The 449,245-nt window shown below is 44.8% G+C and overlaps 3 protein-coding genes across 11 annotated transcripts; 2 read left to right on the plus strand and 1 right to left on the minus strand.

Annotated features, from left to right (window-relative positions):
• Positions 1-1,759: 1,759 nt before the first annotated feature.
• On the plus strand, positions 1,760-32,235 carry SLC45A2 (solute carrier family 45 member 2). Of its 3 annotated transcripts, XM_059725235.1 has the most exons (8): positions 1,762-2,309; positions 3,167-3,346; positions 9,302-9,624; positions 18,843-18,986; positions 20,930-21,053; positions 22,919-23,124; positions 23,739-23,816; positions 29,037-32,235. In XM_059725235.1, exons 1-8 carry the CDS (start codon positions 1,871-1,873, stop codon positions 29,262-29,264), a joined length of 1,722 nt encoding a protein of 573 aa, XP_059581218.1. In that variant the 5' UTR covers positions 1,762-1,870; the 3' UTR covers positions 29,265-32,235. The 3 variants fall into 3 exon arrangements, with proteins under 3 accessions (XP_059581219.1, XP_059581218.1, XP_006267826.2); XM_059725236.1 differs by lacking the exon at positions 18,843-18,986 and having other exon boundaries at positions 1,760-2,309; XM_006267764.4 differs by lacking the exon at positions 23,739-23,816 and having other exon boundaries at positions 1,765-2,309.
• A 7,875-nt stretch (positions 32,236-40,110) lies between these two features.
• Positions 40,111-43,716, minus strand: RXFP3 (relaxin family peptide receptor 3). Its single transcript, XM_019495864.2, has one exon. It carries the CDS (start codon positions 43,066-43,068, stop codon positions 41,815-41,817), a length of 1,254 nt encoding a protein of 417 aa, XP_019351409.2. The 5' UTR covers positions 43,069-43,716; the 3' UTR covers positions 40,111-41,814.
• A 14,557-nt stretch (positions 43,717-58,273) lies between these two features.
• Positions 58,274-411,842, plus strand: ADAMTS12 (ADAM metallopeptidase with thrombospondin type 1 motif 12). Of its 7 annotated transcripts, XM_059725237.1 has the most exons (26): positions 58,464-58,545; positions 59,978-64,856; positions 65,375-65,482; positions 68,686-69,047; positions 197,554-197,728; positions 250,331-250,527; positions 260,849-260,932; positions 262,625-262,749; positions 273,531-273,680; positions 278,151-278,294; positions 279,154-279,298; positions 290,628-290,720; positions 304,881-305,026; positions 307,034-307,203; positions 318,217-318,350; positions 337,103-337,223; positions 353,268-353,512; positions 354,416-354,557; positions 369,374-369,500; positions 387,133-387,343; positions 392,309-393,475; positions 398,363-398,515; positions 402,329-402,502; positions 404,350-404,496; positions 407,256-407,409; positions 408,966-411,842. In XM_059725237.1, the coding sequence occupies exons 3-26, from the start codon at positions 65,389-65,391 to the stop codon at positions 409,202-409,204; spliced, it is 4,899 nt and encodes a 1,632-aa protein (XP_059581220.1). In that variant the 5' UTR covers positions 58,464-58,545; positions 59,978-64,856; positions 65,375-65,388; the 3' UTR covers positions 409,205-411,842. The 7 variants fall into 7 exon arrangements, 6 of the variants coding, with proteins under 6 accessions (XP_059581223.1, XP_019351519.1, XP_059581222.1 ...); XR_002092999.2 differs by lacking the exons at positions 59,978-64,856; positions 65,375-65,482; positions 408,966-411,842 and adding an exon at positions 406,453-406,600 and having other exon boundaries at positions 58,274-58,545; positions 407,256-407,340; XM_019495974.2 differs by lacking the exons at positions 59,978-64,856; positions 65,375-65,482 and having other exon boundaries at positions 58,275-58,545.
• The last annotated feature ends 37,403 nt before the right edge of the window (positions 411,843-449,245 follow it).

Raw genomic sequence — 449,245 nt, forward strand, 5'->3', positions numbered from 1 at the left:
GAAGGGGTACAGTTGTTAAAAAAGTTTGAAAACCCCTGTGGTAGGGGGTGTTTTGAGGCCCTGGAGGGTGACAACCCTATGGCACTCCTATCTCTTGTGCATGTGCACATCTGGGGAAAAGGGGTTTCACATCATCCTAATCCATATCCATTATCAAATAACAATACATTGGTTCCTTTTGCTCAGCTCCGAGAATTGTTCCCTGACTTGATTTTAGAGGTTGGTAAAACAGGTAGCTAACTTGAGGGCATGATATATCAAGCAGAGCTTTCCACTGAAAAAAAATGATATTCATGTTAGATGTGTTACCTTTTCCTGTATAATGTTCTACTTTAGATTGTGTTTGAAAAGATGAAGAGCTTCTGAAGGTGTTTCATTTTGATTTTTCAGAAACAACAGCATATTTGCCTATATCAGGTACTGCACCAAACATGCAAAAGTAACCCTCAGTCATACTATAGCAGAAGTTTGCCAGGCTCTTTTGCACTGGTTATACTTTTCAAGCATCTTATCAAATCTTCAGACACCAGGTAGAAACAATGTTTTGGGACCTCAATTTTCTCTACAGAGCTGTACTGAGGAGCCATTCCCATTTTCTTCTGACACACAGGATATAATTTGTTTGTTTGTTATCTGTACTGACCTAATTTATAGTTAGTGACATTTTTTTCTGAAACAGGTGAGTTTAATCTAGTCTTTAGATAGCTCTTTCAGTTCTAGTTATCTTTCTTGCAACAGTAGTATGTGCAAAGTATTCAGACGGAAGTGTGATTTGGCACTGTTCCTTTAAATTATCTGCATGCCCTTTACTGTACTGGGCACAGGAAGTGTGGTCCTTATCCCCAGGACCTTAGCTTGATCACATGCAGGATGGACACAAATATCACAAATGACATCTCCTTTCAATTTACTGAGCTCTGCTCAATAACAGGGAAGGAAACTTTTAAAATAGGATCTTTTTTCTCTTTAGGTAATATGACTTCATGCATGACTTAAGAGTCTACAGGGCTGGGCTCTGTTTCTTAGCTTTGCCATTTGGGGCAAGTCCCACAACTTTCTGAGCCTCCCCTTATGAGGTAACAATTCATTTTCTGTGGGCTCAACAGGAGGGTTAATTTGTTTACCCTTGTAAAGTACTTTGCAATATTTTGTCAACATGTGATTTCTGCTTCCTCTTCTATGGGTGTGAAGTTCCTCAAGCCACAGAGTCCATGCACATCATTTATAGCTGCTGGAGCATGGGATTTGGGGAGGACTGTGTAGGATATTGTGGAGCTCTGTTCTGCAGCAGCTGCTTGTCTTACAGTACTTGTAGGGATGACTGAAATGCACTGGGGAGTCTTCCCTTCATGGGCCTCTGTAGGGCTCAGTGTAGGGCTGTATGAGCTTAAGTAGTAGTGAGAGGGACTCTAAAGCCTTTTAGCGACTGAGCAGGAAGGATTTTTTCTTTCCCACATCTTAGGGAGTCCCAACCGAGTACACAGGCTTTATGCTGAATGGAAAGATGAGGGTCCAAGTGTTTAGTATCATCAATGTCTTGTCACAACAGTAATGGCTTTATTTCGTGCTAACCCTTTGCCCGGCCCCTGAGATATGTGTGCCCATTATATGCGTTTTCCCTCTAAAACACAATCCTCTAGTCATGGATAGCTGGGAGCTCTCCAGACAGCCAGGAGTTGCTAATCTTAACATGCACTTCCCCACCCCCTCCCTTCATAACTTGTGATCAGAGAGCCATGAAAGTATGCGAGCCCCTCCTCCAGCCCAGACCTACCCCTCTCTGCATAGGAGCTGGAATCCATGTCAACCAGAGGAGAGAAAGCAAACTTTTTCACTGCCCTTTATAGGAACTGTAGGCTTAGCCTACCAAATGCCTTTAACCAAGCAGAATTTCAGTGAGGTGCTTCTACTACCACCCGAGGTGGACAATGCCATGCAAGACAGCATCAGAGAGAAGGACAACTCTTTCTTAGCTGGGGAAGATGCCTTTGGATCAGCGGAGCCTGTCAAGAAGCCGACGGGCAGGCTGGTTATGCACAGCATGGCCATGTTTGGCCGGGAGTTCTGCTATGCGGTGGAGGCTGCCTTCGTTACTCCGGTGTTGCTCAGTGTGGGGCTCCCCAAGCACCTCTACAGCCTGGTGTGGCTCATCAGTCCCATCCTGGGCTTTGTGCTGCAGCCTGTGGTGGGATCAGCCAGTGACCACTGCACTTCGGGCTGGGGAAAGCGGCGACCTTACATTCTGGCTCTGGGAGTCATGATGCTCCTGGGCATGGCTCTGTACCTTAATGGGGATATGGTGATCTCAGGTGAGTGACCTGAGCGAGCTGGCAAAGCTCATCTTGCTTTTTGCACTGGGAAGAAAAGAGGATTTTCTGTCCTTAATTGAAGGTTAGGAATGGAGACAGCACATTACATATCTTGATTGCACTGAACGAATGGAGGAACGATCTGTTCTTTGTGCAGGTTCAATGGTAACCCTGCCTGTTGCCAGCTTGTTCTGTACACTCTGTGCATGTGAATACAATGTATTGTGTGTCTGTGTGCTTGCCTGCTACATTCATAAAAGTTGTAATAGCCAGACCCAGAGAGGTTTTAATTAGCTAAAACATGACTTGTGAAGATTGATGATAGGTCTTATGTGCATGATTCACTTCAGATCTGACCATCTGCAAAATGAATGTGTTGGTTTCACCCCTCAACAAACATCTCAAACAGGGCTTGGCATTCAAGGGAAATACTTCAATTATTCACGTGTTTAATTCATCACTCTTTTATGATGCAGGATAATAAATAGTAAGTAACTCCTGGTGACTCTTTTGCATTGTGAATGTTGTGCAAAGCTGAATAGGGATACATTTGTAAAGGCTGTGAATATTACAGCTGAAGTTGTAATACTGAAGTTCAGCTGTCTCAATGTAATGCTATTTTTCTATTACAATGAGTGATTCTGGAGAAAAATACATGCCTCCATACCAATGTTTTCTGTGCTTTTAACATTTCTTGGTGCCAGCGTATGCTGAACCCGGTGTGCCCATGTAAGGATGCTATGTGGAGGCACTTGGGGAGTAGTAAAATGTCATGTTCCAGATAATTACCCTGTTGCATTTAGTCTCCTGCAAAACAGGAGCCGGTTGTAATAAGAAGTTTGTTCTTCCTCTTGCAGCTGTGACCACCAAGAGAGGCCAGCAACAACAGACCTGGGCCATAGTCATTACCATGTTGGGTGTGGTACTCTTCGATTTTGCAGCTGACTTTATTGATGGCCCCATCAAAGCTTATTTATTTGATGTTTGCTCTCATCAGGATAAAGAGAAGGGTCTTCATTACCATGCCCTCCTCACAGGTATGCAAACCCTTCCTCTTTCACTGTCTCTGGGTATGATGGAGGGAATTGCCTGAATTTTTCTCTTTCACTGCACTTTTGATCTTCTTCAGTGAACTGATCATCTGATCTTGTGCCCCAGTCACGAGTGTCTTATTGCTGGGTTTCCTTACAGAGAGGCATTACTTTTGTGACTGCAACTGCAGGGACTCTGCTGCAGAAAGCTTCTGTCAAATTTATAATAAAAAAAAATAAAGGTTGGATTACATGAAGGGAAAGTAGAGAAAACTTGCCCACCCCCCTCTCTAAAAAAATAGAAGAAAGTGATTTTCCCAGCCTTGTGTTAACTTTTGCTTTGAGGAAAAAAATCATAAGGCATGTAAATGGGTCCTGCTTTTCTGTAACAGGGAAGGTTACAGAAAAGCAGGACTTTTTAAAGTTTGACCCCAGACTTCAAAGGTGTTCCAATATAGGTTTGGGATTGGCTTCTCATCTGTAAAGCCCAAGATAAAGTTCATAGCCTTGTTGATTTTTAAGGTCAGATCCAAAGTGCCATGAAATTTGGGTGTGTTTGAGTCCAGCATTTTGGTTCATTTTATTGTATACAGGGTGTTTCTAAAGTCCTTGTGCAACTTCAATAACTTTGGATGTATACATGATAGAAGCAAACTGCAAATGGCAATTAAAAGCAGAATTCATTAAGTTTTAACACAATACAGCTCAAATTTCTAGACTTCAACATAATCATCTTTCATGATACATCATTCAATCCGATTTTCCAACAACATTTTGGAAGTTATTTTTATTTTCAGTTATGGGGTCTGAAATAAAATGAAAAAACATGCTTACACCATGCTAAAAAACTTAATGAATTATACTTTCAATCCCCATTTACAGTTTGCTTCCATGACGTGTATATCCAAAGTTATTAAAGTTTAATGTTACACAAGGACTTTATAAACACCCTGTATATTGTGAAAGGCCCTAAACCATTAATCTTCACATTGACAAGGGTAGGCAAGAGTCACGTAAGTTTGCCTGTACCCCTGAGACTATGAAAGGGTTGTCCACGCAGCCCTTGATAGGCCAAGGTATGAAGCCAATAATGGGAACAGACAAGGTGAGAGGTCATGTGACTCCATGTATACTGATGTCATGGCCCACTAGCCATAGGCAAATAGAATGTAAGTTCTGGGCCTGTTCTGGCCAGGAGGATGAAGCTGTACCGAATCTGTTGGTGCCTGCCACTTTAAGGGCTGGGTCAAGCATCCAGCAGGTGCCATTTAAGAACCTATTGTATAAGGGCTGCAGTCTGCTGCTGCAAGCCTAGGCAGAAACATCGCCTAGCTGAGCTGCAGCAGGAACAACCCCAGAGGTAAGGGCAAGAGCTTATGGGGATGGCGAGGAGGCTCTTGGTCCTGGGCATGACCTAGAATTGCACCCTGCCGTGGATGGGTGGCCTGGTGGGGCTTCTGGTGGTGCAGGAGTCCCCAGGAAATGCCAGGCCAGTTACCACCTGGTGAAAGGCAGGTAGGGGCACCTTAATTACCACAGCTCCCACAACTGGGTGGGTAACCCCATAGTCGGGCTAAGAAGGTGGGCCTATAAGAGAGAGTGGGCTAGATGCTCGAGAAGCCTGACTTGAGGCACCCTCAACTGGTCAATGCTGGGGCCAGGACCAGAAGGATCAAAAGGGCCAGGGGCCCACCGCGAGGGATGCCCTCAGCTGAGGGCCAGGGGCTCTGACTGGCCTTGAAGGTGAGGTCAGGACCTGTGTGGCCAAAGGTCCTAGAGGGCCACGCCCGAGAGGGGGAAGAGTACAGCGAGCTTGGCAGCCCCGAATGAGGGTGGAATAGGCTGCCTGATAGGAGGGTTTTGGTTGGGGTCCAGACTGGAGGGTTATGGGGCCCAGTGTGGGGCTGGAGATGTTAAGAACTGAGATGCCATCTGCAAGGCATGGGCTGCAGTGTAGAAGAGGTTGGAGCCGCAGATAGTGCTCCCTGGCATCAGGGCTGTAATAGGCAGTCTCCCACATTGTTGTTTCTGTAAACGGTTGGTATAAAGTTGTGGCAGGTGAGACTGGGCTGATTGCCCATAGAGACAGGTGGGCGGGCTGGCAAAAGATCTGGCCCTAGGCTTGCCCCCTGTTACAGTGGTGCATTGGCCGGGAACATCAGCCCGATGGCCGAGCACAGTAGTACCTTCCCCCCTTGTAGGGGTAGTGTTGGAGACCCCCGATGGAGAAAAGGGCATGGAGCCGACAGTTATGAAGTTTAGCAGAGACAGTAGAAGGGCCCCGCACATAGTAGGGTTGAAATAGGAATAGGCCTGAAGGGCTGTGCATGAGAGGGGACTGAGTAGGGCTGAACCAGGAGTAGGCCTGAAGGACAGTCCCAGCATGCGCTGAGTAGGGCCAAACTGAGTAAGCCTGAAGGCAAGCACAAGGGCCAGCCCCTGTTGTGTAAACAGAAGAACCAATTGCCCAGAGAGGGGCCAGTGGCTGGTGTATTAATAGAGGGTTGGAGCCCAGGTTAGTGAGGGGCGATGTGAGTTGCATATGGCGGGAAGTGTTCTAAGCACTTCTCAGAATTAGCAAAAGATCACTCCCTTTGGCAAAATGTCGAAGGCATGCAACTTAAACGCAACATCTATGGAGGAGGGTCACGATCAGACAAAGGAGTGAATGAAGGAAGGCAAGACAAAGACGAAAATAAGGTCATATGGCTCCTAGGCAAACCATATGCTTATCACATCAACCCAGATACTTCCTGTTTTCAGCAATGATGGCAGAGGCAACTGGGCAGAAATTGTTCTCAGTCCTGAGGCCTCCACATGTAGTTGTAACTCTTTTCATGTAGTTGTAACTGTAGAGCCACAATGGAGTTAACGGGGCTCCAGGTATGTGCGTATCAGCTGGCAGGGCTGGGGCTATGTGCAGACGCACTTTCCTGTGCTGGTGGTAACACTACATTGCTTACAAAAGAGAGAGAGAGATTTTAAAAATGAGGGCAAGTCCAGACTCTCCTGAAGTCAGCAGCATTACCCTTGATTTTTCCAGGGACAGATACCATTCTCAATACACTTGCCACTGCTTGTGGAAGAAACTTTGCCTATCTGCTGTCTGAAAATAAGTGCTGGACATTTCAGTTTGGTTTATCTTCCCCTTTCCTTTCTATTCAAGTTTTTGGGTTGTGAGGCTAGAAAGGAATTTTTGGTTTTACTTGTTCTGGGCACTTAAAGTGCCAATCTGTGATGCCTTTTGTTAGAAGTGTATGACTAATATGAACTATAAATGGTGACTCGCTCACTAGGCTGTCTCAAAAATGGTCTTTGGGTTACAATCTTGCACACAAAAAAAGCAAGGGGAAAAAACGACAATATTTGGGATTTGTTCAGCCACAAAAGGAAATGCAAACCTATTCCCCCCACACTACTCCAGAATGGATTACCGTAATATGAAAGTACAGGAATTTAAATGCTTCCTTATAATTTTATAGAGGTGGTCTCTAAACATCCTGGCTTTTTAACTTTTAAGTGAAGTCACTTTTTTTTTCTTTCTTCAGTTTAGATTAGTTAAAAGACAGTAGAACTGAATCTGTCCAGTCTTGTTCATAAACAGGATTTTTCAAGATTGGTTTTTGCAGAAGTAATTTTTGCTAGTGGGGCCAGATACAATATAAAATGTAATACCTTGTCAAACCAATCACCCATGAGGAATTAAAAATCTATCACGCATATGAATATAACTGTGCTAGTCTCATCTAGGACTTGGATTGGGAGGAGCAAGACAGACATTTGTTATTGTAAAGGAAATAAAGGAGCTAGTTTTAATCGCACTTTGAGCTGCAGACAAAGTTGTTAATTAAAACACAACGAAGGATTAGATAATGAATGAAAAAGTAGAATGGGCATTAAACAGCATCAAATTCACATGCTGGAAGAACAGCTCAGTACCTCTAGGTAAATTTGGGGTTTAACTTTTTTGTTTCATACTTTTTTAGGGGGTGGAGGGGAGAGCTGGTGGAAACATCTTTTTCTATCCCAGTACACAAGGCAAAGATTAGAGTGAATAGTCTATGAACTAGCATGTCCCCCCTTGTGTTACTATATCCCTAGAAATGCAGCAGACCTGAGTCCATCCAGCAAAGAGTAGAGGTACAAATACACAGAAAGGCCCTAGTGTGCCCCCCTATCCTGTTGGTGGCTAGATTCCAGTGCAAGAGCAGAGCTAAATGTTTTAGAAGAGAATAGTTTTCCTCTCTTTAAAATAATTAAACAAGTGTAGGGCCCTTAGCAACCAGCTGAGTTCATGTTTGTGAACAGAGAAGAGCAGAGTCTCAAGTCCCCATCCCAACAATAATGTGGGAAAAATAATACATGAGCTGATGAATTCATCAGCCATGGTAAGGGTGCTTATTTAGCAGCCATGCCTGAAGGATGAGTATGGGATGAAGGCACAAACCTGGGTGTAAGGAGACATAAGCTCTATTCCTGGGTCACTTCTTTGCCCCTTGTTTTTTTCCACCCTTATTATGGTGTTGAGGCTAAATCCATTAATGTTTACATGGAGGTGTAACTGTTCAAGACTGTGCCCTGGGCATGCTTCCCTCCTCCTGCACCTTCTTTCCTGAGCTGCGGCTCTGGAGGTCCAGCAGTAGACAGCATACAGGGGCAGCAGGTGGAGTTGGCCACAAACCTGCATGTCAAGTGGGCAAAAAACCCTCCTTTCTTTGACATCTCCCTCAAGTAGCAGTGAACTCCAGCTGCTGCTGCTTGACAGAATTAATTTTCCCAGAATGCCATTCACTCATTAAAAAAACCACTTCTGCACTGGGGCTGGAACTGGGAATGAAAGATGCAAGGCAAAAGTGGAACGGGGGTTTGGGAGGATGAGACACCCTCACTTTGAGATGCAGAAAATTTTTATCTCCCGTTCAATGCAATGAAACTTGCAGGTGGAGGCCTCTTAGAGAAGGATGAATAACACCACCAACCATTTTTGTTGGGTTTAAACCGAAGGTCTTACTGCTGAAAATCTAGCGACTTGTTGCTTGGAGTTAGTTTAGTTTCTAGTTCTTTCTCCACAGCTGGTGAATGCCTGGTCCTGTGGAGGTCCTTGGCAAAACTCCAGTTGGGTTCAGTAGGGCTGGATGCATCTACCTTAGCCTCAGGAGAAAAGTTCAGGCTTTTTAAGCCCTGTCCTTGGCCAGTGGAGGTCATTTACATACAGTGTTGGCATCTATTGAAAGAAAAAAGAAAACAACAAAACAAAAAAAACCCAACCCAAACTCAGTGCCTGCATCCCATGGCACATTTAGAAGCAAATACCAGTGATGTTCTTTATTTTAACTGGTGCTGGTGGGTATGACTAGCTGAGTGGCAGTAAACTCCAGGTCTCGTAGTGCTAGGGAGCAATCTGCTTTTTAGCAACTCACTCGTTGGAAATGTCATAGGTGCAATGCTTTTTACAGTCAACGCAGATTACATTCAGACCCCGTTTTCTGAATGCTGGTTGACGTGTAGCCAAATGGTCTTACTTTAGCCCTTCATTAACAAGTGTCCACATCACAGAGACCACACTCGGAGTCGGTACCTCAATCTGGTATTATTTCTCTATGGCTCATTTAATCCTTGTACTCCAATCTCAACCCACCAGAATGATCCGTCCAAACCAGGGAGCAGCCAGGATGCTTACATTGCTGTATTGTTTCTGGGAGGATTTTGTCAGTCCGACATTTTTTATGAACATTAAATCCATTCATTTTTAACTGCACTATTTTAGAAACTCTCATTCATTTGAGAGATATTAACAATAGCATTTGAAGAGATTCTTTTAATGATACGATTTGGTCAGTATCAATATCCATGGTTAGGCAAACTTAAATTTTATGTGATGCTGTGACAACATCTCAATAAAAATAATTGAATAATCATTGTTTTATACATCTATAAACAGATTTCTCTCTCTTCTTCTAGGTCTTGGAGGAGCCCTGGGTTACCTTACAGGTGCTATAGACTGGGCACATACTATACTAGGAAGATTTTTGGGATCAGAATTCCAAGTGATATTCTTCATTGCTGCTTTAGTTTTCCTCATCTGTCTTACTGTACATTTGTGTAGTATCCCTGAAGCCCCTCTCAGAGATGCCAATGCAGAAACCAAGTTATTGCTGAAGCTGGATGAGCCCTATGAATATGGTTCCATTGTGAAAGTCAAGAATAGTTACTTAGAATCAGGATATGCTGAAATAAGGACCTTGCCTGATTTGGGAAAATCCACTGAAATGCCACATACTGAGGTAAATACAGTAATCATTTTATAGCCGTTAATGTTCTGTGTCATGAGGCTTTTATGGGGCTGGGATTTTTAAACAAGACGTCTGATGTACAAGGTGATCAATATTTAGTGTATTTGGTATATTAAAGTGGTTAACAGTTGGGGCAATTGATATTTGTGGCATTTTGTATTGTAAATATTTAATACAGGGAAAAAATGTTTAGGGTATTTAACAGCTGGGATGTTTTATAGCTGTGGGGTATGATATGGTTCTATGATAAGGTTTAGTTATTTTCATTTCCATTTAATAAACACTTACATCTTGCTTGTTACGAAATTCCTTGCAAATGGGGATGTTGTTCTTTCAGGACCCCCAGTAAAGGTTGATGTTCCCAGGCTTCTGGATGGGGGCTCAAGCCAGCCTTCCTCCTGAATTTGAACCTGGCCATTGTACTGCCGTCAGGGTGGGTTGTACAAAAATAATGAAACATTAAGAAGGAGGGGGGGAGAGAGAGAGATACTGATTCTGTTGTCTGGAGGTTGATATGGTTGCACAGAAAATTCCAGTTTCAGTGAATTGGCATTCTCCAACATCTCAGGGTTTTCTGGGTGCAGTCTTTATCTGAATCCCTCCACCACTGGGGAGTTGCTAGAAGGACTGTTGGGTCCTTCCAGAGCAGCAGCAACTCCCAATGCTGATCCCAAGAGGCAGTGGAGACCCTAGTGGCACTTCTGGAGCTGCAGCAGGTGGTGCATTTCAGTGCCACCCTGAAGCAATGGAGCGGCAGGAACCCCAAGCAGCACTTCCAGGGCAATGGCAGGTGCACAACCTCCGTGCACCAACCCCTGCAGCAGCCACCCTGAGAAGTGGAAGACAGCACACCCCAGCCAGACTCTTGTCTCCCCTCTCCTTAGGCTGTAGGCCATCCATTGCTGGCTTCTGTCCAGGTCAGCGAGTGCCACCCTCCTGGTGACCACCACACAACTTTCTCCTACAGCCTGCATGTGCCTTTCAAATGAAAAAACTAGGGGAGGGAGGACTAGTGACACATGCAGATCTCACCAGTGACAAAGATCTATGACCCTTCTGGTCCCTTGCATTTAATCTTTTAGGGCACAAATCAGGGAGTAGCACAAACAGGTATGCAGGTGCAAAAGGTTAAGTACCAAGTGAGGGTATGCAAGTTTTGAAGCACATACAGCAGATCACAAGATATATAGAGATATTGATATCGGTATCTAGATCTATCTATCTAACCAAGATTATGCAAGTGAACGCATGAGTGAGACTAACTCTAGAGTAGGGGGAGGCAATTATTTGGGCTGGAGGGCCACTTATGGAGTTTTGGTGAGCTGTTGCAGGCTGGGTCAGTACCCCATCCCCCCACCCACCGCTGGCTCAGTACACCACCCTCACACCCACAACATCTTGCCAACTACACACAGCACAGCCCAGGCTGCCCTCTGTGCCTGAGGTGGGTGGGGCCAAGGGACCTGCCGCAGGCTGGATAAAAATCCTTTGGTGGGCCTGATGTGGCCCATGGGCCATAATTTTGCCCACCCCTGCTCTAGAGCCTGCTGTGTCCATAATCCAGGGCTTGAAGGAGACTCAGATTCAAGTCTCCACTATGAATCAAGTAGAGCAAAGTTATGTACGAGGGTCCCTCACATTCCAGGGGAGAGCTGCAACGGACTGATGGCTGGCTATTTTGCAGGATTAGGGGGTGGCTCTCTCCCTCCTTTACCCCCCCCAAAATGTTCTGTGTTTAGTTTTTATCCCAGACGGACACAAATTCTGACCCTAATGTCTAATCCAGGTGCTCCAGAATAGTCCCATGGAAGATAACTATTTCAGTTTATAAGCAGCAGAATTTGTAAAAGCTAAAGCTCCAAGTTACTTGGAGACAGTAATCTGGGATCAACAGAACTTGGTTTTCATCCTAAACTCCTCTTCTGACTTGTTATATAATGATCTTGGGCAGGTTTGTTAGCTACTCTCTCTGAGTTTTTTTGCATGGGGTTATAACAGTTTACCACTTTTAGATGAGATCTGTAGACAAAAATACACAAAGCATATTCCAAGAGCAACCACTTTGGTTAAATCTGCCTGAGTGTTTCCAGTTTTAGCCGCTATTTTCAGGCACTCAGCTTTCTGGATTAAAATTGTTAATTTGACAGCAGATGTAAATAATTATGAAACAGGATTTCAACAGCCAAATGGGAAAAGATTCGACAGTGAATGATTTCTAAATGCAGAGGAGACCAGCTCTGCATAAAGAAATATTACCAGCTGTTTTAGAAATGACTTTCATTGTCTCTATTGATGGTGTAAATAGCTTGCCTGGATTTTAATACTGGACAGCTTTTGTGGGCCACTCAACAAGAATCAAAGACCACATCTTGCTACCTTCCATAGTACAATAGTGCATTATAGTATCCGGAGCTCCTGCTGCAGCTCCTATGGAAATTTCCACTGGAAGGTACAGTTTCAACTGAAGTCTTTCAAGGTGTAACATCACATTGGGTAGGAAGTGCTAGACCCTGAACTGCCTTCTGGTATGTCTGCACAGCTGCCATTCAAGTCAATGGCCCTTATATATTCAGATACTTAAGGAAAACTCTCTTGCATTCACTGCTGTAGTGAACATAACTGCAGTACTCAGAGTAAGGCCAAATAAGTCTTGACATTACTAATTTTGTTCTAAATGCTGCTCACTTATATACCAGAGGCAAGTGCTTTGGAACCGTTGCTTGCAGTATGGCTCTGGCAAGGTTCTTGTATAGTAGTGAGTGCTAAAGGATTGGAAATGGGTGCATATACTTTGTGCTGTTGACAGCTTTTTAGATTCATGGTAAGTTGGAAAATGACTTGAGCTGATTCTATCTGAAAAATATTTGGATTTCATCCTAAACAGAGTCTTTTATATTTGCTGTTTGGTTCAACTTGAATTGTGTAGAGTTCTGACTGCATGTTTGCTAGGGCTGTGTGAAACGGCACTGTTCTGTTCAGACTTCAGTTCTGAAGTCTGGATGGAACAGTATTTTGTATTGAATATAACTTCAAGTTGAAACAGCCTCGCTGTTTTGCTTCGTCGAAACAACACTGAGGCTGTTTCGACTGTTTCGCCAGACCATGGGGCTGGGGAAGGGAACTCAGCCCAGCTGTGCTGAGTTCCCAACCCCAGCTGGGAGCAGGAAGGCAGCCCAGCAGGGCTGACTTCCCAGACTGCGCCAGGGTGGGGAGGCAGCTATCTAGTGCAGGGGATGGCGAGGCAGCTCATGTGTACTGATGCTATGGTTGAAACCTTGTTTTGTTTCGAGGATATTTCAACGGCCTTACTCTCATTTTGATTTTGCTGTTTAGACCTCAAAATGAGTTGAAACAGTGTTGAAATGAAATGGCCACTGAAATTTTGCACAGCCCTAATGTTTGCCTGTGAAATCAAATACTAAATGTACATGTGTAGCAGGACTGTGCCCCAGGGGCAACAGTGATGCTCCCTGTTAGCTACATGACTCCTGCTCCCACTCTGGCTCCTTAGGTTACCCTCCCTTTTTTCTGTACCCATCATGCCTTGCCCGAATTATTATGGTGTTAAGAAAGGCTGTCCCACGGTCCCAGAATGAGCCTTAGTTCAATTTAGCCAGTTTCATAGATTTCATAGACATTAGGGCTGGAAGGGACCTCAGAAGATCATCGAGTCCAGCCCCCTGCCCAAAGGGCAGGAAGTCAGCTGGGGTCATAGGATCCCAGCAAGATAAGCATCCAGTTTCGTCTTGAAGGTGTTCAATGAAGGCGCTTGAACAACCTCCGGTGGCAGGCTGTTCCAGACCTTGGGGGCTCGGACAGTAAAGAAATTCTTCCTTATGTCCAACCTGAAACAATCTTGTAGTAGTTTGTGACCATTCGACCTCGTCATCCCTTGGGGTGCTCTGGTGAACAAACGTTCCCCCAGATACTGGTGGTCACCCCTGATAAACTTGTAGGTGGCCATCAGATCACCCCTGAGCCTGCGCTTTTCCAGGCTAAAGAGCCCCAGGACTCTCAGCCTGTCATCGTAGGGTCTGCTTCCCTGACCTCTGATCATGCGCGTGGCTCTTCTCTGGACTCTCTCAAGCAGAGTTGGTACCTCTCATACTTAGCTGATCCCAGTCTTGCCCCTTGAGCACTAAGTTCATACAATCATAGAAAGTTAGGGTTGGAAGGGAACTCAGGAGGTCATCTGGTCCAATTCCCTGCTCAAAGCAGGACCATCCTCAACTAGATCATCCCAACCAAAGCTTTGTATAGCCAGGTCTTAAAAACTTCCAATGACGGAGACTCCACATCCTCTCTGGGTAACCTGTTCCAGTGTTTTACTGTCCTCCTAGTGAGAAAATTCTTCTTAATATCTATCCTAAGCTTCCCTTACTGCAACTTGAGACTGTTGCTCCTTGTTCTGTCATCACTGAGAACAGTCCAGCTCCATCCTCTTTCAAATCCCCCTTCAGGTAGTTGAAGGCTGCTATTAAATCCCAACCGTTTCCTCTTCTCAGGACTAAATAAGCCTAGTTCCTTCAGTCTTTTCTCATAAGTTATGTCCCCCAGCCTCCTCACCATTTCTGTCGTCCTCTGCTTTGACCCTTTCCAGTTTGTCCACATCCTTTCTGTAGTGGGGGGCCCAAAACTGAACACCGTGCTCTAGATGTGGCCTCACCAGTGCTGAATAGAGGGGAATAATCACTTCTCGTGACTTGCTGGTGACACTCCTACCAATGCAGCCCAGGATGCCATTAGCCTTCTTGGCAACAAGGGCACTGTTGGCTCATATTCTGCTTATTGTCCACTGTAACCCCCAAGTCCTTTTCTACAGAGTTGCTGCCCAGCCAGTTGGTCCCAAGCCTGTATTGGTGCATGGGATTGTTCTGTCCTAAGTGCAGGACTTTGCACTTGTCCTTTTTGAACCTCATGCAATTTCTTTTGGCCCAATCCTCCAATTCATCTAGGTCACTCTGAATCCTAGCCCTACTGTCAAGCATATCTACTATTCCCTCTAGCTTGGTATCTTCTGCAGACTTGCTGAGGGTGCACTCTATGCCATCTTCCAGGTCATTGATGAAGTTATTGAACAAAACCAACCCCTTGATTGATCCCTGGGGCAGTACACTTGATACCAGCTGCCACCTAGACATCAAGCCATTGATTACTACCCTCTGACCTCAATGCTTTAGCCAGTTTTCTATCCACCTTAAAGTCCATTCATCCATTCTGTACTTTCTTAGCTTGCTTGCAAAGCTATGGCCCTCTTGGTGCCTCAGGGCACCTGTTACCTTAGGGGTGGGCAATTATTTTGGGTGGAGGGCCGCTTACTGAGTTTGGCAAACCATTGAGAGCCACATGACAGGCAGCCAGGGGCAGATACACTAATTTTCTAAGTTTTTTTTCGGGGCCTGCAGGCCAGATAGTATGGCCTGGTGGGCCACAGCCAGCCTGTGGGCCACATTTTGCCCACCCCTGCATTACCTTATAGGCTATACTTGTGGCCTCTGGCCTCCCCTGTAGCTGTGCCTATGCCTTGCAGATATTACTTTATGTTCATTTAGAGCCCCCCGCCCCAAACCTGAATGCAGCTGCTGGCTCTCAGGCCCAGAAACTTTGTCCAGGCCTCAGCCTTCCTGGAGTCGACCCTTTATTCTGGCTGTGCCCCTCAACCCAGGGCCACTGCCCTGGACTTTAGCTCCTGTGTCTCAGCCCTGTCTCACACTCGTACTCTGGGTGGCCAGACTGGACCCCTGGCCCTACTTGCATTCTTGCTTTAGACCAGTTTTCAGCCCTCTGGGTCCTTGATGCCAGTGTGGGTTGCTCTCATTGTATCAATCTTCAGCCCTCTGGGTTTCTGACCCTGGCTAAGCTGTCTGTTGCAGAGTGCCCCATCAGGCACCCCTCCATACCTCCTCCCCATAGTGACAACTCAGTCCTCTAGCCTCCAGCTTAAATGCAACATAAACACAAGCAAGCCATTTTACAGTTTAGAAGTCTCTCTACTCTGGGTTAATGTCCCCACAAGCCATACCTCCATTGCAGCCCTTTCATTCTGGCTCACTTAGTTGTCTGGCGAGCTGCTTCCTACAGCCCTTCTCTCTCAGGAACTCCTCTCTGTGTAGCATACAGGACCAGACTGCTTGCTTGAGCCTAGGCACTGAGTTTATGTCCCCCAGAGCCCCATCCCTTCCTATCACATGGCTCCCTAGCCACACACAGGGGTTTCCACTTGGGCTTGATGACCAGCCTGCCGTCCTCTACTGTAGCAGTAAGCTGCTCTCCTCTCTTAAAAGTGACAAGGGCCTGGGTCTCCTGTTACATGTTTGTTTTCCACAGTCAGCAAGGAACTGATGAGCCGTTTGCTTTGTTTCTGCTTCTGCTCTGTTGCAATCATGTACAAGTATCTCTGGTTGAACTCTTTAGAAAGGAACTGAACCCTACAGCCCGAATGTTCAGATCTGGGTGCTTAAAACAAGGCTCCAACATAAAAGGGAATCTGGTATGCCTTGCTCTATATTTTAGTAGCATCCACAACTGCTACTTGGATTTCATTGTGCTAGATACAGAACAAGGCTGGAATTGAAGATGAACCGAGAAAGAAGAGAAGACCAGATGAGCGAAGGAAAATATGTAACCCACAATCAGGTGGTCAGAAGTGTGGAACATAGCACATTACAGCATTGCCTGAGGCCAGTCCTCACATAACGAGCCCCCATCATCTCCTCAGCCCAAGTGCAGCAGCTATCATTTTTGATCACCATTGCTCATCCTGAGCATCTTCTTCACAATGATTGTAAATCTGAATACCCACTGCTTCCTTTTGTCACTGCTATTCAAAAAGCCACACACATGTCTTAGGAATAGGGAGCAGGTCAGCCAAAAGCAAGATAAGAAGGCTGCATAACAGAACTGGACTGCCAATCTTCAAGAGCTAGTTTCAGGGGATCAATAGCACCCAATACGTTAGAGAATTCCAGATTGTCCCATTCTTCTCTCCTACCCTTTCCCTGAGGCTCACAGCCTGCTTATGCATCTCCTGTTTCTCCGATATGCTTGGCTAAGTATGAAAACCTGTCACAAAGGCATGCATTCATCCAGTACTTCCAAGGATCTTCTGGCTGTCCCTTGTGCAGTACTCATTCTATGCTTCCCAAGTACTTTGTTGTAATCACAACCTTGGATAAATGGTTTTGAGAAAAGCATCTCCAGCTGAGGGTCATACTTGTCCTAGCTGGACAACTATGCTCTTGCATGTTAATTGCCCTCACCATTTGCACTGACTGGGACCCAGATTGGTTTTGGTCTCCATTAAAAATGATAGACTTGGACCACAACTGCAGTTCTTTCAGCTTAAATTGGTTTATTCGGTGTATCAAATATTGACTTATTGAAATATTAAAGGTAGTGAAAACTGGAAGAATGGGTGAAAATGTATGAGAGTTCAATATTGTTGTTTGACCAATGCTAAAATATCTAAACCCACAAAATCAGAATAAATATGAATTAATTAAACACTTGTACATTACTTTAAAAATAAATTTTTTCCTGAATGAGAACAGGTTGTATTGCTATACCTTTTGCAAATAGGAACAAAGAGATGACACAGAATTAGCCAATCTTGTTAGGAAGGTGTGTTTTTCTAAGATGAAATATTCTAAAAGTGAAGGTTAGGAATCTTCTGAATAAATCCTAGGTTATTAGTGGTGTATAATTTAGCTTAATGTAAATAGACATCTGTACTGAATGTACAGTTGTTCTTTCATTTGTTGCCAGATTATTCTGTGCCTCATTCTATAACCTTTAGTCATGTTCTGTAGCACTTATCCCCACAAATAATCCCTTTGCTTCAAATTAAATGTCAAATTAGTTTTCCTGAGAGCTGCTGGTTGCTCAGCACTTTTAGAAATCAAGCCATAGTTTAACTTTAGAGCAGTAGTTTCTAACGTTTTTTAGACTCAAGGCACCTATGGATAAATTCCAGGTATAATCTCTTAGTTTTCACTTGGTTTTTTTTACTACAGAAAAATATCAGAGATATTATTCTGTTATGTAGAATTCAGAAAATCACAACAGGTTAGAATGTTTTTAACAGTATGAATTCCTATTTGAACTCTCTGGATTTATCTTATGAATTGTGTTTGCACACCTAACAGTGTTAGAATTGCCTGACACCCCTCCATACCCCTAAAAGGATCTCAAGGCACCCCAAGGTGCTGTGGCACCTTGGTTGATAATCATTAATTTTAAAAGATTTAGGATCACAACTGTAGATCTCCATCTTTAAAATATGACTGTCTCTGTGTCATATGTATAAGTGTATATGATATGTGTTGTCTATGCTATATTATATATACATATTTTCATTTCCACTTTTAAAAGTCAACATCAACTATTTTTGACTCCTCAACCTCATATTCAAATAGATACAATAGTGTGCTGTATACTTTAGTTAGCTGATGTTTATGCTTTGATTACGAAGAGTACAAGCAACAATCATTTTACTTGCATTAATAATGCAGCATCTAATTCTTTCTATGACTTTAATGTAACAAAAGCCTTATCTCATTTAAATCAGCATTTATACTAAAAGAAATGGCACTAGCAAAGCAAATTCCAAGGTAAAAGTCAGCAACTTGAATTTTGAAATTCCTTTAAGGATTTAAAACTTCACTAGAGAAAAGTCTTGCTGCTGTTCAAAGCTCAACACACAGTGATTATCCCCAGACTGGCTAACAGCATAATCAAGTTCAGAGAAAAGTGAGTTATTAAAAATATTTAGAGAATGGCGACCAGGATGGGGTATTATCAGCATATAGCAACTTGAGGTCAAAATTCTGAACCAAATGGGAGTTGTGTACTCATGAGACCCAGGCCAATGCTTTTAGTGGTTTACTAAATTTCTTCCAAAATAGGTTTTGGATCGTTCCCAAATCATTTGCAAATGTCCGTTGAACTTGCCAAATTGTTTCAGCGGGGGAAAAAAATGGAGGCTTGTTCACAGAACTGGTGGAGAATAAAGTGGTGTCCCTCTCCTATCCAACCACTCAACTTGCTTGTCTGAGATGTAGGAGCCCCAGGTTCAAGAAGGCCTCTTCCTTCTTTGGCGAGTTGAATCCTCATCTTAAACCTTATGAGACAATTACCTAATCTACCAGCTGTCAGATCACTTGTTAACCTTCAAGGCAGCAACACATTTTTTGCTAAATGCTTTCTTTCAGGTTCAGAGACGGATGACCATTAAGTCTCTCCTGAAGGCACTTTTAAGCATGCCGTCCCACTATCGCTGCCTGTGTGTGAGCCACCTCATCGGTTGGACAGCCTTCCTGTCCAACATGCTTTTCTTCACTGATTTCATGGGGCAGGTAAAATGTATAACATTCCCCTTCCAGCACCAGCCCCCAGGAAGCAGTCCTTTGAGACGATTGGTTTATATATTTGCTTAAGGAGTGACAATGCCAGAGTGAATAACACCTAGACTGGCTGAATGAATTTTGTCTAGAAAAGAGATGAATGCCCTCAGGGCCTCATTATAGAACTGAGTTGGTGACTAGTAGGGGAAAAAAATACCTTCCTGCCTTTGAACACTAAGCTCTGCTGAAAAAGTGTAATGCTGATTTTTAAATGTCACCTGGAAGGACATCCATTTCCATGTAAGTGTTTAGAACAAAGCTCAGAGATCTCTTGCAAATCCCTCAGATCTAAGCTTTGGCCTTGGAGCTATTCAGTGAAGAGCAGGTGTCCTAATTAAAGTCTTAGTGAGGCGGTTTTAGTTCCTCTTGCTGAAAGAGGCTTCATCGTGGGGCACTGGACCAGTTGTCCACACACTTTTCATTTAGAACAGTGCTGTCCAACTTCATGCAGCTGGAGAGGACTTAATTTGTGCCCCCTGGGTTTCTACACATTGATTCGGCAGCAGCACCTGGGGTCTTTGGAGTGTCCCACCCTCCTATATCTTCCTTTTTCTGGCCCTGTCCCCTTGACAAATTCAGGGCATCTGTGTGGTGTGGTGCAGTGGGAGAACCCATGGCTAAGGACCTGAGGGTGGGATCCAGGGCTCCTGTGCATGGGGTGCAGTGTGCAGCTTTATGGGTGGGGAGGTCATGGCTTTGCTGCCTGGATCACACCAGCATTATGGCCCCACTGGTGTAGCCTTCCCACTGTGCTGACCCCAGTGGTGCAGCCTGCATGATATGTGGCCCCCACTGATGCAGCAGGTGGCTCCCAGTGGTGTGGCCCATGTGGCATGCAGCCTCTAGCCACTTAGCAGTTGAACAGCCCTGATTTAGGAGATGGAAACTCAGCAACATAACTTCCCTAGGGTAGTGTAACACTGCTCTCACCATTCAGCTCAACTCCTGTCTTTAATTATCAGGTTTTCCCTGCCCTGTAGTCTAGTCTGTGCTGCAGTGTCTCCTCTGGAGAAATGACCTCAGCTCTCTGCCACCCATGAGTCCTTTCCTTCAGGATACCCAGTGATCAGAGCCATGGCTCCCCATGCCCTACCCAAGTGGCTTTCTTTGCTTCTTGCCTCCCTGGCCCTGGGTACTTCTCATTCTTCAGGTTCCTACTTGCCTCCAGCCGAATCCCCTTCTCTCAGTTATCCCAGCACTTTGTGCTTAGCAGCCCGTTTTTTTCTGGCCCTCAGCCCTTTTATAGGACTCCTAGGTGAGAGGGAGATGGTGTTTCTGACCATGTGTAATGTGAATGAATGGGAGAGTGGGAGAATAAATCAGAGAAGGAGTCTTAGAAAAAGTGGATGGAAGGGTGATGGTGGAGGTGAGCGCAAGAAGAGTCTGAAAGAGGATGAATAACTGTAGGCCAGGGGATGGGTGGAGCAGGGCAAAGGGGAAGGAGCAGGTGGGGCAAGAGAAGAAGAATAAGCATAAGAACCAAGGCACCCAGGCAGCAGAATGAGGGAAAGGAAAATAAAACAAAGGTAGAGAGATGAAACAGTCTAGAGGAAGGGGATGGGGAGAAAGTAAGGTGGGATTTGGAGACCCAGAGGAGTGAGGAAAACAGGGGAAGAGGAGAAACGGGAGAGAGACTTAGTGAGACATGAGATGGACAGACAGAACCAGGAGAGGACACAGTAGGACACTGCAAGGGGAGATGAGATGAAGGGAGAAAGAAGAAAAGGAAAATAAATAGAAAGTGGAAGTGGGAAGGAAGAGAAGGAAAGAAAGGAAGTGTATGCTAATGCACAGCCAAAAGGGATCTCAGCCTTGTGTAGGGACTCCTTTGGGTGGCCAGTGCAATATAAACACAGAGCTTTGTTATCTTCCATGTCCCTTGTGGTGTATTTCAGATTGTATACCACGGTGATCCTTATGCACCTCACAACTCCACAGCTTACCTGACCTATGAAAGAGGAGTAGAGATTGGATGCTGGGGCATGTGCATCAATGCAGTTTCATCATCACTCTATTCCTGTAAGTACCTGGGCACTGCACTTTTTAGAATCAGCTCCTTCCTTCCTGTGGTTTTGGAAAAAACAAAGCCATCCATGAGCCTTTCTGGTTAAAAATTTCCAGGAATGTTATGTGCTTATTATTGATAGAAAGTTATAAAGGGCACCAGTATTTGTGCTGATTACCACACATTGAAGTGGGATTCTTCTGGAAGCAAGGTTCAATTCTACATGCAATATAGCCTCCAAATTTGAGAATTATCCTGATGGTGAATGTTGGGTTAAAGCACTGCAGGAAATTCCAAAGTATTATTTCCCTTGCCAGTTCTGTCACTGTAGTCCTTCTAATAGCCTCTCCCCACTTGATGTCTTCACAAAACCACTTTATCGCAGTACCCTGTAAAATCCTGCAGATGAGCTAATCCAGGTCCCCAAACTGCTTGCTAGCCCCTCGCCTGGTGATGATAAGGAAAAAAATTGTTTACACCACTCAAGAATGCATTTATTCTCCAGGCAAACAAGTAAATAGGACTTGGGGGGAGGGGAGGGGTGGGGATCAAAGTTAGGCATCTAATAGGATGGCCTTTGTGGATCTTTTCCCATTGGCTAATAGTTATAGCTATATGGGTGCATCTACACATGCATTTAATGTGATACTGGCTGACTGCACAGTCAAATACTGTGAAGTCAGCCTGTATCACATTACATTTGCTTCCAACAGGGTGCACATGTAGTATTTTACTGTGCAGTAAGCATTCCCTGGGAACATGTCTACATGTGCATCCTGTTGGAAGCAAATTTAATGTGATGCTCTAATTAATGTGATGTAAATGCTTTAGTGTGATGTAAAATACTGTGCGGTAAGCCTTCCCTGGGAGCTTGTCTACATGTGCACCCTGTTGGAAGCAAATCTGCTCTCAACAGGAACAGCCAGGACAGGGCTGCACCTGCTCTGCTCAACCCCACTGCAGCAGCCAAGGGGAGCTCCAGGTTCCCCTGGGATTCTAGCTTGGGGGATGGCAGGAGGCATAGTAGCTGGTCCTGATGCGCGTGGGGTGAGGAGAGCTTTGCCGGCTGCAGCAGCACATGTCACCTGGCCCTGTGCACATCCGGAGGGGTCCTGAAGTGCACAGGCCAGGCGACAGCTGCACCTGGCACAGCTCTCCCAGCCCTATGCACATTGGACACAGCTGCCAGGGAGCCCTGTACCCATCAGGGCTTCCCTGCCCAGCCTGGGGCTTGCACACAGCTGCCTCACAAGCGGGACAGCTACTGGTGAGTCCCCTGCTGAGCCAGGAAGCAGAGAGCTCCCCAGTCCCGGTGCTGCTCAGCTCCAGGTTCCCTCCAGGAACCTGGAGCTGAGCAGCACCAGGACTGGGGAACGAGAACTCCCTCATGCCCTGTGGCCCCTGCTGGTGTGGCTGACTGGGAGCAAATTTGCTCTTGATCAGCATCTACACAAGTGGTACTGTGCAGTAACTAATGTGCAGTTAATCTACTACCTCTGTCCACTACTTGTAATCTACTACCTGCAGTAAAGCTTCTCATGTAGACATGCCCGATGTGAAGTACTCACTTCAATTCAACAGGAGCATACAGAAGTGGTGTCAAATACCCCTACTAAATCTGGCCATTCTACATGGGGAGTTCTTCCTGAATACCTATTTCAGAATAGGAGCATGCACTTCAGAAGGCAATTACAAATGGCTAGGCTGCTGGAAACACTTGCCTTACCTTCATTTGAATTAAGTACCCAGATTATACAAGATCTTTGTATTTAGAGATGAAACTTTCATCTCATCAAAGAGAATCTCTTATAAATGAATTTTCAAAAGAAGTATATTGGGATTTTAAGTCTCAGAAGCCTTTTTTCCTTTCTTTTCATAGATCTACAGAAAGCCCTGCTGCCTTACATCAGATTAAAAGGACTTTATTTCATTGGATACCTGCTTTTTGGACTAGGCACTGGGTTCATTGGACTGTTTCCCAGAGTACATTCTACTCTGGCTCTGTGCTCCCTCTTTGGTGTCATGTCCAGCACACTGTACACTGTGCCGTTCAATCTCATTGCAGAATATCACAGGGAGGAAGAGGTATGTCTCATATCAAAGAACAGAAGGAATCAGTATTTGTTTTGTTCTATTCACTTTAGAAAAAAATGATCTAAGTGGGGAAAGGGATTTAATTGTAAGTTCAAATTATTTATGGTAACACAGGTATTAGGAAGTGAAATTTCTCCAGGGAGACCTTTAAGAGTTGAATAAATAATACTAATAATACAAATTAATTGCAGTTATATGGCACATTTTCATTTAAGCATCTTAAAACCCTTTAGAAATATAAATTACATTTCTTGCCCACTTGCAAGTCAGGAAAGAACTGGATCCATTTACCTCTCGGGAAACTGGCAAAAAGACTAAAGGCCTGTTCTGCAGTGATCCTAGCAAGCCTCACTGTTAGCACAGGGAAGACATCATAGAAAATGAGGGTTGGAAGGGATGTCAGGAGGTTACCTAGTCCAACTCCCTGCTCAAAACAGGACCATCCCCAACTAGATCATCCGAGGCAAGGCTTTGTCTAGCCGGGTCTTAAAAACCTCCAATGATGGAGACTCCACAGCTTCTGTGGGTAACCTGTTCCAGTCCTTTACTGCCCTCCTTGTGATTAAGGTTTTCCTAATATCTAAACAAAACTTCTCTTGCTGCAGCTTGAGACCATTGCTGCTTCTGTCATCTGCCACCCCTGGGACCAATTTAGCTCCATCCTTTTTGGAACCACCCTTCAGGTAATTGAAGGCTGCTATTAAATCTCCTCTCAGTCTCCTCCAAACTAAATATGCCCAGTTCTCTCAGCCTCTCCTTGCTGAGGGTGCAATCCTTGGAAGTCATGTGCCCTAGCCCCCTAACCATTTTTGTGGACCTCCACTGGACTCTCTCCAATTTGTCCACATCCTTTCTGTAGTGGGGGCCCCAAACTGAACACAGATGTGGCCTCATCATCACCGAATAGAGAGGAATAATCACTTCCCTCAGTCTGCTCGCAACACTCATACTAATGCAGCCCAGTATGCTATTAGCTTTATTTGCAACAAGGGCACACTGTTTGCTCATATTCAGCTTATTGGCCATTGTAACGCCCAGGTCCTTTTCTGCAATGCTGCTGCTTCACCAGTTGGTCCCCAGCCTGTACCAGTGCATGGGATTGTTCATCCTAAGTGCTGGACTTTGCACTTCTCCTTGAACCTCATAATATTGAACCTCATAATATTTCTTCTGATCCAGTCCTCCAATTTGTTGAGGTCTCTCTGAATCCTAGCCCTACCCTTCAGTGTATCTACTACTATCTGCAGCTTGGTGTCATCTGTAGCCTTGCTGAAGGTGCAGTCCATCCTATCTTCCAGGTCAACGATGAAGATTTTGAACAAAACCAGCCCCAGGACTGATCCCTGGGGTACTCCACTTGATACCAGCTGCCAACTAGACATTGAGCTATTGATTACTACTCTCTGAGCCCGATGATCCAGCCAGTTTTCTGACCACCTTACAGTCCATTCATCCAACCCATACTTCGTTAACTTGCTTGCAAGAATGTTGTGGGAGACCGTATCAAAAGCCTTGCTAAAGTCAAGGTATATCATGTCCACTGCTTTCCCTGCATCCACAGAGCCAGTCATCTCATCACAGAAGTCAGTCAGGTTGGTCAGGCATGCCTTGCTCTGGGTGAATCCATGCTGACTGTTCCTAATCACCTTCTTCCCCTCCAAGTGCTTAGAAATGAATTCCTTGAGGACCTGCTCCACATCCTTCAACAAAGATCTTCTTGGAGGAGTGGAGCCACATAAGGCATGTGTACACAAGCAATACATTCCAGCCAGTCCAGGGTTGGGATATCCCAAACCTGGAAACACGTTAGCGATGATGCTCTAGGAAATACCTTTGTGGCTGCACTTGAGATCTGGAGTACTTGATCAGGAGGTGGGGATGACCCTAGAGCATCTTTGGGTTTGGAATGTTCCTTTGAGAGCAGATGGGTATTTGAGAGCATCCCAAGAGCATCCTAGCCTCCACAGGATATGCCTATAGTCAAGGCATATAGTCAGTTGGAGATACAACCTAGGTGCTATGGTACTATCCTGGGCTTTAACCACTAGACTAAATTGGTATGAGACCACTGGACTAGACTGAAAGCATTCATAATTTAGTCCTGCTCTGAGCAAGACAGTTGTTTATCCTCATGTGTCTTTTGGAACAAGCTGTGATACGTGTTTGGACTGCACCTAAAGCACTAGCACTCTGATTGCTGATTTGTGCTGTAGGCACCGTTACCATATGAAACATAATAATATATATATAGTATATATGTTATATACAGTATATAGTGTGTATATATAGTGTCAATAATATATGTGCACTATAATGCTAACTCTGTATTTGCATTATATAATATATAGTATGAATCTTATGGATTCATATGGTAGCAGTGCTTAAAGCTCCACTCAGCAATCAGTTCTTTTTTGTAATCTATCTCAGTGCACACCCCTAGCTTACCAAGAGCAAGTTTGATGATTAAACCCCATCTTGTGTAAATCTGTGACGTTCTATTAGCTTCAGTGGTGCTGGACCAGTTTATACAAGCAGATCTGCCCCAAGTGCCTAAAATATGATAAGCAAATTTTGGTAGTTGATGGAATAATGTTGTAGCTGTGGTGGTTCAGGAAATATGTGAGAAGCAAGGATTTGTGTGGGTGATACTGGACGAAGAGCATGGCTGGGATAGGCTTAGACAAGCTTTTTAGTGCACTGTAATAACCTGAAGAACAATGAGTTGCATTCAAAAGCCTAAGTCTGTGAGCAGATGGTGACATGCTTTACAGAAAGGTGCAAGACAGCAGGGTACAACATTCTCACAAGCAAGCTAAGAAAGTCTGGGTTGGATAAATGCCCTGTAAGGTGGATAGAAAACTGGCCAGATAGGAGAAAGTCCAGTGATGGTCAACAAAATGGTGAGGAGGCTGGGACACACGACTTATGAGGAGAGGCTGAGGGAACTGGTCTTTTTTAATCTGGAGAAGAGAAGACTGTGGGGAGATGTAATAGCTGAAGGGTGGTTACAAAGAGAGTAGAGCTGGACTGTTCTCAGTGGTGGTAGATGACAGAACAAGGAGCACTGGTCTCAAGTTGCAGCAAGGGAAGTTTAGGTTGGATATTAGGAAAAATGTTCTCACTAGATGGATAGGAAAACACTGGAACAAGTTACCCAGAGAGGTTGTGGAGCCTCCATCTGTGGAAGGTTTTAAGCCCTGGGTAGACAAAGCTTGTGCTGGGATGAACTAGTTGGGGATGGTCCTGCTTTGAGCAGGGGGTTCAACTACATGATCTCCTGAGGTCTCTTCCAACCCTCATTTTTTATGATGCCTGACATGCATTTACATCTCTTCTGACAATGTGCCTTTTCCCTACAATGTAGCAGTGGACATTACATTATAAAAATGTCTGGAGTCTGTGTTTAGTCCCCTACAGCATCTAATATTGCTCCTAAAGTAACCCTTTTAAGGGCTGCATACCTTCCACTCAATTCAATTGTTTTCCTGGCTAGAGTAGGGTTTTCATGTTGTGTTGAATAAGGTGTTAATGCCTTTCGTGGAAACTTTTTCGAAGTTTCCTACATCTGTGAGAGTCTGAAAGGAGGAGGATGAACATGAAGTTTGATGACCTTATCTTTACAAAATGATTCATGATATACTGGGACTGGAACATTTGAGGAGATGAATACATGAAATGCAAATGTAAGCAATGAAACCATAATATAAATTTAAAATTACAAGCAAGGCAAAGCTAGATTGAGGCCATGTAGAAATGCCCTGCTGTTTTGTACGACTGAGAGCAAGTGAAATTGTAAACAGTGGTGCCTTTTAAGCACTGAGATCTGAAAGACAACTACAGGAAACTGTATGCTCCATTGAATCCTGAGGGTGTTCTCTGTAGGATGAAATATTTTACTGAATTAATTTTTAATTTTGCCTATTAATTTCTCTGTTCCTGGCAACTGAGGTGACCTGCCATTAAGAATTTCAGGAAGATTTAACAAGTGATGGACTGAACTTCAAAACTCATGGGAATCATATCCCAAGCTTTGAATCAAACCATTGTGGTGATTAGGAAGCAGATGCAAGAATCCAAATCTAGCTCTGAATAAGTTCAAGCATGTTTAGCTTAGATCAGGGGTGCTCAGCCTCTTGCCCTTTGGCCAGATCCGGCCCACGGCATAGTCTCATCTGGCTCTCAGGGCTCCCCATGGGTCTGGAAATTTGGTGGTAGGGGAGTAATGCCACCAATTCCCTGCTGCCAAATCTCCAGAACCAATGCAGGCGGGAACAAGTACCAAGTCCCCGAGACCCAATCCTAATACATGGGGCAGGGAGGAGGCAGTACTTATCCCAGGGCCTGATCTGGCCTGCAGACCAGCCCTGCGCCACTCATCTGGCCTTTAGGAGCAAAAGGTTGAGCACCACTGGTCTAGATCACTAGATGCAAGTGAGTTAAAAGATGCCATGAAGTTCATATTTAATAAGCTAATATCATCAAAGATATAATCAGAAGAAAAGTGGTTTTCCTTTGATATCTGCTATTTCATTTGCTCTTTTAGGAGATTTGATGGGACATTAGCTTATTTTGTCTTAATTGTATTAGTTTATCTTAACTTCTACTATACATGATGGAATGACTAAGAAGAGTCAAGTCACAGACTGCATTTGTTAAAACACTGATACACTTGTCCTTATTACTACAGGTACATTTCGAGAGTAGGCACAGCTGGCAAACATTTGCCATTTCAATAAAACTTATGATCTAAGGGTTTGAAATACTTCAGATGAAAAGCTTTTGCATAATGGAGTCGAAAACAATTGCAGTTAGATTGCACTGTTCAAGAAAATCCTAGAACAGAGAGCAGATTTTTCCCATTCATATGTATTCTATGAAATGTAAACTGCATCTGGGGTTAGAATATTGGCCCTCAGTTTTGTCTACTGCACTAGATACAAGTTACTCCCAAATAGTCAAGTCCAGCTGAATGTACTGGATTTGGAAGATTCTAATATTTGAATTTCCCATACTCCTTTTAAAATGGAATACATTTTTCCAATCCAATATGAAAAGCATTTACAGAAAGGAACGAGCTTCCTTTGTGGTAAGGAGTATGAGGGGGCATGGCTGCTTACCTACCACAATGCCTTGACAATGTGACTTTGAAATGAATTGCCTTCTGTATTTTTGAGTCTAACAGCAGAAATATGGATGTGCAGATTCTCACTTCAGGATTAATTTCACAAAAGAAATCAGAGTGTTGGAGAAGTGTAGCCACAAGACTCAAGATAAAACTTAAATCAATTGTATTTTTTGCCTCCAGTGGTTAATAGACTATTAGCTATGCATTGCTTAGATGTGGAGTGCTAAATTCAGCTTTGCGCTATGCTTTTGCATAGCAGGGGAAGAGAAAATGGCTGCTGTTCAGCAGTACACACTAGTCATATGTTTACTGTGGTAGTTCAGATCGTAACACTAACATCCTTAATTTACCCTGAGGAAGCTTAAGACAGGGCAGACTTGATGAGGGGTCCTACACTCTGAAATGATCCTGCTGCCTTAAATCTGCTCATCTTCAAGTCATGCTACGAGACTAAATATCCCCAAGCTCATCCTGCAATAGGGTATAGAGAAAGAGGTGATTGGCAAGAGAAATGGGACAATTTACAGTTTTAAACTCTCCCAAAAACAACCTATTGTTGCTTGTAATGACTTGTAATGGTCATTTTTATGTTGTAACACTGACTCTTGTACTTGGAATCTGGCACTGGCAGACAAAAAAGAGAGCACGAGGAGCCTGCTAAGATGCTTCATGCACCATCTGCCTCCGCTAGGAGAAGCATTTATAAATGGGCTGCCAAGAGCTGTATGCAATCAGTTTCGTCTCATTTGACCAGGGTTTGTTTTATGCTTTCTTGCAGAGTCAGAAGCAGCAGCATAAAGGAAAAGCAGAAGACCCTGGGCGAGGGAAAGGAATTGACTGTGCTGCACTTACCTGCATGGTGCAGCTGGCACAGATCATTGTTGGAGTGGGCCTAGGATTCTTGGTCAGTGCTGCTGGCAGTGTTGTAGTGGTCGTGATTTCCGCATCGGCTGTGTCATTGATAGGCTGTTGCTTTGTTGCTTTGTTTGTACGATACGTGGAATAGAACAACACATGGATGATGAAATAAATCACTACAGGGGCAAATTTCCTCTCCTGATCTGTATATTATGTGGTGCTGTTTTCATACTGGTCTTTCCTGAGTGTTCCCTCCCTTTTTTATTCATGTGATGTAATTACAATCCCAGGGAGTTATTTATTCACTAAGTAGAGATTCTTGATACAACTAATTGCCTAACTTTTCAAGTTGAAGGCTTGTCTGTTCTAACTGCTTTGTTGCTTCCCTTCCTTTGGTCAAAATGTGTTAGTATGCTAAGCCACTTTTGTACACAGCAGTAGGGCTGAATGAAGCTTTGGTCCCTGATTCAACTTGGCAGAGATTCAGCCTGATTCGGTGGCTGAATCTCCGAATCTGGATTGAATCAGAGGACCCTTTAATCTCTCTGAAGCAAATTGGAACCCTCTGAATTGATTCAGACATAGACGCAGCTTTAAATGGTTTTTTTTCTACTTACCTCTAGGTAGCAGGCAGCTCATGAGTGCTGCAATGCTGGGGCAGATAAAGGGTCTCACAGGAGCAGGGTGGGGGGGTCCTCCAGTATCAGTAAATGGGAAAATGGGATGAATAAAACATGGTAACTAACTACTAGGGCTGTGCAATATTTCAACCGGTGTTTTGTTTTGAAGTTGTTTCAATGCGTTTTGAGCTTGAAACAGTAAAATCGAAATGAAACAAAAGGCTTTGAAACAGCTTTGAAATGAAATGAGGGCACTCGAAATGTTTTGAAACTTTCAAAATGTTTTGCGTTTCAAAGCAGCCCGGTGGCGGGAATCAGGGGAGAGCCAGGGCTGCGCTCTGAGTGGCTCTGCCAGTCCCACAGAGCTCCTGGCAGCGGGAAAGCCAGTGGTGGAGCCACTTGGAGCGCAGCCCGGGCTCCAGGTGCAGCCCTGGCAAGCACAGCCTGGCGGCAGGAAGCTCTGCAGCCCCATGGAGCTGAGCCTGGCAGTGGAGAGCCAGTGGCGGAGCTGCTCGGAGCCCTGGCCAGTGGGTCTCCCCTGCCTCCTGCTGCCAGGCTCAGCTCCGTGGGCCTGTGGAGCCTCACCCCGCCGGGCTGCACTCACCAGGGCTGTGCTTCGAGCTGCTCCAGCACTGGCTCTCCTGCTACCTCACGCCACCAGGCTAAGCTCCATGGGGCTAGTGGAGCCGCTCGGAGTGCAGCCTGGCGGCGGGAGGTGAGGAGAGCCAGGGTTGCACTTTGAGCAGCTCTGCCAGCCCCATGGAGCTCAACCTGGCCTCCCAGTGCTGCCGGACTCCTCCCAGGGGTGCGGCCCCCAGACCTGCACATGGGCTAACGAGAGTGCCACTGCTGCCTGGGGCCAGTGGCAGCAGCAGTCTTCCTGGTGCTGGGCGTGGGCTATGCTCAGCGCCAATCCCAGGCGGTAGCTACAGCCTCCTGTCGTCCTGCATGAAGATCCGGGGGCCTGCACCCTGGGAGGAGTCCGGCACAGCTCTCCCAGGGGCACAGGCCCCCAGATCTGCACGCGGGATGACAGGAAGCTGCTGCTGCCGGCAAGTGACATGAGTTTTGCTTTTAGCAGTTTGAGGTGCAGTTTCCTAGAAACTCCTGCACCTGTCTCCTTGAAACTTGGCAGGCTTCATGCCCTCAGAAGGAGCTACCATCCTCACAATTTTTGTGTGAATCAAGCAAGAAGTGACAAAGTTATAGCATGTTCATGATTCCCCATTATAGCCAATGGGCAAAACATTGAAACACATTGAAACAGTTTTGATGAAATGAAATGGAGCAGTGCTTCGAAATGAAATGAAATGATGACAACAAAACACTGTCCGTTCGAAACGGCAAAATGCAAGTTGAAACAAAATGGTGCTGTTTCACACAACCCTACTAACTACTCCTCTGCCTGCCCTTACACTGCAGCAAGTGAAAAGTAAACCAGGGCAACTTATCCTTGACTCATTCAGGGATAACCTGCCCCAGTTTAGCTCTCACATGGAGTAAGAGCAGGCAGACAGACAGTAACTGCATGTCAGTCTCTCTATGGTAAGTTGCTGCTCCCTGTTAACTCAATGCAATTGTATTGTTTGTGCATACCCTAAAGTTTTCAAGAATGTTTAGCCAGACATAGTTTAGCATCTATATAGAGAGCTTATGAGAAGCTTCTTGCAATTCCCATTTTGAAAGTATGGGCTCTTGTTTAATTTCCTAAATAAACTCAAACTTTAGGCACTTTTTAAAAAAAAATCTTGACCAAAAATTCTAAAATTTGTGAGCAACTTAAAACACTCAAGCTGAGTGCTACAGCATTTACCATAATTGAATAATTTAATCTCTGTTTTCTCTCCCCTTCTGCCCTTCATAAAGGATCAAACTTTGATTGAATTATTCTTGCTCCTTTCACAGCCTGTTACAGAATATTTTGGTGAACTAATTCCATTCAGCAAAACATTATCATAAATTGTACTGGCTGCACACATTAAACCAATCTACTAAATTCTGAAGGCAAACCAGTACATATGTAACTACAGAGTTTGTATTCTTACTTTTATTATGATGCTAGAGTTCTTTACATGGAGTGGATCCTGAGTCATTCCATCCAGAGTCTAGTAAGCTCTACTGAAATTTCAAAAGGGACCTTATGGATTAAGAGTAAAGAGTGGGGGAGACAGATTCTGCATTTCTTCCTAACTGGAGTCACTTGAAGAGCCATGGCTCATAAGAAGCACAAAACCAGCCCTGTTAATCATGGTTAAAGCATATTAAAATAGTTCATTTTACTACTTGTTTCCAAAATACTCTATTTGTTTTTGGAAGAGAAGTATTATTTGTATTATGCCTTTCATATCCAATTGCTTTGTTAACTGTTAAGCCATGGCTGCTCCTGAGGTACTATTATGTAATGAGTGGTGACAGAAATGTGTGTATGTTTTTAATCAGCACTGTTCAATCAAACATGGCGTCTAATGTATCAGATAATGAAGTACCTGCCTGCCCTAATAGCTCAGTCTGTGTTTCTTCATTGGTACTGAGTGTTTGGATATCTCTGTACTGACCTGCCACCTTGAGATACATTTTACACTTTCATGACTGCCAGGATATTTCTAGCAGGGCTGGAGTTTTGCTGGAGTTGGGATGGTCCAGGAAACATGCAAAAAGCAAGTGTTTTATTGTGCTGTCTTTTATTAGACCAACCATATAGTTAGGAAAGATGTTAGACAAACTTTCAGGCATGCTGGGCACTGACAGACATGTTAAAAAACAACATGTGCTTTTACTGGAAGAAGCAGTGCGTTAGTTCAACCCAGCTCTGCGGTGTCTGTATAGACTGGGAACTTCATCAGGGCTTTTTGGTGCTTCCGTCTAACAGCTGATTCAATCAGCTATTGCATAAAAGTTCCATAAAAGCTCCGCTGAAGCACCTGATCTATACAGATGTTGGGTGAGCCGGGTCCAACTTAGGTGATGCCTCTTCCAAACATGCTCTGGGCTCAGCACAGGGACACAGAGTTTAAAGTAAAGCGCTATAATTTGTGGGGGTTTTATGTTTGTAAGCAGCAACAGTGCCCTTCTTCAGGTCACTCTGTGCCTGAAAGCTTATCTAACATCTCTCACTACTCTGCAGTTGGTCCCACTGGGACATTAGTTGGTCCAGTGGCTAGGGGGGCACGGCTTGGCGGCAGCCGGCAATGGTGAGTGGGGAGCTCCTGCACATGCCACTGGCACTGTTTGTTGGCTGCGGGGAGGGGGTGGCGAGCACTGACCATAGGTCAGCGACTCCCGGCAGGCGCTGCCAGCAGTGTCGGCAGCGGCCAGGGGCGATCATGGACCACTCGTAGATGGCAGCACCTTTTTGCAGGGAGTGCACCGCCACACGTAACGGGTGCATGTGCACCCTCTATGCATTGCCCCTGCCCCACACTGTAGCACCAGTCAGCCCCGGTCACTGTCTACATATGTTTCAGCACACTGAAGAACTCTGCAATAGGATAGAACTTGTCCTGGAAAGTACTATAATTAATTTACTGCACCTAATAGTGGCACAAGTGTAGACGGTGACACTTTACTGTGGAGCTAATTAGTCAATTCCACAGAAAAGTGCATGTGTAGATGCACCTAGTGTCACTTATAACAGGTCCCTGGAGAAATGTCAGCTGTCTTTCCTTACCTACAGCTCTGTCTTCACTGCAGGACCGTACTGAGGCTTCCAGTCTCAATCCTTCAGTGTTTGTATACACTGCCTTCTTCTCAATGTTGCTCTTACCCCTCCCGGCAGTATGGCTCCTGATAAAACTAGGTGCTGTTGACTTCTTCATTACACAGCTGTATTTAAACTTCTCTTGCCTTTTCTCCTCCTGTTTTCCTCTGCAGTTTGGTTATGAAGAGAAAGTGGGCATGGAAGTGGAAAGGGATCTTGGAGTCCTAGTGGATTCCAAGATGAACATGAGTCGGCAGTGTGACGAAGTCATCAGAAAAGCTAATGGCACTTTATCGTGCATCAGCAGATGCATGACGAACAGAACCAAGGAGGTGATAATTCCCCTCTATCGGGCGCTGGTCAGACCGCAGTGGGAGTACTGGGTGCAATTTTGGGCGCCGCACTTCAAGAGGGATGTGGATAACCTGGAGAGGGTCCAGAGAAGGGCCACTCGTATGGTTAAGGGCTTGCAGGCCAAGCCCTATGAGGAGAGACTAGGGCACCTGGACCTCTTCAGCCTCTACAAGAGAAGGTTGAGAGGCGACCTTGTGGCTGCCTATAAGTTCATCATGGGGGCACAAAAGGGAATTGGTGAGAATTTACTCACCAAGGCGCCCCTGGGGGTTACAAGAAATAATGGCCACAAGCTAGCAGAGAGCAGATTTAGACTAAACATTAGGAAAAACTTCTTCACAGTTAGAGTGGCCAAAGTCTGGAATGGGCTCCCAAGGGAGGTGGTGCTCTCCCCTACCCTGGGGGTCTTCAAGAGGAGGTTAGATAGGCATCTAGCTGGGGTCATCTAAACCCAGCACTCTTTCCTGCCTATGCAGGGGGTCGGACTCGATGATCTATTGAGGTCCCTTCCGACCCTAACGTCTATGAATCTATGGGGAGTTCAGCACAAACAGGGACAGCTCTTCAGTGTGTTCTCCCCTTCATTTTGACATTGGTGAAAACTCCTTATGGACTGTGTGTCACATTTGAGCTCCTTGAGCTGATATGGGAAGACAGGAAGAGGTGAGAGCCATGGCCTCTCTACGACGCATTGTCCCCACCTCAACACAATTTTTCTGAGATTCTGTTTTGGGGATTGTTATCATAGGCTAATGCTGACCCTCTGCCTTTAACTTATAAAGCCCCTCCCCACCGTGAAATCTTCCAGGAGGAAGGCTTTTAGAAGAGTAAGAGAGCCTGGTCTCTGCAGAAGTCACAGAAATGGGGGCGTGGGTAACAGGCTTTCTAAGAAATATAGCAACCCTTGTCCTTTAGCATTCCCCTAGAGCAGTGTGCCTTGTAGATGAGTGATCCAGAGGTTCATGGGGTCATAGTTTGACTCTAAATGTATTATGAGGCAGAAAACAAATGCAAAGTTGTGATTTAAGTTTAGACAAATATTTGTCTGGAGTGGTTCAGAAAAGGATCATCCTGCCTGGACTATGAGTTTGGATTGCACAGCCTTCTGAGGTCCCTTCCAGTCCTGTTTTTAGGTGATTCTATGTCATGGTTCTGGTGTGAGGAACCTTTGGGAAGTTTACCTTTCCCTTTGTCAATATTTTTCTCTCGGGATTTAGCAAATGCTGGTCTTTAAAATGCTTGAATAGTGAAGGTCAACTGTGTTCTATTATACAAACAAAGACAAATAAGCAAAACATTCATACCTGGCAAGTTGCTATGAGTCTAAAATGTTATAGCAAGGTAAGAAGCATAATGTTATGAGAAGGGAGAAGCATGATATTAAGGAAGAAACTTGGAGAAGGCTGTTTCAGGGGTTGAGTTCACGACATTTTTTATTACTTTTCTTTGTAAAGTTCATTTGATCATGTTGTACAATACACATAACAGCTCTCATTCTCTTGTAGGAATCTTAATATAAAAAAACACTATACAAGATTCTGGAATAATAATGAGACTTAACCTCCCTACACAAAAAGGACACACAACCAAAACTATAAGTATCCTAATTTGAAAAATAATTCTTAAAATTAAAAAAAGCCCTAGGAATGCCAGCAGTGTTCTCTTAAAGGAAAAATCCTTTAGAATGTCACGAAAACCCATTCCTAAACAGGAAGCAAATCAAGGCAAAAGTACTTGAAAAGTGTTAGTCATAAAAAAATGCACAAGTAGCAGTCTCAATTTAATGAAACATCCAATTTATGCCTTTTAAATTTAATTTGGTACATGGACTAAATTATTATCAGTCATTGCATTTAATAACAGACCAGTGAGTGTCTTTGATGGAATAACCTATTATGAAGTCAAGAGGACACTGGGGCATATCTTGTTCAGTCAGGTTTGTACTGGTATAAATAAAATCTAATATATAAAGATGTAATGTGGACTTTAATAAAATAGGAAGTGTATAAGAGCAAGCACTGTGATAATTCAGAACGGTAGCCTTCATATAAATAGTCCTAGGTCAAATGAATCGGTGCAGAAGACAAGGCTTAGCCTTGTTACTTTTCTACCTTGACACATTGTTTTGTTTCTCTTTCCCTCAGGAAACCTATCTTTGTTCCAATTTAATAAACAATCAAGTCAATTATGAAAAAAAAAATGTTTTTTTTTTTTATTCTCTTGCTTAGAAGTCATTGGAAGATAAGTCATGTTACTACCATCAGTCCAATTTACTTCCTTATATTTCATAATAATCCTATTAGGTCTTCTTGATTCCTTTGAAAAGCAGCAATTTGAACTATTCTTATGAAAAGTTCTCCTACTAATAAATTATATAAGTAAGGAGTCAAATAAAAAATCTCAGCTTTGGCAGTACTCTCAGTAACAGTGCAGCATTTTCCTTTCATTGATATCCGCACATCATTACCAGCCCCTGCAGGTTGGGCAAGCGCTGTCAGGCAGATATTCTCAAAGATTTATAGAGATGTGCTTTATGTTGCTAAACAGTGTTATATGGATAGATAGCAAGGATGGTATTATCTGCTCTAAAACGTCTTGAAATAGCTTTTCTCACTTTAGAGCTTTAAAATATCAAATACTTCTTATCTAATTTTGTGGAGATGCGAATTTGTCAGTACCCAACTGCTGCCTACCTGCATAACAATGCAGCAATCAGTTTTGATCATTCTTCCAAGACTAAATTATTAAATTGTTTTTAACTCTGGAACTTACTAAAATCTAACAAATAATGCATCACTTGTTTTACTTTTATATTGATCCCCTATATTTTCTGCATAAGTATTAAATCTCCCTCATTTTTGTATTAAATCTCTTTCTTGTGTGTCACCTGTGCGATTCTGCTCCTCTGTAGATGCATCAGATGAAGACACCATTCTATATGGTAGTAGTCTGTTCTTTTGCATGTATTCAGAGTAATATACACTAAGTGTAACTGAGAAAATGTTTAGTGCTCTCCACTCCTGTTAACTTTTCCATATTAGTGAGGCGGAGGCATAACTAGGAATTTTGGTGCCCTGGACAGAAATGCTGCTTGGGAGAAGGGGTTGCAGTTACTGCTGCCGTGGTGCTATCTCCCTAGGGACCAGTATTCTGGTGCCCCCTCTAAACTGGCACCCCATGTGCCCACACCTACTTATGCAACTGTAGGTAGGTTAAAGCTAGCATGGATAGGCATATCTGTACTGCAGTCAGACCTTCACCTGCTGTATAGACATGGCTTTAGAGTTCTCTGGCTACTACATCAAGGTTTGAGCTGCAAATATTCTCAAAACAACTTGTTTTCCATTAGCAACTTGTTGGTTTGAAACCTTTTCTTTGTCTGAGAAGTACAGTCTCATGTGAGTCTTTTCAAGTGATCAGACTCGGGGTCATTTTAAAGTAGCACCTTTCCAAAGAAAAAAATAAACCAACCTTCTTGGATGGCATGCTTTCCCTCTCAATTCAGCAGCTGGCATCTCCATCCTGTTTCTCACCTTCAATTCTATAACTAGACCAAGCTTCTGTTTTCCTTCCTGACATTTCTAAGTAGCAGCTGCCTATCATACTGGGTCCAATCATTCAGTCAATTACTCTGGCAAAATGCCCATCATGGACTGCAGGATTGGTTCTCTTTTCCATTGTACGCTGCTGTGTGAGTACTCGGGCTATAAACAGATGTTGCCAAATTAAGTGGATCAGCTAACCCGGGATGTGCCACCCATTGTCTCACAGGGTCAGGCCTCTGCTGTTCCCAGGAGTGGCAGGGGACCAATCCTGCAGGACAACACTTGGGGCACGCTTCTGAAAACAGGAGAACCCTGGGTTTTCCTACCTGCAGAGGCATGTCCTGAGTGAGAAACCCTGGTCACATCCCTGCAAATGGGGAAACCTAGGCAGGCACTCCCAGGGCTTTGGAGGTCCAATCCTGCATGTCCTGGGAATTCCTGAGAGGAATTCCTGGAGGGCACACAGGATTTGGCCCCTGACGCCCCAAGAGCGCCTGGCTGGGGCAACTAGGGAGTGCAGGCAGCCCTGGGCTGCCCACTCTCCTGGCTTAAAACAAATAGATGCCAGCTGCAAAATAGCAGCACAAATTAATACCACCCGTTTATGGCTACAAATGTGGACATTTGTAGTCCGACAAAGGGTATGGATGTCCATTTGCCTTTGCTTTGTGCCACCATACAAATGCTTATAGTAGCCCAAAGGTGATGACTGTTTGCAGCCTCAGAAGAAATAGCAGGCTCAAGAAAGCATCACATACACAACAGGATAAAGTATCGCCACCAACAAAAGGCAATCTTGTACTATGGGCAGGCTGCTGATTCTCCAGCCAACGGTGTTCCATGGGAAGGTCTCTCTCTCTCACATCCTCCATCGCAGCCTCTGCTCACCATCGCTGCTGACAAGTGCGGTGAGCAAGGGTTAGGAGTGGCTAATTCAGTGGTGCCAGTGAGTCCAAGCAGAAGGGGGAAGAGGGAGTAGGAGGTGAGAAAGCAGTCTTCCCCAGGGAGCACAGAGGCTGGAACTAGAGCAGCAGCAGATTAGCTGGCTGTTAGTAAAATGCAGGTTAAATCAGCGGAAGCAGGGAATAACCTATCCATAACAGCCTTTTCTAAAATACAGACTGGATCAGACTTTCACAGGCTGAATCCAGTCTCTTGGTGGGCAGCATCCAGCCCATGGGACATAAGTTGCTGATCTCTGATTAAGGTATGTTTATAGTCCATGTATAGCTTGGGGAGATGTTTGCAGACACATTTGCCAAAGCCACCTGCAGGGCCACACACAGCCCAGACCTATGTATCAGCCCAGTAGCACATTTACAGCTACCAGCTCTCAGACTCCTTCTTCCTATCCATTCCAGCCAGTGTCAAGCTATGGATCTAGTGTTAATAGATGAATATTACAAGTATAGAAGTAAGGCAACACTCTTGCAAACAGCCCCATATGGCTGAACCAAGAACCCTGAACCCTACATGACATAGAAGCAATAGTGGCTTAGGAATCGTGATTTACCTCCGTGTGTGCGTGGCCACAAGGAACTTGCTGCAGGATTAGGTCTCTGTGGAATTTAAGCAAAATATTCACAACAGTGCTAGCCCCTAGCCTTCAGAAATCATGATTCAAGCCTAATTGGTTTAGTTTTAAATGCAAGCTGATTCTCTCCGAATCACTTGACTCTAGGAGCTGAAACTTTAAGAAAAGCACCATATATTGTGAGACTTGTCATAAAATCATAAGAGTTAGCAAGGATGTGTTGTTTAGTTGTCCACAGGCAATACCTTACTACACTGCTTCTCCTTTGAGAGGGGTGTCTGTAAAAAAAAAAAAAGCATAGTAATTACATGTTTGTGTTTCAATAATTTCATAGCAACGTTAGTCAGATTCCTAGAAGTGTTTTGGATACATCAATTCATACATTTGTGTCCCTTAAAGCTCGGGGTACAAACTCCGTTCTTTTTTTTTCATACTTCATCATCAACTAGGCAAGCTCAGCAGGTGAAATTAGTCTGTTAGTGCTATGGAATCATGATTGTCTTCAGATCAGGAGCGTGCTGACAACTGCGCAGCCTAATTGCTATCACTGGGTTTGCACAGGCATGTCTGATTGGAGCGTAGTAAATAATTCTCTTTATGATACAGCAGGAGGAATAAAATTCCTTTGAGTCTCTCTGAGCTTCATCTTTAGTTTGAGGAGAAAAGGAAAGGGGCAAAAATATAGTTGCACCATTAATCTAAGTGTTTATGATTCTCTCTCTATATGACCATATACGAGAAAGCTGAGCTGAGAAGATAAACATACCATTTTTACAGACTTTTCAAAGTAAATTTCAAAATCTACACAAGTACACAAAGTCTACTGTTTTTGACTAACAAAGGATTGTTAACATTTTTATCTGTATATCTTTCCCATGTCTGTAATGCTGAGCTAATTGTTGCTAAATGTAAATTGTTACCAATTTACTTATCTCCAATCTATGATACAGCTTCAAATGAAAGTATAATTTTTCTCAATTCTCATATATACTATCTGAGCAGCCTTGTGCCATGAATATAAAGAAGAGCTGTTTTCTCCAGGTCCCAGGTTTGTTCGATATGGAGTTAGATGGTATGTGGTGAAAAATGCAATAGAGCCAGCCATTGAGCAGTGAAGATAAAGATAAATACTAAACAATCAATCCATTTGTTTTGCATCATCCATCTTAAGCACTAAATGAAGCGGGGGTCCCTTTGAAAAACAGCGGGCAGTCATAATTGAAAACTGCGTATACAAAAGCGAGGAGCGCTCAGCGGTCCTGTTTATTTATTTGGTCTATTTTTTTTACTCTGAAGAGCTATTGCCACTTGTCACATTATCTCTTAATTTTTCTCGCACAGAAAAAAACAAGTTTCATCAACTGTCTTCGGTCATAAAGAAATGAATTTCATATCTGATTTAGTTTTCAGTTTGTGATTTGTCATCTATTATGGGTCAATATTCCATGTTTGCTCTGTATGTATAATTTGATACATATCCCTACTCAGAGACCTTCAGAGTCTTTAGGAAGCTCTAAGTCCTTCTAGTAAGGCAGTGACAAGGACTGTAAGGATCCCTCATCTCCACTGTTTTATTTATTTATTCAAGTTTGTAGCTCCTGGGCAGAGGAGCAAGTCTTAATTCCACCTCCTTGGATTTTACTCTCTTTTTGTCCAGCCCCCTGGAAACCACAACTCCCACTGAAGTCAGTACAAGGTTGGCCGAGGCAAAAACAGAAAGTCTCAGGCTCTACTCTATCGCTGTGCATGGAAGTGGAAATCACTCCGCTGCAGAAAGCCAGCTCTCAGCCTATAGTCACACAAACCCTTTTCAGCATAACTGAGAAAAACTCATAATACTGTTAACTACCTCTCTCTCTCTCTCTCTGCCAAATGTTAAACAAAAACTGCAGTTTGGAGGTGACCAAAACTATTCATAAACTTGTTTTGAATTCAAGTAATGGTTTTGGCTGAGAAAAGGGAAGAAATTCACTAAAAAATGTCAAAATGAGACATGTAAAGAGCTATTGTGGTATTTCATTGCAAACTTACATTTTTCTTTCCATATCAACCTAAACAAAGTTTAAAAAAAGAAAAAAAAAAAGCATGAAATAATGGCTAAATGACAGTTTTTATTTCAAATCTGTGAAACGGTCAGTCTGAAATAAATTTTCCCCAGTGTTTTGCTCTGGCAACTGAAGCGAGAAAATCTATTGTTCTTGTATCTGACAGGAATAAATGTCACATGCAGGATCTACCCTGAGTTTCCTGCTTCTCTTTTAGCTTAGCTGGCTGGCACAATACTGACATGGCAGTAAAGGGCAGGGTAGACACCTGGCAAACATGTTTTTGGAGAATGCAGACTGTGCAGCCTGTTCTTGGCTGAACTCAAATGTTCGTGGCAGACATTTGCCCTGGAACAAACCTCTGCAGAGCGTCCAGATCATTGTTTCCAACTCTGGGAATCACTGGCCAGCATGAACCACAGCGAGGATGAAGCCTCTAGCCCAGACACAAGTGTGTAAAGACAAAACCTGGCTGCAGCAGGAGGTTCTGCACCCCCAGCCTGCGGGCTTGAGCCAGTGCCTCAGCTTCCTCCTGCCCTGCAGCAGCTATGGGTGGGGGATCAGGATCAGACACAAGCGATGCAGTATGGTCTCAGGCTTTGCTTTTTCCCCTCAGGTGCCCAACTTCCCTCTCCAAGCCCCCTGGGCATGTAGGGCCCACCACAGCTGTGCAAAGTGGCTCCTCAGGGAAGCCTGGCACTGAAGCTGATGCTGTGGGAGCTCCCTGCCACCTTATCCTGGCCCCTCAGCACTGTCCAGCCAGGGGCAACACCCCTGTACCTCAAAGGGCCTCAGCCCAGTCCCTGAGGCCTGTGGGGTGGAGGCCAGGTCCAAGGAACGCTGCAGGGCTTGCCTTTGTGCCCAGACATCCCACCCCACAGTCACAGCCATCGGGGTGGGCGCTCAGCAGCGCTGCTCACTGGGGCCAGCAGGCAGCAGGTCGCAACGGCCGCTGTAGACCACCACGCCAGGCGGGTAGTAGAGCAGCTCAGATGGGGTGGTGGCAGGCAGTGGAGCAGCAGCAGGCAGGGGCACCAGGGCAGGCAGGGCCTGCTCGTCAGGCTCGGGCTTGGTGCTGAGGGTGAAGGGGCGCATGGAGGTGAGCGAGGGTGAGGCGAGGCGCCACAGCAGGCTCTTGAGGGCCTGGCGAAACTCGCGCCGCATGAGGCAGTAGAGCACGGGGTTGAGGCAGCTGTTGCAGTGCGCCAGGCACACGCTGACGGGGAAGAGGTAGGCCTGCGACAGGAAGTAGGCAGGCCCAAAGGGCACGGCGTTCAGCTTGACCAGGACACCCCAGGCCGTGAGCGCCTGGTTGGGCAGCCAGCACACGAAGAAGCTGAGCACCACCACGCTCACCGAGCGCGTCACCTTGGCTGAGCGGCGCTGGCTTGCGTGGCGGCCACGGAGGAAGCGCACCAGGCGCGCGTAGCACAGGCTGATCACGCCCAGAGGCACCACGAAGCCCAGCAGCACCTTCTGCACCTGGTAGAGCCCCAGCCAGAGCTGCACGCGCGCGCTGGGGCTGTCGGGGAAGCGCAGCAGGCAGAGCTCCTCGCCGAAGACGTTGGCAGTGGTGGAGAAAATGGCGTGAGGCAGCGCGGCCACCACGGCCAGAGCCCAGATGAGGGCACAGAGCCCGCGGGCGCCGCAGCCGCAGCCACAGCCGCCCCTGGGCTGGCTCTTGAGCACCGATGCCACGGTGCGGTAGCGGGCCACGCTCATGGCGGTGAGGAAGAAGACGCTGGCGTACATGTTCATGGCCGTCACATATGACACCACCTTGCACATGACGCGCCCGAAGAGCCAGGTGAAGTCCAGCGCGTTCTCCACGGCCCAGAAGGGCAGCGTCAGCACGAACTGCAGGTCGGTGGCGGCCAGGCTGGTGACGAAGAGGTTCATGGAGGACTTGCGCCAGCCCCGCTTGCCGCGCATCAGGTGCAGCACCAGCGCGTTGCCCACCAGCCCCAGCGCGCACACCACGGAGTACACGGCCGACACGGCCAGGCGCACGGCGGCCGAGCCGCCCCCCTGCAGCCCCGCGCCCGCCTCCGCCTCCAGCGACTCGTTGCTCCGGTTGCCGCCGGCCCAGCCGCCCTCCGCCGCGCCCGTCACGCCGCCCGCCAGCGAGCACAAGCCGAGCTCGCAGCCGGCCGCCATCCCATGGTCGGGGGGCCGCGCCCGCTGCAGCCGCCCCTGCCCCCGGGCCGCGCCCAGTCCCGGCGGCGGAGGCGCGCTGCGGAGCCGGGCCGGTGCAGCCGCGTCCCTCGCTCCGCGGGGCTCCGGCGCTGGCTGCGGCTGGCCCGGGTCGTCCGCCGATGCAGCCCCCGGTGTCCCAGTGCCCGTCGATGCCGACACCGGTGCCTGGGGAGGCAGCTCTCGATGTGCCGGTGCCCGGCGATGTAGCCCCGATGTACCGGTGCCCGGCGATGCAGCCCCAGGGGCCCGGCGGTGCCGCCGCGGTGTGCCGGTGCCCGTCGATGCAGCCCCAGGGCCCGGCGGTGCCGCCGCGGTGTGCCGGTGCGCGGCGGTGCAGCCCCAGGGGCCCGGCGGTGCCGCCGCGGTGTGCCGGTGCGCGGCGGTGCAGCCCCAGGGCCCGGCGGTGCCGCCGCGGTGTGCCGGTGCGCGGCGGTGCAGCCCCAGGGGCCCGGCGGTGCCGCCGCGGTGTGCCGGTGCCCGTCGATGCAGCCCCAGGGCCCGGCGGTGCCGCCGCGGTGTGCCGGTGCGCGGCGGTGCAGCCCCAGGGCCCGGCGGTGCCGCGGGAGCTCTCCGCGGTGCTGAGCGCGGCGCTGCGGCCCGGCTGTGGCTCCGCGCGCCCGCCCCGTCTGAGGCGCTGCCTGCGAGGCTCAGCCCAGGCGCGGCGCGGCGCAGCGCAGCCCCCGGCAGCTCCCGCGCCTCTCTCCGCCCCGCGCTTTTAAAGCGCCTGGAAGCTGCGGGGGGCAGCGGGCACCGGCTCGCCCTGCCCGTCCTGGCTGCCGCTCCCCCGCGCTGCTGCGCTGGAAAGCCCGGAGGAGGAGGAGGAGGAGGGGGAGGAGGAGGCGCGTTGGCAGCGCTGCCTCACCATCCCGTGGGCTGCCAGCCCGCGTCTCTGCCCGCCCCGCCGCCCGGCTGCCCTCGGCCCCGTCTGCTGTCAGCGCCCGAGTGCTTCGTGGCTCGCCCGCTGGTCTAGCCGACTCGGTCCCCAGTGGGGTGCGAGGGAGCTCCCCGAGCTGTGCTGTGTCTCAGGCTGTTGCCCACCAGCCCCTCACGGTTCCGGAGGTGTTTTGGGGTCGGGCTGCGTGGCAAAGAGTCTTGCTCGGATTTTGGACTCTCGTCCGGGTCCCAGCACGCGGAGCCCTGCTCCCTGCTGCAGGACGGCCCCGCGTCCTCCGCCCTGTCTTTCCCACTCCCTTTCTTTGTGAACACTTTTCTCCAGTGAAAGATAACCAGCCTCAGACCAGAGGCTGACATCAAGTAGCTATAAAGCTTAACTCCAGTACCTCTGATTTTAGAATGAATCATGTGGAAGCAAAACAGTAAAAAAGGCACTTGAGACACTCGCTGCTTGTAAGGTAGAAAAAATGAAATAGAGGATTATAGCAGGGAACCAGCAGGGGTTTGGGGGCCCGGTTCGGGTCACCACCTGCCTCCCAGCCATTAACCTCTATGTGCCATTAACTTCCAGCATCCTTCACTGGATAAGATCTCCTATGAGTACTCTGATGTCCTCCGCCAGAGGGCTCTGGTGTTTCAGGAGAAAATAGGAGGTAAAACATATCTAAAAAGAAGCCAGCACCTACAGGCAACTCATCTTACAGGCACTAAGAGTTGCTAAGATAAGAAGTGTGCATGTGATGGAGACCCCTTGAACTCAGACCCTTCTCCTTGTTTGCAGTCTCTGGGAAGAGCAGAGGAAAGTGGGGAGAGCTTAAGCGAAGGCAGGACCCGGTATAGCAATCTTCCTTTTCATTTCAATTTTTCAGTTTTTCTGTTTCCTTCCCTGCCTGCTAGCACTGCAGTCTTCACCTGGAACACCCAGCTCTGGTCTTTCCATTTCTTAAATCATCAAGAATAATATTGATCCTGGAAGATAACAACATTGGCAGCTTAGTTTGTGATGCTGGAAAACTCAAACACAGCTCACCCTCTTCCAGGCTATGTTGCGCTTTGCTCCTTGCTCCTGGCGCGCTCTTTCCTACCTTATTACGGCTTTCATCTCTGGGGCTATTTGTAAGATATCAGCTGCTTAATCAATGTCCAAGAGGAGGTCAGGGGACCTGGTACTAACTGTTTTTGAAGAGTTTGCAGGTGCACACATGTATACAACAGGGCACGTGCTCTCATCCCTTGCCTTTTTAGGACTAGTACACAGGCACTTATGAGAAGCCCAGAGATTACACTTGGCCCTGCACAAGAGCCATCTGCTTATGTGCTTTTATGTGCAGAACAGCGGCCTCTGTGCAATCAGGATCCATCTGTTAGGCCCATGCTCTGGACACCTATGAAAGGGTTGTTTGAAAGAACTGACCCGAGTTTGTTCTAAAACATGGCCACTGGTGCCTCCTCCCCATTGTATGTATAAGAGGGCAGCAATTTAAACATTTGCCCATGAATTGAGTGAGCTGGATCCAGTTCCTTCATTAGCCGGAGGGAATTCAAACCTTCATCTCCCATGAGAGCCCCGCAAGCCTCAAGCTGTAAGTGAGGCTGGGGAGGAAGAGGAAGCTTCTTCTCCTTTTAAAGAATACAGAATTCATGAAGCTGGAAGGAGGGGAAACAGAAGGGCCCATGACTCTGTGGCACCATGGTTGGGGCACTCAGGGAGGTGATGGGAATTCTGGGTTCTGGTGTCCGCTTTCAGAATTGCTTGTTTTTATCAAATAACAGTGTAATGTAAAATGTATAAATAGTTCTGTGAACAGGGACTGGACCCCAACGTCAAGGTAACAAGACTTTTCCAACTTTTCTCTGAGCCTGATCCATACAAAATGCACTGTTCCAAACAGGAGACGTTACCACACCCTCAGCTCTCCTGTGAAATATGAATTTACATTTCTACCTAGGAGAACTTTTACGATCTTTGCAGTCTCCTAGGGCTGATGAAGGGTACCTGTGCCTGAAAGCTTGCAAATAAAGACTTTTTTTTTTTATAATATCTAGTTGGTCTAATAAAAGATATCGCCTCTGCCACGAGTCTTGGTTCCTTTTGCCTCTAGACCAATAGAGCTACAACCTGGGACCGCCCCTCCCCGCCCCCACCACGTCGTGTTCTAACCAAGTGTTGTCTTCCAGCTTCATAATTCTCACATTTTCTGCTCCACAGTGGCACACAGCAAAGCCCTAAAAACATTCAGCAATTTTGAGATTAAGAAGTACTTAGTAAATTCAATGCCTCTCTAGTGTTATGTAGCTACTGAGTGACTGTGAGGAGGATGGAGGGACAGTTTGGGATTTATGTGCTTGCAGTCTGTCTAGATCCTCATTCAGGCATTTCAGCTGTTTTTTTAGGATCTGGCCCTTGGTCTATCTTGCACTTTTATATAGTGGGGAAAATTACTTCCTGACATCTGTGGAACTATTCTGATATTGTCAGACATGATCATTTGGCTTCATTACTCAGACTTCACATTGGAAAGATATCAGTGATCACAGAATTGTCCTATGGCTTTTTAAATCCACCCACGGTGCTGGAGTTTATGACCTCTTGGAATAGAGAATTTCACCAGCTAAAGACACGACAGGTGAAGAAATACTTTTTTTTACTTCTTCCTTTCCATGATCAAGAGTGCTGAATTGGACAGATACAGGTAATACCTGTCATTTTTAAAAATGTAATTTTCCTCTTTTATTCAGAAGAGTTCAAAATGCTTCTTAGATCATCTTTACCACAGTTAGTTCTAGGGTGAAATCTAGTAGACATGTTAACAGTGCTGCAAAACAAAATTGTATAGCAGTTGAGGTCAGGAAGTGAAGGATACTTTTGCTTCTCTAGTATAAGAAATAGTGGCATATCTTTTGTGTTCCTTCAGGGTGGTTGAATTTTCTTTCTAGTTAATCTTCCCACTATTACCCTAGAAGTAGCACTCAAGGGGTGGTGTATATTTTGTCAATCAGCTTCCTTTCAAACGCAGTGAAAATGCAACCTTGTGCAGCAGCTAGCCGGACGTGATATGCAAAAGAGAATGTTTCACCATGTCCCCTGCTGATTCCTTTCTTTCCTATTCTGAGTGCACAGGCTTTCTAAAAACCTTATTTTTATATAATTTAAATGGAAAGATGGCCTTGTAGGAAATTAGTTTTTGGCCACTCCAGTATCTTCCTGGCCAGGACATTTGGTTGGTACTTTGCACAGACGAAATAGTAATGAAGCTTTAGTACAAAGAGGAGAGGAGACATGGAACAGCGGGGCAGGAAAGTCACTAATGAGAAAGATATACCTCTTCATCATGCTAACCAGTCAAACAAGATTCAGCTGATTATGAGCTGAAACATTCCTTGGCAGCTTTGCTGGGAAATCTGCATGAAAGGATAGAAGCAGTTGCACAGGATTTGTATAGCTCTTTTCACCCAAACAGACTTCCTTTTAGTTTTGGATGCTTCTGCCTTCTAGTTTTGTATCTTTTTACCTCAAAGAATCATTTTAGAGATAGCTGAAGGAACTCACTATCCTTGGTTGAATTATAAAAGACATATATTTGTTCCATCCATGGCATTCCATCCAGGAAGAGCACACACAAACTGCTGCAGCTTCCTTAGCCTGACGAAGGGTTTTTGAACCCGAAAGCTTGCTTAATAACTATTCTCCAACCATTTAGGTTGGTCTAATAAAAGATATCAAATTCACCCAAGGAACCTTGTCTGCCTATATCCTTAGACCAACACGGCTACAACCTAAACCCCTGCATATATTTGTTCTATAATTTATTCAGCGCATAATCAGCCCATCTCTTTAGTTGGGGGAAAAAATTAAAAGTCATCAAACTTAGTTGAAAATCTCTAGCAAAATTAATCTAATATTTATTATTTATACTTTTGTGTTAAAAATGGTAGCCTTTGTTACTCTCCACGTGTAGTAATGCAATACAGGACTGTAGTAGGGCAATCTGGCCCTTTAAGTGGGGCAGCAAGTGCTGGGGTAGGAGCCCAAGTGTGAGTGCTTAGCTGGCAGCTCAAGAGGAGTGAGAAGAGCCAAGGAAAGAGCAGTCTGTGGTTGGGAGGTAGACTGAAACCTAGAGAAGCTTTTAGGAAGGGCCAGAGCCAAAAGAGCCCTCTCCTGCTGCCCGGAGAAAAGATAAATATTTTGCTTTGCTTGTTTGTTTTTTTGGATCAAGGGTATTCTTTGGACTGATGGAGGGGTTGCTAAGGGGACAATGCCTGCTGGCACAGGAGCAGGCACACCAACCTGCATAAACAGGGGGTGGAAAGTGGGCAGCCCTTAGCTCTGAGCCTGCAGAATGGACCCCAAGGCTGGGCTGACACTGATGGAGGGGTTGCATCAGCAGCAGTGATCAGCATTTCAGCAACAACAGCAGCTGTTGCAGCATCTCCAGATTCAGCAGCAGTTTTGTCAAAAGTGGCAAAAGGAGCAGCAACACTTCATGCTGAAATTGCTGAAACAAGGAAAGCCCCACGCTCAGGTGTGTGTAGCTTCTGTAACCCAGATGGGAGGGGTGGAACATTTACCAAAATGAGACCTGATGATGAGCCCAAAGCATTTTTGGAGATTTTTGAGTGGGTGGCTAGGACATATCAGTGGTTCTGGGAGCAGTGATCTGCATGCTGGTGCCTTACCTGACTGGGGAAAGTCATGCAGCCTACTGGGCTTGCGTGTACCTATGACACCCTCAAATCTGTAGCTTTAGATCAAGTGGGGCTCACAGAGGAAGCATACAGATGCTACTTTGGGGTGGAGCCCTTTCTCCTGGACTCTCAGCCCTGAGCAGTGATGCAGTGCTTTAGAGACCTATGCACCTGGTAGCTGAAATGGGAATCCAACTTGCCCAAGAAAACTATGGAATTGGTGACAGTTAAGACAGATGTTGCCTGTGGAGGCCTGGGAATGGGTCTGTAGACACTGAGTTATGGATCTTAAGCAGGCAGCCTGCCTCACTGGGGATATTTTAGAGTTAGTGTTAGTGTGGGGAGTCTCTGACTGGGTCAAAGGGACAAAAGGGGATTGTTTAGACTGGCTGAGGGGTGCATATCAACCTTCTTGCAAGGATTTTTCAGGGTATTGGATCTGGGATGATTTTTGCCTGACAGTGTTTAAAAATACCCTTTCAAATATGCTTCAAATAATGATCATTATACAGAAATGTTTTTTCATGCTATTTGCTCTGAAGAATTACTACCATTTTCCTCATCCTTTTAAGACCTCCTCCAAAGATGAGGCATTAATTACAGTTACAATAGTGACCGAAACAGATGTTAGCAATTTTGAATTTCTTTGGCAAGGGAAATGATTCTATTTTCTATACAACTGACATTTTGTAGCATAAAATATGTTTTAAAGTAAAAAGTCTTGAACAGATTTTGTTAACAAAGAATGATATCTGTCTACCAATCTGTATCCATATGTGTATATGGAGTTCTGCCCATTTGACTAAAGTTTTATTTTATCCACAGAATTTTGCTTTATAAATAATACTTGCATTTGAGATTTCTTTACCATTTATTTATGCCAGATTGTATTCTACCTGTCATATGTCTAAATGGACATAGGCATCTAAGTGCAATTCTATTCCATATGTTCAAATTCCTGAAAATCCATAAGTGTATCTACTTTGTTACAGGGGTTTAGGTTGTAGCCGTGTTGGGTCTAAGGACATAGGCAGACAAGGTTCCTTGGGTGAATCTGATATCTTTTATTAGACCAACCCAAATAGTTGGAGAATAGTTACATGCTTCCATCTTACTCATAAGATTGAGTCACAAAGCAGTGAGGAGGAGGAAGAAGAGGACCTATACACCTTTTGTGTTAATAGTTTTTTCAGGTGCTAAAGCAGGGTAAAATAAAATTGCACTTAGACATTTAAGTCCACTTACATGCCTAATAGAAATAGAGTCTGGCCTCTCATGTCTATTTGGTTCTTTACTTTCCCATTTCTAAGCTCTTGATCCCTGTGGTCTCTGGCTTTTTGAGAGGCTTTGATCTTCCCTTGATTATACTGAGCAATAATTGTTGGCAGATGAGTGTTACAATTCACTGGAATGTTAGAACTCTATCCCCTTCCCCCTGCATGCCCCGTCTTTGTGGAAGCATAGGCATATGAGCTTTCTGTTCAAAATCTCTCTTCATCTCTTCAAAATGAAAACCTGCATGCCGCAGGATATCAGGGTGTTTACAGATGTGCTTGGGAAGGCGGGGGAGGAAAAAGGGTCGTGGAGGGGCGGGGGGTTCATGCCTCTCTCTCTAAGAATATTCCTGAAAACACATTTCAAACGGCATACAAATCTCATGGCAAGATAAAATGTCAAAGTTACTTGTGGTAATTGTACTTGAAAACATATTTGAAAATTGTTAATATGAATGTTAGTGTCAAATAGACTTTTATCTTCATATAACAGAACAAAAATATTATGCAACCTAACTGACAACTGCTTATGAGTAGTCAACTAGCAGTCAACTAGAAGATACCTTTGTGAGCCCTGATTTTACAAAAGTCTCCTATCAAAGTTCACTGTACACTTTGCCATTTCCTCCACTTAGTTGTCATTTGAATCTGCTTGCAGATACTCAGGAGCAGAATACAATGCTAAATTTTGCACATAAATTATACTGTCCTAATTGGACATATTTAAAATTACTACAGGTGAGTAATCAGTGTCATTTCAGATGTTCATCTTGAGCAGCACCAAGACAGGAAATGAAAGGAGAGAGAGCAACCTGCATCCATCTCTGCAGGTACCAGAAGCTGAACTTGATAGGTGGTTGGGCACCAAACTAAGAATGAGGAAACCTGATTAAAAAACGAATGTACTCATGTTTTTGTTTTTTGTCTAAATGGATCTCAAAATAGAATAACAAGATTAATTTAATTTTCAAGAATGTTAAATGGTCCTTGGGTAGAAAGGTGCTGTTCAATCCTTTTAGGCCCACCCATCTACTTCATACAACTAGGTCCAGAACTGATTAAATGAATAACAATCTTTTCACTGACTTAAATAGACACTGATTCTGGCCCTTAGTATGAGTAACTCTTCCATATTGATTAATATAATTTACAGATCCTTTGTCCAATCATTTTCCAGGTCTACAGGAAAGAAGCTTCTAGCACTTCCCTTGAAAGACAATCCCAACCAAGAGATTTTATGATTAGAATTTTGGAGTAGACAGTCCATTTATATTTCCTTTATCACTTGCAGTCTCGTACTTCTGGCTATATCTCATGGCACCATGATCAGTAATTCTCCCCCTTTTCAGTATTCAGACCATCCAAATATCTGTAGAAGGGTCCCCATCCATGCTACCTTTGATTATCAAATAGCATAAGCACCAGCTGCCAATTTCAGATATATAGTTTTAGCACCTGGGATCTTTCTTGATTCTTGACTGATCTTTCTTCTCCCTAAAAGTTCTCATTCTTGAATCTTTCAGCCCACTGACCCTTCCTTGTCCTCCAGAATGTCTAGTAACATGAATAACTTTTTCCTGTTTTACAACTTTATATTCAAAATCCTTATTCATTGTTTAGTTCGAGTCACTGACTTGTACTTATGGTATAACCTCAACAATTAATAATTCCTTTAACGCCAACACCTATATTAGGTTTACCAGTCATCATATATTTTCCATTATTTGTATATAGTTCAAATATATACAATCCATCCCTGTGACTGTAGTTTGGAGTCCACAACTTGGCTCATTCCATCTGAGCCTTTTTTGATTGAAAACAGAAAAGCAAAACTTTTAAAACTTATGTGGAGCTATACATATACAATGTTTTAATCGTTATGCCATTATGGAATCATTAAGTTAAACCAAAAGAAGCCATATCTACCGAGAGCTACAATGATATACCAAGGTAAAGAGTAATCAAAAAGAAATGCAAATGAAACAAAAATCCACAGAATAATAATAATAATAATAATAATAATAATAATAATAATAATAATAATAATATACAGAGGGCACGTATACACGTTCATTAATGCTCCATAGTTACTGCTCATTAAGTTCAATACTTGATTAATGAAGTACTAAAGTAATGTGCAGTAATTTGTGCTACTGTGCAGTAGCAGTGGCGCATGGGTTTTTAGTGATGCTTACTGCGCAGTAGTTTAATACTACTGCACAGAATGCATATTAGCATGGTTTTTGCTGGGCACGCTACTGTGCAGTGTTATTAGGCTACTGCACAGTTAGTGTCTCATTTAGATGCACTCAGTGTATAGTAAAGTTGCACTACTTAAGATAAGGCAAAGGATACATTCAACTTCACACCAAGAAAGGGCCTAGAATAGTAGAAATGTTCACAATGGGTATGGAGATACAAATCCTGGTTTTTAGGGATACTAAGCATCAGACTTCTTGCAGGCCATCATCATCTGCTCCTAATGTCATATCTTCTTTTTGATGGGTCCTGCTTGGTGTCAAGGCTTGAACTCAGGGGTGTAACATTTTTGAATGTTTGAGCTGTATCCTGTCTTGTTTCCTTTCTATTGCTAAATGACTCTTGCCACAGGACTCTCTTAGGAATTAAGCTATGCTTTCCCTTTTGTAATTTTCTCATAGCTAAATCGTTTTTCCTTCTCAGTGCACTCTCTCAGGCAAGTTCCTATTGCTTTATACTCAATCCTGTTCATAAGTTAATGCCTCTTTACTTTCTCATTGATGGCTGATTCTGAAACAAAATGCTCTATCTACTCTTCCCTCATTTCTCTCTTCAAAACTCCCATACCTTTCCTACTGCTTCTTTCAGAGATTCAGGATTTCGTCTCCTCTCTTCTCCTGTTCAGGGAGTTTTTAATTAAAATTAGAAAGCACTAAAAATACAGGTTTGCAGTCCCAGTGCTCAAATGGGAGGATTTGAATGTTTTAATGATATTCAAAGGTTCTAAATTATAAGTAAGGACCTACTTCATAGTTTTGCAGATTTTGCAGAAACTGCAAAATCTGGGACTGTCTATGAAATCCACAAAATCAACAACAACAGCAAGACTTAATAAAAATAAAATGCTGGTTCCCCAGTGGGAGCCACTGGTCCTTGTTGCTGGGAAGGGAAGGTGCCAGCTGGTGAGGTGGCATGAAGGTGTAACAGGGGGTCCTCTGGGGCTGACTTCCCAGTGGTCTGCCCACCTGTTTCTGTGCTAACCACCCACCTTCTCACCCACCACGCCTCATTGCTAATTAGTTCATTGATGTAATTAAGCGGGAGGCTGCCCATTTCCTGCCCCAATGCCAAGGGGCGCTATGTGCAGCTCCATTCCTCCCCTACCCTGCAGCCCAAGCCTGGCAGATGGCATCTAGATGTTCTCATCGTCACCGGCCCCCGCACTGGGCCCCAGAATCCTCATAATTCAACCCTGCCTGGATTCCTCCCCTCAGGCGGTCTCACCCACCTTCATTCTCGGCAGCACAGCTCCCTGAACCACTTCCCCTTCTGGGTGTGGTCCCCTAGGACCTTTGGCTCTCTAGCCCTGGCCCACCTCCAGGCCAGTCAGAACCCCAGGCCCTCAGCTCTTGGGCGTTCCTTGTGGTGGGCCCCAGATCCTTCCGGTCCTGGCCCCAGCATGGACCAGTCAGGAGAAGTCCAGACAGGCGTGAGTCTATGGCCTTACTCTCTTTCTCTGGGGGTCCACCCTCCAGACCCTACAAAAAGGGGTAACCCACCCAGTTGTAGGGGCTAGCGGTTAAGGCACCCCAACCCACCTTTCACCGGGGTGGTAACTGGCTTGGCATTTCCTGGGGGCTCCCGCACCACCAGGAACCCTACCAGGCCACCCACTCTCAGCAGGGTGCAGTTTTAGGTCATACCCAGGACCAGGAGCCTCCTGACCATCCCCTACAGTTCCTCCCTTCCCTCCAGATGACACCAGCAGCCCTCCGGCCAGGCGATGTTGTTGCCTCACCTCTCAGCAGCAAAATGCCCTGTTTATATGGGCAGCCCTGAATCTAAAATGGCTGCCCTCACCAGGCACCTGCCGGCTGCTGTCTCAGGCCCTTAAAGTGCCCTGCTACAGAAGGGCAGCAGACAAGATGGTGGCTACCTCCCTGTCCCCCCACCACTGGGGCCTCTCCGCCAATCAGCACCAAGGGGTGGGGCTTCAGGAAGGGCAGCCAGCAATCACAGTGATGGCTGCTCTCTCATCTCTTCTTCCCTCTGGAGCTGCTCAGCACTGAGGGGCAGGGCCTCTCTACCAATCAGCACTGAGGGGCAGGGCATCTCCACCAATCAGCACTGAGGGGCAGGGCTGCCACAAAATCGGCTCTGTTTGTTGGGTTCTGGCCACAAAAAACCCTTTGTTTTGCCACAATTTAATGAGGTTTCTAATTATAAGGTAAGAAGCGCATAAATTAGATTACATGAACTACCTAATTCACAGCATCAGCAAAATGTTCCTTTCCTATATCTTGCTAAGTAACTAGTTTACCTGCAGTACTTACTATTAATGTTGCATCAGGTTGACTGTTAATGATTATTTTATATAGCCTCAGAACACTACTCTCAGGTAGAAAGTGCTATTTCCTTCCTTTTAGTAAGAAATTGAAAGACTTTTCCAAGGTACATGAGAAATCTGCAATTGAGGCCAGAATTAAACCTGTATTTTTCAGGTCTCAACTAAGTCTCCTAACAATAAGACTATCCTTCTCCTCCTAGCCTCTTCTGTCTTTGTCTCTGTCTCATGATTTTACAGTCATAATGGCTCTGTGAACAGTAATCAAAATCAGGGAGGGGAATGGTGGCAACGGTTTCCAAGTGCGTTTAGAACATTAAGCACTGCAAGTATCACAACATGCCTGTGAAGCAGGCTAGCATTATGACAGGGGTATCAAAGGTTCAACCTGTGGGCTGAATCTGTTCCTCAGAGTCCCATCCTCTGGCCCCTGGTGTTATGTTTGAGTCTAGAGTTGGCCCGTATATGACATGTATCGGGCCTGGGATGCACGCTGCACACACTGCCTGCTCCAACCAGCTCAGGACCTGTGCTGCACATAGCTATTCCTTCGCATGACCTGGGACACACCTCACGTGGTGTCTGCTCTGGTCAGTCCAGGGCCCAGCCTAACTGGGATGTTCCCTCTCCCCACCAACAGCCAGAGTAGGTGCCACATGTGCTGCATCTGGCATGGGGGAGAAGGATGAGGAGGGCACAGGTCCATAGGGCTGGTCACAGGCCATTCTTTTTGCTTGTGATTGGCCCTTTCCCAGTCATCTGACTCCAAGGAGCCAGATGAGTTTGACACCCCCGCATTATGACATTCATTCTGGAGATGAGTAAGTGATGTGCTAGAAAGGTTATACAAGTTATTCAATGTCACAAAGCAGATTAGTGGCAGAGATGGGAGTAGAGTCTCCAGAGACTCCTGATAGCTAGTTCCTGGTACGGTCCCTGGGGACATCTTCTCTCTAATATAGTAGCTATACCATACACAGTCATCTACTCAAAAAAAGCACAGGAGATGCATATTAAAGAAATCGCATTGCAGCAAACAAATCATCTTACAGTGAGCATAGCTCATTATCATACACTTCATAAGACACAGGTTTCTTTTGTAGCCTTGCAGCATTGTTCCAGTAACTAGCAAAGCACACACTGACTCATGAATCAAATATCCGTTTTCTTCTGTAAGCATGTTTTTGTTTCCACAGCTCCATCATGTCTCATGATGAGAAGAAGTTGCATTTCCAACTGACTTTAAATTTGATTTTTTTTTGCTCATTCTTAAGACCTGATTCTCTGTAGTTTAAATATTCTCATTCTTTAAAGTTAGAGAGATAAACTAAGAGTGCTTTTGAAAGGGCTCAGTAAGAAAGGTACTAAATATGCCCTCTAAATTAATATTGCTCCACCAGCTGTAAGCAGAAGTTTCCATTGATTTCAGTGAGACTGTGTGTCTAGATCTTGATGGTAGAGATGCGCTGGGAGAGGCAGGGAGCTGAGTGCCTAAAACATAACCACCCCCTCCCCAAAAAGCTAAATTAGAGTTAAGTGTGAGAGTAGATAGCAGTGATTTTTTTAAAGGTAAAAACAAGAATGTTATCATTGTCCCTGAAACAAGAAATTCAAAGTTAAAGGTAAACTTAAAAGAAATTAAACCTGTTTAAGAATGCTTAGCTGAGATATCCAGACAACCTTAACTCTGCCCTTCAGTTTTCCTATGAAGAAAAAAAATTGAAAGAAGCCCTGTAAATCTCAAAATTTATTTATTCTGGGTCTATGAAGCACTCTGCTGGTAGACAAAAGGCCTGGATTCACTTTCTGGCCCTGCTACTAGCCTGCTGGGTGACTATGGCACTCGGTCTGTTTCTCCATCTGTAAAATCTGGTTAAAGCTTCTGATTTCCTTTGTAAAATATTTTGAGATGTGCCATGGTGTACCAGTATCAGGTATGAATTACTGGTAAAAAATGTTAATAATAATTATATGATCACCAGATGGAAGATCTCATGACAGTGAAGGAAACCCTGCAAGGCTTGCTAAGGCTATTGTTCTTGGGAGCGGCAGAGAATTCAGCAAGGCATGCTGTGAGAAGAGCAGCCTGTATAAGCAGATCCCTCCACCTCAGTAATGGAGGGACGTACATTTTGAGTCTTGCGGTTTTGTTGGGAAGAAAAACTTTTAGGGGAAAAAAATCCTCTATGACGAATTGGGTTTCAGAACCATGTAAGAAAGGAAACATGAGAGAGGAGATTCCTTTACTAAAAGCAACCGGAGAGAGAACATTTTACGGTTGGCCTGTAATACTTCCTAAGGACTAGGAAAAGCAAACCCGGCTGGGAATCATAGAATATTCCTAGTTTTACTGACTGCCCAAGGGCTGTGGCCTATTTTTGTCTTGGAGTTTGCTGCAACTGCAGGACAAACTCTGCTGTGGTCTCTTCTGCCGGCATTGACAGCTGCTGCTGCCCGCAGAGGTGAAATGAAACAGCTGTTTAGCAGTTCCTGCCCTCACTGCCTCTGAGGCTTGGGAGGTGGAGGGAAGAGCTCCCTCTTTGGATGGTTAACTGCACAGATGGCCTGAAAGGCATGCCTGAAGACAGCTAGCAATTAAAGAAATTATTTTGCAAAAATCTAGTTGATCTAATAAAAAATATCATCTCTGTCCACGAGCCCTGATTGCTTTTTCCTCTAGACCAATACGGCTACAACCTGGATACCTGCCTGAAGACAGGGCATTCCCCAACAAGCTCAAAGGCACGGTTCCTGCTTTGTGGTGTTTACAGTCTAATACAACATAGCAGTGTGAGGAAAAACAGAGTAGAGAGAGGCAATCAAGAGAAAGGGACACTGTGGGCTAAAAGAAAATGTAATTGCTTCAGGTTCTGTAAACAATATCTTTTATTTGACGAATTTCTCATGATGCCGTATTAGTACATCCAGGAAAGATCGCTGTGTTCTTAGCATTCAAGGAGGCTGGATGCAATGACCTGAGCTGAATTTTACCTGGCACGCCACTTGGAACAGCTCTAGCCTGGCACAATATAGCTTGGACCTGGGTGCTCACTGGGCAGCAGTCTACATAAGGCACAGGAAAGGAGGAGGGGAGGGGGGAACAGAAAGAGGGCAGACCTGCTGTGGCCTGAGGAGCTCCAGTAAGGCATCACCATGCACAAATGGTAGTCTGGGAAGCTTGTACCAGTGCTTTTGTTGTTTTTTAGGGGGGAGAGGTTGAGATTTCATGTCTCAGGCCAAATAAGTTCTGAATTCTATTGACTGAGCAAAGCTCAATTGTTCAAGCCTGTGCGGTGCTAGGATTGAGCTGGTACCAGGTATATCAGGAGACAGCACATTGTACCAGGGGCTGCAGGCTGGTGCAGATTCAGGCTAGGGCCCTGGAACTTGAGTTACTCACAGGACATCATGAGCAAAAGAGAAGTGAATGCATGTGTATGACACATGCTTGTGGGGCTAGGATCACTACTCCCAGGACAGAGCCTATGGGGGCTGCTCCTCGCTTCGTCCAGGACACTCGATTTTGTTATCTTGGTTCCAGAAATGGAGCCAGGCAGCTTTTCTTCCAGATCCATCTTCCAGCCTCTCCCAAGCAGGATCAGCCACTGGAGGACTGGAGAGTAAGGTTCATGAGAACTGACATTAATGTATTAGCATAACGCTCTCAGTGAATGAGGGATTCCCTGGAAATGACTTCCTTACTGAGCCCTCCTTCCTCCCCCTGCAGAAATCAGACACCGGATTTCTAATCACTCCCCTTTTCAGGAAAAGCTGCTCTGCCCTTTCTGTACGAAGAAGCTTTCTCTCTGCATTAATTTCCCTCTACCGCCTGCCATGCAACTTTACACTTTCCTCTCCAGCTAGGAGTTTGCTAAATACGCCGAGTCCACTGTATTGTTTCCCCCAACTAAAACATGCCATGTGTCCAGAGAAGCTGGATTGCAAACTTTTCCTTTTGGGTTCAGTTCCTTCACATTCCAGTGCTCTGCTATGGTAGAAATCCTCCACCGGGCAGATTTTTCTATCCAGACAAGAAGCAAGGTCAGTGGCTGCTCTCATTTTAATTAAACAGTTGTGTTTAACTCTAAACTTGGCATCCTTTCTCCCCATGCTCCTGATGGAAACAACCCGGGGTCACAAAGCTCTAAGTAAAGAGGTTCAGTTTATTCCTTTGTATGCAGTGTCTGCTGAAACCTCTGCTTCTGTATTTGCACAGTGTTTCATTACTTTTAGAGTATCTAACTTCCAAGTAGCTCTGTGATTGATTTATTTTCACCAAGTCAGACTTGCCGCTTTCCAACTTTATGCACACACTGAAGACTAAACCTTGCAAGGGGCTGTGTGAGTTGCATTTTTTCTTTGATCCTGCAATGTACCATTGACTAAAGTAGCTCACAGCATTTTGGAATATAAACTTGTGGCACTCTCCTTGTCACACTTTTGAGACAAAGAGCTTGCAACTTTTGATTTTAAACTTGATACCAATAATGCATAATGCTGACAGCTCAGACTGGGTAGTTCTGTTATTTTCTGGAAGCAATGAGGTTAGATTGCAGTTGAAAAGTCTATTGCTGAAACATATTTGCATTATACATTTAATCTTAAGAGTCACTTATCTAAAAGCCTATATCATCATAAAATTTAGGAAGTTCAGTGTCCTGTAAATGTACCTTCTCTTCTACATAGAAACCTCTGCAATGCTATGCTGCACTACCCCGTATTAGAGAAGAAATATGGCCATTTGGAACCCAGATTGCCTCCCTCTGAATGCTAAATCAATTGTGGTTATTTCTTTCCAGTGAGGAGGGGAAATTAAGCCCCTGAACTGTATCTGAGTGAAAAGTTTCAGTTGTGGTGTGGTGTGGTGTGGGGTAGGAAGGAGACATCTCAGCTGTATAGATTGACATAACTCTTAGAAAATGGGGTAATGGTGTTACCTGGCCTTCGTTGTGTAACTGATTAATACTTCTGCAAGGTTTTGGACAATCTGAAAAACCAACCTCTAAGTGAAAAGACCACAGGTTTGGGAACACTGATGCTGGGGAAAGCCTCAGCACAGCAGGAGAGTGGGAGATGAGGAAAATTTCACATTCTGAAAATGGTTTTCTAGTCGTGTCTCCAGGCTTCATCCTGACAATTAAGAGATTGGGCACTGGGGAGAAAAATCACCTAAATGTCTCAGGCCTTATGAAAAAAACAACTGGATAAATAAATTGGCCAAGGACTAAGCAACACATTACCTTGGAGTTTATCATTGGCTGCAGGAAAAACCAGTAGAAATGATCATTTGTCTTGGTGACAATAAGAGGAAGAGGGGTAGGTTAGGAAGATCAGGAAGAGGTGATTGTTGCTTTCCCAGGCTCTGGGGAATGGATGTAGAATATAAATGCATATTTTATATCAAAAGCTCTCTATTTTTTCTAAGAGTCTAAAAATGGTTTTGAATAAACAAAAATCTCAAACTGACTTACAGTTGTTTGCTGCTGGGAAAGAGAAGAGGATTCAGTTTAGTGGACTGATGCAGTGATAAGTCTGAAGTGTTATCACAATCAAAAAGGAGATTCAAGAAATAAGCTAAACCAAGCCTCTCATCTCGCCAAAGTGACTACAGATGTTCTATTCAGTAAGTGCCCAGAGCAAATGTGGCTTACTGGGCGTGTGAAACCGACATTTAAGAAGAGCTATTGTTAAATGCTGAAAGTGTATTTGAATTCATATTCCCTCTGGGTGGATCTTCTGTTTCTCTGGATTCTCCAAGTACACTTAGAGCTAAGTACACTTAGGCTTTCTCTAGCCCTGAGGGGCTCCCTCCAGAAACGGACGATGACAATGGACAATGATCTGTCTGCTATCCACATGGGTCAAAGGAAGTCAGGGGTGAAGCAGTGCCCAGGACATGTTGGAAACTTGAAGCCAGGGTGCAACAATGGCAAGTGATAAAGTATCTCTTCTTGTAAAGGGACTTTATCAACTTAAAACATATCTTTCTGCGTGAAAGTCTCTGATTCTCTCATGTTACATGAGTCACCACTCAGAGTCCAGACCATTTAAGAAAGCAAATATTTGTCTCTGTTTCCATTTGCTTACTGTGTGCATTTGTCAGCATTTTGTGCACCATAATTTTCAATACAAGTATGCAGTCATTGAGATTTGACTGCATACTGCAAAAGAAGAGACAAAAAAACCCCAACAGTTTAAAAGACAAGCAAACATGTCTGCAACCTACCAAACTAGCACCTAAACTCATTGGAAATCTCTCACAGTCAAGGATGATTGTTTTATCTGTGGGTCAAAAGATGGTTAATGAGGCCTACCTGGGATCAACAGACTGTTGCAGCTTGGGCACAAGTTTCTGTGTGGGGTGGGTGACTCTGGGTTCTTGGTTTGGTTCACGACATGCTGTTTCTACTGCTCCTGTTTTTCCATCTCCTGTTGTTGTCATTAAGTTTCAAAGTATTGAGACCTTTGCAGCAGACTCTCCCTCCATTTGGGGCAGTCCTGAATGATAGTCTCCCACAAATGGATATTGATGCAACATTTTTTCAAGCTGGCTTTGAGGATATCCTTGAAGCACTTTCTCTGCTATCCACTTGAGCATATGCCTTGACTGAGCTGGGAGAATAAAACTTGCTTTGGGAGTCAGGAGTTGGGTATCTGGAAGATATGGCTGGCCTGGCAAAATGGATGTCGGATGAGCAGTGCCTCACTGATTATGGTGTTTGGTTGCAAGAGGACACTAACATTGGTGTGTCTGTCTCCCCACTGGATTCAAAGGAGCTTCTGCAGGCAGTGTTGATGGTACTTCTCCAGCAACTTGAAGTGTCTCCTGTACATTGTCTGCATCTCAGCTCTGTACAGGAAGGTGGGGACAACAACTGCTTGATAACAATGATAACCCATGAGCTTAGTTTTGGATCTGATGTCGCAATCTTAAACCACCTGTTTCCTCAGGCATTCAAAGGGTGCACTTGCATATGTGAGGTGATGTTGGATTTCTTTATCAGTGTCAGCCTTCTGTAACAGAGATGGATTCCAAGGTATAGGAAATACTGTGTCCTCCAGAGTTTACTGTGAATCTGAATTACTGGAGCTGGAGACTGCTCATTAAGAGCTTGTTGATGGAGGATCTTAGTCTTCTGAATGTTAAGCATCAGTCCCATTTTCTTGAGTGCCTCAGTAAAGACGTTGATGATTGCCTGAAGGTCTGCTTTCAAGTGAGCACAGACAAACCATCATCAATATACTGTAGCTCGATGATTCAGGTCAAGGTGGTTTTGGTTTGGAGTTGGCTGAGATTACACAGTTTACTGTTCATTCAGTAGTTTAGCTCCACTTTGACTGGAAGCTTGTTGGTGTTCAGATGTAGCATCATGGTAAGAAATATCGAGAAGAGCATTGGAGTGATGATGTAGCGGTGACATATTTTGATGGGCATCCATACTTCAGAAGGATCCTCCACAGTGGATCTTGCATGAGAGTCGAAGCCTTTTGTGAGATCAAAGAAGACCATGTAGAGAGGTTTATGTTTATCCCAGCATTTTTCCTCCAGCTGGTGAGCTGTGAAGATCATGTCAGTTGTGTCTCTTGATGCCCTAAACCCACACTGGGATTCCAGGAGGAGCTTTTCAGCAAATAGAAGTAGATGGCTTAGGAGGGTTCTCACAACGATCTTTCCTGTGGTGGACAGCAAGGTGATCCTTCTGTAATTTCTTGAAGATTGTCACAATCATGGTGTCCTAAACTAATCTGCAGGTGAGGGACTTTTCAAGAATTGCTTGTGTAAACACCAGTGTGTCTACCATTTGCTAGTGAGTCATGCCAACCTTGCACAGAAAGGCGCTCATGATAAATGCAATAACTCCAGGACAAAAACTGACCACAGTGGCACACTGATTTTGGCTCTAGTTATAGCAGTGCAAGCCCTCCTGTTGGCATTTCCTGTCGCCAAGATGATTGTAAGGCCACAATCATCTTCAGAATTTCAGTTGAAAAATACTGTCCTGGCTTGCAAATCCTGAAGATGCCTTCTGATTAGATCAACTTAGAACTGGAGCAAGGATCTTTCTGCCAGGGGAAGGATGGAGAGGAGGCTGAAGAGGAACAAAATTGCAGCTTTGAGGAGCTCCAGCAGAATGGAGAAGATGCAGTAACTTTCCAAGTCCACTCTCTACTGTTGCTGATGCAGTGGATTTAATATCTTGAACGCTTTCTGTGAGGATTTTACAAGGAAAATGCCAAGCTAGAGATCAAAAGAGAAAGCCCGCTCATTAGAGAAGAATGACTGGCTTGTCCTGCCTTCCTCAGAAATACTTAGGTTGCTATCCCTGTTCAGGAGGACAGAAAGTGTCAGGGGAACTGGGAAAAATCCTGCTATGGCTTAGTATAGGTGTCACAATCTCAGCCTGCCACAGGGACTTGGGGGCTTCACTTTCTCCTGCCTCAGAACTGAAAATCTGTAGCCAGAGTACTGGGCATCACAGTCAGCAGTCTGTCCAGTGCAATTAAAGCTGAGCATTATGCAAGGGTCCAGTAATCCTTATTAGTGCAAAATATGTGTGTTGAGGGGGAATTTATAGAGAAATTCCCTGGGGGAATTTACAGAGAAAGTTAAATGGCGAGGTTTTAGTATTCGTCTATTTGCAGTTTTCTATCTTTAAATAATTATTTATCTTCAATTTACTGTTGTGTTAAAAGTAATTCAGAAGAGAACCACCCTACTTGTCTGTTTTCCAGCCCCTTCCCTGTATCGGACTGATACCTTATAGGTGATGTAAACCCTCTGAACACACACCATGGGAATATGTTACACATTGTGTTAGGGTATATCATGCCACTGTGAACAGCAGGTCCCCTAACTCACACAGAGTGATGGCGTGGTAAGGATTAACTGGGGAGGTAGAAACAGTAATTTGTATGCAACCCCTTAGTATTTGTTTCATGGTCAAGGGGACACCTGAGCCTCTCAGCTTGTTGGGCTTAAGTAGGTAAGGCACACCAGTTTTTGAAGCTTACAGCGCTCATGGGAGTAACATGGTAAGCTTTAGGCTTGTCTTCCTCTGAGTCCTCAAATGACCTGGTATCCAGTTACCGTTGGATCATCTGTGGGTCAGCTGACTCCAAAGGAGGGTTTGAACCCACAGCAAAATGTTATAACCAAATGTTATACCAGCTCCTTCACATATATAGTGATAACCGTCATTGTCAACCATGCATGCTTTTGGAAGTGACATTTTTCAAAATTGGTTGCCCAGCTTGACCTTTAAACAATTGAATACTGTTCTTCAAACCAACCACTGGACACTAAGAAGTTACATCTCTTGTCTTTGATTTCAGATCAGATAAGACAGGAGTCTTACCACAGAGCTGACAGAAGTGGTCTAATATCTATGCTAACCTCTCAGTTAAGCTGATTACCGACAAGGAGTATCTTTCACCCTTTCTATTTGCACTTTATTGTAGTGTAATTTCATTCCCTTTGCTCCTATACATATTTTGTTTCATAATTAATTTATGCAGGTGTACTACAGCATGTTCTGTTCATGCCTAATTACCCTGTAACGTGACCGGTACTCAGTAATATGTCTCCAAACAGCACTCAGGAGAGGTTGAAGCTAAAGGTCTCTTATTACATTGTTGTCAGCTAAGATTGAGGAAATGTTTTCCTTCCTCCCTGAAGAAAATAGGCAAGAGAGTCATGATGACTTCACCCATCTCACAGTAAGGCAAGAGACATATATCATCATTTGTATAATCTTGATGTGAAAACTTCCTTGAATGGTTTCAAATGCACAAATACAAGCTTGTATTCGTATATTCTAGGCACAGAGCTTGAGGAGAAAAGATGGCACCCCTGATCCCTGCCAGAATTAGTAGGAGCTGAGGGGAGACTGTACTTTATAGGAGGGACTGAGAGCACTAGCCACAGGATCCCTTACACAATGCAGCTGGGATCACATTCTCTCTTGCCTCATGCTCTCCTTTCTGTCTGTCTGCATCCATCTGTTGCGCATTGTGTCTGGGGCTTACAGGAACTATCATTATCCTGTCTGTTCAGCACACATCTGATGCAAAACACTAAGGTGTCCCTGCTCCTTTATGAGCAGAAGCAGCTAAGCTAGAGGGCCCTGGGAGCTAGGCAGGGCTCCACAGCTGCAGGTAGCCTTGGCAGCAGTCTAATGAGGGAATTAGCTAGCACCTGCACCCAGTCAGCTGACCAGAAGGTGTCAGGACCCTGGGCACATATAAGCTGCAAGGGTGGGGCTGGTGGCAGTTAGTTCTCTGGCAGCAGCCAGGGGGAAGGAGCTCTTGCAGAAAAGCTACTTGGAGATGCTTGTTTGCCTGTTCTGCTGTTGGTAAGATTGATGGGCTCTAGGAACTCCTAAAGTACCTGGGGCTACGAGGCACACATTGCTGAGGAAGAAGCTTGCCTTCTTAAAGGGGCAGAGTGTGGCCTTCAGTGTCATTGTTATGTTGTAGTCCAGGGGCTCGTATTTATGTTATTATCTGTACCAGTGGACTGGGATGAGGCTTATTGGGGAGGAGGAGGCCTCATTGGGGCTAACTGTTGCCTTGTGGGGTCAAGCCAACTCTCAGGATCTCAATATTGAGCTGTTAGACAGGAGGGTGTGACACAATTGCTCACACCCTCACACACTTCAGGTAGGGAAGAGAAATGGAATCCAAGTCCTTGGTTGAAGAGGGGGTGGGGGTGTTGGCTATCTATCCAGGCTGGAAAGGGGTCTTTGTCCAGCAGGTGTTGTTCAGAGGCAGGTTGCTGGCAGGGCCTCTGGGGGAATAGGTGGTGTGGCATGATGCTGGTCCAGATGGAGGGTGTCCTAAGGAGTCAGTCTTCACTACCCCTTTTTTTTAGGGGGCAGGCTACCTATGATCTCCTATGGGGAGACTGTCCAGGCAATGTCAGTCCTGTTCCGGAGGGCTCCAGGTGTTCTTACTGAGCATGTGCAGCCTTGGCACAATGGTAGGTTGCCTCATCTTTTGTTTCTTGAATGCTCAGGTTGGTTCCAAGGGCTGGGTTGTTATTCCAGGTATTGGTTTTGATGGTTTGGTCATTCGGAGGGAGCTATTTTTAGACCTACTGCCATTGTCTCTCAAGCACCCTCATTCATTCAGAAACCAAGTTACATAGGAGGGGTATGTGAGTCATACACACAACCAGGCCTGGGGACAGGATAAAGACTTGACAAACAAAATGGAAACTTGACATGACTTATGCTAACTTACATATGTAGGCGTAAATCCTATAGTATCAGTAAAATGGGAATATAGAACAGTAAAAATCAATATAAACATAATTATACAATATAAAGAAGGAGAAAAAACAAAACAAATACAACTTGCTACCAAAATAAAATGCTGAAGCTTATCCTATGTCTTAGCTCACTTATACTTATCTATAGGGAATAGAGAGGGAGAAAAAGTCAGAAATGCTTGGGGAAGCAGAGGGAATCTATTTTAAAAAGAAAAAAACAAGAAAAACTGGGGGTTTTGCTACAACACTACCATGTGGTTCACCAGAGACAGGGTGTAGAGAGGCCAGTGAGGGTGCACCAGAGAGCCCAGTGCCAGGGGGTGTGGAGATGGGGCATAGAAAGCCCAGCGTCAGAAGGCATGGAGACAGGGGTCAGGGACCTAGTGATAACAGAAGGCCGAGTTAGGCCAAATCATCCCTTTTTGGTGAGGTTGTTTAAATATCACCTGTGAGGCATAGTGTGGTAAATGAGTGATGATTTTTTTTTTATTTGTTTTGGAGCCATGCATCTAGCCCATAAGCCTTGGGGTATCTAGCAAGGCACCTACTTAGAACAGGGCCTAGCAAGGGGTCTAAGAATCCACAGGGTTTAGTGGGGTCCATCAGGACTATGACTGCCTAGCAACTTGAGGGCAGCCTCCCTATCTATTATCTTAATCAACAAGACATGGCAGGAAAGAGTAGAAGGTGCCCACAGGGTGAAGCTGGCATGGTCACAGAGCCCTAGGGGCATCACTGCCATCCTTGGGGACCCTGAGCCATGACACCATCACAGTGGGGTTCTTGTCTATGATTAAGGAGCCTAGGCACTAAGGTAATACAGATATAGAATAATAAGCATTGCTGCTGGCATGAGAGAGTAAAACTGAGCTCATGGTGAAGTAATTTAGGCCATATTTTAACTTTGTTATGATGCTATAATCTAGTGCTTGGTGTCTTCTGAATTCTAAAATTCTGCTTTATGTATGTTTGTATTTATTTATTAGAGATATATGCTAAAGACAAAATGGCTTATAAAACCAGAATAAAATATTATAGTATAAGAAAACAAACTCCTACCATGATACCCCCACAATTCAAAACATCCCACTCCAGCTCCTCGGCTTCTCACCTAGGAGAGTGCTACCCCACTACAATCACACAGCCATGCTTCCCAACCCCAATGCATTTCCTCCATCAAAAATATTTTCTTCCCAGTCTCCTTTCTGACTCCTCCCACCTCCCCTCTCCTCTGCCCCTTACCCAGGGGAGTCCCCTCCTCCACCTCTCCTAAGCCCATACATTTTTTTTTTTCTCTCAGGGGGTGGTGGCTATCCCCCAAACCGATTCAACCTCCCCTTCTGTCCAAAGGGCATGTTTCTGAATTTAAAGCAGTTATAATAAGGAATATAATAATTCCCTCTTGTCTACACCAAAGGATGAGGCTCACCTCTTAGCAGTGGCCATCCCAGGGTGGCCTGCAGCTTTAATAAAGCCTGCAGGCTGGCCGGCTCCTTCCCTTCTCCAGCTCAGTACACATGCAGTGCTCCCTTAAGTTAAAGCCACAATGTTATGAATGAAAGCATACAAACCTGAGAGAGATTGACTCACTGTTCTTACTGAAATATGAAAGGACTGCTTAAAGATCTTTTAAACTTTCAGGCTAGGGACAGACATTAAAAATGCCTGAGCCTGAATTAATGCAATCTTTGCAGGTTAGTCTAACCTGGCTAGGCTGAACCAGTTTATAACTGAACAGATATATTCTCTGGACTGAGGAAATAAAGGCACATGCCTGCAGTGGCTCAGGCTAGAAGCTAGGGGGTGCTAGAGCAGCCCTCCCTTCCCTTACACAGTACTGAGCTGAGGCAGGGCATGGCCAGGGAGGCCTGCCTGGACCATCCCAGGCTTTTCCCCACTGGCTGTTCAAGGAGTGGGAGTGTTGCCAGCCCCCTGCTAGCACTCTGAGGCAAGGAGGTGTGTGCGGTGCATGCACTGGTTGATGATACAGAGCTTTTCAATCTCCCTACCTGCTTCTTTATACTGTCTACAGCAAACTGACAGGCGAGCAAGCCAGCAGGGAGCTGATAACTGTTCATCACCTCATCAGCAAAACAATAGCCTCTCTATTAATTCAGCTCTTCTTAAACAATTTACTAGGTGACCTGGTGATTAGCTCCAAAAAAGCTCTAAGTGGTCACTGTTCTGTCTGCCTGTCCCAGTGAAATTGGAAATACTCACACACGGACACCTCTCAGTATTACCTAGCATACCACATGCCTAGGGTCTGTGGGGCTAGGGTCCATGCTGTGGGAGGGAGGGGGAGATTCCTGCTTATCCAGCAAGCAGAGTGGGGGGAGGGGGGTGGGAGGGCAGGGGGAAGCCAGGCAGACCCTGCTGTGTCAGCAGTCAGAGTCTAGCTCTGCTAGAGCTCTGGCTAGGGAGCAGAGAGGAGGAGTCAGCCTTGCTGTGGAGCAGAGAGCATGCCAGGATGCTGGGGGAGTCTGGTTTATTTTAAACCAGCAAGGGGCCTGGGACAGACCTTGCATAAACTGGGTTGATCCAAATCAGTTAAGTGTGATACTACATTCAACCAGGTTTTAGCTCAAACTGGTTTCAGCCATTTTCAAACTGGCTTATGTGCACTGAACATCTATTCTGTTACAGGTTTAAACCAGTTTCTGATCACTTAAACTGACTTACATGTAATGTCTGTCCCTAGCCTCAGAGTAAGCATTAAAATGGGAGACTAAAAATGCCTAAATAAGAAGCTGTTAAAGTGCTTGGGCTGGTAATCCGTAGTGGTGCATAGCACCACTCTATGCCAGTGAAATGGGGTGATGAATCGCACTCCTCCCCCAAGGAGTTCCCTATTTAAAAAACGTGAGCCCTGTAGTGACACAAACTAAAATGTCCCTTCTGCATTTTTCTAGAGCACTTTATCAAGGCGCTGCAAGACTACCATGTGGTTGGACCTACAAAAGTAGATGCAAATGGGTGTTTTCTCTCCTACAATTTGCAGCATCATACTTCAAGTGCCAGGAGAAAAAGAGACCTCAGTCAAAAGGAAAATTTTGTATATTATAAAATTAGCCACAAGGAGAAGAACCTGTTTTTTAACTTGACTGTTAATGAAGAATTTCTTTCCAATAACTATGTACTGGAAAGGAGATATGGGAACTACACTGGTGCAAAAGTTGTGCCTCGCTCAGGAACTTCATGTCACTTCATTGGCGTGGTACTGCATCCAGACGATGGACATGGGACTGCAGTGATCAGCACTTGTAATGGCCTGGTGAGTGATGTGACTTTGCTTCATGGTGCTGTGATAATTTTTATTTTATTTTTTTTTCAGAGCTAAAAAGAATCATGTATGCAACTAAAAAGTAGATGGATTCGTTGGACTGTACCAAAATAGCACTTCATATCATGTGAATAAGAATTAGCTTGAAGTTTTATCCAGTCTTGAACCTAATCTACACTTCTTTGCTGGCTCAGCGAGGGGAGTTCTAAACTTTGAAGCTCTTTAAAATCTTGCATTTCCCCATGTGCTCAGGTTTAGTTTGGGGTTGGGAGACTAAATACTTTTTCTTGCTAAAGCTCAGATGTGCTGGAAACTTCATAAAATCTTATAGAGGTTTTCATTTCATTTTTCATACTGCAGGCCTTCAGATGAATTTGAGGCAAACAAAAAAGGATTTTGGTTGCTAATTGGCCTAGCAAAGCAAGGTCAGATGACATTTCTCTGACTGCCTGGAATGTGCTAGCTTTTTGAATGCCACATTTGATTCATTCTACAATTTCAGGAAATGTTCTTGGCATCAATTGACAGCATCCTATTAATTGCAGGGAGGGGGTGGGATTTGGAAGATGGTATGAAAGAGGGGAAACATTTGAAGTCCTTAACATCTGGTCAGCAGAATTTCAATTTCAACAATCTCTATAACTCTTTCTTGATCACATAACAGCTTAATGGTGGAAACTAATTCCCACCACTCCTCCAAAAAGAGCCTTTCCTTTTAGTTCTATTCATCTTTCTGATATAGTTTAAAATTGACACCCTGAGAGACCTTTGTCCCAGAAGCAGAGGAAGGGAATAAGAATAGGGATGGAGGTTAAAGGAAGGAAGGGAGGGAATGACGAAGGCTTGGAAAGTCCCTAAGGCCCACCTGGCTTAGCGCACAGGGACTGGTGGGCCTTACTAAGGGGGAGAGGAAAGCAGGTTTGAAGGGGCATGCAGAACCACAGGTATATTGGAGAGAAGGCTTGCAGGGAGTCCTTGAAATAATGATGAGTGGAGGGTGGCACACAGGGTTTATTAGGAGCAGGAATGGAAGGAAGCAAGAAGCCTCTGGTGTATACAATGCCCTTGGCCTACAGAATCTGTGGAGCATGCAACCCTCTAACTCCTATGAGCAAAATGATCTTCCTAAGTGAAAAATGATAGCTCTTGAAAAGGAACCAATCCAGCACCAAGCCATTCCTGTTGTCTTTATGCATGGGAAGAATTTAATTGGCAAGAGTCCAAGTTATTCACCTCTGGAAAATCAAACAGGCAGAGTAAAGCTATGTATATAACCAGCTCTGTAACCCCAATAGGAGTGACTTTTCTCAGACACTTCTCATCAGCTGCACCAAATCCACAAGTACAGCAGGAAAGTCACTGAGTGCCCCTGCCCCTGCTTCCCTCCCCCTCCCCATTGCACGAGGGTTCAAATGAAGATGCTCCAAAATGGAGCCGCTTCAGTAACTTGTGTCTATACTGCCACTCAGCCCCTGCAAAGTTTTCAAAATGGGAGGGGAAAAAAGGAGCAGGGGGAGTTCAGTCTGCAGTTTTTTTTTCAGCTGGCGCTGGAGGATGGGGCGGGTGCACTGGAGTCTGCCCAAGATGGGGTGGGGAGGGAAGGGGGGAGGAGTCCTCCAACCCCCTCCACCCTCCTGCGCTGGCTGTGGCCCCCCCCCCCAGAACAAGCTCTCTGCTCCCTTTTCCCCCCTCCCATTCTGAAAACATCTGGGGCTGGGAGGAGGAAGGGGTGTTGCTAGGGGAAAGTGGCTGCAGGCTCCCAGCCACTCTAAACAGCAGCTGGATTTCCCAAACCCCAGGACCCAACAGAGAATTTCTGTTGAGTCCAGGGGATCCCAATGTAACCCACAGCACTTTGCATGAGTTGCAATGGAGCGGCAGTTCTGTTTGTGCCTTATGAGCCCCTTTGTAGTTTGTCACCAAAAAGAAACAATGCCAGTGAGGACTGTGTGCATGTGTCTTGAGTTTACAAGGGCCTGGTAAATGAAGCTTTCAAGCCTGAATTGCCTCTTGTGTTTGAACACATTGGGCTGAGATGAACATCTGTGAAGAATTTCCTTTTCCAGCCAATCAATTGATATGTTAAGAAATTCCTTCCTGTTCAAATACTGTAGAAACCTTGAACTTCTAAAATGTCCTGAACATATGTGAAAAGTAACACAAACAAGGTCTGGTGTAAAGGAAATTGGGGCTCTTGGAATAGCACGAAAGTGTAGACAAATATTTGCACATTTCTTAAAGAAGTTTTTCTAAATGCATTATGTTTAAAGATGCAGAATATTGCTCATAATCATTGTCTGTGGGACTGAAGTTTTTGATTGTTCATGTTTTCTGACTAATTTTAACACTGGGGACCAATTTGTTGAAGCTTTTTTACAGCTGTAAAGAGGCAGTTGGGCTATACCTGGCAATAAATAAATAACTTATGGTCAAGCGGGCTGCTATTCTCTCTCTCTCTCTCTCTCTCTCTCTCTCTCTCTCTCTGAACCTCATTTACTCTTCCTTCCCCTTGACCTCCCCATTTGCTCTGCAGCAACACTTTGTTTTACCTAAGGCGAAGATCCCTGTACTGCCCAATACTGCAGTGGGGTCTGCTCATCAAGGGAGTTACTACTAGGACCATTGTGACAAGAGATTGGGATGTGCTGAGTTTTTTGCAGCACATGAGGGCATCAGCTGAAAGTGGTGATCAGACGCCACGTGCTCAGTCATACCCCGTTAGTGTGTGTGTATGGGTGTCTAACTGCATTTTATTATTGCCCTGCTGAAATGAGGGATGAACTGAGTTCAAGGCACACGAGTGTGTCCGCACTGACAGGCTGACTAATTCGGCCTGACTCGGGCATGCCCTATTAATCTGTGTGTGTGTGTGTGTGTGTGTGTGTGCGCGCGTGTGTGTGTTTGACCAATTCAGCAGTTGGAGGAACCCAGCCTCAATGAACCTGAGTCCTGTAAGATAGCTCCAGTGGGTGTGAGGATTTGCAGAAGGGAGAAATACAGCTCCATATAGAAACACAAGTAACACAAGCAGTACATTGATAGAATTATAGAGGCCCCAGAAATGTACCCCTAATAAATGAGCACACCCCAAAGTGACAGGCAAATCTGGTAACACTGGTCTAGTGCCATCATGGCTTCCATGTCAGGACGAACATCTTTAATGTTGGTCCTGGCAAGTTCTATCCAAAGCAGACGGAACCTTGACCTGTAGGTCTCTGTAAAGTTTTCATAAGGGCTTCAGTGAAAGACTTTGGGAGTTTGGCTCTTAAGTCACTTGGGCACTTCAGAAAATGTTACTTTTCACTTGGAAGGGCCCTACAGAGCAAAGCACATACAACTCCATGGATCCATTTTCAAAGGCATGAGGTAGTCCTGAGATGACTTGAAGCTGTGGGAGGACAGAGTCTAGTGTTCCAAAAAACTGTGGTAGGGTGACTAAGTCCACCATCTGGCTGAAATAACACTGCAGCTTTCAAACACAGCGGACAGCAATGTCAGTGGCATTCCTTTTCTGCCAGCATGTTGGGCGGCCTGGCAAGATAAAGGAAAACGCAGAAGTGTAACTAAACAACGAGCACCACTAGTTCTGTTGGTAAGATGCTGTTCTTCAATAAGCTGTGAGCAAGCTCCTTATCTCTGACCAGCTGGCACTTGACGGGGCTGCACCGTATAGACTAACTCAGATGCATAAGCTTTCATAAGCAATAGCATCTGACAAGGCAAGCTGTGAATAGACTTGCAGGGAGCAATCATTCAAGTAGAAAGTGATGCAAATACAAAGGCTAAGGATGTCTATAAGGTTCAACTCTGCCTTGCCTTCTACTTGACTTCAGACTAACAAGGATACCTAGCTCTCTGCAACTGGCACGTGTATATCTTGCTTATGAATGAAGGTGGTCAAAAAACTTTCCATTAGAATGTTTTTTCCTATTGGAAAATGCTGACTTGATTACATTCAAATGTTTCATGGGTGCATATCCATTTTCTAGGAACGATCAAAATGTTTTGTTTTGAAAAGGTAAAAAAAATTAGAAAGTTTCACCTTGCCAAAAACTTTCAAGATTCCTACTTTCATCCTGACTCAGGACAAAACAAAATCTTACAATCTTGGAATCTCTTGCAGGATGACAATTCTAGTTTTGCTCAAACTTTTTTCCAGGAGTAATTGCTTTTAATCTTAAGCCTGTTTGTTGCATGTTACCATTTTTCCTGATTGCAGATACAAATTCAAACTCCGGGGACAAATCCGGGACCAGTGCCCAGTGTGTGAGAATTTGTCTTGTCATGAACATCACACAGACACAACATAGATAGAAATATAGAAATCATAAAGAACACATGTCACAGGCCAGCTGGGCACTGTGAGTGTATCAATTTTATCACAGGCCAACTGGGCTGTTTGGTTCAGTTTTGGATCAAGGAGGCAAAGTTGGGAGTGAAATAAAGGCAAATTTATTATAGCTTACACACACACAATAGTTAACAAAGATAAATGCGATAAGCAGATAATGCAGTATTAAAGAGCTAATAGTAAATAACAATAACAGATAAATCAATTCTGTCACAGGCCAACTGGGCACTGCGAGGGTATTAGCCACTGGGCTGTTCAAAACAACAGATAGACAGACATGGGTTGGCAACTTACCGATAGTCCCTCAGTACCAGGTACGTGTCAAGTGATTCCAGCGAAGTCAGGCGTCCCCGATCGACACTGTCAGAGGGTTACTGGGGAAGATCCCTTGATCAGGATCCGATCCTCACTCACACCAGGAGTCCAGGGTCCAGGCACGGAACAGAAATGACCATTCTATTCCCTCCTTCCTGCTGGTTACCTGACGCACGTGCTTTTTATACCTAGTCTTATGCTAATGTGTTGGCCTCAGAGCCACTCACAATGTTGCCCTACAGCTGTTACCCTATGGGATTGAAAGGTGTTAAAAATTATCATAAAAGGTTACTACCCAGACTCGGGTTTATCCAATAAGCAAATTACAATGCAGCAACTTTAGGTTTGAAATTGACATTGCCCCGCCTATGCCCCAACCCCTTTTCGGTTTCATTTGAATATGCTTTCTTGGGATGTGCTTTCCTGGAATGTGTTGGGTATGTCAGGCAGTTAGATCCAGTTTTATCATCAAGGCTGAACCCTGAGTAAAAAACCGTTGGGTCTCCTAATCTTACTGCTACAGCTTTGCCTATGGGGCCCAGTCAGTTCCACGAACGGTTAATTTATCATTTTGGTTAAACTTATGACAGACTAGTTACATTTGCGGTTTACAAACTTACAAGCTTTATATTAACTAATATTACCTGTTTAGGCAAAATACCAAATGCCTCCAAGAAGCACACATTTATTGCTTATTAATCCCTCTGGTTCTGGCTGTCACAAACACATTTTCAAATCCCTGGAGTTTTTACTTTGTTAATAAAAAAAAAAAAAATTGAAAAGGGTTTCAATGCTGTACCCTGGGCATCACTCTGTAACAATGGTGTTATTACCATTCATTCTTATTCATTACATTTTGAAAGTCTTTTTGCTGCTGAATAAATCAAGTGGACATAGATACAAAACACCTGCTCTTGGGAAGATCAATTTTCTAGTCACTTTCAGAGGGCACAGGAGCTTGAAAAAGGTAGTACAGTTTTCTAAGTATAGATGAAAAAAATTGTCCCTAATTGCTAGCAGTGTTCCCCCTTGACAATATATAGCTTCATTTTGTATTTTTACTAGCAAAGTATAACACTTTACTTTTTTTACAATACCTAAGGAAATGTAGCAAGTCTCAAAAGCTTTGTTCTCCTTGAAATATTAAACTGTTTTTATCTAGCATCTTCTATAACTCCCTAAATTCATTGCAGGGTAGAATAACTCAATCATCCACTTGAGTCTTCTTTTATATTTTAAGAAGTATAGGTAGGGAAGAGATCTGAAGATTCAATTCTTTACATGAAAACGAAAATTGACAAGTCTAATATGCTTCTTTGGAAGACATAATTGGCAGGAGTTGCTGAGGAGAGAGAATTTTCTACCAGTTGTGAGATGAGACAGCAGAGAGAAATTCAGTTGTGTGGTCTAGAACAAGAAGGTCTTAACATTGGGGTGGAAATTTTAAATTGAATGCCCTGGAGTGCCCCAGGACAGGTGTGGGTGATATAGTCTTGTTTACATGCTCTGAGTATTTACTGTATAAATTTGACTTTTTTTTCCCCTCGTTTGATGGCTACAGGTGCTCAAGAAATCATGTCTCTCAACTGGTATGCATATGCATTGGCCAAATAACACTCCTACATGTGCAAGTTGCCAAGTGGAAAAGTTTGTACAAAGGGTGGGAAAAATATCGGAGTGTACTCTCAGTGGTTAATCATTCCAGAGTTCTTTTTATACTTATTTGAAACCAATTCTTTTATAGCTTTTTATCCCTGGATTTTTACCTGCCTAGCACTCATGGCCCAATGGCTGACACTTCAGGGATTTTAGAGCTCTGTAAATATATTCCCTAGTGCACGAGGTAGGCATGTTAGGTAATGTGTTATATATGAGCTGGATGATAAAACCATGTAGAGCATCACATGCATAATCTGACATTCAGAATGCACTTCCCCACTGAAGTAAAGTAACATGCTGACTTGTTGGAAAACTCTTTAAACCAGCAGAGAACAACCTTTGTGGCAGCTATGCCACATTAAGCTTTCTCTCCCCACCTCCACCCTGCACTTCCACCCTGCACTTCCACCAAGTACCAATTCAAACCCCTTCCTCTCTCTAATCCTTCACTCTGCTCTCTGCTTCTTGCCCCATTTGCCTTCCTCAGGGGCATTGGCTACTGGCTGCAGCAAAGGCTGGGGATTGTGACTGTGTGTGCCAATGCTCCTGCTGGAATTTAAACCCAGAGGTTCCTGGCTAGAAGGACTTGCCCCTCTGCTCTGAGTCAGAGCAATGGCCATATTTGGGGGCAGGAAGGAATTACACTCCATGATCAGTCTGGCACAAACTGTGGGGGAGAGGAAGGCAACCCCTCTGTAGCAGGGGTGTAGAAAGCATGGCTCTCTACCTGGGATCTCTTGAGTATACATTAATAATCTTTACAGCAGCCGGACATTAGCTCTTGTGGTCTCCCTGCTTTACCTGTGGCAAGATAGAGCCAGGGCTGTGTAATTTTTTGTGGTTGTGCCAGGGCTGTGTAATTTTGCTAAGAGGTTACACATTGGATTTGTATAAGATGGTTTGGATAGGCATGATGCTACCTGAGACAGGGTGTTGGACTAGATGACCTCTGGAGGTCCCTTCCAGCCCTACTTCTCTAGGATTCTGTGTTTCTGCTGCCTGCCCCCTCCCTGATTTGTCATGTGCCACACACAGAACCTGCCCATGCTGTTGTGGCATGCATGCCACAGGTGAGCCACCCTGATTTTTACCCTTGCCTTTTCATATAAAAAAACCACTCAGTTCTGCACTGTTTTCCCCCCACCCCCGCTTGCTCTGTAGTTGAAATAGCTACCATAATCACTGTTTAACTAGGTGCAAACAGATGATTGATTAAGCTTGTCTGGGCTTCAGCAGGTTCAAAAACATGTCTTGGTAAGGTAATTGTTCTATAATAGTGATGCCCAACTTCTTGTTGATGTCTGTTGGGCCTGATTGGCATTGCCTGATCTTTCTGAAGGCTGGATTCAGCTGGTGGACCCAATCAGATGCCTGGGACGGGCACATTAGGGCCTCATCTAACTGCACAGAGGGGGCAGCCTGGCCCTAATCAAGCTGCATGGAGGATGGAGGCTTGGCCTTGCCCCAACCTGGCCCAATGGGAGTGGGGAGGGAGCATGCCTTGTTATCAACCTGGCTGGGCAGAGAGAAGGGGGCATAGCGTGGCCCTGATCCAGCCCTGTAGGGGGAGGGCTGTGGTCTGGCTCCAACCCAGCCCACAGGGCTTGGGATTTTGGCAACAGGAGAGTAGTGGCAGTACAACCACTGCTCTCCTGCCGCCAAATTTTGCAACTTGTGGGGAGCCCCACTGGCTAGATACCAAGGCTCCATGGGCAAACCTCATGGGCCAGAGGTTGAGCACCTCTGCTCTATAACAATGTGCAAACAGCTGAGTCTGTTTTGTTCTTAGTGTGATATAATATTATAATAGTAATGTTAAAAGGAGAAAAAATGTTGTTTACTATGCAAAAAGAAATGCAGTCCGTAGGCAAAGAAGCTGTAATTTCATATTTTTTGAGAGAGGCTTACTAAAATAGGAAGTAACAAAATAAAATGTTTAATTGTGTCCATTTAATGGGAAAAATACAAGGCTTTGTCATCACAGTTTATTTAGTACACATTTTATTTATGTACAACAATACTTTACATTTCTATTTTGTCTTTCAGTAGAGGATTATACTTATCTTCATAAACACACTAATGAATTAATCCTCAATTATGTATTAATCCTGATTTTCCCTTATGAGGTAGGGAAGTATTTATATGCTTTGGGAGAAAACAGAGCCACAGAAAAATTAAATGCTTTTCCTAAACTCATATAAGAAATCTAATAGGCTTGGGAAATCACTTCTGTTTTCTGCACCTCCATCTTTTGCCTTAAGAACAAAACAGTCCTTTCTTTAGGCAATCATGTTGAAACTGTGTATCAAGTTTTCAGATAAGAGCAAAGATTTCTTAGGTCATAGTAATACATGAACTAATCTGTTAACATTTTATCATCAGTTATTGTTGTTGGAGTTTTTTTTCCCCAAAGAGTTTCTAAACCTCGGTTTGGGAACAGTGGACTGGAGAGAGAGGTGCTATCCAGCGGTATTGTTGTACAGTGTTATTCAATAGTGCTTCTCAACTTCTCACTTACAACTCCTGTGTAGAGGTGTCAGTGAGTAATACTTTTTCAACTGTCTCAAATAGGCTAAAGGATGCTGTGTTTCCTGATAGGCCATCTACCATCTGGTCTACAGAAATGCTGTCTACCTAGTCACGATGAGCCATCAGCTTTTGCTAAACTCTAACTAGCAGAGAATGCAGTAGTACGTCTCCTCAGCCAGAAGAGCTACCACAAACGCGTAAGACCTATTTCCTCTTTACACGGGCTTCCCATGAAAAATTTAATTAAGTTCATGGTCTGGCCCTCGGGTTTCTAAAAGATTTGCCTAAAGAACCAGAAGGAGATAAATATAATTGAAAGTTCCCTTCATAAAGGTAAAGATCATTTTAGGAAATGGTTTGAGCCTGTGGAACAAGCTGCCACAGGAACTAAGCACAGCTGTCATCTTTGTCACTTTCCAGTCCAGGTGTGAAGCACACTGCTCTGACTTTTCCTTGTCCACTCAGAATACATATAGGATGCATCTACATGTTCAATTAATGCACAGAAAGCTTATTGTGCAGTAAGATGCTGTATAGTAAGCTTTCTCAGAGAGCACATCTAGTTGTGTGCCCATTGGGAGCAAATTTGCTTCTGGCAGGAGCAGTTCAAGGAAAGGATACTGCTGCCTTGTTCTCCTACCATATGGCAGCCAGGGGGAACTCTTAGGCTTTCCCAGGTGCCAGCCCTGGGCTGGCAGAGGGCACTGGGGTCAGGCCTGGAGCAATTTACCCCCAGGCAGCTATGTAACTGTACTACTGCAGAGTAGCTACTGCATGGTAAATCTGTTACCTGTATTTACAGGTAGTAGAAAACCATGCAGTAGACTAATCTACTGTGCAGTAGTTCCTGCACATGGTTACATAGTGATATTTTACTGCACAGTAGATTAGTCTACCATGAAGTAAACTGTCTTGTGTAGACACACACAGAATAGCCAGAATAATATACCCGCTGAAACAGAATACTGTCCTATGTGCACAATTTTTCCCCTGGAAAAAGGATGAGAAAATAAGCCACGCATGAGAAAACTTAGTCTCATCACCTACCGCACTATTAAAAGGAGTTAAAATACCATGGTGAAGAGGGTGATATAATAACCTGGATAGATTATATGGACTTTGCAAGCAGATTCATAGATGGCAATGCTCTCTTTAAATGCTTTCTCAGCCTTGCTTTAGGAATAGAGCTGTTGAAGGAATAAACTTGTGTAACTGGAAAGCTGATAAAGTGTATTTTATGCCTGGCCATGCAGTCCTTTGGATGAGCAAAAATACCCCATTAAATCATGATAACGTGAGCTTCTGAAATACTGCAGGATCAGTAATGGCCCAGGATTCTTAATGGCCCATCTCACAGGGAAAATCGATTAAGCTGTCTGGGCTCAGGTCAATGTGTTATTCAGCTGCCCATACATGTTTTAAATGGTCAAAAGAGGCCTGAAGAAACATACTTGGGGAGAAAGAGTCAGCCAAAACTAAACAGTTTGGATTGGTACCACTGACTGACAGAGCAAATGATCCTTTAATTGAATAAAAATGGAATTTACAGGCAGATTTGTATTAATTTATTTAATCCATTTATAGGGTGCCTACTGTCAGACATCTAAGCACCAGTCATTGTAAGCCAAGCCCAAGGCATCTGAATAACAGGACAAAAACATGCAACCATATACTATTAAACAAACACAGTACCCTTCCCCAAATCCTGAAAAAAGATTCTCAGATAGATGTAGGAAAATAAGTGTGGATGTAGATGGAAAACCAAGAAACTCGGGGGGGGGGGGGGGGGGTTGCCTTCCCCAGTCACTCACACTACATAAGGTGTTTAGATAGTGGGGATGAATGGAGAATATGGATTTGCTGGTACGCTTTGAGACCCATATGACATATGTATTTTAGTCTAGATTTTAAACTGAATCTTTCCTGTGATTTGGCAGCTAATGTGCATCATGGAGAACAGATGTAACCAGTTCTTATCACTGTATGCTTCTGTATGATTTTCTTCGTGACTTTAATTATCAAATGGATTGGGCTCGGGTTGCAGTGAAATAAGAGAACAGTGTTTTCATTGCCACATTTGCCAAATATTTATGGGCTAATAAAATCAGCCTGAGTGCTTTCCTTCAAGAACAGACATGACATCTCAAGAACTACCCTCATTCCCACTAAGGCTCTGACCCTCATCTCCAAGACTTTTGTCAGCCTTTGAACCATTGTCTGACAACAGCAGTGCTTTATTGGAACTAACTGTGATTAGGGGCTTAATACCTACTTACAATGGGTTTCTGAATAATAATAATATGAAACTTTTCATCCAGAGATCTCTAAGTGTTTGTAAAATGTAAATACCAAAGTGGTAGTGGCTGTGGGTGGAAACTGAGGCATGGAATTTTTTGTCCAAGGTCACATAGTAATTCAGGGACAGAATTGGAAACAGAAGCTATCTCTCTTGGCTGTTATTCTCATGTCCTAATCTCTGACCCTATGCTACGTCTATAATACTTTACCTTCATTGTAACAGAGGTGTCTTACTTAGTTGTAGGTATATGAAGGATTAAGGTAAATGAAGAAAAAACAACTTTCTGTTCTTAGAAATAATTAATGCTATGATCAATTAACACATCAACTATGTTCATAATGAAGGCATTGCTTTGACAGGAATTTTTACCCCTAGTGTGCCTGAACTCCACACTCATACTGCTCATAAGCTGCTTCACATTGTTTCTAGAGATCAAAAAGTGCTTTACAGTCAGCTGTGAATCTTGAAGACCCTGTAAAGCACTGAAGTATTCTTATATTATGGAGATGAGAAGCTAATGCACAGAAAAGGTAACAGTGTCATCAAAGACACAACAGGAGACGTTGCAGAGATGGAAATAGAAAGTAAGCCGTAACGCATTCCAGTGCCATCACCACAAAACCAGCCTTCCTCCACCAATAAATATTTACCACTTCTAAAGCACTATCTGATAGGGCTGTGTGAAGCTTCACCGGCTGTTTCATTTTGATGCTGTTTTGACTCATTTTGAGCTCAAAACAGTGAAACCAAAGCGAAACACAAAGGGCTTCAAAACAGCCTTGAAACAAAATGGGGTCAGTCAAAACATTTCAAATTTCAAAGCAGCCAGGGGAGAGCCAGGGCTGCACTCTGAGCGACTCCGCAGCTCCATGTGGCTTAACCCCACGGGGAGCGCAGCCCTGGCTTTCCCTGCCTCTTTGGATCGGCTCTGGTGTGGGGTCTGGGGCAAATCAGCTTGTGCATGGACCCGCCACTGCCCCGATCCCAAGGAGGGCTGCGGGGGCTGTGCTGGACTGCTTCCAGAGGTGCGGGTCCCCTGATCTGCCTCCCCCGATCACAGGAGGCTGGTGCTGCTGGCTATGGGCAAAACATCAAACAGCATCGAAACGGCCAAAGAGTTTCAATGAAATTAAACTCAAAACGAAATAGTGTTCTGTCTAAACATCGAAACAGACATCGAAGTGGAATGATGCTGTTTCACACAGCCCTACTCTCTGACATAGCCATTCATTTTTATGAGTGATCATTAGTATATGCAAAAGAAGAACAGGCTGATCTCCTTAGTAACTTACCAGGGACAGCTGTGCTCCAAACATTTATTGTTAAAGAGAATTTTCTCCACTTCGCAAGATATTATAAAATATGGAATGGTTATTGCATATCCCAGGAGCAAATTAACTTCAGTGCTGCTGTCTTGGTAATAATATATTTGATATCCAAGCAAAAAATCTGTTCTCTCTCTCTCTCTCTCATCTACGCACACACACTTTAGCACTGTCACTGCTGCTCAGGCTGGTGATGCATAAGGGCTGGATTAGATATTTTTTTGCTTGTAAAGAAGCAGTTTCCTGTGAGATTTATACTGGTGGTAAGTCTTTTCTTTTAAATGATGATAATTTCCCATTTTCACAAACAGGTAAACGTTTGACAGCAATCGCATAATGGGGTAGAGGTTGCTGCATTCTCTTCATCATAATCCATTGCCCTTGTGACCACCTGAGACTGACTTCAGCCTTGCTCACTGGCAAGGAACTTTGGAGCTACAGAGTACTTTGCGGGGGGGAATGATCAGACAAACTTTTAACAAATATTATTTATTTGGCAATATTTGACTTGTCAACAAGTCAAAGACTCTTTCCAGGACAGGGCCTGAGTAAATGGATTTTTCTCTAAGATCAAACAAATGCTCCCTTCCCTAGAGTTCTCTCCTCTCCTCTCTTTAATTTAGCTTTGCCTGAAGTAATATCAATACATTTAGGGCTAGAATGTGCTCTGCTCTCAGGAGTGTCCTGATTGTAGGTGTTGAGTACTTTTGAAAAATCTGCCGCCCCCAAGTTTTATCATTGCTTTCAAACATATTCTAATGTTAAATAACAAGCTATGCCATTTCACAGTCTGCCCTCCCCTGGCTGTAATTAAGTGGGGAGACCATTTTCTCATTCAGAGAACCAGGTTTCTTGTGACTGCTTTCTGCCGGTCTATAAATATGCTCTCTTTCTCTTGATGTTTGTTTCCAGCCACATTACAACAAAACAAATAAATTTATGGGGATCTCTCTCCTTCTCACATGATTTTCCCCTAATTTTATATTAACTGGGAGATCCTAGTTATCCTCATGGAACTTCCTGCATCTGCCTGCAGGTCTGCTTGTGCACCTTGCTTAGATTTTAGTAGGACCTGGTGGATCAAAATAGCCTTGGTTTGCCCGCTGGAGGACAGACATGCATAAGCTATAACTTACTAGTTGGGAGCTTGAAAAATGACATCTAACTCCCTTCTTTTGGGCTTAGATATTTTTTTTTCCATGCCTGTATGTAATAAGGCTTCAAATGTCAGAATCTCTCATGATTTTTATTTATTTATTTATTCTTTATGGAAAGGAGCAGAAAAACATTAAGTGATCCCACTATATATCTGCCATGAATTTCCTGATTTGTAGTTTAGATCCAGTCTTTAGAAAAAAATGTACTGTACTTCAGATAAATCCTATACAATGCTTCCTGTGAATCTTTTTTTGCCTACTTATTAATTTTAGCTGTATTTTATTACATTTTGATGTTATACTTTTCCTGTATGGTAGTGGTAAGTGTTGATTTTAGTGGTTTTTTTCTTTTACTGTGATAATATGATACACTTTAAAGAAGTTAGACTTCACAAGTCTTTGTAACAGAGCACAAGTTGTGCTCTGTTACTCAAAGGGGCATGGGCAAGCAGCAGAGCAGCCTACAGGTGGCTGCGCTCCCAATCAGGCACAACTGCCTGATTGGGAACAGGGCTCAGCTGTTTGTTTTAAGAACAGGCTCTGAGCAGTGGAGCCAGTAGTTTGCTGCAAGCAGCTGGAGAGAGAACATCACCTGGCTGGAGCTGCTGTTTATGTAACATCTTGGAGGTACAAGGCAGGAGGTACGGGGATGGTGGAGGTGCATGATCCTGAGGCATGACTTAAAACTTCTGGGGCTGAATGGTGTGGAGCTGCTTCTGGCAGGGCATCTTCCAGGATATTCCATACCTGTGCCTCCCAAGTGAAGGGTGAGTGTGGGGTGCCAGAAAGCCTCAGTCCCCACTCCCTTATGGGTTACCCTGTGGAGGGGAAAGGCTAGAGGAGCATACCTTGAAGACAAAGCAATGGCCCAGGTTTGCTGTGTGCAGCATGAGGTGGGGTCCAGGTCATGTGAAGTGACCTGAGAAGGAGCCCAGGTCCACTGTGAGACCTGAGGTTCATAGAGAGAGCTGAGTGTGAGGCTCCAGGGGGGTGGGATTCTGAGCCTGAAGGAGGAGCTGAGTGTGAGGCTCCAGGGCCAAGGGGATTGAGGTCCAGTTTCAGGCAAGTAGTTTGAGGCCCAGTGTGGGGTGTGAGGGGAAGGTATAAGAGTGCAGGTCCCAGTGTGGGGACACCTGGAGGGAGACCCCAGTGTGGGGTATGCTATAGGCTAGGTGTTAGGCCAAACAAGCTATAGGCTGGGTATTAGGCCATGGATGCCAGCTGTAAAGCAAGGGGAGGCTCAGAGCTGTGTATAAGCCCTTGGCATCAGGGCTAGTAGTAGGCAGCCTCCTGCTTTGTTAACAACTTTACATTGGTTTCATCAAAGGTGTGGCAGGAGAGGTAGGTGGACGATCAGTCCTGAGAAGTGGGTGGGCCAATGACTCGACCAGCCCCAGGACAACCCCTTGTTACAATTTTGTTCGGGACTGTCTGACCAGTCTTCACTGAAAGGCTCATAGATTTAGTTATTACCAGGGATACGGGTATTCTGTTTCCTACAGAAAAATGGAGGAAAAACCACAGATTTTTCCCTCTTACTGGAGGAAAACGCAGATTTTTTTATTTTAATGTAGAAACCATAGATTTTGCAGTTTTGTGATGAGCTCCTTGCAGGCTGGCAGAGTTCTAGCCTGCAGGGGGCTGGGAGGGAGCAGAAAGAGGGCAGTCAGGCAGGGGTGCCATGTGCATGTATATACACATGGCCCAGGCAGCCTGGAGGGCAGCTCCCACAAGTAAGTGGGGGAGGGTAAGGGATTGAGGCCCCCATAGGGAGTGAGGGAGTTGGGCAGGGCTGGGGCTGTTGTCCAGCTGAGCAGTACTTGGGGAGTGAGAAGGGGCCATGGGTGGCTCCCCCATGGGAGGCTCCCCCATGGGACAGGGGGGTGCAGCCAGCTCCTTACTGCTGCATGCAGTCCCAGGGAGCAGGAGGGACCTGCGCCCCCCCAGATCTATGCATGGGGTATCTGTGGGCATGGGTGCAGGTTGCCTGCTGTAGGCTTGGGATCCTGCCCTTCTGCCCTCCCTCGGGGCCTCTGCAGCTCAGTGGGTATGACCTGGTGCTGCAGGCAACAGCAGGACCACGCAGGAATCTCCTTGCTACTGCGAGCCCTGATGAGGCATCCCCTGTGTGTGACAGCAGTGAGGGGCACAACCTCACGCCACCAGCTCTGCTGCTGCTACAGACAGGAGACACTTTGCCAGGGCAGTGCAGAACTCGCAGCCACAAGCAGCTTCCCTGTGCAGCCCCGCTGTTTCCTGCAGTGCTGCGTTGCACCCACTGGGCTGCAGAGGCCCCAGGGGAGGGCAACAGGACAGGATCCTGAGCTGGTAGTCTGTGCCTGCACCTGCCCTGTGCACAGATCTGGGGTGTGTGGGGAGGGGTTGGAAACTTTATTTTCCTATTTTTTGAAGAAATTATCTCATCTCACTCTGAGTCTTGCCCTCCTAATTGCTCTTTTACCTGCTGTTATAGTCGCATCCCAAATTAGATCAACCTATGGCTTTTGCCAGCTCTCAGGTTTATAATAAGTTTTGAGGGTTGTGTGTTGTTGTTGTTTTTTTTTGTTTGTTTGTTTTGTTTTTTTAAGGTTGCTTTCTAACCCTCACAGCTTCAAGAAAAATCTTGAAAATATTATCTTCTAAAGTGAGAAGGATAATATACTTTTTTCTTCCAAATTTATGGTTTTGGAAGGAGGGATGAGATTTCGGACTTTTGAATGCTGGGGTGGCAACATGGCATCAGGCAAAGGAAGGTAGAGATCCCTACTGTAGAGACAGTACCTTCTTTAGATCCTTATCAGTGGAGAGAATGGAACTATTCAAGTTTTCCCAGGTATTCTCTCATTGCCCCCTGCCACTGTCAAACTTGTGGACCTGTGTCCCACCAGATTAAGTCCTTCTCCTTTTCTTAAAAAAAAAAAAAATCCTGCCCTCTTTTTCCTAAAGGACAATAAAGAGAACAGGAAGGGAAGGGAGGAGGGAGGGAGGAAAGAGTGGGAAAGGGAAGAGAGACCATTAAATTCTGCCTTCTTAGTGATACTAGGGGGATATTTTCATGAAGGTACTTCATGAAAAGCTCCTGCCCCTACCTCGGGAGCAGCACCTTAAGATCCTTGGGGTAGAGGGAGTATGGAGATGGCCAGCATGTAGTCATAAAGGCAGCAGGTAGTGGCCTGTGTCTTAATTGCTAGAGGTTGTCAAGGGGCAGAAAGGCCTATGACTTGGGCAGTGATGTGGTGCAGGGAGGTAGGAACCAGAGCATAGAGAGGAAGCATTGTTAGAACAGAATAGCTATCCAAGGAGAAAGAGCCTGAGGCTCATCTCGTGCTGTAAAACAAAGCACTTGGTTGGGAGGCTGGTTTGTACTTGAGAGAGCAGGTACCAGAGTGATGGATCCTATGGTTGAAGTTCTCTGTAGAACCAGTTCAGCACTAGTAGGTCTGAACCTTGTGCTCTCACTACTAGGCCAATGTTCCTTAGTCCTGCTCAGGAGTGGCCAGGGCTATTAGGACAATTACATCTTGGTGCCCCTTCAGCCTTTGTCCTCCCTGCTGCAAGTGCCTACAAGGTGTCGGGACCAAGGGGCGGTCTAAGGCTATGGCCAGTAGCCCAGACCGTCAGGTGGGGTTTCTCCACGATGGAATAGAGTTAGGCACGGAAGTGTATTGGTTGTATAAAGAAAGCTTTACTTACACTGCCGATGGTCGCAGTGCAGGAAGAAAACTTGCTTGAATTGCAGTTGCGCACAAACACGCAGGGGTGAGATCTCTCTTCGAACCGAACCGAGATGAGTCGTCGATGTACGACTCCACAAGCGCTTCACGCGGGGGTACGTCAATATTTCCACGATGACGGGGAGTGGTTAGAGTCTGATCAGGTCCCTAAGTCCTCCTCCAAGACGCACGCGGAGTTTGCTAGGCTCCACAGCGCACTTAGAGTTCCCCATGAGATGGTTGAGGGGCCCTCCTCCAACTTGGGTGGAAACTGCTCTAACCTTTTATACAGCTAGCAAACCAATCACTAGCCGCCAGGTAGGAATAATTTAGAATTGACCAATAGTGGGACATAAATTTGCATACATGTGGCGGGAACTCTTTTGCACCGGGATTTCTCAGCTGCAGAGAGAGAACCCACCGTGCAAAGAAAGCTCCATGTGGCAGGAAAATTCCAACGTGCCGAGGCACTAAAAATCATTGGGTTATGACACAAGGCTGGTAACTAATGCTGATTGTTGTGAACTTAGGTAAGTGAATGGCTCAGCTAACTACAGTGTCTGAGTACCTCACAGTCTTTAATGTATTTTTCTTTTGTAACATTTCTGTGAGGTAAAGAAATACTATTATCTCTGTTTGAAGAGAGGGAGAGCTGAGGTGTAGGTCCTCAAAAGATGCAGAGGTACCTAATTCCTGTTGTATTCACTGGGAATTAGGCACCAAAGTACCTTAAGGATCTGAGCCAAATGACTTATCCAAGGTCACACAAAGTCTGTAGTAGGGCAAAGACTTGGTCCTGGGTTTCTCAAATCCAGGATGGTGCCCAACCCAGACTCTTCCAGTGCAAATAAAACCAGGATCATGGTGATTCAAAGAAGCAGACCGGTTTTGTTTAGTGGCACTCTGAGTTGGATTCAGAGTAGGAATGACCTATATCTAATGCCCCTGATAAATGACAATCTTATATTTAGGTGTCCAAATCTAGGTAGGGTTTCCAACTCTGACTAAAGCTATTCTGGGAGATTTTTTTTTTTTTTTAGCCCAACATGACATAATATTATATCCTATTAAAATCTCTTGGATTGCTTTCCCAGGTATTTTAATATATAACCTCAGATTAAGAGGTTACATTCCGAGTTTACAAACTTGAGTTTACCTTAAGAAATGATGGCCTCTTTCTGATAGCTTAGTTTTTTGTTCCCTGTATGTTGCATAAAGCCAAGAATCCAAGCTTTGCAAGGTATTTGGAAACTAGTTCTTGTCCGACTTGCTTTATGGCCTCATTCCCCCCTACCATGTTACTGGAGTTCAAGATTGAAAGAGAATGTTTTGTAACCGGCACTAAGAGAGCATGATCCCTTTTGTGGCTGGTATCCATAAGAAGATACAAGTCCAAAACAGATATTAGTAAAGGAACTTACTCTTTTTTTTTATTTCAAGTAGTAAAAGATTTTAGGTGGAAGGGTCTTGGATTCAAACTCTACTAATGTCCCAGGTGGAGTCGATTCCAGTTATATCCAAGCACTGTTTTATATTGATTTGCTTTTCCTTAAAACATGGCTTATTAATCCAATCTAGTCCAATACAATTTTAGGCCAATGTTTTTAAGAGTGTCCACTTAATTGGGGAAGATGAGAATGTGGGTCCCCCTAATGCCTTCTAGAACAGTTGCTAAAGAAACCTGCTTCAGTAAACTAACACAAAACCACACTTCTCCTGCATAGGCATATCTGGGCGTAACAACCTGGAATCCTGCGAGTATCTAGAGCAGTGGTTCTCAGCCTTTTGAGACTCGAGGCATCCTCCAAAACTCTTGTGGATTAAGTGGAATGGATTATTTATTATAGCACTTACCTGCTTGAAGAGGGGTCAGAAACAAGGATTAGCAGCCAGCAGGGAAGAGCCTCTGCTGCAGTGAGTGGGGGGACAAGTCACTGCTGAAAGGGAAGAGTCTATGCTTATCTCCTCATTGGAAACTGCCTTTGTCTCCTCTCCTGTAGCACCCTTCAAAGGCCATGGCACCCTGGCTAAGGATCACTGATCTAGAAACTTGCATCAGGGTTTTTGGGGTTTTTTTGTTAGTGTGTGCAGGAATAAAAACAAACAATCTGGCTATGTGGCAGCCTGAGGCATGCAGCTGGTCAAGGTGGTAATGCAGGATGTTTCTGTCATCAGACCAGCACAAGACCCAATTGGGGAGGCAGCCATGCAAAAGGAGTAATCAGACAGTTTATGCAAAACCCCCCAGAACAGCATCATGCTAAACAGAGCATCTGATTGATAGATGTTTCTCTATGCAACACAATTGTCATGTTCTCAGAGCTAAATTAAACCTAGTAGTTCTGGAGATGCTCTCTTCATTTTTATGGAACACTTTAACCACTTCCCAGTTTCATATGGCTTAAATGGAGCTACTCCAGATTAATCCTAAAAAGATCAGGCTCATTGCCTCTGTGGGATTAGAATGGTATGATTCAGATCACACCAGGAAAACAGGCTCACTCTATAGGAACAACAGCTGCTAGCTTTGAGTCCAGCTGGCCAATACTTCAGTATTTGGTAACGGCTTAAGTGTATTAGCTGTGTGCATGCTTCTGCAATGATAACAGAAATATGACTGCTTGGCAGTACCACGTGGTGCTACATTTGATCTGTCAGGGCTGAAACTGAACCCACTGATTTATATTTCACTTTTTGTTGAACTCGGCTGCTGCACTGCTTCTCCCTGCTGCCACTAGAAATTCCTTCGGAGAAAGTATTTCCTGAGTAGAACTGTGTAAATAATTGGGGTGTTTTGTTTTGTTTTTTAATTCAATTTGGATTGACCCAAAATGAAGCATTTCTTTTTCTCACTGAAATGAAACTCCTCTCAAATTTTGCATCCTGTTAAATAATGTTTTCTTGCTTGACCTAAAACATAATGTTTAAGTTTCAGAAGTCTTTAACCTTCTACAGTGTTGCTTTCTTAAATGTAGGTACATTTCTAAGTGAAAGTGTTGAAAAATCAAAACACTTTTATTTTGAAAAACTGAAAGTCAGAACATTTGGTGAATAGTTTCACTTGATTCCAATCTGCATTTTTCAGAAAATAAAGTACTGGGCTGAAGAATTTTACCCAGGTCTATTCCTGAATACCAGGAACTTTTAGATAAAGATGACCCCAATAAGAGAACTATTTTTAAAGATGGGGAAACACTGTTTATTAACTCTGTTAGGAGTTAGCACCATCAAAGGCTGTATGTGGCTTTTCAGGAGGAAAAGCATTGCCATCTGCCGTCCCCACTGCATCCTGGTGGTGGTGGTGGTGCTGCTGCTTGGTCTGCAACTGCTTATTTGCCAGAGTTACCCCTGCTTATTTTGCAGCCAACCTTCCCTGAAGGTCATTCCTCTGTCTGCCACTGGACATGCTGTGTAGCAGCACAGCTCTGCTGCCAGAATACAGCTCTGCAGACAGTACTCTGACATGGCAAGTACAGGTTGCCACTATAATAAGCTTGCCTACCCCCCAGCCATGGGTCTACAAGTCCCCAATGGCAGAGCAGGCGGAACAAGATGTTAGAGTCCCAGTGGCTGCAAAGGTGGACAAAGGCCGCAGCAGAATGAGATCCTCAGTTGTCCTGGTATCCTTGCTATTGGATCAAGGTCCCATTTTGTCAAGAACCATGTGAAAGCGGATATGCAGCAGCTTCTCCTTGATGAAAGAAATCATGCACAGGCATCTTCCATGAAAGCCGGTTTTCCAGCATGGTTTTCAAGCCCGTTTTGGCAACCAGCTAGTGATGACAGGAGCAGGATTGTGAGGTCAGGAAAGTCCTAGCATGTTTTTACACATGCTCCAGGGGTGGGGAGGGTGCTTTTAATTAGAATGGCTCTTGGAGCTGCTCTAATTACAATGTTTGCAGTGTCTTGCATATCAGCATCCCTGTGCTTCAAGATGGTGGCAGGGATGCTTTAACTAAAGCTCATTGAATGAGCTTTAATTAAAGCACCCCTGGCATTTTGAAGCACGGAGATACTGATCCACGATATGTGGAGACTGCTGGAGCATGCTAATTAGCAGTCTGCAGAAGAATTGAGTCTGCCTGATTAATTGAGTCTGCTCTGATGCTCTGTAATTACAGTGTGTCAGCACAGCTTCACCGTATGTCTACAGGCACCCTTAGTCATGAATGGGCATGATGGCGGCAGTTACAAGAAGGTCATTTAGTTAGGCATCTATTTAAACTGTGCTAGCTGCCAATTATTTTCCGGCAGCCATCATGCTGGTGACCGCTGATTTCAGGCACTTTTCACACCAGTGGCTGCCATTATTTTTCACCTCCCCTCATGCTGTTTGTTGGCTGAGAGCCCAGTGGCATCCCCACCCCTCACCGCTCCCCCCAGCAGCCTTGGGTACGTTCCATACCCAAAAACAGCCACTGAAAAAGAAATCCTTCTAGGTGCAGGGGACTAATCTGGAGTGGTGAGAGCCAGTGGGGGCAGGGAGAGGCTTGAGAGTGGAAGGGTTAGGGAATGATTGTGGGATAGGCAACTGGTTTAAAATGAGCACCGGGCTTCTGATTCCCATCTGGTGCCCCACTGGCTTTCACTTCAGTTTGACCATCCTCAATCTGCATAGCCTGCTCCCATCTTCTGTCTCCCACCGAGCATAGCCAGGGTCCCCCGGGGTCCTGTGATCACTTGGCACTACAGCACTTCCTGACCTTGTGCTGCAGAGGAAGGTTTCCTGCACTTTCCTTCGCTCCCTGCTTGCTGCTGCTTGTCTCCAGTTTGGTTGTGGGTTTTGTGTTTGTTTCCCCCCCCCCCCCCCTCAGGTGATGTCACACCAGTTGCAAGTGGGAAGGGTGTATTTCTCCTCTTCAGGCAAAGCAGAGGATTTCCTGCTTTCCCTGAAAAATGCAAAAACACGATTTAAGTAGATCCCTACATTTAGCACTTGGACGCAGCAGGAGTGCGATTTGGCATCTGTAGTTACCACTGAGCAGCCCTCTTCAGAATCTACTCAGCTCACCCCACATAGGGAGAGGCCTAGAAAAGGTGCCCTAAACATAGTCTATCTACCTTTTTCCTGACTGGATAGCTGTATCCAGTGGGATCACCTTTACGGTGATTGAAATCAGTGAGGACACGCAATCAATTTTAGGACCTGGAACATCAGGTCCCTCATGGACAGTCCTAATAGTGAACATCCAAAGCGCCATACCATAGTCATGGCTCAAGAACTCGGGTGATGCAACATTGATGTCACTTCACTGAGAGAGACCTGACAAATGAAAGATGGACAGCTCAAAGAACATGGATGTGGCTATACCTTCCTCTGAAAGGGTAACCAGGAAGGAGAATGCTGGCTTTATGATGTTGGGTTTGCCATCAAGAATGAACTCAAACCAACTCAATGAGTTCCCTGTTGGAATTAATGTGCACCTCACAACTCTGCATCTTAAACTGGTGGGGGACCAGTACAGCACTGTCATCAGTGCGTATGCCCTGACTCTTGACACCTCCAATGAAACCAAGGAAGAATTCTACACCAACCTTGACCACCAAGCCCCTTTTTGATGTTCTGGAGGGAGACAAACGCATTCTTCTTGGTGATTTCAGTGCCAAAATCGGAAGGGATTTGAACCTCTGAAACAGAACTATTGGCAAGGGAAGAGTAGGAAAGGTCAACTCCAACAGCATTCTCCTCTTAACCAAATGCATGGAACATAGACTCACCGTTACCAATACCCTGTTTCACCAGAAAAACGGGCACAAGACATCATGACAACACCCATGACCTAAGCATTGGTACCTGATTGACTACATTTGTTGTTTATGCCCAGGATTGCAAAGATGTCCACCTCATCCGAGCTATGCTATGAGCTGACCATTTCTAGACCAATCACCAACTCATCCACTTGGTTGTGCCACTCAAACTGGCTCCCAAAATGATGGCTGCAGCAGAAGCAATGCAGGTGGAAGATCAGTGTAGAAGGACACACAGACCCAATCAAGCTAGACCTCTTCTACCAATGCCTCAGTGAAAAACTGGGTCACTGGAGAAGTACCCTCAGTGCTGCCTGTGGAAGACCCTTTGAATCCAGTGGGAAGACAGACACACCAACATTATTAGCATCCTCTCACAAGCAAATATCACAAGCATTGAGGCACTGATCATCTGATATCAACTTCGGTGGGTCAGCCACGTCATCCATGTGTCTGAGTTGCAGCAAAGTCTGTCAATCCTGGTTAGGCCTCGGCCATCTTTGGACCCACAAATAAGACGATCACAAGCAACAGTCATCCTCAACTATGAGGGGCTGCCGAAGAATAAGAGATATTAGTATTGTCATATACTGCTCTGTGAAGTGCTAATCCTGAAAGCCTGAAAAACAATAGGATTTAGGGAATATGGAGACTTTACATTTATTAAAATTAGAATTCACTTTGATGCCTTTGTCTGCTCTGAAACCTAACCAAATCTTGTCTGTACAGAGGCTAACTTCCTTAGCAAAGTTCTTGAATAAAAATGTTAATTGAACAGGAATTGGAGAACGAGGGCTGTCCCTTGCTATGCGTTTGTGCAGTATTTCATGAAATGGAGCCCTGCTCCTTTTTAGGTTCTGAATATGCTACTGGAATACAAGTTAGTAATAATAATGATTTGAATAATTAAATTAAATTTAGCACCAGTTCTTAAGATTAAGGGCCATGCCCAAGATGAATGAAAAAGTTATTCCCCTTCCTATGCATTCAGTACAGATTCTGATTTGACCTGATGACACAATTTGGCCAGTAACCATTCTTCGAACAATTAATTTCAGAAAGGGAAAAGAAAATCCCCTATATGGCTGCAGCTGTAGCACTGTCAAACATGCACTCGCACTGTTTGTGTCAAGTCACTGAATAAGGCATGTCATATTTCTTACCCTCCATCTGAAAAGTTGTGGGGGGTTTTTTTGTGTTGTTTTTCTTTAAAGCAGTGGCTGCTTTTGCCTCTGCTCCTTCTGTTGGAAAGTTGCAATTTTTAGGAAGTCTCAGAGCATCGTTGGGATTGGGGAAGTGAACTTTTACCACTGAGGAATGGCAGTGGCTGTTCAGAGGCCTGAGAAGAGTTACTGACCTGTGCTAGATATTGCAATTCATTGTTGTTTTAGAGCACATCATAAGGGTGAGGGAGTGACCTCTCCTGTGTGCCAGTGCAAAAGAATCGAAAGGCTCTCTTATTCCATCTTGGAGGTTCATTATATTATTCTCCTGCTTCCTGCCTTCATAGATTCATAGATATAGGCTCGGAAGGGACCCTGCAGATCTTCTAGTCTGACTCCCTGCCCTGGGCAGGAGAGAACTGGGCTCAAATGAACCCAGCTATGTAATCATCAAGCCTCCTCTTAAAGACCCCCCAAGGTAGGAGCCAGCACTACTTCCCTTGGAAGTTGGTTCCAGATCCTAGCCTCCCTGACTGTGAAGTAGTGCCTTCTAATGTCTAGTCCAAACCTACCCTCTAACAACTTATGGCTGTTATTCCTTGTTACTCTAGGAGGCACTCAGGGGAACAAGGTCTCTCCCATTCCCCGCTGGTTCCCCCTAGTAAGTTTATAGATGGCCACCGGGTCCCCTCTCAGCCTTCTCTTGTCAAGGCTGAACAGGTTAAGGTCCTGTAGCCTCTCCTCATAGGGTCTGCCCTGCTGTCCCCAGATTTAGCATGTAGGCAATGGGCAGGGAAGGCATAAGCTATGACTCTAGTCCTAGGAAACTTAGTGGTATAGCTGGACCTGGATCTGGGAACATGTGCAATGTATATTGACCTATCAGAATTTTTTTCCCAGTGAGAACAATGGAAGGGAGAACGTGTCTTTGTGTGGCTATCTGCATCTGGAGGTAACAACTTGCTGTCCCTTGCTCTGGGCTAGATTGCAGTCCGACAATGTGTGGATACAATATAAAGGAACATCACCCAAGTGCTACTCGGATATCTCAATGTTTTCCAGGCTTTGATAAAAGACTTTCTGTTATTCCACCCCTTTCCTCTCCCCTGCAGCAGGGCCATAAGTCCTGTAATTGTAAGTGGCAAAAATGTTGATAATGAACAGAACTACATAGCATTTGAGTGCAAACCCCATTTGCAGTGTGGACAGATCAGTGTCCACACAACTACTGAGCATGTGGCCAGAGAGGTACATGGCTATATACATGACCTAAAGTCCCAAAATTGTAGCCAGGTAAGACTGATGAGAAGATTTGCCCATGCTTTAGCCCTAGTAGCTGAGACCCAGGTTCTATGCCTCCCCTCATGCAGCAGAGGGGCTTGAGCCTGCATCTGTCAACCTACACAGTGCTGTAACTACCAGGCCACAGGTGAGCATTATCCAATCCCTTCTCAAGGCCTCCTCATGAAGCTGGGCCTCTTCATTGGTTAAAATGGATGGAGAGCAGTGGGGAAGACCCCTCACTGAGCCACATACCCTCAAAGTTGTTTGCTTCTTCCTGGTCCCATATGGCCTCCTTTCTTGGCTGACTCAGGGTCTAGTTTAAGAGAGGTTGGAGAAAGCACTGGATGGTGTCCCTCCTTTGGCATTGCACCTGCTGACTGGGATGGGGGGGTTGTTTGGTTATGTTTTTCTGACTTATACTTACCTGGGGCAGGTGCAAGAAGTCACATACCTGCCCAGCCAAAGTACAGCCTACTGCGTGAACTAATCTACACTGTTCATGAAGTGGGATCCCAAACTGCAGATGTGCCAAAAATGGTAACTAAAGGGCTGGATAACAGCCACCTGGACAGTGTAAGATGGTCCAGCATTCAATGGGTTGAAAACCCAGCTGCAGGTATGCAGAAGTTCATAGGGCCAGGAGCAAGCTGCGATTGATGATTAGTAAATGAAGGGGGAGCCACAAAGAGGTTTAAAAGCTCCAGGAGTAGTGTGCAAGGAAAGAGAGAGAGAGAGAGAGAGAGAGCAAGAGCATGAGCAAGCAACAGAGGTTGTTGTGCTGAGGACCATGTACCGAGTCTAGGCTAGTAGTCTGTAGGAAAATGGCTGGTTTTCGTTTTGTTGTTTGCACCCTTGCTTATTTTGGTATTTGTTGTCTTTACTGTGGGGAGAAGACTGGCCTGTGTAAAATAAACTGCCTGGAAACCCTAAATCTAGGGCCTTGGTAAAGAGGCTGGTTGAGTGGCCTTCTTATTAACATGTAAAAGTCACATACCTGCCCAGCCAAAGTACAGCCTACTGTGAAATAGTATTCTGCCCTACATAACTATTGCATAAAGTGGTGCATAGTTCCTCCTTAGCTGCCTTTTAACTAGAAAACCCACAATTCTGATCACTGCTTTCTTGTCATCATTTATCTTGCTTGTATTTTGGGTCCTGGGGTAGAAAGTGATTCACTCCCCACTTCCACTTCTCATCTGGCAAAGCATTTGCACAGTTGTTACCCTCTGAGTTTGTATTGTGCTTGTGTTCCAGTGTCATGCTTACTAATTCATATCTGTCCAGCATCATCTCAGATCAGCAGACTCTTTTATTCTTCCTAATTGGATGGAGCATGGAAGTGGATCAGAAATTCCACTTATTCTGTGTTTTACCAATAAAATAAAAATGCAACAAGGAGAATGAGAACCAATTGTGTCCTTTTAGTCCCATGTTTTTAAGAAATGCATGACTCTGAACCTTGTGTTCTTTACGTGGTTTACTAAAAGCATTGCCATACGCTTCTGACAAACTAGCATGTCCATGGGATGCAGATAAATATAACTGGAATGTGGTGATGTGATACGCAGGACAGATAGCACAGCTGCGTTACTTTAAATTTCAATTGCCAAATTTAAGAGCAAGAACTTGTAAAGGGAGATGAGGCAAAATACCGTGTTTATTGATTACATCAATTAGACAGGAGTTTGGACACACCGCTTATATAGACATGCACAGATTATCACGCACATCAGTACACATGGGCACACAAACACAAAACAACAATTTCACTCAGACATTATAGTTACCAGCAGCAGTTGTTTAATAATAGCACTGGGTGGCTGATCCAGGCCTTATAGAGAGACGGAAAGATCCAGAGATAGCAGCTTTGGAGCGGTATGAACAGATGCATCTGCTCCGAAGAAACAGCAGTTGAGAGAGAGACTTGCCTAATTTGGCATTTTGAAAGTCCTCTTTTATAGGGATTGGCATCCTTTGTTTCAGTGCTCTGGGGTTTTTCAACACCCAGCTTCTGTTTTTTGCAGTTGTTTTTCATCCATCTTCTGCTTATCTCAGCCCAAGGTCAGTTTGGTCATAAGTTGGTATCTTAGCCTTGGAGTGTTCTTCCTGCCCATGTGGCAGGATGTGTGCCTCTCTCCTCCTTGTTATCTCTTTTTGTGCCCTAGGCCTCAAAGGATTTCTTCAGCCATCTATTAATTCATTTACTGACTGGTAATTTACATTTGGTGCCTTGTTGCTTACATAAACACTTACACTTTCTTTTTTGGTTTTTATGCCATTCTCTCGCCATTCACCCTTTCACATACACTCATTTAAAAAAGGGCATACAGAGTTCACTTACCTATGTTAAGCAAAAGAATACAAAATTTAGTTTTTAAATTACTTGCAGGACAAAACTAACATGGTTACTTTTCACTACTATTACACTTTGTTAACATGAGCTACATAGGGTCATTTGTAGCTGGAACTGAACTAATCAGCCTGTCCCTCAAACTTTAACCTCTCTCACAAGGTTAAAGATACTGAAAAATCTCTGTGGTAAATTGTACAAGCTCCCAAGCTTTTTTTTCCTTCAGGGAAGGGAAGGTTCAGTAGCCTGGGAGAATGGACTGAACTTTGTGGGTCAACAGGGACTCTTGGCTACAACTTTCCAGAATGTCTACCTCATGTGTAGCCTGAGTGGGCAGCTTGGCCAGTATGGTTTTGCTGCCATTACCTCTTGGGCTATGTACAGACAGTTGCAGAGGTTAGATCAAGTTAAAAATGGCCACCCAATTTAAGTTTACATGGGAGGGGATTGGCAGGGGGCATATGGGCTCTGAGGAGGGATTGGGGGCAGGCAGGGTCTGCAGGGGGGGTTGGAGAGGGCAGGCAGGGTCCACAAGAGGGATTGAGGGGGTAAGTGGGGTTTGCACAATGTTGGTGGGGTCCAGGAGGGTTTGGAGGGATCATGGGGTTTGTGGGGTGGCTTTGGAGGAAGGAGAGACTCTTTTTCCCCTCCCCCCCCCCCCCCGGCAACAGGGGCTATTTTTAGACCCAGACAAACAACGCCCCCTTCAGTGAACCAACATCCCTATCCCTCCCTGCAACCCAACTTACTTCCTTGATTCCTAGCATCAGCAAACACCTGTAAAACCAGCCCTGGGAGTGGCTTGTGAGTGTTTGGTAGGGTTGGGGCGGGATGTTGCACTGACTGGTCTATTTTGGGGGCAAGGAGGGTGTCCATTTAAGGGAGGAGGAAGGGCCTAGGAGGTTAAAAATAGCCCAGTACCATGGGGGCAGGTAGAAAAAGTGTAGTCCAGGGATTGGAGCCAGTGGCTGGGCTTTCCCAGCTCTGGGGCTGTGCTGGGAACGGTACAAAAGTTTAATTAGATCAGTCTTGTTGGACCTGATCTAAGCTGACTACCTTGGAAGTGCACTTAACTTAGATTGGGTTGGCAATTTGTAACTGATCTAGCTGTCCTGAACTTCTGTACAATTTGCATTTAGATGGACCTAACAAGGGATCTAAGCTTAAGGTCTGTCCACATCTCGGCAAATGAAGTTAGATCGGGTGGCCATTTTTAACATGATCTAACCTCCCCAAACACTGTATGTACCTTTGGTTTCTTGCTGTGCACTCCTGCACTTAGTAGAGAGGGGAGAATCATGAAGGCAGCACTAATGCCTGCAAGGAGTGGTTTTAACTCCTAGGTTTTTCTCAACCACAACTACTGAGCACAACATTATAAAACAAGAAGGCTTTGGCAGTTGTTCAAGTTAATTCAAACATCTTGTTCATAGGGTAGTGGAAAGTGATTCTGTTTTTCCTGGTTCATGTAACTAACCCCAGGCATTATTATTTAAGTAGCAGTAATACCCAGGGTTTTCCCTAAGCTTCGGGGCATACTTGTGCTAGACACTGCATAAGCACATGCAAAGAAATGGCACCTGCCTGCAGGAGTTTGCAATCTGATGCTGCAAAAACTCATGAGGAGTAACTTTGAAATCATTGAGACTGCTCAGGTAAGCAGAGTTACTTGTGTGCAAGAGCATGCTCTAGAACAGGCCTGTCCAGCTTCAAAGCAGCTGAGGGACTCATGCCATGTAGGTAAGATGTGGGCCCCCAGGTTGCACCCCCCCACACTGCATTATGCGTACATGGACAGCACCCACACCTCAGTTCCCTTGCTGATGCCTCTCGCAGTGCCTTGGGATGCACCTCTCCATCCCATGGAATAGTAGCAGGGAGCGAAGGGGAGCTTAGAGAGCACAGCCGCAGCTGGAGCAAAAGGGAAGTGGTGGCTCAGTGGCAGCCGAGGGGGTCACACATTAATGCCCACAGCATGTCAATTGGACAGCCCTCCTCTAGAAATACAGTATACAGCTACTCCTTGCTTAATGTCATAGTTATGTTCTTGAAAAATGTGACTTTAAGCAAAATGATGTTAAGTGAATCCAGTTATCTCACAGTAGTTAACTACTAGCAGGCAGTGGCCAAACAATGTTATAACCGAACATTGTGCAACAGGGGCTCACTCCCCTTTTCAGGGGAGTCCTACAGGGTTCAATTCTCTGTGTATTGTTTGTTGTGTAAGAGAGGGGACTCCTGCTATTACAGCAAAATTTATTCTTGTTTCCTTTGGCTTTGTGGTTCCAGACTAATTCAGCACATGCTATGCTATCCATGCCCTCACCCAGGGTCTTCTGACTTCAACAATTTCCTCCTTAGAATCCTTCATGGAAGGGAGAAACCACCTTTCTCCCCTCAACCCTGCAAAATAACTACTTGAACAAGTCAGCGTTTATAGCCTGGTTGTTGCTGTATCAATGGGTAATTTAGCTAAATTGGGCACAAATAGTCCAGTTAGGGCCTAATTGCAGGCAGTTATAAGGAAGTAATAGATAGAATGATTACCTTTGAAACAAGCCAGAGAGAAAAAAACTATTATTTCCTGTTAGTCATAAGCCTCAGCCTTTATAGGTGGAAAGAGATTATTAAAATAAGGCTCTCTCTTTGGGCAACACTATTTTCTCTTCTTTGCAGCAGCCACATGACAGCACTAGCATGCTACTAGCTTACTCGGTTAATCCCATTAAATAAGGATTTACCTTTTTTAAATGAGAAGAAATCGATTTTTATTTTGCTGTGGAGAAGAGTTGAGAAGTTTCAGGGCAGATTTCTGTTTTACCTAGTAGGTGACCAAAATGCAAATTGCAAATAGCACTGAGCTACACAACTAAAGTGTTGGAGAGATTGTTACACTTTCTGTATGTGTAAGTGCCCTATTACAGGAGTAAGGAGATGTCCGTGCATCTCTGAGGGTGATGCTATATACACAAGCATTGGCAAGAAACCTTGTTCCCTGTTGTGCAGTTTCCCTAGAGTCCTTTCTACTTAGCCTGCCAGCTGACAAAGTAAATCGTGTTTTAACAGACCAGGTGCTGATGCCTACATAAAGAGTTGTTGTTGTTATTATTAAAAGAAGTTACATATAGTCCTCAGGGTGGAGTACAAATCTAAAAAAGGGAATTAAACCGAGAAGTATAAATTAAACGAAAAGCACTGAGTGGTGATGGTCCCATCACATGGTAGAATTATTATTGAGTGATGCACCAGATTTTAGGATGTGGATGAGACAAAGAGCAGGATCCCTTTCCAATATGCATGGGGCCAGCTTCTAAACAACTCTGATTAACATCAGCAGTAGACCTGGCCTACCAGACCCAACTGTATGATGATGCATTGATGTTTACATAGCCTCAAATGGACAGCATGGGGTAGGGAGTATATTGTGTTAGGTTTGTTAGGCATATTTATGGCCATTTTCATGCCATCAGGATGCATTTGCTTCCACCAAGGAGGAGGCAGGGTAGGCTGTAAACAAACATTAGTGTATTTTGCCTGTGAACATTGTTTTCTGTTGAACTTGTTGTTCCACTTGGGGATTATTGTAGTGACACTTCTTAAGATAGCAAGACATTTATTCTAGATAGAGCAGAAAGACAGGTATGTATTTTGAGATGTAAATCAGCCAAGTGTATCTATGCCCAAATGTCCATTGGAAACGGAAGCCAGCCAAATGTTAGTGCATTATTCATTTTTGGACATGCACTTACCATTCCCCATTGCTGAGAGTCCCTCTTATCTAAGCCATGGAGTCAGATCAGGTATAGTCAGGTTTGGTTTTGTTTGGTTTTGTTTTGTTTTGTTTTGGGGGGGGGGGGGAATGGGGAGGGGTGGGGGGAAAAATGCACATCAGCTGATATACCACAGCACAAAGTCTCGAGAGAATTAACAAGCACCACAGATGTGCACGCTGCACAATGCTTTACAAAGCATGTAAATAGATGAGATCCTGGAGGAGTATACAATCCAAATCAGAAAAAGATGTGGCATAATAGTCTAAGAAGAAAAGGAGTATGGGTTTCTCTGGAAATGCAGGAGTGGCAGACCTTGCCTTATATTCCTCACACCTGCTATCTTTGTCAGTTTGGGCCCTGGGGTCCTATGAACTATAATTACAGTATAAGGGAGTAAGAAGACCTGGTTATAGCACAACTGTTTCCTAATCCGATTACATTGTATAAAAAACTGTAGTGTGCTTAGGACTTATCAGTGTTGCATGAACATTGTTACACGCTGAAGTCCAAGATTGCTCAAGGCTTTAGCTTGGCTCTGGGGATAATCTGTGGTGAGAACAATGCTGTGCCTGAAGACGTGCCACAAAGGACTCAGAACAGCATTCAATCCTTCCCTAACATATGGTGCCATATCCTCTGCTGATCACAGTGCCAAATCATGTTTTTATACATTTCAATAAGACCCTCACCATGCTCCGTGTAGCACCCTTAAATAATTGCTGCTGGTTGATAGGGATTGTGCTAGAACAGTCAGAGCTGCCTTTCTGCATTTCCAACTATGTAATCAGAATTAAACAAGCTCTCCAATATGAGAGAGATTGTGCAAGGAAAACAGTCCCTGAATCTCAAAGAAAGAGACCACAAGGCATCTGAAAGAAGCAGAATAGGAATGTGTGGGTGTCATATTTGAGAAGTGTAACCAGTTGGCAGGAGCAGAGATGGAAGCATATCTTTACCTTGTATTCTGATGTTTCAGAGGCTCTAAAATCTAAACAAGTTCAGCAGGGCCAGAGTAACTCTATGGCACAGTTGTGCCTCTGTAACCTTAATCTCACAATAGCAAAAATTCTGTGTGTTTGATGGGATACATATAGTACTGCTAATCTGTTATACCTCTGCTCTGGGCCTAGAACTGTGAAGTTGTTGCCTGGTGGGGTCAGGCCAACTCTCAGGATCTCAATATTGTGCTGTTAGGCAGGAGGGTGAGACACAATTGCACATATACAAACACACAAATCAATTAGGTGCATACACATGCACACTACCAGCCCAGGCACATACATATTCAAACCAGCCTAGGTACATGCATACCTATCGCCAGTTCAAGCACACACACTATATACCCCAAAAGTTAGATGCAGATCACTAATTTGTCTATCATGCGCACAATGTCATGCACGCACGCATGCACACACGCGCGCACACACACACAACCCACCTACACATATACACAGGTAAGTTCCTAACTTGGATGGTACAGTGTGTATGTGTGCGCTTGGGGTACCTGGGGTAAGGTTAAGGTAAGAAAGTAGGAGTGTAGGGAGTGAAAGTTGCCGGGATTAGAACTGGTAGACTAGGCTGAAGAACTGAGACTCGGGCGTAACTTTAGGTTAATTGATCTTAATTGATTAAAAGACAATGCCCAAAGCCTATAGAACAGGGGAGGGATGCTGGCACAGAGGCTGGGACTGGAGCCAGAGCTACAGGGGAGCTGAACATGTAGGTTGGGAGAGGGAAAATGGGACTAAGGGAAAGCGTGGGTGTTAAAGACGGGCTCCGGGTATGGGGAGCCAAAGGATGGCTCCGGGGCAGCTAGAGAAGTTGCAGAGAGTGGAAGTAGGTGTTGGGAGCTAGAGAAAACTGCAGGACAGCCACAAGGAGCTGGGAAGCTGCAGGTGGGGGTGGGGATAACTATAGAAGGCGCGGGGGAAGCCTGAAAACAGAGAGAGAGACAGCAGAAAATCACAGGAAAAGCAGCAGGAGAGACTGAAAGGTGGCAGTGATCCAGAAGCAGGAGAGGGAGAAATGAGACAGAAGTTAGAGGGGTGAGGAGCAGAGATTGAAGCAGGGCCAAACCATAGTAAAGCAAAACCCAACTTAGGGGTCCAAATAACAGTTTTATCACACAGACAACACACTACACAGCCCCATGAAGTTATTGGTGTACACACACACACACACACACACACACACACACACACACACACACACACACACACACTGGCAGCAGAAGAAAGAGACTTGATGGAAGGGCTGGAGTCCAAGTCCTTGGTTGAAGAGGGGGTGGTAGGTAATACCTACCTATCCAGGCTGGAAAGGGGTCCCTGTCCAGTAGGTGTTTTCCAGAGGGGGTCGCTGGCAGGGCTTCTGGGTAGATAGGTGGTGTGGCACGGTGCTGGTCCAGATGGAGAGGGCATCCCACTGGGTCTGTCTTCACTGCCCTTTCTTATAGGGGCAGACCATGTGTGACCTTAGTGACAGGAGGCATGCCCAGGCAAGGGTCAGCCCCTGGCGTACTGAGCATGTGTGCTCCATGCAGGGATGTGCAGTTTCAGGTGTCTGTAATGGTGGGGTACAATGGTAGAGTTGCTGGTTCTGCAGGATCTTTTGTCTTTCAAATGCTGGGTTCTTGCCTCTGTTCCTGGGTGAGGTCTGTGGTTCCTGGATGAATCGATGCGAGGTGAGGGCCCAGTCATTACAGGCCATTCAGTAGAGGCCTGCTACCATTGTATTTCAATCATTCTCAATCACTCTTATTCATCCAGGAACCAATTTATGTGGGAGGGGTACATGACTCATACAGGGGATGCCCAGGCAGAGGACACAAGATGGAGACTTGACGTACAAAATGGAAACTTGACATTACTTTGGTTCACTTACAAACACAGGCCTAAACCATACAATATCCATATGAAACAATAAAAATCAATACGAAAATGATAATAATACAATATACAGCAGTAAGAATTAATACAAACCTGATAATAATACAATATAAACCAGTGGATATCCAAAACCCAAAACTTGCTACCAAAATAAAAATGTTAATGCTTATCCTAAGTCTGAGCTCGCTTATGCTTGTCTATAGGGAATAGAGAGGGAGAGAAAGAAAAGCCAGAAATAATTGGGGAAGGGAATGCATATCTATCGTAGGGGTATGTGTGTGTGTATTAAAAATTAAAAAAAAAAAAAAAAAGAAACTCTGGGTTTTGCTACAAAGTGAGTACCACAATACATGGAGATAGAAATAGGACTATTAATTTCTGAATACTGGAAAAATAGTACATGAACTTGCAAGTCCAAAAGCAAGAACTATAAATAAATCTATCAAAACAGATGTGTTGCATATCTGGAGAGTATCAAAGGCACATGTAACTCTGCTCATGTTATAGATGTTCTGTTGTGAAACCCAGTGTGTGTTCCCTATTTGTGCATCCTCATTTGTATGTTTGTCTGGAGCAGGGGTGGGTAATTATTTGGACTGGAGGGCCACTTAACAAGTTTTGGAGAGCTGTTGAGGGCCAATGGGAGGGGGTCAGAGACTGGGGAGGTGGCAATTGATCCTATCCAGCCTACCAGCTGCCGTCGGGAGCGCGAGGAGGGACAGCTGTGCCCTGCACTGTGCTGCTCTACTCTGCTGCAGCCAGGGTTGGGTTGGGCCATGCAGTGTGCAGAGTCCTCCACCCCACTGCATCCATCTCTGCCCAGCTTCCTGTTGGTACTGTGCAGTCCTGACACCATGGCCACAGCCACCAGCAGCTGAGCCTGCATGAGACAGCTGGGCCTGCAGCACAAGTAGCTGCCCTGTCCACCCACCTTCCCACTGTGATGAGCTGCTGTCTCTGTGCCACACCGGGAAGTCAGGGGTGGCTTTCCCAGACCAAGCACCATCTGTGGCTGGTACAGATTCGCCTCCTAGTGGTGCTGTGGAGGCAGCAGCTCATTGGAGTGGAATGGCTACTTGAAATGATGCATCATGCCCTGTCCCATGTGGGCCCGGCTGCTGGTGGCTACAGTGCCAGACTGCACAGCTGCAGTGCCAACAGGAAGCTGGATGGAGAGGCAGGGAGGGTGGAGGAGTCTGTGCGCTTCATGATTTCACTGGGCCCAGCTATGACAGCAGAGCAGCATGGGGTGCAGCCCTCCCTCCTTAGGCTCCCAGAGGTGGTTGGCAGGCTGGATAGGATCATTTGGTGGGATGGATATGGCCTGCAGGCCATAGTTTGCCCACCCCTGGTCTGGAGGATTGGGGCTGCTTGTACCTGTTTTAACTCTTTGTGGATAAAAGAGTTTCAACGTAAAGGGCAGGGAGAGCCAAATCTTTGTGTCCATAGGCACTCACTTTAAAATGTAAGGAGGCACAAATGCTACAGGAGCAAGATAAGCAAAGTTTGCTGGAAGGACAGTACTCACTGAGACCTGTTCAAGTGTCTGCAGAGGAATGGCCCTTAGGTCTATGGTGGAAAGTGGAGAACTAGAGTCATGTTTTAGTTGGCATTAAATCTGGTGGCCTGATGTGTTTGGCTTCCATCTACTATTCACTGCTAATAGGAAAAGTATCTGGTGGTACAAGTCCCTATAATGGGTTCAGGTTGCTATCTGTTACCTGCTAGCATTTGCCAAAGAGCTGAAATCTGAAATCCATGATCCTGCTCTTGGGCAGTTCAGGGGCAAAAAGAGCTGTGGTTATCCTAAGCAACTTGAAAAAGAGTGGCAAGTCCAGGTAGTTAGGAGCAGCAGTAGCAGCCCATTGCGGTGAGAGGTTAGGTGTCCCCCGGTGTGGGCCTATCTACAGAGCACCTGCCACTTTGGCTGGAGTAGTTCATCAAGCTCATGGGAAGATCCCTGGGTGAGTCTCCCTTCCTAGCATTGGTTGGGCAGCTAGATTAGGCAAAGGAGCTCCTCAGTGATTTGCTTTGGGATCAAGCGGAGAGTCCTCCTCCTTCCCTAAGGGGGTTAACTGTGATATTCCAAGATGATAGAGGGGAGGCAGGGGCTGGCAGCTATAGAAGCCTCCCTGCATGAAACTGGAAAAAAGCCTCATAATTCTGTAGTCAACTCTTAATAGTTGTTTGGTTTGAGCTATTATTAACTGTTAAGGTTCCCCTTTAATAAATCCTGTTGTAGTTAATTATTGCTTGAGAGTGGGTAAATTTGGTCACTCTGAATCTCCCAGGGAAAATGTATTGGTGGGAGCTCTAGCCAATATGTTGTAGTAGGAATATATTGTAATGAAACCCCTAAATTTGAACACTGCCCTTCTTGCTTCATTACACAAGGAAAACTTACAGGTTGAAGAGCAATTATTAAGATTGTGGCACATGGTGGTTACACATAAACTGGTTTAAGTGTTCAGAAACTGTTTTAAACCTGTAACAGAGCAGAAGCTCAGTGCACATAAACCAGATTCAAAATGGTGGAAACTGGCTTAGGATAAACCTGGTTGAATGTAGTATTTAACTTAACTGATTTGGGTTAAACCAGTTTATGAAACTTCTGTCTCAGACCCCTTCCTGGTTCAAGTTAAATCACAGTACTCAGCATCCCATCATGCTTTTCAGCCCTGGCCTGGGCTGTGCTGTCTGCTCCAGAGAGCACTTCTTTGCTCCCTGTGGCACAAGAAGTGGGAGTACGCTAAAGTTGGGAGCATCACCAGTATGGAAGAGGATTAGAATATCAGGCAGGAAAAAAATGATGACCTCAAGACTGGAGTAATATAAGTTGGAGGAATTTTATTGGCATAAAGTGCAAGGTCATGCACTCAGGAACTAATAAATAGACATTATCCCCTGGAACGGAGAGAGGAGGGAAACCTGAGTGTCCTGTCACCATCATTAGTTGAACATATATGACTGAGTCACTGATATGCAACTGAGAAAAAGGTTCTTTAACTGCACTTGCCTATCATGATATGTATTTTCAGTAGAGATAGGGATGTATAAATGTCATTGTGCAAGCTGCTAGTAAGACCTTACCTGGAACAGTGGGGATGCTTTCAGATACCCAAGTTCAAGAAAGATTAAATGAAACTGGAACAGCTGAAGAGAAGGGTTACTGGGATGATGAGGGGAACAGAGAACTCATTTCACGAGAGATTAAAAGAGCTTGGCTTTTTTAGCTTGGTAAAACAAAACAAAGGCCAAGAAGGAACATGGTTAATGTCTAGAAATATGGGATTCTCACTAAATTGTTGTGCTGTAGTGTCACTAATTTGGCATGATTCTAAGTCCTGGAAGTTACCCTTCTGGCCCAAAGGTGAGACCCTTACTTGAGCTACCAACTGAGCTCAAGTAACATGCTGAAGGATAACAAAGGGGGGCGGGGGAGAGAAATCAAGAAGTTGATAAGATGCGCAACTTAGATCTGCAGTTTGAAAGCCTTCTCGGCAGCCACATCATTCAGCAATCTGAACTGTATCATACCCAGGACTTATACTCTGTGATGTGTGAGTGAAAGGCAGTAAGCACAGAGTGCTTACGGCAGGACAAGCAGGATCCATTGTCATTTTGCTTTATGACGGGCACAGAGATTGTAGCGTGAAAGAAGCCCTACAAGGGCTTGGCTGTCCAGGGATGTTATAGTGTCGTTCTTGGCCTTCCCGGGCGCTGGCTGGGGAGTAGATTCCACAGTTCTGAGCGCATGGAAGCTGCCTTAAAATTAACAGTTTCCCTCCTGGCTATTAACAAATAGGTTGTTCTGGACAGAAAATGTGTGATTTTTATGATCGTTTTGTCCAAGCCAGTCCCTCCTGCCAGTAGCATAGTAGGGGGACAAGTGGATGCCAGCCCTGGGTGCCATCTTAGAGCAGGGGGGCCAGCATGACCCTCTCCCCCAGGAGTCTGCCATAGAAGGGACAGCCCTGTGTAACCTGACCATAGGGGCAGGGGAGGCACAGCCTCATGTCCAATAATGTATCTGAGAGGGATGGGGTAGGATGATGCCCCCTCCCTGGGAGGCATTGCCATAGGAGATATAGCCCCACACTTCAGGGGGTTCAAATGAGGGAGCAAAAGCCCCCACAGAGCCCAAGCCTCTGCTTTTCCCTCAGCAGGAGCCTGAGCCCACACTGCTACAGCCCAGGTGAGGAGAGCCAGGAGTAGGAGTCTTCTCCTCTGCCATGCTTCTAGTAGTCAGCATAGACCACTTCACATCCCTTCTTCACCTCCACTCCTTCTTCCCCCCCCAAGTCTGCCCTGGGTGCTGAAAGAAGTGGGCCTCTGTTTCCTTTGCAAGCAGCATGATACCTTTGTGGTGAGCACTAGGGTTTAGCACAGGGGTGGGCAAAATATGACCTGTGGGATGGATCTGGCCTGCTAACTGACAGGATCTGGCCTTGTGCAGCTTCCAATGGGGCTGTTCCCAGTGAGGCTGCAGCTGACCACGTGCTGCTCTGGTCCCCTCGCCTCCAGCTGCGGCTTCTCCTCCTGCCATGCCACTACAGGTGGGGTGGGGGGAAGCTTCAGCTGGGCAGCTCTTGCCCCAGCATACAGAGCTCTGGTGGCTGCTCATCATGCCGGGTGGGTGGAGCAGGTAGAAAGCACCTGTAAGCTGGAGCTGGAGCCCCGTGTGCTGGGACAGGAGCCACCTGGCTGAAGCTTCCCCCCACCCACCAGAGCAGTGCAGCAGGAGCAGGAGGAGCTGCTGATGGAGGCAAGGGGAGCAGAGCAGCACCCAACCAGCTTCAGCTGAACTGGAAACAGTCCCCCTGCCTCATGAGTACCCCAGGGGCAGGTGAAGGAGGTCATGGGGGCAAGGCAGGCCTGGAGGGAAGGGGAAAGATGAGAGGGGGTGTGGGATAGGGGCAGTGGGACAAGACATAGCATCAGGGGCAATGGGGTCCCACTGGGGCAGCTCCTGGCAGCAGAAAGGTCGCAGCTGCCTGGCACCAGGGTCTGTGTCTGTCCGTCCATCCGTCTGTCCCACAGCAAGGGCTCCAGTGGAGCTCAGGCAGAGAGGGCTGCTCCCTACATGCTGCATAAGCAGCTGCCGGCTGAGCCCAGTGCTAAGTCCAGTTCTGGAAGCCCCCATGGGCTGGGGCTGTGGAGTAGGCTGCAGAGGCATTGGAACCACACTACACAGCCCCAAAATCCAGGCAGGGTGGCTCTGGCTCTGGCTTCAGCCCAGTCTGAGCCCACTTGGGAGCTGCCAGCCTGTTCCTGCTGGAGGCAAGGGAAGCAGAGCAGTACAGAGCAGAGCAAGAGGAGGAGCCCTGGGAACAGCCTCTCTGGAAGTTGCGCATGTTGGCTGGGGCCAGGCCGGCCTTGGTGGGAGCAGCACTCAGCCCCATTCAAAGCACCACAGGGACAGCTGTGGACTGCACCATTAGGGTAAGCTCTGCTGCATGCACCCCCCACCTCCTAGGACCTTCTTTCAGCCCCAGCTGGCTCCCAGGACCTAGTACCCAGGTAGCACCCCCCACACACATGCATGCATGCCCCCACGCAGCCCTTCACCACACCCCCTCCATAGCTCCTGCCACAGGGCAGGGGCATGCAGAGAGCAGACTGAGCTGTGACCCAGCCCCATGATCTTGGCCTTGCCTGCCCATCCCACTCCTGAACACTGCCCCCTGCCCACCGCCCACCACGCCATAGGGAGTTTTAGTGAGTTGTGGGGGGAGGAGGGGTGCTGACTCAGCCCACAACAGTTCATCAGAACTCCCTATATGGCTAGAGTGGCCATCATAGAGGACAGTCCGGTTGTCCTCTATTGATATGAAACTGGATGTCTTTATGTCCTCGATTTTTTTCCCTTGAAGAGAAAAATAGAGTATATAAAGGCATTAGGTTTCATATCAGTAGAGGACAGAGTAGCAGAAAACCGCAATGTCCTCTATGATGGCCATCCTATATATAGCCCTTGGGCCTAAATAATTGCCCACCCCTTATTTAGCATGAGGTAAGGGAATACCTCTTGGTAAGGAGTGAGGCAACTCTCGTTCAGACCTGCATGCCAAAGTTTTACATCAGCTCCCTGAAACTGAATCACCGGCCTCTCTCTCCCCAGACTGGATCCTTACCAGACTTCTATCCTTTGTAGAGCCCAACAAGGGACAGAATAGCAAAGAAGTCAAAGATTAGAGCATGGAAGGTAAAAGGTCAGTTGTCTACAACGTGGATGGAGCAAAGGGAGAATTGGAGCAGAGAAAATAACAAAGGGTAGTTAGTGAGCAAAGCAGTTTATCTGTAGAACCAAAGTAGTCAATGCAAAAGCCAGTGTGGAATGGTGACTGTACTGGATGATTTCTTGGAAGCCTTCAAGAAGTTTGTTTTTAGTTTTTAAAGTCTGTCTGTTTCTGAAATGAGATTTTTATATAGGCAAGTATTACAAGTGCATCCTTTTCTAGTGAGAAACTGAGAGCAGTAACTCTCAGTTTCTCACTAGACTGAACCGGGGGAGAACATGTCACAGTAGACAGCATGGAGAAAGCTGACAACACTTAATGCTTGAAAGTATTAACATTGCAGGGTTCTTGCTTGGTGCACACTTTGACCTACAATATTTACATTTGAATTATTTTTCAATTTGCAGTCTAACCAATACTGCTGCAGAAACCAGGGCTTTATTGAAGAATTAAAGTGAAGTGTGCTACAAATTAAGCAGTAGCCATTTGGCATGCCTTTAAACAGAAAATAAACTTTTTTCCCACTTGGTGGATTTCCTTTCACTTCTGAGGTTGTTCTACTTATAGGGGTGCATTTTAGCTGTCAGCCATACCCCACTGACAGCCATGTTCCTGTTGTCTAATGCTGATAAATGACTCAGTTTCCCTGAATTGTATGTAACTGACTGCCATAAAACTCTTTTTCCCTTGTGCTGAAGTGGGACTGTCTTTCCTCCATTGTTCTTAGTACTCTTATTGTGGAGTAGAGCAAGAACACAGAGTCTGGCACAAGCAATGTACTCACAAAATTCTGCAGAGCTTGTAATTTACTACTGACTATATTTAGATTAGGCTCTGTCAGGCCTGGAAGGGGCTCTCTCAGTTTATCTTTCTTCCTGAGAAGTTTCTGGGAAGGTGTCTAACAACAAGCAAATTACTTTATGGCTCAACTTCTAATCTGTAGATTTGCATTTCTTTTAGTCATGTAGCATGTGAAAAATGGGTTAGGTGCTTTCTCTTCTTCCTTCTAAACCAATTCCTGCTCCAAAGGCCATGGGAGAAGAGAGGGAGAGGCAACTCAATTCCATTAGCAAGATCTTTGATATTTTTTTTTTTCCTTTTTGTGCATAAATGCCTGACAAAATAACAGAGAATTTTCTTGAAGCACTTCCAAATCTCTTGCAAGGAAACCTGTGTGAGACAACATTGTTATCTTTCTGGACTGCTGTAACTTCAAAGAATGAGAACATACCAGTTTTCTTTAGCAGCAAAAATCAAATTAATGGATGGCTTGTTACACAGTGCTTTAATGCACTTATCAATTTTTCTTTTGTGTGTGTTATTTGAAAAAAGACTTGATCAGAGAGGCAGGGTCACCAAGGGCTAAAGTAGAAAACCAGGAATCAGTTTTCTTGCAGTGTTGGTTCTAGCTGTTACTGACTCCGGTTAACTGAACAAATCAGTTAATCTGGGCAGTTTCTCTATGTGTACAATGAGTAGAATAGCACCTAGATGATAAAGATTACGGGTGTGTGAAGCAGGCCCTATTTGATTAAGAATCGGCCTGAATCGGGGACAGTGATTCAATTAATTGATTCAGATCCCTGTCCCTGATTTGATTTGGCTGAATTTGAATCTGAATATACAATGCTGATTTTGAAGAATCAGTGATTCAGACATAGGCACAGCTTTAAAAGTTTTTTCTACATACCTTGAGGTAGCAGGTGTGGCTCGTGAACGCTGGGTGCATGGAGTGTCCCACAGGAGTGCAGGGGGGCCCTCCACATGCTTGGCGACGAACCCGGAAGTGGACCAAAAGGACTTTCAGTCCACTTCCAGGTCTGCCAGGGAGTGTGCTGGCTCCCTCGCACCTCCCTGCTCAGCAATCAGCCGCAGGGGGACCCTGGGTGCCCCCCTCCAGACCCAGGAGGCACCAGTCACTGAGCCGGGGGAGAGCGGGGGGGCCCTCCTGCACGCTCCCTGGCGGACCCAGAAGCGGACCGGAAGTGCTTCTGGTTCTCTTCTGGGTCTGTTGCTGAGCACGCTGGGGAGCCCTCTGTGTTTTTGTGGGACACTCCATGCACCCCAGCATCGCAGCATGCATGAGCCCCTGTTGCCTAGAGGTATGTAGAAAAAAATTTAAAGCGGTCTCTATGTCTGAATCTCCAAATCTTTCCAAATCTATCTGAATTGATTTGGAGGGTTCCAATTCGATTTGGAGAGATTAAAGGGTCCTCCGATTCAATTCTGATTCGGAGATTCGGCCACCAAATTGGGACAAATCTCCACTGAATGGATTCAGGGACTGAAGCTTCACACAGCCCTAATAGAGATGTAAAGTCTGTTAGTTTGATAAATAATTTGAGAAGCATAGTTTGAAGGTTCTGTTTACACGCAAACTGTGTTGATTTAACTTCTCTTTCTCAAGCTAACAATACTTTGAACAAACAGTGATTCATAGTAGCACATTAGGAGTTCTGCACCCTAGGGAGACATGACGAGCATAGAGATATTGTTAAACATGGAAAAAAATAAGTATTTTTGAGCAATGAGGCTGATAACAAATGTCTACAGAAAATAGTAGAACTTTTGCTGCCAAGGGCAAGTTTCTGCCCCCACCCTCACAATAAGTAGGGTGCAAAATTTCATCAGCTGTTTCATTTTGACGCTGTTTCAACTCATTTCAAGCTTGAAACAGTGAAATCAAAATGAAACAAAGGGCTTCAAAACAGCCTTGAAACAAAACAAGGGCAGTCAAAATGTTTCAAAATGTTTTGAGTTTCGAAGCTGAAACTGGGCTTGCCTGCAGGAAAACAAAGTAAGGAGAGTGAGAGGAAAGAGGAGGGATGAGGGAGGAAGGAGTACTCTCATATTGATTGTGTAGCTGGCCAGTGACTGTGATCCTTCCCTGAGGTCCCTTCCAATCCCAGTGCTCTAGGGGAGGGATGGAAAAACAGCATAAAAGGCAGCATTGTTTGAACTGGCCTGCTTTCACCCTTGGGGTCTGACAGTTACTGAGCTATCTTCCAGCAGCTCAAGAGTGTTCGACAATGAAGGCTACTACTAGCATTGATTTGAATGATTTCCTACTTGCTAGCCTAGCCTACCAAGAGGGATTCCAGAATACCCTTTTCTTTCTTCTAGATGCTTTTATTTTATTACTATATTCAATGATTTATTGTTTTCAATTTTATAATTATATTGGATATTATACTATAGAATTTATTTATATAGGAAGGGAAATTACATTTATTTCTATACATTTATACCTTGCAGCATAGACTACATACCTTAGGGAATTTATATAGGAAGGGAAATGCATTTATACCCTGCAGCATACACTATACACCTTACATAATTTATATAGGAATGCGGATACATGTATACCTTGTGGCATTGAAGACTACACACCTTAGAGAATTTATATAGGAACACAGATACATTTATACCCTGCAACATACACTATACACCTTACAGTTTTTATATAGGAATGCAGATACATTTATATATTTGTATAAAAGCAAGACACTATGAAACAGACCATGAAGCATGGTGGAAAGGCAGCTGGCAAGCCTTCAGGGAGGGGCAGAAGAGGGGGTAGAGGGATAGGTGTAAGTCCCTCCCCCCCCCCCCCCCCAACTGAGATGCAGCCTCTTTCTTACAACTAGCAGGGATGAGGCTTTCAAAAGCAGCAAGGAGAGGGGAGTAGTGCCACTGCCTGTGCCTGAGTCTGCGTCCCCCTCCAAGAGCACCAGCCATAACCCCCACCCACCGTGACAACAAGCAACAGCACCAGTACCAACATGACAGTCTCCTCCACCCCCATTTCACTTCCCATGCTGAGCCTTCCAGTGTCAGAGGAAGAGCTGGATTTGAATCTGGATCTCAGTGCCCTAGTAAAGGGAAATTCTGGGGAAGGAGAGGGAATTAGCTGAGTTTGTGCTCCACATGGCTCAAGTTTCCCCTAGAGCCAGGTCTCCTTCTCCAGAAGGCACTTCAGAGGAGGCTAAGGTAAAGGTTGTGGAGGCAAGAAGCTTGGCTTAGTCCGCTCTTCCTGTTGCTGTGCCTCTGCCTGCTGAGGAGGGGGAAAGTGCAGCACCCACACATACACCACACCCATGCCTCAGAAGTGAGTGGGTAGTGTGGTCTGGGCTCATTTTGAGCTGGTAAATGATCCCACAAACACAATCTGCCTGCACTGCCAAGCCAAAAACAGCCAGGGCAGGGGAACAAAACATATGAGCACCACGGGGATGCTGATACATCTCCACAGGCACCACCCCCTTTCCCTTGCGGATACATCTCCCTGGCACCAGTGGGAGCATACCCAAAGGGAAGTCCCTCTCTTGCTTCAAAGTCCGTGTCTCCTCAAAACAGAGGCAGGCCGCACTGGAACAATGGGGGAAAGGTGGACAGAAAGGGGGGCACGCTGCAAGGGGGAGCAAGATCATCCAGAGCACTGGGGAGATGCTTGCTGTTGATGGCCAGCCCTTGAGTGGCCAGGGTTCAGGTGGCTCATGGTGCTTGTGGCCCCATCCTACCAAGTGCCCGCACACACCACCTTCAGCAGGATGGTGGTACCCTCCCTGTATGAGGCATACAGAGAGTACTTGATGGAGAAGCTGTAAAAGGCAGGTCCACAGGTGGCCTTACACTTCACCTTGAACATCTGGAGCAACCGGGGTGGAGGTCACGCCTACCTCTCCCTCGCAGGGCACTGGTGCAACCAGCCAGGTCTTCGGTGGCCTCTCCTTCAAGCCAAGGTGATGGATGAGTCCTACACGGCAACCGAGATCATGGGGGCCATGAACCACTTGGTACAGGGGTGGCTCATTGGGTAGGGCAAGCTCACCTGCGGGTTCATGGTTGCTGACAATGGGGCCAATATGGTCAAGGCGGTCCATGATGCCAACTTTATTGGCATCCTCTGTGTGGCACACAAGTTCCACCTCATTGTCAGGGATGTCACGGAGGGGGACAGGGCTGCCAGCACCACCAATAAGCTCATTTCCAAATGCAGGAAGGTGGCAGGTTACTTCCACTGCAGCATCAAGGGGGGAAGATGCTGCAGGAGAAACAGGCAGAGCTGAGCATCCCACAGCACAAAATCATGCAGGATGTGGAGACTCGGTGGAACTCCACATACCTGATGCTTGAGAGGCTGGTGGAGCAACAGAAAGCCATCCATGAGATGGCCTTGCTCAGTGAGATTGGGATCAGTGGCCCCCTTAACACAGCTGAGTGGGATACCATCTCCCAGACCTTGGTGGTCCTCAAGCCCTTCCTCAAGGCAACTGAGACCCTCAGCACACAATGCCCTCCTTAGCCAGGTGATCCCCATAGGGAGGGAACTTCAGAGCCAAATGGAGAGCTTCCAGGGGATTAATGTTCCTGGCTGGGGCAAGCCATTGTCACCAGATGTGCAGGCACTGGTGAGGCAGCTGAAGGAGGGCATCAGGAAATGGCTTGATCCCTTGCGGTCTAGTACGGCCCACGTGCTGGCTGCCATGTATGACCTGAGGGTGAAGAGCAGTATATGCAGCAGCCAAACCCTGAATCAGGGGACAGAGGTGCTGGTAAGAGAGTCGGGGAGGAAGAATGGCAGAGCTGGGGGGACATGGAAGAGGGGGATCCACTGTCCCATGCTAGCACGCCATCCGCCAACCAGTCTTCTTCTCCACCAAAGGTGATGCCAATGTGGGCCAAGGGCACCATGGTGGGGTCCAGAGGCACCAGACCCCACCATCAGGCTGGTAGCACTCAGGCTCTGGTGGCTGCCTATCTTGCCAAGGATGTGGAGCCGCTGCTGTGCAACCCCTTGGTCTACTGGGCAAGCCACAGCCAGATGTAGCCACAGTTGCCCACAAACACCTGTCTCATCCACCTACCACTATAACTGCACTCTGCCATGGTTGGGGAGCCCTGGTAGGACTGCTGGCAGCGTGGCAGCCTCAGGAAATGCCAGGACCAAAGATCCCCTGGTGAAAGGTGGGTAGGAGGTACCATAACCTCCAGCTACCATATGCATGCACACAGTCCTGGCTGGGGAAGCCCAGACCCATCACATCTTTGGCAGGGCTGAGGCTTGCTGATTGCAGTGGAGTTGTGAGGCTCCACATGAGCTCAGCTGCCAGCTTTCAGGTTGAAAAACCTTTTGTCCGGCTGAGGGAGCACCTGTAGTTGGTGTGTCTGCTGGTCCTGTATGGAAGGAATAGTAAAGAAGCCAGAGGCTGGCATGCAATGCAGGCAAGAAAGCCGATCAGTGAACATGGCAGTGTCCTGCAGCTATGGATGTGCCCTGCCGCTCCTGGGACCCAGCGTCCACAGACGTGGGACACTGGGTCCTGGAAACTGTGGGGCATGTCTGTGGTCTTCATTCCTGGGGGTGCATGGAGCATTCCTGTGGCTGGAAGATTGCAGCTTCTGTGATCTCCCAGTTGCGGGAGCAGTCAAGAGCTGGGAAATTGCAGCAGGTGCATCTTCGAGCATCAGAGGTGTGTGGGGCACCTCCATGTCTGGGAGCCCCTCAGCTGAGGGGGCTCCCAGATATGGGAGCTTGCTTCTTGCTGCTTCAGGGCGAGCCCAGGATCAGTCTCCCCTTGCACTGGCAATAAGGTGTGATGGCATCTAATGCACAATCTCACAATTATGCCTCCTGCCATGCACATGTGACATGGCAGGAGGTGCAATTGTCTGGATCATGCATTAGATCCCCACACCTTTACCTGCATGAGTAGAGGGGCCCTTAGAAAAGCATTCAGTCTTGATCTAGAGGTGAATAGCGTGTTAGTTTGAAGTCAGGCAGACATCAGGGCAGGGTGGCACATTGGTGCAGTGATTCTCTACCAGGGTGCCAGGACACCTTGGGTTTCTGTAAAATCTTTTGAAAGGTGCCCCAAGGAGTGTGAGATAAGTGAGGTGTGAGGAGATCAGCAGAAAAGGGCAGGCTCAAACTCTCCCTGCCTGGCCCCTTCTCCCCCCCCCCCCCAACTGCCCAGCCCCTCTGCAAGGAGGTAAGTACTGTAATAAATAAATTAGCCTTTGAAAGGTTTTGTCAGAAGTTACACACAGAAGTTGTGGAGGGGTGTCCCAAATCTACTGGGGGGGTGCTTTGAGTCTTAAAATGTTAAGGACTACTGCCTTGGTGAGGTTGTTGCTTATGAAAGCTCATGCCTTTCTGAGCCAGCTGGTTTCTAAAGTGCCACCTTGCCCTGCCTTCTTGATTTAAATATACAATTTTTATACCCAACTACACCCAGGTAAGTTGTTCCAATAGTTGCCCTCACTGTTAAAAACACACGCATATTTCCAGCATCTGCTCACAGCTTTTGACTCCTTGAATTTATCACTATAAGTTCTGTTTTTAAATCTTGACTCATTCTTGTGGCTTATGTTTGAACTGACACAAGAGCTGCCATATTCAATCAGACCTAGAGTCATCTAGCCTAGTATCCTGTCTCTTACTGTGCCAAGTAGCAGATGCTTTAGAGGAAGAGTATTAGACACAGGGCATGTGTAGAGTGATCCATCCTGTCATACGTTTCTGGTTATAAGCAGTCGGCCATTTCCTTAACTGCTGTGTTTAATAGCCTCTGATGGATGTGTCCTCCATACGTTTGTCTAATCCCTTTTTTGAACCCAGTTATACTATTAGCTTCCACAGTGCTCTGGGGCAGCAAGTTCCACAAAATAATAACTTCCTGGTTTTTTGGGTTTTTTTAAGGCTACTTTGTTTCCACTGTATCAACATTATTCTTGAATTGTGGGCATCAGAACCGGACAGAATATTTCAGAAACAGTTGCACCAGTACCAAGTACAGGGATAGTATAATCACCCTGCTTCTCCTTGATTTTTATCTCTCCCCGCCTTTCCTCATGTTCACACACATGTTACGCAAAGATCATATTAGCCCTTTTTGTCCCCTGTGTCACACTAGGGCTAGGTGCAGACATTCAAAAAGCCCAAGATGGAATCAATCTAAGTTACAAGGTTTTCTGTAAGTGGCATAGTTCACATCGGTAGTGAACAGAACACACATCCACCCTTTGGTGGGGGGAGCAAATCTTAGACCCAGTTCTACCATTTTTAAACCAGACTATGTGTGCTGTTCTGTTAAGCATATAGACTGGTTTCTGATCACTTATACTGGTAAAAGTGTAACATCTATACATGGCCTAGGAGCTCATGTTCAGATCATTATCTCCCATGATTCTTAAGTTCTTCCCCAGGTCACTTCCCATGTGTACGACTTAAACACTTTGTGCCTCGATGTATGGCTTTTTCTTTGGGTGTGAAAAATGCGTATTATTTGCTTGTATTCAACTTTCAAATGTTTCAGATAACTTTGCATCAGTGGCCTGTCCTCTTAGTCAGTCACCATTCTCCTAAACTTTGTCATCTGAAAACTTTGTTAGTTGCAATTTTATGATTTTTAAGATAATAGGTCTTTAAGCACCTAGAGTTTAGGGAACCTCTGTGGTGTTGCTAAATTAACTGGCTCTTTTCCATTAATAAGAATGCAAAGACTGCTCTGTAAGGGACTTGTGGACAACTGCATGCTGTTTTGGAGCCAAGAAACAAGACTGTACATTCAGACCCTAGTGTTTCTGGCTAGGGACAGACATTACACACAAACTGGTTTAAGTGATCAGAAACTGGTTTAAACCTGCACCAGAATAGACGGTCACTGCATGTAAACCAGTTTGAAAATGCCTGAAACTGGTTTTGAGATGAATCTGGTTGAATGTAGTATCAGACTTAACTCATTTGGGTCAAACAGGCCTATGCAATATCTGTTCCAGACACCTTCATGGTTTAAGTTAAGTCAGAGTCCTGCAATGTCCCAGCATGCTCTCTGGGCTGGGCTCTCTGCTCCAGAGAGCTGGGCAGGCCCCTCCCCTCTGCTTCCTCATTGGAGCTCCGGCAGAGACTTGCAGGCACAGCAACATCTACCTAGCTTCCCCTGGCTCTCACTGCTCAAGCAGGGATCCCCCCCTCCCTCCTATAGCACGGACCATAGCCACCATGTGGTATGCTAGCTAATGCCGAGAGGTGCCTGTGTAAGGCAGACAGGACAAAGGCAGACAGGACAGTGTCTGCTTAGGGCTTTTCGGAGCTAATCAACAGGTAGCTCCTTCCTCCTTGGAATGTTTCCTTCCTTGGAAAAAAATGTTTAAGAAAAGCTTAAACTAATGAGAGAGGCTTTGTTTTCTGATTGGGTGCTAAATGCCAATAACAGAGCAGATAAATGCTCTGTTATCAAGAAGGGGAAGGAAATCCCTCCCTAATCAGAGCATCCTGTTGGGGCCTGGTCACATTACTGCCCCCCCCCCCCCCAGCTCAACATTGTAGAAGGGAAGGGAGGGCTGCTGTAGCATCCCCCAGCTTCTAGCCTGAGCCACTGCAGGCATGTGGAATTTCCTCAGTCCAGAGGGGATGTCTGTGGGATTACAAACCAGTTCAGCTCTAACATGTAGAGACTGAATCAATTCAGGCTCAAGCTTTTTGAATGTCTGTCTGTCCCTAGCCTTTGAGACTGCAGACAGAGCATCTTGTTAATACAGGTGGATGCATTATTGATGCCTCTGTGTTCAGGAACTGAACAAAAGCCTCCAAATTGCTTTAATTCATCTTGGTCCTGCAATTACCCATGCACATACTAAAATGTGCACATAAGTAATTAATCCTTTCTAAGCTTCTGACTGCATGTAACAGTTTTTGATTGACATCAACCCAGGCTGGATTTAAACCAGGAAAAAGCTCCAAATCTTATTAGGAGTTCCTAAGCCATTTTACTTCTTTACTACAGCAAGCCAGAGAATCTTGGGGACTCGTTTATCCATTCACTTCTTTATCATTCACAAAAAGGAAAAGTCTTTGGTTTGCATTAGCAAAGCAATATTTTTTTTTAAATACAGTATTCCTTTTCTGTTAATGCTCTTCTGGAATAATCAATTATTCAAATGAAAAGGTTCCCTGGGAGAGGTCTTTTTTAAAATAGCTGATTCCAATTAAATGGTAATTGATGTCTGTATATTTAATATACATTTACATAGAAAAGGACCGTATTTCATTCATGACTGAAGCTTAGTTACAGCTTGCAGAGTTGTTCCAAAAGTGAAAAGCAACCCCTGCACATCAAAGTAAATACATTCAACTCTTAATGGCCAGAGAACACAGATAGACAGAATATATCATTACTTTATTAGTAAAAATTCTGAGCACCCAGAAAACTTCTTGCCAAAGTCAGGGAAAATGTTGCCATTCTGAATCCGTGTGCACTGTGGTTTTTGCGTCTTTTTGGGAGAGTGATTTGTTCTGATAATTTCTCAAGTACTTCAGAACAGCATAGGAAGCCTGGAAAACATTTCCTTAATGTTGCTGTTGGTTTTTGTTTTTCTCCCATGTACTAATGTTTTAGGCATCATTAAGTTTATCTTCATTTTTATAGTATACTTGAAAAGTGGTGTGAAACTATAAAAGCACAGAATGCAGGACATGCATACATGCCAAACAATGATATAATAGTTATTTTTAACAGAACCCAAGGATTGCCTGGAAGCAGCACTATAGTATACACACAAAATTTAAACGTTTTTTGATAACAGCTTATATTCTATGACTCAATGCCTGTGCTATTCCCACCTCATAGCACAGATTTAGAAAACTCACTTATTAATGGGAGTTTCACATTAAAGGGAGGAAGAGCTGAATACAGTCCACAGTGAGATGCTCTGATGCAATTTTCCAAGAGCTAGCTCTTACAGACTAGATCCGTTATTGTCTCAGCCATCAAAAGTGTTAATACAGACACTTGGAGGGATCAGAACATTAATATAACTTGTATTCTTTTCCAGGGGTAATGATTTGAAAAGCTCATTGCTACAGTTCTGCTAGGCTGTTGCATATTGGAGCTACAGATAAAACAATTTTCAGTATACATGGAGCATGTTCTTGTTGAAAGAGAAACTGGTGTTTTCTAAATTAATGGTCAGTTAACTATTGCCTCAAACTATACAGCAGCTTACTATATGCTCTTTGGAATAGTGAGCAATATGCTATTCAACTTAGAAACCAGTTTTTTTTAAACAAACACAGGTTGGCTGCATGATGTAGTTTGATGTGGTTGAAACCATAGGGTCCTAGGAAAATAGGACTGGAAAGGATCTCATAAGGTCATTTAGGCTGGCCCCTTGCTCAATATAGGATCATCTCTGATTAAGCCATCCCAGCCAAGTGTCATCTTGAGAGGCTCAAGGAGGAGGGGCATTTGCAGAACTGTATAGAAGAGCAACCGCAGTGTTCATCTGCTCTGCTCTAATCCTTTTGATACCTGATTTACCTGAACCTCAAATCTTAAGATCCAAAATGGGGTAGAGCTGCTACCACTGACTCTGTCTACATTTTGTGTTTCATTGTTTTGCTTTTTAGACTGATCTAGAATTCTTTTTCTTTTAGGGTCAAATCCTGAGATCAACCCCTACACCAGTCAAGATTTCAGAATTTAACCCCTTATCTGGAAGGTTTGTGGCCCTTCAGCATATGACACAATACTTGAAATTCCCCAACTGAAATAAAAAAAAATATCCCCAAATCTCCAGAATGTTTGTAAGGGCCATGTGTTAATCAGTAATACAGTTAATTTAATTTTTCCATCTCTTTAGTACAAAAAATCAAGCAGATTCTAAAATGATCAGGGCTGTAGACTAATTTCTGGTATTTCCTGAAAGTATTCAGTGCATATAATACATCAATGTAAAATGTATATCATCTAAAGTCAGAACTTGCATGTGTATTTATAGGATATGGATGATATTTCTGGTTGGTATAAATTATTTAATATTGCAAGAGCTATAGCATATTCCAAAAACTGCCATGTGCTAAAACATGAGAACTTGGCATTAGTCTCTTTGCAAATATAACCCCTGGATTGTTTTTCTTGTTTTGTTTCTGGCTGTTCTCCTTTTCATCTAAGAATTTTCTAATGATCTGTAACAATCAAATTCTGAAGTAGCTAACAGCTAAAATAATAGCTTATTTGCTGTGTTGTTGCCCATCCTTTTCCATTGCTTTCTTACTATTTGTTACGTGAACTTGTTGTACCTTGTCTTGAATTAAATTAGCTAGCTGGGAGCAGATACTGTATTTTCTTTTGTTTCAAGATCTGCCTTCTGTCTCCTGAACATTATTTTGACACTTCTGAGTTCTAAGGAGGAATGCAAACATAAAACAGTAGCATGTTAAAATGAAATGTATATGATATTTTTATCTGTAGATGTCTAAGGATAGACATAAGTTGAAGATAAGTAGTACAAGTATTAGATGAAAAGTAGTGTATTATTCCCCCCATTTATTCTATGGTTTTGCTACCTAAAAATCATTATAGCCCTTTTTACTTTATAAAGCATGTAGCTTTTTTATGAAAAGTGAATCTGCATGAAAATGTGTGTGAGAGGCTATCATTAGCTTATTGATATAGGACCAACTTATTCTTTTTGTTGAGAAAGTAAAAAAACAGGTCTTCAGCTAGTATAAACAGCATAGCTCTACTGCAGGCATAAATGGCATAACTCTACTAAGGGAGTCTGAATTGTTAGAACAATATGCCAGGAGGCAGGCACTGAAGTTCAGCAGAAAGTACACCCATCAGACTGTTTAATTAGAAGTTTAAACAAAGGGAGAGACAATTGAGCAGGGCCTGTATGTTGCAGTTGAAGTGTTTGTGTGTCCAAGAGAGTTTATCAAACATTCAGAGATCAGGAAATTTAATGGCTTAATCTGCCTGAGATTCACCTCTCTGTTTAGCCTTTTTACATTTTGCTATGTCCACACAATGTAGTGAAGTGCACAGGTACCAGGGGAATTCTAAACAAGTTGGCTCAGGTGCTAGGAGCAGTCCAGCTGCAGCAGCACAGAGTTCCTCAGTGGGGCAAAATAGCCTACTAAAAGGACATGGTGCCATCTTGCTTAAAGCTTGCCTGGGCAGAGACATAACTGCCCAGTACTGTACCCTGGGGCTAGGGCAGACATTCAAAAAGCATGAGACTGAATTAATTCAATCATTGCAGGTTAGTTTAACCTGGCTAGGCTGAATCAGTTTGTAATGGTAAAGACATCCCCTCTTGATGGAAAAAATGCAGGCACATGCCTGCAGTGGCTCAGGCTAGAAGCCAGGGGGCACTAGAGCAGCCCTCCCTTCCTTTCCCTAGTGCTGAGCTGAAGGGGGCGTGGCCAGGCCCTGGCAGGATGCTCTGATTAGGGAGGGGTTTTAACTCCCACCATGCCTGCAAAGTCCCAGGCTTTTCCCTGATCACTGCTTAAGGGACAGGAGTGTTGTTAGACCCTGCATCTATTGATACTGAGCTTTTCAATCTCCATCTCCCTGCTTCTTCAGACTGTCTGCAAACCAGGTCATGTCTAACACCTTTCTCTGTCCCCTCTTGAAGACTGACAGATTGCAACCAGCAGGTTGTTTGTCAGAACAAAGTTTCAGCCCATTAAGCCCTACAAAAGAAAACATCTGTCTCATTAGTTTCAAGCTTTTCTTATCTGCAGGGTGCATTTGCATTAGCAAGCCACTAGCTGTCTGCCTTTATCCCAGTGAAATTGGAGACCCATACAGATACCTCTCAACATTAGCTAGCATGGGGGGGCATGGCCAGAAGCTGGGTCCCTGCCATATGGGGGGAGAAAGGGGGGGTCCCTGCTTGAGCAGCCAGTGGGGGAGAGGGTTGGGGGAGGGGGAAACCTGGCAGTCGCTGCAGTTCTCCAGACAGCTGGAGCAGCAATAGTGCTCTGGCTAGGAAGGAGAAGGGTGGGGCCAACCCTGGTCTGCTCCAACAGACAGCCCTGCCCAGACCAAAGAGCATGCCAGGATGCTGGGGGAGTCTGGTTTAACTTAAACCAGGAAGGTGTCTGGCACAGACATTGCATAAACTGGTTTGAGCCAAATCAGTTAAGTCTGATACTACATTCAACCAGGTTTATCTCAAACCAGTTTCAGCTATTTTCAAACTGGTTTATGCACTGAATGTCTGTCCCTAGACTGGGTAGTACTGCACCAGCCTGCATCTTCTTCCCTGCTACAGCTCCAGCAGTGAGGAGGACAGAGCAGTGGCATGTGATGCCAGAGGTTTGCTGCTTCTAGGTAAAGGTGGCGGAACTGGAAGGGTGTCACCTCTCTTTGTTTTTGCCACCAACATGAGAATTGTGGCCAATAACACCAGTTTTCTGTGGCAAAAAAGGAGATGATGTGTCCCACAGCAACTAATCTCCACTGTTCCTCCTGCACTGTGTCCTGCTGCTGCTTCTCTTCCTTCCCCACTGCTAGAGCTGGAGCTGCTGCAAGGAAGGTGCAGAGTATGGGGGCAGTGGGGATTGTGAGATCAAGGCATCCCCTTCAGTCCATTCCTGAAGGTTCCCTCTTAGGTAGCAGCCATGGATTGTGGCCTGCTCACCCACCCATCATTATGTTAGTTGGTATCTCTACACCACATTGCATTGTGCAGGGTAGATGAATCCTTTCCAACAATAAATATGCACCCCATTAATGGATTTAAGCTTTCTGAGCCCTCAGCCTGTGCATAGTGTCAGATGGCAAGGTGAAGTCATGTGATACCATTCCTGTTACACCATCTGATAACTCCCAGGTTGCTAGTAGATTAATGATTAGGGGTGTTATGCCTTCAGGGGCATGGGGAGAAATGTGTACTCAGTCACCCAGAAAAGCAGACCACAAAATGCTAATTAAAACTCAATTTCTCTAAATGTAAAGAACAAAATCCTTCATCCTTCTCATTCACTGTAAACTGCAGGACATTGTATAACAGAGGTGACGCACTCTAAACAACCATAACCTGGGTTTGTCAGCATTGTTTCCTGGAATTGATTAATGGAAAATTAATGAATGGCTTTAAATGCATTTCTAGGAAACAGGATTTGTCATGACAAGGGTACAGTTTGAAATGCTGGAAGAAAAAACAGTTTGAATGCACAACTAGAGTTCTTGGATGAGGCCAGGCACAAAGATGAGAGATGCACACCACTGACACGATTAATCTTCATGCATATGCTGCTGAGGTGAGGGAACTTTTGCTGTTGTTGTCACAGTTGCCAGGGGAACATAAAAAAATCAGGTAAAAAAGGAAGCTAGAAAAATACTAATTTCTTAAATGCCATCACAAATGACACTGTGAGGAGCAGTTTTTTAATGTCACAGTCCCATTTATTAGAATGCTGTGTACCATGCTAGTCTTGGGTTGGCTCCTTTGATAGATGCTCTTTGACTTGAATAGATTGTTGTGGAACCTGTATGAAAGGGTAGACTTTCCAACCAAATGGAGTTTATTTAATTTCACTTTCTTTCTTTCTCTAAGTCACTATTACCTGTCAAGTATCAGTTTTCAAATTTCTCCCCCATGCAAAATTTGTCTACCTATAGTTACCCTGTCCATCTGGGCCAGGAGATACCTCACAAACCAGTCTATACTCAGACCTTTCTTTTTCCCCTCCAAAAGGAAATAGCTGCAAGATAGCAACTATTAGATGGTGCACAATCACCCTGTCCTTGTTCTGTTTGGCTCCCCATCCAGTATTCATTCTCATGACCTTGTTACATGTTGCACTTTGAGCTGCACAAATATTGAATCAGCACTAGTGCTAACTTGAGTTTGGAGCAGTCATACCTTAAGGCTCAAAACTTTCTCTGACTGTCCCTCACCTGTACAGCTGTTACTTGCCACTGGAGCAGGAGTGGGAAAAATACAATTCATGAGCCAGATCTGGATTCTATCTGACCCTTAGTGGGGGGCAGCTGAGATTGTGGCATGTGTGGCTGATCCCACTGCCCCAGGAGTGCCATGAACACTAAAATTATTTGTGGCCCAGAGATGGGGGCCTTGCATCTGTTTTACACTGGTTTAAGTTACACATGGCCCTACATGGTTATAATGCATCCCAGTGGGAAAGCAGGGTGAATTTTTCTAGTAAAAAGTGAAAGTCTTGGTTACTTATAATACCCTTAGGGCCAGATTGTGCTTGAACCTTATGTAGGTATTGCAAGGGTTGGGAATCATCCCATGGGGACAGAACAAAGTGTGCCCCTTCCTTCCTTTCCATTGAATGGACATGACAGAGTGCAATCCTTGCAGTCAAAGGTATTGTATGTCTACTCTTCTGGGAATGCAGAGCACTACTACTGGTGTAAAGAGGAGAAATAACTATGGTTCCCTTAATGGACATGGTTAAACAGACTCAGCTTGCTTAGCCTGAGGAAAGGCCTTGTATTACAGCATATATTCACTTAACCCAAGGTTAAATACAACTCAGTCTGGTGACATGTACATCCTTATATTTCAAAGCATGTCAGTGTGTTCACCACAACTGATTGGTGATGTTTTAAAACTAAAAATGTTAAGGAAGTTTTTTCAAAGTCAAATTTCGACCAAATCATAGAATCATAGAAACATAGGCCTGGAAGGGACCTGTAAGATCATCAAGTCCACTCCCCTTCCATGGGCAGGAAGTTATTGGGCTCAGATGAGCTCAACAAGGTGACTATCCAGTCTCATCTTAAACACCTCCAAGGAGGGTGATTGCACCACTTCTGCTGGGAGTGTGTTCCAGATTCTGGTGACCCTTACAGAGAAGAAATTATTTCTTATATTTAGCCTGAATTTACCCTCTGTTAACTTATGCCCATTGGTCCTTGTCCTCCCTTGGGGTGCCTTCCTGAAGAGTTGCTCCCCTAGATCCTGGTGCTCACCTCTGACATACTTGTAGGCAGCTATCAAGTCACCTCTTAGCCTTCTCTTACTCAGGCTGAATAGGCCCAGTTCTCAGAGGCTGTCCTCCATAGGGACTATCCTCCATGCCCTTGACCAGACAGGTGGCCCTTCCTTGTACCCTCTCAAGCTTATCCATGTCCTTCTTGAAGTGCGATGCCCAGAACTGGACACAGTACTCCAGCTGTGATCTTACCAATGCCAAATAGAGGGGAAGGAGCACCTCCCTGGATCTGCTGGCTCCATATCAGCTGATGAACACCAGAGTTCTATTTGCCCTTCTGGCAACCTCATCGCACTGCTGGCTCATATTCATCTTTCAGTCGATCATGACCCCCAGGTCTCATTCAGAAGCTGTGCCAGCCAGTGGACCACCACCCATTGTGTAGTTGTGGTGAGGGTTCTTCCTACCTAGGTGAAAGACTTTGCATTTATCCCTGTTAAACTTCATCTGATTTCGTTCCACCCAAGATTCCAGTCTGTCAAAGTCATCCTGGATCCTGGCCCTATCCTCCAATGTGACTGCATTTCCCCACAGCTTGGTATCATCCATGAACTTAATCATTGAGCTCTCCACCCCATCAGCCAAGTCATTAATGGATATATTGAAGAGCAATGGTCCAAGCACCAGTCCCTGGGGAACACCACTGGAGGGGTGTTGGCCCTCCAAGATGAGGCCATACCATCAATTACCACCCTTTGGGAGTGGCCTCTCTGAACCAATTATCCACCCAATGCATGACTCCCATTAAAAGCAAAAAGCCCCCAAGTCAGAGAGAATTGGGTGCCTGTGCTTTTGGAAATGTACCACAGTATATATTGAAAATTAAGTTAGCATGTTGTAAAATACACCTGTGTGTTTTCTTGCCTTTCCCAGAATAGACAGGCTGTATGTGCAAAATTCTCTGCTTATGGGTCAGATTAGGTTTTTGTTTACTTTTTTTTTTTTTTTAAATCAATGCTAGTAATTCCTGAGTACAATCAAAGTGACTCATTAGGGCTAACGACTTAGCTATGACTTAGTAGGGCTAACGGAAACCTGGTGGGACTTGTCCCATGACTGGGCGGTACATATTGAGGGTTACAGATTGTACAGAAAAGACAGGGTGGGGAAAAAGGGGGGAGGGGTTGCGCTCTATGTCAATGAGCAATATACATCAACCCTCATCAAGAAGGAATCAAAGGACAAGGAAGTAGAAGGATTGTGGGTTAGGCTACATGGGGGGCAAGGAGAAAGGGATTTGGTGGTAGGGGTCTGCTACAGACCCCCACACCAAGGGGAAGAAATAGATTCGGGGCTCCTGAGGCAGCTCGCAGAGACCATAAAAGCTAAAGAGGCAGTAGTCATGGGGGACCTAAACTACCCAGACATCTGCTGGGAGACACAGATGGCAAAGTCCCACCGCTCACGCAGGTTTCTAACCTGTGTACAGGACCTCCACCTGACACAGGAGGTACATGGTCCCACTAGGGGGAATGCCATACTGGATCTGGTATTGGCAATGGGGGATGACATGGTAGGGGACCTACAGATCGGTGGCCATCTGGGGGACAGTGATCACCTAATAATAGAATTCTTTATAAAACGTCGAGTGAGTAAGGTAACTAGTAGGGTGAAAGTGCTAGACTTTAGGAAAGCTGATTTCAATGAACTCAGACGATTAGTCAAGGACGCACTGCAGAGTAGGAGTTTTGAAGTGATGGGAGCCCAAGAAGGGTGGCTGTGCCTAAAGGAAACGATCCTTCAGGCACAAAGCAAGACGATCCCGATGCGAGGGAAAAGAGGGAAAGTGGCCAGGAGGCTTCCTGACCAGAGAAATCCAGGGCAGCCTAAGGGCCCAAAGGGGAGCACATAAAAAGTGGAAACAGGGAGAAATCACCAAAGATGAATATACCTCCTCTGCTCGCGCTTGTAGGGAGGCAGTTAGACAGGCCAAAGCTACCATGGAGCTGAGGATGGCATCCCAAGTAAAGGACAACAAGAAATTGTTTTTTAGATATATAGGGAGTAAAAGGAAGGCCCAGGGAGGAATTGGACCCCTGCTAAATGGGCAGAAACAATTGGTGATGGACAGGGGGGACAAGGCTGAACTCTTCAACGAGTTCTTTGCCTCAGTGTTCCTAAGCGAGGGGCAAGACAAGTCTCTCACTGGGGTTGTAGAGAGGTAGCAGCAAAGCGCCAGACTACCATGCGTAGACCCTGAGATGGTGCAGAGTCACTTGGAAGAACTGGATGCCTTTAAGTCGGCAGGCCCGGATGGGCTCCATCCGAGGGTGCTGAAGGCACTGGCCAACATCATAGCAGAGCCACTGGCGGGAATATTTGAACGCTCGTGGCGCATGGGCCAAGTCCCGAAGGACTGGAAAAGGGCCAATGTGGTCCCCATTTTCAAGAAGGGGAGGAAGGAGGACCCAGGCAACTATAGGCCAGTCAGTCTCACCTCCATCCTTTGCAAAGTCTTTGAAAAAATTATCAAGGCTCACATTTGCGAGAGCCCGGCAGGACAAATTATGCTGAGGGGAAACAAGCACGGGTTTGTGGCAGGCAGATCATGCCTGACTAATCTGGTCTTTTTTTATGACCAGGTTATGAAACACCTGGACACAGGAGGAGGGGTGGATGTCGTGTACTTAGACTTCAGGAAGGCCTTCGATACGGTATCCCACCCCATACTGGTGAACAAATTAAGAGGCTGTGACTTGGATGACTACACAGTCCAGTGGGTGGCGAATTGGCTGGAGGGTTGCACCCAGAGAGTCGTGGTGGATGGGTCGGTTTCGACCTGGAAGGGTGTGGGCAGTGGGGTCCTGCAGGGCTCGGTCCTGGGACCGATACTCTTTAATGTCTTCATCAGCGACTTGGACGAGGGAGTGAAATGTACTCTGTCCAAGTTTGCAGATGACACAAAATGATGGGGAGAAGTGGACACGCCGGAGGGCAGGGAACAGCTGCAAGCAGATCTGGACAGGTTGGACAAGTGGGCAGAAAACAACAGAATGCAGTTCAACAAGGAGAAATGCAAAGTGCTGCACCTAGGGAGGAAAAATGTCCAGCATACCTACAGCCTAGGGAATGACCTACTGGGTGGCACGGAAGTGGAAAGGCATCTTGGAGTCCTAGTGGACTCTAAGATGAACATGAGCCGGCAGTGTGATGAAGCCTTCAGAAAAGCTAATGGCACTTTATCGTGCATCAGCAGATGCATGACGAATAGATCCAAGGAGGTGATACTTCCCCTCTATCGGGCGCTGGTCAGACTGCAGTTGGAGTACTGCGTGCAATTCTGGGCACCGCACTTCAAGAGGGATGCGGATAACCTGGAGAGGGTCCAGAGAAGGGCCACTCGTATGGTTAAGGGCTTGCAGACCAAGCCCTACGAGGAGAGACTAGAGAACCTGGACCTTTTCAGCCTCCGCAAGAGAAGGTTGAGAGGCGACCTTGTGGCTGCCTATAAGTTCATCACAGGGGCACAGAAGGGAATTGGTGAGTATTTATTCACCAAGGCGCCCCCGGGGGTTACAAGAAACAACGGCCACAAGCTAGCAGAGAGCAGATTTAGATTGGACATTAGGAAGAACTTCTTCACAGTTCGAGTGGCCAAGGTCTGGAACGGGCTCCCAAGGGAGGTGGTGCTCTCCCCTACCCTGGGGGTCTTCAAGAGGAGGTTAGTTAGGCATCTAGCTGGGGTCATCTAGACCCAGCACTCTTTCCTGCTTATGCAGGGAGTTGGACTCGATGATCTATTGAGGTCCCTTCCGACCCTAACATATATGAATCTATGAAAGTGAAACAGGTATTATATATCTATGGGGGCCTTTTGGCATCTAAAATGTATTATAGGATCTAGATTTGATATTATCATACTGCTTCATACAATTTCTGTGCGAGTTATGGATTGTTTCCCCTCTGCTTAAACAAGTCTAATCTCGGCCATCTTCAAATAAGTATTAAAGAATTTCTCAAGAGCACATTAGTTAAGTTGCATAATTATTTTTCTGGGTTTGTTATTGATGAGAATGTGTATTTACAAAAGCACTTTATTGTTAGAGGCTTCTCTATATTCTTTATTGGATTTGCCAGCAGGCATGTTCTATGGTTTCTATAACTGTGAAAGAGAACAATCCCTAGTGGGTCTTGTCCAAGATGCAGTCAGCCTGCACTAACTCAGCAAATGAAGTTTAAAAGTCCAAAATTGAGCTGCAGGCTTAGATGGATGAATTCAATACGCCACAACTGGTTTAGCAATTTTAGCACATTACTTTTAAGTCTTGCATTAAAGATGTCATAAACTGATTTATGAAACCAATTTGTGAAGCTGTAATAATTTGAAGAAAGGATTTCTATCACAGAATATTAGCAGTTAACCAGTAAAACCTAAAAAAAAAAACAAAAAAACCCCATGTAAAACATAACCGAATCAAGAACTGAAACCTGTGCACTGGTTGATTTGCTGGTTGTGTGACTATAGGTTGTTTTACTCTCTCCTGCCCTTTTGCTTCCTGTTTGTGCAAACATGCTTGTATCTGACCTCAGGTCTGGATTGTAAGCAATTAGGGACTGCCTTTTTCTTTTCTGTTTGTACAAGACCTAAAAATATGGTGTGCTGACTTGACTGGGGCTCTTAGCTGCTGTCAATAGTCCAATGCCATAAAAGGTTGAGAATTCCTGTAACGCATGAGCTTCCAACACTGTATGTGGAGTCCAATATACTTCACTGACAAAGGAATGTAAAACCAGGAGAGACCATCAAATTGTCTGGCCTAATCCAGTATATTATAGGGCAGTGGTGGCCAATCTCAGGACAAGCAGCCAGTGGGTTTTGCACGTGACCTGTGGGCACCAAGTTATAGGGGGAACCAGTGATGGGAGCTGGGGCAGCACCTGGGGAGAGGGGCAAGGATCAGAGCAGCAGTCGAGGAGCTGCAGGGGTAAGAGCTGCCAAATTCAGTGTTGCCATGTCCCAGTGGTGACAGGATTGAGCAGCACTGGGCGATGGCAGTTGCTGATTGCTCTTATCCTTCAGACTTAACTTGTGGCAAACTTGCCAAAAAGATTGCCCACCACTTTATAGAACATTACAGTCCACTGATTCATGCATGTATTCAGCCAAATAATTTGTATCTGGGAAAGTGCATCTTTCAGAAAAACATCTAGCCTTGGGCTGAATACATCAAGAGATAGAGAACTTGCCAATCGCCTGAGTAGGTTGGTCTGGTGGTTGCTCACCCTTATTGTTAAAATAAATTGTTCCCAGTTTCTGGTTTGAGTTTGTCTGGCTTCAGGTTCCAGCAAACAATTTTTCTTACATCTTTTCCTAATAGATTGAAAAGCTCTTAGTGCCTGGTGGTTTCTATCTATATATGAAGCTACCTATAAATATAATTGAAGATGTCCATCTTTTGGTAAGATAAACAGATTAAGTTCTCTAAGGGCTTTTCTCTAGCTCATGGACCATTTTTTATTTTGCTGTTACTGTTGTTGTTTTCTTCCCCTTCAATTTTATCATATGTGGGCACCAGGACTGCAGTCTTCTAGTATTGATCTTACCCAGACCATATACAAGGTAAAATTGCATACCTACCTGTTGCCTGTCCATCTCCACTGCTCTCCTATTTAGACATCCAAATATGACAATGGTTTTCTGGTCACAGCTTTAGATTGGGAGCTCATCTTGAGTCACTTGCCCATTATGACTCCCAAATTGCTGCTTTCTGAAATACATTTCCTATGTTTTAAGTGTAGCCTTTGTTTTGCAGCTCTCCCCTGCTTTTTTTTCCTTTTTCCCCTCACTCACTCACTGATTTTTGTGCTTTTTTGCGGGGACTGGGCTTTTTTGTGGAGACCAACCAAATTCAGTTTCCCTGAAAATTGTGAAATGGAGAATTCAGTAGGTCCCCATCGACAAGCATTCTGACCTGTTGAGACTTTCCCAAGTTATTCGCAACAAAATTGCTCTATCCTTTTTTTAAGAAAGCAGGTGAAAGCTAACAGCTGCATTTTCCAATGAATGTGTCAAGCTGTAGTCTGAAACCTGGGCCATAGCCTGCTTGGCATAGCTGCTCATCCTGGTCTGCCACTTCCTCAGCAAAGTTTTGGGTGGACATAGGTAGCCAGAACCCTCCAGCTGGGCTTAGGCACATGCCTGGTACCTGCCCAGGGTAGAAAGCAGTTCCCTGCTCCCCATGGCCCCTTAGCGGGTGAGCCATGCCTGATGGGTACCCTACCAGCGGAGAAGTGAGCCACCCTGGGCTCACAAGGAGTTTTGCGCCTGATCCCTGGCTGGGACCTGGCCAGAGCCAGCAGCCAACAGCACCAGGCTCCCAGCTGTCAACAACCCTGCCCCTCCATCCCCACCTCCCAGCACAGCCCTACCAGCACAGCTCTCAGGTCCTGCAGTGGCTGCCAAAGCTGCTGCCAGAGGAGAAGTGTGTGGGCAGTGCAACCCAGGACTCTCCCCACACTGCCTGTAGTGGCCATTGTGTGTGTGTGGGTGTGTCAGCATCCCCTGCCCCTGATTTCCTTTCCCCCATCCCAGATTTGTTTTTATGTCTCCTTTCTATTAGCTTCTATGATTACTGACAGCAATATTTTTCTGTTGGTCTGCGAGTGACAGGTGAAATCAATGTTTATCAATTCTTATTGATAAAAATCGCATCCTGCTGAGCCTACTGATAAGCCAGAGAGGGTAAGAACTGAACCTGAGGATGGGTGGTAGAGGGAGTAGAAGGAAACCGAGTTCACATACAATTGAAAAACCAACTTATGTTTTGGCATTGGTTATGATTTCCAGTGCTTGATTTTACAAATCTTTCATGTTGTCTTAGTAGATTTGTGTGCAATATAGAATAAACAGCATTAAATACACCAAACGTCACCAGAGGTCTTTCCATATTTGTTCACTTCTTGTGGGAGTGATCTTTTATAATGGTTACATTATAAAAGATTGTACAGATATTATCTTCCAAGTACCACACATGGGAATGGCTGTTAACAGTAGTCAGCATACAGCTGGCCAACTTATCATATTTTTCCAAAACAAGCCAGGCTGTGATATAGCTCAGGTTCCACAGTCTGGTGACTAGCGATAAATACTGACTCTACTGGAGAACATTGCCAGTGCTTAGTATTAGCAGATGACTGAATCAGAATGCAGAAAGAATATACATATACAAGACTGCAAATGTCTTTTTCTTTTTTTTTTACCACAAGATGCCTATGTTGTGCCCTAAGGCTTGTCTAATGTCACTCCCAACTATAAGGGTGGTACATTACCTTAGGTCACAATTTTTGCCATTCCCAAATTTCTTTGACATTCTGCAGTACATGCAACAGTTTAGCTTTTAAAAATAAGAGTAATTTTAAAGTGGATGAAAGAAACAAAGGCCTATACTTTGAGTAGACATGCCCTAATTTTAAACGTGAATAGCTGCCTAGAAGAGCTGTTCAGCCAATATCTATGTTTGCTCTCCTGTATCTTTTACAACTATGTCCTTGGAGAGGCTTCTGACATTCCAGTAACCTTCTGATAGGAACCCCCCTTATGCACTTTTGTTTCAGTCTAGCCCATGTGTCCTTTTAAATCTTTTTTAAAATTTCACTACAATGACTCTCTTCCTGAAGTCAGAGGAGATTCTTTTTCTCCCAAGATGCCACAAAATACTTAAAGGCTGAGATAAGATCTCTCCTGGGGACAAATAAAAGGAACTGTTCTTTTGTGTTTATCATGCTTCCTTTTCTTTCTTCTACCAACTCTGCTTTCAAATATTCCATGCTGAAAAAGTACGAAATATGAGTTTTGAAAGGAAAGTAAAAGTGATCTGAAAGAAGTATGTTCAGACCAGAGGTTTAACATCTTTTGATGATTGTTAAATGCTCCTAGGCCATGTCCTTCTTACTGAGCACATATAGGAATGATCAAACAGCAGGCCTTGCCTTGTGTGTTTCATGTTGTGTATAATGCCATGTCAACATCAACACTGCACAGGGCTTACTTGGGGGTAGCTCAGTACCATACAGTGGGCACATCTGCACATGTGCCCCACTGTGCAGTTGTTATTGCAGAATCATTTAGTAGTTGCTAGAACAGTCCTGGCAGCGCACATGTTTTTTCGGACCCTGCTGCACAGTAGCTCTTGATACAAGAACACCTTCTTTTTGTCTCAGCCTTGCCAAAGACTTGCCATGGGGCCTGGTCACACCATTGCAGTATGAGTATTCCTATAAGCAAAATAGGAATCGAGCTTTCCTACTGCCCTTCCATTCCCACCCCCAAGTGATGTTTGAGGGAGTCAGTATGAGAGCTATGCTAAAATGGAAGTCATAACCTCTGTTAGCTTCCAACAGCTTTAACTTGCACTACACACTCTGAACTGAAACCAGATTCATTTGGTGACAGTTCATGGATCAAAATACAAGTGAAACAAGGCCCAGGTTTGATTGGGCAGGAGTCTGGTTTGTCGCTTTCAGCAACAACCTAATGAATTCCTTAGTTTCAAATAGATAATTTTGAAGCAAGACAAGGAAGAGGGTGTCCAGCTGAGATTCGCCACCAGAACTGATTGACTAAGGAAACTAAATCAAAACTCAGAGGGTGTGTTATCCTGCATCGGTCATTTACAATATGTATTTCCCAACACCTAATGCATAACACACATAACTTTTATGCAAACTGCCATGTTGCATCTAGGTCAATAAAAGTATGAACTTGTGTTACTCAAAGGCTTCATTTGGAAAGGTTTAGGTGTTTTTTCAGACATATCTTTGATATTTCCCTTCCTCCCCACCTTCCATATTTTTAAGCCTCTGCTTCAAATCTTGGAATCGTTAATGCTTCACCATGGAATATCTTTAGAATAGTGTCTTCTACAGGAACATACTGGGCAAAACAAACTCTATAGGTGTTTCTGCCAGCTCTGACTGTCACAAAATAAAAGTAGGAGCTGTACATTAGGGGTGTGTGAAGTGGGCCCTATTCGATTTGGATTTAGATTCACCCTGAATCAGGGACAGTGATTCGATTAATTGATTTGGATCACTGTTCCTTATTTGATTCGGCCAAATCTGAAGATTCGATGCTGATTCAGAGAATCAGCAATTCAATCATAGACACAGCTTTAAAAGTTTTTTCTATGTACCTTGAGGTAGCAGGCGTGGCTCATGATCACTGTGATGCTGGGGCACATGGAGCATCTCACAGAGGTGCGGGGCACCCTCCACATGCTTGGCAGAAAACCCAGAAGTGGACTGGAAGTAATTCCCGTCCACTTCTGGGTCTGTCAGGGAGCATGCTGGCCACCGCCCTGCCCCTCCCTGGCTTGGCGATTGGCCACAGGGGTCCCCAGGTGCCCCCCCCCCCCCCAAGACTCAGGAGGCACCAGTCACCGAGCTGGCGGGGCATGGGAGGGGGCCTGCGCGCTCCCCAGCAAACCTGGAAGTGGACCAGAAGTGCTTCTGGTTCACTTCTGGATCTGCTGCCAAGCATGATGGGGAGCCACTCGTGCTTTTGTAGGACGCTTCATCCGCCCCAGCACCACAGCATTCATGAGTCCCTGCTACCTAGAGGTATGCAGAAAAAACATTTAACTCTGTGTCTATGTCCGAATCTCCATATCTTTCCGAAATGATTTGGAGGGTTCCAATTCAATTCAGAGAGATTAAAGGGTTGTCTGATTCAATTTGAATTCGTAGATTTGGCCACGGAATTGGGCTGAATCTCCTCTGAATTGAAGCTTCGCACAGGCCTACTGTACATCCCTTTTATTCTCTGTGTCCAAGCTCCGATCATTCAGTGATGGTAGGAGGAGAGGGGGAGTCAGTTATAGATCAGCCTGTGGGTCTCTGCTCCTTTGTGCAGCTTTCATAGTAGTTAGAACAATTAGTAGGCTAATTACGCTTTTTACATCATCCTATGATTAGGACTACAAACATGAAAGGGAAGGTCAGTTAACAGTTGCCAAGCATTATTTATAGCATAGGAACCTTAGCCATGGACCAGGGTTTCTGAACAAAAAGATGAGCCTTCCTCCAGAAAGCTTGACAGCTAGTTGCTTTTTCTTGTTTTATCAGTAATCTTATAAATGGTGCTTAAAATTATAGCCTTCTTAAGATACATTATGGTACTGATAAAAAAAAATATTGATTTATAAATTATTTCATATCATTATTCTGTTCCAGGAAAAACAAGTTCTTGCACAACTCTAAATGGAACAAACAAACATTCGTTTTATTAGTTTTCAAACTTGGCTGAAAAAAACAGATTTTATTCAAAAATAGCCTGCAGCAAAGTGCCATGAAGCAAAACCTCAAACTCAATCCCATATTAGGTATAGCTGCAATCACTTGAAATGCTGCTGGTATGATTCCAGGCAGGAACAGGAATCTGTAGTATGAGTTGGTTATACATGTGCAACTGTAAGGCATAGAGTCAGCATGTAACTCTTTGCTTAGAGCAGCATTACATTTTAAATCCAGATTCTAATATTTTTGTTAAAAAAACAAAAACTATTGTACCGAGAATCAGTAGTCTGAATGACAGGTTAAAGTATTACTCTGGAGCAAAGCTATCAGAATCTGGATTTAAAATAATGCTACTGTGACCAAAGAGTTAAAAGCTGATGAATTATTTGCATTAAATGTATTTGAATTAAGAGGAAGAATTTTAGTGGCATCATAATAAACCCTGTTGCATATAAATAGCAGCAAACCCATCTTAAACTATAGTCATATAGGTTTGCATTTGATCTTGCCTAAGTCAGCCTGATGGAGGCAATGCTAGAAGCAGTGAGTTCTCTTGGGGTATAAAGTTCTGGAAAGAGCCAGAAATCCAAGGCAAATCTCCAGCAGCATGTCAGTAGGAGGAGTAATGTGAATAGTGACACTGATGATCTTGAATAATCAGTATGATGTACGTGAACAAAGTTCAGTTGGCAGCTAATGGATCCAAGGTGACACCAAAAATGGTATCTGTCCCATACTATATGGTATCATTTTGCAAACTTCTCAGGAGAATAAAATTAATCCTACTGTCCTTGCAACTGTCCTATGTGTCTTAAAACCCATCCTTTTAAATAGAAGTACCTTAGGCCCTTTCTTTTTGGTGAGGTGTTAAACCATCCCCCCACAAGAGGCACACTTACTCTTTGGAAAACTGGTGCCACTCTCCAAAACATGTAACCCGTGCTGTCATGCTAGGCTGGGCAATGTGCTGGATTCTGAGTCCTCAAGGTGCCAGTGGCCTTGGGAAACCCCCTCAGGCAGGTCTGCTGACTGAGATGTCCTGTGGAGAGGTGTGTCCCTCACCACCCAAGAATTTGGTTCATGCCCAATAAACACATTGGGTTCTTTATTATATACAACTATATACAGAAAAGAAATGATTAATCAAAATAATAAATAAATAATATTATTATAAAAATAAAATATCAATCGTTAATAATAAAACCAACAATATAAATAAAATTTACAACTGCAACATTAGGTGAATAATTTCAACACAGTGGGTGGTCCAACTTGCATCAAACAACCTGAATAATTACATTCACCTGGTGATAACCCTTTAAAAAAGTTCCCCCCCCAAAAAAACAAAAAACAAAACAAAACACAACACCAACCAGGTTGATTTCTCTCTGGTCACAATCCCTTTCCCATAACAATAAATGGTAACACACCTCTAACTGCAGTCCACCACTAGATGGTGGAGGCAGGCTTTTGCTGCTCCATGGAAAGTGGACTCTTTGGTCTTCCTTGGTAATTCAGCAAAGAACAAGTCTCCAATCATCCACTGTAGGTAATAGGCTCCTTTTCTTTAGTTTCCTTCTAAAAAATACACCTCCTGAAAACACTAGGGGTTAAGTGTCCCCTCACACACCCATGCAAGGTTTGGGATTCTCACAGACTGCTCCCTCTCTTGGCTGTCTCTCTCCCCCAGCACCTCCACATGCAGACAGCAGATTCCCTCTGCAGGTCTCTGTTCCTGCAGTGCAAGGTTTTCCAGCTCAAACAGAGGACTTTCTTCCACAGGTCTCTGACCAGGCAGCTTCTTCCAGCTCCCAGTCAGCTTACCAACCCCTCCCCACTCTTTCCTTGGATGCCTGTATCCCTGATTGCACAGCCCCAACCTGGGTGGGGAATCAGCTTCTCCTGGGATGACTCAAGCTCTCCTCCATTCTGATGTCTGCTCCCCAGCAAGCCTCAGCTCCATTCTCTACTGCCTGAGTGGGGAAAGAGGGGGCTGAGTGCCTTCCCCCCTCTCCAGGCTGGTGTTGCTCTCCTCCGGCTTCTCTGTTCCTCTTTTCACTACCTCAATTTTTTTATGGCTCAATAGCAGCCAATCAGAGCCCTCAGTTTGCAATGGGGGCTTTGGCCACAGTTCAAATGTTCCAATAAAAAGCATGCACTGTGCACAACATAGCCTCCTGCCTGGAAAAGCTATTGCACCCTCTACAAACTTTTGCTGCTTTTCTTGCAAAGTTCTTAGGCACAGTTCACCCACTCAACTTGCAGCCAAATGAGCCTTTGCAGCTGTTACAAACATAATTCCATTCTGGTCTTACATGAATAGTGGTGTAAGTAACAAGTCTGGTATTTACTGTACCCTCCCAGGCATATGATTTAGCACCCATTGAAATGAATGGGATAATTTACACTTCGGAGCTAATGTTTCAGGCTCTCTGAAAACTTAGTCCCGTGTTGCCTCATTGATTAGGTGGTGGTCACCTTTTGAGGGTTTCTTTCACCACCATTACAGCCACATCAGGTACAGACATTATACTTTTACCTGTATAAGTGATTGGAAATTGGTGTGTACCCGTGACCGAACAGAAGTTTGGCACACACAGCCTGATCTAAAATAGTGGAATCTCATCAGATTTGCCTCCCTTCCCATCCTCAGTAAAGAGCAAACATATGTTCTGTTTGCTACCAATTTAAACTATGTTGCTCACAGGAAACTGCATAACTTAGATCATTCTGCCACAGGCTTTTTTGAATGTCTGTACCTAGTCCTAGAGAGTAGTTTTAAAGCCAGTAAAAACATCTGGAGAATAGGTGAATGATATATATCACTCTTGCCACTTTATATACTGTTCTATGTTGTTCTTTTGCAGCATCTGATCAAGTAAACTTGAGTTCACAAAAGCTTGGGCTCCATATATACCTTATTTTGTCTATAAGGTGTATCCCGGCTTTCTACCTGACTTCAAACTAAAACCACTATCTACCGCTCTCACCAGATTTCGTAGTACTGTATAATGCAGAAGGCTGTGGGGGGAGGGTTGAGGGGGTTTGTAATAAGCATGTTTTATTCCAGCTAATTAAGTTAACTAATTCACTGAGATATTTTTCATTGTTAATTTTATTTAATGTTTAATAATTTATCCTGAAATCAATTTTTTACTAATTGCTTCACGATTTTTTATTTTATTACATTTCTATTGTGTTGCCTCCTGTTGCATTTTGCTAATGAGAATCACCAGAGCAGTTCAGTGTGGCTATGCTTTGTGTGCAGCTGAGCTGAAGGGATATAGAAATGTGGAGGAGGCAGCATTTCCTGGATAAATAATGTTTTCAATAGCAAACCTTTACTTATGAATATAACTGAACCAGTTAGTCTCCTAGTTGCCACTCTTCCTTGACTTCCATCTGACTTCAGGCAAAGACATCTAACTACCTCTCTCTACAGGAATATATGAATCTCAGTAATGTGTCAGACCCCTAGTCCTTCTAATTCAGCATCCTGTCTCCCAGAACTGCTAGCATACCGTGGCGGAGCACCTTTAGGGGTGCTCACCACTTGAGGGCTCTCACAGGCTCCAAGGGGAGCCTTCTTTGGAGAAGCAGCAGGGGAAACCTCCCCCAGGTACCATATTAAGAGGGGAGATGTGTGGCAGGGTACCGTTGGTGCCTTCCACTTTAAGATCTGCGCCAAGCAGCCAGCAGGTGCTTGATTGTGGCAGCCATTTTAGATCCCTGGCTGCCTACATAAACAGATCAGTTCCCTGCTAGGTGGGCTAGGTAGCAATATTGTCTGGTTGCAAGGCTTCATGGAACAACCTGGAGGTAAGGGAGTAGCTGTAGGGGATGACTAGGAAGCTCCTGGTCCTGGGTCTGACCTAAAACTGCACCCTGCCAGGAGTGGGTGTCCTGGTGGGGCTCTCAGTGGTGCGGGAGCCCCCAGGAAATGCCAGGCCAGTGATCACCCCAGTGAAAGGTGAAAAGGGGTGCCTTAACCCTAGCCCTCACCTTCCGGTGGGTCATGTAACATCGAGGAGAGAGAGTTGGGGCCAGGCACAGCTATGGCCACCTGAGCCCTCTGGGGTGCAAGACCCCGAGGGAGAGTGGAGGCCAGGCATGGCTGTGGCCACTGGAGCCCACCAGGGAGGGAAGCCCCATGGCCCCCAGTGAGGGGGCTGTGTGGAGCCCCAAGTGAGGGGGCAGAGATGAGGAACCCTAGTGAAGGGGAAGGAAAACCAGAGGGCTGAGAGCCCAGTATGTTTATGTAGAGAGAGCACAATGACATGCTGCTCTGGGGGGGAGTGAGAGTCCCTGTGAGACCCTGGAACACCAGTCATGGTGTAAGTTACCCCAGCTCCCACAACCAGGTGGGTCACCCATAGTAGGGGCCAGAAGGCAGACCCAAAAGAGTGAAGGAGATAGTGGCAGAGGCCTGATGTAAAATACCCTCAGATGGTCACTGCTGGGGCCAGGACCAGAATGGTCAAAAGGGCCAGGGGCTCACTGCAAGAGACACCCAGAGCTGGAGGCCTGGGGTTCCAACTGGCTTGGGAGGCGAGGCCAGGGCCTGTGTGGCCAAAGGTCCTGGGGGGACCACGCCTGAGAGTGGAAATAGTTTCAGGAAGCCAGGCAGCCCGAATGAAGGTGAGGTACACTGCCAGAATGGAGGGATCTAAGAGGGGTCCTGATTGGAGGATACTGGGGCCCAGTGTGGGGCTGGTAAAATTAACATCAGTGGATGCCATCTGCAAGGCATGGGCTGTGGTGTAGGGGGGGTACAGAGCTGCAGATAGCGCCCCCTGGTATTGTGGCAAGAATGGGCAGCCTCCCGCCTTAATTAACATCATAATTAATTAAGAATAAGGCATGGCAGGTGAGTCAGGTGAGTGCCGTGCCCAAAGGCAAGTGGGGAACCTAGCACTGTGGCTAGATGGGGAGCCCCACTTTGCCACACATACCTTTACTGCTATGAAATCACAATCGTAACTTTAATAGCACGTAGAAGGAGAGATCCATAAATATTTAAATATCCTGAAGCCAATTCCTCAGACCTAGAGGTTTAATAATAATTGTTTATTACTTTTTCAGGTATTAGGATTTTATTGCATGTGTTGTGTGGCCAAGGGGTCTAAATTCATGACTGGTAGAGCAGATAAGGAGACATTGCAACTGAAAATAATCCACAGATTAACAAGGAGGAAGGGAGTAAAGAATTTTCAGACATGTCTGCATCCAGCTGGGACGATCCTCAACAACATTTTCTTTTTCCCTGGGCAGTAATATCTGGTGTTACATGCTCTGAGTTCTACATGCTCTATAAATGGAAAGTCTGTTACTGGTTTCATAACTTCAGTCAAACAGAAAAAGTCATTTAAAAGTATCCTGGGACTCTCCAAGTTTTGTAACTGACATAGTTACAAGAGGGTAATTGGAATCTGGGGGAAAAGACATAATTTAAGTGGAACACCAATGAATCTGTGATTATGCCTGATCTGACTTGAAATTCACTGGAGCAAAAATTGTTGTGCCTTGGGAAGAAGATGGGCCAGATAATCTGATGAGGTTTTTTCCATCTCTCATTCTATGACAAGGGGGGGGGAGGGTTGGCCCAAAACTAGGAAAACAGTAAGATGCAACATTGGTCAATTTTTTGAGCCAAAATAATAAGCTTCAGAAAATTATAGAAAAATAAAAATTAAAAGAAAAGGGAAGAAAACACAGTTTCCCCAAGAACAGGCCAAAAATAGGATTCTTCCCTATGTCTCTCTGAAGCAAGCATGAGTAAGAAATGACTGAAAAATATAGTAGTAGTTCAGTTCACTTTGTGCCCCATTACTGAAGATGTGGTGGGAGGGTGGGGAGAAGCGATGCCTTTAAGGACAACCCTGTTTTGTCTGATAACTGAGAGGGGTGGAGCTTAGCCACGATATAAGCCAGAGTCTTGGGATTGAGGGCAGTCTGGAGCTGGCTGTGAAGTGGGAAGGAGGTAGTGGGAGAACTGTGGTGAAATATAGCTGCTTTGAGTTTGTGGGCAGGAGGAAGACACACTGGAAGGATGGTGATGTTTTGTGAAACTGGGTTTTTGCTATGGGAAGTGGCTTTTTGGCTTATTTGTAAAATGATAAAGGGGGCAGCTGTAGGGATATTGAGGAGGCTGCTGGGAATCCTCTGAAAGTGGCAGGGGTTGCTGTGGGGGCTGCTAAAGGACCCTGGGACTCTGTGGGAGCCCAGCAAGGCCCAAGAGCCCTGCAAGGCCTTCAGAAGGCGCCAAAGTGTTTTCAGTGTTCCCTAGGGCCATCTAAGGATCACCTCCAAGTTCATTGCTTATAACAGCATGGTGTGGCAGGTGAGATGTCGGAGGTCTTTAGGGTGCCAGAGAGATAAGTGGGCCAGGGAAGGCTCTCAGAGGGCCCTGCCTGTGGGACCTTAGTCCTGCTACAGTAACAATTAATATGTAGTCATTGTTTACAGGGTCCACTGACCAGTGCAGAGGCACTTTTGTAGCAGCATGTTTTCTCTTGCTTTGCTCTCAGCAATTGGATGGCATTTTTGTTCTCTGTTGGTTTACTTCATGTGGTGTTTTGGTAAATGGGCAGTGCCCTTAAGGTCACGGGTGGCTTGGGTAACATCATCATTTTGTCATGTAGCATTTCAATTCAGGGGCACTGACCACCCTGCATCAATCTTATTACTACATAAGTCACAGTTAAAGTTCCAGTAATATCACTTTTGTTTTGGACTAGATTTATATTAAGCTTTTCAGGAAACATCTCACAGAACAGTTTATAAAGGAGTATGAATCAGAGCGTAAACGAGATCATTATGGTGCAATAAAACACATCTCAAGGGTTATCAGTCAAGAGCTTAAACTGATGGCCAGCTGGGCCTTGGAAGTATAGTTTCCATTCATGATTGGGCATATTTTGCTCATTGCACAGTAGTTTTTCACCTCCCAGTTCTTATGGGCTATTGCCTGAAGCAGGGTCTGGGTAGCATGTGGATCACTGATCTCTTCTATTTGTGACATGGTTATTCCTTAGTGCACACATTTACATGCACCTAGACATGGACTAAGCATATTTTATAAATTAGGATAAAGAAAGTAATCACTCATTGCTGTCCTGTTTGGATGCTTTTTGAATGACTTTGACTAAAAGCAAGTATCATTTTCCTCAGAAGAGTTTAGGTGCTCCTGAGCCACATAGTAAAAACTAGCTAAGGAGGGCAAAGCTGGAGAAGCCTAGCCAGCAGGCTAAATGCCAGGAGATTCCAGACCTCAGCCAGAGGCAAACTGGTCATACCTTGGCCCTGTATAAACAAAAATGCTTCCTTCCTGGCTCAAGCAGAAGCCTATTGCAACTCCACTGTTAGCAGGTCTGGACCATGCTCCTGATTTTGCCACTCCTGGGGCAGAATCTACCTACTGCTGCCTATCTGTTTTACCGAATGACTATTACATGTGAAATACAAAAATACCCCTGGGAGTGGGGTTAGAATTCGGGGACCCGACCCTTTCAGAGCAGTGCCCATCTCACTGGGCCATGGCCCCTCTCTGGGCCCCACACATCTTGCCTCTTGGGAGCCTAGTATGCTAGCATCTGCAGGAGGAGTGGATAGCAGTCCTTTAACAATGCCCATCCATGGTTTGGTAGTTACAGCACTTTGCATGGAAGTAGGAGATGTAGGCTCAAAAGCCTGTCCAAGCAAGAGGAAACCTAGATCCTGAGTCTTCTGCTCCCTAGTGCCTCGTCCACTAGGTTATTGATCCAAAAGGTGGGAAGGGTTCCTTCACCACCCTTTTCAGACTTACATGGAGTTATACACCTTTCCAAGACTGTACAACTGTCTAAAGGTAGAGACAGATTTGAGCCACTCTTCTTTCCTCTTTCCCCCAGTGCATCCTTAGTTCAGTGTCAATGCCTTTCTTGAGGACAAATGAGTGGATGCAGACATGTGGTGAAAGGGGACGTAGGTCTGAAGACATTCTTTTCAAGTCTTGGTCAGTGACTGGTCATTACAAGAACATATTAGGCTGAAAGCATTTAGATTAGGCCAGTACATTGTTTTGTCTCTTAGCAAGTCACAAAATATTGCACCTTAAAGTGTGAATATCTCATCTTTTCTCATGTGATCAGTGTTTGAATATTACATTTGTAAAGCTTCAGTAGTTTTGCAACTTTAAAAACATATTTGATCCTTTCTTTGTCAAGCAAACTCAGATCTGTCAGAGGCCTCTGCTGCTATCCCCAGCAGTGCCTATGTCCATGCTCAAGAGGAGCTGCAAGAACTATTTTTGAATGTGGTAACTGAAAATGTGTGCAATAACAGCGGAAGCGTGGAGCTTAATTGGCCTCTCAGACTTTACTGGGAGAAGTTGGCACTATCCAAGTTGTAAACACAGAATTAATTAGGTGATACTAAGGCTTTAATATCAGGCTACTGATTCCTGCTGCTCGCCACCTTTAATACCTACATATTTACTGCCAATATATATTCTCATGAACTCCTACAGGGATGAATCATTATGTGATTTGACAGCTCAGAATAGAAGGTTTTGGGTAAGAAAGGGGTATTAAACTCAAAATCAGGCTGGAATTGATGGATTTGGGAGTGAAGGGAGGCAGGATGGCAATCTGAATGTTGTGTTTTCAAGGGGCACATCTTAAGAATACCTAAGGACTACTTGTACGAATGTCTGTGACGGTGAAAGGATGGAATTCTTGGATGAAATTCCAGCCTCACTGAAGTTGGTAGTGAAACCTGCAGTGATTTCAATTGTATCAGTATTTCATCTCTTGGGTTTATGATGGTGTACATTTGTTGCTTCTGTCCCTGTGGGCTCCTAAGATTTTATCTTGGTAAAAATGCAGCTCCAACACTGGTCAGGCCAGGATCCTTTCAACATCTAAAGCTTTCAGGAAAGTATGCCTTGGGACCTAAAAGATGCATGTATACTGTGGTCTAAGGGTGCTTATACACAAGCAGTGAGGCTTCTCTGACATGCTGTAATTACAGTGCATTGGTGCAGGCTTAATTAAGTCTGCTAGAGTATGGTAATTACCATGCTCCAGCATCCTCCAGTGTCTCGTGTATCACTGTCCCCGCACTTAAAGCGCCCCCACCACCATTTTTAACTAAAGCTCATTGCAAGGATGCTGATACATGACATGCTCTGTACACTCTCGGAGCTGCTGTAATTAAAAAGACCCCTCGGCGCGCGCGCGCGAACACACACACACACACACACACACACACACACTCCTGGAGCATGTGTATAAATGTCCTTAGAGGCCAGACTTAAATGAGAACAAATATTCTACAGGAGCCATTCCCAGCATTTCCCACACATGCTTACAGATCTGCCCTGTCCGTTTCTACTGTACAGAATTCTATTGTCATCTGTGCTTTCCTGTCAGAGACCATTCCATAGCATTGTGGGCCTCCTATGAAATGCTTTTCCTTGTTTCTCTTCATGGAGAACTCTTCATTCATTAGGCTGGAAAATGTAGCAGTCAACGGACAGCTTGAGGGTAATCGCACATCTTGGAGCATGTAAAAATACTGATTTTTGACAAGGTACAAACATGGCAAAAAAGGTAGTGAAAATGATTAATGTTGGCTTAAGAGGCTATAGCAGGACCTGGGCCAACAAGCTCTGCCTGGGTGCAGCCCAGGTGCTGCTTAATCTGTGAGTGCTCACTTTCCTCTGTTTCTAAAACTCGTCTGCCACAACTTGATGTTGCTGAAGGAAATTAACAGAAGCTGGTACCTGCTGCCCTTGGGGTTTGCGGAGATGGTGTACATCTTCTGTGGGGCTCTGCCTCCCCCACACCCCACCCCTTTCTTTTCAGATGTTGTCAGTGATTGGGCCAGGCACCTGGTCCTGTCACGCATCCAGCATTGCTTATGCAGTACCTGTGGTCACAACAGAGAAAATAACTATACAACTATAGCTTCAGCAATGTCAGCTCACCAGTGCATTCCAGTTTCTGTTCCTAGAGTAAGGGAGCTCATTGGGGCTTACCTTTTCCCTTAGGAAGAACTAATGAGCCCACTGCTTGGAAAGTACATGGAACCAGCAGGCAGGCTCAGTCCATATCCTGGCAGACAAAGTGCCTATGCCAGCACAGACTGCTTTCTGAGTTGCCTCATTATCTCCCATATCCAGCATGCGATTTGATGCAGCCAAAAGTTCTGCCAGATGCAAAATTTCAATGGTTTTGGGAATGTGCAAGCAGCATGGATGTTTGGCAACTGCCATCTTGGTTGCAGTACTGTAATACATTCCCATCCTGTATGGCTAGATAGAGGGAGACTTCGAGCATTGCCTGCCTGTGGTCTCTCTCGGATGGCCAGAGTGCTTGAGTTGAGAGCACAAGGCATAATGCAAGTTTTCCTCCTGTTAAATGTTACTAAGTATTTTTGGGAAGATTAATATTATTTATTTCCATTAACATTATTAAGAATAGCTTGTAGCATCTAGCAGCCCAAAGTGTACTCTGCTTAGGGACTGTACAAACACAGAACAAAGAGTCTCCTGAAGGGCTGACAGTTTAACAATAAAATGAAACAACAAACAGAAACAGACTTGCAGAGTGGTTTTCCTTTTATTTTATTTTATTTTTGTTGAATAGTTAATTCTAAGACATTTTTCCTCCAATTTTTTTTCATTTTGAAAAGAAAAGCTAAACAATCTTATATTTGATTCTGATTTTTTTTCAATATTTTTGTTTTGGCAACCAGAATGGGAAAAAAAAATCAGTTATTTGCATGGCCTTAAATGCAGAATGACAGACAGAGTAATACATGGAAACAAGTCAGCATTTGTGATATGATGGGCAGTAGGGCTGTGCAAAATTTCACCAGCTGTTTCATTTCAATACTGTTTCAACTCATTTTGAGCTCAAAACAGTGAAATTGAAATGAAATGAAGGGCTTCAAAACAGCCTCGAAACAAAACAAGGGCAGTCGAAATGTTTCAAAAGTTTCTAAACATTTTGAGTTTTGAAGCAGCCCGTCTGAGTTCCTTTCCCCAGTGCTAGGATTGGGCTGGGGAAGAGAACTCAGCCTAGTTGAGCTGAGTTCCTCTCCCCAGTACTAGGATCAGGCTGGGGAAGGGAAGTTCCCTTCCCCAGCCTGATCCTAGCTCTGGGGAGGGGAACTCGGTTTAGCTGGGCTAAGTTCCCATTCCCAGCCGCATTGATCGCAGCGCTGGGGAGGGGAACTGAGCTATGAGGCTCAGTTCCCTTCCACAGCCTGATTGATTGCAGTGCTGGGGTGAGGAACTAAGTGACCTGGTTCAGTTCCCTTCCCCAGCCCAATCAGTCACAGCGCTGGGGAGGGGAACTGAGCACCAGGCTCAGTTCCCTTCTCCAGCTTGATCAGGCTGGAGAAGGGAACTGAGCCCAGTGGTACAGCCCCTGCAGCCCTCCTGGGTTTGGGGGGCCCCCCCATCTGCATGCCAAATGAGATGAGAGAGGCTGTTTCGAGCTTCCCCATTATATCTTATGGGTAAAATGTTGAAACAGCCACTGTTTCAAATCGGAATGAAATTCGAAATGAAATGCTGTTCTGTTGACTTGCGTTTCGACGTTTCAAAACGGAATGGTGCCATTTTGCACAGCCCTAATGGGCAGCACTGTAAGCACATCTGCAACCTGACTGATGCCAACATTTTTGTTGGTATCATACAGGAGAATACTAAGGAGGAATCTGAAATAGGATAATGAATTTGTTTTGTGGAATTTATGGGTGAAAGCACAAAAGTGCTTATTTCAAAGAAGAGGTTTTGGAGTCACCATCCTGGGTTGTTTTTAAGAGCAGGTTAGACATGCACGTGACTGGGAAGGTTTGGATATGAATGATCCTGCCCTGTGCAGGGATTGGATTAGATGACTTCCTGATGTTCTTTTCAGCTCTCTTTCTGATTCTGAGTGAATGATGGAGGCTGATTTTACCAGCCAGTTGGTGACAGCAGACAGGAGTCGACATATTGATAGTAAATGAGAAAGGGCTCCCACTTCTCTCATTCATTTCATTTTCTTGCCCAGTTCACTCAGCCTATTTGGAAGGCTATCAGGGGGAAGAATTAAACCATACCATATCATACCATGTGGGAATGGTTAATGGAGAAGGAATGTCTTCAAAACTGGAGCATCCAGGTAGCTGTCATGCTTCTAAAAGCAGGTACGTCACCTTTGCTGAATGCTATCATCTCCTTTACTGACAATGATTTCACTATGTCCTCGGGGCTTGTTATTTCTAGACCTTCTTAGTTCATATGCTCAGCTAGTGAAGCAGAACAGCTCCCTCCAGAGGGCATTGTCTGTCTTGCCCCAGACAGATGCTCTAAGGGGCTCCATCAGAACAGCAGCATGTGCTCAGAGAAAACTGTATTTATAGCATTAATGAACAATGAAGGCCAAATTCATACGACACATGTAGACATCATATAAAAATGGAATAGACAGAAAAAAACACCTCCCTACAGGCAACCTCATAGATCTGTTCACATGATTTGTAAAATGGAGAGTGAACCCTAAGAAAGATTTCAAGCAGTCATACTTAGAAATTCTTGCCATGACCTAGATTTCAGATGTTGGGGACATCATTGATAAGAAGAACCAGTTCCATAAAAAAGCATAGCCTGGTACTTTTCCAGTAGTCAGTAGAGGGGACGAGCATTAAAAATGGCTTGAGGGGTGAAAAATCTTCTGCCCTTTAGAGGTGATTCTTCTTCTGGGATGAGACTAAGATGCAGTCTACATACTACTTCACCCATCACTATCCATGTTGTACCTAGTCTGTAACCAAAATGGAAACCCATACCTTCTCCTTCATTTCTGGTCTCATACCTTTCACTAAATCTTGATTTACTAAGCAATAGCAAGGAGGTGTGACTGCCAGGTTATTCTTCTCTTAAAAATATGACTAATATGAAAGGTGCTGTGACACTCATGGATCCCAAGTGCACAGTATGGGCTAGTTTCACTCCTTGTGTTTAGGTCAATGATATTAAACCAGGTTTATGTGTAGTCCCACTCCCTCACTGGGTTTATTCCTTTTCAGGTTCTATGCTGTGGAGAAAAGTCAATGCAGGTCAATTCCATCTGTTTTGAGGGGGTTTTTTTACAGTGTTTTAATATGACCTATGTGACAGATTTATTAGCTGCATGAGGCTGAGCCTTGGCCATTTGGAATTTGCAACCCATTCCTATTACATTGGAAAAGGAAGAATAATTAAGTAGCGTCAGACTTTTGACTAAAAATGTTAAGATGATTATTTTGTCCTCCTGGTCAACTCATGGCCAGGCTTTTCTTGAAAATGATTTTTCTGCAATGTAGTGATGGCAGTTTAGAAATATAGTTTAGGACACAGAACTTTTCTTGGCTGGAAGGTAGCCCTCCATCAGGGTGTTTTATTTACCATAGGATCTAAATGTTGGGAAAGAAAAGTGTAAAAGAACAACCAAAATGCAAATTCATAGCAAACTGATTGCAACTAATGCTCTATCATTTAAGAACCCATTTTCTTTCATTCAGTGTGCAGTTAATAAGTTCTAAGCACTGAGGGAGCTTTGGAAGGAGATTTCAAAAGTACACAGGGGACTTAGGCAGGAACCCAACTCTCATTGATTTTTCATTCCCTCTTGTCTTCCTCTGATGCACATCTGCGTAATTTCTACTCATTTTAGTTGCACTAGGAGAAGAGACCCTGCACAAATACATTATTCAGAATCTGTTCCAAAATACTGAGTAATAACTCAAAGGAAAGAGCCAAATTCTGCACAGCTACAGCTGTGCAAATCCATTTACTTCAGCAGGGTTTTTGAAACAAAGGTAGAATTTGGCCTGTTATCTCCTTTGGAGTATAAACATTCTTTACTAATGTTGTTACTTAGCATCGTATCAAAGAGAATTTGAGAAAAAGTCTTCTGTTCCTCAGTATTGTATTGATATAAACAGAATAAGAGGAAAAAAGAGATCAAAGAGATTAATCAGAGCTATTGGAAAACAAAATTCAGTATTTCCATTTTTAGGAATTGAAGGGAAGACAAAATGTATTGGTAAGACACCATTTTTGAGCACAAATAAAAATGACCTAATTTCGTTGAGGGTCAGACCACCAACAGTTCTGTTTGACTTCATGGAGCTGTGGGTGTTTAGCACATTTGAACAACCAGTTCACTTCTAATTAGGTAAGTTTTTTCCAGTGATAGATCAGCTAATGATTAGGTTCTGTCCTGATAAAATATGCATATATTGCATTTTCTTTGTTATCTTTGTCCTTTAGAAATTTTTAAAGGCAACAGAAGGATGACAACTGTGAAGATATGTCATCTTAATAAAATGGTGTTGGCCTAGTGAGGTTTTTTAATTTAATACTGCTTTAGATAACTTGAGATTTTTGCTTTCTTTCCTAAAAGTAATAGAAGTCATTATGTTAAATATGCAATGATTGTCATAGCAAGTGTAATATTCTTCTGACTAGAACATAGTTTCTGTTCCTAATTTCAGTGTATTTTATTGTGTTGATTGAACCAGATCAGGGTTGTCCATCTTGTAGACTGTGGGCCCACAGGCTCTTGCCCTGCTGCCATTCCCACAACCACATCTGCTTCTCCCAGTCTCCAGGCTCCCCTTCCCTTGTCTGACTTCCACTTCTTGATCACACCCCTGGGGACCCTGGGGCACCATGTAGCCTATGTGGTGGTGGGAGGGGGGATCATGGTGGGAGTCTGTGTGGTGGTTGTGGGTTGGGGGCTTGTAGTGTGCAGCCTGGGGGACCCACAGTTTGTATAGCATGTGGCCTACATAGCTCAGGCCCCCAGCTACTCAAAACCTGGACAGTGGACAGCTCTGGCCCCAGGTATAAGCCGTGCTCTTCTTTCCCTTTCATTTTATGTCTGTGCACTCCAGGAGTGCACTGCTTATCAGATTAATTTTTGTTTTCTTCATAGCCTGTATTGGTATCCTATAGTTCAGTGGTGCTCAACCTTTTAGCCCCATGGGCCAAATGAATGGTGTAGGGGTAGATTGCAAACTGGATCAGGCTGCACACTGCCTCTGCTTGGGACTGAATGCCTGGATTGGGACCTGTATGGCTTGCTTGGCCCCAATATACCAGGATTGGAGCTCAGACTTCCCTTGTGTATTAAGGCACTGGGTTTGGGCTCTGGCACCCTGCACCACTCTGCGTAGCCCAATGGGTCTGCGTCTGGAAATCTGGCAGCAGGGAAGTGGTGCCCCTGTTCCCCTGGCACCACATTTTTGGACCTGTGGGGAGCCCCATGGGCTGGATGACACTATGCCAGAAATTGGGTCTGGCCTTTGGGCCAGAGTTTGAGCACCCTGATACAACTCACTGAAAATGTTTTGACATTTTTCACTGGAAAATAAAATTCACTTTATAAGAATGAATGTTTTTGCTGGGAGTGTTTTTAAGTCTTTTCCCATAATTTGTCCTGCCCACTTTTTTTGTTTCACAGCTGTCTTGCATCCATGTTCCAGCCCTTTGTTTTCTAAACTAGTAAAAAAGAGTGAGTAGGAGAGCCAAGCTAAATTTTCAAAGAGAAATGTTGTTTATGAAAAGACTAACAAATGAAAAGGGAAGAAAAAAGTTCATTTCAAAACACATTCATAAAAATGAAATGACTGATTTTGTGAGCTCACTTAGATATTCTTCACAGGAATAGAAAGTTTTTACTCTCAAACTTTGATAGTGATATTTTTCAATGGAAAATTTTGGGGAAGAATCCCACTTTGGAAACACCTCTGCTTGTGGTATTATGTAGTCGGCTGAAACCCACTGCAGAACTCAGTGCGATTCTGTCCTCTTCTAGAAATGCATTTCTGCCTCTGTTTCTACCTCAGTAAACCTGGTGTTGTGCTTCTCAGGGTCTCAGCTCACTTAAAGGCAAATCACGCTTTGCAGAGGCTGGCCTGAACAAACAGGATTCATAAATGTGCAAGTATTGGTGGATATTTGCTTCTGCTTTCACTGAGCTGGCCCAGAATTATTCTTATGGTATTCAGCATGCTGTTAAGATCTCTTCTCAGTCCTGATGCTATTCTACCACTTCAAAAGATATTTACAAAGAAAATCAAAATAGAAACATCCTAATAGACTGCACACTGAACAAGAAATCACAGCTGTGGCGTTTTCTTATCTTAATGTTCATTCTTGCTTCTGTAGACAGGAAAATGAATGCAATCTTGTTCTGGGGTCATTAATACATTTTAGCCCTGAGCCTGTAAGTTGCTTTGCTCTATTATATCCCACTTCAGGGACAGAACTTCACTGATTTCAAAGCTCAGAAAAAGGGATCCACACACACTGATGGCTTATGTCTTCAAAGCAGGCAAAAAACTCTGGACAAAGGAAATGACTTGTATAATTACCAAAAGAAAAGCCTAAGGTCCTTTTGATAATGGATGTGCCAATAAAATTGTGTACCAACAGCTTAGTCCTCTTTGCTCGCAGACTTTTGTATTAGATGTTGGAAAAAAAATAGTTTGCTATTTTATGAGCAGCAATTCTTTCAACTCCTGTGATAGCTTTTGCAATAAAAATTCAAGTATGGTAGTTTTGTGTTTCTAATTCTAAATCCTATCCCAGCTTAGTGTACTTTAGCAAAACAATTCATACTAACCATGCATTTCTTGTCTGCAGCGAGCCAGCAAAAGTTCATCCAGCTTGTTCTTGGACTAGAAGGTAAATATTTACTTGTAGGAACTGGCAGATCCCAGAATTCATGGAATCTCCCTGTGCATATAGAAGTATGGAAACAAGGTCCCTAATGGCATTCTTTGTTACTGAGAACAAAATATATCAGAACTGGCTTGCTTTCTCTTTTTTAAACCATCTGCCAAAGTATCCCTGCTGCAAAAACCAATACACCATAGCATTGTAGCAAATATTCACATATCAGCATGCTGACATTCGTTTTAAAATTCCCAGAATTTTAAAGAATTTACAGCACAGATGCTAAAAAACTTCATATTCTTTATGAATACTATCTTTATTCATATAAAGAATTAAAATTACATCAAATATGTGTTCTGTTTAATACAGCCAGTCAAACTGCATATTTCTTGACAAGAAGTAAAAAACAAAAACAAAAAACCTATACAGAATTTAACGTTTTAAAAATCAGCTTTCCTACATTTCTTGTTTTCTTCTAGACCATACGGGATTTCTTTCTGCATCCTGTTTCCTTTCCTAAATTGTTGTGTCATCTTTTCCACTTCTTAAAAAAATAAAATAAAAAAAAAAAAAAATATATATATATATATATATATATTTATTTATATATTTTTTTTTTTAACAGTCTCATTTTTTTCTTTGACATGCTAGTTCTCTCCTGAGTACCTACTGCCCTATGGATCCTACCACAATATGAATAATGATACATGGACTGCCAGTTTGATGTGAAGAGTGGAAGAAAACCTAAGCTCAACTGATATTCCTGTTAGGGCAGTGAGGTCCAACCTTTTTTGGCAGGCATCTCACAGATTACGGTATCCCACCCCATACTGGTGAACAAGTTAAGAGGCTGTGACTTGGATGACTACACAGTCCGGTGGGTGGTGAATTGGCTAGAGGGTCGTACCCAGAGAATTGTAGTGGATGGGTCGGTATTGACCTGGAAGGGTGTGGGCAGTGGGGTCCCGCAGGGCTCGGTCCTTGGACTGATACTCTTCAATGTCTTCATCAGTTACTTGGACGAGGGAGTGAAGTGTACTCTGTCCAAGTTTGTGGATGATACAAAACTGTGGGAGAAGTGGACACACCGGAGGGCAGGGAACAACTACAGGCAGACCTGGACAGGTTGGACATATGGGCAGAAAACAACAGAATGCAGTTCAACAAGGAGAAATGCGAAGTGCTGCACCTAGGGAGGAAAAATGTCCAGCACACCTACTGCCTAGGAAATTACCTGCTCGGTAGCACAGAAGTGGAAAGGGGTCTCAGAGTCCTAGTGGACTCCAAGATGAACATGAGTCATCAGTGTGACGAAGTCATCAGGAAAGTTAACTGTAGTTTATCATGCATCAGCAGATGCATGACAAACAGAACCAAGGAGGTGATACTTCTCCTCTATCGGGCGCTGGTCAGACTGCAGTTGGAATACTGTGTCCAGTTTTGGATGCCACACTTTAACAGGGATGTGGATAACCTGGAGAGGGTCCAGAGAAGGGCCACTTGTATGGTTAAGGGCTTGCAGGCCAAGCCCTACGAGGAGAGACTAGGGCATTTGGACCTCTTCAGCCTCCACAGGAGAAGGTTGAGAGGCGACCTTGTGGCTGCCTGTAAATTCATCAGGGGGGTGCAGAAGGGAATTGGTAAAGCTTTACTCACCAAGGTGCCCCTGGGGATCACAAGAAATGATGGCCATAAGCTAGCAGAGAGCAGATTTAGACTGGACATTAGGAGGAACTTCTTCACAGTTCGAGTGGCCAAAATCTGAAATGGGCTCCCAAGGGAGGTGGTGCTCTCCCCTACCCTGGGGGTCTTCAAGAGGAGGTTAGATGGGCATCTGGCTGGGGTCATCTGAACCCAGCACTCTTTCCTGCCTATGCAGGGGGTCGGACTTGATGATCTGTTGAGGTCCCTTCCGACCCTAACATCTATGAATCTATTAAATTAGCTTTGCACCTTCTCGAGTGCCATTCTGATCCCTTTCCCTTAACTGATCTGCGGCTAGTCTTTTTCTGCCCTGTGCCTGATATGATGATCCGCCTTGTGCTCCAACCCTATCTGCCACTGTGCTGCTTGTTTCCCTCCTCAGGCTGCCATGTGCCATGACAGGGGTCAGACCTGATGATCTGTTTAGGTCCCTTCTGATCCTAAGCACTATGATACAAATGCTGCCATGCCACTTGTAGCACCCATGCTGCAAGTTGGCCAGCCCTGTTTTAAGGCACGTTAACAGAAAATGGAAGTTTTCCCCACTTGTTAACAAAATCACATGCATATGGCAGCCAGGCGGTGTGAAGAGCAGCTCCCGCAACTCCCTGTAGGTAAGTTGCGGGGGGGGAGTTGAGTCCCCCACAGGGAGGGAGGGAGTTGGGCAGGGTTGGGGCTGAGGGTGCTGGGGGCAGTGCATAGGGCCTGGGGCCCAGGGCCAGGGAAGAAATGTATGGCCATAGGGCCTGGGTGGGGAGTGTGACAGAGTCATAGGTAGCTTGTCTGGGGGGTGACAGGGGAGGCTGGTTTCCCATTGCTGTGTGCACTCCCAATGGGGCACAGCACATGCTCCCTAGGTTTGTGCATGGGGTGGGTGCAGGCTGCCTACTGTGAGCTGGGCTGCCCACCCTGCTGCCCTCCCCTGGGGGCCTCCCGCTGTTGCTGATTGGCTAGGGGGTGCCTCGCCATGGTGGCATGGGGCTTCCAGTGGCAGCACCAACCCTCCTTGCCCTGCTCTGCCCTGCTGCACTGGGTTCTGCCTGCTGAAAGGGCAGCAGGGCAGGGAGCCCTGAACCTGCAGGTGCCAGGCCTCATACACCCTCCCCCCCATGGGCTCCACTCATGGGGAAGGTGGGGCCTGGCAGTTGGGGTCCCCTCCAGCAGGGTGGGGTGGGGTGGGGGGCTGCAGATAGTGAGTGAGGGGCACCAGTAGGGGTGGGGGGGATGTGGGGAGGGAGTGAGGGGCACTGGCAGAGCCAGGGGGCTGTGGGTCCAGGAGGGAGAGGCCCTGGCAGGGCTGTGGGAGGCTGTGGGTTGGGAGTGAGGGGCACAAGTAGGGCCAGGGGGCTGTAGGTCAGGAGTAAGGGGCACCAGCAGGGCTGGGGGCATAGGCAACTGGTAGGGGGTGCATGAGGGTGCATGTGCCCCCCCCCCAATGGGGCTGGTGTCCCCCCTGACAGCCAACTGATATTGTCGGTAGGGCTGGTGCCCCTCCTGACAGGGGGCAACTACTGCGGGTGCCCCCAGATTCAGGAGGCACCAGTCACTCATGGCTGGGGGGCTGGGGGTCAGGACTGAGGGACACCAGCAGGGCTGGGGCTGTTGTGGCTTGGGTGTGAGGGGCAATGGCATGGTGCCCTGCCCGTGACCATCATATCAGGGCTGCTCAGTGCCACAAAGCATGGGGGCAGGGAGGGCAGCTTCAGCTTGACCTGCATCCTGGTAAGCAAAGGTGGCAAGGGGAGCTCTGATTTTCTATGATAAATCGAAATCAAATGCCAAAATATATAGGTATTTAGAATTTATTTTATTGTAATGATTGAGGCAGTGGTAGGCTTGCAAACTGCTTTAAAATTGTACATATATCAATAAAACATTGTGTTCAACTGATACATAGTCTCTCTCTCTCTCTCTCTCTCTCTCTCTCTCTATATATATATATAGTGGCATTTAATTTCAGTTGCAGAAAAATGCAGATTTGGGTTTTTTAAATCAGAGACTTTTAGGTTTTTAATCAGAGAATTTACTGTTTTTAAACGGAGAAAACCAGGATCCCTGCATTATCATATCCCTGATTCTTGCTAATCTCTCTCTACTCCACAGGTGTTAATGATCCTGTATCCTTTTCAATGCCTATTAGTCATTCCTAGTAACACCTTACTCCTATTTCACATTTCAGCAGACTGCCTTAACTGAAGTGTGATCATATTAACTCAGGTGAAAAAATGGCTGACAGTGAAATATTAGAGGCACTGTTAAAATGCTCAAGAAGGCTAAGTTTTGTTTTATGAATCTGAGTAAGACACACATTTAACTATAATGACTACAGGACTAATGGCACAAAATATTTTTACTTTTTGTTTGTTGTTTTTAATCTTTTATATATAAATCTAGCAAATTAGTGCACATTCCAATAGTGTTATTTGTTTTTGCTTTGATCTTAAACTGAATAATATAGTGCTAGCCCCCTAGCATATTAGTAAGTCTTCTAGTTTCTCCATAACTGGAGAAAAAAACATGTTGTGTTATATTTGATGATCTACCATGCCATTGGCATTCCCCTTTTCAAACTCCACCCGTGGGCAACAGTGCCACAAACACTTAAGCATATGTATGTTTTATCATGCAAACAGTCCCACTGAAATGATGGTATGCATGGGCTTAAGTATCTCTAGAATCAGAGATTTTGAAAAGAAATCTCCTTTTTAAAAATCTCAAATATACTTTTTCAACAACAACATCACCAACACATTTGTGCAAATCTGTAATCAGATTGTGTTTTATAAAGGGCAATGGGATTATGAAATGTTATCAATCAAATGAGGTGGGTTGCAGATAGGGGGCATTCTGCACATCTTAAGAGCAACACCCTTTTGAGTCATGCTAATTTGAGCTAAATGATGCATATCTGACTGCTAATTCTTATTAAATTATTTTTTGCTAGGAAGAGGCAAACAAAGCTCACACCTGTTGGTCTAAAACTGGGTTTATCGACCATCAGCAGTGAATTCAGAGTACACTGCATTTGAGATCTGTTCCTAATTGAGGCCTCTCTATCTGTAGTAGTTCAGTCCTTTTATCCCTGATTTTAGGGGTCTAACTCTGCTGTTTTATTTCACCAGATACTGGTGGTCACCCCTGATAAACTTGTAGGTGGCCATCAGATCACCCCTGAGCCTGCGCTTTTCCAGGCTAAAGAGCCCCAGGGCTCTCAGCCTGTCATCATAGGGTCTGCTTCCCTGACCTCTGATCATGCGCATGGCTCTTCTCTGGACTCTCTCAAGCTTCTCCACATCCTTTTTGAATTGTGGAGCCCAAAACTGGACGCAGTACTCCAGCTGCGGCCTCACTAAGGCCGAGTACAAGGGGAGAATGACGTCCCAGGATTTACTCGAGAAGCATCTGTGGATGCAAGCCAGCGTTTTGGTCGCTTTACTAGCCACAGCATCGCGCTGCAGGCTCATGTTCATCTTGTGGTCAATGATGACCCCCAAGTCTCTTTCTTGCATAGTGCTAGCCAACATAGCAGTGCCAAGCCTATAAGGATGCTGCAGGTTTTTCTTCCCAAGGTGGAGAACCTTGCATTTATCGGCGTTGAACACCATCAGATTCTCGTCCGCCCACTTGCTGAGCCTGTCCAGGTCAGCCTGGATCACCCGCCTGTCTTCTGGCATGGATGCTTTTCCCCAAAGTTTGGTGTCATCAGCGAACTTGGCCAGTCTGCTTCTGACTCCAGTGTCCACATCATTAATGAAGATGTTGGACAGTATGGGTCCAAGGACAGAGCCCTGGGGGACCCCACTAATATTGAAGCAAAACCAAATATAACTTAATTGGAATGAATTAAAAACAACCTGCAGGGCTGTAAAATAGGAGCTTCATTACCAAGAGCAGATAACAGACAGCAGAGTTACGAAACAAAGGACAGCTTGAATGGTGGAGAGGGTCATTCATACCTGTGCAATGAAAAGTGTAGAAGGGATCAGCTGAAGCATAACGAGTCATAAAGTCAAGTGACCCCCCTCTGCGCTGCCTGACTAGAAATACTGCTGCCACTTCCAGGCAGTTGGTTTTAAATTTTGAGTGGACCAGGAATCAAGGTGGGGTGCATGTTCATCAGTATACCAACCCTGGATCCACCATGGTTAGCCATGTTAGTCTGAAGTCAGTCAGGAGGCAGAGCAGACCTGCACCTTTATAGACTAACTCAGGTGTGGGCAAAATACAGCCCGTGGGCTGTATCCAGCCTGCCAAGTGATCCTACTTAGCCCACTAGCCGCAGCTGGAAGCCTGAGGGAAGGCTGCACCCCACACTGCTCTACTCTGCTGCAGTGTAGGCTGGGCCAGGCTATGCAGCGTGCAGACTCAGGATGGGTCCCAGTCTGTGCAGGGCTGGGAGGCAGCTGCCTGTCAGCTGGGACAGCTCTCCCTGCCCCATGGAGATCAGGATGGGTCCCAATCTGTGTGGGCCTGGCAGGAAGCTGCCTGCTAAGCCGAGACAGCTCCCCCTGCTCCCTGGGGCCTGGGGCCATCCCGTCTCCCCACAGCTGGCAGGGAGCTACCCACTAAACCGGGACAGCTCCTTTCCCCAACCATTCCTCCACCCCACGCAAATCAGAGCTGCCCCCAGAGCTAGAACAGCTAGGGCCTGGCACCCTGGCTGCTGTAGAGGGACAGAGCAGAGCAGGGGCAATTTACTCCTGAGGCAGGCACACATGTAGACATGCAACTGGGAGCGCTTTAATGAGCCTGAATTTTCTGTGGAGAAAATTCAGGCACGTTCATTGCACATGTAGACATGCCTAAGGAAAATAAGCATGAAAGAATTTTTCACCCCCTCATCCATGCATACCAGTAGGAGATAGGCAGATAAGAGACAGCCCCTGTAACCTGATCTTGCATACCAATGGCAGTATGCAAATAAGCCCTCTAGAGAGGTTGTCACACTGATACAGTAGTAACAGGGTTATACTTCTATTAGTTTCTTCCTGATTTTTTGGACAGAGGGGTGCAGTATGCCCATCTAAACTATAACGTCCTTCTTTTTAAAATGCCTCTTGTTAAGGGGTGGACAGTTATGTATGAATGAGTCAGAGATACCCAGGTGCTATAAGATGTAATGTCATTTTAGATTTCTGGACTGCTTTTCACATACTAACTAGATTTAAGGCAATCAAAGTTTGGATACAATTCAATAACTCAATAAAAAGTTTAAGTATTTGAAGGGTACAATTTGGATTTGCCCTGGGACTATGAAATCCTGGTGATCTACCCTGCTCTAAAAAACCCCAAACTGTTAAGAAATCAGATCTTTACATCCTAGATTCAAAGATTTGTGCAGTTTCCAAACTTTTAATTTTTCAGATTAGCAGATTGACTTTTAATAGTAGCCAGAGCTGGATGAATCATTTCTTGCTAATAATATTTGCTGTGAATATATCCATTTTTAAGAGAAGAGATGTAAATTATTAGCAAGCGAACTCTGATTTCCACTCATGCTTTCATAAATACTCAGCAATGGTTCCATTTGTGAACTGTCAAGGCTCATGAATTGTTAGGACAAAAAATGGTCTAATTGATCCGCACGTTAAATAACTCCATTGAAGCCCAATTAAGTTACCCTGTGAATGAGCTGCATTAGTATGAGCTTTGGGCTCCTAGGATGCCCCTCTCCTTTTGACCCCCTCAACTCCTCACTGTAGCACATGGGCAGGCAACTCCCATCTCAGCTCTCTCAATGCACCCCACAATGAGATATTCTGGTGCCATGGGCTGTGCCACCCACACCTATGCAGTGGAAGCAGGAAGTGAAAGTTGAGGGATGCAGGAGGAGTCTAGAGAACCTGGCTGCAGCAACGGCCGGAATGATAAAGGGAGCAGCGATCAAATAGGAGGCTAGGGACTGCACAGTAACTAGGGCTGTGCAAAACTTCGGTCCCTGATTTGATTCGGTGAAGATTTGGCCTGATTCAGTGGCTAAATCTCTGAATCTGAATTGAATCAGAGGACCCTTTAATCTCTCCAAATTGAATTGGAACCTCCTACAGAAGCACGGGGGGCTCCCCTAACAGTAACCCTTCACAGGCTGACTGTGACCTGCAAGCTGTGAGTTAGACAGCCCTGGGATAAATTATTCTGCAAATAATAATGCCTTTTTTTTGCCTAGCTTATTTTTCACTTGTGAATTTAGAGGCTGTACACTGGGGTATTGCTTGTTTGTTTTTTTTCTTTAAAAAAAAAAAAAAAGTCATCTTCCCAAAGTGGCTAAGCATGTCCTGTCTCAAAAGATGGAATGAGACCCATTTCTCTGAAAAATCTAACTCATCCATCCATGAAAGTCAGACAATTTCCTCCTAAAAATGGAAGCTTTTTGAAGAAAGAAAATAATTTTTCAGAGAAAAGCCAGATTTTAAAGAAAAGCAAATGTAACACCATCACCACTTAACAAAATTATGGGATATTTTTACTCCAGATTCACCTCTTTAATTTTTCCATTGGCAAGCTGCAAAGTTCATCCTCTTACATAGCATGCTATCTTGCAAGAAGTGACTCATAGAAAACTTGTTATAAACATGCTGCCTCTTTAACAGAACAGCAGCAGCTGTTTGCATACAGGCATATCGTTCAAAGACACAGCACTGCTTTTTTATTCACTTTTAAATTTCAGAGACATTTTTCAAATGGTTACTAAGTAATTAAAAAACATGAAGCCGTGATCTAGCAAGGCACTTAATTAGGTGTTTATCATTGTGCTACTACTTGGATAGAATTAAACATGTGCTAAAGTGCTTTGTAGGTTACAGCCTGGAGTAATGGTTTTATACTTATTTACATTAATAGGAAGTCTCTCAACTGATTCCAATGAACAATGGATCAGTCTGAAATGGAAAACTTATTGCTGCAAGTGCAGATAGGGGGCTATTGATAGTAGAGAGTTTTTTTCATTTAAGATGCTCAAAATGGAGTATTGTTTGGGAATCCTGCAAAGCAAACTTGGAGGCTCTGATTAAGATACAGGGGGAAGTGTCTCCCTCAAACTTTCCAATCTCTGCAGTGCCCTGTTTTATTGGCTTCTTGCTCTCAAGTCCCAACTCCTTCCCCTTCTATTTCATTAGTTGCCTTTACTGCCTTCTGTCACTTCCAGAGCCCAGATGAGTCAAGAGAAAGTTCATACAACGGAGGATGTGGGAGGAGTGGAAGGAAACCCATCTACTCTCAGTATCATAGTTGATATTTTTTGGTGTGATTATCACTTTTGGTGGGTGAGTCTGATAGACTCTATAGTCTCTATATTGAGACTTAAGTTCAGTGAGACCTGTTTCATAAGGCTTCACCACCCCTACATCCTGTGCTTACCACACCTGGCCAGGTTGGTATCTGTTCTTTTCATATGAACGTGTCCTGATTCTCTGCTCCTTGAGCGCATTGAATCCAACTTGTCCAGACTTGTGCCCAGTATGGACAATGCAACCTCACATGTATATTTGTCACTTAAGGGGATTATCAGTCATCAATTAGTCCATGTCAATCACTCCTTCTTTAGGAGGAATTCTCAATCACCCCTCAGTCCTTATATAAATTGCTCCACCCTTGGAGAAGCCCTCAGTCCCTCATCATTCCTTATATAAATCACTCCATTGTTGGCAGAATTGTCCATCATCAAACAGCACTCACCCAAATCTCTCCAGGAAGCAAGTCCACTCTCAATTAATTGACCCGCTTCTCGAAGGACTGTGAAGACCAGACTTTTCCTTCAATCAGTCAGCCTGGATTACAATCAGTCTGACATGCAGGTGTCTCTTTAGCAGGTAGTTGAATCCTCACTTTGGGCAATCTTCCCCTCCAGCAGGGTTCAAGATTGGACCCCTGCCTTCTCAAGCCTAGCCACAGCTCCTATTCCAGGCACTCTTAGCTTGCCTGCCACCGGCACTTACCATGCTGATTCACCTCTCAGCTTCTCTGGCGCTCAGTCCCATTCAGGGCTCCTGATGCTTCCGACTCTGCTCCATGCCTCCACACAGACTGTGCTGCAGCCTGTGACTGCCTGCCTGACTCCCCTCCTAGGGAGAGTGAACTGGCAGGTTCTTCTGCCTGCCTCCTGGTTTCTTGGACCAATAAGTGTTTGCTCCTGGAGCATGTCTCAACATGTGCCAGGGAATCACCTTTCCCTGGCAGAGTCCCTGCCGCCATACTTGGTGGGGATGGTTGGTCAGCTTTGCATCCAGGTAAGTTGATTCCTTCAATGCCAGTATCTTCCCCTTGGAACAGGGGCTGCAGACAGTCCCCTGTTACACCCCCCCCCCACCTTCAGATACCTTGGTGTGGTCCTGTTATCACCATACCCCTTCACCCTATGTGAAATTACCATCTCCTCTGAAGGAGTAATCTCCTGTGATTAGATCTCGGTTTCTTCAAAGTGTGGGGACAGGAAGTCTACTGAGGGCCCACCGCATTATTCTCAAGTTACCCATTATTCTCAAGTTATCTACTGCAGCCATTTCAAAGAGGAGCGATCCATGATCAAAATAAATTTTCTTCCTAGCAAATAATAACAAAAGAATTCAACATTCCATTTAATAGCTAAATATTCCCTCTCGGTAGTGGAATAACTGGTCTCAGGACTCAACAAGTTCCAGCTTGCGTATGCAATTGGCTGTTCTTCTCCCTCTACCCACTGGGAAAGCACTGTGCCCAAGTCTATCCTGTTGCATCGCTTCTGAAGAAAAAGAAATCTTTCAAAATCTCCGGTATGAAGCACTGGGCTCGGGCATAGTGCTTCCTTAACTTGCTCAAAAGCTGTGAGGGCTGCCTGCAATCACTGTAGGTTGCTCCCCTTCCCACCCTTAATCATTTTTACTAGGGGTGCAGTTAACTCTGAGAACCATGAAATGAATTTCCTGTAATAGTTGGTGAGGCCTAAGAAGGTTCCCAACTGTTTTCAATTTGTAGGGGGTGTATATGCTTTAATGGCTTCCCCTTGTCTGCCAAGTGTTTAATTGAACCTTGCCGCACCTGAAATCCCAGGTACCAGGTTTATTTCTGTCCTATGGAACACTTCTTAGGGTTGGCTGTTAGACCAGCCTTCCTAAGTTCGACTAGGACCGCTTAGAGGTGTCTCAGATGTTGCTCCCACCACCCGGAGGATACAATAATGTTGAAAGCACAGGCGTCTGCATAGGCCTGGTGAGGTGCTAAAATTCTATTCATCAACCTCTGTAAGGATGCAGCTGCCCCATGCAGCCTAAAAGGCATCCATACAAACTGAAACCGACTCCAAGGGGTCCTAAAAGTGGTCTTTTCCTTAGCTTAGCTAGCCATAGGAATTTGCCAGTAGCCCTTGGTTAGATCTAGCATGGATATAAATAAAGTAAGTCTAGCCTATCTTCTCAAGCATTTCCTCCATATGTGGCATAGGGAAGGCGTCAAAGGTTGACACAGCAGTGACTTTCCTAAAGCCAATGCACAGTCAAATAGTCCTGTCCATTTTTGGTACTAACACCATGGGGCTTCTCCATGGGCTACATGTTTCTCACTAATACCATGGTTTTTCATCTGCTCTAGCTCTACCTGCACAAATCCAAACAAATGTCTTAGGACCTTTCTCCAGTGTTTGCATACTACACATCCCCCTTTCCACCAGTTTGGGCTCTCTCCATCTCCATAAACCATGTCCTAGAGCTCCCTGGGTCAATGCCCATAAACTAGCTTAAATGGGGTACAGCCAGTTGAGGCTTGGGGAACTTCCTGGATGGCAAATAATAGGGGAGGGAGCAACAGGTCCTACTTCTGGGGATCCCCTTGGATGCAGGCCCTAATCATTCCTTCCAATTTATGGTTAAAGCATTCAACTAGACCATCTATCTTAGGGTGGTATACCACCATCCTCAGTTGCCGTATTTTGAGGGTGGCACATACTCCTTTCAACACTCCAGACATGAAATTAGTCCCCTGGTCCATCAGGATCTCCTGAGGTATTCCCACCTACAAGATCCACTTGATTAATTCTTCTGCCACCTTAGTGGCCATTATCAATCTCATTGGGATAGCCTCTGGGAACCTCATCGCATAATCCAGAATGACCAAAACAAATTGGTGGCCTGTACTACTCTTTGGGAATGGACGTGGCTATGTCCATGGCTATCCTATCAAAGGGTCTCTTGACCATCAACATGGGGACTAGTGCAACTCTTGGGGGCTGAACATTGGAGGCTCTCTGACACTTAGGACAGCTCTGGCAGTAATTCTCCACCTGTTTATATATACCAGTCCAGAACAGCCATTGTGTCAATCTGGGTTTGGTTTTATCCCTACCTAAATGTCCACCCATTGGGAGGGCACGGGCAATTTGAAATAGGGCCTGCTGGTATTTCTGTAGAACCAGGACTTGCACTAGTTCCTCCCCTGTCTCCTGACCACATTTTATATGACATCTATAGGGGCTATTTCCAAAGAGGAGTATACCTCCACTGCTCGGGCCTGTAGTGGGGCTGTTAGGAAAGCTAAGGCGGACATAGAGCTAGGACTAGCGTCCAAGATCAAAGATAATAACAAGTCCTTTTTCAAATATATAGGGAGGATGAAGAAGGCACCGGGAAATGTGAGGCCCCTGCAAGATAAGCAGGGCAATCTGGTGGTTGTGCCAGAGGAGAAGGCAGACCTCTTTAACAAATTCTTCACCTCTGTTTTCTTGTGCAGGGACTGGGACTCCCCCACCGTGATTCAAGACGGACTCGAGGGGAATGCTTCCAGACCTAAGGTTGAGGAGGACCAGGTTAGAGAGCTTCTGGAGGGGCTGGACATGTTCAAATCAGCAGGTCCAGATGCTCTCCACCCCAGGGTGTTGAGGGAGCCAGCAGAGGTTATTGCAGGGCCCTTGGCATGGCTTTACGAGCGCTCGTGGTGCTCAGGCCAGAAGCCAGATGATTGGAAGATAGCTAATGAGGTCCCCATCTTTAAAAAAGGGAGGAGGGAGGACCCGGGCAACTATAGGCCCGTCAGTCTTACCTCAATCCTGGGAAAACTCTTTGAGAAGATCATCAAGGAGCACATCTGTGATGGGCTGGCATCGGGGATGATGCTCAAGGGCAACCAGCACGGTTTCATTAGGTGCAGGTCATGTCAGACCAACCTGATTGCCTTTTACGATCAGGTCACAAAAGCATCGGATACAGGTGTCACCGTGGATGTAGTCTTTCTGGACTTCAGCAAGGCCTTTGACACTGTCTCCCACCCCACCCTCATTAAAAAACTAGGAGACTGTGGCATTGATGCCTACACAGTCAGATGGATTGCAAATTGGCTGAAGGGTCATACTCAGAGGGTGGTGGTGGACGGATCATATTCGACCTGGGGGGAAGTGGGCAGCGGAGTCCCCCAGGGCTCGGTCCTTGGGCCCACAGTGTTCAATTTCTTTATCAGTTTTCCTCCTGCCCAGGCAGGGGGTCGGACTTGAAGATCTACAAGGTCCCTTCCGACCCTACTTATGATTCTATGACATAAGATGCTGTCCCTTCCCTCAAAACAGGAGTACACACTTACCAGCTCAGGGTTTAGCACCTCCTCCTCTCTCTTGGCCAGGGCCTCTTCATATATACAGCAGAAAACAGGTCCCTGGTCTTAATCCTCTTGAAAGTGACCCTCCCCAATAACATCCCCCAGATTCAGGGCCTCAACTAGTTCTTCTGGTACTGAAGCCGCATCTTCTCTGGTTAGCCCCTCTGTCTGCATGTCTACCATTTCTCCATATCCTGCTCTGGCTTCTTCCTCCATGCCTTGGTCGAATACTTCGCAGAGATATGGCCAATCCCAGCTGAGCAACAAAGGGCATGGCAACATCTGGACTAAACCTACTAACAACACTTCAGTCCTCCCCTTTACGGTTACTAACAAAAGCCTCCTTTGGTGCATGTATTAAGCACCAGGCATGCAAAGCATGCTGGTCAGGGAACTGGCAGGGGTCATCGCAGAGCCCTTGGCCCAGCTGTATGAGCATTCGTGGTCATCTGGCCAGGTACCTGGGTATTGGAAACTGGCTAATGTCACAATTTTCAAGAAGGGGAGGAAGGAGGACCCAAGTAACTATAGGCCTGTAAGCCTCACCTCGGTGCTCAGGAAGATCTTGGAGAGAATCATCAAGGAGCATGTCTGTGGGGGGCCTGCAAGGGAGCTCATGCTCAGGGGCAATCAGCATGGGTTCATCATAGGCAGGTCCTACCAGACCAACCTGATTGCCTTTTATGACCAAGTAACTAAATCCTTGGATGATGGTGTCACTGTGGACATAGTCTTTCTAGACTTTAAGAAAGCCTTTGACACTGTCTCTCACCCCATCCTCATCAATAAATTAAGTGACTGCGGCATTGATGCCTGCACAGCTGGATGGGTAAAAAATTGGCTGATGGGGCGCACTCAGAGAGTAATGGTGGATGGGTTCTATTCAACCTGGTGAGATGTGAGCAGTGGGGTACCCCAGGGCTCGGTCCTCGGGCCCGCACTGTTTAACGTCTTCATCAGTGACTTGGACAAGGGGGTGGAAAGCACGCTGTCCAAGTTTGCTGATGACACTAAGATGTGGGGCAAGGTGGACACACTTGAAGGGAGAGAGAGGCTGCAACTAGATTTAGACAGACTACAAAAGTGGGCAGATGAGAATAGGATGGGGTTCAATGTAGATGAATGCAGGGTGCTGCACCTTGGGAGAAGGAATCCACTGCATACATACAGGCTGGGGAGTTCCCTTCTTGAAAGCACAGAGGCAGAAAGGGATCTTGGAGTCATTATCAACTCCAAGATGAACATGAGCCGCCAATGCCAGACCGCAGCCAGCAAGGCCAGCCATACCTTGTCGTGCATCCAGAGGCGCATCTCAACCCGGTCCAGAGACATTATACTCCCCCTCTATGAGACTTTGGTCAGGCCGCACTTGGAGTACTGCGTCCAGTCCTGGGCACCGCACTTCAAAAGGGATGTGGCCAGCCTGGAGAGGGTTCAGAGGAGGGCCACCCATTTGGTGAGAGGGCAGCAGGACAGGCCCTATGAGGAGAGACTGAGGGACCTGAACCTGTTCAGCTTCAGCAAGAGGAGGCTGAGAGGGGACCTGGTGGCTACCTACAAGCTCATCAGGGGAGATCAACAACAAATAGGCTGATCCCTTTTCTCCCCAGCACCACCTGGGGTGACAAGGAACAATGGTCATAAGCTGATGGAGAATAGGTTTAGGTTAGAGATCAGAAGGCAATATTTTACAGTTAGGGTGGCCAAAATCTGGAACCAACTTCCCAGGGAGGTGGTCCTCGCCCCTACCTTGGGCAAATTCAAAAGGAGGTTGGACGATCACCTGTCTGGGGTCTTGTGAACCCAGCATTCATTCCTGCCTGTGGCAGGGGGTCAGGCTAGATGATCTGTTCAGGTCCCTCCTGACCCTAGCTACTATGAAACTACTACTATGAAACTATGAGTGTATCCTCTTTCTCTAAATGTGGAGGCACCAAATCTGTCTTCATCATGGTCTGGGCGCATCTGGTATCCACTACTGCTGGTATTATTAAATCTCCCAGTTTAGCATCCACCATTGGCTTAAGTATACGGGATGGTCCCCTCTGTCAGCCAAAACTACAGTCCATTTTCTCATCGTGTGGGGTCTCTGGGAACTGCTCCCTTGTACTCTCTGTATACAATCCCTCACTGTGTCCTGGAGTTCCACATTGGTAGCACACAATATCTCTTGCCCCCCAGTCTTTGAACAGCTTGGGTTGGCCTCAAGGTGTCTGATTTCTTCAGACTCATCCCTGAGGATTCAACTTGCCCTGTTGGGGTGGGGGCTGGCCTTGCCACTCTCTCTTTGCTTGGTTCCCTTTCAGCTGTGGCAAAGGCCTCAGCCAGGTGCAGGGCCCCTTCCATCAATTGGGGTTGGTGTCTCTGCACCTAGTTTACTGTTTCCTCCCCCAGGTCAGTAAGGAATTGTTCCTATTGTGAAAACATCTAAGACCTTGGCAACCAACTCCCCCTCTAGTTGGACCCACCTCTCCAACACTTGGGCCAATAATTATTAATCACTTGGGCCAATAATCATGGGTGCTGTTCCTCCATCATTCTTTTGGCTCTGAACTGCTACCAGTAATATTCTGGTAAAATCTCCAGCCAGTACAATATGGCCCTTTTCACTTTCTTGTAGCCAGTGGCCTCTGTTCAAGAAAGGGCTCGGTATGCTACCTGGGCAGGTCCTACCAGTAGAGGCATGAGCTAACCAGCCCATCGGTCTCAGTTTCACCTGGCAGAGAGGGTGACCCTCTTAAAGTATTCTAGGAATTCCTCCACATCCTCCTCCGGTTTAATTTGTGGCATTCTAAACCCTTCTGCCGCACAAATCATTGCTGCCTGCTGGGCCTCTATCTTTTCATTTAACTCTTGTTGTTGTGTCAGTAATGTAATTCATGCCTTGGCCTCTTTGGACCTGACATGCACCAGCTCCTCCATCTGGGTTTCTTGGCTCTGGAATAAACACCCTGACTTCTGGTCCCGTTACAACTGCATAAAGGGCCATAGCGTAACCTTCCATGTTACAGGGGTGTAGGTTGTAGCCATGTTGGTCTAAGGACATAGGCAGACAAGGCTCTTTGGGTGAATCTAATAAAAGATATCAGATTCACCAAAGAACCTTGTCATACCATAACCTGGTATTTTTCTTGTTCATGTCAATATCATAGAGAAATAGAATTCACTGTCTTAATTAGTTCTTGTCATTCTTATCCAGCAGGCCAGGACACTCATGTAAGCTAATCTCTAGCCATGTAGTTTGTGACCCAATGGATGCATCTACACCAGATGTTTACTGTGGAGTTGACTAATTAGCTCCGCAGTAAACGTCTTGGCATCTACACAAGCAGGCCAGTTGGGCTGGAGTAAACTAATTCACTCCACAGCAGGATAGTACTTGTAAATACAAAAGTATGAGTAAATACAAGTATTATCCTGCTGTGGAGTTTTTTTACCCTGCAGCACTGTACATGTAAGGCTGACACAGCTGGCTGGGGCATGAGATTGCTTCAGTGAGGAAGCACCCTGGTGCCCTAGCCAACCCCTCCACAGCATGTTAAGCCAGGGAGGAGCAGGCCTGGGCTGGTAGGCTGACCCTCAGGGGGTGCCCCTGCCAGCCAGGGCTGCTTCAACTCAGCTCCACGTGTTGTGAGACACACGTTCAAATGGTGCACTCAGGTGCAATAAACTTTGGAGCAATAACTCGGAGTTTATTGCTCTGCATTAATTGCACATGTAGATGTACCTAACAGGTATTAAATTCACTCTAGGTCTAATTTTGCATGTGGACATTGGCTTCAGAGGACTCAAAGGCAATCAGCCCCTCATAGGAGGAACTCAGTACTTCACCAGTGCAGGAGTTAGTTTAGCAGAGCAGGCTTTGCATAATGCTTAATACTTGAGCTGTTAGGCTAATATTAGCAGGACCAGTTTATTTGCAGGTTGGCATTTCATGTCATTCTTTTATTTATTTCAGTTCAAATGAATTCACTCACTTCCTCCAAATTTTGGGCTGAGATTTGGGGTGGGACAATCTGAGTTGTTAGTGAATTTGATGCAAAATCATTAACCTTCCTTGGTTGTGTTGAATTACTGTGAGCATTTAGATGCCCATGAACTGAATTCAGAACTTGTACCCATACATACATTCAGGTAAGTTTGCATCTTCACAGTGTGTGTACTAAAACTTTTCTTAACCATAGAAGTAGTTTGCAATGAAATTCTAGTGCTGAGTGCACCCAAGTTTTATGTAACTTTAAAATCTAGGCCTAAGCCCAGGTTTTTCAAGTACTCCATCTATAAAATGACCCAAACCCAAGGGCTGAGTCTGCTCACCTTTAGCTTGGGGTTACTTGTGATCTGGATCTGTGTCCTGCAAGCCAGCTCTGTTGGATTGTTATGCTATTGTCAAAGACAGCATGGACCTCTGTTTGATCACCCTTCTCATGAGAGGAGTAAGACTGGGGAACAAAAAATGAGTGACACTTCACTTGCCTTAGGTAAATAAGTGTTTGGACAAATCACATTTCTCTCTTGTTACTCATTTAGTATTGTGGGGGAGCAGGAGTGCCATTATACTCCATAACAAAAGACAGTCCTTTCACCCCTCTATTCAGTCCATGTCATCCCTTATCTTTTCTCTTGCTGCTTTTCGTTCTTCTTCATCACATCCTGCTCTCAGGCCCTTTTAAAAATACCCTTTAGCAACCAATGCAGCATGTCCCATATTGTGTTGCAGTTTGCTTTCACTCATTAGTTTGTATCTAATGCTCCAACAGCGCACAGCTTTCCCCAGCTGAGGCACCAAAACCTCTGATGTTGCTTGTTTCTCATTTTCTGTCTGGTGCTGCCTCCTGTCTTTCTCCCCAGTGGCCATCACGGCAGCAAGCTAAAATTTCAGTTTGGCTTTGCTAACAAGCCAGCAACACCTTGTACAGCATTGAATTGAGCAGCTGTTTTTTCACAGCACCCAGGGAGTTGAATTAAGTATATTGCAAACTACAATTACCAAACAGAAATCATAATGTTTCTCAGATGTGCTGAGCAGATAACATTGCTGAGCCAGTGCTAACAGAGCATTCGATTAATTCAATTTCTGATGGAATCTTTGCTTTAGGTGTCAGGATAGCAAGTGTCAGGAAAATATCTTCCACAAAGCCATTGGGGGCCTGATAAACACTTAGGATACTGGAATCATCATTCTTGGGTCTGGATGGGAGACTACTTTGGTGTGCCAGGTTCATGGTAAGTAACGGCAACTCCTGTAGAAGTGCTGACCTCAACTACTGAGCAAGACTCATTCCCTAAGTACAATCAGGAGGTGACAGGAAGAGAGAAGACTTGGACTCAGGCTGAAGCGTGATGGTACTCTTGCCACTACTCCAATGCAGGGTCTGCTTTAGACCTGAACCTGTTGTCAGTCCCTTACTTATGCATAAGGTGGGCATGGATGGGATGGAAGGGGTCAGCCAGTGGATTTACAGAGGCTTCTGTGGAGCTGATAATCCCTTCAAACTCCTTGGGGCAGAATGCTGACTTTGGTGTTTTGATTGGGCTCCTGCTGTGACTTAAACCCAGAGGTTCCTGGCTAGACGGTCTTACCCCTCTACTCAGGATCAGACCAGTTGCTGTATTTTGGGTCAAGAAGGAACGTTTCCCTTTGGCCAGATTGGTATGGACTTCCGGAGTGGGGCGGGGAGTGCCTTCCTCTATAGTGGAGAGTGAAGCCCTTTTCCTTGGATCTCTCAAGCATGTTTTAACAACCTTTGCAGCAGCAGGACTTCGGCTGCCATGGTCCCTCTGCTTTACCTGTGGTAGGTTCCTGCCTAAGGGGCAGGAAGTCAGCTGGGGTTGTAGGATCCCAGCTAGATAAGCATCCAAATTTCTCTTGAAGGCGTTCAACGTAGGTGCTTGAACCACCTCCGGTGGCAGACTATTCCAGACCTTGGGGGCTTGGACAGTGAAGAAATTCTTCCTTAAGTCCAGCCTAAAACGGTCTTGCATTCAACCTCGTCATCCCTTGGGGTGCTCTGGTGAACAATCGTTCCCCCAGATCCTAGTGAACACCCCTGATAAACTTATATGTGGCCACCAGTTCACCTCTGAGCTTGTGCTTTTCTAGGCTGAAGAGGCCCATGGCTCTCAGCCTCTCGTCGTAAGGTCTGTTTTCCTGACCTCTGATCATGAGCGTGGCTCTCCTCTGCACTCTCTCAAGCTTCTCCACATCCTTTTTGAATTGTGGACCCCAAAACTGTAAAACTGGACACAGTACTCTAGTTGCGGCCTCACCAAGGCTGAGTACAACGGGAGAATGACGTCCTGGGATTTGCTTGAAAAGCATCTATGGATGCAAGCCAGCGTTTTGCTCGTGTTACTAGCTGCAGCATCACATTGAAGGCTCATATTCATCTTGTGGTCAATCATGACCGCCAAGTCCCTTTTGTCCATAGTGCTAACCCGTAGCACTGCCAAGTCTATAAGGATGCTGCAGGTTTTTCCTCCCAAGGTGGAGAACCTTGCATTTTTCAATGTTAAACACCATCAGGTTCTTGTCTGCCCATTTGGCTTTTGGTATCACTTCTTGGGGTGGGGAGGGAAGCAGCTGACCACCTGAGAGGGGACATTGGAGCTTTGCCCTCTGAGAGAATCTGCCAATAGATGGGCCTGAAACCAAACAGGATATGGCTTTTCTACAGGTGTCAAAGCACACTGACCATAACCTATTGATATAGTTCAGGGTTTTGCAATAGTGCCTGGGAAGGAGAAATATACCTGTATGAAGGAGATAACTTGTGGAACAAACATTTATTCCACATATTTGCCTATTTTTCTCTTCTTATATTCTGCAAAGTTCACAAGCTTGTCCCTGAGCTTTAGCTTGCAATGTATTTAATCAACCAAGCCCAGGGTGAATTGTGACTCTTACAATCATGGTAATAATGAGATTGTTGTGTGTTCTGACTACTACTGTGGTGCTGGCTGCCACTTTCCCATGTCATTAGCTCAACGAGAAGGGAAAGGATGTGGTTGCCTACTTTGATATTCAGCATGATTTTGGCTTGTTGATTATCCAGGTGGAAGACTGATGATACTGGTTTATTGATGCTCAACTTTAAGTGCCACTTATGGAGATAGTCAGTGATGAGTTTTATATCAGTGCTTAGTGGCTTTTCCAGTTCTGTCATGTCTATTCCTTGGGCTACTATAGCAACATAATCAGTGCACATGTATTGGTTAGATGCTGTATGTGGGAAGTTTGAGATATATACACTGTAAAGTATTAGTGCTAGCACTAACACTTAGGGGACCCTATTCTTCAAGGTTTGTATTCTGCTTTTTTGTCCTTGGCTGGTAGTGATGGAGATCACATTCATGATGAAAACACATAGCTTGCAGTCAGGTATCATGGAGCTCAGTTTATATTTGAAGCCTTGATGTCATACAATGTCATAGGCAGGTGTAAAATCATAAAGACCATGCCTGTTTTCTGCCTCATTTCAAATCCATTTTCTATGTTGGATGTAAGGAATGCAACTTGGTCAGTGGTGCACCACTTTTTCCAAAATCCAGCTTGTTCTTTTGGGAGCTGGGGATCAATGATGTTCTCTATTCTGTTCAGGATTATGCACTCCATTAGTTTGTATGTAATGCAAAGTAGTGAGATAGGATAACAAAGAGCTGCTGACCTATAATCCAGTAAATTACCAGAGGATCTAATGACATCAGCTTTTCTCCAAATTTTTGGAAGTCTGTAACTTTCTAGGCATTTATACATGAATTTCTGAAGCCATCTTTTCATTGTGGTTTTGAACTTTATAACTAATTCTGGAAATATCTAGTTCTGCAGCCTTGCCGGTCTTGATTGCTTTCACTTTAACAGCTGTGTCAAACTCATCAGAGATGTGGGTGTTTAAAGTAAGGTTGCCAATGGATGACTTAAGTTGTTCATGAGTCAGATGTCTAATCATTTGTTGTGTTGCTTACCCCACAAGCATATCCCAGCCTACCTAAGAGTCACATTAGACCATTCCCTCACCTGTAAATGCCACCTTCAGAAGGTCTGCAGTAAAGACTATGCATGGGTAGCTGCCTTAAGTTTAGCCAGCATGACTTGGGGTGCAATCTTCCAAGTGCTCAGAACCACAGCACTCACAATGGTATATGCCCCCGCAGAGTATTGTGCTCCTGTATGGATCAGAAGTTGTCATGCTAAGAAGTTCAACATTGCACTTAACGGTTCACCAAGACTCATAACTGGCTGCACAACTTATACACACACCGATGTACTTCCTGTACTCTCAGGCATTAGACCAGGGATTGGCAACCCCCCCGGCATGTGTGCCAATTAGTGGGACACACATGTTTTCCCTGGCACATGAATGGGAGAAAGCATTCTGATGATTGTGTTCACCAATTTGTCTGTACCTATCTGCTGCTTGCATTATACTTGGTTGTGAACTGTTGGGGAAGGGACATGGTTCAGCAGTCCATTAAAATAGTTCTAATTTATGCTTGCTTTTAGATTAAAATCTCATCCTCTTCTCTGTAGTTTTTTGTTCCTGTTATTTTTGTTTTAACTTTCTTAGGAAAGTAGACTCTTTGGAGAATTAATTTCTTGCATCTCTGACATCTTCCCTTCCACAGTTTAGTGCCGTGTAAGCTTCAGAGTTGCTTTTTGAGGCAAAATACCCATCTACCATGCTAAATCCAGAAATATGCTGTGTCCCAACACACAGATCTACAACTTCTCATCCTGTTATCAGAGATCTTGGAGAGAATTTCTAAGGCAATGAAGTTTGGAACCAGTTTCATTATATTTATTTCCATGTGCACTAGACATAGTTTGGGGATTAATAAAGAAGAAAACAGTAATTTGAAGGAGTGATCCCCTCTGGTTATAAGGATTACCATGCAACTCTAAATTAGAAATATTTAAGAGGATTTTCCTAGAATAGAGCAGCTGCTACATTCTTCTAGCCTTTCAGACTGAGGGTTGCCTTTGGAAGAGCTAAGTAATTCCCTCCTGCCCCCCTCCTCCCCCTTCCCCCCCAAAGCCATGATGTTTGCTAAGTTATTTTTTTAGTCTCTAACGAACATAAAGTTTGCAAAAATCTTGTAATCTTGTTACTTTAGTTAAAGCAATACCCCTCAAGTGTAAAAGAAGTGAATATTTTTGTGTAAGAAACTGGCAACCATAGCTACAGGATGGAGCTTCCAATTCACAAATGGCATGCATGGAAGGGGGGAAAGGAGAGAGAGATTCTTAAAAGATAATGACTATTTACAGTATACTAAACTTTATAAAGGTGAATCAGCAAAGAAGGTTCTGTTTTGCTCTGCAAATTGAGCAATGATGGTCCACCTAGGCTTAATCTGATTGAGCAGTGGTAAAAAAAAAAAAAAGAGTATAAGCAACAGGGGATGATAGTTTTGACTCTACTGGATGAAACTTTTTTTTTTTTGTAAGACTGGAAACAGAGAATGAACAAAATGAAAGGCACTGGGACCTAATATGTGCTACAAGAGCCCATAGTTGGGACTTTGTGGTCAGAGGTATAGGGCTATTGGGGACTGGTCAGGGAAGCAGCTTCTCTATATGCTCCATGGGAGCTCCTGTAGATGTAAAATTATATAAAATATTGAACTGCCAAGCAGCTCCACAGCCAAATGACAATCATCTCCCTTCAGCATAGCTAGCTCCATAAAAAGCAATCCTATACCAAGAGAAAAACAGTAAGGCAGGCTCTTTTTCTAATACTAATGCAAATCTTCTAGGATGGCCATAAGCATAAAGAAAATGGAGCAGCTCTCAAAATAGAAGAATAATATCCAGTTCCTATAAAGGCTGCTGTCCTTGTTGCTAGATGCATAAGTGAAAAATTAATAGAAGAGGGAACAATGGCTTGAACAGGGAAGAAAGACATCTCTTCAAGTGAACGTGTTCTAATTGAGATGTCTTTAAAATATGTTTTCAACCTCTGTAGAACTTGAAATTCTGTAGATTAACATTACATTTCATGTAACCTAAAGAGAGGACCCAGGGGCACTTTCTGTAGGAAATACAAGTACAAAATTCAAAGCTCATCATGAAGCACAGTGGTGGATTAGGCCAGATGGTATCAATATTAGGTCGGCATTCCTTGATAAGAAGTCATTTACACCTGTGCACTGCATAGGTAGGAATGAAAACAGATCTGGTCCTGTGCAGATAAACAGGTGTCTTAACACGATGTTTGATGACAGTTATCTGGAGCAAGTAAGGTTAGACCAGCTGAGGCAGATCAAAGTCCTCAGCTTTGCCAGATGTCAGAAAAGGCCAGAGCTGTTCTGTCTTGGTTCCTATAGTAATTCATTAAGAGGAGTCATATATCTGTGTTGAGACCCCTTGTGTCAACTTTTTGTTAACTCTGCATGTATGTGTTGGGGGGGAGGGAGGGAGGGAGAGAGAGTGGGGGTTCAAATTTTCCATTTTCCAGCTCTGTTGTCATGACTGATTGTAGATTTTTTACAAGGAGATTTGAGTTAAATAACAGCAGTTTTACTGCAGCATCACTTTTTTCCTGGTGAAGGGCTAAGAAAAATAGTTTGCAAGTAACACATACAGGCAACTTTCCATGCAAGTTCATTTCAGAAATCTGAATCCACCATGCCATCAAAATTGCATCACCTTAGTGGACATAGGATCCCGTATCCCAGGGGCCTGTATCTGGGACGTGGCAGAGAGGATTCCTAAACTCTTCCAGCCCTCTGACTACTACCCCATGCTCCTCATCCATGTGGGAATGAATGACATGGCTCAGAGCAATCCTGGCCAGGTCATGAGTGACTACAGGGCTCTGGGGGTTGGGCTCAGAGGGTTGGGGATGCAGGTAGTTTTCTCCTCGATCCTTCCGGTTACAGGTCATGGATACAGGCGGGAGAGATGTATAAAAGAAGTCAACAGAAGACTCTGGCATTGGTGCCATCACAAAGGCTTTGGCTGCTTTGATCACAGTCCACACTTCAGAGAGAAAGGCAGAGGTTTGTGGGGAAGGGATGGCCTCCATCTCACTCCCATGGGAAAGAAGGTCTTCCCGGCCAGAATGGCTGACCTGCTTGACAAGGCCTTAAACTAAGATCGCTGGGGGATGGGCAGGCAATTACTAGTGCAAGCCCTGGAAGTGAGAACCACAGAATCAGCAGGTTAGGTAACACAAGGGAACTCACTCCTACCCCAGCCCAAGGACAGGACTCTAAGAGGACAGGGAAGCCCAGGGTTTCTGATGGCAGGCTTAGCTGCCTGTACACAAATGCCAGGAGCATGGGGAACAAACAGGAGGAACTAGCCCTTCTGTTACGCAGAAATGAATATGATTTCATAGGGATAATGGAGACCTGGTGGGATTCCACCTATGACTGGACCACAGGTATTGATGGCTACACCTTATGCCAGAGGGATCACGTTGCAAGGAAGGCAGGAGTGTAGCTCTCTATGTGAAGGAGCAGTATGCTTTTCTACAAGCAGAGATTGGCACTAAGGAGGGCAACTTGAGACCCTCTGGGTTAGAATACAGGGAGAACATGGTGAAGAGGATATAACTGTAGGAGTCTATTAGAGACCTCGTAACCAGGAGGATGAGCTTGACCAAGAATTCACTAGGGAACTGGCAGAGGCTGCACACTCTCGATGCATAGTCATCATGGGCGACTTTAACCACCCTGACATCTCGGGAAGAGCATTCAGCCAAATCCGATCAGTCACAAAGCTTCCTCACTTGCACCGATGAGCTCTATTTGACTCGAGAAGTCTACAAGCCAACAAGAGGTAAGGTGCTGCTGGATTGGTACTGGACAAAGGGGATGATGTAGTCAGTAAACTGAGGATCAAAGGGAAGCTTGGTGACAGTGATCATGAGTTGATCACTTTCTCTATCCAATACAAAGCTGGCAAATCAGTCAGCAATGAAGAAATCCCCGACTTTAAGAAAGCCAACTTTCACAAGCTCAGGAGGTTGGTTGTTGAGGCCCTGAGATACCATGATCTGACAGGAAGAGGAGTCTATAATGAGTGGTCAATCCTTAAGGATGTGATCCTAAAAGCACAAGGAAAGTCCATTTTGGCCCATAGGAAAAGTAGCAAAAGGGCTGGGAGATTCCCTTGGCTCGGTACGGAACTCATGAACCTCCTGAATCTGAAAAGAGAAGCTTATAAAGGATGGAAATTGGGAACTACCACTAGGGAGGACTAAGCAGAACTGGCCAGCACCTGTAGGGAGTGGATGAGAAAAGCCAAGGCTGAAATCAAACTCAAGTTAGCGATGGAAATCAAGGACAATAAAAAGTCCTTCTTCAAATATGTGGAAAGTCGGGATAAAAAAAAACCAAAGGCAACTTCGGACCTTTGCTAAACCAAATGGGGCAGCTGACAACCAACACCCAGGAAAAAGCCAATTTCCTCAACAGTTACTTTGCATTGGTTTTCCACTGGCCCAAGGGGATCACTCTGCCTGACAGGATGCAGGACTACCAGGGTAAGGGTGATCATATGCCTATAATTGGCAAAGATCTTGTAAGGGAACAGCTTGAGAGGCTGGACATCTACAAGTCAACTGGCCTGGGTAGAATGCACCCAAAAGTGCTAAAAGAGTTGGCTGACATCATAGCACGATCAATGGCAAGGATATTTGAGAACTTGCCCTTGGGAGAGGTTCCTGAAAATTGAAAGAGGGCCAATGTGATGCCTATCTTCAAGAAAGGAAGGAAGGAAGATCCAGGGAACTACAGGCTAATCAGTTTGACCTCAATCCCCGGAAAGATTTCATAGATTTCATAGATTTCATAGACATTAGGGCTGGAAGGGACCTCGGAAGATCATCGAGTCCAGCCCCCCGCCCAAAGGGCAGGACGTCAGCTGGGGTCATAGGATCCCAGCAAGATAAGCATCCAGTTTCATCTTGAAGGTGTTCAATGAAGGCGCTTGAACAACCTCCGGCGGCAGGCTGTTCCAGACCTTGGGGGCTCGGACAGTAAAGAAATTCTTCCTTATGTCCAGCCTGAAACGATCTTGTAGTAGTTTGTGACCATTCGACCTCGTCATCCCTTGGGGTGCTCTGGTGAACAAACGTTCCCCCAGATACTGGTGATCACCCTGATAAACTTGTAGGTGGCCATCAGATCACCCCTGAGCCTGCGCTTTTCCAGGCTAAAGAGCCCCAGGGCTCTCAGCCTGTCATCGTAGGGTCTGCTTCCCTGACCCCTGATCATGCGCGTGGCTCTTCTCGGGACTCTCTCAAGCTTCTCCACATCCTTTTTGAATTGTGGAGCCCAAAACTGGACGCAGTACTCCAGCTGCGGCCTCACTAAGGCCGAGTACAGGGGGAGAATGACGTCCCGGGATTTGCTTGAGAAGCATCTATGGATGCAAGCCAGCGTTTTGGTCGCTTTACTAGCCGCAGCATCGCATTGCAGGCTCATGTTCATCTTGTGGTCAATGATGACCCCCAAGTCTTTCCATGAAAGATCATGGGAAAAAAAAAAAAAATCAAAGGAACCATCAACAACAGGCTAATGGAAGGCAATATTCTGAGAGAGAACCAACATGGCTTCACTGTGGGTAGGCCTTGCCTGACCAACCTCCTTTCCTTCTATGACCAGGTGACGTATCACCTGGACAAAGGAGAAGAGGTTGATGTCATATATTTAGATTTTAAAAAAGCCTTTGACTTGGTCTCCCATGACATCCATTGGTCTCCCAAAAAATTGGGGAACTGTGGCCTCGACAACCTTATGGTCTGATGGCTGGGGAACCGGCTCCGTGCTCAAACCCAGAGTGTGATAGTCGATAGAACTGAGTCAACATGTTGCATGGTGACAAGTGGTGTCCCTCAGGGCTCAGTACTCGGACCAGTATTCTTTAATATGTTCATAAATTATCTGGATTTGGGTGTTGGAAACAGACTGGCTAAGTTTGCGGACAACACCAAATTATGGGGGAGTTGTGGTCACTCTAGAGGTTAGGCTGGCAATTCAGGCTGACCTGGACAGCCTCACAAGGTGGGCAGCTCAAAACCTGATGACATTCAACACACAGAAATGTAAGGTGCTCCACCTCAGGAGAAAAAAACCTGCATCATACTTATGGGCCTTGGCAGTGCTACACTCACTAGCACCATGACCGAAAGCGACTTGAGGGTCATGATTGACCACAAGATGAACATGAACCACCAATGCAATGCTGCAGCTGGCAAAGCAAATAAAACTCTGGCTTGCATCTACTGATGCATCTCAAGCAAGACCCAAAAAGTCATCCTCCTGCTTCACTCGGCGTTAGGGAGGCCGCAGCTGGAATACTGCATCCAATTCTGGGCTCGACACTTTAGAATGGATGTGGAGAAGCTTGAGAGAGTCCAGAGGAGAGCCACACGATTAGAGGTCAAGAGAACAGGCCTCATGAGGAAAGGCTGAGAGGCATGGGACTCTTCAGCCTGGAGAAGTGAAGGTTCTGGGGTGACTTGGTGGCAGCCTATAAGTATATAAGGGGTGTACATCAGGAACTAGGAGAACATCTGTTCAACAGGGCACCCCAAGGGAAGGCAAGTTCTAATGGTCACAGACTGCTGGAAGACCATTTTAGACTGGACATAAGGAAAAACTTCTTTACCGTCTGAGTCCCCAGAGTCTGGAATAGACTCCCCCCATAAGTGGTGCAAGCACCTACTCTGGATACCTTTAAGAAACACTTGGATGCTTATCTTGCTGGGGTGATCTGACCACAGCTGACTTCCTGCCCCTTGGGTGGGGGGCTAGCCCTGATCTTGCAGGATCCCTTCCGGCCATAATATCTATGACATGCTTTTTTTTCCCTTTCAATTTCATGTCTTAGGCCAATCAGCCAAATCAGTTCCAAATTCTATTGACTAAGCAGAGCTAGATCATTCAAGTCTATGGGGTGCTACCACTGGCATGTATCTTATCTCCCAGACTCTTTAACCTGGGGCTTCGGATACTCTCAAATCCATGGCAGGTATCATGTTTTTACCTTGAACTTCCCTTTGCCAATGTGAGATTTTCTGGATGTCCAGATTTTTTAAAATATGTTCTTCTTGGTTGGCGTCTCTGCATTTATGGTTCTTATCCAGGAGAGAATAATGGGAATAAACTAGCATATGTACAAGAATGGCCAAGGTAATAGGAAAGGGAAATTTAACAGTACTGACAGCCTTGAAATAAGAAATAGGAGCTTAATGGAAAGATAATTAAACCTGTGTTCTGATGAGTGATGATTATTAGCTCTCATTACTTATATACTACACAGATCACTTAGAATAGTACATTAAATAATAGAGGTAGTATGAGAGCTGTGTGTGGCATCAAGAAGTACCTCTATAAACTGGAAACAAATTTGTACCCTACTTGTACAAACTGCATTGGAAGGCACAGAAAGTACTACTCTGAGAGGAAATTAATAAGATCTGAACATTAATTTTTTTTCTATTTGTAACTTGGCTTTGGAACCATACAAGCATCCTTTTTTCCCCATTGGGAACTGGAAACTTTTAAAATATTGATTATACTTCAACTTCTAGTCTTCTCAGAGGAACTAGACATTTAGAGCTAACATTGCGGAGAAGATCCCTGAGCTCCTCTGGCCCACTGACCACTACCCTATGCTCCTTATCCATGTGGGCACAAATGACACAGCTTGGAGCAACCCCAGCCGGGTCATGAAGCGCTACAGGGATTTGGGAGTGGGGCTTAAGGGACTGGGGATACAGGTGGTGTTCTTATCGATCCTCCCAGTCTCAGGCTATGGGCTGAGGAGGGAGAGGAGGATCAAGGTAGTGAACCAAAGACTGTGGCGCTGGTGTCATCAGGAAGGCTTTGGCTTCTATGACCACAGTCCGCTCTTTGGTGAGAGAGGCAGTGAGCTGCTGGGAAGGGATGGCTTCCACCTCTCTCTGCTGGGGAGGAGGCTCTTCTCAGCCAGACTGGCTGACCTGCTCCACCGGGCTTTAAACTAAGCCCACTGGGGGATGCAGGGACTACTGCCACTGCTGGCCCGCTGAGCAACCCTTGCAAAGCCAGCAGGCCAAGGCACTTAAGACACTTTATACCCCTGCCCCAGCCTTGGAACGAACTGTATGCAAGGCAAGGGCCCCCAAAGGGACACTTGTGTGCCTGTACACAAATGCCAGGAGCTTAGGAAATAAACAGGAGGAACTTGTCCTCCTGCTAAACACAAATAAATATGTCATAGGAATAATGGAGACCTGGTGGGACTCCACCCATGACTAGGCCATGGATATAGACAGCTATACCCTGTACAGGAGAGATCAAGTGGACACAAGGGGTAAGGGTGTACCTCTCTATGTCAAGAAAGCTACACGTCCCTGCAAGCCAACATTGGTGCCCAGGGTGGTTGACTAGAGACCCTCTGGCTTAAAATCCATGGGGAACACGGTACAGGACACAATGGTGGGAGTCTACTAATGACCCCCTACCCAGGATCAAGACCTTGACCAGGAGTTCGCCAGGGAATTGGCTGAGGCCACACGCTCCCAGTGCATGGTTGCATTGGAGACTTCAACTACCCAGACATCTCTTGGGAAGAGCACTCGGCCAAATCTGAGTGGTCGCAAAGCTTTCTCTCATGCATGGACGAGCTCTATGTGATGCAGGAAATCTACGGGCCAATGAGAGGTAAAGTGCTGCTCAACCTGGTATTGGCAACCAGGAACAACCTAATCAGTGACCTAACGATCGAAGGGAAACTGGGTGACAGTGACCACGAGCTGATCACCTTCACCATCCACCATAAAGCTGGCAAGTCAGTCAGTAATACAGAAGTCCTCGACTTCAGGAAAGCTAACTTCGACAAGCTAAGGAGGCTTGCCGGTGAGGCCCTAAAGGGCCACAACCCAAAGGGGAGGGAAGGGGAGGGGAGTTCAGGATGAGTGGTTGCTCCTCGAGGGAGTAATCCTGGATGCACAAGCAAAGTCTATCCCATCTCAGAGGAAAGTCAGCAAAAGGGCACAGCAGCCCCCTTGGCTCTCCAGGGAACTAGTGAAACACCTGTGTCTTAAAAGAAGGACCTACAAAGGATGGAGGACTGGATCCACCTCCAAGGAGGAATACTCTGCACTGGTCCGGACCTGTAGGGAGCGAACCAGGAAAAAGCAAACGTGCTAACTGGGTATGTCACGGGCTGGGGCCCCCGGAGGTGGCCGTGATACCCCTAGGGTGCCTTGACCATGCCAATTCAGCCCAATGACCACCCTCTTTCTCGCCTGCCACATCTTGTTAGTAATAGTTATGAATAGGGAGGCTGCCCTCAAGTGTACATTGGGCATAGTCCTGCTGGACCCCACTGGAACCTGTGGGTTTTTGGACCTATCACCTGGACAAGGGAGAGGAGATTGATGTCATATCTTGACTTCAAAAAAGCCTTTGATCTGGTATTCCATAATTACCTCTTGGCAAAACTGGCCTTGGGTCCACCACGATCCACTGGCTGGGGACTTGGCTCTGTGGTTGGACCCAGAGGGTGGTGGTTGATGGAAGTCAATTGTCACGGTGCCCTGTGACCAGTGGGATCCCCCAAGACTCTATCCTTGGACCTATGTTGTTCAACATCTCCATTATTGATGTGGACATTGGAGTCAGAAGCAGACTGGCCACATTTTCCGATGATACCAAACTCTGGGGTAAAGCATCCATACCTGAGGACAGGAGGGCAATCCAAGCTGACCTTCAGGCTCAGGAAACAGGCAGATGAGAACCTGATGGTGTTTAATAACACCGAAAAATGCAAGGTTCTCCACCTTGGGAGGAAAAACCTGCAGCATCCTTATAGGCTCAGCAGTGCTACGCTGGCTAGTAATATGGATGAAAGGGACTTGGAGGGCATGATTGACCACAAGATGAATATGAGCCTTTAATGTGATGGTGCGGCTAGTAAAGTGAGCAAAATGCTGGTTTGCATTCATAGATGCTTCCCAAGCAAATCCCAGGACATCATTCTCTCCTTATACTCAGCCTTGGTGAGGCTGCAGCTGGAGTACTGCATCCAGTTTTGGGCTCCACAATTCAAAAAAGGATGTGGAGAAGCTTGAGAGAGTCCAGAGAAGAGCCATGCGCATGATCAGAGGTCAGGAAAACAGACCTTATGACGACAGGCTGAGAGCTATGGGACTCTTTAGCCTGGAAAAGCGCAGGCTCAGGGGCGATGGTGTTTATCAGGGGTGTTCACCAGGATCTGGGGGAACGATTGTTCACCAGACCATCCCAAGGGATGACTGACTGCTAGTGCCCTCTCCTTAGCAGTTTCAGCCCTTAAAGGAGCAGGCAGCTTAGTGCCCTGCGACAGGGTACTTTGTGTCAGTTTTTCACCAGTCCCATGGGACGCACCTGCCCACTATGGGACAGGGAGGCCTGGGTGAGGGAGATTCCTTACCCTCCATCAAAGCTGACCTCATGAAGGAACACCTTGAGAGGTTGGATACCTTCAAGTCAGCTGGCCCTGACAGTTTACACCCCAAGGTACTCAAGGAACTGGCAAGCATCATAGCTCAGCACCTGGTATGGATCTTCGAGTACTCCTGGCGCTCTGGTGAAGTGCCCGAAGATTGGAAGAAAGCCAGTGTGGTGCCTATCTTCAAGAAAGGGAGGAAAGTGGATCTGGCAAACTACAGGCCCATCAGCCTGACCTCTATCCCAGGGAAGGTCTTAGAAAAGATTATCAAAGAGGCCATTCTTAATGGACTGGCTGATGCCAATATCCTGAGGGATAGTTAGCACGGGTTTGTTGCAGGTAGGTCTTGCTTGACCAATCTCATTTCCTTTTACAACCAAGTAACTTATCACCTGGACAAGGGAGAAGAGATTGATGTCATATATCTTGACTTTAAAAAAGCCTTTGAACTGGTATCCCATGATCACCTCTTGGCAAAACTGGCTAACTGTGGCCTTGGCCTCACCACGATCCTCTGGCTGGCGAATTGGCTCCGTGGTAGGACCCAGAGGGTGGTGGTTGATGGAAGTCAATCGTCGTGGTGCTCTGTGACTAGTGGGGTCCCTCAAGGCTCTGCCCTAGGGCCTATACTATTTAACATCTTCATTAATGATGTAGACATTGGTGTCAGAAGCAGACTGGCCAAGCTTGCTGACAACACCAAACTCTGGGGTAAAGCATCCACACCTGAGGACAGGAGGGTGATTCAAGCAGACCTTGACAGGCTCAGGAAATGGGTGGATGAGAACCTGATGCTGTCTAACACCAAAAAATGCAAGGTTCCCCACCTTGGGAGGAAAAACCTGCAGCATGCTTATAGGCTCGGCAGTGCTACGCTGGCTAGTGCTAGGGACAAAAAGGACTTGGGGGTCAGGATCGACCACAAGATGAACATGAGCCTTCAATGTGATGCTGCAGCTATAAAGTGAGAAAAACCCTGGCTTGCATCTATAGATTCTTCTCAAGCAAATCCCAGGACGTCATTCTCCCGTTGTACTTGGCCTTGGTGAGGCCACAGCTGGAGTACTGCATACGGTTTTGGGCCCCACAATTCAAAAAGGATGTGGAGAAGTTTGAGAGTGCAAAGGAGAGCCATGCGCATGATTAGAGGTCAGGAAAACAGACCTTATGATGAGAAGCTGAGAGCTATGGGACTCTTCAGCCTGGAAAAGCGCAGGCTCAGGGGTGATCTGGTGGTCACCTACAAGTTTATCAGAGGTGCTCATCAGGATCTGGGGGAACGTTTGTTCATCAGAGCACCCCAACGGATGACAAGATCAAATGGTCACAAACTCTTCCTTGACCATTTCAGGCTAGACATAAGGAAGAACTTCTTTACTGTCCAAGCCCCCAAGGTCTGGAATAGACTGCCGCTGCAGGTAGCTCAAGCACCTACTTTGAATGCCTTCAGCAGACATTTGGATGCTTATCTTGCTGGGAACCTATGATCCCTGCTGACTTCCTGCTCCTCGGGCAGGGGGCTGGATTTGGTGATCTTCTGAGGTCCCTTCTAGCCCTAGTGTCTATGAATCTATGAAAAGATTACTGCCACCTGATATATATGCAATAGGATTAAAATTGTAATATTCTTGTTGATTTAGCCTGCTTATATTTCCTAACAATACATATATTAATTGCATGACAAAAGACATGATTTATAAACTACTTGTGTACAGAAAGGACTGTATACAAGGACTAAAAACAAGTAATTCTTTGTTTTTTGTACCTTGTTTATTCAGTGCTACAGGTTAAACAGGATTGTGATCTTGGGTGAAAATCATATTGTCTCCATCTTCTAATCCATTAAAGATGACATGATTTAGATACAAACACTGCAATGTTTGAATGTCTGGTTTTAAAGGAAATATGAATGCCTGCTTGGATAATTATAGAATTTATGGAAGTGAGATTTAAGGGGCTTTCTAGCTGAAATCTTTCTCTTTCAACATATCTCATTTATTTACTCTGTTATTGAGATAAAAGCATTCATTCTTGCCAAACCATTTGTAATTTACAGAATGCTGATGTGTCACTAGTGACAGTTGAGCTAGTGATCTGGTAAAACTTGCAAGTGGTTTGGATTATCCTTTGGCAGTTCAGATGTTATGTGAAATAAACAGGCCCCTTGAGGCTGCACAGTTGGCAGAAAATTTCACAAAAGCAGCTTATCTTTCATGATGACCAACACTTCTTCCAGCCACAGTAGGAATATAATGGGAACTGCTTTTCTCATGGCATGTGGCCATTCTGGTTCTTCTTAGGGCTGAAAGTGGAAATAAAATAATTTTTAGAAATGTTAAAAGTACCTCAGTTCTAAAAATGGGTGAAAGCTGAGGCAGCTTCAGTTTTTTTTTTTCCAAGAAATGTCTGTGCATCCCTACTTTACACAAATAGAGCACATACACACAAAAAAGCCATTTTTTCTATCTCCTGCTTTGTCTGCACAGACAGTACTGCTGCTTCCGATAATGAAACTGATGCAGGAAATAATGGATTCTAGAAGATGAGGAAACAGTAAGTTTGTGCGTCTGTCTTGGTTATATCTGCTGCAGCAGTAACCATGCCCCTGACAGTAGACTTTCAGACCACAGTGGAGCTCTTGAGGTATTTTTGTTTGCCACAAAAGTGGTAAGACTTTTTTTTTTGGGGGGGGGTGGGGAGGGGGGAGTGGGACAGGGGACAAAATATGTATGGAGATGATTTTTATCATGTATGTACAATATCTCACTTAAGGATCAGAAGATTGGACAAGCTTCCAAAACCTTTGCCCTGTTATATGTAGGCGCACCTTATCTTTGTTCCTACTTAATATGGTGTCACTGAAGGTTCATGAAAACTTGTATACTCTCTCTCTCTCTCTCTCTCTATATATATATATCTTTATCTATATATATCTTTTTTACTTAGCCAAAAAGGTGCATATCTATCCAGACTAACACAACTGACTTATATCTCTGCTCAGGAAGTTAGAGCCACGGAGGGGCTGATATGCAGGAGTATGGTATGTTGTCTTATAGACACTAGGAAGAGAGAGTTATCAAGTTATGTGCACTTCTTTGTAAACATGTCTGTGTTCAGTCAGGCAATGCTTTTTATTCTCCTCCCGTTTGTATTCTGCATAAATGTTATAGCATGAAAATGTCAAATGTCAACACTATTCTGCTCACTGGAAAGAATAAAAATAGTAGTTACACACTTCATAAAATGCAAGGAAGTTTCTTTTGCTCTGTGCTGCAATGATTATGGTCTCAGCTAGATTTCCATCTGTTTCAAAAAATCCCAGAGCATACAGTTCAAGTGCAGACAGACAAGTAATAAACCACTTGCTGCCATGAAGAAAATAACAGTCAACATTTTTCAAACAAGTCCAATAAGCCGGTAGCAATTTAGAATCCTTGAGTATTTGCTATGGAACAAAGCATTTTTGTGATAGCAGCCACATCTCACAAGACATCTTTTTCTTTGCCTAAACCATGGTAGTGTGAATGTAGTACATGCTTCTGAATCCTTCTGCAGTAGCTCGGCAGTAGCTCAGTTTCATCCCAGTCCTTTTTTTTAATTGCAGCTGTACTAACCTCTAAGTGTGAGTAGAGTACAACTACTGCTGGCTTTGAATCTGCAAAATATCAGAAAATGGGAGAAGGCATCGCCTGAGAATCGCTGTGACTTCAGAACACTGTAAATTCCAAAGTGGTGAAGAAACGGGAACCCTTGCACGAGATCTCAGGTTCAATAACTGAAAGTAAATAACCAGAGTGCCCAAGAGGCAGGGTTTGAAATGAAACTCTGGTCTCCCAGCTCCTCGTGCAAACACTGTCCTGTAGAGGAGACACACTCGGACTAAGGTTATATACCGTTGTGCTATCATGAAAACACTCAGGTCCAGTGCAGCCTAACACGTTACAAGCAATAATTTACCATTATTTCACAGTGTATCAGTCAGGTTTTGAAGCCCAATTTTGGGGTCTTAAAAAATCAAACTCGACTTATATGCTGTGCCACATCAAAAAAGTCAGGCATGGGGCTGGGCTCGGTGCTTGGCTGGCCCAGCCCCATCCCCTTCAAGTGTTATATACAAGTGTTATATAACAAAAAGCATTATGTATAGGAAAATACTGTTTTTTCCCCTGTACCTGCGGGATGATGGGATATCTTGGACTGATTCATCATTGCTACCTTTTAGAAGTAGGTTCACGTCTGAGATACTCTATAGCTTGACTGAGGCTTTTGATTTCTTGGGCTTCTCTTCTTTGAGAGGGAAAGAGAAGCTATCCTTTGGGGAAGATAGCCAAGAAAAATATAAGCAGTAGTGCACATTCTAAGCATAAAAAAATCATGAGATAAATTGAGCATATATTTGAGGCTCTTCTTGTCTGATTTCTGCACCTTGTCTTTGGCATTCACATCACTGAAGATACTCTTTACAACTGTGAAATTTTAGATTCCTTTTATGGAAGCTGAGCTTTCTTTCAGTCTCAGAATTCCTAGATTTGAAATTCTAAGAATAAAAACTCTATCCTTCATTTAGATCAGAACAGTCCCATGCACTAGTACAGGTTGGGGACTGAATGGCTAAGCAGCAACTCAACAGAAAAGAATCTGGTGGTTACAGTGGAAAATAAGCTGATAATGAACCAACAGCCTGGCCTTGTTGCAAAGAAGGCTAATGGCGTACTGGGCTGCATTAGTAGGAGCATTGCCAGCACATTGATGCCACAATGAACATGGGCTGACAGAGTGGGGACATGGTCAGGAAGGCCAACCATACCTTGTCATGCATCCACAGATGCATCTCAAGCAGGTCCATGGAGGTGATCCTCCCCCTCTATGTGGCACTGGTCAGGCCGCAGTTGGAGTACTGCGTCAAGTTCTGGGTGCCGCACTTCAGGAGGGATGTGGACAACATGGAGAGGGTCCAAAGGAGGGCCACCCGCATGATTGGGGTCAGCAGGGCAGGCCCTACGAGGAGACCTGAACCTGTTCAGCCTCCAAAAGAGAAGGCTGAGAAGGGATCTAGTGGCAGTCTACAAATTAGTCAAGGGGACCAGCAGGCATTGGGAGAGTCCCTGTTCCCCCGAGCACTCCCGAGAGTTACAAGAAACAACAAACACAAGCTAGTGGAGGGTAGCTTCAGACTAGACATTAGGAGGTGCTATTTCACTGTCAGGGCGGCTAGGACCTGGAACCAACTTCCAAGAAAAGTGGTGCTGGCTCCTACCCTGGCGGTCTTTAAAAAAAGGCTGGACGAACATCTGGCCAGGGTCGTTTGACCCCAGTACTCTCTCCTGCCACGGCAGGGGTTTGGACTAGATGATCTCCTCAGGTCCATTCTGACCCTACCAACAATGAAACTATGAAACATTGAGAAAAGATTTTCAGCACTGGTGAGGCCACATCTGGAGTAGCATGTCCTGTTTTGGGCTCCGCAATACAGAAAGGATGTGGACGGACAAATTAGAGACAGTCCAGCAGAAGGCAACAAAAATGGTGAGGTGCCTGGTGCATGTGACTTATGAGGAGATGCTGAGGGAAGTGGGATTATTAAGTCTGGAGAAGGAAAGACTGAGAGGGGATTTAATAGCAGCCTTCAAGTAGCTCGAGGTGGGTACCAAAGAGGATGGAGCTAGACTATTCTTAGCTACCATCTGCTATTTATCTGGTGGCAGATGACAGAATAAGGAGCAATGGTCTCAAGTTGCAGAAAGGGAAGTTTAGGTTAGATATTAGGAAAAAAATTATCATGAGAAGGCTAGTGAAGCACTGGAACAGGTTACTCAGAGAGGTTGTGGAATCTCCATCCGTGGAGGCTTTCAACACCTGGTTAAACAAAGCTTTGGCTGGGACGATATGTTGGGGATGGTCCTGCTTTGAGCAGGTGGTTGGACTAGATGACCTCCTGAAGTCCCTTTCAATCCTAATTTTCTATGTTTCCATGATTCTATGACTTTTACTCTTCAGGAGAAGACCTCTTGTCTGTATAGGAGATTGCTTTCTTAGTGATTTGGCATGCTAAAATGAACTTCTGCAAGAAGAAAAAACTGGCACAGATTCCCCACCTTTGGCCCACATGCACAATGAATATAAGTCCTGCCCATTACCTCTTGTTCCACAAACAACCAAGCTCAACAGTTAGATAGTGAAGACAGCTAAGACTCCTTGTTCCAGAAGGCTGTGAAGACAGAGACTCCATCAGGCAACCATTTGCTAGCTCCTAAGCAATCTTTGCTGCTAGTTGGTGTGTTTGAGGGAGTGACAGATGAAAGCTAAAGCTCAGGATATCCTTAAGTCTATGACAGGTGATAACTGAAATGGTAAGATGGGATGGATCACTCTATACCTGTCCTGTGATTATAACCTTCCCCTAAATCATCTGCTGTTTGCCTGGGACAGAGTACTGTGGTAGATGGACATTTACTCTCATTTAGTATAGCTGTTCTTTTAGTATGTTTTATCATGTGTAAAGGTCCTTTTGATCTGACTTTATAAAACTTGGGTTGATTTTCATGGCTTCAGGACTAATGTTGGTTGGAGCTGGGGCTGGAGGCATGCCATTACAGATATGCCTACTCTTTAAGGGTTGCCTAGCCTTATTTCTTGGTAGGTAAGATGCAGGATCAGATGCAACACCCAGTGATCAGCCATGCTGCTTCACAATAGGCATGGTGGTTATTCCAATGCTATCCAAAATTGCAAAGGGACAAAAGACTGGGGGGGGGCAGCATTTAAGCCCACTGAGTCCCATCCCCTGTCTTGCAGGCAACAGTGTGTCCAGAAGGGTACAGTAGACCCCAGATTTACATGAGTATTGCATTCTAGGGGAATTTCATGTAAGCTGAATTCACCTAAGTCAGGATGATTTCCCCATAGGAAATAAGAGAATAGTGAGGGGTTGAGTACCCTAGACGTACCTTAGTCGTAGCTTAATTTCCCCTTTTCTCAGCAGAATCGCCTTTAGGAGGCGCGTCTAGCGTCTCACCTATGCATCTTGAGATGCCGCTACCACAATAGCGGCACAGCTCCGCTTGATTCTGCCTGTAAATCTTGTGAGGTGTTCGCATATATATGCGAATCTCACGAGCGTTTGTGTATATACATGAATGATGCACATCTTGAGGGGCATTTTCCAGTTTGGACCCTAATTAAAAATTGCATAAATGAGACGTGTGTAAGTCAGAATCACGTAAATCAGGGGTCTACTGTACATAACATTGTTCACTCTGCACTGCCCCAGCAAGCCACAAGCAAAGGGCAGCATGTACAATGTCCTGGCACTGCAATGCTAGAGGTTTTGAAAGGGTAATTTATGATTAGATGATCATGAAGGTCCTAGGAAAAGGATCACATCCCAAGGGAAAGTGACAAGGGTGCCAACAGAGGACAGTTAAAGACATATCCCGGTGGCGCTTGCCAATCTGATTTGGGGGTGCAGTTGGGGGTGGGGTGTGGGGGAGATATTTTCCTAGCTCCTGCAGATAACCAGCATTTGTTCTATAGCATGGATTTGTCCTGATTTCAGCTAAATCAAAAATATCCCAGATAAAATCAAAGTAGCCAAAGCTTTGGAGGCATCAGTAAAAGACTGCACTCTGGGAGGATTATGTGGTTGGAATTGTTTGTTTTGATGGGTTCACATTGAAAGTGTTTTTTGGATGAGTTTTTTGTTCTGGTTGGAAAAGAGTTAATGGTCTGATTGCAGAGGGCCTGTGCCATCTGGCTGGTGCTAGAGGGGACCCTTTCCTGAGAACCATGGCTCTTGAGAAGTTGGGGGAGGAGATATAAGCAGGGCTGCTGGAAAGTGTACAGGCATGTGCATGAGTGGCTGCCAGCATGTGGCCTGCTGGAGTTACCTGAAGCCCTGTGGTGTGAAGCCACAGAGAGTGGAGACAGAGGGAGCCTGCCCTGTGGGGACTGCAGCTGGAAAGGATGGAGTGGTGGAACAGAGGCAATCTGCTGAGGGCCTGCAGAGAAGACGAAACCTCTGAGGATAAGGGGGAGTTTAGCAACAGAGATGGTGATAATTCCTGTCTGTCACTCAGCCAGGGACTGAGAAGTAAGCACTGGCTGGGCTTGAGAGTAAAGTGCTAGATGGTTGTGGGCTTTGAACTTTTATTTTTATGCTCTGTTTTTCCCTAGTTCTATTGTAGTGTTTTTCCCTAATTATTAAAGTTGGTCTTTTTATCATTACTGTTATTCCTAAATTTGTCTATCATTTAACTGGGTATGTCCCCACAGGGTGAGTTTACGCCTTCACTGCCTTGGCCGACTCGCAGTCCCATCACACATTCCTTCTCAGCGCATGGTGTTGCCAATGGTTTGTGCCAGGACAGACTTTACGCTATTTCAATCAATTCGTCAGTTCTTCAGATAACCTTGCACAGTGGGAAGCAAATCCCCCCCCCCCCCAACAAAAAACCCCCCCAGCATGTACCAAGAGTGCACTGCAAAGTCTAGTGTTGTCTTGCCAGCTCCTAGGCATTCCTATTCATTCGACTCATGCTTGCGTGATAACTTTATCTGTTCTGAATGCAGATTTAGTGCTAGGATTCATGTTCTTTACTCATGCCTGCCAGCCTCCCATCTCCAAAGCACCCTAGAGATTTACAATGCATAATGTTGAGCAAAACATGTTTGTATTAATCTTTAAAAATGAGAGACTTGACTCGTTTTCTTTATTAAAAAAAAAAAAGATAATAAAATAAACCTACTTCATTAAACCTTTGTGAACCCAAGTCCTTGTCCAGAATCTGTAAAATCTCCCTAGGTCATGAGAAGAGTACTAATGTATTTAAATTTCAGGACCTTTTAAAATAAGACCTACCTTCATATTTTTTACCTCCCTTTGTAATGAAAATGGGACCAGAGGGAAGGATTTCTGCATTAGATGAATTAATAATAAAAAGAGCAAAAGATCAGGGGTAATGGGATTTAATTCACTTCTAATCAACTCTTTTTGGAAAATGCACAAGGAGAAGTGGTCCATGAATAGTTGAACTCTTGTCCCACAAGCCAAGGTATGAATTTATACAAGGATATTAAGGGACAGATTGGTAGTTGCACTGGAGACGGTACAGAAGGGGAGTATGGAAAGCTGAACCTAGCGGCAGGACTCATGGGGCATGTCCAACAAGCATGTACATGCATTTCCCTGGGGACAAATAGCAGTGGCACATAGTTGTGCCACTGCTACTTGTTTCTGGGAAAAGCCCCTGCACGCATGCCCTGGCATGTGGCAATTTGCCCAGGTGGGATAAGAGAGGTTGGAGCCAGCACCTGGGCTGGCCCCAGCAGCCTTACCTGGGGTTCTGGGGGCCTCCCGAGGCTGCAGTAGTGGCGATCTGGGTGTGCAGAACCTAGCCAGCAGCTGGAGCGTGGCTCTGGCCAGCCAGGCTCCAGTTTTGGGGATTTGGCTTGGTGTCAGAACTGTCTCCTGGGCAGTAGAGTTCAGGGGCTGGAAAGTCTGTCCACACAGAACAGGAAGGTAGGGAAGAGGACACTGCATCTGTTTATCTGTGGAGAGTGGCCACACATTAATGGAACACGAGCTCAGTAACATGGATTAGAGATAAACCTGCCCTGAAGTGGCGTATGTTTAAGCCACCTAAAGTGTACTTAATGCTAGTTTCAGGTGTTAATGAGCAGACAAACTAGGGGTTAAGAGCTTCAGCAACCACCTAAAATTAATGTGTAACAAGGCCTAAATTACTACTTCCATCTCCCAGAGACTCTTACACACCTGGAATCATGGAACATAAATGACTTCAAACATTGCAAAACTCAAGATTAGGGACTCAATTTGCATGATCAACCTGGTAAATTGGTCCCATCTCAAACAGTGCTGCTAAGTCTTGTCTTGTTTATGAGGATCATTCCAAATTGCTATTACCCACTTATGTAGAAGATGTGCTTCGAGGGTGACCAGCTGTGGACTGGTCCTGTGCCCATCCTAGCTTGTAAAAGCCAGCCAGGGGAGACTAGGTCTACTACTGGCAGGGGTTGTCAACACCTCCCTTTGGGAGGGCCGGGAACCAAATACTTTTAAGTTCACAGTTGCCTGGCCCTAGCTCAGGAGCCCTCATTTGATGCTGGCTCCTTATACAGTTATCACCCTTGTCTCACTGCAGCCACATGCACCACCTCATTTTTTTAAACCATTTTTTTTAGATACCAGGATTTCACAGTATCTGATTTTTGCTCTGTGCTGAAAATATGCAGCACCGAGAACCTTTTCACATGTCATGTGTGTTTTGCAGCATCTCAAAAGCCTTTGAGGTGCCATAAGTGCATTTGCATGTTCATCTGGACATGCCCATGCGGTCTGTACTGGGTGGACTGAAGGGCTGAGAAAACTTATGGAACATGACTGATTATCCTTTTAAAATTGCTTCTCCCTCCCCTTTGCTGTGGTCAGAGGCTTTTTTTTTAGAAACTTCTCCACTGTAGCAGCACCAGGAGGGGAAAAGGCACTTCCCTCTGCTGGAACCTAGCTCTTGTGGGGTGGTGGGAGTGGAGGGAGGTGAGCTGCGAGGGGCCCCCAATCCTCTTCTTGTCCAGGGCCTGAAAAAGTCGTAATCCACCTCTGCATCTATATCTGTTTAGCTGAATGCAGAGTGTGTACAGTCCTGTTAATTTTTTTGTAACCTTTTTTTAAAGTGCCACAGTCTGACGGGTAGGGGTGTGTGAAATGGGCCATATTCTATTCTGATTTGGATACAGCCTGAATCAGGGACAGTAATTCAATTCAATTCGTTGATTTGGATCACTGTCCCCAATTCAATTCGGCTGAATCCAAATCTGAAGATTTGATTCTGATTCGGAGAATCAGCGATCGGGCAATTAGACATAGCTTTAAATGTTTTTCTATATACCTTGAGGTACCAGGCATGGCTTATGAATGCTACAATGGTGGGGTGGATGGAGTGTCCCACAGGAGTGTGTGGGGGGCCCCCGCATGCTTGATGCTTCCAGTCCACTTCCACGCCCGCTGCCGAGTGTACAGAGGCTCCTCCCCCACACTCCCCCCCCCCGCCGGCTCAGCAGTTGGCCATGGGGGGACCCCAGGTGCCCCCCCCCGACCCAGGAGGCACCAGTCACTGAGCTGGGAGGGCATGGGGGGACCCCCCAGCATGAACCCTGGCAGACCTGGAAGTGGACTGGAAGTGTTTCTGGTCGACTTCCAGGTTTGCTGCCAAGTTTCTGGTCATTCTGATCATCTGTGCCCCTAGTCTTGCTTCTTTTCCAGCAAAGAAAACAATTTCCCTGTTTAAAACATGCAACTGAATTTTGGGGGGCTGGTTTTGGGAGAGAAGGTGCATGTAGTATGTTAGTAAATACAGTATTCTTCCCCATTACAAGATAATTTCCATTACAAGAGTTTTCTAGTGCAGTGTTTGGTACCTAGTGCACATGTAGCACAGTGGCACTGCAGGTAGGTCACAAGGGTACCTGTAGAGTGTGATGGGGGGACTGGGGGGGATGCAGTAGCTTCTCCCTGAATGTTTCACAGTGCCAGTCAGCATTTGGATGGATGCATGCTGGCTTCTGAAAAGGAAACAGCAGGAACACCTTAATGCACTGCTGCTGATGCACTAAATAACTCTGCCGAGTGTGAGGTAATTGGCAGCCAGAAAAGTTTATTATCCCAGTTACATCTGTGATGGAGCTGTGAGGGGTAAGGTGCCTGTACTATGGTTTGCATCCATCTGAGGGATCCAGTGGCAGGTGGTGGTTGAAGGTGTAAGAATACTGGCCTTTTAAATGGCTGACACGAATGCACCTATGTTAGTTAGAGAGAGCTGTCTGTTGGCTGATATTTGAGTGATTAACTTTTTCAGACATCAGCAGAGCTGCTAAGCCTTTGTCACAATGAAGAGGAGCACAGCTTATTAGAAAAGAGGTTATTCAAATAATACTGTACTTGTTAGGAGATTTTCTCTGCTTGTAGCCTGAAGCAGAGCAGAACTATGACTGGGCACCTGTTAAAGCACTGTTTTCTACTTCTGTTGTCCTCAAGGGATGAGTTCCTAATCAAGTGCCTATAAAAGATTTTACATTCCCTTTCTGCTTGTTGTGTCACAAAGGTAGAAAAAAATTGGATTTATTAAGCAAAATCTAACAGAACAAATGCACGCAGCTATTGTTTCCTATGCATGATGCAATAGATATGATTGGCTTATCAGAAAAATCCTGAGGTGGTGACATGAAGGAACTGAACATATCTTGTTTGTAGTTGACTTACACTGCAGCAAAAGTACAGTAGAAATTAATGGTTATATTATTATTTTCAGACGGGATATTTCCACCTGCCACGTGAGGACTACTTCATTGAGCCTGTTCAAAAGTATCCAGTGACAGAAGGAACACCTCACCTACACATCATCTATAGAGCACATGTCCCTCAAAATGCTGAAAGGCAGAGACGGGAGGCCGTATTGGAAAAGGAAGGAGCTTGTGGATTGAACGGTATGACTTTTGTCAAAGCTTTCTCCTTGCTTGTTTTCTGCATTTTTTAATAATCTTGGTTCCCAAATCTTTACCCCTTCATTTTCAAATGTCAGGTCTTTATAAGTATAGAAGTTGAGTATTAGAAGTATGAGGCATTCACCAGAGACATACTGAGGCAGGACAGTTTTGTGGCCCTGGGTTTCTGGTGCGTTTCATGTCATTTCAACATTACCTCCATTTAAAGATTAAAGCTTGTGAGTATCACTGATACATTCTGAATGGAGACCTGATATCTTCATGCCAAGTGGAAGAAAATCAACCCAGCAGGTAGAGAACCACCCACTTGGAATTCCCTATAGCACCGGTGCTCAACATCTGCCCACTGGGCCAGATGAGTGGCTTAGGGCCAGTCCACAGTCTGATCAGACCCCATGTGCCAGGATTGGGTCTACACACCCCAACTGGGAATACCTAGCCTTGGCTGTCCCCTCCATGCTGGGATTGGGTTCTGAGGCCCCACACCAGCCCTGCATGCTGGGATTGGGCCCTACACACCTGACTTAGCATGCAGGGCTATGGCTCTTGGGAAGCTCCACAGGATGGTACCATGGCAGGGGCCAGAACTGGCCTGCAGGCCTTGGGTTGAGTACCCCCGCCCTGTAACAGTGTGATTATGGTGAGTTCAGATCCTCTCTGAAAGAGTTGGTATTGAACCGCATTCCCATTCAGGGTTACTATCCTAACCACTGAGATGCTGGGTAAAAGGAGAGTAGGTGGTGGTATCACTTTCTCCATTTTGTGAATCTAGTCAGTAAGCAAATATTACGTGAATTTGAGTGGAATAGCTCTGAAATAATAAAACTGTTGAATATTTATTCACCAAACCCTGTCCTTCCACCAATCCTAAACATTGTTTTGATTGAGTCTCAGAATTTCTTATTTCCACATGACTGTTAGAAGTGAGGCATGTAGATTTAGATGGTTTGGTATTAAAAACCTCCTTAATTTACTGTTGTATCTGAAGTGAAAAAACATTGAGAGATTACTTGTGATGAAGTGAATTTATTAAAAGCAATTTAGATGACATTACATGTTGCTACATAAATATGATTCTCTGGAGTATAATCCTTATTTGTTAGAAGTCCCTGGAAAACAGGAATGTATCTGTAGGGTGCGTTTTGCTCTTTCTAAATTACAATATTTAATACTTTGTTGATTAGGATGTTGACTGTTCTCCTTGAACTTCTTCCATAATGTCTTAACCTTGGAGCATTTACATCTAACCTGAATAAAACATTAGTGAAGGTATGGTAGGAGAATGCCCTTCCGAGACCAGGACTGAACAAATGACCTAACACAAAGTTAATCACAAATTGTATGCAATATTCAGGTTGAGTTCATGTTCCAAATTATACTGGTCAAAAAAAAAAAAAAAAAGATTAATTCTTTTCCAAGAATGAAAATTTGTTGTTGATGGGGCTCCTGACTTTCTGTGCCACAACTGCTGCTGAAGTTTTAATTGTATTTAATGATTATTGCAGAGTAAAAGGAACAGATTCATAGATTCATAGATGTTAGGTGTCGGGACCAAGGGCGGTCTAAGGCTATGGCCAGTAGCCCGGACCGTCAGGTGCGGTTTTTCCATGACGGAGTAGAGTTAGGCACGGAAGCGTATTGGTTTTACAAAGAAAACTTTACTTACACTGCCGATGGTCACAGTGCAGGAAGGAAACTTGCTTGAGTTGCAGTTGCACGCAAACAAACACAAGTGAGATCTCTTTCGAACCTAACCGAACCGAGATGAGTTGTCGATGTACGACTCCACGAGCGCTTCACACGGGGGTACATCAAATTTTCCACTATGACGGGGAGTGGCTAAAAGCTGATCAGGCCTTTATGTCCTCCTCCAAGACACACGCGGAGTTTGCTAGGCTCCACAGCACGCTCAGAGTTCCCCACGAGATGGTTGTGGAGTCCTCCAACTTGGGCGGAAACTGCTCTAACCTTTTATATGGCTAGCGAGCCAATTGCTAGCCGCCACGTAGGAATAATTTAGAATTGACCAATAGTGGGACACTAATTTGCATACGTGTGGCGGGAACTCTTTTGCACCGGGGATTTCTCTCTGCAGCTGAGAAATCCACCGTGCAAAGAAAGCTCCATGTCGCGGGAAAATTCCAATGTGCCGAGGCACTAAAAATCATTGAGTTATGACATTAGGGTCGGAAGGGACCTCAATAGATCATCGAATCTGACCCCCTGCATAGGCAGGAAAGAGTGCTGGGTCTAGATGACCCCAGCTAGATGCATATCCAACCTCCTCTTGAAGACCCCCAGGGTAGGGGAGAGCACCACCTCCCTTGGGAGCCCGTTCCAGACTTTGGCCACTCTAACTGTGAAGAAGTTTTTCCTAATGTTTAGTCTAAATCTGCTCTCTGCTAGCTTGTGGCCATTATTTCTTGTAACCCCCGGGGGTGCCTTGGTGAATAAAACCTCACCAATTCCCTTCTGTGCCCCCGTGATGAACTTATAGGCAGCCACAAGGTCGCCTCTCAACCTTCTCTTGCGGAGGCTGAAAAGGTCCAGTTTCTCTAGTTTCTCCTCGTAGGGCTTGGTCTGCAAGCCCTTAACTATATGAGTGGCCCTTCTCTGGACCCTCTCCAGGTTATCCACATCCCTCTTGAAGTGCGGCGCCCAGAATTGCATGCAGTACTCCAACTGCGGTCTGACCAGCGCCCGATAGAGGGGAAGTATCACCTCTTTGGATCTATTGGTCATGCATCTGCTGATGCATGATAAAGAGGCATTAGCTTTTCTGATGGCTTCATCACACTGCCGACTCATGTTCATCTTGGAGTCCACTAGGACTCCAAGGTCCCTTTCCACTTAAGTGCCACCAAGCAGGTCATTCCCTAGGCTGTAGGTGTGCTGGATATTTTTCCTCCCTAGGTGCAGCACTTTGCATTTCTCCTTGTTGAACTGCATTCTGTTGTTTTCTGCCCACTTGTCCAACCTATCCAGGTCTGCTTGCAGCTGTTCCTTGCCCTCCGGCATGTCCACTTCTCCCCATAGCTTTGTGTCATCTGCAAACTTGGACAGAGTACATTTCACTCCCTCGTCCAAGTCGCTGATGAAGACATTGAGAGTATCAGTCCAAGGAACGAGCCCTGCGGGACCCCACTGCCCACACCCTTCCAGGTCGATACTGACCCATCCACCACGACTCTCTGGGTGCGACCCTCTAGCCAATTCGCCATGCACCAGACTGTGTAGTCATCCAAGTCACAGCCTCTTAACTTGTTCACCAGTATGGGGTGGGATACCGTAACGAAGGCCTTCCTGAAGGCTAAGTATAAGACATCAACCCCTCTTCCTGTGTCCAGGCGTTTTGTAACCTGGTCATAAAAAGAGACTAGATTAGTCAGGCATGATCTGCCTGCCACAAACCTGTGCTGGTTTCCCCTCAGCATAATTTGTCCTGCCGGGCTCTCGCAAATGTGAGCCTTGTTAATTTTTTCAAAGACTTTGCCAAGGATGGAGGTGAGACTGACTGGCCTATCGTTGCCCGGGTCCTCCTTCCTCCCCTTCTTGAAAATGGGGACCACATTGGCCCTTTTCCAGTCCTCTGGGACTTGGCCCGTGCACCATGAGCGTTCAAATATTCCCGCCAGTGGCTGTGCAAAGACGTCGGCCAGTGCCTTCAGTACCCTCGGATGGAGCCCATCCGGGCCTGCCGACTTAAACACATCCAGTTCTTCCAAGTGACTCTGCACCATCTCAGGGTCTACGCATGGTAGTCTGGCACCATGCTGCTGCCTCTCTACAATCCCAGTGAGAGCCTTGTCTTGCCCCTCGCTTAGGAACACTGAGGCAAAGAACTCATTGAGGACTTCAGACAACTTTGCTCCCTTTTATCTCAAGCCCCCACACATGCTGTAGCTGTAAGCGTTCAGTAATCTTTACTATTTTCCAACACAAGTTCTCAGGACTGAAATGTGAACCGGTACACCTGCTGGGACCAAACCTGGAGGTTTCTGGCTATAGGGTCTTGCCTCTCCAATCAGGGTCTAACTGATCTATTTGGGGTGAGAAAAGAATTTCACCCCATAGTCAGACTGTTATGGATGGTGGGGGGGTTTGCCTTCCTCTGTAGTGGGGGAGGGACATGGTCCTTTATCTGGGCTCTCTTACACATATCCTGACAGCATTTCACAGAAGCTTCTGTAGATTTTAGATTATGGTTTGTAGGGGATGGTTTGGATAGGAATGATCCTGCCTAAGGCGGGGGGGTTGGATAAGACGGCCTCTGGAAGTCCCTTCCAGCCCTACTTCTCTGTGATTCTGTGAATTGGCTGGTATGTTGAAAGCTGAAGATTTTTGAGAGCAAGTACCAAAAACTTAGGGATAATGGGTTGGAGCATAAGTGAGGCAGCATAATTGTTGATCACTTACAAATATAAATGTTGTTGTATATTATGTGTGAATGTATAAGAATTTATTTAGTTCACTGGATAGAAAACTAAACCTAACAATGGCAAGCAGTCAGTAAAAATGTGATGTTGGCTGCACTGATGTAAACTGCAGACGTATGCTCTGGGAATCCCACTTTCCATTTATCAGGCTGCTGCCCCCAACTCAGGGTGTTCATCTGCAAGTGGGGGACCTCCAAAGGAACAAAGGCCACAGCAACATCTATTCTATATTCTACAACATCTGCTGCCAACTATTCTATGTTCTGTTGTTCATGGATCCCTTTCTATATATTCATTGAATGATTTCCCTCTCCCTGCATCTTAACAACAAGGCAAGAAAAAAATACACGAGTCTCTTCCAACCATCTCACCCTAATTCCTAATTTAAAGCTTGCTGTGCCAGAAGGCTTGGGTCTCAAAAACATCTCTTGAAAAGCGTCCTCTTTCTGCGAATGCTTCCTGATTGGCCAAACATCACAACCTTCTTCGTAACACCAGTGCCCTGTATGTTCACTATCTTGTCACACCAAAATCAGCACCAATTAACGGCAGGAAGCCTCTTTCACATCCTCACCAAATCAGCACCAATTAAAGGCAGGAAGCCTCCTTCACATCCTCAGCTGGAAGGCTTCTGTTTTGGTTACAATATACAGCCCCCAAAGATCTCGCAAACTCCGAACAATCAGCTAAGTGACAAACAAATATTCACTTACAAGGAAAGGGAATTCGTTTTTTTTTCTCACCAAGGACAAATCCCACACAGATTCTTTTGTTTTCTGGCCTCGCTAGTTGCTTAAAAATACTGTCTTCAGAGAAGGGTTTGAATGTGTGCCCTAGAGGACTCTGCAGGGTTGCTCATCACTTCCTCTTCCTGCTTCTAGGTGTCTCTGTGATTTGTAGTCCACAGTTGTCCTGCTCAAACTTACTTGGCTACAAGGGCCCCCTATATGACCCCAGACCCCAGCTATGGTTTGCTGGGGGGCAGTCCCTCCCCCCATCTCTTGCAGACTGGGCTGCATCCCCAGCCAGGCTTTCCCCTCCCACCTGCTTATTAGCCGGTTCTCACTGCCCCAGCTACAGAGTAGAGGGGCAGGGCCAGCACTGCTCGCTGGAGCAGATAGCCCAGCCCAGCCCAGCTCAGGGCTGGAAAGCATGCTGGGGACTATGATTTAACTTGAACCAGGAAGGGGTCTGGGACAGAAGTTTCATAAACCAGTTTGACCCAAATCAGTTAAGTCTGATACTGCATTCAACCAGGTTTACCTCAAACTGGTTTCAGCCATTTTCAAACTAGTTTAGGTGCACTGAATGTCTGTTCTGTTACAGGTTGAAACCAGTTTCTGGTCACTTAAACCAGTCTGTGTGCAACTTCTGTCCTTAGCCAAGGGGGATAAAGTAAGGTTGAAATGAAGACTAATTCTTGCTCTACTGACCTCTTGGGTGCTTACTTTGCAACTTCTTTAATAATGTTCTTTTAATGCAGCTTTTTGGAGTAATATGCTATGCTTTGATATTTTAGTATGTTGCTGAAAATCATTTCACAGCCACTTTCCATCAAGGTTAATTTCACATCAAAAGAGGACTTAGGAATGGAATTGCATTCTGAGTTCAGTATCATATAATGCAAGGGGCCTGATGTCATCAGGTCTTTTCGGTTCTGTTCCAGTGGATGGAATGGACATTTGAGGGGGTATTTGTTTATATTGCTCTGTCCAAAACTGTTCTGCAAAGTAGTTTGACTCTGAGTTGGACCTGAGCCATCACTACTTGAGGCAGGGGGAAATAGGGAATCATTCTTTTACTAAGCTTTACAGTCTCCTTTCCGTCAGGTTCTTACTGAATTTAATCACTTTAAGGATTCACTAGTATCAGCTATTTCTAACAAACTGTGGAAATGTGGATTGTTTTCTCTATTTGTGGTTTTGTGTGTTGGGTCTTTTGCTTGCTTGTTGCAATGAAAGATTACTTAACAGGCGCCTATGGTTTACAGAACTCAAATTGGTCTACAGTAAAAATGAAGCCTCTCAAAAGAAAATGTAATCATTGTTAAGAAGAGGAAGTGAGATCAGGTCGTGCAGTTGCCCACATCAAGGACCTGGTCTGTAATATTTTGGTATACCCAAGATACTTTCAACTCATTCCTACCTATACAAATTTGGGGCAGAAATAATCATTGAGAAATTTGTGTGTAGAGAGAAACACTTGTACTGAGCTCAACCTCTTTCATGTAGTAAGTTGAGGGAGTGAGACATTTCTAAAAAAATGCTTTAAAAATAATCACAAGTTATCCACATTATTTTGGGGGATTTCTCAGAGTCAAAATTATTTATGGGATTTTTTTAGATTAATTTAATTTGGAAGGATATGCAAATTATATAAAACAAGCTATAACTGGGTTTTCTTATTGTGATATCTGTAATTTTCTAGGCAAGGACTACTAGCAGCAGTGAACAATGCAATTAAATCAATATTTGTTAATCTAGGGCCCTCTTGTTCAAAATATCGTTTCTTTTTGGACAATGAATTTGCTACTGCCCAAGGGGTCTTCCTTACCCAGAATTCCAAACAGTGGAATACCTGATGGTTAAAGCTGATTCAGAGTTTGAATATCTAGTCTGTGGGAAATTTGGGAGGGAGGAAATCGTCCATTTTGGAATAAAAAGTAGAAATTTTGAAGTTCCTGACTGAAGGAATAATCAGGAAAAAAAAATTGAAATCAAAGTCTTTATTTCACATTCTGGTTCCAACAAAGTAAACTTGTAGTAACAAAAACCTGTTTCATTGGAGAACTGCCCAACATTTTTTCTGGTAAGGTACTTGAAATTACTTGGGGAAGGGAGGGAAAGTCATCAGACAAGGGGCTAGAACTGTTAAATGTCTATAAGCCTCCCTTTTAGAAATACCAGAAAGTAGACCAGAATGAGAATCATAAATTCATAGGTTTGGAAGGGACCTCAAGAGTCATCTAGGCCAAACCATCTAGGCAGGATTTGATATTCCTAATCCAGCCGAGACAGATGTCTACCCCACCTCATGAAAACCTCCACTGAAGGAGATTGTATAACTTCCCTAGACGGCTTTTTCCATTATTTTATTGCTTTTACAGTTAGGGAAGACTGTTTCCTCCTCTAAGATGTGATCTAAATCTGCTTGCTGTTGTTTCCAACCATTTCCTTGCATCCTACCCTTGGTGATATGGAAGAATATTAATGCTTCCATCATCAACTTTCATTTGAATTTCAAATATTTGAAAACTGCTATCCTGTTGCTCCCTTAATCTCCTTTTCTCCAAGCTAAAGACAAGGCTGAAAGAAGGAAAAGTGAATCACAGGTCTCCTGAAGAGATAAAGGGGCTCTTGATCTCCAAGTGGTAAGGCAGGGATATGTGTGCAGATTTTATCCATTGACTCATATATGTCCTGTGCTATCTGAAAGTATAGTGCCTGTATTCAGACGTTTCTTTGCAAGATCAGTGTATTTGTTTATTGGGAATATATAAGGTTAAATGACAATTTATATTTATACCATATACTGCTTACCATTTACCATTTAGTGACCTCCAACAGGAACAGCCCCAGCTCAGGCCCTTTATGTCTTTGCAGTGTGTCCAGTGCTGTCCAAGCCCCAGGCTGCTGGCTGGAAGCAGCGGGTGTGGGGCAGCAGACATGGCCAAGCTGCTGGGGGCACTGCCCAGCTGTGAAGCCACTGTTTCCCATAACCCCTACAGGCAGGGGCTAGGGCTGCAGGTGGAGCCAGGTCTGTGACCAAATCCCACAGCCTTGGGGATGGTGGGAGGGAGGGAGCTGCTGGGCCTCCTCACAGGGCTTTTCCACCACAGCCATGAGACCCTGAGCTGATGGTAGGTCTGCCTAGGCCTCCTGCAGCAGCAGGGTCCAGGCAGGGCAATGGGAAATGGGCTTCTCACACCTCCCGCCATGCTTTTGCCACTTCTACCTGGAACTTGAAATAGGGTAGCCATCATAGAGAACAGTCCGGTTGTCCTCTGTCCTCCATTGATATGAAACTGGATGCCTTTATGTCCTCTATTTTTCTCTTCAAGAGAAAAATAGAGGACATAAAGGCGTCAGGCTTTGTATCAATAGTGGACGGAGTAGCAGAAAACTGGAGAGTCCTCTATGATGGTCACCCTTCCTAGAAGGCTCCTCTGCACTGCCAGGCTGGTCCCCCCTGCCAGCTCACCCCTGGAGGGGAAGGAGGGGTCTGTCCCAGTGGGGCAGCCTCTGCTGGGTGCAGTGTCCTTCCCGCTTCCACCCATGGTGCTGGGGTCACATGGGCCTGATCCAGCCTTGAGGTAAGGCTGACTGTGCACCTGGCTTGGCCTGAGGAGGGCCCTGAAGTGGGTGGTACTAGGTCTGAGGGGTCATTGTTGGCCCCCAGGCATTCCTGAAGGGCACCTGCAGAGCAGGGATCCCTGGAGGAGCATTAGGGCTGCAACAGTGGCCTCCAGGCTGGTCTGCCATCCCTGAGATTGACTAGTTACTATGAGACAGATCTTCAATTTTTCTTTCCTCTTTAAAAGTATGGCAGAAATTGTTTGTCATTTCTTTTAACAGCAGAGTTCTTTGTTTAACTCCTTGGAAGGGAAAGAAAGCAGGGCACACTTTTATTCTTGAAGGATAGCCTCTCTTTTGTTGAAAGAATATTGGATGCTTAGCCAACATAAACAGGCCTACTGGCCAGAAGTTCCCTGCTGCATACTTTATAACTAGCTTATCTTCTAAAGGAATTGCACTGACATTTTTCTAGTGTCGTGGTTGTTCTATATTTATCCACATCAAATTCAAGTCAACCTCATTCTTTTTTATCTTCTCCAAAATACCAGAATGACACCTTTTTTTAAGGACAGACTCTCAAAAGAAAAGCTCAGGTAAACAAATTGCACTGCAGTAACAAAGAGGGATGAAGTAGATGTAAATGGAAAAAGCATCTTTCTCACCAAGCCACTTTGCTTTACCCAAAATATTTCTGATACTCTGTTTAAAAAGCATTTGCCATACACAAAAATCAAATGAGTGCCTTCAGTCAGAATGACCTCTATTTTAAGTACAGCAAAATTAAACAAAATTCTCCAAGAACAAACATGCAAAGCCTGTCCCCTGGAACAGTTTGCCCTGAGATGAACATAGTGAATGCTTGTAGACAGAAGAACACTTAGACAAGTAAAGATGAAGTATATAGGAAATAAAGACATAGCAGCTGAATTACTTTAATAATGTGTAAAATAATCACGTTTAACTTCTTGATAAGAATGTAACTCTTTCCCCAAAGATTTGGGAAAAATGTATAGCAGAGGAACCTTCTCTCAAATCTGAGGTAAAATGAGTTTTTATGTGCACAATTGATCTCTGCTTGTGTTGATCAAGACATTTTCCCTATCTCCTGCTCTCCTTCCTAACAAAAAAGGAAATGAAAACTAAAATACTTTCCTATTTGTATAATTTCTGGATCTCATTCTTGGGAGCTAGAGCATGACTGACATGTTATTCTTATCCTGATTTCTTGTCTTTTGATTGCTGTCAAAAGTCCTATTATAAAAAGAAAACTTGCAGTATGTCAATAGGCAAAAATGTGATGACAAATCCTCTTGCTAAGCAGGGTAAAAAGACTGGGTTTAATTAATGTGAAAGGTTTTCAGAGATCCAGCGTCCTGCTTTAACTTCATTTTATTGAGGTATTGGAGTGGGCAGCAAAAACCATTACACCAGAATGAAATGTACTGCTCTAAGTACATCCTTTTTTATGTCTTTGTTTTGGTCTGTCCCTGCCCATAGTTGCATAATTCTCTGATGTCACCAAGCATTTTTCATATGTAACAGAGCATTCAGCTCTGGATGATTAGATCACGGGTTCTGGCACCGGGTTAAATATGACGTAATGATTTTTCCTCCAGTATAGATTGTAATGCACCTGTGATAAGCATGAAAGACACTGTCATTTAAGAGTTAGGCTCTGCAGCCAGACTTGCAGATGTTCAATGAGATATTGCCTCGCTTGGTGCAAATATATTGCCCTGCCAGCCAGACAGACACCTGTACAAATTATAATTCTACAGCCTTCCTTGAATAAGGAGCTGTATGTAAGACATCATAATACTTCCTTTCCCTTACCATGGTGAAAATGAGGGCATCAGAATACAAATCAGTTATTGAGAAGTAAATCAATGGGCGAACTTACAGCGTGTCAGAAGCTCCACGGTAATGCATGGGCCTGCCTTTATCTTGTGTTAAATAAGCTAACCTGAGGTAGCCTGCCCTTCAGTGAAAGAAGTAAAGGAAATGAAAGGGAAATCCCTTTACTTCTTTATTGCAGAAACTCATGGGTATGCTCTAAGTCATTTCACCCTATTATGTGGAATAGATGGAGCAACCTACTCCATCCCGTACACCTAGTCTGTGGTAGGGAAAGGAGGAATGGAGTGGCTTGAGCCAGGATTTCTTCTGCTCTGCCCACTTATTCTAAGGGCACAATATTCCTGCAACAGGGAGGTCTGTCCTCTTATAAAGGGACTGTCAGCCCTTTTAAGGAAGATCAGCTGGGGGGGGGCACATGCCCCCCATGCTCCCTTCCTGCTTTGCTCTGCTCAGCTCCACTCTGACTTTGCCACCCTTGGAGTGGGGCTCCACGCTCTGCTTAAGCTGCAGCAGCTGCTGGGTCCCATAGCTATCGCATCTGGAGCCCCCCTCTGGCAGGGCTGATGGGGGGCAGGGGTCTGTGGGTTGGGAGACATGGGCACTAGCAGGACTAGGGAGATGGGAGGCTGTGGGTTGGAAGTGAAGAGCACTGGGAGGGATGGGGATTTGTGGCTTGGGAGTGAGGAGCATGGGCAGGGGCAGGGCAGGGTTGCTCAGCACCACAAAGCGGGGGATGGGGGGAAAATGATGGACCTGCAGCTGGACCTGCATCCTGGTGAGCAAAGAGGTCAGGGGAAGCTCTGATTTTTTGGTAGGCTTCCAAAAAGCTTTAAAATACTAATTATTTCATTAAAACATTATGTTCAACGGATACACACATATATATATATAGTTGCATTTCATTTTAACTGTGGAAAAAAACATGAATTTGGGGTTTTTTAATCAGAGAATTTTGGATTTTTATTAGAGAATTTGGGGGTTTTAAACAGAGAAAACCAGGATCCCTGCTGATCAGCAATTGCATGGCTGAGTAAGGATGGCTCTCTAGCCACATATGAGCAACATCTGATCATATCACCATATGGCAGCTCATATTGATATTTCTCAGAAAATTGGTGTATGAAACAGCTTCTGTTGTGATAGCAAAAGGGGACAAAAGCTCATTAGAAAAGGAATGTTAAAGCCTTAAGTTTATATTTTTGGGATCTCAGTTACATCCAAAACAAATCTCAGAAAGGAGAATCCTGCACTTCCCTGCCTATTCAAAACAGGTATATTAATTGCATTGGGTTAATTTTTCCATAGAAAGTTCTTGACATAGATACACAACTGTGGAAAATGCACAGATAAAAACCTTGCTGAGTGTCTTTGAACAAAACCCAACGAACTCTCAAACACCGTTCCCACTCCTCAGCAAAAAACCGAGAGGCAAACCCCGTCTTACTCTGCACTGCTACAGAAAACCCTAAACACAGAACAGCAACATGTGTGTGGCAGATATTCTATAAACAGTCAGTAAACTCCTGTATTTTGGAGTATAGGATGGCATGGTTTATTTGGCTTTTTAGCTGGGAAAAGATTACGTGTGAAATAATTGAAAACAATAAACTGTCTAAACACAGACTCTTGCAAAATTATCACTTAATATTTTAATTGGGCTTTCTTGCCCTCGCTTGCCTATTTATTTATAAAAAATATTTGTTGCAAGTTTTATTCACAAACATATCTACACTCTTTGTTAAACGTGTAGAAATTAAAACAGCCCAACTAGAGAGACACCATTTACTTAATAGCTGTTCAGAGTTGGTGACAGTATATTTGTTTTAGAAAATTAATTGGTCATTGTCCAAGATAAGTGAGTGCCCACTCTGGTGCAAAGCTAAAATGTCAGTACTGTACAATCAAGAGATGTCTAGTTTTTCAGTCACTTACCTCAAATATTCCAAAGGCCAAAAAAGCTATTGACATATCTTCAAAGAATGACTAATCCTTCACTTAAAGAGAGAGATTTTTCCATTTTGTGGGGGCTTTTTAGAAGTGTCTATGAGCACCTTGACTGTGCAGTTGCCTCTTATTTTCTGTTTCCTATTTCTTGTGGACTTTCAAATAAAACTTAGTTCAACAAACAGTCCATAGTAACTTCCTTGACCTGAAACAAATACATTACCGTGTCCTTTTTTTAGAGATGCAACTAGTAATGAAGTTTCCAAATGCTGCTCTCACATAAATTACCATTAAATTAGATAAAAATAATTTCAGAAAAGAAAAAGGAACTCTCTAATTTAGTCTCTTTCAGGTTGCTACAATGAACTTGAAATGAACATTGTCAGAAAACAAATTTTTGTTCAAAACAGGAAGTCCTGTGCTTTGAAATGTTTCATAGTTTTCTTCAAAAACATCTAATTGCTTCTTGTCTTGAGCATGTTTTATTTTTAAGGAAGAGACTGTCTCTTTTTTTTATCCACAGTGTGCTGTATCAGGTTTAAGTTGTTGGAAAATGGCTTCTGGATTTTAGATACTTTTCTTCTAAATAGTTATAATATAGACTCAGCCAAAACCCCAATTCTAATCACTGTGGAAGTTTTGGAGCTAGAGGAAAGCTTAATGTTTGACCAGTCAAGCCTCCACACTTTCCCCCATTTACTTGACCAGTGTTGACTGACAAAGCCCAGGTTATGACACCCCTGAACTCTGTGAACATTTGAGTTTCATGATGTGGTCAAAAGTTTAACAAGGGGTGCTTCATGCGTGTACTGAATCATTTATGTTACATTTGACATTACCTTGGTAAAATACTCACTGAACCCACTCAGGCATCTGCCAGTGGTTTTTCTCTGTGGCTTTTATATCTAATGACTATTTTTTATAGTAGCAATAATGAAGTTAGTGAATGGACATTCAAATTGGGAGCTGTATTGCATCTCCAAGAAGGATACAGCAATAGTAGAGACCCCACAGAAAGCTGGAAGTTCACCAGAGAGAACTTGGCATCATGGCTGTTTTATGAGTAAAACAGCTTGTTAGCGATTTTGCCCTCTGTCCCACACCAACAAGTGGAACTAATTTATTTCCTTTCTTATGGCTAGCATTTCAGGGACACTTTGAAATGCTCATTTGAGATGCTTCCTCCCCCAAAACTAACTTGACTGTACATGGTTCAGGTTCAGGTCTGTCCCCCACCCCTTTGCAGCTTCTGCCATCAGAAGTTGCATAGCGTTTTGAATTTTTGCCACCCACTTTACACAGAGTTACATTTTCCAGGCTTTCTTTACAAGAAAGATTTTTTTTTGTCGTTCTCTTGTAAAGGAAAATTTAAGCTTTCATATACAAAGGCTGGCGCTATTGGCAAGGGGCTCACAGGGCTTCTCACACAGCAGTGCGAGTTTTGCTGCTTGGACCCACCTCTGAATAGTGCCGCCGAGTGCACCGGCCTTTTATCAATACAACCGCAACACCTTACGTTATGAAGCACCTTTAGGTAATTTTCTCCTGTTTCTTTACCACACAGCTATCGTGCCACCCACAAATTTTACTTTGGATATTTAACTGTACCCTCAGGTGGGCAGAAGTCACTCTTGATGACAAACATTGACGTAAACTAGGCAGAACTGTGCCAGTCCTTGTATCATAATGAACAAGCACACAATTGCTCTAAGGAGGACATGATAGGGAAATGTTACTTTTAAACATTGGGCTAGAAACAAAAAACAGAGATACATTCACCAAGAGTTTAAATTGCAGCAGTCACGTCAGGCCCCGCAACACTGCATTTTCTGTAGGAGGCCCTCAACTCTTCATGTAGGATAACTGGTGCTGAAGACGGCAGTCTTTGAACTCAGGGGATTTTGATTTAATTCACTCAGGCCTTCTAGCAACTCAGGAAGCCTCTTCTTAATCTCTTTCCAGTTCTAAAACTGAGTATTTGAGTCAATCAGTCCTCATTTCAGTTTCCTGAGCTGCTTTTTCACTTTAATACTCCCTCTTCCCCCCCCCCTTTTGGGTTCATGTATAAATGAACTTTTACCTCAAAGGGTTTTTACAGACAAAATTAAATGCACTCAGAGATAAGAATTATAAAAGTGAAAGCTCCATGGTTTATTTCCTGAATGTCATAGAATTTAAAACTTCAGCAGTCAATACCAGTTTTGTGCACAGAGAATATTAAGAACAGCATGTGCCAGCTGTGCCAGAGAATTTCAAGATGTCAAATTAGCATAATTCATTTCAGTAACTCCATTTGGTCCCTTCTCTTTCTCAGGTCCCAGGTTTAGAGACAGGTTGGTCCCAAAGTTGGTTATGTTTTGTTTCAGAAGCTGCACAGAGGCAAAATATCACTGACTTCAGGTCTTGCAGTTGCCCATCTTACAGCATTAATTTGAGATGCATGAAAGGCAAGTCCAGTCAACTGAGGGGCGGGGGTCACCAAAGAACTAGTGTGTTGCTCTCCTTCAGAGTGAGCTGATGGGGCTGGTAAGCTTCAAATCACACTTGCTCATAGTTGCAAGCTTCTCTGAGAACTGGAAAGGAGAAAAACACTAGCTGATTTGGAAAAGGGGCAAACAAATAATGCTTAATGAACACAGAGAGAAGAATGCTATGGCATATTCAGTCTTGGCACTGCGATACATTTCCCTTGGGACTAGGATTTTTAAGAATTCACATTTCTAGAATCAGTTGTGAACTACTACTGCTATCATGCATGCATTTTCTCTCCATACCAGAAATGCTGGATTATTGATATGTTGCTATCATGCAATTATTTTCATAAGCAGATATGAAAGCATTTCACAAAGGTGTGCAACTGCCTCCCTGTTATGGAGGGTGCATTTGAGGTGCAGGTAACTTGCTGAAGGACAGGGAGTCAGTGGCTGAGAACTATGAAAAGCCCTCGACTTCTTTACTCTCTCTTCGGTGATTTGTTCTCTGGCACATTCTGCCTCCAGTCCACACAGTAAAACGTTGCCAGAAAAATCCATGTTGGCTGCAGTGTTTTAGGGAAAGTTCTATCAATTTTAGGTGTTTCTAAATCACGCAGTACTATAGTATTAAGGGGCAAGGGAGTGGGATCCACTGAAGTAAATAGGGCTTTCAGGCCCAGCTATTTCAATTTGTAGATGTTTATCTGTTTGTTCTCCCTTTCTAATGACTTGTGTTCCCTTTGCCGGTTTCTCATTTTCTCTGTTTGCTCCATGTCCATTCAGTTCCCCGCTTTCCCTTCAGAATAGGAATCAACTGACCCACCCCGTTCTCATTAAAAAGCTTGGTGACTGTGGCATTGATGCCTACACAGTCTGATGGGTCGCAAACTGGCTAGGGGTCCGCACCCAGAGAGTGGTGGTGGATGGGTCATATTCAATCTGGAGGGATGTGGGCAGTGGACTCCCCCAGGGCTTGGTCCTCGGGCCTGTACTGTTCAATTTCTTTATTAACGACTTGGACAAGGCAGTGAAAAGCACCCTGTTCAAATTTGCTGACAACACCAAGATTTGGGGTGAGGTGAGCACACTAGAAGGGAGGGACAGGATACAACTGAGCTTGGACAGGTTATAGGGGTGGGTGAATGTGAATAGGATGGGATTCAATACTGACAAGTGCGGGGTACTACACTTGGGCAGGAAGAACCAGCAGCACACCTACAGGCTGGGGAACTCCCTTCTTGAAAGGACAGTGGCAGAAAGAGATCTTGGAGTCATTATCAAATCTAAAATGAACATGGGCCGCCAATGTGAGGACGCGGTCAGGAAGGCTAACCGCACCTTGTCATGTATCCACAGATGCATCATGAGCAGGTCCAAGGAGGTGATCCTCCCCCTCTATGCAACATTGGTCAGGCCCCAGTTGGAGTACTGCGTCCAGTTCTGGGTGCTGCACTTCAGAAGGGATGTGGCCAGCATCGAGAGGGTCCAGAGGAGGGCCACCCGCATGATCAGGGGGCAGTAGGGCAGACCCTATGGGGAAAGGCTATGAGACCTGAACCTGTTCAGCCTCCACAAGAGAAGGCTGAGAGGGGATCTAGTGGCCGTCTATAAACTTACCAGGGAGACCAGAGGGGAATGGGTGAGACCCTGTTCCCCTGAGCACCTCCTGGAGTAATGAGCAATAATGGTCACAAGCTGCTTGAGAGTAGGTTCAGGCTGGACATTAGAAGGCACTACTTCACAGTCAGGGTGGCCAGGATCTGGAACCAGCTTCCAAGGAAGCCCTAAGGCTCCTATCTTAGGGGTCTTTAAAAGGAGGCTTGATAATTACCTAGCCGGGGTCATATGAGCTTAAACTTACCAGGGGTCATATGAGCCCAGTATTCATTCCTGCCCAGGTCAGGGGGTCAGACTTGATGATATGCTCAGGTCCCTGCTGACCCTACAACTATGAACCTATGAACTGGCAGCCCTTTTTTATATAGCATAGAAAAACACTGCTTTTCTGTAATAATCAGCAAGGAAACCAATTTAACTAGAGTTTAAAACACAAGGAGAAAACATTAGGGCCAGGTACTTAAGTTATATTTATTGCATGGTTGGCGCACAGAAAACGCTCTACAGCTGTAATCGAACAGATGGTCAAGGCACATAGAGGTGGATCCCACTCTAATATAAACCTGGATGGATGTGGTATCAGACGTCAGTGCTGTACATTGGAGTGCTGTAACAAACATCTGTACCACATCCCATCATGACTCATAGTAGGTTGCACCTGGCCAGCAACCCATGGGGCTTTGTGGCACCCCACTCATCCCCCTACTCCCAAGGCAGCACTTTAGCCTCAGCCAGAAGTTGTGTGATCTGCCTGAGCGCCAGGCCGACCCTGACCCTGGGCTGTCACTGACAAGAGTTAGTAAAGCCTCTGTTCCCAGGCCTGTCCACATTCTCCCTCCAGGTAGCATAGGCCCGTCCACACAAAGAGAACTGATCATTACTGTATTTTTCTTATTGCATGTTGTCATAGGTGCAGGTGAGCGAGTGCTGAATGTTGGTCTGCTGCTATTTTGCCTCTGCTCACAGTTAAACTGTCTTAAGAACTTATTCATCTACACTGATTTCTGACAATGGGAAAGTTCCCTAATAGAAGTAAAAAATGTACTTGAACATGGCCAAAATGTACATTAGCACACCTACGCATACTAACATGCAGAGCCGTCTGCAGGGGTGTGCGGGTTCCAGGGCATATCAGCCTGTGGCGGGGCTAGGGGCAGAGGGTGAGTGGCTGGAGCATGAAGCTGGCAGCACACGGTGGTTGCGTGAAGTGGCGGTGCCTTCAGGGCCTATATGGCACTGTCCCCGGCCCCCCTAGAGTGCAGGGCCTGGGGCAGTAAACTCAATTCATTCCCTTCAAAGGACAGCTCTGCTAACATGTAATATCACTACTTTCCAGCTTGTCTGGGGAAACCAAATGCATGTGTAAAATGCAGATTATGAGAAGCACTTACACTACCTGTGCTCAATACAGGATGCAGGACCAGAAACCCATGAGTCCAGCTCACAGACATGAAGTCCAAGAAACCTTGGATGCATTAAATGACCCGTAAAGAAGCAGAGAGTGTTTTTCTGTTATGTCTTAAAGCCAGTTTCTAATAATCCTGGTCACTTGAGTAATGGTTTGCAACCATGTGTACTTGATAGAAAGGTGGTGCAGACAGTCTGTTACTGAGTTTGAGGCATGCTACTGGGAGTCCCATGGATACATATATAGGACAGCTAGCCTTTTTGTCAAGCTCCTATGTTGTTTGTTTTACTAAGTACCATTGTTCAGTTGTTGCTTTTCCTGGCTATATGAATAATAATATCCAATGGTCTTGCTAGCCTTCATGTGGTGTTCCTTTCTTACAGCCACTCAGCAATCACATAAAAACCGTCTAGAACATAGTGTCTATGATGTTTCCCTTAAGAAACACCTCACATTCTTCAATGGGCAGAGAGGAAACTTTCTCTGCCTTCCCCATGTGCTTCCTGCAAAAGAAGCAATGATTGTACTTCCTTTTGTACACCCAGTAGATTCAATAAAATCTGTACAGATTTTGGAAGCCAACAGATGAAGAGGGTCACTCTCCTAAAGCCCTAGTGAGTGAAGCCAGTCAGGTTGTCCTAGTTGCCATCTCATGCCCCAGAAATGACGACTTAGGATCACCAAGTATTTGATACTGTGTCAATATTTCAGCAGCCCTTTTTTAATTGCCTAATTAGCTGGCGCCCTAATATTACCAGCCATTTGGAGGTATTGTGTATTTGCAGGACAGGCAGTGGAGACAAAAAAATCTCCTCCCTCCCACTCCCCAGCCAGGACAATACACTGTTTACCAAGAAATTGTTGGAAGGTTTTAAAAGGCATTGAATGTTTGTATTCAGGGCAATAACACTCCCGTTGTGTGTTTTCTGAAGTGGTCTAATGCATACTGCAGTGAACTTTGGGGGAGAGGTGATTAATTAAGTGTATCACAAAGTCCTTCAGTTGCATGCAATTTGTTGAAATGTAGTAACACTTAAATCTGAAATTGCGGTAATTGGTACAGGATTGAGTCTACTGTACTGTTTATGCTGTAAGGTACATCTGTAGCCTGCAGCCTGCCCTTGTTTTGTCTTTTTGCAATGAATCAGAGAAATTGCCTGAGCCTGGGTAATCATTATTAGCAGTTCAACAGTTTGGGGGAAGGAGGGAAGAGAAGACAGCACATTCAGGGGTGAATGAAGTCAACTAAGGCTTATTAGATGAAGCTGCTGAACTCTATGCACCTGTAAAGAAAATAAGAATAAGAGCCAGTTGTATATTTTAATAGTACTCCACTTCATCTGAAGGCTTTTGTGGGGAAAAAATAACCCCCCCAAAAAAGGAAACGGAATTTCTTGTTTTTGGCATCTAAAATCCATAATATCTACTCTCTCCATCTTGGATTTTCCGAAGTGATTTCAGATGCATCTGATGCAGTAAGTGGCTGCTTACACTCAGAAGTATTTTCTAATGTCCTGATGTGAACAGTGTGTTTTTCAAACCAAGTTTATGTTTGCCTGAGAATTAGGTTAGTTCTCAACTCTGAACCAAAAACTTGCTGGACTTGTCTAGTTTATTCAAAAATCTCTTTCACTTAGAGAAGGGTTAAAGCCTTAAATTTGAAATGTCAATTTAGGTTGCATTATAGTTTTGGATATGAACCTGGCATATGGTTTTGGTTCCAAGAGTAGAGTAGTTCTGCTTGTGTCTTTTCTTGAAGAGTTACAGCTCTGGATGATGGAAAATAATGAGATTCATAGATGTCAGGGTTGGAAGGGACCTCAATAGATCATCGAGTCCGACCCCCTGCATAGGCAGGAAAGAGTGCTGGGTCTAGATGACCCCAGCTAGATGCTTATCTAACCTCCTCCTGAAGACCCCCAGGGTAGGGGAGAGCACCACCTCCCTTGGGAGCCCGTTCCAGACCTTGGCCACTCGAACTGTGAAGAAGTTCTTCCTAACGTCCAGTCTAAATCTGCTCTCTGGACGTTAGGAAGAACACTGTTCACATCAGGACATTAGAAAATACTTCTGAGTGTAAGCAGCCACTTACTGCATCAGATGCATCTGAAATCACTTCGGAAAATCCAAGATGGAGAGAGTAAATATTATGGATTTTAGATGCCAAAAACAAGAAATTCCGTTTCCTTTTTTTGGGGGTTATTTTTTCCCCACAAAAGCCTTCAGATGAAGTGGAGTACTATTAAAATATACAACTGGCTCTTATTCTTATTTTCTTCACAGGTGCATAGAGTTCAGCAGCTTCACCTAATAAGCCTTAGTTGACTTCATTCACCCCTGAATGTGCTGTCTTCTCTTCCCTCATGAGAGGAGATGATTTTTCCTTATCTCTATTTCAGACCTTCTCCGTAATCTTCTTCTTTTTAATCTATTATACCTTTCCATACAGTATCTACTACCATGAGTCTTCCCAATTTTCTACCTTGCTCAGATCCCCTTTCTAAAAAAGTTCCAGACCCCCCTCCCTCCAAGTCCAAGGGATACACATGATGGAAGGACTTCCATGTGGAAGCCATTATCTCAGCTGCTCAGCTCTCGCTACCAGGGTGACTTCTGTGTTCTGCACTTGGACAGGTTGGCAAGCAGCCCACTAGCACTTTTCCTCATCCCCTGTGACCCTATCTGTGAATGAAGGCCACTGGGCACTGACTGATTCTGATTGTCAGTGCAGGCACTCTCTGTATCAACCCCCAACCCTCTTTCTGCAAATGCAGAATCCCAGCCCTTGATATGCAGCCCCTCAACTCTCCCCAACTCCTGTAAACCTCTCCCCCTTGTCTGCTGGCTCCACGTCTATGTGCAGAAGGCCAGCTCACAGCAGCCAGAATGATGAGCCCAGGATAGGCAGCTGAACACCTGCTGAGTGAATGAAAGGCATGTGTACAAGGTGCCAGCAAAATGAAGAGGAGATGTTACAAGCCTTTGTTGCAGCCTCTGAGCTCAAGCTGCACACCCCAGACTCCTTTTGCCAGGGACTGCAAGATCAGCAGGGGGAATGCATTGGGACATGTACGGGGGAAATGGACAGCCTGGGGCATGCTTATAAACGGGTTACTGAGTTAAATGACAAGGGGCTCCAAATGGCCACCTGCTGTTTGGAGGAGGCACCCTGTGTTGCTGTGGAGCTGAGAATCACTCATGGTCCTGAACCACTGGCAGTCTATAATGAGGGGCCAGAGGATCCTTTGGCAGGAGACCCATGGCTTGGTGCCAGGGCATGGGCACTCAAAATCCTTCAGCCCTACCCATCCAGGGAGGGCTCCCGGTTCACATGGGTGAGAAGGCAGTGAGCCAGGGCTCTGCAGATCTAGACAGCCTGCTGCAGTGCAGGGCTGGGGCCATAGATATTGGTGAAGGGTTTTCCCTCCCCACCATCCATGCACCACATGTGCTCACTGCTTGCAGTGTCAAGTCTGGTCCATAGGGGAAGTGCTCCTTCCAGGAGTCCAGCTGCATCCCATAGGTCCTCATGAGCCAGGGCTGGAGGGAGTAGGACAGGCCTCTGAAGAGGATTGCAGGGGCAATGACATTGGAGATGATGGAACTGGGGACCCTGGGAGCTCTCCATTCCCTGAGGTGATGAAGAGTGGATGGGGAGTTGTGCAAAAGGTGGGCGTCACCATCATCAGCTCCATAAAAATAGTTGGTGGCCTAGTTGTGCCCTGGATGGTTATGTGTGTACTAGTGTCCAGGATACCTGGGTTCTGGGGGGGGTGGTGCACACACTCACACACATAGACCCCGGGTGTCTGAGATATGCCACACACATACACACAGAACCCAGGAGTCCAGGACACATGGACACACATGCACACACACACTACCCAGGCATCTGGGACACATACACACACAGACACACACTTGGTAGGTGCAGGGTGTGCTGGGTGGGCATATGTGAGATAGCCAGCTGATGGCTTATGGCCATGACAAGCCAATGCCACATCAAATCCAGGCGGGTGGGCAGCTGTGATGTCCCTGCCAGGCAGTCAGGGATGGCTCAGCCATTTGGCCGTGCTGGCAGGCTCTGAGCACTGCCCTACCCCCCACTTCCACCCACAAGGGGTAGCGTGTGTCTGCTTCTTCTTGACCTAACCTTGGGGGCTTAGAGTAAAGCTTGGAAGTTAAAGTGCTTTCACTGCGGGCATCTTGAATGCCTGTACTAAGCCTCTAAGACAGGGGTAGGCAATGTTTTTGGCTGGAGTGCCGAGAAAACCACGATGTCTACTTTGTAAGGTGCCAGAGTGCCAGCATGCCACAAAAAGAAAACTGGGGTAGGGGGTACATGGCAGGATGCACTGCATATTCATATAGTTAATAATAATAAATGTTGCTTTTATGGTAAAAATCAGGTTTTCTAAGCATCCTAAATATGGTGACAATAAATAAAACTTCAGATACTACCTTTGTTCTTGTGTATCCTTTTTTGTTAAGCATGTTGTGATGAGTGAGAGAGAAAAGAGAGAGGGAAAGAGAAAGAAAAAGGGAAGAGAAAGAAAAAAGGACAGAAGAGAGGGGAAAAAAGGAATGAAGAGGTTAAGAGAGAAAAAAAAGAGAAAAAGGAGACAAAAAGAGGGGAGACAGAAAAAAAGAGAAAGAGAGAAGCAAGAGAGAGAAAAAAGAAAAAGAGAGAGAAGAAAAAGAAACAAAAAGAGAAAAAGAGGAGAGAGAAAGAAAAAGGAGAGAGAAAAGAGAAAGAGGTTGTATCCTTTGCTGCCCACATCTCCCACCACTACCAGCCACAGCTTGAACCTGCTGGTCCAGGGCAGTGTCCGACAGAGGGAGGCAGCAACACCCCAGCAGCAGCCACCAGGGCCAGCATGCTCAGGTCTCTCCAAACGGTCCCAGGGTGTTCATCTGCCCATGTCTTGCCTGGGTCAGGGCTCGCTCACCGGCTGGAAACCCCCAGCACTGGAAGCCCTCCTCCCTGAGCCATGGCACCCCGCTCCCGCTGCAGCTCCCCTTCAGGGGCTGGTCCAGGCAGGCGCAGCCTGGAGACATGGGGCAAGGTCAGCAGACTGCGACCCTGCCTGTGTTCTGCCTCTGCGCCCAGTGCCTGCCATGGTGCTGGGACTTGACTGCTCAGGAGAGCCCAGAGCAGCAATTTAAAAAAAAAATGTAAAGAATTTCCTTGCACACCTCCTGGTGTGACAGGGAAAATGTCTCCGTGTGCCACTAATTGGCATGCATGCCAGAGGTTGCCGATCTCTGCTCTAAGACAAGCATCAGGATTTGTGTAATCCATAACACTGGGCAGATAATTCTGTTACAAAGTTAATGGCAGTTACTTTGCTGAAGGGTGTCGATTCATCCACCAGTTTGAATATGGGATAAACAATTTCAGTGCATCCTTCTCTTCCACTATAATCAAGCCTGGTTCTAACTCTCTGTTGAGAGATGAATGTAACATTAATGTAACATTAATAAATTAATGTAACATTAATAAGTAAAATAAATTAATATTGCAGGGAAATGCTTCCTGATGTTTACAAAGGGCTTGTATTGCTATGGAAACTACTTGAGCAGTATTTTCATATTTGCAGAATATCTGAGTGCCTTGGACTCTACAATGAACAATAAATGCATGCCACGGCTAAGAAGATATGCTCATCACTTGGTACTCGTGTGACGCAACGTGCTGTATATTGTAGGAATTGAGAAGCAGAAAACAAGGACTTTAGTTGGGTCTTTGCATGTGTGCAGCTCATGAATGTCGCATACCTCCCGAGGCTCAGGGGGCACGGCGACTGCCCTCAGGTGGTGGCAGGGGCATGGCGGCGGTGAGCGGGGAGCTCCTGCAGGCAGCCGCAGCAGTGTCAGCAGCGGGGGGGTGGCAATTGGCAAACACCCGCAGACGCCGCTGGCAGTGGTGATCAGCGAGCGCCTGCAGACACTGCCACTGGTCTTGGTGGCGAAGAGAGGAGGGTTGTAAACAGTGCAAGTCCTGGCCTAGTCATAACATTGATTACGCATGCATAGGATGGATAGAGGTTAGAAGTCTCTGGAACGTCGAAACTTCTGCCCTTGATGACGCTATGACCTGCTTAGGAAACAGAGGCATGCACAGTTGAAACCTTGTTACATAACAACAGAGCAGGAAAATTATGTTAATAAGTTTATGGGGTAATAATCAATGTGATTGATCCAAGAAATTGATGTTATTGATTGATTGGAATGAATGAGTTGTAATTGGACCACTGGCATGATTGACAGGTAGCATGAGGTGGCCACTGTAAAATAGGTTTGGACCGTTGCCTCAGTGCGTGCGTGTGTGCATGTGGTGGAGAGTGCATGTATCGAGAGCCGGTGTGAGCGGTGTATATGCAGGTAGATGTGACTGACGGTGCATGACTGGCGGTCTGCCTGTATGTCTGTATGTGCTGGGCGTCATGGCTGAGAGCCTGGGAGATCTGTGTGGTGCTGAATCTGCAGGGATGTGGTAGAAATGAGCGGTACTCGCGTGTGAGAGGCTGAGGAAGATCGGGAGTGCGGGTGCTGAGTGCTGTGTGCGGGGACTGGGACAAGGACAAGCCCACCAAGATGCACCTGAATTCCACCAGAGATACTGACTTCATTCCCCGCCGCCCCATAGGATGGGTAAAGTATCACCTTTCCCCTCAGAGGTCTCCACTGGTGGAGGGAAGGATAGAAATCCTCTGTCTGACAGGAGGCCCTGTAGCCTGTGTCCATGCTCTTGGCGTGCACCTCTGGTGACAGGCCAGTATTGCTCTCTGTGCATATTTGTATATAGTGTTCTGTTAAATGGTTGCTGACCAGTTCATGTTGTTATGACTGTTGATATCTTTGGCTTATAATATTTGCTTACCTATGGCTTATAATAATAAGCAAGCAGATTTGCTTATTAACCCTTACTTTGGTGTTTGTCTTCATTAGCAGTAGTGGGCCTCAGGGTGGGGCTAGCCACGGGCCATTACTCTGAGGGATTAACCCTTTCAGGCACAATCGAATTATAGACCCCTAGCACTGTAGAGGCCTAACAAACCTCTGCCCATGTAATTCTTGGGCAGAGAATGGGTGGCAAGCAGCAACCACCCACAGGCTCTGCCGGCGGCGGCCAATCTCAGGGCCTGAGATGCTGCTATTCTAAGTAGAACAGCAAAAATATGGAGAAGTCTGTATGGGGAGCACATGTAGGCTTACTGGTTAACGACATTTAAACAAAAATTATCAGTAGCACTCTAAATACTCTTTATTTTTATTTTTTTTACTATTTGCAATGTTTTCCCATGCTTTAGGGTGTTTTAGTAAGGAATTATATAGTACTCACTCTTTGAAAGTAGACTAGGCTTCATTAATACCTGTTTATCAGAGTTTTACATATATACTCTCTGAGTTTCAACTTTGTAATACTTTCTGAAAAATTCCTGTCTTGTGGTTCAACAAAAAGTTAGGCTGTGATATGGGAAAGGAAATATAGCTGTATATAAAATATTGCATTATCATTCTCCCACCCATTACCCTGGTGTTCGTGATTTCATGATAGCTAAGAGCCAATTTAAAAAGCATTAGCCATAATGTCAAGAAATCCTCCTTTCAGTGCCCATTGGAATAAGCACTACACCTATTTTAATAGACATATTTAATTAGGTTATATAAATAAGTGGATACAAATAAATATTTTGTTACATTTTTAAAGAATAGATAGCAAACAATTGCTCATACCTGACATTTTGGCAAAGAGAATATTATTCACACTATCCATAGCAAAAGCTGTTTGCAAATTCTGAGTATTTGCCATCTCTCTTCAGTTTTGGACATGAATTTGTTTATTTCAGCTGTCACAGGTTGGGTCCCCAGGAATGGCCATGATGCCCCTAGGGCTCCATGACTGTGCCTATCTTGCCCAACGGGCACGCTTTCCCTCACCTGTGTTTGGACATGGTCCTGATAGACCCCACTGAACCCTGTGGGATCTTGGACCCCTTTTGGGTCCTGCTCAAAATGGTTGCCTCATGGGAAACTCCCAGCTTTATGGGCTAGATGCGTGGCTCCAAAACCAGCCCTTTACCATGCCCTAAGCCTTGCAGATGGTATTTAAACATTGCCTCTCTGGGGCCTTGCTATCGCTCAGCCTCCTGTCATCACCGGGCTCTCTGCAGCCCTGTCTCAGTGCCCACACTGGCAGTGGGCACTCCACAGCCCTGTCTTGGCACCCACACTGGTGCTGGGGTCTGCTCACCCCCTTTGTCACCATGCCCCCTGGCACTGGGGTCCCCACACTGTAGTGGGCCCCCAGTGAGGCCTCCTCCTCCCCCAATAGCCTCAGCCTCATCTACCGGTTTATAAACAGCAACCAAAATATGAGCCCCTGGGCTATAACATAATACAAGCAGTGTCATGGTATGCTCTGTCCCTTTCAAAGAGTCAAACTTCCCCCCAGCACTAGGTCCCTTGTAGCCTGGCAAGCTCCTGGAGCCCCATTAGGCCTATAGGCAGCATATTAGGCAGCCACCAGCGTCTCTGGGACAATTCTTCCCTGGAGGCTCCTTCCCCTGGCTGCTGCCAGAGAACTCCTGGTGGTCTCAGCCCTGGGGTTTATATGTGCCCAGGGCCCTGCCTTTTTCCGGTCAGCTGACCAAGTGCAGGTGCAGGCTAATTCCCTTATTCATAGATTCATAGATGTTAGGGTTGGAAGGGACCTCAATAGATCATCGAGTCCGACCCCCTGCATAGGCAGGAAAGAGTGCTGGATCTAGATGACCCCAGCTAGATGCCTATCTAACCCCCTCTTGAAGACCCCCAGGGTAGGGGAGAGCGTCACCTCCCTTGGGAGCCCATTCCAGACTTTGGCCACGATAACTGTGAAGAAGTTCTTCCTAATGTCCAATCTAAATCTGCTCTCTGCTAGTTTATGGCCATTATTTCTTATAACCCCCAGGGGCGCCTTGGTGAGTAAAGCCTCACCAATTCCCTTTTGTGCTCCCATGATGAACTTATAGGCAGCCACAAGGTCACCTCTCAACCCTCTCTCGCGAAGGCTGAAGAGGTCCAGGTGCCCTAGTCTTTCCTCATAGGGCTTGGCCTGCAAGCCCTTGGCCATACGAGTGGCCCTTCTCTGGACCCTCTCCAGGTTATCCGCATCCCTCTTGAAGTGCGGCACCCAAAATTGCACGCAGTACTCCAACTGCGATCTGACCAGCGCCCGATAGAGGGGAGTATCACCTCCTTGGCTCTGTTCGTCATGCATCTGCTGACGCATGATAAAGTACCATTAGCTTTTCTGATGACTTCGTCACACTGCCGACTCATGTTCATCTTGGAGTCCACTAGGACTCCAAGAACCCTTTCTGCTTCCGTGCCACCAAGCAGGTCATTTCCTAGGCAGTAGGTGTGCTGGACATTTTTCCTCCCTAGGCACAGCACTGCATTTCTTCTTGTTGAATTGCATTCTGTTGTTTTCTGCCCATATGTCCAACCTGTCAAGGTCTGTTTGTAGTTGTTCCCTGCCCTCCAGCGTGTCCACTTCTCCCCACAGTTTTGTGTCATCCGCAAACTTGGACAGAGTACACTTCACTCCCTCGTCCAAGTCGCTGATGAAGACATTAAAGACTATCGGTCCAAGGACTGAGCCCTGCGGGACCCCACTGCCCACACCCTTCCAGGTCGAAACCGACCCATCCACTACGACTCTCTGGGTACGAACCTCTAGCCAATTCGCCACCCTCTGGACTGTGTAGTCATCCGAGTCACAGCCTCTTAACTTGTTCACCAGTATGGGGTGGGATACCGTATCGAAGGCCTTCCTGAAGGCTAAGTAAATGACGTCAACCCCTCCTCCTGTGTCCAGGTGTTTTGTAACCTAGTCATAAAAAGAGACTAGATTAGTCAGGCATGATCTACCTGCTACGAACCCAAGCTGGTTTCCCCTCAGCATAATTTTTCCTGCCGGGCTCTCGCAAATGTGAGCCTTGATAATTTTTTCAAAGACTTTGCCTAGGATGGAGGTGAGACTGACTGGCCTATAGTTGCCTGGGTCCTCCTTCCTCCCCTTCTTGAAAATGGGGACCACATTGGCCCTTTTCCAGTCCTCCGGGACCTGGCCCATGCGCCACAAGTGTTCAAATATTCCCGCCAGTGGCTCTGCAATGACATCAGCCAGTGCCTTCAGTACCCTCGGATGGAGCTGATCCGGACCTGCCGACTTAAAAGCATCCAGTTCTTCCAAGTGCCTCTGCACCATCTCAGGGTCTACGCATGGCAGTCTGGCACCATGCTGGTGCCTCTCTACTATCCCAGTGAGAGCCTTGTCTTGCCCCTTGCTTAGGAACACTGAGGCAAAGAACTCATTGAGGAGTTCAGCCTTGTCCCCACTGTCCGTCACCAGTTGCTTATGCCCATCTAGTAGAGATCCTATTCCACCCTGGGCCTTCCTTTTACTCCCTATATAGCTGAAAAACAATTTTTTGTTACCCTTAACTTGGGATGCCGTCCTCAGTTCCATGGTAGTTTTGGCCTGTCTAACTTCCTCTCTACAAGCGCGAGCAGAGGAGGTATACTCCTCTTCAGTAATCTCTCCCCGTTTCCACTTTTTATATGCCCCCCTTTTAGCCCATAGACTGCTCTGGATTTCTCTGGCCAAGGAAGCCTCTTGGCCCCTTTCCCCCTTTTTCCCCGCATCGGGATCGTCTCCCTCTGTGCCCGAAGGATCATTTCCTTAAGGCACAGCCACCCTTCCTGGGCTCCCAACTCTTCAAAACTCTTACTCTGCAGTGCGTCCTTGACTAAATGCCTGAGTTCATTGAAATCAGCTTTCCTAAAGTCTAGCACTTTCACCCTACTAGTTACCTTACCCACTCGATGTCTTATGGTGAATTGTATTATTTGGTGATCACCGTCCCCCAGGTGGCCACCGATCTGTAGGTCTCCTACCATGTCATCCCCCATTGCCAATACCAGGTCCAGTAAGGCATTCCCCCTAGTGGGACCATGTACCTCCTGCATCAGATGGAGGTCCTGTACACAGGATAGGAACCTGCGTGAACGGTGGGACTTTGCTGTCTGCGTCTCCCAGCAGATGTCTGGGTAGTTTAGGTCCCCCATGACTACCGCCTCCCTAGTTTTTATGGTCTCCGAGAGCTGCCTCAGGAGCCCCAAATCTAGTTCTTCCCCTTGGTGTGGGGGTCTGTAGCAGACCCCTACCACCAAATCCCTTTCTCCTTGACCTGCATGTAACATAATCCACAATCCTTCTACTTTCTCCTCCTCCGATTCCTTTTTGATAAGGGTCGATGTATATTCCTCATTGATATAGAGCGCCACCCCTCCCCCTCCCTTTCCCACTCTATCCTTTCTGTACAGCTTATAACCCTCAATGTGTACTACCCAGTCGTGGGAAGAATCCCATCAGGTTTGTTAGCTTGCTGCCATGGTAACCTGCACCTGTGGGGTTTCTGTCTGGGTCTTAGGGGCCTCTCCCTAGGCAGTCTCTGCTCTTAAGGGAACAGGCACCTTAGTGCCCTGCAGCATCAGCCCACTGCTTTTTTGTGTGGATGTCATGCTACAGCTGGAGATTGCTCTCAAATCTAGAAAACTGTCATTGGGTGAATTTTTCAAATATTTTTAAAAGTGAAAGAATATCTTTCCAGTCTGCTGTGATCTAGCTACAAATTTGTAGCAGAAATAAGGTGTGATCTGGCACACTGAAAATTCTATAGAAAAAGAGAGAGACTCCAATTCTATTATTCATCAAATAGCTAGTAGCTTTAGCAAAGTGTCCAAGGAGGATCATTATTCCATGCACAATGAAGCTGTACAGGGAGCATCTGATATCCTGTTTGTTAACATCTTAAAGTAAAATGAAGTATTTCAAAGAAAATAAACAGACAAATAAGCAGCTGTCAAGCTGAACTTGGAAAGTGTTGGTTTCTTAAAATGTATTGAGTAAATACATGTTAAAAGTTTTGAAAATAACTATGGCTAAGTAAGACATCTGGGGTCTTAGGGGAGGTTATGATTGCATTAAAAATGCCCACCCAATTTAACTTAGTTCACCCAAGCACAGACCTTATACTTAGATCCCCAGTTAGGTTGATCTAACTGTCAACCATATAGAAGTTTCAGCAAGGTTAGATTGGTCTAAAAATGGTTGACCCAATGTTGGTTAATCCCTACTCTGACATAGTCTATTTTAGATCGGTACACCTGCCTGGCCTCATGTAGATGCTCCTGGGCCACCTTGGAACACACGCCTGGGGCCTGCCATGGAGACTGTTCCTGTGGTCCTGATATTGTGTTGCGCTCTGCCTGAGGGAAGCCTCAGCACTTGCCTGCTACAACTTGGACCTTCCGTTCAGTTGTGGGGCTCCCTCCAATCGCTCTCCATAGGTCAGATGGTGCACCTAGTGGGTGCTCTTGGGGACCCACCTCCCCTATACCCCAACCACACACCAGCCTCTTAGGGGGACCAAGCAGTGGTCAGTCAGCTTGCCCTCGGTGTTACCTCTTGTGACCCTTCCATCTGTCCTGCTCCTGGTCTTCCTCACTCTGCCTCGGTGCCCTCAGGACAGTGGGCTGTCCTCAGTGGTGTGCTGGGTCTTCTCCTCTGTGCTGAGGTCCTGGTGTGGCTCTAGTCTGCCCTGTCCTTTGAGCAGAGCCTGCAGCCCCCTCCACCAGCCCTGGGACTCAGAAAAGAATCAAGAAAAGAAAACAGTAAACTGAAACTCTGGGGAAGGGCCTTGGCCTGCCCCACTCATGCTCCCGGTGTCTGTGGACTCTCTTGTCCCTTGACGCCTTCCTCCCCAACCTGACTCCCCGCCATTCAGAGTCACACTCCCTTAATTCCTGTCGGACCCGTCTGATGGGTCCCTCCTCAGCTTCTCCTGCCCTCGGTTGGGCAAACTTTGCACCGCTTGTGGAATGGTTCTGCAGCCTGTGCTCTGCAGTGTGCCCCCAGCTGTTTCACTGCTGCCGGCTTTATTTCTGCCAGGCAGCATTTGTCAATGATGTCATCCTTCCGTGCCGGCTTCAGGTGTAGATAAAGATGACTGATGAACCGCACAGGTGTTCTGCCTTGCTGAGGCTCTTCCAGTCCTATTGCCTCTGAAAAAGGTAAGTTAGGCCTGTCTCCAGGGCTTTTCTTTTTGCCATGGTGATAGGTTGTTTCCACCTCAGATGGAGTCTCTTGCCCCTTTTCCTTCATCCTCCTGGGACAATTGGGTTGGCCATTTTTAGACTGATCTAACTTTCCAAAACTTCTATACAGTTCCCAACACAGCCCCAAGACTGGGAAAGCCCAGCCTCTGGACCCAGTCCCAGGATTGGGCTTTTCCTATCTGCCCCCTTGGCAATGGACTAGTTTTAGCCCCTCAGCCCCCTGCCTGACCCCCCCCCCCCATCCCACAAGCCACTCCCAGTGCTGGTTTTATCAGCATTTGCCAGTGACAGGAGCTGAGGAAGTAAGTCCTGGTGAGGGGAGGGGCAGGAGGGTGCAGGTTCTTGGGGGAGGAGGGAGAGGGGACTAAAACTAGCCCCTAGCCCCCAAACCTCCCTGATCCCACCAAACCCTCCCAGTCCCCACCAATCCCCTGCAAAACCTGCCTGCTGCCCCAATCCCTCTGGAGATCGTGCTTGCCCTTCCCATCCTCCCTGAGGATGTTGTCTGCGCCCCAAACCCTCCCATGGATCCTGCTTGCCCCCTGATCTCCTCGCAGACTCTGCCTGCCACCCTGATCCCCCTGAGGACCCTCCAATTCCCCCCAAACCTGTTTGTTCCCCCCAACCCTCCCCAACTATTCCCCCCATCCTGACTTACCCTTAGATTGGGTGGCTATTTTTATTCCACTCTAACCCCACCCCCCCAACCTCCCTACTTCTGTACCCAAACAAAGAGATAAATGCCAAGCAAGCAGGTGTCCTGCCAGAGCAGCACTGTAGATATAAACAACAGCTCCTATTTCTGGGCACTTTGGGTTCACAAGGTCATGAGGGCAGGTTCTTGTTTTATTAGTTTAATTGACTATGGATGAGGTTGGGACTGGTGTCTATGGCCTTCCCTGGCAGGGAACTGTTGGAATCCATAAAGAGGAAATGGATGATTGAGTGGAAAAGAAAAGAGAGAGAGTAAGGGAGAGGGTGTAAGGGTATGACCAGGTGTCTATTTCTAGGATGATGCTGATCTGGGGAAAGCATGGGGAGCAGCGAGAAATACTCCCCAAACTTCCCTGGGCCAGGGACACCCTGTTCTGGGGAATGGGCAAGGAATGTTCCTTACCACACCACTCCCCCATGCCCTTACTGTACAGCAGGAAAAAAAATAAAAGGCATCAATTTGGAAGTAGTCATGAAAATAATTTGGTTTAGTGTTTTGTGTTTAGTTTTGTATTGAGGGGTTGCTTTGTTTCAAGGGCCAAAGTGAAAAATCAAATTGAGTTGATACAAAAAAAATGTCTCCCTTTGGGGTGAAAGTAAAACAAAATGTTTTACTGAATCCAATAGAAAATATTTTAAAAATATCTTTCAATTTACTTTAGTTGGACAAAAGAATTTTAATTTGAAAACATTGTTGTTGATATTTTTGTTTCCTCTTTAGAATGTTGATGGAATGCTTTTCCCACTTCCTCAGTTTTATTTTGGCTGAAACAATTCAATGAATTTTCAATGAAGCTATGAATTGTTTTGGATGAGTCAATTTAATACAGGTTATATTTTTAAGCTGTACATGCTATATACATAATTCTTTAATAGCATATGTGCATGTGCTTTCTGTGCAGTGTGCTGAAAGCTTCTGTTTATTAAATAATGTCAATTAACAAAGGCAATGATTGCTAATGTTGCTGCTCCAAGTAACAGGAAGTAATCTCTGTGCCATAGACCAGAGGCATGCTGGGTAATGCCCTTTATTAGTATTTTTGCCTTAGTAAGTTTATGCCACAGGCTGTAAGTATCTGAAATGTAGGAGCTAACAATACAGAACCAATTTCAGCAGTGCTATAATAGGTGGCACATGTAATATCCCAGTATGTTAATATGACTCATGTACTCACTGAGGGGGCAGAGAGGATGTTTTATGCTGACATTTCCAACTTCCTGTACACATCACAGCTCATTCCTCCTGCTAAAATTCTGCTGTTCTTTTTCTTCAGTGTGAAAGTGATTAATTTTCTTAAGACAATTTGGAGCATCACTTGCATTACCGCAGAAAGTAGCATCATGTTCCTGTTTTGAAATAGTGAAAATGTGTGAAATGGTTTTAAGACACAACTGTGGAAAATATGGTTACTGCATTCTCATAAAATATGCCAGTAGGCTTCTATGCATTGGAGAGGGAGATGTTGTTTTCTGTAGGATCCATGTTAAAGACTTTGTTAGGATTTTTGTTTGTTTGTTCACCTGAGGGTTCGAGGAGCAAACTCCTGCATTTTGTATTCAGCAGCTAATGAGAGATGGTACTTGAATCCTAAAATGGGAAAAAAATGTGCAGCTGCAAAGAAGGAGACACACAAAACAGAACTGCTAAAACTGTATTGCTGCAGGTCAAAGAGCTAGGAGAACCAAACCAGCAATGCAACAAAACAATTTTGGAGAACTCTAAAAGACTGCAAAATCCTGAGGGCAGGAATCATGATATATACCATTTGGAAAATGCCTAGCACATCATAAACAATGTCCACAGATAGATACCAGTAGCAATGACAATTTTGTGCTTTTCATCAGTAAATCTCAAAATGATCTACAAAGGAGGACAGTATAATTATGCCCATTTTATGGAGGGGGGAAATGAGGTATAGAGATGACTTCCTCAGGGTCATTAACATGTTTCTTCAGTGATTGCAGAGAAATGTCAGCAAGCTAACTTTGAGATTGCATCTAGATCTAATATTCCCACAGTCAATGGATTTATTCTCATCAAATTTTGGGGTTTAGCCAAATAAAAGAGATGGCATTTGTGTGATTTAGGAATTGGGGATGAGCCTATGTCTAGAAGAGGAATAGACACTTGATGTCATCACAACATTCTTTTAACTCACAGAGCCAAAACAATGAAGGGAGTGCCCACAGTTCTATTTCCAAGTTTAATACTCACTATTTAATCTGGTTCCCCTCTAACAATTTTTCCTCATTTGCTAGCATCTAAGCACCAAGCAGCAAACCTTTTCTTGTTCTTTGGTGTAGAAGACAGTACTAGAATTCTAAAATTAATCTAAATGCAATGAATTTTAAAGAGACAACCTACAAGCAGAAAAAAATGAGACCAACAATCATCAGATGGTAATGTTCATCAAGTGCATGCATTCTGCCTGTAACAGGGGCTGGGGTCAAGCTCCTGCTATACCCCCATGGAGCCAGCTGCACCAGTGGGAAACTTACCCAGAAGGGTCCAGACAAGCAGCATGTCCCTGGTGTGCTAGAGGAAATAGGCAGGCACTGGGAGCCAGAGAACACATGCCCTGGGGAGCCTGCACTGATTAGCCTGGAAAGAAGACCAGGCAGTTTAAAGGGAGACACCAAAAAAGGCACAGAGTTTGGTGTCTCCAGGAGCAGGGACCATGCAGCCAGACTGGGAGTGAGAGAGACCAGCAGAGCTGAAAGTCCAGTGGCCAAACACTCATGGAGCATCACAACCCAGGCAAACCATGAGCCTGGATCACTCCCTGCATGCCTGGAGAGATAAGTAACAACAGATGGTGGGATAGTATGGGTTTTCCTAGCAAGCCCCTAGGGCAAGTGCCAAGCAGGGAATGCCCCGGGAGACTGTTGGTAGGGACTAACTGGGAAGAGGGAAAGGAAAAAGCTGCTGAGCAGAGAGGGACCTAGAGAGAAACTGAGGCAGCCAGGGCAAAGAAGAGATTTGCATGGAACCACTGGGGAGAAGACAAGCAGAGATGGTGACAGCCTAACTAAGCCCTCAAACTGTGAGGGGAGCCAAAGAGATCAAACCTATTATTTGTATTCAGGAATTAGAAACAGTGGAGGCCAGGAACAAGAATCCACATTTTTGATTTAGCGTCCCTGGGCAAATGAGGGGCAGCTGAGGAGAAGGATCCCCTTTGTGTTTGACTTATGGTTAACAAGGTCCTATGCCCTGTATCTGGGTCTTTAAAGTGATTTGATCTACTAGGCCTGAAGCAAGGCTAGAAGAGATCAGGAAGCGTGAAACAAATTATTTCAGGAATAATCTCAGAAACTCGGAGTTCCATGAAGGAAGAGTGTAACAGGGGGCTTTCTTGTGGCCAGTCTGCCATTGGCCCGCCCACCTGTTCTGGGCCAGCTGCCCGCCTCCTCTCCTGCCATGCCTTGTTGTTTCTTAATTTGTTTTAATAAGGTGGGAGGCTTCCCATTCTTGCCCTCATGCCAGGGAGCGCTATCTGTAGCTCCTTTCCTCCCTTACACTGCAGCCCAAGCCTCGCAGATAGCATCCAGGTGACAGTGCTCCCAGCCTACAGCCAGACCAAGCTTAGCCCTCATTGTCAGGCCTCAGACACACGCACATTCATACTGTCCTCCTCTAACTAGGGCCTCTCACACTCTACCCCCTCTCACAGGGTCTCTTTTGCGCATCGACAACTTGTACTGCCTTGCTCCCTCTTGGAGTGGGCCGGGCATAGGCTTTCCTAGCACACACCTTGGGTGGCAGACACACCATCTTTTGGGCCTCTCCCGTGACCCTCACCAGGGTAGTGGCCAGCCAGTTACCCAACCGGGGCCAAGCTTGCCCTGGCCCCTCCCAGGGCAACTGTATACACACTCACACACATATACTGGGCTCCCTCTGGTTTCCCCCTCACTGGGGCTCCTCATCTCCACCCCCTCACTGGGACAACGGGGCTTCCCTCCCTGGTGAGGGCTCAGGTGGCCATAGCCATGCCTGGCCCCATCCGGGTTTTACAACCTCTTTGGGCTCAGGTGGCCATAGCCATGCCTGACCCCCATGTACCAACAGTGTTGTGGGGGCTAGGGGTTAAGGTGCCCCAACCTGCCTTTTACCAGGGTGGTAACTGGCCTGGTATTTTCTGGGGGCTCCCACACCACTGGGAGCCCCACCAGGCCACCTACTCCTGGCAGGTGGGGTTTTAAGTCATGCCCAGGACCAGCAGTCTCCAAACCATCCCCTTAAGCTCCTGCCCTTACCTCTAGGATGTTGCATACAGCCTTGAAGCTAGGCAGTGTTTCTGCCTGGCTTGCCAGCAGCAAACTACTCTGTTTATATAGATGGCCAGAGTTCTAAAATGGCTGCTGTAATCAAGCATCTGCTGGCTGTTTGGCTCAGTCCTTAAAGTGGCAAGCACCACCAGTGCCCTGCCACAAAGAGGTAGAGATGACAACAAAGAGAGAGAGAGGGGGAAAAAAGAGAACACGTGAAATGTAACCTGATTAGTTGAGCCAAGAAGGGATTTGACCAGAGGAAACAGATGCCGAGGAGCTGCGGAGAAAAGAAGTAGGTTGAGCTTGAGAAGAAACTTTACTAGGTGTCTCACATTCCAGATCAACAGATAATAGCAACCAACTGCCTAAAAGGAAAGGGGCAGAGTGTAGGGAAGGTGGAGCCCTGCAGAAGTGTGGCATCCCTGCCAGACTGACCTCTGCTCTGAGAATCATCCATGCTCCTGATAATCATTGTACCACCAAGGCATGGCAGGAAAGTAGGCAGGACGAGTCAGAGGTCAAGGTAATTCCAACGTGGCAGGGGGAGGCAGAAGGACATATACATTCATACTGCCACATAAGCTTTCATTGGGTGCATCTGCATGTGAGATTAATGTGCATGTATAAACTCATGGAGGTCTGAGCAGCCCTGGCTGGCAGGGAATCTGCAAGGGGGGTGGGGGCTGCTTAAGTGGGGCTCCACGTGCTGTGGAGCAGCTGGCTAACACACACACAGGTGCTTCAGAGCTGGGGCAGCCTGCTGGCTAGCCCCAAGTTGAAGCACCCTGTGAGCCAGGGTAGCATCTACATGTGCACTGCTGTGCACAAAAAAACTCTGTAGCTGGGTTGTATTTGTATTTACCAGCAGTGGTGGCTGTGTGGCAGTGTTTCTGCCTACCACATGGGAGATCCAAGTCCAAATCCCAGCTTTGGTGACTTGGGGTGAGTGAGCTAACAAGGAGAAATTCCTCTGGCAGTAGAAAGGGGCCATTGTGTTTCAAGACCCCTAGCAGCTTGGTGCAGCACCAGCACTGGTGGCTGTGTGGTAGAGCTTCTGCCTACACGTGGGAGATCTGAGTTCAAGTCCCAGCTTTGGTGACTTGGGGTGAGTGAAGTAACAAGGAGAAATTCTGCTGGGAAACTCCCTTCTTGAGAGCACGGAAACAGAAAGGGATCTTGGAGTCATTATTGACTCCAAGATGAACATGGGCCGACAATGCAAGGTCACGGTCGGCAGGGCTAACCGGACCCTATCATGCACCCACAGGTGCATCTCAAGTAGGGCCAAGGAGGTGACTCTCCCCCTCTATGTGACACTGGTCAGGCCACAGCTGGAGTACTGTGTCCATTTCTGGGGACCCCACTTCAAGAGGGATATGGGCAACATCAAGAGGGTCTAGAGGAGGGCCACCCGCATGATCTGAGGACAGACCCTACAATGAGAGGCTACGGGACCAGAACCTGTTCAGCCTTCACAAGAGAAGGCTGAGGGCGGACCTGATGACCGTCTATAAACTCACTAGGGGGGACCAGAAGGGTTTGGGGGAGACCTTGTTTCCCCTAGCGCTTCCCAGATTAACAAGGAATAATGGCCACAAGTTGCTGAAGAGCAGGTTTAGATTAGACATCCGTAGGAACTACTTCACAGTTAGGGCGGCTAGGGTCTGGAACCAACTTCCAAGGAAAGTGGTGCTGGCTCCTACCCTGGGGGTCTTTAAGAAGAGGCTGGATGCCTACCTGGCTGGGTTCATTTGAGCCCAGTTTTCCTCCTGCCCAGGCAGGGGGTCGGACTTGAAGATCTACAAGGTCCCTACTTGGAAGATCTTCTGACCCTACTTCTATGATTCTATGATCCCATGATACCCTGCTGTAGACTTTATTAGTTGCATTCACCCTAATAGGGTCACATGTGTAGATACTGAGACATTTACTTCACAGTTAATTAGTCAACCCTCACAGTAAACATTTCATGTAGACATGCCCATTGAGGTTGCACAAGTTTTACTGCATGAAAAAAAATTGACCTGCAAAACCTCTATCTGATTATGTTACCTGAGAAGGAAATAACCTGATTTGAATTTTAAATTCTAAGCAATTAGGGGGAAACCATATTTTTTATTTAGATAATGAATCTAATATCTTTTATTACAACAACTAAAATAGTTGGAAAAATTCTTCTGTGCAAGCTTTTGGGTACAAACACCCTTCTTCAAGCTGAGGAAGTGTCTGCAGTTGGTCTGTGCTCTTCCTGGATGGAATAGAAAAGAAACCAGAGGTCAGTATGCATGTGCGAGCCAGTCAGTATGCATGTATACTGGCCTCTGGCTCCTTTTCTATTCCATCTAGGAAGAGTACAGATCACGCACAGACACTTGCTCAACCTGACGAAGGGTGTTTGTACCCAAAAGCTTGCAAAGAAGAATTTTTCCAACTATTTTAGTCGTTGCAATAAAAGATTGCAATAAAAGATATCGAATTTACCCAAAGAACCTTGTCTGCTTATGTCCTTAGACCAACATGGCTACAACCTATACCCCTGGATACCTTTGAGAGTGTTATGTATAAGTTGTTAAATTTGCCCAGGGATTGCAGGAGGGAACAGTAGAACTGTAGGCAAGTTACTGTTCTCTGAAATAAGCTTTATCGTTCCATAAGCTTAACTCCTTGTTTTTTTGAGAACAACACATGGTACCAGGAGAGGGGTGAGAAGAAAGACAAAAAAAGGAGCATTTCAGAATTTCAGAGGAGTTAAAGCTGTCTGACAATGCCGCAGAAAACTGGAAGAAATTTAAGGAGAGCTTCACCATATATATGATGGCCAGTAGAGCTACAGAGAAAAAAGATTCACTCAAGGTAGTTTTTTTTTGTTTTTAATATAGCAGGTCTAGAAGATCTATCTCTATCATAGCCTACAACTGTCAGAAGCAGAACAGAAAAGTTATGGCACAGTAATAAAAAAAGTTTGAGGAATATTGTATACCCAAGCAAAATGAAAATGAAAACTTTGAATGGTATATTTTCCACATGAGACAGCAGAAAGAGCTGCCAGTACTGGATGGCATTTTGTTCAAAAGTTCACAACTTGTTCTTCCAGCAGAGTTGAAGAAAGACAAGTAAAACAGAATACATGAGGGGCATCTAGGCATTGAAAAATGCAAAAGGAGAGCAAGGGGTGTTCTGTTTTGACAGGTGCTCTGTATTGGTCCAACATAAATAATGACATAAAAGATATTGTAAAGGCTTGTACAATGTGCCTAAAGTACAGATCCATGCAATGAAAAAAGCCCATGATGGTCATAGAGGAACCCATAGCTCTGTGGTATCAAGTGGACATTGACTTATTCATACATGCAGGAAAAAATATATATTAGTGCTGGATTATTATTTTCACTATCCTGAATTGCATTGCTCGAAAACTCAACGGCAAACTAGATCATAAGTTGTATCAAACTGATTTTTGCTAGACATGGGATTCCACAAATTGTGAGCACAGACAACAGACCTCAGTCCATCTGTCTGAAGTTTATAGAATTTGCAAACAAATATGGATTCCATCACAATAATTCAAGTCCTAAAAATCCACAATCCAATGGTCTGGTGGAAAATGGAGTACAAATAGTGAAGCAGCTTGAAAAAAGCTACAGATTTACACACCACTGTTTATCTGTCACACTTAAATTACAGGGCAACACCCATGAAACATGGATTGTCCCCAGCAGAAATGTTGTTCCCCTTTCTCCCTCCTGAACTCTCTGTGGCTCTATGAATCTTTCATTCCTCCCAGGACAGCAGCCCATCTTCCGCAGACAGGTTGGAGAATGCTTCCATCCAAACTGTTCTGTCCTGAGCTGCTTGAGACACCCACATTTCAGAAGGCATGGGAATTCAAGTATACCCTTGTGCCTACTGTTTACTAGTGGCTACCCACTTAGTGTTTTGGGTCCCTGACTTACCCTTTGGAGATTCCTAATTTTCCTATTGGTTACCTTGGGAGGCTTGGTACCCACCCTGTTTCTATGACTCATCTGCCTTGGGCCAGGTGCCTAATTTTTAGGCATTGAATTCATAGAATCATAGAAAAATAGGACAGGAAGGGACCTTGGGAGGTCATCTAGTCCATCCCCCTGCTCAGGTACATCCCCAACTATATCATCCCAGCCAAGGCTTTGTCTAGCTGGGTCTTAAAAACCTCCAGGGAAGGAGAGTCCACCACCTCTCTGGGTAACCCATTCCAGTGTCTAACTGCCCTCCTATTGAGAAAATTCTTCCTAATATCTAACCTAAACTTCCCTTGCTGCAACTTGAGACCATTGCTCCTTGTTCTGTCATCTACCACCACTGAGAACAGTCTAGCTCCATCCTCTTTTGACCCCCCCTCCCCCCTTTCTGGTAGTTGAAGACTACTATTCAATCCCCTCTCAGACTTCTCTCCTTTAGACTAAATAAACCCAGTTTCCTCGTAAGTCTCCTCATAAACCTCTCCTCATAGGCATGTCCTCTAGCCCCTTTACCATATTGGTTGCTCTCCACTAGACTCTCTCCAATTTGTCCACATCCTTTCTGTAGTGGGGGCCCCACCCCACAACTGAACACAGTACTCTAGATGTGGTCTCACCAGTGCTGAATAGAGAGAAATAATCACTTCCATTGACCTGATGGAAATACTCCTACCAATACAGCCCAGTATGCCATTAGCTTTCTTGGCAACAAGGGAATACTGTTGGCTCATATTCAGCTTATTGCCCACTGTAGCCCCCAAGTCCTCTTCTGCAGTTGTGGTGCTGCCCAGCCAGTCAGTCCCCAGCCATAAGGGTGCATGGGATTGTTCTATCCTAAGTGCAGGACTTTGCACTTTTCCTTGTTGAAATGCCCAAGTTAGAGGTACCTAAAGGAAATAATCTATTTTTCTGCAATAAACTAAATATTTAGCCTAAAAACAGTCTGAATTTTTGCCCAGAAACAGAAAACTTGGGGATTTAAAGTTTTTGATTTCTCTGGTGAAAAATTATAAATTGGAAGAAAGTAGATACTGGTTATTTAGTCAAAAACCCCATCTGGGATTGAAAATAATTTTTCACTGAAAAATTTCAACCAGTCTGATGTAATTTGACTCAGTGGGCATGTCTACACATGCAAATGATCCAAGGTAGGTTTACTGTAAAGTAATTTACTCTAGAGTAAACCTACCCTGGGCAGGCATCTACACATGTTGGGAAGCAGGAGCAGATTTGCTGATCATGGCAGCAGTCTGCTCCCGCTGCTACCAGCCCTGCACCAGCAATCTCCAGCCCCCTGCTGCCTGGCTGATCAGGAACATGCACAGTAATTACTGCCAAGTAAATCTACTATTTGCATTTACAGGTAGCAAATTTACTCACGATTAAAGCAAATTACTGCTCATTAAGTGTCTGCACACATAGACAGCGATGCTTACTGTACAGTCATTTGCTCTAATTTTGAATAAAGCATCTCATGCAGATGTGCCCAGTCACACCTGCCTCTTTCTACTCAGCAGATTACAAAATTAACGAGATTTCAAATATTACATTTTGGTCTTGAGCAGGTACACATTTTTAGCAAGGGAAATGTTTGAGAAATTTCTCACACTAGAAATCATTCCAGGAGAGGGAGCAGTATAGGAATGCAGCCTGCAGTTACCCCCTTTTCCCTGCTCTCCATGCCTTCCCCAGATCAGTGATTATGTAGGTATGTATACCATGATGCTTTACTCTTCCTAGTCCTTACTGCTCACACAGAGTCTGGCTCAGGAGGGGAGGAGAGCAGCAGTGCAAAATCCACAATCCTGGGTAGTCTCCACTGCTCCCTTCCTCTCCTAAACCAGATTGAAGGGGAGCATACAAGCATTTGTTCTTGTGAGATAAATTCACAAGAGAATCTTTAAAAGAGATCTTTAAAGGAGATTTTGGTTTTTAAGACAGCCTTGTCTGGGATTATATCAGTGAGGATGGTCCTAACCATAATTTTCTATGATTGTATGATCTTCTAGGTTGATTTCCCCCAGGAGAAATTGAATGAATGCTTATATTCTTGTCACTTCTACTCAGGGAACTGAGATTCTCCCAGTAGAAATATAATGCCTGTACTTGGCTGTGACCAGGCCCAATCAAGTCATCTAATGCAAAGGTTTCTGTTTAAGTATAGGCAGATAGCAGAGAGATTTTCCCCCACCAAAGGTACTTTGAGTAGATAGACATATTTTGCCGTTGCTATAAAATTTCATTTTTAAACATTCTTTCCCCACTTTCTCAGTCATATTTGTATATTTATATATTTATTATTTATATATTTACTAGTGTATATACACAAAATAAATAATAGACTATTCCAAGTATTCTGCACAGTGAATCTTTCAAGATAAAATTGAAGAAAAGATCATTACTGTTGGATTCCTTTTGGGGGAGACTTTCATATAATGCATATATTTTTGCAAGAACTTTTCCTAAAAGTTGAAATACTTGAGATTTACAAACTTTCTGTGACCATGTAGGCTGACACTGCTAAAATGATTTGGGACTGGTAAACACTGAGAAAATGAGTACAAGGACATTTATTTTTATGGTGTGTAGAGATTTGAATATTATAAGCATATATAAGCATGCCTCCCAAGTATATATTTCTTGGCATTTGTGTTAACCTTAAACCTTTGTTCAAGTTTGGTCATCTTGTTCTATATCACTCCCTAAGAAGACTAGATTTCTTTTTGTCCTTCACAAATGCTCTTGAAACTGCTTTTAAAAAGCAAAAGAAGTCAACAAGATACATGAGATATATGCCTGCATTTTGTTAACTGAAACCTGGTGGGACCCTGTGGCAGAAGGCCACCTCTGTTTCTCCCCCAAAACTCTGCTCTGTGACAATTTGGTTACTATGAGCCCTGCAGAAGGTGCACATCTTACCCTACCTCTTTAGGTAACCTGATCTGGAATTCTCCGGGCAGCTCTCAGAGACTGTACGGTCAAGAGATAAGGTTGTCATGGGTGACCTAAACTACCCTGACATCTGCTGGGAGGATCAGTAAGCAAGAACTAATCGCTCACGTGGGTTCTTAACCTTCACACAGGACCTCCACTTGATGCAGGAGGTATATGATCCCACTAGGGGAAACGCCTTGCTGGGCTTGGTGTTGGCTATGGGGGGTGACCTGGTGGGGGACCTGCAAGTAAAAGGCAGCCTAGGGGATAGTGACCATCAATTGATTTAATCCACTATTTGGCGAAGGGTGGGAAAAGTAACCAGCAGGGCAAAAATGCTAGACTTCAGAAAGGCTGACTTCAGGAGATTAGTTAGTGGGGCATTGAAGCTCAAGAGCATTGACAAAATGGGGGTCCAAGAAGGGTGGTCACTCCTCAGGAAGCAATCCTCCAGCACAGAAGGAGGCAATCTTGCTGAGTAGAAAAGGGGACAAAGGGGCTAAGAAGCCCTCCTGGCTAAGCACCGAAATCCAGGAAAGCCTAAGGGCAAAAAAAAGGGGAATACAGGCTGTAGAGGCAGGGGGCTACCAAGGAGGAGTATACCTCCTTGGCTCACACTTTCAGGAAATCAGTCAGGAAGGCCAAAGCAGCATTAAAACTCAGGCTCGTGACAAAAAGTAAGGACAACAAAAAGTACTTCTTCAGGTATACAGGGAGCAAAAAGAAGGTGCAGGGCAGCATAGGACCCCTACAGGATAAACCAGGGTAGCTGGTGACAGATAAAGCAGAGCTCTTCAATGAGTCTTTTGCCTCTGTATTATTGAACTCGGATCTAGACAAATCTCCCAAATACACTGACAAGCAGGAGAAACACTAGCTCACCAACTGTCAGTGCCGACCTAGTAAAGAGGCACTTGGAGGGGCTGGATGTGTTTAAACCAGTGGGACCAGATGAGCTCCACTCATGGGTGCTGAAAGAATTAGCCAGTGTCATAGCAGAGCCACTGGCATGACTGTTTGAGTACTCGTGGTGCTCAGGTGAGGTCCCTGAGGACTGGAAAAGGGCCAATGTAGTCCCTATTTTCAAGAAGGGGAGGAAGGAGGATCCAAGTAACTATAGACTGGTTAGTCTCACTTCTATCCTTGGGAAAAACCCTTGAAAAAATTATCAAGGATCACATTTGATCCAGCAGGTAATATAATGCTGAAGGGCAACCAGCACAGGTTCATAGCAGGTAGATCCTGCCTGACTAACCTTGTTTCCCTGCCCAGCAGGAACCAGTAAGTGTGGAGTTTTTTTCTTAAAGGGCAAGAGCTGGGGTGGGTGAGGCAGCCATGGGGGGGCTGGAGGAGTGGGGGGGTCGGGGGGGCTTGTGGAGAGCCCCCTTACAGCGTGGGGAAATGGGTGGCAGTGGGGATCCCCCTTGCTCAGCAGCACCTGGTGAGTTTGGGCTTTTTTTTTCAAAGCGCCAGGAGTTGGGACGGGCGGGGCAGCCATTGCTGGGGCTGGGAGAGCAGGCAGAGGATGGGCCTGGGTAATTCAGAGATTCAGCAACAGTTGAATCTCCAAATCAGCTTCTGCCAAATCGATTTGGGACAGTGGTTCAAATCATCAAATCAAATCACTGTCCCCTGAATCAGCCAAATCCAAATTCTTTCCTGTCCCAGACTGTGTTCTATCTGGAACTTATATGGCATGTCAGGTGGACATTATTGGATTTGCTGTTTGCAGCCACTTTAGAGGATCATGAGCTGTGATCAGCCTAAACTCTCTACCCAGCAGGTAATACCCGTATAGTTCAATACCCTATTTGATTGCCATGCATTCTCATTCGATGTTGGAATACCATCTTTCATGTTCTTGCAACTTTTTGCTAGCGTATGCTATGAGCCGATCCCATTCAGGGCACTTCTGTATTAAAAACACCCCAAGTGCTATTCCAGAGGCATCCATCTGTAAGGAAAATGGCCTATTAAAATCCAGTATGAAAAGCGCGGGTTCTTTGCATAAGGCCATTTTAACTTCCTTAAAGGCCTACTAAGCCTCTTTGTTCCACACCGCAGGTTTAGATCCTTGCCCTTTCATCAGGTCTGTAAGAGGGGCAGTCAGCTCAGAGAAACGGGGTTTGAACTTGAGATAATAATTGTCTAATCCTACAAAAGACTTTACTGGCTTCCATGTTAGGGAACATTGTACATTCTTAGGGCCTGCACCTTGTCTACCGGGGGTTTTATCTTTCCCTGCCCTACAAAGAACCCCAGGTATTTTGTTTCTGTCTGTCCTAATGCTCATTTACAAGGATTAGCAGTGAGTCCAGCCCTCCTAAGTTCCTCAAGTATAGTTTGTAGGTCTTCCAGATGTTGAGGCCAATCATTTGAGAATATAATAACATCATCAATATAGGCCATCACTCTTGACTGATGTGCAGCAAAGATCTAGTCCATGGCATGTCACCACTGCTCCATTGAGCTCACATGGCATTATCAGAAACTCAAATAATCCCCATGGTGTTCTGAAAGCGGTCTTTTCACAGTCCTCTGGTGCCATGGGTATTTGCCAGTAGTCTTTAGTCAAATCCAGTGTGGAGATATATTTGGCCTGGCCTACCTTCTCAAGCATTTCTTCAACCCATAACATGGGGAAGGCATCAAATCGTGCTGTGGCATTTACCTTTCTAAAATCTACACACAGTCCCAGGAACCCATCTGGCTTTGTCACTACCACTAATGGGCTGTGCCATTGGCTTCTTAATTCCCTGATTATTCCCTTTGCCAACATGTGTTCCACTTCTGCCTTTATATCTTTGTGGAGTCCTTGGGGCAGTCATCACCAGTGTTCACGTACCACCTTGCCTACTAGGGTCTTTATCTGGTAGCCTCAGCCAGGTTCCTGTAGCCAAGCCAGGTTCACTGCAGAACACATCATCAAATGCCTGTACTAGCTGTCATAACTGTTGTTGCTACTCTTTTGTGAGGTACTCTCCCATGGGCATCTTCTTTTCTCATCCTTTTTTGTTCTTTTGACAGCCCCAACTCTAACGTATCTGGGTAGGGAGCCATTAGCTAGCATTCCTGATTTTTCCATTTCTTAAGTTTGTGTGTTCAAGTCAGCAGGTCCTGACGATCTCCACTCCAGAGTGCTGAGGGAATTGGTAGAGGTCATTGCGGGACTGTGGGGACAACTTTACGAGCATTTGTGGTGCTCTGGTGAGGTGCCAGAGGACTGGAAAAGGGCCAGCATGGTCCCCATTTTCAAAAAAGAGAGGAAAGAGGACCCAGGAAACTATAGGTCTGTTAGTCTTGCCTTGGTCCTTGGGAAAGCTCTTTGAGAAAATTATCCAGGAGCATATCTGCGAGGGACCAGCAGGGGAGATTATGCTTATGTGCAATCAACATGGGTTCATTAGAGGCAGCTCCTGTCAGACCAACCTGGTTGCCTTCTACAACCAGGTCACAAAAGCCTTGGCTGCAGGTGTTGCAGGTGTCATGGTGGATGTAGTCTTTCTGGACTTTAGGAAGACCTTCGACATTGTCTCTCACCCCATCCGCATTAAAAAATTAGGTGACTGTGGTGTCGACACCTACACAGTCAAATGGGTCACAAATTGGCTGGCAGGCCACACCCAGAGAGTGGTGGTGGATGGGTCATTTTCGACCTGGAGGGACGTGGGCAGTGGTGCTCCCCAGGGCTCAGTTCTCAGGCCCGCACTGGCTCATATTGATGATGTTATTATATTCTCAAATGATTGGCCTCAATATCTTCTTTGGCAACTTGGACGAGGGGGTGAAAAGCACCTTGTTCAAGTTCGCAGATGACACTAAGATGTGGGGAGAAGTGAGCACACTAAAAGAGAGGGACAGGCTACAACTAGATCTGGATAGGTTACAGAGATGGGGGAATGAGAATAGGATGGGTTTCAGTACGGACAAGTGCAAGGTGTTGCACCTGGGGAGAAAGTACCAGCAGCATACCTGCAGGCTCAGGGACTCCCTTCTTGTCAGCACAGAGGCAGAAAAAGATCTTGGTGTCACTGTTGATTCCAAAATGAACATGGGCCGCCAATGTGGGGATGCAGTCAGGAAAGCTAGCTGCACCTTGTCATGCATCCATAGATGCATCACGAGCAAGTCCAAGGAGGTTATCCTCCCCCTCTATGTGACACTGGTCAGGCCACAGTAGGAGTACTGCATCCAGTTCTGGGCACCACACTTCAGGAGGGATATGGACAGCATCAAGAGGGTCCAGAGGAGGGCCATCCACATGATCAGGGGGCAGCAGGGTAGGCCCTATGGGGAGAGGCTATGGGACCTGAACCTGTTCAGCCTCCACAAAAGAAGGCTGAGAGGGGATCTGGTGGCCACCTATAAACTTGCCAAGTGGGACCAGCAGGCAATGGGAGAGTCCCTGTTCCCCCCAAGCACTACTGGGAGTAACAAGGAACAACAGCCATAAATTGACAGAGAGTAGATTCAGGCTAGATATCAGGAAGCGCTACTTCACAGTCAGGGAAGCTACGAGCTGGAACCAACTTCCAAGGGAAGTGGTGCTCTCCCCTACCCTGGCGGTCTTCAAAAGGAGGCTAGACAACCACCTAGCTGGGGTCATTTGACCCCAGCATCCTTTCCTGCCCGTGGCAGGGGGGCAGACTGCTTAGGTCCCTTCCGACCCTACCGACTATGAAACTATGAAACTATGTGGTAGGCTTGAAGCTCTTTCTTGTGTCCTGCATTCTGTACCTCATAATCCACAGGTCCTGACTTCCAAACCACTTTGTGCGGTCCCTGTCATCATGAGAACAGCTTGCTCCTCTGATCTGGAAGCATCACCAGCACTTGATCACCCACCACAAAAGTTCTCATTTGGGTGCCATGGTCATAATCATCTTTTTGCCTGTCTTGGGTCTTGCATAAATTGTTCTGTGCTAACTGATGTGTTGTGCATATCTTTTTGCAAACCCACCATGTAATTTGGCACCATGGTCACCCCACTGGCCTGATTCTTCCATCCTTCCTTAATTACATCTAGGTTCCCTCAGGGTTGATAACTGTATACAAGTTCAAGTGGGGAAAACCCTGTTGAAGCTCGAGGTGCTTCCCTCATGGCGAACAGCAGTGGGGCTAGCACCTAGTCCCAGTTACAAGGATCACCCTGAATGGCAGCCCTTATCATACCCTTCAGAGTCCTGTTAAACCTCTCCACTAAGCCATCCATCTGAGGATGGTATATGGTGGTCCACAACTGTTCGATGTGGAGGATACTGCATAGACTCCACATTACATTAGATATAAAACTGGTCCCCTGGTCTGTTAGGATTTCACAGGGCAACTCTACCCAAGAGACCCACTTCATCAGTTCCGAGGCTACTTTAGAGATTATTACTGATTTCAGGGGCATTGCTTTGGGGTAGCTTGTGGCATAATCTTGTGATGTCGAGCATGATCCTTTCAAATGGTCTTTCAATTATTGGCATCAACATGAGTGCTACCTGGTGGGGAGGTATTGTAGATACCTTCTCTCAGGCCTGGCAACCCCCACAGAATTGCTCTACTTCTTGGGAACTCTCAAAGAATTGCTCTACTTCTTTGTACAAGTGTTCCTGGAAAACCTCACATAACTCGAATTTGCATAAAGGGAACCCACTAAGAAATATGGATACATTCCAAGACCTCCACTGTACTGACCCCCAGACTCATTTCTACCACTTTTACAAGACAATTTTGGTACTCACCAACAGCAGACAGTACACACAAGCACAGGGCATAATGGGGATGGCATACTGGGGATGGCAACTACAGAAACAAGTCGCACACAATGAGCGAGGAGCACAGATCCACACAGGAGACCATATTTTGGTGCACATCACTCCCACAATGCACCGCACAAAGCAGCTGACTGCGGGCTTCCATCGCACAGATTGCATAAGATTGAATTTACCTCTCATATTGAATTTTTGGTATACAAGGGTCATCGCATAAGAGAAAATTCGCACATACAGAATCTGCATAAAGTGAGGGAAGCTTGTATATGCCCAACCAAAAAAAAAGTTTTACCAATTGGGCCACCGTTTTGTCTCTCCCTAAATGTCCCCACAGTGGTAGAGCATGGACCACCTATAACAAGGGCTTCCTATAGCCATGGGGTACTAGTATCTGATTGATCTCTTCTGCCTCCCCCGTCCCTTTATCAATCCAATAAATATGTCGTCCTTCAAACCGTGGCTGTTGATCCATAAGCTCTGGCCATATCACCTCCGTGTTCCAACTGGACACATTACTCTAGAAGACATGTAGGGTTCCTGCTGCTGGTCCACCTGCAGTTGTCCTTGACCAATCAGATATTGTATATTGAGCAGCTCTTCTGCACCTTCTCTTAAAGTTTCTTCTCCTCCCTCTTGTCCTATAAGACCCTCCTCAGGCCTGCTGGAATAGCGGAGGCTTCTCAGTGTTCCCGATTAAGAGGCCACCTCCCACGTTACCTCTTTAATATATGGCCAATTGCTGCCTAGTATTATTGGGCTTGGCAAATTCATGGCTAACCCCACTTCTCTTGGTGTGTACCTTTTTCCACTTCTATGTAGGACTCTGCTATCTTCAGTGCTTCTGCTGCTGACTGCAGCTGGTGCCATCACACCCATTGTTGGGTTCCTTCCCCCAAGTCCCCAGTAAACTGCTTCAACAGTATTAAATCAATTACCTCTTCCGAGTTACATTGTTCAGGATTCAGCCACTTTCACACCAGGTCCTGGAGAAGCTGAAGTAGAACCCAGGGTCATTTCTCATTTGACATCGTCTTCTCTTGAAATCTCAGCCTGTAATTTTCTGTGGGTACCTCCAGTTGGTACAAGATCACTGCTTTTACTGTTTGGTAGTCCCCGGCTTCTTTCCATGACAGTTCTCTGCTCGCTGCCTGTGCCTTGTCTATTAGTAGGGTACCCAGCTGATAGGCCACCTTGGCTTTATCCCATCCCACCCCTGTGGCCATCCTCTTAAATGCCTCAAGATATGCCTCTGGGTCATCCCTGGGCATTATCCGAGGCATGCAGAATTCCTCCATTTTTCCAAGCACTCCAGCAGCTTCCACATTGAGAGCCAGCTGTTAGGCAAACAGCAGCTTGTGGGCCTCATTCTCTTTCACCCTCATTTGAGTAGCTCATCTCTTTGTCGTGTCCCCTGCAAGATTTGCAGCATAGCCTCTTGCATCTGCCATGCTCCCTGCAGTAGCATGGCCTCTTGCTGTATCCATGCTCCCTGCAGCAGTCAGCGTTGCCTCCATCTAAGCAGGGTTTTGCTCCCAGCCAATGCACCAGAACGTGACAGTGTCAGGGAGGTACCTATACCTGGGTACCCCCAGACTGAAATTGGCCAAGAGAGGTCGCTGCCTCTAATATCTGCCTGCCTGCCATGACTTGATGTTGAATTTGTGATTACAGAACAGGAGGCAGCTCACCGTGATGGCATGTAATCCCTTTATAGGCAGGATTCACACTCAGGAGTTATAGTCCAAACCCAATTTCACATTAGGGCCTGCCCCTTTACGGGTTGGTCAGACTTGCAAGTGCAGTTGCCTTGTGCATCTCAGCAGGGCACCACTGGCTGGGAGCTCCACCATCCCTACACTCCCTCCACAATCCAGCAGAATTACAACAGAAATAGATGCAACAAAAGAACAGGGCCCTCTAAACTCCTCCTACCCCCCGTCCCTGAGTGTTGCAGCCTGGCCGCTTCTCTCTCTCTTTCTCTCTCTCTTCTTCCAATCTCTACAGCTACTTCTTATATTCCTGCTGGAGCCCCCAAGGCCAATCTGTTGGCTTCTTCACCAGCTGACAATCAGCTGCCCCTTAGGTTAGAGTATTCCCCTGGAGCTTCTCTTAGTTCTTCTCAGGGCTGGGTTTTCTTTCTCATCCAGCCACCATCAATCTCTCTGTTTCTTGCTATGCTGGGAGGAACATGTAAGGCCGGGCTGCTATACGTGGGTTAGGGAATGTAACAGCAGTATGTTGGAGGGGATGGGGCAGCAGTGCAAATGGGGATTCATGCAGCAGTGTGAGTTGGAGATTGGGTGGGGGGCAGCTGGCAGGGGCGCGGACATGGGGCAAGTAATGGAGGATAAGTTACAGGAGGTAGGAGAACAAGGTGCAAGGATCAGGCTGCTTATCTAGCCCCCTCCTCCCCATGGTTGGGACAAATTTAAAATGATTTGATTAAGATGGAAAGACAAGACTCCAATAATTAAATTAATTGCATATATTTGGAAAATTATAATAGATTAAGTATATAATTATATATAAATTCAAAGTTGTCATGGATTTGGGTAAATGTGGTAATAATAACCATGTAGTATGCTCTGTGGAGAAAAATTGTCTCATTTCCAGTACATTAATCTTGATTCTATGAAATCTAAGTATTACTGTAACACACATTATAAATAATAGTAGTGCAATAACTAGTACACGTGCATTATAATGAATATTTGTGTATTGTTGCAATACCAAATGCTGTGGAGAATAGCCATTTGTAAGGTAGCTATTGTATGTGCCTTGGATCATATTATTATTATTAATAATAATAATATTAACATTATTACTATTATTAATAATACCGATACTACTACTAATAGTAATAATAATAATTTCAGTAATGTATCCTTTATAACTTCTTTTGGTTTCTTAAATGAGTATCAGCATGGTTGTTTCACATTATTAAATAATCCATAAATAATGACAAAACTTTGTTTACCTAGGCAGCTTCTTCCTAATCCCAGAAAGCAAACTTCTAAGCAGAGATGCAATCAAATTGTAACTGTGGTTTATTTTGTATGAAATTGTTTTTGCATGTCTTTCCTGTCTTTAGAAGAGGCTTAGCACATCTGCTGGACTGTTGTTAGTTATTCCATAAATGTAATATAATCTAGGGTTACCATACTTCCGGATTTTCCTGAACATGTCTTCTTTTTAGATCCTCTGATCTCAGTCCGGCCAGTTTTTAAAATATAATCAAATGTCTGGGATTTTGGTCAGCTCAGCTTCAAAGTTTTTCCTGCCACTTCCTGGCTTGCCCTAGCAAGGAGCTGCTTGGGGCTTGGGGGACGGCGATTGGAGGCAGGGCTCATGTGGCGGGCATGTAGCCAGGCAGGGGGTGGGTATTAATGGGAAGAGCATATCAGCTATTTTGTGGTAAGAGTTCTTTGCATTAGATAGCAGCTTAAATATAGCCCACAGAGGCTAAATGCCACAAATGGTCTAAAGGTGCATAGTCAGATCCAAATTGTGTGGTCAGTCTTGGTCCTTATGACATTACGCAGTATTCAGATATACCTAATTTTTTGGTAAAGTTTGGTTCTAGATTGTAGAATTTTGGCCTAAGGATTGTAGCAATACACTTTAAAATCTAAAACCATCCTGAAGCACAATGAAGCCATCACCAATTTAATGTAAAGCCAATGCCTTATGCTTGGTGTTTCAGATACTTTCAGCTTTTTCAAACACCAAGAGCATCGGAGGGAGAGGTGGGAAGGAAACCACGTGGCAGCCAAAACTCTCTCTCGGCGCTCTGTCAGTAAGGAGCGATGGGTGGAGACACTTGTAGTTGCAGACAGTAAGATGATTGAATACCATGGAAGTGACAATGTGGAATCCTACATCCTCACTATAATGAATATGGTAGGTAGTGCATTTAGCTTTTTTGCATTTGTGTGACTGTAAACATAACCTGGATTAAATTGTTAGCTACCTTAACAACAGTAATAATAGTTGTTTGTTTAAAGAAATGTAATCATTTTCATCTATGCTCATCTAAACTCTTCTTTTTTATTATTTTATGTTGGATGGGGGCTACATGGTAACTTTCATTCCACTAAAATTACCTGTTCCAAATTTTATCTTAAGCATAATGATTGTTGAATTTCCTAAGCAGCATCACTACCACATGACAGAGTTATGAGAGGCCAAAACCAGAGAAGCTTTTAACTGTTAAGGTATTGGATTCTTTTCCCTCTCTGTGTATGAGACAGAGATTTCCGCAGGATTTCCCTGATTATATTAGACATGTTGCGTTGATCTAAAAAGGTTCTGATTCTGATCTAATTTACACTGGAAACTCGGAGAGAATCATAGAAAATTAGGGGTAGAAGGTGTACACCAGGGGTGGGCAATTATTTCAAGTGGAGGGCCACTTACCAAGTTTTGGCAAGCTGTCGAGGGTCACATGAGTAGCCACACCCCTTGACAGGTGCCCCAACTCCTGGTCACCATCTTGTGACTGGAAGTCCTGCCCCCTAACCCCTGACCTTTGCCATCCAAAGTCTCTCCCTTTGCCCCCAGAAGTACTCCTTTTACCATGGGGTTTTACCATTTCAGAACCAGAAAAATACCAAATTATATTCTAAAAAGTAAACATCTACAGTATTCATTAATTTGATTACTGACAAATATTTTTTTCCTGATTTACATGTGTTTGCTTAGTGTACATAGAAGTGATTGCACAATAGCTTAAAATGAAGTCTTACTCTTGTATATCATGGGGGGTGCATATAGATTTGTGGGGAGCTGTCGGTATATGGGGTGTGGGTGGGTATGGGGTTTGTGGGGGAGTGACTGGGGTGAATGAGGAGGTGTAGGTGGGGGGGTGTGCATGTATGGCAGTGCAAGGGGGTATGGGTACATGTGTATGGTGGGGTGTGCATGTTGGACTCACCCTATGAACACACACACACACACACACACACACACTGCCGGCATACAGATACTCTGCTGCTGCCTGCTGCACACAGACACATTGCCCCTGCCTACATACACAAACACATATGCGCGCGCGCACATACTGGCGCAGCCCGTGCTCCCCTGTCCAGTAATGCAGCTGGGAGCCACATGGTGCTGGAGCAGGACGAGGGCAGGAAGAGAGTGAAATGGATGGGGGTGGGCAGTGCTGGGCTGCTCAGCCCTGCTGAGGGCTCCCCCTAGGTCCTACTGCCCCTGTCTCCTGTCAGTTTTGACAGGCAGCCAGGAGCAAATAAATATTAATTTACTAATTTTTTTAGGGGCCCCATGGGCTGGATAGAATGGCTTTGTGGGCCAGATTTTGCCTACCCCTGGTGTACACTGTTTTGGGTAGCTTTTGTTCAGAGCAGAGCAAGACACGTTTGTTCAGGAACCCCAAACTGATCACTTTTACTTTTTCTGTTGGCTTCAGCTGCAGCTGAGTTAAGTCTATAGCCCCATCACCCTGTGCTTGCAAGAGATGCAAAAGAATCAGAGTTAAACAAATAAACTGCCACTTAGTGTTTTGCTGGTTTCATGGCTCCGGCTTCCCAGGTTTCTCCCAGGCTTCACTTGCCCTCTAGCCTGTTACCTTTCAGAGGCTTTGAGAGCCTGCAGGGCTTGTGCCAACAAACAGACTAACAAAAGAGAAGTCTTGCTCACAGCCCCTCCCTGCAGCTGCCAGACCTTGGCTAACCCCTGGGTCCGGACAGCCTTGCTCCCAGCTGGTGCAACCCCCAGAGGCCACTTTCAGTGTCTTTTATTTCCCCCGCTACTGGTTCATCTGGCTGGCTCTCCCTCATTCCTCACACCTGGGTTAGCTCCCTTATGGGGAGGCTCCCTGAATCTCTGGACCAGAGTCCTCAGCCTTTGGTGAGTACCTCCAGCTCTGGGGTGGGTGTGGGGCCATTTAAGCTCCTCCACACCCATAGTAACAGGGCCAGGCCCTGTTAAACACCTCCCACTTTGGGGTCCCAATCCAGGATCTTGAGAAAAAGTTGGCATTGCAATATCTCTCTGACCAGATATTGAACATAACCAGCCCCAGGACCAACCCCTGAGGTACTCCACTTGATACCGGCTGCCAGCTAGACATTGAGCCATTGATCACTACCCATTGAGCCTGACAGTCCAGCCAGCTTTCTATCCATCTAACAATCCATTCATCCAGCCCATACTTCCTCAGCTTGCTTGCAAGAATGCTGTGAGAGACCATAGCAAAAGCCTTGCTAAAGTCAAGGTATATCACATCCATTGTTTTTCCCACATCCTCTGAGCCTGTCATCTTGTCATAGAAGGCAGTCAGGGTGGTCAGGCATGACTTGCCCTTGGTGAATCCATGCTGTCTGTTCCTGATCACTTTCTCCTCCAAGTGCTTAGAAATGGACTCCTTAAGGACCTGCTCCATGATTTATCTATGGACTGAGGTGAGACTGAGTCGTCTGTAGGTGAGGCTGATTGATCTGTAGTTCCCTGGATCTTCCTTCTTCATTTCCTTAAAGATGGGCACTATATTTGCCCTTTTCCAATCATCTAGGATCTCTCTTGATCACCACAAGTTTTCAAAGATAATGGCCAGCAACTCTGCAATTACATCAGTCAAGTCCCTCAGCACCCTCAGGTGCATCATATCTGTCCACATGGACTTGTACATGACCAACTTTTCTAAATAGTGTTAGACCCCAACTCCATTGTGGCACCCAACGACTAGGGAGATGACAAGACAATCACTCATGTTACTCATTAGCCAGAGCAAGCATGGAGCAAACACTAGCACACATTGCTCACAACAGCTTTATTCAGAATGGAGACAGCTTCAGGCGAGCTCCCTCGCAGACACACAGCCCGTGAAACCAGGGGAGCAGCCCTGAACATTAGTTTTTTCACATTTTATACACCTTGTTTCATACTTATTAACATTTACTCTGCCTATGTCCCTCCTTCAGTTCCACCCATTTCTTCTCCCATCTCAAGCTCTGCCTCTGTTTACTGTTTGCTTCATTAGCATGGTATTCCCTATGCATTTTATTCATTTATATACCTTTCTGCTAAGAGCACATGCATAAAACTTTGACCCCATCTTCTTTCAGTCAATTATGTTTTCTTCCTGGTTCTTTCTGGTTTCCTGCTGACTTCAGCACCATCTCCACGGTCCTACTTCTGCTTTATCTCCTTACGATAGTTGGTGGGCTACATTTTGTTCTTTTTACATAAGGAATCGCATCCTGCACACTATCCCATTGTTAGAAAATTGTTTGCCTAAGCATTTGCAAAGTTATTTTTAATATATCATTTTGCTTTGTGGCCACCAGCTCTTGTTAAGACACAGATTAAAGCCTTGTTCCAGCTGCAGATCCAATGCTCCCCAAAATCTATTATTATTACCCTAACAAATAGTCCCTAACCTGTTCTTTCACTACTGAGGGCTGCTCACTTCTCCTCAAACTGCTGTCAGGTGCAGTAGTCTGGGAGCTGACCTTGCCTGTGAAGACTGAGGTGAAAAGGTCATTCAGCATGTCAGCCTTTTCCTTATCATCTGTCACTAGGTTGCCTCCCCCATTAAGTAGGGGACCCACACTTTCCTTGACCTTCCTCTTGTTGCTGACATTCTGTTACCCTTCATGTACCTTGCTAGTGGAAACTCCAATTGCACTTTGGCCTTCCTGATTTCATCCCTGCATGCCCGAGCAATATTCTTATATCTTAATTCTTCCTAGTCATCTGCCCAAGCTTCCACTTCTTGTAAACTTCCTTTTTGTATTTAAGCTCACCAAAAGATTCTCTAAGCCTAACTGTTTGCCTGCCATATTTGCTATTTTTCCTGAACATTGGGATGGTTCATTCCTGCACTCTCAGTAAAGTTTCTTTAAAATACAACCAGCTCTCTTGGACTCCTTTCCCTCTCAGACTGGCCTCCCAAGATACCCTGCTCATCAGTTCCCTGAGGAAGTCAAAGTCTGCTTTTCTGAAGTCCAGGATCCATACTTTGCTGCTGTCCTTTCTTTCTTTTGTCAGGATCCTGAACTTGATCATCTCATGGTCACTGTTGCCCTAGTTGCCATCCACTTCTACATCCCCCATCAATTCTTCCCTGTTTGTGAGCAGCAGTCAAGAAAAGCACAGTACCTACAACAGTGTCTCCAACACTTGCACCAGGAAGTTGTCTCCAATGCTCTCTAAAAACTTTCTGGATTGCTTGCACACTGCTGTGTTTCCCTCCCAGCAGATGTCAGGGTGATTGAAATCCCACGAGAGCCAGGGCTTGTGATCTGGAAAATTCTGCTAGTTGTCTGAAGAAAACCTCATCTACATTGCAGTTACTCTTAATTTTGGAGTTACTCTGACATTAGAAATAGACCCTGATGTGGAGATTCAGCAGTTTTATTGGATTTTATTAAGACTCAGTCAAAAAACATAGCGTATAAGTTTTGTTCTTAGAGGAAATACAGTAGTTGTATAACTGGAGTTTGGGATCCAGGAGAGCTGGCCCAGGGAAATAGGGACTATGGGCATTTTTACATGTGCACTGGGAGGTGTGGGGGGGCACTTTCATTAGCAAGCCACACTAATAAAAAGCACCTGAGTGTCATGTGCATCAGGGGCCCTGCGCTGAAAAATGGTGGTGGGGCATTTTCAACTAAACCTTATCGAATGAGCTTTAGTTCAAAGCACCCCACTGCTATTTTTCAGCACAGGGATGCTGATACACATGACAGGGGAGCCTGTTGGAGCATGGAAATTTCCATGCTGTAGCAGACTTGATTAATCAAGTCTTCTAGGTTAATCAATTAATCAAGTCTGCTCCGACATGCTGGATTTCCCTGTATAGGCACCCCATAAGTACTTAATAGGGAACAATAAGACAATGCCTCAATGAGCAGTAGGAAGCCTATGGCAGTAATAGCTGCTTCACTGTAGGACTATAGGCTGGAGCTCTGCAGGGGAGACAAGGCACTGCTATAGGTAGGCTGCTGTGTAGACCAGTTGGTAAGCTTAATTAGAGGGCATGTGTGGCCAGCCCCATGGAGTCACCTAACCGGAAAGGGGCAAGGCCTGGGAGAGAGAGAAGCCAGGACCAGATCCAGGGCAGACAGTCTGGCCTGGGAGGCTGAAGAGGGAAGAACTCTGCATGAGATGACTGTTGCTGAGGGATGGACTGTGAGCATGCTATGCCTGGAGACAGTAAGTGAGGGCTAGCAGCAGACTGAGTCCCATGGCTGGATAAGAGTTTTGGTATATAGCCAGGAGTCTAGAGGTTAGTTATAGCCAGAGTGCTTATGTATTTTATTTTAGTTTTAACCAGTGGTTTGGGTTTTTTGACTGTCAGAGGAAAGCAGAGATCCCAATAGTGCCTGAGGGCACGGGGCTGTCTTCAGAAAATTGGAGAAAGTGGCTGAAACTTAGCAAAGGTGAGAGCCAGACCAGGCCATGGGGAAGGGCAGAATCAGGGCCAAGGGCTCACAGCCTAGACAGGTGAGGATTAGTGCCAGGGCCCAGCAGCCCAGGAAGGACAGAGACTGGGCCAGGGGGCTCAGCCTGAGAAGGGTGGAGTCAGGGCTAGGAGCCCAGTACCAGAGAAGGGTGAGATTGGGGCTAGGGGCCCAGCACAAAGGACACAGTGGGTAGAGATACTAATGACTGACAGAGCTGAGGCTGAAATAGTGGGACCCAAATCTGTGCGTCAAGACTGGAGGCTTGCAGCCAGAGGAAAGGCGCAGAGGCTGAGAAGGCCAAGGCCCCAGCAAGGAAGTGATCATATAGTAACTCTGGCAGGCATGGGCATGGTGTAAGGGGTGGTTGGAGCCACATAATAGCCCTTAAGACTACAGGTACCCCAGGGGGTGAGGGGAGGACAGGGGGAATACAGGCAAATCAGGACCCAGTTAGCCCAAGAGGGGCAGAACTGAAACCAATGGGGTCCAGGAGAGGCCTGCTGCCAGCTAGAAGAACTGGGGCTCACCCTAGGACCCTTAGGCAGCCTCTCTTTCAGTCAAACAAATGTATCAAGGCATGGCAGATAAATGAAAAGGGGAGGGTATCCCTAGAGCTGGAGCAGGGTAAGGGTTGCGTAGTCACCAGGGGGTGTCACAGCCACCTCTGGAACATGAATCTTGCTACAATCACTTTTTTTTCTTCACATTCTTGCTCATATCAACCACTGATATTTTTTTCAAACCAGTTGTGCTTTCTCCCACATGTAACAAAATGTAAATTTAAATGTAAAATAAGTATAAATTCAAATATATCCTCAGATAGTGAGCTTCAAAAGGTATTTGTTCCCATGAAAAGTAGGAATATCTTGTGAAATTGTCTATGGATCATTCTGCATTTGCCTTGAGTAGCCATTTGAGAACATCTTTTCCCTCTTTTTCTTCATCTCATTATCCACATTCCTGGCTACTAAGCCAGATCCACCATGCTGCATTAATCTTCATACCCTACAAGAGATTCGGTTTCTACTGAACCAAAGCTTTCTCTTAAAGAAAAAAAAGTGTATGCTACTTGTGGTTGTACAAAAAATATTCTAAACTCGTGGTGCTATCTTACTTCTATGGAGCAGCAGCCAGCACTAGCCAGACTTCTCCTGATGCTACAATGTAATACAATTTTAAAAACTATGAGTAAAATAGAGAGTGAAGCACAAGTTCCAATATCTTAGCCATGTTGAGAACCATCGTGGTCCAGTGGACTGGGATCTGGATGGGGAATTTGGGGCCTAGAGCTATGTTCCTAAGGTAGCCAATGCATGTGATCTTGGACAGTCACTTTGGCCCAGATCCTATTTTCTGATTATGCATTAAAGTCTCTGATATGCATTCACATAATTGCCATTTTTGGCATTTATGCACAGTAGTATTCTGCACACCCCATGCTAATCTACTGAGCATGCCCAGCAGGCCACACTTGAGCTCTAGAGCAGCATAGGGAAAACAGAATTGTCCAGGCATACATAAGTCTAAGCTGTAAAAATTAAACCGATAAGCAAATGAATAGGCATTCACTTTTGGTTCAGGAAATGCAGCCACATGCCTGCAGTGACTCAAGCTAAAAGCCAGGGGGCACTAAAGCATGGCTCTAGCATGTAGCCAACATGGGGTGTATATTTGCTTCCTCTTCCCGCTGCCCCCGAGGTCACTGGGATTTGCAGTCCACAATCACAATAGCAAGACTCTGCAGGATTGCTCATCACTTCCTCTTCCTGTTTCCAAGTGCCTCTTGGATTTGTAGTTCGCAGTCACAGCCAGCAGTAAGTTTAGCAAGTCAGGGCAGCTCCGTACTTGGGGGAAAAGAAGTTTAGCCTCCCTCCCTGGCCCCAGACTCCAGCTGAGGTTTGCCTGGGTGGTGTGGGGGCAGGCAGTGAGCCAGCCAGTGAGGCCAGTAATCCACCCCTCACTGCTCTGCCAGAGGGGCAGGACCAGTCCTGTTCTCTGAAGCAGATAGCCCAGCCCAGTCCAACCCAGGTCTGCGAAATGCTGGGCTGCTGGGGGACTCTGATTTAACTTGAACCAGGAAGGGGTCTGGGGCAGAAGTTGTATAAACTGCTTTGACCTAAATCGGTTAAGTGTGATGCTACATTCAACCAGGTTTATCTTAAATCAATTTCAACTATTTTTAAAATTGGTTTATGTGCACTGAACTTCTATTCTGTTACAGGTTTAAACCAGTGTCTAATCACTTAAACCAGTTTATGTGTAACTTCTGTCCCTAGTGTTGAAGAGCACTCACTGGGCAGCCAGGAGGGGAAGACATATGGGGTAAGGTGGAAGAACAAGCCAGAGGGTGTGTGGCTCAGTGAGGTGACTGCTGCCCTGGAAGAGAAGAGGGCTCTGGGCTTTAGCCCACACCCACTCCCGATAAGGCAGAAATATCCCACTACCATTTATTCTTTCATATAGTAAAAGTAAGATGCAGTGAACCAGCTTCAATGGGAAGGTGGAAGAGTGCTTTGGACAACGCCTTGGGCCCCCTTCTGCAGCGCTACACAGTCATGCAGATGTAATAGTTGCATCATAGCAGCTTATTGTTGTCCTTTAATATTGACACAATTGTTACATCTGTCTATAACCTGAAGCAACTTGTTGGGTCAGGCTCTATTCTATAAAAGTGTATAGTATCTGGTCCTTAGTTTCATTACTGTAGGTCAGTTTTTCCATGTAATTTACATAGAAATTATAGCCACATAAAGTTATGAGCAGCCTTCACTTTCAATGCCTTATTTTCCTTTCTATCTATCAACAATTAGAGGAAAATAACACATGACCATGAGAGGAGATAACATGTGACAGCACTTGAGAAAGGGAAACTGGGGATTTTTTTCTGTGCAATATTTATCACCAACTTGGAGTCAAAAGATGTAACTCCTAACATGCATGTTCAGAAAAGCAGGTACTAAATGGAAATTGCTGTAACCCAGAATCAGGGCTAAAATATGAGGAAAAACACAACTGCCTTTATTCCCTATTAGCAAATTCTTTTAATCTCCAACCTCATTTTTTGTTTTCAGTTCATAATTAAACTGTTTCCTAATGTCAGATTTTGCCTGCAAGGGTTTGTGGTCTGTTCTTGTTAAATTCTGTGGAAATAATTGTTAGAGAACGGATTTTGGGAGGAAGATGGAAATGAGGTAGGCCTCAAAATTCACATCAATCCTTATTTCAGGATTTTTATGATTTAAGATCTGTTTTGTCTATTAGACTGACAGAGAATTCAAAATTTGTCAGCGTGTTTTGATTCTGTATTTGTTCTGTACTGGGATGATGCATTTGGTAGGTGTTTCGGGGGAGTAATAATGTATATATGTACTGAATGGTATCAAATACGAAATGTGACCTCAGAGTTTCTGCCTTTCTGAAAAAACTAGACCTATATTATATTTTGGTATTGCCTAAATAAAACTTTGCTAGAGCCATTGCCTAAATAAAACCTTCAGACTGACAGTCCCTTACTATGAAGAAACTTTTTGGTAGTTACTAATGACCATAACATAGGTAAGTAATTATTTTTCTATTGAAGATTTTTGAAGAATTTTGAGTAAGCATTGTATTTTTTCCATCCCACAATAATATTTGGCAAATCCAGTTCAGAAATCTTATCACTTTTTGTTTAAATAGTTCATTTGGAATTGCTTCATAAAGAAATCCTGAAATGATCTCTCATAACCATTACTGCGCTGAGTAACTTTACAGAGTTCAGTGAAAATGATTAATGTTTGTTTTCAGAATGAGCTCAGTATAAAACAGCAGATGAAAGCCTTCTCAGCTGAGAGAGGGAGATGTCCCTTATTCTCACAGCTACTCCATCTTTTCTTTTTAGCAGTAATGTTCTTGTGACTTTTTTCCCTTTCATCATCTACGACCCAAAAAATTGTATTTGTTCAGTTTTAGCTATGCATGATTTTTCTCCTAATGATGAATCTCTCTCTTCTCAATCTCATAGGTCCACAGTTGTATGTGCAATTTTTTTTCTTTCTTTTTTTTGTTCCCTTCTGTCATAATTCTATTTCTACCTGCCTAATCACACACGGTGTTACAGGGCATAGCTCATTATTTGGGTCAAGAAGTCACACAGTTCAGTTATTCATCCATCCTTTGTCATTTTTTGTCTAGTTCCAACTGTGTGTGTGCGTGTGTTTTAATCATTGTCATTAGTTTTAACCTCCACTTCCATACTAGGGATACTCCACTGTCTATATCTTTCCATTTGTCTAGGCTTCCATTTATCTAGCATTGATTACTCCCCTTCCCTTTTGTGCAGCAGGATACTGTTGTTGGATTCAGTAGGTGCTCCAGTTAAGGCTTGATTTGCTATCACATCGCAATTTAAGTAGATGTGTTAAAGTGGATGTAAAAATTCCACCACACTTTGGTAATATTTTACACCAATTTTGAACTGTCATAAATGATGACGTGTTGCAGGGCAAGTGCTGATCATATTTTTAATTTAAAATTATGTTAAAATATTTTAATACAAGATCTAAGGTTTGCTGCTTAATACCTTAATATTTCTGTGAGCTGCTGGATGTTTATTCATTTGACTGGGCTGCCCTCTGCAGTAGTTCACCACAGTTATTAGCATTCACAATGCAAAGTAAACCTTCTCTGAATAATGTGCAGGAGAAAAAAATGAGGAGGGAATGGTGCTTGCAATAAACCACATATTTTCTCTCTAAAGCTCTGTCTTGCTATAGAGGAATCAGTTAATTTCATACCTCCTGGCTCTGGCACAGGTCACAGGGTTATTCCATGATCCAAGCATTGGCAATGCAATCCACATCGTGCTGGTTCGGCTTATTCTTCTTGAGGAGGAAGAGGTAAGATTTTGTTTCTCCCAGCTTTACAATTAAGAAACTTGCACTGAGGGAAGATCTTGGCGTGCTTTTTGGAGGAAGTGAGAAATGATGGCTTGGAAAAAGCATGATTTGTGTAAAAGTTATCATCCATTTGACTCCTGTATTAATCTGTTAATTTTGGTGTAGCTGTTTAAAGGTTAAATGTTGTGCTCTGTGGTACATCACTTAGCTCACAACTTCAGGTGCTGGTGTATAAACTCCCCAAAGCAAATTCAGTTAATATGTCCAAATAATAGGCTGGGGTTTGTTTGTTTCTTTTTGGGGGGGGGGGGTTGGGGGGAGGAGGAATCTCTTCAGTACCTTCAGATTTCTGGGCCACCTGATGAGGAGCAGAAATTCAAGAGTACAAGAATCATCTGCAGTCTAGTTGCATAACCTTACCTGAGGCCATGGGTGGATCCAGGATTTACTCAAGGAGGGTGCGGCACACTGCCCCTCAGGCCATGGGGAGATGGAAGTGAGGTGTTGCTGGAACTCCTGGGGCCAGGATCACCTGGGCCATCAGAAGACACTTGGGAGCTGGGCAGAAAGCAAGCATGTGAAGGCAAGACCCACCTCTTTGCTTGCCTGCTTCTGCTGTCCCTGGCTGACCTGCATGTGGGGGATTCCCTAGAGCCACTCCTATGCTGCTCCAGCCAGGGGATGTGGGGAATGGTTGCACAGTGAGCTGGACTTGGCCAGACCAGAGACAATGGTGGCAGTGAATAGATTCCTTCTTCCAGCACCTATTCCCTCTCCACCCCTCCCCACCAAGTATCCAGTGCTGGCCAGGAGCAAGCACTAGAAGAAAGATCCTGTGTGTTGATGTAGCTGTCCATGGACAAGCCCAGCTCCCAATATAGGCACTCCCCACGGACCTCAGTTGGAGTAGGGCAGGAGTGGCTCTGGGGCTTCCTCCATGTCTGCATCAGCCAGGAACAGCAACAGCAGGGACATGTTCTTCCTTCCAGTGCTATGTCCTGGCCAGTGGGGGACATGGCTAGGATAGCGATAGGGAGCAAGTGTGGGAAGAGGAAACTGCCCACTGCTACTGCTGTCCCCTGCTGAACCTGGTTCTCCACCTTGAAAGAGTTTATTTTGCTCAACTACGCTGTTTATTCATATTATGTTGATTTTATGCAGTTATAAGATGAGGAATAAACCTCTTCTATGACTGCTCTTCATTTTTTGGAGAATTTTCTAACACATGGTATGAAGGAAATGTATCCTTACATGTTAAAAATGTTACCTGATCATGAGCTTGTTCCTGACACATCAGGAGTGACAAACATAAGCATCAAATCAGCAGCAAATTAATCTACATCTTCTCTGTGTCAAAAGGAATATTCACTTCCAAGGAGAAAATAAAATGTCATTCCTGAAAAAAAGCAATTGATAGCTTAGTTTTATGAAAGTCACTTGCAAAAATGCTAATTTCTGCTTTTGATTTTTTTTATCCCCCCTCTCATTTCACTAGTTGCAAAAATGACAAAGTTTCAGCTTAATGTTCAGGCTGTTAGACAAATAGCTGTCATTGCTTTTAATGATGGTTCTTGCTTTGGGCAAAAGCATAATCAGCTACATTTCAGTGACTTCAGTGAGCTTCATAATTAACATTGCTGCTGTGTTTTGGCAAATGCAGCCTTCATAATATTTTCTTTCTTTTTCCTTTAGCAAGGTTTGAAAATTGTTCATCATGCAGATAAGACATTAGCCAGCTTCTGTAAATGGCAGAAGAGCATCAACCCTAAAAGTGATGTCAACCCTATACACCATGATGTGGCCGTCCTTATAACTAGGTACATCCACAAACTTGGAGACAAGCTGCCAAATATTATTTTACACCTTTTCTTTCAGAGAATATCTTTATAGGCTACTATTCTCCTTTTATTCACACTGCAAGTTATCCTATAAAGTATAAGACCCAATAAAGATGTGTTATTTCTTAATGACAATGTTAGTATAAAATTACTTTACATTAGTATATCATACTTTGTAGCAGATGAGGTGTGTGATGTGTTATATATTAATGAATGTTGTCAAGGATGGAAAGTGCTAAAATTGCCCTTCTATGCATTTTTAAAGGATGTCTACATCTCAAAATACACATAATTCTTCATACATGTACATGGGCTTTTTGTTAGAGATGGACCATTGGCTAGGAAACTGATCTATGAAACCTCAGTGTCCCCAGAGTTCAGTAATGTTGAGAGGCACAAAACTCCAGTTCTCCAGTTTAGGTCTTTCTCTCTCATTGAATGCTATCCTCAGTATTTTTTTTTTTGGACCAACTGCATGGTTGGGATAGACACAGGCAAGTTTTCAGGCACTGTAACACGTTGAGGTCCCAGGGGTGGCCACGACGCCCCTGCCTGTCTGAGGCTCAGCTGCAGCCCTTCCCTCGAATCTTGCCCACCACCTTACTCTTAATGAAGGTTATAAAAGGGAGGCTGCCTGTGGGCTCTACATGAGCCCGAGCCTGTGTTGATCCTCACTGGGCCTCTCCTGGGTCCCCTCAGTCTAGTGCCTCCAGGCTAGCAGGCCCTCTCAGCCTGTCTGTACCCCTGCTGGGCACCGGGCACCTTAAGGGCTCCTTGCATGGCTTCTTACCTCCCCTACACCATGCCCTAAGCCTTACTCTATAAGTTCACTCTATGATGTTGTCTATTCATACACTTGCCCCCCCTTGGGCCTTTGGACCCCCCTGGTACCTTACACCATCTCCTCCTGGACTCTCTAGTCCTGCGTGGTGCCCCTTCTCTAGGCTCCCGAACCCCCACTGCTGCATGCAGCCCTTCCCTGGGCACCAGGACCCTCCGTGGGCTCAAAATAAAACAAAGGCCACTTGCCTGTAAAAACTCAGTCCTTCTCTGCCCAGGGGGCTTGCCTCTGCTCCCAAGCCTGTGGAGTTGTTTCTAAGTTGCACTCCTTTCAGGAACCCTGCTGCCCAGAGCTCCTTACCTTGTGGCTGCCAAGGAGAGACCCCCAACTGGCTCATGCTCTGAACTTATATAGCTCCAGCCTGAGCCCTCTTCCAGTCAGGTGAGCCCCTCATCAGCTCCCTGCACCACCTGCAAACAGTCTCACAAGCTGCTCGCTCCCTTAAAGGAGGAGGCACAGCCCCATGCCCTGCTACAGCACCTCAGGACCCTTCCTCAGGCATTAGTACCCAGCCATGCCATTCAATTAAAGATATCACCCACAGGAATCATTGCTTCTCATATATTTCCTGGACCATCATGACAACAAAATCACCTCAACACTACTGAATGCTATGACTTTTTTTCCTTCCAGGAAAAATGCCAGTCCAGTGTGTAGATGAGCAGCCCTATAATTGCAGAACCCTGTGATTCCTCAGAATAGATGGATATTTTGTTGCTAGGACCATGTAATTCATTTTCATCCTCTCGAGTTACATGGTTGTAGATATAAAAGAAATATCTCAATGGTGTCTTTTGAACTGCATTTCATAGTGGGAGGCATCATCCATTATATTCATTTCAAGGCAGACACAGTAGACACCATCTAATTCCAGTTGCCTTTAAAGTTCAGTAAATATTCATCCCAATGAATTTGTGCCTGAAGGACTGAGTTGCTCTTTGTGTCTGCTGAATATCCATGGGGGCTTGTATACATGAGGAGGGGGTTTAGTTCTCCTAAATTGAAAATGGTGGAATTTTAATTGGTGGGTTTTTAATTGTGAAAAACCATTTTAATTTAGGGGCTTCCATCACTATTATGGAATAGTGATGACCCACTAGCCGCTCAGCACACCACCCTTCCCTGCTCCTTCCCCTCGGCCATGGGCAAGCTCCGCCAAAAAAAACCCACCAAAAGAACAGCAAGGGGCCAGATCATTTTTTTTCTCATGGAGCCTGCCCACTTCTCCCATGGCTGGGAAGAGAGCTGCCAGCAACCCCTGACATGTGGAGGGGCCCTGTCCTTCCCTCCACAGTGGCGGTGCTCCCTGGGGCCACCTGGGCAAGGTGCTAGCTCCATAGATACTGCCCCAGCTCGGAGGCAGCACCTGCTGGATCCAACTCTTCCCTGAGCCTGTGTGAGGAGCAGCACCTGGGGGGCACCACCGCTGCAGAGGGAAGGACTGGACCCCCCTTCCCCCCCCCCACAGCTCAGGGGCTGCTCATAGCTCACCCCCAGCCATGCAGGCAGGCTCCTTGAGAAGAAAAAAAAAAAAGGATTGGGTCCCTCATCGCTTTAATTTGTTTTTTCTCGGTGGAACCTGCCTGCATGAGCTGCTGCCAGGCAATTCAGCCCCTGAGTGCGATTGGGGGGGGGGGGGTGTCCTTCCCTCCATGGTGGCATCAACCCTCAGGGCTGCCTGGGCTGAGTGCTGGTGTGTGGGTGCTGCCCCAGCTCACAGGCAACACCTGGCCCAATCCAATGGTGCATGGGGTGCTGGAAGCCCGGTCATGCTCAGGGAAGTTCAGGCTTGACGGGCTTCCAGCACCTCATGCACTGTTCCTGCCACCTTCCTGCGGCCTGGGAACAGGCTGCCTAGGAACAGGCTGGCTTGCCCCTGGGCAGTGCAGAAAGGTGGCAGGAGGAAGACTAGGTTTGCTGGCAGCCAAAGGCAGCAGTGGGAACAGTGCATGGGATGCTGGAAGCCCGTCAAGCCTGAGCTTCCCTGGGCATGCCTGAGCTTCCAGTGCCCTGTGCACCATCCCTGTCACTTTCTCTGGCTACCAGCACAGCCAGCTGCCCTCCTGCCACCTTCCTGCACTGCCCTGAGGCAAGCCAGCCTGTTCCTGGGGCAGCACAGGGAGGCAGCAGGAGCTGTGTGACATGTCCACATGACTGGTTTTATTAATTACCCCAGATCAAACTAAAATACATCAGAGGTGGCCTAAGTTGCCACACAAAGAAATTTTGTCATGAAAAAAATCATGCAAGTGTACATGGTGATGCCATTACATTAGACAAATAGCAATTTCTCATCACTTTTTGTCATGTGTACATGGCCTCATCAGCACATGTACAAGCGCCCCATAAGATTATGGTTATCTCTGATTTATTGCTGAAAAATATTCAACAATTTTTTCAGAATCTATAAAGATATAAAAAAAAATTCTCAGCCAGTTATTGGTGAGTAATCACTAGATGAGCTGGGTTGCTTGCTTTCTATTTGTTGGAGAAGTCCTATTATATTGTTTTGGTTAAATGAGTGCACAAGCCCTAATAGCACAAATTCTCACCGGTGACTTTAACATTGTTTGTGTAATTACTTACGTATATAGCTTTGAAACTTGTTTTTCTGTCCATTCCTCCCTTCCTTCATATAGCAAACATTGGCTATGTTATGCTTTCTTTTGTATTATGGCAGCACTTACCAATTTCAACCAAGGTCAGCCAAGGTTGTGTTAGATGTTGGGCTAACGAATAGTACATAAGAATTTGACACTTAAGAATTTAAAGAAAGAAGACAAACTGTGATAAAAAAAGTATTCTGTTTCCCTTGTATGTAGATCAAGACCTGAGGTACAGAGGGATTAAATCACTTGCAAGCACGTACTCTGGACTCTTTTAAGAAACATTTGGACACCTATCTTAATGGGATCCTTTGACCCTAGCTGACTTCCTGCCCCTGAGGCAGGGGGCTGGACTCAATGATCTTCTGAGGTCCCTTCCAGCCCTAATGTCTATGAAATCTATGATTTACCTTACACAGGAAATATGTGGCAAAGAGAACACAGCTCCATTTCATTGCCTTATCTATATGACCATCCTTTCGCTTTTGAACAACAGATACATTCTGAGACCATCATGCATTTCTTATTGATATTTAGCAGACAGATCAGCTTTGACCCTGAAAACTCAATAGGTCTGTTCACATGTCTAAAGGTAAATATTTGCATGTATACTTGCAGGGTCAGAACTTTATCCTGTCATACAAAATTAAGTATCCTTGTCCATTTATGATCAACACTTTTCCCTTTGTCCAGAGGATGAGTTCTTTTTCCCCCAACAAAAGCAAATTCAAAGCCAAATGGATTTGATCTTGTTTGTTTGTTACATAAACAGGACTCTCTGGTTTGTGACCTGTATAACAATACTAGTAATAGTTAGTATAAGTTGTTGAAAAGTAATTTAATTAACAGTGATTTGTGACATTATTTGCAAGTTTTCATTTTGTGTGTTAATAACACATTCCATACTTCAATGTCCTTATTATTTAGTATCTAACTACCACATACAATCTTATTGTTGGTTAATTCATTAAAAAAAACAAAACATTATTTTTAGATTAGGGCTACACCAATAGAGATTTTGGGGGCTGATACCAATAACCGATTTTTAAGGAGGCATATAATCGATACCGATCCAATTTCCAATACAGCTGTGTGCAGCTGGTAAGTCCATTGCAGTGGAAGGGGAGGGGGAAGGGAAGAGGCATGGGGGGGCAGATCAACCGCCTCCGTGGTGAGGGAAGGGGCAGGGGCAGGCACTGCCGAGCTGGAGCAGGGCACAGGATGGAGCCACCTGTTGTAAGGGCGGGGAGGCAGCCCCTGCCACTGCACGCACCCTGGGAGGACGTGTTGGGGGGAGGGGGTGTGCCCTCAGATCTGTGTGAGGTGGGGTGTGGTGGGATGGGGCTGGGGCTGTGCTGGGCTCTTCTTGTTGGGGGCTGGTCTCTGGGCCAGGGCTACAGAGAGGGCTGCAGCCACCCCAAATTTTGCTGTAGCCCTGCTCCCAGTGCTGATGCCCGCCTGGTGCAGCCCTGGCTCTTCCCAGCGCATGGGTGGAGGTGGGGCATTGAGCCGGGGCTGTGCCAGATGGGTGGCAGTAGTGCTGGGAGTGGGGCTACAGCAAAATTTGGGGTGGCTACAGCCCCCTCCACAGTCCCTGCCCCGAGCCCAGCCCCCACTGAGAAGAGCCTGGCGTAGCTCCAGCTCTATCCCACAGCTGCAGCCCACCCGCCCTGCCTAGCCCCACGCAGATGCAAGGGGCACCCCGCCATGCCCTCCTGGGGTGTGCGCAGTGGCAGGAGCCACCCTCTCTCCCCCGACAAGTCAGGGCTCCATCCTGAGACCCACTCTGCCCTGGCTGGGCAGTGCCTGCCCCAGTCCCTCTGTCATCATGGGGAACATTGATCTGACCCCCCCATGTCTCTTCCCTCTCTCCTCCCCTTCCACCACAACATATTTACCAGCTGCATGGAGCTCTCCACGCTGCTGGGCTCTGCTCCTTGATTCCTGAGTACTGCACTGTAGCTGCACACACACATGAGAATTTATTGGCCAAATTATCGGCCAAATTGGGCTGATTTCTGATACAGCCAATTTTCTTTATATTGAAACCGATCTGATATCAGACTGATATATTGGTGCACCTCTATTTCAGATTGATGTGGAGTGAAAAAAGTTTGTTTTTCCTCACTGAAATGAAAATTCCAAACTATTTCATTTCTGGTTGACCAAATGAATTGGTTCTATTACAAACAAATTGTTAATCTTAGAGCGGTTGGCAAAAAGTCATGGATGGCAAAAAGGCAAGGTTCTGGAGGACTGGAGGTGGGCTAACATAGTACCTATCTTCAGAAAGGAAGATCTGGGGGATTATAGACCAGTCATCCTGACTTTACTACCTAGGAAGTTACTGGAATAAATTACAAAAACAGTTAATTTGTAAGCAGCTGGAGGAGGAAGGGATTATCACTAGGACCCAACATAGATTTCCTGAAACAAATCATGCCAAACCAACCTGATTTCCTTTTTTGACAGGGTCTTAAATTTAGATTAGGTGATTTAGATGCAATGGGAATAATATACTTGGACTTTAATAGGGTTTTGATACATGACGTTCTCATAAGTAAATTAGAGAAATGTGGGCTGAGGAGCAGAGATTCGAATAATTCAAGGCAAAATCACTGTTAGGTGGATAAATAACTGGTTGAATAAATGCAAGCAGAAAATAATTCTAAATGTATTAATGCCAGAATGGCAGGATGTTTCAACTGGGGTTCCATAGGGGTCTGTTCTGGGTCCAGTGGCATTTAACATTTTTATTATTGACATGGATGCAGGGATAAAGAGCTTTCACATCAAGTTTGCAGATGATACAAAACTAGGACTTGCGGTCTTCTGATATAAGTAGAATTCTAAGGGATCTTGACTACTGGGCACAAGACAAAAGTATGAACTCCAGGAAAAACAAAGATGCAGACAAATTGGAGAGGGTTCAGCAGAGAGCAACAAAAATATTAGAGGTCTCAGAAACATATGAGAAAAGGTGGGAAGAACTGGGGTTATTTAGTCTGGAGAACAGAAGTTTAAGGAGGGATTTGAGAACAGTCTTCAAATACCTGAAGGGTAGTTACAGAGAAGATGGTGCTAAACAGTTCTGTGTGGCTGCAGGGGCCAGGACAAGGAGTGATGATCTTAAATTACAGCAAGGGAAATTTAGGTTGAATATTAGGAAGAACTCTCTCACTTTGTGGGGTGGTTAGATATTGGAATAGGCGATCTAGAGCAACTGGGAGATTTTAAGAATAGGTTCGACGAACACTGGGCTGGAATATTGTAGAAAGGGTTGATCCTGCCTTGAGCAGGGGGTTGGATTAGGTGACCTATTGAGAGTCCCTTCTACCCCTGTTTTTCAATGATTTGATGAAATATGAAGTGTTCCACATAGGGAAGAAAAACAAATGCCCAAATACAGAATGGAAGATGATTGGTTAGCAGTAGCATTGCTGAGAGAGACACAGGTAGCTTTGGCAGGATTTAATTTTAATTTTTTAATAATTTTGACAGCTAAAATCAATGTTTATTTTTAAGCATTTATATTGATTTTTATCAATTTAAATTTCCAGGATTGCATGAAATTAAGGGTGTGGGATATGCACACACACACACAGACACGCACACACAAATATGCCTGCTTCTTCCTCCAGCCCAGCACACAACATGCACAGGGGAAATTGCTGTGCTGCCAGACTGTCAGTTTGCAGTCCAGTCCCTGTAGAAAGAGTCACTGAACTCGGAGCCCGCTTTCCTTTGTCCCCTGGTGCTTGCTGCCCCCTGGCACCCTGCCTCACTCCCCAGCAAGGAAACCCCTGGCTGCTGGAATCACATCTGCCCGCTGTAGCCAGGGGCTTATTCTGCCTGTACCAGCTCCTGCCCAAGTTTGCAAGGGAGGGCCTGGCTGGCGAGCACCCTGAGGGGGCAGGGACAGGGACACACACACACACACACACACACAGGCCCCCACCCCCCTTCACCTGCAGCCACTGATCAGCAAAAGCCCTCCTGGACACTGCAGCAGCAGCCTATTCTTACATCCCCTTTCTATAAATTTTGATGATTAACAATGGAAATATTTTTTCATCTGTCTGTGAGTGTGAGGTAAAATTGATATGTATTGTCATTTACCAATAAAAATTGACTCCTGCCAAGCCTAGATACAGGGGATTTTTGGTGCATGACAGTGTTAACTAAAGCCAGCAATGTGATGTTGTTGCCAAAAAAGCAAGAGCATTTTGGGCTGCATTAACAACAGGAATATAGTATGTAAAACATGGGAGGTTATTGTACCACTCTACTACTTAGGCCTCAGCTAGAGTATTGCATGCAGCAGGACAAGCTGATCCTTGAGGTCCCTTCCACCCCTACAATTCTAATTTCATTTTCACTTTTTTAAAATGGCCTTGAAATATCACTTCCAAAGGACAATTTGGAATATTTAATTTGATAGGATCATAGGGAATGTTGAAAAAAAGCATTTTAAGATGTAGAAAAAGATTTTTCTGAAACATTTTTCCTGCCTGAAACCAGTAGCTGAACTCAAGCCAAATTAGTGAATAGCTTTGTTGCCCTGGAACTGCATTTTCCAGGAATTAAATTATTTTTGTGAAAAAACTGGCAGCATTCTTACCACATAATAAAAACAACGTGAAACATTAGATTAAAAGCAAAAGACTCAATGAGCCTATGTAGACCCCTGACTGAAACAACTATTTGGCAAAAAGGCAATTTTTAGCTCAACAAGGCCATCAGACAGAGGGAAACAATTTCTAATTGACACGGAGAATTAAAAAAAAGGGATCAGCAAGTCCTAAAAATAAAAATGGGAACAAAGGCAGGCATCACAAAATGCTTCATAATGTATCTGCTCAAATGAACAGGCTTTATTAAATTAACCCCCCATTTTTGAGCTGGGACCTCCTATAGTGTTCCTTTTGAGAGGATGTTCCAGAGTTGAGAAGCTAAGATCAAGAGTGATTCCCCTTCCCCTCAGTTGGTCCAATACAAGAAATCACTTCTACCCAAAGAACCTTGTCTGCCTACATCCTTAGACAAACACAGCTACAACCAACTACTCTTCCCCTCCCCACCCAAAGCCAAATCCTACTGAACCTGGGGGTGAAAAGGGACCTCCCATAGCTAGCTGTAGGGCCCTTGTCCACATAACACGTTACCTAGATATGCCGCAGGAAACGGCTGCAAAAATCGCCATTTCGCTAGATACCATACTGAGGCACAGGTTGAGAGGCACATTTTAGTAACTTCTGAGTCACTATAATAGCTTTTCCAACCCAGAGTAAAAATAGATTTTTTTTAATATATGCTCTTATACTGGTTTAAAGAGATGAAAACAGAATAACTAAGCCTTTTGATTACAGGGTTTACTGGCTTCAGAACTCAGTTGTTTGATGCTAGCAATGGAGCAGCAATCCTGCCCTGCTGGCTGAGAAGACAATATAGACAAAGGAGAGATAGGAATAGGCTTTAAAAGCCTGCAAGGCATTTAAGCCATGCTCTGTAGATTATTGCTTCCTCTAAAATAGCACATCAGTTGCCAACCATCTGTAGGCCCCTTGCAATGACTTAATGAGATGAGATGATATACTCAGTTTACTTAAAAATGTAGTATGAGACCAGGCAAGCAAAGACCTGGGGAAAAATGTAAGTAGAAACTTGAAAGTGAACTGAAATGAGAGTAGCTTTAGAACTTGTGCTATTTATTCAGTTAATCTAATAAAATACCTTGGTTAATGTTAAAAGATTCTCCCTGTGATCTTTACCAGGCATGAGCCTCTCAGACTTCAAATAATCAACATGAATGTCTCTACTATACAGAATGCTATGATAGGCAGGAGTTTTATAGGTTTTTCCATGTGTGGGTGCAGTTTAAATGGAGCAAGGGATCTTAGCTGCTATAGCAGTCAGCATTTCAGATGAATAGGTGTGAAACCCCTCAACATCTATAACGTTCAATTGCCATATTTTCCTGCCTTTCCAAAAAAACCCTTTTACCACTACTTTTATGATAAGATATTGTCCTAAGAAGAGAGAGGAACACTATTGTCTTCACTATATAGTGCCCCCTCCCATAGAGAGGAAAGGAGACAATGTCACCCTGGCAGTTATACTGTCCTCTTCCTTTGAAGGAATTCTACCCGAGCATTGAGCTTGGTGTACAGCAGTGGAAGCCAGCCCTTTTGGCAAGCATGTCACATAGTAAGCCCTGTGCTGCCTTGGGTGTTACTGTGATCCCTTTCCCCTGCTCCATCTGTTGGTCTGCTTTCTGCTCCTTTCCCTGTGCTTCTGCTCAAACTGTTACTCTGCTTTCTGCTCCTTGCCCTATGTGTTACTGTGTTCCTTGAGCCCTCCCTGATCTGTCCCATGCCACATACAGAGGCTTTCTGTGCCACTTGTGACACATGTGCCACAGGTTGGCCACCCATAGATCTCAAGGACAAGGAAAATGACAGGTGAAAGAGTTTATCATGCTTGTGTTGCACTTCAGATGTGTACTTTCTGGGTTTTTTTCTAAGCACAGAATCTTTCAGTGGAAGAGACTGCATTTTGCAGCCAACAGCAGGGATTTGGGAAGAAAACAAAATCCCTACATTTGGGGAAAAAACAGTGCAATTGTCCATTAATCAAGAGCCTGCAGCAGCCTCCCTGATTTAGTAAAGCACCATAACTCTGACTCTGACTTTCATTCTCCCTTAGCTGCCTATCAGTCAGCTTTTCATATGTTCTTTCTCCTGTGCTGCATTGGATTAACTCTTTGGCAAATTCTGAGCCACGATTACCTTATTCTCTTTTAGATACCTCCTTAAGAGGCACTTCCTGGATGTTTACAAGTCAACCTCTTGATCCTGGTTAGGCAGATGACACGTAATAGCTATACTGCTCCCTTCCTGTTTCCTCCCCCCTGCTTGTATAATCCCAGCGGAAAAACAAAACTGTCTACTGCACTCCATGTAACTACTAAAGAAATGCCTTTTCTTCACCACATTCATTTGCTTCTCTTTTGTACCCCCATCTTTTCCATTTAGTCTGTGTTCTCAGGCTGAAAGTCCTTCAGGACTTGCATTGTCTCTGTTTCTATAAAACTCAGCAGAAACAGGCCCTTGTCCCAATTAGAGTATTTAGGCACTACCACAATATACATATTTTCTGGTGAATAACATTCTTAAGTACAGTATGCCAGCATAAATGCTAGGTGAACCACCCTTTGCTTAAAATTCTCACTAATATTAATATAGTATGAGTTTACCACCTGGCATAAGCACACTTTTTATATTCTCTAAACTGAGTTGTGACTGTTTTTGCAGGAAGGACATTTGTGCTGGCATGAATCGTCCCTGTGAAACCTTGGGTTTGTCTCATCTGTCTGGTATGTGTCAACCTCACCGGAGCTGTAATATTAATGAAGATTCTGGATTGCCCTTGGCATTCACTATTGCACATGAACTTGGACACAGGTATAGTGGAGAGTAAAAAGCATTTCCCTCCTAAATATGTTTGACATTCTGTATATTCTGGGATAGACATTTCTGGAGAAAAAGGATGGTTGAAAAGTCTTGACTTAGGATATCTGTGAAGGCGTTTGCTCATTAGTGACATTTCCTTTGAAATATATTTCCCTTTATAATATTCGCTCACCTTAGAGCCTCACACTACAGGGCTGACTTGAGGATCAGGCCCTCAATGAGCCTAATCCCGATTGCTTATCTTGCTTCAGGTGCTTTAGGCAAATTGCAGCCTCCATCTATATCTGTCATTTATATGCAAAAGCAATAAAATGTGTAAGCACAATGTTTATGGCTTGGAAGGAATCTGGGTGCAATATGGCTTCTGGGTACAATTCAAGAAGCTCTTGGTTTGAATATCTGGAGTTCTGGTGGACAGGAAATTCTCCTGATCTGGGTTGAGTTCCCATTCCCAGGTAGATTGGGCTGGGCTGACTTCCTATTCCAGCGCAAGATCGGGCCAGGGCTGGGGAGTCAGCCCTGTGTGATGGTGGTCCTGGGGAGGGGAACTCAGCCTAGCTGGGCTGGCTTCCCATCCCCCATACTAGATAGGGCCAGGGGCAGGGCTGAGGGATCTTGGGCTTATCTAGCACTGGGAATGGGAAGACAGCCCAGCTGGGCTGACTTCCTGCCCCTGGCCCGATCTAGCGCCAGGGATGGGAAGTCAGCCCAGCTGGACTGACTTCCCATCCCCAGCACTACGATCGAAACAGTTTGACTTTCAAAATGTTTTGACTATCCTTGTTTTGTTTCAAGGCCCTGTGTTTCATTTAAATTTTGCTGTTTTGACCTTGAAATGAGTCGAAACAGTGCCTAAATGAAACAGCCAGCAAAATTTTACACAGCCCTATAATATATAGTTTACTCTGGATTTTATGTAAGTGAGGAAATACAGCTATCCTCTAAGGTAGGGGTGTCAAATATGTAGCCTGCAAGCTGGATTCAGGGTGCAGAGCTGCTCTACCTGGCCGCTGGGCTATCGGCGCTCTATTGGAAGTAGGAGGTATGCCCAGGGAAGTGGTCCGCCATAGAACCTGGGACCCTTGGGCCCTGGGGAACATGACCATCAGCTGCAGGAGGGCAAGTGAGGGCTGGTATAAACCTGATCACCCTCTAGCCACTCTGCCCATCACCACCAAACCAGTCCTACCCCCTTGGCTGCTGGCTGTGCTGCTGCCACATGCCAGCACTGGAGCTGAAGCTGAAACTGTTATTGCCATGTGCCCCATGAGCTGCTGCCATGACACAAGGCATGTTGCAGCAGTCATGCTCTGACTCTGCCTCTGGCATGGAAAGTATGCTTTGGGAGCTTTGCTGCTACCACCAACGCTGCCATGTGCACTGGAGCTGCTGCTTCCATAGCCACCTTGTGCCTGGGGCTGGAACTGGCCCACAAAGAGTCCCATGGTCAGGACCTGGTGACTTTGACACCCCCTGCCTTAAGGAGTTCAATCATGTTTATCAGATCTGCCAGAGCAAAAAATCAGTAATTCCATTGCATAAGGAATATCAGTATTTCAACCTGTGTTTTTGTCCCAAATTGGGATCAAATTGGAGATACATTTTTTTCCCATGGAATGCAGCTTTACATGCAAAGTGGATTCAGAAATGCCTTATATTTAACTTCCTCATTTTTGTAGTTAAACTATATTTTGATATTCCTGAGGTCAAGTTTTTTGACTATTTTTGAATGGATCTGATTTTTTTGATACTGTACAGCTTCAGAAAGTATTTCTCTATTGTAGGACACAGCCTCATAGAGCACAGCTGTATGGTCTCTCCAGTGAGCCTGCATTGCATCATGGGAAATGTAATTTAGACAGGGATACCAGCCTATAGGAGAAAATAGGAATTTCAGGTATCTGGACAATAATTCCCATGAGACAACTTACCACAACAGGGAAATGCAGTTTAAAGTTAGATAGACTCAAAGTGATATATTTAAAGTCAGGTCTGCTACTTAAAATACTCGATTCTTACCTTATTTTAATTTTTTTGTAGGGGAGAAATCAAAATAAAATATTTTTTGTTAACATTTTTTTTTTATTCTGAAAAATTCCAGACTGGCTGTACCCTCTATCCCAGAAGTGCTCAACTTCCAACCAGCAGGCCACCTGTTGCCCATGGAGTCATTGCATCTGGCCCTAGATCCAAAATTTGGCAGTGGGAGAGCAGTGATCATTAATATGGTCATTTTCCCCCATGGCCAAATTCCCAAAGCCCAAGTCCCATGTGGCAGCCGCATCCCCTTTCCCCCTCATGGGGCCAGGCCATGCCCCTTCCCCCTCTTGTGGTTGGATCAGGGCCAGACCACACCCCCACCATGCCCCATTGATAGTCAGTTGTTGGTGCATGCTATTTCAGTCAGTAATTCTCAGCATGTCTGAAGGATTTAGGTGCTATTGAAAATCAAGCCCTTATTCCTTATATATGTACCTAGAAGGGAGCAGAGAACAGCTTGTAAATGTTTAGAAGAAGTTGTGGAAGAAGGAATAAGATAGGCATACATTTTTAGAGCTCTTGGGTCATTTTGTAATGAAGTTTTCAAGAAAAAAAGATTTTTAAAGTTTTAGAGGTTTTTGATTCATTGGAGAGTCTTAGGGGGTGTGTAGATGAAATGGCAGCCCTAAATTGAAGTGGTGGGTTTTTAAAAACACCGCTTCAGTTTAGAGCAAAGTAAACTTCCATGTCATATACACCCATGTCTTACTTGCCTCTCCAGTGGCAGGGAGGGGAGGGCAAGCTGCTGGTGGGCAGAGTGGTCCCTGGCCTGCTGGTGTGAGAGGGAGCTGGTGCTTCCGTCCGTGGCAGCAGCAGCCTCCACCTGCTCCCCCACCTCCCCAGGGAGCACCCGCCCAAAGGCATCCAACTCGGGTGGTCCTGGAGGGCACAGCAGCCATGGAGGGAAGAACCGGGTCCCTGCATAGCTCATGTAGGCAGGCAGACTCCAAGGGAAAAAAAAAAAAAAAAAGATCTGGCTCACCGCTTTTTTTTTTCCTTCAGTGGAGCCTGCCTTCCTGGGCTGCTGCCAGGCTGCCTACATGGGCTGCCTGCACAGCCCCTGAGCTATGGCTGTCAGTTAGCAAACTAAAACTCCTCAGAGGTGTTTTAGTTTGCTGTGCCCCATAGTCATATAAGGCTCATTATGCCACTGAACGTGCTACAGCAGCTGGAATTAATGTGCAATATATCACTGATGCATGCAAACACCAACACTACTGAAGTGGTGCAAAAGCATTTAACCTGCTTTCAAGTGTTGTGCACTCATGCCCCTCATTTTGTCTATACATGCCCATTGTGTGTGGTACTGTAACAACCTACAAAGGCACTGGTGTTTCAGCAAGATGTTTTTTGTTTATGGTTTTTACAAGCTATTCATTAAAACACTCCTTATTGGGATCAAAAAGACTTGAAGAAGTTAGATAAACCTGAGTTCTGAGGGGTTTGGGGGAGGACATGCTGTGAAGATGATCTGTTTTCAATGTACAGTATGATGAAATAGAGAGAGATGATGAGGAAATTAGAGACCAATTTACTGATCATTTCATGAATGTATGACAATGTGGGAGGCAGCACATCTGTAGAAATCAATCAATCAAATGTGACACCATTAAAATGGTAAATAAAAAGAAAAGCATGGTATCAGGGTAAATGATTATGCAAGAAAATCAGTACTAACTGATCATCAAATTCTGCCACTAGTTCTATAATGCTGAAAGTTTGGAGTAACTCCTGAAGTGAATGGAGTTCTTTTTCATTTACTCCAGCAACTAAAAACAAAATGTAGCCTGTAATTCTGGGGACAGATATTGCTTTTGCTGTTGCCCAAACTTTCAGCAATATGTCCCTAAAATGTCTGTCTTTCGAAAGTCACTCACAGCAGTCCCCATCCTCATTCTGTGATCTTTATCAGCCCTCCTGGATTAAACAAGGTTTATCTTGCCCAGGGATGAACAAGTGTGCTTCAGGAAATCATGTTAATGATTCTATTTTACTCCTTCCCTCAGAGTCATTACCAAATTAATGGCATTAATAGGCATTGTCTTATGCACAAGGCATAGAGCAAATCCCTTAGCACTTCTGCTAGAGAAGAGGTACACACTGTGAGGCTGTGGGCAAATTCAAATTGGATAAAGATATTATGACTCCCTAAAAATCTCACAGTTTCAGTCAGGGAAGTGTATGTGTTAGTTTTTGTTTGGATAGTTGCTGTTTACTCTGAGCCTGATCTGAAACCCATTGAAGTTAGTGGGAGACTTCTGTACTCTGTGTCTCAGGCTCTTTATGGGGCGTTTGTTTTTAACTGATGAATGAAATGATACTTGTACATTTTCCTACACGCTACAGGGTTTTTACAAGAAAGGTGCTATGTAAACAGTGGCTACAGTGATTGCTTCTTGTGCTTGGTAACATGTCTCTCAGTTTTGGTATCCAGCATGATGGAAAAGAGAATGACTGTGAGCCTGCTGGAAAGCGCCCATACATCATGTCCCGGCAGCTACAGTATGACCCTTCTCCACTTACCTGGTCACAGTGCAGCAAGGAATACATCACCCGTTTCCTAGAGTGAGTGGATAGAATGTGATATCTACCCCGTGTAGTGGAATCCTTTGACATTACCGGTTCTCATGCCATGGCGCTTCCAAAACTGACTGAGCTGGATACTCTGATTTCTGGAAGCTTGGTTATATACTGTTTCAACTTAGACTTTGATATCAACTGAGTTCAACATCTGGTGGGACCCACAGCCATCATGAGTTACTGGGAGAAAAGGCACAGGAAGGGGCTTTGGTTCTATTGCTAGAATTTCCTATGGGCCTAAGTGATGTGTCCAAGCTTACATTTTTTTTTAAATGTGACACCTGTGGTAATATTGTGAGAGGCTGCAGGTCTCATTGAGGTCATTCTAATAGCTATAGGCATTTCATTGTATTTCCAATGGAAAAATCATATTTTTCCCATATGAAATTCTCTTACTTGATGGTACGAAGAAAGTTGCTGCAAAAATCTTTTCCATAAATCATTGGAAGAGATGACAGTTGCTAAAAGCTACATAGCAGCCATGACCTAACACACAGCAGAATCACAATATTTTTTGTTGTATTTGCATACCTTAGTCCTTCTAAAAAATGTAGGATTTGAACAATGGGCAGGTAAGAATACAGAAAGCAATATGTTGTTTTTTCCTTAATGAGCAGCTGCTCCTAGATTTTAAAGTTCTTTGCTCTTCCCACAGCTAAACATTACTGGAAATAACAGCATATTTGCTCAAAGTCCACCACTGCCCCAGCTAAAATCTGGAAGCATTATTACATAAGGACCGCATGGGAAAGAGCCATCAGTGAATTTAAATTATTAGATCATTTTCAGAAATTAAAAAAATCATGAGTCTTTTGTGTCTCTAATTTGTCACTTTCACCTTTAGCCGAGGGTGGGGATTCTGCCTGGATGATATCCCAAAGAAGAAGATTTTAAAATCCCCTTTCATTGCCCCTGGTGTTATCTATGATGTACATCATCAGTGCCAGCTGCAGTATGGTCCCAATGCTACTTTCTGTGAAGAGGTGGATGTAAGTACTGTTTGTTCTCTTTATTCTTCTGATGCAAATCCTAGCTTTTGACTCTCACTGCATCCTGACCAACTTCTTAGTGGGAAAAGTTACATTTGGTTTTGAAATCCTGCAACTCTGCCAATTCATATCAGATGAATATGGCTGTTCTGATCGATTGTGTCATGGACTTGGGCCAGAGCTGAAAAAGGATATAGCTACCAAAGCAGGGCTTAGGTGAAACTGAGGCATTTAATTCAGAGAACAGTGACATGCTCAACTGTTGTTAAGCTCTTCAAGTATCTGTGGGAACCCTGGATGCATGCCCAGAACTGCCCCAGCCTTAACAAGACTGAGCAGCTTGACACCTTGGATTACAACCAAGCCTGGTTGGCATCCAGAGATCAGGAATGCCTCTTTGGGCCACTGTATACATGCAAGTAAAGGCGCAATGGGATCTAATGTGTAATCCACACAATTGTGCCTCCTGCCGTGCAACCTGTGGTTATCCTGACCTGGTAAGAAAACTATTACTATGTTGTGTTAGAAAAACTTCTCACAGTGATAGAAAAGAAATAAACATCATGCAAGCAAACTCAAGGTCATAAGCTGCTTGTAAGAGGCAAGGCCAGCTGATATTGCAGACACCAGCAAAATGAAAAGTTGAGATAATGAGGCTACACAGAACTTAAGCGATGATTAAATGAGGTTGAATATACAAGAAAACTTTAAACAATATTATAATTCACCTCTCTGTAAACAGGTGCAACTTTAAAACATAAAATATGACAAGCTACCCTAACACAACACCTGCTCCAATGCGTTGCAATTAGCATGCTCCAGCAGCCTCGGTGTCATGTGTATTCAGTGACCCTGCACTTCAAAATGATAGTGGGGGCGCTTTAACTAAAGCTCGCCACCATTTTGAAGTGCAGGACACTGAATACACAAGATGTTGTGGGCACTTTAAGTAGAGCGGCCCCCTGGAGCCGCTCTATTTAAAGCACTCCTCCTTAAGTGACTTAGAAGAAATGGTTTCAAAGCATCTAGGTTGTTTGTTCCATTTTGTTTATTATGAGGATCTGCATCTAGCCCCATTGAGATGACATTGTACATTTCTGATTCATCTTTTTAGTCATAATGAATAATACGGGCAGCAACCCTCAACTGTATCAGTTGAAACTGAAGCATATAATGACATGATGCATTCATTATATGTCTCACCGCTGTTCTCTGGTGTTGTAATTTGTCTTTTGGTACAGATTGGAAATTAAGGTATCATTTAACCTATTAGTTAATTCTGCCTCTGCTTGAACGTGAATTTACTAGAATTTTACATTCAGTTTCTCCTAATTAATTTATAGCTAAATAGATATGAGTAAATTAAATTGTAGCATTTTTACAAGGCCTCTATTTTGCAGAAAAGAATGCAATGCACATTCTGTTTAATCTTACTATGAAATCAATAAACATGAGGTATTTTATATGAATAATAATTAAATAGTTTGTGGGTGTCCTTATTCATTTTAATACAAGACTATTGTGAAAGTGTAGCATACTTAATATTAACAAAATTAATGTATACTTTGAAAGAGATGACCGTTATGCTGCCTTGCCACTTTCTGGTTAATTTATAGACAATGTGTAACTTTCCCCACTGTTTACATGTTTGATGAGTTTGGCCCAGAAAGTCCCATGGGACATGTGTCTGCTTACCCATGGTTGCATTTAGCTGAATTTAAAATGGTTTCCTTACTGAAATGATCACTTTGAGCAATGACTGATACTTAGCACTTATGTAGAGCTTTATCTTCAGTGTGCTGAAAAAATATATGGTTAATATTTGCAGTGATTAAGTAAGTAGTATCCTTGTTATATTGAGGAGAAAAAAGGATCGCTGATTAGTGGGACAAATTTTTCCAAAGGGATGGAGAGCCTATTGTTCCCCTCACTACAATGGAAGCTGCAGGTATTCAGCACCTGTGAAAATCTGACCAAGAGACACTTGTTGCTGGAACCTTTTCTCCAGAACCATAGGTAGAGGGAGAAAATATTATTTTGGGGGTCTGAGCATGTATGCATGCTTGTGCGTGCACGCACACCCCTGCCCCTCACCTCTGCGCAGGTAAGTGTGTTGTGGGGAAGGGGCATGTTGGAGGCAGATCAAGGCCCTCATAAAGAGGGAGGGAGTGGGGCAGAAGCAGGGGCAGGGCTGGGGTAAATGGGGCCCTGAGGCTGGGGCAGGTTGTGGGATGCTCAGAGCCCAGACAGCTGATCTGGGAAGTGAGGGAAGGGCTCCCAACACTGCATGCACCCTGGCAGAGCCCCGGGGAGCACATGACCCCAGATCTGTGTGTGGGGCAGAGGTGGGCTGCAGTCTGTGCCCCACTGCCTGGGAACAGCATGATGCCATGTTCCTGCTATGTGCAGGGCACAGAGGCGAGCAATGGGACACACATGGCGTCACTCAGCTCTCAAGGCAGCAGGGTGCAGAACCCAGCCCACAGTGGCAGCCTGCCTCCGCTCCATGCACAGATCAGGGGGCATGTGCCCCCCTCTTGCCTCCCCCAGGGTGCACATTGTGGTGGGAACCCTCACCCCCCCTGCACCCCTGGATGAGCCGTATAGGCTCTGAGCATCCCATGACCCACCCTGGGGCCCCATTCACCCCAGCCCCTGCCTGCCTCTGCCTCTGTCCCACTCCCACCTGCACTGTGGGGGCCTTGATGTTCTCCCCCTCCCCCAAGCCCATTCCCCTTCACATAGTACTGTACACTGAAACTTGCCTGGCTGTCGTGCTGGGCAGCAGTTCACATGCCTGGACTATGATCCTGGCTGGCTGTGATCCTGGCTGGCTGCAAGCCTGGCTGCATGTTTGAGTATGCACCCCTCCCCAGCAGCCCAGAGCCCACAATCAAGTTGCCCTGGGGTCTTATACTCACCTCTGTGATAAAGAAATAAGAAAAGATATGACCAAATTCCAACGTGAGAGCAAGCCGCGCTCATAGCATGGGGAGGAGGAGTGATGGGTGCAGTTAGCAGCGTTCCCGCTCGTGCTGATTGGCAGGGGGCAGGCAGACACTGCCCGGTTAAAAAGGAGAGCGCGCCAAAACAACGGGGGGGACCTGCGTAATATCGGAGAGGACTGATCACCCTCGCTGGAGGTCCTGCGTCCGCAAAAACCTGGACAGCCCCATCACAGTTTGGTATACCACCCGAGTATGCTCAAGAGCTCCCGAGGAATCGGCGAATTAGATTCCAAACAAAGCTGTACAAGATTGTTGCCTGAATAGTGAGTAAAAGTGATTTTTTCTAATCTCACTGCCTCCCCGGTGTGTTTCTGTCAACGGAAGGAGAGACAGAAGAAGGAGGAAAGGCCCAAACCCTTTTGTCCCCGACCTACTCGAATAGATTGGGCTCAACCACCCATAGTTAGGTTGCACAACCTCCACACCTCAATGCCTCTGACCACAGCCCGTACCATGCTGCCCCTCCAGCCCCCTCAAGCCTTACCCCTACAAGCCTTACCTCCTTCCCCATCCCAGTGCTGACCCCCAAAGGAGAACAGTTGTCTGCCTACCTGTGACCCAGCAGTGGTGTAGGCAAGCAACAGGACATAGCAGCATCAGCAGATAGCTGGGGCAGAGGTAGGTTGAGGCTGTGGAGGCTCCCATGGCATAGAAAGGTCTGAGAGAATTCTCCCTTCAGGGTATTATACTGCTGCTCAGACAGCAGATGGCACTATTCTGCTCTGTCTATTCATTAATATTTGTCTCCATCTTCTTTCCCACAAGGGATCTCAGTCAAGCTCCTGGTTGCTTAGTTTTTTATGGATGACTCAATGTTTTATAGACTTTATGGATAGGCATTTTAGCCTATTTTTGTGTTGGCTGTTCATAATTCTGGCACCTCAAGCAGGGGGTTGCTGAGTGGTTGAGTCCTAAGTTCTGCATATGTGTCATTGCTGCCACTGCTGCTGTAATGCAGGGTGATCCTAATGTGGTGCAAGCTCATCAAGGGCTGCTATTCTGGTGCCCCTCTTAATCTAAACTTGGAGCTAGTGTCCTGCTTGCCCGCCCCAGGTTATGCTACTGGGTGTCAGTGAGATAGAGATTTGATCCTGAGCCTCTGAGTTTAGAGACAAAGTGGCTTAGACTGAAAATACTTTGAAGAGGAGACCTTGATTTCAGAGCACATGCTGAAAATAAAATAAATGATTTATCATGCAGTATGTGAATTCAAGAGTTATTAAACCCTGTCACTCCCACATGGGCTCAATTAAAATGTTATATACTATGTATAGTATTCTTTTCTTCTATTATTATTAACAATGAAGAAAAGTCTGGGATATGGAAATGTATAATTTCTATTAAGGTTAATAAGTTTACTACAAAGAACCCTCACTTTTTAATGGAAGAATACATTTGCTTTTAAATCAATGGACATCTGCTTAGCATGAAAATGTGACTGTCAACAGTGGGCTGAATTCAACTTAAATATACAGGCATGTTAGTCTAATAGACAAAATGTTGAAGTACACTTATTAGCAACTATGTATCACTCTGATTATTTGAAACATAATGGTGGAGTGTGCTTCATAGAATATAAAAGAATAAAACATCCTCTGTATAAATAAGGGCAAAACCATATTCTACACAGTGAAATACAGTTCTTCAACCAGAATAAATGTCTAACATTACCACTTTATCCTGAAAAAGTGGTGCCCCATCCATCCACTAAACAGTGTTCTTATTAAACTATAAGCAAGGGATTTCAAAGCAGTGCCTGAGAAGTTTACTTCTGTATTGAAAAGTGGAGAATATTGAGCTGTTGTCTATCCTCAATTGTTCTTTCCCAGTATTATAAAGATGTGATCAAAATAGAGACCAACAAACACTACACATTGGCTGCATCCACACAAGCAGGGACTTGTGTTTACAGTAGCAAAAATAGCAGTGGCACAAATTTGTGCTGCTGCTTTGTGCTGCAGTGCACACCCTGCTCGTGTGGTTTGCAGTGGAACACATTGTCCCACTGCTCCATGTGCTACGGGGGGGGGCTGGCTGGGGCACAGGGTGCATCAGCACAGGGTGGGCCAGCAGGTAGTCCCCTTGATGAGGTATCCTGTGCCCCAGCCAGCTGAGGAGCAGTACATGGAAACGGGGGAGCAGACAGCCCAGGGGACTGTGAAGTCCCTCCCTCTCTGCACTGAGGCACATGGAGGCATACTGCAGATCCCCTGTGCTGAGGCATGCCATCTCAGAGAGCTACCTGCTCCCCCTCCTTGAGACACACTGCTCCCCAGCCAGGTGTTCTGCAGCTAACTGGGGGCACTGTGTGCCTTGAGTTGGGGGCTCCACATGCCTCAGCGCAGGGGCTCCACAGTGGAACCCCCTCCCCCCTCATTTAGGCACATGGATACAGGGAAGCAGCCAGCCCAAGGCTGCCTGCTCCCCTGTCTTGAGGCATGCTGCACTCCAGCCAGCCAGAGAGCGGCTGAATGAGACACAGGGCGCCTCAGCGTGGGGGATCTGCAGTGCACCCAGGGCTGCCTGCTTCCCCGTTTCCATGTTTGTCCCACCATTTTGGCGTGCTTTGTGCCGCGTTTTTTCCAAGGGCTTTTTTTGCTACTGGGAAATCCCAGTACCAGATTTTGCCCCAGAGCTGCTAATTAGCAACATCATGCACAGTTTAATTTGAAATATGTTTGGTTTGTGGTGCCACAAACCTCATATGCCTACACATCTGGATCTGGCCATTATGTCTAACAAACAAGTAGCTTGACTGAACCAGTCTCTTGATGGATTAATTTAACTGATTTAAAGGGGAATGGGCCAAGCATTTGGAATCTAAGTCAGATCTGAAAGTTGCTGCTCATTTCTGTGAGGCACTTTTTTAAAAACATTCTTTCCCAGTTACAGCCTAATAAGTGGCCATGTTTTTAAGAGAGTCTTTGTCAGTCTTGGAGGTGGGATACAGTTTGCATGATCTGGGCACATTGTGTGTTGCAAAGGGAGCCCCTGGTCCTGGTACTTTTAAAAATCTAGTCGAGACTTAAGTGTCTATACAAGGACTAGATTCATAGATTCATAGACATTAGGGCTGGAATGGACCTTGAAGATCATCAAGTCCAGCCCCCTGCCCCAGGGGCAGGAAGTCAGCTAGGGTTAAAGGACTCCAGCAAGATAGCATCCAAGCGTTTCTTGAATAAATCCAGAGTAGATGCCTGCACCACCTCTGAAGGGAGTCTATTCCAGGTCTTGGGGGCTCGGAAAGTAAAGAAATTTTTTCTTATGTCCAGCCTAAAATGATCTTGTAGGAGTTTATGACCATTGGTCCTTGTTTTTCCTTAGGGCGCTCTGGTGAACAGATGTTCTCATAGATCCTGATGAACACCCCTTGTGTACTTATAAGTAGCCACCGGGTCCCCCCAAGCCTGTGTTTTTCCAGACTGAAGAGTCCCTTGGCTCTCAGCCTCTCTTCATAAGGCCTATTCTCTTGCCCTCTCATCATGCACTTGGGTCTCCTCTGGACTCTCTCAAGCTTCTCGACATCCTTCTTGAATTGCGGAGCCCAGAACTGGACACAGTACTCCAGCTGTGGCCTCACCAAGGCCAAATACAGTGGGAGGATGACATTCTGAGATTTACGTGAGAACCATCTATAAATGCAAGCCAGGGTTTTGTTTGCTTACCAGCTGCAGCATCACATTGGTGTCTCATGTTCATCTTGCGGTCAATCATGACCCCCAAGTCTCTTTCAGCAGTGGTACTATCAAGCGTAGCGCTGCCAAGCCTATAAGTATGCCATTGGGGGGGGAGGGGGGGTTCCGAGGTGGAGTACCTTGCATTTATCAGTATTGAACATCATCAGGTTTGTGTCCTCCTACTTACTAAGCTTATCCAAGTCAGCCTGGATCACTAGCCTGTCCTCAGGTGTGGACACTATGCCCCAAAGTTTAGTGTCATAGGCGAAATTAGCAAGTGCTTTTCTGACACGTGTCAACATCATTGATAAAGATGTTGAAGAGAACGGGTCCGAGGACAGAGCCTTGGGGGACACCACTGGTTACGGAGTGCCATAATGACTAGCTGTTATCAACCACTACTCTCTGGGTCCGACCTCAGAGCCAATTTCCCAGCCATCAGACTGTGGTGTAGCCAAGGCCGCAGTTGGCCAATTTTTCCACGAGGAGGTCATGGGGACACCAGATCAAAGCCTTTTTTAAAGTCCAGGTATATGACATCAATCTCTTCTCCCTTGTCCAAGTGATATGTCACCTGGTCATAGAAGGAGATGAGATTGGTCAAGCAAGATGTACCCGTGACAAACCTGTGCTGGCTATCCCTCAGGATGTTGCCCTCAGCCAGCTTGTCCAGAAGGTCCCCTTGATAATTTTCTTGAGAATCTTACCAGGGCTTGAGGTCAAGCTGATTGGCCTGTAATTCCTGGGATCTACTTTCCGCCCTTTCTTGAAGATGGGTACCACATTGACCTTCTTCCAGTCTTCAGGTACTTCACCTGAGCAGCACAATTTTTTAAATATTTTTGCCAATGGCTGAGCTATGACACCTGCCAGCTCCTTGAGTATTTAGGGTGTCAGCTGTCGGGAACAGATGACTTGAAGTTGTCCAGCATCTCAATGTGATCATTTACTAGATCAACACTGATGCTGGGTATAAATACGCCCTCACCCTGGCCATCCCGCATCTTGCTAGTCAGGGCAGTCCCACTGGACTGATGAAAGACTGATGCAAAGTACCCGTTAAGCAGGTTGGCCTTTTCCTGGGTGTTGGTTATTAACTGTCCTGTTTGGTTCAGCAGGGACCCAATGTTACCCTTGCTTCTTTTCCGACTCCCTACATATCTGAAAAAACACTTTTTGTTATCCTTGATATGTGAAGCCAGATGGAGCTCGGTTGCAGCCTTGGCTTTCCTGATCAGCTCCCTGCGGGTATGGACCAGTGCGGAGTAATCCTCCTTGGAGGTAATTCCAACCTTCCATCCTTTATAAGTCTCTCTTTTGAGGCATAGGAGGTCCTTGAGTTCCCTGCTGAGCCAAGGGGGTTGCTGCACCCTTTTGCTACCCTTCCTCCAAGATGGGATGGACATCCCTTGTACTGTCAGGATCACTCCCTTGAGGCGCAACCACTCCTCTTGAACTACTCTGCCTGTTGAGTCGTGGTCCCTTAGGGCCTCAACAAAGAGACTCCTGAGCTTGTCAAAGTCAGCTTTCCTGAAGTCAAGGACTTCTGCTTTGCTGACTGACTTGCCAGCTTTGAAATGGATAGTAAAGGTGATCAGCTTGTGGTCACTATCACCCAACTGTCCATCAATTCTTAGGTCACTGACTATGTCATCCCCTTTGGCCAGTACCAGGTCCAACAATGCTTTGCCTCTTGTCGGCCCATAGATTTCTTGAGTCAGGTAGAGCTCATCTATGCATGTGAGGAAGCTTTGTGACCAATCGGATTTAGCCGAATGCTCTTCTCATGAGATGTCTGGATAGTTGAAGTCTCCCATGACAACCATGCATCAAGAGCGTGCAGCCTCAGCCAGTTGCCTGGCGAATTCCTGGTCCAGTTCTTGTTTCTAGTTAGGAGGTCTGTAGCAGACTCCTACCATGATGTCCCCTGAGCCACGTTCCCCAAGTATTTTGACCCAGAGAGACTCCAGTCATCCCTCCTGGGTGCCAATGTCAATTTGGAAGGAAGTGTAGCTATCCTTGACGTAGAGGGCTACCCCCCCCACACCCCTTTTATCTGCATGATCATGCCTGTACAGGGTATAGTCATCTATACCTGTGGCCCAGTCATAGGTGGAGTCCCACCAGGTCTCTGTTATCCCTATCAGGTTGTAGTTATTCTTGTTTAGCAGGAGGACCAGTTCCTCTTGTTTATACCCCAAGCTTCTGGCATTGGTGTACAGGAAGGCAAGTGTCCAACTGCGGGCCCCTGCCTTCTCCACTGATCATTCTGGGGCTAGGGTAGAGGTGGGTTTCCTTAAGTGCCTTGGCCCTCTGGATTTACAAGGGTTACCCAGTGGGCCACCAGTGGCGGTAATCCCCACAACCCCCGGCAGGCTCAGTTTAAAGCCCAGTCAAGCAGGTCAGGCAGTCTGGCTGAGAAGAGCCTCCTCCCCAGTGGAGTGAGGTGGAGACCATCTCTCCCCAGCAGACCACCGCGTCTCTCACCAAAGAGCAGACTGTGATCATGGAAGCCAAAGCCTTCACGTGACACCAGAGCCTCAGTCTTTGGTTGACTACCTCAACCCATCTCTCTCTCCTCTGCCCATGACCCACAACTGGGAGGAGCAAAGAAAAGACCACCTGCACCCCCAACCCCCTAAGCCCCTCTCCCAGAACCCTGTAGTCTCTCATGACCTGGCTGGTATTGCTCCGAGCCATGTCATTTGTGCCCACATGGATAAGAAGCATAGGGTAGTGGTCGGAGGCCTGGATAATATTTGGTATCCTCTCTGCTATAGCCTTGATATGGGCCCCTGGGAAGTAGCAGACCTCCTGGGCTAGTGGGTTGGGGCGGCAGATTGCCCCCTCAGTCCCCCTCAGGAGGGAGTCTCCCATGATGACCACTCTGCTTTTCATCTTAGGGTGAGTAGGGGGGGTCCTCCCTTGCTTGCAGGAGCTGGCATCTTCACAGGCTCAACTGGGGCTGCAAGGGGTCCATACCTATTGCAGAGCTCCAGAGGGAGGGGATTTTGGTGCAGCGGGCCTTGGGGCCCTTGACCACCTTGGTCCAACCCTCTGGCTGGACAGTATGTGAGATCCCCAAGTCCTCCCTTGTCCTAGGAGGTGACCTTGGTCTACCCTCCGCCTCCAGGGGGTGAAGGGCCTGGCAGTAGGAGTCAATCTCCTGCTTGCCATCCCTGATGGCATGCAGTCTCTGGACTGCAGCCTGGAGCTCCTCAGTCTGACTCCCCAGAGACTCCAAAGTGGAGCAATCCCTGCAAGGGGAGGTGGCCATGCTCCCAGTCTTATGAGCCTGGAAATGTGCCAGGCAGTCCCCACAGCTGAGAGCCAGGGTCTCCATCTGTGTGGAGCCCAGAACCATGGGTTCTGTCTGGGTGGAGGCCTCTGAGGTGCCAGAGGAGGAGGCTGCAGACTCCAAGGGGACCCTCGGGGTGCAGCATGTGCCCATCTGCATCATGCTGCTGGTAGGCTGGCTACTGATGGTACTGCCTACCCTAGGGGTATCACTGGCAGGGCCATGGGCCCTCCCACTGACCCTCCTGTACAAACACCCATGCTAACTTGTGCGCTGGGCCCAGCAGTGTACCTGTTTGCACAGCCTGTTCGCAAGGCTCCAGTTGCACGGCTCTCTGAGGGGCTGGGCGAAGTAGGAGCAAGGTGGGGCATGACCCTCCTTGGCTTCACTCAGCCACCTCCCAGCTGGCTATGTTGCTCCTACCATGGGCCCCTGTTTACCTGTTAGCAGGCCAGGGCTCATTGTGGGTCCTGGGGTCTCTCCTTGGGGGTCCCTGGGCTCACGGGGGCACAGCAGGCTTTCACCCGCGCACCTTGCACCAGAGCCAAAACCCAACTAAGCTTTCTTGATATTCTAGTCCCAACTCGGAGTGCTGAAGAGTGTTGATAATTTAGCCCGATGTCTATGAAAGGTTGAATCAAAACCCTGTCTCTGGATATACTTAACATTTGGGCATTTGAAGACTTAAACACCAGATTTGCATCAAATGTTGCCCTCCAAAACCCATTTTTTGCTTTAAATAATAACTTTTATTATATACAAATAGCTGTAAATTGATGAATATCCAACTTCATGAAAGAAAATTGCATGTAACAGGAAAAAGTATGATAATGGAAGTACATGACATTATGTTTAAGTTACAGCCTTTAAAGCTGCTTTATGGCCACTTCGAGATTTTTAATTTGAACTACCTTGACAGGGTACTATGTTTTGGAAAGTTCTGAGCACCTGACCTTCTGGAATGGTCATAGACTCCTCCGTGACCGATTCAGGCTGGACATAAGAAGGAACTTCTTCACTGTCCGAGCCCCCAAGGTTTGGAATAGGCTGCCGCCGGAGGCTGCTCAAGCACCCACTTTGAACACCTTCAAGACACATTTGGATGCTTATCTTGCTGGGATCCTATGATCCCTGCTGACTTCCTACCCCTGGGGCAACGGGTGGGACTCAGTGATCCTCCAGGGTCCCTTCCAGCCCAAACATCTATGAAGTCTATGAAATGAAAACAAACCCTTTTAAGGCATTGCAAACTGAGATTCCCCCAATGCATAAACGGCGCTTGAAAATCTTGGCCTTGGAGTTTCTACTCAGAAGACTTTTGTAGCTTTTTTTTCTTTCTTTTACAGAATATCTGCCAGACACTCTGGTGTTCTGTGAAAGGTTCTTGCCGATCAAAACTAGATGCTGCTGCAGATGGAACCAGATGTGGAGAAAACAAGGTGATTATGGGCTTCAATTGTCTGAAAAGGCACTTGGGAAAGTATGAATTGCTACTCGACATGCTTTGTCCACTCTCCAGATTAAACTAAATGGCGTCCTGTAAGGTGTCTATTATTTTTGTTCTGTTGAACTTTAGCAAACTTCCATGGAGTTTACTCATAGTTGCATCTTTCTTTGCTACTAAGCTGAATCCCTGACCTTTCTCTACCAGCTCTCATTAAGTTATCATTGTTTGTCTTTTTGTACTCCAACTGAGAGGGCTAACAAACACATTTCTATTCAATCAATGCCAACTGAAAACCAGCAGGCAGTCAGCTTCCTAGTTCAGAGCGATTGCAAGATATGACCTCAATACTTCTCCATGTTATGCTCAGCTGGTGCTTGCTAAAAGAGCCAGGTTATCCAGTCTTGTCTGGATTTGTCTAATTGCTGGAATCCAAATACTTGTGCATTTGGATTTGGAGTCCCTCTGATTCCATGCTAGGAAAACTCTTCTGGGCTTATAATTGTTTTTCATTTTATAAAGAGACGCTAGAAATGGACCTCTTTTGAGAAAACTTTAAAGCCTGCCTAGCTTTTTCCTGCCTAGCTTCTTATTAAAGATCCCAGGGTGGAACCCAAGATCAGGGAGAAACTCCACAGTCTTGACCTTTCCAGCCTGAAATGTTTAAAAGGCTTGGTGCAGCGTAGCAGCACTGCTGTCCTTTGAACATGACCTCCCTGTAGGCCAGCATGTTCAAAGAGTGGTTGTGCAGCTGGGCTGTGCATGCTGCTCTTGAATGCCTACATACACGGAACACATTCAAAATTAAGCATAACACAAACCAGCCACAAAGATGTTTCATATTTAATATGAAACATGGCATGTTATGGTGTCTTAACCATGCAACCAGGGGCCTCAGTGACAGGAAGTGTTCAAGAGGAAAATCCACCAATGAATTAAAAATTAGAAGTCCCAGAATGAAAGCGCAGTACAAGTAGGAGGAATGGAATAAAATGAAGGATGAGAAGATTTCAAGCTGAAAATCAAGGGAAAAATTCTGGTAATCTGTTTAGCTGAAGAATAATTTCTAAGAGCATATGGTAGAATGTTTTCTCACATAGTTACATGCTACCTAATAAATGCACTACTGGTTACAATCCTGCAGTGATACGGAGAAAATAACTGACAGCTGTGCGTATTACTGTACCATATTTATTATAGCTCAGGTCCTTGTGTTAATTTCCTCAGTTGCAATTCTTTCTAGAATATGTGAATGAGGACAGCACAACAGCTGTAAAGATCAAAGAAAAGCAGATCATAGAATAGTGGGACTGGAAGGTATCTTAGGAGGACATCTAGTCCAAACTCCTGCTCAAGCATGATGGGCTTGGCTGCTTCTCCCTGATGGCAGATTTATCCTGTTAAAAAGAAGCGTCCCTTATGTGTTAGGTGTTCCTAGCATAGTTTCATATCTTTTAGAGATACCTTCCAGCCCTGCTATTCTCTGTCAGGCCTTCAGTCAGTGCAGATGTAGTTAGGGATCTTCTGGAAGAGCTAGACATTTTTAAATCTGCAGGTCCAGATACCCTCCACCCAAGGGTGTTGAGGGAGCTGGCAGGGGTCATCGCGGAGCCCTTGGCCCAGCTGTATGAGCATTCATGGTCATCTGGCCAGGTGCCAGGGGATTGGAAACTGGCTAATGTGGTCCCAATTTTCAAGAAAGGGAGGAAGGAGGACCCAAGTAACTATAGGCCTGTAAGCCTCACCTCGGTGCTCAGGAAGATCTTGGAGAGAATCATCAAGAAGCACATCTGTGGAGGGCCTGCAGGAGAGATCATGCTCAGGAGCAATCAGCATGGGTTCATCAAAGGCAGGTCCTGCCAGACCAACCTGATTGCCTTTTATGACCAGGTAACTAAATCCTTGCATGATGGTGTCGCCGTGGACGTAGTCTTTCTAGACTTTAAGAAGGCTTTTGACACTGTCTCTCACCCCATCCTCATCAATAAATTAAGTGACTGTGGCATTGATGCCTACACAGTTGGATGGGTAAAAAATTGGCTGATGGGGTGCACCCAGAGAGTAGTGGTGAACGGGTTGTACTCAACCTGGTGAAATGTGAGCAGTGGGGTACCCCAGGGCTTGGTCCTTGGGCCCGCACTGTTTAACATCTTCATCAGCGACTTGGATGAAGGGGCAGACAAGTGGGCAGACAAGAATAGGATGGGGTTCAACATAGACAAATGCAGGGTGCTGCACCTTGGAAGAAGGAATCCACAGCATACATACAGGCTGGGGAGTTCCCTTCTTGAAAGCACAGAGGCAGAAAGGGATCTTGGAGTCATTATTAACTCCAAGATGAACATGAGCCGCCAATGCCAGACTGCAGCCAGCAAGGCCAGCCATACCTTGTCATGCATCCAAAAGTGCATCTCAAGCAGGTCTAGGGAGGTGATCCTCCCCCTCTATGCAATTTTGGTCAGGCTGCAGTTGGAGTACTGCGTCCAGTTCTGGGCACCGCACTTCAAAAGGGATGTGGCCAGCCTGGAGAGGTTTCAGAGGAGGGCCATCCGCTTGGTGAGAGGGCAGCAGGACAGGCCCTACGAGGAGAGACTGAGGGACCTGAACCTGTTCAGCCTCAGCAAGAGGAGGCTGAGAGGGGACCTGGTGGCTGCCGACAAGCTCATCAGCGGAGATCAACAGCAAATAGGCAGAGCCCTTTTCTCCCCAGCACCACCTGGGGTGACAAGGAACAATGGTCATAAGCTGATGGAGAATAGGTTTAGGTTAGAGATCAGAAGGCAATATTTTACAGTTAGGGTGGCCAAAATCTGGAACCAACTTCCCAGGGAGGTGGTCCGCGCCCCTACCTTGGGCAAATTCAAGAGGAGGTCTGGATGATCACCTGTCTGGGGTCTTGTGAGCCCAGCATTCAGTCCTGCCTGTGGCAGGGGGTCAGGCTAGATGATCTGTTCAGGTCCTTCCTGACCCTAGCTACTATGATACTGGACTCTCCATTTGAATATCTCAGATGCCAAAATTAAATGGAACGTTGGATCATACAAGCCTGTGGCTAATTGCTATCTCTGAAAGACAGGCTTTGAAATGCTACCATAATGCAAATAAGAATTGCACTGTTGTTGTCTTCAGAAAAGATTATACTTAGTGGCATAGGTGACATGGAAGTGCTGCCAGTGGGGAGGCACAATTCCCTGCCTCTGCCTCCACCCCCACCCCCGCTGCTGCCAGGTGTTGGGTCCAGCCAGGCTGCAGCCCCACTGTTGGCGCATAAATCACACCCCCACCGCCACCCACTGCTGCCAGGCTTCACACCTTGCTGTCAGCACAGAAATCTGGGAGGGAGGGAGGGCATATGCCCCCCCCCCCCTTTCCCCTTTGACACGTTGCTTATGCTTAGTGGTCTAGAAACATTTCTATTCAAAATAAGTTCCTTTTCCCCCAGTTTCTAGAAAATTGTTCTTTCATCTTTTCATTGCAACCTTTCATGTCCCTTTGGCCAGTTTAGGCATAAATGCACATTCCTAACACTCTAAAAGAAAGATCTTGGGAATATAAAGTTGTAACCCAGTAGTCACATTTTGTTCAAAATACCAAGGCCTTAGGGCTTCAAAGTTGCTGTAGGCAAAATATTAAAATCTTTCACCAGCTGGCAAGCTAAGTGTCTGGGAGACTATTCGCTGAAGTCCCATGGGGTACGGGGGAAAATGTGTAGCTTCACCTGGGGGAAAATTGTAAAGTATGTGTCCTTTCCTCTGCAGAGGCATTCTTTACTAGGAAAGTGCTGCAAGATTGGTTCCCACACCTTCTTTGCGTTACATGGAGGGAAACATCCATTCCTGCTTTATATTATGCTATACTAATAATTAAAATTCTCCTTATCATTTCTATCCTCTACTTCTGTGATTCACTGCTCACTCCTTTCCATTAAAGGTGATTAAGCATGGAAGCTATGCAACAGAACAAGAAATCTCTCACCTGATAATTTTCTCAGTGTTAGTGGCTGCTGTTTCTCATTCAACCCATCCCACTAATCTGGTAAATGACCAGAAAGCAAATTAAAATGTTTCTCTGGAGGGAGGCTGTAGGAGTGGACAGACTGAACAGTTACAAACTGTAAAAAGAAGTAGAGGGAGAATTTACTGTGGTTCAGCTGACTTAACACTTTTTTGTCTATCCATTTCAACCTGCAATAAGTAGAAGCTAACCTGAAATAATTTATTATGTGTTTTATTTATGGTTATCACAAATGCTAGCACCTTCTGCAATGTACATTTCTTTGGCATTCGCTCTGTGTGTATATTGGATTGTATTACGTTGTATCACATAACATAACATTATATTATATATGAATATATTATATGAATTTGACATGCATATAATTTGTATAGTAAGATCCGATTAAAAACCCACATGAGCCCTACCAAAAAAAGACATTCCCCTGTGCACAGTTTCCGGGAGAAGATGAGTGAACAAACAAATGACAGACATTAGTTGCATCAGATAACACACCACTCAAAAGCACTCAGTCAGTATGTTGAAAAGTATGCAGTAAATACTGCCGTAAAAAATAATGGATGAGATGAGACTGAAATCCTGGCCATTTGTGGTAGTTAAAATTAATTGGAATTCTCCAGCTTCCAGTGGAGGCAATTGCTTTTCACCAGTCAAAATTCCCCCTGAGATTTCATTTGCAGTCCATTTAATTTCACAGGAGGCTATATAATAGTGGAAGATATCATCATAAAATCATCGAATATGTTGAAAAGGACCGCAGGAGCTCATTTAGTCCAACCCCCTCCTCAAAGCAGGACCATCCCCAACTAGATCATTTCAAGCAAGGCTCTGTCTAGCCAGGTCTTAAAAACCTCCAAGGATGAAGGCTCCACAACTTCTCTGGGTAACCTGTTCTAGTGCTTTCCTATCCTCCATGAATGACATGTGCCTCCAGAGGCTGGGGGGGGGGGGGGGGGGGGGAACAGTGACCACCCACAGACAGCAGTGTTGGTGATGGGGGTGTGGCAGCAGCAAGCAGGGACCATCCTCAGGTGGCCACAGAGGTGTAAGTGGTAAGGAGTGGGGTGGGCAGTGAGCGGGGACCACCCCCAGCTGCCATTTGCACTGTTGTGTATGGTGAGCTGGGACTGCCTGCAGCCACCAGCAGTTGTGTCAGTGGCGGGGGGGGGCAGCGACAACTGGTGGTGGCTTTGGCAGCAGCCAATCTCAGGGGGGGGCACATGCCCCCCTGTGCCCCTCCTACATATCACCTATGGTAAGAAAGTATTTCTTAACTTTCCTTACTGCAACTTGCTACAAATGGTTATTGCTCCTTGTTCTGCCAACTGCCACCACTGAGAATAGTATAACTCTATCTTCTTTATAACTGCTTTTCAGGTAGTTGAAGGCTGCTATTAATTTCCCCCTCAATTTTCTTTTCTCTTCTCCAGACTAAATCAGCTTAGTTCCCTCAGCCTTTCCTCAGAAGTCATGTGCCCCAACTCCCTAGCCATTTTTATTGACCATTGCTGGACTCTCTTCAATTTGTCTACATACTTTCTGTAGTGGGGGGCCCAAAACTGGACACAGTCCTCCAAATATGGCCTCACCAGTGCTGAGCAGAGGGGAATAATCACTTCCCTTGATCTTCTAGCAATTCTCCTACTAATGCAGCCCAGTATGCTGTTAGCCTTCTTCGCAACAAGGGCACACTGCTGGCTCGTATTCAACTTACTGTCTGCTGTAACTCCCAGATCCGTTTCTGAAGAGCCAGTCTGGCCCCACCCTGTATTGTGCAACCTGTACTGTCCTAAGGGCAGGATTTGGAACTTATCCTTATTGAATCTTATGAAATTTCTTTTGGTCCAGTCCTCCAATTTGTTGAGGTCTCTCTGAATCCTAACCCTATTCTCCAGTGTATCTATTACTAGGGCTGTGCAAGGCTTCGGACAGAGCTTCGGATCTGGAGAAGCTTCAGACACTTTGGGGTCTGAAGCAGCACACCCGGGTTGAAGTACTGGCCTCGTTAGGCTTCCCCAAGTGATTCGGAGCTTCCGAAGTGCTTCGGAGCCACCTTGGAGATCTGGCCATAGGGTATAATGGGGAAAAAATAAGCTATCTATAACTTTGTTGTTTTTTGTCCTATTTGGATAAAAATTTAAGGGTGGTAGAATCTGGAGAAAGCATGAAGCCTGCCAAGTTTCAAGAAGATTGGTGCAGGGGGTTGGGGGGAACTGCACCCCACATTCTTGAAAGCAAAACTGATGTCACGTCTAGGCGTTACAACATAGGGGGGTGAAAACTGCACGGCTGGTAGCTCTTGCTGAGGCCACAAAGCCTGCCAAATTTCAAGAAGATCAGTGCAGGGGGTTGGGGGGAACTGCCCCTCGAGCTGAGGACAAGCAAAACGTGTGCCATGGGTGACACTGCGTGTGTTAAGGCTCAGTGGGGTGACAGCTGCAGGGGTGGTGGCCCCTGCTGCAACCACGACACCTGTCAGCTGTCGAAGAGATGGGTGCAGGGGGGTTCTGGGGCCCTGCACCCCTAGCTGCTGACAGACAAAACTCGTGCCATGGGTGCTTATGGGACTGACTGTCTGTCTTGGGTGGGGGAGACACTACTGCAGGCCTGGCTGCTAAGCTACTGTGTTACCAGTTACCAATCAATCATGATTCACTCAGGGACCAGCTCAATACACAAGACCTAGCTAATGTAGCCAGTTAATTGCCATCAATTAGCACCTGCAAAACGAGGCTAAGGAGAGGAAAGAATCAATACAAACAATCAATTGGCCCAAGACAGACACAGTCAGTCCCACAAGCACCCATGGGAAGAGTTTTGTCTGTCAGCAGCTGGAGGTGTAAGGCCCCAGAACCCCCCTGCACCGATCTCCTTGACAGCTGGCAGGCTTCGTAGCCTCAGCAAAGGCCACCATCCCTGAAGCTGTCACCCCACTACACCTTAGCACACGCAGTGTCACCCATGCCACGAGTTTTGCTTGTCCTCAGCTTGAAGTGCAGCTCCCCCCTGCACAGATCTTCTTGAAACTTGGCAGGCTTTGTGGCCTCAGCAAGAGCTACCAGCCCTGCAGTTTTGACCCCCCTGTGGTGTAACGCATAGACATGACAGGAGTTTTGCTTTCAAGAATTTGGGGTACAGTTTCCCCAAAACCCCTGCACCAATCTTCTTGAAACTTGGCAGACTTTGTGGCCTCAGTAAGAGCTACCACCCCTGCAAGTTCTATCCAAATAGGACAAAAAACAACAACGTTATAGATATTTCATTGTTTCCCCCCTATGCCCTATGGCTGGATCTCCGAGGCAGCTCCGAAGCTTTGGAGCCTCTTTGGCCGGATTGAGGTGGAAACCCGGTCCAGAGCTCCAGATGAGATCACTGCCATCTGAAGCAGCCAGGTTCAAAGCCAGATCAGATCGCTGGCAACTCGCACAGGTCTATGTATTATTCCCCCCGTCTTGGTGTCATCTGCAGACTTGATGAGGGTGCACTCCATCCCATCTTCCAGGTTGTTGATAAAGATATTAAAGAAAACCAGCCCTAGGACCAACCCCCGGAGCACTCCTCTTGATACTGGCTGCCAATTAGAAATTGAGCCATTGACAATTACCCTTTGAGCCTGATGATCTGGCCAGTTTTCCATCTTACAGTCCATTCATGTAACCCATACTTCCTTAGCTTGCTTGCAAAAATGTTCTGAGAGATTGTATCAAAAGCCTTGATGAAGTTAAGTATATCATGTCCACTGTACTCTCTATAGCCACAGAACCAGTCACCTCAACACAGAAGGCAACCAGATCAGGTAGGCATGGATTGCCCTTGTTAAAACCATGCTCCTAATCACCTCCTTCTCTTCCAAATGCTTAGAAATGGATTCCTTGAGGACCTGTTCCACGATTTTTCCAGGAACTGAGGTGAACCTCACCCATCTGTAGTTCCCTAGAAACTTATTCTTCCCTTTCTTAAATATGGGCACTATTTTTGCCCTTTTCCAATCATCCAGGGCCACTCCCAATTGCCATGAGTTTTCAAAGATAATGGCCAGTGGCTCTGCAATCATATCCCTCAGCATGCTCAGACTACATGGACTTGTACACATGCAGCTTTTCTAAGTAGTCCCTAACCTGTTCTTTTGCCACTGTTGGCTGCTCACCTGCTTACCAAAATGTACTGCCAGGTGCAGTAGTCTGGGAGTTGACCTTACCTGTGAAGACTGAGGTGAAAAAGGCATTGAGCACTTCAACCTTCCAAATGGAAGCTGGTATCATGTGCTTTTGCAAAGATTCAAGGAGACACATATTAACTTCTGAAGAGCCACAGGTTGGCCACCCCTGTGCTAGAGGATAGGCTGGAGATTCAGGATGACCTAGAGAGGTTCACTAGGTGGGTGGACCAAAACCTGATGACATTCAACATAGAGAAACGCAAGGTGCTCCACCTCAGGAAAAAGAACCCACACCATACTTATAGGCTTGGAAGTACTACACTCATTAGCACCATGACCGAAAGACACTTGGGGGTCATAATTGATTACAGGATGAACATAAGCCACCAATGCAATGCCACAGCTGGCAAAGCCAATAAAACTCTGGCTTGCATCTACCAATGCATCCCAAGCAAGATGCAAGAAGTCATCCTTTCATTTTATTCAGAATTGGTGAGGCTGCACCTGGAGTACTGCATCCAATTCTGGGCTCCAGACTTTAAATAGGATGTGGAGAAGCTTGAGAGAGTCCAGAGGAGAGCCACACACATGATCAGAGGTCAAGAGAACAGGCCTCATGAGGAGAGGCTGAGAGGCATGGGGCTCTTCAGCCTGGAGAAGAAAAGGCTCAGTGGGGACTTGGTGGCAGCCTATAAGTATATAAGAGGTGTGCATCAGGAACTGGGAGAACATCTGTTCACCAGGGCACCCCAAGGGAAGACAAGGTCTAACAGTCACAAACTGTTGGAAGACCGTTTTAGACTGGACATAAGGAAAAAGTTCTTTACCATCCAAGTCTTTAGAGTCTGGAATAGACTCACCCCATAAGTGGTGCAAGCACCTACTTTGCGTATGTTCAAGAAATGCCTGGATGCTCACCTTGCTAGGGTCATCTGCCCCAGTTGACTTTCCTGCTCTTTGGACAGAGGGCTGGACCTGATGATCTCACAACGTCCCTTCCAGCCCTAACGTCAATGAAATCTCACTACTGCCTCTTCAAGGGGCGTAGAGCCTAATTTTGTGTGACATAGGGCACATCTACATGTACATTTAAGTGCAACTAAATTTAATAGACGTTAAGCTAATGCTCATTAAGTGATTTTTGGCAGGTGTCTACACTTGCAGGACTTGGGGCTAAAGTTAGTTCCAAGTCTCTGCAGCCCTGCCATGTGTCCCTGTGGTCACTGTGGGGAGCTCCAATCTCTGGCCACATGGCTTCCAGCTCTTGGCAGCCATGTTGAAGCCAGAGTCAGCTGCCAGCACCTAGCAGCCATCTGGTAAAATCTGATCCCTGGCTAGCCCCTTCCCTGCCCAGAAGCTGTATGTCCAGCTCAGGAGCAGCATGCAGCAGTGCCCTCCTTGCCTACCCTGCATGCCTGCACCAGGGCTGCTCCAGCGTCTGCCCCTACTCCTGCCCCTGCCAGCAATGCCAGTGCCCTGCTGCTCCAGTCCAGCCTCTGCCAGTGCTGACCAGTGCCCCACACTCCTGCTGGTCATGGTTCTGGCCCTGCTGGCACCAGGAGGTTCCCCCCAATCCAGGCCCCAGGACAGCCATGCACTCACCAGCACGGCCCAGGGCACTGGTTGTGGGAGGACCTGGCTGACCCCCTCCTCCTGCACTCCCCACTCCAGCCCGCCTGCCCCACCATCCACACACCCCCTATCCCCTGTCAACCCCCAGCACCAGTGACATGCACATGGGTGAAACAAAAAATACTTTACTACCCTCACAATGCCCATCCCCATCCCTCCCCCCTCAACCAACAGAGCCCCTCCACCACCCTTCCCACCCACCAATAATAAAAAAACCCACTTACAAGTCAGAAACTATATGCAAGGGAAAAACTATACACAAGGGGAAAATGATATACAATATTTACAATATTTTGAGTCTTCAAGCCCAGAGTGTGGGGTTGTGGGTGGGGGAATGGGATGCTAGGGAGCAGGGCCCCAGATCAGGGGCTGGATATTCCCTGGGGTGAGGCTTAGGCTGGCACCCCTAGTGGCAGGGCAGATCCTGCACTAAAGTTAGTTCTAGGTTGTGTCTACAAGATGCGTTAATGCATATTAAATAGTCAGGCCTAAACTTTATACCTGCATTTGCAGGTATCAAATGTAGTCGTGATTAGCCTACATTAATATGCATTGAGGGCATTCACGTTTAGATGCACACTAGAGCTGTGCAAAATTTTGCCCAATGTTTTGTTTCAAAGATGTTTCAATGTGTTTCAAGCTCGAAACAGTGAAATCAAAATGAAGCAAAAGCCTTTGAAACAGGTTCAAAATTAAGCAAGGGCACTTGAAACATTTTGAAAGATTCAAAATGTTTAGAATTTTGAAGCCAGGCTTACTTGGCTTCAGTGCCAGTCCCAGCCAGCAGCACCAGCCTCCTGTCATCCAGCAGGTAGATCATGAGCTCACCTGCACCCCTGGGAGCAGTCTGGCACAGCCCCTGCAGCCCTCCCAGGGGTGCGGGTGAACCCACAATCTGCCCGCAGGCTCGCAGGAGGCTGGTTCTGCTGCCTGGGGCTGTGGCAGCCAGGGCTGTCCCTAGGGGGGCGTGAATCAGGGTGACTGCCCTGGGCCCTGTGTTTTGGGGGGCCCTGCAGAGCCAGGCCGAGTGGCTGTGGTGACTTTGCACCGCTGCCACCATCTTCGTGTCCAGCCACTCGCTACCTTCCTCCCCTGATCAGTGCTGCCACTGGTGGCAGCGGCAGCTTCTTTGCATCCAGGGTGCATGGGATCAGGGCAGGAGTGGCTCTCCACATGAGCTGATTTGCCCCGAGCCCCCACCCCACACCCTCCTTGGGTTGGCTCTGGCAGCAACCCACACCCAGTGCCGAGTGCCAGTCTTCCTGGTGCTGGGTGCGGGCTGCTGCCAGAGCCGACTCGAGGAGGGTGCAGAGTGCAGGGCTCAGGGAAAATCAGCTCATGCGGGGACCCGACCCCGCCTCGATCCCACACGCCCTGGATATGAAGAAGCCGCTGTCGCCATCAGCAGTGGCGCCAGCAGGTTGGTGTGGGGGGAGCTAGTGGTGGCAGCAGCAGCTTCTTTACATTCAGGGCGCATGGGATTGGGTGGAGGGCGGGTCTCCGCCTGAGCTGATTTGCCCCAGGCTCTGCACCCTCCTTAGGTCAGCTCTGGCAGCAGCCCACACCCAACACCAGGAAGATTGGCACCCGGCACTGGGTGCGGGCTGCTGCCAGAGTCGACCCAAGGAGGCTGCAGGGCCCAGGGCAAATCAGCTTATGTGGGAACCTGTTCCTGCCCCAATCCTGCTTGGCACGGCTCGTGCCAGGAAGATCAGTGCTGCCGCTGGCCCCAGCCAGCAGGCAGATTGGGGGCTTGCCTGCACCCCCCAGGAGGGCTGCAGGGGCTTTGCGAGACTGCTCCCAGGGGTGCAGGCCCCCGATCTGCCTGCTGGATGACAGGAGACTGGTGCTGCTGGCTGGGGCTAGGATCTTCCCAGTGCTGGGTGCAGAATAGCCTATAGGCAAAATGTCAAAACAGCATCAAAACAAAACAGAACAGTGCTTTCGAAATTAAGCAAAACTCGAAACGAAACACTGTTCTGTCGAAATGCAAGTCGAAGCAGAATGGTGCTGTTTCGCACAGCCCTAATACACACCCACAATTCGCATTAACATAGTTTAATGCACATTAATGTGACTCATGTAGATACACCCATAGAGTAAGTCATCCTAAAAACACATTTGGCATTTTGACACATGCTGCTGACTCAGCACCGGACTCTTTTTATTAGTGATATGTGTTAATTAAAAGCACCCGGTGCTGCATGAAATGCAGGTGTATAAGTGGCACAACACACGTCAGTGCTGAGAAAATGGCAGTTGTGTGCTTTAAACTAAAGCACATAGAATGTGTTTTAGTTTAAAGTGCATTGCCTGCCATTTTCTCAGTGCTGACATGTGCTGCACTACTTACGCACCTGTATCCGGGGCAGCAACAGACACATCAGTTACATGCTCCAGCTGACTTGATTAATCGATTAATTCAGTCTGCTCTGACGTACTGGATTTCCAGTGCGTTGGAACAGACTCACCAAATGTGTGTAAGTGTCCAGACACTTAATTGAGTCTGCTGGAACACAGAAATTGATGTGCTCTGGCAGCCTTTCATGACATGTGCATCAGTGTTGCAGTGCATCTCCATGCTGAAAAAATGGTGGCGGTATGCTTTGAAATAAAACACACTTTAGATTCATAGATTCATAGACATTAGGGGCTGGAAGGGACCTTGCAAGATCGAGTCCAAACCCCCTGCCATAGGCAGGAAGTCTGCTGGAGTCAAATCACCCCTGCAAGAGAAGCATCCAAATACCATTTGAATGAGTCCAGAGTCGGTGCTTGCACAACATCTGCGGGGAGTCTGTTCCAGGCCTTGTACACTCAGACCATAAAGGTTTTCCTTATGTGTAGTCTAAACTGTCCTTCCAGACGGTTGTGGCTATTAGATCTTGTTATCCCTTGGGGAACCCTGGTGAACAACTGTTCTCCCAGATCCTGCTGCACCCCCCTTGTACAGTTATAGGCTGCCACCAAGTCCCCCCTGAACCTTCTTTTCTCCAGGCTGAAGAGTCCCATGAGTCCCTGAGTTCAATGAGCTTGAGTTCAAAGTGCCCTGCTACCATTTTGTCAGCGTGGGGACACACGGTGACACTGAGACATGTGATGTGCGGGTACTATTAATTAGTGTGGCTTGCTAATTGAAGCACCTGGTGCCACATCCCATAGCACATGTAAAAATGCCCAGCATCCAGGAAGTGTAGCATCTTAGGATATGGTCTGGATGAGACAGCTTGCACCAAGAAGTTCTTGATGCCACACTTCCTAGACATACTATGTTCCCAGGAACAGTTACTCTATGTCACAGAGCTGGTTATGCCTCAAAAAATATTCTTTTTCTATATCCTGCCTTCCAAAAACAAGTTGTGTTTGGGGGGGTTTCAGAGCATGTTGTATGTGAGAAAATATGGTAATGTTTGTCCATAAAAATACATTAAGGTGGCACAGTGAGTCCCCTAATTGTGTTTGTGTATTTTGATAATCAGATTAGACCTTTAGCTGGCATAAAAGCAATTTAGCTTTTCTGAAATCGGTGGAATTATGCTTATTTACATCAGCTGAGAATCTGAAACACAGTATTTAAAAGATACACCAGGCCAATTTTTCTAGAACTTTCTGTAACTCACGCATAACTTCCGTTACTGTTTATTAATATAACATGGAGTGCAAAGTCATGCACTTTGGGACTAACAGCAATAGTTTGCTGTAAAATAGTAGTTCTTGTACTGGAAACAACAAGGGAAAAGATGGATGTCAGTGTACTGTTGATCAAAGGATGACCATAAGCAACTATTATGATGTAGCTTTGAAAAAACCTAGTGCAATTCCAGGGCAGAGTATATTCAGTAGAAACAAGAAAGCTGTCATAATCCTGTTCAGGTCAATGGTAAGACCCCATTTAGAATATTGTGTACAGCCCTGGTCACCAGATTTAAAAAAAGAAGGACCACTGGATGGTTAGAGGAGCAGAGAAACAATCTTATGAAGAGAAATTAAAAGAACTTGTCTTGTTTTTGTTAGCAAACTAAGGTTCAGAGGTGATCAGACTTTTTTTTTAATATATATATATATTGCATATATATTTATTACATATATATAACATGTATATACATTGAAAATATATGTATGTATGTATGTAATTATAACACATCATTTGGAGTAGAATTCTCCTTAGGAATTATCACACGACAAATTGTTCACGATAGGATGAGACAGTATTACCACTGGCAGGCCATCTCTAAGGCTATTTAGTGCTTCTTAGCATACACAGCTAATTAGTTTTCTCCTCAAGCATTCAACCCACTGTAGTATTTTCCACTGATAATTTTCTGACCGTCTGTATTTGCTGTTTCTTAGTGGTGCTTCACCCGTGAGTGTATTACAGTGGGCAAGAATCCAGAAGCAATTAATGGCGGATGGGGTACTTGGTCCTCCTGGTCCCATTGTACAAGGACATGTGGAGCAGGAGTTCAGAGTTCAGAGAGACAATGCAGTAACCCAGAGTAAGTCCGAGACACAATTTGTTGCCGTTTTGTTCAGTGTTTTTTGTGTGTTGTTTAAGGTCTTAAAGCTACTGCAGGGGTATTTATGGAAGTAGAGACCTATTTATATCTCACCACATAATCAGCAACTACTGCAGCAGGTTAATCAGTCAGCCGTATTCTTCCTCATAAAAACAATTTTATCTAAAATTTACCAGCCTGGTCTTTTTTAATCTTTATCCTGGTTTTCAGTCTTTCTTGTCTTCCATGGAACCTGTCACAACCCAAAGTTGTGAGTTTTTGTTTGTGTGTGCTTCGGCAACGCTAAATTATGTTCCCGCTAAAATTGCAGCTTCCTTGCATGGTGGAGTTCTCTGCTGCAGGAGGGAACTCCGGTGCAACGGGGAATTTCCCACCAAATTTGTAGCCTTCTTTGCATGGTGCATTTCTTTTGCATCTCAGAGATGCACGGTGCAAAGGAGTTCCCGCCATTTGTACAAGAGTTCGTGCCACATTATTGGGCAACTCTAATATATGCACACGTGGCGGCTAGCGATTGGCTTGCTAGCCGTATAAAGTGCTTGGGTGGCTTCCGCCCAAGTTGGAGAGAAATCACTTAGAGAGCGTGAAGATCTCCAAGCGCTGCGGATCCTCACGGACCCAACGCATTTCTTAAGCAGGCAACAGAGGTCTGAACAGCCTCTGGCCTCTCCCCGTCGCCGAGCGCAATCCTAGACGTATCCCTTTCCTATATGCTCAATTTTCGAACCCACGGAGCCTTAACAACTCCGGGGCCTGAGAACCGAACAGAGCCCACGGAGCTTCGACAACTCCGTGGGAAAGAATTGCCGAACCCGTGGAGCCTTACAACTCTGGGGCCAAAGAACCGAATTTGTCGTAGTCCTCCAACGAGGATTTAAGCGGAGCTGCACCTGGAAACTGTCCAGCCTACACCGCGACCATCTTGGGTGTAAGTAAATAATCTTTCAATCAACCATTACGCCTCTGTGACTAATTCTAGCCCGCGCGTGCCTTGCTGCCACGCGGTTTCCTCCGACCCCACGTGCCCAGGCTGCTGGCCACAGCCCGCGTGCGCAAAGACGGGCCCAGCTCGCCCCCGGCCTGCACAGAACTTAATTCCAGCAAAGAGAGAAAATGGTATACTTCACCTCCAGGATTACTGCAGATATCAGAAACATAATTTAACGATACTACTTTGAATAATAAAAATATTTTCAATAATTATAAGGAGGTAGAGAATATTCGCCTACTCCTCAGGGGTATTCAGTAGCCACAACTCACATTTGAACCTACATCAGTTTCTTTTGGAACTTCAGAAACTTTGGCTTTGGGTCTATTGCATCTAGATAAATAGGCATAAAGGAGATTTTTCAGAGACCATTTTTAAATGGAACTTAGGATCTTCAGGACAAATGTACAATTACACTATTTAGTGATAGGATGGATTTAGTGCTTGTGAGTTTACATCAGTTTATCTGATGTAACTATTTCATCTGTCCACTCCTAACCCACAGTAAGTCAATCTAAATTACAGTAATTTACCCTTGAACGGAACAGGAAGTAAATTACTGCAGTTTGGCTTCAGATATTGCAGAATGAAGCAAAGAAATGAAACAGGTGCACTAGTTTCAGCTACAAAGCAGTTTCTCACCCCATGAAGTATTTCATCTGTCCAGTTTGAACTCTGATTCAAAGTCGGTAAGATTTAGACTCAGTCACTTAATTCTTCTGGTTAAACAGCAAACAATACATATGAGTTCATGAGCTCAACAGTATCAGAGGTGGGTACTTGTGAAGTGCTAAGTGCATTTCATTCCTACTGACTACAAAGTTCATTACTTTGTTGTGAATGTACTGAGCCCCACATCTACTTGGATTTATCTGCTTACCCTGTCAGAATCTAAAAGATGTTACTGTCCAGTTGATGTGACAAGCAAATGGAAAGTTAAAATAAATCTCACATTCAAACAGACCCTAACACTTCAAAACTTCATATTTCACTTCTAGGCCACAGTTTGGAGGAAAGTACTGCACGGGAGAAAGGAAACGCTATCGCATGTGTAACATTAGCCCTTGTCAGGGAGGCATGCCAACCTTTCGTCAGATGCAATGCAGTGAGTTTGACACAGTTCCCTACAAGAATGAATTCTACCAGTGGATTCCAATTTATACCACAGGTATGAAGTTATGCCAGTTAGTGCGTGTTGTCCGTACAGTCAGATTCATGAGAGAGAGGTAGTTGCTGTGTAAAAGAAAATTATCTGGGTGACGGGCTAGCTGGCAGTGACTTAGCCCAGGGGTTTTGAAAGGGTAAAAGATGGAGGACTTGGGATTCCCTTTCCTCACCAATCTGGTAATGATTTTGCCCAGGGGCTTTGAAGGGGTAAAAGATGATTGGAGGATTCCCTTTCATCACCAATCAGGCCCCAGAGACTCACCCTCCATGTCCCCTGATTGGCCCGTTGGGTCACCTGGAGGGGGATAAAAGGGGCAGCATGGCTGACTCAGGGGAGACCAGTGAGGGACCACAAGGAAGGAGTTTCAAAGAGCTGGCAAGAGCTGGGCCACCAGGGTGGGAGCAGTTTCCCCAGAAGAGCCTGAAGGAGTGTGACCTGCAGGCAGCAGGTGGACCCTCAGCAGCGCGGTGTGCGGCCGGCAGGAGAGACTCCCCAGCTCCAGCAAGGATCTGAGCAGCAACTTGAGAGGTTCCCTGCTCTGCTTCCAGCTCCAATAAGAGGCCAGGCGGCTCGACATGAGGCCAGGGCTCCTGGAAGGCCAAGACCCCTAGCAGCTTAGCATAGTATCAGCACTGGTAGGTGTGTCGTAGAGTTTCTGCCTACTACGTGGGAGATCCTGAGTTCAAGTCTCAGCTGGGGTGACTTTGGGTGAGTGAGTTAACAGGGAGAAATTCTTGCAGTGGAAAGGGGCCATTGTGTTTTTCCCCTTTCTCCCCGTCCAGGTACCTAGGCCCTATATTCCTTGTCATTTGACATTTTGTATTTTGCGCCTTTTATATTTCACCAACCAGTATGGTTTGTTCTGCTGTTTGTGTTCTATATTTTGGTTAACCCTGTCTTTTGTCAACCAGATAAATATGTCTATGATTGTAAGTGTCTAACCTTTGTTGAATCCTGCTCCCTCGGGGTGTTGTAGTGTTGTCCCCTATACCCCTTGGTTTATACTGGTTATGTTCCCAGTACTGTTCTCTCATTAAAAGGTATATGGTTAAGTCCCCATTAGTGGTCTGGCTCTGCTCTATAGCGGGAGGAGAGTCCCTACACCTCCCACAGTGCTTGTGCACCTGCTTTGATCCCTTCAGTTGGAGAGGGGATACCTCTTGGAGTACTGCCCGAGTTACATCTGCACATGATATTTTTTATTTATGTCAGCAAAAATTGCTGTTTTTAAGAACATATGGATGCTGGTTGGAGTTAGAGTTTCTTTAATATACAGATGTTGCATGCACTATGGGGTTGATTCTGTATACTACTTTTAGAGTATATAGAAGACTTGAAGTAGGTGGAATTATAATGAAGCCAGTTCCAAAAGAAGAGAAGAGATTCTACTAAATAAATCCACCACAGTTCTGCCATGTGGCTCACCTTAAAATAAAGAGCAACATTGCTAGATGCTGTTTGCATTACTTATTACAATTAAATTTGCTTTTCAGTGATAGCACGAATGCAATTAGTGACCAGGAACTATCCAAAACCTATCCAAAGCCAATTACCATCATAAATTGTTCCTTCCTCCAAGGAAAAAAAGAAAACTGTTTAAAGGAGTTAAACTCAAAGACCACTATTTCAATCTGACTTTAGATCTCTTTTCTGTCAGTAGCATTTTCATCATATTTACTGAGTTTTATAATGCCTGACAGCTACAAAATGAGGCTCTTAAAATAGCACCTTCTGCCATACTCTCATCTAACAAACAAAGTATTGAAGATAGATACAGAATGAGCAATAGTCTAGAAATATGTTTTAACAAAGAAAATAAGACTGATTGTATATTGTATGAAAGAGTGTTTTCCTTTACAAAAATACAAAAAACTAAGTCATTGTCAGTGCTAAGTGCATAAGCCAAATCCAGAGACCAAATATAAAGATCATATTCTGAAATTTCTACCCATTTATGAAAAATGATATCCATTCCCTTTTGTTATGCACATGTATACATCTATTGTAATCTGAAGACAGAGTCTGTTCCAAATATCCACTTGTGAGCAGTGCTAATGGGACTTGGGGAGAGCAATATTTTGTCTTGTTTAACCTAATGCAGACTACATGCATATATGCTATACAATATGCTTTTAAGATACCTTATAATTCATCCTTATCACATAGGGGCCATGTTCTTCTTGATCTGCTGCTCACAGACTAGGAAGAATTGGTGGGGAATGTAGAAGTAGATGACAACTTGGGCAGCAGTGACCATGACATGACTGAGTTCAGGATCCTGAGGAAAGGAAGTAAGGAAGGAGAGCAACAGAGTAAGGACCAGGGTTTGAATTACACTTTGACTCCTGGGGGAATCTGTAAAAAAAAAAAAAAAAAAAAAAATTGGGTTGCCCATCACAATGCCCTAATAAAATTTGAGACCCCCCCAAGTTATGATTTTCAAGTCTTACAGGGGGCCTATTGTCTCTTATTGGGGGAACTCAGGCCCCTGAGCTGCCTCATAATTCAAACCATGGTAAGGACCCAGGACTTCAGAAAAGCAGACATCAGCTCACTCAGGGAACTGATGGGCAAGATCCCCTGGGAAGCCAGACTGAGGGAGAAAGAGGATTCGGGGAACTACAAACCAGTCAGCCTCACCTCAGTCCCAGGAAAAATCATGGAGCAAATCCTCAAGGAATCCATTTCTAAGTACTTGGAGGAGAAGAAGGTGATTAGGAACAGTCGACATGGATTCACCAGGGGCAAGTCATGTCTGACCAACCTGATTGCTGTCTATGATGAGATGACTGGCTCTCTGGAAGGAGACAGGGCAATGGATGTGATATACCTTGACTTTAGCAAGGCTTTTGATAGAATTTCCCACAATATTCTCACCATCAAGCTAAAGAAGTAAGGGTTAGATGAATGGAGTGTAAGGTGGATAGAAAACTGGCTGGAGCACTGGGCTCGAAGGGTAGTAATCAATGGCTTGATTTCTAGTTGGCAGCCGGTATCAAGTGGAGTGCCCCAGAGCTCGGTCCTGGGGCTGATTTTGTTCAATATCTTCATTAATGACCTGGAAGATGGTATAAAGTGCACCCTCAGCAAGTTTGCAGATGACACCAAGCTAGGAAGAGTACTAGATACACTGGAGGGTAGGGCTAGGATTCAGAGAGACCTTGACAAATTGGAGGATGGACCAAAAGAAATCTCTTGAGGTTCAATAAAGACAAATTCCAAGTCCTGCACTTAGGACAGAACAATCCCATGCACCACTACAGGTTGGGTGGGGGTTGACTGGCTAAGCAGCTACTCTGCAGAAAAGGACTTGGGGGTTACAGTGGACAATAAGGTGAATATGAGCCAGCAGTGTGCCTTTGTTGTAAAGAAGACTAACGGCATACTGGGCTGCATTGGTAGGAGCACTGCCAGCAAATTGAGGGAAGTGATTATTCTGCTCTATTCAGCACTGGTGAGGCCACATTTGGAGTACTGTGTCCAGTTTTGAGCCCCCTGCTATAGAAAGGATGTGGAAAAATTGGAGAGAGCTCAGTGGAGGGCAACAAACATAGCTAGGGAGCTGGGACACATGACTTCTGAGGAGAGCCTGAGGGAACTCTGGCTTATTTATTTTGGAGAAGAGAAGACTGAGAGGGGATTTAATAGCAGCCTTCAACTACCTGAAGGGGGGTCCAAAAGAGGATGGAGCTGGACTGTTCTCAGTGGTGGCAGATAACAGAACAAGAAGCAGTGGTCTCAAGTTACAGCAAGGGAAGTCTAGGTTAGATACTAGGAAAAACTTTCTCACTAGAAGGGTAGTAAACCCAGAAGAGATTACCCAGAGAAGTTGTGAAATCTCCATCCTGTTTGGTTTTTAAGACGTGGAGAGAGAAAGCCTTGGCTGGGATGATCTAGTTGGGGACCGTTCTGCTTTGAGCAGGGGGTTGAAGTAGAGGACTTTCTGAGTTCCCTATAACCCTAAATTTTTGTTGATTTCTATAGAACCAAAATGCTTTAAATAATTACCAAAAAAATTTTTTACATAACCTTAAGAACTTATGCAGACCAAGGTGAGCTGATATTGAGGGGTCTCCATCTTTGGTTGTACCTCCTCTTACCCACACCAGCCACCCCCACCACTGCTGGCCAGCCACTTCATTGTGTCTCAGTTCCCCTGGTCCAGCAAACGCACTGTTTCTCAGCTCTGCCCTGCTATATGCTCTGTGTCATGCAACGATCATATTGGTTCTCAGCCTTGTGCCCTGGCTATTCCTCCCCAGTCCCTCAGGCCAGAAAAGCCAGCAGGACGCCCCCATCTGCTGCTCTTAACCCAGCTCCCCGCCCTGTAAACCCATCTCAATTCACTGAGACACATGCAAGATTTTAGTCCTTTATTTTTTTTTTATATTGTTCACTCCTTTCTGTTTACATGACCCCTTCCCCCCACCCCCCTTCAAATAGTTTTTTCAGGATTTCTGTCCTCCCAGTCTCCAGTCTGGCTGTGGAGGGAGGGAAGCCCATGCTGGTTTCTCTGCCTCAGAGCTACATGCCAACCTCCCCACTCCTCTCCCACAACAAGAGGGAAATAGAGACTTGGCTCCTGTCCACACCGCTGCTTGCCAGTCCTCTAGTGACAAGTCACAGTCATGCAGGTCTGAAACAGCGAAGTTTTCACCTGCGACTGCTCTTAAACTACCATCTACACTTTTCCCAGAGCCTGACGAAGGGACGTTGATCCCGAAAGCTTGCAGAAAAGGACAATTTTCTTGCCATTTCCCAGTTGGTTTAATAAAAGGTATCATTTTGGAACCAAGAGTTCTAGTTTTCTGTACGTCTAAAAATGCCATCATTTTATGACATCACAGTGCTCCACAGATTTTGGACACTATATGGGTAACCTGTGACAAAACCAACAGACCATAGGAGTGGATAATTGTCCAGTAATTCAGGTATTTACTTTTCTTCTGCCTTTCTTCTTATGTAAGAAAACTGAGATTCCTCCTTCAGTTTGGTGCTCAAAAATCTCAAGATTAGCCCAGAGAGGTGACACCATCAGAGACACTTTCTCTTAATACTAGACATAGAGTTAGTTTCTTCAGCATTATCTAAAAAGGAAGTGAGAATGGAGACATATCTACAGAAAAAATAAAGGAAATCTTATGTATTTTCACCTGGTAATTGTTTTTTAAATTGGCAAACAAGTGGTGCTATGATGGATGTAATTAAACCAGGATAAAACATTTCTCACTTGGCATTAAATCTACCTGTTTGTGAAGGTGAGACACCCAGCAGCATTCAATTTACTTTATCTTCTTTAGGGGTGGGCAGAGTTAAATTGATCTAAATCTACTGTTTTCTTGGAGAATTTGGTTTCTTTGTATTTAGTGTAAGAACTGTTCTGAACTAATGGAATAAAGGCTAAAGAGGAAAATACTCATATAAATAACTTTCTATTTAGTCAGTCCCCACTGGAATCATGCTTCTTCCTGTAATCCTGGAAGATTGGCATTACAAAACTAACCTATGACAGGTTTCAACCATCTCATGGTAGTTCCCTACGCAGTAGGTTATAGAGGCACATTCCCTCTTGCTGCGCGGGTCTAATTTCATTCCCTCAGGCTGCGGAGGGCCTGAACAGAAGCCTCCACTCCTGGCCAAGTGCTCTAATAATGAGGATGTTATATGAAAGTGGGCACTATTACCATTGCACCAAAGAAGTGGCTGCACTCAGAAACAGGAAAAACCATTTTAAAGGAAGAGCAGAGCCTGGTTTAGGTACCCGAGTTCCTGAGAGGGCTGCACTCCTGTGTTTCCTGGTTCTTATTCTTAGCCTCCAGCCTTTCTCAATCACTCTCCAAAAGTACTTAAGTTTCTCCCTTGACTGTAGAGATGTCCTAGTGCTTAACCCTGATCAAATTGGATCATTTCTTTGGAGCAAGGCACCTATATTTTAAGCATTGCTACACCTAAGTATAGGCACCTGTGGAAGTAACCTGGCTCTAGCCCTTTATCTTCCCGTGCTTCAATTCTCCATCATAAGCGGGGGTGTAATAAGGTGGTTTGTCACCTTCAGAGGGGATAGCCAGCTCTATTGAGTAGCTTCAGCCTTGGGGGAGCTACTGGTAGGGGAGTGACTCACTGGGACCTCAAAAATGCAAAGAGAAGAGGAGAAACAAATGGTGAGGGGACAGTTTGGAGGGAAGAAGTCAGCTGTCAGTAGAGCGCTTGCTACAGGGAGGTGGGACCAGGCTGCTGTGCTGTGGGCCCGAGCCAGGAGTTCCCCTCCAAATGCCCTTGAGCAGGCATCAGGACTTGGTTCTGTTCGCTTCTCTGCCTATTTGTTTGCAGTTTAAAGACTGTGTTTGAATTGGGAAGGGTGAATTAGGAACTCCTCAGGGACCAAACCTGCCTGCCAGAGCCAGCAGACTAAACAGCCTTCTTACAAGGGGATGATACAAATGCTTTCTTTGTCTGTCTTGTATATTTGAAATGTAAAGTTTTTTGGGACTGAAACTATGTTTTGTGAAGTTCCCAATATAATGATCTTGGTTAGGGCTGCAAAGAGCTTTGGAAAATACGTGGCTAAAATAATGGCTAGGTAGATAGCGAATTTTGTCAGCTGCTGCAGTGACCCCATAATCAGGGAGTTTGCATGTGAAACGTTAATGCATACTCAGAGCATCATTCTTAGAATTATTGTTCCTGTCTGATGCATAACAAATAGAAAGGACAGGAACTACTTTTATTTTTAGAGAGGTTCAATAGAAAGTTCCATGTTTTCTGTTCATGCCTGTTCAGGATGTTTTACTTTTCAGCAGTTGTCACAGTGGCTGTCTTTCATTCTCAATGCATCTTGAAATGAAAGTTGATACCATGGGGAATTTTAAGCTAACACATGAATAAGAAAATGTACAGCTGTCAAGCAACTGCTCTGCCTGTTTCATTAGAACTCCTTGAATGAAGAAATGGTTTTGCACAATTGTTCATACTGCTTGAGTGAGGAGCGGGAGACAGACTATGTGGAATTTTCATATTCTTTTTCCTGAGCAATAATGCTTGTTTTTTGTTGTTTTCTTTTTTTTAAAGAATGTGCATTTGGCATGACCAACATAAGTTAAAAGTAATGGTAGCTCCAGATTATGAAATTAACCACAGGAGGTAGATAACACTTACATGAGCAGAAATAAAAGAATCATGCCATTTACTTGTATCACAAAAAAAATGCTATCAAAGTGAAGGTTGAGAGATGCTCCACTTGGCAGTCCTAGAGGAGACGAGGGCTGAACAGGGATTTCATTTTTCATCTTTGCCTTCAAAAGCTTTTCACAGTTCCATCACTGTCAACATTGAAGCCCTTGACTTGTAACAATTATTTTCTTGAACGATACTAGTTCCAAAGTCTCCTTGCATCCCCCGGCTGTGACTCCTATCCCTGTGCTGCTACTGCCCTTTCTGCATGGAATTAGCTCTTCCATCCCAGTTCTCTGTATCACTACCTATTTCTTACTAAAGTTTCTCTTAAAAAGCAATAATGCCTTCATCTAAAATCTCATGAGGTTCAATAAGGAGAAGTGCAAAGTCCTGCACTTAGCACAGAAGAATCCCTTGCACCGCAACAGGCCGGGAACTGACTGGCTAAACAGCAGCTCTGCAGACGAGGACCTGGGGGTTACAGTGGACAATAAGATGAATGTGAGCCAGCAGTGTGCCCTTGCTGCAAAGAAGGCTAATGGGATACTGAGCTGCATTGGTAGGAGTATTGCCAGCAGATCAAGGGGAGTGATTATTCTGCTCTATTCAGCACTGGTGAGGCCACATCTGGACTACTGTGTCCAGTTTAGGGCCCTTCCCCCTCTATAGAAAAGATGTGGACAAATTGGAGAGAGCCCTGCAGAGTGCAACAAAAATGGCTAGGGAGCTAGGGAACATGACTTCTGAGGAGAGGCTGAGGGAACTGGGCTTATTTAGTCTGGAGAAGAAAAGACTGAGGGGGGATTTAATAGCAGCCTTCAACTACCTGAAGGGGGGTTCCAAAAAGGATGGAGCTAGACTGTTCTCAGTTGTGGCAGATGGCAGAACAAGGAGCAATGGCCTTAAGTTGTAGCAAGGGAACTTTAGGTTGGATATTAAGAAGAACTTTCTCACTAAGAGGGTAGTAAAGCACTGGAGCAGGTTACCCAGAAAGGTTGTGGAATCTCCATCCCTGGAGGGTTTAAGACCCAGGTAGACAAAGCCTTGGCTGTGATGATCTATTTGAGGATGATCCTGCTTTGAGCAGAGGTGGACTAGATGACCTCCTGAGTTCCCTTCCAACCCTAATTTTCTATGGTTTTATGATCTACAATTAGCAGAAAATAAAACACCTCTATTAAGATTTTAGGTTATCCATAATGTTTTGTCATCTCTGTCAGTTGGACCCTAGTCCTGCAAAAGCTATGTTGACTTAATTAGGACTTCTCACATACTTAAAATTTAGTCTTTGCATGATAAGGGATTTGTACTATAAACCCCTTGATACAGAAATGGCTTTTAATTTTGTGCAGTAGATGGTGTTGTGCCTATTGACTGTACAATATAACAACAATAATAGAGGCTGAACTTCATTCTTGCTGTTTTTTTTCAGTTATTGCTATCATTTTTATACCATTCCAAAAAATTGCATTTTACATAAAATACACAGTGTTAGCCCTACCACTTTCAGATATAGTTGCTCTTCTAACACAAAGAAGGTTCAATAAAATAGTGATGTTGAAAAGGAAGACAGTTTTTGAAACAATGAAACTATGTAGGAAAGACTTAACTCAATGACACCTTAAGGTCAATGGAAGGAGTCTGATTGACTTCATTGGGCCGGAGCCATGTACACTGGCACATTTCTTTCAAACACTTAAAAATATATATATATTACGGAAATATATACAAAACTGTTATGATACGTTGGTTGGCTCACTTTTTATGGGCATGCTGGCTGCAGGTTTAAGCCCAAATCCAACAACACATTTAAGCCTGTGATTCACTTTAAGTGTGGCTAAATATGAATTTACATTTGCAGGCCAGAATAGGGAAAAGAACAGGTTAAAGAATATTCAGATAAGAAAAATGTATTCAAATTGTCAGGGCTTAATAAAATTCACCCTAGAGCACTTAAGGAACTAACTGGAGCAATCTCTGAACAATTGACAATTATCTTCAAGAACTCGTGAAGGACAAAGGAGATCCCAAAGGACTAGAGGCAGGCAAACATAGTCCATATCATTCAAAAAGGGGAAAAGGGACTCAGAAAAAGATAAACCTAACCTTGCTCCCTAGGAAGATTGTGGAGAAAGTTATTAAATAAGCAAAGTACCTCAAAGATAATAAGGTGATAAAAACAACCAACATGAGTTTGTAGAGAACAGATTATGTCAAACATCTAATTTTCTTTTTTGATAGGGTAAATGACCTAGTGGATAAAGAGGAGTTATAGACATAAAATAACTAGTCTTGTAAGGATTTTTTCAATGTCCCCACATTACATCCTCATAAGCAAGATATTATTTTCTTATTGGAAGCACAATAAAGCTGGTATATAACTACCTTACTTAAATAATTATTAATATATCATTATGAAACTGAGATGGAATTTCAAGCAGGGTCTTCCAGGTGGTCTGTCTTGGACATAGTTCTATTCAAAATTATTGTTAATGAAAGGTCTGATTATAAAATGTGTAGATGATCCTGAGTCAGGAGGAGTTGCCTCCTCTTTAGAGGATGAATTCAAAATTCAAAATTAATTTGAAAAACTAAAAAATCATTGAATTCAAAAGAGGTAATTCACTAATGATAAGTGCAAAATACTATACTTAGGAAGAAAAATCAAATGCAAAAATGCAAAACAGGGAATGTCTAGCTATGTAGGCATTAGCTAGTATGCCTGAGAAGGATTTGATGGCTGAAGTGGATTGCAAACTAAATTAGCATTAGTGCTACTGTGCTTCTACCAAAATGGTAAATCTCATTAGTGCTACTATGCTCCTACCAAAATGGTATATTAATGGGAGCGCTTTGTGTTAAATGCAGGAAGCTGCTGTACTACTACTCAACTTAGCACAAGTGAGGCCTTGGCCGGATTGCCCAATCAATGTTTGGGCATTCCACTCAAAGAAAGAAGTAGAAAAATTGCAGAGAGTTCAGAGGAAAGCAGGAAGAATGATAAAAGGCTTAGATCATCTTCTTTTCCTTTTTCAGGTCCTTGTGACAAGGTATTTAGTAGAATTTGCAGATTCATTGGAATCTGACAGAGCCATGCTATGAGTGCTTATGCTGTGGCTTTGAACTTGCAATCTCTGGGCTGTGAAACATTACCTTAGTGCCAGCTCCAGCCCCGCCCCGCTCTGCTCCCTTTGACCATCTGACCTATGAGGAAATGTTGAAGGAAACATTTAGGAAAGAAAAAAGTTGAAAGGGATGAGGGTACATGATAACAAGTTTCCACTATTTAAAAGATTGTTATAAACAAAATGGTGATCAAGTATTCTCCAGATCAAGAAGAACAAAAAGGAATCAGATTGATTTGCAACAAATTTAGGTTGGGTATTCCAAACAAAATTCCTAATTGCTCAACTGGTGAATCACTAGAAGAGGCTACCTCCATATGTAGTAGAATCTCCTTCTTGGACATTTTCAAGGACAGCCAAGAATCTGTCAGGTTTAAGTACTTGATTCTGCCTCAGTGCAGGAGCCTTAGAAGAGATCATCACTTGTGGTCGTTGGTGGCCATACATTTCTATTATTTCCATAAGCACTTGCTCAAGTGATTTGCTAGATTGGGCTTCACATGGGGCTAGAAATGCATTCCTTCACCACCATTGTACAGTTTGATATGGTTACTAAATTTCTTATTTTCCATCACCTAGGCTGTGACTAATCCACAGTTTTTGGGTATGTGATATATTCCCTATATATTGCATCTTTAATGTTCTGTGATGAACTAAAATTTATCACATATGTTAAAAATTCTACATTGAGAAAGTCTCTCTGTTTTTCCTTCAGCTAATCCTTGCGAGCTCCACTGCCGTCCTGTGGATGCTCAGTTTTCACAGAAAATGCTGGATGCAGTTCTTGATGGTACTCCTTGCTTTGAAGGAAACAACGGCCGAGATATCTGTATTAATGGCATGTGTAAGGTATTGGGTATGTTTGCATGTTTCTTTTCTAAAATTTCCCAGGACTATTGTGTAATGGGGAAATGTTTCCCACAATATTTAGGAGGGAACCAGTCCAGGGTGCTGGATTTCTTTTCTTTTTTTAATTATCATAAAAACAAGTTAAGGGGGAACTGCTTTATAGTCACATCAGCCTCTCTACTGAACACATTAACCTAATTGTTCAATCTGTTGACTGTTTTAGCCTGCTTTTTACCCATCATCAGCTGAGGAAATTGCATTTGTTGTGTTCCTATGGAGACATTTATCTATAGAGAGATTTATACAGTTTGTAGGAGGGGAGAGGCATAATTAATTTAATTAGTTCATACTACAAAATCTTGAAAATACAATTGTAATGGTACTACAGGGTGTATTATTCATCAGCTTAGAATTACAGTCATAGAACATCTAATATCAAATGACAGACTGAAGGATATGCATGCTTAGAAACAATAAAACATTTGGTTCATAAAATGTTAATGTACAATACTGTACAATTATTGGCAAAGCATGGAGTATATGATTCAGTAACAGTCCAGTAATGGACAAGAGGAAAGGATTTCTTAGGGTGATATCTTTTATTGGACCAGCTGTGTAGCTGGAATAGAGTTAGACAAGCTTTTGAATGCAAGAGGAAGAATGTCTTTGAAAGCTTGTCTTACTCTATCCCAACCACGCAGTTGTCCAATAAAAGATATCACCCTAAGAAATTCTTGCCTCTCGCATAACTTATGCATTACACTGGCTACAACATCACTCTTACAGTATTAACCAAAGCAATCAAATGAGACATCATGTGCCAATGTTCCCTAAAGTCTGACAGCATTTACCTTTTGGATCTAATTCTCCACTACTGTTAGGACATGCGCACCTTCCATAATATTGTTCTGCAAAGTACTCTCAACATCTTGAGTAGTCAGTTACCATTACATAGTAATAAGACAAAGGAATCTCATAGTCCAAGGGGTTGTTTTTTAAATGGGATATTAATACACTGGAATTTTTTGTTTCCTTGTTTGTTTTTCTGCTAGCAACTATTTTTGGCTGTAGTTTATTTTCTTGAAAATGGTTGATTTCTTTTTCCCCATTGCAGCCTGAGGCAGGGCACCTTTGGTGCCTGCCACTTTCAAAGGCTTAAGCAGGCTGTGCAGCAGCCGGCAGGTGAGGTGTGGCTTAACAAGGTGGTCACATGACTGTAAGAGGGCTCTCTGATTGGAGGATGGGGCTGGGTAGCCTCAGTATAAACCCAGGCTCTCAGAGCTAAGTGGGCAGTTGCTGCATGGAGGAGGTTCCTGGTCCTGTGGAATGACCTAAAACTATACCCTGCTTGGATTAGATGGTGTGGTGGAGCTGCCTGTGGTGGGATGGTCCCCAGGAAATGCCACACCAGTGCCTCCCTAGTGAAAGGCAAGTATGGGGTGCTGTATAGCCTTAGCCCCCATTACCTGGTGGGTTACCCCATAGAGGGGACAGGCAAGGGGCCCATCAGGCCTGAGACCCAGGGAGCGTAAGGCCTAGTGGCCCCAGTGAGACGGCAGAGTAGTGGACCCTGTGAGGGCATATGAGAAAGCAGTAGACTCAAGTGAGAAGGCTGCGTAGAGTAGGGTCCACGTGGGCAGGCCTGAAGGACTGTGTATAGGCCAGCCTTAGAGACTGAGTGAGCTGCATTTGTAGGGGCCTGAGAAGGCAGACCCATGTGAGAGAGAGAAGGCAAGTGGCTCAATAACATAACCAGAGAAACCATCAACTGGTCAATGCTGGGGCCAGGACCAGAATGGTCAAAGATCCAGAGCACCAACCACAAGGGACACCCAAAGCCAGAGGCCTAGGGTTCTAACTGGCCTAGAGGTGATGCCATGGTCTGTGTAGCCAAAGGTCCTGGAGGGGGCCACTGCCAAGAAGGAGAAGGGTTTAGGAGCTTAGCAGCCCAGAATGAGGGTGGAGTAGACTGCCTGAGAAAGATGGATCCAGTTGGAGTCCAAATGCCAGGCGGGCATAGAAGGAGGTCCCATGGGACTAGAGCCATATAATGATGCCATCTGTGAAGCATGGGACATGGTATAGGGGCAGCACAGAGTTGTGTATTACGTCCTTGGCATTGGGCAATAAATAGGCAGCCTCCCACCTTAGGCAAAGGGTCATTATTAATGGGTCCGTATCAGAATAGCAGGAGGTTTAGAGTGGAGCTCCAAAGGGGTCTGTCCTGGACCGGTCCTGTTCAACATCTTTAGTAACAATTTGGGTGATGGCATAGGAAGTTTCTTCAGCAAGTTTGCAGATAACACAAAACTGGGAAGGACTGTGAACATGGAGGATGTGAGCGCAATTCAGAAGGATCTCAACAGATTGGAAAGTCGGGCTAGAGCTAATAGGATGAAGTTCAATGCAAACAAATGCAAGGTGCTACACTTCAGGAGGAATAATCAAAAACACAAATATAAAATGGGGGACACCTGGCTGGATGGCAGCACTATGGAAAAGGACTTGGGAGTCTTGGTAGACCACAGACTAAATATGAGGCTGCAGTGTGATGCAGCTGCACAAAAGGTGAATGTGGTTTTGGGATGCATCAATAGAAGCATTTGGTGCAAGACCTGAGAGGTGATAATGCCTCTCTATTCAGCACTGGTTAGGCCTCATCTGGAGTATTGTGTGTAGTTCTGGGCTCCACATTTTAAAAGGACAGGAGAAGTTAGAGAGGGTCCATAAGCAAGCAACAAAGATGATAAAGGTGTTGGAAGGCAAGCATATGAGGAGAGGCTGAAGGATCTAGGCATGTTCAGCCTGCAGAAAAGGTGCTTATGAGGGGACATGATAGCAGTCTTCAAATACCTGAAGAGCTGCCATAAAGAAGAAGGAAACACCTTTTCTCTCTTGCTGCAAAGAGGAAGGCATAGACCAATGGCTTGAAGTTGCAGCAAAGAAAGTTTAGATTGGATATCTAGAAAAACTTCACTGTTAAAACAGTAAGGCAATGTAATAGAGTGCCTAGGGGAGTTGTGGACTCTCCATCACTAGAGGTGTTCAAGAAGAGGTTTGTACAGGATAGTTTGGATAGCAGTGATCTTGCTTCAGACAGGGAGTTGGACAAGATGACCTCTGGAGGTCTATTGCAGCCCTACTTCTCGATGATTCTATGATTCTTGTATCATCATCCTTCAGGAAAACTATTTTTTTGTATCTTTCTTTAGGGATGTTGGACAGCCACCTGCCCTAACCAGTTGAATTTCTAATCATGTAGTTGGCATGTCCATGCTGGAGATTTTAATGCCCAGGGGACTGTTGGTGTTGCAAAAAGCATCAAAAAACATTGATTCTTAATTTTTTTTACAGGCTGTTTACTAGTAATGTTTAATCCCTTGGAAAAAGTAGAAGTCATGCCCAAATTCCTTTTTTGAAATAAATAAAAGATGCCACTTGACTTCATTGGCAGCTGGGTGAACACTTTAATTATTATGATGAAAAACCTGGCATTGGGTACAAGAGGAACTGAGGTGAACAGTCAGACTTTAGGTTAGACTGAAACAAACCTTTGGATATCAAAATGTTTGGTCATTTTTTTCCAGAATAAAGTGTTTCTCATTCCTGTGCTTCCTACTGTCAGGCAAGACTGTCCAGAGTAAGGCAGAATACTGATTAAAATACTTTTCTTAGTGTATTTTGACCCAGCTCCAGCAGTATCTGAAGTCTCACAAAATAGCTCAGTTTATGAGACTGTCACTGATTTCCAAGCTATATATACATGCATCACCATTTCTGAGGGTTTGCGCACACAATGTGTTTACACCAATGTAACTGATTTTTATAACAAAATAAACAAGAAATGAACAGATGAGATAAATCCCTACAACAAAGTAACTTCTCCAGTTCTGATATACATTATTTGTGAGAGAACTGGGGATAAAACTACACTAGTGTTCATCACTGTTGCAGAGCACTGAGGTGCTCTGCTCCTAGAGAGGGGAAACTGCCGGGGAAAGAACCCTAGCAGGGAATAAGAAGCCCAGCTGTGGGTTGCCAGGGCAACCAGGAGGTCAGCTGACTGGAAGGGGCAGGGCCTGGCCCTTATAAAGCCCAGGGGCTGAGGCTAGGCTGGCAGTTACCTGCCAGCAGCCAGATAGAGAGGAGCTCCTAAAGCTAAGATGTGAGAACCGCAGGTACTACTCAAGCCGAGTAAAGGATGGCAGCTCTGGGACGTTGGAGCAATGTTGTTATAGCCAGGTGGCTTATGGTTAAGTTGTAGCCAAGAGGCTTGTGTTTTGCTTTGTTGTTATTTATTACACCGGTGGTTTGGGTGAGGCTATTAGGGGTTGGAGGAGGCCTCATAGGGACCCACAGTGGTGTGGGGGCCCCAGCGCCAGTGAGGGTGCAGCATCCTCATAGGGAACCCACAGCAGTGTGGGGAACCCAGCGCCAATAAGGGTGCGGCGTACAGGGTGCGTGGGCCCCAGCTCCAGAGAGGGAGTACTACTGAGAAGCCCCAGTGCGGGCGTGGCGAGCCCCAAAGAGGGGGTACTGCTGAGAAGCCCCAGTGCGGGCATGGTGAGCCCCTGAGGAAGGTTGTACCATTGTGGTAAACCCCGGAGAGAGGGGGTAGTAGTGCAATGAGCCCCGGAGAAAGGGGGTAGCAGCGCGGTGGGCCCAAGAGACAGGCGGCTAGACCGAGACGTCCCAGAGTGGGCACAGAAGGCCCCAGGAGGGGGGCAGCTTTACCGAGAAGGCCCCAGGAGGGGGGCGGCTTTACCGAGAAGGCCCAGTGTTGGCACAGAGAGCCCCAGGAAGGGGGCGGCATTAGAGAGAGAGCCCCAAGAGAGGGGCGGTATTCTTGAGAAGGCCCAGAGTGGGCACAGAGAGCCCCAGGAGGGGCCGGCAGTACTTAAGAAGGCCCCGGAGAGAGGGCGGCAGTACAGAGTAGGCCCCGGAGAGAGGGGTGTGAGAGCAGACTGAGAGACCGAACAATGTCTAGTCCAACTGCGAGGCTTGGGGCGTGGTATAAGGGGTGGTTGGAGCCACGCATAGCCCATAAGGCTAGGGTGTCTGGGAAGCACCCATCATACAGGGAGACCCACGGAGAGTCCAGGAAACCACAGGGATGGAGGTCCCAACGAACCGTGTCCAAGAGGGCGTAAGGCAGCCTCCTGAACTTATACCAACATCAAAGATGTGGCAGGAGAGAATCAGAGGGTGCCCTTGGACTGGCTTGGCACGGGGGGAAGGGGCCTTAAGGAGATCACGGCCCTCCTGGAGGACCCCTACCCGTGACAATCACATTTATATCCCTTTCCAGAAATAGCTAAGGTTTTACTTTATATGACTCAGGGGGACACATCTACGCGAACAATTACTGCACACGAATAAACTCTGGAGTTAATTGCTCTTGGGCACTGTTTGAACATGAACCTAGGAGCAATAAACTCAAGAGCAATAAGCTCCAGAGTTTATTCATGCATAGTACACTAAGCTGGGTCAGAGCAGCCCTGGCTGGCAAGGGTCCCAGGGAGGTCTGCCTGCCAGCTGGGGGCTGCTCCCCTTGTCTCAACGTGCTGTGGAGGGGCTGGCTAGGGCACAAGGGTGCTTCAATGTGGGGCTACCCAGCAGGCAGTGTCTACACATTGTGCCCCAGCCAGCGAGGGCAGTGTCTACACGTGCACTGCCATGGAGTATTTTACTCTACAGCAGGATAGTACTTGCAAATACAAGTACTATCCTGCTGCAGAGTAAATTAGTATACTATAACCTAATAGGGATGTACACATAGACACCAAGATGTTTACTGCACAGCTAATTAGTCAATTGTGCATTAAACATATTGTGTAGACACATCTAGTGAGGGTGAACTAGCGAATCCCAGTTGAAAGCAAAATTAAGACATAAATGATAATTTTAAGTGTTTTTTCATAAGTGTCAGGCATGTATTATGATAAACAATTCAGGAAAATTAAGGATGTTTTTTTAATTCGTATATTGATGGTATCATGAATTAAGCTCTGACAGAATATTCACATACAGTTTAGTGTTTCAGTTCTCCTAACAAACAGATTTAATAGAAAGTCAGGATCACGTGATAATACATGTAACCTTGCAATTTCATAATCCAGAATGATGAATAGGTAAGTGAAATAGGCCACTTTTCTCAATGGCACAAGCTTTTATGTGAAATGTATACAGAGTGCAAGACCTGACAACAAAGCTTTTCAAGCAGCACCTCTTCGTGTAATTCAGCGCCATATTTGTTCAGGCTAATCAAACACAGTGCTGGTGTTCCAGTTTATGGTGAGTGAACTTGAAAACACACTTAATCTGATTAGTTAGGCTGAGTTAATGCTTGTTCTGTAATAGAAATGTGTTGTTGACAACACAAAGCCAGGATTCATAAACATTAAATATAACAGTAGGCTCAGATCAGTCCCTATGCAAGTCTTACATGCTGTTTCTCACAAAAAATATTTCTAATTTGCTTTGTATGCCAAAATCACGTCTCAGTCCTGGCCTGATGTTAAATAAGAAATGAACATGGCAAGCTTCTATGTGATATATCTGCTACCCACATGCATTTGGTGTGTACAAGGCAACGTGGTGTTTCAAGGCTAAAGAATAAACTCATTTTCAAATGTATGTGCTGAAGTCTAGACACGCATCCCATATATTAAGCACCAAAATAAAAATGATTTGATTTACTAAACTACAAAATCTCATGGAAATTGCTTTTATACAGAAGTCTAAATGTGGATGTGGGTGCCTAATTCCTGTGCTCCTCTGTTTATCACAGTAGGCAATATTATTTATTAAGACACATGGTTACACTATAATGAAAATATTTAATATGCTTAGTAAAAAGGCATTACCATTATAACAAACCTATTGAATAGAGATAAATTTATGAGCTTTCTTGATTTGGGTAAGAAATGGGATTGATTAATAGAAACAGTAGGATTATCCAAACAAATTCTTGTTTATAGAACGCACATTTCATAATCTACCACAGAGGTGCACAAATGGGAGATATGGCACCTCTCATTATAGAGCATTACACTTTGTTCATCTTAAGTATTCATATACTGAGTACATATCTTTATTGTGTACAATTTTAAAAGGCTTAAGCCATCTTGAATCAATATAGAGAATGGGGTATTTTGTATGATAACTGGGAATCATTAGGGTGAAATAGGATTACAGTACCATTACACTGGTGAACTGCACTGATGTATGGCAGTGGAAAATAAAATAGTATTTCGTGTTTTTGTTTTGGGGCTTTTTTCATGGTTGTCTCTAATCAGGTTTCACTTTAACTGATATGTAGCTTTTTAATGTTACTACTTCAGTTACATACTCCCACTGCTAGCCCAACAGGGCATCTGGTCAACCTAACTGACTGGATTAAAGGAGAAATAGATATGTCAGGAGATATGTCTTTCTTTTCAGGACAGCACCAGAAGAAAGACAACAGGAATTCCTTGCTCGAGCAGTGGTGGCAGACCAAAGTGAAAGGGCACACTTCAAAAACACAATGTGGCACTCTTGAAATGTTGAAACTCACATAGCTTGTCTGACTGCATGTTTCAGTGAGCAGGAGGATTTTTCATTGCACTGTCCTGCTGCCAGCCTCATAGGAACAATTCTTCTTGTGGAAGTGGCAGTAGGAGGAATAAGGAAAATACTCTAGGTTTTTTTCCTTTCAGTCATGAGCAGCAAGAAATAAATTGATCCTTCTTCCCATAGAAAGGCATTCAGGCAGTATGTGTCTGTGCTTTAGATGCCTTGCCATATAGTGAAGCAAATAATAATAATAAAAAAAAAAAAAGAAACATCAAATGCATGGATCAAAATAGCTTTTGATGCACCTGGCAGGGATCAAGAACGTTGTCACAAAGCCTTTCTGTCTCCATCTGCACTACTGGGCTGGCTGAGAGCTGGTTTTCCCACCTATTTTAGGGCCTTGTTACAAATTAATTTTAGTAGGCTCCTGGAGCTCTTAACCCTTGGATTGTCTACATATCAATACCTGAAACTAGTTTTAAACACAGTTTAGATGTTTTAAAGTTACAGCAGCCCAGGGCAGATTTATCTCTGATCTCAGTGTTACTCAGCTCGTGTTCCATTAAAGTGTGGCCCCAGAGATGAACCGCAGTCCTCCAGCATCCCAGGATGTAATGTCCCTCTCCACCCTCCTGTTCTGCATGGACACACTTTCCACCCCCTGAACTCTACTGCCCAAGGGGCAGATCTGCACCAAACCAACTCCCAAGGGATGTTACCTTCCCACCCCAAGTCACAGCTGTGAGGTTGGGGACAGTCACAGAAAAGTTTTAGCCTTAAGGTTTGACTGCTCCAAACTGGAGCTAGCACTAACACTAATCAACACTTGAGTATCTCAAAGTGCAACGTGTAAAAAGGCCCTTAGAACTGCTTCGGCTGTTTGTAACGGCTTCTAGAGGCTGCTGTGCCAGATAAGGGATTGTACGTTTTGCCCACATTTTCTCATTCTTGTCTCTCCGTGGGGCACTTATTCTGGGTAACAAAGAGTAAAGATTGGGGAAGAATCCTCAACTCCCTCATTCTATGTCCAGAACAGTGCAAAGGATTGTAAATGATGACCAGGATCTGAGCCCAGTTGCCAGTACAGATTTAAAATAATGTGAGGTTTACCACTAAGCTTTTCTTCCATAGTTTATATCATTCTATACATTTTTCTATTGGGTAAGATTCCAGGCATGAAAGTAAAAGCAACTGCAGAAAATTTGGCTTTTATATGTTTGGGAGAGAAAACCTAAGGGCAACAACTTTTCAGTTTTTTAGGTCAGACGAAGCATTTAGGAAAAAAAACTGATTGATGGCAGAAGTTAGAGAACATGCTCACTGGATACTCACTGGGTAGAGAAAAAACCTGAGCAGGGAAAGAGTGAGAAGTTCTAACCTGGGTCTGGTTTTATTGAACAGTGGATAAGAGTGTGCACATGGGCAAGCAGTACAGAGTGGCTGACATGTCCATTTACTCATGGTAACTTTGTCACATGATTTGCCCTAATTTAACGATAGTCTAATATACTGTACTCTCTCCAAATGAAATCTGTCCTATTTGGGCTTGCGTTTGCATTTATTCTGCAGAATGTGACATGCAGAAACCATGAAAATAGAAAATACATGCCGTCAGCTGAGCACACATAGCTTGTAACAGTTGTTTGTGACCTTATAAGTTAGCAGCACATTAGCCAATGTAAGGGAGGTTGTACCTCCAGCAGAGCAATTTCATAAGCCATCATCAAAATCTCAGCCTGGCAGACAGGGACTGGGCACTGGGAGGTTCTGAAATGCACGTTCTGCTTAGTTTGACTCAAAAGAATGACTGTTTTAAACATCTGTCTGGGACTACATTTCCAGTGTCTGTGGGCCCCTAATAGTATGACTAGCAAAGTATTCTGATGGTACAGTGCTTGCAAGGGTATCTGATTTGCTAATTAAAATACAGGACCTCTACATTTTTTCCCCTGAATGGCACCTGCAGAATGAGAAATGTGTTCCCAGTAGATTTACAGTGACTAGTAAGTAGAGCTTCTGAGAAATTTTTTAACAAACCATTTTATTTGTCAGGAAAACTACCTATTTTTCACAAGTGACATGTTTTGTAGAAAGAGGTCAATGGTAATGAACATTTGTTTCAAAAAAGCCTACCAAAATCTACGTCCAAGCCCTCGGGTACTGCCACATCTGCTCTGTGGAGAACACTTGTGATGCTCACCTGACCAACCTAAAATCTGCCTTTATACAACAAGGACAATCAAGTAGAGAAATATTTGAAAGACCTATCCAGATACCCAGCAGTAACCAACTACAGTACAAAAAGAAAACGCCCAGCTATTGCACACCCTTGGTGGTCATCACCACCCTGCACTGTAACCAATTAGAAGAATCACCAGATAACTACAGCCTACTCAACGAAGATCAGATCTTAAGAGAAATATTCCCATCCTCTTCACTCCTGGCTTTCAAACAGCCCCTTACCTTACCAATTCATCATCATCAGAAAAATCCCCACTGCTTATTCCACTTGATGTCAGTTAGGCATCGAGAGGGTCCAGAGGAGGGCCACTCGCATGATCAGGGGGCAGCAGGGCAGGCCATACGAGGAGAGACTAGAGGGCCTGAACTTATTCAGCCTCCACAAGAGAAGGCGGAGGGGAGATCTGGTGGCTGTCTACAAATTCACCAGGGGGGATCAGCAGGGAATAGGAGATGCCCTGTTCTCCTGGGCACCACACCAGGTAACTAGGAATAAAAGCCACAAGTTGATAGAGGGCAGGTTCAGGCTAGATATCAGGAGGCATTACTTTACAGTTAGGGCGGCTAGGACCTGGAACCAACTTCCAAGGGAAGTGCTGCTCACTCCTACCTTGGAGGTCTTTAAGAGGAGGCTGGATAGACACATGACTGGGGTCATATGACCCCAGCATCCATTCCTGCCCAAGGCAGGGGGTCGGACTTGATGATCTGTTTAGGTCCCTTCCAACCCTACCAACTATGATACTCTGATAGTTTGGAACTCAGCCTTGCCTTGGCAGGAAATACTTAAACAGTCAGCAGATTTCTACTGCAGGCACATTTCCCTGAGCCGCCCACTGCACAGTTGTTACTGCACAGTTATTTAGTACTTGTATCCCGGCATGGTTGCCTAGTGATGCTTACTGTGCAGTAGCTCATTACTACTGCTCAGTAGCATCGTGTCACAGTTCATGCTCAGTGATGCTACTGTGCAGTAGTAATGAGCTACTGAGCAGTAAGCATCATGTGTAGATACAGCCTGCCTCTACTATCAACACCCGCCATCAAAAAAGTCAGAATCCACTGTTCCTACACCTGCCTTTCCCAAAATGTGATATACCTGATTTAGTGCAACAAGTACCCTTATGGCAACTAAGTGGTTGAAACTAAACAGCAACTATGCACCAGAAGGAACTCTCATAGGAAAAATAGAAAGGACAGAGATACATTTCTCATAGAACAACCACTCCCTGTCTGACCTCACTATCCTTGTGCAGAAGGGAAACCTACCTGACACCTTTAAAAGATGAACTTGGGGACAAAACTTCATAAGCTGGCTGGACACTAAGAACCAAGGGCTAAACATTGGTATTTGTTTTATGACATGTTGTATGTTTGCTACATGTTGTATGTTTGCAGATCTTCTAGTTCAGGGGTTGGACTAGAAGATCTGCAAGGTCCCTTCTGACCCTTTATCTGTGAATCTATCCCTGGGACTCCCTCTTACTATCTCCCACTACGGTTCTTTACTATGCTATGCCTGCCTCAGACCTGATAAAGAATGTCTTGCATCTGGGAGCTTGTCTAACTCTATTCCAACTACACAGTTGGTCCAATAAAAGTTATCACCCTAAGAAATCCTGGTGTGTTGCAAAAGAAACATTGAAAAAGAAGCATTTTCACTTTTAAAAATATTTAAAAAGCAGTCTGGGAAGAATGTTTCATTTTTCCATTGTGAAATAACTTTAATTTTTAAAAAATTTATAATTGAATATAATATTTTTTTTAAGTTTTGTTTTCGAGTGTTAAAAAAAATCTGTATTCATCACAAAATTAACATCAGGTTCCAGCACAGCATTCAGAATAAACCTTTTATCTTTAATTTAGCTCATCATGTACAGGTACTTATTTGAGGTGATTATAATGAAACAGGTATGATCATGGAACCAGTCCATTCTTGGAGAAAATCAAAGTCTTACCATGTAGCTGTCTGTGCAGATGCTTAAGGGGTGCTAAATATGAGGTATTTGATGCTCTTAGGGTGCAGACAGAAGTGCAACTCCCAGCTGTAACTCAGAACGCTTTGCAGGAAGTGTTCTGAGTTGCAAGGATCCCCCAAACCAAACAAGTTCACTGTTGGTTCCAGGGGGCAGGAAATCTAGCTGCTAGCTGCCAGCCTCCTGCCAGTTTCCTCTAGCAGTGGCCCCTCCTCCATGCCAGCCTGTGCTATTTTCAGAATGGGAGGGGGGAAGGGAGCAGAGGGAGCTTGTTCTAGGGGTTCCTCACCTGGCGCTGGAGGGTGGGGTGGGTGAATTGGAACTCACTGCCACCACCACCTCAGGGGGGAGCTCCAATACACCCCATCCTCCAGTGGGGTCTGAAAAACCCCCAGACCAAACTCCCTCCACTCCCCTTCCCCCCTCCTGTTCTGAAAACAACTTGAAGGTTGGCAGGCAGACAAACACAAGTTACGGAAGATGCTTTGTTTTGAAATGTTTTAATCTGAACCCTCATTTAATGAGGGTTTAGATTTTCACCTGATTGGCCATTTTTAAGTAGTCTGCAGCTATGTCCTTGTGTTTGGTCATGGCTATAGACTGCATTCTGTGGCCAGATCAGGCAAAAACTGTCACTTCTGTCTGCGCCCTTAATACCTGTTTGCTTCCAATTGTAGTAACAGGTGCTCAACTTCTGGCAAAATCAGAGCCATAATGGGTTTATCAGTGTGGGAGGGAAGAAGCATAGACACCTCGTTAGTTCTAAATTTGACAGAAGACCTATAATGCAGGAAGGCAAAAGTGAAGTCATGAACCACCCTCTGTGTCTGCTAATCTCACTATAATATTCTGCACTGTTCATGAGCCAAACCCCAGTAGTTTGGATTCTAAGATATCTCTTTATTACTGTAAAATAACAGTAAAGATAATTATTTTTCCTAACATTCTGCAAAAAAAAGAAAAGTAAAGAAAAAAGAAAAGATAGCAGGCATTACTGCAGTAGTTCTTGACACAAACCTTGTTTGGTATAGCAGATGCCTGCTGAGTGTTGACATTAAATGACCAGCAGGCATCTTTAATATCCGCTGTGCAAAATATCAAAGATGTGGTTTAACACAGTTATACACTCCAAGACCTTTCACTGCTATGAGGCATAACCCTCCTTCTGCAATTACTACAACAACCAATTAAATAGTTGATATATAAAGAAAAAGTTCTTCTGTCCTTTAAAAGGTTAGAAGAAAATTTGAGAGGTAATCCTGCTCTGGCTAATCTAATTTGATGGACATTTTTTTCTATCAGGAACCCATGGTATGGTTGTAAGTGCTGAATTTAACTAAAAATAAGATAAAAACAAAATGGAAGGGTTTTAATATCCCCTCCGGTAAGAAGGTGCTGGAGGAATTCATAAGCACCAAGTTGAAAGCATATTTTTACATGAGTATGGCAGTGACAGAAAATTGTAAATAACAATCTGTATTATAACAGTCCCTTTTAATATCTGCGTAACATGGCTAAAGGCCTCCAGCTGTCTAACTAGAAATCATTTAAAAGCACTAAAGGATCATCAAAGGATGTCGAAAGCTGGCTTATATCCTGTCATGTCAGCCCAATATATTTAATGACAAAGAGATTTCATAGCCCCCTGCTGATAAATGCCACCTTGCTGAGAAGTGACAAAGTCAGTGGCACAGAGAGATTATAAACTGTGAGACCTTGGAGGCTTAGTCCCAGAGAGTAGGGAGGAGGAGCCCCAAACACCAGTGCCAAAAAGTATTATTTCTGCTGTCAGGGCATCTTCTGAGTACTAGTGAGGCATGTGGTGTGAGGCAACCATGTACAGCTTATTCAAACTCTCTTCAAAATACAATCATCCCAGTGAGCAAAAAGCTACCATGATTCTGAACAAAACCTACCCAGGAATGCCATTGTCTTCTGTTTAGAGCTGACAGCATTATGGCTTTTGGGGGTTGTTTTTTTTCCCCCAAAAAATATATCACAGTGAGACTGAACCTGTTCAGAAATTCAGGTTGTGTTTGGTGACTTCGATAAAAAGCATTTAAAAGATAAGAATTTTAACTGGGAGAAGTGAAATATTTCAAAAGTTTAGCTAAAATGTTCTTAAGTGGTTAAATAACTTAAAAACAACCAAAATATTTTGAATGTTATAGTTTGCCAGTTTTGTTTTGTTTTGTTATTCTAGTTATTTATTTTCTTTCTTTATGTATTTATAGTTGATTTTAATTCCAGAATTTTTTTCCAAGCTGAAAAATCCGCTATTCATGCAGCCTGCCTCTGTCCCTACCACATGAAGGCATCCTAAGAGCAGGAGACCCCATGTATTCATATGCACAGGGGCCAGTATAACATAGGCTGTATTCCTGAAGTGTTGAAAAATATAGAATTAGAATAACATAGACAATTGCAACATCTTCAATGCCTTATTTGTCAATACAGTGTTAGAATTTCATGACCATAAAATAATGTATCATTTTTCACAGAAAGCACTTAAACTGGCAAAGCATAACATTCTGGGGCATGTAATTACAACACTACTGCAGATGCTCAGGTATCACAGTGATAAGCACTAGGTAGGTGGATCACATAGAAATTAGAGCTATTTAGTCTACAGATTCTTGTCTGTACTTTCATTTGGAAGAAATGTCTAATGAGAGCTTCCTTTATATAAATTGTCTGATTAGAACTTAACAGTTGAAATTATTTTGTTTTCCAATTATAGAATTGGTTTTCATTATATCAAGCAAAAGGGATATCAGTGCTATTACATCAGGGATGAAACTGGAGTTTTTTAGATTTTTGAATCCTTATAAAATCTTGATTGCTGTCTCAAAATCTATGGTGAACAGGACCATGTAACAATAGCAGTTGTCTTTCTATTGCAACACAAAGTTAAAAATTGAGGGTATGTAACAGGATGGTCTGGCCCTTTAAAGATGTGTGCGAGTGTTACATTTAGATTGCTCTGACCAAGTTTAGGGTGATCTAATGGCTGGGTGCAAGCATTTACAGGATTTAGATCTCCCTAAAAATGACCCCAATCTAAAGTTAGTTCTCGCTGGATGAAAACATGAGTTAACATGAGTTAACATGACCTAAAATGGGTCAACCTGATGTAACGCATGCTTGCATGTGTTCCCAGCACTGCCCCAAGACTGGGAAATCCCAGCTATTCTCCATAGCCCCAAGTCTGTGGTGTTTTTACCTCTTCTGCCCCCACAACCCTAGCCCAGATATTTTTATTCCCCCGAAAAACCTCCCCCTGGACCAGGCAGCTCCCCCTGCAGACAGCTCCCCACTACAAAGCCTGCCACCCACCCCAGACCTGCCAGTCCTTCCTGCTTCCAACTTATTTGTCTCTGGCTGCTTGTACCTCTTCCTGGTTTAGCAATGAATGCATGCACATGGCCATCCTGACCCAGGTTTAGGTGGCTTAAACTAAGTCACCTAAACCTGAGCTAGGTTCCCTGAAAGTTTTTTGGCACTCTAAGTGAGACAGACAACCTTGGGGCAGGAGCCCAGCTCTGGGGTATTAGCTAACAGTTAAAAGCCTAAGTGGGGGAGGAGTGAGAGAGAGGGAGAGTGCAAGCACAGGCAAGAACAAGAGAGCAAGCAAGCAAGTAAGCAGCTTTATCCGAGGAAGGAGCAGTTTGTGGTCAGGAGACGGACTGAAACCCACCTGAGCTCACTTCTAGGAAGAGCTGGAGCTGAAGGGCTCTCTCCTACTGCCTGGAGAAAGACTAAAGGTTTTTCTTGCTTATTTGATTATTTATTACAAAGCCTATGTTTGGGTGTAGGGGACTGAGCAAAGCCAGCCTGCAAGGCAGCAAGTATACTAATGCACTTACAGCCTCTGTATTGAGGACTGGTTCAGGCACTCTTAGTGGAACTGAGCAAAGCCAGCCTGTAAAGCATCAGGCGCTTGAACCCATGTACAGTGTGCATATCAACAGTATAGACTAAAGTATGCTAGAGGAATGCTATAGCTAGTCCCTAATGAAATCCAGAGCTAAGGATACACTTAAAAGAATAGCAAACACATTGCAATATGAAAGTGTTCAAGTAGGACACCCAAAATACTATTAGTGCTGCCCTCTGTTAGTGTACCTGTTTCAAAATAGCTTCCATTTTCCTGTTGTTTTCAATGGGCCTGGACCCTCAGTTAAGATGCTCTCTTGTAAATGAGAGAGGTGACAGAAAGAATAGTCTTCCTCCCATGAAAAATTATATTTTTATTTTAAAACATTTCTGTCCTAAGTCAGGACAGAAGGACAGTAATTCCTTTTTTTGATACAGGAATAACTATAAATGTTCCGTTTCAGAAGACTAAAAATAAATTTGGGATTTTTAAACTGTACTAAACACCATTATTGTGTTGCAACAGGGCTGTCCAACTTCAAAGTGGCTGGGGACCACAAGTGGGCTGCATGCTGCACCTGCCCCTCCCCAACCTATCATGACACCCCATGCTCTGCTGGCATACCGTGCGAGTCCCCTACACCATGAAATTCCTTCATCCCTTCCCACCCTCATGGATGTGCCACATAACCACGCCCCATTTAGCATGTGGATGTGCTGTGCAGCCCCCTTCCCCATGCTGTGCAGATGCACTGCAGTGTGCCACACAGCACACACCCTGTGCCTTGCAGATGTGCTGCAAAACACTGTTGCCCTCCGCTCCTGTGGCAGGTGACTCTTGCTGCACCACACTCATGTGGATGTCTCACAAGGTCCCTGAGCCCTCTGGCCATGGGCTCTCTCAGCCCTGTGGGCCAAGCTGCCACCCCCAGGGATGAGAGCAGGCAGCAGAAGCTAAAGGAGGGAGAGAGAGCCTAGGCACTCCAGCAGAAGAGCAAAGCAGGGAGTTGCACCTGATCCAGAGTCCAGGGTTGCACATTAATCTCTTGGGAGCCACATGCAATCCACAGGCCACCAGCTAGACAGCCTTGTGTGTACTATTTATTGATAAAGATTTGTGGTGATGACAGCTGAAATTCAGAAAGCACCAAATCACTTGTTTGGGTCATATAACTTAATTGTTATTGGACTCTTAGGAGCGACTCAAGTCTTACAAAGTCAAGCTGACATGCTCTACTGTTTGAAAAGTAATTGCCTATTAAAATGAAAGTGTAAAGCTCAATGTCATATAACATTCTAGCTTTTATTTGGAGCCATATTTTCCCTTCATTTCTCAGATTTTAAATTCATGTGCGTTTTTACATGTGCTTCAGGAGTGTGGGGGTGGAACACTTTAATTAGAACGGCTCCAATAGCTGCTCTAATTAAAGTACCCAGAGCATCTTATTTATCAGCATCCCCACACTTCAAAGGGGCGGTGGAGGTGCTTTAACTAAAGCTTGTCGAATGAGCTTTAATTAAAGCACTCCTGCTGCCATTTTGAAGCACAGGGACACTGATACACAAAACACGGAAACTGCTGGAGCATCCTAATTAGCATGCTCCAGCAGACTCAATTAACTGAGTCTGCTCCAATGCACTGTAATTACAGCGTTTTGGGGCAGCCTCCCCACACATCTGGAGGCACCCAATGTTAACTAAACTGATCTTAGGAATCTTTTTCTGTGGCTTAACTGTAATGCATCACTAGAAAAATAAAACCATTAGGATTATACAAGGAGAGATTCTCCCTAATTTAGAGCGTTTTGTCAGTGAAGGGGAGAGAAGCATCAGAAACCATTCGCAGCATATGGAACCTATGTACTACTGCACTACTCCCAAAATGATTGATGACAAACTAAGCCGTGCTAATTTATACCACTGGCAAATGTTCCTAAGGCACCAAACAGAACTGAATGATTTCTGGGGATGGTTTCAGACCCACTGTCCCCAACGCCTCAGCTGAGGGGCTGGCATCATAGAACTAGTTCATTCATAGAACTAATTCATTCACCAAAATATGCATTTGGAGTCAAATTATTATTTGTCCTGGGGAAAGAAAAAATGGGAAGGAAAAATCATTGATTTCAGTCTTTTCAAAATTAGTTACTTTTACTTTTTTGCATTGAAAGTTATCTAAATATATATTTATGTGTAATTTTTGTAAAGAAAGAGGGTAAAATACATTAAATGAAAAATGTTTCTTCAGGGTGGAAGAAGTGTTTCATCTAGTGGATTTTTATTTGATATTTAAATAATAAAGAAAACCACATTTTTTATTTCTGTTAGAATTTAAAAAAAAAAGACTATATTTCATTTTGTGGGCTGGGCACCAAGCTGCAATATTATTTAATTGTCCAACTCTACCTTCAATGTGCTCTTCTGGGCTGGGGAGGTGTCCAAGTTGGATTAACTTGGTATGAAGCTTTTGGTGGCTTAAATTTACCATGTTTGCACAAACTCAGCTGATTCCAGTTCCCAACATGCACCAAATACTTTAAGTACCAACAGCATTATAAATTCAAAACATTCATCATTAAAAGTGTTTGTTCCAAGTTTTCCAAAAAAAAAAAAAAATGTTCAGCTCAGTGTAAGATTTGCCAAAGTAAATACAGTAGGTAAAATATTAGAGCTTCTTTAAGGTGCTACTGGCAGGACTATTTTATTAGTTCTACTGGTACATAATTTTCTTGGGAAGCCCAGGACACATACATGCCATACAAAAATAGAAATAATCCTGGATGTGCTGGACAGTTTCTGCCAAGTGAGAGCTGTGTGCCTATTGTAATAATTACTTCTAGTTACAGTCACCTGTTCCTGGAATGCACTTCATGAATAATGCCTAGCCCTTTTTACACTAAGCATTATTTTTATATTTAGACTACATATGTCAGCTTCTCCTATTAAGCTTCTGTATGCATGTAGTATTCTATTAAATTAGTTCTTTTCTTCTTTATAGAACAGCTGATTAAAAGCTGGGATTGGAGTCAGTGTTGTGTTGGGTCTGTAGTAACACAGTATGGATGCATGCATCACTTATCCTGAAAATCTCTTTCCTTTTAGACTGTTGGCTGTGATTATGAGATAAATTCTAATGCAACTGAAGATCAATGTGGAGTTTGCCTGGGAGATGGCTCTGCTTGTCAGACGGTGATGATGATGTTCAATCAAAGTGAAGGAGTAGGTAAAGAGGTCTTTTTCCCTCTCCTCTTGATGAGACCATTCTGCAAATAAAAAGGCTACAAGTGTCTACTCTTTGTAATGTGGTGATCAGTCAGAATGTCAAATTACCATTGATATACTACTGATGTGAAGACTTTGCATCACCTTCTTTAGAGTTATAAGGGATTCCTAGAGCAGGGGTGTATGGACTACAGGTGAACCAATGCAAGTTGGCAGGGGGTCAGGAGCATGGCCTGTTGCAGAATCTGGGGCCCTTAGATCCCCATGGACATGACAATCAGTGGCAGGGAAGATGTATCTGTCATGACTATCACAGCCCCAGCTCCTCAGCTGCTGGATTTGCCACTGGTGTGTCCATGCCTCATGCCCCATACTGCAAATAAAATCTCATTAATCTACTTAGAAATTTCCCCAAATGAGCCCCTTGGTAATTACCATGCTTCATTTCTGGATGGCAAAAATCTAAAGCCCATCAGCAACATGCAAGGCAAGAAGGACTGTGGCTGGGGACCCTTGCACAGGCATTATCTCAGTTACCTAATTGTCACTACAGGATGCCCTCAGGTTCAAAAGGTAGCTTCCTGCTACCTTCCCCCTTTACCCATGAGTCCTGAACTGAGAAATGTTTTGCTCTCAAGGGGATTTATAGATGTGCTCGGGGGGGGGGGGGGGGGGGGGGGGAGGAGGGCGGAGGGGCAGGGGTGTGCTTTAATTAACACAGGTCCAAGACCCACACTAATTAAAAAGTGTCCAGAGCATCTTGTGTATCAGTGTCCCCATACTGACAAATGGTGGCAGGGTGCTTTGAACGAGTTTTAGTTTAGTGCCCCACCACCATTTTTCAGCATGGGGATGCTGGCACATGTGACCATGAAGTCTGCTCCAATGCACTGTAATTAAAGTGCATTGGAGCATCCTCCATGCGTGTGTATGTGAGCCCAAAAATCCAACATGATGCCCCTGGGCAACCTGTCTCATTTGAATGCAGAGGAAACAAGAGCTAGTTCAGGGTGGAGGGAAAGAAAGAAATTTTAGAAAGAGTTTGCTGCAAATGAGACTCAAAGGAAGGAGAAATGGGGGTGTGTTGGGAAGAGAGACTCACACTGTGGTGATGGGAGGCTGTGACTGGGAGCCAGAAGGAGGGGCAGTTGAGAACAGGAGCTAGAAGGGAGGCTGGGGTTGGTTTTGCAAAGATACTGGGAATAGCAATTGGCAAGGAGCTGCAAAGTGAAGTAGAACATGGGGCTGGGAATCATTTGATTGAGTAGAAAATAAAAGAAAACAAACCATGTAGAAAAAGTTGGGACTGGGGACCAGTGAAACTGGGAGGTGAGGGACAGATAGTAATGGTGGGGGCGGGATAGGGAATGGAAGAGTGGAAAGAGATCAGTCAAGAAATTGGTGTTATGAAGGAGGCTGAAGACTGGGTAGATGAAAAAAATGGGATAAGGAGATGGAGAGAGATTAACACCATAAGATATGGTGGAAAACTGCATATAGTAGCTAGTCTGGTGGCAGGAAGAGACAAACAATTGAAACAGGCTGTCAGGAGGGCAGGAAGATTGGGTGCAGGTGCAGAGTAAGGCATTACACCTAGCTAGCAAAAAAAAAAGACTGAGACTGGAACGAGAAGTATGAGGTACCCCTAGGTGAGGAGAATGAAACCCTAATGAGTCAGTAAGGGGGGGAAAGGAAAGGAGTGTGACAGGCACAGTTGAGAGGAAATGGGACAGGAAGGGTGAACTTGGGAGGATGAAATAGGAGAGTCTGTTCCCATAAAAAAACACTGCCCTCCAGAGCCATGAATGGAATTGTGGGTCCCTCAGTCTCACCAGGCCTCAATGAGAGCAAGTACCTCTGAAACCCACTGGTAAAGTGTCTCCCATTCCTCTCTGGGTTGGACTACAAAGAAGATGACAAAATAGTACAGCTCTGTTCAGTGAAGTGGCAGACCTCTTTTGTAGTGGATCTGACAGTCCCAAACCTGCCCATGGTCTGTGTCTGTGTCAATATGATGCCACATGACAATGTTGAGGTTCTTTGTTTTCTTTATTTACAGTCTAGGAAATTACACACATGGAAACACACATGTGCACATACCTTTCTTAAAGGAATAAAAGAATATTAGATGAGACTACTGAGGTGTACCCCACCTCTGCTACTGGTTTTCTGAACAAGACACTGAGCAAGTGTCTAGAGGGGTAATGCTATATCCATGCATTATAATATTGCTAGCTATTTCATATCATTCAGATAAATGATCTCTCTTTCCTTCGTTGGGATGAAATAACTGCATAAAAAATACAGACTGGGGAATAACTGGCTAGGCTGCAGTACTGTAGAGAAGGACCTGGGAGTTTACGGTGGACCACAAGCTGAATATGAGTCAAGTGCACTTCTGTTGCAAAAAGCCAACACCATCTGGGGTTATAGCAATAGTGTCACTTGAAAATCAAGGGAGTGATTCTTCCACCCTATTCAGCACTGAGACCTCACCTGGAGTCCTGTCTCCGGTTTTGGGCCCCACACCTCAAGAAGGATGGGAATAGTTCAGAAAGAATTCAGCACAGGGCAACAAAAATGTTTAGGGGCCTATGAGACTTATGAAGAAAGGATGAAAGTACTAGGGTTATTTAGCCTGGAAAATAGACTGAGGGGGGGATTTGATAAAATAGTCTTCAAATACCCGACAGGTGATTATAGGGAGGATGGAGACAGGCTTTTCTCTGTGGCTGGAGGGCACATGACTAGGAACAACAGCCTCAAACTGCAGCAGGGGATTTAGGATGGAGATTAGGAGAAACCTTCTGACAATGTGGGTGGGCAGACATTGGAACAGGCTACCTAGAGAAGTTGTGGAACCTCCATCCTTGGAAACTTTCAAAAGCAGGTTAGACAGGCACTTGGCTGGAATGGTTTAGTCAGGGATGATTCCAACTTGAGCAGAAGGCTGGACTAGATAATCTTATGAGGTCCCTTCCAGCCTTACATTCCTAAGACCCTATATTTTGCCTTTTTTGGCCACCCATTCAGTGCCCAGGAAGCAAATGCTGGCAGTAGATTCTTAGGCATTGTGCACTCCTTTTGCTGCCCATGTTTTACCAAATATAAGAAAACCTAAAGCAGAGGAATAGCTTATATTTTAGGGAAGTACCTTTTTTGTTTGTTTGACCTATCATGTTGTGACTTGCCCTGGGGCTCATTGACACTGGATGTGTCTACATGTGTACAGCTACTGCACAGTAACCAAAATTACTGCACATTATGGGTGTACATCTACATGTGCAAGCCCATACTGCTCAGTAAATAAGGTGACTTATGCTGACTTGAGCGTAAATTTGATACCTGCATCATGCAACTATCAAATTTACGCCCGATTAATTACTGTGCAGTAACACACAGTAGACACCTTACTGCACAGTAACACTATATATGGACTGATGTGGGACTAAGTTTAGTCCCACGTCAGTCCACACACAGCATTAATGTGCTTTAATGCCTGCATGTGAAGATACTGGCCTATTCCTACATCTACACATGTAAGTTACTGCACAGTAAATTTAAGCCATTATAAATGCATGTGTAGACATGCCTGTTGAGTAGCTGTGGGTCATAGATTCATAGATGTTAGGGTCGGAAGGGACCTCAATAGATCATCAAGTCCAACCCCCTGCATAAGCAGGAAAGAGTGCTGGGTCTAGATGACCCCAGCTAGATACTCGTCTAACCTCCTCTTGAAGACCCCCAGGGTAGGGGAGAGCACCACCTCCCTTGGGAGCCCATTCCAGACCTTGGCCACTCGAACTGTGAAGAAGTTCTTCCTAATGTCCAATCTGAATCTGCTCTCTGCTAGCTTGTGGCCATTGTTTCTTGTAACCCCCAGGGGCGCCTTGGTGAATAAATCCTCACCAATTCCCTTCTGTGCCCCCGTGATGAACTTAAAGGCAGCCACAAGGTCGCCTCTCAACCTTCTCTTGCGGAGGCTGAAAAGGTCCAGTTTCTCTAGTCTCTCCTCATAGGGCTTGGTCTGCAGGCCCTTGACCATACGAGTTGCCCTTCTCTGTACCCTCTCCAGGTTATCCGCATCCTTCTTGAAGTGTGGCACCCAGAATTGTACACACTACTCCAACTGCGGTCTGACCAACGCCCTATAGAGGGGAAGTATCACCTCCCTGGACCTATTCATCATGCATCTGCTGATGCACGATAAAGTGCCATTGGCTTTTCTGTTGGCTTCATCACACTGCCGGCTCATGTTCATCTTGGAGTCCACTAGGGTCTATATGAATGGTTTTACCATAATGTTGCCAAATCAGCATTATGTGATATAACAACTTCAGAGAGTTGGAGAGCAGAAGGGAACTAACTAGCTTTACTTAGTAGAGTTGCCAAATTGTTAAAAATCAGGTTAGTATGCTGCATACTGACTCTAATTACTAGCTCAAAAAAAAGACATTTTCAGTTTAGCATTCTAGTATTAATAGTCATATTAGTTATTAAAATGACACTGTTCCAAAATGTTAAATGTGTAGGTCAAATACATTAGCAAAAAGGGCATAGCAATAATAATTATGTCTAGATTCTGGCTTGTTAAAATTTCAGAGACTGTGCTTTTTTCACCAAAGATGTGGTTGAACCATAGACACTTTGGATATGAGCTAATTATCCTAAGTCCTGAAATTAGTGCTACACTATGCATGCCTCCCCAGTTGCTTACTCCACGCAGAGTGGAGTCATGCATTACATTTCTATAGCAATATTATTCCCCCTTCCTCACCTAGAAATCCAAATAATCACCACTGAAGTGGAAGTGATGCCTCCTGAGGGGGAGTAGATTTCACCTCCACACCTGTTCTACACACACCCGTATACAGCCCCAGTGCTCAGGGCTTAAACAGAGGACCTGGATTTCAGAGAGCCAGATTCTATCACCCTTGCATATGTACAGTGCATCCTTCCATTACCCTTATTGATTTCACAGGGTAAGGCACTGCTCAACATACATGTGACAGAATACGGCCCTGAATGACTTGCTTATAATTGTCATGTTGGCACACTCAGAAGTGGAATCACCTGTGTGCTAGTCCCAGACATTAGCCCTCAGTACCTCCCTTCCTCTTAGTGTAAACGTGTTTGAAATTCTGATGCCTGTCAGAATGATAGGACCATAAAGAAGAAGGGCTGGAAAGGAAACTTCAGAGGTCATCTAATCCAACCCTCTGCCTGAGGCAGGATCATCGCTATCCAAACCATCCTATACAAATCCATTGTCTAACCTCTTTGTAAAACTACTGTCAACCCTGACACAATACGAGATGTAACACCTTAGCCTGCCACAGGTTAATCAAAGAAACCACAGCAGCCAACATGGATGACATGGTAGGAGGTGACATGATAGGAGACCTACAGATCGGTGGTCACCTGTGGGACAGTGATCACCAAATAATAGAATTCATCATAAGACGTTGAGTGGGTAAGGTAACTAGTAGGGTGAAAGTGCTAGACTTTAGGAAAGCTGATTTCAATGAACTCAGGCGTTTAGTCAAGGACACGCTGCAGAGTAAGAGTTTTGAAGAGATGGGAGCCCAGGAAGGGTGGCTCTGCCTTAAGGAAATGATCCTTCGGGCACAGAGGGAAATGATCCCGATGCGGGGGAAAAAGGGGGAAAGGTGCCAAGAGGCTTCCTTGGCTGACCAGAGAAATCCAGAGCAGCCTATGGGCTAAAAGGGGGACATATAAAAAGTGGAAATGGGGAGAGATTACTAAAGAGGAGTATACCTCCTCTGCTCGCACTTGTAGGGAGTTAGACAGGCCAAAGCTACCATGGAGCTAAGGATGGCATCCCAAGTTAAAGATAACAAGAAATTTTTTTTTAGATATATAGGGAGTAAAAGGAAGGCCCAGGGTGGAATAGGACCTCTACTAAATGGGCAGAAGCAATTGGTGACAGACAGGGGGGACAAGGCTGAACTCCTCAATGAGTTCTTTGCCTCAGTGTTCCTAAGCGAGGGGCAAGACAAGTCTCTCACTGGGATTGTAGAGAGACAGCAGCAAGGCACCAGACTACCAAGCGTAGACCCTGAAATGGTGCAGTCACTTGGAGGAACTGGATGTGTTTAAGTCGGCAGGCCCGGATGAGCTCCATCTGAGGGTACTGAAGGCACTGGCTGACGTCATTGTACAGCCACTGGCAGGAATATTTGAACACTCGTGGTGCACAGGCCAGGTCCCGAAGGACTGGAAAAGGGCCAGTGTGGTCCCCATTTTCAAGAAGGGGAGGAAGGAGGACCCAGGCAACTATAGGCCAGTCAGTCTCACCTCCATCCTTAGCAAAGTCTTAGAAAAAATTATCAAGGCTCACATTTGTGAAAGCCCAGCAGGAAAAATTATGCTGGAGGGGAAACCAGCATGGGTTCGTAGCACATAGATCATGCCTGACTAATCTAGTCTCTTTTTATGACCAGGTTACAAAACACCTGGACGCAGGAGCAGGGGTTGACCTCGTTTACTTAGACTTCAGGAAGGCCTTCGATACGGTATCCCACACCATACTGGTGAACAAGTTGAGAGGCTGTGACTTGGATGATTACACAGTCCGGTGGGTGGCGAATTGGCTAGAGGGTCGTACCCAGAGAGTTGTAGTGGATGGGTCGGTATCGACCTGGAAGGGTGTGGGCAGTGGGGTCCCGCAGGGCTCGGTCCTTGGACCAATACTCTTCAATGTCTTCATCAGCGACTTGGACGAGGGAGTGAAGTGTACTCTGTCCATGTTTGCGGATGACACAAAACTGTGGGGAGAAGTGGACACACCGGTGGGCAGGGAACAACTACAAGTAGACCTGGACAGGTTGGACATATAGGCAGAAAGCAACAGAATGCAGTTCAACAAGGAGAAATGCAAAGTGCTGCACCTAGGGAGGAAAAATGTCCAGCATACCTACTGCCTAGGAAATGACCTGCTTGGTGGCACAGAAACGGAAAGGGATCTTGGAGTCCTAGTGGACTCCAAGATGAACATGGGTCGTCAGTGTGACAAAGTCATCAGAAAAACTAATGGCACTTTATCGTGCATCAGCAGATGCATGACGAACAGAACCAAGGAGGTGATACTTCCCCTCTATAGGGCGCTGGTCAGACCGCAGTTGGAATACTGCGTGCAGTTTTGGGCGCCGCACATCAAGAGGGATGCAGAGAACCTGGAGAGGGTCCAGAGAAGGGCCACTCATATGGTTAAGGGCTTGCAGACCAAGCCCTATGAGGAGAGACTAGGGCACCTGGACCTCTTCAGCCTCCGCAAGAGAAGGTTGGGAGGCGACCTTGTGGCTGCCTATAAGTTCATCGTGGGGGCACAGAAGGGAATTGTTGAGTTTTTACTCACCAAGGCACCCCTGGGGGTCACAAGAAATGATGGCCATAAGCTAGCAGAGAGCAGATTTAGACTAGACATTAGGAAGAACTTCTTCACCGTTAGAGTGACCAAAGTCTGGAATGGGCTCCCAAGGGAGGTGGTGCTGTCCCCTAACCTGGGGGTCTTCAAGAGGAGGTTAGATAGGCATCTAGCTGGGGTCATCTAAACCCAGCACTCTTTCCTGCCTATGCAGGGGTCAGACTCGATAATATATTGAGGTCCCTTCCGACCCTAACATCTATGAATCTATGAACATCCTGCTTCTATAAAAAGCTGTTAAAATATATACTCAAGAGATATCAGGAAGAGCGCTACATCTCCTGCTACAGAGGAGGGCAAAAATCCCCACCATCCATCTGACCAGAGGATAAAATTCCTTTCTGACCCCAAATGGTAATCAGTCTAACCCTGAGCAGAGAGCAAGACCCTTTAATTTGGAATCTCGAGCTCTAAGTCTCACCAGGAGCATTCAGTCAAAATCCCTTGCCTTGGCTGCTGCCAACACCTAATGCCTCCGAGGAAGGCTTAAATCACTCTGACATGCATAGCAGAAGGGGGGAGGGGGGGGCAACCAACAAAGCCCAGAAGCATGGGAAATACCCAAGGTAGAACATGGATATATCTACACCTAGATCGTCCCTGACCAGGGGCTGCTCAACGTCTTCTTGGACACCTTCAGTGATGGAGAGTTCACAATTTCCCTAGGCAATCTATTCCACTGCCTCATTGTTTTAACAGTGAAGAAGTTTTCCCTGATATCCAGTTTAAATCTATTTTGCTGCGACCTCAAACCATTGGTCAGTGCCCTACTTTCTAAGCAAGAGAGAAAAGGTGCTCTTCTTTTTCTTTATAGCAACCCTTCAAGTATTTGAAGGCTGCCATCATGCCCCCTCTTAGTTGTCTTTTCCTCATGGCTGAACATGCCTAGTTCCTTCAGCCTCTCCTTGCTTTTTAAGCCCTTTATCATCCTTGTTACCCACCTCATAACCAAACAAAGAGCAGTGCACTTATAAATCAACAAGTCAGATCAATTTCTACCTGACGCTTTTGGCTAGGGGTGTCCAACTTCTAAGGGGCCTGGTGCAACATGTCGCCTCAACTTCCTCTCTGTGGTTTCCCCTTCTATCTATGCCACATAGGCACCCCAGGCTGTGGGTTCCCCCCGGCACCATGGGCTGCCGTGCTGCCCTGCCCCACAGCTGGGGTGGGGGCAGGAAGTAGAAGTTGGAGAAAGGATGGGAAGCTTGGAGGTCCCAATTGCTGCTGGAGGCTACAAATTAACCCCTCAGGGGCTTCATGCAACCTGCAGGCCAACAGTTGGATATTACTGTTTTTGGCTAATATGTAATATCTTCTAGTATAAGTAGAAAAGCTCTGAGTGGGGTTACAATACTGTATTTGTATTTTTCTGTAATTCTGTCCCATTGTTCTCAAATGTCATTACAATGTGCAGGCACTTCCTAGTCTATAAAATCCCCACGTGACTCTGCTGCCGAAAGAATGGAAAAATGTGTGGAGTGTAGAATCCTATTTGTTTTCTAGCATTCAAGATAACATAAAGCTTGTGTTCATACTGCACTTGCATTAAAATGAGATCAGAAAAACAATTTGAGTTTTCTATGCTACTCAGCTCTGTGTTTGTCTTTGGATTGTAACTTTGAAGTTCTATGCAGCCAGTTTTATAATAAAAAAAAAATGTGGGGATGATAACTAAGCAGTGCATGTAACATGTGAAGATCTTTAGCTTGTCAATTTAGTATATTTTAGTACCGAAGAAAAGATGCCTATTGCTACCCGTTTAAAAGGGAATTTGAAGACGTTTTTTGTTTTTTGGGGGGTTTTTTTTGGGGGGGGGGGGTTAATGGGAAAAAGCAGTGGAAAAAGCAACGTTAATATAATTTTGATCTAACCCCTTACACCAAGGCCAGCTAAGCTTCTGAGAGAATTCTTCAGTTCTGAGGCAGTACATTTCCTACCTTGTCAAATCTACCAAAGATGGGCATTTAATAAAATAGGCAATGGAGAGCTTTGTATTCCATTTAAATAATGACTTCCATCTTGCAAAATGGACAGTAGGGCAGGGAAATCAATTTCACCTGAAAAAAGTTCACTGTTTACTTACATCTCAAAGAGCTCCTCATGTTAGAAATACTCTTTTTTAAATTTAGTTTCTTGTGCTGATATTTATTATAGATTATAGCTCTACAATAGTTAAGTTTGAGAATCCCCTTTTATTTAAATGTCTATTTTTCCAAGTGTCCTAACTCCAAGTATCGCTTGCATTGCTTTTTAAATTTTTCTTTTAAAATGTGAAATAGGGCTAGAGGGATTTAGTTTTGCAGTGAGGAGATTATAGGATGAGACATAAGCAAAGATAGGTAGGAGGACAGGAGAGGAAGCCTTTGGAGCCCTCAGACATAGAGTGAATTAGAGCAGGAGACTCCCATGGATAAGAGGAGTAGTGGGGTAGGGGAGTTGTGGGAACTGGGATGCTGGGAACCTGTCAGCTCCACAGTCTCCATCTGTCTGTGTGCCAGGATTTTACCTTTCTCTGTTCTCTGTTCCAGGGTTTGAGGAAGCCTGGCCCCTGAGTGCATATACACGTGCACCTTACTGCAGAATAGACTAATTAGCTCCACAGTAAAGCATCAACATCTACAACTGCACTGATATTAGGGCACAGTAAATTAATTAACTCTGTCATATGATAGTACTGTTGGGGGCAGCACTATCTTATGGCAGAGTCATTAATTGTGATCAAACACATGGGTAGACAGTGACCACTGGGCACTGATTGCACCCAATCAGCCCATCAAGCTGGGGGCCACCCTCCACCCCTGCTGTTCCCGGTCATTTGACAATTACTTCATCCTATTACCCCTTTCCAGAAGCTCTCTAGATTGGCAGGCACCAAATACATTGCCTGCAAGGAAAGAAGGTTGACATGGGTTTCAGCAGCCAGTTCTCAAATTACCTGTTTGGCTTAAAGGAAAAGGATTTATTCTATAGACAGCCTTTGTCATTTTGAAACTGAGCTTTAGCAGAAATGTGGGAATTAACTGCAAACATTCTCCTGAAATCTACCTTTTTTATTGGGGAGAAAGAGAAATGCCATTTAAGTGTACAGCAGATAATTCAGAAGGCTCTCAAACTATTTTCAAAAAGAAATATATTGCATATGCAAATATTTGTTAGGAAGGGAGGAAGGCTTAGTGGTAGTAAAAGGGGTGTAGGGGGAAGGGATTGTTGCTCTGAAAAGCAATTGGTAGAATTATCGGGAGATGGATGAATAAATATGGATAATAGGGAAGATGCAAATGTTTATGAGCTCAGGGATGGGAAAGTGGGGCTTGGGTAGGCAGCATAGGAAGGGTCAGAAAAGTTGAGATAATGAAATGGGATGGGTGGAGGGTTGATGGAGTATGGAGCAGGGGAAGTGGTGAGCCCTTAATTTTCCACATGTGTGCTGGGACCTGGGGAGCCCTACTCTTTCTTCTAAGTGACATCCTGAGTCCCTCTCCCTGGCCCTTGCATGTGAGTTGGGGCCTGAGATTCCTGAAGACAATGCATTTACATCTCTGAAAATCAGGAAACAAAGCATTATGCAATGTAAAGTTAAGCAGTGTAAATGTAAGCCAAGAAAAATATGTTTAGATACATACCTGTCATTCCTACATGATGGTAAGGGGCCTGGCTGGAGTTGTGGGAAGGAGACCATCTGAACTGTTCATTTCTTGGTTTTCAGAAATTTGAGTGTACTTAACATTCTGGAAGAGCATAAAACACCACAGCACAACATGAGCCATGTGTCAATGAAGACTTTTTGTCAATGAATTGCGCTAACCTCCTTCATATTTTCATTGCTGTATACAATTTTCATCTCTCTTCCCCACCCCGCAACAGATAGCACATTAACAGATAAAAAACTTGTGTCAGTTAATAAATTCTAGTCATGAAGTAACAGCTATTAAAATTGTTGGGCTTAAATTCTAACCCAAATGTAATGCCTGAACACTTCCAAGGAGGTTCATATGTGAAAATGGAGGAGCTAGATTTTGCAATAGTACCTTTAGCTAGGGGAGGCTGGACAGATCAAACTATGTTGAGGGTCACTAGAAAGGTATACTTTCCAGGAGAGGGCTGCCACTAGTGGGATCCACTTGGATAGGATGTAAGCCATCAGCCCATAGGTGACTGGTAAGGAGGGCAACCTGCCTACCACCACCACTGCTGCCTCTGTCCACACAATAGGCATGCACACTTCAGCTAGGGCCAAGCCATATCCACAGCTTCTCACTATACACTTTTCTCCAGATATTTCTTTTATGCTTTACTTAGACCTTATCCTTTATTCCTGGAAATGCCACTCAAACCAAATGCTGCCATTAATTTAAATATTCATTGTATCACAGTAATGGCTAGAGGTCCCGCGGCTGTATATTAATGAGACAAAGACAGGCATGGTCTCAAAGAACTCACATTTCATAAAGGACCAACAGGTGTTGAAAACAAACCAACTTGTGGATGGGCACAGTAACAATGAATTGACAGGTGTCCAGTATAATGAGCAGAAGGTGTATTATAATACCACCAACACAGATATTTTATGATTTGACAAATCCAATGTGTGAGATAGATGGCTCTGACATTTTGACTCCAGTGTTGTCTCAGATCTCTGGATCCTTGTCAGACTGAGCTATGTAACTAGAAGGCTACATAAAAACAGTTCACAACATTTTCAGACAGGAGGTTATAACTTATTATGCCAGGGGAATAACTGAAAAAACATACCACTGATTAGCTTGGCTTTTAAAAGCTGCATAATGTTAGTTGGGAAGAAGTGCAATGGTCTGAGAAATTAGGAGATAATTCAGTTGGTCAGAGGAAGGGGAAGGTAATACATTATATGGAATGTAAAAATCTATTACCAACCTGTCGTGGTTCATGAGCCACAGCAGGTGCTCTGGGCCAAGCTAATCATATTTGTCAAGTGATTATGTAATAATTTTTTGCATACCAGCAAATAGAATTTTACTTTATCTTTTGTTGTTGTCACACATTTTGAATGATAATTTTAAGAAAGATTATTCCAAAGAAGCTTACATTGAATATTTTTTATAATATTGTCGTTGCAACCAATAAACCCTGCTAAAAGAAAATTAAAGTGCCAAATTCAAGCACACAATTAGGAAGTGCCAAAATTGGCTCCTTTATGTACATGCAGTTTGATGCTGTTTTTATATACGTGGTCATATACTCTTTTGAACACAAGATCTCCACCTTATTAAATTCAGAGGAAGTTTGGGAAAAGTATAATAGAAAGCATTCGAAAGTTTAACTTATGAATGGTGCTGTCACTTCCACCTGTGATAAGCTACTACCTTTAGACTGGGGCTCTCTCAGTTCTTTTCAACATGCTTGATCCATCCATGGAGACCATTTTTAGCAGTAGCTAGGGTTTGGGCTTTAGTTAAGCAGGAAGTGTAAACCAGCTGAAAATTAGGCTCTGTTCCTGCTCTATGCAGCCATAACTCTGGGAAAATCTTTTCTTTTTTATCTGCCTTTCAAAAACAAGGTGTGTGTTATATTCCAGGACGTACTGAATGCAAAAGTAATCTTATTAGTCTTGATAGGACTACTCATGTAAGGCAAGCAGGGTGTACTCCTTATCCATAATAAGAATGCCTTAATATCTACCAGGCTAAGTACAGACAGTCAAAAAGCCCAAGACTGAATTGATTCAGTCTTTTCATGTTAGTCTAAGCTGCATGGATTGATTGATTGATTGAATAAACAAGTGAACAGACATTTACTTTTGATTCTGGAATTGCAGCCTCATGTCTGCAGTGGCTCGGGGGGTAGGGGTAGAGGGGAGAGCTAAAGCATGCCTCCCTGCTTGGCTGGAGCAGATAGCTTGGGCCAAGGCTATCCTGTCCACCCTGGAGGGGGGAGGTGCAGGGGAGGTGCAAAGCAGCCTGGGATGCTAGAGGCCTGTGAGTTAGCTTGAATGTGGAGGGAATCTGGGACAGAAGTTCAATAGCCCAATTTAACCCCCAGGCTCAGTCCTCGGGCCCACACTGTTCGACATTTTCATCAGCGACTTTGACGAGGGAGTGAAAAGCACCTTGTTCAAATTTGCAGATGACACTAAGATGTGGGGAGAAGTGGGCATACTAGAAGGGAGGGACAGGCTGCAATTGGATCTGGACAGGTTACAGGGGTGGGCAGATGAGAATAAGATGGGATTCATTACTGATAAGTGCAGGGTACTGCACCTAGGGAGAAAGGACCAGCAGCATACCTACAGGCTAGGGAACTCCCTTCTTGTCAGCACAGAGGCAGAAAAGGATCTTGGAGTCATTATAGATTCCAAGATGAACATGGGCCAACAGTGTGGGGACGCGGTCAGGAAGGCTAACTGCATCTTGTCATGCATCCACAGATGCATCATGAGCAGGTCCAAGGAGGTGATCCTCCCCCTCTATATGACATTGGTCGGGCTGCAGTTGGAGTACTGCATCCAGTTCTGGGTGCCACACTTCAGGAGGGATGTGGACAACATGGAGAGGGTCCAGAGGAGGGCCACTCACATGATCAGGGGACAGCAGGGCAGGCCCTACGAGGAGAGGCTACAGGACCTGAAACTGTTCAGCCTCCACAAGAGAAGGCTGAGAGGGGATCTGGTGGCCGTCTATAAACTGGCCAAGGGAGACCAGCAGGCAATGGGAGAGTCCCTGTTCCCCCAAGCACTACTGGGAGTAACAAGGAATAATGGCCATAAGTTGAAGGAGAGTAGATTCAGGCTAGATACCAGGAGGCACTGCTTCACAGTCAGGGTGGCTAGGATCTGGAACCAACTTCCAAGGGAAGTGGTGCTCGTTCCTAGCCTGGGGGTCTTCAAAAGCAGGCTAGATAGACACCTTGCCAGGGACAGCATTCTTTCCTGCCCGTGGCAGGGGGTTGGACTTGATGATCTGCTCAGATCCCTTCCAACCCTACCAATTATGACACTATGAAACTATGAAATCTAAATCGGTTAAGTCTGATACTACATCCATCCAGGTTTATCTTAAACTGGTTTCAGCCAATTTGAAAGTGGTTTATGTTCACTGAACTTATTTGTGTAACAGATTTGAACCAATTTCCGATCACTATACCAGTTTATATGTAATATCTGTTCCTAGACCCAAAAGTCTTCTTCCATGGCACACATTAACTCAGTGACCCACAGTCTTTAATGTGCATATGACCCTCACAATAATGCTTTCGTTTAGTGAATAGAGATAATGAATCTTTCCTGTGCTGTCAGACATCACTTAGGGCACAGACCATTCCTGTCTATACTGGACTTCTAGATAAAGTCTAATAAGTTTTTCCTCTCTGGGTGCATCTACACGTGCAGTTAAGCACAACTAAATTTAATGAGCATTAAGCAATTTTTGGCAGGTGTCTACACGTTTAGGGACTTGGCACTAAAGTTAGTCCCAAGTCACTGCAGCCCTGCCATCTGCCCCTGTGGCCACCGGGAAGAACTCCAGCCTCTAGCCACATGGCTGCCAGCACTTCTGCTTTTGACAAAGTCATACTGCTTTTTGCATGCTGTCTTTCCAGCCCTGTGAATCTTGTAGTTCTGTCTGCAGGGGGGGGGCAGGTTTGAGAGGAAGAATAGACAATGCCCTTACCCCCACCCAAACTGTTCCATAGCTGGGGGTGAGGGCACTGTTGTGGGTAGTAGGAAATGCAGGTTTTAATCCTCTCTGGCTGAGGATGGCCCTCAGCCTGGCTCTCCTAACTTGTAGGGTTAGTGCCTTAATATCTAAGCTGTTATATAGAAGGTGAGCTCCCCTCTGCTAATGGTGTTGAGTGAAAGTTGGTCATGGCTGCTGACCTGTATACTTAACTCAGTGCTGTCACTGTGTGGGTTAGGCATGCTCTGACATACCCCTGACCATCTCCAGTGCATATTTTAGGTCCTGTCTCACTTCCTTTTGGATCACAGGGGAGCTTAGACAGGAGTTAAACACAGAGCTGCTCAAATTGGCATGCTTCTGCATGTATGTGGAAGCTTAAATTTACGTGATCTGGGGCTTTTTGCCAGATGTCCCAAACCTCAGCCCATATCTGCAGGGCCATCCTTCTACTCATTCATTGGTGACAGCTAATATTCTCTTCAAATTTCAAAATCCTTTTCCACAGGAAGCACTATAACTTAATATGACTCTCCTAGATTTTCTCCACACCCCTATAGCAATGCAAGGAACAGTAACTCTTTTTAGATGACACAGTATATATGATAGAGACCACCACATGTTACTTTATAAGTAGAGTTCCTCTTGATTTCCTGTGATACAACTCAAAAAGATTAATTTCACTATGTCTTCTAATGCCCTAGTAGCCTAGATAATATGCATGTTCCTGTTCTATCACTGGTACCTGAACCCCAGGAAAGCCCTTACACTGAAAGGCACTGTTAGCTATAGTTAAAAGGAGACACAAGCATGGAAACTGTATGGATAGCCTGCTCATCTAAACGTATTTGCAAGCAAGGCTGTTATTCTACTTTATATCCAGGTAGGTACCATGCTATCATTTTGTATTGTAACAATGATAACCTAATGAACCTGTTTTGTCTCTTAGGTTATGTTGACATTGGGCTGATTCCAAAAGGTGCAAGGGACATCAGGGTCCTAGAAGTGACAGAAACAGAAAATTTCCTTGCAGTACGGAGTGAAGACCCAGAAAAGTATTACCTAAATGGGGGTTTTATTATCCAGTGGAGTGGAGAGTACAAAGTAGCAGGAACAGTATTTTTATATGCGAGAAAAGGAGATCTAGAAAATCTGACTGCATCTGGACCCACCAATGAGTCCGTGTGGATACAGGTACAGTAAGGGCCAGCAGCAAAAGCTGCTGATCCTGCCTGACAGCAGGATGCTCTGGAGCTTTAAAAAAGAAGTGGAAAAAATAAGTTTGTAACTCATCCCTTCAATACTTAAGCACAAATCCCTACGTTACATTGGCATGGCTTTGAACATAGTCATGCAGCCAAAGGCCCAGATCCAATTAGTTTTCATAAGCACTTGGGAGTAACCCTCTTGGTTGTGTTTAAAGCTGGTTTTGTTTAAATATCTTACTGAATTTAGAACATAAATTGTGGAGGGGGAAAGACTTATTATGTTATTTAATGTTGAAAGCCTAACATTGGCTTCATTTGATATATTTTCTGTTGATTGATCCAAGTTAATTTAAGTGTGGGTATGAGAGAGAAGAAAGGGCCCACTAATATGGACTTATTCGGGTGAGTTTGATGAGTAAGTATGTTTAGTGTTCCAATGCAGATAGCAAGGTGTAGATTTTTGTCAACTTTATATTTAATTACATTTTTTATTACATTGTTTTGCTATCTTTATCACCTAGATTGCCTTCTCCCATTCCCCTACACTATAGCCTATGAAATAGCTGATAATAAAAACTACATTTTCACTTAGGTCATTGTGTCTAATCTTCTGTTTTAGTTGATTTAGTCAAAATATATCAGCCTAAGTCTTCATAACTGTTCTTGCAAAGTGTGTACACATATAAGGATGGGGTTTGCCCACAAGTGAGGATTTGTGCATTCGCATTTCTCAAAGCTAGCTATACCTCAGGAGTCAGCCATGGGTTGCTGGGCTGGGTGCTCTAAGTGTGCATGGATGTTTTTGTATACATGCTTTTGAAGATTTGGAATAATGTGTTTTAATAATTTGACTTCTATAATTACATAAATCACATCTCTTTGTTTTCAGCTACTGTTTCAGGAGAATAACCGTGGCATAAAGTATGAATACACTATACGTAAAGAAGGAAGCCATGAGAATGACATAGGTGAGCCAGAATTTTTTTGGCAATATGGAGACTGGACTGATTGCAGCGTAACCTGTGGAAGAGGTAAACAAAAATAAACAGCCCTCTTCCCTTTTTCTCACCTTTTTTCCCCACTGTCAACTGATTTGATTTCCATTTTTCTAGTTCTACGGATCTAGGTTCTTTAGCTTGTGTTAAGTAGGAAGTCAGATTAAATGGACCAAAAAAGTCCATTGTGAAGTTTAAAACCTTGTAATCTATTAAAAATTACTTTGGGCAAATTGACAAGTGGGTTTTGTTTTGTTTTGGTTTTTCTAATATAAAAAAACCTGCCTACAACATCACTTTTTTTCTACAAACGAAATTGACCCTCTTATGGGTTTTCTGAGAGAGTCATGTACTGAAGCAGTCACTGGCACTCACAGTTACTATAGTTATCACCATTATCAGTTAACGAAGTTCCATACACTTTTTTAATTATCAGCCTTTCTGAGTACATGATGTAAAGTTTTTGCCTTCAGTGGCTGCATCTACATAAGATACTGACCGTGCAGTTGTTACTGCGCAGTTATTTAGTATTTGCATGCCCAAATGCTAAATGTGCAGTAACTGGAGTAGCATCCCCACATGACTCCCTGGTGATGCTGACTGCTCAGTAACTCCTTATTACTGTGCAGTAACATCACATTACAGTTCATGCCACATAATGCAGCTGTGAAGTAGTAACAAACTACTGCGCAGTAAGCGTCTCATGTGGATGTGGCCAGTTACTAGTAATAAGCGATATTTTAGTGAATTTCTCTAAAACAGCTCATCTGAATTAGTATAAAGAGCTTAAATACAGCAGTGTAGCTAGCGATGGGCAAGTGGGGTGCCAGCCCTGAAAACCAATTTAAAGGAGATGCCAGAATGCCAGCTCTTGGGGAGTAGAAGCAGCAGGGACAATCAAGGCTGGGCAGACAGGGCAGTGGCAGCAATAGTTGTGGCAGGCAAGACTTTCCTCACCCCCATGCAGGGTTTACCCAAACTGCAAACTTGCTAGTTAGACCACTGCTTACATAGGTTTAACTTGGTTTACAGTATGATAGTTTTAAAACCCCCAAAGTTGTCTTGCACTTCTGTAGAAAATAATAAATCATACCCAAAAGAAGGTTATGTGGAAATTAGCACAAGAAACATAAGGTGGAATCCAACGGCAGGTCTAGAAGACAGCTTTGATGATAAAAGTAAAATATAAACAGGATGAACATCTCACTGTAGAAGGCAGGGTAGATTTGCACCTTGTAAACTAAATTAGAGATGCTTAGATAATTAGATATAGCTTAAGACAGTATGAAATTATGAAGGACCTGGGGTTTCTTTGCAAAACAGCTTCAAGGCTTTTCTTTATTACTGCTGAAATTTTTTGGGGGGGAGCAAAAATGTTGTAGGAGAAGGGCCATCAACATGCAGACTTGTAGCTTTCTATCAGCAATCATACTGGCCTCTAAAGTCTGTATTTGAATTTATTGATTGAGCAGTAGAAAAGATCAAGGCTTGTTGTTTGAGTCATTTCAACTAAGCTATATAAAACAATGGAACAATTTTGCACTATCCAGGAGTTGCTTAAAGTGATGTTTCTGTTACAGTCTTACCAGTGCTACATGGTAATTACTGGTTTCTTTAATTACTTGCTGTAAGATTTTTGGCACTAAGAAACAAAAAATCTCTCATAACAGTATAGTCTGAGATGCGCTCTAGCATATTAAGGCAGTAATGACAATATTGGGCATAGTGTTTAAACTTTCCCTGTGAGAAAAGCAATTCTCTTTTTCAGCACTTTGAAGAACTGGCTTCCTGCTGTCTTTTATTTGAGAAGATGAATGAATACCTGATAATATTCTAAGGAAAGTATCTCTAGAAGTAGTCAGTAAACAGTTTGCTTTTTCTGTGAGCAAGGCAAAATGTAGTTTGCTTCAGCATTTGGAACAACTAAATCAGATGCATACAGTACCCTTTTTCATTCTATATCATTATCTATAGCTAGCTGTATGTGTTCTAAAACCTATATTGCCCCAATATCTAACTGTTAGTAATGATCAATTTAATGAGCAGCCTAAAACTAAAATGAGATACAAATTTTATCAAGCTGCTGTCTGACATTAGCAGCACTTTCCCAAAACATTCCCTGCTAAAATAACAACAATTCTGGAAAACCCTTCTGGCTGGAGTGTACCTGTGGCACTTCTTCTGGCACTGCTTTTGGACTGCCACCTGGATTAATTAAATTCAAGCCAAAAGCTACTGCTTGTTTTGTCAATTTCTAGCGAATAAATGGCGTAGCCACTGATTAGTTACTTTTTTTTCCAATCTCAAATAGATTTTTCTAGAGTTCACATCTAGTTCTCTACAGACGTAGAAATGGAAATATACTTAAGCAGGATAGCGATCCGACTTCCCATGGCTCTGCAGGGTGCAATCAAATGTCACAGAAGCAGAGGTGAGAAACCTTTGCAGGTCTCACCATCCTCCCATATGCAGAAAACTAAGGCAGAGAGAGAGAATGGGTGGAGCTGTGGCTGTTTTCCTTTCAGTTCAGCTGATTTACACCAGTAGGAGATTATTCAGCATGTTCAGCAGCTGGAGAATGAAGCTGAGCTCCCCAACTGGCTTAGTTACGAAGGCAGACTAAAGCAGGAGAGATAAGTTAATGGAAGGGGGTACAGAAAGGGGAGTTCTGGCTTTCTAATTCAAGGGTACAATGTGTGGAGTTTTTTGCTCTCCTTGGTTGCAGAGCAAAACAGAGGCTGTGCTTGGTTTTTTCCATGCTTCTAGGCTTTGCTGGTTTCCAGGAAGGGATTTTTACCCTTCTGTTGTACAGGTTTCAGGAGACTTTTGGTCTTCCTCAGAGGCATTGAGTGCTGGCTGCAGCCAAAGCTGGGGATTTTTACCAGGTGTGACAGTGCTCTTGCTGGGACTGAAACCTGGAGGTTCCTGGTTTGAAGGTCCTGCCCCTCTGCTCAGGGTCAGACCAATGGCCACATTTGGGATCAGGAAGGAATTTTAGCCCACAGGCATACTGGTACAGACTCTGTGTGTGTGTGGGGTGGGGGGGGCTGTCTTGCTATAGAGTGAAGGTAGGGCTCTCCTCCTTGGATCTCTCACGTGGATTTTTTCACAGTCAGGTGGGTGGAAAACTGGCTTATGGGATGCACCCAGAGAGTGGCAGTGGATGGGTCAGTTTCTACCTGGAGAGATGTGGGCAGTGGTGTCTCCCAAGGCTCTGTCCTTGAACCAGTACTGTTCAATATCTTCATCAGTGATTTGGATGAGGGTTTTGAAAGCACTCTGTCCAAATTCGTAGATGACACCAAACTATGGGGTACAGTAAACACACTAGAGGGTAGGGAGCGATTTCAGGCAGGTTTGGAGAGACTGGGGAAGTGGGCAGATCAGAATAGGATGCAATTCAACAAGGATAAATGCAAGGTGCTGCACCTGGGGAGAAAGACTCTCCAAAACACCGATTAGACTGGGGGGTACCATTCTGAGCACCACAACAGTGGAAAGAGATCTCGGAGTCCTGGTTGACGCAAAAATGAACATGAGTCGCCAGCGTGATGAGGTAATAAGACTAACAGCACTCTGTCTTGCATTAGTAGGTGCATCACAAGCAGGTCTAGGGAGGTGATACTTCCCCTCCATGCGGCATTGGTGAGGCTGCAACTGGAGTACTGTGTCCAGTTTTGGGCATTGCACTTCAAGAAGGATGTGGATAACCTGGAAAGGGTTCAGAGGAGGGCTACTTGTATGGTTGAGGGCCTGCCAGGAAGACCCTATGAAGACAGACTGAGGGACCTGAATCTCTTCAGCTTTCACAAGAAAAGGCTGAGAGGTGATCTTGTGGCTGTCTTCAAACTCATTTTGGGGGGGGGGGGGTCAGCAGGGAATAGGGGTTACTCTGTTTACCAGGGTGCCCCTTGGGGTTACTGGAAACAACGGCCATAAAGTGAAGGCGAGTAGATTTAGATTGGACATTAGGAAGAAATTCTTTACAGTGAGGGTTGCCAAATATGGAATGGGCTTCCAGGGGAGGTGGTGCTTTCCCCTACCTTGGAGGTGTTCAAAAAGAGATTAGACAAGCACCTGCCTGGAATTACTTGACCCCCAATGCTTTTTCCTGCACAGAGCAGGGGGTTGGACTCGATGATATAATAGGTCTCTTCCAACCCTAGAAATCTATGAAATCTATGAACCCTTGCACTGGCAGGACATGGATAGCATTTGTCTCCCTTTACCTGTGGCAGTTTATGTTGCTTTTGGTGTTTTGGGGCAATGTGCCTTGTAATTGTGTGACAGAGTTGACTATGTTGTTTTAGGACTAGGTTAGACAAGCACTTGTATGCAGTGGTGTGGAAAGGGATGATCCTGCCTCAAGCAGATGGTTGGACTAGATGACCCATCCAGCCCTATTTTTCTATGATTCTGTCCTCTCCCTACCCCATATATGTGAAGCAACTTTGTTTGGCATCCTAGATGGGATGAGATTATAGCTGGTTCTCTTTTACTGAAGCTATTAGCTGCCTGGTAATTGATGCAAAACCCATTTGAAATGAGTGGAATACCTCCTTTTGATTTCACTGGGCCTTGGATCAGATCTTGATTAATAATCATCATTATCAGAATCAGGCACGAGCATGGGCACAGCAGGAAACAGGGAGTTCTGCTTCCCACAGCTTGGGCAGAGGAAAGTTGTGGCAGCAGTTAGTTATGTGGGTTGGGAATGGCTAAACCAGTCCTGTGCTATTGCCTTTCAGCAATTGAACTGCAATACAGAAAAAGAAGCTGAACATTTCCTGAGTTTTGCTGGTCATTCCTCCTCATTATTGATTTATCTAGTTTATATGAGTCTGCAACAACATAACCTGAGAGATAAAAGCTGTCACCCAAAAGTCACTATTTTCCTCTGGCAATCAGGCTTGATGCCATTTGAGAAATCTTTGTGCAGAATTTATTCCCCGAGAGTGAGAGGGAGCAAGAAGTGTGTTTAGAATGAGAATGTATTTAGACTTCTGAGTTCCAGAAGCTGCCACTGCTTCTTTTTTCCTTCTCTCTTTCATATGTCTGCATTCAAATCTGTTAAAATATCTAGTGCAAGAAGTTTTGCAGCTAGTAAATGATGCCAGGCTTATAAATAATAAAATAAAATAAAAAAACAGTTCTGGCAAACAAAGCCTGCAAAGTCACAGCAGCAAGAGAAATAACAAATAAGGTTACTTACTGTATGTAACACTGTCGCATCCTTACTGCCAGGTGGGGCAGTTAAAACTGAAACAAAAGATTTCTGCTTACCAGTGATGGTGTGCAACAAACCAACATATATCCTTCAAACAGCAATTCTCACACACTTCAATACTTCCAACACATCAATCCTCTGGTCAGCCCAGACTGCAGTCCACCCAACACCTAATGCCAAGAGGCCATACAAATCCCTTAACAGTACATTATTCTTCCTATAACAAAGCATAAAATCCTTTACTGAGCTTTTTCTTGGCTGCCTATCTCGTTCCTTCTTTAAATAATGGTTGAGTAAAAAAAATGCTACTGTGACCTGTTGACCTTTCTAAAGGCTGTAATCCTGTTTCTCAAACTTGCCACTAAAGAAGGAGATGTAACAAAAAGTGCACTTTAGCCCCTTAGTTAAAAGGGAGTATTAAGAAGCATGCAGAAATGTATTTCTCCATAGATAATAACAAGCAAGTGACAAATTTTCAAAGCTTTACAAAGGGATTAAACTGCAAGGTTCTTGTTGGGGTTAATTGGTATGTGCTTGCCTAATCCCTTTTCAGTACTACAAATGTACTTCTAGGTGTCCTTGTTTAGCCGAGAATAAAGCTGAGTCCAAAAGTTATGACTGGTTTATAAAATCATTGTGCTTTCTTTATGGATTTAGATACTGATTTTCCTATTCATTGGTGATTAGGATGCCTTCCTAATTATGCATGTAATATGTGTATGCAATTAGTATGATTATTTGTTTATTGAAATAGCCAGGTGGAACTTCTTCAAAATGCCAGTTTTGTATGTACAATTATGACACATGTATATTCAGATTAGATATGCAATCCCATGCAGTTTTGCATATATATTGTACACCGCTGCCCTGAAATTCAGGCTCTACAAATCTATCTGTATTTTCAGTTCTAGTATTGATGGCACTTTCAGAGGAAGTGTTCAGGATACTTAGGAACAGATGTATATCCATCTTGCATCTAAATCTGCACTTCCTGTTACATTACTTTTGTTACTCTAGTTGGCAAACGAGGCAAAGAAATCAAGAAGAAATGGGCGTGAAGTCTGACTTACATTCATCCATAAAACGTAGTCAGGTTTGAATTGAATAGGCAGAGTGAGGGAAACTTTTGAACATATCTGTAAATCCAAATCATTGTTTGATCTTACCACATTCATGCAGTGTTTGATTTTTCATGAACAGGTGCAACAAACAGGTTTTGTTCACACACACATTGGTGCATTTAGGAACCAACATGTGACTCCTAAATGAAAAAACAGATTTGCGTGGTTGTCTCAGCTGCCTCTGTGCATCTTTTCTGTCCTCAGGAATAAAGGTGTTAAGGCAGAGAGAGCCTAAAAAACAGTAAACCAGTGTTTTTTCCAAAAATTTAGTGAGCACTCAGTGGGGCCCAAATGGGTGGGTGTAGGATGGAGGGTGCTTTAGCAACAGTGGAAAGTGTCTCCAGGCAGAGGACCGTTCTGTTGCTAAAGCAGCCTCAGAATATACAGAGAAGTCTCTACAGTGGTGATCAGACCCTTGCAACAACTGCCCAATGGATTCACCTGTGTCCAAAGTACAGCACCATATGCTTATTCAGCTATCTTGGTGTCTACCTGTGTGATTTCAAAACACTGCTAACATAGAGTAGCCGAGAGAGGTAATTAGCTGAGTTAATCTGAAATTATGCAGAGTTGTACCTTATTCAGTTAGCTGGTAAAGTAGCCACGGTTGTTAGCACCAATCAAGTGAGAATAGTTGAGGGAAACAACACCTCTGCTAACCATGGAGAAATTTTAGAGGTCCCATTTAACTATACATTTTAGTAATATGTGCAACACTAAGCTTGTGACTTCATTTGGACTCCTGTGCTTTCAAGTTGCTTGTGTACCTAAGTGTTCAATAGGCCAGGTTCAGCAGGAGGGGGGGATTTTGACTGACTTCCTCTGTAATAGATATTAAAGCTACCAAATATGAACATTTTGTTTAAAAAAGTAACTATACTGCATTCATTTGCACCGATTTGCCACCTCTGATTTCAAAATGAAGTTTGCACATCTATGATGAAGAGAAGAGAGTAGGCACCAATGCCTACCTTAATATCCAACATCTCCAGACCTTTCCCAGATTCTGCAATCATAATATGAACCTACTTCTATCTCTTATTAAGAATGGTAATTGTATGATTGAAAATTCAGAAAGATGAGTTTACTGATACCCATGATCAGTGAACAATGATAAGCGCATATTCACTGTAAACAAGGCTTCTATGAATGTTTATAGAGGTTGCCTTATCACTGGACTCCTGCTCTAAAATGCATTACAGCAGCTGAAACTATGCTAAATAATTCAGCATAGGAGAATAATTCATATTTGATTTATTTGGAAATTAAAGCAGAAAGATTGTGAATTTGAAAAATAGAGCAAGAAGTTTCTATTAACTTTACAACTGACTAATGTTTGCTAACCATTCCAACTGGGTTAGCAAAACAAAAACTAAACATTGTTTTGGAAGCACCTTGAAAAATAATTAAGAATAAAATCAATAAAGGTCTGTAGAGACATAAGAAGGTTCTAGAAATGAATATGGGACTTGAAGGAGCATTCTGGGTCTTATTGTCTAGTTTTCTGCTATTGAAGGCCGTCATCTCACACAGTCCTAAACTTAGTAAGCTCAAAATTCCTCTAAAACTGATAGGCATTGCATCATGATTGATTTTTTTAACTTATCTTATTGTTCCTTTATCTAGCAATTTCGTTTTCTATTAAATTATCTAGTAAGAGTCAGATACTGATGAAAAGGTTTAGCATTTTCTGTTGAATTTTTCAACTATGGCTGATTTCTTTCTTTTGTGGGCCCCCTCCCAAGAACTGTTCTACCAGAACCACCATTTGGATGCTTCTCCTTTGGATGTCCAGTTGTATCCTGTCTTTTCTGTATTCAGCCTTATACATCATTTTGCCACGTTTCAGAGAGAATTTGAAATTGAAAGCTGTGAAATTCTTTGATGCAAAATATCCAGAATTCTTATGTGAAACACAGGGAACATTGTACCTAAAATGTCTTATGATGTGAAATATGATAAATTAAATTGGGAAATCAATGGAAACTGCCATTTGTTTCCCATAGCTTTAATATTTACAGGGTGCTTATTATGTTTTATTAACAGGTTTCAATTCACACCTAGCTTTATGTAGCCTAGTAAAGCAATGCATGACAACTCATGACATAAGAAGTTAAAATGTGAAGAAAAAATTGTCCCATGCACAATTTTTATTTAAATCTTTTTATCTAAAACCCCCTACCACTTATTTCTGACCTCATAGTAAGATACACTGTTCTGACTACTTAAACATGCTTACACAGGGAAGGCTAGAAGTCACAGTAATACAACCTAATGCCTAGGTCTTCTTCATTGTGCCTCCAATCCAACCATTCTATATGGTGTATTCCAGATATTCTGCCCAGGCCACTGCTTCTGGTGTTGGTGTTGCCAGATCTTGTGGGGTGCATTGTGGTACTACAGGGCATCTCAAGAGATGATTCATGGTTTATTTCTCCTGACAAACACATCAGTCAGTTGTGTAAAGGCCCACGATTTCATGCAAAAGATTTCATGAGAATCTGTTGAGGCTGTGCCATGTGTCCCATTTGTAGTTGGAGCCAGATGCTAAATTCTCACTGCGGGTAATTCTTCGCCAGCTCCATTCAACAGCTTTGTCACCTAGTTTCTCCCGTTCTTTTTGCCAGAAGGTAGTTCTGGCTGATTCTGATGATGTGGTCAATGGTGTGGTAGAGGACAAAAAGTTATTTCTCAATGAGAAACTATGGTGCACTGGTTGATGTCCTTGTAGTGGGTGGCAGTCGCCTGACTCTTGCACCTGCCAGTCGATGTCACCTGCTACTTTCCTTCTGATGTAAGGGGACACTATGTTGGATAGTGAGTATAGGCAGGGAACAGGGATGGGTTTTAGGCAGCCTGTTTTAATTCTGCATGTATCATTTAGGGTGGTGTCAATATGTTTTCTGTGACTTTAGCATCCCGAGGTGGTGCAGGCATATTCAGCCACAGAGAAACAAAATGCTAAGGCAGTACTGTGTAGGGTAGATGGATGTGCTCCCCACTTGGAATTTGTGAGTTTAGGCAGAATGTTGTTTCATGTGTTGACTTTGGCATCGGTATCTAATATGAGCTTTTTGTAACAAAGAGTACAGTCCAGTGTTACCCCTAAGTAGACCAGATGTTTCTGATGTTTGAGACTGTGGTCACCCTAGGTGACAATCAGGTGTTTTTCTCCACTCTGGTTCCTCAGATGGAAAGAGCAGATTTGGGTTGTGCTAGGGTTGGGTTTGAGATTACTTAGGTAATAATCTGACATCTCATTCAGTGCCCTCTCCAGGATCTTGTTTGTGTCCTCAAAATTCTTCTGCTACGTGGTAATACAGAGATCATCTGCACAGATGAAATGCTGACACTTGGCTGATTGTTTATGTAGAAGTTGAATAAAAGTGGGGTGAGCACACCACATTGTGGTAAGCCATTTTTTTGGGAGTGCTATCTACTTTTCTGGCCATTCTGTTGCATGTAGATGTGCCTGTTCTCCAAGTGGTTATGGATGGTCTGGCTTCAATTTCAGTCATAAGGTACAGTATGTGGATCATGATCATGCGGTGTTGAACAGTATTGTATGCAGCAGATCAACAAACACTGTGCCGGTTATCAACTTCTGTTGGAAACCATCTTCATTATGCTGTGTAAGATTTAGTGGTTAGTGTTCCTAGGATTGACCTGCTCTAAAATCCGTTTGGACTCATGTAGGTTTGGAATCTACCAAGAATGACATTTATAGATTCATAGATTCATAGATGTTAGGGTTGGAAGGGACCTCAATAGATCATCAAGTCCGACCCCCTGCATAAGCAGGAAAGAGTGCTGGGTCTAGATGACCCCAGCTAGATGCTCATCTAACCTCCTCTTGAAGACCCCCAGGGTAGGGGAGAGCACCACCTCCCTTGGGAGCCCATTCCAGACCCTGGCCACTCGAACTGTGAAGAAGTTCTTCCTAATGTCCAATCTGAATCTGATCTCTGCTAGCTTGTGGCCATTGTTTCTTGTAACCCCCGGGGGCGCCTTGGTGAATAAATACTCACCAATTCCCTTCTGTGCCCCCGTGATGAACTTATAGGCGGCCACAAGGTCACTTCTCAACCTTCTCTTGTGGAGGCTGAAAAGATCCAGTTTCTCTAGTCTCTCCTCGTAGGGCTTGGTCTGCAGGCCCTTAACCATACGAGTGGCCCTTCTCTGGACCCTCTCCAGGTTATCCACATCCCTCTTGAAGTGCGGCGCCCAGAATTGCACGCAGTACTCCAACTGCGGTCTGACCAGCGCCCGATAGAGGGGAAGTATCACCTCCTTGGACCTATTCGTCATGCATCTGCTGATGCACGATAAAGTGCCATTGGCTTTTTTGATGGCTTCGTCACACTGCCGACTCATGTTCATCTTGGAGTCCACTAGGACTCCAAGGTCCCTTTCCACTTCCATGCCACCCAGCAGGTCATTCCCTAGGCAGTAGGTGTGCTGGACATTTTTCCTCCCTAGGTGCAGCACTTTGCATTTCTCCTTGTTGAACTGCATTCTGTTGTTTTCTGCCTACTTGTCCAACCTGTCCAGGTCTGCTTGCAGCTGTTCCCTGCCCTCCGGCGTGTCCACATCTCCCCATAGCTTTGTGTCATCTGCAAACTTGGACAGAGTACATTTGACTCCCTCGTCCAAGTCACTGATGAAGACATTAAAGAGTATTGGTCCAAGGACCGAACCCTGTGGGACCCCACTGCCCACACCCTTCCAGGTCGAAACTGACCCATCCACCACGACTGTCTGGGTGCGACCCTCTAGCCAATTCGCCACCCACCGGACTGTGTAGTCATCCAAGTCACAGCCTCTTAACTTGTTCACCAGTATGGGGTGGGATACCGTATTGAAGGCCTTCCTGAAGTCTAAGTATACGACATCCACCCCTCCTCCTGTGTCCAGGCGTTTCGTAACCTGGTCATAAAAAGAAACTAGATTGGTCAGGCACGATCTGCCTACCACGAACCTGTGCTGATTTCCCCTAGCATAATTTGTCCTGCCGGGCTCTCACAAATGTGAGCCTTGATAATTTTTTCTAAGACTTTGCCAAGGATGGAGGTGAGACTGACTGGCCTATAGTTGTCCAGGTCCTCCTTCCTCCCCTTTTTGAAAATGGGGACCACGTTGGCCCTTTTCCAGTCCTCTGGGACTTGGCCCGTGCGGCACGAGCGTTCAAATATTCCCGCCAGTGGCTCTGCAATGATGTCGGCCAGTGCCTTCAGCACCCTCGGATGGAGCTCATCCGGGCCTGCCGACTTAAAGGCATCCAGTTCTTCCAAATGACTCTGCACCATCTCAGGATCTACGCATGGAAGTCTGGCGCCTTGCTGCTGCCTTTCTACAACCCCAGTGAGAGACTTGTCTTGCCCCTCGCTTAGGAACACTGAGGCAAAGAACTCGTTGAGGAGTTCAGCCTTGTCCCCCCTGTCTGTCACCAATTGTTTCTGCCCATTTAACAGGGGTCCTATTCCTCCCTGGGCCTTCCTTTTACTCCCTATATATCTAAAAAACAATTTCTTGTTGTCCTTTACTTGGGATGCCATCCTCAGCTCCATGGTAGCTTTGGCCCGCCTAACTGCCTCCCTACAAGCACAAGCAGAGGAGGTATATTCATCTTTGGTGATCTCTCCCTGTTTCCACTTTTTATGTGCTCCCCTTTTGTCCCTTAGGCTGCCCTGGATTTCTCTGGTCAGCCAGGGAAGCCTCCTGGCCCCTTTCCCTCCTTTGCCTCACTCGGGGATCGTCTTGCTTTGTGCCCAAAGGATCGTTTCCTTAAGGCACAGCCACCCTTCCTGGGCTTCCATTTGTTGCAGGTTAAGATGTTCGTAGAGTTTGTAGGTGATGCTGAGGAGGGAAATCAGTCTATAACTTTTTGATGATGAAAGGTCTTTCCCTGATTTGGGCAGAGCTATGTCTCTTGACTTCCTCTATACTGATGGTATTTGTGTACTCATCATGCATGCATTGAATAGATCAAAGAGCCAGTGCCTTGCAAGGGGTCCTAGGTGTTGTATCAGCTCAGTGAGGACATTGTCTACTCCTGCCTAGGTATGTGCTAAGATAGTAAGGCTTGCAATCTGTCCAAAGGCATGTACCTGTCCATGTTAATAATGCAGTTGTATGGAGAACACCCCTTCCCTCCGCCAATGGATCTGAAAGTTACCTACAGCTCATCTCTCTATAACAGTGAGGCTTTCTTAGGGCTGATGTATATTTGGAATATTTTGTTCTAGTTATTATTGGTAGTTGTATCAATGCAGGCTACTTTGCTGTAGCACATCTGCACTGGGGATTTGCATCAGGGTGTCTATATCAGGGTAGCACTATTGCAAAAATCCCTAATACAGATAGGGCATGTGTAGACAAAATGAGGGGCATGTTTACGTGACACTTTAAAGCAGGTTAAATGCTTTTGCACTGCTTTAATGGTGTTGGTGTTTGCACACGTCAGCAGCATATTGCACTTTAATTCCAGCCACAGTAGCACATTTGGTGCTGTAACGCACCTTAAATGGCTTTGGGGCACAGCAAACTAAACACCTCCGAGGAGTTTTAGTTTGCTGCCATACAGCCATAGAGTGAAGCACCAGGCTCTGTGTGGCTCAGTGGCGCTGCAGGCAGCCCGTGCAGGCAGCCTGGCAGCAGCCCAGGAAAGCAGGCTCAGCTGAAGGCCAAAAAAAAAAAAGCGGCAAACCTGATCTTTTTGTTTTGTTTTGTTTTTTTCTCCTGGAGCCTGCCTGAGCTGTGCAGGGACTCGGTCCTTCCCTCCACGGCTGCAGTGCCCACCCGGCCTGCCCGAGCCAGGTACCTGACTGAGAGTGCATGCTGCCTGGGGGGGGAGCCACCGCTGCCGCAGAGGGAAACACCAACCACCCTAACCCTAACCCCACTCCCAGCCCAGGGAGTACTCTGCCCGCTGGCAGCTTGCCCTCCCCTCCCCACCCCACCGCCGGAGAGGCAGGTAAGACATGGGTGTACATGACACGGGGGTTTACTTTACCCTAAAGTGAACCAGTATTTTTAAAAACCTACCAGTTCAATTTAGGGCCCCCAGTTTATCTACACATGCCCATAGGCTCTAGAGCCTTTCTTTCTTTAGATTTAGATGTGAGCAACAGAGTCCTCTGATTCTAATTGTTGTCTGTTAATTGATAGGGTGAGAGTTTGCCTGAGTAGGAATATTACTGAGTGGCAGGAGTATATGTAGTTCTGGAATGTCTCTATTGATTAACTGTGAGTGTTTCTCCCTTCGTGGTGGAGTGTGCAATTTCAAATACAAACCAAAGCTGCAATTCACACAGCACTAAAAATAACAGAACAGAACAGAAGTCTGGCTGAAACCTCCATTTCTGTCTTCTCTGTGCCTTTTTGCCTTAGCTGGCTTTTCCAGAGAGCAGAGTAAAAAATCCAGGTTGAGCTCTAGAACCTGGCTTTGATAACCTGATTGCAATCTGCATTTACTCTCACCTGTGGACAGTCCATGTGGAATTATTCCTATACATCTTTCCTAATACAATGTGAACCTTTCCTTGTGCTTCAGAAAAACCAGATATTCATGTGTCTTAAGGGGACTTCAGTGTACATAGGTGGTGGTTAGGAGGCTAATGAGTTAACTGCAGTAAAGAAAACTGCTTATTAACTTGTCAGCTGAGCTTATTAATTCAGCAGAGCCTCTCATTACCTGCTCTCAATTTGACCAAAGGCTAAAATACTGCTGCCTGACTTAGTACAACTAGTCAGGGAAGCTGGTTTTACTCAGCTTTCTTAATACGTGTTAGAAATTGGGTATGCTGTGGTGGTACATGCATTTAGCTCAATTGGACCTCATCAGAGTGGCTAGTATGTGTACTAATTTCCACAAGGAGTAAAGAGATGATTGGTGATGTCAGTGTGTAGGTTTTTCATATTGCAGTTATTGCAGGCTGGGCACTGCTGGGATTCTCATGAAGGTCTTTATGCAGTTCATTTCCTACCTCACAAAGTGCTCATTGCTTTCAGGGGAAAACATTTTTGAGATTGTTCATCCTGAACCTCATATCAGCACAAGGGAACTAAGGGCAAATAACAGATATGTAGCATTCAGCTTAAGTAGCAGACATTACATTTGTCTGTCTCAGTGTGTAGCTGAGCCTTTATTATCTCTTTTGTGGCTGAAACTTCTTTTAAAGAACTTAAATACTTTTTGTAAATCTGTGAGTTGTGTCCCATCCTCCAGTGACTCAGATATGTCAGGCACTGGGATATGCCTTTTCTTCTTCCAATGTTATCAAGAACATAATAAATTAGGAAGAAGTATTCCTCCTGTTTAGAAAACAAAGTATAGCACAAGCGTTTCTCTTCAGCTTTGTTTCTTTTTTTCCTTTATGTTTTGATAATTGCAGATGTTGCTTGCTACTGGAATGGGTGTTGGATGCCAAAACAATCCCTGTCATTTGGAACTCAGCAGAAAATTTTAAAAATTTAATATGCATAGAAAAATGTCTCTCTCGCAGGTATTAGGCGACAGATTGCCCACTGTGTGAGAAAGGGGAGTGGTGTGATCAAAAACACGTTCTGTGACCCAGAGATGCAACCAAATGGACGACAAAAGAAATGCAGTGAAAAGGATTGTCCACCCAGGTACAAACTGTTAAGAATGTTAAGACTGTACTAAACAGGAGCAAGTCAATTCTATGTATATAATTTAGTTCAAAAGAACTGTAATCCCACATTAGGCCAATAATCCATCAGCAGTCTCCACTAATGATAGGTACCAAATGAAGATGAAAGAAACCTCTGTACAGAAAATTTCAAAATAATCTACCCAAGAGACAAGATTTGTTACTATCATTCCATGCCAAGAAAGTTATATGTTTCATGGGCCCTTAGCAGATGTGCAAGTGAAGGTATGATAGAATCTGATGCAGGATCCCCACAGTTGCATTTCCAGCCAGGCCACAAGTAGCATGCTCCCATTGCTGGCAAGTGGCAGCCCCGTCAGCTGCTGGGGCTCCCAGCCACAGAGGTTTACCATGTGCTGCCACTGCTGGGAGCCCCCAGCTGATTTGGGCTCCCAAGCATGGGAGCCCCACTCTGGCAAAACATTCAGTTAATGGTGTGATAAGAACCAGACACAAAGTTATTGCGCATATGTTGTGTAAGAACTTTATGGCTTATTCCTTGTTCTATGATGCCATTAATTGTATTAACATATGGCTGGATAACAACATAAGACATGATTAACTGGTTAATCATGTCTTAAATATAATATGGGCCATACATACATGCATCTTATCGAAGCTATTGTAGCTCCAAATATACATGTACCTTAGGCTAATGTTTAGAATCCTGTTAATCTCTTTGCCTCCAATGGTATTCTGTGGCAGTGTATTTTATTCTAAGTATTTATTGACTGTTTTTGAAAAACGCATTTATTTTGAACAGCTTGAAATATTCATCTTTATTGGTTCTTCCTTTGGCCTTGTGATAACAAAGGGTAAATAGAAATGCCCAGTTTATCTTCTCCAGAATTACTCTGTATCCTCCTCATGTCTCTTCTCAACTGTCTCCACTCTAAACCAAACTGTTCAGATGTTTTTATTCTCTATTCATATCGCTTTTTTCATTTGTCCCTGTTGTATTGTTTTAATTCTTATTCATCACTATTGTCTGACTTTGGACCCTTTGTATTTATGCTATAACTTTTTGTGAGACGGGCGATGAGGATTCAATACAATATTCCAGGTAGGAAGAGCGTATTGATTTACACGCAATATAATATTTTTTAGTGCTGTTTTCTTTCTCTCAGTTCATCTACCTGGACATTTTGTTTTCTTTTGCTTTTCCTCTTTCTTTGCAGCTGTCTGTCATTGTGCAGATGCTTTCAGTTAGCTTCCCATATTTGTGCACAGGTCTTTTTCCTTAATGGTTCTAGTTAATTTACTACCCAGTAAAGGTTAATTGCTTAAAATTGTTTTTTCTAATATGTATTATCTTGTGTTTGTCACAGTTGAATTTCATGATGGATATTACTGCTTTAACATAGGAAATTTTGTGTAGTTGCTGGGGGATTGGTGGTTTTATTAGCTTTTTCTGAGACAACAATGTCTGATGTCTCACTGGGGAAATATCTTGGAATGTGGTTACATCCTATGTAAATAATTTTAAAAGTATAAATTTCACAGCTTGGTAGTAATTCTATGCAAATTGCTGAGGAAGTTAACTGACAGAAGAATCAAACTTATTATCAAATATCCTCCGGAATAGCCTAAACAAATGCACTGGAGCATTTTGTATCATAGAAGTATAAACTGAGCTCTTTATTTCAAGGATGCAAAGCAATTTCTGTCTGGCTATTTGGAAGTTAAAGAATTCTTAAATATCATATTAGCTAGCTAGCTTCTGCTGCTCGCATTTAGAAATATCTATTGCGTTGGCAGCCATTGGCATCAATGGCAGTCAAATCCTGCTGTTTGAGATTAGGTTGCTGTAAGTACTTTCTTACTAGGCTGATGATACAATGATATTAAACATGAGTTTTGCACTTACTTTTCTATGGTCCATGATGAAAATATTCCTTTACTTACTCCTATTCTGTCTGCACTTAGCCTTATTGAGAGGTTAGATCACATTAAAAGTGGCCACCTGACCTAAGATAAGTTGGGTTGGGGAGGTTGGAGGGCAAGCAAGCAGACTTTCAGGGGGGTGAATATCTTCAGGGGATCAGGGAGCAAGTAGGATCCAGTTGGGGAGCAGGGGGTAGGTGGGATCCACAGGCATGATCAGTGGTTTTGGGGGCCAGGCAGTATCTGGGGGAGATCAGGGGGTGCAGGCAGCATACATGGGGGGGTGGGAGGGAGGGACAGGTGTGATCCACAGGAGCGATTGGGAGGGCATATGCGTGATCTGCAGGAGAGATTGGGAGGCAAGTGGGTTCTGCGAGGGGTGGGGGATGACTGGGGTTTTTGTGGGTTTGGTGGGATCAGGGGGCTCTCAGTGTCTGTGGGGGTGGGGGGGGGGCTTGGGGCAGTCTAGGGGCTATTTTTAGCTCCCTACCCCTGCACCAGAGAACCTACAACTACACCCCTCCTACCCCTTTCCCCCCCCACCCCGATACTTAATTCCTTGGCTCCTGGCATCCATGAATGGTGATAAAACTAGAGGTACCCACAGCAGCTTGTGGGATGGAGGGTTGAGGAAGGGCTGGCTGGTCTGTTGCAGGGGAGAGGAGTGAAGAGCTGGGCGACCCTAAAAATAACCTGGTGCCAGGGGGGGCAGGTAGGAAGAGTTTAGGCTTGGTACTAGGGCCAGCAGCTTGCCTTTACCAGCCCTGAGGCTGCACAGGTAACAATTTTGATGTTCTATGTACTGGTGTAACCTAGATCGATTAAATTTGAGTGTATATCAATCCAGGTCTATCTTAGATCAGGTTCTGCCATTTTTAAAATAGTCTATATATGCAGAATTTCTGTACAGTTAGGTTTAGGTTGATTTCCAATCGCTGAAACCGAGTCCAAATGTAAGGTCCGCAGTGAGGGCAAACTAAGTTAGATCAGATGGCCATTTTTAATGTTATCTAACTTCCTAACCCCCACTAATGTCTATATTTAGCCTAACAGTCATTTCTCTTCTAAGGTAAAATGTCTTTTATAAAGTACCAATGGTGGCAGTTGTTTGTGAGAAATTGTAAGTGTTGACAGTTGTCCATGGGTTCAAGAAGTTTTGAAACCACTGAACAGCTTAATAACCAAGTCTAGTGATAAGAAAACAATGACAACGATGCAAAACTAATTAATCTACAGTTGCATTTAGAGCACCTGCCACATGGAGAATAGAACTTGACATCCCTAAGCGTTTTTACAGGTGGTCCTGAGGAGCGGGGGGAGTGCTTTAATCAGAGGGTCTTCAAGACCCTCTGATTAAAGCACCTGCAGCATCTTACGTATCAATGTCCCCATGCTTCAAAATGGCAATGGTGGGGGCTTTAACTAAAGCTTGTCGAACGAGCTTTAATTAAAGTGCCACCACCACCACCATTTTGAAGCACAGGGACTCTGATTAGCACTCTCCAACAGACTCCATTAATCAAGTCTGCTTAATGATGTAATTACAGCCTCCCTGAATGTCTACAGGGTTCCTAAGAGTGCTCATCCCTGCCATATAAACGAATTTTAGCTTAATAATGGTGTCCCTCTTGTAGATTAGTGATGAAATGGCAATACCATAATAAATTAAGTGAGGTGAAATATGCCCTTGCATTCCAGAGATCACAACAGCACTGCCCTATGCTCATCGAGGAATCCCAGTGAGCTACAAAAAATAGTTCTCAGAGCAGTGAAGCCCAAGCTGGTGAGCAGCAATCAGAAGGATAATTGAACTTCCCCTCTTTGTAGAGTGAGATACTAGACCCTCCAAGGAATAACCCTAAAAGCGGTCTGGAGTATCAGAGCCACCCATTATGCACGCACAAAAAAATAGTCTAAGGTGGCAAACTCATTTTAAAGAAATTGTGTTGATCAAGGACAGTGATATTTCTACCCAGGGCAGAGGGGAAAGGGTTCCACTTTCAGGATCTGTCAGAGAACACAATTTGTAAAATACAAGTGTGACTATACTCAATTTTTGTGAAGAATCGAAAAAGAATTTGGAACGTCAAATGCAACAGTCCTGGACTTTTGCTTGGTCGTATCACCACAGCCTTGGGATTGCTCTCCTTACATTCTGAGCTGTCAGCAAAGACAACACTCCTGTCAGACAGGCAGCCACCTCCCAACATGTAGAACAACTTCTTGATGGAAACATGCCTATTAAAGCAATTATGAGACTATTTTCTTACACAGTTTACTTACAATTTTCTGGATCTAACTTGCTGAAGACACACTGTCATGAGATTAGCTAACAGACCACTGCTTCTAAACCAAATGATGTATCATAAAGGCAAGACATTCCATTCTGTCTGTAATAACACGTACGATATCATAATCAATGTGGTTACCACATCATTTGGAATCTATTGCCACATGCTCAGATAATCCATTTTAGGAAGTTAATTCCCAACTTATTAAATCACAAGTTGCTAAGAAAGTAAAGTCCTAATATTTCTGTTTTGTAGATTACTGAGATCAAGGGATAATTTTTTTTGCCATACACTCTATCAAAATAAACAAATGCAGTAGAAATACAGAATTTCACAATAAATTCTAATATCATAACAGTTTAGTCTGTCTGTCTATAATACTTAATTCGCAATCTGATTGGCTGACAGAAACAACCAATCAGAGTGCAAATGCAGCATTTGGACAGGAGGTGGTGGCACAGCAGAGTGCCACCAAGATGGTGAGGACACAAGGGATGGAGCAGGGGGGCCAGGCCAGTGGAGCTGGCCTCACCCCCCCACTTTCTCCTTGAAGGTGGTGGTGATGGTGTGGGTGGAACAGCGGGGGTGGGGGCAACGCCAGCACAGATGGCCTTCCCCTCCCCCCCTGCCCTGCTCCCAGGAGGCAGTGGCAATGGAGTATACAGAGTGGGGAACGAGGCCAGCAAGCGCTTAATTTATTATGGTATTGCCATTTCATCACTAATCTACAAGAGGGACACCATTATTAAGCTAAAATTCATTTATATGGCAGGGATGAGCACTCTTAGGAACCCTGTAGACATGCAGGGAGGCTGTAATTACATCATTAAGCAGACTTGACTAATGGAGTCTGTTGGAGAGTGCTAATCAGAGTCCCTGTGCTTCAAAATGGTGGTGGTGGTAATTAAAGCTCGTTTGACAAGCTTTAGTTAAAGCCCCCACCATTGCCATTTTGTAACATAAGGACATTGATACATGAGACGCTGCAGGTGCTTTAATCAGAGGGTCTTGGAGACCCTCTAATTAAAGCACTCCCCCCGCTCCTCAGGACTGCCTGTAAAAACGCTCAGGGATATCAAGTTCTATTCTCCATGTGGCAAGTTCTCTAAATGCAACTATAGATTAATTAGTTTTGCATCATTTTCATTGTTTTCTTATTGACTGAAAACAGAATAGAAATGGCTGAATTGTATGAATCCTACAGCAGAGCACTGGACCGTGATGGAAATGGTGTCAGGCTATTAACCTGAATAGTACTGCCAAACAGCAGCACAGTCAGATACTAGTATGAACTAATGTAATGTCCATGTATAATTTTGGTTGGGAAATAGGTGCTTATCTATTATAGGATTCATATTTTCCTTAAAGGAAGAAGAGATGTATTTATTAGGGCTGTGCAAAAGTTTGGTCGCTGATTCAATTCGGCTAAGATTTGGTCCGATTCAATGGCTGAATCTCCAAATCTGCATCCAATCAGGAGACCCTTTAATCTCTCCAAATTGAATCAGAACCCTCTGAATTGATATGGAGAGATTTAGAAAGATTTGACAATTCACACATAGACACAGCTTTAAATGTTTTTTCTGCATACCTCAAGGTACCAGGCAGCTCATCAAGGCTGCAATGGTGGGGCAGATGGAGCATCCCACAAGAGCTCGGCAGCAGAATCGGAAGTGGTCCACCAGGGTCTGCCAGGGAGCGCACTAGGGGCCCCCCCACTCCCTCCGGCTCAGCGACTGGTGCCTTCTGAGTCTGGAGGGACACCCAGGGTCCCCCCATGGCCGATTGCTGAGCTGGGGTACTTCTGGTCCACTTCCAGGTTCGCTGCCACACTCCTGTGGGATGCTCCATCCACCCCACCATTGCAGCATTCATGAGCCATGCCTGGTACCTTGAGGTATGTAGAAAAAATATTTAAAGCTGTGTCTATGGTCAAATCACTGATTCTCTGAATCTGCATCGAATATTCAGATTTGGATTCGGCCAAATCAAATCAGGACAGTGATCCAAATCAACTAATCGAATCGCTGTCCCCCGATTCGGGCCAAATCCAAATCCAAATTGAATATGGCCTGTTTTACCCTACCCTAGTATTTTTATTACCTGCACTTTTCTATGAGTATGTATTTCCTTTCTTTTTCTTCTCCCTAGCAAAAATCCCCCTGGTCCTTTTTTTAACATGAATATCTGCTTAAACAGAATGCTCCTAAGTATATTTAGGATGCTTTAAAAAAAATCTCATAGCTAAGGTGCCATAAAGAATTAGAATTGTGCCCTTTCTCTGTCACTTAGTTCCTATACAGTACTGGGGCAAATCCCTTAATCCAAGCTCTTTGAAAGTCACCATTTGTGTATGTTTTTTGTTTTTTGAAGTGCCATTTGAGACATGTGGGTGTGGTTTGCAGAAAAACTAAACGCTCTTCAGTTGTAATTCAACAGGCACAGATATTTGAACTCATACAAAGTGTGATATAACAATAAGTGCTCCAGAAAGTCAGACCCTGGGCGATTAGGTGCCCAAAACTGGTGGTTATTTTTTTCCTGTGTATAGGAATCATAGAATCAAAGGAAAGTAAGACTGAAAGGGACCTCAGTAGGCCAACCCCCTTTTCAATGCAGGATTGCCCCTGATTAAACCATCCCAGCCAAGTGTTTATCTAATATGCTCTTAAAATTTCCCAAGGATGAACATTTCACAGCTTCTCTAAATAGTCTGTGTTGATGCTTAACCACCCTTGTAATGACAAAGTTCTTCCTAATATCCAGTCTAAATTTCTCTTGTTACAGTTTGAGTCAGTTTTTCATGTAGCCACAGAAAATATTACCATCTTCTTTATACCCGCTTTTTAGGTATTTGAAGACTGTTACCAATCCCCCCTCACTCTTCTCTTCTCCAGACTAAGCAGCAATATGCTTCTGTTTCTTGTTAGTACATAGGGATAAGACCACTGTTGGGGAGGAGGTAGGGAGTAGAAGGGACTAGACAATATATTCATTCTTATCTATGAAGTATTCAGATACTAAAGTGCTGAGCGCCACAGAAAACTTGAGACAGAAATGAATAATTCTGTATTCAAAGCCAGGTCAGAATGAATGCCTGGTGCTGCACAACAGTATGAGGATAAAACAAAATATTGCCTAATTGCTCATTCAGTGAATGGCAGCCACCCACTGGAAAAACTAGTGTGGAATCATGGAACTGCTATTGTCACAATACTTATGTACAGGGGAGTCAAATTAAGGTTGCATGGGCAGCCATAATTCTGATGTTTCCTAATTTGTTAATGTTTGGTTTAACATTCTCTTTTAATATAACTTTTTGCCTATAGCTACATATTGAATAGACAGCATTGGTCCAGATTCAGCTACACCCTTTGGCTATTTATCAGTTTATGGAAGATGGGCTCCAGGCTTCTGCTCCTCATTTAGCTTTAGCAATGAAAGGGCATGTGTAAATGAAACAGGGGCCCTAAATTGAAGTGGTGGGTTTTTAAAAACACCACTGCAATTTAGGGCTGATTAAAGCCCCCTGTTGTGCACACATCCCACTGACTTACCTGCCTCTCTGGCAGCGGGGAGAGGGGGGCAAGCTGCTGGTGGGCAGAGCGTTCCCTGATCTGGGGGAAAGGCTGATGTTTCCCTCCGCAGCAGCAGCGCCCCCCACCGCCTCACTCCCAGGTGGCACTCACCCACAGGCACCTGGCTCAGGTGATCCCAGGGAACACTGCAGCTGCAGAGGGAAGCACTGGGCCCCTGGGCAGCACAGGCAGGCTCTGTGGGGGGAAAAAATAGATCAGGCTCGCCACTTTTCTTGGCCAGAGCCTGCCTTCCCGGGCTGCTGCCAGGCTGCCTCCAGGGCTTCCTGCAGAGCCCCTGAGTTGCATGGTACCTGGTGCTTTGTTCTGTGGCTGTAGGCTGCCTGTGGCAGAGCACTGTTGGTGCCTGCCACTTTAAGGGCTGGAGCAAGCAGCAGCCATGTGCTTGAGTACAGTGGCCACTTTGAGACCCAGGATATATATAGGATGAAACAACAGTTTGCTGCTGGCAGCTGTAAGAGAGACATCAGCCAGTGGAGCTGAGGCTCAGGAACAGCTTGGAGGTTTATGGGCTGGGGCAATGAGGATGGATGAGGCTCCTGGTCCTGGGTATGACCTAAAACTGCACCCTGCTGGGGATGGGTGGCCTGGTGGGTCTCCTGGTGGTGTAGGAGCCCCCAAGAAATGCCAGGCCAGTTACCACCCCGGTGAAAGGCAGGTTGGGGCACCTTAATAACTCCAGCTCCCCCAACTGGGTGGGTTACGCCATAGTAGGGCCAAGAAGGCAGAACCACGCTAGAGAGAGTGGGCTAGATGCTCAGAAACCTAACTTGAGGCACCCTCGAATGGTCAATGCTGGGGCCAGGACCAAAAGGGTCAAAAGGGCTGGGAGCCCACCGCGAGAGATGCCCAGAGCTGGGGGCCTGCAGTTCCAACTGGCCTTGGAGGTGAGGCCAAAGTCCTGGGGGGCCACACCCAAGAGGGGGAATAGTACAGGGAGCTTGGCAGCCCAGAATGAGGGAAGAGTAGGCTGCCTGATGGGAAGGGATCTAGCTGGGGTCCAGCCTGGAGGGTTATGTGGCTCAGTGTGGGGTGGAGACATTAAGAACTGAGATGCCATCTGTGAGGCATGGGCTGTGGTGTAGGGAAGGTTTCAGAGATAATGCCCCATGACTTCAGGGCAGGAAATGGGCAGCCTTCTGCCTAATTAATACCATAATCATTTTCCATCAAGGCAAGAGAGTCAGGCAGTTGGTTCAGAAACAGGTGAGTGAGCCAACATCCAACTGGCCCTGGGAAGGCCCCCTGTTACATCACTGAATTTCCTACAGCAGCTGGAACTAATACTCAATACACCGCTGAGGCGTGCAAACACCGACGCCATTAAAACGGCACAAAAGCAATTAACCCACTGTAAAGTGCCGTGCACATATGTTCCTTATTTCGTCTACACATGGCCATAGCTTCTAGCCAGTGATTGCTGTACAGAGACACTCAGGAAAGAAAAATGCCATTGATGAGAGGTGGGTACATGACAGAGGAAAAACAGACACTGGGGTTTAATCTTGAGAGCTGCTAAGCATTCTCTGAAGATGCTGAACTCTGGATCAGGTCTTTATAGATCAGAGGAGGTAGCAAAAGGAGCTTGAAAGAAAATCTGAGAAATGAGAGCCAAGTTTGAATGGTCTTGGTTCCAGCTGCTGATATAGACTTCTCTCTCCTGGGCTGCTGCCTTCACCATTGAGAGAACATTATGGAGCTGGCTTAATAATTTGTCTGTTTTGTTCTGCTGTTGGCACTGGGGTTTTAGAAGAGGAAGAAAGGAAACATTAAGGGAAAGGCACCAGGAAGTGAGGAATAGTTTCTTCTTATTTTATTGCGGCAGCATCTAGAGGCCTCTAGCGGGATTTAGTCCCATCATACTAGAACTGTATCAGTATGCCAGAGAACAAAGATCCTGCCCTGAAAGGTCCTGCCTTTCAGATCCTGCTTTGAAAGGTGGGCAGTGTAATTGAAAAAGGAAATGCAATAGGACAGTGCAAGTAAACCATGGCAGGAAGGGGAGAGGTGATTTTTGCTGAGACCAGGTAAGATCAGCTGTGAGCACAGTTTGATAGCTCCAGGTCCCCTTTTTTTCTTTAATTATATTTATTATGAATTGGTATCAGCAACTCAAATTTCAGTGACAACTCAAAGGAGCAGAACAGCCACAAAACAGAAGGAGGAAGGGGAAAAAGTAGAGGAGTAGGGAAGAAAATTAACAGCAAATTTGAGAAGTTTACGTAGATGAGAGAGAGACCAGGACTGGGAGGTTAACAAGCAAGAGCAAATGGGGGGTATAAAGCAGAACAGGATGCCTGGCACAAAAAGGAACAAAACCTGACATCATAATTGTTTGTTAATGTGGGAGCATTTAGTTTACTTTTGCTCTGCACTCATAGTAAGAAGCACTGTGTCCAGAATGCCTTATAAATTAGTAAGTTAGATTCCCAAGGGTGACAAATTGATGCAAATATTTGCCCTAGGACTAAGAGGAAATAGTAGACAATGACAGCACAGATGTCCTTCATCACTTTTCTGATGACACAGCTAAATTTCCCTGGGCAAGCAATTGATAATCAGCCATTCGGTTGGCATGGAGTGCTTATGGAACAGCATGTAATATAGTCAGCCATTTGCACAAAAACATGTAAAGTAGAATACATTAATTAATAAAATATACTTGTCCACATGCAGCTGAAATATCATGGGCTGTATGCAGGATTGTTTTTTGTTTCTGCTTGTTTTTTGGTGATAGTTTTTGTTTTGCTAAGAAACAAGATTCATTGTGAGAACTCTTCTTAAATAATAAGCAGACAATTCATATAGTTTTAATGATTTTATTAAAAGTTCCTTTAAACTTCATTTATTTCATTCACTTATGCATTTTTGCTCTTTAACACACTGGAAATTTTTTTGGAACTTGCTGCATACAGTACAGTATAGTTGATGTTGGTAGTAAGTGATCCAATTCCACTTGTTCTCATAGATTTCAGTGTCCTTTTGGACTTCAGTTTATGAGTTGGACATGTATGTTTCTGGATCTAATGCGCTTTTGCTGAAAATACAAATCTCTGTATAAACAGGAGGCCTGCACAAAGCAGCTAGTTTTCGCTTCAGATTTGGATTCAGCCAATTTGGGGGACAGTGATTCAATTTGGTGATTTCCCCCCCTTCCTCTGCCCCTAGTACTTACCAGCTCGGAGTCGGCTGCAGCTCCGTGCTGCAACCACCAGGGACTGCCCGAGTTATCAAAGCTCTCCAAATCTATTCCAAAGATACAGAGAGCTTTGACTCGATTCGGACCTTTAATTGGTCCCCTGATTCTGTTCGGATTTAGAGATTCAGCCACCAAATTGGGCCGAATCTCCTCCAAATCAAATCACCACCCAAAGCTTCGCACAGCCCTAATAAGCAGTGGTTATTCACTGAAGACAAATGAAGCTGCCTTCATAAAATTGCATGTTCCAAGACAGGCGTTCTCTGGCTCCCAGCACCAGGTCATCCAGGCGTGGGGCCCGATCCCCAGAGTGTGATCTCCACATGTGGTACTGGGCAGAGGTGGTACAGAGCCCCAGAGCTCAAACTTGGCACACTGGGTCCAGACCAGCCCCATGCCCCTCATTTGGCCTGTGGGGCCAAAAGGCTGAGCACCTCTGCTGTATGTTTTACCCAGAGTATCAAAGAAAGCTCTTGATTGGCTCTTGTTTGGAAGTCCTGATTATGACTGTTTTGAAAATGCAAGTAGCCTTGCATACCTACATTTGCACCAGAGTCTGTGCAATTCCTCACCATCCCAGAGACCAGTTTTCCTTTGAGTGCTTGATATGCATGTGCATATGTTCCTCAGACACTATAGCTTAGAGACTTCTCTTAGCAGCACTTGTGTAATGTGGCCTAGCACCACCCTACTCCATGCCAAGATCATTAAGGACAGTACTAGGCTTCCTACTTCTCTGTTCCTCTCACGCACCTTGGTTTAGCAAAGATTGAGTAGTGTTTTGAGCTCGTGCTGTTTGCTGCCTACAGATTCCGAAAGCTCTTCTTTTGAAGAGGTGTTGTGGTTGCCTCTTTCTCTTCTTTTTTTCTAAAGAGAAGGAACAAAAATGTTCCCCTCATTTGGAACTGCATCACCTGCCTGTCCTGAGATGCCTTCCCAAAAATATATAAACTCTTCTTCTCTGCATCATTTTAGGACTTATCCTTCCATTCTTCAGTAAACCTCTTCCCTCTAAAGAAAAATCCTTGACTTTAGCTTCAAACCCATCTCCTTACCAACATGACTTCTCCTAGATCCATAAGATTCAAATTTTGTCCATCTTGCAGTGATGCCATGCCCACATACAGCATGTCTGCCAAGTGTCCATATTGCCATTTCTCACAGTCCTAGGAAATGCTCCATGTACAGGTTCTGATGTCCCACACTAGGAAGGAGGATGAGAGCAAATTCCAGCTTCCTGGGTACGTCTGTGGCATCTGTTTCCAATTCCTTGACTTGGAACTGTGCTGGGTACTGGGAATCCATGAGTACAGGTTCCTTGAGAAGATTTCCTGTCTCCTCAGTTTTGGAGAAGCTGGCAACAGGTTACAGGACAATACCAGTCCCTGAGAGGTACTCATCTCAGGTCTCCACAAGGAGCCCTGCTTCTCCATTGCCTCATCCTTCCTGCCCAAAGGCTTCAGAGCCTTGGATAGGTGACACTGAAACTTGCTGAAACTCCAGCACACATTCTCTGGCACCATCCTTTGGTTTTGTCAGTCATCCTCAGTCAGCACACCAGTAGTTCAAGACAAATGCCCTAGGCACTCCTCAGCATCACCTTGTCCTTTGAAAAGGAGTGCTGCCCTGGTTCTCGCACCATTTTCTACTCTGGCATTGAGATCCTCAGTCATGGTTTTCCCAGGCTGGGTGAGTGGCAGCTCTTTCAACCCAGTCTTTACCCAACCTCAGTACCCAACCTCAGTGGCTCCAGGTGATCTGGAAAATCATCTGTGGAACTAGTACCTTTTGCTTCTTTACTGGTACCACATGCAAGTCCACCAGTGCTTCCACCAGCTCTGCCCACAATTTCCCGCCCCCCCAGTTCCAGACTGAGACCCTCATGCAGCTGCCTACAAAGGGTGACTTTACAAAATCTTCATTTGGTTCCAGTATGAAGCACAGGTCTGTTTTCTCTTCAAGGGCCCTCACTAAGATAGTCCTGACCCCCAAACCAGCTCCCTTAGGTCTCATTGGTACCTGGTTCAGTGACTGCAAGGTTCCTATCTGGACTTCCCAATGTGGCTATTTGTGCCTAGGATTCATGGTCGATCACCTGTACTGGGGACAGGTCCTACTGCCTAGCATCTCACTCCTCCAGTCACCCTCCCAGATCCCTCTAAGTCACCACCTGTGCCTTCACTGGATTGAGAAAAGTCTCCAGATTCAGATTTCAGATGGAGTGATCCTCAGAGAAACAGCCCCTCCTCTTCTCCCTTTCTGGACGAGGCCATTATTCCTGTGGTCTCCCAACAAACTGATAACTTTAGGGGTTTAGAATGGCAGGGTCCTGCCTTGCATGCCATGACTACAGCAGTGGCCATGGGGCACCCCTCACAGCTGCAAGGATCAATGGGAAGTGGAGTTCTTCAGTACTAAGTCTGACGAAGTACTTCATACCCTAAAGGGCTCTAGGGCTACCTTTCTTGTACATTTGTCAGCCCTTGGGATGAATCACACATGCCCACCTATATTGGTCAGAAACACTTGCAACATTCTTCCTCCATTCCTTCTCTTTTGTACACTGGCCTTGAGACTCTCCCAGGGAATGCCAACAGTTCCACCAGAGCAAGCATTTTTCTGCTGGACCATCTGCCTCTTAGCATCCAGCCAAGTAAAATTTTTGGTGTTGCAGTCTTTGGTGCAATATTTGGTGTTCCCTCTAATCTCTTCTCCTCCCAACCCCCTTTTCCTTCAGTAACTGCGTGGCCTACTTTTTAGGGAATATTAGATACCATAACTGCTGGATACACCATCCAGTTCAATTTGATATCCACAGTAAATTCTCCATCCCCTAAAGAAAACAGCCTGCACTGCGCTTACTTCCCAGTTCTGAGAAGGATGTGGGGAGGATGCCCTATCTTAGACCTAAGAAAATTTAACAACTTCATTCTCCGGTTCAAGTTCAAGATAGTAACACTAGCTACCAACCCACTGCCACTACAGAGGAGGAATTTGTTTGCATCTCTGTTTCCAGGATGCCTACTTTCATTTGACTGTTCTGCAGGAAATATCTTCAGTTCACAGTAGGTCAAGATCCTCGCAGGAGCCCCAACAGACTGTACTATGATTCTTTTGGTGGTAGTTGTGAATCTAACATGGTATGGGTGGCAGTTCACCCCTGCTGGGACATTTTGGGCCCTTCTGAATAGGCACTGGAGAACCTAATCATTAGGGATTCTGTTTAAAAATCATCAATTCTGATTGGAAAAAAATCTCAAATTCTCTGATAAAAACGCCAAAATCCACAATTAAAATGGAACACCACTAATATATATATATGAGGTATCAATTTAACACAATGTTTTATTGATATATTTACAATATTAAAGCAATTTAGAAGCCTACCAGTGCCTTAATCACTATAATAAAATAAATTCTAAATACCTATCCAATTTGGTATTTGATTTGGGATTTTTATCATGGAAAATCAGATCTCCCTCTGCCTCCTTTGCTCACCAGGACACTCACTCCCAAGTCAGTCTCCCAGCTCTGCAGGTGCTCCTGATTCCTCAACCACAGCTCCCTGGCCCTGCTGGTGCCCCTCAGACCCCACCCACATCCCCCCCTGTCCTGCTGGTACCCCTCACTCCCTGCCCACAGCCCCCTGCCCCCCACAGCCCTGCCAGAATGGTCCCCCACCTGCCAGGGCTGTGGGACCAGAGACCTGGGTCCAGAATGGTCCCCCACCTGCCAGGGCTGTGGGACCAGAGACCTGGGTCCACTGCCCCTTACCCTCTGCAGCATCGTTTGAGTCCCAGCTTCTACCCGCAAAAGGCAGCGGCCACTGCAGCCCAAGCAGAGAGCAAAGCATGGAGCCTGGCTCCCCCTTCCCCTGCAGGCAGCACAGCCAGAGAGGAGCCCATAGCAGGGGAAGGGTGCAGGCTGCCCACTGTGAGCTCAGGCTCTCTGTCCTGCTGCCCTTCCTCCAGGGCCTCCGTAGTCTAGCGGGTGGGACCCAGCACTGCAGGGCAGAGCAGGGCCGGATGGAGAAGCTCCTTGCCATTGTGAGCCCCATGCCACCCTGGTGAGTTGTCCCCTGCCCGCCTGGCAGAGAGAGGGGCAAAACCCCGCACCCCCACCCCCATTGCTGCCGGGTGGGCAGGGGGCATCTCACCAGGGTGATACAGGGCTTGCAGAGGCAAGGAGCTTCCCCACCTAGCCCCAGTCTGACCAGGTCCTGCCCACTGGACCATGGAGGCCCCAGGAAGAGGGCAGCAGGACAGGGAGCCCAGGGTCCACAGCAAGCAGCCCCCAACCCTCACCATCCCATGAACAGATCTGGGGGGCATGTGCCCCCCCCCCCCGAATCCCTCCCAGGAGTGCACACATCAGCAGCAGGGAGCCAGCCCTACCTCCCTTCCTCCCCCACCCCCCACCCTGGATGAGCTTCCCATGGCTCCATCCTGCTCCCCACCGGAGCCCTGCTGCTACGCATTCCCTAAACCCCTCACACTGCCCAGCTGGGCAACAGTCCCAGCCCTGGCCTGACCCAACTCACTCTTTTCCTATGGGGGCCTCAAACCCCACCTCTCCTGCAGACTTACCTGTGGGAGCTGCTCTCCAGGGTGCTTGGTGGCCATGTATCTATACATGCATATGCTGCCCCTGCCTGAGTGCCCTCCTCCTGCTCCCCCCAGCACCCTGCAGGCTGGAACTCTGCAAAAAGTGGAAAATCTGCATATTTCTCTGTTAAAATGATAAATTGGTCTTTTTCTCAGTTAAAAGGGAAAATCCACATTTTTTCCATGGGAAACGGAAAGCCGGAATCCCTGCTCATCATATTGTAATCTCTTTATTCTCTAGGATGCTGCTTTTGATTAAATCAACATAACTCCAGAGTATAGACTAACATCACTGCAATTACTCTAGAATCTAGAGTTAAGTGGCCCTCCAGCCAAAAAAATTGCCCACCCCTGCTCTAGATATAAATCAATAAACCTAGAAAAAAATAGGGTCCTTTTTCCTTCTTTTGCTCTGTGTTTCATTTTGTTCTCCTATCTTTTAATTTGATTCAGAAAATAAATAATTAGACATCAGTAGCTCAAAGGGAATGAATGGTTACAATGTATTAGGTTTGTGTGTAAAACTGTATGTGCCATTATCTTCATGTGGCTGAGTCAAAGGAAGATATGTGATTAATTATTACTATTCCTACTACCGCTGAGTTAAGGATAATTTAAAAAAACAGTGTAGGGCAAAACCAGTGTTTATGTAAGTTCATTAACTTCAAAAGAGTTGCATCTACCTACCTCCACAAGAGAAGGCTGAGGGGGATCTTGTGGCAGTATACAAATTCATTGGAGGGGGGCATCAGGGAATAGGAGCTGCTCTGTTTACCAGAGGACCCCTTGGAATAACCAGACAATGGCCACAAGCTGATGCAGAGTACATTTAGGTTGGGCATCAGAAAGAACTTTTTCACAGTTAGGATCTCCAGAATCTGGAATGGACTTCCAAGGGAGGTAGTGCTCTCCCCTACCTTGGGGGTCTTCAAGAGGAGACTGGACAAGCTACTGGCTGGGGTCACATGACCCCAGCACTTCTTCCTGCCACTGGCAGCAGGTCAGACTCGATGATCCTTTGACACCCCTTCTGACCCTAGCATCTATGAATCGCTCAAGAATCTGGCCCTGTAACTGCAAGTATCTCTTATCAATGTAAGGAGCTTTTGGGCTCTGCCTTAAACCCAAGAAACAAGTGTTATTTGGTTAGAAATCCTATATATAAGTTTATAGTTCTCAGGTGGGTAAAATTTTAATTTAAGGAACTTAGATACCCATTCTTGTGCAGAGGCCACCCAGAGCTGATTGGTTAGTTATACTTTGCTACATGTGTACAAACACTTGCAGGTGAGCTGTACAATTTATGTTTGATGTCAGTGTTTCTCAGGTGGTAGAAAGTGATATGTATGCCAAGCATCCAGATTGGACTGAGTACCTGGAGGGAGAATAACTCAGAAGAGGTGGGTGACCTAAAGGACAGGATACTGATAGTTCCTGATAATAATCCTACTAGGGATTATTTAAAATGTAAACAAATACACCAAAGGAAGCAGTGAATGTCCCTAGGGTTATTTAAAATGAGACAAAAGCCTGACAATATGCTGCAGAGGACAGTCCTTCAGTGGTAGGCAAACAAATAAGATACCTATTCAGTTTTTACCAGCTTTAATTACATGACATAACCCAGGTGTAGTTCTCCTTTGTTAATCTCTTTCTGTACTAAGGTTACAATGAGATAATGAAAAATAAGAATAAATAAATAGATTACTGGACTTCCCAGATGTTGATCATATTGGAAGGGAACTCTGAATATGGCTGATATTTCTATATATTCTAGAAATTTAATCTTCAGTGCCTACTGCTGATCTGGGATTAGAATCTTCACTGCCCATAAAGGGGAAAGTGGGTGCTTAGTATTTAATATGGAGTATTTACATCAATACTCTGAACTCCTCATTGTGTGTGTCTTTCTGTTTTTTTCAGAGTATCTGCATGGCTAACTTTATCTATTATTCTTGCAATGGAGTAACATTAATTTCCTTTTGGTGTTCTGCTTCCTTTCTGACTTGGATTGCAGGTGGTGGGCAGGAGAATGGCAGAAGTGTTCAACCACATGTGGCCCAACAGGACAGAAGAAGCGAACTGTCCTTTGCATCCAAACTGTGGGATCTGATGAGCAGGCTTTGGCTGCTACTGAATGCCAGCATCTGCTTAAGCCAAAGATTCACGCTTCATGCAATAGAGATGTCCTATGCCCATCTGACTGGACAGTGAGCAACTGGACTGAGGTAAATGCATAGAGCTGATAGAACTAACACTTCTGTCTCACATCATCCTTTTCAAATTTCAGCATGAAAAATGTGAAGGCTCTGCTTTTCTACAGAAGGCACTCATAGGAAGATGGAAAAGGACAAAGTAGTATGCCGAATTTCCAAAGCTAAAGTTGAATCTATATAGCCAGCTACAGAACTTAAACAGCAGCCTGATCTAGACTTAGGTTCAAATTCTAGTTCTAAACTCAAATGTATCTGTACAATTGGCCATACCTTAATTCATAACCCAAAAATCTTACATTTGGGGCTTTAGAACCTGTATCATACCTGCAGGGATGTTAAACATGGGGGAGAAGAGGGCAGGTTGGTCAATAAAAAATCCAAAAATGGATTAAGACTTGATAAAGATGTGTTTATTTGAGGCCTGTCTCTACAATAAATAAATTATTTTGATCCGTGTTCTTATACCAGTCTCCCATTCAGACCTTGGTATCACTCCTTTATCAAACAGTAATTGTCATCTATGGTAGGTCAACTTTCAAGTGGAAGAGTAATAAATAACCCAGAGGCTTTACTTTTACACAAAGGTGGCCATACAGCATGTAGGCAGTCTCTTCTTCCAAAATCAGTCTGTGTCCAACACTTCTGTGCAGTTTTTAGTGAGCAACCTGTCTCAAAAATGAAGTCTAATAAGAGATCAAGGCAGAGAGCAAACCTTTATCCTCCCTGGCTGATAAGGATTACTGGAAAGAATCTTTCATGCTCCAAACCTAACAGTACCACACATCATCCCAGGACTGAACATTTTCTCATATGCTAAGAAAAAGAATATGGGAGACTGTGTGAGAAAATGTCACACGGTAGCTTCTGCTGTGTTAACAATAATTACACTTAAAATCCAACCAAGCCCTTGAGAAGCCTTCTATCCAAATCCAGTTCCAAATGTAATGCATTATTTCCCCTAAGCATTTAAGAAATATTTTTCATATTGTCCACACTTTACAAACAAAAAGCAACCTCCTTTCAAGGATCTGATTTACAGGAAAAAGCAACCTCCTTTCAAGGATCTGATTTACAGGAAAAAGTTGTGGCTTGTTCAGATTCTTCATGGAATTCCCAGAGCCTGGGCATGAGCCCCAATGTAGAACATACCTGAAAAAAATCTGCAGCAGTATATACAAGAAAGGATGAGATGCTAAGCACCAAATGATCCCTTGTCTCTTTCTCCCACTTTGCAATAACAGATTAACTCATTATGCTTCTTTTTACTCCATTTGTTTGTTAGGGCTGCCATATTGCAAATCTTTAAAGTAGTTGGTACAATAATATATAAGTACTTTTAATGGCAACTGGTGAACTGCAGAAAATGAGCTCATCAAAATTATTAGTTTTAAAATACTACAGTGTGTGTGTGTGTGTGTGTATACTGCTGCAGTATATATATCTGCTGGTCCTGTTTCTATTTAACAGGAAAATTTATCTGGTGTAGTGCTAATCTATAGAATGTCTTTGCACTTTTTAGCTATCTGCAAATTATAGGCTTGATCCTGCAAAATTCTCCACACCTGCATCTTCCAATTAAGTAAAAAAATGATCTAAGTTGATATTCAATTTAAAGATTAACTTGAATACCTGTGGAGGAGACAGCTGTTGGGTTATTGAGTGACCTGTGTAGAAATGTATGCATGTTTGACTCTCAAACTATTTCACTGGTCTACTAAGAAGTTTATTTTGTATTGTTTAGCTAGATAATACTCAATTGTTACAGCATAATAAAGAAATCAAACTTTTTTGTGATAATGGCAACAGCTGGATAGCAGATATTTTCCTCTGATCCAGGGCATCTTCACCAGCAAAATGCATGTCCCTTTCAGAACTTCCAAGGCTTATCTACAGAAGCTCCCTCCCTTCCCCTCCGCCTTAGCTCCCTGGTACATGTATGTTCTGGCACACACACGCACATGCGCACACACATGCATGCGCACACACATTCTGTAAAAATATGCTCCCTAATGAGTTTTGCAAATTTGACACAGATACTAATGATTAACTAATTGAATTCTAGGGCAGTTTAAATTCAGCTAATGTTGTTGACGTAGCATAGTATATCCAAACAGATTTGTAAAATCTTCAGTAATTGAACCACATTTTAGCTACCACTCCAGTTCTTCAGAGGCAAACATGTATTTCTGACTGCAACCACACTTAAAGAAAGCTATGTTAATACCTTGCCATAAAAAACAGGGGCTGTAATGGCTATGTTTTACTTACAACAACACCTTCTGATTGTGGCTAAAAATGTGAAAGAACAAGATGGACTTTGTCTGCTTCTTGCTTTTAGTAACTATCAACAACACTCTGATTATAGAGCATTTTTGGCTGATAACACTGTAAAAGATGGAAAATATACAGTCTGATGTAAGCCCAAAATAGACCTGAGGTTGAATTTGCATGTCTGGCAGCTAGAGAAATTAGTGTGTGTGCTAGTAAACTGAACACACTTAATTGGGCAATAATGAAAATGGAATACTGTGCGTCATTCTAAAATCCCTTGAGTTTATACCACAATTTAACAATGGAGATTCTCACAATGGAGATTTTCGGAGGTACTTAAGCAATTTGGATGCCCGTTTTCAGTTAGAATCCATGAATTTCATTGTCCGTTTCTTATTAAAACTCATGGGAATCCCAATTAAATCATAAAACTTTGAAAGCAACTGTCAAAATGCATAGGGCAGAATGGTGATAAAGTATAAGAAGGCTCAGATAAGACTGGCTTATTTCTTTCTTCAGATACAAAGAACATAATGTCAACAGTTGCCCTCTTCCTCGTAAACCAAAATCTTTTGCTAGCAACCTAAATGAACTCAAGGGAACAAGCCTAAACTGCTATAAAATGGCATACCTTGGGATCTGCTTAAGACCTCCCAGGTTCCTTATTGAGAAAGCAGTGATTAAGAAAAATGTTACATTCATGAAGTATTAACAGAAAGCTAATGAAATTCCATAAACGCAGCATCAGTTCTTCATAAATCCAAGCTGTAAGGCACGGAAGAAAAGCCAAAAGGGGTATACTGGGTAAATACATGTTGACAAGGAGAAAAGAATACAATCTGCCACAGATTTAAGGACTTTGTCCCTCTCCTATTTCTTTCTTCTTTTCCCATCACGGAGTAGTTGCAATAAAAGGCTCTAAGGGATGTGCTGCTGCTGCTTCTGCTTCTGGAGCTAGGATGTGTAGAGCTGCACAGGCCAAATTGAACCATACTGCAGGCCAGATCGAGGTCTAGATCTTGGATCCAGATGCCAGTTGAACAGCCTTGACCTAGTGGTTAGAGCATTGATCCAAGAAGTGAGAGACCTACTTTCTAGTTCTTTCTCCAACTGAGCAGTAACAAGCCTAACTCCAGTCCTCAGGCAAGCATGTTTAAACTTCATGAAGGTCCTCAGAGAGGCTCAACTAGTCTTTTCTTCTAAGTGAAACTATTCAAAAACATTTCTCTTATGAGAGAGACTACAAGGGCAGCCTGTAGGTGGCAAGCGACAGATCAGGGAGGGGACAGGCAGCACAGCAACAGATAGGGAGGAAGCAAAAAGCAGAGCAGGAGATGAGGCAGGGGCATAGGCTAAGCTAGGGAGCAGCAGGTATAGCAGTAGATCAAGAAGAGGAAGGGGTTTGGGTGGCAGTTGGCTAATTTGTGGCACACTTGTGGAAAAAGGTTGACCCACCCTACACTAGGGTATGGTGTCAGGATCCTTCTTTCTTGTTCATGTAATGGCCCCATGACTCTTGCAGTCTTCTCTGCATAGCACCACAGCTTCAGCATGAAGAGATGAGGTTGCCACCTGGCCAGAGTATTCTCCACCCTGGTACTTTGGCCATTCTTCTAGGACAGTGGTTTCCAAACTTTTTATAGTGAAGATCACTTTTTCAAAGTAAAGGACAACCCAGGATCTACTGTGCCCTGTCACCCCTTGCCCTGCCTCCCCGGGAACCCCCCCACCATGTGCCCTCAGACCACGGAGAGTCCCAGACCCAGCCAGGTTGGGCCCCATGCCACGTTGTCTGGCCACCAGGTGGGTGCAGCTCAATACAGCCGCAACACAGAAGTGGAATCGGTTCCAGCCTGGCCAGATCTGGGAAGATCTGGTCATTCAGGGGCACATCGGGGGGGCTCCTGTTGCTGGACACAGCCCAGTGGAGGCTCTAGAGGCCCGTGCCTCTCCCCTCAACTCTGTTCAGGACAAGATTTGGAAAGATTCAGACATAGACACAGCTTTAACTGTTTTTTCTACATACCTCTAGATACGAAGCAGCTTGTCAATGCTGCGATGCTGGGGTGCATGCGGTGTCCCACAGGAGTGTGGGAGGCTCCCCAGTGTGCTCAGCTTCAGACCCAGAAGTGGACCAGAAGCACTTCCAATCCACTTCTGGGTCTGCTGCGGAGCATGCAGGGGGACCCACTCATGCCTCCAGTACTTCTGGTTCACTTCCATGTTCACCACTGAGCACACAGGCCCCCTGCACTCCTGTGGGAGCTCCATCTACCCCAGCATCCCAGCATTCATGAGCCTCGCTGGTACCTCGAGGTATGTAAAAAAAACAAAACCCCCACTTTTAAAGCTGTGTCTATGTCCAAATCTCTGATTCTCTGAATCAGCATCGAATCTTCAGATTCAGCTGAATTGAATCGGGGATGGTGATTCAAATTAATGCATCGATTCGGGCCAAATCCAAAACCAAATCAAATGTAGCCCATTTTGCACACCCCTAATATATACCATGTGGGAAACCAATACCAATTTTTCCTTAGAAGCACTCTGTCATAGTAAAAAATCAAAATACTTGTTTCTAAGGGAAAACTTTGTCATTTTTAGAAGGATTCTGATTTTTATAAGAAGATACTTGTTTGATATTGATCTTTTTTTTTAGTATCTGAAGGAAGTTAAGTCTGAGAATTGGCTCTTTTTATCTTGCAGTGCACTGTTACTTGCGGTGGTGGGGTACGGACTCGTAACATTACTTGTGCTAAAAACAATGACGAGCCATGTGATATTTCAAAAAGACCAAATTCTAAGGCCCTGTGTGGACTCCAGCAATGTCCTGCTAGAAAGTTGATGATATCCCCACTAACACCCGAAAGAGGAAAGATCCTAATCAGAAAAACAGCTGGTAATCCCAGAAGAGGCCCACCAGGCAGAAAAACCATCCCTAAACCACGTCCAAGAGTCCAGGTGACAACAAAAGCACCTGAGACCAGAAGCACACTCACCCTGGCACCTACATCTGCCATTCCTGTCAACTCTTCTAAAGCCATGGACAACATGGAAATAAAAATTTCCCAGAACACTTCTACCAGATCAGATGATGATTATAATCCCCCCTCTGTGTTTAATGGGAGCAGCTCACACCAAAATAGCACTTTCTGTCCTATAAGTAATAGCTCAAAAAGTGAAAATATAAGGGATGCCAAAAATATCTCTAATACAAAACCAAGCACTACTTCAGAAGGGATCATGGTACCAAGAGGAGTGACCAGTCATTCCTTCTCATTTACTGGAAATCCAGAAGTTACTCCAGGCTATGATTACTTAACCGAGGAATCGGATGATACTGACTGGTCAGTAGGAGGAAGTGAAAAACCTACTGCCATTCCTGACACCATAAGCAACCCAGCAATCAAAACAGAGAGCACAAGACCAAAAGCCAGCTCCGATATAATAAAAAATGAGAGTCAAACCCCCAAAGTCTCACCAACATTTATTCAATATGAATCTTCTATACCATCTTCCAGCAGCATAGTAGCAGAAACAATGGCACCTTTAACAACAGCAAACCCCCGAAACATCAGTGTACAGATAGATACACCTGTTACAAATATGGCCCCCACAGAAGGATCTGTCACAATAAAGCCAACAGTGTTTAGTGACATATTAAGGAAACAGAATAATAATAGAATGGAAATGGAACACACTGACAAGATAACTTACAGTCAGAGTACAAGATCTCCAAGTCCTGGAGGTGCGCCAAAGAATCAAAGTATAATTTCAGAGGAAATTTGTCCAGATACTACAGAACTAGACCATCCAACAGTGTCCAACGGATTGGGGAGTGGTAGCTACTGGATTGTGGGGAACTGGAGTGAGGTAAGCATTTTTTAAAAAAACAACCCAAAAACCTCAGCAAATTGGTCTGAAAACAGCACGTATAATGGCCAAAGAAATATAAATTCTTGATTTAATTCAGAATTCTTTGAAATGAGGGCCATGAATCTGAATTAAATATGAGTCATGCCATAAGAAAAATGGAGAATATGCTTAAGTTGCTAATGTATGCTAAAAGTGCTCCACTAACAAGACAGGACACCAGAAAATGAACCTAATATTTGGCTGAATCAGCAAAACTGTTGTAAGTCTCATGAACATGTGATTAGAACCAAACCAGTTTGGGTTTTTCACATACAGGGGGAAAGTATCCTCTTAGGTGAATCCTGAATAAGTTAATGTTCACTAAGGAGTGCCGAGGAAGCAGGTCAAAGTTACAAAGTGCAATGAGCTGTTTGTATTTCTTTATCTTACACTTAGCATGAGATATCTGTAGAGGCTCCATAATATTGCAGTCTATGCTCATAAATTAATTCCCTCTGAGCATCTTTCATTGTCTAGCTGAGTTCATGCATATATTTTAACTGTTGTCGGATGAAGCACATTTACTCCATTATTCAAATACATTCTTCAGTGTGTTGATACAATAGATGATTGTGATAGTGTTGCTATTTCACCTCCCCACCAGGAATGATCTATGCTACTGACAGTAGTGTATCCTAATCCCAAACTCATCCTGCTTAGTTACACAGATGTAAACCTAAAGTATTACAAGGTTAGTCCAGATTTACACTGCAGTAATTAGGAATAGAACTTGGACTGACCACTGTATCTAGCAAATGAATGGTTACACGGACTTCTATGCTGTCTTTTTAAATAATTTAATTGATAACACTTTGGAATTGGAAAGGAGTTGAAAAGGTTGTCTGTGTACATGTGCCTGTGGCTGTGGGTGTGAATGTCTGCTGGCATATAAATCAGAGCTGTATCTTAATTGGCTACTAGTATAAAACATCTAATTTACTTCTGAACATGGTAAGAATGGGAGGTTAGGGATATAAGTAGTGTTAATCTATTTGTCTTGTTATTAACCCTCATCTTCACAGACAGAAAGAGGCAGTTACCTTTCACCTGTGTTAATCATGGAACCAAAAGTGATAATTTAATGTCCAACAATAGCAAAAATGGATGAGTCAAAAAGTTTAACATTCTGTAATAGTCACCTGAATTCAACAACAGGCAATGGCTTGCTTTGTGAATCTATTAAGAGTCCATTTGCAGTTCGTGCCAAATTGTCAAGAGTGATTGCACGACGCAAGTAATGACTCACCGTGAGTTTGAAAACTCATTCAAGACCATTGTCAAGAAACTAATAACAGCACTTTGAAGGTATTTCAGCTGGTAAATAGTGTGTGGCCCAGATTGCACAGCTTCTTGCACAACAGAAAATTGTATTGTTATGGAAGAGCTGTATACCATCCCTGCTTATCTCACTATAATTCCACATGCTAAATAACAGAGAGAGGGGAACAGCTGTCTATGAATGGGCATTCAGGTTTTGCCTTTCTTGCTCATTGCTGAATGCTTTGTTCTAATGGAAAATTTCTGCTTCCTGCACTCCAGCGTGTTTGGACACACTGCTTAAATGTAAACAGCATGCAGAAGCAATGTAGATTGCTAGTGTCAATTGTCAGTGGCCTCTGAAATCTGTTTACTGTTCGTTTGACATCACCGTTGATTTCCTTCATCCATCTCTAAGGTCAGTTGTTCTGGTTCAAAAAATAGATCACTTTATAGCCATTTTGATGAGCTCTAGGATTATTATTATCCTGGAGGTCAGGACTGAGGAGTGGCTGTCTCATTCAAGCAGAAATGCTAAATATATATATATCATCAGCAAGGTTCCAATGAGAGTATTTATATTTATTTCCATCCCATTTTTCTCTGAAAATACTTTTATTTGTATGCAAACAGGAACAAGGATTATTCTTTTTTTTCACCAAGAAATGTCAGCGTTTTCCAAGATGCCTGAAATTAGCCATTTACAAAAGTTAGTCCTTCAACAAGCCTTATTTTCACAGGTGCTGGTCTCCCACCTCTCACTGACTGTTGTAAGGCATAAAATGGATACAGTTCAGGCAGCCAAATGTCAAAGCTTTAACTTATGGTTTGTTGTGCTTCAGTCTTGATGAAGAAGGAACCTCGTAGGGCAGTCAGGAAGTGGACCTGTCTCCATTTCATTCAGCACTGGCTTTCTGAAAGGTACAACTTCAGGGTCAAAGAAGCGTAGGGCTGGAACAGACCTCAGGAAATCATCTAGTCAAACCATGTTGCACTGAGACAGGGCGCATGTACACAAGATGCTTACTGCACATTAACCTAATAATTCTGTGCAGTAGTACAGCAGTTAAAAACTGTGCTAATAGCCTACTGCTCAGTGTTTTTAAGCTAATGTGCACTAAGTGTCACAAAATAATTGTGCTCCGGTGCTACTGCACGGTAACTCTAATGACTGCCCATTTAGTTAATACTTCATTAAACAAGTACTAAACTAAATGGGCAGTAATTTAGGCACATTTATGAACATGTAGATGTGCCCACAGTGTCAAGAATATTTAGGCCAGTGGTTCTCAATAGAGGTGCACCGATACATAGGTCCAATATCAGCTCAGCACTGATATAAAGAAAATTGACTGTATTGGAAATCAGCTTTTTTTGCCTAATGTGGCCAATAAATGCCCCGTGCACATGTGCAGCCATAGTGCAGCATGTAGGCAGCGAGAAGCACAGCCCGGCATCTTGGAGAGCTGCGTCCAGCTGGTTAGTCTGTTGTGATAGAAGTGAAGGGGTGGAGGAGGGAAGGGGGCTGTGCTGAGCTGAGCTCAGGGTAGGCAGTGGTGGCACTGGGAGGGAGGGTTGGGGGGTCGACAGTGAACTTTGGGGTGGCTGCAGTCCCCCTCCCCCTTGTAGCTCCCCACCCACCACTGCTGCCACCCGCCCTGAGCACAGCCCAGCCCAGCCTCCGCTGAGAAGAACCTGATGCAGCCCCGGCCTCAGTCTGCAATGGCAGCCCGCTCTGCCTTGCACAGATCCGCGCAGGGCCTCCTGGGGTGTGTGCAGCAGCAGAAGCCCTACCCCCTGCACCTCCCAGATGAGCCACGGCTCTGTTCTGAGCCCCACCCTGCCCCAGCTGGGCAGTGCCTGCCCCAGCCCCTGTCCCAGCTCCATTCCCTCCCTTATCATGGGGGCCTCGATCTGCCCCGCAACACCCCTTCCCTTCCCCCTCCCCTTCCACTGCAACAGCCTTACAAGCCAGACACTGCTCTTGAAGCTGCCGGGCTGCGTATCGGAAATCAGATTGGTATTGGCCGATATGCCTCCTTAAAATCAGCTATTGGTATCAGCCCCAAAAATCTCTATTGGTGCACCTCTACTTCTCAACCTTTTTAGACTCAAAGTACTCCTCAGCAGACTCAAGGCATCCCTTGATAGACTTAAAGTGCACCTCAGAAAATGCCAGCTCTTCACTTTGTTCTTATTTTTTTACTATAAATACTAGAGCAATTATTCTGTTGCAAAGAACTCAGAAACACCTCATCAGGGCAGAATGATTTTAGCATTCTCCTATTTGAAATCTCTGTGTTTATCTTGTGAATCATGTTTGCATGCCTAACGGAGCTAACAATGTATGGCACCTTACAGCAACCTTGACAGGATCTCAAGGCACCTCAGGGTGCCACAACACCCTGATTGAGAATCACTGATTTTGACCATCCTGGATAGCGAGTAATTGTTCTCCTTTATAACAAAGTTTTATCTATTGGAAGACTTGTATATCTCACCATAGTTTTCTCTTTCCTACAGCAAACAAAACCATTTCTTTCAATCTGTCCTTATAGGTCATGTTTTCTGTTACATCCAAGATTTTGGTTCCAAGCAGGCAGTACACCTCCCAGGATGGTTAGATTGGTAGATGAGTGCCTCTGCCCCTCCCTCACAAAACAGTATCTAATCAGCATCCCCCTTCATTCTCCCATCTGGGGAGTAGTGCCTTTCTGATGGGGAATGTGGACTTATGCCTTTCGAGAACTACACTCAATGTCATTTCACAAAGGATACCAAACATTTCCAGCCAGTAAAGGCTTTTGGCCCGTATCTGAATCTGTTTTCTTTAAAATGGCCCCCCTCTTTATGTTTGGTTTACTCAGTACTGTCAAAATACTGTTCAGTACATTGTGTCTTCTGTTCTAATTCTTATTTATCTCCTTTGGTTAGTGGCAGCATTAACAAAGGAAAAGGAAATCAAGTGAAGAATAGGCATATTGACATCTCACCCAAGAAAAATAGGAAAAAGTTGGCTGATCAAAGACTGAATTATAAGAAAGGGAAGCAGAACAGCTGATAAAAATTAGTATTGGCTCATTAAGTAGAAAAAGTCTGCCAAGGAAAAACAGTTCATATTATAAATCAGAAAGATGTTCCTTGTCATGTTCCTAACTAAGCAAAAGAATACTACTTAATGCTAAGTGGGAAGGCTTGGCAAAACTTGTAATCTGCCTCCCGAGCTTTGGGAATATGGGCTGGTCATTGCACAGTCAGACCTGAGGAGAAGTGATTGAAAAAAGGGATCTCATTTAATGATACATGAGAGAGAAAAATTGGGAACCTCAAATCTAGGGCAGAAGATCTCAGACTACAGAGATCTGTGACTGCTGTGAGTTGCTCTTCAGTGGTGCTTATTAGTGCACAGTAGATACTTTGGTCCATGCCAGTCTCTCAGTACTACTTTTTGTTAATTGGTCTCTGCCATCAGACAGTCACTTCAAATTTTATGCAGTTCCTGCTTTCTTTCATTTCCTCTTGTCATGGTCGTTAAATGACTTATCAACTGTGGTACTAACATCACCCTTTCATCGCTCAATTGTGCAGTGTTCTACCACCTGCGGTCTGGGGGCTTTTTGGAGACACGTGGAATGTAGCAGTAAGAATGAGTCTGACTGTCAACATGTTAAAAAACCTGACCCTGCAAGAAGATGTTATCTCCGCCCATGTGCTAACTGGAAAACAGGAAACTGGAGTAAGGTAACATCATCCAGCACTATGTACATTAGCAGTAAGTTCACTGACTTCAAAGATGAGGTATTTACATTTAGACTTAAAACAACAATTTACTGACTGATTGCACACATGATTCCCAGCTACCCCTTCTGCATTAATTTGCAGATTTCCTGGATAACGTATTTATGGAAAATTTCATTCTGTTTGTGTGGTCTGCCTAATCTTTGCTGAACACATCTGTTATAAATTCTGTTCTCTCTTATTTGTGAGTTTGGGGGTTATGGTCATTAAATCTTGCATTTCAAGATATGAGCAATAATAGCAATATCATCAGGAACCCTACAGCAAGACTCCTACATGGTGTTATGTATGGTTCCTCTCACTTTTCTTGTGACTGTAAGGACATTTCCCAACTACAGTACCAACATTAAAACTTTGCTATCAAGCTGTCATGGGCCTGAACTAACACCCATCAAAGTCATAGTAGTCAGTTAAAGGAGACACTGAAGCATGGCCTAAAACAATCTTGTAAGCTTGCAGCCTGAACCCCAGAGAAATCCCTGCCTTACTTCAAAAACTGAAGGAAAATACAGTTAAAAGGCTGCCCGTGACTGCTGTTATAGGGTCACATGCCCTCCACATTACATGCACACTTTCTTGTCATGATACTCAAGACTCTTCAAGGTTATAAGAAAATGAAAATAACTAGATTTGAGGCCTTCCTTCCCCCAATATAAAATGCGTAAATATAGGGTGACACATCATCCTACATCGCTGTAGCGACACATTATATCACCATACAACATGCTACAGCGATGTAGCGATCACATGAGTCTACACATGACCGGCAGCTACTTCGCCATAGCAGTGTGCTCCCACATTTTAGCACGCTGCTATGGTGAACTAGCCTCTAAAACTAACTGTGCACTGTGTGCATGGCACAGTACAGGCAGTTACTGCGCCATGCTTTAGTACTTCCAATCCAAAAAGGAGTACTAAAGCACAATGCAGTAACAATGTCATTGTAAGGCAATTTATAGACACGCCCATAAGGCCTGAAAGATGGTGTTTTGTTAAAGCTGCGTATTTTTTTGTTTCAAATCACTGATAAAATGCTTTTCTAAATGCCATACTGTTACCAAAGTGCTAACAGAACATTGAATCATAAATACAGTAATATTGTTTCAATAGTGGAGAAGAAAAGCAGGTCTTGGGAATGCTGTATATTCTGTTCTGTAGGAAATGACATTGCCAGTGACGTAAAGGCAGATTCATAGTCAGAGAGATCTCCAGAAAGGTTGACTCACTATTGTTAATGCAATTGTATCATACCAAGAAGCCTTTTAATATATGATTTGTATAGGAAATCCCATGATAGGCCAATGAACCACTTAATTTCACTTGAACCTCAAAATAAGGTTTAGCTAGAGAACTATGCGATGCCTAGACCTACTGAAAATCCTTTGGACAATGATGAATCTTGCCTCGCTTTCCTCCAAAAAAATTACTTCCTTTACAAGTGAACAATGGCTGTACCACAGCCATTGATTTTAATTATAAAATACTGTGGACAATGGGTAGGTCAGAGAAGAGTCCGACTATGTGCCTAAAGTGAGTTAAAAGCTTGTTTGAATTAGATCCTTATCATGTTAGATCCTTATCATCCCAGGAATATATTTTTGTTTGCTGATGTAAATTTTTTACAAGCAGTTGTGATGGTTTTTACTATTTGTTATTATAGATGTTTATACTAACAATCCAGCAACATGCCCATCACAGAAGTATTATTGTACTGTACTGCTTTCCTGTCTAAGGAAGATGATGACTGGTTGCTATTATCTGAATGAAATACTTTCTTTGATTAAAGAAGAATGCATATCATTTTGAGAAATGAACCTTCATGTTGCTAGAAGCTTAATACAATATATTAGGTAGCCTGAGCTTCCACCAATTTGGGAGCTGAGGGAACTCAGTACCTTTTAAAAACCAACTCTAACGGCACAGGAACAAGTATATACAAAAATACAGAGCACTGTTCCATTCTGCCTTTGAGAATGACCAATGTTACTAGGTATTTTAGAGGAAGATGCAAAATTCCAATGATACCGTGTTTTTTTTCTACCTTCTGGTAGAAGTTTCCTTCAAATAGGGCTGGGTAATTTTTCCCAGCAAATAATTTGTTTGCTAAAAGACACAGTTTTAGTCCTCTTTTGAGTTTTTTGGGGTTGAATACACCAAATATTTTCAGCTTGAATAAAACTTGAAATGCCTCCAAACAGGGGTCAGTAAGACTAAAGTTAACATGCGACTGGGGATGCTCCAACAATTCAAACACCATGTATGAATGTGGAGGACACTTTCAGACTACAGACCACCCTGCCCATGTGGACAGGAACCATGCATCAGTGAGGACCTCACTAAGGTTACAGATCAAACAATAGTATTTGCCAATTTCTGGACCCAGATTTGAACATGGTGACAGGATATGGGAAGATGCAGCAGCTTGAAAAAAATATGGGTCCTGAAGGTTAAATTAACAGAAACACAGGTGGATCCAGGAGCAGAATGAGAGGGTACAGCTGCACTCCCTTCTGCTGTGCAGTACACGTGCAGTGGGTCTCTGAGCTCCAGCTGGTCAGCATAGACTCTAGCTGGAGCTCCATGGGCCTGAGCTCTTTGAGCTCACCTCCTTCCTGCTGAATTAGGGGCTGAGAAAAGGTAGGAGGTGAACAGCAGTTGTGCTGATGCCCTGGGCTCCAGAGCTGCACACCAACCGAATTGTGAGCTCACGCAACTCACTGAGCATGCAGTGTACAGCCAAAGCGGGGTGTGACTATACCACTGCCCCTGCCTAGATCCACTCCTGCACAGAAATAATGATGGCAGCATTGGCCAACCTTTATACAGAAAGCGAATGATTAGAGCACTCACCCAGGCTGTGGGAGGTTCAGACTAATTTCTTTCCACTGCCTGAGGGGATTTGAACCTGTATCAGAGAAGGGCCCTGCCAAGCAGGCTGTTGGGTGGACCAGCAGTCTTTCCTCTTGGTGTTGTTCCTTTTCTCACAAATATATTAGAAGAATGATTTGAACCAAGATCACCCTAAGCATCTCTCAGCCTAGAGCATATTCTGACCACCCACCTGTTTTGTATTCGGAGGTGGAGCTCCCTCAATAGGACCTTATTTGAGCTGATTCATGTTGGATAAAATATTTAATAGTTATTGAGACAAGGAATGAGAGAGGACTCAAGAGCCAGAATGCCTCTAATGCAGTGGTTAAGAAGAAACATGATAATATCTTCTTCTGGCAGTTCTGTGAATTTACCTTTATTTTCCCTTATATGGAACATTTCTCTCAATATGAGACAAAATCTTGGGTTTTGTTTGTATTTCAGTTCAATCTCACCTTCAATTGTCTGTCCTCCCCCCCTCCCCCCCAAAAAAAAATTCAATTCGGTTTCTGAACTAAAAAGAAAAAAATCTATTATTCACACAGCCTTCCCACAATACCCTGATTGGCAATTAGCTTATTTCTTCCTTACAACACAAAGATACTTTAAAATATGCTTGCTTGAGCATCTGTTTTTTATTATCTATGACTCCCTTTTGCCGTGACCCTTTTGGAATCAGCTATTAATAATCATGGTGCATTCAGATTTGCTCTGATGAGTAATATGATTTTTCACCCTAATTGTTCCAAAGATAAACAGGAAATTTCAGTCATGTCGCACAAAACAAACAGGCTGTGCTTGTTGTGATCCCCCACAAATGTGGAAATGACAGGCTGTCAGAGTTCCTTCATCTAAAAGATGTGCTCCTTTCTGTTCCGTGTACAGTGCTCTACAAATTGTGGTGGTGGTTTCAGGACCCGTGATATTCAGTGCACAGATGTTCATGATAAGCGAGTTCTAAGGCCTTTTCATTGCCAATTAGTAGGACATAAACCACAGCTGAACATCCGTTGTAATACAGAGCCCTGCATGGAGTGGCGTGCGGAGCCCTGGAATGAGGTATTGTCCTATAAAACAAGCTGTTCAAATGAACAATTAACTGTCAATTACTAAATGACTGTTATGTCTCCTGCTATTATGTGAATTTACCCTCCAAGGAAGACATTGCAATTGCTAATCACAGGCTCTGAGGTCCCTGTTTGTGATCCCACAATACTTAGGATAGAAATAATCCATCCCCAAGCCACTCATAGGGCTGCATACCATATATAGCCAAGCCTGTAAATGTCCATGCCATGAATTTGAACAGCAAAAGCTGTTTTCATAAGGATTTGTTTGAACTACAGTATTACTCCAGAAAATGGTTACTAGTTGAGCTTATTTCCTCCTGCTGCCATTCTGCGTTATCTTCCTGCTACAACCAATTTAGATTTTTTCTTCAAAATTAAAGCTGGGATTTTCAAATGTGTCTAACGATGATTATACCTGAAGGGCAATTATAGACAGGATGGAAATATGCTATTCTCTATGGCCACAGCAGACAGGAGTAGACGCAATAGACTCAAGCTGCATCAGGGGAAATTTAGTTTGGAGATTAGGGAGAACTTTCTGACTCAGAATGGTCAAGCTTTGGAACAGGCTACATAGCTAAGTTGCAGACTTTCCATCCCTGAAAACGGTCAAGAGCAGGTTAGACAGACAATTAGTTGAGATGGTTTGGTCAGGAACAGTCCTGACGTGAGCAGGGGGATGGACTAGATGACCTTATGAAGTACTTTCCAGCCCTGCTTTCCTATGATCCTAAGACACTTCTGTACCTAAATTCTACTGAAATTCAATGAAGGATTATCATCTAATTTCCTTTGTTCTATGGAAAATCCAAGCCTAAAATGCTAGCTGGACTGAAGGTGTTTCATTTTGGCTTTATAAAATTTCATTTGCTGGGCTTCAGTTTTGCGTACCAAATCCAGAGTGCAGGATGGACAGAGATTCTGTTCTGTTTAAACCACCAAAGCGTGGGGAATAGGAATTGCCCAAAAGTTTCCAACATTGTCTTTTTTCTATTTAAGATGGCTTGTAAAGTTCATTGCACCTCCATGTCTGCATTTTTCATGCTGAAAAAATTATATGGCTCATCACTCCCTAAAATCTGATTTAAGGGTAATATTCTGTTCTATTTAGCATGTGTGTCAATGCTGATGCTGTTCACCTTGTAGGGAGAGCAGCTCTCTTTATAGAAAGCAGCTCATCAAAAATTCCATGAAAATCAAGAGCAAAATGTTATCCAACGTATTTCTGCCTCTGTTTACTTATAAAAGCAGGTACAATTTTTTTTTTAATCATAGTTTGTCTTTGTTGCTTTTTATTTCCATTTTATAGCTAGCTTGTTAGTATATGCTAGATAAATTTTCATATGCCTAACTGTCTCATGAAAGTGGGCCCTTGCATCTCATACATTTGTCCCAGTAAGCAATAATTTCATATGAAAGTCCTGCAAAATCCTGCAAATCCCATGTAAAAACCATGACTTACTTTCTAACTTGTGCTATAAAAGTCATCCATGCCATACCAAATCTGAGTACTCTTATATAACTTCTACTATACATGTGAGGGGTGATCTTTTTACTGCTATTCTGTCTAGTATTCCTTATTCCTCTTTCCTGGCTTTTTGTCAGTATGAATGAGAATCATTAACATGGCTATCGTCATCTTTTGGTCATCAGATCTCATGCCTGTACTAAGCTGCCCTTGCTAATATCACATGAAATATTTCAAAAGAATGCTCTTGTTACCTTTTCAATGATCCTACATTTATAAAATCAATGTTTCTTGCTTTTCACTTCATTTTGTGTTGGGACCCAAAACTACTTTCTTTCTACTTTTTTTTGCACACAATTTTACCTTAGTGTTCAAGAACATGCGGTGGAGGCTGGCAAGAAAGACATGTTTACTGCCCAGTTGAGGACTACTGTGACTGGATGAAAAGGCCCAACTCCACTGCGCCTTGCAGAGAGCAACCTTGTACACAGTGGGTTAACGGGACGTGGAATTCAGTAAGATTCAATTCTTGCCCTTTTGGCTTATGATTCATATGCAACAATATATAATAGCATCTACCACAAAAAAAATCATCCACTTTAGACACAGAGCATGGGTTTGACTAATTTTAGCTCCAATTTCAAAAACTGTATCTGATGCAGAGGAACATAAAGGAAATTGCTAATAATTTTGTCTGACTCAGTCATCCTTGTTCACATTAAAACCAATGGCTGAACTCCAAGAGTGAGGCCCTAGTCAATGAATTACAGAATCACAGAGCTGGCAAGGGAATCCAGGCTTTCTTAGGATGGAAACAGTCATAACATTTGAAACATTTCCAAGTGTAAAAGGCTTGGGAACATTTTAAAAATGTACCATTTCAGCTACTCGACCCATATACAGCCCCTGTCATGCCCCTGCCCCAGGCCAAAGCACTTCAAAATCAGCGTTGCTGTGTGCAGCAACATGCTTCCCAGCTAGGGACATAACAGGGGGTTGCAGCAACATGTGGTGGTGGAGCAGAGAGAGTGCAGCTCCACAACCCACATCTCCTGGCATTGTGGTCCTTCCCACCCCCCATAGGAAAAGAAGAGAGGAGCAGGTCAACTTAATAAATGCTCTCCTCGCTCCTTGAAAGCCCCCTTCTGGGATGAAGAAATGTGGAGATTGGAGGGCTGGAACCCCAGGTCTGGTGGGGAAGACACTGGAGACTTGCAGCAGGTGTCTTGCACTGGGAATGGACTGTGGGTCTCCTCCCTATGGCAGGGCTTTAGCAGCACCACTCCCAGTGCTTTACAGGGGAGCAGCAGTGGCCAAGATGCTGGAAGACCATGAAGCGGGTGGAGAGCATTGTACTGTGGGATGCTAGAGGACTGAGGAACCCATGTAAACATCACGTAGAACAAAATGGCATGAAATAATCGTTGCTCCCTGCAGATATATTTTTGTCAGGCTTGGGAGCATTTTTATCCCACATGTGCATCTATGCTAGAGCCGTTTGAAACATTTTAAAGGCATTTCAGAGCTGTTCAAAACGCTTGACATCTTATGTCTGTCCACACACCCCTTGGGAGGCAAAACTGAGCCCTTTTTTAATCATTCACAGTATTCATGAGATACAGTATCCCTGGCAAGCTAGTTCCTAGAGCACAGGTGGGCAAAATGGTGGTTCTAGCCAGTGGTTGGACTCCATTTCCCCACAGCCCCTGCACATGACACTTTCCATGGAAAACCCAGTAGTGGCGGTGTCCTGAGAGCCCAGAGCCAGGGTTTCCATGGAGACTGGCCCAGCAGCACTGGCAGGGCATGCAGCTGGGCAGGGAGCTGCTCCAGCACATGGGCTCGGATCTTGCACTGGCAACAACTTGGTCCAGAGCCGGGGCAGAGCCGTGATCTGCTGCCTGCACACCTCTGCCCAGCATCTTAAACATCCCCAAGGAAATAGCTATTAAGTAAAGGAAATTCATTTTTAATTATCTGTTCAGGGATTTTTTTTCTTTTCAGTCTATTCTTAATCACATGAAATTTACTGTAGAAGAAAGCTGCAAGGATATAGGAGTAAGTTTAAGTATGTTCAGTTAGGCATAGAGGTTCAGGTAATGTTTCAAGATAATAACAAAGCATCTGTTGTATAAACATACCATGCAATACAGTATTGCAGGTAATTTAAAATAAAAAAATCTGGAAATCAGTTAACAAGAAATTTGATACATTACTTTATTTACAGAAGGCAACCAGGAGGTAAAAATACTGTATTCTATAAAGGATTTAACTCCAATATCTGAAGATGACACTGAGCTCTATTGGAAACTGAAAGTGTGGGGAGTACTATAAAATTAATTGCATTTCATATCAAAATAAATATCCCAGGAGTACTGTACTGACTGTATTATTATTATTTTATTCAATATAAGCTCAATTTTAATGATTTATCTGAAGCTGTCTCAGAATAACTACATTCTTGTTTGTAGACTTCATATATCTCTGTAAGGTTCAGGGAAACAAGATTAGAAGGTAATTTTCTGGATTTATGATTTCTCTTGCCAACTACTTCGCATTCAGAAGGGAAAATAAATTCTAATATCCACCAAATGCACACAAAACTTGATGAATGAAGAGGTAAGGACCGTAACACCCCCAAACTGTATTGAAAATTGTAGTAAAAAAATATTTCTCTCCATTGGCACCTGTATGCAGGCAGCACAAGCATCTGGGTTGCTTTTTCCTTGAGCAAACATTTGGTGGCATTTTAAATATCACCAAGGAAAGAAGCACCTCACTGAGCTTTTTCCAAACTTTATGGTCAGGCCTTTCTACAGTGAGGTGAGCAGTCAGTAGGATATAGTTACATTTACATAACTGTTGGAAAACACATCCCCCAGCTAAGAATTTTTATTTTGCATTAAAAATTGAAAACCAAAAACTGACGACTGTTGATTTGGAGTTGCTGCCTCATGGGGATCACAGTTCAAGCCATCATGCTGCCTTTCTCCTCTATAAGCCACACTCCTGAGCTAAACTATACCACAGTCAACTGATTTGCTGATTTGCCCACAATGTATCATGGGTCCACTGGAGCCTGGTGCACAATGGGAGCTATGCTTTGGCTAGGGAGCTTAGCACACACAGTACTTTGATCAAGCATCATTTTTTTTCTCTTACTTTAACACCTCATAGGTTAGAGCAGCTTTTTTTGCTGATTGATGGGCACACTAAAAATGTAACACAAGGTTCTCTTTCAAAGGATAATTCAGTATTACTGTACGTCTTTCAGTGCACCGTGTCCTGTGGAGGAGGTATTCAGCAAAGAGCAGTAATGTGTGTCAATACAGAAAACTATGCTACTGAAAATCAAAGTATGTGTGAGCATGAGCCCAAGCCTCCAGAATCTCAGAAATGCAACCTCCTGGAGTGCAGGAAAAGTCCAGGTATGATGATACAATCTGGGGGCAACGTTTTGAAAAGAGTTTCATAACCCAATGTGTATGCAGTGTTTTGAGCTGTCTCAAAAACCTGGGCTCAGTGCTGAGCTCTTCTGAAACTCTGGCCTTCATGGGCACATCCAGACAAGCGCACGCATGCAGGGATGCATTTCCCGTGGGACATATAGCAGTGGCCACCTAGCCAAAGGAGGGGGCATTGGGTGGTCTGTCTGTCCTCCCTCCCTATTCTGCAAGGAACCAGCAGCCCTTGAGTCTGTGGAACATCACTTGAGTGGATAGTTGTCGCAGGGCATGAAGGTGCCTGCTCCTTTAAGCACAGAAACTGCCTAGGGAGAGGGCCCTAGCAGTCAGGCAGGAACCCCACAGGTGGGGGTTACTGGCTAATGAGGGAATTAGCCTACATCTGCAGCAGGTCAGCTGACAGGAAGAGGCAGGGCCCTGGGCACATATAAACCCCAGGGCTGACACAAACGGGGGAGTTCCCTGTCAGCAGCCAAGGGGAAAGGAGCTCTCATAGAGGAAGCTAACTAGAGATGCTTGACTGCCTGTTCTGCTTCTGGTAGGATTCAGGGGCTCCAGGAGCTCACCAGGAACCCTGGCCTGCAAGGCACTTAGTGCTGGGGGAAGTTTGACTCTCTTAAAGGGACAGAGTGCACTCTGAACTGCTTGTATTATGTTATAGTCCAGGGGCTCATATTTTGATTTCTGTTTATAAACTGGTGGATCGGGCTGAGGCTATTGGGGAAGGAGGAGGCCTCATTGCAGGGCCCATTACAGTGTGGGGATCCCAGCGCTAGGGGTGCAGTGACAAAGGGAGTGAGCAGACCCTAATGCCAGTGTGGACGTGGTGCAGAAAGCCCGGTGAGGACAGGAAGCCGAGCGATAGCAAGGCCTCAGAGAGGCAATGTTAACATACCATCTGTAAGGCTTGGGGTGTGGTAAAGAGGTGGTTTTGGAGCCACGCATCTAGCCCATAAGCCTAAAGGTGCCCCATGAGGCAACCGTTTTGAGAGGGACCCAAAAAAAGGGTCCAAAAAACCCACAGGGTTCAGCGAGGTCCATCAGGACCGTGTCCAAAACAAACTCTAGGGCAGCCTCCCTATATTATAATTTCCAACAAGACATGTCAGGTGAGGAAAAGGGTGCCCGTTTGGCAAGATTGGCATGGTCATGGGGCCCTAGGGGCATCGCAGCCATCCCTGGGGACCTCATCCCGTGACAACAGTGCAGCGAGACAGGCCTGGAAAATGAATGATTGGGATAGTAATGACATCAGAGAGAGGTATATATGACATGATCATGGTTTTTATCTTGGCTCATTTGGAACAATGCATCTGGAGGCAACGCAGCTCAGTCTGAGAGCACCAGGACAGCCTAGTTTGGATCACGGTCATCAACATCCCTCGTGCATGAATTGCCTTAGAGTTCACTTGTTCCACTTGCCTCCTGTTCGTATGTTCACACAAGCTTAGACACTTGAATACCTACATGCACCTGTATGTACAGAATATAAATATCTTTCATTGTGTTCTTTGCTGCAGGCCTACTTTGCAACAAGGACAACATGTCAGTTCATTTCTGCCAAAAATTAAAAGAGATTGGCAAATGTTTGATACCATCCATACAGACTCAGTGCTGCTTCACATGCAGCCAGACCCAAATTTCTAATAAAACAAGACATGGGAAGCAGCAAGAAGACCTGAAAGAACAACACTACGCTAAACCTAGAAGAAAATCAGCTCTAATCAAAAAAAGGAACAGCCGACCTGTTGGGCACTAGCTGTTTGGAATGTGTTGCATTTAATCAAGGCTTCTGTTTCCAGGTGTTTTTTCTCTTTTTGATCCATCCAGTTCAAGTAGAAAACTGGGATTCAAAGGAAACATACATTTTTAGGGCAATCTATTCCAATTTATTCCTTCAATCTTTCCTTTATGAGAGTCGCAAATTAATCATGAATGATTTATAATCCCTGTTTGTTCCTGGATCATCCTATGCATGCAGGTATTACAGGTCAGGAACACGCTTACTGGAATTTTTTGTCTTCAAATGAATGTAATGCTTTTTGTTTTCCTCCATTGGCAAAAAAAGAATGAAATTTAGTCTCCCAAAGCAGCTTAACATATCAGCTGATACTAGTATGTGTCACAGTTGGGTCCAAGAGCCTCAAATGCTCAACAAATATTACTTAACAGTGCAAAATGATCCTCTTTAATCTATAACAAAGATCTCTACCACATATTCCACACACTGAATCAGTTATTTCTGTTGGTGTCACTCTGTACTGCCTAAGTGGTGGAAAAAGTTATTACAGCTCTCTCAAAGTCAGCTGAGGCCCTTAGTTTTGTGGGGTTTTTTTAAATATCTGTTTGAGCCAACTGTGTTTATTTAAATTGCTTCTTCACTGTTGTCCCTTTGAAAGGCTGATAACATAAAAATACCATCATCCTTTGGTTACACAATTGGTTATGAACTTGTATTTGTAGACTGGATTTAATTATCAAATTATATTAAACAAAAAAGTGCTTGATACTTAACTGCTTAAAAGATATCTCATAAATACTTAGTTCTAGGCAGGAATTTATTGATGCAAATATATTAGCTAATATGTAACATGTATGAATCTGTTAATCAAGATAATGGGCCTGATCTGGCACTATTGAACCAAATGGTGAACCTGATTTGGGTGAGAACTACATTGGGTCTCTTGAATTATGCAAGGGTTTGGTGCTCAAGTTCCATTACAGTTCAACAGGAGTTGAACACACCTCAGCTCTTCAAGGGAGCATGCAATTCTCCAGTCTACCCTGAAGTGTCCTAAAGAGTTTCAGAATGTGTTGTATAAGGACTTCTTGGTTTAATGCAGCTGTAAGATAGAATACACAGCCAGGAATGGAAGTGCTGCTCTGGAAAAAGGGGTAGGAATGTAAATAGTCATACTTGTAGGCTGACATTGTAAACCTGATTCAGTGTGCTAATTAAGGCTTGTTGCTGGAACCATGTAGGTAAGCACAGCCACTCACCTGCATGGGACCATTTGTGACTTCCAGCTAAGGGCTCTGTTCTTCACTTTAAGTCTTGTGTGACATTGTGTGAGATCAGGCCTCTTCATTTGTGCAAGGCAGTTTAAACCCCATTGCAGCTAATGGTTTATGACACTTTAAAACAGCTGTTAAAAATGGTGCTAACCCCATCCAGTATAGCTGGATGACAGCTACAGTGCTGTATAGGGTGTATATTCATGTGCATATACATAACCTGCAGCACATACATTTCTAAAACTATCCTTTCTGTGGTGTTACTGGACAGTGCTAGGTCTCTTGCTTATTATATAGAGTGATTTGCTTTAAAAATGGTTTGCTTTTATCTTTCAAAATCTTGAAGAATGAGTGTTACACTGAGAAATAAAATTGAAACTCATTCGTATTATTTGTGTACAAAATTATTAAATAAAATAAGAGGCTAGAAGTGGTGCTTGTTTGGCTCTGGGGAATGGTTCCACAGGGTTTTCCCATGCAGCTCTGTTTTCTCAAGCAGAGACTATGCGGCCAAGTCCTATGCAATTCCTTGAGGGCCAACAGCTAACCCACCTATGTCAATATAAATTGTGTTTGCTGTCCAGCAGCATCTCTCAGGAACTGGGACTGAAAAATTAAAGAGATTTGCTTCTCCACTGAATCCTTTAGGCTCAGAGTGACCTAGGGCATTTTGCCCACATGGAACAAAATGGGCTAGTAGACTCATACCTGGACCACTCATACAGGAGACTGACCAAATGAGCAAAGTGGAAGCATGAATATATGATACCCAGCTGGGATCTCCTACGCTCACTACAGCCATGATGGAGTAAATAGCATTTCCAGCTTCATTATTTTCTTCAGGGAAATGTGTTTTATTTAAACTTGTTGGACGTGAATTGGTGACAGGTCATGAACATTAATCAAATGATCTTCACTACCTAGAGGGCCAAAGAGTAGTATTACCACAGCTGGTACTAAGCTTAAAACTTTTTTAAAAGACTGTGACAAGCCTTTGTACTCCCACAATGCAATATATTATTCTGTTCTGCAGGTTCTTATACTGAATTCATCACCTCTGTGCCTACAATATACTGACTGCATCTGCAACTGACTGCCTTGATCAGTTTAGCAAGTTTCTGTTTTTATAAAATTAATCTTTTAAATAAAACTGGGATTGTGGCCTTAGTTCTAAGGATTACTAACCTCAAAATTGAATTAACTGCAGCCTACATGCACAGTGTAATCATGTTACTTTCTTATTCAGAGTCTTGTCTGAATCCATAAGTTGCTCTACAGTTCTCTTTGCCCAGTATCTGCCCTACCTATCCTAGCACTTAACTGCTTAAAAGGCAAATATTAACAGTTTATTTTTTACATTTCAATAAATGGCATTGCTTATGCAGGATGTGTCTGAGATTTTTTATGGTCCCAAAAGAAGAATCACAAATAGGAACAATTAGATAAAATGCTAAGAACACTCTACCCCTGGCATTTTTCTCTAATTGGGAACTTATGGTAGCAGAATCCCTTAATTGGCCATATTTCAGAGTTCAGTGTCCCAATAGAGAGAGTAGGTGGTTAATAAGGAAGTAGGGGACAGGCCATAAGGAGCGGAAGTAAAATACTCTAAATAAAAATACAAAACTGAATAGGGAAGTTTCCCTTCTTTGTCTTGTATATCCATTTCTGTTTAGCTATTTCCATACTAATGGTCCAGGTCTTAGAATTTCACACCTATTTAGACACTTCTTAGCTCCTTCATGATGACTGAATACATAGTGTCATAGTTTCGTAGTTGGTAGGGTCAGAAGGGACCTGAGCAGATCATCAAGTCTGACCCCCTGCCGTGGCAGGAAAGGATGCTGGGGTCAAACAACCCCAGCAAGGTGTTCATCCAGCCTCCTTTTAAAGACCCCCAGGGTAGGAGCCAGCACCACTTCTCTTGGAAGTTGGTTCCAGATCATAGCCACCCTGACAGTGAAATAGCGCCTCCTGATGTCTAGCCTAAATCTACCCTCTGCCAGCTTGTGACCGTTATTTTTTGTCACTCCTGGTAGTGCTCGGGGGAACAGGGACTCTCCCATTGCCTGCTGGTCCCCCCCTAGCCAGTTTGTAAATGGCCACTAGATCCCCCCTCAGCCTTCTCTTGTGGAGGTTGAACAGGTTCAGGTCCCGTAGCCTCTCCTCATAGGGTCTGCCCTACTGCCCCCAGTCATGCGGGTGGCCCTCCTCTGAACCCTCTCCATGTTGTCCACATCCCTCCTGAAGTGCAGCACCCAGAACTGGACGCAGTACTCCAACTGCGGCCTGACCAGTGTCACATAGAGGGGGATGATCACCTCCTTGGACCTGCCTGAGATGCATCTGTGGATGCATGACAAGGTGCGGTTAGCCTTACTGACCGCGTCCCCACATTGTTGGCCCATGTTCATTTTGGCATTAATAATGACTTCAAGATCCTTTTCTGCCTCTGCACTGCTGAGAAGGGAGTTTCCCAGCCTGTAGGTGTGCTGCTGGTTCTTCCTCCCCAGGTGCAGCACCTTGCACTTGTCAGTGTTGAAACCCATCCTGTTCTCATCCGCCCACCCCTGTAACCTGTCCAGGTCTGATTGCAGCCTATTCCTCCCTTCTAGCAAGCCCACTTCTCCCCACATCTTAGTGTCATCTGCGAATTTGAACAGGGTGCTTTTTACCCCCTCGTCCAAGTCACTGATGAAGATGTTGAACAGTGTGGACCCAAGCCCTGGGGGGCCCCACTGCCCGTGACCCTCCAGGTGGAAAATGACCCACCACCGCTCTCTGGGTGTGGCCCTCCAGCCAACTAGTGACCCATCTGACTGTGTAGGTAACAATGCCACAGTCTCCCTAGTTTTTTAATGAGAATGGGGTGAGAGACAGTGTCGAAGGCCTTCCTAAAGTCCAGAAAGACTATGTCCACCGTGACACCGGCATCCAAGGATTTTGTGACCTGGTCACAGAAGACCACCAGGTTGGTCTGACAGGACCTGCCTCTAATGAACCCGTGTTGGTTGCCCCAAGCATAATCTTCCCTGCTGGCCCCTTGCGAACATGCGCCAGGATAATTCTCTCAAAAAGCTTCCCCTGGACCGAGGTAAGACTAACAGGCCTATAGTTTCCTGGGTCCTCCTTCCTCCCTTTTTTGAAAATGGGAACCACATTGGCCCTTTTCCAGTCCTCTGGCACATCACCAGAGCACCACGAGTGCTCATAAAGCCATGCCAGGGGTCCTACAATGACCTCTGCCAATTCCCTCAGCACTCTGGGGTGGAGATCATCAGGATCTGCTGATTTAAATATGTCCAGTCCCTCCAGCAGTTCCCTGACTAGGTCCTCTCTGACCCTAGGCCTGGGTGCGCCTCCTCCGGGGCCTATGGGGGTCCCAGTGCGGGGGATGACCCGGTCCCTGCTCAGAAAAACGGAGGCAAAGAAATTGTTAAATTAGGTTAGCTTTGCTGTCTGGTGCGATGACCAGATTTCCTAGCATGTCCTGCAGAGGCCCTATGTTACCCGGTACCTTCTTTTTACCCCCTATCTATTTAAAAGGCTTCTTGTTGCCCTTGATCCGGGTAGCTAGTCTCAGTTCCATCTCTGCCTTGGCCTTCCTGACCACCCCCCTGCAGTCTCGAGCAACAGAGGTATAGTCCTCCCTGGTGATGGCCCCTCCCTTCCATTGGGTGTATGCCTCCTTTTTAGCTAGGAGACGTTCCTGGATACTTTTGGTGAGCCATGGGGGCTTTTGCATCCTCTTGCCGCCTTCGATCCATGTTGGGATTACCTCCCTTTGGGCTTGGAGGATCGTCTCCTTAAGGAACAACCACTCTTCTTGGACACCCAACTCCCCTCCCCTCCAGGACCTCAGTGTCTCTCCAACTAGTCTCCTTACCTCATTGAAATCCGCCTTCCTGAAGTCCAGGGCTGCTGCCTTGCTGCAGACCTTTGCCACCTTGCACTGGATGGTGAATTCCAGAAGGTGATGGTCGCTGTTGCACAGGTGGTCAAGCACCCACAGGCCCCTCACCAGGTCATCGCCCGTGGCCAGGACCAGATCCAACAAGGCATCTCCCCTGGTGGGGCTGTGCACCTCCTGGGTTAGATGAAGGTCCTGTATCTTGGCTAGGAACCTATGTGAGCGGTCAGACCTGGCTGACTGCTCTTCCCAGCAGATGTCTGGAAAGTTTAGGTCACCCATGATGACCACGTCCTTTGACCTAACTGCCTCTGTGAGCTGACTGAAGAATTCCCAGTCTAGCTCTTCCCCTTGGTTGGGTGGTCTGTAGTAGATCTCCACCGTTAAGTCACTTTCCCCTCGACCTCCTAGTATTCTAACCCAGAGCACTTCAGTGTGCCCCTCCTCTGACCCAGTGCTACTCACTGAGGATGTGTATTTCTCCTGGATTTATTGAATGAATCCAGGAATGAATATGTTCTTATTAAGCAGAAATATCTTATTCATTTGTGCTCAGATGTATATGAAGTAAAATAAAATAGAGCCCAGGCAGTACTCTGGCATCATTGACAGGTTTTTGTTGGGGGGGTTTTTAATAAACTCTAGATTCCTTACATTGCCCTGATTTAGCAGCAGTAACTGGCATTTGCTAAGTCAGTTCCCTGAGAGATGTTCCCAGCAAAGCAGCTATCTCAAATAAGCCCATCTCGACTGAATGGAGTAACACAGCCTCTATATAGTACCTCTCCATAGCACCCGTGTGAACTGGGGAAGTATTTTCTCTCCTTTCACAATACAGAAGCCTGTGGCAGAGGTGGAAATTCCACACATATTTCCCAAGCCCCAGTCACTGCAGTGTTTCAGTCACAATATACATTCGCCTGTAAAATATTTTCCTGCCTAGATTAAATGCTGCTTCAGAAGCAGCCTTCCAGTTCGGCTCCCATTGGTTTTCTCTCTCTCATTTTTTTCTACTACCATTCAGACTTGCCAAGATCTACTGGCCTCCATCTCCCTTTCATAGTCTCCATCTCCTAGCCAGCTCTTCAGGTGATAAAGTCCTGCTCAGTAGAAGAGAGTTATGAGCCATTTCTACTCCAATGTATCTCCCTACTGCAGTCACTAAGATGACCCCAGAGCATTGTAGACATACCCATGTTAGCTTTAAACTAGTGATCTTGGGTGCTGTCACCAGTCTACAGCAGTATGGACTGTGTGACTGCAAAACCTGCCTGAGGAGTGGAGTTAGATGCTCATGGGTTTAGCCCACACTTGGTTCTGGGCTATTGTAGCCAGACCACTAGCAGCACCTTATTTATGCATTGCCTGATTTTTTGTATGGTTCCAATAAAAAGAAGAATCATGAATAGAAACAATCAGAAAAAAAAGCCAATAACAATATCTTCCTGGCATTCATCACTAATTGGGAATTTGCTGTAGCAGAATCACCTAACTGATCCCAGAACTGGCCATATTTCAGATTCTATCATCCGAATATAAGAGTATTTTAGGAAGCTGGAGAAAGACCTCAAACTATGCTGAATTCATAAGTGGGAACATGACTGGGCAAGTAATCAAAGCGAGAAAAGCCTGGATTTCTGATTAATCTTTCCCTGTGCTATGGAGACTAAGGCACAAATTGTGTTCTGGTTGTACAGAGTTTGAAAGGAGTTGTATTTTGTAATGCAACACACCTTTTGGCAGTTTTTAAATCTTCTTTCTTTCTTGGGCATTCAAAAATTAAGCTGCATCTCCTACATCTGTCATGAAATGGGATAGCAACAGTTTGAGCTGGGGCCGATCAACCTGGGGCTTGCAGCAGGCTGCAGAGGTTGGTTCTGGGCTCCTGGTGGCAGCACTGGGTGGCTGGGGCACAAGAGTGCTGAAGTGCAGAGCTGTGCAGCAGGCAGGCCCTGCACTTTATCACCCTCATGCTCCAGCTAGCCATTGTCACCATCCACACATGCATTTCATCACACTTAATTACTCTGCCATAAGCCAGCAATGCCCCCAACAGTACTATCTTACAGTGGAGTTAATTAAATTACTGCACTCAGAGCATGTGTAAACAGTGACACTGTACTGTGTAGCTAATTAATCAACTGCACAATAAATCACATGTGTAGATGCACCCAAAGATTAGTTATAAATGATTCAATGTCAAACTGCAAGGATTTATTAAGTGTGGTTTCACAGAAGTCTGTCCTGGGTTCTGCACTGTTCAATATTTTTATTAATGAGTTGGATGTTGGAATAGACAGTAGGCTTATTCAGTCTGCACATGATAAGAGAATGGGACAGGTTGCAAGCACTTGGGTGAAAAAGATTAGATTTCAAAATGACTTTGACATATTGGAGGAATGTTCTGACATAAATAGGATGACATTCAACAAGGACAAATACAACACTTAGGAAAAATCAACTGCATAAATTCAAATTGAGGTACAATTGCATATGCAGCAGTTCTTCAGAAAAGGATATGGTGGCTGTAGGAGATCACAAACTGTACATAAAGCAACAATGTGTGTTATAAAACAAGTCAACCCTATATGGATTTTATAAAGAGGAGTTTCATATCTAAAATACATGAAGTAACCTTGCCACACTGCTCAGTAATAGTGAGGCCTTAGCTGGAGTACTGTGTCCAACATTAAGAAGGAGATGGACCAATTGGACACCACCAAAAATTAATTATTAAAAGTCTAGGAATCATGACCTTTAAGAAAAAATGGGGCTTGTTTAGCCCAAAGAAGAGAGAAACTGAGGTGAGACATGGTAGCAGTCTTCAAATCTTCAAAAGGTCACTGCAGGCAAGGAGATAATAAATTAACTTCATGTCCCTTGTGGGGAGGACAGGATGTACTGGATTTAAATTGCTGCAAGAGGGATTTAGATAAGCTATCAGAAAAACATTTTTAAAATGCAAGAATTGTTAAGTATTTGCATAGATTACTGTGTTTTTTCATGTACAGCATTCCCTGGAATATAATACTCACCTTGTTTTTGAAAAGCAGAATGAAGAAAAACCAACTTTCCTTGTAGTAAGTGGAAGAACCCGATCATACCATTTCTCATATATAATATGCCCCTTAATTTCCATCAACTGTTTTTTGGGGAGAAGGTTCATGTTTTATGTGAGAAAATATGGTATATAGAGAGACTGGAATCCCTGGCAGTTTTAAAGAACCAAGTAGACAGACATCCGTCAGGAATGGTTTAGGTATGGAAGTCAGGGGGTGGATTAGATGACCACTTAAGGTCCAATCCAGCTGTATTTTCTGTGATTTTATGAGTTGATGTAGCTTCTACTAAATCCAAGTGTTTGCAATGGGATAGAGATGATTAATGGACAGTGGCTATAAGGAAGCAGTCACTTGCTTATGGATTCCCTTTTCAATCTCTCTTTATCAAGGTTAAAAGCATCTAGGGAGAGAAGGCTTGAGTTGCAGTCACTTTTAGAGATGAAGGGCTGGATTCGCAAGGGGGTCCTGCCATCTACTGGGATTCACAACCCCAAGGAACCCCGAGGGTTCCCTGTACAATGCATGGGAACAGTTACAATTCATAAAGATCAGCAAACTGAGTGGGGAACCCCCCACACCAGTTAATGAGAACTGCCATTGAGTGTAATGCAACCCTCAGAGGGAGTGGGTACCTACCTCTGGGCTAGGGAGAAGAACTTACTTCTGTTCTTTTGCCGTTCAGTATCTAAACCAGGTCAGTCCTTCCTTTTCATTTTCCTCTTAATCACTGGACATTAGCCACAGCTAGAAGTGGGACTTTGGCTGGGGTACACTGGTGCTTCTAGCAGTACTTAAAAATCCCTAAGACACCTGGCTGGAGAGTCTGGACCATTCACTCAATGTCAAACTGACTGCCAGGGTTGGGATCGGGGGGCTTTATCTGCCAGGTGAGATGTCAAGGACTGTGGGAAACGGTGCCTTCATATGTAGTGTGGGATGTGGCCTGTTTCTAAAATCATCCACAGGGACCTACTTGCAGTGAGATAAAGCCATTTTCATGGCTTGCTCACAGCACAAAGGGCCATTTCTGCAGGCATTTCCTGGCAGTCTCCCCTCCCACCCCACTCCTACTGACTGGCGGAGAGGCCCCACCATCGCCGCAGACAGTCAGTCCATCTGAAGCACACGAGAGTGGGTGCAAGGACTGGGAGATTAGTGTATTATATGAATAATACACTGGGCGGCAGGGGTCGGGTTGATTTTGTGGGAAATTGCCACCAGTGAAATATTTCCTGGCGATTGCAGATACCACTAGTTTTTGCAGTTTCCACGAAAACTACAAAACCATGAATTAAGTAGGCCCCAAATCATCTGAGTGTATTTTAACCTAACAAACTCTGTTGTTTCAGTGAAAAAGCATTGCTGGTGCCCTTGTTTCCGCTGCTCTTTATCTGTGACATGTAGTGGGTTTTTTTCCTCATGGTGCTTTGTGTTTGTGATGTGCAAGAGGGGTCAGAATGGACAATATTGTGGACCATTCTGGACCGACAGTTGGCTGTGAACAAAGAGCCCTGGATTCATTGGTAGAAAGGTCCCTTAAAACTGTTGATTCTTAAAATGGAGGAGAAGAGTCCTTCTTCTTACCCAAAAGCTCAGTGGTTTAAATAGTCACCTGCAAGGTGGGAGACCAAGGTTCACTCCCCAGGGGACCTGGAAGTGGACCGGAAGTGCTTCTGGTTTGGCCCCAGGAGCAGTGCAAGACACGCGGGTGAAAGCCCACTGCGGCCCCACACCCCAAAGTCCCCCAGCGACCCCAACTGCTGCAGAGCGCCCCCGCTGACCCCCAACAGCAGCTGGAGGTAAGCGGGGCCCCTGGTAGGAGGGACTAGCCCAGCCCAGCTGTGGGGAGGCGGCTAAGCCGGAGCCAAGGAGGGTCTCGCCCCGTCCCGGCCCCTGCTTGTCCCAGCCCCCCCAGGGAGAGAGTAGGAAAGGAGAGGTGGTACTCACCGACCCCTCTCCAGTGAGGCAGGGTCCCCCCAAATCCCAGACAGGGCCCCCTCTCACCGGGGAGTAATTTGGACTCAGTGGCAGGCCCACTGCACATGCGCACAGTTTAAAAGGGCCCGTCAACAGAAAAAACACCCCTCGGTTTGGTCCCAGGAGTGGCGCAAGATGTGTGGGTGAAAGCCCGCTGCGCCCCCGCACCCTGAAGCCCCCAGCGACCCCAGTACTCGTGTCTCCCTTCTAGACCCATGACCCTGGCCATGGGTGCTTAGTGTTACAGCTTCAAAAACAGGGGTGCGTGGGGCTGTTCCTTTTTCTTTCATTTGGGCTGTCTATGCTGTGCAGCTATGGCAGTGAAATGGTGAATGAAATCCCTCCAGGGGACACTGAGTCTAGTAAAGTGAGCGTCATGCATCAAGCGCTTGAGAGAAACAGCTAGTCACCTTCCTTAGCAAAGCATTACTACTGTTGGCTTGCTCCTGTCTGCTATGTTTCTGTAGAAGATAAATCAAAGCTGCTGAGCACAGTGACTTCCGCATCAACACATGCAGTTTCCCAGCACCTTTTGAAAACTAGGTTTTTATTTCATGGTCTAACTGGATTGAGGTCCTAATTGTGGACATCAAAACTTTTGACCCAAAAGCCAAAGGGTGACAAAGCAGCAGATCTTCTACCTACTAGCCTGAGGTGCAAGCAGAAAAAGAAGTTTAAAAGCAAGAGTGAACAAGCCTGCATGAGATGGCTAGCTATAAAAGAAAAAAAAATGAATGAAAAAGGAGAACAAGCTACAACTATATGGGAGCATAATTCAAATATGAAGAGAAAGTAGAACATGTATCTGCTGAATCATGGCCAATGTGGTACACTGTGAATCACTGAGAGTATGAAATGCACATGTAGATGGTGAAAACTCTGCTTCAGTGTAAGCAATACTTCCTATACTGTATTACAATCCCTATTTCCATTACAGTTCTCATCACAACAGCGCATCTATGTCACAGCCTGTTTTATGCATTGACCACACACCCACTCAGTCACACTAGCAACTGTTCCACTATTTGCTTTAGTTCTGTTCACAGCAATGTGAATTGAAAGGACAGCAACTGCAGTGCTACTGTAAGGCCCAGCCAGTCCAAAAGCAACTTGAAATTATGACACTGAAGAAAAAATACTGTAAAGATGACTCCGGTCTGATGGGAATTGGTTATCCCAATCGGCAAGACAGGAGGCAATGCTTTCATATAAAGCAACAATGACTTTCTGTACTCATAATTTTATGGCAAAGTTTCAGTCTCCCCACACCCTTATTTAAACAGATGGCAAACACAAAAAAGACCCTGTTTTCTGTCTATTCTTGTGCATCTGTGATCTGTTTCATACAATGAATGAGCTAATGAAGCAGGAGATTAAATTATCTCTTATCTGCTGTGTTCACTTAGAAATGTATTACTTGGTTTCTTGGCTCTGGATGTAGATATACTTTGTCATTTTTTAATATCTGGGAGTCTGAATTGGCCTCAAAATAAACGAATTCTCACAATCTCACTGTTCTTTGCTTCTGCTGACACTCCCTGAATGCTAATTGCATGGCAAAAGGATGCAGAATAATAAGTCACACACAGGCATTCTTCTTCATGGGGAAAGTTGGCGGATCCATTACAATATATCCTCCCTGTTGCTTCCAGCTCAGAGGAGACAGAATCCGACCTGCCAGTCAAAGCAAAGTAATTACACCACTGGCCATGCAGCCAGTGGAGTCCGCCTCTGGCAGTTGCAGAGAGACCGTGCCAGACACCCTGCTTTGAGCAACAACAAATCCAGAGCAGCAAACCCCCTGAAAAAGGGATTGATCTTTCTGTTCCTAATACCTGGTGTAAAATTCTGCACTGTGCAGTAAGATTACCTTTAGATGTATACCATTGATTTCAAAATGCAAACTACTCACCACTGGCTTGAGGACAGAGGAAGCCACAATCAGTTCATATACTGCAGACAGGAATTATGTGACTGCACTGCTCCAAGTTGAGCACAGCAGGTGTTTCAGTTACGTGAATGACATTAGGCAGCCCCCTTGGTATCAAACCCCTCTCACACAGGCACCGGGAGCCAGTCTGATGGAGGCAGTGCAAGAACAGAAACCAGACATAGTAGCTGACAGCTCAATATTAATCTAAGGGCACATTTCACCGTGCCTATATGACCTGTGTGTCTTTGGCCAAGTGTACAATGGATACTGCCCAAGCTCGGTCCTCTCGGCATCCATTTTGTAGTATCTTTTGATGTGGCTTGCAGTGTGCAAGCAACTCTTTAGCATGGACAGGAACTTGCATAAAGCACTTTTTACAGCAAACAGGCAACAGGCTTATTACTGTCCTTGAAAAGGATCTGGGCCCCTAGTTACTGTTCTGCCATGCCAGGAAATTCCTGCTGCCCCATCCAGACTGTCTATTGAGATGCCACCCTTGCTGGACGCTTTGTCTCAGAGGACGTGACTCTGACACACATCCTGATTTTTGTGGGAGCAAAACGGAGCCTTTGCAACCTATACATTTGCAGCTTCAGTTAACTCAGTCTAATCTGAGGATGTTGAGACACCACAACCTGCCTGTTCTCCCTGTATTCAGTAGCAGATATGACTGATGAGATGCAACTGTGGGAGGCTATAGAGTGGGGAGGAAATGAAGTGGAATGAGTGGAAACAAAATGCAGTAACTCCTCTGTTTGGTGGGGTAGTTCAGGCTTGTCCAACATACAGCCTGCGGGCCGCCTTGCAGCCCGCCAAGCCATTTTATCTGGCCCATTGTATCAAAATAGATGTTATTCAAATGAGACAGTAGACCAAGTAATCCAGGTTAGTCTGTAAAACTGCCCTCTCTGCCATGTCTGCGATGTTTTAAGCTATCTCCACATTTTACCAGCAATGATTTTTTCCCCTAAGTTGACCAGTAAAAATATTGAATAACACAGGGTCAAGTAAAGATCCCTGCAGGATTCTAGCATGAACATTTATTTTGGATGGTAATTGCATAATTAGTTGACCAGATTTAATCAATTTAGTATAGGTAATGTTATTGTTTTTAATACAGTGCCACTTTTTATCAGAATCTGAATGTCATGTGGGACCAAGTGAAATACCTTGTAGCTATCTAAATATGTTATGTCAACACTAGGGCTGTGCGAAATTTCACCAGCAATTTTGTTTTGATGCTGTTTCAACTCGTTGCAAGCTTGAAACAGCAAAATCGAAATGAAACAGAGAGGTTCAAAACAGCCTAGAAACGAAACAAGGCAAGTCAAAACATTTTGACATTTTCAAAACGTTTCAAGTTTTGAAGCTCAAGCTGGGCTTGTCTGCAGGGGAACAGAAACTAAGGTAAGGAGAGGAAGGGGAAAGGGGGGCAAGGAGTGTTCCTTATTGACTGTAGCTGGCCAGTGACTGTCATCCTTTCCTGAGGTCTCTTCTAATCCCAGTGCTCTGGGGGAAGGATAGAAAAACTGCATAAAAGGCAGTATTGTTTGACCTGCCCTGCTTTCTGCCTTGGTGTCAGTTGAGTGAGGTCGCACCTGAACACACAGTGTCACCCACCCATGTCATGAGTCTTGCCTGTCAGCAGCTAGAGGTGCAGGACCCCAGAACCCAGACTCCCCCTGCACCTATCTCCTTGACAGCTTGCAGGCTTCATGCCTCAGCAGGGGCTAGCATCCCTGCAGCTGTCACCCTGCTGCGCCTTCACACACAATGTCACCCATGTCACGAGTTTTGCTTGTCCGCAGCTTGAGGTGCATCTTCCCCCAAACCCCTCCACCTATCTCCTTGAAACCTGGCAGGCTTTGTTGCCTCAGCAGGGGCTAGCAAGCCTACAGTTTTGACCCTGCTGTGGCTTAACACGTACACGTGACATGAGTTTTTTGCTTTTAATAATTTGAGGTGCAGTTTCCCTGAAACCCCTGCACCTATCTCCTTGAAACCTGGCAAGCATCATGCCCTCAGAAGGGGCTATGATTCCTGCAAGTTTTATCCAAATCAGGCCAGAAATTACAAAGTTATAGTCTCTTTTGAGTTTCCCCATTATAGCCTATGGGCAAAACATCAAAATAGCATCAAAACAGGAAACTGTTTCAACTAAACGAAACAGAACAGCAGTTTCAAATAGAAATGAAATTTGAAATGAAACGCTGTTCTGTCAAAATGCAAGTCGAACCAGAACAGTGCCATTTTGCATAGCCCTAGTCAACACCATTACTTTTATTAACCAAACCGATGAGCTCATCACAAATATACACACAACTACATATGTGTGTAAAACTTATCTATAGATGTATGTGCATATGTATATACAGATATATGTATGCATGTGTATGTATATCCACATGCCTGTGTTTGTATATTTATACTATATTTATATAATCTGTTTGACTTGAAAAACTTGGTTGAAAGATCTGGCTCTCATTGCCACCACTAAAAAGCTTCAAAATTTTCACATCAAGATGTACTTTATTCAGAAAATGGTTTATGATTCCTGAGTTCTTTGTCACCATTTGTACAAGGTGTCTTTTCAGACACATTATGATGTTGCTTAAGCTCATGCGACTTCCCCAGTGCCAACCACTCACAAATCGTGATGCAGGAATAGCGAGGGTCCTGTCTTTGTGCCACAACAAAAGAGAAATGGCATCAGGCTTCTTGTACACACACAGATTATTTGTCTATTATAAATTGTTGCTCAGAGCCATTTTATGGGCATTACTGGAGCTTCCTGCCAGCAACCTGCCAGCAGCATGTCCTTGTTCATAGCAAAACAAGAGGCAGTAAATCCTAGGCCTGAAAGCATCTGCAGCCTGATAGCCTGGCACTGTGTTAGTAAAATTGGGAAGTGCTGCACTTGTTTGCCTGTACACATGCACACTGAGGAGCATATAAAGCTGTTGCCCCTGGGATGTGTAGGCAGCATGGCCCAGCAGAGAGGTTCTTCTGCCTGCAGCATTTTGAAGAGAGGAAGAAGTGGGGTGACCAAGAAAGAGGATCAGAGACTCCCACTCATCCTCCTGGGTGCTCCCTCCCCAAGCACAATCCATCTAAGATGCTGTAATTTCTATTTGGCTTTAGCCTAATGTCTGTTTCCATCTGAAGCAAGCCAAACTGTTGCCTCTGAGATAAGTACTCTGCAGCAGTGGACACCAGAAAGATTGCTCTGCCTACAGGGCTGGGCAGTTTATTGACCCTATTTTCTCCCACTAAGTCAAGCTTTTCTGGCTTCCCATTTTTCACAAAAATCAATAGGCGGTTATACACATGCTCCAGGAGTGGAGGTGGGGCTTTAATTAGAATGGCTTTGAGAGCTGCTGTAATTAAACCACCTAGCATCACATGTATCAGTGTCCTAGTGCCTAGCGTCACATGTATCAGTGAAAAATGGCGGCAGGGGTGCTTTAACTAAAGCTTTACAAACAAGCTTTAGTTAAAGCACTCCCACCATCATTTTTCAGTGTGGGGACTCTGATACACATGACTCTGGACTCTGTTGGAGCGCAGTAATTACCATGCTCCAGCAGACTCAGTTAATTGAATCTGCTCTGACACATTGTAATTATAATGCATCGGAGCCTCCTCACTGCATGTGTATAGGCACCCAATGAGGTTCTCCCCACTGATGCTGAGGATGGTCTTCGCAGTTTGGGAGTTGATTAGACTAAATGTTCCAAAGTTATTGTGCCGCATAAAGACAAATGGAAAAATGCCAGAAAGTTGACTGTAGGGTCTCATTTTGCTTAGTCAATAATTTACAAAATGAAGCTAATATCTAAGCTGTGTCTAAGCAGCAGCTTGGCTCATTTAAAAGGGCTGAAAGTTAAATGAGGCAGATTAGTGCTTGGGAATCTGTCCTTCCTATTCTCAACTTTGAAATGAAAGGTCTTGTAAGGGGACTTCAGAGGCTGTAGAAGCATTTTGTTAAAATTATATATAGCCCACAGCAAGTTACCAAAAGGTGATCCTAGTCTCTCAAAATGTTAATGTCAACATAGGAATCCCCCTTTCCTACTGATGGAGGGATCCCAACACAGCTAAAATTAATATTTGACAGCTCTTACGGGTTGTCTGGTAGGAAATCAAGCATCAGTAGAAAATATATGCCTGCTGCTTATTAGACATGGGCCAGTCATGAATTAGCTACAGCTATCACTAGCAACTTTCTTTATTTCTATACCAGGAATGGAGCAAGGCCCTAAGGCAAGCATGTTATTAACCAGTAGGGAGTTTGTGATGTTTTCCTCTTGGTGCTCCCATCATTGAGGGGGAGCGGGCTGCTCAAGGAGATCCAGGAAGCTTTGGACACTGGGAATAAGATCTAGAATTCCTCTCATGAAAACATGCTTGACAGGTCAAAAGATATTAAGAAAGTTTACCCATGCTTTACTCCTTAGTCTCTGGATCCCTCTCCAAACTTTCCCATTACTTCCTTCCTCTTCCCCATCTACCATAAAGAGTTGCTGCATCTGTGCTGATCTCTGGAGCCTTCCTTCACAAGGAGCTGTTGTATAGCCTGGTAGGCATCAGGCTTAGTGATGACCAGGCTGTAGGGCACTCAAAGACTGCAGATTCTTTGAAATTTGTGAAATTTTACAAGCATCTCCACTCAGGGTGCTTACAGACATGGCCGGAAAAAACACCAAAAAACAGCACTTTAATTTCAGTTTAGTGCACCCCCGCACCACGCACAGTGCATGCCCAGAAGAGGAATCGTGTCAGTTTGACCCAGCTCACCCAGTATCTGTATAACTCATGCACTTCAATGGGGTTTTTTGGCACTTTTATCTAACAGGTGATTGAAGGAGGGGGCAGGGAGGAGGGTTTTGCAGGGCAGGGCTACTTACAGCAGGATTAAAAACACAGATTAATGGCTTCATCAGGCTTAATCAGGGTAAGTAAACTGTACTTTTGGGCCATGTGGCAATCTGCAGGGAGGAACTGCTGAGGCCTCTCAGCCAATCAGAGACATGGGGATGCCTTCTGTGTTCAGCCCACAAAAATGACAACCAGGCCCGGGATCTGCCCACGAAATCGGCCAGCCACCTCCTTGAGGTTGGTAAACCCCTATTAATAAGGCCTGATCCTATGATGGTCTAGTATGTTGCAGACAGCATATCAGGCAGTTCTTGCTGATGGTTCTCACTACCATATCTCTACCCCGCATCCACTAGCTCTTTGTCCAGAAAAGGGAGGAGGTTTCTTATCAAATACAAATGTAGAATTTTTTTTTATTATGCTATTTAAATCTGACAGTAACAAATGACACAGGAAAAAAGGTATAAGCCTCCCCTGCGGACACAAAATTGTTTGTGATACCTTCTCATCTTCTGGGGAGGGAAAAAAAAGCAAACTAGCATGTCTTTGGTGTTCCTGCTTTTTCAAGTGGATAGTATAAACATGCTTGTTTGGTTTTTTCTATCTGATATGTTTCATATTTCAAAGTTGCCCAGTAAAATCCTCTTTGCTAATTCATTAAGGTCCTTGAATTATAGCCATAGACTGGAGTAGATTAAAAAAAAGTAGGCATTCTTACCTACAAAACAATCAACAGTGGCTCAGCAAGATACTTTTATTGGTCCCAGCAACTCAGTGCTGTAAATTAGAGCTGTGTGAAGCTTCGGTCACTGATTCAATTTGGCAGAGATTTGGCCCAATTCGGTGACCAAATCTCCAAATCTGTATTGAATCAGGAGACCCTTTAATCCCTCTGAATTGAATCAGAACCCTCTGAATCAATTTGGAAAGATTCGGCAATTCAGACATAGACACAGCTTTAAATGTTTTTTCTATATACCTTGAGGTACCAGGTGCAGCTCGTGAATGCTGCAGTGCCGGGGTGGATGGAGCATCCCACAGGAGCTTGGGCCGCGCCCCCCCCCCCCCCCCCAATGTGCTCGGCAGCAAACACGGAAGTAGACCGGAAGTACTTCCAGCCCACTTCTGGGTCCGCCAGGGAGCACGCAGGGGGCATCCGAATCAGCATTGAATCTTCAGATTTGGATTTGGCCAAATAGAACCGGGGACAGTGATCTGAATCAACTAATTGAATCACTGTCCCTGATTTGGGCTGAATCCAAACCCACGTCGAATAAGACCCATTTCACACGCCCCTACTGTAAATATAGCATATAATTATGTCTTGTAATTACACCAGACTGGAAGGCTGAGTTGTAAAGCCTCAATACAGTTCATCTCTGCCTAGCTTTAAGCGAAACCATGGATATATGATGAGAAATGCACGATGCCTAGTACTAGTACCGGATTTGAAAGCCCTTTATACTGAATGATGGTGCTAGCTATGATTAACAATGGCTGAGCTGTGCTTCCATGTATTTTTCCAGTATTATTGACTGTGGTGTTTGAGAAAGAAACATTGTCTTCTGGGGAACCAGGACATGTATTTGGAGGTGGCAATGGTTTTGAAGCACTTTGAGTGCTAAATCAATAATGCAGCTGAAACTCTCTGCCTACTCTGAGTCTCCCAAAATTGACCTAAAAGGAGGATTGATCACTTTTCCCTTGGCAACTTTTGAAGGTGTGTTTATGGACCTATCCTTTGGAGATTCTGTTGTGTTTGCCATTTAAACAATGCTGCTAGCTGGGGGGATTGCTCTCTTTCCTGCAAATTGCAAAAGTAGAGTGAATACAAGCAGGACCAGCTAATTTGAGCAATCACCTATACTCCTGCGGAAGCATCTTCGTGGGTCCTTTCTTCTGTCCTTGGCCTGGTCAATGCTACAAACTGCTGCTGCTGGAACACTACACCTGCCCACAAAACACTGACTGCATGGACACTCAGAGCTCCTGGGCAACAGAGCCTGCATTCCCTCACCAATACTGACAGGAGAAAAGCTTGTGCTGCCTCCCAGCAGCTGGCTGAATGTGCAAGGAGACACCCCTGGTCTTCTAGCTGGTTGCCACAGTCCATTCAGCAGCTATCAGCAGTAGCAGCCTTAGGGGAGCGCAATCTGAGTGACCATCCAGGGCCCCACACTTTATAAAAATAACAAAGAATTACACTGAATATTTGTATTATCAGTATTGTATTAAGATATTTTCATTGCAGTTTCATGGATAGGGCAAAGTGAAATTGAAATCAAAACTGTTTGACTTGTTATAGGTCATCAAAATTAAGGCTCTAAGGGGCTCCAAATGACTCTCTTGCCCGGGGCCCCAACAACACTAAGGCCACCACTGCTATCAGTACTCAGTGCATCCTTACACAGGTGAGCACATGTCTGCCTCCAGTTCTTCTGGCAGCAAAGGCAACAAAGAGCCTTAGAACAGACAGCACAGTCATTGTTACTAGTCAGTCGTGTGCCCATCCAGCATTAATGGTCTTTGATGGGGACTGAGGACCTGTTCTTGCAGATGATGATAGTTGATTCCCCAGGCATGTTCTGCATACAGGCATGACTGCACCCCAGAGGGATAAACCCCAACCTGCTATGACTTAATGGCTAGAGAAAATAGCCTTGACGACCTGCGTAGACTTGATGCAAGTTGCAAGGTGGAGAGCAGAGGAAGCCAAGGCTTGGTCAGCCATGCAAGGCTGAAAGAGGCGTATTTTGTGTGATGGGTGGATGTCCAGTGCCACAAAATACATAGCATTATTTGGCATCTTATCCTCAAGATCAATCAAGTTGCAGAAGGTTGTTAGCATAAACTAGTGACTGGAGAGGCATTCGTTTGACATAATCTAAACAGTTAGAAAGCACAGTCCTTCCTTAACACTGAAGTTGCTAAAATTTCTCCTCCCTCCAATGAATATCAAAGTACAGGTATCCTCCTGGGAAGGCTTGTGTCTTTTTGTCATGAGGCATCAGTGGCCAATTAGAATCAACCTGTTAGTCAATGTCACCCCTCCCCCTTTCTCGTTGCCCCATTTTTAACCGTGTCATAGAGAGCCGGAGCGAGTACTGTGTGCACGCACGATGAACAAGGAGCGTCTGCCAGAGTAGACAAATGGAGCTGTGAGTGAGAAGAGAGGGGTTCTGTTCCCAGCTTTTCCATGGACCTTCTGGGGAACTTGGAGCAAGTCACTTTTCACCTCTCTGTATTTCAGGTGCCCTCTCTATTTAGACTGTGGGCAGTTCACAGCAGCGTCTATATCTGTATAGTCCCTAGAATAATGGGGCCCTGATTTCATTCGAGGCCTGTGGGTGCTACATCTTGTACAAATTAGCTTACGTGATTCCCTGATGCATCATAAAGCCAGCTTTTAGGAAGAATGTCTTGGTGACTAAAGCACAGGACTCGAGATCAGGAGTTACAGGTTCTTGTCAACAGCTTTGTTCTGTAATTGTGGGCAAGTTGCTTAACTGAATTGTTCATCTTTCCAAATAGCACAAGAACATAGAACATGGGGTGCTGTCAAGCTTAACGTGAATTAAGTGTTATAAAAGTCTTATTAGGTCTAAGTGATGGTGTTACTCAGTTTGACTCTGAGCATGAAAATCGTATCATGACATCAATTCAAAGGAACCCAGTCAATATAAACAATCATTGCTAAGCAACCATCATTTATCTTAAGCTTTGCCTCTAAGCAACAAATGGACTGGTGGACTGTCTCCCAGGAAGGAAATGGGAGAAGAGAAAAAGCACACTTCACTCAGAAATATATCTCCTCTGTGTTTGATGGAGGGGGTAATAGAAACATCAATACTGATACCGTTGGTTTACATTTATTGTTGCAGTCCATATTAAAAGAAAATAGGACATCAAAATGAATACCCAATACATGAGGAAGCACATGCAAATACCTGCATTTCCAATAAATACATGACTAAATAAACAGCCTGGAGACTGGGGATCCTGGTGCTTATGCGGTGGGAGGTTAGTTTGCAGTTCAGAGGGCTATTGGAGGTTTCACGGCAAGTGATCCTGCAGGGCAGATACTTGCCCACAATCTCTGGAGGCAGCAAGTCTGGGGTTTTTCATTACATCCATAATACACAACCTGCTGCAATAGCTTGATAAAGTTGGTTTCTAAATGGAAGTAAAACAGTGTGCTAACCATTGCTGAAAAAGGTTGGGGTCATTGTTTCAGAAATTTTGACTCCATCTAACTTGTGATTCCCTTTCCTCTGAGCTGAAGACAAAATGATGTATGAGTTTAGGTGCTAAATGGAAAAGAGAACTTTTTGTAAAAAGTCTGAATTATCTAAGTACATCTTCTCCTTTCCTCTCTTTCTCCTCTCTTTTCTTCTTCCCTGTGTTCCTTCATCCTTCTTTTATTCGTTCATTCATATGAGCCCTTTCCTTCTGTTTTATTCCTAGTTCATCCCAAGTTATATGTCAAGAGGAGCAAGAGGGTTTTTTTTCACCTTTTGTTCACCTAAGAAGCTTTGCTTCTGTTCACTGATGCTGCCAACATTTCACCCCACTGTTATGGAACAAGGGGATAAAAGTGCTGACCGCCAACATCTGGCCTTCAGTTGCCTCTTAATTTATATTCAAACAAGGACAAAATCATTGCTGTGTATTAGTGCTGTGATAAGGAACTTCTAACTAGTGCGCTGCTTCTTTATTAGTGTAAGGTGTGTCTCAAGTGATGTGAATACAGATACCTATACTGTAGATGTCAGCTTGTTTGCATTTGGGAGCATCATTGGAAAAAGAGTGACAGCCCATTTTAATCTCACGGCCCTATCTTCCCTACAGAAGGATGACTGAAACGCTTTGTCAAGCATTTTTTGATGCTTGATTTGAGGAGGCTGTGATTTGGAAAATGGAGCCATCTTGAAATAAATGACTGCTTTGCAAAGGCTTCGTCTATTGAAACACAAAGCCATTCATCGCATCATCATGCCTTATTGCATTGCATAGCATCACCGTGCTGCAGAGCACCAAGAGGACCAGGTTATAATTGCCATAAGGAATCCAAAATTCATTAGGCCAGAGACAGAGAGAGAGAGAGAGACTGTAGTATAGTGGCTAGAGAAAAATGAATGCTTAAAGCATTACAGAAGCAATCCTTGGAGCACAGAGCCATATCTGTTGAGTGCTCAGAGGGCATGTGTACACGTGCCCGGGACTGCTCATTTGGTACTGCACAGTCACTTGGTACTTGCTTTAGCAGTGCCCACCAGTACTTCACAGTCCTGGCAGCGCATGGTTATTTTTAGATGCTACATCACAGTAGCAACAAGCTACAGTGACAGCTCATTGCTACCACGATGTAGCCTTGGCATCATGGTTTGTATCCGCCAACACTACATCACCATAGCTTGTTGCTACAGTAACATAGCATCTTATGTAGACATGCCCAGAGAGTACGTCTACACAAAATTCTTTACTGTGCATTAGACTAATCTAATGTGCAGTAAAGTGTCACTGTCTACACGTGCACAGCAATTACCGCACAGTACATTAATCTAATGCACCATTTTCTAGTAGCTGTAGGTACAGGCACTAGAAAAATGGCTCATTAACTAATCCACCATACCGCACTTGTAGACACTGACACAAATTGCTCCTGGTCAACCTAGGCAGCAGGGGGCCACAGGGAGCAGGGAGCACAGTCCCAGCTTGGCAGGACACTGCCTCCCAGCCACATGGAGACTGGGACCCATTCCAATCTCCAAGTGGCTGGGAGACAGCTGCCCAGCACCTGGGACAGCTCTCCCCACACAGTGGAGATCGGGATGGGCCGCAATCTCCACATGGCTGAGGAAGCTGCCTACCCAGCCAGGACAGCTCTCCCCTCCATGGCTCAGGGCCAACCCGATCTTGCCCCAGCTTGGACAGAGCTGTCCGCTGATCTGGGACAACTTCCCCACCCTGCCCTCTGAGCTTGAGGCTAAGCCTCCGTGCCTCCTGCCAGCCTGGGGCTGGTACCTCAAGGAGCTGGGAGTTTCCCCTGGCTGCTGCAGGGGGGCAGAGCAGGGCAGGAGCAGCCCTGGACTGGGCTGCTCCTGTCGGGTTCAATTTGCTCCCGACAGAGGCTCACGTGTGGACATATGCTGTGGAGCACATATCCTGTCAGTATGCTTTATGCTGGCTGTCTACTGTGTCAAGCCCACTGGGTGGCTTCTGGCCCACTGAGTTGCAGCTCTAAGCATGAGCAGAAGTACAACTCTAGGTGTCTAGGAAACTTAAGATAAAAACAAAAGTGCCTATGGAGTCAGGTGCCTTCAAGGGTGGGTCAGGAATTTTTCAGAAGCGTTGCTTGGAGTTAGGTGTCTAAACTCCACCTAAACTTTACTTCAGATGTTAAATTCATTTTTTGCAGCTATTCCTAAAACTGAGACTCAGAACAGCTCAGCAGCCATTTAGACACTGACCCAAGTGGCTGGGTTTTCAGAAGAGCTCAGCATGTTAAGGCCTGAATTCTTCTGAAAGTCAATCCTTAAGTGCCTCAATGCTCAGATCTCAGGCGCTCCCACTTTTGAAAATCTGGCCCAGTTTGCGGCAGACGTGTCATGAGAATGAGTGGAGTGCTGTGATTCGAACTGCTGCTGGCCACAGAAGGGCTCATTAATACTACAGGCAGTCCTTCGACTTATGATACAATTGGTTCCTGAAAACTGCATCTTAAGTCGAAATGTTGTAACTCGGAACGGATTTTCCCATAGGAAACAATGTTATAAATGGGGGATTGGTTCCTGAACCAAGGCCCAATACCCTATTTTCACCAAAAATCACCCATAATTTTGTACTGAGTCACCTATAGATGAGTAATATAGCTACATGAATGTATTTATATTGTAAATAGCAATCATAGTGATTTGGAAGGACTTCCTTGAGGTGACTTTGCTGGACTTTTTGAAGGGCTCTTGCCTGGAGTCTTCTCAGGAGCCTTGTCTGCTTTCTTAAAGAAAGTGTCCAAGGGAGTTTGGACAGATGTTCAGGGAAATGGGTGATGCAGCAAACTTGTTCGCTGGCATGGCATCATGCCAGACCAAGCATTGTAAAGTCAAAACTGACATCAGAAATTTGAAACAGGATGTCAGTTTATAAATGTTGTAAATGCAAAATTTTGTAAGTCGAAACATTGTAATTTGAGGACTGCCTGTACTTAGAAATGCCAGGCAACTACTGCTCAGAAACACTATTGGCCCACTAACAGTTAAAATTTATAAATACTGCCCTCCAACCTGTCAGGAGGTGACTCGTGGGCATAGCTCAGAAGTCTAGCCAGCTAACCTTGGCTCTTGCAAAACAATTGTCCAAGGCTAGGTTGTCTGGCTGGCTTCTATAGGGATTTTTAAATGAAAAAGACAGACTCTCTCAGAATTGATAAACCAAACAGAACTCAGTGACAGACCAACCAGTACCTCTTTACAAGTACAACAAGACCATAATAAACTTCAGTAGAAACAAGACAAATATTAAGACATATATCTAATATGCAAACTAGGTGAAGTTTGCATAACTTGATAACTCTATCAAGTTATGTGAGCTAAGCCAAGCGGACAAGCAAGCAAACAAATGTAGCCACTCAGTTGCTCAGCAAACCCAGCACCTTGCAATCCCCATGCCCTCACTCACTTGTACATCTACTTAGATCACTCAAACTTACTTTCTGGAGCCTCTTCCAGTTATAAGTATCACTGCTAACAAGGACAAGAACACAAGTGAAACTACTGCTACCACCCTGACACTTAAGCTCAGTGACAGACACACATACACAAGACATGATTACTCATGACCTTTGGCCAGGTATGTGTGTTTTTTACACTCACTGTCTCACACATATTCTAGGGATCAACTAGTCCCCCTTCAATAGAGTCCCTCTACTGAAGCAAGGCACTCGGTTCTCTGGCCGGAAAGGTGGGGTGATACCGTACCCAGTCCAGTCTTGTTGGACTCACTCAATCCCTCTGAGAGTGCCTACAAATCCTCCACCATTGCAGGCTGATCGGTAGCTTGCCTAGACCCTAGTGGTCTTTCTGTGCCTGACAGTCTCTCACTGCTGGTCTGCAGGCAGTCTCCTGCTGGACTCAAGACTTTTGCTTGTCTCTCTCACTGCTGCTGGCCTTTCTCTTGTCCTTATAAAGGCCTAAATCACCTCATATTCCTTTACCAATCCAAGTCCATTCCTACCTGTCTCTCAACCATCAATCACTCATTCTGAAACACTCCCTCCGCACCAGCCAATCAACACGCAGATCAGCTCACGAGGTGATCAACACTTTCCCGTCAGATATCCATTCACTTGAGCATGCTCGCTGCAATCTCACTTTACCAAGCATGCATGTATCTTGCCAGGTTGAGAACTGAAACTCGTTACATACTTAAGGAGTTTAAAAGTTCACCCTTTCTTGAAATGTCATAAACTTGGACAATTGTGCATGCCTTAAGTGACGCACGGCTTAACACCTAAACGAAACACAGAAACTGAGTAAGTATACCACATAACAAAACTCCACCAGCACTGAGTACACCTCAACATTTCCATTCCATGAGAAATCCTTATATTTTAAGGTTGCTTTCATATTGAATTGTAAAGAAGGCTCAAAATCTTGGAATTGCCCAAAGAAATGGAAATTTCCCCCATTTTTCATTTTGAGCAATCAAACTTAATATTTCTGAAACAAAACAGGACAGCTGTCTGTCCCCAATTCTCCCAGGGTGAGGGGTGAAGGTAGGAAGTCTCTGTGCCCTTCACCATTGATGGAAGAGCCTGGAACCCTAAACCACAATGCTAGCAGAAGGGCTCCGAGGTTCCTGGATCCATAACCTGGAGTCTTCAATTTGGGTCTTCCCAGAGGTCTGGATCCTAGGCTGCTGGGCCTCCCAACAGCCTGCCAGGTGAGCTGACCATAAACCAGGCAAATTTCTCAGGCAACCTTCACCTATGATCAACGACAGTTTATCAAAACCCCAATATCCCCAAAATAGTGTCAATAAATCAGCATTTTCCTATGGGAGGGAAAAAAAATCATTGTCAAAGTCCAAATGATCCCTTAGCCATAATATAGGAAACTGGGAGCACAGAGCAGACTTTAGGTGGCATGTGAATTTGATGCCAAATTGCATGACCAGTTTGTAGTGCAAACATCCCACACATTTAGTACACTATTAGCAGGCAAGTTTCGTCCTTCTCAATATATATTTGTTATTACTTTGTACGTAGCCTTGGACAGCTCAGATCAAGCCATTGCACTGTGCCCTCCATACAAGAAGGCACAGGGATGCATACATCAAAGAAAGCAGTTCAGTGTGATACTGAGCTGATGTGAATGTTGCCGCACAACCACTCCAGCACTGTTATTAAGTAGAAAATAGATCAGAGAGGGGATCTCATAATTCAACACCTTGTTGGTATGCTGGGGATTTAAGCTAGGCTGTCTTCTCAGGAACACCATTCTTTCCCCACAGCTAATCCTATTTTTATGCTGCACTTGAAAGTGAGGGAAAATAGTATAGTAGGCTATAGAAAGCTCAAAGACAGGTTAAAAAAAGGCAGAATGGAGGTGTTGGAGGGCTACAGGGGCAGGGAGCAGAGTTAGTGCAAAAACAGGAAGATGAAGGCATAAAGGAGGAATTCAAGGAGCAAGTAGCTGTGGAGGCCTAATGTATGTATAGGTCTCACTATAAAAATAGTAAGAGGCAAACACAGATCTAGAAGAAGAGTTCAAGGATTAGAATAATGCCAGTCTAAGGGCAAGAATGCAGAACATAATGTGTCTGTGCCTGAGGGATGAGCTTTTTTTAATAGATTAAGTCCTGTGGCTGTGGTTTTATCATGCAGATATATGTTTCTGATTCCCTTTCCCTGGCTGCCCTCTCAAGTAAAATAATTGCATTCAAAAGGAAAACAAAGAATGTAGTTGTTAATTTAAATGTGAAAACTTTATGCAGAGAGATTTCCAAAGAGAAAAATGCTTCATTCCTGTGTCCTAGGTCTGGATGCTCAGGCAGTTCTACCCATAAGTCCTATGGAATGTAGGCATATCTGCCGCCTCCTCTTTCTGCTTTGCAGGGGGATGGAGTGACTGACCTCAAACCCTAAAGATCTCCTGTTGTTCAGGATGCAAGAGACTTTCTACTCAAAGATCCTACTGCTGCTGGTCTTGGACACTCCTGAGTGAATCCCTATTTATTTTGCATCAGCCCAATAACTTTTGATGATAGAGACTCCAGCTGATCCTTCTGCAGATTCGACCCAGGAATTATGAATTTAGGATTTATCCCTTTTCATATCTGACGTGGAGCATTTATTTCTAGGTGGCATTATGTGGTGGTTATCCTTCATCCAGTAATGACTGCTTTCAAATGCATTCTTGAGAGGTCTTTCTAATTAGCATCATCTTGATGATTCAAAGGATGCAAATGGGGCCTCTCCCAGCAGCACCGGAAGGTCTCATTCATTCATTTGTAAATTCAGAGTTGTCCTCATAGGCAGGCCGAAATCTCTACAGATGTTGGTGCATGGAGCTTTCACTTCCTTCAGTGAACATGTCCCCTGAAGCAAAATAAAGAGGAACTCCACCCTACCAGCAATGCAGCCATGGCAGGATACAGTGCCAGGCCTGATGTGCATGATTGAAACATAGCATTATTAAACAAGATTAGCCTAAATGCACAATTAAATTAAGTCCCTTGCTGAACGTTAAGCTAACCAGTCGGGGTTTTAGCATGCAAGCTTGATTCATGTACAAGGGTCATTTGTGAAGATTCATTTAATAATGATGTGCACTGGGTGTAGCAAATCATTACACTATTTTTACAAGCCCGAAATTTGTTGTGTAATATTTGTTCATAAGCTTTTAAATGTCAGCTCAAATCTGGCAGGTAATGAAAAAGTTCTTTCTGACAGCATGAAAACTAATGAAATCTGATAAGATTGTCAAACTAAAAGCTTATTTGTAATGTAGAGAAGCTAACTGCACTTCCTATCACTATTGGGCACTTTGTAGTATCGCTACCACCCAGTTTCCTGTTGTATTGTCCCTGTTCCTAACCTTCTTCCCCCTTAATTTGCAACCAGAAAACCCATAAGCCTAATCATACTGGTCTTACACCAGTGTGAGACCATAACCAGCCCATGCATGTTCATTTTACTGCAATGTCTTTCTCTCTATAGGCATTTGCAGTGTGGTCATCATTATATTTGGGCATGAAGTATAACAGTAACATAATCCTTGATTGAGACTATATTCTATGCTGCTTCTCTCAATGTTCATTTCCAGGATGGTGGGGGGATGTCACACTGGATTACAAAGATGTTGTCAAACTGGTGCTTAGCTTCCTTTATGGAACAGAAGTGTGTGCAATAAAACACAGAATATAGCAAGACTTGTACTTACCCTGGTATCAAGGCTTTCCTTCCACCCAGTACACCCTGCCCTTGAGAGTTTCAATCAGGGTCTGTCAGCTGGAAAGCTATCGTTGGTTGTATGGGTCTGGGAGGTTGGGACAGGGGGATTCCAGAGACATAGAGCAAGAAGACAAGTACTGCTGTAATCCAATGTGGTACTGTAGGTCCAGCTGTTGGCCCTCTCTTGATCTGTGGTGTTACCTCATCCTTTAATACAGCCATCCATACATGAAGCACAGTTGCCTTGGAAAGCTACAGCATATTAGATTGGCATCAACATTCCCCTGTACAAGACACTCATCCTCTTAATTTCTTCTTTTATAGTATTCATGGTTGCACATCTGCACATTTCAAAGATCCTTCACATGCTTCAAGCGAGCCCTGTGAACTTAGCTTTTCAAGTTGGAAATCTTACATGCTCAAACTAATTAAGTTCTCCAGAAAATGTAATGCCTAAGATCATTTTGAAAGCTCACTAGCCATCCCCTGAGTCGAAGCACTCATCTTCTTTGGTGCAGTTTCTGGCAGGAAAGGTTCTTCTTCCCTGCCTAAAAATTACTGAAAAAATAATATTAATAGAAAATACACTGCTCCAGCAAATCCTTCCATAGTGACTAACATGATATCCAGCATTGTTTTGCTGAAGTGCACAGGATTATTACTGTTCAAAGCAAATTGGAAAACACTAGTATGTGTAAAGGTTAAGCACTTTCAAAATCATCATGAATACAATGGGATCTGGCCTGTCATTTTTTTTAATTATTATTATACACTGAGCAGGTAGCAACACCTCACATCATTGCCAAAGGCCTTCTATGGTAAGAACCCATTATCAGTTGCTTATAACATTGACAAAAATTATTGTGCCTGGATGAACCTTGTGTGGCTCCATCCTGTTCCCCCAGCTGGGCCCCGCATTCCTGCCCCGGCCCCAGGCCTCAAGCACTGACCCGGCTGGGTAGCACCCCAGCCCCAACCCTGCCCCATTCCCTCCCTCTCTCCCTCCCTCACTGTGGGAGCCTCAACCTGCTCTCCCTCCTCCCCCATAGACTTACCTAGAGGGAGCTGCGGGAGCTGCTCTCCACGCTGCCTGGCTGCTACATGCATATGACGCTGCCGCCTGATCACCCTTCTGCTCCCCCCCCCCCCATCCCAAGCAGCGCCTTGCAGGCTGCAACTCTCCCAGCCTGTAAAGGGAACCTGCAATTTCCTGGGTTTTTTCTGTGATTTTCATCACAATTGGTCAAGACTGACTAGTATCTTTGCTGCCCCATTTTTTTTTTTATCATTGCAACCTTGAATGGGGTTGTGACCCCAAGGTTGGGAACCACTGGCATAGGCCATGGCCCAGTCCCATACAGCTATAGTTGCCTGCTCTGGACTGTGACAGCTGAAAATTGTGTCTAAGATGCTTGCTGAATGCTGTGAAGATTAGACCAAGTGTTTTTCTGTCATTTGTTCAGATAGTAAGCTATATTATTATTGTCTGTCATTGCAGCCTTGTAACTACGCGTAGTCGTGTTTTTGTTAAGTTAATAAACCTTTCTTACCTTTCTACCCCCAACCACACTCTCAATCCTGAACCCTCCGCAGGCAGCTGGGACATGGACCACCTGGCTAGGGACCCTGGTCCAGATCCCTGCCTCCTGTTCCTGATTTCCTGGATTTTGACTCTCTAGAGTCAAGCCCAGACTGCCTATGTCCTTATCATACAGCTGATTTTAGCAATCTTGAGCTGTATCTACATGTTAAACCATGCTCCAGAGTGGCATTCTCAAACACATTGTGCAGCTTGCTAACTGAAGCACAGTTTCTGTGTGGCAATGCAGCACTGACACTCAGTAGTACTAATTAGTCTGCCTAAAACACCACATGGACTTGACTATACTGCCATACTCTTTAGGAAGCAGCTGGCCTGGACAAGTGCAGCATACTTGGGTGTGCCACCCTAGAGTATGTTAAATTTAACATAGACATGTCCTAAAATAAATACCCTTATGATAGGTTGTGGGGGTTTTAGTTCATGTAATTTAATAATTTATGTTGTGGTGGGATCTACAGACTTCAGCCAGGTTGGGACTCACAGTAAACAAGGAGCCCTGACTCATGGAGCTCACATTTTAAAAAATGAGACAAAAATTAGGTGAGACAAATGGCTCAGGGGGGAATACGTCAGAGGCTGGGTAACCCAGATTATAGGATGGCCACAATTCTTAGTTAACAGGGACAGATACTGCAGCACAGCTGTTATCGGTTGGCGAGGTACTGAGCACATTATGGAAAAGGTAAGCTCTGAGAAGCTTACCATTTTCTTTCATGAAAGGCTAAAGGTTAATAATGTCACGCTGAAATAACTTTTCAACCTTCTTTGAACAGCATGCCTCAGTTCTTTTAAAAAAAAAGCCTCTAGATTTGCTATAACTATATTGCTACATACAAATGCTATTAGATGTATCTTTAAATATAAATGCCCACATTATTCCATTATGTGACAGAATTCACCCCTTCCTCAGTAGACCTACTTTCTAAATAGACTTACTGTGCTCCTCGTGTTTGCTATTAACACCTCTGTGGCATGCCTAAAGCCATATCCAGTTACTCTGGAAACTGTGCCCCTCTGGGATGCCAAGTAGAATGAAACCATATGAGAAAGTTAATAATTAGTAGCATTTAAAAAGTGTAATTTATATATAGAACTTCAAAAGCTTCAGTTTCATCTGGTTAAATTATACATGCATATTTTAAAGTACAAGTTGTTTAAAAGAAGTTTCTGTATCATTGCGGCCTGTCCAAGGCTGACATCTAGTGTTTGAAAATGAAGTACTTGTTGCTTCTCAGAAACTTGAACTTCTATCAACTTTCACTGCATTTTCAAAGTATCTTTCCTAGGAGAATAGTTTTCATGTTCTTCCAGCATTTAAATGTTAATAGGGATGATTGTAATATAATTCCAAGGTGAGACAAAACACAGGACACTGTGGGAAATGTAGTGCAGCACATCAGTTAATTGAAATGTGATTAAAGGACACACTTTCCAGGAAATAATTCTGCTCTTTTCTTCCCAGAACTATTGTCTGTCTCTGCCTACTATTTCAGCACCTACATTTGATTAAGTTCTACTCCAGGGATATTTGGAGCCTGTTTTACCTCTGCCTTGTTCTGTATGTAATCTTCACTTCACTGCTATGCACAGCAGGAATAAAACACTCCAAAGTGAACAGTGGCTTTTTACACCTGTTTTGCACTCATGGGGAAGAGTAGATGTCAGGCAGTCACTAAACAGTAGAAATCAAGTCCCTGGGCACATCTACACATTCATTAATACTCCATAATTATGGCTTATTAAGTTTAGTACCTGTAATAACAGGAGAGCTAACACATGCTTTTTGTGATGTTAATGCACAGTAGACTAATGCTACTGCACGTAAGCATGTGTTTTGCCTGGTGCATTAATGTACAGTAGAATTAGCTGACTGCACATTTAGCACCTCATGTTGATGCACCCCTTGGTTCTTAAATGGCGTTTAGAAAGTGTTATTGGCAGTAGTGGCCCCTAGAGACTAGGTTGCTGAAATGTGGTTAGAGTTTAATTTGGTAAAGCTTAAATGGGGATGGGTTCAAACCCAGATTCCATTTTGAGTATCATACTTAAGGATCATCTGTATGGTTGGGTCTAAAGCATAGACTTCACCTGGATCTCATAGGTCTTTGAGTTCAGCAGGAGCCAATCTTTTTTGGCAGACATGCCACAGATTAGCCCCGTATCATCCCTGAGTGCCACTCTCATCCTTTTTCCCTGCCCAATTTGCTGCTCTGCTTTATCCTCTTTGCCCTGCACTCTCCAACTAATCCACTGCTTTGCTTTCTTCTCCCTGTCCTATCTGCTGTGGTGCTGTCTGTCTCCTCCCTGATCTGGAGCGTGTCACATGCAGGAGCTACCCATACCACTTGTGACAACTGTACAGCAGGTTTGCCATGCCTATTTTAATCCAACCCGTACACAAAGTTCTTGTAGGAGATGAATCTGCAACCCCTGCTTCACAAGGCGGCTAGGCATATCCCTCACTTCAGTGCCATACCCGCATATACTGGTTATGATTTGCCTTTGGAATTAATTTTGGGATTGAACTGGGATGCAGGAGATCCAGGCTCAAGGACGAGCTCTATCACAGGCTTTCTACTAGGATGGTCCTAATACAATCCACTTGTGATAATGGAAAAACCTGGGAGGCTCAAGGTTTTGGGCTGCATGGTAATCAAACCCATCCCAGTTCGCTTTAGAAATGGAACAAAAGAACTGAGCCAACTCTCTCTTCAGAGTAGCAATAGTCACTGCCCTGAGAAACTTGCTGACATGGTACGTATTTATATCAACTGCATTTTAGATGAGGTGGGGGTGATTCACTTCTCTACTGCCCTACCAGTAGGCTTGATGGAAGTAAGGCTAATTTAAGGACTACTTCAAGTGTGAAGTGATGCATGCTGTTAATTGAAAATTTCACTTAAGGGTGAGAAGCTGGCACTGAAGTGCCCTCATGGAGTGGCTTGTGCTTTCCTAAACTGAAACACTGCACTTGTAATACAATAATACTACAAACAGGAACCTGTTTAACTCGCTTCACGCTGCTATTTTCTGCTTTTAAGCAGCAGGTTATACTGATCCATCTGCAAAACAAGTAGAAATACCCTGGCTGTTCCTTAGTTCTCTAATTCTTGCCTATCCCTTTCCACAACAGTTTCAGTCCCTCTCAGCTACAGGGAACATCCCCAACAAGCTAGACCTGATAGCAACAGGAAGATGAAGGAAAGAAAAGAGGACAAGGGGTTCCAACCCACCCTGAAATAATACTCGTTTCTCTTGGGTGAGACATGGGCTTTTCTTCCCTTATAAGGTCTGTGGAATAGCTCCAAGTTGTATTCAATTTAACACAGACTTTACTGGCTCTCTGTTAACTTGCACCCATTCAGCACCTGTTCCTGTTTTCTTTACCTTTATCTCCTTGCTGCCCTGCTAGGCCTTGGGCAAAAGTAGGCAGCTGCTCTTGTAGTATCCAGGCCCCATCTGTACCTCTGTCTCAGCTCTGCTACCGCTCCTTTTTGGGCACTAGTGTTTGTACCTTCCTAGGCAGGCTCCAGCCATTAGTTTTGCTAGCACACTTAGAGCATGCATCTCCCTCTCTAGTCCTCCTTGTCAGGAATGGGATCCTGGAGCCCAGCTACCATAGGCCCCAAAACTAGAACGAGCCTTGCAGGACTCCCAGTTGCTGAACTACACCATTCCCAAATTGCCACCCGAATTTACTCCTTCTGAGCGACGTGACACGGGAGCTGATACAGACTCTGGCAAAGGAATGCTAAACCAACACCTACTGCTTTATATAATACGAGGGACACAGATCTAGGCAAAACAATTCACCCCTGCCGCAAGGTCCTCACACGTCTTGAGCATTCGCTGCAGTTTGGCACGATGTTGTGCCAAAGTTTCAATTGCCTTCTGCTGCTTCCCACGCCTTCAGCTCATGGCTTCTCCCCTGAATCATAATGTGCCTTCTCTAATGCCTGCAGCCCGGTTCCCTCAACTTTGGCACATCAGACAACCAGAGTCCTTTTTTCCATGCCTCCTGCTTCAGGAAGCTTGCCCCATTTTTCAAACTTCTCTGTTTCTCTGTTTTGAAGTCTCTACCAACAGCTTGGTTCCTTCTGTTCCTTGACATTCACAGACAAGATGGTTGCACACTCCCCGTTGCTCTGACCTCTTCATTTGTTGAAAGTTGTCAATAACCTCCTAATTCAAAGGTCAGGAAGCAGACAAATCCATTCCTCAGGATGTGCCTTTGGTGTGAAGTTAACTCCTTGCAACCAGCTAGGTAGTAGACTCATAAGAATGCAGTGTGAATCTAGTCTAGCTCACTGCTTCGTACACCTAGATTATCCCTGACAAACGTTTGCTTGTGAAAATAAGCTTCCTGGAACTCAAGGCTGTGTCATCTGTCCTCGTATACTGAACCACATATATTGGGGTTTAAATAGTTACGTTGCTCTTAACACATAATTTTAAATTACTCTCAGAGCTGCACAAAAAGTATGTAGTTATATACAAAACACTATATTCAGAGAATACTGAGGTTGCAACATGACCCACTGAAAAATTGAGAAATGTAAGGCTTAAGGTTGCCTGTAAAATATGAGGGCTCTGCCCCATGTACTTGATCACACCGGGCAGCCATAAAAGTGTAGGGAGGCTGCTCTGATGCGCTGTAACTATGGCTTGTCAGAGCAGACTTGATTAATTGGAATGGGCTTCCAAGGAAGGAGGTGCTTACCCCTACTTTGGAGGTGAGGTATTCAAGAAGAGATTAGACAAGCACCTAGCTGGGGTTACTTAACCCCAGCGCTCTTTCCTGCCTAGAGCAGGGGGTCAGACTTGATGATCTACAAGGTCCCTTATGACCCTAGAAATCTATGAAATCTATGGGCTTTAGTTAATGCGCACACACCACCATTTTTCAGTCTCTATGCAATATACTATTTTATCCCTACTGCTCTGTGTGTGGCTGTAGGCTTTTACTGCCCACTATTAAAACTAAATTCTGAAGCCAGAATTATAGATTTCCTCAGGGGCTTCTCTGATACTTATTGCTATTGGCGTTCCATAGACACAGAAGAGACTTATTTTCATAACCCGATGAGAGATTGGGCTGCTACCTCCAGTTTGAGATGTCTATGCTCTAGGACCTGATTGTCCAGAGTATTTAGCATTATGTGCCACCGTTATATGTTCTGAGCACCACACCCAGTGATTTCCAATAGACCTGTGAATACTAAGCACTTCTGCAATCCAGGCCTCCATGCTCTTACTTGGGGGTACAGCTATGCTGCCAGGTAGGGTTAAAGCAATTCTCAAGTTCATGGCCATCAGCTGTGGACACTGAAACGGTTTGTATGTGACCCCAGGCAGCATCCCTGCACCGCTCTGAAAGCTCTGCTGTTCTTCAGGCTCTCAGTGAGCCTGGACTTCTCTGCAGCGCTTGGAACTTGCTAAGGCACTGGAGGCACAGGCCCGATAACAACACTCCCATAGCTCCCTGTCCCTGCCTACCCATCAGCACTGCCTGTAATTAAAGCCAAGTAAATGGCAAGTATCCATTGGAGGACTCCTCTGTCAGATCATTAAGAGAAACTTGGTGCTCTTTGCTGAGCTCCAGGGAATGTCCAAAACTAACCCTTGGTTTAGGTCCGTCTCTCCCCTAGTCTCAGAAGCACTCTGCTGGTGAGCCTTCCTGGTTGTTTCCCTTCACTTTTTATGATTCCCATCATGGGTACTGAGGGTGGCCCCAAGTACCAGCAGGCAAAGCTTGTGAGCAGGGTGATTAGGGCATTCACAGAGAAGAACAAGCAGAAAACGAGGGACCCTCCCCAGTAGACAGTCTCTCCCACTGTTCTGCCCTTGCTCCTTTTAACCCCTATACTTCCAGCTGTAGCCAGCTGAGCCAGGCCCCCATCACTGCCACTGAGGAGGGCTGGCACTGGGCATGTATCAGGCCAGGGGAACAAACCTTGACTGAGCAAGAATGCTCTGTGGCTGCGGACACATTTCCACTCCACTGTCAGCCTTTGGGCAGGCTTCCTCTACATGAGGAATTTAACATGTAACTTGGAATTCAAGGTGTATTTGTTTGAAAGCGCTCTGGTTATCAAGCCACAAAGACAGTTTTGCCTTCCTGCTGTGTCTTCTCATTATTCATGCCTCTCTTAACTTTTGTGTTATGCTGCTAATTTTTTCAGCAGAGGTTTTTATATTTGCTTCCAAATCATTGATAGACATGTCTAGTAATATCAGTCCTAAGCCAAATTATTGTGAAATACCTCCAGAGCCATCTATCCTAATTTCTTATGCTCATTTCTGAAAAAAACGAAAACTAGAGAAAGATCTGTTTCAAGTACTTAATATCGACATGCATCCTGCCCCAGCCTACTACAGATGGTGGGACTATGTGCAAAAAGGAACGCAAGATTCATGGGACTAGAGAAAAAAGAGGAAGAGCAAAGTGGGGGCAGCAGCCACTGTGGCCTGGGAGTCAGAATATGCAGGAGAGAAACTCTCAGTCATCACTGACCCAACAATTGAGGCTTCTCAGTGCTGAGAGCTGCACGAGGATCTGAAGGGGAGACTCTCCAAACCACACACACAAGTTAGGTAGTGTTGATCATCCTCTCCTAGGACCAGGACAGTGTTGGTCCCAGCAGCCTTACCTGGGGTCCTGGGAAGCTGCAGCCACAGCGCTTCTGCAGCTGGGAGTGTGGCTCCGGCAGGCCAGGCTCGAGGGTTGGGCAGCACACGCTGAAGCTATGTGCACCACTGCATTTTTCCGCAGGTTTTTTTTGTTACCCCAGGATCTCCTGGGAAAAGACGGTTCTGCAGCACCACATACTACATGGCTGCATTCGTCTGGATGCAGCCAGGGAGGTTGTGGGGCAAATGGCACGCCTGCAAAAATGCTAGCTGAACCAAGGGCCAGCATCCCAGCCACGTACAAGCTCAGCAGACAGTTTCAAAGCTTCAGCATATTTCTATACAGAGCTGATCTATGGAGCTCTTGAGATAAAGATGCCGTCTTTAACACTATCTTACAACATTTCATAATTCATCTCATAATCCTTGCTTACACTCTGCTTTATTTGAAAAAGCATGCATACCTTTAAAATTCAAGCACTACAAGGCATATAGATTCATAGATTCATAGATGTTAGGGTCAGAAGGGACCTCAATAGATCATCAAGTCCGACCCCCTGTATAAGCAGGAAAGAGTGCTGGGTCTAGATGACCACAGCTAGATACTCATCTAACCTCCTCTTGAAGACCCCCAGGGTAGGGGAGAGCACCACCTCCCTTGGGAGCCCGTTCCAGACCTTGGCCACTCGAACTGTGAAGAAGTTCCTCCTAATGTCCAATCTAAATCTGCTCTCTGCTAGCTTGTGGCCATTGTTTCTTGTAACCCCCGGGGGCGCCTTGGTAAATAAATACTCACCAATTCCCTTCTGTGCCCCCGTGAAGAACTTATAGGCAGCCACAAGGTCGCCTCTCAACCTTCTCTTGCGGAGGCTGAAAAGATCCAGTTTCTCTAGTCTCTCCTCGTAGGGCTTGGTCTGCAGGCCCTTAACCATACGAGTGGCCCTTCTCTGGACCCTCTCCAGGTTATCGTTATCCCTCTTGAAGTGTGGCGCCCAGAATTGCACGCAGTACTCCAACTGCGGTCTGACCAGCACCCGATAGAGAGGAAGTATCACCTCCTTGGACCTATTCGTCATGCATCTGCTGATGCACGATAAAGTGCCATTGGCTTTTTTGATGGCTTCGTCACACTGCCGCCTCATGTTCATCTTAGAGTCCACTAGGACTCCAAGATCCCTTTCCACCTCTGTGCCACCCAGCAGGTCATTTCCTAGGCTGTAGGTGTGCTGGACATTTTTCCTCCCTAGGTGCAGCACTTTGCATTTCTCCTTGTTGAACTGCATTCTGTTGTTTTCTGCCCACTTGTCCAACCAATCCAGGTCTGCCTGCAGCTGTTCCCTGCCCTCCGGCGTGTCCATATCTCCCCATAGCTTTGTGTCATCTGCAAACTTGGACAGAGTACATTTCACTCCCTTGTCCAAGTCACTGATGAAGACATTAAAGAGTATCGGTCCAAGGACCGAGCCCTGCGGGACCCCACTGCCAACACCCTTCCAGGTCGAAACCGACCCAATCCACCACGACTCTCTGGGTGCGACCCTCCAGCCAATTCGCCACCCACCGGACTGTGTAGTCATCCAAGTCACAGCCTCTTAACTTGCTCACCAGTATGGGGTGGGATACCGTATCGAAGGCCTTCCTGAAGTCTAAGTATACGACATCCACCCCTCCTCCTGTGTCCAGGCATTTCGTAACCTGGTCATAGAAAGAGACTAGGTTGGTCAGGCACGATCTGCCTGCCACAAACCCATGCTGGTTTCCCCTCAGCATAATTTGCCCTGCCGGGCTCTCACAAATGTGAGCCTTGATAATTTTTTCAAAGACTTTGCCAAGGATGGAGGTGAGACTGACTGGCCTATAGTTGCCCGGGTCCTCCTTCCTCCCCTTCTTGAAAATGGGGACCACATTGGCCCTTTTCCAGTCCTCCGGGACTTGGCCCATGCGCCACGAGCGTTCGAATATTCCTGCCAGTGGCTCTGCAATGATGTCGGCCAGTGCCTTCAGCACCCTTGGATGGAGCCCATCCGGGCCTGCCGACTTAAAGGCATCCAGCTGCATTTTAATGTAGCTATCAGAAGGTCACCCTCCCTATAATACCTCTAAACAAAATTTTTAAAAGCAGCCAACAGAAGGGTGTAGGTAAAGGGGAATTTGATTTGGTGTGGGGAAAGGGGAATTCTGCGCACTTGCTGCTAGGAGTTCTATGCTGGGACCCTGGGATTGAGCTTCAGCATTTGAAATACTAAATATACTGAATTCAGGATGGACCAACATAAAGCAACTCACTTTATTTTATTCAGTGGGAAACCTGCATTTAAATCAGGGTTTCCATTTGTACTCTGGTTATTTTCTAAAGAAAGCTACATCAACTAATAAAAATGCACTTGGTAAAACATGTTGATTTACAACTAAATACTGTAAAGCCTTTACACTAAAATTGGTACATCACTCGTTGCTAGGAGGGTTCACTATGTACCAGAGATTCCCAAAGTTTTTGTTCACAGTGGGTCCCTTAACAGGTGGGACATCACCCTGGAAACTTCATAATGAAATGAATTGCAATGAAGATATACCTTTATAGTCAACAGATGGAATACATTATGCCTAGACAGTTACAATAAGAGGAATCCAGAATCTTAATTCAATTTTGAGCAGGGTGTTACGCAGCTGACTTCTTACATTAGGCCAGCCTGACATTCAGCATGTTGGCATCTATTCAGATAGGGGCACTGGGGAGGGAAAGCAACGTTCCCTACTGAGTTACAAGGACACCAAGTCAGCTTCAGCAGTGAATCATGTGACTGCTGTTAAGGTTTATCCGTTACTATGGAACAGAAATATCAGAAAGCTGATATTTTTAAGTTTCTTTGCCTCTGTTTTCCTGAACAGGGACGGGGATATCCCACCTACCAGAGGTAGGGACAATCTTGGGGATAGCTCCATCAAGACTTCAGTCAGCGCAGGTGTAGTTAGGGATCTTCTGGAAGGGCTAGATATTTTTATATCTGCAGGTCCAGATGCCCTCCACCCAAGGGTGTTGAGGGAGCTGGCAGGGGTCATCGCGGAGCCCTTGGCCCGGCTGTATGAGCATTCGTGGTCATCTAGCCAGGTGCCAGGGGATTGGAAACTGGCTAATGTGGTCCCTATTTTTAAGAAGGTGAGGAAGGAGGACCCAAGTAACTATAGGCCTGTAAGCCTCACCTCGGTGCTCGGGAAGATCTTGGAGAGAATCATCAAGGAGCACATCTGTGGGGGGCCAGCAGGGGAGATCATGCTCAGGGGCAATCAGCATGGGTTCAAAGGCAGGTCCTGCCAGACCAACCTGATTGCCTTTTACGAC

This window comes from Alligator mississippiensis, chromosome 3 (genome assembly GCF_030867095.1).
Source record: "Alligator mississippiensis isolate rAllMis1 chromosome 3, rAllMis1, whole genome shotgun sequence".
Taxonomy (NCBI): Eukaryota; Metazoa; Chordata; order Crocodylia; family Alligatoridae; genus Alligator; species Alligator mississippiensis.

What these genes read in the sequence shown, in the direction of transcription:
- SLC45A2 (XM_059725235.1), top strand. Translation starts at nt 1,871, where the DNA reads ATGCCTTTAACCAAGCAGAATTTCAGTGAGGTGCTTCTACTACCACCC. An exon ending in TTACCATGCCCTCCTCACAG is followed by an intron (nt 3,347 to 9,301) that starts GTATGCAAACCC and finishes CTCTTCTTCTAG; the next exon opens with GTCTTGGAGGAGCCCTGGGT. An exon ending in TTTTTGGAACCACCCTTCAG is followed by an intron (nt 23,817 to 29,036) that starts GTAATTGAAGGC and finishes GCTTTCTTGCAG; the next exon opens with AGTCAGAAGCAGCAGCATAA.
- RXFP3 (XM_019495864.2), bottom strand. Translation starts at nt 43,068, where the DNA reads ATGGCGGCCGGCTGCGAGCTCGGCTTGTGCTCGCTGGCGGGCGGCGTG.
- ADAMTS12 (XM_019495974.2), top strand. Translation starts at nt 58,419, where the DNA reads ATGCCATGTGTCCAGAGAAGCTGGATTGCAAACTTTTCCTTTTGGGTT. An exon ending in GCACATGAACTTGGACACAG is followed by an intron (nt 273,681 to 278,150) that starts GTATAGTGGAGA and finishes CATGTCTCTCAG; the next exon opens with TTTTGGTATCCAGCATGATG. An exon ending in ATGAGTCCGTGTGGATACAG is followed by an intron (nt 353,513 to 354,415) that starts GTACAGTAAGGG and finishes CTTTGTTTTCAG; the next exon opens with CTACTGTTTCAGGAGAATAA.